At 42.4% G+C, this 495,191-nt stretch overlaps 4 protein-coding genes across 17 annotated transcripts; 2 read left to right on the top strand and 2 right to left on the bottom strand.

The window, feature by feature from the left end:
• Positions 1–40,825: 40,825 nt before the first annotated feature.
• PRSS35 (serine protease 35) lies at positions 40,826–50,059 on the bottom strand. 9 transcript variants are annotated; one of them, XM_045008552.1, is made up of 6 exons: positions 49,529–50,059; positions 49,309–49,360; positions 48,746–48,810; positions 47,496–47,663; positions 45,204–45,285; positions 40,826–42,343 (listed from the first exon to the last, which is right to left on the bottom strand). In XM_045008552.1, the coding sequence occupies exons 5-6, from the start codon at positions 45,209–45,211 to the stop codon at positions 41,080–41,082; spliced, it is 1,272 nt and encodes a 423-aa protein (XP_044864487.1). In that variant the 5' UTR covers positions 45,212–45,285; positions 47,496–47,663; positions 48,746–48,810; positions 49,309–49,360; positions 49,529–50,059; the 3' UTR covers positions 40,826–41,079. The 9 variants fall into 9 exon arrangements, with proteins under 9 accessions (XP_044864487.1, XP_044864493.1, XP_044864485.1 ...); XM_045008558.1 differs by lacking the exon at positions 45,204–45,285; XM_045008550.1 differs by lacking the exon at positions 47,496–47,663.
• Positions 50,060–102,245: 52,186 nt separating this feature from the next.
• On the top strand, positions 102,246–461,906 carry ME1 (malic enzyme 1). The gene is made up of 14 exons (XM_045009647.1): positions 102,246–102,626; positions 172,280–172,413; positions 190,117–190,266; positions 247,104–247,179; positions 260,831–260,992; positions 295,547–295,650; positions 369,458–369,567; positions 383,153–383,250; positions 397,692–397,805; positions 428,224–428,329; positions 437,516–437,658; positions 441,084–441,257; positions 454,829–454,927; positions 461,436–461,906. Exons 1-14 carry the CDS (start codon positions 102,582–102,584, stop codon positions 461,601–461,603), a joined length of 1,683 nt encoding a protein of 560 aa, XP_044865582.1. The 5' UTR covers positions 102,246–102,581; the 3' UTR covers positions 461,604–461,906.
• A 2,335-nt stretch (positions 461,907–464,241) lies between these two features.
• On the bottom strand, positions 464,242–478,126 carry RWDD2A (RWD domain containing 2A). 6 transcript variants are annotated; one of them, XM_045009654.1, is made up of 5 exons: positions 477,946–478,126; positions 477,635–477,695; positions 469,281–469,504; positions 467,411–467,533; positions 464,242–467,261 (listed from the first exon to the last, which is right to left on the bottom strand). In XM_045009654.1, exons 3-5 carry the CDS (start codon positions 469,479–469,481, stop codon positions 466,572–466,574), a joined length of 1,014 nt encoding a protein of 337 aa, XP_044865589.1. In that variant the 5' UTR covers positions 469,482–469,504; positions 477,635–477,695; positions 477,946–478,126; the 3' UTR covers positions 464,242–466,571. The 6 variants fall into 6 exon arrangements, with proteins under 6 accessions (XP_044865589.1, XP_044865592.1, XP_044865591.1 ...); XM_045009657.1 differs by lacking the exons at positions 477,635–477,695; positions 477,946–478,126 and adding an exon at positions 474,299–474,513; XM_045009656.1 differs by lacking the exons at positions 477,635–477,695; positions 477,946–478,126 and adding an exon at positions 473,851–474,284.
• A 648-nt stretch (positions 478,127–478,774) lies between these two features.
• PGM3 (phosphoglucomutase 3) lies at positions 478,775–494,329 on the top strand. Its single transcript, XM_045009649.1, has 13 exons — positions 478,775–478,866; positions 481,184–481,402; positions 482,391–482,575; positions 483,056–483,123; positions 484,160–484,293; positions 484,495–484,690; positions 487,992–488,149; positions 489,741–489,824; positions 490,835–490,933; positions 491,267–491,383; positions 492,374–492,496; positions 492,796–492,969; positions 493,788–494,329. The coding sequence occupies exons 2-13, from the start codon at positions 481,199–481,201 to the stop codon at positions 493,875–493,877; spliced, it is 1,632 nt and encodes a 543-aa protein (XP_044865584.1). The 5' UTR covers positions 478,775–478,866; positions 481,184–481,198; the 3' UTR covers positions 493,878–494,329.
• Positions 494,330–495,191: the final 862 nt, after the last annotated feature.

The following is a 495,191-nucleotide window of genomic DNA, read 5'->3' as shown; positions in this document are numbered from 1 at the left end:
AAGACTGGATTTCACACAAAAAATACTGAAACATTTAAAAAACACAATATAAACTTTAAATTTAAAGTCAATCAGTACTGTTTTCCAGATGAATTTCTAATTCTGAAACTGGTAGTAAAATTGGTTTGAAATTGTTTTAGACTAATACAATGCTGCAGCTGTTTAAGGTAACGCAACTTATAGAACAATTACTAATATTTAAAATTAGATGCCAAGTCTTTGAACTAAATCCAGTCTTTGGCTAAATGGGTGCAATTCAGTTATTTTCAGTGGAATTGTACATTAAACCAGAACTGAATTTGGCACTTGAGATTATTTGAGTCATTCCAAAATGCTTTGCAGCAAAGATTCCATTTGAATTTTAAATTTGAAAAGTTTACCTGACAGATACCTTGCTGCTGGTTTCTTTCGCCCTTATGAAACAGATAGATAAACATAGGCCCAGGCTCTGCAAATAAACATATATATATATATATATATATATTTATTACATCATATGAATTGAAGGAAAGTTGTACAATCGTTTTTTTCTTTTGAGGCTACTATCTGTGCAAGCTTGGCAGAATAGCCCATGGTTTCTAAACACTTATGCATGTGAATAACTTTTTATATATATAAATATATAAAATATATATTTTATATAAAATATATTTATATAAAAATATATGTATATAAAAAGTTATTCACATGCATAAGTGTTTAGAAACCATGGGCTATTCTGCCAAGCTTGCACAGATAGTAGCCTCAAAAGAAAAAAACTATTGTACAACTTTCCTTCAATTCATATGATGTAATGCCCAAAGGAACACACAGATGAACTCTACAGCCACACTGTTTCCTGGGGCAAAAATGGATACAATGAATGGGAGCACTTTTAGAGGCATGCATAACTAAACACCAGGTAGAGATTATGTACTCAAATATGTAGCTAATGACCCAGTCATAACCATCAAAGCAAAACTTCAACTATTGAGTATCCAATTAATGCTTGCCAGGACAGATTGAATTTCAGAGTATGGCATACATTTGACTTAGAATGTAAAAAAAGCATACAGCAGTAAACTTTCTCCCTAAAATAAGTACTCGTGTCTATTGTGTTGCTTTTTTAAATAAGCAAATTAACTGGATCTCATTGTACGGAAGAGCTCTCATTTTTCTGTTAATTTAATTGTTTGCTTCATAAGCCAAATGGTAGCACTTGCAAGTTATATGACATGCAATATTGTAACATCATAAACGGGACACTAAAGTCTCTTTCTTGACTAGTGTGGAGAGAAAAAGGCACTAGATGCCTGACATTGGGAAGAAGAGCAAGACTCAACTGGCATTTCTGAAATATAGTGGATAGAAAGTGGTCACTGATTCCTGATAACCTGTACTTGCTGCATAGTTTATTTCATAGAGGCATGGGAGAGTAGTAATTTATATATAATACACACACACACACCCCCACGCACATCTATAAAACTGTTTTGAAAGGCATGTTAGAGGTAGGAAGAACCTCTTTATGAACCAGGATTTGCATTGTAAAGAAAATAGGTATAATAGGCGTGTGTTAAAGTCTTTTGAATTAGACATGGATGGTAACAATTGCTCAAAATACCCAAATATTAATTGTTATGTTCTGATGTGATATTCAAACACTTTTTCAATACCACTTATAAAACTGCTTGTTTTATGCTCCAGAAAGAGTCAATCCAAGAGGGATTCCCTTGTAATATAGTCCTCCATAATACATGGCCATAGATGTAGGAAGAAAGTGTGCCACTAAGGCTATGTCTATACTACCCGCCGGATTGGCGGGTAGTGTTCGATGTATCAGGGATCGATTTATCGTGTCTCATCTAGATGTGATAAATCGATCCTCGAATCGATGCCTATACTCCACCTCGGCAAGAGGAGTAAGCAGTGTCAATGGGGGAGCTGCAGCAGTTGACTTGCCGCCATGAGGACGGCCAGGTAAGTCAAACTATTTGCGTAGCTGAAGTCGAAGTATCTTGAATTTCCCTCCCCCCCTCCCCAGTGTAGCCCAGGCCTAAGTAACAGTGACTTTAAGCTTGACCACTTCCTTGGGGAGTCTTATCAAGAGTTAGTACTCTCACACTATGCCTCAAGAAAGAGGACTTCCCCTCCACCAAAAACCCCAACTATACTAGATAGAAGTCATCTCGGTTTGGAAGTGAAATCCTGAGAACTGTTATACAGACTGCTTTGAACGTATGTGACATGGGCACACACTCTGAATCCAATAAGCAAGAAACAAGTGTGGGTGTTTTAATAGCCATAAGGAACAAGCAGGAATTCAAGTGTGTGTGGGGAATGGAAATAATTGGTGCTACTCTCCAAAACCTTTCCCACATGCCTTCTTTGCTCCTATTATGAAAAGAAAAAAAATCTTCTTTCCTGCATTGCTTTAATCTGTGTAGAACTAGCTAGTATTTGTACGATCCACAGACCCGTGAATGCTAATGTTCCCCAATAGACTCCAGGGTCTCACCCCCTTTTTGCAGTCTGTAGGAGAAAGCTCCTTAGCCTACAGGAAATGAAGATCTGATGGGATGCTTTCTTCCACCCCCTGTGGAAAAGGGCAGCCAATCAGAATTCCTTTGTGGCAGGTACTGCAGATTTACAAAGTCTCACAACATCAGAACAATTAATTGTCAGTTTAAAAAAAAAAAAAAAGATGATAACGGCGATTACAGTGCCACTACATAGGATGATAAAATATAAGGGTTATTAAGCCTCCTCCTGAACAGAATCTAATGCACCAGCCACCATAAAGGGAAAAAAAACCCTCCAGCTCCTGCTCTAGCCTCCACTTGTGCTCTATTTTATTATAGATACAAAAATACATTGAAGATTGCAAGGCACTCAGTACAGTAATGGGGGCCAAATAAAAACCTAAGATAGATGAGCAGATTTTTTCCCCCACATATTCTAAAGTGTCCAGCACCGCTACTTAGGAGACTAGATGGATTGTTCTGTCACCACTCTTCTCTGGATTTCATGCTCCCAAACGCTGAACTCATCTTCTTTCCCTTCACCACCCCCATCCTGGGGCAAACCATTTTAAAAGCAAAGCCTGCTAATTGTTCTTGCATATACAGTATCAAATATACATCTGTAAACATAGGTAACTTCCAATTAGGATAACTTAAGGGAAAGGAGGCAGGAGAGAAGAACCAGGAAGTGGAAGAAAATGAAATTGCAGGAACTAATCTGTACAAGTTGGTAAGATTTCTACTTTACAAAAGTCGCTCTCTGTCGGTCTCATGGTCTGCACTGTTCCCGACACCACCACTTGTCCCAATCCCAGGATAGTGGCAGATCATATGCCAGTCCGGCCTCCCTTCGCAGTCGTCAGTTGATGGGACAGGCTAGTCAGGCTGAACAGCCTGCTCCACTGGTGCCACAGCAGGTGCAGTGACACCAGGCTTCTTGGCCAGCACCATGGTACCAATGGGGCCCATGGCCCCCGGTGGTGGCTTGCTCGGTGGCCGGAGCCTTGAAGACCATTGGCCTCCCTTTCTCGGCCTCCCAGGAAGGAGTCAGTGGAGCATTCATCCCAGTTCCACTCCAGGAGGGAGACCATGTGGTGGGACCTGCGGCACCGGTGGTTATGCAGAGTACCGCACCGCCATCCTCCCTGGATGAGGCGATCATGGCCCCTCCTCCGACTGTCCCACAGGAGGACTCTAAAGCCCACCAGGAACTGTTTGAAAAGGGTGGCACCAAGCCTCAACCTTCAAGCTGAGGAGGTGGAGGAACCCTCGGACTCCCTCTTCAACATCCTCTTGGCTTTGGCACTGGGCAGGGTGGCTTTCCCACTCCATGAAGGGGTGGCAAAGATTTTGAACGCCTTGTGGCAAACTCCAGCTTCCGGGCCCCCCATATCTAAGAGGGCAGAACAGAAGTAATTTGTGCCTGCCAAGGGTTATGAATACCTGTACATCCACCCTGACCCCAACTCCCTGGTAGTCGAGTCTGTCAACCACAGGGAGAGGCAAGCCCCTACTTCAAAAAATAAGGACTTGAGGAGGCTGGATCTATTTGGGAGAAACGTTAATTTATCCTTGAGTTTTCAACTGAGAGTGGCAAACCATTAAGCCCTGCTGGGGAGATACGAGTTCAATTTGTGGGGCTCTCTGCCCAAATTCGAGGACTCCCTCCAAGAGCGTGACAAAAAAGAGTTCAAGTCTCCGGTGGAGGAGGATACGGCTGCCGCCAGGGCATCCCTTCAGACAGCTTCAGATACCGCAAATATGGCTACAAGGTCTATGGCCTCCACAGTGTCCATGAGGAGGGTGTCATGGCTCCTACTATCTGGGCTGTCTAGTGAGGTGCAGAATTCCTTACAGGACCTTCCATTCGATGGCAAGGCCCTGTTTGCGGAACAGATGGATGTGAAATTGCATGGCCTGAAAGATTCTCGCACAACACTAAAAACCCTTGGCCTCTATGTCCCGGCCCCAGCCAGGACCAAGTTTAAGCTGCAGCAGGCTCCCACCTAGGCCCCCCATTCTAAATATGAGCCCCCTTATAAAAAGTCAAGGGACTATAAAACGCCCACAGAGGCAATCCCAGTCTGCATCCCAACCTGGGCCCTCCAAGGGTAAACAGGCAGGAAAGTGTAAGTTTTGACAAGATACCCGGGCGTGACTTACCAGTTCATACTTGGGATCCACCCACAAAAAAAGCTTCCCTTCTCCAAGTGGTTGTGTGCTTTTCTCCCGGAGTGGTTTCAGCTGACCTTGGACCAATGGGTCCTCAACATCATCTCCTGGGGCGACACCCGTCCGTTTACCTCTACTCTGCCCCCCACCCTCCATCCCCATCCTTCCTCAGGGACCCCTCTCATGAGACCCTGCTCAAGCAGGAGGTGGAGCGGCTCCTTGGCCTACATCAACAGGCAAGGCGGGGCCCGCTCCTCTGCCAGGAAGATAATGAAGAGACTGATATGGGACTTGATTAATAGAGAATTAAAGAGAGGAGGGTAATATAATTAATGGTTTATGAAAAATAGATCCTGTCAAACTAACTTGATATCCTTTTTTGGTGAGATTACAAGTTTGGCTGATAAACACAATAGTGTTGATGTAATATATTTAAATTTCCTGTAAGGTGTTTGACTTGGTATCATGGGCTCAGCCAATTGCTAGTTCATCATTTAGCAGTAAGGGAAATATCCCACCCTCTGACTCCTCCACCTCAACCAAGCTTCACAATCATCACTGTGTACCAGTATTAAATTTTGTTTAAAACTAACTGTGTGTGTGTGTGTGTGTGTGTGTGTAAATATAGTCTTTTGTCTGGTGAAAAAAATTTCCCTGGACCCTAACCCCCTCATTTACATTAATTCTTATGGGGAAATTGGATTCGCTTAACATCGTTTCACTTAGTCGCATTTTTCAGGAACATAACTACAACATTAAGTGAGGAGTTACTGTACCTCAAGAAGTGGGAAATCTGTCCCTGGATGTCCTGGAACTCCATACACCAAACAGAGGTTAGACAAGTATTTCTGACTTTTTATATAATATTAGGCTGATTTCCTTATACTTGTTTTTATGGAAAACTGAAGCATATTTGTTAAACCTGAAGTCTCTGGCATAGAGTGGAGTTAAAGAATTTTGGAAAGAAAGGAAATGGTTAAGTTCTTGGGAGCAGAGATTCTCTTTGTGCTAAGCACTGTACAAACACAACAATGGCGCCATGGCGTCTAGGTGCTACCATAATATAATACATTAATTTACTATTTAATACAGTTAGGGTGGGATTTTTAAGAGCATAAACGGTCAGCGCTACACAGCTCCCTTTGACATTTATGGGATGTTTACCATGAATTTCAGTGGGAGCTCATTTAGGCCAACACCGAACTTCTGAAAATCCTATCATTGGAGGGACATCATGTCAGTGTCATCCATAGGACATAACAGTACTAAACTTTACTGTAGACTGGTATATTTTGATATGATAATAGGGAACAGGGCCATGAAGGCTGGACCACTGATGGAAATGACTGTATAGAAATGGAAATCACCACATTTGACGTGGAAGAACTCAAAAAGGCCAATGCACTCAAATTGGGGAGACAAGAGAATTTCCATCACAGAATGCTGAAAGAATGGGCATGAGAGATAGCTAGTCTGGAAGCAAGGATTTTTAATCAATTTGGAGAATAGCTAACATATTTATATTTAAGAAAGGGGGAAAGATGATCTGGACAATTACAGACCTGTTAGTCTGACCTTTGTAGTATACAAGGCTTTTGAACAAATTGTGATGGAAAGAATAATTAAATTCATGGAAGTAAAGGAGATGTAATGCAATGTGGGTTTACCAAAGGTAGCGGGTGACTGACTAACCAGATTTCCTTCTTTGGAAAAAATAACTGGTTTTTTTTAGATAAGGGCAATACAATAAATATTATATGTTTAGATTTCAGTAAAGCATTTGATATGGTACCACATAAGAAATTATTAGTTACATTAGAGAAGATGGGGATTAGTACCAGAGTTGTAAAGAAAATAAAGAATTAGCTAAAGGGGAGAAGGCAACAGGTTGTGCTGAAAGACGAAGTATTGGACTGGAGGGAAGCTACTAGTGGAGCTCCTCAAGGATCTGTCTTGGGACCAATCTTAGTTAATTTTTAATTAATGATCTTGGCACAAAAAGTAGAAGTCTACTAATGACATTTTGTTTATGATACAAAGTTGGGAGGTGTCGTCATTTCAGAGGAGGATCGGAATATTATACAGGAAGATCTAGATGACCTTGAACACTGGAGAGTGGGAAATAAGATGAAATTCAATAGTACATAATGCAAGATCATGCACTTAGAGTTTAATAATAGGATTCATAGATTCCAAGTCCAGAAGGGATCATTGTGACCATTTACTGACCTCCTGTACAATGCAGGCCATAGAACTACCCCAAAATAATTCCTAGAGTAGATCTTTTAGAAAAACATGCAATCTTGATTTTAAAATGGTCAGTGATGGAAAACAGACTAAGACCTTGTGTAAATTCCAATGGTTAATTACCATCCCTATTAAAAATTTACACCTTATTTTCAGTCTGAATTCATCTAACTTCAACTTCCAGTCATTGGATACTTTTCCCTGCTAGACTGAAGAGTGCATTATAGAATATTTGTTCCCCAAGTAGATACTTATGGACTATAATCGTCACCCCTTAACCTGCTCTTTGAACTTCTTAAGTCTATTTAGTTTAACAATCTATCACTATACAGTATGTTTTCTAATCCTTTAATCATCCTCGTGGCTCTTCTCTAAGCTCTTTGTGAATTGTGAGCAGGAAACAGTATTTCAGTCTTGGCCTCTATTCTTACTCAAATTTTCCCAGTTTATGCACCCCATTTAGAGTTTTTGGCCACAGCATCACACTGGGAGCTCATGTTGAGCTGATTGGGGGTCCTGGTAAATAAATATTTTTCAGAATCACTGGTTCCGAGGATAGTCCCTCATTGTGTAAGTATGACCTACATTCTTTGTTCCTAAAGGTATACAGTTACATTAAAACACATAGGTTTTTTTGTGCCAAATTTACCAAGAGATCTGAATAGCTCTGAATCTGTGACCTGTCCTCCCATTCCCTCAATTTTTGTCATCTTCAGACATTCTCAGTGATTTTATGTTTTCTTCCAGGTTATTGATAAAAATGCTAAATAGCGTAGAGCCACAAACAGATCTCTGGGGGACCCCACTGGAAATACACCTGCTTGATGACGATTCCCCATTTACAATTATATTTTGAGGCCTATTAATTAATCAGATTTTAATCTACTTAATGTGTTCATTTTATGTAGTTTTTAATCAAAATGTTGTGCAGTACCAAGTCAAACACCTTACAGGAAATTTAAGTATATTACATCAACACTATTGTGTTTATCAGCCAAACTTGTAATCTCACCAAAAAAGGATATCAAGTTAGTTTGACAGGATCTATTTTTCATAAACCATTAATTATATTACCCTCCTCTCTTTAATTCTCTATTAATCAAGTCCCATATCAGTCTCTTCATTATCTTAGCTAGGATTGATGTCAAACTGGCAGGCCTATAATATTGTGGGTTATCCCACTTACCCTTTTTAAAAATTTGCACAACATTAGCTTTCTTCCAGTCTTCTGGAACTTCCCCAGAGCTCCAGGATTTATGGAAGATCAACATTAATGGTCCAGTGAGCTCCTGAGCCAGCTCTTTGAAAACTGTTAGTCGCACATTATCTTGATCTGTTGATTTAAAAGTGTCTAACATTAGTAACTTCTGTTTAACATTCTCAGCAGATACTAATGGAATGAAAAGAGTGTTATCACCATATCCTGAGACTGTATCATTTGGGTTTTTCCCAAATACAGAAAGAAATATTTATAGAACATGTTTTTTTCTGCATTGTGATTGATGGCAGTGGTAAATTATCTAGTAATGGACTTTCTGCTACAAGCTGGGGGCTCATTGGTTGGAAGTGGCATAAGAAGAGACTGGGTCCTGGGTTGATCACAAGATGACTGAGTCACCAATGCAATGTGGTTGTGAAAAAGGCCAATGCAATCCTAGGATGTATCAGGTGAATCATTTCCAGGAGAGACAGGGCTGTATTAATGCCATTGTACAAGGCACTGGTAAGACCTCAGTTGGAATACTGTGTACAGTTATGGTCATTCATGTTCAAGACAGATTTTTGTCTGCACTTGTTCCAGTTTGAATTAGATTACTAGGATGATCTGGGGAATGTAGGGGCCTATCTTATGAGAGAAGATTGGAAAGGCTGGTTAGTTTAGCAAAAAGAAAGCTTAGAAAGGATATGACTGTTCTGTAGAAAAACTTCAGGAGGGATGAACGCCAGGGATGGTGAAGAGCTATTTAAGCTAAAGGACAGTGATGGTACAAGAACAAATGGATATAAACTGTCTGCGAACAAATTCAGGCTGGAAATTAGAAGACTTCTAACCATCAGAGGAGTGAGGTTCTGGAACAGCCTCCCAATAGTAGTTGTGGGAGCAAACAACATAATTAGTTTTTAGAAGCTGAACAAATTTGAGAGATTGTATGACATAGTTGCTTGTGATGGTACGGGTTAGTGTTCAGCAGCCCTGGGACTCACTTGCAGGTTTCCTTATGTTCCTAAAAGTTCATGCTTCAGGGCTTCAGCTGACTACCTGCAGGGGTCAGGAGGGATTTCCTCCCTGCCTCAAGGTATTCTGGGGGATGGGAGGGAAGATTGTCTCCTTCTGAAGCATCAGAGATGGCTATGGCTGGACATGGGACATTGTGTGAGGTAGGCCAGTGCTTTGAGGTGGCACTGAGCAGTCTCTCTCTGCTTGGCTATCTGGTTCTTGCTCACATGCTCTGGGTCTAACTGATCGCCATATGTGGGGATGAGAAGAAATTTTTCCCCAGGTCAGATGGGCAGTGACCTTAGGTGTGGTTTTTTGCCTTCCTCTGAAGTGTGTGGTTTCAGGTCACTTATCAGGATTATTTGGGTATATCTGTCATTTCCCTGCCATTGCTGTGGCCTCAAGCATTGGTGCACCTTGGTCCCCCCTGTTCTCTCCTTGTGGCACATAATAGTCTATTATCCTCTGGGCTGAAATACTTTGGTCTAATTTCCATTGTTGGGTTTGGTGTGTGGGTGCTGGGTGGTGGTGTGTCCTGTGATAAACAGCAGGTCAGACTAGATGATCTCATGGTCCCTTCTGGCCTTAAACTCGATCACTCTATATTTGCCCAGTAAATCAAGTTCATAGTTCCATAGACTTATGCAGCTTAAAAGTATGATTGTGAAGGGTGCGGGGCTTGTTTTGAGGCCATAAAGTTGTAATCTCAAATTGTTTCTGAAATATTTGATTATGGTTTTTCTAATAGTTTTGAGATACAGAGTGTGAGCCTTGTTACCTAAAGTCACAGAATGGGAAAAGGTAGCAATATGCATACGCCATGAGTAAAACAGAGGGTTAAGCATTTAAATTCTAGTTGTTCCAACTTTCACAGTATTTATTTTTTCCTAAAGCCCTAGCTTCTGGAATCAAGAGATTGCATGAGAATCAGCTTTTTTTTTTTTTTAAGTGTTTCTAGCCCTCATGGGGTTGATAAATGTTGGAAAATATGAGACAAGTGCACCCTAAAGGAGCAGAAACCAGAAGGTTTAATAGAAAAAAATCCAAAACTTATTTAAGAAAATCTGTTGTTAAGCCAACTGTTATTTTGGGGTCCCAAATTGTTAGTTTTGAATGTTTGAGGTTAGGATTATTTTGATTTGCTGTATGGAATATGCATTCCAACAAGTGTCTATTTAGAGTAGGCAAAATACTTATGGGTACTGTACTCTACAATTTGGAGGAGAAAAAAACCCTCATGTTGTTAAATATGAGCAAAACCAGTTCAGAAAACACCAGCTGTAATTCAGGTACAATCTAAGACTAGCTTTTAACATTTTAAAGATGTTTAATTGTCTTAGTACTAATGTAGGGCTTAGTCCAAAATATTGACCAAAAATGGCCATGGAATGAAATGAGTTAAAATGATGGAGAAGATACTATATAGACTGACTAGAAGAACTGTATATCTAGACCTGGAAAAACTTGCACTCCTGCGAGTGGAAAATTCAAGGCCTTTTTATATCCAGCCTGACCAGCTCTTAACAGTAACTTCACTTAACTTCAAAAAATTACATTATCTGATCTCAAAAGGGGCTGGGAGAGCTGAGTAATTTTCACAAAACTAAAGCTACTGTCATTAGATCAGTTGTCAATGGGCTGTGAAATGACTTTACAGTGGCTTGTACAAAGTATGAAGATGTAACGCCATAACAGGCTGACAAAACTTTTCATGGACTGAAGAAACTTGCTCAGCTACTTTCATGCATTTGGGCCTCCAAAGACTCAAATTGAAAAGGGCCCCATCCCTCAGGGCTGCCATTGTAAATTTTCTTGGAAATTGAGGCCAACATTTTTAGAACTGCTTCCTTAAAGACAGGCTTGTAGATCCAGGCTAAACTTATGTAGCAGTAGAGCTCAGCAAATAATGGATTTTTGCATTTATTGGCAATATCAAAATGTTGGGGGGAAATCATTTCAGATCAGACCAAAAATTAAAATTTCAGCCAATTGAAATGTAAAAAAAAATTCATTTAGGGGCAAACAAAACATTTCATTTTGACAAAATTAAAATGTTTGTTTCTACTCTGAACATTTTTGAATGTTTTTGAGTTTATAATAAAATTGAATGTTTGTTTGAAATGAGAATTTTTTTGAAAATGTCAAAATGAAACATTTTGATTTTGAGTTTGTATTTTGAAATAATTTGGTGAAAACAACACATTCACAAAACATCTTGGGGGTAGCTGAATCTGCATTTTTCATTGTCCAAAAAAAAAAGTGCCAGCCAAAAAATGTTGCCCATCTTCAGGCATCCTTTTATAATTTTGACCTTTTGTATCCTGCTCATAAACACAGTCATTCTTTTGAAACGCTGTCTTGTAATTTCATTTGTATCAAAATGCATTGTTAAAAATGTAGTGGCCTCTCATCTCAGGATTTCAAATGTAATGAGCCACAAAGTGAGTCTTGTTCTTTTTCTCTGATATGAGTACTGGCCCTAACTTCACCACTGACACATTAAAGACTAATTAGTAGAACAAACTGTCAGAGGAATGTATTTTCAATGGCTCTTGATGCATTGCAGTGTTTGTTCAAGTAACAAAAATGCTGTGGACAGATCTGCCAACTGTACAGGTCTTCCCCACAGACTACTGGTTTTCCAGCCCTTCTAGGCTATGTCTACACTGCAAATAAAAACCTGCGGCTGGTCTGTTCCAACTGACTTGGGCTCCCAGCACTTGGACTTTGGGGCTGTTTCACTGCAGTGTAGACTTCTGGGCTGAGGCTGCAGCCCCAGCTCTTGGACCCTCTGACTTCACAGTGTCCTAAATCCTGGGCTCCAGCATGATCCCAAACATCTACACTGCAATGAAGAATCTCCTTAGCCCCAGTCAGCTGGCATGGGTTAGCCACAGGTGTCTAATTGCAGTGTAGACTTATCCCTGAGGAAGGTAGCTACTTGGAACTGTCTAATGTGGCAGACAGAGCTTTATCCCTCCTCTCGGGAGCCAACAACAGTTGGTTGGGTGGTGGTTGGTTTTGTTTTTTTGTGGGGAAAGTTAATATCATTTTCAAAAGCAAGGAGGAGGGAGAACAGAGCCCAGCAGCCCGGAGTGACTCTATTCACAAGCAGGGAAGAGGGAGCAAAGTCAGCTGCTATCTGTTCCTCCTACCTGTGTGAAGAATCTCCAGACCTGCAGTTAGACCACAGGTGGGCTGAGGGGCAAGTGGGGTCAGGATGGGTGTAAAATTAATTTGTGTGGGATTAGGGGTACGTAATTGTAGGGGTTGGAGAATGTACATAATTTTCTGATGTAGAGGCTGGACAAATGTGAGTCTGGGTGGAGAATTAACTAACTTGTACTATTGTGTTTGGGGAGGAGTTGGAAGCACCTACATCTTTAAGCAGCACATGATTTATATTTGAGTAACTGCAGGCAAAATTCAAATCTGCTGTTTATTTGGTCACAAGATATGAGCAGGTATGTATACAAGCAGAGATCATGATTCAGAAAAGGCAGCCATTTACAGTATATATGTAGAATAATTTCAAATTACAGAATATGCCATTAATATATTTAAGATTAGAGATCGAAATAGCTTTTTCTTAAATTATTCCATATAGTGTTAATCCTGTTCCATCTGTCTTCATAGTATAGTTATTTTTCAGGTTTCCAATATATAAAATTCCACTGGGATAATCTAATTCTTTCTCCAAATTATCTAATGAGTAGTTAAAACAAACCTAAACCACCTACCTTTATTTTTGAAAAATCAGCAAGGAATGGAATAAGTGTACCTCTTTTAATAGGGGGAAAGCACTTACCCTAATAGACTAACAAGATGGTAATTAACATCGGTTCCTGCTTGAAAAGAAAATATTATATGAAGAAAATTAAGGGGAAAATTAGTTACATTGACAGCATCAGGATCAAATCAACACAAGTTTATGAAAAAATAGATTGCACCACACAAATGTAAACTCTATACAAATGCTAAATTAGTAGACACAAATGTGCACCATTTTACAAGGAATTTGGTGAAGTGCCACAAAAGATCTTGAGGGATTATCTTCAATTAATGTGGAATAAATTAAAATGATTTGGTTTCTCTATTTGAGAAGTGGTTAGAGATAGTAAAGGACAGGGAACTGTCTAGGAGGGTATAACAGGGAAGTATCAAGTCCTGTCTTATTTAATATTGTTATAAGTGATCCAGAAGAGGAAGTTGAGTTGCACTGAACTAAATTAGTAGATAATACCAAACTGGGAAATACTGAAGAACTAAGAAAGGATTGTAAGAGACTGAGAAAGGAGGTAGAATTTAATGTGTGTTTTGGCACTGAGAATAATATGTTAAGGATTGAAAGAACAGGTCTCTAATGGGAGGGAAATTGTAAGAAAGAAGTAATATTGATAGACTAAGGCTGTTTTGTAGAAGAAAACTACTATCACAGTAACCAGAGGACACTGCGTATACTGACCTCTGTCATATGACTGTCTCATATGTAACTGTGACCCAAGTCTGGTGATTAGGACCAGGCAATAAGGGCTAGTTTCTTATCAGCACCTTATAAAACACTTCAACAGAAGGAGAACAACAAGGCTTTGGATAGTCTCTGTAGATGTTCAGCATTATTGTTCAGCTGAGCATCAATCAAAAACAGAGAAGAAAATGAGGCATATGAGACAGGAACAGTCTCTGCAAAGTCTCTTGTTTTCAATTTACAGCAATCTATGATGGAAACAGTAACCTCTACTGTGATTTTGAGTCATGACCAAGCACGTCACAGCACACACATGCTCACAGCACTACCCTGAAATGATTGCATAGTCACAACAGGAATTTCTTAGCACATAGCAAGATTTTATTGAAAGCCTTGTAAGCTTTGGAAAGACAGTTGGAGTCTTGGTTCATTGTGGCTGCTGCTGCCCTCCTGCCTGAAAATTCTAATAGGATCCTTGTACATTTTGTTCTATCAGAGCCAGAGATACCATGCTTTTCTTATTGTCAACTCTGGGGGCAAAAGACATATCTGGCTTCAAGACTAAGTTTGGTAAGTTTATGGAGGGGATGGTATAATGGGATAGCCTAATTTTGGCAATTAATTTGTCTTTGATTACTAGCGGTAAAATGCCCAGTGGCCTGTGATGGGACACTAAATAGGGTGGGATCTGAGTTACTACAGGGAATTCTTTCCTGGGTATCTGGCTGGTGAGTCTTTTCCACATGCTCAGGGTTTAGCTGATCGCCATATTTGGGGTCAGAAAGGAATTTTCCTCCAAGGCAGATTGGCAGAAGCCCTGGGGGTTTTTCACTTTCCTCTGTAGTGTGGGGCACGGATCACTTGCTGAAAGATTCTCTGCACCTTGAAGTCTTTAAACCATGATTTGAGGACTTCAATGGCTCAGACACAGGTTTGATACAGGAATGGGTGGGTGAGATTCTGTGGCCTGCATTGTGCAGGAGGTCAGACTAGATGATCATAATGGTCCCTTCTGACCTTAAAGTCTATGATTCTATGATTGTATGAACTGTAATTGCAATAGATCCTCCTGCCTTCTCAGGTTTTTTAAAAGAAATATTCTTTGCATTACAAAGCCAACACATCCTGTTTGGAATGTCTGTGGTACAATGAAAGGACTAAGCATTTTAAGTATATTTAAACACAGTCGTCTTCCCTGTTTGTTCCCAAGGTTCCTGGCACTCCGGGGGTTTAGTATTTTCACTTTGGTGCACCTGAGCCTAACCTTATCTGCTTACTATCATTCAATGAGACCTTGCCTTTGAATTCTAGGTAGGACACATTTTTCTCTTTCTGTGTTAGGAAATGCCTGAGTTCTCTTTTTGTATTAACATGGTGCTGGAGTTCTTAAGACACTCACACATACCCCTCTTGTTGGGTAAAATCTGTTTCTGACCTGTTTTTGTGTAATGTCCATCTTGAATTTGTAAAAGCACAGCTAAGCCTCTATTTTGGACACCCTTCTCCTCGAATGATTTGGCGCCTTTCCAGCCTTTTTCAAACTAAGGTGGGAAAGGTCAGGGCAGTTAGTCATGTGGCAACCAGTATCAAGCGGAGCACCCCAGGGTCAGTCCTGGGACCGGTTTTGTTCAACAACTTTATTAATGATCTGGATGATGGGACGGATTGCAGGTTCTCAAATGACACTAAACTGGGGGGAAAGGTAGATATGCTGGAGAGTAGGGATAGGGTGACCTAGATAAATGAGAGGATTGGGCCAAAAGAAATCTGATGAGGTACAACAAGGACAAGTGCAGAGTCCTGCACTTAGGAAGGAAGAATCCCATGCACCACTACATGCTGGTGACTTACTGGCTAAGCAGCAGTTCTGTAGAAAAGGACCTGGGGATTACAGTGGACAAGAAGCTGGATATGAGTCAGCAGTGTGCCCTTGTTGCCAAGAAGGCCAATGGCATATTGGGCTGTATTGGTAGGAGCATTGCCAGCAGATCGAGGGATGTGATTATTCCCCTCTATTCGGCAATGGTGAGGCCACACCTGGAGTATTGCATCCAGTTTTGGTCTTCCCCTCCACAGCACCCCCCGCAGTTCAGAAGGTATGGGGACAAATTCGAAGAGTCCAGTGGAGGGCAATGAAAATGATTAGGGGGCTGGAGCACATGACTTATGAGGAGAGGCTGAGGGAACTGGGCTTGTTTAGTCTGCAGAAGTGAAGAGTGAGGGGGGATTTGATAGCAGCCTTCAACTACCTGAAGGGGGCGGGGTTCCAAAGAGGGTGCACCTAGGCTGTTCTCAGTGGTGGCAGATGACAGAACAAGAAGCAATGGTCTCAAGTTGCAGTGGTGGGAGGTCTAGGTCGGATATTAGGAAACACTATTTCACTAGGAGAGTGGTGAAGCACTGGAATGAGTTACCTAGGGAGGTGGTGGAATCTCCATCCTTAGAGGTTTTTAAGGCCTGGCTTGACAAAGCCCTGGCTGGGATGATTTAGTTGGTGTTGGTCCTGCTTTGAGCAGGGGGTTGGACTAGATGACCTCCTGAGGTCTCTTCCAACCCTAACCTTCTATGAGTCTATGACAAGAGATTGGGCTCCCTGAGACCTATAGAATGGGAAGTCAGGGATAGGGTGTTGTATAGATATTTCTCAGAACAAGGACACACTCTTAGCCCTAGATGGGTTGGACTCATACACATTGTTAATAAGGCCAGTCCAACTGTGTACAAAGTAGAGCTTAAGGGACCCAAGAGAAGAAAGTCCAAGTGGTTCCAGTCGTGTCAGCTGAAAGAGTGGAAGGGCAGTGGGAGGTAACTTGCATTGCCTTTGCATTATGTAGTTGCACCCTCTATTTGTGCCCCAGGAGCGAAGATTCTGCTATCGCCTTCTGAGAGTGATCGTTATTGTCACCAGGTCAGGGCACTAAATCATGTGACAGCCATAATCTGCCTCGTAACTGCAGGTTATTTAAGAGTGGTATGCCTGTCACTCAGGGCTGTCCATCTGAGTGGCAGCAAGTGTTCCACATGGTTCAGCTAGCTGCGAAGAGCCCCAGAGGGACCAGGGCTCATAGGACTTTGGATTCTTGGTCTGTATTAACACACTTGCACTCAACTGTTACACCCCATTAATGAGTGCATACACACTCTGGACTGTGAGGTCAAGCAGAGACTGTGAAAACCTACCTGAGAGGGAGAAGACCTGCCTAGAGGACCTGACCAGAGCGGGAAGAATACCTAGTTCCTGTTTGGTGTCCAGCGCCCTGATTATCATCATTGTCTTTGTCATTGTGTCCCTGTCATGGGATATGGTACTGTAATACTCACTGTGGTTTTTCTCTGTTTTACACCCATAGTATAAGAGGTTTAAGGGCTCTGAGCTTCACGCTCTGGTACCTGTTAACAACCAAGTGTGGTTTGCTTTTGTTATTACCTGAAGGGGTCCTTGCCTAGTTGTTTGCTAGTTGCTTAATAAATGTTTTGCATGTTGCACCTTATTCTGCCTCTATCTTAATAGTCACCCGGCGATAGATGCGGGACGGGGTAGGATCTGTAGACAGCTCATCTTCTGGTCTGTGTAGGCCATAGTTGCATCTGTTTCGGGCTAACACAATGTAGGTGATTGGACACTAGTATATATTTAAAGTCTGCTCATTTCTCAGCTGTAATACACAAAGCTAACTTATGTAATTCTCAACCATATGAGTTTTTCTGGGATATGTTTCTCTGGAAGAGAAGCTCACTGGAGCCAGCAGGTGGCAGTTTGGAACTTGCTGTGAAGTTTTGTTCCTGAGCAGTAGCAGGATCATACTTTGGTTTTGCTTGTCTCCACATGAGCCATCCTCAGTGATACTGATACACTGTCTATATCTAATTACAGATGAGATAAGGGAAAATTACTTACTTTTTCATTCTGATTCTTTGATTATGGACATCTTGCCTCTAGAACGGCCACCACCCACAGTTTGAGAATGGCTCTGTTTTAATGGGGATGCCAGGGCTGGTGCTGGCTGTGGCCTGAGGCCAAAGCTGAAGCCCGAGTCCCACTGCCTGGGACCCAGGTCCCGAGCCTGAGGACTTCAGCCCTTGGTGGCGGGGCTCAGGGTTACAGGCCCTCTGCCTGGGGATGAAGCCCTTGGGCTTTGGCTTTGCCCTCCCTCATCCCACCCCACCCAGGGCGGCAGGGCCCAGGCAGGCTCAAGCTTTGGTCCCCATCCTGGGGTCAGTTAGTAATTTTTGTTGTCAGCAGGGGGATACGGTTCAATGAAGTTTGAGAACCCCTGCTCTAGAGCAAGTCATGCTGGAAAATTCCCCTAGCTCCTAAAATATTTGACCTTGGAGGCACTTGTTGTAGGGTTGCTAACTTTCTACTCACACAAAACTGAACACCCTTCCCTCTCCTCTGAGTCCCCGCACCTCCTCTGAGGCCCCGCCCCCTCTTACTCCATTCTCCCCTCCCTCTGTTGCTCACTCTCCCCAGCCTCACTCTCATTTTCACCAGGCTGGCTCAGGGGGTTGTGGTCCCGGAGGAGGAAAGGGCTCCAGCTGTGGGGGTGGGCTCTGGAGTGGGGGCCAGAAATGAGGCATTCAGGGTGTGGGAGGGGGCTCTGGGCTGAGGCAGTAGATTCGGATGTGGGAGGGGGTGAGAGCTCCGCTGGGGGTATGGGCTCAGGGGTGGGGCCAGGGATGAGGGAGCTCGGGGCTGAGAGGTGGAGCCGAGGGGTTCAGAGAATGGGAGGGGGTTAGGGTATGGGAGGCGGCATGGGCGCTGGGTTGAGGGTCTTGGTTCCAGGATGGGGCCAGAAATGAAAGGTTCAGGGTACAGGAGGGGGCTATGGGCTGGGGCAAGAGGTTGGGGTGTGGGGGGTGAGGGCTCCAACTGGGGGTGCAGGCTCTGGGATGGAGCTGGGGATGAGGGGTTTGGGGTGTAGGAGGGTGCTCTGGGCTGCAACCGAGGGGTTTGGAGGGTGGGAGGGGGATGGAGGATGAGGGCTGGGGCAGGGGGTTGGGGTGAGGGCTCTGGCTGGGGGTGCAGGCTCTGGGGGTGGGGCTGGGGATGAGAGGTTTGGGGTGCAGAAGGGTGCTCTGGACTGGGATAGAGGGGTTCAGAGGCCAGGAGGTCTTGGCCAATGGCAGCTGCGGAGCTGGTGTTTGGGGCATGGGCAGCGCCCAGAGCTCCATGGCTGCCCCATGCCTAGGAGCCAGGGGGGACATGCCAGAGCCACGGCAGGCAGGGAGCCTCCCTTAGCCCCGCCGACCGGACTTTTAATGGCCTGGTCAGCGGTACTGATCAGAGCTGCCAGGGTCCCTTTTAGACCGGGTGTTCCGGTCGAAAACCAGATACCTGGCCACCCTAACCTGTAGGCTGGCTCAAGGGCTCTGCTCTATTGAGCATGTTCCAATCTCAGGCCTCTGTAGGATATTTCATCTAGTTTGTTTCCTTTCTGAGCAACAGGAGCTGCATTAAACTCCCAGTTACATATAAACCAACCACTTGTGTCCAGCTGCTCTTTTAAGCACCTTCATGTACTTTTGTGAAACTCATCTAAACGTTAGGGTTGGAAAAAAAAGAAAAGAAACGTTGCATAGTACCACCTCAGACAAATGTAGCTGATAATTCACTTCAGTTTGTATTATTGCTCTAAAATTCCACTTTTATGTTATAAAATCCAAATATATGCACGTGAAATCTCACATTCTTTTATTGCTACAACACTAAATAGTGGCTGGCATTTTATATGCAGCGTTAAATCTCATCTGTGAACAAAGTGGTTGACTTTAAAAAAAAAATAAAAATAAAAAAATACTGTTCATCTAAAATGTACTATGAAGATGAACCATCTTGTGACAGTTAGATTTTTCACTAAACACTGCTATGATTAGTGCTTGTAATGCTGAACAGATTAAAGTAACTAGCTGCATATGTAACTGTAAATGCTCAGCTCACTAGTTTGATGCATTACACTTTAACCATATTACTGAAAAATGAGTGATTCCATTTTTTTCATTATTCAGGAGTGAAAACCTTCAGTTGTATACAGAAAGATGTTTATTAGGATCATATCTGAATAATTATCTTCAAAAGGGTTTAAACCATGTTCTTATAGTTTTTCATTAAATTATGACGGGGGGGAGTGGGGAGGTTTTAGCATGAGTAATCAGGCCAGTCTGTTTTGTACTTATTGCCTATCTAGTAATCAGAAGATGTAGCCTAAATGTATTCTGTTAATTATTGCTTGATTATTTTGAACTGTAACATAGAGTATCTTGCATTTAAGGCTTTCAGTGTTTTGAGATCATGGCAAGTATTCATATATAATTTAGCAATTTGTGTACATCTCAGAATATTCTGCATCTTTTGCTTCATGATGGAACATCAAGATTTACTTTTACCCTACCATGTAATTTAGACTGGTTTGCAGACTTTTCATACATTTAGTTTTTTGCCAACAACTGTTAAGGGCTGGATTAGGTTTGTTTGAGGTATTTTTAAAACCTGTTTAAGAGCATATGGAATTTGCCAACATATCAATTACAAGTTTATAATAAGTCTTTTTCTTTTTGGATGAGGAGTATTTTCTGAAAAATAGGCGAGTTAGACATAGTGTTTCTCTTGAATCCATGGAGAGCAGGATATAGCAATGATTTTCCAGGCTGAAGCCTAGTATTGCTTAGTGCCTCCAGCAATGATATGACCCCATCTCAAAGCTGAAATATTATATTTGATGCACATTTGCTCCATTTGGGCCAAACATTCTAATAAACACTGGTTCAGTTTTAAGCAAGGCACATATCTATTGCCTGCATCTAATTCCCAAATGCAATGTTTTAAATGATCTATGTGGAAATCTTGAAGTAAGTTACTAATTTATAGTAGCATTTTCAAGTACAGTACAGTGAAACTTGCACCAAAGGCCTACAATCAGGGGTGGCTCTAACTTTTTTTGCCGCCCCAAGCATGGCAGGCAGGCTGCCTTCAGCAGCTTGCCTGCGGGAAGTCCGCTGGTCCCGTGGCTTCAGCGTACCCACCACCGAATTGCCGCCAAATCCACGGGACCGGCGGACCTCCCGCAGGCAAGCCACCAAAGTTTTGCCAGACTGCCATTATCGCAGGGACCGGTAGGGCACCCCCCTCGGCTTGCTGCCCCAGGCACACGCTTGGAGTGCTGGTGCCTGGAGCCGCCGCTGCCTACAATAGAAAGCCTTCTATCTTAAGTTAACAATTTAAAATATCTTAGGATTTCGAAAACAGTTGGTATTCAGCTAGCGATAAAATATAACTTGTATTAGCCAACCAAGCTTTGCTGGGCTCTTGGCACTCATTTAAGACAGGTCTCACCGTAGCTATACATTTTCACTGACAAATCAGATAATTTGATAAATACTAGAGAAAGGATATGATCAAAAGAAGTCTCCCCCCGTCCTCTTCTCCCCCCCCCCACCCCCGGAACTTTAAGAGAGCCTGCAGAATGTCATGAATTATTCCTTGCAGGTTATTTTACTTTAGTAGTTGGTCCTCCACTATTTATATAAACTAGTTACCTACAATTTGGTGCAATTCCACTGTAAATGTCATCAAATTCAGAAAAGTAAGTGAGTTTCTGTTGAGTCGGGAGTGCTGAACAGGGCTATAATATTAAGAAGTAGAAAACAAAGAAAGGAATTTGGTAGCCTTTAATGGATTCTCCAGGTGTATGCAGAACTTTGAGAACTGGCCAAAATGCCATAAAATCTATAATAAGGTTACTATGAAGTGTCCTTTATTTTCTTTACTCATTCCAAAGAAATAGGACCAACTTCTGCAGTCCTTCCTGAAGCAATTAAGTCAATGAAAGCTTTGACTGAGTTAAGGACTGGCAGTGAAGTGTTGCAGAATTCTGACTCACTCACTTTGTTGATAATTTTAAAGATCTTCTGCTTGATGCCCAATTTCAGTGCTGCCTCTTAACTGCTCTGTGACTAATTGACAATCATTTTAAATTAAATACTTGTTCCTTGAAATAACTGGTAAATAGTACGGTGATTAAAATCACCATAAAGAGTCCCGTGGCACCTAATAGACTAAGGGTATGTCTACACTACAAAATTAGGTTGATTTAATATGTCGATTTTTTTTAGAAATCTATTTGATAGTCTATTGTGTGTGTCCCCACTTAAGACCATTAAGTTGGTGGAGTGCGTCCACAGTACTGAGGCTAGCATCGACTTTTAGAGCATTGCACTGTGGGTAGCTATCCCACAGTCTCCGCCGCCCATTGGAATTCTGGGTTGAGCTCCCAATGCCTGATGAGGCAAAAACATTGTCACGGGTGGTTCTGGGTACATGTCATCAGCCTCTCTGCCCCCCCTCCCCGTGAAAGCAACGGCAAAAAATCATTTCTCGCCTTTTTCCCTGGGTTACCCGTACAGACGACATACCATGGCAAGCATGGAGCCCTCTCAACTCACTGTCGCTGTACGTCTCCTGGGTGCTGCTGGCAGACGCGGTACTGCAGTGTTACACAGCAGCCGCTCCTTACCTTTGCAAGTTAGCAAAGACCGTTAGCAGCTGTATTGTACCATCTGCTGCTGTCTCCTGGTTCCTCCTGGCTGGCCTCGGTGAGATTGGTCAGGGGTGCCTGGGCAGACGTGAGTGCTTCTGGCCGGCCTCGGTGAGGTCAGTCGGGGGTGCCTGGACATAAATGGGAGTGACTCCAGGTCATTCCCTTTAAGTTTCGTCTAATGAAGATTCAGTCCTGCCTGGAATATCAGGCAAGCCTATCAAAGAACTCCAGGTCAGAGCCCCAGATATCCCGCTTCTATGATGTGCTGCATGCCATTCTAGGGAGTGCCCCTACAACTACCCCACCCCTGTGCTTCCCTCCTCCCCCACCCCTCCCAGGCTACCTTGGCAGTTTCCCCCCATTTGTGTGATGAATTAATAAAGAATGCATGAATTTGAAATGACAATGACTTTATTGCCTCTGCAAGCGGAGATCAAAGTGGGGAGGGGAGGGCAGTTGGCTTACAGGGAAGTAGAGTGAACCCAGGGGGTGGGTTTTCATCAAGGAAAAACAAGCAGAACTTTCACACCGTAGCCTGGCCAGTCATGAAACTGGCTTTCAAAGCTTCTCTGATGCGCAGCGCACACTGCTGCACTTTTCTATCTGCCCTGGTGTCTGGCTGCGCTTAATCATTTAGTCTTTTAGAAGGGAGTTCTGATACATGGATTCATCTCCCCATACAGCGATCAGATCCAGTACCTCCCATTCGGTCCATGCTGGTGCTCTTTTGTGATTTTGGGACTCCATGGTCACCTGTGCTGATCAGCTCATCACCATGGCCAAACAGGAAATGAAATTCAAAAGTTCACAGGGCTTTTCCTGTCTACTTGGCCAGTGCATCTGAGTTGAGAGTGCTGTCCAGAGCGGTCACAATGGAGCACTCTGGGATAGCTCCCAGAGGCCAATACCATCAAATTGCATCCACACTACCCCAAATTCGACCCAGCAGGGTCGATTTAGCGCTAATCCCCTCGTCGGGGAGGAGTACAGAAATCGATTTTAAGAGCTCTTTAAGTCGACAAAAATGGCTTTATCGTGTGGACGGGTGCAGGGTTAAATCGATCTAACGCTGCTAAATTGGACCTAAACTCATAGTGTAGACCAGGGCTAACAGACGTATTGGAGCATAAGCTTTTGTGGGTGAAACCCACTTCGTCAGACGCATGTAGTGGAAATTTCCAGAGGCAGGTATAAATATGCAGGCAAGAATCAGTCTAGAGATAACGAGGTTAGTTCAATCAGGGAGGATGAGGCCCTCTTCTAGCAGTTTCTCCTCTCTTGCTGTTCACACCTCAACTGCTAGAAGTGGGCCTCATCCTCCCTGATTGAACTAACCTCGTTATCTCTAGACTGATTCTTGCCTGCATATTTATACCTGCCTCTGGAAATTTCCACTACATGCGTCTGACGAAGTGGGTTTCACCCACAAAAGCTTATGCTCCAATACGTCTGTTAGTCTGTAAGGTGCCACAGGACTCTGTCACTTTTTACAGATCCAAACTAACACGGCTACCCCTCTGATACTTAAAATCACCATGTGAAGGAGGGGTCAGAATATCTTTGTGTGAGCTTTATTAAAATGCAAGGTTGGCTTTATACCTGGATTTACCCTAAATCTGATGACACTAAGATGCTCTTAAATCCAGTTGCTGCACAAAGGCATTTTGTTCATGTATTCAGCAAGAGTAGAGCTGGAACACTGGAGATTTCTTTGTGTGGCTTAAGATAAGCCTGGTGTTGCCTCTGTATATAAAGGTGTATAGCATCGTGAAAGGAGGAGCTGGGGAATTGTCAGCACTGGTGGGATCATCGGGGAACTGTCATTTGCTGGGTAATGAATGAATTTGTCCCTGAGACAGGCTTGGGTTGAACATTCATTGTTCAAGTGGGTTAAGGCAAGACATGGCCACAGACAGCAGATGGGGGAGATTGTAGATACATGGCTGTGATGGAGTGCAGTGAGGAATATAGAATAGTTCATCATATCCAGCTGAAACTGCAGGGGGAATTTAGACAGGTAGAATGCATTTATCGAGGTGTAATTTGGTCAGAGCACAGGTGTGAACAGCTCTACTCTCATGAAGAGTTCTGTGATCTTTAACAACCATAATAGTCTGGATCTTGATTATGTCTCAGCCAACAGAATACATCTCCAGTAGTAGATGGATCATCATCACTAATAATGAGGTGTTGGCTTAGTATTGCCTCAAGAGGCACAATACATCCTGCTGAATGACTGATAACATGATTGATATGGCAGACGTTTGGCTAAAAAAACTTCTTGGTTGGGAGAAGAATGGCATTTGTAATGAAAAAAGCTAATTGCCTGAGCATGTTCCTTGCAAGTACATATTTAAATAAAGTTTTAATTAATCACTTGAATTCTGATCATAAGAGAAGAACCCAAAGTCTGTAACTCTCACAATTAGTCTAGCAGTAATCTGTTTTATAGAAGACATATTCTTTTCACTGTCTTGTCTGAACATTTTATTTTAAAAATTCACAAATACTTGACTTCAAAATGCTGTTGCCAGGCAAAACTACAAATATATCAAAAGTTTACTTCAAAATTAAGCTTAAGGAGTTGACCTCTAGTTAGAGTATGTCACTCTTTTATATATTTGCCATGGAGCTTAGCATCTGCCAAATAAGAAAACTTCATTGTGGTCTGTACAAGCAAAGTATATTCCTGCACCCAGCTATTTGCGAGCTGCGTAATTTCAGTTCAAAACAGCGCTTTGTGACTGATGTGGTTAGGTGCAAATACAAAAAGGGCAGTGTAGACTCAGCAAACTACTATCTGCACTTATAGTATTGCCTCCACCTTGCACATTAAAATTAAAGGTTGATTTTTTTTGGCCTTGGGCTCACCCACTGAATAATGTGGCACACTGCCATGTGGGCAGCCTTTGCTGGGGAACCAGCTTTAATCTTGTAGTCTCTGGGCAAGATGGGAGAGTCTCAGTTTTTGAGACTGCAGATGGAGCTTGTGCTCCTCTTGTAATTCTTGGTGTGTTGTGAACTATCTCCCTACGAGTTTTCCATCCTTCCAGCTATAAGAGAGGTTGCATTGTTTGTTACTGCTATGAAGGAGAAAGGTGGACTAGGGTTGTATGGAAGAACTGAATGAGAGAGGAGAGGTGAGAGCCTTTGCACCCATATTGGGGTACTTCAGGCTGATTTTTGTAATATTTAATAAACAATTTACATTTCCTGTGGCAGAAGGATGGATGCCCTGCCCCTTCTTTGTTCCAGAACATTGTCTCAGTCAAAGATTTCACTCCCTTCACGATGTTGTGACTTTGTACCTAATGGGGTATAAAGCAGTAATAAGGGTGTGGTGCCCTAGAGTACTGGTAAGAGGCTGAGTTTATTTCCTGCCCTACATCACCTGATATGGGTCAAGGTTACAAAAAATTACACCTCTCACATGGCAGGGGTTAGTTTAGAGTAGCTCCAGTGACAACTGTTGTTAAAAAGGTATCTCATTATAGCATACACAGGCCTGTGTTTTGCTGCCTAGCAAATTGTCTGTCTCATCAGTAATTCTGTGTGGCCTATTAAACAGATCATTGACTAACTTCAGAAGTTACTGCCTGATCATGTACCGTACTGATGTAAGCAGGGGATTTATCTCACCATAGTAGAGGAATTTCTGTATGTACACAGTACCCCAGCTGAACCAAGTGACAAAAGGATTTGAGTCCCCGCCCTGATTCATTTCACCCTAGTACCTGCTCACCTCAAATTTCCCTCCTAGACCACATGTGCAGGCCTCACACTACACATGGATGACTGAGACCAGGGATTCCTGGTTGTTTCCCACAGTCTCTCCATGGGCAACTCTGGGGAGGGACAAGAGTGCCCCTACTCCAGATTACTCCTAACTCACTTGTTACCCTTTTAACCCATAATCACTGCAATTCACTTAAACATGTAAACCATTTATTTACACCAAAACGGTTTCCTTGGGGATTAAAGAACACGTCACAACATATGCACTGTGAGGAAATGGCTTGTTCAATGCAGACATCTCTAAAGTGCAATAAACTTTACAATAACAAAAAAAATTGAGTCTCGTGCCATTTACAAATCCTTATGTGCTGCTGTGATGCTGCTAGTGTGGCACTCACCCAGGAGGGGTGTGGGCATGTGTGACAGAACCCGTTCTCCACTGTCGGTCCTGGCCTCCTGTCAGGCCATCTCCTTCTCTGGGTCTGGTGCTTAATGCCTTCTCAACAGACGTTGGTAAAGGGGCCCAGCTTTTCCTCACTCCCTCGACCAGCTCACACAACCCTGCTGAGAGAGGGAGACTTAATTGTGCTGATGCTTCTCTGGCTCTGCGCTGCACCCTCCTTGACTCTGTTCTGGGCTGCTGCTTTTGCTCCCTGGCTCAGACGGAAGATGGGCCCTGAGCTTTTAACTCCCTCGTTGGCCTTGCCTGTCCTTTCAATCTGACCAGCTTGTGGTGCTAGCCTCTCCCCATTGGTTCTGGGGACCTGTTTGTCTCAGGATCCTGACTCCCCTTTGGCCTTTCTCCTGGTAGTGGAAGAGGGCCAACCAACCCTCTCTTCCTCGCCCCGCTAAATTTCAGTAAGGGGCCAACCAACCCCCTCTTCCTCACCCCGCTAAATTTCAGTAAGAGGCCAAGATATCTAAGCATATTTGAGACCAGCTAACCAAACTCAGCCAGACATATTATCCAAAGACAAAGCAGTACAATACAGACAAGAAAGAGTTAATGTTACCAGTCCTTCTGGGGAGTAATTCTCACAGCATTCAATTCACCTTACATGCCCCCATAACTACCAGTATTTATATCCTCACTATTTACTAACTAAAAGCATTCTGTGTGTCACCCAAGACAAATTTGACCTATTAGCTTTTACCTTGTTTTTCTGGTAGCAGAGTGTGCCTTTCCTCATCTCTGCTTTGGATATTACATTCCAAATCAGTTGCCTGTGAAGGTACCTCCCTCAGCTTGTACCAGGATACAGAGCGAATGAAAGCTGTCAGAGATAAGATATATATTTTTCCAGTGCCAAAGCTGATTTCACCTTTGCAGGGTATCATGGGATATATAACTTGACGTGAGTGAACAGCTGTCATAAACATACAGCTTAAAGGTAGCATAAAATCCCTCTTTACCCTTTAAAGGGTTAATGCCTCTTTTACCTGTAAAGAGTAAAGAAGCTCAGATAACCTGGGTGACACCTGACCAAAAGGACCAATGGGAGAAGATATTTTCAAATCTGAGGGGAAGGTTTTGGTCTGTGTGTCTCGGAGCCAGCCAAGAAACCAGGCAGGGAAAGTCCATCTTCTTAAGTATATCTGAACTAAGCATCTAGTCTTGCAGAAATAGTAAGTAATAGCAGAAAAGAAATGCATTAGATTACCTTTTGTTTTAGCTTGTGAATTTCCCTGTGCTAAGAGGGAGGTTTATCCCTTTTTTTGTAACTTTAAGGTTTTTCCTAGAGGGGAAATCCTCTGTGTTCTTGAGTCTTTTGTTATTCTGTAAAGTACTTACCATCCTGATTTTACAAAGGTGATTCTTTTACCTTTTCTTTAATTAAAATTCTTCTTTTAAGAACCTGATTGATTTTCATTGTTCTTAAGATCCAAGGGTTTGGATCTATGTTCACCTGTACCAATTGGTGAGGATATTATTCTCAAGGCTCCCCAGGAAAGGGAGTAGTGTAGAGGCTTGGGGGGATATTTGGGGAACGTAGGGCTCCAAGTGGCCCTCCCTAAATGTTTGTTTAAATCACTTGGTGGTGGCAGCAATATTAAGGCTAGAAAGGAATTTGTGCTTTGGGGAAGTTTTTAACCTAAGCTGGTAAAAATAAGTTTAGGGGGTCTTTCATGTGGGTCCGTACATCTGTACTCCAGAGTTCAGAGTGAGGAAGGAACCCTGACAACAGCATTGTGGAAAAGACAATATAATTTGGTTAACATAACTGCCCATGTGCTATGTATAATGTGGTGTGCACTACACCTAATACATACGTGTTGGCTAACAAGTGCTAGGATTAGGAAAAGTCCACCATTCTAAACAGCCGACTGGCTGCCCTGGTGCAGATAGTTTTATGGGTAGGACAGGGGAAACAGTGAATCCTGAGCCTCTAATACTGTACAGCTTGCATTGTGTACTGAGCACCCTTAGAGATTTCCTGGGACAGCTACTTCAAAAAAGGAATCATCCCAGGAAAACCGGAACAGGTGGCAACCCTAAGTGGGTGGAGGAGAAGTGCAGGAGGATTCATTTTCTCCTAAGATCCTGCAGAACTTATCAGTGTACAGCCCAGTTACATAGAGGCTGGCCAAAGAGCCCTGCACTGGAGTAACTTCTCACAACCAGATTTGTGCTTTGGTCGCGGTTTGAAGAAAGAGCAACTTCTAATGAATTGTTAAGGTGGACTGTAGCTAGAGGAGCTCTGCTAAACAGCTGCTGCCTTAAATTTTGTAGCAGATATCACATGATTGATCTTCTGCCTAGTATCATGCTTACATTCACTCAGCCTGTGAAATCATTCCCCATCTTATTAAAAGGCATTCCCCAACTTATTAAAAGTACATAATTGTTTTAGAAATACAAATATTATTTTACTGGGTGTTCTTTTCCCTTTGGCTCTTTGTTTTTAGTAATTAATGGTGTTTAAAGTGTCTCTTCCAGAAGTGAAACCAAATTCCTCTGTCTAGCAGAATTGTTTATGCATTATTAATTTAATTTTAGATGCTAGATAATATAAAATAGAACATGAAAGTAAAACATACTTTCACATGAGCCATAATGTTATGGAAGTAGTAATTATAGAAAATTGATACTTGTATACTTTATTTTATAATATTTTCTACAGCATCTTTTGTACTGTACTAACTATTCCAAAATACTTGGCGTAGGTTTTTTTTTTAAATTACAATTTAAAAGTGAAATTAGCAGAAGAAAGAAACCAAGAGATACAGGCAAGTGAGAGAACATGTTTTCAAATAGGAAATTAAAAATAGATGAGTTGGTGGAGAGAGAGAGTAAAATTATTCCATCTGGTAAAATCTTCAGTGGAAGAGGTACTTGAACCATCATTGGTGAGATTGCACAGTGAGACATGAGACCTTGGCTAAATGAGCTGTTAAAAGTGGGGATGGGTATACAGAGAGACTCATCTGCAAGAGAAGCTATAGCACTCTTTATAGAAGGTTTTAAAAACAGGAAAGTCAGTTTTGAACTCAATCTTGGACTGAATAAGATATTAGTTGAATTGTTTGCTTCTGTGACTGATGTACATGTTTGGCAATTATTATGGGGGATGTGAGAACCCAGGCAATGACATTCTGTATTTAGGCTACTGGAGCCTGGAGAGTGAAGACTTTTGGGGGCTATAAAAATAGTTGCAATAGTCAAGGTGATCAGAAATTAAGTAATAGAAAAAGAATTCCAAAAAAGTGGAGTCAAGGCACTTAGGTATATAGGCAATATTGCAGAGTTAGTGATACCTTTGCAGACTTACGAAAAGAAATATGGGAGATGCTCAGATACTATGTTAATGGTGGCCATAGAGGTATATAGACGGGGTTTAGCAAATGGTCAAATGTGATGCCATTATTACAAATAATGGAAGAAAAGGAGAAGTGTGAGTTGCGAAGAAAAACAGAAGTGGTTCTTTAATATTTATAGTGCAGTAGTGCCAGAGGTGGATATGGTGCAATCCCCAAAGAGCTTTCTATCTAAGCAGGAGTTGTTTAAGGATCTTTCTCTTGCTTGTGTATGTATGGTAGATTGTCTGGCTATGCCGAAAGAAGGACAGGAGACATTTGACATGGGTTTAATCAGGTTATAACTTTATTATTAGATGTCTGGGACTACCCAGCAGATAACAGTGTACAGTGCAGGTTACCCCATGTTTATTCAATAATTACCTGGGAGGGCTTTTACCAGCTCCCCTCACTTCTTCCTTCCTGGTCCCTCCAGCAAATCCATGGCTGGGACCCAGGGCTGGTGCTACCATTAAGGCGAACTAGGCGGTTGCCTAGGGCACCAAGATTTGGGGGCGCCAAAAAGCGGTGCCCCCAATTTTTTTTATTTTGTTTTTTTATAGCGGTTCCTCCCCGAGCGCGCGGTCGCTGCTCCACTTCTCCTGCCTCCCAGGCTTGCAGCACCAATCAGCTGTTTGGCACCACAAGCCTGGGAGGAGAATTAGACGGGGCAGTGTGCTGGGGGAGGACGCGGAGCAGAGGTGAGCTGGGGTGGGGAGGTGCTGCATGGCTGGGGGGGGGAGCCTCAGGGCAGGGGTGGGGAGCTGGCAGGGGGCGCAAGGTGGAAGTTTCACCTAGGGTGCGAAACTTCCTTGCACTAGCCCTGCCAGGACCTTACCATTCACCACCCCCTCGTAGGAGAGTTAAGGTGGGCTATAAGAATGGGGGGTTGGCTCCCTGCTGTACCAAATCATAGGAGTTCCCAACCACCTCCTGTTTGTTCCTTTAATGAACACCTCTTTTTAAGTTATTTTCCAAGCCATATATCTGGTCACTGTATACCTTTTCTGTGGAGTACCTGCACTGGACATCCACTACAAGGAGGCGTCAGCAATTAGCTTGGCTTCCTCCTCCCCACACTCAGTCTGGTTCCCAGACATCGCCTAATGTTGTCTTTTATATCAGTTAAAAAATGACAGCACCTAAGTCGGACAGGTGAACTCCACCCTCCCGAAACAACTCTGCTGCCCCATATACTATGCCAGGATGTGACATTACTGCCCCTCCCTGTAGTCCCAAGGAATTTGGCCACCTCTCTGTTCACATACCTCCTTGCCTTGTCCACCCTGGGGGGAGGGGGGACTCGCAGCTCCCTGCCAGACCCTTCGCTGAAGCAAGTCTGATCAAGCATTGGTCTGTGTAAAAAGGAAGGCTCGAGGCATTGCGCTGCCCCTTTTCAAACCCTACATTCCCAGGAGATGAGTCAGTGACCACACTGCCCCTTTTGCAGCAGTTTTCATCTCTTCCCTCCCCTGCCATAAAGCACTGTTCCCTTCACTCGGCCAGGCCAGGCCAGCCAAACACCTCCTGCTTAAAGGTTCAGGGTAGTCATTCATAAATTTTTCAAGATAAACACTAGTAGCTCAAGGATCAATGTGAAAGTTACCTCTGCTGCCTCAGGGCTACATCTCCTGCAATTTAAAGTAATAAAAGTCAGTTAATGCCAGCTATCATTCATTTTTGTCTGTGCAAACTGCCTACTATGAACTGACTGAAATCAAACTAATTTTACATAGATTACTGCATAGCTGTCAAAGTAGTTGTGGTTATTACTAATTGGTCTGGAAATGAACCAGTGACCGAGCAGTGAAAAACCCAGTCACTTGAGTTATCCAACCATCTTTTTTTCAGTGAATCTGGCAATAACGCTCAGTAATAACATCACCACCAATGTAAGGGGTCAAATATTATAGCTTTATTACTGTAATTTTACAACCAATAAGGTATAATAAATACCTATAATTTAAACAAATCACAATAAAAAGCTGTCCATAATGACCACCGGTAGCAACCTATTCAACTGAAAGGAGGAGAGGGCAAATCGCTCCCTTGCTGTCAGTGTGAATGAGGATACCTGCCGTAAACCTCCATGGCTTTAATCCAAATGCTCTTTACAGAAGTCTACTGTAATGGTTTCTACACATTGATGAAGCTAGTCTACTTGTTCCTCACACACCCTCTTCACACCTAAACCATCCTCCAGGTGTGGATTAGACTCCATTATATATCCTGGCAAGGGCTTTCCACAGAACTATGGCAAAGATTTAAAGACTCCAGAAAAACAAATTGGCTTGGCTTGTTTGTAGTCCATCCCCTTCTAGCATTTTAAGGTCTTTGGAGACTTCTTTAATTGATATTCCTTACTTATGTAAAAGTGGCTTATTAGTGCTATTTGGCAACCTTTGAACCTCTATTTCCTAGTGCCAAAATTAAAACACTGGCAGAGAGCAGGAAGGAGGAGGGAACTACCCATTTTCATCAGTTAAATTTTAATTGTTACTCACTGCCTGGGAAGCAAACATGGGGCAGCATAACTAGTAGCTGAATAAGAAATAAGGAGATCACAGCTCTTAGTCTAGGATCTCTCCAGACAGGGCCAGCTCCAGGCACCAGCTTAGCAAGCAGGTGCTTGGGGAGGCCACTCGGGAGAGGGGCGGCATGTCCAGGTATTCGGTGGCAATTCGGGGGAGGGTCCCTTGCTCCCGCTCAGAGTAAAGGACCTCCCGCTGAATTGCCGCAGATCGCGATCGCAGCTTTTTTTTTTTTTGTTGGCTGCTTGGGGCAGCAAAACCTCTGGAGCCGGCCCTGTCTCCAGAGTAATACTTCTAGCTATGCTTTATGTAACAGCATCAACTATTTCTGGGCCTCATCTTCTGAATTAAATTACTAAACTAATAAGATTTCATAATGTAATAGTTAAAATTTTTAAAACATATAATAGGACTGTTCTCCTGTCTATACTTGGATACACAGTATTTTGTTTACTCCTTGCCAGTTTTTGATGCAGTTAATTAGTTTAGTATGAAAAATTAAGAACTGCACACTTGACTACAGCATTAATATAGTTTATGTAAAAAGCAAATTAACTCAGAAAAAAAATATTGGCATAGTGAAAACATACATCATCACAGTGAACTCAAAACATCATTGTGCAGAATAGTCATAAATACTACGGCATCCAAACATACATTTCAAATATTTATAAACAGAGGAGAGAACAGTATACAGTAAAACTTAATTTCTTTAATTTCATCCAAAAGCATATTGATTTTTTTAAGTTAATGTTCTGGTATAAATTCTTCACCATAATGAAACAATATTGCTGTGTATAAATGTTATAATACGTTACTACAATGAAAGGATTTGCAGACCCAAGCGCTGTGGTCTGTTTTGGCAGAATAACTGAATGCATTTTCAAGGCCTAATATTACAAATGTTTACCAGTCATTAGATAAAGGCTGTATTTGAGCTATGTTTTTTTTATTTATGTGGTTGCTTCCGATAATAAAGTAACAAACACTGCAAATCAGTGTGCTACATTTACTGTGAGAGTTTGTAGAACACTGTCCAATGGTATCTTAAAAGGTATATTATGCAGCTCAAACATTTTAGACATTATTATTTTTGAAGAATATTTGGGTTGCCAGCTATTTAGCTCTAGAGGTCATCTGGCATAAGGGCTTGGAAATGCATTTTTCTCTAATAAACAACTGGTGGAGGAAAGATTTAAATAAAATAAACCCATTAGCTACAGACAGTGGCATTTGACATAAAATGTAGTTAAACTGTCACCCACAGAGTCTAATATGTAGGGATACAAATTACAAGAACAACAACTTGAGGTGTTTAGCTAGCAAAACTAAAACTGGAGTTTTTCTTAAAAGCTGCTAAAAAGAAGTTATGATAATTACAATACAAAGGCACATGTAGGTATATTATAGCACCATTGGCTGCATAATTACAAAAAGTTAACATTTTTACTTTTACACATTTTTATTTTATTGGTACAAAGCAAGTAACTATATTTTTAAAATGTCTAGTAATACTGTTATTCCACCCAAAGCATTTTTTAAAAAGTCGTCATTCTATAGTAAACATCTGAGGCTGTTAAGATAAATTTATAAAATTAAATGGTAAGAAACTGAAAACTTTTTTATATTTTATAGCTTGTGAACTGATTACCCTCAACTTCTGCCAGATTCCCAAGGAGTTCAGGGTGCCCAGAACTTTACAAGATAGGGTCTTTCATCTCATTTATATTGGGTGTCTCCTTTTAGTTCACTTAGGGAATACATTCATTTAATCATTGAGGGTTAAATTTGCCCATGGACAGAGCACCATCATAAGGCCTAAGCAGCACATATGGCTTTGTGGTGGCCCTTTAGATAGGCCTTCGGAGTTTTACCTAAGCAAAGATTGCAAAACAGGTCCCTTAATGTTGAATGTTTTTTAAACTGCCTCTTTTTCTATTGACTACTGATGTTCTAAAGATTTTTTCCTTTTAATTTTTATTTTTTTAAAAACCTATTTACAGGTCCCTTATAACATAAATATGTGAATATGTATGTAGTGGGACAAATTCTTCTCAGTTTCACCCTTGTAAATGAGATGAGAATTTGACTCCGTATTTATAACATTTGCCCATAGTCCTAGTAGAACGCCAATATTTTTAAAAACAGCCTAAATTTCAGGCCACTGTATCTCAAATGACTTAATATAAGCTCCACCCTTGCCTATGACAACTTTGTTTTCATAGAAACTAATATACTATGGAGAGAAAATATATGAAAACTAAAAAAAAAAAATAGGCTAAACGGAGGGCGTAAACAAAATGTGTGTTAAGTGGCATGCTATGTTTCTGGGAGTATCTACATATTGTCCACCATTCATAAATATTAGAGTTGTCCCAAACTTGTTGCAATAAAAACTTGATAGCACCACACATCAACTCTCTGTGGGAGAAGAGGAGAGAAAGAACAAACTGCATGTGACAGATGTTAGCCATGTAGTTTACTGCACTACGGAAGGTGCTCAGATACTCAATGTATTTTCCACTACATGCATCTGATGAAGTGGGTTCTAGCCCACGAAAGCTTATGCTCAAATAAATGTTAGTCTCTAAGGTGCCACAAGTACTCCTGTTCTTTTTTCAATAATAAGGGTGGTACAAGAATCCATATAGAATAAAATAGAATCAAACACGGACAAAAAAACTATATAGACTGTGTAGAGATGTTTTTCAAAAGATCTTTCATAATTTAATCAACTAAAAAGACCAAATTTTTTTGGTCTTACCATATACATCTCTGCTGAAATAACAAACAATTTTGATGAGTGAGATACTACTTTCTCCTCATACTACATAGTAAATCCCACACTGAATGATAAATAAATGCTCCCATCTGATTTTTTTGTCACCATCTATTTAAGAGATGGAAGAGACTTATTAGATCATCTGTTGTATTTCCATAACAAAGTAACACATTGTCCAGTCAAAAAAGTTACTTGATAAGTTAATTGTTTTAAGGAAAGGCTAAAGAATGTAAGGTAACAGTCAAAGAAAGGGAGAAATCGTATCATCTTCAGTTAAATTATATACTGTGTATTTTTGTTTATCAACCTTTACCTTACCAAATGTCCTAGCAGAGCAGAAGTTTCTTGTTAGGCATACTAAGAAAAGTGCTGGGCTTGGAGGAATCTGGGTACGTGCAAGCATGCGGCTGTGACATTCTGAGTACATTTCTCAGACCTGAAGAAGAGCTCTCTATAAGCTCAAAAGTGTCTCTCTCACCAACAGATATCTATCTATATGTATGCACTACAGTTTGTCTAGGGATACTTGCTCCCATTCTTTAGAAAATCTAAATGACTTGTCAATCAAGTTTGCATTTTGCAGAAGACAAAAAGATGAAAAGCTACAGCCCAAGGTTAGTGATTCTTTTTATTTTTAATTGAACATAATTTAGCATTGGGAGAACACAGTTGTGGAAAATAAAAATAACTCGGAGTGCGCATAGATTTTCTTCCACATCCTTAGAGCTTATTGAGCAATATCAAGCTTTTACTTGAGCAACAGCCTTTACATTTAATTGTTTCAGACAGCTTTCAATCCTGGCATTTCTGGATAAAAATGCTTTTAATAGACATTAAATCAGTAATATGCTGTATTTTTAAATTAAAGTACCCAATTACACTTCAGCCAATATGCCTTAGAAAAATCAAAAGTATTTGAAAAATGTTATTGGCTGTGATTGAGGCAATAAATGGCAAAGACATTTTAAAACTTAAGGTTCTTTCTTTGATAAGGACCAGGTCTTGCTGGGAACCCCAACATCATCATGTTGAGCTACTACCAAACCAGACACATTTATTGCACTCTGTAGGATCCAACATTGACTGAAGGGTTCTTATTCCCCAAATTTTCAACTAGAGCTTGGACCTGTTGCTTACTCTGGCACCTGACCACATAATACTTACTTACACATGAGTAGTCTTCCGTGAATAGTCCTGTTGACTTCAGTGAGACTGCTCATGAGTGAAGTCTGGACATTGGTGTCTAGAGTCTCTCTAAGGCTTGGTCTACACTGGGGAGGAGGAAATTGATCTAAGATACACAACTTCATCTACGAGAATAGCGTAGCTGAAGTCGACGTATCTGAGATAGACTTAGATTGACTTACTTCACGTCCTCGCGGGGCGGGATCGATGACCGCCACTCCCCCGTTGACTCCGCTTCCTCCTCTCACCCTGGTGGAGTTCCAGAGTTGACAAGGAGTGCATTCGGGGATCAATTTATCATGTCTAGATAAGACATGATACATCGATCCCCGATAGATCGATCACTACCCACCAATCTGCCGGGTAGTGTAAACATACCCTTAGTGTTCCCTTGCTTCCAGAATTTGGAAACACCTGCTCCTGCTTGGTAGGAACAGACTAAATTATTTAATAGTAAAACTAAGGTTGTTTGTGGTTATACAGAATTTTATGTAATAGATCATCATCTTTCTCTTTCACCTGCTTTCTACAGGCCTCTTGCTCTTATGCTTCTCTTCATACTCTCTCCTAGCCATTTCATTTATTGCCTTTCATGCCACACTCTTTTTCTTGGAAAAAATATCTAATCCCCATGCATCAAGTGTCTTCCAACTCCTCCCTCAAATCCTTCTGTAAAACCAAACTCTCTCTCTTCCTGTTATAATGTTGTATATATGTGCCTCCATAAAATGTTGAATATTGATTTCTTAACATCAAAAACAGAGTAAGAAAAAAAGCCTACTTATCTTCTCCCCAACAATGTCTTCATTCTTTCCTGCACATGAATTTTTTTTCTGTATAATAAATTTGTCTGACCTAGGGCCATATTCTGTTTTGATTTATACCCCATTCATGGGATGTAAATCAGTGCAAAATGTAAACCTTAGTTTATAAACTCCTTGGGTCAATGCTTGTGTGTGTCTGTGTGTGTGTTTTAAAGCACCATATACTTTTACAGTGCTATATATCTAATAATTTTGCTAACTTTATTTTTCTTTTACTAAGCTAGTATAGACTTGGGCCCCAATCCTAAAAAGACTGCATGTGCTGTGCTTTACATACTTAGTTATCCCTGGGACTTCTCATGGAGCATAATGTTAAGCAAATGCATGAATCTTTGCAGAATTGAGGTATTAGTTTGTTAGATGGTTTGCTGACAAGGCGTATCTTTTTTATGTCAAGAAGTTATTGGTTCATCTTTGCTAGTAGTCCCTTGCCAAAAAAAAGTCTGAGAATAGCTCTTTTTGTAAAGCTAGGTACAATATTAAGAAATGGGTCCAATATGGCAGATCAGAAAACCCCTTAAGGAAGAGTGTTAGTATTGGGTAAATATAAGCTGCGAGTATTCAAATTCTTCAGAGGGAGAAAAACTATTTGGAGAATTATGGCAAGAGCTCTTCCCCAGTTTGAGTCTTGAGAACTATGGTCAAAGACAAATTCAGATCTGTTGCACCCACTTAGAGCAGATCTGAATTTGGGACTATATATTACCAGGCATCAATTTTGATTTAAGAATTTTTAAATTATTACAAGGACTACTTATTTCATTTGCCATCAGAGAGTGGCAGTTGCTGTGGACACTGCATTGACCTTTTGGGATTGTGCACATCAGTGTGTGAAAATAAATTGACTTGTGAAATATTTAAGAAATGCCAGAAGTGAGCAACAACACTGCTTAGGTAAAGCACTTCATTCTCTTACACGCAGTGATCATTTTGAATGTTTTATGGTATTGGGTTACATCATCTATCTTGTCTTTTACTTTTTGACTTGAGTGCCATGGAATATCATGGACTACATTCAACTCTACATTTAATTTAACTCTGACTTCAGTGAAATTATACCTGCTTACACCAAGCCAAAAAGTGAACATATTAAGATGGTTTTGATGAATTTCCATATTTTCCTGTGAGCATCTACTTTTACCTATTAATGATATGCAATGGTACTGTACATGGAATCATAGAAATGTAGGACTGGAAGAGACCTCAACAGGTCATCTAATCCAGTCCCCTGCACTCAAGGCAGGACTAAGTAATAATCAGACCATTCCTGACAAGCATCTAACTTGTTCTTAAAAATCTCCAGTGATAGAAATTTAATAACCTTCCTAGGCTATTTGTTCTAGTGCTTAACTATCCTGACAGTTAGGAAGCTTTTCCTAATGTCCAACCTAACCTTCCTTGCTATAATTTAAGCCCTTTGCTTCCTCAAAAGTTAATGAAAACAATTTTTCATCCTTCTCTTTGTAACAATCTTTTATGTACTTGAAAACTGTTATGTCTTGCCTCACTTTTCTCTTCTCCAGACTAAACAAACCCAATTTTTTTCAATCTTCCCTCATAGGTCATGTTTTCTAGATATTTAATCATTTGTTGTTCTCCTCTGGACTTTCTCCAGTTTGTCCATATCTTTCCTGAAACATGGCACCCAGAACTGGACACAATACTCCAGTTGAGGCCACATCAGTGCGAAGTAGAGTGGAAGGATTACTTCTCATGTCTTGCTTACAACACTCCTGCTGAGATATCCCAGAATGCTGTTTGCTTTTTTTTGCACAGTGTTATACCTTTAGCTTGTGATCCACTGTAACCCAGAGATCCCTTTCCACTGTACTCCTTCTTAGACAGTCATTTCCCATTTTGTACGCATGCAACTGATTGTTCCTTCCTAAACAGAGTACTTTGTGTTTGTCCTTATTGAATTTCATCTTATTTACTTCAGACCATTTCTCCAGTTTGTCCAGATCATTTTGGATTTTAATCCTATTATTCAAAGCACTTGCAACCCCTCCGAGCTTTGTATCACCCACAAACTTTATAAGTGTACTATCTATGCTATAATCTAATCTAATAAACCTCAAATGTTCATGCTTTGGAAATACAATGGCAAAGTCACCTGCAAATGAAAAGTACCAGATTTTGTGTTTTCACTTATATACAAAATGATTTAAAAAAACCTACTTCATCAAAACATATCAAGTATAAATGTGCAGCATTACATGTAATTTTAAAGATAGAGCAAGCAAAAATATCTTGTTTGTTTTCTTCTAGACTGGTAAAGAAAATGAATTTTGGTTAATGCAAGCTAATCATCGCAGCAAATTAAATACTGAATAACTTTAACAGTAATAAACAAATGCATATAGCCTGAAATATGCATTTAAATTTTACATTATTAGATTAAATTAGCATCCTGACAGTTTTGCTTGTTAAACTAAGACTCTGAAATGCACAAGATTAGATTATATGTGAAGCAATCGAGCACAACTGATAAAAAAAAATTAGTGATACTTGTATACAAATGTTAAACAATCAGGCTCACTTTATAGAAATACTGTACCCTCTGTATTAATTGTGTGGTTCAGTAGCAATAATGCTAATCAGGCTCATTTCTGCTACCTAAGATATATATTGCATTTACAGGATAGCTCACCTACCATTTCATTAGGAGGCATAACATGATTTAGCATGGGAGGATTATTTTCTCTCCCAGTAACTCATGTTGATGAGGTCTGAATATGATGGGATTAGAACTATCCAGCTTCTAGAATTGTATGAAAAAGAACCTTGCTTTCCAATTCCCAGTCTGATAGGCTACAGTCTATCTATAACAGCTGAGCTCTTATAAAAGGAATTACAAAAGCTGTTAAAATGTTTAGCACACAAAAATCTTTTTTGAAGCTTTAAACTGTTGTCAAATAGCCAGTTCCTGACAAAGACAACTACAGAATACTTCACCTGGCAGAAAGGTTGAATATTTTATTATACATTAAACCTACTTATCTCCAAATATTAAAATGCACATGTTTAAGATTCCCCAGCTTTGCATACCTTCTCAAACTAGACTTAAGGGCATTAAATTAAACCCATATGGTTCTTCCTTATTCCAAACAGAACTGCTACATTCATTAGATTCTTTGCTATTTTAGCATACAATGAAATGAAATTCATTGTTTTTAGGACTTATCAGCTACAGCAATTCAGAATTTCCATGGAAGAGTTTGTAAGGTATGCAAAATTTTTTTCCAAGCTAGCAAGTATGAACTAGATAGTCACCTCTCAGGGCAGGTCTACACTACGGGGTTAAGTCAACCTAAGTTATAACGTAGCTGGAGTCGACATAGCTTAGGTCGACTTACTGTGGTGTCTTCACCATGCTGGGTCCAAGGAAGAGTTTCTCCCATCCACTTATCTTATGCTTCTTGTTCCGGTGGAGTACCGTCATCAATGGGAGAGCAATCTGTGGCTGATTTAGCGGGCCTTCACTAGACCCACTAAATCGACTCCCAGTGGATCAATCACTGCAGTATCGATCCACAGTAAGGGTAGACATGCCCTCAGAGTGCACATACTCTCTTTAGAGTAAACTAACCTTAATTAGTTTGGTCTTACCCCAATGTTTCACAATTTGTATCACTCTGAACGTGCTATTATATAAGATATGTGCAACTTGTACTAGAAGATGCTTGTTGGAGCAGAACCCTGAGAAAATCAAGACAGATGTATTTTTTTTTTAAAAAACCACATTGTTTAATAGTATCAGTTTGAAAAGTTTCAATACTTCCCTTTAAAAAATTAAACAAGTGAAGTCACAATTTTTCTAATGAGAACAATTCAAATTTATCAGAATTTTAAACATAAATACAGTTTTGGATTATAAGTGCATGTCGTGTTGATTATTATATATTTAACAAACTAATTTGAAAATTCTAACCCTCTAAGAATAGCAATACTCAATACATCAAAATATTTGCTGGCTTCAAGTTCAAATAATTCCTGATATGGGGCAATTCTCTTCCAATAACTATTAGGGCAAGTTTTTACTTTATTATATTTTAGGTGCTAGATGATCTAGTTTCAGCTTTTATCAGCCTTGTGTACAATTCTCATCATTCCCATGTATCCAGAAACAAATCTGGGCATACTTGAGAGGAGTAATTCGTACTGCTACATTATAATCTTGCTGCACACCATTGACATCCATCCACTGATGACCTGAATAAATAGCAATGATCTTGCGTTTCCATTTCTTCTTGTTTGGCTCTTTAAGGCGGAGATAGACTCCAGAGCCAATAGACCCAAGCTCAGCATCACAGTACTGGTAGAAGAGATCACTGGATTCATCAGACACACTACAAAATCGATAGACCAACTGCCCAGATCGATCATCATCAAAACCTGAGAAGTGGATCATGCTACCAGGCATCTTTCTGATTGTTGGGCTGATTCCCAGCTCCATATATTTCTTTTTGTGAGGGCGCTTGAGCTCAAGAACAGCATAATCATAATCCAGGGAAACATCCCCAGTTACGCCTTCAAACCAGCCTTTTGGGATCTGGGTACTCTTTACTCTGGTCCACTGGAAGGAAGGTTTACTATCAGAGGCTTTCTGACTCCTCCCAGTTGCCTTTTGTTTTCTGCCACGACCTTTGGATCTCTGCTTCAATTCTGAGGTACGCTCACTGTGATCTCTTGCCACAGAAACCTCTCTCTTACCCCTTTGATGACCTCTGCGTTTCTTGCCCTCACCTTTAGATCTCATCTTCAGCAATCCCACCCTCAGCTTTTTGCTGCCCTTGATGTAATCCTTGCCATTATGAATACAGTGAGCGGCTGTTAGAACGTGCTTGGGGGAAATAAGAATGCCACTGCAGCCTGTGGAAATCTTCACAGCTGTGCTAAAAGGGAAGTTGGTCATGAACCGCTTGTCAGAGATGCTGAATCTGCTGTCTGTGCCATATATCTGCCTCTTTCTTCTTGAGGACGTTCTTTTGGTGGTGGTGTTCTTGGCTGCATCAACTGCTAGTCCTAGAACATTCACATGAGTCAGGGTCCGTGTGCCATTCTCAAAAACAGTCTCATAGGACAGAAACTCCTTCAGGTCAGACAAGCTTGGCACTGGGAGTCTCCTTTGGCATTCAATTCCACACACATTACTCAGTTCTAATTTGGCTTTTGCCTCAAATTTAGGGCTGTCAAGGGAGAAAGTCCGTTCACTCACAATCTGGGGTACCTTCTTCAAGTGCCAGGTGAAATCTTGTTCTGTTTCGGCTCCATCAGTCAGACATAATATGGGAATGGAAAGCATCAATAACAGCAAGATATGCCCCATTGTGTTAATGTGTGTTGCTCTGAAAAAGGGAGAATAGAGACTCAAATTGATATTTAAAAATAAAATTGATCTGATTCTATTGTATGACTACAGCACTGTACAATATTTCCATCAAAATCAGTGGGGTAGAATATTAGCATCCAGGTTACAAAAGAAACAGGAACTCATTGACTCTTCATTCATTTCCCCACATTTTGATCTTTATAATTCTACTTCTGTTATTCATTAAATAAATTACACCTAGATATAAATCATAACCCTCAAGAAGTATTTTAAGAAGCTAGCCCCATTTCCTTGATGTTCTACTTTAATTACATGGCATCGTACCAATCATAAATGCATTTGATACATTTCAAATCCATCAACATCAGGCTTTGTAATGTAGTCCCTAGTCTAATTTTGTTCTTGTGTTTGTGGCTGAAAACAATCATGACTGCAAAAATGTTGACAATAATATGCAATAAATGCAGACCAACGTGTGCAAAATGTTATTTTAAAAGGCTGCATAAAAGTAAAATAGCTTGATTCAAATTAGTACTTTCTCCAAATGAAAATGTTTATTGTATCTCATCCAACAGTAGCAGTGTTTGGCCTAAGCAACCTAAGCAATACCACGCATCCAACCAAAAAGACAGATGTCCATCCCAATTCTGTCTGTTTCTGGTACCTGTGGACAGTGAGACACATTCATTCCTCAAATTGCCTGCTTGTGCTCTTGCTTGGAAGGATTTGCTTCTGCTCCATCCCTTGAATTTCTAGTCTATGTCTGAGGGACCCAAGAGCTACAGAGCTTCATACACAAAGGGTGACTCACAAGAAAGTAGAAGATGGCTAATTTGGGGGAGGGGTTTCAGGAATTCATAGAATAGGGAGGACACAGTCATAGGTGGCGGAGGAGCTAGATGGGCCCCCAAAGCTATTTCCCTCTGAGATCTCTCACAAAACTATTAATACATATTACAGTGGTGCCTGGAGGCCCCAGCTAAGATGCGAGACCCATTGTATCAGGTGCTGTTCATACACAAGAGCTTGCATTTAAATAGACAAACACAAATTAAGCATTATTCTTGTTTTACAGATAGGGCACTAAGGCACAGAAAGAATAAGTGACTTGCCCAAGGTCACACAGCAAGTCTGTAGCATAGCCAGGAATGGAACTAAGCTCCTCTGAATCCCAGCTCAGTACCTTAATTGCAAGTCTATTCTAACTTTGTAGATGGACTTGATGCTTAAAATATTAACCAGATATTGGCTGTTGATGGCTGGAGATTTGAGCTTATTCATGTACCCTTTGTACAGTTGGGTAATAGTGAAATCTCAAGCACCTGTAGAAAGGGCACTGTCTATAATTAAACCTTAACTTAAGCAATTTACGCATGTGTATGGTTATGCTCTTTGGTTTACTGTAATTACAGTTTAAATCTGGATAAAATGTCTGTTTTATATTACATATAATATAGTTTAGCAAAATCTGAATTCTTTGTTATAGTGAAAATTAAAGGTAATAAAACAATGAATAAGGCTAGATAAAGTGATAAGGTACAAAACAGTACCTTGTGAATAAAATTCAAAAAGTGATAGCTTTGCTTTAAAATGCACACCATGAACCAATGAGTCCTATATTTTTTGAACAACTTGTTGTACCAGTTATCAGACTAAGATCTTAGCTAGAACAATTAGCACCCACCATCCTTTATTCAACTGTGAGTACCATGTCCAGCAGTGGAGTTTATTACTTCTACCATATTCAGGGGTGAGTCTCTCGTCATCTGTGTAATTTACAACATTTTCTAAGATCCTAAACTTGTGTGATACACTAACTTACTTACTTAGGGTAGAATTACACTACTGCAAGTTACAGCGACCTAAGCGCTGTCCTGTCAGCGGGAGATGCTCTCCTGCTGACATAGCTTCCGCCTCTTGTGAAGGTAGAGTAATTCTGCCGATGGGGAAATGCTCTTCCATTGGCATAGAGTGTCTTCACAAGATGTGCTACAGTGGTGCAGCTGCATCGGTGCAGACCTGCCCTTCAATTCATGCCCACTTAGGATGACCAGAGTCCTGATTTTATAGGGACAGTCCCAATTTTGGGGTCTTATATAGGCTCCTATACACCCCCACCCCACCCCGATTTTTCACATTTGCTGTCTGGTCACCCTATGGCCACTTACCAATTTATTCTTCATACAGATCTTCTAGATTTGGACCACTAAGTCTGAGGTAAAGGGAGTTAAAGTGGGCATGAAGGCAGGATTGTGGCAATAAAAGCAACTAACATGAGAGTATAAGAATATGAACTTTAAATTAGGACAGATTCTGCTTTAAAGTACAGAAAAAACTTTAAAACAGTTTTTTCACCTTAATATCAGTAATATTTATCCTTTCAGACATTTAATGTCCTAAAATACCTGTTTAACAAGTAGTGAGGTGCTAAGAGAGCCTGCTGTTTTGTTGAACTTGTGAAACTTATCAATATGCAAGACACATTCTACCTAGAATTCCTCTTCTCTTTGAGCCTAATGACTGGCTCACAGTTCAGAGTCCACATACATGATGTTTTCCTACAGCTAAGTGTCATAAATGTTTAGGAATGTTCACTAATGCTAGTTCCATGCAGAGAGACTTGGGCATACCACTGCTGAAGTCTTTCCAGGAATATGGTTGATGTTGTCCCAGCTGGAGCTATAACTAACTTTTCTCTATATAGAGGCTTCCTACAATAAAATGGGTGGGGTGATGTAGCTCTCTGTAATCATCTCTAACACAACCACAAAGACCACATAAGCTCCTCCTGTTTGAAAGACTAGAATAGTCATCTACACCAGCAACACCATCACAGGACCTAACCAGATCAGCCACATCATCACCGGTTCATTCACCTGCACATCCACCAATGTAATATATGCCATCATATGCCAGCAATGCCCTTCTGCTATGTACATCGGCCAAACTGGACAGTCTCTAAGGAAAAGGATAAATGGACACAAATCAGATATTAGGAATGGCAATATACAAAAACCTGTAGGAGAACACTTCAACCTCCCTGGCCACACAATAGCAGATCTTAAGGTGGCCATCCTCCAGCAAAAAAACTTTAGGACCAGACTTCTAAGAGAAACTGCTGAGCTTCAGTTCATTTGCAAATTTGACACCATCAGTTTAGGATTAAACAAAGACTGTGAATGGCTTGCCAACTACAGAACCAGTTTCTCCTCCCTTGGTTTTCACACCTCAACTGCTAGAACAGGGCCTCATCCTCCCTGATTGATCTAACCTTGTTATCTCTAGCTTGCTTCTTGCTTGCTTATATTTACCTGCCCCTGGAAATTTCCACTCTTGCATCCGACGAAGTGGGTATTCACCCACGAAAGCACATGCTGCAAAACGTCTGTTAGTCTATAAGGTGCCACAGGATTCTTTGCTGCTTTTACAGATCCAGACTAACACGGCTACCTCTCTGATACTAGAATAGAATGCTTATTCCCTCTAAGGGCAGACATTAGAAGTAAAGGATTTTGTCATTTATAATTAACCATTTTTTGTTTGCTATGAGTTGGAAATGATGTACTTTGAGAGTTGGAAGAAGCCTATACCTAGAAAGCACTACAAACATAGAATTGCCATATCAGAGCAAACTAGGTGTTCTAGACAATGTTTTATTGCTACACGTGTTTAAAATTAGTAAACAGAGAGATCTTAAACACTACGCTGCTTTAAGGTAAGAAACAAAATGAAAGGGAGAGGGGAGATTTGGTCCCCTGTGAAAAATTCCAGCTTCTCCTCCCATTTGTCAAACCCCCCCGCACAGTGATGAGGGCTCTCAGCTTGATCACCTTCAGCTGCACTTACAAGCCCCTCCAACCTTCCCCACTTCAAACTCCCAACATCCCAAATACTTCTCCATCCCGCATAGCAAACTCTCCCAAACTCTACACTCTGGTCCCCCTTCAACGACAAGCTCCAACATAAACATATCTCCCACTTCATACACTTCAAACACCCACAAGCAGATTTGTGGATCTGTCCCAAATTTCCCACTAATTCATGCTCGGTTGTAATTCACTTGCTAATATAGGATGGATGAGAAGAAAAATGAAGCTCAGGTTCCTGGCAGGGTTTTCTCCTCCAATGTCTGTTTAGTACAATCTGTGTCCTGAGGCTGTTGAAAAGGTACTTATAATTGGCGGGGTTTGCACAAGGACTAGGTCTCTAGTATCTCAAAAACAGAGTTAAGCAATTTTCAGACCTCAAAGTGAGGAGTTGCTACTTCAGCCTGTACAGAGGTGCGTCTTTTTCCACCCAATTTTGCAAGGGGAAAAAAACTGAAATGAACAGTTCAGGAAGAAAACTCACTGGTTTTTGGCAACTATCTATCAACATATAACCATAGCTAGCATGTGAAAATCTCAAGATGAATCATGAAAATGTTTAGGGCTAACAGCTGCTGCTCCTCCAGACTCCATAGAAGAAACCGTTACTCCAGCAATGAGCTAAGACGTAACAGTAAATCTCCATCCTGAATTCTGTCTGCCTCTTCCTCCTAAACTTGTGCTGATATGCTTGATGAGTGCATTAGTTTACATATCTGACCTTCCATTATGATTTAAGAAAAAACAGATCTAGACTGAGATTGTAAATTTAGGTATGGGTATAGTGCACAAGCACAGAAGCTAATTTTACAAAAATATGTATAAAAGCACAAGGCAGGGTTCTGAAATCTCAAATTAAACTTACTTCAGCTGCAAAAATGAATTAATGGTAGTTTCAGCCTTAATTTTGACTTTCCTTATTGCTTAAATTTGTATGTCTATATCTTAAGTATCGGGGGTAACTGTGTAGGTCTGTATCCACAAAAACAACAAGGAGTCTGGTGCCACCTTAAAGACTAACATTTATTTGGGCATAAGCTTTATGGTTAAAAGCCACTTTTTTTACCCATAAGAGCTCATGCCCAAATAAATCTGTTAGTCTTTAAGGTGCCACCGGACTCCTTGTTATGTCTCTGTGTGTGTGTGTGTGTATATGTGTGTATATATATATATGTATATAGCCACTAGATGGCAGAATTAGATCAAGTCTCTTACCTGCGCTTTAAACGCACTCACTAAATATTTTATCTTTCAATGGAGTGTAATATGCATTATAAAACAGCTTTTATTAAGGATACTTACCCGCAATTTATTCCTAGACTGAACTATAAATTAAACTTTAGTTTAGGACGGCTGTAAACTCTGATGTAGGCATCTGTCGTTTTTCAGTTTTCTGGAAAAAGCCGTGCCCACTGTACGAATAGTTTCTCGTATGCCTCTTTCAGGTGGAAAAGATACCTTATGAACTGTCTTGAGAAAAATGACAGTTTATAAGATTGCCTGAAGACACTGCTCTGGCAAGTGCTTTCACAACACACCTCACTTCTGACCCATACTATCGCTAGTTCATCCAGAGTTAGTTTTTCCAGTACACTAAGCATGGTTGTTTTATGATAACATTTATTCCACTAGAGAATGAAATGCTCTTACATATCTTCCGCCAACCCCAAGTATCCCTCTCACCGTCCCGAATGTTTCTCTCCAGAGACACACAAATCCATACAATTAGTGGTGAACTGTGAGTGCTAAACTAAGCTAGAGAAACGGCTCAATTTTCCACTTTAACAAACGTTATTTTTACTTCGTATAGCCCCCAAAGCTTGCCACCCACTTTATAGACAGATACCATTTCTTTCCAGACAGTACTACGCCCACTATTTTCTTCCCTTACTTTTCAAGGATGAGAGAAAAAAAGCATCTTTGTCAAGCAACTTTTGTTCGTTTTGGAGGATGGTTTGAACAGCTCCTAAAATTAACGCTCTGTCATTAATAAGCATCTTTCCCTTCCCAGTGAAATGAGAGTTGTAGAGGCCAAGAAACTCCCTTTTAAAGTTGCGGTTAGCAGTTGCTTTCACTTCCAATTAGTTTATTTTATCCACCCCCATTCCTAGGAATGAGCTGTTCTATTCTCAGCAGTCTGTTAAATTCTTTGATTGCACTGCAACTAGCCTGCCTATTTATCGATACTGATCAGCTTTGCCTGTTTACAAGATTGAAGTCTAGTAACTATACAATTCTCTACAATAATACCCTCTTGAGTACAATTACTACATGCTCTCTGTAATGCACTGAGCCTACATATCAGGGTCTTGGGCACAGACAGAAGAATTAGACATATATAGATGAATTTACCCCAGCATTATCAGGAACAGAAGCAGTGTTACCTTTTCTAATCACTTTTATGGACATATATATCTCAACAGATAGTTCTTTAAAAGTGATCCTAGAGTTGTCTAAAAGAAAGAAAATCGGTTTTAGCCTAATGTTTAGGGGGAGAGAGAGAGAGATCCCAGCTTTCTAAAACAAAATAATCAGTTTTCAAATTTAAATACCTGCTGCCTTTACTTTTTCCATTTCTCTTGCAGATGAACTCGTTTTATAAAAAGGACTCCAGAGGCTGAAAATTAAATAAGAAGCTTAGCACAGATTTTTGTACCGCCTCACTGCCACAAGCAATCTGGATAAAATTAGTGTCAATTTCAAAACATGGGAGGAATGGTAGCAAAGAAACTAAGCAGATGAAGCGGGATGGGGTGGAGGGGAATCGCAAAAAAAGGCTTTCTCAATAAGCACTGCTGGGACTGTACAAGGACAAAAGTATGAAAACTTCCAAAATAAGCCTTTTCTTTCTATCTATTTTTAAGCCACCCATGTGGAACAAGACTCTTGACAAGTACCAGGGGAAAAAGTGTCTCTGTTCACTTTAGCCAAAAATATTTTCATCCGACTGGTCAGGCTATTCAGAAAAAGCTACTTTTAGTGTAAAATCCTGTAACTGGCCAAAATGTATTTATTGACGTCTCATCAATTGTATCTATTTGTAAACGCTACTGTAACAGAGAGGGCCACATTTGTGGTCCAGTGTAAACACGGTCACCTTAATAGATTTATCTACCTTTTCCAGCTGAGGCTCCAAGCAGCTATTCCGTAAACTCCAGCTCTCAGATCTTAAACAAAAAAGTCCGTTCAGCATTTTTGTGGTACAAGTAAGAGGTCTCAGGTGCAGCCCGCATTTTAGCGTGCCTGTTTGCTTTTAAAGCAACCAGTCCCCTGAGAGTTTTTTCCTAGCTCAGACGGCACTAGACAGGAACACCATTGGAAAGATCTTTTCATACCTGTTAGCATTCGAGAGAAAGGTGGAAACCTGGCCAAATCCCCGGCTCCTAAAACTTTCTACGCGGACACGCAATAGGTGCTCTACTCTTATCTAGTTAGTAATCCGTATTTGCCAGCTGGTTCCCAATTTAGTGAGCGAGAGATCGCCACCTCCAGCCAGCCAGCACCAGAGAGAGCAGCAGCCACTGAGCACAGTCTGAGCCCTGGCGGCTACTGAAGAAGGGAATGGGGGGAGCTGCCAGGTTTTTCCCAGGCGGGGGAGGGGATGGAAAGGCGGAGGGAGGGATGGAGGGAGAGGGAGGTCGGCCCGAGGGTGAGCTGCTGGGACCGCGTGCGGGTGTCCCTGTGGATGGGAGGGGAAGGAAAAGGGCTGGCGGGATGAGCTGGAACAGCTGGCTGGAGGGGAAGGCGGGAGAGGGCGGCAGAGGTGCACGCTGTGGGATGACCGCTCTGTAGGGAAGCTAGAGAGCGGGCTGTGGGGGTGTCAGGGACAGCGGGGGGTGCAGGGGAGAAGGGGAACAGACTGGGGATGACAGGGACGGCGGGGGATGAAGAGGAGAAGGGGAACAGACCGGGGATGACAGGGACAGCGGGGGTGCAGGGGAGAAGGGGAACAGAGAGGGGTGTTTCTCTGGGGGCGGGCTGTGGCTGGGAAGCGGGAGGGGGTGCAGATTTCTCCGCTCCTGCAGGCTGGGGAACTGCGAGAGGGCGCCGACCCCCTGCCCAGGGTCGGAGCTGCGGCCGGAGAGCGCCGCCCCGCGCCGGCTGCCACGGCTCCTGCGCTGCCGCTGGCGGAGGGATCGGCCCGTTCTCGCGCTGCCCCTGCCAGGGGCGCTCCCGCGGCTCCTCGCGCCTCAGGGCCAGCGGGGCTCTGAGCTGGGGGGCGGGGGGGGGGAGCGCGGGACGTTTCCCGCCTTGGAAACCCAGGAGGCGCCGCTTGCTGCTTCACCCAACGGCCTGCCCAGCACAGGTCAGCGCCCCCCTCGCATCACCGTCCTCCAACCGCCATCGCCTCCCCGCGCTCTCCTCGCCATCACCCCCACGAGCCCCCCTGCGCCCTCCTCTCCCTCCCCCCCGAGCCCCACCGCGCCCCCCCTTCGCCATCACCTCCCCCCTGAGCCCCACCGCACCTTCCTCACGACCTCCCCCCACCCTGAACCCCACCGCGCCCCTTCATCACCACCTCCCCCCCGAGCCCCACCGCGCCCCCCTTCGCCATCACCTCCTCCCCGAACCCCACCGCGCCCCTCCTCCCTGAGCCCCACCACACATTCCTCACCACCTCCCCCCTGAACCCCACCACGCCCTCCTCACCATCATCTCCCCCCTGAGCCCCACCGCACCTTCCTCACGACCTCCCCCCACCCTGAGCCCCACCACACCCTCCTCACCATGTCCTCCTCCCCATCACCTCTCCCCTACTGACCCCAAGCCTCTCCTGCACCCTCTGCCCCATCATCTCTCCCACCTGTACCCCTCCCCCACCTCATGCCACCCTGAACCACATCTACCCCTCCTCCACCAGCTCCCTCCAACCTGAACCACATGTCCCTCTCTCCATGGTTTAACCAGGTACTTGAGCAATATCTTGGTGTTTCATGAACTACCACCAAGATGACTGGGTTTCCCTCTATCTCCATATGGAATTTGCATATAATAAGGCCACCCTCCACCTCTCAAGGCCCTTTTTTCTCCAACTATGGATTGCACCCTTGGTTTCACCCAGACATCCTCATGGGATCTCTGGTACCTGCTGTTGCAGATTTCACTGCTCACCTCTACCAAGTACATCTAAAACTGAAGGAGCAGCTAGAATCTGCCAAGGAGGTTTATAAGCATCACACTGATCAGGGCTGCCAAGCCATCCCTGATCTTGTCATCGGGGACAAGGTTTGGCTGTCTATTCAGAATCTAAGGTCAGATTGCCCATTGGCTAAATTAGACCACCAATATCTTAGCCCAGCTACGATCCTGGAATGGATCAACCTGGTGGCATTCAAGTTGCAATTACCAAAATCCCTCGGTATCCACCCTGTTTCATATCTCTGTCCTAAAGCCCTGCACATAGAACCTGTTCCTGTCCTGCTCAACTCTGCTGCCGTGGCTATCAACGTCCAGGGACAAGAAGAGTACTTGGTTTGACAGATCCTGCACTCGCAACTCTTTAGAAAGAAGCTCCTGTACTTAGTAGACTGGGAAGTTTATGGCCCTGATGAATGATCCTGTGAACCATTGGAAACTATCCACACCACAGATCTGCTGCAAGATTTTCACCAAACTTATCCTGTGAAACCAGGCCCTGAGGCACCTAGGAGGCTCAAAGTGGTGGTACGGTCTGGAACCAGGGCTTGCACAACCACCTGATTGGCTAAGGCAGTCAGGTGGCTTGCTCTTAAGCCCAGCAGCTGTTCAATGCATATGCCTGTGGATTCTCTGCCCTGCTAGGCTTGCTTTGCTCCAAGCACTACTCGTGATTACTCCTGTACTGTTTCTGCCTAGATGCTGCTCTGCACCCACCCTTGTTCTAGTCATGTCCTAGACTTGATCCTGCCTTCAGGTAAGCCCTGGTCCATGGCTCCAGCTGTGTCAACTCTTGGCTCTGGCATTTGGACTCTGACATTGCGCAGAGTACAATCTGGACTGATGGACAGCTATGTCTCCTCAATTCTCTAACCTGGGGTGCTTTTTAAACTGCTTTGCTGTGAGAGCAACCACTTCTGGTCTGTTCACACATGGCCTCCGACATGTAAATCACTCCCAGCTATGCTGTAGGAGTGCTGTAGCCAGCCACTCATGAATTACATTACAGGGCAACACTAGCAAACTCCTCGTCACAGACTCTTCTCCAGAAAAGTTCATCTTGTACTGCCCAGCACCCTCCTGGATAATACAAGCTCATAAAAAGTGTGTCATTTATTAACAGAAAATGATATGAACAAATACCGTTATTTCAAATGGAGTTTCCCAAACACACTGGTTTAGATAAAACAACCAAACCAATGTATCAACTACAGAAAGAGTGACTGCAAGTGATGAGGCATATACATCAGAATTGATTACAAAGAAATAAAAGGTAAAATGCAACTGACACCTAACTTAACAAGCTAAGTGAATGCAAAGCAAAGATCTCTCTCACCACATGTTCCAGCTGTCTTACTGGCTGAACCTCTTTCAGTCAGGATCTTCCCTCCCTCCTCCCCCTTTGTTCTTCAGGTGTTGATGATGCTGTGAGTAGAGAGCAAGGGAGAGATGATTTGGGACAACTGCCTACTCCTCTTATATCCCATTCTCTTGCACAAGTATCATCAGCTGATGTTCAGAAGACAGAAAGTTGGCGTGGACAGGAATGATGATGCTTTGTCAAAATGTAGAACTTTTGCCCACATCCTGTCTCCTGCCCAAGAGTGGCAACTTAATCACCTGCTGGTCCCTTTGGTCCCATTGACACCTGGCTGAGACCTCAGCCAGCCTTTTTTGTCTGGAAACTTGTTTGTGACTGCCCTCTGGAACATGTCCACAGATGTGGAGCAGGGCTTTGATAAACTGTTACCTGGGATGTGCTGGTAGGAGAAAGAGAACACTAGGGCAAATTTGTAGAAATATCTATTGGAAGGGCTCACTGAAGAATTTGTCCTATTACTTCCATACACTGCAAGGAAATTCATGTTGACTTATCTGAACGAGACTCTGCTCTAAATCCTCTGGCTTGTTTTGGTCCTTTCACAATTTTGCGTGATTCCATCTAATTAGTTCTGTTGGTAAAGTGACTGTCAACTTATACACATTTCCCAGACCTGAAGAAACGTTCTGAGTAAGCTTGAAAGCTTCTCTCTCTCTCCGATAGATGTTGGTCCAATAAAAGATAGTATCTTGTCTTTCTAATATCCTGGGACCAACACACCTACAACAACACTGCATATAACAGAAACCATGACTTAACTTCAGTGTATTCTTTCAGTAACTGCTTAATTGATCTGGATTTATTTTACATGAATGAGTAACCCAGTGTGGGTTTGACTAAAAGCATCATAAGGTTATTGAAGTGTTAACTATATTATGTACCCTGTATGAAGGATATAAAAATGTTGACCCATTGTGATTAGTACACACACATCCACACTGCTTTTAAACATTTAGAACTATCATTCTTCAAAAGCTTGGACTTGTGAAAAGTATACATTACTTAATAAATAGCCATTTTTGAGCCAAAAGGCAGAGGTATGACTCGACTATCTGTATGCGTGGTTGGTTTTGTTTTGTTTTAAGGCTTTTGTAGCGAGCTCAAAAATACTGGTAACATTTTTCAATAAACTTTTATGATTACAAAAGTGTGAACGTAAATGTATTCATGTGCTGAAAGTCAAGTATGAGGTAGACTGGGGCTAACTGAATTGCCAAAGTCACATGGAAGTCTGTGGCAGAGGTGCAGATAGAACCCTGATTCCTATTCTGTTGTCTTAACCAGAAGCTTTGTGACTTTGTCCTCACCCACAAATATTTCAGATTTGGGGACGATGTATACCTTCAAGTCAGTGACACTGCTATCAGTACCCGCATGGCCCCACAGTATGCCAACATTTTTATGGTTGACTTCGAACAACGCTTCCTCAGCTTTCATCCCCTAGTGCCCCTACTCTACTTCCACTACATTGATGACATCTTCATCTGGACCCATGGGAAGGAGGCCCTTGATGAATTCCACCTTGATTTCAACAATTTCCAACCCATCATCAACCTCAGCCTGGACCAGTCCACACAAGAGATCCACTTCCTGGACACTACAATACAAATAAATGACGGTCATATAAACACCACCCTATATCGGAAACCTACTGACCGCTATACTTACCTACATGCCTCTAGCTTTCATCCAGACCACATCACATGATCCATTGTCTACAGCCAAGCCCTCAGATACAACCGCATTTGCTCCAATCCCTCAGACAAACACCTACAGGATCTCTATGAGGTATTCTTAAAACTGCAATACCCACCTGGGGAAGTGAAGAAACAGACTGACAGAGCCAGAAGGGTACCCAGAACAGGAACCTGCTACAGGACAGACCCAACAAAGAAAGTAACAGAACCCCACTAGCCATCACCTACAGCCCTCAACTAAAACCTCTCCAGTGCATCATCAAGGATCTACAACCTATCCTGAAGGACGATCCCTCACTCTCATAGACATTGGGAGACAGGACAGTCCTCACTTACAGACAGCCCCCCAACCTGAAGCAAATACTCACCAGCAACTACATACCACACAACAGAAACACTAACCCAGGAACCAAACCCTACAATAAAACCTGTTGCCAACTCTGTATATCTATTCAAGGGACCCCATCATAGGACCCAATCACATCCCCCACACCATCAAGGCCTCATTCACCTGCACATCTACCAATGTGCAAAAGAATAAATGGACACAAATCAGACATCAATAATTGTAATGTTCAAAAACCAGTAGGAGAGCACTTCAATCTCCCTGGACACTCAATAACAGACTTAAAAGTGGTCATTCTTCAACAAAAAAAATTCAGAAACAGACTTCAACGAGAAACTGAAGAACTGGAATTAATTTGCAAACTGGACACCATCAAATTAGGCCTGAATAAAGACTGGGAATGGCTGGGTTACTACAAAAAGTAATTTTCCCTCTGTTCATATTCATCCCTTCTTGTCAACTGTTGGGAATGGGCCACTTCCACCCTAATTGAATTGGCCTCGTTAGCACTGACCCTCTCCCACTTGGTAAGGCATGTCCCATCTTTTCATGTGCTGTATATTTATACCTGCTTACTGTATTTTCCACTCCATGCATCTGATGAAGTGGGTTATATCCCACAAAAGCTTATGCCCAAATAAATTTGTTAGTCTCTAAGGTTCTAAAAGGACCCCTCATTGTTTTTACTGATACAGACTAACAGGGCTACCCCTCTGAATCCTTCCCTCTGTAATACTTAATACATGGAATTCTGTGGAACCCAAATACATAGACCTACTTGAAACAGGATGTTTGTCAGCAATTCAGTCCTACAATTACATTTCAAATATACAGGTTAAATTTTCTCATATGTCTTCTCCCCTTCCCCCCCCCGAGTCTTGTTTTCCTTTGTTATGTGTGGCATTCTGTGACGATGCGGTTCTGGTAGGACCCAACTGAGAGTGCCAATTCAGGACAAATCACTTAAAACAGGGCAGTTACAGCCCAAGGCTGGGGTTTTTCCACCTCTAAGGCAAACCAAACCAGACAAACAAAGAGGACTTTGGTCTCACCCCACTGGCTAACCACAAGTCACACAAGCAATTCTCTTAGACACTCCAGTTTCCGAGTATCACCACCAGTGCCACTCATCCTGGGGATGAATGGTTATGAAAACCAACACCCCAATAAAGGAAAAAGGTTCTCTCGATCCCAAAGAATCAAGCCCCAGACCCAGGTCAATATACAAATCAGATTTTACCCACAAATCACGCTGTTTCCAATCCTTTAGAATCTAAAATCTAAAGGTTTATTTATAAAAGGAAAAAGATATAGATGAGAGCTAGAATTGGTTAAATGGAATCAATTACCGGTACATACAGTAATGGCAACGTTATTAGTTCAGGCTTGTAGAAATGATGGAGTGAACTGCAGGTTCAAATCAAGTCTCTGGAGTACATCCCCCGCTGGGATGGGTCATTCAATACTTTGTTCAGAGATTCAGTTTGTAGCAAAGTCCCTCCAGAGGTAAGAAGCAGGATTGAAGACAAGATGGAGATGAGGCATCAGCCTTTTATAGTCTTTTCCAGGCATAAGAACACCTCTTTGTTCTTACTGTGGAAAACTACAGCAAAATGGAGTCTGGAGTCACATGGGCAAGTCCCTGCATACTTTGCTGAGTTACAAGGCGTATCTGCCTTCTCTCAATGGGTCAATTGTATAGCTGATGGTCCTCAATGGGCCATCAAGCAGGCTAGGCAGAGCTAACACCAACTTGTCTGAGGTGTCACCCAGAAGCACAGCATAAGTTTGAAATACAGACAGTATAGAGCCAATATTCATAACTTCCACTAAAAATGACACATGTATACAGACAGCATAATCATAACCAGCAACCCATAACCTGGTCTTAAATACCTTATATGACCCCCTTTACATAAGATTTGGTGCCACTACAGGACCTTGGTTGCAACCATGTTCTATATGGTCCCAGATTATATCAATAATGTCACACATTCTATACATCTAAAATTCAGTATAATTATTTATATAGCACCAGAAGTCTGAGACAACTAGATCTGTGCTGTGAGTTCACAATCTAAACAGACAAAGAGAAAACAATGTAATTGAACTGTTAAGTTTTACAAGCATCTTCTTATTTTCACAGTTTTGAGTTATGTTTTGTGTTTGAATTTAAAAAAAAATTATTGGAAGGACTGGTTTATGCTCTGGTTTTACACCTCTTTCCTCTTCTGCTCCCCTCTTACAGGCTACTACTAGAATTTGAGAACTGAAACTGTCATACCAATATGTTATAAAATTGCAAGATAAAATGAAAAAATATACAAAGAGTGCCATTTCATAAAAATGTGGATGTATCTTTGAATGTCATGAAGTATATTTATTTACTCCTGAGGGCATTCTGCACCAAAAAATATAAAATTCAGTTAGTTTTATTTGTTAATAAATAAATGCAGAGGCTCCAGCATGGCAGTGGGAAGCACAGGCCACTGGCTTGCTGAAGATGGGAGATCATCCTGCAGTCTCCCCTCCTCCAGGATCCGGACTCAGCTGTGAGGCTGCACCTGACCCTGACATAGCACAGGGCCTGGGCTTGCCCCAGAAACACCCTGGGGCCCTGCCCCTCTGTGCCAGGTGCACCAGGTCTGGGGCAAGCAGGCTCAACCAGGCAGGATTCAAGTGTGGAGGGGCTCAATGTGAGGGGGATCTGGATGTGGGGTGAGAGGAGTCTGTGTGGGACAATCTGGGTGCAGGCAGCTCAGTGGTGGAGGTCTAGGTGTGGGGGGACCTGGATGCACAGAGGCTTGTTGGGGAGGTGCCAGGTGCAGAGGCAATGGGACTGCAGGGGCTTTCAGGTGAAGGTGGTTGGGGCTCAGCAGAGGGGTCTGGGTGTTGGGGGGCTCAGCAGGGGGGGTCTGGGTGCTAGAGGAGTGGGGCTTGGTGGGGTGGGGGTCTGGGTCCAGCCAGTTGGGGGTCAGTGGTGTGGGGGTCTGGATGTAGCGGTTCAGGATGGTGAAGGGGGTGGAGAAGCAGGGTGGAGCTTTGAGTGTAGGGAGCTCAGTGGGGGTTGGTCTGGGTGCAGGGGAGCTCCAGATACAGGGGTTGAGGTTTGGTCGGGTTCAGGTATGGAGGGCTACGGGGGTTCTGGATGTACCCTGTGAGGCTTGGCTGGGATGTCTGAGTATGGGAGATCTGGATGCACGGGGGTTGGGTGGATGGGGGAGCAGGTCCATGTACAGTGATCCCTCCCCATACAGTTGAGGAGCTATGGGGGCAGGAAGTGGGATGATGCTGAGCTTCCTGCAGCTGGTGGAGGTTTCTGGGGGTGGGTCTGACATGGCCCCAGACACTCCTTGCAGGGGAAGAGGAAGTCTTGTCCTCTCCTGCCTCCAGCTCATCCGGGACTAGTAGCTGATTCTGGCTCAGGATAGGAGCCACTGGCTGGGGTGTCTCCAGCCCTACAATGATTTACCTCTCTGCCGGCTGCTCCGGGTGCCTGAAACGATGTATCTGCTCTGCTAGGGAGTGGTGAGTGACTGCTTTTGCAGCTTCCCTTTGCTTCCCTATCAGTCATTTTTCTGAGGGAAAGCAAAGAACTCTGCTGGAGACATGAATTCTGTGCACATGCAGTAGCACAGAATTCCCCCAGGAGTAAAAATTTATACTTTCCTGGCTCATATATAACTGCAGATCTTTAACTTTGTTTTACTACCTTTACTCACACTAAATTAAAAAAAACCTAATAAGAATTTATTTTGTGCTGTAATGAAAAGTAATTAGATTCCTTTAAGAAAAAGTCTTAGTTCACAAAAATGTTTATTGTACAAATGAGATTATTCCAGGCCTTTAGGAATATACGATATAAGACATACAGCAGTGCTATGAATAAACAATTGCTGTTAAATTAGGATACTGGAAAGATTTCATCCTTCAGAAGTAATTTTATCTCATTAGAAAACTAGTGAACTGTTTTGGTATTTTAACATGTTCCTGAAACATAACATCATGTACTAACAAATAGACTTTCATTTAGTAATGCCCTTTGGAAAGACTGATACTTTTTGAAACTTTTCATGTTTCAATAAAAAAAAAATCAGAACTAGTTTTAAAATCCATAGACTTTCCACCAGAATTCTTCAGAATATTCATCAATGGTTTCAGTATTTATTTATTTTTTTTAGTTTCTTAGGGCCAGTTTCTACCATCAGAGCTGCAGTCTGGATTTTGTAGAAGTGATTTAACAGAAATATCTCATTCTTTAGGCTAAAGTAGGTAGCTAGAGATCCACAACATTTTCCAAGTAACTTTTATAGTATATCTCTAGCTTTTCCACATGCATGCAAAATGGGTAGCTGCACATCTTCAAGTTTCCATTTGAACAACATATAGTTTAGAAGTGCAATTTTAGGCAGCAATCTTTGGAAATTGGTCTGTCCTTTACATGGCTAGTGGACTAATCCTGCTCCCATTATGGTTTTGGTGTACTGTGAAATGTTTTTGTTAATACTAGGAAGTACCCCACCTACATGACTCAGAAATACTTCCTCACAAAAAGTTCCTTCATAGATAAATAATGGGGACAGAATATAGAGAGATGCAATCAAGGAAAAGAACCAAAAGGAAAAATTCACCTACAGCAAAAAGAAGACTAATAGCTATTAACCAATTAAAACATTTGTTTAAAAACTTTAATGCTTAGTCCTATACCAGTACCCATGAATGGGGAATAAACCATAGTTTCAGCCTCTATCTTTCATCTTTTGATCTTCCACAAATGTATTTTATTCCAATACTAATGATTATTTCTAGGTCCTCTTTGGATGGGCTTCCTTTTCTTTTCCCCAAACTAATTTTAAAAAGGAGTCTAATCCTGGGCAACTTTTCAGCTCAGCTGGCATCAAGTTTCACTTCCTTCACACCCTTCTTGCTCCCAGAAGATGATGTTTTAGCCATCATTCATGCTCATTTAAAAGTTCTTTCATAATACATTTGTAACCCCAAAACATCAGAACTTGCTATAGCCAATCTATCCATAACCTAGGGTCAGATAATTCCCTCCACTTCCACAACAGAGGGGAATGAGATACAGTGGGGTTTTCCTCTTGTAGGGTGAAAAAATGGGCTTGTGGGCATTATCTATTCTCCTTAACAAAATATATCATCTTTTCTTTCCTAGCCACATTAACACACTCATCCTCTCCACCTTCATTTTTATGAATGGCCTCATTGTAAACCATGTTGTATTCATTTTTCTCACTGCTGCTACTTCTAATAAGCTCAACATTTTCTTCTTACTCAAGATCACCAGCTGTTCATTTGGTTTTGGTTTTTTTATTGTCCATTGAATTGTTGCTGTAGCCTTCTGTTACTTTCACCCAACAGATAGGATAAAAATGCTGAATAAACAAATAAAATGTAATGAGGATGGTCACCTTATTGGGAAATGTTATTATAAGGTTAGAATGTGAGAGGATGGTCTACACTCTAAAGTTAGATTGATGTAAGTCATCCTGCATTGACCTATTTGTATGTATTTATGGTCAAATTTGTCTCTGGCTGATTGTAAGTGCCCTGTTACAAGGATGCAATAAGTCCACCTTCCCAAACAGTATGGAGCCATGGTCGACCTACTGAGGTCAATGAAGCGAGCCATGTCAATCCTTATAGACCTCTTGCAGCTGTCACACAATGTCCCATTCCTTGCGACAGTGATCACTTTGGTCACAATTGTAAACTCCACTGCCCACAGGTCACAGAGACTAGAAGTCACACCCCTGCATGTCTTTGAAAAATGCCTTTTCCTGACCAGCCTGTTGGGCAAGCATACATAGCAGTTCTCCATTGTTGTGTACAACTGTCCAACCAACTATGCCACTTCACACACTAGATGGGCTACTGCATGTAGTAGACAGGTGGTATTGGATCTTTTGAGCCTGTGGGGAGAAGAGGCTGTGCAAACCCAGCTATGGAACAGATGTAGAAATTGGACATCTATGAACAGCTTGCATGGACGACAAAGGGGTACAACCAGGATCAGCAGCAGTGCTTCATGAAAGCGAAGCAATTTCTCCAGGCATATCACAAGGCCAGGGAGACCGATAGATCTGGTGCTGAGCTGCACACCTCTCACTTTTCCAATGAACTATATGCCACAGTTGGCAGAGACCCTACCAGTACCCTGCATAAACCACAGATACCTCAGAGGAGCCTGAGACAGAGACGCCCCCTCCCATGAACAGAGAAGAGGCGCTGTGGGGAGGAGACTCCATCCATGACAGAAGCGAAGGCCTGGTGAAGATGATAGCTCAGTGGTTTGCGTATTGGCTTGCTAAAGCCAGGATTGTGAGTTCAATCCTTAAGGGGGCCATTTAGGGATCTGGGGCAAAAATCTGTCTGTGGATTAGTCCTGCTTTGAGTAGGGGGTTGGACTAGATGACCTCCTAAGGTCCCTTCCAACCCTGATATTCTATTAAAAGACTTCTCCACAATTTAGCCAATCCAACCAGGCAAGCATGGATGAGCCTCATAAAGGGGGAAGGGACTGTGAGTAAGTGTCTACATGGATTTTTTTTCTCACAATACTTAAATTTAAAGATAGGGTCTGGCCATCATAACAAGACACAGGTATCAATTTCTCATTGTTTTACTTAGCTGAGAAGACATAGAGGTACAACAAACAGAGGTAGAGTTGGCATCTTTTCATTCCATGGGTGGGTTAGCGGGGATGGGAGGGACATGTGGAGCAGTTATGTACATAAAGATGCCCCTTGTATCCTCCTGAGATATCTCAAAAAAACTTTTATGGAGATACTCTGCAATCCTCTCCCTAAGGTTTCTAGGGATTGCTGCTTTATTTCTTCCTCCATGGTAGGATGCTTTCTCACATCACTCCAAAATTAGTTTGGCTGGCACCATTGCAATAAATAGGCTTGCAGCATACAGGCCCAGGGGGCTGTGCTTTCTATGACATAGTTACCCTCAGGAATGAGATAGCAGCTAAAACCACTACCACCTGTGGACATAGTGCCAATATTCAGTGACACTGCCTTTATATTCATACTCTGGAAAAGGGACTGAAAGTTTGCTTCATGCAATTGAAAAACCCTTTCCCACCCCCCCACCCCACCAATCTCTGGCGGGTCATGCTCATCATAGCTGGGGCTAGAAAGCAGTGCTGGGCAGAGGCACTCCAAAGTTGAAATGTCAATGAACATGTCTTATTAAAAGTTTATGAGAATAAGAAAAAGGCATTTTGAAACGTAGCTTTCCCTTTCCATTGTGATTCTAAATCTAATTATATGTCTGTCTGTCTTAATTGGCAGCTTCTGCCATTGTGGCATTTGAGGGCTACCCCTTACACACTTGCAGAATGCCTGACCTTGCTAAGGAGAAGAAAGAGGAGGACATGATCAGTGACATCCTGCAAGCCAATACTATATCAGACCATGAACAAAGGGCCTGGATGGCCAATATGGCAGACAGAAAGACCCAGCAGCACAAGGAGAGGAAGATGCATCAGGACATAATGGGTCTTCGTAGATGCTGCAGACCTTGGTTGAGCTACAGATCCAAAAATCCCAGACTCCTCTCCACTCCTTGGAGAATTCCATTGTAGCAGCTCCTTACACCCCCATCTCGAACTTTCCCTGGGCCATTGTGGGCCACATCCATACCCCTACCACTACATGCTGCGAAACAGCATGCAAAACCACAGTTTCACATACATTGACCTCTAACAACCACAGCTGGTATAGTGTGTAGTCATAATGGACTATGCTTATGCACTGAAATAGAAAATTTTTGGTGCCTTTCCAATTTCAAAGTTACATTCTACTAATTCATTAAATTTGCGTTGTGGTGCTTGTTTTTGGCTCACAGTTTTGTTCTCCCAAAACAATCTTTATTAGCGCACAATACATTGCAGAATGCATAACAGTACTCAAAGCACACAGTACTTGTAAATGTACAGGAAACAGTGCATGATGCATAGCTTCAGGAAAATAGTCATATTTATAAATGTGTACAGCAAGCACTACACAATTCCCAGCATTGCCTAAAGCTCCAGGCCCAGAACACTACTGTGGCTCACTGCTAAAGGGCTCTTTCAAAGCTTCCCTCGATCATCTAGCTTCACACTGAACAGCCAGACACAAGGGCCATCGCAAGCGCTCAAAATGAGCAAACAGCCTCTCCATTTCCACCGCGGTGGCAGCTTTTCTTCCCTTGCCCCACAGATGTTATGCAAGACCCAATAGGCACCAGTGCTCATTTCTCAGGCCCAGAAGCATTGCTCCATTGTCTGCAGCTGCTCCCATGAATGCCAGCACCAACCTTGAATTGTTTTTTTGCTATTTCCCTCCATAAACTGTCCTCCAAGAAATCATCATGTCCCCGTTGCAGTACTTTCTGTTGGCCTGCAAATACATGAGCATTGTGCATCCTGTATTTGAAATGTTCATGAGAATAGTGCAGTGGTCCATGGGTTCCATTCTTCTTTCAGAAAGGGTAGACTCCAAAAAGTGCCACGTGGGTTTGTGGGATTTTTTTTTAAAGTGAAAATTATGGGATACAGCTGGCATTGTAGGATGGAGAAAGTTGCATGCTGGGAACTTGACCTCTAGTTCCTAGAGATTGCTCAGTGAGTCATTTTTATCCCATAATAGATTGCAAATAGTTCCCAAAAGGCATTGTACGGGGCAGTAGGTTGTGGCACACTGGGATGCCTACCTGTGGTGCACCACACTTTGCATTAGCACAAGCACTTCTGGTGAGTATGTACAGTGCAGATGCAAGCAGCCAGATAGATATGAATGTGCACAAGTGAGCTAGAAACTGCTGCAGCTGTACGCTGCCATATCTTGCAGCAACCAAAGTTTATAGTATAGACGTGACCCAAGAAAAGAGCGGTCCTCAAGGCTCCAGCCAGAATGTTGACAGCCCTTGGGGAAGCAGCGAGAGTTAAACTATGGCAGCTGATCCTCCTATACACACTGGATTGAAGAGTGTGAAGTATGCTTTTACTTTGAAAAGTGATCCCTTAAAAATGGCATTGTGAAACTCTGTTTATTGATGCTCAGTGATCAGATCATGTTTGCTCAGTTTACAATTTTAAAAAGTTTCTAATTGGCAGCCTTGTAATCTGAGAGTAAAGCTGCAAACATTTACTTCCCCCCCCTAAATTCAGCAACTGTGAGTAAATATTCAGAGCTTAGCAGATCTGTTGAGTAAGAAGGTGCTATTGCGACAGTCATTTTCCAGAATAGCATCACAGCTTAAGGAAAATCTTCCTGCTTAGTCCCCTAGTGAGCTACGTGTGGGAGGTGAGTTTTGTGGAATAAGTCTGCTAAAATTATGAGCAGTTTTTATGGCTGTATTGTTAGATTTCAAAGTTAACACCCCACTGAGCTGAAGTTTACACATCTTTAAAACTATTTTTGCTTGCAGATATCCAAAGACAGTATTGTATTCAGCTGCCGGAAAACATGGCTAATGCAAAGTTAAAGTTGCCAAGTACTGCTTGGTACCCTTCCAGAACATGGATGTTGGGTGTGTGTTTGTTTTTTACACAATCTGAAATCCAGAGTTAAGGTAATGTCTCCCACACCACACATTATCTTTGGACCAAATCACACTTGATGTCTGCCTTTTTTCTGTGTTGTGTTATGACCCACACATTCTGTACCACCTCTTCTATTCATGCATTCACTGACTTTCACTGTATTCAGTGTAACTGATAGATCCAGGGAGTAGTTGCAGCAGGTTGCTAGAGCTCATCCTGTCACCTGAGGAAAGGTTCAGGTGTATCATAGAATCATAGACTATCAGTGTTGGAAGAGACCTCAGGAGGTCATCTAGTCCAACCCCCTGCTCAAAGCAGGACCAATCCCCAACTAAATCATCCCAGCCAGAGTTTAATCAAGCCTGACCTTAAAAACCTCTAAGGAAGGAGATTCCACCACCTCCTTAGGTAACCCATTCCAGTGCTTCACCACTCTCCTTGTGAAAAAGGTTTTCCTAATATCCAACTTAAAGCTCTCCCACTGCAACGGAAGACCGTTACTCCTTGTTCTGTCATCTGAGGTACCACTGAGAACAGTCTAGATCCAATGTAGCTCAAGGAATTCCTTTTATAGGAAGGTATGATAGGCAGGTGGTCCAAGTAGCTGGTCATAATAGCCCCACTTGATTCCAAAATCTAAGAATGTATTGTTACCCCTTTTGGCCCAAGTGGTTATACAATGTGCAGGGTCTTGTGGCTTGTTTCTAGAAGAGGAGAAACTGATGACAGGTATTTCTTTGCAATCCTGTTTATTCCCAGAGAATGTACACAAAGTCCTGTTTCCCTGGTCTCAGAAGGAACAGACAACTAGAGGCAGTTTCTTTGCTCACAATTCCAAGCCTGCCTTTCCAGCCAGCACTCTGCCCTAAAAGCTACCTATCTTGGCTTTCTCTCAGGGCCTACTGCTTCCTGTCTGCTTCTGACCCACACACAGCTCCCTCAATTAATCTCCAGCCCTGGTGTTTGCATTCAGTCTAGTCTTTGGGTGGTGGCTTCTGGTGCTTCAGCTGTCACTGAACAATGTACATTTAATTGTTCCCTCACTTAGCCTGGAAGGTGGTTAGCATGCCCATCAGCTTCACCACAGTTTGTGATTGCCCACAGATTAAATATATGATTGCTGGAGGTCACTCATCCGCCAGCATAATAGCCAGCATAATAGCATGAAAGAGTTTTAGAAATGTTTGTCGAGTAGCAAGGCTGTTTAGTATGGCTGTCACAGTCACTGCCACATGCTGACATTCCTCTCTGTGTATTAAAAAGAAGGGACTATAAAGAGTGATTCTAACATTTGGTTGTGTATGCTCAGAGTTCACTGGTATTCACACAGTACCACGTATCCTTTCTGTCCTCTGTGCTACACTAGTGCTCTGAGGGGGTTCTAGCAGGCTCATGACACATCTCACTGCACCACAAGGCTTAGTCAGGGCTAATTGAAGGTGATTATTTCATTAGCAAAGAGTAAAGTTGAACAAATTGAATTTTATTAAACCCTGTGCATTGCTGTGATCCTGTGGCTGAATTGCCTCCAGCCAAACTCCCAAGTTCCCTATTTTCCTGGTGTCCCTTCATAACAGCCCCTCCAGGAAATGGACCCTCTTCTTCTAGTTCCACTGATTGGGATATATCTTCACTGTTTATGAAGATGTAATATAAACATTTAAAAACAAATAATTGCCCCCAGACCTCCCACCTCCTTTTTCTGCAGCCCGAGGTTGCTAGCACATATCCGAATTGGATTCTCATCTTTACCATGGACACAGCTGATTACATAGGTTACATAGGTATCCACAAGTGGTGACCACATCAGGAGTAACTTGTCTGTTTCCCTGTCCCCAAGTCTAGCAAGCTATCTCACTGTAGAATCTCCTCCCACTTTAATTGCATTAGGCTGTTTCTGGGCGTTGTGGCTGCTGGTCTGTGTCTCCTGTTCCTTTGGATTAGTTGTGCCTCTTGCATAGTCACCTTCTCTGACCTGGCTGCCACTGCACTCCTTACAACTCTGTTAGTCCACACCTTCTTGTGTCCTTCTAATGGCTGGATCCTGACAAGAGTGCCTTTGTCCACGGCTAGTAGATCCTCACCTGACCTGTTGTACTCTAGTGCCTGCTTTCTTTGATTATTGGTCATCTCCTCTTTCTGATGTCCCCAGTCTTCTGCCTGCAACAGCTCTCCCCTCCCTGGGAATAGAATTTTGGTCCTTCATCCCATCAGTGCCTGCACTGATGTATTTTGGCACCCCTGTTGTAGTGGAGTATTCCTGCATGTTAAAAATGGTAACCAGGACACTGAACCAGAAGAAACTGCTTTATGTAACAGTCACTTAGCTGTTTCCACCTTACCATTACTTTGTCAACTTGCACGACTTCTCTTCACAGGGAGGAGAGCAGAACAATAAGAGTCTTTAGTCCTTTTGCTAATGGTTTCTCAATCCAGGTGTATGGATTTTCCAGTTGTAAGATCAAACTGTAGTCCATCTAGTATAAATGGATCTCCTCTTACAGGAGGGGCATAACAATTTCTAGAGATGAGCAGCTCTTCAGACTAATGTCCTTCTCCTGTATGGCGATTCATACAATCACAGAGACTTACTATACAACTGCTCAAATATATTACAGTATGGAACACAGATATTACAAGTAAGATTAATGCATGCATCATCTCACATGCATTCAATAGAGTCTAAACACTTTCTTATATATCTAATGTCTATTTTATCAGTATTAACCCACAAGTGAGTCAGACTGATTCCAGCTCTATATTTATCAGTGACCAGTTGAGAAATAGGGACATTGGCATGAGCTGCCACCTGGCATGCCAGTTTCACACCCCTGTTTGGTCTCTGACAAAGCTCTGCCAGCATCAGCAACTGGCTGTTTCTGCAAACAAGTTACACCCAATCCTTTCTCCAATGGACCACACTGGCATGTCAGTGGCTGGCCTGGTTGGTAGTACTTCAGGACAGGGACATCCATTATAATTAGTTTGTGTGTCTAATACTTGCTGTTGGGGACCTGCCCAGTCCCACTCAACATCTGCCTCACTTGCTGACATATGGGTTCTGCTACTGCATTGAGGTATGGCCACAGCTTGGACAGAAAGTGTCATACCTATGAAGTGCTGTACCCCTTTCACATCCACTGGAGCTGCCATGTCTGAGTGCTTTGATCTTGTTGGGATCTGCTTTCAGTCCCTCTGCTGTGAGTAGCACTGCAATGTATGTCACCTCATGTTGTGTGAGCCACATTTTTTCTGGGTTGATTTTTATGTTCTTGTCCTTGCATCACTGTCGAAAAGCTGGTAGTTTTCTGCCATGGTCTTATTCAGCCTTGTAGCATTGCTCCCTCCACCTACAATCAGAATGTAATATGTATTTTCACCCCAGGCAGCCCTTCCAGCACTTAGTAGAGTCTTCTCTGGAACACCTCTCATGCTGGGCTTATGCCCATTGGCATGTGCAGCTATCTGTAGTAACCAAATTATGATGTTGCAAATATTTTTAGGATGCTGGACTCTATCTAAGCTTTTGTGCTAAAACCCAATCCTCATATCAGACTGTAAAGATTCTGGCTTTGGAAAGTTCTGGCAAGATGTCATCAGTTGGGGCCACTGGATAGTGGCATCTTTTCAATGTCTGGTTCAGTAGCTTTGGGTCTATGAAGATGTGTAATATTGCTTGATGGCTTCTTTACCACCATATGACTGCTTACCCAGGCTGTACTGGCCTCTACAGATGCTATGATATTCTGCTTGGCAGACTTTTTGAGTTTGCCTAATGGAATACATGGTGCCACTGGAATTTTCCTTCATAGTAAGCCCACAGGTTCCACTTTGTGGCCTACTGCCAGTCACAGCTTTCCTTCAAGGTACCAGATGCCTTTGCAAACATCCCTGTATGCTTTTGAAATTGTCTCCATTGTCCATAGAACTCCCCCTTTCGATTCTTGCGCGTCAGCTGTAAAATTCTGACGCTGCATCCTGATCAGATCCAGGGCTTGTCTGGCTGTACTCTCCAAGATGATCTCTGGTGCTTACCATCCACCACCACAAACTTCAGCTTAGTTACCGTCTAATACTTTTCAGGGTAATTACTATGAAGTTACTTTTTTTTTATGGGTTGCTTATTGCTCTGATTCTACATTATTAGAGTGTGCCTGCTCTTTGTAATGGGTGTGTTTGAGTCCCATTTACTCTGAGGAATCACACTGCTCCACTATCTAGCTGAAGCCACACAGAGCATTTCCCTATTAACATAGTTGCATGCAAAGAAGTTTTCCCTTGTTGCTTTCGTGTCCCGACAGCCCGAACCCAGTAGTGTAGCTAGCGGGGTGCAGGGGAAGCAGCTGCTTCCCCTCAGCACATTTTCCAAAAGCGGCACCTGCCGGGCCAGTGCTGGGGGCAGCACAGCCGGAGGAGCCATGGGGCAGGGGGGCGGCAGGCGCGGCTGGAGGAGCGAGGGGGCCGGCTCCTCGGCCATCACACCCCACGCTCAGCGCGGCCTCAGCATCGCCGCAGCCACCTCCTGCGGTGGCTCAGGGCTCGGCGGCAGCAGCAGGATCTCCTGGCAGCGGCTCGTGGCCCAGTGAAATATTCTGCCGCCCCGCATCCCATCGCAGCAGGCGTGGGGAGGCGAAAGGGCCCCTGCACCTTTAAGGCCACCTGGCGGGCAAGCCGCTCATGGAGCGCACCGAGCGCCAGGAGCAGGGCGAGCTTATGGATCCGGGCTGGTGTTTACCCTGGACAGCGATGGGCAGGTCAAGGCCCAGCCCAGCCCAGCCCAGCAGCACCATGGAGTGAGGCTCGGCCAGCGACTCATGAGCCGGAGCCAGAATCCACCTGTGGCGTGGGGCCAGGATCAGCCGGGGACAGGCGGTGGCGCAGGACAAAAGGTGAGCAGCGGGGGTCCGGTGCCTTGCACTGGGGGGGGGTCCAGGCAAGGGGCTCCCCGGGGCCGGGCCCACAGGGCAGGGGCGCAGGCCACGCTGTCTGGATGGGGGGCCCTGGCATGGAACTGGAGAACTGGAGCCTGGGGTGGGGGGGACAGGACCCCACGGGTGGGGCTGGGTGGTGCAGCCCGGCGGGGGACACCTGCAGAGCGCGCTGGGCAGGAGAGACTCTCCCGGGACCATGGGGGGATGGGGGTATCCGCACCGCCCGGGAAGCCCACAGGAGTCCTGAGCCGGGCACCGTGGTTAATCTGAGGGGGAATGGGAGGAGCCAGGGGGCGTGGCCAGAGAACAAGCCAAGGGGGGCATGGTCAGAGGAGGGGGCGCCTTTTTTATGTTTACTCCCCCTACACTTAGAACCTGGCTACGCCACTGCCTGAACCTGATATGCTCTCATACTGAAGGAGAGAGTAACAATGTCATCACCACTGTCTGATGTGCCATCCCCTCTTGTACAAGTGTGACAAACTTTTTGGGACCTTCCTCTGCTCTTGCACACACTGCTAAAACTTGCCAAATTCCTTGCAATACTGTCCTAGTGCAAAGCACTTCTCTACCTGCTTATGCTGTCTCCCACACTAAATGTGTCTCACTATGGGTATGGAACCCTGGCCACTTGCTCTCCTTTGCTGTTGTCTCACTTCATGTAGTTGGCTTGGTGCCTCCTACATCCTCTCTCTCTTGAGGCTTCTGCAGCGCACCCTATGTCTAAGTATCTGTCTAATGTGACATAGCCTTCCCAGAGTAGCTGCTCCCATAGGTGGTGATCCCAAATGCCATATACTATCCTGTTCTGAATCAAGGAGTCTGTCAAGTTCCCAAATTGTAGCAGCCAGTGTGCATAAAGCAGTAACATAGGGGTCTATGCCCTCCCGCTCATGTTGGTCTCTAGTGAAAAACTTGTCACTCCATAGTTTTTCTTTTGGGGAGCAATAGTTTCCCAGGGTTCCTAGGACTTGAGGCAGTGGTAAGCTTCAGGGTAATGCAGACCTTGTTGCTTTGTTCCCCAATAAGGTGAAATAGCAGTTTTACTTTCCTTCTGTTGTCATCCTCCAGCCAGGTCTGTGTACATCTTGAACTCTTCCTTCCACTGGTCCATCCTGGACTAGTTATGTGTCTGCAAAATCTAGGGGGTTTTCAGACCAAGTTCCATGGCTCATGCTGCCACCTGCTGCACTGCAGAGAACTCACAGCTCAGGTGCTGCCACCATGTTTCATTAGCTAAGAGTGAAGCTGAATGCAGGTTTAGTTGACCAAGTGGAACTTTATTAAACTCTGTGCACTGCTCTGGCCATGTAACTGAGTTGCTTCTAGCCTAACTCTACACATTCCTTTTCCCCTGGTTTCCCATCAATAACTGCCTCTCCAGTCCGGGAACATGGCCCTCTGAATATTGTTCCATTGATCATGACACAGTGATTTCTTAGAGGGAATCCCTAAGAGAGCAAATGTAGTGAGGCAGAATGTTGTCTGTCCTGGCAAAAAATACACTTTTTAAAATCTTATCCAGATGTTTGGAACGACTGTAAGAGTCTGGAGGAAAGACAGAAAAATAACAATTGAGTTTAATAAGACATGAACTATATGTGTGGGAGAATTCTGTTTTTACTAACTCCACCCCCACCACTCTCCAGCAAGATGTCAAGTAACATTGCAAGCAATGAAATATACAGTGCAAGCATTGTCTCATTGTGTCTTGTACTCCCCTGATAACATGTCTGCATCTGTCTCTTGTCTTATACTTAGGTCAGGTCTACACTAAGAGTGCTTTATCTGAAGGTATACTGGCAGAGGATTTCTAGTATGGATTCAGCTCATACCTGCAAAACTGCTTTTGCTGGCATAGCTTATTCCAACACTCCAAGCAAATTCAACTATGGTGACAAAAGTGCAGTTTTCAATGTATACCTGCATCTATACCATTATGTTGATTGCAGATCATCTCATCATGTCCCTGACAGACAGCTATTCTGGCAAAAATCTGTAGCATAGACCTGGCCTTAGATTATATGCTCTTTGGGGTAGGTACTTTTTTTTTAATGGTTTGGACAGTGCCTAACATGATGGGGTCCTGGTCTATGACTGGGACTGCTAGGTGCTATGATAATACAAATTAATAAGCTTTATAGGGCAGGACCCTAAGTACAGTATCTTGATCATCACAGCACATTATTGCTTTCCATTTTGAGTTAAGGATCACAAGTCAAAGTCCGTCTCAGCTTGCATCCTTTGAGTCCTATTTGACTTTATACCAATGTGAAATTTGGCCCCATGAGTTTATTTGATCAACTTGCTGGTGTAATTGTTAAGTAATAAGGGACAAATCCAAACCCCATTGAAGTTAGTGGAAGCCTTTCCTTTTACTTCAGTAGATTTTAGATTGGGCCTCAAGAGAGATAATGGTGTTGAGTTATTATGCACGTAAAACCATTGCATCTTTGTCTCCTGACAAACTCATCTCGCCCATGCTTTCCATTAGTCCAATGGACCTGTACAAAAGATCATACCCTACTTTTAACCATATTAAAATATTAACTAAGAAATCAAATTAAAACAAGATGCATGCATTTCTACTTTAGTATGACTTTCATTCAAGTTGAAGTAGATGGTAAATAAAAACAAACCAATGGAAATTTAATACTCATAAGAATTATCACCCATGCACATGCATCTCCTCAACCAACACTTTTGGACGAATTTACACACGATTCATTTACCAAATCATTGAAACAGTATGTTAAGTCTGTCATATTGTAAGCTCCAGGAGTCAGGATTTCTCACTTTTGTATTTTGTACTGGGATGAGCATGTTGTCAGCAGTAAGTCTCTGATACTACAAAGATTTAACTTTACTACCTTGAATAAGTCCCACTACTCACAGTAACAAATTTAAACATGTGTGTAAGTGTTTTGGGGGATTGGGGACTTAATAAATAAGTTTCAGTTGCTATAATAGCTCTTGCTGGAAAAAATATTGAACTAAGGCTGTTAGTCTGTTTGAAGCCAATAGCTCCTCTGCTTTTTACAGCCAAGGCTAATAACACACTGCTGCAGCTAAGAATTTATCTGTATTGCCACTTCAAACTCCTTATTTAACTGTTAACAAACTGGCTATAAAAATTACTCTCAGCTGAAAGCTGGCATCAATGTTTCATGTAGGATCAATTTTTTAACATTTTTAAGACTATTTGGTTTTGGTTTGGATGTTGTTTTAAATATGAAGAGCAAAAAATAATGTAGAAAGACATTTTGAGTAAAAAAGGTTGTTAGCTGATCAAACCCAGCTCCTTGCCTAGCATGCTAGCTGTTATGGAGCCCATTCTTAAGCACTTGTCTCTCCCCTTGCATTGTATAGGAAGCCTAGATGCCCAACTCAGGCCTTTTGGAACATATCTTTTCTCAAGTGATCTTCTAAGTGCCTAAAGTCTCAACACCTAAGACTATTGGTGGATGTAAGCCTTAATGATTACACATTCAAAGAAATCTACACAGTGCATATATAATGTAGATATGAGAAAGTTAAATAAACCCATGCAATTCACTTATTTAAATAATTGCCCACTCACATAAGCGTACTACACATTTACTGAAATGTCTGATTGTGAAATTAAGAACCAACCAAATTTAATGAGCCAAAATTTTCAGGCAAGAATCAAACAGATCTCTAACAATTGTGGGAAAAATCCACTTTAGATATATAATTACCTTGATGATTTATACAAATTATTTGTCCACAGGCCATTTCATCCTCTGCAAAGGCAAATCCACATAAGGGACTAGGATACTCTCAGTTCTAGCTTGTAGAGTTTCCATAGGAGTATTACATTGGGTTTGAGAGTGACCACATTTGAGTGGGTGTGGGGTTTAAACTACTAACTGTTAAAACCCACATTAATCCTTATGGTTAAAACCTGAAACATGTAAAGTAAATAAATTCAAAGGAAATGAGTTAAGATTGCTAGAGAAACACAATGTTGAATTATGTCTAGGGCTGTCAAACTATTAAAAATTAATCTAGATTAATTTTAAGATTAATAAAAATCACAATTAGTCGCAGTTTTAATTGCGCTGTTAAACAATAATAGAATACCATTTTTTATTTCTACATTTTCAAATATATTCAGTTACAATACAGAATACAAAGTGTACAGTGCTTACTTTATAATATTTGATTACAGTGCAAATACTTGTAAAAAATAAGACATAGTATTTTTCATTTCACCTCATACAAGTACTGTAGTGCAATCTCTTAATCAGGAAAGTGAAATTTACAAACGTAGAATTTTTTTAATATTTTTTTTAATCTCCATACTGATTCTGGCCTGCATATTTATACCTGCCTCTGGAAATTTCCATTACATGGTTCTGACGAAGTGGGTATTCATCCACAAAAGCTTATGCTCCAATACATCTGTTAGTCTATAAGGTGCCACAGGACTCTTTGTTGCTTTTTATATAACTGACCATCGTTCCAGAGAACATTCTTCCATGCTGATGATGGGTTCTGCTGGATAACTATCCAAAGCAGTGCAAACTGACATGTTCATTTTCACCAACCTTCTGTTGGTGGTCTTACTCAGACAATTTTCTATTTTGGTGCTTCAGGTTCTGTAGTTTCTGCATTGGAGTGTTGGTCTTTTAAGTTCCACAACTCGTCCCTCTTAAATTTTGGAAAGCACTTCAGATTATAAAACCTTGGGTTGAGTGCTGTAGCTATCTTTAGAAATCTCACACTGGTACCTTCTTTGCATTTTGTCAAATCTATAGTGAAAGTGTTCTTAAATCAAACAACATGTGCTGGGTTTTCGTCTGAGACTGCAATAACACTAAATATACAGCAGAATGCAGGTGAAACCACGGAGCAGAAGATACAATTCTCCCCCAAGTTCAGTCACAAATTTAATTAACACATTATTTTTTTAAACGAGTGTCATCAGCATGGAAGCATGTCCATTGGAATGTGGCCAAAGCATGAAGGTCCTACAAATGTTTAACATACCTAGCACGTAAATATCTTGCAACACCAGCTAAAGAAGTTCCATTCAAATGCCTGTTCTCACTTTCAGGTGACATTGTTAATAAGAAGTGGGCAGCATTATCTTCCATAAATGTAAACAAACTTGTTTGTTTTAGCGATTGGCTGAACAAGAACTAGGACTGAATGGACTTGTAGGCTCTAAAGTTTTATATTGTTTTGGTTTTGAGTGCAGTTATGTTAAAAAAAAATTCTACATTTGTAATTTGCACTTTCATGATTAAGAGATTGCATTACAATACTTGTATGAAGTGAAATGAAAAATACTATTTCTTATCTTTTTTTACAGATATTTGCACTGTAATCAAAAATATAAAGTAAGCACTGTACACTTTGTAGTCTGTATCGTAATAATAGTGGTATGAGGTGAATTGAAATTATTTTTTACAGTGCAAATCTTTGTAATCAAATATAAAGTGAATATTGTACACTTTGTATTCATGTTGTAATTGAAATCAATATATTTGAAAATGGAGAAAAACATCCAAAATGTTGTTAAACATAAATTGGCATTCTATTATTATTTAATAGTGTGCTTAAAACTGCAATTTTTTTTAATCAAGTTAATTTGTTTTTGAGTTAATTGCTTGAGTTAACTGTGATTGACAGTCCTAATTATGTCCTTTGGCCTGTGTTATACAGGATCTTCCTCTTGCCCAGATATAAACAAGTCCAAACAGCCAGTTAAGTGCTAAAAAGCACCTCCTTGTGGAAGATTTCATTTATTAACGGAAAAGCCAACTCAGAAAATAAACAAAACTCTCGTCCCAACATCCCAGCAGGGTGACTAGATCATTCTTAATTCATGTACCCCACTTGGGTCCACTGTTCACCTCTACCCAGGCTCTTCCTCCAGGGTTCTCTTAGTTCCAGTTTCTCTCCCTGGTGTTAGGCCTCTTACCCCTACTGAAGTAACGTTCTTCTCTGGCATCCAGGGAGATCTGTCTACTGCGATTCTACTCCAGGGACAGTGAGTGATCCTTGCCAGGCAGGCTTCTGGCTAATGTCTTGGGGGATGTGTGTCTAGGAGGCTCCCCTCTCTAGGAGCTCCTCTTACAAGCTCTCCACCCTGATAGGTTTCCCAGAGAGTTTGCCTTCAAGGCTCCCTATTTAGCCTGCTGGCTCAGGTTTATCTTGAGAGCTCCCTTTCACAGGAGCCTCCTGTCTCCCTTTTAGAGTTGCTCTAACTGAGCTTGGACAACCTTTATTAGGTCCTTTATTAAGTACTAATCAGTCCGTTACCTTCCAGGTGGGGCCTTCCTAGAGTAGTCACAGGCAGATGCACCCTACCTCTTCATAAAGAGCTGCTGCCCTATGGCACAGCTATTTATTCTCTGTTTATTGACTCTGGTCAACTTATTCTCTTTTGAGATAGCTTCAGAAAGGCTCTTCTCAAATTATGCTGTTTCTATTTCCCATTTATGAACTAACAGCTTCATCTCCCAACATACAATTATGGATCTGATAGGAATTTGAAGAACACCTGAGGAAAAACAACAACAAAATAATTTGATTCCTTTTTCTTTTTACAGCACATACGTATAATAGAGTGCGACGTATATTACGGGTCAAAATATTTAATGTTCCATGCCCTATGGAGGATTCAAAAGGTATGGTAAATGGTTCTGATTATTACATTCCAGCAGTCAAAACTTCCATTTATGTGCTATAACATTGCTCACATTGTCTTTTTTTATTATGTATAACATGAAGAAATCTGACATACATTATTTACACATAAATCTTCCCCCCCCACACCATATAAGACATTGAGTATGCTCTCAATTCAGCAAAGTATATAAGGACGTGTTTAATTTAAGCATGTGAGTAATGCCATTGACTGAAATAAAGCACATACCTAAGTATTTTACTAGATTGCAGCCCATGTGAATAAATTAATAATAACTAAACTCCTTTAGTTTTCGGGGTTATACCATATGTTCAGAATTAAGACATTCACTAAAGAGCAAAAATGTCTGTTAGACTGAATGGAAAAAAACAACCAAAAAATTGATAGTAATCACTAGTTTAGTCCTGGTATTTGCCCTTTTGCTATAGCTGTGTTTTTATGGAAATAGAGTTGTGCTTTTATGTGGCTCCATAATGAAGGTTGCAATCCTTTGCTTATAGCCAGAGGAGTCAGTTCTGCACTCCATGGGCCTCAGGATATGTCTATACTACAAGTGCTACAGTGGCACAGCTGCAGCCCTGCAACTACACCGCAGTAGCATAGATATTACAGTGATAGAAGGGGGTCTTTCCATTGTTGTAATAAATCCACCCCCTTGGTGGGGGTTAGGTTGACCTACCTACATTCAGGGTTTGGGCCCCGGTGAAAAAAAAAATTTTGGGCCCTCCAACAAGGGCAAACCGGTTAAACAGGACCCATGAAGCCAGGGAAGCTGAGCCCAGGGCCCCCTTCCAGACTGCCGTTTCCCGGTAATTTGTACCGGCTTCCCCCTCCTCTCATCAGCCCTGCATACGTTGCATAGGGCATGAAATTTTTCACAGCCCTGTGTGATGTAGCTAGGTCGACCTAAGTTTTAGCTGTGGACCTGGCCTTATTCTCACTTGTACTAAAGCTGCTTTACATCATTCTGGTAGTGTAAGTGTAATTTATGCCCACTTTAAGGCTCCTTTTATACTACTAGAGAAGGGTAAAGGAGTCTTAGTATAAATGGGAATCAGGCCTCTTGATTTCAAAGGGTATTTTGTCTCCATAGGAGCATAGGATCAGGCCTTAACTGACTTGTTCAAAGAATAGGGCAGAGGTCTGAGATAATATCTATAGACCACCCCCCAAGCAATCATTTTCCCTATGAGGTTTATTTATTTTTCTGATTTCCCTTGTCATTGCTTTACAGTTCTCTTTCTAAATCAAGAGGGACTGATAGAGATTAAATAAATTCTAGTACCTAAGAGATGGTTGTTTACACAAATTCCTTTCTCTCCCACATGAATAATGAAGAGCGAGTGGATATCCCAACCTTATGTGCTGACTAGTGTTATGTTGTACTCCTTTTCAAAACCATGTATCCAAATTCATTTGATGATTGAACACTGCCCTTTGGCAGCGATAGTATCTGCTTCTTTAACAAAGATAGTAAAAATGGCAGTTTAGTAAAATATTCTCCTCTTTTTGTTTCCTGTAATTCTGAGATTACACTGTATTAGTCCCACTTGGAAGTTAAAAAATCCTAAAGCTGCCTAAAGGTATTGTAACTCCTGCAGATGTTACGTTGTGTAACTGTGAACTGTCTATATACATTTCACAAAATCCAGCTGCTAGACAAAGAGAAAAATAAATAGCAATCTTTAATTTATAGACAGACATATGTACTATTCTCATCTGATACTTGAGAATGCAGAAAAATTCACATAAATGTCACACATTTGACCTGGGATTCTGGGAGGGCTGAATTAAGAAAATTGTAAACTGAAGGATTGATATCCTGCTACTAGATGGCGATTAAGATTACAAGCACCATTGTGACAATCAGAGAAACAGCTGAATGTGAGTATTGGGCAGCACTCTTTCTTTGTTGTTTTGCCAGAACAGCTGAATGTTAACTGTTGTACAAATAAAGAATCTTAAGAAAAGGAGCAAATCAAAAGTCTCCATGATAAAATATATCTATTTTTGTTTTATATTTGAGCAGAAGACAATATAAGTACTTACAAGTTGGTTTATAAAAAGATGTTTTAAGCAAAAGTATAATAGGCACTATTAGTTTATTTAATTATCTTGGTGGGTCAATATTTACAGTTTTAAATCTCTCATAAATTCATATACTAAAATTAAATCAATATATTAGCCCGGTCTGCTTTAATAATAACCTGAGTTTTGAATATATATGTACTGTTGTATTGTGAAGTCAATCCCACTATCATATAGTATAATTTTTTGACATAATTTATGATGGTATTTCTATAGCTATTGCATTTTAAGAAATAAATACAGTAAAATTTAATCTTGCTAACTAAATCATTGTCATTCTGTTAACACTTGTAAGGGTGCTGACAGATGTGCCAATGATAGTATAAAACAAAAGTATGTTAATTCCATGGGAAAATTGTGTCAATAAATTAGGTTCCTCCCTTGAAGGATTGCCAGTGGGGAAATTATATAGTAAAATGAGATATTGGTGCAGTCTTGCTCCCACTGAAATCAATAAAAGCACGATTGAATTTACTGTCTTTGTAAATAGCTTTTGACTAGTTTACCCTGAATACTGTCTTCTGCATCAATTACTGTCACCTTGGAGAATAAATAACATAATTCTGCTTGCACTGACTTTTCTGAAGCTGAGTTGTAAGCATGCATGACAATTTGGCTCAAGGAAAAGACATTGGGGGATTAATTAGTAAGTCTCCATATCATGAGAGTGGGATCAGTTAGCTAGGGAAGAAATGCAAACAGGTCATGACCAGAAGCCGGGTGTCTCTGCCTGAGCTCTAAATGGGCCATCCATCTATAAAAATAGTCATAGCCCAGCTTGAAACTTATTTATTAGTTGGTCCCCTCTCTTCTAGCAGGACATTGCGGGGAGGGATATCTCAGTGGTTTGAGCATTGGCCTGCTAAAACCAGGGTTGTGAGTTCAATCTTTCAGGAGACCACTTAGGGATCTGGAGCAAAATCAGTACTTGGTCCTGCTAGTGAAGGCGGGGGGCTAGACTTAATGATCTTTCAGGGTCCCTTCCAGTTCTAGGAGATTGGTATTGTTGAAGATTTCCTCTTCTCAATAAATCTGTATGTTTCTTTTGTCATCCTTTACTTGTTCTCTGTGAGTTCCTCCTAATTAAGAAGAACTGTAAAGCAATGACAAGAAAATCAGAAAAATAAACCTCAAAGGGAAATTGATTGTGGATGGAGTGCTCTATATATCTGATCTCAAACCTTTGCCCTGCTGTTTGCATGAGACAGGACCCAATCCTGTGCTTCCATGGAGCTACAACTCCCATTAAAATTAAGGGGTGCAGAAGTCAGACCTTTGGCTTTAAACAGAGAATCACAATTAAATATGGTGAGGGAAATTGTTTTCCTATCTCATTAATATTTTTGAGAGTTCAGTAATTTGTCCTATTCTACACTGGAATGAAACTGAGATTTTTTGGAAAATTTTTGTTCCCCTCTTTCTCCCCTCCCCCAAAAAACAGGAAAGAGTGAGAGAGAGAGAGTGAGTGACCGATCAACTGATCTTAAAGAAGCCAGTGGCCCAGTGGTAGGAGTACTTATCTGTGACGTGGGAGACCAGGATTAAAGTCCTTTTTCTGCCTGATCTGGAGGAAGAATATGAACCCAGATCTCCCATGTGAGTGCCCTAAGCACAAGGTACTGGATATTTTTCTGCAGGGTGGAAGGTGTCTCTTAATCTTTCCCATTGAAGCTGTTCCACTTTGTATACATAAATAATTAAATATTAATTGGATCAGGAACTTGAAACTAACTCTCCCACATCCCAGATGAATGTCCTGATCACTGGTGCTCTCTCTCTGGGCCTAATGAAGAGTTATTTATAGAAACTAGAAGTGCTCTAATAGTTGGTTGAGAAAGAGACAAACTATATCCTATTGGGAGAGCTGTGTTCAAGTCTCTGTTCTGTGTGACTCAGATCAAGGAATGGAAACTTGGTTCTCCTACATTCCACAGGAGTTCCATAACTACTTGGCTTATAGAGCTTGTCTCTCTTGCTGACCCAATGAACAGTTAAATTATGTATATACAGTGGAACAGCTCCAAATAGGGAAATTGAGACAGTCCTCTAAATCCAATAGCATGCAGTTAGGACACTGAGATGTGGGAGACCTGGATTCAAGTCCCTGCCCCAAATGAGAGAAGAGACTTGAACCCGGTTCTCCCAAAGCTTTGGTTACATAGGGGTGAGCTTTTTTTGTGAATCAAAGAAACCCTTCCTGACAAATCTGTATTTTCCCACAAAAACGTTTGTTGAAAAATTCACAACCAGCTCTACCTGCCACTTTTATTATGGAGTCACAATGAAGACCCTTTGGAGGCCCCAGTGCCTGCAAGGAGAATGATGCCACAGACCATATGTCTGTATAGAGCCCCATTGAAACCATTGGGGCTCCTTACTGGTGCAGAGGTCTACTTGCATGGCTCTCCTTGCAGGATCAGCACTTTGGTCTGTGTATTTGTCAAGTGAAGAATATACCTAGTGTCTTTCATGATAGCAAAACCTGTATGTTCCTCCCATCCATTAAAAAATACTTAATTTTTAAAAAGTATATCATGGATACTATGGGCCCAATCCTGCTCCCATTGAACTCAAGAATAAAACTTACTTTTTTTTCCAGTGGATTCAGGAAGAAATCCAATATTGCTGGCTTAGTGGTGGTGATTTTCATCTTCTCCTCTCTGTACTGTCTTTGGCAGTCAAGCAGTACCTTTTCCTCACAATATCTAGAAATTTGTCTAAATTGCTTAAGTCTGCCAATAAAAGCAGAGGAACTGGAACATTTTTTTTCTAAGTGAAAACGTGTGAAATGCTTAATGGGCTTGGCACACATGAACACCTCAAAATATTCAAACTCAAGTATCAAAGCTAACTAGTTTCTACAAAGCTAAAATATTTAGATATAGCTCTGTAGAATTAGACTATAGACTGCTGTCAAGTGCTAGAATAGTATTGAACTTTTCAGTTGCAATGTTGCACCTTATTGCTTTGACCCCTGTGGACAAAGCTATATCATTAGCCAATTAAACAATTCTGCAGATGTTTCCTGGAGAACTGCAATATTATAAATATTGCCAATATAAACAAACGAAGACCTGTAGTATTCTAAATGAGCTCTATGTCTGAATTAAGTCTTGTTGACATTAAATTACAGAATACTCAAAGCCTGGCATTTGCAACTGTTAATTTTAAACCCTTGGTTACTATCTTAAATCAAACAATTATATTTGTTATGGTCATGCCTAAGGGCCAACCAAGAATGGGACCCTATTGTGCTAGGCACTGTACAAACATAGGCCTGGTCTACATTAGGGAGCGGTGAGATCAATCTAAGATACCTAACTTCAGCTACGAGAATAGCGTAGCTGAAGTCGACATATCTTAGATCGACTTAGATTGACTTACTTCACGTCCTCGCGGTGCGGGATCAACGGCCACCACTCTCCTGTCAACTCTGCTTCCGCCTCTCGCCCTGGTGGAGTTCCGGAGTTGATAGGGAGCGCGTTCGGGGATCGATGTATCGCGTCTAGATGAGACGCGATACATCGATCCCTGATATATCAATTACTACCTGCCGATCCGATGGGTAGTGTAGACATATCCCAAAGAGTAGTAGATGGTCATAGCCCTGAAGACATTACAATCTAAATAGGCAAGACAGACCCAGGTTAGGGGAAGGGATAGAACGCACCAGCAGTGTGATGGCAGCAAACATCATGTTAGTTCCACAGGTGTTTTGGGGACAGGGTTACTTAGGAAGGGATAGGTTAAGTGAAAAGAAAAGGGAAGCTGAGGACAGGTCAGGGAGAAGAGGGTAATGGGTAGATGTTGAGATGAAGAGATAGTGAGAGGGTTGGAGCAAACAGCCAGTAAGCGCAGGGCAGACAAAGTCAAGTCAAAGTTGCAGAAAGTTCTCTGAATGTTCAAAGGTCTGTGTTTTGGCTGTTTTGTTCTTATCAGCTGGGAAGAGCCTTTCTGGCAGACTCCTCTCTGCAGTTTTCCCCCAAGATTATGAAGGGGAGGAGGAGACACCACCTGAGATATTAGTGCTTCCAGAGTGGGAGGGATCTTCCCATCACAGTTCTGGGTCCAAGAGAGTGTTTTTAACTTTCTAAAAAAAATTGTCTTTGGGAATGAAAATTACCTTTTCTGTTGCCATTCCAGAGCTGACTTTTGTTGTTGTTGTAAAGTTTAAAGAATCTGATGAGTTAAGTTTGATTTATTAAAACATGGAGGAAAAGTGTTTTCATGCTTCAAAATTTTTTCATATCTGAGCAAATTATATATATATTAAAATGTTTCATTGATGTCAATGGGATTTAAGCACATGCATAAAGTTAAGCATGTTTAAGTTCTTTGGTGAATGAAGGCCTCTTAGACTGTAACCTTTTCAAAGCAGCAACTATCTCTTACTATGTGTTTGTACAGTACATAGTACAATGGGGCCTCAGTCTCGGTTAAAGATTTGCTGTTACACAAATAAATAATAATAAATACTCCTCTGTCAGAAAGCCTCCCAACCTACAACGTGAGTGACAAGAAACCACTCCATCACTTCTAACTATACCATGCTTCTCTCCACCTTGAAAAATACACATGCTCAACCTCTTCCTAGTTTAAGCACTAAAACCCTCCTGTAGGGAGCCAGGGTGGCTTCCCTCTGAACCTGAGGGTAAAGAGCTGCTCTCTCAGCCTGAGTGGGTGGGGCCAGGCCAAGCTTACTCCACCCCCCAGAAGGGGAGGAGTGGAACAGGAAGTACAAAGGGCGGGGCCCTTAGCCAAGTCAGGGCAGCACCAGGGAGGGAGGCAGATGCAGATCACTGGCTGTTCCCTTCAGACCTGGCTGCTGTACCAGGGGAGGCCCTGGACCAGGAGAAACCTCACCTGGAGGAAGGACTGGGGCTACCAGGACTGCCTGCCACTAAGTACCTGGAGGAACTGGAGGAGCCTGATATGGAGGGGGAGCTGGAGCTGCAAGCAGCTAAGTATCCAGATGAGCTGGAGGGACTTGCTCGAGCAATCGAGTAGGAAGTAGCCCAGGGACAGAGCTGCACAGTGTGGTAAGTCTATTTGGTCAGTGTGTTATGGAAGGACCCCTGCTGACCCAGTGGCGTGACCCTTGCCCCGCCACTGTCAGGGACCTGGGCTAGAACACAGTGGAGTTGGGTAGGCCTGCGTTCCCCTACCCTGGCTAACCTGCTGTGGGTAGCAGAATCCCAACGCTAGAGACCCTTGCCGGCGCTCCCCTGTCTGAGGGGTGTGCTAGAGACCCTTGCTGGTGCTCCCCTGCCTGAGGGGTGCGCTAGAAACTCTTGCCGGCGCCCCTCCCTCCACTAATTCCCTAGTGGCAGATGGCGTGACTCAGGCCAGCCAGTGAGGCAGTAGCTCCCCACCATCCCCTAGTGGCTCGGTGGGCCAGTCGACACAGGTCACACTTCCAAACGCAAAGGTGCCAAACCTGAGCGACCTTCTCAATTGCCAAACCCTCCATCCAACTGCAAGTACTTAACACAGTCTTTCTCCTATCAATGGCCGCCAAGTCTGCCTAATCTTTCTCTGATGACAAGTCTGATCTCACCATCTCTCTCCCTGCTGCCATATTCTCTCAGAGAAGAACACTCAAGCTGCCCTGCCCCTCACAGCTGCAGCAATCTTCTCAAAATAGTGCCTTGAATCTTTGAATTGCATATTCTAATACAGTATAACCTCGTCCATCTGAAGATTTCAAGGAGTACTTGAGACCTTCATAGGGAGCTGGATAAATGGAGAATCAGTACATGATTGTGCTTTGTTTAACCACAAGTTTTGGTTAATCAAGGTTTGACTATACACACTGCTGTGGTTATTTGAATGGGCAAACTAAAATGCACACGGGTGTATATACTTAAAGATATCAAACCTAGGGACCTATATTACCCCTCGTCTCTGCTACCGTTGGACCTCCTTTTAACCTCTTTAAGCCTAATGACTCTATATCAGGGTGGCCAAACTTACTGACCCCCCAAGATGCATATGATAATATTCAGAAGTTCAAGAGCTGGGAGCGCTGGCTGGATCTTGGTTCTTCTGCCCTGTGGCAAGGTAGTGGAGCTTGGGGCTTCTGCCCTGAGGGGAGGGTGTGTCTGGGCTTCAGCCCCACTCCTGCTGAAGTCCTGAGCCCCAGCACGTGTGTCCCAAGTCCCGGCAGGTACCACCACTCTGCTGCAGGGCAGAAGCCCTGAGCTCCCTTCTCCCCTCCCCCAAGTCTGGTAGGTGGAGACTGGGGGGAGGGGCATGCAGGACTCCACGAACTGCACTTTAACTGTAAAAGAGTTATATGTGGCTCAGGAGTCGCTGTTTGGCCACCCCTGCTCTATATCATGCCACATAATTAATGATTCATTCCTCTTCTGAAAGATACAAACTAATCATAGTAGTTAACAGCAATATTTGACATGACAGTGCTTCTCATTGTTATAAATCACAGAAGCCCATGCTAATTCAACAATATATTTTGCTGACATACCACAGCCAAGCCTCCAAGTTAATTCTGTCATGATTAATCAGAGATACCTGAATATTTGACTCTCCCATATTTGACTTGGGATTCATAATCCAGTCGACAGGGCACACACAAACAATGAGCTCTCCCCATTTCTCAGCAAAGAGATCTCATAAGTAATATTGGGACATCTATAACACCACCTTCCAATCATGGATCACATAGTAGTACTTCACAAACATTAAGTAAATCGAGACTTCACTGCTTTTGCAATACATTACATTATATAGGTATACACACAATATATTGCAACACAGTTACTGCTACATTATAAAGTATTTTCATAACTAGTTTGAACTACACTTGTCAAATTACCAAAGCATATTATGGTGCATTGTATTTTTATTTATTATTTTATTATAATCTGCTTAACTAATTACAAATTCAGTAATTCACAAATGGGTCTCCCAGTCAATGAGAATTACCAAGATTCTATTGACTTTTAATCAGTAAATTATAACTGTACTTGTCGAAAGTACCATGAGATTTCAAATGACCACAAGCAGTCAGGACATCTGTTCCAATGTTAAAAATGTTTGTGTCATCCTGGAGATTGCATTTGCAACAGGCAGTCCCTAATTATTCCATTCTTGGGAATTGGCTCATTGGATCAGGATCTGATCCTGAAATTGGATTCCCACGGGTGAACCCTTATGCTGTTGTGAAGGCCCATTTAAATCAACAGATCTCAATATGGATACAGGGATCTATTTGCACAGAACTGATTGAAGGCTGGGGAGCCTCAGATAGGAAAATGATACCTATTAGGTTCCCATCATCACTTTCTGCAGCTCCTGGGATTTCCTTACAGTGCACCCATCCACTATTGATCTGGCTCAACTCAACTTACAGTAAATATGAAATTGGTACAGTATGCTCTGTGGCTGAAATACATTTATTTTGGGATTCAAATAAATTAGGATTTAAGAAAATGGAACATATTCACCATAACCTATTGTACTAAAAATGTGACTTAGTCACAAGAAGACAGAAATTAAGAGCATTGAAATTAGTAAATCAGCATTTATTATCCCTTCTTCAGAGAACAGCTAGTAAATAACTGCATTTGTAACAGTCAATGTGGTTGCAAAACACCTTTTTTGAAACAAACGTACAACATTGTACTACACACTAAGTAACATGAGTGCTTTTGAGCTGTTCTGCTCTACTTCAACTCTTTCTTATCTATCTACATGCCCGCCCACCCCCCATCACTGTAGTACTTGAACACCTCACAAACATTAATTTATCCTCAACACTTCTGAGCAATAGGACAATATTGTTACCTAACTATTAGAGTGATGTACTGTACAGAACTAGGGTTGGAATAAGGGTTGGGCTCTCTAGGGAGAAGACTGGAGCTGAGAACAGAACTAAGGGTTCCTCTTTCCCTCTGAAAGTTGGTTGAGGTCAGACAGATTTTAAACCTTTGCTTCAAGATGTGGCTGATGTGTACATATTAAGTAAGGGAAACTCTCTTATATTGTAGTTGTCCCTTAAAATGACAGGCCATTATTTGTTTAAACTCCAGCTAGACATACAAAATCCTTTCCCTCTCTGAAAAACTTGTTCCATTGAGCAAACAAAGAAGTGCCTGGTAAAGTCTTTTTTATCTTAATTTAAACAAAACAACATAACAGCATATAATTTAGAAAAACACAGTAATGTAGGGCCAAATTCTGATCAGGTAATGCAAGTAGGTGTGGTATTGTATTAATTTCAATGGACTATATGGGCCCAAAAAGTTAAAGGTGTTAACATGATCCTGAAACTGTCCAACAGTAAACAGTTAAACAAGTTTTGGAGTTTGGTATACAGAGACCGCACCCAGGTTAATATCATGGCAAACATACAATTAAACAACCTTTTAACCTTTTATTAAAAATACATTAGAGGGAAAGCAGTTAAAACACTTGAAATGTAAAATATTAATTAAGGCTTTCATTTTAACAACATTCCATTTCCTTTTAGCTGGAGAGAATTTTTAGAAGGAAACCTCCCCCTATTTGGCAGGTTTTTGGAAAGTAATAACTGTCCTTTAGAGGGGAAAAGAAGAAAAAAATCAGCTGAGTGAGACTGGAGTTGTTGTTAAGTCCAGTCCAGTTTCCTAAAAGACAAAACAAGACAAACATACAAGAGTGGGGAGAAAATAACAAAGATAGAAAACACAGCTTCTGTTTCTGTTGTTGACTCTCATTTGCAACCTCTCTGCTAGAGAAGCACAATCATGGCACTCAGGCTTATCAGCCATTCTGAGATCCAACACACTTGTATTAGCATCAGGATGTTCAAGGCATTGCTTTTAGTCATCTCTGTAGTCATAGGCTTACAGCAATGTTGCAAAATATACAGTCTAGGATGACTAAAACAGACTTATTAGACAGAAGGGAAAAGGAGAAGGATAGGAAAAAGAAATAAGGTGGGGAAGGACAAGGATACATGGGTGTGGTGTGACAAAGTCTCCCATCTCAGATGACAGTTGGGATTTAGCCAGAGCCAATTGAGGTGGAGGTGGCGACATTATCAGAGTCCCTCTCTCTGGCCTGGTCTGGTCAGGACATCTCTCAGGATCAGGACAATGAAGGTCCACCAGTGTTACAGTAGATCCTGCAGTCATAGGAGATGGTGAGGATGGTATACATGATGCTGAAGCTCACTGCACCAGTTGTTGGCAGACAACTTCTGCTGATTTCCCTCCAAAAGTCTTTTCTTTTAAAGAACCCTAGGCAGGAGTGATGGGCAGAATAGCCCATCTTCTCATTTTTTGGTGGCCTAAGTTCCAGCACATCAATTTTGGTCTATTCATGTCAGGTCCCATACTTTTCTTGTTTACGGGGCATGATCTCAACACAGTCCTTGAGTTATATCAGCAGACTTTTTTTGTTTGGACTAATTCAGTTTTTGTCTCCTTTTTGCACCTTTTCTCATCAACGTTCATTTTACATTACTGTGATATTTTATGAACTTTCACTCATTTCTTACAGTTGAGCTAACAATTAGGGTAATTTTCTAACCCAGTTACAACAACAGCGGCTCCCATCCATTTCAGTGGGAGTCACATGTGAGCATCTGAAAGCAGAGCATGGCCATAAAACTTTTATAGGAAACCTTTGTGTAAAAGCCTATGTTACTAAGCTTTGAAATGTATTGCAGCCAAAGGCTACAAGTTTGATATTGCTTGACTTTTTGTTCTTTTCATAGTTCACTGTTTAAGTTGTCGTACATGCGGTAACTCTGAATAGTACTGTATTTCATATAAACTCTGCCTATAGAAGTACTTTCAAGGAAAGCTTTGCTTTTTGTGGTAACACTAGTACCCATGTAAGTGAATCAAATTTTTAAATTGTTTCTGTGTGTACTACAAGCAGCTATTTTCTTAATTCATATATCCTTTCAGACTATATGCTTTCAGGGCAGTAGGCCAAATTCACGGGTGGTGTAAGCAAATGAAGTTCAGAAGCTACTGACACCTACAATGGGAGTGAATTTGGCTAGTATTGATTGCTATAATAAGGATGAAACTGAAATGTTTTATGTGGGCTATATAATATTGAATTATCTTAATTATTTATTATAGTATAGTCATAGAGACAGCAAATAAGGATATCGTAGAGTGGACTTACCTCAGAACTTGCTGCCCAGATCCTTCAGCCTCATGATGGGAGAGAAACAAAGTGGGATGAAGAATAGCTCCCTTATTAGGGACCCATCTTCTGATAGAAGCAGAACAGACTGATCATTCCTGACACAGCGCTCGATCCTGCAAAATGCTGAGCACAGGCCCGCAATCTGTTTTGTAAGAACATGTTTAACTTTAAGCACTTTGCTGATCAGGGCCAGAGTGTTCAGCATCTTGCAGGATTGAGGCCACATTGAGATCTCTCCAGGAGATAGAATTACTGTGGTTAGACATAACACAGGCTGTACTGATAGGGAACTGAGTCAATAGAAATACTTGTGGCTGAATATGGTGCCTGATCCAAAGGATTCAAAGTCAATGAGAGCCTTTTAATTTACTTCACTGGGATTTCGATCAAGACCATGGTGACCATGAAAACCATTCAGTTAATTGCTATGAAGTTATCATGAGATATCTAAACAAATGTCTAGTCAGTGATGTGGAAGAGCTCATGATCACGATATCTATTAGTACTAATATTATAGGCAGGTGTAGAAGAGAAGACTTGAAATCTAAATTTAGCAGAAAGGATATTGATCAAAATAGAACCTGTAGAGCTGATTGTCATGGAGTCACAGGTCCAGTGCTCTGGAACTGCTCTGTATGAAGCCAGCCAGGACTCTGGAGTAGCGTAACTCCCCTCAGGGCACGCTATTCAGGGCAAGGAACCTCCTTGGCTATGGTCTGACCTCAGAGCATTCAGCACCCCTATTCTCACTGTGCACTTCCCGCAGCAGGTCCACCTGGATGGGAACCCTGGGGAAGCCAGAGGGGCCCTGCACCCCAACTTCGCAATCAGCAATGACTCTCAGCCAGTGTTGCAAAACAGAAAGTTTATTAGTCTAGAGGACCACAGCATAGAACAGAGCTTGCTAGCACAGAAATCAGGATCATTCAGTAAAGTCCATCTAGGGGTGACCCAGTGCCTCATGTCCCCTGGGTACCCCCTTCAACCCCTCAACAGGAGACTGACCCCTTCTAGCAGCCAGACCTCTGACACCCCTGTTGCCCCTCCTCCGGTCTTTGTCTTGCTTCCCAGGAAAGTGTCACCTAGTTGCATCTCCCTCCTGGCTCTTAGGTTACAAAGGACATCATCCATTACTTATGTGCAGGTCGCTGGAGCAGCCTCACCTGCCCCAGAGGGTCTCAGCAAAAGTCACATACCCTTATTCCCACCACTTACACTAATGTCTAATACACAGGGAAACTGAAGTACACACAGTATTCATGCAAAACAGTAAGACTCACATAGGCTCACGTACAACATAACAAGGGGAAAAACCCCACTTCATCACACTGACACAGAAAAACAACAAGAATTTGATGGATTACTTAAACTAAGAGAAAGCTGGCAGGTACTGTAGAGCATTCAGGTCTGGTTAAGACATCTGCTAAGGATGTCAATAATACAAAATTAATATAAAAAGATTAATATGAAGAAGAAAAATAGTGGAAAAGGAAAAATATGAGATTTACAGTTGCTGAGTGGAATCCATGATGCAAGGTCTGTTAGTTCATCTGTAGTGTTACGCATGTATAACCCATGCTTTATGTTATGGGTTACACAGGGTTCTTCAAAAATACATTATAGAAGGTCCCATGAAAAATAAACTGGTCAAGATAATCTCTTTAGGAACCTCGGTTGTGGCTGAGATGGTACTTACATTCTACATGTTTTATAACTTTCTTCAAAATTATCTTCTGGGATTAAATCTCTCACAATTGTTATCAGACCAGGAAATCCTTTCTATTAAATAAAAGCCATAAGTCAGCATGAAAATGCTTTCCAGATATTTTAAAAAGCGTTGTAGATGCTTTTTGACCTTGGATAACTCAAACCATTTGACATTTTAAAAACTTAAAATTTGGCTCACATTATATGTATTCCTCAGTGAGGAATGTGCACTTTGCTGAATGTGAAAAATATTGGTTGAGACACAAAGAAGTTTTGAATGAAGAAAAGCACTACAAGATCACTAGTAGTTATTTTTCCACATCAACTTGCATGTGATTTGCATGTGGCTAAGCAGATATGTACCCAGCTAAGCTGCCATCTTTTCCCATTAATCCCCTCTACTTGTACTTGCCAGAATTAGGAAGAAACTCAGCAAGCGTGGTCTTTCTGCAAATTTTACCTATTAAATTTTAAATGGGACTATTCAAACATGTAAGTTCACTCACATTCATAAATGCAGGATTGGGGCCGTAGAGTAAAAATACTCCATTTTTCAGGGACTGTCTTTTTACAATGCCTAGTACAATGAGGCCTTGATTCTTTTTTGGGGTCTTCACATGGAACCACAAACAAAGAAAAAAGGAGTTGTTGATTATTTAATTGTAGATCAGGCACTGACTCCCTACTGTGGGCTTGGTAAATCACTTAGGCAAGAGTCCTGTAAAGACCTGGAGATCTTCACTCCCAAGTCAATGGGAACTGAGACTGTGCAGCACTTTGCAGGACTGGGCCTATACTTCTTTGCTTCAGTTTCCCTAATTGTAAAATGAGGGTAATAGAACATAGCGACATGCCTCAGAATGGGTGTTGTAAAGATTAATTAGTTGAAGTTTGTGAAATGCTTTGAAGACGAAAAGTGTTGTGCAAGAGCTAAGAATTATTACATAAGCACTCATTAAATCTCTGCCTTATGATTTATGGTATTTTATTACAATGGTGCTATTTGTGCCACTCTGATAAAGCTTGTGTCAGCATATCAATTGTAAACACCTATCTTTAGAAGTTTATAATCTAACCATAAAAATGTGCTTAAGGTTAATATTTGGCATACAAGTAAGTCACCAGGACCAGATGGTATTCACTCAAGAGTTCTCAAGGAACTCAGATATGAAAATGCAGAACTACTAACTGTGCTATGTAATCTATTGCTTGAATCATCTTCTGTGCCTGATAACTGGAAGCTAGCTAAGGTAATGCCATTTACATTAAAAAAAAGAAAAGATTGCAAAGGTGATCCTGGCAATTACAGGCCGGCAAGCCTAACTTCAGTATCAGGCAAATTGGTTGAAATTATAGTAAAGAGCAGAATTATTGGACACATACATGAACACAATATGTTGGGGGAAGAGTCAACATGGCTTTTGTAAAGGGAAATCATGCCTTACCAATCTATTAGAATTATTTGAGGGCGTCAACAAACGTGGACAAGGGTGATCCAGTGGATATAGTGTACTTGGACTTTCAAAAGCCTTTCATATGATATTTACTGTCTTATTATCTATCCCTGATAGATCCCTCACCACAGGCTCTTAAACAAAGTAAGCAGTCCTGGGATAAGAGGAAAAGTCCTCTCAGATCAGTAAATAGTTAAGACAGGAAACAAAGGCAAGGAATAAATGATCAGTTTTCACAGTGGAGAAAGGTAAATAGCGGGGTCTTCCAAATATCTGTTTTGGGACCTGTGCTGTTCACTATATTCAGAACTGATCTGGAAAAAAGAGTCAACAGGTGGAAAAGCTTGCAGATGATACAAAATTATTCAAGCTAGTTAAGTCCAAAGATGACTGAAGAGTTACAAAGGGATCTCAGAAAACTGGGTGAGCTGGCAACAAAATGGCAGATGAAATTCAAAACTGATAAGGACAAAGTAATGTACATTGGAAAACATAATCCCACCTATGCATACAAAATGATAGACTAAATTAGCTGTTACCACTTAAGAAAGAGATCTTGGCATCATCATGGATAGTTCTCTAAAAACATCTGCTCAGTATGCAGCAGCACTTTAGAAAGCTAACAGAATGTTAGTAATCATTAGGACAGGGATAGATAATAAGACAGTAAATATCATAATGCCACTATATAAATCCATGATACACCCACATCTTCAATACTGCATTCAATTCTGGTTTCCCCATCTGAAAAAAAGATATTAGAGTTGGAAAAGGTACAGTGAAGGGCACCAAAAATGATTACGGGTATGGACCAGTTTCCATAGGAGGAGAGATTAAAAAGATTGGGACTGTTAATTTTAGAAAAGAGATGACTAAGAGGTGATATGCTAGAGGTCTATAAAATCATGAGTGGTATGAAGAAAGCAAATAAAGAAGTAGTATTTACTACTTGACATAACACAAGAACCAGGGATCACCCAATGAAATTAATAGGTAGCAGGTTTAAAACAAACAAAAGTAAGTACTTATTCACACAACACACAGTAACCCAGTGGAACTTGTTGCCAGGGGATCTTGTGAAGGCCAAAAGTATAAGCTGGTTCAAAAAAGAATTAGATGAGTTCATGGAGGATAGGTCCATCGATGGTTATTACCCAAGATGGTCAGGGATGCAACTCCAGGCTCTGAATGTCCCTAAACCTCTGACTGGCAGAAGCTGGGACTTGATGACAAGGGATGATCACTCAATAATTGCCCTTTTCAGTTCACTCCCTCTGAAGCATCAAGCAGTGTCAACTGTCAGAAGACAGGATACTGGGCTAGATGGACCATTGGTCTGACCTCAGTATGGCCATTCTTATGTTCAGCCTCAGAGCAAACACTTTTTAACATTTGACTGTTTCAAGGAAACTGAAAAATAAACATTTTGTAGCCTGAACGTTGTTGCCCTCCTACTATATCACTCAAAATTCTCTTTTAAAATAATATTGGAATTTTTATTACCATTGCTTAGGTATCTAGAACAAAATTCTTTTCTGATCTAATCCCTGAATGCATTTTGCACCCAAAATTCTCTTTGGCTCATTTGGAGTTCTGGATGCTATATCTGTAAGCAAAAACCACAAACCAACAACAACAAAAGACACCAAAAATACAGACAAATGATCTCAGTCTTCTGGTGCATTCTAAATATTATTCAAAAATGTTCCAGAAAACAGCAGCACATATGTAATATAACTATATTACAAAGGAAACACCTGTAATCAAATAGAAGAATAACAATGATGGAAAAAGAATATGACTACTCAGAGACACCCATTGCTTATGGGCATAGTGCATGGAAATTGATCTCTCTTCTATATAACTCCTTGCCAATCCACTCTAAATTTCATTGGCTAATCTCCATTTTGCATCAAACATTGCAACAGAAGGGACTTAGAAACTTTTGTATGGGAAATAATGAAATTCATTTTACATCATTAATGTCAGAAAGAAAACTGGACCTGAGATTCTGTATTTGCCTGTTCTGTCTATAAACTGGAAGTGGAGTGCATGCTCTATGTTCAGACAACACAAGGCCATTCTATCATATTTCATATATATAGTTAGGATTACTTAATTTTCCTTGAAGTGGTTACTACTGGGGTTCTCCTAGAAGTAAGAGAAAGATAAAGCAAGGAAAGGTAAAGCGTTAAGGTTGGTGCTAGGCTTACAACACCTTAACTTAGTATTTCCTGACTTTCAGATTTTTTTTTAAATTGTGGCGACAAATGTTCTAGAATTGTTCAGTTAGTAGACATATTTACAACCCTCCCTTAGCAATGTTTTTTTTATTAGGGAATCTATCTATACTTCTCACGTGCATGAATCCATAAAACTGGCAGCTTCAGATGAAAAAGACCAATGATTAACTACCAAGAGAGAGACTTGGAACTTAATGTTAGTGCTAGTTATCCAGCTAATCATTTATAGATTACCAAATATCCATAAAGAACCTCAATTTCATATTGAGAGCATGGGGTGATAATGGTGGGCACAGTAAAAATGTTATTTATTAGATAGAAATCTATTTATGATGATGTTCAGTCTCTTTAGAACTGGGTATTCACCCACGAAAGCTCATGCTCCAATACGTCTGTTAGTCTATAAGGTGCCACAGGACTCTTTGCTGCTTTTACAGATCCAGACTAACAAGGCTACCCCTCTGATACCAGTCTCTCTTTAAGAGCTTCAAAATTTTGTTGCTATCACTTTTAAGATAAAAGGAAATCAAAACTGCATCTAAGGACTGCTAACCAACAGATTTCTTAGCATGATGCAACAGGCAGTGCTTGTTGGGTAATTTCATGCAACAAATCTCTGGTATTGGGATAAATAAATTGCAAGTAGTGGACCCCATATACTTTCACTGAAACCTAGAAAAAGTTTCAGATGAGTTAGTTGCTGGCTGTAGCCAGCATTCTCAAGATATTAATGTTTTTTAAATGTGGGTAAATTTGGAAAACAAAATGGATTCTGTGACAGTCTCCAAAACGTGTACGGTGATTTTATTTATTTTTATGTGCATTAAAGAGCTTCCCAAAACTATTTTATCTACAGTTTTCTAGGAAATCAGGTTAACAAGAAAAATGGGGAGCTTCACAGATATCAATGGAGTGTCATCCACTAACACCTAGTCTGAATTTGGCCCCAGAGGTGTTAAACCTAATTACATTTAAAAGGTATTAAACCTGAAATTATTAGGGATTAAAAATAGTGCCACAGTTTTTTTAATCTGATGGACTCACAGAATTACTGAAATTATCACTGAAAACTAAATTTGATGCAACCATTCGACGTAGAAATGCTCTTCTGGGTCTTTTACTAGATCCTACTCTTACTGTTGAGACATTATTAGCTCCCAGTATTATACTTTATTGTCAAAGTGATTTTTATTTTAGCATTGACTAAACAACAGGTCCAAATTACTTCCTAGTGTAACTAAACCGAAGCTAATGATGTTACAAAAGATAAATTTGATCCAAGGCATTGAACAAAATGAGGCCCTACACCTCCATGCAGATGTTCCTATCTCTTGGGAGTATCCTGAGAGCTTTATGGATCTCAGTAGATTTAGGGAGTTTTTGCTTTAGAATTGTGTCTAATTACCATTCTTTATGTTTTAGTATTCTGTGTGGCATTTTAAGGTAACGATAATGTGTTTAAAAAATCATTTTGTTTTAGGAAAAAAGTTTTGAACACTTTAGATTACTCAACATTATTTTAATAATTCACTATTATGTTTAATTTTTGCTCGTCTCTCAGCTTGGAAAATTAAAAATAGACCAGTTGTCTATACTTCTGTTTAAAATCAATTCACTTTAACTTTATCAAGCATTAGCCCAATGCTGAAGTGTTTGGCATACAAACATTACAGTGAAATATTTATTTGTAAGAATATTTTTTTTAAATGTTTCCATTCTACTTTAAAAAAATCATTAAACCATTTCTCCTGATTAATTTTTTAAAGTTAATTTATAACAAAACAAATTTCAGCCAAATTTGATCTGACAACATCCTTTTAACATTTTAGACAGTTTTCTGCATTTCTGTAAGAAGTTTATTGTAGAAACTGACATGCAAAAGGTATTACTAATAGAGAAAGTTCTGAATTAATTAATTTAATTGAGGAATGCAGACTTTATTACAGAAGAGTATAAGCAATCTTTGGTATAAATATCAGAAATTTTCCACATGAAAACTTTCAGAATAGGTTTACATACATGCCACAGCAAATTGGAAAAGCAAAACCATCCATCGTATCTCCCGTCAGCAATATTTTGAAACTGTAAAGGGCCCACTATGCATTAACTTGAGTATGTTTTTGGAAATATGCCAGTAGTTCACAAATGTGGAGCCATAGCCCTGCAAACTAATTTGGACTGTAACTATCATGTTTTATTCTATTCAACCAATGTATTTTTCTTTTCAAATATTGGTCTCACATAGATACAATTGTTGAGGTTTACTACTTTGTGCCATTTATAGGAATTGCTAAAAGCAATTCAAAAGAGAATCGAATTAATTCTAATTTAACAAACCAATATGTTGACAGAGCTTGTCTCTTCAGAGGAACTAAACAACTATTTCATTCAAATTTAAATTTATTTAATATTAGCCATATTATAGAATCATAGAAGTGTAGGACTGGAAAGGACCTCAATAGGTCATCTAGTTCAGTCCCTTGCACACAAAACAGGGTTAAATAATAACTAGACCATTCCTGATGCGTTTGTCTAATCCAGGGGTAGGCAACCTATGGCACGCGTGCTGCCTAGCTGATTTTCAGTGGCACTCACACTGCCCGAGTCCTGGCCACCGGTCCGGGGGTGGGAGGGGGTCCTGCATTTTAATTTAATTTTAAATGAAGCTTCTTAAACATTTTAAAAATCTTATTTACTTTACATACAATAGTTTAGTTATATATTATTGACTTATAGAAAGAGACCTTCTAAAACCGTTAAAATAAATTACTGGCATGCGAAACCTTAAATTAGAGTGAATAAATTAAGACTGAGCACACCACTTCTGAAAGGCTGCTGACCCCTGGTCTAACCTGTCCTTAAAAACCTCCAATGACAGAGATTCCAAAACATCCCTATGCAGTTAGTTCCAGTGCTTAACTACCCTGACAGTTAGGAAGCTTTTCCTAATATCCAACCTAAACGTGCTTTGCTGTAATTTAAGCTCATTGTTTCTTGTCCTATCCTCAGAGTTTAACAAGAACATTTTTCACCCTCCTCCTTATAACAATCTTTTAGGTACTTGAAAACTATCATGTCCCACCCACCTCCCAGTCTTCTCTTCTCCAAACTAAAGAAACTCAATTTTTTCAATCTTTCCTCATAGGTCATGTTTTCTAGACCTTTAATCATTTTTGTTGCTCTTCCCTGGACTTTCTCTAATTTGTCCACATCTTTCCTGAAACATGGCATCCAAAACTGGACACAATACTCCAGCTGAGGCCTAATCAGCACAGAGTGGAACAGAAGAATTACTTCTTGTGTCTTGCTTACAACATTGCTGCTAATACATCCTGGAATTATGTTTTCTTTTTTTGCAAGTGTTACAATGTTGACTCATGTTTAGGTTGTGATCCACTGTAACCCCCAGATCTCTTTCCACATTACTCCTTCCTAGGCAGTCATTTCCCATTTTGTATGTGTGCGACTGATTGTTCCTTCCTAAGTGGAATACTTAGCATTTGTCCTTATTAAATTTCATACTATTTACTTCAGACCATTTCTCCAGTTTGTCCAGATCATTTTGAATTTTAATCCTATCCTTCAAAGAACTTGCATCCCTTCCCAGCTTGGTATCATCCACAAACCTTATAAGTGCACTCTCTATTCCATTATCTAAAAAATTTGAGGCTATTGAACAGAACCAGACACAGAACTGATTCTCTGCAGGACCCCATTCGATATGCTCTCGCAGCATGACTGTGAACCACTGATAACGCTCTCTGGGAATGGTTTCCCAATCAGTTATGAATCCACCTAGGCCTGGTCTACACTGGGGGGGGAGGGGGGAATCGATCTAAGTTATGCAACTTCAGCTATGTGAATAACGTAGCTGAAGTCAACGTACTTAGATCGACTTACTGTGGTGTCTTCACTATGGTGGGTCGACTGTTGCCACTCCACCATCGACTCTGCCTGTGCATCTTACCGAGCTGAAGTACAGGAGTCGATGGGAGAGCGCTCAGGGATCCATTTATTATGTCTAGATCCAGCCGGTAATGAAGACATACCCTTATTGTAGCTCCATCTAAGCCATATTTCCCTAGTTTGTTTATGAGAAGGTCATGCGAGATAGTATCAAAAGTCTTATTAAAGTCAAGATATAACCGCATCTGAGAAAGCTATTAGGTTGGTTTGACACAATTTGTTCTTGACACATCCATGTTGACTGTTACTCATCACCTTATCATCTTCTAGGTGTTTGCAAATTGATTGCTTGAGGTGATGGGGTATACCTACCCCACTCTGGATCTGCAGGGGTTAACTGTGCATTGCAGGCTGCAGAAGCCAGGCTCCTTCACCTCTGCTGGGCATGCTAAGCCTGGAGGCAAGATATAAAATGAAGCAGCCCAGCTCAGCCTGGGCAGGCTGCTGAAGGGAAAGGATGCAGGCTGTCTCTAGGGAGCTGCTTCAGGCCCTGACTGCAGAGCCAAGGCATGCAGAGCCCCAGATGGATTCCAGGAGCTTGACAAACCCAGAGAGTCCCATTTTTAGGCACATGTCTCTTTTTAGGCACCACTGTGTTCCATAAAACTCCCATTCTGCTGCCATCTAATCCTGTAGGTGCCTAAATTCATTCAGCACCGAAGACTTTGTCTCTGGGTGTGCACTGCAGCATCACTCTGGACACCAAGGCACCTATCTCCCACCTAAGCATGAGCACTGCTGCCTCACTCTTGGCATCCAGACATGGATCTCCTGCCTAAGCCCCAGAGTAATTAAAACACTGGGGAAGATAGGTGTTTGGCCACCTAACTCGTGTGCAGGACCCAATCTGGTAGGTGTGCTCAGAAACTGTGTACTAGATTGGGCTTCTCAGGTAAATTCATACAGAACAGCTGGGGAGGGGTTATATTTCTGTGTTGAAGCAGGTTTTTCAGGGTATATGTGTGATCTGTTCCATCATGTGATCTACTTCTTGCGTGGTGTCTTTCTTTTGTGAAGGTGATTTTGAGTGTGTCAAGAACACCCTACCAGAGAAGCAGATTGCAATAACACTTCATACAACTAAATAGAGCATTTCCAATCCAATCACACCTTAATCTCTTCCTCTGAGTATTTTACCTGCAGAGAGTATGTCTGTCCCTTCTGTGTTCAGAATGTTGGACTTTACATGGATCTGACTTTGTCTTGACTAAGAAAAGTGGTGAGGTTTAGGCCAAGCTTAGGTAGCACATATTTGCGAAGTTTGACCTAAACTCAACCACTGTTCCTAGTGAAGACAAAACTTAGGCATGCTGGGAGGGCTACCTAGATTGAAATGCTCCAGGAGAGGTCATGGTTATACTATTATTGTATAACACCTCAGGAGAGTGTCCCTGAGGTACGTATGTGGTCATCCAGCATGCTTCCAGTTTCAGTAGCTCAGCTGGCTTCTTCACTCTTTAATGATTAAAAAAAAAAAAGGTAGCCACCAGGGACTGTCCCTGAAAGCAGAGCCATTCCCAGGATTCAGGCACATGTTTACCTTAACATACTTGATATTTTATTGTTCATTTATGTTAATTAAGAGAAAAGTGTGGGCATGAAGGACAAGAATCAGTTACAATTTTCTGGAGAGGTGAGACAGCAGTAATATCTTTTGTGCTGAAGGGATTGTAGCTAACTTTTTTTCTTAAGCCTGGTAAAATATGCAGAAAAGAAAATAGGTTCCCAAGCCTGATTTCAAATGAACAGATGTTTCACAATGAGGTGAGCAAGATGAGTCACCATAGGTTTTTGGAAGATGAGGCTCAAGAATCCTGCTTGGGCAGTCTCAGGATTGCACAAGTGTTGGTTGCAGTGACTTTTGGCATACACTCAGTGAAATTTTATAGAAACCACGTGCAACACTTTAATGAAATCATGTCAATACAAGTTTTTCTATCTTTGACAAAAAAATGGAAATTAAATTGTAATTCCATTAAAAATACTTTAAAGGTGACCTGAAAAAGGGCTTGTGCCCCCTTTTTTTTTTTTGCCTTTTTATTAGGTACAAGAGAGGCCTAATACATTTTTTTTTAAAATCTGCCTTTTTAATGTAAAAAACCAAACAGATTTTGTCCATCTTGGAAAGCTTACAAAAGTCTAAAGACACCTACAGAATTAGCAGATTTATGACATCAACAAGCAAAATGTGATTCATTTTCAGCAAAGCTTTTTAAACAGTCTCTTAACTATGTAACTAATAAATTTTGGGGAGAAAGCTCTCTTTGTTAACAATTCAACATCTCCACCTCTTCAATTAAGAACTGAGAAAGTTCTCAATATACATTTCCAAGCACTGCCACAAATGAGTCCTCAAGAAATCCAGGGAAGATTGGACTTGACTTTTTGTATTGGTATAGTTTAAAAATTTAACCAAAACCACATCAAATCCCAAAAACGAAACAGATTTTTTCCTGACCTTGTGTATAAATCATAATGAATCAAAAAAGGACACAACCCTACAGATTACCTATAAAGATTTGACATTTTTTAGAAAAAACTAAAAAATTCTGATTTAAGTGTGATGTGTGACATAATCAATTTGTTTGCAATACACAGAGGTAATGGACAGTAAATTCCCAGTCCTTAAGGGCTTTTCTACACACAAAACCCTACTAGTATATTTAAAAGCAGTATAACCCTTCCAGTGTGGGCACAGTTATAGCCTTATACCTGTAAACTGAGAGGAGATAGCTATATTGATAAGGCACCTTTTATATTGGTATAGCTCCAGCCAGACTAGACATTGTACTGATTTAATTATTTTGGTAAAAAACCACACCTCTACTCAAACTAGTTGAATTGGTACAACAACCCTGTGTAGACCAGAAACTTGCACCATATTAAGTATACAACACTATTCAGCCACCTGTTACAGTGGCCCTTTAGCAGGAAGTTTAGGTTTCATAATCATTACATAGCAGGATGAGGGTGAGATTTCAATTTTAATAATAATATTGGCCCTACTCCTGCAACTGAATCTGTGCAAGCAGATGCCTACACCCATGAAGAGCTCCACTGACAGCCTACCTAGATTTGACTTCAAGATGTGCCCATATTGTCTCAGGACACTATCATTAAGAACACTGAAAATTTGGTAGTTTTTTATTATACTCTGCTTCACAAAAAATTAGTAGCACAACATAAGACACTTCATGAAACGTTAAACGAGTCAGGAAAAAGATCTTGGCGTTATCGTGGATAGTTCTCTGAAGATGTCCACGCAGTGTGCAGAGGCGGTCAAAAAGCAAACAGGATGTTAGGAATCTTTAAAAGGGGGATAGAGTATAAGACTGAGAATATATTATTGCCCTTATATAAATCCATGGTACGCCCACATCTCGAATACTGTGTACAGCTGTGGTCTCCTCACCTCAAAAAAGATATTCTAGCATTAGAAAAGGTTCAGAAAAGGGCAACTAAAATGATTAGGGGTTTGGAGAGGGTCCCATACGAGTAAAGATTAAAGAGGCTAGGACTCTTCAGCTTGGAAAAGAGAAGACTAAGGGGGGATATGATAGAGGTATATAAAATCATGAGTGATGTCGAGAACGTGGATAAGGAAAAGTTATTTACTTATTCCCATAATACAAGAACTAGGGGTCACCAAATGAAATTAATAGGCAGCAGGTTTAAAACAAATAAAAGGAAGTTCTTCTTCACGCAGCGCACAACTTGTGGAACTCCTTACCTGAGGAGGTTGTGAAGGCTAGGACTATAACAATGTTTAAAGGGAACTGGATAAATTCATGGTGGCTAAGTCCATAAATGGCTATTAGCCAGGATGGGTAAGAATGGTGTCCCTAGCCTCTGTTCATCAGAGGATGGAGATGGATGGCAGGAGAGAGATCACTTGATCATTGCCTGTTAGGTTCACTCCCTCTGGGGCACCTGGCACTGGCCACTGTTGGTAGACAGATACTGGGCTAGATGGACCTTTGGTCTGACCTGGTACGGCCGTTCTTATGTTCTTATGTAAACCTTAATTTTCAATTAGCATGTAATAGAGATGAATTTGGATGGGCTGTCAGAAAAACAAGGGAGTTGATACAATGGAATTATGTAATGAAATGTGAATGCCGAATAATTATGTTAAAATAATTGATTGACTCTTCTGTTTTAAAAACAAGCTCATACTTTAGATGAAAAATAAAAGATTAAAGCATTTGATTTACCTAAAAATGACACACTTTCATAATGTGACATAATGACATTAATATGATATGAAGCATATCACTGAACAAAACATGATTAGACTGGCAACTGCAAGTCTCCCAAGTAATATTTCATGAGCAGCCCACAGAACATCCAAAAAGGAGGGATGGACACTAAAGCTCTTGTAGGAGGGTGCAAGAGTATACTTCTCTGCCTATATTTTGCCTATTCCCTTGTCCCGCAAGTCTTCACATCTTCCCGAACCCCTACTACACCTCCAAATGCCTCGCTGCACAGAATATACACCTCTCATCCCCCCTCTAATTCTCTCACCCATCCATCACATGGCCAAGCCCTCCTCCCAAGCAGACACCCCTCATCCCCTCACCCCTAATCCCTCATCCCCTCCATCACATGGCCAGTCCCTCCCACTCAGGCCTCCATCCAAGTTCCCTCAGGACACCCCCCCAGCCTCACTTCCCAACTCCCTCAGCACCAGCCAGATCTCCCCAGATCCATGGCCTGCCCCGTCTCCCCCTCCCCCGCGCCGCTTCCCCGGCAGCTCCCGCTCCCACCCGGCCTCGGCTCCCTCCGGTCGGCGCAGCCGCGCGGCGAGAGGCTGCGGGCGCTGACCCGCCCCGCGCCGCTCCCGTCTCTGAGCGGTTCCTCCGCTGACTCAGCGGCGCTCGTGCCCCGGTGACCCCGGCTCGGAGGCGGCGGCGGCGGCGTGTCAGGGCGCTTCCTCCTCCCCGCCCCCGCGGCACCTTCCCGGCGGACACTGGCCTCGGCAGCGGCTGCAGGAGGGACCGGCCCGGCCCGGCGCGGCGCGCAGAGCTCACCATGAAGCGGGGCTACGAGGTGACCCGCAACCCGCATCTCAACAAGGTACCGGGGCGGGGCGGGGCGGGGCGGTGCTGAGGAAGGGCCCGGGGGCGGGGGGGCGGCTAGTTAGTCCCCGCCGCCCCCAGCTCTGGGCGCGTAACGGGGGGACGTTTCTCCATGGGCGCCTCCCCAGCTCCGCGGGGGCGCCGGCACCTGTCACACCACCGCGGCTGGGAAAGCGGCGGGAGCTGAACCGGATCCCACCTCCAGCCCGGCTCCTCGCTGCCCTGGGGGGCACCGGCCTGGCTGGATGCCGGCAGGGTGGGGGCGGAGGCGGTTGTCTTGTAGACTCAGCACTTGGCAACAAACTCTGATACTTCCAAGTTCCTGCGGATCAGCTGATGCTTCCTCTGCCTTAGATAACGCCACTGACGCCCGGGAGACTCTTAATATAGACTCAGCTCCCTGCCCCTTTATGAACCACTTCGCCTTTCAAATGCCTCAGTTTACCCATTGAGCAAATTAGGCTACTGCTACATAATAGCATTGCCATCAAGCAGAGCAGACATATTTTTGGCAGACAAAGTAGGAAGCACCCTTCCCAGGCAGGTGCTGAAAAAAGTAGATGCTGGTAGAAAGTTCAGGTACTGATATGATACTGATATGCTCCCCTACAAATTCTTTGTTCCAACGTACACCTCTGCCCTGATATAATGCTGTCCTTGGGAGCCTAGACCCTTATATACTTGCTGTGGAAGCAAGCATCCTTGGAAGATGATAAATCTTCCCTTTTCTGCCCCCCAACTTCAGTCAACCCTGAATGAAGAAGACCTCTTTGACTTTTCAGGGCTAGGCAGGATTTCTGTTGGGTTTTCTGGCTGAAACTCTTTACTGTGAATGAAGATTTGTGTTATACACGTGCAATAACACTTTCAGATGAGTAGTAAAATTTTCTAAAAAAAGACTCTCCCATGGGAGGGGATTCTACAACCTATGTGGCTATATAGATGATTATTAGTGGAGGGGAGAAGAGCAAATGGAGAATTTGTGGGACACTGTCATAAGTGTTGCCAGTTGTGGTGATGGTTTATTATGTAATTGTGGCTGCATAAGACATAATGGCCTGAGACTACCGACTGCTACTGGGAAGACTATTTAACAGACAGCCAATAATATAGAGTTGATCTTTAAATAATAATAATAAAAAGTTAATGGTTCTAAAGTACAAAGGAACATAGGCAGGAACTTTTCCTGCAAACCAAGAGGCCCTCCCTGAGGTCTGAAATTAACTAGTAGTCTTTACACTAAATTTGATACTTTGTGCGAATCAGAAGTATACAATATAGCTATATTCATTTATATAAACAGTTACATAGTTTACCCTACCTTCAGATTCTTAATTTTTATATTTTGTTAGAAAGTTATGAATGACTCTTATTTACAAGATCAGTTTTTTACTTATGATTTGTGTCAAGCTGCATTTGGATGGAAATTGGACTTAAAACACACAAACAAAGCATTTTAAAATTGTTCTTTATTAGTTAGTTTTTCCCCCCACATTTAAGTTAAATAAAACTAAGTTTCTCAAAACACACTTTGCATTTAAAACTGATTTATTAAACAAAGGAAATATTTTCTGTAATTAGTGATTTGAATGGACTGTTTCTGGTCACCATGGCCCAGATCAACAAAAAGAGACTTAAGTGCCTAAACCCCAGTTTTAGGTGCCTATGTCCGAGATTTAGGCACTACTCTGATCCACATATGCCCTGTTTGGCTGCCACCTAATCCTGTAGGCTTTTAAACTCCCTCAGCGCCTAAATTTCCTCAGTAAAAGTTCCCTAGGTTTCTGTATTTCCACCTCTGGGCATGTGCACTGCAATGCTGCTCTAGGCATTCGGATGCCTGTCTGATGCCTAAGCCCCAGGGTAGTCCACAAACTGGGGGTAGATAGACGGAACAGCACCTCTCTTGACATTTTTGCTGCCTCAAGCCCAAAAAAAAAAAAAAAAAAAAAAAGCCGCGCGGACTGCTGCCAGAACTGCTGAAGCAAAACAAAAGAAAAAAAGCTGCCCAGATTGTGCCACCCCAAGAATGGACAGAATGCTGCCCCAGGCACGTGCTTCCTCCACTGGTTCCTGGAGCCGGCCCCTGACCACCCCCAGGACCCCCGTCCCTATCCAATCTCCCCTGCTCCCCATCCCCTGACAGCCCCCTGGGGCCCTCTATCCAAACCTCCCTGCTCTTTCCGCCCCATGTTACCTGTGGGGTGGGGGAAAGGGCGGCTCAGTCCTTTCTCTGTGTGTTTCCCCTGCTCATTTGGCTGCTCTCCCTGGCAGTCGGGCAGGGCTTGCTCCCTGTCTGGGCTTGTCTGCTGGGGACAGGGGCCAAGCATGCTGGGAGTGGAGGGGGGCCATGGCTTGCTCTGCCTCTGGCCCTGGCAGCAGGGCCCTGGCCCCTTGATCGCCCCCCTGCAACACCCCCTCCTCCGCCTAAAACTCCCCCTGCTCCCTGCCCCCTGACCGCGCTGCCCTGGAGCACCAGGTCTGGCAGCGCTATAGCCGTGCTGCCTGGCCGGAGCTGCAACCACGCTGCCCAGGTGCTGGGGGAACTGTGACTGTGAGGGAGACAGGGAGGGAGGGGAGCAGAAGGGGAGGGGCCAGGGGCCAGCCTTCGCCCTGCTCACTACGCTGCCTGGGAGTTGGGCTAGCTCCTCCGCAAGCATGTCCTGACCCTGCTCCCTGGCAGGAGCTCGGGGACCAGAGGGAAGGGTCCTGTGGGCCGGATGTGGTCTGTGGGCCGTAGTTTGCCCCCCTCTGATATAAGTGATCAAGAAAATAAAAAGACACATGAGGAAAAAATATTCAAAATCTTCACACTAACCACAAAACCTCAAATAGTCCTGATTTTGGGAGCTAGTGGTTAAGCACAGTTTTAGGATTCCAATTTACAAGAAAATGCAGCATAACAATTCTGTTAATAAGATCTAAACAGATAGAATTTAACTGCTGGGAGATTAAAAGATGAATCTCCACACTTGTGGACATCCCGTGAGTTAATCAACAATAAGTTAAGAGATTTCTTGGGTCTCTAGGGTATATAAATGTATTTGAAAAAATGTTTTGTTAATGGTCTAAAACACAAGATAATTCTTTGATCAGTACAAAGATTTTTCCACTCACAGATTAATAATAGGGTTGTAGATAGAATTCCCTAAGAATTCACCTCTTGCATTTTTATTCAAGACGACTTCATTTCAGCCAAACCCAAGTATTGTACTTCCCTTTTCCCCCTTCTACACCTCAGGCAGTGGGAAAGAGAATTTGTTTGCACAATCTAGACCTGGAGAAAATACACTGAAAAAAAAATGCAATGTGGGGAAAAAAATCTTAAAACTTCAAAGTTTGAAGTCTATATTCTAACAACCCTAAAACCAATAGCACAGCAAAGAAGCTTTCCCAAGAGATCCTTGTTCATGTCTTGGGTGGAAAAGAATAGGGTTTCTTATGAAAAATGTACAGTTAGAGCAGCCATAGTACATAACCATAAATCCATTTGTTTATGAAACATAGACTCATAGACTTTAAGGTCAGAAGGGACCATTCTGATCATCTAGTCTAATCTCCTGCACAATGCAGGCCACAGAATCTCACCCACCCACTCCTGTAACAAACCCCTAACCTATGTCTGAGTTATTGAAGTCCCCAAATTGTGGTTTAAAGACCTCAAGCTGTAGAGAATTCTCCAGCAAGTGATCCGTGCCCCATGCTTCAGAGGAAGGCGAAAAACCTCCAGGGCCTCTGCCAATCTGCCCTGGGCAAAATTCCTTCCCGACCCCAAATATGGCGATCAGTTAAACCCTGAGCATGTGGGCAAGACTCACCAGCCAGCACCCAGGAAAGAATTCTCTGTAGTAACTCAGATCCCACCCCACCTAACATCCCATCACAGACCACTGGGCAGGGGTGGCTCTAGGATTTGCGCCGCCCCAAGCAGGGCGGCACGCCGCGGGGGGCGCTCTGGCAGTCGCCGGTCCCGCGGCTCCGGTGGACCTCCCGCAGGCACACCTGCGGATGTTCCACCGAAGCCGCGGGACCAGCGGACCCTCCGCAGGCATGTCTCTGCGGGAGGTCCACCAGAGCCTCCTGCTGCCCTCCCGCGGGACGCCGCCCCAAGCATGCGCGCGCGCTGGGGTCTAGAGCCGGCCCTGCCGCTGGGCATACTTACCTGCTGATAATCAAAGATCAATTGCCAAATTAATTGCCAGAATTAGGCTATCCCATCATACCATCCCCTCGATAAACTTATCAAGCTTAGTCTTGAAGCCAGATATGTCTTTTGCCCCTCACTACTCCCCTTGGAAGGCTGTTCCGGAACGGCTCTCCTCTAATTATGCAGTGGATATATTTTATTAACTCTTGTCTTTCATTATTTTGATTTAAAAATTCATAGGTGCTTGTGTGTCACAGCAGTATCATATATGTTGGTGTATGTTCCCATATGCGATAGACTACATTTTGCCTTAACTGTACATAGGTTTTCTGATAAGAGTAGGACATGCATGAATCCAGAAAAAATAACCTTCCTTAAAACAAAGTACATTATATGTATACAAATATAATAATCTCTATACTCTATATTATTGGGCTTTGGAATATGTCGTCTGTAGAATGCTTCACAATGTATTGAGGTATGCCAAGAGAAAACAGAATCTTGTATTCAGGGGCGGCTCTAGGATTTCCGCTGCCTCAAGCAGGGCGGCACGCCGCGGGGGGCGCTCTGGCGGTTGCGGTCCCGCGACTCCAGTGGACCTTCTGCAGACGTGCCTGCGGAGGGTCCGCTGGTCCCGCGGCTCCGGTGGACCTCCTGCAGGCACGTCTGTGGATGCTCCACCGGAGCCGCGGGACCAGCGGATCTTCCGCAGGCATGCCTGCGGGAGGTCCACCAGAGCCGCCTGCCTTCCTTCCGTGGGACGCCGCCCCAAGCGCGCGCTTGGCGCGCTGGGGTCTGGAGCCGGCCCTGCTTGCATTACATAGAAGTCTACACAACAACATTCTTTAGATTAGATGCTTTCTTCATGAAAAAGCAGATGTACAGTCTGTTACCACTTTTGCTTAGCAGCATCCTTTAGCACTGTCCTACTACTCTTAAAGGTGAATGTGATGTTTAAAGATGACCTTGCTCTGTCTGTGGAACCCTAGTATTGAACATTGACTTGTTATAAGCCCTGAAGCCGTCAGCATTTTAAATTCTGAAGTTCTCCAAACTGCAATGTAATATGATACACCTCAGACTCCATTGCATCTTACATGCTGGTACAACTGCATCTAAATCACAAATTCCACTCAGGAAAGGTGTGGACATTAGTGTGGTTCAGTGAAGAGCAAATGGAAATCCATAAGGTTGACTGGAAAGTCTGGAAGGCCACTAAGTTGTTGAAGGAAGAGTGTGTGTGTGCATGTGTAAATACATGGAATGAGTAGCCTCCAATAACAAAAAAACCCTGACCTAACTCCTCTTGGTTTCAAAACACTCTAGTGAAAAGTGCTCTGTTTCTTCTGCTGCTAAATTCTTCTTCATCCTTTGTTTTACTTGGGTAACAAAAACATTGTCAACTCTTGGCAATGTTAAGATTGGTATCCCAATTTCCTTTTTTAAAAATCTTGCAATGCAAGCTTATTTCCATATGTTTCATTGAAATTTGGTTTAGAATATATCATTAATGCTATACAGAAGGGGATTTAAATAAGAAATGAAAAGACTGAAAACGTACCTAGAATTCAGATTTTAATAAGTTACTTTTGAAAGATAGATATGTGTCTTGCATGTGCAATCTTTGGTGGATGTAAAATATATAAGATGACTGATTTTTTTTTGTAATTGCTGTGACTTTCTAAAATTTGTTGTTTTCATTTTAAATTGTATTGCACTATAATCATGAACAGGTACAGTATTATAGTTTCATTTATCTATGTTCTACAGTTAGTATTTTTGTACACTTTAATATATAGATCCTCTTGGTATTAAATACTTAAATAGTATCAGAGGGGTAGCCGTGTTAGTCTGGTTCTGTAGAAGCAGCAAAGAATCCTGTGGCACCTTATAGACTAACAGACGTTTTGCAGCATGAGCTTTCGTGGGTGAATACCCACTTCTTCGGATGCATTCTTTGCATCCGAAGAAGTGGGTATTCACCCACGAAAGCTCATGCTGCAAAACGTCTGTTAGTCTATAAGGTGCCACAGGATTCTTTGCTGCTAATACTTAAATAGAATCAACTTTGCACAGTGCCTCCTGATAGATTAGCAAAAAGATATAGTTCCTGTTTCAGGGAATTTCTATGGTCTAAATGTTGCTTTGGGATCCACCAGCTTGTGTCCCTGAACTGTGTAGAAACCTGTTGACTTCAGTGGGATTGCCACAGCAAATTATAACACCTTCTTTGCTGGCTTATCAGTGCTCAGTGTGCAGGGTTGGCTCCGACCAACCCTTTCTCTCCTTACTCACTTCCTGACCATCTGCTTCAAAGAAGCTGAGGAGTTGGTGCATAGCATCAGTTGGCTCCCAGGCATCCCACCGGAAGGTCTGGGTAATCCATGTGGGTAGTGGGGGTTAGGGTCAGGGTCAGTGGGTCCACTGGATGATTGAATTGCTAAAGGATCACTCAAGGAAGACAAGGCCATTGCAGAAAAGCTAAATGAATTCTTTGCATTGGTCTTCATTGCAGAGGATGTGAGGAATCCCCACACCCGACCCATTCTTTTTAGGTGACAAATCTAAGGAACTTTCCCAGATTGAGGTGTTAATAGAGGAGGTTTTGTAACAAATTGATGATTTAAATAGTAGTAAGTAATCAGGATCAGATGGCGTTTTCCCAAGAGTTCTGAAGAAACTCAGATATGAAACTGCAGAACTACTAACTGTGGTACGTAGCCTATCACTTAAATCAGCCTCTGCATGAGATGACTGGAAGATAGCTAATGTAATGCCTATTTTTAAAAAGACTTCAAAGGTGAACCTGGGAATTACAGACCGATAAGCCTAACTTCATGTGGTGTTTAGATGTTGCTTGTAATTATTAGACTGGGAGCACTGGCTGTTGGGAGTCTGAAAGGACAGGAAACAGGAAGGAGAGGGGAGGAGTTGAGGAGGCAGAGTGAGAGTTAGAGAAGGTGCAGCAGCAGCTTGGTAAAGAGGTTTCCACTTTAAAAATAGAGTCCTGTTGAAGTTTGTTAGTACCTTGCCTGGTTGATACAACACTTCACTACCAGGTAAGTTGGTTGAAACTATAGTAAAGAACAAAATTAACAGACACATAGATAAAAATGATAAGTTGGGGACTGTTGTCAGTAGCTACCGGTGTGGTGCTCTGCTCTTGTTTGATGATAACAGTCAGCTGCGTGCATGTTCCCTCTGTGTGCTGCCCCTGTTCTGTGCAGATGGCTGACACAGCAGACCCTGAGTGACCACAGACTCTAGTAAGGTATGAAGGAACCTGAGCCAGGTTTATTGTAAAACGAAGCACAGTAATAGTTTCCCGTAGACTCTACAAGACATACTACGAATTTCTGCCCCCTGTCAATGGACCAGCTCAGTCAGTGGCGGGACTTTCCACTGCCCTCTAGACCAGACAAAGATGTGCACTCCGGGGCCTACTTTTATACAGTTACAGGACAGATTACTTATCCCTAGTGACGTATTGAGGTACAGCCCCTTAGCTCATTAGTGTGCTGTCTCCCTTTTTGATCATGTTGTTTCAAACACATCTATCCATCATGTTGTCCTTTTGACCCTGTCTTTAAGATGCACCTGCCTGTTCCTCGTTATCTCTGTGGAGTGTTCTAATGTTATCTTGGCACAAGTTCCTCTTATTAGCACTTATGTGTGGATGCACCTGCTTCTAGCAGCCTTCTTCTTGCCAACTTCTGTGAGTGGGGCCTGCCTCTGGCTCACAGCCCAGCTTTTGCTTAGCAATGCTGGAAGTACTTTGGTTCAGGCTTCAGGCCTCAGACTGGGCCTCTGACACGAGTTTGTTTCAGGGCCTTATCTTACTACAGGGATCAGTCAAAATGGCTTTTGTAAAGTGAAATCACGCTTTACCAATCTATTAGAATTCTTTGAGTGGGGTCAACAAATGTGGACAAAGGTATCCAGTGTGCCTTGGTACAGTATGAGCCTATGGTCTTCTAACTCAGAGGTAGGCAGCATATGCAACACATGTGTATACTTATATACTTGGCACTCCTAAATACTTGTCAATCTTATACTCCTATTCTACTTATATCTATTAATCACACCTTGATTTTATATGAAATAGCCTATGAGTTCATCATAGCAATAACACCTTTAAATGATAAAATGAACTAATTGGTTGCAGAGGGTTTCTGAAAATGCACCTGCAGAAATTCTGTCTCAGGGCATTGAACCATGCACTCCGTTCAGTGCAAAATTAGGCGACAGTCTCATCACATCTGAATGACCCTTTGTGGGCAGGTAGATACAAACATGCTGAAAGCCAATCCAGTTTTCACTCTAGACCCTTATATACTTGCTGTGGAAGCAAGCATCCTTGGAAGATGATAAATTACAAAAAACTCATATTATGCATCCTTTTAGTTCATTTTGACATCTCTGTCAGGGTGTGATGTAAACCAAAAAATCCCTTACAAATATGGCCATAGGGGATCAGATCAGTGGTTTGAGTCCAGTATCCTGTCTGGCAAGTGACCAGTACCAGCTGCATTGGAAAGAAGGTTTAAAAAAAACAAGTAGCGAGCAATTATGGTTCTTGGAAATTTCCTCTACTACCTCCTGTTAGAGATTGGCTTTATGACTGAGGCATGAGAGTTTATATGCCTTCCAAACCAGGGAGTAACAAGAGGACAAAGTTTCTCTGTGTCAATAGGAATAATGTCCTCGGCCGAGAAAAACTGCTGACAAAAACAGTTCACATAAAGGACAAAGAAAAGAGAAAATAGGAGAGCTGAGGTCCTTTTAGTCCTCCACTGTCTTAGGAGGTATTTTGGACTTTCTAGACAGCCAGAGATCCCACTTTGTTCCTGCAGAAAACATTAGACCTCTTGAAGTAGGGACTCTTTTTCATTCAGATCAGGAACACCTACAGTTTAACAGCCTAAGCATTGGAAGAGATGTAGTTCACCGTGGATTCTTCATTAACTCGTGGTACAGTGTGCTATCTACATGGAACTCAACCACAATGTTTCATTTGTTGATCTGGTTTAATTTACATTTCTAGTGTGAGGGGAAACAGAAAGTTCTTGGGGCAGGGACTGCCTCTTTGTGCAGTGCTTAGCACAATGACGTCTATATGCTATTGTGATACAAATATTATAATAATCTAAAAGTTCTGTTGATTTTAGCTATGCTAGAGTTTCTTCAGGAGGTTTGGTTGGAGTCCTGTAACCAAACATAGAAGCGTGGATACCAGCCATAGCAGCATTTTGTAGACAAGCATTTTGGATCCTCCATTGGAGTATCAGGTGCCACAGTGACAAACTAGACAAGCCTGTTGCTGGCCTTTCTAGTTGCCATTACTTCTGAAAAGCAAGTTTTGGAATTAGTTCCCGTATCCATACAAGAACCACACTGTCTTTGTCAAGAGGAAAAGGTTTGTTATATGGTTCCAGAAGCCTTTTTATTCAAGGAAAGATCCTCTTTCCACAGTTGCTGGGAAATAGCTATCCCATCATTTTGTTCTCATCCTTTGAAGGTTGTGACATAAATGGGCATTCCTGGAGCTCTAAAGATGTATCTCAAGCATATGGAGTTTGTACGCCAATTTTACCCTGTTCGTCTCATTCTGTCCAAAATACCTTATGGCCTTAAGGTTGCTGCTGGCAAGGCGTAAAAAATCCTGCACCAATTGGCATGCTAGGCATGAATGAAACTATTAACAGAAGTTCCTAGAGGCACTGGACGAAAAGTATATGGGCGTCATGAGGAAGATTTGCAAAGTAGGTTTCCATTCCTCTACAAAGTCATCCTTTGGTAGAAGGTACTACTGCATTGATTCCCACATCAGTCCTTAATTTGTAAAGTTCTTGCTTTCTATGGAGGGAACTCCCAGTCCTGCCTATTATTCTACCATAATAATTAAACTCTTCTTATCCTTTCCTCCCGTAGTTCTGGGATTCACTGCTTGCTACTTCCCATTAGTAATGAATGAGGAGAGAAACTATGCAATGGATTGAGAAATTTCTAACATAATTTTCTTTCTGTTAGCAACTTCTCTTCTAATTCAAACCCTTCTGCTGATCTAGTAAATGACCAGAATATAAATGGAACATTTTCTCTAAAGAAAGACTTAGACATACATTGTCTTAAGGTTAATACATTATATCTAATGGCTTAGTGCTAAAAATCTATTGCTGGAGTGTTTCTTCTCTTGTGGAAGAACTCTTCTGGAGGCCTGAGCTGAAGGGTGGAGCATAGCCTTGGTTCCTCCTGCAACAACTTTGTACCACCTCTTAATTCCATAGGTGGAGGCATGGATCCATTAGTAAAGGTATGACTTAGTTATGTATATTTTTAGTAAAAGTCATGGACCGGTCACAGGCAATAAACAAAAATTCATGCCAGTGACCTATCCATAACTCTTCTACCATAAATACCCCTGACTAAATCTTAGCGGCAGTATGCCTGCTGCTTGGGAGCGAGTGCACTGGGAGTCCTGATGCTGGAGGGGTGCCCTGGGGCCAGCAGCATTAGCTGCTGGGGGCTGCCGAGCAGCAACTGCTCCTGCTGCTCCTGCGACTGCTGCTCAGGCAGTCTCCAGGGCTAGCCGCATCGGCTGCTGCTTGGATGGCTCTGGGGTCAGCCACGTTGGCTGCTGCAGAAGTCACGGAGGTTGTGGAAAGTCACTGAATCCATGACTTCATCGACCTCCGTGACATAAGGAGCCCTCGCCATTAGTAATGAATTTGTTGAGAAGCTGCTAACAGAGAAAATGATTAGATAAGAAATTTCTCATTTGGCTTCACATGCAACATAAACATGAGTGCTTAGCACTCAATCTTTACTTCCAGAATATGTCTCTGTTTAGTTAGGTCTTCCACCTGAGAGGATATAGATTAAAAATTGAAGGCCTAGCACTTGAACAAATAAATGTTGCTTTTGTGGTGAATGTGTAAACTGTTGTGACCAATTCTGTTTCTTATGCTGATTCTTTCAACTGTTTTTTGAATAATTTCTGATGTATAAACCAACCCCAACCCAGAGGGAAACAGACCTTTATAGCTGAAGAGCCTCAGACATAAATTGGTCTCTGGGGCCTGAATATGGAGCTCAGCTTTGCAGACATGTCTATTCCTTCATTGTTTTTACAGCATTTAACTTTGCTGATAGTCCTAGGTTTTGTAGTGGCTCTTATGCCAGGCCTAAGAAAAATGTACTTGCTTTTGAGAGAACGACATTGTTGCTGGTGGGTTCTCTGGTTTTTTGGTTGGTTTGTTCTTTGTTTTTGAAATGCCCAAAGTATTCTTTTCCTGGGGAATAATTGCATGACCATGAATGTGGAAAAACTAAAAATGAGAAATAAGAATTGAACTCCACCTTTTCAAATGTAAAGAAAATAAATAAAAATTATTTATCTTTAATTCGGAGGAGTAAACACCCTTAATTAATTAGCTTTTTTGTTTTGCAGTTCACTAGTAATTTTAATGCCAAAAAAAAATCGCTATGGCTACACTTATGTGGGCACTGCATATGTAGCTACACGCCTGGCGGACTGTGTCCACAGTTGTGGCCACAGTGTGCCACAGTATGCAGCAGTGTGCCACAGTGAAAGGCTCTGGCAGAGCTTTTCCCTGCTGCCTTTCCCTACTGCTGGAGCCTTTCACTGTGGCAGGGAAAGGTAGTGGGATGCTATACTGCTAAAAATAGCAGTGTAGATCTGGGAGGCACTGCTTGGGCGTGTAGGGTGCTCTGGGGGGTACCACAGGTGCACAGGGCACTTATTTGCCTAAGCAGTGTTTCTCTGTCTACACTGCTATTTATACCTGCACTAGCTGTAGGGTGACCAGACAGCAAATGTGAAAAATCGGGATGGGGTGGGGGTGGGGGGGGTAATAGGAGCCTATATAAGAAAAAGACCCCAAAATCGGGACTGCCCCTATAAAATCGGGACATCTGGTCACCCTAGCTAGCCGAGCGTGCAGTGTCTATATTCTACATGCCACCATAAGAGTAGACGTAGGCTATATCTTTTCTGATGCCATGTCCTCTGTTAATAAAAATCTCTTCATTCTTAATTTTATTGTTATGAAATATAAATCAAGTATCCAGAATATAGGTTACACCAGCTTTCTATTATTTCTAGCGAGAAACTGATGATATTTATTATCTAGCAAAGTACAGCTTAATAATCACAGAGTTATATCTGTCTGGAATGCTAAATAGAGCATACCCAACTAAAGTTGCTCCCCTACTTTTGGCTTTCCTTGTGACATACACCTCAAACCTCTAAACAGACATTCAGCTCATATAAAGCTATAAATATAGTTCTGAATGGACTTTACATCTAGTTTACATAAAACATGTAATGGGGGAAGATCTCATGCATAGGTTTTCCTCTGTATCCAGTGAGGATGTGGAGAAGTACTGCTGCAAACAGATCCTGAAAAAGTGTCACACTCTGTTCTGTTCTTAATGTATCATGTTTGTTGGATTAATGTTTTATAAGAGATGGCACATACACCCACATGAATCTTTTTTAATATTATGCAAAATATATTTAACTTAAATTGTATGTAACTAATGCAATGAATCCTGACTCAATTTCATAGCATAATACCTATAAAGTTATTAAGCATAAGTGGAATTAAGTCCTTTTTTGTAATAAAGGGTATTTTGTCCAAAAATGGGACTAAGTTAGTGCTCTCTTAATATGTCTTTTTGTAGATAACATCAATTTTCAGTATCACCAAGTAACAAAATAACTTGGAAACCAGATCAGAACATTAAATACTATTTTAGCATATCAGCTACAAAAAAATTCAATAAAATATCTGAAATGAGGTTTATAACTTTAATGCAGGGGTTCCCAACGCGGTGCCTGTGGGTGCCATGGCGCCTGCCAGGGCGTCTAAGTGCGCCTGTGTACTGGCCGGCAGATGAGCATCTGCCGAAATGACGCCGACAAGCTGCGTCATCCAGAGGTGCCACCGCCGATTTTCGGCGGTATTTCGGCGGCGACGACTCTGGATGACGCTGCTTGTCGGCGGCATTTCAGCAGCGATGCCTATTGACGTTGCCGCTTGCTGGCGGAATTTCGGCGGATGCTCATCCACCGCCATGGTCCTCCGTGGCTCGTCTGGCACTCGCCAGACGAAAAAGGTTGGGGACCACTGCTTTAATGTAATTGTACCAGGAAGAATAATAAGCCTTTTCCAGAATTTGACAAGGTAAACACGCTATTCTTTATATTTTATATAGATTCTTATAACTTCCTCATTTCTGTAGTTTCTGAGCTCTTCTATTAGTGCATTGTGACATGACCAACATCTAACAGATGTGGTTCATACTTTCAATTCCCTTCTTCCCAGAAGGAAAATTGTGTAATGTACTGTTTTGGTAGGTGTACACCTTGCTATGTGTTAGAAGGCAAGATCAAAGAAATGTGCCTTGCACTTAGGATTGCCAACTTTCTAATTGCACAAAACTGAACTCCCTAGTCCCACCCCTTCCCCAGGCTCCACCCCCGCCCCGAGGCCCTTCCCCCCGCTCACTACATTTCCCCCTCCCTCGGTGGCTTGCTTTATCCAACCCTCATTTGCTTTCACTGGGCTGGGGCAGGTGGTTGGCAACCAGACACCTGGTCACCCTACTTGCACTTGGAGTGGAAGCTGGTGAGGTTTGTGGTGATCTTAAGTTTCTGTGGGAGTTCATTGCACAGTCTTGGGCTGGCTCCCGAGCAAACTGTTGTCTCCTGCACAGATGAGCTTTAACCTTATGCTAGAAAATTCTATCATGGCTGAGGGGTAGAGTTGTTGACTATGGTCTTCATCTTGGATCTTTTGGCAATCTTTTAGATATCGTGGGTCTAGGTCATTGCGTGCCCTAAAGAGTAGAACAGAGATCTTGAGCTTGAATTAATATTTTATAGAAATCCAGTGTAGAGAATAGAAGACGGGTTCAATGTGCTTGCAGTAGCCTGTAATATTGAGAAGACATGCTGCAGCATTCTCTACTAGGAAGAGTTTGCCAAGGGCTGATGGCTTCATGCCCAGATACACTGCATAGTGTTGCCCAGATGGGAGGTAACAAAGATGTATATAATTGAGGCTGGGTCATTGTCTGCCACAATGGTTTGGTAGGGTCTCCTACCCAACCCCAGATAGTGGAAAGCTGCTCTCTGCTTCTGGATGCTACTACATGAGAATTTATCATGAAGAATCTAGGAGCACTCCCAAACTACAGACTGAGTTGATCAATTGTTGGTATGTGTCTTCAACCAAAGGAGACTGTACTGTGGCTGAAAACTCCTCAAAGTGCTTTCCTTTGCTGCACCCCATTCCCAAGCATTACCTCTGTCTTGCTTGGGATCAGCTTCAATGAGTTGTTTTTCAATCATAAACTGATTTTGTCTAAGCACTGGAACATTTTGCTAGTAGTGGTGTAATTGTATATGATGGAGAAGTGGAGCTGTACATTATCTGCAAATTGCTGACACGTGAGTCCCTGTCATCGTACCAGTTTGCCTGATAGCTGGGGAGACAACTGATCTTTGTGGAGTTCTACAAGTGATGTGTAGAACTCCACATGTGGAGAGAACTTAAACCATTTTAGTGCAGTTCCTTGAACCCATGCCACCTCTCCAAAGGTAGTATCTTATGGTCCACAGTGTCAAATACTGCAGAGAGGCCTATCAGGATGAGAATGGATGCCTGCCCACCATCCATTAACTGCAGGATATCATCTATCAGTGCCGCAAAATTGGTTTCTATCCCATGTCCTAGCCTGGTTCGAGGTTGTGCCAAGTCAAGGATATTAGGTTAATTTAGGTGAGTTTATAGTTGGCCTTTGGCTATTGTTAGGGCCCTACCAAATTCATGGACTGTTTTGGTCAATTTCACAGTCATAGGATTTTAAAAATCATAAATATCATGGTTTCAGCTATTTAAATCCTAAATTTCACTGAGTTGTAATTGCACGGGTCCTGATCCAAAAAGGAGTTGTGGGGGTGTGTGTGGCATCTGGAGAGTGGTGGCTGCTGGCCGGGAGCCCAGCTTTGAAGGCAGAGCCATTGCCAGCACCAGTGCAGAAATAAGGATGGGATGGTAAGGTATTGCCACTCTTACTTCTCTGCTGCTTCCTGCAGAGCTTGGCCCTCAGTCAGCAGCCACCATGCTCCGTCCACCCAACTCTGAAGGCAGCAGTGCAGAAGAAAAGGGTGGCATAGTATGGTATTGCCACCCTTAGTTCTGCACTGCTGCTTGTGGGGTGCTGCCTTCAGAGCTGGGCATCTGGCCAACAGCTGCAGCTCTCCAGCCACCTAGGTCTGAAAGCAGTGCGGAACTAAGGGTGGCAATACCGCAACCCCCCTGCAACTCCCTTTTGGGTCAGGACCCCCAATTTGAGAAACCCTGGTTTCCCCCATGAAATCTGTATGATATAGGGCAAAAGCACATAAAAGTCCAAATTTCACAGGGGCAGACCAGATTTCACGGTCCATGATGCGTTTTTCACGTCCATGAATTTGGTAGTGCCCTAGCTATTGTCTCTGCTTTAACCTTCTCTGAGGTTTGATACTGATTGGTGGTTAACTAGAACTGATGTGTCTAGTGTGGGTTTCTTCAGTGTTGATCTGACTGTTGCAAGTTTGAAGACGGAAGGGAAGATTCTTTGGTTATTTTAGTAATGACTGGCACTGAGTGAGGGATGCTCACTCTCACCATAATTTTACATATCTATTATTCCACTTTTTTTTTCTTTAACTTAATGTAAATGAATTTCTTGAAGAATCTGGACTCTATCTATATCTATATCTTCAGTTCAGTCGGACGCTGGTTAGTAGTGCCTGAAAATCAAATCATGTTTATTTAGATGCTTAAATATGGATTTAGGGACTTGGGTTTGGAAATTTTCATCATTGTAGAAATTTAATAGGCACAGTTAAATAAAGGAAGCACTGTAATTGGAAACAATACCCATGAAGGTCACCATATGGGCTTGTCTTAAATATGTAGCTAACTTTTTAAAATTCCATGGAATTGTAATACTGTATATGCTCCAAGTACAATATGTACTTTGTTTCATTGAGATTTGAAAAAGAGCTCTGTGTATCTCTAAAGCTTGTCTCTTTCACCAACAGAAGTTGGTCCAGTAAAAGATATTACCTCACCCCTTGTCTCTCTACATTGTTTGGTATTCCAAAATGCTGTCTAAAACATTTTGCTGTAGTGTCTCCTTTAATCAGGCTTCTAATTTTACTCACTGTGGGACTGTTTTCACAGTAAAGCTAGCAAGATATGTTACAACAATCGGCATGCTATATCTTGTATCTTCAAATGCAGGAAGCTGCATCCTAGCAGCTTTTTCCTTTTTGTGAATAACTAATAAATATGACATTCTTGGAAATGGCAACAGGCTTAAGCAGCATAATTTTCAAGGCTAGTACACAGCAGTATCTTGTGTAGATGACATTTATTTCAGATGACTCTTTTTCCCTCGTAGCTGTAAATTGTATTTTCTCATAATGAGTTAAGTATATGATGGGACTCTACATAATTGTTTTTGCCAAGTATTAATATGTATATTGTCCAGGGTAGATAAAAATCAATGATTTAAAAAAAATTTTAAAATGGATTTTTTTTTGCTTTAAATCTTTTTTGTTTGATGTTTTTTGAGGAAAAAACCTATCTAAAGATCATTTAAATTAAGATACATTATAGCTCAAAGATCTCTCATCATGGAATAGGGATTATATATTCATGTAATGTTTAAGAAAAGTTTTGTAAATGAGTTCCAACAGTTCATGGATTAGGGATCCAATCTTGTGGGGTTCTAGGGGCTTTCTGTCTACCCAATGGGACTCAGTGCTCAGTCTCTAGAAGATACCATCAGAGATGCTTAGTTTTGCAGATCTCAAACTGTGGATTTGTGTCTCCAGAGATAACATGCTTGTTAACAGCAAAAATGTTTTAAAATAATTAATATATTTAAATCAGTTTGTTAGGTGTGCAAGATCAGATTGACATTTATGAAACAATGTAGAAATGCTTTTTGCTTAGAATTACTTGTACAATCTACCATAAATATATGACTCTGACAAAAAATTATCTTTATCATAACCATACATCTTATTCATTGAAACCTGAAGTGGTCATTAGCTGTTTTGGGAAGAGCTGGAATTTGGTTATGCTTATGAAAGCCTGCCTTCATGTACAATGTGCAGTGCCACTGAAGCAAGTTAGTGAAGATGCTACTAGGGTGATGATAGAGCTTTTCCCATTGTCATAGTTAATCCAACTTCCTGAGCAGCGGTAGCATTGACATGGTGCTGTCTACACGGAGAGTTAGGTCATATAACTATGTTGCACAGAGGTATGGATTTTTCACACCCTTGAGCAAAGTAGTTATGCTGATATAAGTCTGTAGTGTAGACCTGCCCTAAGCTAAATTCTGATCAGTGAAGGATTTGGTTCATGTTCTGCTCTTCGCCTTAAGTATAAAAGAGGGATCCAAATATCACTAGCTCAGTTTTTAAATGAAATATTATGTTTGTATGTATGCTCTGCAATCTCCAAGAATGAGAATTCAGCTACAGAATACATTTGGCAATATGTTCTTGGAAAAGAGCTCTGATTCTTTGATTTATAGTGTTTAAAGTACCTTGCCAAATCGTGTATATGAATAAAAGTACTGAAAATAAAAAAGTCTGTCTCCAATTATCTGTGCTATACTGTAACAAAAAATGTCAGTGGAATTGATAGTACATTCATACTTCTGTGATCTAATTTAGAATCAATATTAAAATACTGATCTATATCCATCCCTTACTCAGTGCAGTTATACCAGTAATGAAACTGGAGCATTAAATCTAACATTTTCTTTTAAAATGATTTTCTCCTGCTTTATAATTGTTTCAACTGAGAGATTCACAGTAGGCACTTACAGACCATAGAAGAATAAGTTTAACATTTAAAATTTTACCTCAATCCAAGTAAATATGGGAAAGGTGCCAAATATGTCAATGTTAATATTTTATAAATGTCTCCGCTAATGGCCTTTGTAAGTAAATATAACGTTGTCCCCTTGAGTGAAGAGGCAAAGGAACTGTTAAATGCTGTGCAAAGGAGGACCCTTTGGAAAAGGAAATACTGTATTTGTTAATGAGCAAGAGGCCTTGATCAAGTTGCAAATGTGAACATGAATATTTTTCCTGGAGAGGGGTAGGGACATGTTAGTATGCACTTACATGTATTTGTGTCCTTTTAAAAATCAGATATTTATGCATGCATGTCACTCACCTGCATTTGGAGGGTTATGCCTGCAAATTGACTCTCATTTCACTTTCCAAAATTCTCAACACCTGTTTAGAAAAATAACAGGACCAAGCCTCATCCCTGAAAGGCCAAGTGTATAGAGATGGAGGAGAGGGAGGACCAAGAATGGGGAAGGGAAATATAGGGAAAGAAGAGAATAAAAAGAGGCCACAAAACCCAAACATTGTTATGAAGGAAGTGTGTTTTAGAAGGAAAAAAATAAGTGGATGAAAAATTATAGGAAGAAAACCAGTCTCAGGAAAAAAAATATATTGGAAGAGAATCCATCAAGATACAGAAGAAAAAGTCAAGCAAAAAATTAAAGGATTGCATTCTGAGTCTGATATAATGGTGCTTTGGCTGTTCCTAGTGGCAATAAAAATTAATCTGAAAATTATCTCACCTTTGGACAAAATAGAATTGACAATCTATCATCTAGACCTGTTGGAATATGCAAATACAAAAAGTTAATGGGAATGTAAGCTAAAGCAGTTCATGTTGCCACTCCCAACTTAAAAATAAGTTTGTCCAAGAGTAGAATCAGATTCAGTTTTATAGCAATTTAACTTCACTGATTTCATTGGGGATACTACTGATTTAGCCAGTCTCCAGTCACATGGGTTCATTGTTTTTTAAGAAGATAGAGACAAAGTGGGTATGGTAATATCTTTTATTGGACCAACTTCTGTTGGTGAAAGAGACCAGCTGCCCAGACCTAAAGAAGAGCTCCACATAGCTCGAAAGCTTCTCTGTTTTTTATTGGACCAGTGTCTGTTGATGACAGATATTACCTCACCTACCTTGTCTCTCTCATATCCTGGGACCAATACAGCTTCGACAACACTTTTATGAAGAGAGATCTTTTTGCAACATCAGGAATGTCAAGTCAGGATTTCCCTGGCATTCTCCTTTCTCAGTCCTTAATCAATGGGATTGGATGGTGAATCTTTACAAAAGAACTTTTCAGACTGTTTGTATGACATTTAAGTTTTAAAAGGTTAAATAAAAGCTTGACTATCAGTAAGAAGCTGGAGGAAACTATTTTTGTATTTTTTTTTAAAAAACTTTGTAGCAATAAATTAAGTCAAATATTCAGAACAACGTGCATCTGTTTTTTGTTACTGTAAGGTCAGATTGCGAACTGTTGTGCTTAATACATGACTGATTACATTTTTGTTTGTTAGAGACTGCCAAATGTGTATATTAAGTTGATAATGTGACTTGAATTTAATGGTTAGCTCAACAAAACAAAAACAATTTGTACATGAAATAAAAATAAAATTTTATAGACTTCTAAGAGACAGTTTGGTTCATATTAGTTTTGTTGTGTAGTTCTAAATTAGGTCAATATTTTACACTTTTTGCATAACAAAAGTTTGGAACTAGCTGCAAGGAACTGAAGATCTTTTAGAATATTGGATTTTAATGAAAAGTACTGAATTACATAGATAATTGATTTTTAAAGTCAGCAGGAAACATTATAATAATCTAGTCTGATCTCTTGAATAACACAGGCTATTGAACCTCACCCAGTAATTTTTTCATCAGAACCATAACTTCTGTTTGAGTTGGATCATAGCTTTTTAGAAAGACATCAAGTCTAGATTTAAGGGCTTCATGTAATGGAGAATCCACAACATCCCTATGTAAATTGTTCTAAGGGTAATTCCCCTTAGCGTTAAAAATTGTACGTTATTTCTTGCCTGAATTTGCGTAGCTTCAGGTTCCAAACATTAGATCTTGTTATACCTTTTCTCTTAAATTAAGGAGACATTTACTATCAGAAATCTCTCCCCAATGACCTCTTAACTTTCTCTTGGATAAATGAAATAGATTGAGCTTTTTTTAAGTCTCTCACTATAAAGCATTTAGAGAGACAAGGTGGGTGAGGTAATATTTTTATTGGACCAACCTTGTGTCTCTAATATTCTGGGACTGACATGGCTACAAAAACAATGCATATAAGGCATTTGTCATTTATAGTTTTGATAATGGTTTAAGTGTAGTACATACATAATGACTAATATCAAAATCAAATATTTCACGATTTCAGAATTAAATGTTAATTAAAACTTGCAAAATAGTGGATGTAAATATTTTATTATGGATCTGTAGTTTGTTTTAAGTTCATGGTAACTGAGATCATATAGGTTGGTAATGGAGGAGGACATGCATATTTTTTTCCCCCACCAATAAGGGAAAACAAGAGGCAGAGAGATTTTCAACTAATATATAATTTATATTTAAAACAAACAAAAATACTAGTCTGTTTAGGCTGGCAGATAGCCTTCTTGGAATTCAAGTGTCATAAAAGCTTAGGGATTTATTTGGGAGGGCCTTCTGCTTTCTTTTTTTTCTGCTAATAGAGCCTGATCACTAACAGAAAAGGGTGTCTCTCTCTCTCTCAACAAGTGGGCTCATATTGTAATGCCAACAGACCATCATCATTAGCAGGCGGGATTCAACCTGGCACCTCTGAAACTTAGTGTATGAGCCTTTACTGCAGGGTTGGGCAAACTACGGCACAAGGGCCGCATCTGGCCCTTCAGATGTTTTCATCTGGCCCTCAAGGTCCTGCTGGGGAGCGGGGTTGGGGGCTTGCTCTTCATGGCTCCCAGAAGCAGCGGTACGTCCCTTCTCAGGCTCCTATGTGTAGGGGCTGACAGGGGCTCCGCACGCCACCCTCGCCCCAAGCGCCTCCTCTGCAGCTCCCATTGGCCAGCCAACGGGGCCAATGGGAGCTGCAGGGGCAGCACCTGTGGACGGGCAGCGCGCAGAGCTGCCCGGCTGTGCCTCCTTGTAGGAGCCAGAGGGGGGACATGCTGCTGCTGCTTCCGGAAGCTGCTTGAGGTAAGTGCTGCCTGAAGCCTGCTCCCCAACCTGATCCCCCTCCCACCCTCTGAACCCCTCAGTCCCACCCTTCTGCACCCCAGAGCCTGCATCCCTCACTGGAGCCCTCACCCCCTCCCTCAATTTCATGAGTGTTCATGGCCCACCATACAATTTTTATACTCAGATGTGGCCCTTGGGCCACAAAGTTTGCCCACCCCAGCTCTTCTGCATGAACTAAAAGCCACATGCTTCTTAGCCAAGGCTGTGGCAGACTCATCAATTTTTAGCTGGCCTAGGTGCCACTAGTGGGGACTAAGTGCCACATTACGCAGGCGGGGGTTATGGTATGATACATCTGACCTCTACCTTCTGAGAGCATGATAGAAACAGGATCTTATCCAAACCCAAGATTCTCTAAGTGCACTATTGCCATGCCATTGGCTGGTCTGCTTTTAAATTAAAGAATTTTGAAACTTAAAATCAACATAGATTTTGTAAACTTGTAGAAGGCAAAGATGAGGGAGAACTGGCACTGCTTCCCAACTAAGCCAGCCAGTTGCGTCTACTATGGTAACATAACAAACATTAACTTTTTCTGCCCAAAGAGCTGTATAAAACAGTTCCCAATTTTTGGGGGGGCTTGGTGAGCATTTTATGGGTTTGAACATTCACCAAGTGGGTTTTTTTGCATTGGAGTTTTGCCAAAACTGTGGTTTGCCCAAATCTTAGTTCTAGTTTTCATGAAAGATTGTGAACCTCTTGCAGTACGAAGTGCAAGCCAGAATTTGAATGACCTTAGAAGAGAATGGTAAGCTGATTTTCATTTGAAATACTTAAAAAAATAGTAAGTATGAGCCAACAATATTGCCTACCTCAAATAAGATATTCAAACATTATCTTGTTGCAGATATCCTGAATTATTTGTGTTAGAAAGTAAGATGAAAACATTTTATAAGAAAAGAATTAAACCAACATAGCAAAAAGGGTGCTGTGAGATGGTCTAGTTATAACCTACTTATCTAGTTCTAACACACATTCTTGTTACATCTAGGTACCCTAATCTGAAGAAGCCCTACAAAGGCTTGGTTGGGAATATTGCAGTAAAATTTAATCTAAGTAAATGCTGAGGGCATACACTGAAATTTAATTGGAAAACAATCCTGGATTATAATTAGGGTGACCAGATGTCCCATTTTTAAAAGGACAGTCCTGTATTTAAGCCCTCCTGCAGGTGTCCCAACTTTTTCTTAAAAACAGGCAAATTGTCCCATATTTTCTGTCTTCCTCCCCCCCATCAGTACAGGCGGGTACTGCTGCTGGCCGGATCCCTGCTCAGCAGCTGCCCACCCACCCACCAGCCGTGAGTGTATGGGGGGGTCCAGTGGTATGGGGGTAGGTATGCACGGCTGGTGGCAGGGCAAAGCTGTAGTGTGTGGGGGTGGCCACTCCCTCTGCTGTTTCCTCAGCACAGTCTCTGCAGCACACTAGCTCTCGGCCAGCAGGGCCCTGTCCCCCACCCCATTTCTGGCACTGCCTGCACTCTGTGAGCTGCAGTGACTGGTGAGTGCGGGCAGGCGCCAGGCAGCATCCAGCTACATGTCGCCTCTGTTGCCCACCCATCGACCCTTTACATGCTCTCTCTCTCAATGTCCTCTCCCTGCTTTGCCCCTTCACCCCCCAAACCCCGCTGTTCCTCCATACCCCCCTAGGCGGGGCATGTCCCGCTCCCAGTGCTGTGCAGCGAACCAGCTCCTGGTTGAAGTCTCAGCTACCAACAGCCTGGCTTCCAGGCTCCTTTCTTCCCCCACTGCCTCTGGCTGGGCTGGTACCCTGGGAAAGCCCAAGACCCTCCAGCCCAGGGCGCTGGCCAGGAGGAGCCAAGCCCTGCATGTGCCAAAGCCCCACACAGTGCTGGCATGGGGAAACCTCTCTGCCCCTCAGCTAAGCTTTGGAATGGAGTGAGGGGGAAGTGATTTCCAGCCTGTTTGTGCCCCGACCCTGCAGGCTCCACAGCAGCCCCCTGGACAAGGGCTTAGCACCCTCTTCACCTGCCCCCTCCTACCCTGGGTCCTGCCCCCAGGGAGCACGGAACTGCTCCATCTCCTAGGCACCTTTTCCTGCTGAGTCATTTCTCTGGCTGGGTTCACTGAAGCCCCTGCAGCCAGGTCCCCTGGGCCCTGGTGCACAATGCATCCGTAGGGCTTAATCCCTTCCTGCTGTAGCCGGGGGACAGGAGGCAGCTGAGTTATGTTGGTGGCCAGTAGCAGTCTGGAGGTGCTAGCTACCTTTCAACACTGTGCGGAAAAACACGAGTCAGGTCATCCCTTCCCTTCTGCACAGTGCCAAAAGCCTGCTGCTGGCCACATTCTGGTGTGAACCCTAGCAGAAATCCGGGGAGGGGGCATGTGACCCCCGCATCCCTCCCCCCACGTGTTGCCTCGGGATAGGGTGACCAGATCACCACACTAAAATATTGGGACACATTGGGGTGCCATCAGCCCTGCCCACAGTCCACCCCCGCTCCTTCCAGGCTCCTCCCCCACTCTGCCCCGGGTCCCGCCCCCTCCCCGCTCGCACCCTCCCCACACACCCTTCCTCATCCCCTGGCTTGCCGCTGGCTTGCTGCATCCCTCCTCAGTCCCCTGCCCACTTGCTCGCCCACTCACCTCTTCACCCCCTTGCCGGCCACTCACCCCTGCGGCACCAACTTCCCCTCTGCTGGGTGGGTGCTCGTCCACCCACCGTCTCGTCCCACCCCTGCACCGCCCTCACCCTGCCCCTTCCCTGCCTCTTCTCCGCCTCCGCCCCTGAGCGTGCTGCATCCCCGCTCCTCCCCCCTCCCTCCTGGAAAGCGCTAAGTGCTGCCAAACAGAGGTTAGGTGGCAGGAAGTGCTGAGGGGGGGAAGAGTGGGGACAGGACACGCTGGGGGGGAGGAGGCAGCAAAGGAGTGGAGCTTGGCTGCAATTTTTCCCCATGGGTGCTCTAGCCCCGGAGCACCCACGGGGTCAGCACCTCCCTCCCACTCACCTCCTTACCTGAATATCGGGGGGGAAAAAAGGCATCACGATCGTACATTGATTGGGATGCGGGACAAAGGGTTAAATATCAGGACAGTCCTGATTTTATCAGGACATCTGGTCACCCTACCTTGGGAAGATGTGGCGCCAGGTACCAGGAGAGGCGAGTCTGTCCTGGGGGCCCAGCCAGGCATGGAGTGTGAAAAGCACTGGACAGGGAGGGCCAAGTTGGTCAGTCTCTTCCCCCCGCCCCATATGTGAGAGAGGTATACGGGAGTGTGTGTGTCACCTCTCCCTGTGTGAACCCTAAAGGCTTAAAGATAAGAAGATAAAATAATCTAACTACACTGTATTTCTTTTTGACAGGGGCTCAGTCAACTTGGTGTTAATTTGAACATTTGTACTGCGTAGTTCTGATTGATTGCTGTTGAACTCGCTTGAATACAAGTGATTTTACCAGGTGTCCCGTATACAGCATAGGAAAATATGGTCACCCTAATTATAATAGGTTATATATGTCTGTGGGAGAAGCTACCTATAACAGTTATATATAACAGTATCAGACTGTGATTCAACCAAGAACTGATATACATGCTTAATTTTAGGCACCTCAGTAAACTCATTTAAGTTTAATGGAACTACTGTGGTACTTAAAGTCAACCATGTACTTCAGTCCTTTCTTAAATCTGGGCCTTAATGAACTTAAATTTAGAAAGGCTATATTTTCTAGTAATCAGCAATATTTCTGTATATATAATATCTTCTAAAAAGATGATGGGCTGAGTGGATCCATGGTTCTCTTATCTATATTTTTCAGTTTCCTGCTGGCATTTTGGCCTGAAGGAATTGGAAGGACAAGCAAAAATATATACTTTATTTGTAGGTTTGGCTGAAGTTAATTCTAGAAGTAGAATGCCTTATCTGCAGACAGAAATGCCAAAAAGAGTGTTTCATATTTTTCTTTTGTAGTTTCCAATGTGGTGTGAACTGTTTATGTATTCATATTAGCATTTTGTTACAGCAAAAAGGGCTAACAAAGTACAGTATATTTATTTAAAGCAAAAAGACTTGGAAAAGATTTAAAAACATTCAGAGAAAATATGATACTGTAATATTTTTATTAACTTGCCTTTGTTCTTTTTTTATGACATCTACTCAAATGTCATGTATCAAAATATAAATTAAATTCTTGGCAATCTATTTTTCAGAGAGTACTGAGAAATGTACTTCTGTTTAGAGGTTGAACATGATAATTACAGTATACAATGCAGACTCATCCCAATCCTTTTAGTGGAATGTTTATTGTTATGGTGTCTTTTTAGTATGAGCCACCATTATTCCATGTGCTTGGATTTTAATAATGCTCACTAAATTTAATTAATGAGAACATTGTTTCATGAAATCAGATACCTTTTGCACTAGCTAATGGTTCTTGTATTTTTTTCACATTAGCACATATATTCTAGTGATATATATATATATATATATATATAGCTAATTCAACACTACAACAAGGCATAAGAAATTTTGAATTTAGGGCATATGTACATGTGAGAGAGAAGGCTCTCCCATCTGCATAATAAAATCACCTCTGTGAACTCCAGAAGACCTTCTTCCACTGACATAGCACTGTGCACACAAGTGCTTATGTTGGCGTAACTTGTGTCGCTCAAGGGGGTGGGTTTTTTCATACCCCTGAGTGACATAAGTTATGCCAACATAGGCTGTAGTGTAGACATAGTCTGAATATGCAGAGAACACAGTTTGCAGACACTGAATAGTGGTAGTATATTGTATTGCAAATTCAAGCCATGACAATGGACAGTTTGGAGCTGAAACAATACTTAAAAATTAAAGTTTATATTATTATTATGGTGGTGGTTTTCCATTTTCATGAGGTACATAGTTAAAGAGGCCTATTTTATATTTACTTCAACAGTACAAACTCTGACCTAATCCTAAAAACAATTTCCTACCATGAGAGTACTTGCAGTAGTAAATTTAAGCATGTATGTTTTTTCAGGATTGAGGCCTAAGTGGATATCTAGAAACATATATTTGGATTCTCTGTACCTATGGAAAATAATTTTAAATACATTAAATCTGTATTAAAATTAAAGTTTTTAGTTAAAAGTGAAATATTTTGTTAGCTGAAATATGGATTAAATTAAAACTATTGCTTGTATAGATACAAGATTTCTGGTGTCATTTTTAATTTGTTGGATTTCTTGTGTAGATTGTGAGATTTTTGAGTTATACCAGTGTACAAGTTGTAAAAGATATAAAGCTGACAAGACAGGTTATGTGGACTATCAAAGTACAAACATTTGTGATTAGTTAGCCTCATAACCATATTCTCTAAAGCAGTGGTTCTCAAAGCCAGTCCGCCGCTTGTTCAGGAAAAGCCCCTGGCGGGCCGGGTCGGTTTGTTTACCTGCTGCGTCCGCAGGTTCGGCCAATCGCGGCTCCCACTGGCCGCGGTTCGCCACTCCAGGCCAATGGGGGCTGTGAGCAGCGGCAGCCAGCACATCCCTCGGCCCGCGCCGCTTCCCGCAGCCCCCATTGACCTGGAGCGGCGAACCGTGGCCAATGAAAGCCACGATTGGCCGAACCTGTGGAAGCGACAGGTAAACAAAACGGTCCGGCCCGCTAGGGGCTTTCCCTGAACAAGCGGCGGACCGGCTTTGAGAATCACTGCTCTAAAGAACTTTAATCAGCAAATCTTAACCTAAGTCAGTACTGCTTGCCGAAAATGAAACTGCTGTTGTGATGAAATCCAAGCAGATTTTACTTCCTGCCTAAAGGCTAAAGTATTACACAAGTTTTATTGGACAGTGCTTTACTGCATGAACCTTTAAATGTTCCTGGAGGTGTGTTTTTTTTTGTTTTTTTTTTAGAGAGAATGGGACTTGGAGAAGTCTCCAAAAGAAAACAAATTAAAAGGTGCATTACAACCAGTATGGTTTAAACATTCATATAGAAAATGAGACCAGTAAAAGTGCTATAAAGAATAAGTAGGTTTTTTTGGGAGGGAGTGCGAGGGGTGGGGGCGGGGGGTTGGCTAGATAGACTAATGTAATTTACCTAGGCTGAGTTCTTCTATATATAGTAAAATTTTCGGTGTGCATTTTACGGGGTGCAGCTTTTCATTCTGGGAACAGGTAGTTGCTCTTAAACACCAACAATTCATAACTTTCAAAGAAAATAAAACTCTGTTCGCTCTGTTCAATCAGTACAAAGAATTACTTCTACCAGAAATACAGTTGTCTTCAAGTTCTGTTAGAATGTTTTAGAAACTAGCAATGTCTTAGAAACTACCAGCCTTTTGTAAGCCTATTCTGTTGTTTTCCAGCCTGACTGAAAAATTGACTACTTTGGAAAAGAAATCTTCCATGGTTTTCCCCACAAGTGTCTGTCATTTTCAAAACTATTCTATTCTTCTTTGACTGACGATCCTTTTTGTATTCCACTGAGGGTTATGCATAGGGCCCTACCAAATTCTCGGCCATGAAAAACACGTCACATACCGTGAAATCTGGTCTCCCCCCATGAAATCTGGTCTTTTGTGTTTTTATCCTGTATTATATAGATTTCCTGCATTTCTCAAATTGGGGGTCCTGAGCCAAAAGGGAGCTGCAGGAGGATTGCAAGTTTATTTTAGGCGGGGTCATGGTATTGCCACACTTACTTCTATGCTGCCTTCAGAGCAGGCTGGCCGGAGAACGGCTGCTGTTGGCTGGGCAACCACCTCTGAGATCAGTGCCCCGCCAGCAGCAGCGCAGAAGTAAGGGTGGCAATACCATACTATGCCACTCTTACTTCTGTGCTGCTGCCTTCAGAGCTAGGTGACCGGAGAGTGGCAGCTGCTGACTGAGGGCCCAGTTCTGCAGGCAGCAGCGTAGAAGTAAGGGTGGCAATACCATACCATGCCATCCTTCTGCGTTGGTGCTGGCGGTGGCTCAGTTTTCAGAGCTGGGCTCCTGGCCAGCAGCCGCCGCTCTCCAGCTGCCCAGCTCTGAAGGTAGTGCTGCCACAACCCCTCCCACAATAACCTTGCAACTCCCTCCTCTGCAATCCCTTTTTGGGTCAGGACCCGTACAATTGTAACACAGTGAAATTTCAGATTTAAATAGCTAAAATCGTGACATTTACTATTTTTAAAATCCTATGACCCTGAAATTGACCAAAATGGACTGTGAATTTGGTAGGGCCGTAGTTATGTGTACGCAACATGTGCCCGGAGCCAGAGCTTTCGAAAGTAGTACTGTTTGGCGGTCCATGCATGTGCCCTGCACCATCTCATGGTTTCACCTGAGGCAATAAAGGGCGCGGTGGCCACTGGCATCTCCAGTTCCTTCTCACGGTTGCAAGGTCCAAGTCGGAGCCTCTACTGTCCTCTTGCCCTTGTGATGCACTTTCCAAAATGTTTAGAAGAAAAAAACTGTATGTTACTGTTCTTAGTTAAGATTTATTGTTTTTGTTCTACATTTTCTAGTTTAAATTGTTCCTTTAAAAAAAAAAAAAAGATTAGGACTTGGGCTGCTGCTTGCTGGTGTTTCCCACCAAACATTTTTCCTCTCTCCCCCCCCCCCCGACCTAGTACCCTGACCTGGGTACTGGATTATGCCAAAGACACCAAGGTTCAAAATCTGTGCTTCCTGTCTCTGTTTGTTTTCCATCAGCGATGAGCACCAGTTCTGTTTCTACTGCTTGAGGGAATCCCACATCGTGTCCAAGTGCAGTAGCTGCCTCTCCTTCCTTCCTGTAGTCGAGAAAACCAGACTCTCTTCCTCAAGAAGCACCCAAGTTTCAGATTCTGACTAGGGAACACCTGCCCCCTCCTGCCCTGTACATCAGCCTGAGCAAGCAAAGAGCGCTCCCCCTACTGTGGAGCCTTCATTGGGTTCTGCCAGTACCAGTGCTAAGGACCCCACACCGGGGCCTAGCCACAGGCTAAGGAAGCATGCTCAAAAGTGTGGCAGTAAGTCTTCCTCCAAGTCTAAGACTTGGCACCATCCTTGAGTTCTGGACATGGAGGAATCACCCATTCCAAGACTCATGAGAGTGACAAAAGACTACACCGATCACCTGATCCATCGCTACTGATCACAGATCCTGTTACTCTGCCTACTTCAGCTCTGCTGGCGTCTTTTTAACCATCAGTCACCAGACAGATGCCATTACTGATACTGGTCCCTCCAGTGGAATGGATACCATTGACCCCTAGAAGACTCAGATGCATTCCGGGTCCCCCCGAGCTGTTTGCGTTAGCATGGCATGAGCCCTGATCCAGTCATCCGCTTGCAGGGCTCCTTCCCTGCTATGTTCCTGCCACTTCCTGTTCTGTCAGTCTACACTGCCATTTGTGGAGGTCTTTGACTCTCTGATTTGGAGGTTGTGGATGTCTGACATGGTCCACTGCTCCCTTTCCAGAAGCACGATTACTGCAAGGTTCCAACAGCAGTTCCCCATATTGTCTTACTTGCAGAGCTAGTAACTGGCACCATGGTCACAGGCTACACAACAGCAGGGTCAACTGGCTTGGCCATATTTGAACTCATGGCTCCAGTATTCACCCTTTGAATGGTTTGGGGGACTCCTCTGCGTTGCCACCACAATCCTCGTTAGGTAGACACTCCAAAATAGCATTGGATGATGCACCAATCAGCCTAGCTCCAACGGTACCAATGGATCCGGAAAGGTATCCCTCATCTCTAGATGTGGCCGTCTCATCAACCTCCTTGTCTCTGGACAACTATCGCCATTTCCAGGAACTGCTGCAGAGAATAGCCAATGCTCTCAAGATCCCATAAGTAGTAGTACAGGACAGTCAACACCAACTACTTGACATCTTGCACACATCAGTACTAGTGAGTGTGGTCCTACCAATCAACAATACCATCTACAACTGGCACACACTGTATGGCACACCCCAGCCACATGAACATGCACTCCAAAAGGTGCTGAAATGAGGTGCTATGTCCCCCCCACAATGGGTCATAGTTTCTATTCTCTCACATTCCACCCAACTCACTGGTCATCCAAGCAACACCACCTCTGCCTCACTCCCTCTGACACAGAGGACAAGAGACTAGGCAGAAAGGTCTTCTCCTTGGCAGGACTCCAATTCCATATCTCCAGCTACGTAGCCTTGGTGGCCAAGTATGACTTTATCAGCTTTGAGCGGATGGTCAGTTTGCCGACAAACTACTCTGCAAGATCAGAACCAATTCCAGGCATTTTTCCAGGAAGGCAAGTTACTCACCAGATCCGTGCTACAGGCCGCAGTGGACTCACCAGACATAGCATCGTGTGTGCTGGCAACAGGGATCATCATGTGGAGGGAATCCTGGCTATACACCTCAGGCTTCCCTAGGGAGGTTCAGAACACTAGAGAAGATTTTCCAGTCGATGAATCATGCCTCTTCAACAGAAGATGGATGATTCCTTGTACTCACTGAAGGACTTTAGAGCCACATTAAGAATTTTGGGCATCTACACACCAGCACCTAAGAGAAAGTTGTACCACCCGCTCCAATCACAATGCTACAGGGCCCCACAACTATACCACCAATGTACTTATGAACCTCCTCAAAAACGCCATAAGGCCCACAGAACCCATCCTCTTACACTGATAGCCTAGCCATCTACGCAACACACTCAGTCATCATGTAAACATTATTTCTGGGTGTCATTAGAGACCCATCAACCATGCCATACACCAATGTCCCTATTTGCCTACTCCCTTTGCGGGCCACCTCAAACTTTCCCTTCCTAGAAAAATGCATGTGGTTTATGGTTCTTGATATGCAAGATGCCTGCTTTTAAACTGATGTATATCCTGAGGTTGAAGGTGGGACCTTGACATTTTCAATATAGGTTTCTCCCATTCAGACTTATCACTGCCCTGTGAGTATTCACAAGTTTTCTCCGTGGTGGCAGTTCATCTCTGATGTCAGAGATGACTGGCTGATAGCAGCATGGTCCAAAGGAGAGGTCTGGGAATCAACGTTTCAGCTGCTTCTACTCCTTTCCTCCTGGGGAGTCAATGTCAAAAAATTAACTTTACGCCATACACAGTCCCTGGAGTTCACAGGAGCTCACCTAGATGCTACATCCGCTCAGGCTTATCTGCCTAAAATCTGTCCCATGGCAATGTGAGAACTAATCACTTCAGTGAATTCCTTCAATTTCAGCCAAGACCTGCCTTTCCCTATTGGGGCACATGGCGGCCTACACATACATCACGTCCTTCGCTCAAATGAATCTGCGTTGTCTATAACTATAGCTACAAAGAGTCAACTCCCACTTGTACCAACCTATACGCACCCTGCTCAGCATCCCACCAAAAGTCATCTCTTCACTACAATGGTGGATAGACCCATTACAAGTCTGCTCTGGGATGACCTTCCTACCATCCTCATCCATCGTGATGTTTATAGTGGATGCATCTCTCACAGGCACAAAGCACTTGTACCCCACGGAAGACCAGGATGCACATAAACATATTGGAACTCTGGGCAGTCTGCAGAGCTTGCCACACATTCCTTCCAACCATTCATGGCCAGCATGTCGTCTTCATGTCAGACAACACCACCACGATCTCCTACATAAACAAACAAGGGGGCACAAGATCCCGAGCCCTGTGTGCAGAAGCAATATACCTAATGGAATGGTGCATTGCATATCATATCCTTTTGACAGCAGCTTACCTACCAGGCATCTAGAACATGCTGATGCTCATAGCAGAAACTTTGCAACGGACGATGAATGTGGATTGTACAACATGGCAATCAGACATCTTTAGTTGATGAGGGACCCCAGGAATGGATCTTTTCGCATCCCACACTAACACTAAATACACCCAGTATTGCTCAAGAGGAGGAATTAGGGCTCACTTGCAAGACGATGCCCGATAGATTGTTTGGTCCAGATGAACTGCATTCCCCACCCCCGCAATCTCTCCTACCACCAGGGGTTTATAAAATCAGGCGAGAGAAAGCAACAAGCATCCTGATCGCTCCCTTCTGGCCTTGCCAATTCTGGCTTCCACTTCTCTGAATGCCAAAGCACCCTCCACTCATGCTTCGGATGTTTCCAAAGCTGCTGACTCAACATAACGGCAGACTCAGACACCCCAACCGATACATGCTTCAGCTGATGGCTTGGTTTTTGGATGGACACTGTAGCATAGCGAGAACTCACCAGCACGGTGCCTCCTGCTTGTTGTCCTGGGAATTTGCTCGATTCCAGCTTCTAGCGCCCTCTGCTGGCTGGTGGCACATCTGCCTCAGGCCCCCATGTCCCTCTAAGACCCCAGTGCCCCTTTCCCTGGGGTTCTGCCCCAGCGGCACCCCCTCTCTCTGAGTCTCCCCTCCCAGGGGAACCCCCAACCGTCTAAGCCCACCTCACCTCAGTGGCTACTGCCACTCGTCTAGCCTGTGTTCGCTGGGGAAGACTGCAGTATAATGGCCACTCATCATTGGCAAGGGGGGTTTGGATCTACTTCCTTTCCCTGCAGCCCAGTACGTCTCTAGGCCTTCCTATTAGGCTGCGGCCTGGGAGGTCACCAGGCCTGATCTCCCCAGCTCAGCCTGCCCCTTCCCCAACACTGCTCTGTCCATGGTACTCTTTGCTTCTTCGGGCAACTAGGTCCATCTCTCTCAAAAGCTAGAGAGAGACTGACCCAGCTCCTCCCTGAGCCCTTATAACAGGGCCAGATGTGGCCGGATTGGGGCGTGGCCCCAGCGGTGGCTACTTCCTCAATCAGCCTAGCCTTTTCTCTAGGAGCGGGGTAACTGCCCTGCTACAAAACCTCCATTAGTGTAAGAGTGCTCCTAGCAGTGTGAGGTATCCTTTCAAACACGCTCATATCGAGCCAAATAAACACGATTCACTTCTTGGGCAGTGCAGCAGGGCCTTCCTTGAAGCTGTGGGCATTCTGCTGCTCTTGGAATATTTCCGCTATTTAAAGAATTCCGGACGTGCCCTCAGTTCCTTTTAAGGGGCATGCAGCTGCCATTAGTACCTTCCACCCTCCAGTGGATGGGCATTCTTTTTTTACCCCCCTTAACTATACCGCTCTGGAAGGGCCTTCTATTGAAATACCCACCCATTCAACCTGTTGCTCCTCAGTGGGTCTTCAACCTAGTCCTCGCCTCATTAAGAACCACCTCCTTTGAACCTATGGCCTCCTGCTCTCTGTCATTACTCTCCATGAAAGTCTCTTTCCTCATCTCCATTACACCAGCTAGGAGGGTTGGCAAACTGGGAGCCATGATGGCTAACCTCCCTTTCACCAGTTTTCATAAGGACAAGGTCTCTTCACCCCAAGTTCCTACCCAAAGTGGTTTCCCAATTCCACCTCTATCAACCCATACACTTATCTACCTTGAACAGACAGTCTTTCCAGAAATCTCCCAAACTATTTGTAGCCCTAGCGGAAAAATTAAAGACCAAGCCATTTCCACCCAGAGAATCTCTAAGTCTCAGGGTGCATTATGCACTCCCACCAATCACTGCTCTACAGCCAAAATGCTTCTGAAATAAATGTAGTCAAACTTTACTAATTCTGGGTCACTGAGAACGAAAATGATGCTTAAAATTGTTGATTGGCTCTAGTTTTCAAGATATGCTATTGGGTCAGTATATACGACCCTTGACTTGGGAATAGTGGAGGATAAGTGAGTTATAAAGGGAAGGGATCTCAATTTAAACCAGAAATTACTAAAATACATCTTTGACTGGATCTATGAATAAATCTATGACTGGGTTTGGACAGTACTTGCTTTTTAGGCAAAACAATGAATGATGCAATCTGAAGCTGGTATTGCGCCATACATGATATGAATTGCATCATGTTATTCCTAGAAGTCATTGATGATGCAATCATAACGAAGCTTACATCACTCTGCTGAACAAATTGCCCTATATCAGCTCTAGAAATCATACAGTGTCGTGCTCTCTTATTTGTCAGTGTTTGATTTTGCAAAGGGACACATTTCTGTTTAGCCAAAGTGAGCAGAGATGCCTCGTACTTGTGTGAACAGTGCAGATAACTTCTGCTATGTTTGTGGTGAAGTGACTTTTGCATCACAAAAGCGCAGTATAACCACTATGGTTAAGAAAGCCTATCACCTTTATTTTGGCTGCAAAATTGGAGATCAGGACAAGAGGTGGGCCCCACACATATGCTGCAACACTTGTGCAACAAATCTTCGCCAGTGGTTGAACAGGAAAAGGAAATCTATGCCTTTTGGAGTGCCAATGATTTGGAGAGAGCCAACAGATCATACCAGCAATTGTTACTTCTGCATGATGCCTCCAGTTGGGAAAGGTGTGTCAAAGAAGAAAAAGTGGACTGTGCATTATCCAAACATTCCATCAGCTATACGCCCAGTACCCCACAGAGAAGGACTGCCGGTTCCTGATGCACCAGAATCATTCTCACTTGAGTCAGATGAGGAAGAGGAAGAGGATGAAACTTCTGGTCCTGAACCATCAATGTCACAGGACCCACATTTTCTCCCATCCTCCTCCTCTGAACCACACCTCATAACACAAGGTGAACTGAATGACCTTGTCAGGGATTTGGAACTACCCAAGAGTAAGGCAGAGCTGTTGGGCTCCAGACTACAGCAGTGGAATCTCCTGGCAGGTGATGTTAGGGTTTCCATGTTCCGTGACCGTCAAAAGGATCTTGTCCCATTCTTCTTCATGAAAGGTGATCTTGTAGCCTGCAACAACATCGATGGTGTGATGGCAGCCCTCAACATCGTTCACGATCTTGATGAGTGGAGACTGTTCATTGATTCATCGAAGACGAGTCTTAAAGCTGTTTTACTGCATAATGGCAATGTTTTGCCATCAATTCCAGTTGGTCATGCAGTCCATATGAAGGAAACCTATGACAACATGAAACAACTTTTGAGGTGCATAAACTATGACCAACATCAGTGGCAGCTTTGTGGCGATTTGAAGGTTGTTGCTCTCTTGCTTGGTCTGCAGACTGGATACACAAAGTACTGCTGTTTTCTCTGCAAATGGGATAGTCGTGCAAGAGATTCCCACTACATCAAGAAAGATTGGCCACTCCGACAGTCATTGGAGCCTGGGAGGAAAAGTGTTCAGCATCCACCACTGGTTGAATCAAGGAAGATTTTGTTACCACCCTTACACATCAAGCTGGATCTGATGAAGAACTTTGTCGAGGCCATTGACAAAACACAAGCAGCTTTCAAGTACCTCTGTGGAAAATTTCCAAGGTTAAGTGAAGCTAAGATAAAGGAAGGTGTCTTTGTTGGTCCTCAGATTCGTGAACTTCTTCGAGATGATGCATTTGACCATGCACTGCGTGGCAAGGAAAAGACGGCATGGAAAGCCTTCCAGTTAGTGGCAATAAATTTTCTTGGAAACAACAAGGCAGACAACTACAGGTTGTTGGTGGAAAACCTCCTCAAGGCATACAAAAGCCTTGGTTGCAACATGTCACTAAAGATACATTTTTTGCACTCTCATCTAGATTTTTTTCCACCGAACTGCGGAGCAGTGAACGACGAGCACGGCGAGCGATTTCACCAGGACATTGCAACAATGGAGAAACGCTATCAGGGCAAATGGAGCCCATCAATGCTTGCAGACTATTGCTGGACAGTGACAAGAGATGCTCCATTTAATGAATACAAGAGACAAGCCAAGAAGCGCTGAGTAGACACTGAATAGGACTAAACTATGTACATAATAGTTTTTTGCCTTTTGTTTCATAATAAATTTTAGTTATATAACCCTTTTGCTGATTTTTAAAGTGTTACATAAACAGGACAGGTGAAATATCATGTAAAGCAACCATAAACACATGAAAAGACCTAGGTTTACAATTTATGATTAAAACTCTACTATCTACACAATATACATAGACATAAAATGTAAAAACTTAAATATCTTAGAAACAGTAGCCAATCAGTTGTTTTAATTGTCATATTTGAATTCAGCACATCAAAATACATAATAAATAGCACATTTTATCTCTGAAGCAGACGACTTCTCAGAAATTGTAGACCAGTGTAATTGAGATGATCCCCACCAGACAGGATTCGGGCCCCTTCCATGAAAGTGCAAACATCAACCACAGCTGCACTCCAAAATGTGTCCCTTGCAGACGTATGGAAGGCGGCAACGTGGAGTTTGGTACAGACCTTTTCTGCATTCTGTGCTCTGGTGCATGATTCTGCGATGGATGCATCATTTGTTCTACAGTCACATCACTCTCCTCACACCCTCCTGCTACACAGGTACTGCTTGTTAATCAACCACAGTGGCATACAATAAGGACCATCACTCAAAGAAGAAAATGAGAGAGTTGCTTACCTGTAACTGGAGGTTCTTTGAGATGTGTGGTCCCCATCTGTATTCCAACCCCCCCACCCTCCTTCCCCTCTGCTGCAGATCTGATAGGTCTGTGGTGGAGAAGGAACTGGAGACATCGGTGGCCCACTGGTGAAACAACAAGGTGATGCAGGGCACGTGCGTGGGCTGCTGAACGGTACTGCTTTCAAAAGCTCTGGCTCTGGGTGCATGGTGCATGTGCATAACCTTCAGTGGAATACAGATAGGGACCACACATCTCGGAGAACCTTACTGGCCCTCAAAGGAAATGCTGCCATTAACAGATTTATTAGGAAACTGTTATTTTTGTTGATTTAAAAACACACCTAGTTGATATTAGCTAATAGAAAATACACCTCTACCTCGATATAACGCTGTCCTTGGGAGCCAAAAAATCTTACCGCGTTATAAGTGAAACTGTGTTATATTGAACTTGCTTTGATAAACCGGAGCACTGCTTTACCACGTTATATCCAAATTCGTGTTATATCGGGTGGCGTTATATCGAGGTAGCGGTGTACTACTCAGGGACACTTTTTTTGTATTTTGATGAAAACTTGTCTCAATAGTGTCAGGAGCATGGCACAAGTTTGCCCAAATACTGTAGTAAATGACTTTACATCAGTTTTGTTATTAGGCCTGGATAGACTTTTGGAGCTATGTAAAAGATTCCACTTGAAACACACACACTTGAATTCTTCCTTAGAGTTTGAATTGTAATCATGAATGAGCATTGGTTCATCTGAAATTTTTTTGTCTGTAAATTGTTCGCTGAAGCTTTTGTATTAAAGTTTGTTCTATCTGGATATTTGTGAAGACTTGAGGATGCTGTCACGAGTGAATTTAGAGCTACGGTTGTGTTTACTGAGAAAAATCATTGATATTTTCCAGCACAGCCACTACTTCCAGTTTCAGTGAAAGTGTGGGTGAATCTCTGTAAATATGCATAAATCAATGTATACCAGACCTTGTCTATTGATATGCACCAGACACAACAAGAATCAACCACCAGGAAACCAGGTTTATTCAAATCTGAACGTTATTAAATTTCAGGGACTGTTTACCTATATAAACCAGTTTTGAGTGAAAAAATTAACCCTTGTTGAATTGCATTTGGAAAGCTTCACACAGTTTTTCATAGTCTGTAGCTTACTTAGGGTGACCACCCATCCTGAATGAGCGGGACAGTCTTGAAATGCAGAGTTCAAATCCTGGTACTGGGCTGAATGACTCCAGGACACCATTTGTCCCAAATTCCCTGCGGCACCGCTCCACACCTCCCGAGGCCAGGGCCGGCTCCAGGATTTTTGCCGCCCCAAGCAGCAAAAAGGGAGGGGGGGGGAAAGCCACACTCGCGATCTGCTGCTCTACCACTGCCGCTTCAGTCTTTGGCGGCAATTCGGCGGCTGGTCCTTCGCTCGGAGAGGGAGTGAGGGACTTGCTGCTGAAGACCAAGACATGCCGCCTCTCACCGTTGGCCGCCCAAAGCAGCTGCTTGCTGGGCTGGTGCCTGGAGCCAGCCCTGCCTGAGGCTCAAGAGAGGGGGATGGGGGCTAAGGTGGGCCTTAGGCCCCCCCTATACACAAGGCCCTGCCTGCTGCTCGTCCTTTCCCCAGCAAGGCCCTGGCCAGGCTAGAAGCCAGAGCTGGCCAGTAGTAAGAGCTGCTCAGGGAGCCTGATCTGCTGTGAGGAGCCCCAGACCTTCTACCTGCCCTGGGTGGCACACCCCATGGGCAAGGACACAGGCCAGTGGCTGCTCTTGGGCACCGTGGCCCCCCGCCCAAGTCTAAGACTCCCCACAGTGGCTGGTGTTCCCTGGACAGCTCTTACCACAGCCCAGCTCTGGCTTCCGGCCTAACTAGGGAGTGGGGACTCGGGGGAAGAGGACGAGCAGAGGCAGGGAACAGGACTCCAATCTACCGTATAAGATTGGATCACTTGTGTTGGAATTCATGTCTGAAGGGGGGGTGCTGTCTTATCCAAAACAGGATGGAGAATTTCATTTGTACTCACCAGCAATAATAATAAAGCAATGTCCCATGTCATGCAGATCAGTGAAAAAGGCATGAAAAATAGTAGTATCGCAATTAGGGGATAATTAATCAAGTTTGATGACTTCAGAAAGAAATGCTCAGAAAAGGTAGGAGAGATGAATGGATATGGTTGAAGGTGCTTTGTTTTATTCACAGTGAATGTATGGTATGGAAATTAAACTTTTATCTACAGTCTATTCAGCTTCAGAAGTAATTTTTTTCAGTTATAAAGAATAGTAGAATATTCTTTGCTACTGGCATGTTGCAAATGACAGGTGCTAACAAGAAGTGGATGAAAGAGCCACAGTTAACAGAATATTTACTGGTAACTTTCCTGACCACTTTGCTTGTATGCTGTATCCTGCTTCCCTTAGTCAGCTTTTGGTCTTACAGACTTTGAACTCTTTGGTTTGGGAGCTGTATCTTAAAATGTATTTGTACAGCACCTAGTACAATGGTGCTCCAGTTAGTATTGGGGGCCTAAGTTTTAAAAATATTGTCCAGGGAGATAATCTTTGTCATGCCAAGTTAAAACATTATCCCCAAAGTTTGTAGACACTTGACAGTTGTGGCTAGGGCCTCACCTGTAACAGTGGACACTGTTATGTCATGATTTCAGCAGTGATTTTGGGGCTTTATGTCATGATCTTAATATTACTTTAACAATTCTTATAGTTGGACTTTGTTTTTGAATGTTTTTTTTTCATGTCATGGATGAGTAATGAGAACATAATTTTTTTTTAAATCTCTGAACTGTATTCCAAATCTTGGGATCTTTTATGATGTGGTCACCTTAACATGTGGATTATTAACCAAGTAGAACATAATTGCTTCTTTGAAACTGTTCCACTACAGTATCTTATGTCAAATTTGATTTGAAGCTGATGTAATTCATGGGTTATTGACATGATTTATGAGACCACTGTGGTCTGTAATGTCAATAAGCTGTCAGGTATGTGCAATATTTCCTTGTAGTTAAAATCCTTATGAAATTTTTGGTGAAAACTAATCTCTCAGCTCTGCTATTCTAATTGGACAGTGCACTTTTAGGCGGAAAAATGTTTCAGCTAACTAGCTAGACGTTTCAGCTAGATATTTTCAATCTATTTTAGAGGCCATAAGTAAGAGATGTAAGTCCCCACTCATTTCCTTAAAATTCTCACATTCTCCTATCTACTATACCCACTTTTTTAATGATAGTAAATGATGTGTTGCATAATCAGTATAATGTTAGCATAGCAGTTCATCAACTGCTAATCCTGTCTCGGTGAGAGTTATTCCACCTTTTACACTAAGGATTGCACTGCATGTCTTGATATCTGCTTAAAAAAAGAACTAGATAAAATTCATGGTGGATAGGTTCATTAGCCAGGATGGACAGTGATGATGGCCCTAGCCTCTGTTTGCCAGAAGCTGGGAATGGGCAACAGGGAATGGATCACTAGATGATTACATCTTCTGTTTATTCTCTCTGGGGCACCTGGTATTGGCCACTGTCGGAACGGAAGACAGCATACTGGGCTAGACAGACCTTTGGTCTGACCCAGTATGGCTGTTCTTATGCTTAACCTTTTTGACTTTCAAATTCATGAAAGGGTTGGGGTCATGTTAAATGCCTGCTCCTTTTTAGTCACAATGAACTAACTTAAGTGCCCAACTGAGGCCAGTGGTGAATTTGGCACAGTTCAGCACACCACTGCATTCTTGTAACAAAATAACATGTTTTTATGCATGTTATATAATTAATGAAATATCATAACATTAAAAAAAATAAACAGACTGAAGTGTAAACTAGTATGCCTGTGTTCATTTTCTTCCTCTGCTTCCCTCCATTCTTATTTGATAAACTTGTGTTAGTGAAATAATGTTTAATGACTGGATGTATTTTTTTCAATATATAATTAGAATATAGTGTTTCTCAGTCATTCTTTGTAAGTTGATCTTTTTTTTTTCCTTCACATTTCTTCCACTGGCAGAAAGAGAGAGGCCCAGCTTAATCACTGGTACCACTTTGAAATCAATAGTGACATGGGAGGTGAATAAGGTCAGCTGGGAGGAGATTCCTGGCATTGCATAAGAGTCGCAAATTACCTTAATTTTCTTTCATTAGGAATTCTGTGCCTCTTTTGCCCAATTCAGTATGTTTTGTTTTAGCTGAAATTTTAAACTTCCCTCTGATTTTTAAATCCACAGAAATGGCAAATTTTTAAAATCAATTTTTTTATTTTCATGAGCCCAGCTATCTTGGAGAGTAGTTAAAGAAAAGCTATTTACTAAACAGTGCATTTTTTCAATGGATTTTTTTTCTTGAGTTGGGTCTCTAGTACATATCTAAATTAGACTAAAAGGATGTGATCAGTATAAGGGTAGTTATTTTCATAAAAGCAAATATAACTATTAAACATGGATATTATAAGTATGTAGATAAATGGGTTTACCAAAAAGTCAACATCTGTAAATTTTCATATAATTAAATATAAATAGTCACAATTTTGCCACATTCCAGAAATTTGCTCCAGGATTTTGCTTCATTCCTGCAACAGTATTAAAATAATAGTTTAGGCAAGAGAACAAGAGAGAGGGTTCAGACAAGGGGCTGACTGTATCCTACAAAATGCTAAGATCATTCAGTTCCCACCCCTGTTTTAGGAGGTGATTGGCATCTCATGAACTCTGGTCCCTAATTCTCTTTTTCTTGTCTAATCTATTGTTTGATGACTGCTGCAGATATGTAGCAAACTCTTGGAACAAACCTTGTATAGCAAAATTGAGACTGTTAGTATTTCATTATATGAAGATGTACAGATGGGGATGTTAAATCCATGTATGTGCATTGTTACAATATTTAACTGCTGTACTCCGATGCCTAGGGTCTTTTTTCTCTCCAGATCCCAGTAGTACAGATGATAGTTGCCACATTTAACATACTCTGATTCCGCCTTGACTGTAAAACTACTGTCTTCCCTGAAATATAATCTTATATAGTTGTATGTACAAAAACCAGTTTTATTTTAACACCCCCCCGCCCGAAATATATTGAAAAATGATGAGGGTCTTGTATATGTCCACAAAATTTGATGATATACTTCAACTTCAGTAATGATTTTATGAGAGTGTATTTAATTGCCACATGTGTATATTTCAAGTAAACTATTGTGAAACAAATATTTTTTTCTTGTGGTAAACACGCCTCATTCTTTAAGTGCCTTTCTACCACAAATGGAACCTGGAAATGTGATTATTGCAGTAAATATTCTAAATATGCAGTTTTTTGTAGTACTTTTTCTTATTTACATATGTAAATACGAGAACAAAGAGACAAAACATATTTGTACTGAATAGTAGAGTAAATGGTTTAAATCCTTTATGATTTCTGCATATTAATAATCATAGAATATCAGAGTTGGAAGGGACCTCAGGAGGTCATCTAGTCCAACCCCCTGCTCAAAGCAGGACCAATCCCCAGACAGATTTTTGCCCCGATCCCTAAATGGCCCCGTCAAGGATTGAATTCACAACCCTGGGTTTAGCAGGCCAATGCTCAAACCACTGAGCTATCCCTCCCCCCAAAAGTGCAGCCGAGCCAGCCAGGAACTTTGCATTACACTCTTTGAGTACAGCTGAAGAGTGGTCACTTGTACCTAACAGGAGAAAATTTTCCTTTTACTAGAGTGAGTTTCTGAGCTCTCCAAAGTACAGTATAACTAGAGAAACAGCTGATACTTCTAAGGGCATGTCTACACTTAAACTGCTGCAGTGGCGCAGCTGCAGCACTTCAGTGTAGACACTACCTACGCTGATGGAAGAGGTTCTCTCTTTAGCGTAGGTGTTAGCTAGGTTGGTGGAAGAATTTTTCTGACAACTTAGCGCTGTCCACACTGGTGTTTATGTCAGCATAGTACATCTCTCAGGGATTTGGATTTTGTATACCCCAAATGACGTAGCTATGCCAATGTAAATTCCCAGTGTAGGCCAGCCCTATATTTCACTTTCTAACCAAAAAGGAAGTGGTGGGTTGGCTCCAATAATTTCAAAGAGTTGGACAGGTTGATTATTTTTGTAAGGTTTTTATTACCAAGTGTTCCTTTTAGTTTGCCGTGGTGGTGTAGCCATGTTGGTCCCAGGACATTAGACAGATGAAGTGGGTGAGGTAATATCTGTTATTGGACCAACTTCTGTTGAGCTTTTGAGTTACACAGAGCATTTCTGCAGGTCTGGGAAAGGTACTTAGACTCAGTCTACACTAGGAACTTAGGTCAGTATAGCTATGTCTCTCAGGGTATGAATTTTTCACATCTTTGTGAGATATAGCTATACTGATGCAAGTCCCTGTGTAGTCAGCGCTAGGTCAATGGAAGGATTCTTCTATCAACGTAACTACCATGGCTCAGAGAGGTGGATTACCTATGCTGGTGGGAGAATCCTTGTAATGTTTTAAGTGTAGTAAAGCCATCACAGTTAAATACAAGATGGAACAGATTATTTAGCATAAGTAGTCATTGCATTTTCTGAGACCATTCAAGGTAAAGTGGCCTTTTGACACCCATGCAGTCATAGCACAAAAAGGGGCTGTTAGTAGGTTACAGGTGGTTGTAATAAGCTATAAATCCAGTGTCTTTATTAAGACTACGATTGTTAGTGTCTAGCAAAGTTATGAATTTAAGTGCCCAGGCTCATCTTCTGAAGGTATTATGCAGCTTTCCGATGAGGACTGAGAGGTCAGATATGGAGTGATCGTTTTATGAAAAGGGTTTGCCCACATGCAATAGGGTGTTTTTGTCTTTTATCATTTTTCTATGTGAATTCATTTCAATGCATAATGATTGTCTGGTTTCACCCACATAGCTGTTGTTATTGGGGCATTTAGTGCACTGGATGAGGTACACCACATTTTGGGATAGTCATGTGTAGACCCATGGATGTTGAAAGGTGTGTTGAAGGGGTATTGAGCATTGCAGCAGTGGAGATGTCAGCAAGCTTTGCATCTGTTGTTATAGCAGGGTCTGGTGCTGCTTTGAGTTAGTGTGTCCTGGTCTGTGGGGAGTTTTCTTCTTCTGATGAGCTTGGAGAGGTTGCGGGGGTTGTTTGAAGGCCAGAAGGAGGGTTTAGGAAAGATTTCTTTCAGGATGTGGTCCCCATCGAGTATGGGTTGTAACTGTTTAATGATATTCTGTGTGGGTTCTAGGATAGGGTGGTAAGGTGACAGCTTAAGGGGTGTGCGATTGGAAGGTTTTTTTTTTCTGTACTGAAGCAGGTTTGCTCGTTTTCCTTTTAGTATAAGACTTGACAAAAACTTTCACAAGATCTATAGATTTCTCTTCTCAGTTCTCGCCATGGCTATCTGAAGTTTATAGCTTTCCACACTTTGATTCAATCAAGTGGCAATGGAAATTCAAGCAAGAATTCATGTAAACCATGCCAGACAGATGGTCGTTCTTGGAATTAAGGTATAGTGAGTTAGCCATGTAGTTTCACAAAGATTAAGCCTTTCCTCATGCTTCCTAGTCAGTCATCGTTTCCTCATAAATCAATTAAGAATTTAAGTGCTTAACACAGCCATCCATTTCCTTAAGTTGCCTTGCCTCTTATGTTTGCATCTAGTGGTAGTGTCCTATAACTAAGGCCCTGTGTAAATCACAGTTTCATAGAAATTGTGAAATTAGCCTAATATCATGACTTTTCCAACAGTGGGGAGGTGGAAGCAGACATTCCCACCTCTTCCTCCCCACTGTTGTAAAAAATCACAGTATTGGGCTAATTTGTGGTTAGTTGTCTGGTCCCATCCCAGAGGAGTATGGGGAGGTGGTGGGCTGGTCCCGGGGGCGGGGGGGGGGGGAAGGGGCGCAGGCAGCAGGCCAGAAGGGGTGTTTCACCACATGGTACAACTGGCCGGCTGGCCCAGCCTGGCCTGGTGCTTGGAACAGGGCCAGGTTCGCTCTATGCTCAGATTTGGCTCAGGGTGCCACTGCTGCTTTCTGGCTGGCTGGCCAGCCAGTGGGGAGAGGGGGAAAGCATTGACAATGTGCAGCAATGAGGTGCCCTGCCCCAGAGTAATGTCCAGGGGAGACAATGCAGCACCAGCTGTTGAAGAGCTGAGACTGGAATCCACCATTTTGAGCATGAGCAAGTATGTGAGGAGGCCCTGCCCTGGTGGGGAGATCAGGGTAGGGGAATGTGATAAATTCTCAGCCCCATGCACACACTTGCATGTGCTCCAAGTGGTGGATCCCGGTGTCAGTTCCTTGCCAGCCGTCACTATAGTTTCTCTCCCATGCCTGCTGGGGCGTGCCATGGTTTGGGCTGGGCTGTGATGCCTAATTGTCACATGTTGTCAGAGCCACCTTCCTCTTCCTGATGGCTGTCTGTACAGGAAGCAGCAGCCTGGGCCAAAACTGAGCATAGAGTAAGCTGGACTCTGATCACTGTTCTGGTCTGGATTCTCCATGGTGCCATGTGGTCTGATGCCTTGCTTCACCCCCATTGCTTCCTGATAGGACCAGCCCATCCCCTTCCTGTCCCTCTCCAGGATGGGACCTATCCACTAACCACCCACAAGCAGCCTCAGTAAGGAGGCTGAAGTGTTGGAAATATCTCAGTTGTTTGGGATGGGAGGAAGACTCAGCAGCCACACATGTCCCAGGAAATTCAAACACTTACCTGTGACACTGCCAAATTTTTTGCATTTAACAGAAGGAAAATTAGCAGTTTTGGGAGCTGTGCCTTCTGCTGATCCACAGATAACTAGATTGATATTGTTAAAATCAGAGTAGTAACTTTCTTCACAAAAGCAGTTTAAAATTAGTGACACTTGAACTCTACTACTCAGAATTTAAGAAATAAGTTTTTATCTAGCCCACCCTGTGTCAGCCCACACAGTATATGCTATATCAGGGGTCAGCAGCCTTTCAGAAGTGGTGTGCCGAGTCTTCATTTATTCACTCTAATTTAAGGTTTCGCGTGCCGGTAATACATTTTAACATTTTTAGAAGGTCTCTCTCTCTCTCTCTCTCTCTATAAGTCTACAAACTATTGTTGTATGTAAAGTAAACAAGTTTTAAAAAATGTTTAAGAAGCTTCATTTAAAATTAAATTAAAATGCAGATCTTATCAGTTTAGTGCAGTGGTTCTTAACCTGGGGTGCACTCACGCCCTGGGGCAAGGCCGGTGCAAGGATATTTTGCGCCCTATACGAAACCTCCACCTTACGCGACCCCCCTTGCACATCAGTTCATTGAGGGGCAAATCCCAATGAGCCTTCATAGACCCCAGGGGCCATCCTGCCCAGGGTCCGCTTCCCAGACCAGGTTCCCCCCTCCCCGCCCCCTGAACTCCCCTGGAGGGTGCACAGCCCCCCCGTTAGCCCTCCCCACCCCACCCAGGTGGCCCCCGCCCTGAGTCCACTCACTGGCTTTGCCAGGCTTGGTCCGCTGCAGCAGCTCGGCAGAGAGGAGCCGTCTCCTCAGCAGAGAGGAGACACCGGAGAGCCCAGAGCATTCCGCTTGTGGCAGCAGCGAGCCCCAGCCATGGAGGAGCTGGCGCGGTGCAGGGGGGCAGCAGTCCTGCAAAGGCAGCGGCGCCGCTAGCGGGAGCAGCTGCGCCCCCCTGCCCCTCCTGGCCAGGCTGCGGCCCGGCGCCTCCCCCGGGGGCTCCTGCAGACTGCAGTGGCTATATGTGGGCGTCAGCCCCTATGCGCCCCCCGGCTCCCCGCTTGTCTAGGGTTATCATATTTCAACAATCAAAAAAGAGGGGAGAGCCCTGCCCTAGCCCCCATCCACTCCCTCCCACTTCCCATCCCGACTACCCCATCAGAACCCCCAACCCCCCGCGCTCCTTGTCCCCTGACTGCTCCCTCCTGGGACCCCTGCCCCAACTGCCCCCCCCCAGAACCCCACCCCCTACCTAAGCCTCCCTGCTCCTTGTCCCCTGACTGCCCCAACCCTTATCCACACCCCTGCCCCCAGACAGACCCCTGGGGATTCCCACGCCCCATCCAACCACTCCCACCCCCTGACAGGACCCCCAGAACTCCCGACCCATTCAACCTTCCCCTGCTCCCTGACTGCCCCCCGGAATTCCCCTTACCACACCCATGCCGGTCAGACGCTGGCTCCACGTGGAGGCAAAACTCCACGTGGAGTGCTGAGGCAGCAGGAGGTGGGAGCTGCGGGAGGGGCAGCGGTGGCAGCTCACACTTCCGGGAGCCACAGAACCCAAGTGCGGTGAGGGGAGAGCCGGGGGGCGTGCCTGCTGCCGGTCTGGGGTCCCGGCCGCCAGCCCCGCTCAGCCTCTGATGGCCTGGAGTTCCGTTAACTCAGCCAGCTGCGCGCTGAGCAGGGCCGGCGACTGGGACCCCGGCTGGCAGCCGCGTCCCAGGCAAAATCGGCTCGCGTGCCAAAGGTGGCACGCGTGCCGTAGGTTGCTGACCCCTGTACTATATCCTCCTATCAGCAGAGGGAGACAGAAAAAAATCAGGTTTATGACACGGTCTTCTGCACGTGGAGAGAGCTTGCTGGCTGTCTGAACGGTAGGATTTTTACTATTAATTACCTTCACAGAATTGTTCTACGTTTCTTTCTTCTGGCTAATATACAGTGCTTTTTAAAATCCATTTTTTAAACTGTAACTTCATTTTCTTCCGTTTCATCTTCCCTCTGAGAGCATTCAATGCATCCAGCGTATCCTGCTCCTTCAGTAACAAGGGACAGAGAATAGGAGATACATGACTGACTGACTGGTAGTTTCTGGCAACTTGTTCAGTTGTCACATCCTCCATAATTGTAAAAGAAGGCTTCTTTGGTTTAAAAAAAATGCATCCTGGTTAAGAAAGGAATGGAACAGCAGCAATAAAAAAGAAGAAATACACCAGATGAAAAAAAGGGCAAAACTGACTATAAATTAGCAGTGCTGAAATACAGAGAATTTATAAGGGAAGTTAAAAGTTATCCATAAAATATCTGTGGCTAGTAGGATTAAGGGCAAAAACAAATTTTAAAAATATATCAGGAAAATAAGAAATCTTAATGGTATAAATCCTGTGCCAGATAGGGATGGTAAAACTGTCAGTAATGATGCTGAAAAGGTAGAAGTTTCCGATAAATATTTATTTTCTATATTTGGGCAGAAATGGATGATGTGTTCATATCACACAGTGATGATAAAATATTTTCTATTCCAACAATAGGGAAGATGTGAAACAGCAACTGCTAAAGTTAAAAATTTCAAAATGTATAGGACTGGATAACTTCAACACAACTGTTTTAAAAGTATTTTCTGAGAAACTCTGATCCATTGATGTTGATATTTAATAAATTTTGGATACAAAGAAAGTTCTAGTGGACTAGAAAAAGTAGATATTATGCTAGTTGTGATAGATCCAGACCAGTTGGGAACAGCAGAGTAGTAGAAGGGAGATATACTGGCCACTGGATAAGCAGTTTTCTGTTCCCTGAGTGACCAGTCAGGGGCTGCTCCAGGCTAATGAGAACACCTGACGCCAGTTAACCTGCTAAGAGTCAGGTGAGGCTGTTAAGCAACTGACTCTAATTAAGGCCCCTCTGATGCTATAAAAGGGCTCACTCCAGTCAGGCCAAAGGGAGCCAGGGAAGGGGAAGTGTGTATGAGGAACTGAGAGCAAGAGACGTGCAAGAAGCTGAGAGTGAGTAGACATACTGCTGTAGGACTGAGAAGTACAAGCGTTATCAGACATCAGGAGGAAGGTCCAGTGGTGAGGACAAAGGTGTTGGGAGGAGGCCATGGGAAAGTAGCCCAGGGAGTTGTAGCTGTCACGCAACTAACCTCGTTATCTCCAGACTGATTCTTGCCTGCATATTTATACCTGCTTGTGGAAATTTCCATTACATGCGTCTGACGAAGTGGGTATTCACCCACAAAAGCTTATGCTCCAATACATCTGTTAGTCTGTAAGGTGCCACAGGACTCTTTGTTGCTTTGAACAGAATGGGTAATCATCACATGATCCATCCCATCAACCCATTCCCAGCTTCTGGCAAACAGAGGCTAGAGACACCATCCCTGCCCATCCTTGCTACTAGCCATTGATGGACCTATCCTCCATGAACTTATCTAGTTCTTTTTTGAACTCTGTTATAGTCTTAGCCTTCACAACATTCTCTGGCAGAGAGTTCCACAGGTTGACTGTGTGTTTTGTGAAGAAATACTTCCTTTTGCTTGTTTTAAACCTGCAGCCTATTAATTTCATTTTTGGTGACCCCTAGTTCTTGTGTTATGAGAAAGAGAGTAAATAATGCTTCCTTATTTACTTGCTCCACACCACTCATGATTTTATAGACCTCTATGATATTCCCCCCCTTAGTCATCTCTTTTCCAAGCTGAAAAGTCCCATTCTTACTAATGCCTTCTCATATGGAAGTTGTTCTATACCCCTAATCATTTTTGTTATCCTTTTCTGTACCTTTTCCAATTTTAATATCTTTTTTGAGATGGGGTGACCACATCTGCATGCAGTATTCAAGATGTGGGCGTACCATGGATTTATATGGAGGCAATGTGATATTTTCTGTCTTATTATCTATCCCTTAATGATTTGCAACATTCTGTTAGCTATTTTGACTGCTGCTGAACATTGACTGGATGTTTTCAGAGAACTATCCACAATGATACCAAAATCTTTCTTGACTGGTAACAGCTAATTTAGACCCCATCATTTTATAGGGGAGATAACTTCAGATACAAAATGATACGTGCATATAAACAGGATAATCATACTTAGCAAATCATAACTTTATCATTGACACCTTACATGATATAATTTGTAAAAGATTTGTTGCAATTGTATAACAGTGGTGGCAACAATGATATACATGGTCATATTTCAATCATATAGCGTTACAACCTATAACCAGAGTTTGTTGAAGTGTTTAACCAGCTCTTTGACAGCAATTGCTAATTCTACAGGTGCAGAGAATATGTTGTTCAGCTAGTTCAGGTTCAGGTTGACTAGTTTATTCAAATTTAAGAAACCAATTAGGAGCTGAAAATTCAGGGAAGTTTGTTTTCCTCTTCCAAGCTATGAATAAACACTAGGTGTGGGAGGATGAGACATCTATTTCTAAAATCCTGAAGGACAGTGGTGACCAGAAACAAGTTCAATTCATTACCTACAGATAATACTTTAATACATCGAATAGTTTTAAATGCAAAACAAATTTTGAAAAACCTTTTTGGTAAACATTTTTTCTTATGTATCCAGCACATTTAATGTAGTTTTATTTAACTAATCAAAATTGTAAAATGTTTTTGTGGTTTTTAATTTAATTTGAATTTAGCGCTTGATACAAATCACAAGTAAAAATTAATCATTATTAAGTAAATAGGCTTACTTAAAAGGCTTTACTCCTGGGGGAATTTTGTGTCACTGCACGTGCACAGAATTAATGTTCCCCCCAGATTTATTTGCGTCCCTGCAGAAAAATTACTTCTGATGGCGAAAGCAAAGGGAAGCCACAAGAGTGGTCATGTGTCCGTCCCCGGCAGTGCAGGGAGGCTGGTTCGGGTGCCTCGAGCAACCCATAGTGATGTAAATCACTGCCAAGAAGGGGGCTGGGGCTGGGGCTGGGCTGGGGAGAGAGGTGTGTGTGTGTGTCTGTGAGAGAGAGAGAGACACTCTGTCCCTCTCACTCGCTACTGAAGCACACTCAGCGTGGAGGGTTAGGGATTGGGGGTGTTTCTGAGGAGGTAGGCATGGGGCAGACTCTGTCCCCTCAGGCAAGCAGAATGTAATAACCCTCTGTTTAATGAATTGTTCCCATTGACTTTGTGAATTCTCCTGGGAGTATAAAACAGGTATAAAAGTTTCAAGGCTCCTTTACATTGCCAGAGTGGTGTAAAAGACAGTATGGTCTTATAAATGCATATGGTGCTTTAGTGATTAGGACTGACAACATTTCCTATCAAAATATGCTCCATGAAGTGTTTGCTTTCTGATCTTTCTGGAGATGGTCAGTAGCCAATATAAATTGTGTGTTTGATTCCCCAGCCCTCCCTTGCTCTTCATTTGTCTTTGTTGTAACACTAAGCATGTGGCTGCATATATTTGTTAACTAATAACTAGAAATAAAGGGTCAAACCTATCTACATTACTATTAGGCCTGGGGGGTTGGGGATTTCCTCCAATGCTCCCCACTCCCATTCTCCATCCATTGTTTTGTAATTCAAATAAATTACTGAAATAATTGAAACCAGAGTGATTATATTGCATTTTTTTGCAGAATTTAAAAATACTGTGTGCAGAATTTTTCATTTTTGGCGCAGAATTCCCCCAGGAGTAAACTTAAAAGGCTTTAAATTGCAGCAAGGGTGGTTTAGGTTCAACATTAGGAAAAACTTCCTAACTCTCAGGGCGATTAAGCACTGGAATTAACTGCCTAGGGAGGTTGTGGAACCTCAATCATTCGAGATTTTTAAGAGCAGGTTAGACAAACACCTGTCAGGGATGGTTTAGATCATTGGTTCTCAAAACTGATATGCCACTTGTTCAGGGAAAGCCTCTGGTGGGCCAGGCTGGTTTGTGGCCGTGGCTTGCCGCTCCAGGCCAATGGGGGCTGTGGGAAGTGGTGGCCAGCACATCCCTCGGCCGGGGCTGCTTCCTGCAGTCCCCATTGGCCTGGAGTGGTGAACCGCGGCCAGTGGGAGCCGCGATCGGCCGAACCTGCGGACGCGGCAGGTAAACAGACCGCCCGGCCCGCCAGGGGCTTTCCCTGAACAAGCGGCGGACTGGCTTTGAGAACCACTGGTCTAGATAGTACTTAGTCCTGCCAGGAGTGCAGGGGACTGGACTAGATGACCTCTCAAGGTCCCTTCCAGTCCTACAATTCAATGGTTCTATAAGTAAAAAATACATTTTTATTGTGTTAGAAAATGGTGAATGATGCAATAAATTAAGAATCTGAATAAATGTAAATGAAGCTATATAATTAGTTCAATAAATCTGTATAGCTACAGTGTATCATCCTGGCTAGCAAAAAAGCACCAAATTTAGAGTGAAGGCTATATTAAGCTGTAAATCAACATATTTTAGTGGGTAGTAATCAATGAAAATCAGACTTTCTTTAGGAAAAATAATTAAAGTACAAATGCAAAACAAGAATAAAATCAATTAAATCATTTTCTTTCTGATTTTAAAATCATGATTAAAACCAGTGTTTTCAGTTGTTTTAATTTAAATCAATCCATTCTGAGAGAGGATGGGTGGTTTTTTTGTTTTTTTTTTAAATTTAAATGCCTGCTCAATCCTTCGCAACTCTGCTGAGGCTACCAAACAGGCTGTAATTCATTGTAAACTGTGCTGGTGGTTTTTAGGTTAAGAAATGACAGTGAGGCGTGGTAGTAGAAAACCCTAAAACACACAACCAAATTCTTTTCACACTGTGGATCCAACAAGACACATACTCCTTTGTTCTTGGAAATGAGCAGGTTAATAATGTGAATTCAGCATTATTTTTCTAGTTATTCACTGTGCAGTGTCAAGTCTTATTTCCTTTTGTGATGTCTTGTGGCAAAGCAAACACTTTGTCACACTATCACCGTAGCTTTATTTTGCTAGGGCCGTCGCAATCCTAATGAGATATGGCATTGTTTTGACAGCTGGAAATAGAGGACAGGCTTCTGGAAGGGTCCCTACTGTATTTGGGTTATGAAGGAGGGGAAAGGAGGACAGACTTACTTGAGTGGAGCAAATAGGGAAGAGGAAGTGGCCAGAACAGGTGGGGGCACTGCCCCCACCATATGCGCCAGAGGAAGGGGGAGGTATTTATTTCCCATGCATTCTGGAAGGAACAGTCTCTCATAAATTGTGGCTCAGAAGTTCCCACCAATGGGCTCAGAGTAGGACTGGATTGTATAATCTGCTGTAGGCTTGCACTAATGATCTTTTTTTTCTTTTGTGGCTGGGAAGGAATTTTTCCCTCTCCGTCAGATTGTCTGAAGTGAAGTGTGACAGGGAAAAGGGGATTGCCTTTCACACAACAGGTCAGGGACATAGTGAGGAAGGAAAGGAGGTTAGGTCAAGATGTCACAACTTAGTAAGTTGCAGGTATGGCGGGTGTCTATCATAGGCGCTCACTCCGTGGGTGCTCTGGGGCTGGAGCACCCACAGAGAAAACTTAGTGGGGTTTTTTTTGCACCCACTGGCAGCCAAGCTCCCCTCACCCGCTACCCCACCTCCTCCGCCTCCCCCTCTTCCTCTCCCGCCCCCGAGCATGCCGTGTCCCCGCTCCTCTGCCTACCTCCCAGCGTTTCCCGCCCAGCCGCTGCCAAACAGTTGTTTGGCAGCATGCTGGGAGGGAGAGGGAGGAGAGGGAATGTGGTGCACTCAGGGGGGAAGGTGGGAAAGAGGCCGGGGCGGGGATTTGGGGAAGGGGTGGGCATGGGGTCATGGCAGGGGTGGGAAGAGGATGGTGGGGGGGCGCATGGAAAGGGTTGAGTGGGAGTGGGGCCGGGGACAGGGGCGAGGGGTCGAGAACCCTGGGGAATGTAGGGAAGTCGGCGCCTATGTGTCCAGTGCAGGGGTATATGCAGTGGGAATATACCGGTAGTTGGAAGTGGATTTAGATGAAGGTATCACCCATGGAAGCCATAAAAAGGGAATCGGGGCACCTAATGTCTAGTACAGCTGTTAGACTTTGCTTTAAAAAGTCCTGCTGGCTAATGTAATGAACTGAGTTGCTGTTTAATCTCATACTTCAGTCACGGGTCAAGGGCATGTGTTCGGTTGCTGATACCACATGTACGTGGTTGATTTACAACTATGATTCCAGTTTATATATGTGGCGATAGTTCAAGGCACTTGGGTTACCCTTCTTTTTCATGCTGCCTATAGCCAACAAAATAAGACACACAATTAAAAATCAATTAGGAAAAACGAATGTTGTGCAATATTGCTTCAGTAAAAACACATTTTACTACTTCACACATAACAGCTGTGTCTCAGCATTCTTCTATTTTAGTCTGCAAATTTAGGTTCAGGTTTGAGGGGACAAAAAAATGTAGCAAATGGGGATGTTGTATATTACCATATCGCACAGTGTTCTGGCAAATTTTATGGGACTCAGAATACTTTAATATTCTTTTGAAGTGGTGAGATGCTGAAGAAAATCGAGATATTAACTTTAGTCTAAGCTTGGATCACTGACAAAACAGTTCTGTTTTTTCTTCCATAAGGATTTTTATTTCACATTACATTCTATGGAAAAGAAGATATGCTTTGAAAATGTCTTAAGTATTTCTCCTAACTTACTCTGATACTTGCATAGAAATATTAGCCGTAAGCATTTTAAAACTCTGATATAAAATAATAATAATGCATTAATTAGGGCTGTTGATTAATTGCAGTTAACTCATGTGATTAACTCAAAAAAATTAATCACGATTACTTGCACTGTTAAAAATAGAATACCAATTGAAATTTATTAAATGTTTTTGAATGTTTTTCTACATTTTCAAATATATTGATTTCTATTACAACACAGAATACAAAGTATACAGTGCTCACTTTATATTATTTTTTATTACAAATATTTGCATTGTAAAAATAAGAGAGAGTATTTTTCAATTCACCTCATACAAGTACTGTAGCACAATCCCTTTATCGTGAAAGTGTAGTTTACAAATATAGATTTTTTTTATTACATAACTGCACTCAAAAACAAAACAGTGTAAAACATTAGAGCCTACATGTCCACTCAGTCCTACTTCTTGTTCAGCCAATCACTAAGACACACAAGTTTGTTTACATTGACAGGAGATACTGCTGCCTGCTTCTTATTTACAGTGTCACCTGAAAGTGAGAACAGGTATTCTCATGGCACTTTTGTAGCCGGCATTGCAAGGTATTTATGTGCTAGATATGCTAAATGTTCGTGTGCCCCTTCATGCTTTGGCCGCCATTCCAGAGGACATGCTTCCATGCTGGTGTTGCTCATTTAAAAAAAAAATGCGTTACTTAACTTTGTGACTGAACCCCTTGGGGGAGAATTGTATGTTTCCTGTTCTGTTTTACCTGCATTCTGCCATATATTTCATGTTATAGCAGTCTCAGATGATGACTCAGCACATGTTCACTTTAAGAACATTTTCACAGCAGATTTAACAAAATGCAAACAAGGTACCAACGTGAGATTTCTACGGGTAGCTACAGCACTTGACCCAAGGTTTAAGAATCTGAAATGCCATCCAAAATCTGAGAGGGACAAGGTGTGGAACATGCTTTCAGAAATCTTAAAAGAGCAACACTCCGATGCATAAACTACAGAACCCGAACCACCAAAAAGAAAATCAACTTTCTGCTGGTGGCATGTGACTCGGATTATGAAAACGAACATGTGTCGGTCTGCTCTGCTTTGGATCATTATTGAGCAGAACCTGTCATCAGCATGGACACGTCCTCTGGAATGGTGGTTGAAGCATGACGAGACATATGAATCTTTAGCCCATCTGGCACATCAGTATCTTGTGACACTGGCTACAACAGTGCTATGCAAATGCCTGTTTTCACTTTCAGGTAATATTGTAAACAAGAAGTGGGCAGCATTATCTCCTGCAAATTGTAACCAAACTTGTTTGTCTGAGCGATCGGCTGAAGCAGGACTGAATGGACTTGTAGGCTCTAAAGATTTACTTTGTTTTATTTTTGAATGCAGTTTTTTTTTGTACAAAATTCTACATCTGTAAGTTCAACTTTCATGATAAATAGATTGAACTACACTACTTCTATTTCTTTTGTTTTTTATAGTGTAAATATTTTTAATAAAAATACCTATAAAACAATGTACCACTTTTTTGTTTTTGTTTTTTCGTTCCCCAATTAGACATGGGGAAACAACATAGTACATGGTACTAACATAATCATTAACTTTCCTCTGTTTACCTCAATTGTTAACACTTATTTCAGTATCCTGAATTCTAAGTGCATGTTTTTTAAATATCTTTTCTTAAATATGGCACCAGTACTGCTATCTGTGCAGCACCATGAGTGGTAAGAGGGGGAGTTCCAGCCAGCCACTGGTGTTTTTAATCCACTGTGTTGTCTGGATGACAGAGTGATTATAACACACTGAGCTTTCTACCCTAGTGCAGCATTGGTGGTAATCACTTTGGGAATTTTTTAAAAGAAAAAAGTCTAATGTAGAAGAGAGAAGGGACAGCTTGCAAACTGGGTACTCTATATTTGTTGAGTGCATGGCTCAGCAGAGAAATAAGATTTTCACAATGGTATAGGCATAATTTTGGAGCTGATTTTTCAGAATAAGGAGGACTCTGTAAAAACGATAGTAATTTTAATATATACTATATTTTGGACCTGTCGACCTTGATTTAGAATTTAGAACCTTGATTTAACTGTTTTTAGAATATATTACTCTTAGTCTTTTCTTCTTATGTTTAAATGAAGCAACTAGATGAAGAGAATCATTTATTTCTTAATTCAGTCAATAGCATAAAATACTGTAGTTCTAATGTACTTCATTGTTAGATTTATGTATTCAGTTTAGTCTCGGTTTAATGTCTAAAAGCTAGCAATAGAGTCTGCTAAGCACATCAACTTTATCAAAGGCCCTCAGGGCTTCAGTGTTTATTTAAATTGCACTTGGAGAAGTTATAAGAAGTGGAAACTTGGTCAGATGACCAGGGAGGGGTAAAAAAATATTGTTCGAGCATGCAGGGGTGTAGTCAGGAAGGCCACAACACAACTGGAGTTGCAGCTAGCAAGGGATGTAAAGGGTAACAAGAAGGGTTTCTACAGATATGTTAGCAACAAGAAAAAGGTCAGGGAAAGTGTGGGACCCTTCATGAATGGGGGAGGCAACCTAGTGACAGATGATGTGGAAAAAGCTGAAGTACTCAATGCTTTTTTTGCCCCGGTCTTCACAGACAAGGTCAGCTCCCATACTGCTGCACTGGGCAGCACAGTATGAGGAGGAGGTGAGCAGCCCTCAGTGGTGAAAGAACAGATTAAGGACTATTTAGAAAAGTTGGACATGCACAAGTCCATGGGTCCAGATCTAATGCATCCGAGGGTGCTGAGGGAGTTGGCTGATGTGATTGCAGAGCCATTGGCCATTATCTTTGAAAACTCGTGGCAATCGGGGAGGTCTCAGACGACTGGAAACAGGCAAATATAGTGCCCATATTTAAAAAAGGGAAGAAGGGGAACCTGGGGAACTACAGACGAGTCAGCCTCACCTCAGTCCCTGGAAAAATCATGGAACAGGTCCTCAAGGAAACCATTTTAAAACACTTGGAGGAGAGGAAGATGATCAGAAACAGCCAACATGGATTCACCTAAGGCAAGTTATGCCTGACCAACCTGATTGCCTTCTATGATGAGACAACTGGCTCTGTGCGTATGGTGAAAGCGGAGGACATGATATATTTTAACTTTAGCAAAGCTTTTGATATGGTCTCCCACAGTATTCTTGCCAGAAAATTAAAAAAATATGGATTGGATGACTAGACTATAAGGTGGATAGAAAGCTGGCTAGATTGTTGGACTCAATGGATAGTGATCAATGGCTCGATGTCTAGTTGGCAGCCGGTATCAAGCAGCGTACCCCAGGGGTCAGTCCTGGGACTGGTTTTGATCTATGTCTTTATTAATGATCTGGACAATGGGATAGATTGCACCCTCGGCAAGTTTGCAGATGACACTAAGCTGAGGGGGAGAGGTAGATATGCTGGAGGGTAGGGATAGGGTCCAGAATGACCTAGACAAATTAGAGGATTAGGCCAAAAGAAATCTGATGAGGTTCAACAAGGACAAGTGCAGATTCCTGCACTTAAGACAGAAGAATCCCATGCACCGCTACAGGCTGGGGACTGACTGGCTAAGCAGTAGTTCTGCAGAAAAGGACCTGGGGTTTACAGTGGATGAGAAGTTGGATATGAGTCAGCAGTGTGCCCTTGTTGCCAAGAAGGCTAACAGCATATTGGGCTGCATTAGTAGGAGCATTGTCAGCAGATTGAGGGAAGTGATTATTCCCCTCTATTCAGCACTGGTGAGGCCACATCTGGAGTATTGTCCAGTTTTGGGCCCCCACTACAGAAAGAATGTGGACAAATTGGAGAGAGTTCAGCAGAGGGCAACAGAAATGATCGGGAGCTGGAGCACATGACTTATGAGGAGAGGCTGAGGGAACTGGGCTTGTTTAGTCTGCAGAAGTGAAGAGTGAGGGGGGATTTGATAGCAGCCTTCAACTATCTGAAGGGGGGTTCCAGAGAGGATGGAGTTTGGCTGTTCTCAGTGGTGGCAGATAACAGAACAAGGAGCAATGGTCTCAAGTTGCAGTAGGGGAGGTCTAGGTTGCATATTAGGAAACACTATTTCACTAGGAGGGTGGTGAAGCACTAGAATGGGTTACCTAGGGAGGTGGTGGAATCTCCATCCTTAGAGGTTTTTAAGGCCCGGTTTGACAAAGCCTTGGCTGGGATGATTTAGCTGGTGTTGGTCCTGCTTTGAGCAGGGGGTTGGACTAGATGACCTCCTGAGATCTCTTCCAACCCTAATCTTCTATGATTCTAAGACATTAACAGATTGTGTGTGCCAAGAGTTCTGCCTGCTTTTAGAAATTCCTCTTCCTCCTTGTAACGGGCGGCCTGGAGGGCTGGACAGCCTAGTACAACGTGTAGCTTCTGACCACATGCTTGGTTGCATAGCCTCAGTCTTTAAGGCTGGGGGAAGGGGAGAGAGAGAGAGAGAGAGAGAGGGACCCAGGGCCTCCCTCTCCACCGGGTCCTAGCCCAGGGCCCTATGTTTGTCAACTCCTGAACAGGGGCAGTCATCTCAATGTGGAGTTTAAACCCACTGCTCTGGGCTATTTCCTAGCACTGTCTGTTTAGTTTGGGGCTTAGCCCCTCTAGTCCAAGAAGTTGGGCAGCCTGCTTCCCATAGGGTCCTCTTGTGGATCTTGAGTGGCACCTGGTCTTGGACCCAGGCTCCTTTGGGTGGAGCACTTGCAGGTTGGTGAGGCAGAGACCCACAATGTCCCTGGGCTTTATGTTTTCCTCCAGGTCACTGGTAAAAATGTTAAATAGCGTAGGGTCAAGAACTCTAGAATCCCACTAGAAACACTTGTTCAATGATGATATCCTGTTTACAATTACACTTTGAGACCTATCAGTTAGCCAGCTTTTAATCCTTTTAATATGTGTTATATTAATTTTATATCGTTCTAGTTTTTTAATCAAAATGTCATGCAGTACCGAGTCAAAGGCCTTAGGGAAGTCTAAGTATATTGCATCATGTCTATTACCTTTGTCAACCAAATCTCATAAATAAAAAGAAAAGATTTCAAGTTAGTTTGACAGGATCTGTTTTTCATTAACCCTCACTGATTGGCATTAATTAAATGACTTTCCTTTAATTTTTATTATTCTAATCCTGTATCAGACACTTCATTATCTTGCCTGGGATTAATGACAGACTGACAGGTCTATAATTACCTGGGTCATCTCATTTACCCATTTTACATATTGGCACAACATTAGCTTTATTTGTCTTCTGAAACTTCCCCAGTGTTGTAAGACGTAATGAAAATCAACATTTATGGTCCAGCAAGCTCTTCAGCTAGTTCTTTTAAAACTCATGAATGCAAATTATTCAGACCTGCTAATTTAAAAATGTCTAATTTTAGTAGCTATTGTTTTACATTCGCCTGAGATCCTGATGGAATGGAGAATGTTTCATCATCATATGTTATACTTGCATTATCTGATTTTTCACCAAATACAGAACAGGAATATCCATTGAATGCTCTGTCTCTTCTGTCTTGTTATTGATAATTCTACCATTTCCATCTAGTAATGGACCAATACCAGTGTTAGGATTCTTTTTGTTCTTAATATACTTAAAAACTCCTTACTGCCCTTAACGCTGCAGGTCATAATTTCTTCTTGTGTCTCTGTTTCCCTTACCAATTTGTTTACAGTTCTTAGCTTCTGATTTTATATCCATTACTATCAACTTTTTTTCTTCTATTTGTTGTATATATATATATTTTTTAAATTTATAACTGCCTTCATTTCCCCTCTTAACCAGATTGTTTTTAAGCAGGATGGCCTTCTTCCTCAGTTATGGCATTTGGAACATCTAGTAAAGGGTTCTTAAACAATTCCCAATTATCATTCATATTTTTCTGATTTAATTCTTCCTTCTAGCTGATTTGCCTCATAATTGTTATCAGCATTGTGAAATTGGTCCTTTTAAAGTGCCAATACTGGTCTGGACTTTATTCTGTTAGTACATTATAAATGTGATCAAGTCACGATCACTTGTACCTAAGCTACCATTAATTTTTAATTCAGACAAATACAAATTGTAATACCTAGCATTTGCATAATATTTTTTCCAAGATGTTTTATGTACGGTAGTTCAGAATTATTGATCACTCTTCAGTATAACAGTGCTTCAGTTTGTGATTCTGTTTGTGGTAGCATGAACATTACATCAATCTCATACAAGTTTTCAGCATCTGAGTGAGGTGTTATGGGTGCATCTGGATGAAAGTTTCCCTCATAAAGCCAACAAATCTTTACTTCAGCCCTTTTTGCTAAAAATTAAAAAGAAATTAGCTTTATCAATGCAGTTTTGCATGTTTTTATCAGAAGCAAAAAGTGCCTTTTGACAGCACTTTAAACTACAGCATAAGAAGAAGAATGCCAAAAGATAAACTCCAGTTATTGCAATACAAATAAATGGGTTATTACTTTTTTTTTTTGAGCATTAGCTCAAAGGTGAACAGTGCCTTTTATGTTGCTGTAAGGGTGTAAATCACCACTGCTCTACCTTTTCTAAAGTCATTAAAATGTTACATCAGAAGTGTGTGTGTGGGGGAGAAGTGAGAATCCTGCTTCTGGCTTTTTCAGTCGTTCTGAATTTATAATCTTTTAATCAAAGCTGGATTCTTCCCTCCATTACTAGCCTTTTGTCAGTCTATGCTGGAAGGGCAGGAGACCTTTAATTAGGCACAGCTTTATTTTAAAAAATATCTGGGAGTACCTGGCATATAAAATTGTACAGTGCACGTAATTCCATGATTATTTCCATATACGTGGGGTCTCCCGTTATCCTTCCCATTCATATTACCATGCCACCCTCCCTCATCTGAGGGTTGAGAGGGAATTGACTGTCCCCTGGACTGGTCGTAGGAGCCCCAACCCCCTCCTTTTTTCTCCTTTAAAGTATGTCTCCTTTAAATCCTTTACCAACCATTTTTTATCTGATCCGAATCTATTCCCAATGAAGTACCTGAACTGGACATCCACTCAAGTTTACATAATGAGTTGCAACATTATAGTATAGCCCCCCTTTCCTACCCTAATAGGTCCACAACCTGCTGTGAGGAGGGCAAAAAACCCAGACAATTCCTTCTCAACCCTCCAAGAAAAGAAGCGTCTAGTGTAATGACCACTGCAGATCATGATGAAACATGATATTTTAACTCCTTCCATGAGTGGGAGGCAGGAGAGTGTTTGCCTGGTGCAGGTTAAAGAGGGCTTTCCTGGAACTTTCCTGAGTATAAATTCTCCCCCTCTCTTAAACCTCCCTCTCTTCTGGTCAACTAGAGAGGAAGGAGGCAGCCACCAATCTGGTCCAGCTGTGTTGTTTTCCTGCTTCCTACCGGGAAAAGGTAATCTACTTGGAAGGGAGGGGCCTTAAGGGACAACAGCTCCCTTGTCACCAGGTTGCCATATAAGCCCCATCTCTGTTAAGCTGGACAAAGGGCCCTCACTGCAGTGAGGACATTGGCCGAATATACTTATGATACAAGTATCTTCTTTCTAAAAAGTAAATCTAGAAAATGTGAGCCATAGAGCTAATTTCACCTGAATGACTGTTTTGGCTTTTGCCCACATAGAAGCTGGTGGAGTCCCCTGATGGTGAAAAGTTGAGTAGGAGAGGCTGCATCCGTAAAAAGAGGCTGCAAGCTTTCCTCCACTAGAGGGGCCATTACATGCCAATGAAGTCCAAAATGCTGGCGAGGAAGGGGCATTCACAGAGATGTTGATTCTATGTATCCCTATAGCAGCCTGTGCTGCTGGCATTTTTATTTTATCTCAGAATTGAATTTTCTTCTATACTAAAGAAAAATCTTAGTCTTCTTTAGTTCTAAAAGAACCACCTTGAAATTGAACTTCAAAACTGTGAAAAGGAGACTGATAACTGGCTATAACTATGGGAGCAGTTGCTGTATAAGACATGTAATTCAGACTGGTAGTTTAAACACACACTCATTGATTTCAGTGGTGCAGAATTTCACCTTCCAATTCAGTGTGCACATTCAGTTCAGTATCTTAAATGCTATTTCTGAGCTCAGATTTCGTCACAAGGAAATTATGCAATCTTCCAGTCACTTTCACTTTGATACTTTCATTATTCTACCTTTGCAATCTAAACCAACAACCATTAACACGTGAACAAAATATATAAAATTAATTCACCTTTGAGATTTTTGGTAGCAGTGCCTGTTTGGGGGGAGGGATAGCTCAGTGGTTTGAGCATTGGCCTGCTAAACCCAGGATTGTGAGTTCAATCCTTGAGGGGGCCATTTAGGGATCTCAGGCAAAAATCTGTTTGGGGATTGGTCCTGCTTTGAGCAGGGGGTTGGACTAGATGACCTCCTGAGGTCCCTTCCAACCCTGATATTTTATGATTCGGTCCCTGCTTGCACTCTGGACATCCTCATGACCTGTACTGAAACTATACAGAGCTGCGTGAGTGAACCGCCCTCAGTTCCTTCTCAACTGCTTAACAGCCTGAGACACAGAATTTAGCATGTACACTCCAGCCTTGCTCTAGCTTAGTCCTGAGTTCTTATTCCTAGTTCTAATTTGTTTAGTTTATTTAGTTCTCTTATTTATTTTATAGTAGTACCTCTTTAGTTAACTTTTGGTTTTCCATTTAATATACCCTCCTACTCATTCAAGGGCTGCCTTACCTGCCAGGAATCTATCTGGTCAGCGACGGATATTCCCAGTGTCAGGGAGACATCCACATTGCAGCAATGTGCAAGGTCCTACTAACTTTTTAAAAGCAGATCTTGAAAAAAAGAGACTCTAAACACTCGGTCTCTAGAAAGTCTGTAGCATAGACGGACTTTTCAATATCACCTCTGGTATCTAAACAGGTGATCCAGACTGCAGCATCAGAACTTCTGAGGTAAATATCTTTTGGTATTGGTACCATTATCTAAACAACTACTCCTGAAATAATCGACTTCCTAGGTTTCAGCACAGATTTACCTGGTAACATAGGAGTTTAGATTGTCCAAAGAATTGGTGTCGGATGAGTCAGAGTCTCCTGTATTGATGGGTACTGAATGGCTGTTGGTACCGAGATCTGCAGGGTCTCTGAAACTTTACCTTTCTCTGGTAGCCTGGTTCTCCAGAACCATCAGCACAAGGCAAATAACCATCCTTGCCTCCAATGTCTGCTCCTCCTCTGGACTGTGTTGAGGACTCCTCTTCAGATTCTCAGATCTTTGTGCAGGGATCCCCTACATGGCACATCTCTCCTCACACTTGAACTGAGAAGGAAGCCCCAAGGGAAAGACCATGTCATGCCTCACTGGTACAAGCAGCACTGGATGCCTCCCTCTCTACCTCATGATCCCCGCAGTGACTGTGTTGGAACCCGTGGGCAGCCAGGGCCGGCTTTAGGCCAATTCAACCAATTCCCCTGAATCGGGCCCCGCGCCCAAGCCCCAGTACGGCATACTGGCAAGAGCCGGTGCGCTGTACTGGGGTGGCCCGGCTTCCCCAGGAGGCAATATAAATGGCCTGGGGCTCCCAGAAGGGGCTGGAGCCCCAGCCCTTTAAATATCCGCTGGAGCCCCACCGTTTCCCCAGGGCTTCCTTGGCTATTTAAAGGGCCAGGGCGGTAGAAACAGGGAAGCCCCGGGCCCTTTAAATAACCCCCAGAGCCCTCGGGTAGCGGGGGGATCCGGGGACTATTTAAAGGGCCGGGGATCCAGCTGCCTCTGCCTCCCTGTCCTTTAAATAGCCAGTTGAGCCCCGCCACTTCCCCAAGGGCTCCCTTGGCTATTTACGGGGCAGTGGAAGCAGGGGAGCCCCGGGCCCTTTAAATAGCCCCCGAGCCCCGGGCTGCTGCTGCTACCCCGGTGGGGGAGGGAAGAGGGGGCACTCACCGTACAGGGTGTGCTGTACCCCCTGTACCCACACCCCTGCCCACAGCCAGCCCTTGCTGCACCCCCTGCCCGCACCCCTGCCCGCAGCCAGCCTATCTCCAGCCAGCCCCGCACTCCCTGCCTTGCAGCCAGCCCCGCATCCACTGCTCTGCCTGCAGCCAGCCCCGCATCCACTGCTCTGCCTGCAGCCCCGCAGCCCCTGCCGTGCCCGCACCAGCCTCTGTCTCCAGCCAGCCCCGTGCCCTGCCTCCAGCCCCGCACCCCCTGTCCGCAGCCAGCCCCGCACCCCCTGTCCGCAGCCAGCCCCGCACCCCCTGTCCGCAGCCAGCCCCGCACCCCCTGCCCTGCCTCCAGCCCTGCAGCCCCTGCCCTGCCCACACCAGCCCTTGTCTGCAGCCAGCCCTGCACCCACTGCCCGCAGCCAACCCCTGTCTCCAGCCAGCCCCGCACCCCTGCCCTGCCCGCACTAGCCCCTGCCTGCAGCCAGCCCCGCACCGCTGCCCTGCCCGCAGCCAGCCCATCTCCAGCCAGCCCCGCACTCCCTGCCCGCAGCCAGCCTGTTTCCAGCCACCCCCTGCCGCACCCCCTGCTTGCCCACACCAGCCCCACACCCCCTGCTCTGTCTCCAGCCAACCCTGCCGGACACCCCTGCCTGAAGCCAGCCAGTCCCACACTCCTCTGTCTCCAGCCCTGCCAACTCATGCCACACACCCCTGCGGCCCTACCTGAAGCCAGCCAGCCCGCCCCACACACCCCTGTCTCTAGCCAGCCTCGCACCCCTTGTCCTGCCCGGAGCCAGACCCTACCTCCAGTGAGCCCCTGCCCTGCCTCCAGCCAGCCCCATGTCCACTGGTGCCTTGCAGTTCCCAGAGCAGTAACCCTGCACACCTGCTTCAATGAGGGGGGCAGGGAGAAGCTGGGACCCACACATGTGCACACCGGCCCTCAGGGAGTGGCAGGGACCCACACATGTGAAACGGAGCTCATTTCTAGTTCAGGCCCATCTTTTTTAAAAAGAACTTTAGGTAGGCTTAACATACATCCGTATTTTCCTGGACATGTCAGTCTTTTTGGTTCTTAAATCGCCATCCGGGAGGAAAATACGGACGTATGGTAACCCTATTGGTACAAAAAATACATACTATGGCACATCCCTTAAATCAGAACTTTTTATAGGGAACCGGTGCCTGGTCCTCAGAACACACGTCGCACTATGCAATCGTCTCCCACACCAGGGATGATGCTGTTTTCGGTAGGGCTGTGCTCCAGCCAGGGAATCTGTGAACTTCTACCCACCTCCATCAGACACAGTTTATAATCACCTACTGTGGAATATTACATGAGCAAGCACTCGAAGAAAGGACAGTTATCTGTTCCGTAACTGGCGTTCTTCGAGATGTGTTGCTCATGTCTATTCTAGCAGGGGTTCATCCACAACCACACAGCCCTAACCGTACTATATGCATCATAAATAGAGGAAATGGCACACATTTCTTACCTAGAAAAAAGTGAATTTTTGTGTTTCTTAATGTTTTAAATGAAAGTATGCTTTCCAGTAAGAAGGCAAATCTTTCCTGTATTAATAGCAATTACAGTAATACTTTTGAATATGCACATATTTTCTCTCCTTTAAAAAAAAACAAAAAACAAACTTTGGTTAGTTTAATTTGGGCAAGAGGAGAAGGGATGAATGCAAGGGATAACTGGTCTGTAACTGTGTTGTGCCAACACAGATATTCCATCAATAGAACCATTTTCGATACTGTGAAGTTCCACAGATTCCCACCTTTGGACTCTTCTGTTGAAAATGTATCATTTTTGAACCAATAAAGACAAATGGAGACTAAGGGCCAGAGGAGCTTAGGAACCTCAACTCCTGTTGATTTCAATAAGTCTGCTACAATGTTTACAGATTTCTGTGGGTGTTGAGGGCACTTAGCACCTCCAGCATCAAGCCATAAGAGGGGCGGTGTACTTCCATGCATGTAGAGAAACCCTTGATGAAATCCTGGCTCCACTGATGTCAATGCAAAATTCCCATTAACTATACAGGGGCCTAGATTTCTGCTATTATTATATAAAGGAGGTACACAGATTGCATCCCCACTTATTGAACAGATCTAGAACTACTGATGTTCTCGCAAGAGGTTAGCATGGTGTATTTTTTTCTTGTTGTTCTTAGGTATAGTTTGAGTTGAGTATAATGAGGTGTATAATCATCAATGATCACTTTTTCTTTTATACAAATGACTTTAATGGACTTAAATTTGTTTGGCATAAACAGAAATGCACAGCAGTAAAAGATGCCATATTCATATAGCCAAGATAGAAATACATTATATCATATTTTGTTATTTGAGAGAACAACATCAGCACATGTATCTGTTAGGCAGCCTGTGATGGGGTATACAAATTCCACAAGGGAGAAGAAGGGGTTAAGGAGCAGCTCTGGGCACAGATGGCCCTGCTCTGCTGCATCTGCAAAGTCTGCAGAAGCTGGAGGCGGAGCTTAAAAAGGCAAGTGGAGCAGCTCAGAGTGAGGCAGACAGTGGAAGGGAGAAAACCGGTGCTCTGAGCTCTTGGGAAGGAGTACCTCAGGAGCTCTTGCTGTCTGAGGCTTGGAGATACTGACCTGACTTGCAAAGGTAGGACTGGTGACTTTTGAAGGTCAGAGACTGTCATTTTATGTTCAGTTTTTCTTTTTCCCTGAGGAAAGAGGAGATACAGGTAGGAAGTGATCCAGGGAGGTAGCTATGCAGGTGCAGGTCTTAGCTTCCTACCGTTGGACCCTGGATCAGAGCCTGGTGGAGAGGGTGGACCCTACCAACCCCTAAGGAGTGACAATGACAGAATTCCGTCCCTTGGTTCGTAAGCTAATTGAGTAAGATCCTGAAGGTGCAAGAGTCCAGACTCTTAAGACCTCAATGCAAGGGGGAAAGCCCTGAAGCCATTGCTGATTTGTGAAGATTTTTCACATCATTGGACATCATGTACCCCAAAAGGGGTGGCCTTGAATATGTGACCCAGCTGAAGGGCTGAGTTGCTGAAAAGGACAGACCTTCACACGGTGGATCATAGTGAGAAAGTGGACATCTCGGGAAGAAGACAACCTGCCACACCCCGGCCTGACCTCTGGGTAACACTGCCAGTGAGTGTTCCCTTTCACACATCCATAAAACAGTACATAAGAACAGCCATACCAGGTCAGAACAGTGGTCCATCTAAACCAATATCCTGTCTCTGATAGTGACCAATGCCAGATGCTTCAGTGGGAATGAACAGCGCAGGGAAATTTTGAGTGATCCATCCCCTGTCATCTTGTATGATCTTCTGGCAGGAGGTTTTGGGACACCTGAAGCATGGGGTTGTCTCCCTGAGCATCTTGGCTAATAGCCGTTCATGGATCTACCCTCCATGAACTTATCTAATTCTTTTTTAAACCCATTTGTACTTTTGGCCTTCATAACATCCTGTGACAATGAGTTTCACAGGCTGTCTGCATTGTGTGAAGAAGTGTTTCCTTTTGTTTGTTTTAAATGCCGTCTATTAATTTCATTGTGAGCCCCCTAGTTCTTGTGTTTATATGAAGGTGTAAATAACATTTCCCTATTCTCTTTCTCTACATGATTCATGATTTTATAGACATCTATTATATCCCCCCCTTGGTCATCTCTTTTCTAAGATGAATAGTGCCAGTCATTTTAATTTTTCCTCGTATGTAAACTGTTAGAATCATATCTGGGTTGCAAGGGACCTCAGGATGTTGTCTAGTCTAACCTCCTGCTCAAAGCAGGACCAATCCCCAGACAGATTTTTGCCCAGATCCCTAAATGGCCCCCTCAAGGATTGAACTCACAATCCTGGATTTAGCAGGCCAATGCTCAAACCACTGAGCTATCCCCCGTACCCCATGGTCTATACCCCAGTCATGTTTATTGCCCTTCTCTGCACTTTTTCCAATTTCCAATTCCAGTTGAGATGAGATGATCAGAACTGCATGCAGTATTCAAGGTGTGGGCATACCATGGTTTTATGTAATGGCATTAGGATGTTTTCTATCTCATTATCTATCCCTTTCATAACGTTTGCTAACATTCAGTTAGCTTTTTTGGCTGTTGCTGCATCTTGAATGGATATTTTTAGAGAACTATACAGAATGACTCTATCTTTCTTGAGTAGTAACAGCAAATTTAGACTCCAGCATTTTGTATGTATTGGTGGGAATATTTTTTCTAAAGTGCATTACTTTGCATTTATCAACATTGAATTTCATCGGCCATTTTGTCACCTATTCACCCAGTGAATACTGTGTGTTAAATTTGTCTAATGGAAACAAAGCCTCGGTGTTTTCAGAAATTACTCCTGGTGGTCACATCATTGTCACCTGGAGTCATCTCCTGTTGCACAAAAAGGCAACTCAAACCTTTTTATGTTCTGACCATCAATTTGTCTGTGCAGACATAAATAAAATAATTATTGTAATCCAGAAGAGTGGATGCCTTGTGTATCTGTCCTACATGTGAAACAGTGGATCTATTGCCCCATATGAATCCAGTCACAATATAGGGAAAAAGAAAACGGGTTTTGCAACCATGTATACTTGTTAGAAAGACTTGCATAGGTGGTCATGAAGTACATTAGCAGTATTTTACATAGTTTTCAGGTTCTTCAGACAAATCATACAAACAAAAGATAGGGAAAGAAGGCATACTTTATATAGTAGAAGTGATAATACATTAATTTCCATTGTGTACTGTTTGGGCAGAAATTCTTCACAGATTAGAAAAGCACCTGTCTTCTCTTACGAAGTAAGATATTTAATGATCTTCCCTGTTACTTAACAATCTGCTGCTATTGCAAAACTTTAACTTACAGTCAAAATAATAGAAATGCTTCAGTGCAAACTGTACTAAAAGCATGCTACATAAAGAACATTATGGTCAAACTAACAGGAATCTTTATTTAATAGTCCACATGCCTATCCAGTCTACATAGACTATATTAAATAATTTCATTTAATTTAAACTACTTTTCTGGATACCCGTAAGAAATCCAGTGAACCTTTAAAATACCTTTTCACTTTATTTTTAGTATAGTTAAGAATTCAGTAGGATAAAAACTATGGATTTGATCCAAAGTCCATTGGCGTCATTATGGATATTTTTCCGTTGACTTCAGTGAGCTTTGGGTCAGGTCCTATGTAAATAAATTGATAGAGAAGCAGGTGGGTTGTAATGCAGCCACTGCATTTCTTATGTGAATTTTCAGCTATTATTTTCATTAGAGATCTTAAAAGATTTCTAAATATTAGAAAGCATAATTGTTTACACTAGTAGACAAAATGAAAATATTCTCAAATCTTCATGTTAAAGAAGAGTGTGTGGAGGCATTTGGGTTGTTCATTGCTCTACCTTTTGAGATAATTGAGTGCTGCTCAGTTATTTCTTAGAGGAGTTACTAGGAATAATATTTCAGTATTGGAAGACTGTGACCTACTGATGCTGAGGTGAAGATGTTGTAATATTGTCATGCCATGATCTGTGTGCCAATTTTTTAAAAGTTCAAAAATTTGCACTGAGTTGAGTTAAAGCCTGGATAATAGAATGATGGTACTTTCAAAATACCTATTATAGATAGATAGCATTGTGTTTTTTGTTGTTTTTTGGGGGAGGTTTCCCTTCAGTTAATAGGATATTTTGATAGTGAAAAATACATGTTCTTTTTCCATTGTTGAATTATCCTGATGGTAATGTCATGCACTTCTTACGCAGGGCATGGCTTTTACTTTGGAAGAGAGACAGCAGTTGAATATTCATGGATTATTGCCTCCTTGCTTTCTCAGTCAAGATGTCCAGGTTTTAAGGATTCTCGTGAATTTTGAAAGACAAACATCTGACCTAGACAGGTAAAGTACTGCTAAATAACCTTATCATTTTTCCCAAGTCATTGTTCAGTTCCTTCACTTCTCTGTGACTGTATTCAGGGGAAATGTTGCAGATGTTGATGAATAACCATTTTCTAATATTATATTTATTCTGTTTTTTAACTGAGGACTTAAAAAGCTTCTGATGCTTAAAGATGGATGAAAAACATTACATTAATAAGCAGCATACATTTTGTTGCTAGAGCAGTTTTTATAAAAACTGGTTACTAATATTCAACTCCTGCCTTTTTTCTCAACTGAAATAGTAATATTTGATTTTTCTTATATGAAAATTATTTCCCCAATAACAAGCCAGGGAAGAAGTAGCAGGAGCAAATGAACCCATCTGAATCAAAGTTCAGTTTTGAGGACAGTGTTCCTAATAATAAAATATAACTGAAGAGAAATAATAGAAAATGTTTAATAAAATTGAATTTTTTTAAATGATTATCAGTGACTCTTTAATTTTCACCCTATTACCCATTTATATTTTATATGCATAAAATCTGAGCTCACTATTAGTAGTAGTTTTGGTAAATTATTTTGAGATCTTTAGATAGGAGTTGTTATGGATGTGCAAAGTATTAATATTTTAATCATTTAAATCTTGTTTGATCACATTTTAACTTAGTCACAATCTGTTTTCATGTTAAAATACAATTTATTTTCTAAGAGCCCAGTCCTGCAATATATTGCATGGAGGGAACCCTCTGCACACACACAATAACCTGTCCACAAGAAAGATGTTGCAAGGTTGGGGTCTAATTTGTATTACTGTCTGTACTTTCAGGTTTCTAATTAAAATGTAAAAAAGACATTGGCTCATCACAGTGTTTGGAAAGTCACCATATACTATATGTGACATTTTTAGAGGGAGAAAAAACACACAACCAAGATGGACAGTTATCTATTGCACTGTCCCTAGCACCTGATGCATTTTTATTCTCCTGACTAAATGGTCTTAGGAAGGATTGTTATCCAGAACTATGGTTAAGGTTAAGATTCTGTCACGCGTATTTTTACTAAAAGTCAGGTACAGGTCACGGGCAATAAAGAAAAATTAATGGAAGCCCACAACCTGTTCCTGACTTTTAATAAAAATACTCTGTGGGAGGGTCACTAACAGTCAGAGCATTGCGGAGGGCTGACTTCTGGTAGCTGCCTCAGCACTGCTGCTGCTCTAGTCCCAGCGGGGATGACCCAACCCTGGATGCTGCTCTGTGGGCCCACCTGCCGACCACCAGCCAACTGCTCCAGTGGGCCTGGAGGCTGGCTGCTGCTCCAGCCCTGCACCATCCCCAGTGGGGCTGACCTAACCCTGGCTGCTACTCTGGCAGCCCTGGGGCTGACAGCTGCTCCAGCCTTGCCCCAGAAGAAGTCGCGGAGTCTTGGAAAGTCACAGAATCCAGGACCTATGTGACAGAATCATAACTTTAACTATGGTAAATGGAATCCAAATTGGATTTTCACCTTAAAAAAACCTAAACAGTATCAAATATCATAAAATCATGACACAAATTTAAAATAAAATGTGCCCTTTAGGGGCAAATCCATCTAGCCCAGTATCTGTCTACCGACAGTGGCCAATGTCAGGTGCCCCTGAGGGAGTGAACCTAAAAGGCAACGATCAAGTGATCTCTCTCCTGCCATCCATCTCCATCCTCTGACGAACAGAGGCTAGGGACACCATTCTTACCCATCCTGGCTAATAGCCATTTATGGACTTAGATTGTTATAGTCCTAACAAGTTGACTGTGCGCTGCGTGAAGAAGAACTTCCTGCTCTACAACCTTTTTAATGTAGAGGTCCTGGATTTCAGTCTCTTCCCTAGCAGCCTAAATTTGGCTTCCAGGACATCTCTCCTACCCTTCCCTATGTCATTGGTACCTACATGTACCACGACCACCGGCTCCTCCCCAGCACTACACATAAGTCTACCTAGATGCCTCGAGAGATCCGCAACCTTCGCACCAGGCAGGCAAGTCACCATACGGTTCTCCCGGTCATCACAGACCCAGCTATCTACATTTCTAATAATCGAATCTCCCATTACTAACACCTGCCTTTTCCTAGAAACTCGAGTTCCCTCCCCCGGAGAGGCAACCTCAGTGCGAGAGGTAACCCCAGCACCATCTGGAAGGAGGGTCCCAACTATGGGAAGGTTTCCCTCTGCTCCCATTGACTGCTCTACTTCCCTGAGCCCTTCTTCCTCCTCAACAGCACAGGAGCTGTCTAAGCGGAGGTGGGACAATTCTACAGTGTCCCGGAAAGCCTCATCAACATACCTCTCTGCCTCTCTCAGCTCCTCCAGTTCCAAATCCATCCCCCTTCTGTATTGTTGGCTCTTATGGGTATGTCTGCACTGCAAATTAAACACTGGTGGCTGGCCCATGTCAGATGATATAGGCGTGTGGGGCTTGGGCCTGCTACCCTGCAGACTGAGCCCCACCAGCCTGAGTCAGCTGACATGGATTAGCTGCAGAATTTAATTGCGGTGTTTAGACATACCCTATGAGGCTAAATAGATGTGGTTCTCTTGCAGAAGGACTGGGCAGGGCCAGCCTTAGGAGATGGATGATCAGGGCAGTTTCCCTAATCACCAATCTCTGAAGATGCCAACTCAACCTGCTTCCGTCCCAGATGCTCTTTAGCTAAGCCATTTGGGCAGATGCCGAAAATGTTTTCCACTCTGGGCAACAAAACACCTTTGGCCAGCCCAGGGATGGGGCTGGATGTTGGGGAGATTCACAGGAGATATGCAACTATTGCATGTTGCCCTGTTGTTTGTGAGTGCTTGTTGTGGCTGGGTATAGGAAAGAATGTGATATTGAATGGTCATGGGGCAATGGCCAATCCATGGATTTCTTTTCTCATACCTCTTCACCCATACAGGGGCAGGGTTGGTAAAGAAAGGGGTAAGAGGGCTCTGTATGTTTCCTGCATAGCTACTTCTGTTATTCCTGTCAACTTGTACATATCCCCAGTGTTTGGGCCAGCTACACTAGTTGAGCTCTGGGATCTGGATTTTAGGCTAAATGATGTTTGAGTGCCTTTTAATCATACATATATCTTAAAAGGACATATGGAGCACAACCCTGCAGGTCTAAATCAGAAATTCCCACTGAAATCACTGGAGGATTTGGCTGTGTAAGGACTGTTACATTAGCCCCTACACACACATTCAGTGCACTTTAAAAGAAGATTCTGAGATAAAATGTGACCGCTATAGAGAAGAACTGAAATATTCATAATCTATCCCTGCAACAACCAGTTCCTTCAATTTTAATAAAAAAAATTAGGAGCTAACAGAGCATCATTTAGTTTTACGTCTCTCCTCTCCCTCTTCACCACAAATACATATTAATAATTTCTTTGGAAGAAAGTGCTTCTTTTCCTGCCATGATCATAATTTTGAAGCATGGAACATTTTTATTGGTGTTGACTTCCAAGCATTTAAGGCACTGCTGAATTTAAACGATAGAATTTTGGCCCATGATACAATAATTAAAGTATCTTTTAGTCACTCCTGAAGATATAGACCAGAAGCTCTGTCTGATATGGGATGTTACCCATTTGAGGTTCCAGAATGTGCAAGAGAGAAACCAGCTGAGAAAACTTAAGAGTTTCAGGACAGAGTTCTATGGCAACGATTAATCAGCAAGACTGTTAAACAGTTGAAGCAAATTAGTCTCCCAGAAAGCTAATTTGGAGTACGTAAGTGGAAGTGCAAAGTATTAGCAGGAACTAGGAGTCGATCTATGTCTGAAGAGTAGCTTCTCATAGAGACAACAGTGATAATAAAAGCTTCTCTCTTTCAACAAGAGAAGTTGGTCCAATAAAAGATATTACCTCATCCATCTTGTCTCTTGAGTTGATGATGTGAGCCTGGAACAGCAAAGTTCAGGATGGGAATTGGGAAACAATCCAGGGACACTGTAATTTGAAGGAAAAAAAAGTCCCGTTTTATAAATGTTAATGTTTAACTTCACTGTAGTGCAGGGTTTCTGGGTTTTTCCTTGCAAAATTTCACTTCTTATACTTTTTCCTTACCAATAACTTTTCTGCCTCCATCTTTCCATTCAGTGGATTTGTGTCCATTCATATCACTGGTGAATATGGCTGCGTGTGATTTCCTACATGGATAATCAAGTGGGGAAAAATAATGTACTATTTTACTTGTGTTCTTGCCTTTTCTTTTTCTTGTGATTCATTTCTTAGCTATTGCCTCACCAATATGTCCCTACCTTTGTTCCATATTATACATCTGTGTTTATTTCATTTTAAGTGTTTTAAAGTAATGAAGAAGATAAAGAAACACTTCTTCTGTATTCTTTTATAGATTTTCATACTTTCCCTTGTATTATTTTTATTCTTACACATTAAACTACTTTTCAATTACCGAACCATAACTAATATGTACATGCCTAGTATAGGAGTCAAGTTGCATGGGAACGGCTACTCCAGAATGAACTGAACTGATTTTTTTTTTATAGTAATACAAACCTGCAAAGGAAACAGTTTCTTTTTATCTTTAACATAGAATATATTTAAAATAATTTTCCTAAGATAACATAAAGATGTCTACTGCTGCCATTTTGGCAGACATTTCTGCATTTACTAATTATGAACATGAAGATCGCAACTGTAGTTGTATATAATTTCAACAGAGCTGACTTTAATCAGTTCAGAATATACTTTATCTCCATGCCAATTAGGATTGGCTACAGTGAAGCCCAAACTTTTATCTTTTCTCGACGTGGTTCATAACATTTGATCTCTGCTTTAGTTGGGCAGTTTCAGAGCAATAAATAAAAAGAAAATTTTGACAGCAACTTTATTTTTAGACTTTGAAATATTTGATTTTTTCAGATTTGTTAACTTGTCCAAAAATTCTGTCAACACTTTAAAAGCTAATGAAGGGTAAATAGTGCATGGTATTGGTAATATTCTATATAGGTGTGGCTTTGTGTTCATTTTAGAAAATGTTAAACCTGCTATAATAGCTATTATGAAAAATTATCATTATTCATTTTTTGCATATTTGAAATCAAATCTGAAGCTGATACAGGTAATAGAGTTAATTGGGGTAGTCTTAGACTCCATGAAGGCCCAGGCCTTTTATTCCTGGGGGGAATTCTGCACCAAAAAAATTAAAAATTCTGTGCATATTTTAAATTTCTGCATATTTTATTTGTCAAAATAATACTATATAATCACACCAGTTTCAATTATTTTGGTAATTTATTTCAAAATACCTGTCAGCAACTGTCTGTAAAAATAGAGATAAAAAAAGTCTCCCCAGAATAGAGAATTAAAGAACCCCCCATTTCTCTGCGCCCCCCCCCCTCAGAGCCCAGCAGTGGGGGTCAGACACCCACTCTCCCTGCCCCCCGGGAGCCCAGTTGTGGGGTGTCCCCCAGCCAGATGCCTGCAGCCCACCCAGAGCCCAGCTGCGGGATTCCCCCCAGCCCAGACACCTGCACCCCTACTCCCATTGCCCAGCTGCAGAGCCCCCCACCCAGACACTCATATGCACCCCATAGCCCCAGGGCCTTCCCCAGACCAGACACCTGCACCCCCTAACCCCCAGAGATCCAGAGGGAGAAACAGTCTGATGCTGGGTCCAGGGCTTGTGGGGTTTCCAGCACACTGCCTCCTTCCTTCAGGGCATGTAAGGAACTGCAGCTGCCAGGAACCCTCCAGCACCTCCTATCCCTCCACCTCCCCCGGAGTGTCTTGTGTTTATGAGCTGGGCTCTGCCCGGTCCAGTGACCCCTAGTGGCGACCAGCAACTCTGCAGCCCATTTCTGTGAGAGAAAAAAGAAATTCTGCATGCACAACATTAATTTCTGTACAAATGCTGCATGTGCAGTGGCGTAGAATTCTCCAAGGAGTAGCCTTTGTATTACAAGTCTAGGTTCGAAACTTTATGGGACCTAGTACTGTGACTTAAAGCATACCCATTCACAGCAGCATGAAACTACAGCAGTCTCCTGGGTCCCCTGGTAGTATGTAACTCTGTAGTTCAGCATGTCAGGTTGCAGCTCAGAAAGTTGCAGGCATGGCTAGCATCAGTGTATGTCCAAATGGTGATGATTGGGAGCAAAGTGGTTTGAGTGTCAACTTTTAATTTTGTCATCTCTGAATTGGTGGATGGACCCTCTGAAAGTTTATGTGGGGATTCCCTTTGCCCCTCTCCCCCACTACAACCCTCATTCTAGTCACAGATTCATCATCCCTGGGTTGGGCAACTTATCTGGGTCTCTCTAGATTCAGGATGTCTGGTCATCTTAATATATAAAAACTCACATAAATGTCAGGGAGTTAATAGAGTCTAGCTTGCTCAGCCTTCCTCCCTTACATAGTAGAAAAGAATTTCTTAATTGTGATGGACAATTTGATGACCGTGTTTTATATAAATAGGCAGGAAGAGGAACTGTCGACTCAATTGTGCCAGGAGGCAGTTCACCTCTGGGATTTTTGTATAACCAACTCAGTTAATCTCAGAGCTGCTTACCTTTCAGGAAAACAGAACACATTAGCAGATCAGCAATCACCACAGGTAGTAACTACATCCATATGTGGCCAGGTCCATCTTCCAGCTCTGGGGCACTCCCCACGTGGACCTGTTTGCAACAAGAAGCAACAGAAAATCCCATCAGTTCTGTTCCTGGGCAAGGCTCAGACCAGGCTAACTGACTGATGCTTTTCTCCTATCTTGGAAGAATTCCATCCTGTATGCCTTCTCTCCAATTCCTTCCCAGGGTCATGTTCAAAGTCAAACAAGACCATGCTCACTTCATCCTTGGAGCACTGGTGTGGCCTTGTCAGCACTGGTACTTGGCCCTACTAACCTTGTCAATCAAACCTCCGCTGTCTCTTATGTTGGTTCCAGAAATAATTTCACTGGACCCCAGACAGCTGCTCCATCCCAACCGTTGAGCTCTCCATCTGACAGCATGGATGCTTCATGGTTGACAATCTTTGCAAGATCCTGCTTGAAGGACATTCAGAAAGTGCTTCTGAATAGCAGAAAACCGTCAGCTAGGAACACTTACCTGGCTGAGCGAAGCACTTATCCATTTGGAAAAGGTGTATCTCCAGAGCACAGACTCCTGGATCTTGTACTTGATTATCTTCTAGATCTAAAACAGACTTTGGCTATTAGCTCTACAAGAGTGCTTCTGTCAACTATTTTGGCCTTCCACGTCTTTATGGATACTACATCCCTTTTCGTCAACCCCATCCTCATCTGATTCCTAAGGGGTTTAGTAAGATTGTACCTCCACATACAAGATCCCATCCCTCCTTGGGATCTGAAATTAGTCCTGGCAAAGTCGATGAGACCACCATTTGAGCTCTTGCAACTTACTCTATCCTTCACTTCTCTATGAAGATAGCATATCTAGTGGCAATTACTGCAGCCAGAAGGGTGGGTGAGTTGAGAGTCCTAGTGTCAGAGGCTCTCTATATGAGGATAAAGTTTATCTCCACTGTCATGCAAAATTTCTCACAAAAGCAGTCTCTATTTTTCATTTGCCAATATTACTCCCAAAACCTCATGAGCACAGGGATGAGAAAAAACTTGGTTTGCTGAACATAAGAAGGGCTTTAACTTTCTACCAGGAGCATGTCAAGTCCTTTAGATTCTCCTCGCATTTGTTTGTTGTAGTTGAAGACAGAGCTATGGGCCTACAAGTTTTCACTGAGAGAATCTCATAGTGGATCTCTTTGTGCATTCATTTTGTTACCAATTGGCAAATATAACCCCGCCAGCGAAAGTATTGGCACATTGTACTAGTGCACAGGCAACTTTGACAGCTTTCTTGGCACAAATGCTGATAGTAGACATTTGTAAAGCAGCGATTTGGTCATCGGTCCACACTTTCACTTCTCATTATGCTATTTCCCATCAGTCCAGAGAAGATGCCAGGTGTAGTCTTACAATCACTGTCAGGTAGTCTCTGGGCCTACCTCCATTCGTGTTTGTTTGAGTCACGGAATGGACACGTGGAATCACTTGAAGAACAAAACGGTTACCTGTCTATCTGTGACTGTTGTTCTTCGGGATATGTTGCACATATCCATTCCACAACCCACCCATCTTGCCCTCTCTTTTGGAGGAAGGAACTGAGGGGCGTTGGGGTGGCCCCACCCTCTTATACCAGCATGCAGGGTACATGGCAACAGCGGGCATTTGAGCCTACCTGATGGGTACCTTGTAACCCTCATTCCAGGGGGTGGGGTGATGAGTTGAGGATGAGGATTGGGGGAAGGGAGAGGCTGCCAGCAGTCTCCTAAGTATATGTAAATGATTATGGAGTTACCTGCACTGGACAGTTTTTTATCTGCTGGCTACTCCAAGACTTTTAGGAATAAAGTTGAGGCCTAATTAAACCACATCCAGTGTCTCCTGCCCTCTTTCTGGCATAGCTGGACAATGTTTAAAATAAAAGTTATCAATTAATCTCTAAAAGTGACCTATGTGATAACTTTAGTTAGTGCAAGGGGAGGGAGAAGAAATTGAAGAGAAAACCATCTTGCTCAAAGTAAATATCAGGTCTGGCCAGGGCTGGCTCTACTGTTTTCGCCGGCCCAAGCAGCGCGCCGAATTGCTGCCGCAGATAGTGGGGGCAGTCCGTGTGCCGTTAGGGCGGCATGCGCATTTCCACGGTGGCAGCAATTCACGGACAGCTAAACATAGAAGCTGCTTGGGGGCAAAAACACAGGGACTGCCACCCCTTGCAGATTGCCGCACCAACCACCTGCTTGGAATGTTGGTGCCTGGAGCCCGCCCTGGGTCTGGCACACCACAAATGCCCCACAAAGAAATAATTGGCTTAGGTACACCAATGGCCCATGTTCCTGGAAGGAGGTGCCCACGTGAAGCCACCATAACATTTTACCAGAGTTAGCCCTCTGAATCTGAAATCAGCATTATGTGTAGGACAAAATATTTGTTCTCAGTACTCATGTAATCGGATGATAGAATTAAGAATTAGCAAAGAATCCTGTGGCACCTTATAGACTAACAGAAGAGAATGATTCCCATTGTTAACTGACTAAGCACGCTGATGAAAAGTGGCGTAAATAATAAATAATTGAACTCTAAAGACTAATTTTCATCAAGCACATAGAAAAATATAAACTGTTAGTTTTATTTTCACTTGGAAATAGGACCACTTATGCTTAAAAATGGTGCAATTTAGAGAAATTTTCTTAAAATAAAAGAACATTTTTACTTCACTGTAAAGAGGACAGTGATCACTTGTTCTTCCTGTCCACTGTGAGTATGACAAGAAGTAGTTGATTTAGTTTGCAGGAAGACAAGATCAAGACGTTCTGTAATGGATAGTAGATAGGCTTGGCAGAATTTAGTTTTTTTAATATAATTTTGAGAGATAATATCAATATTTATTTTAAGCTTTTTTCTGTTTATCTGTTTGCGTTTTCACAGTTGCACAAAATTATGGGTTTTATTTTTATCAAGTTAAATTTTCACAGTTGAGGGAAATTATGGTGTCAGACAATAATTATTTAATGACAGATATTGATTTCATAACGTTAAAACTTCATAACTGTTAAAGCACAAATTGTCAACATCACGTATCAAAATATGCAAAGTAAATATCCTTAAATCACACTCTGTGTTCTCAAGTATCATTTTTCTTACTTTGCCTATCTGTACATTTTGATTGTTATTGATGCAAATACAGTTAAACCCTGTTATCTCGACGGCCTAGGGGTTTGCCAAAAGCCATCGAGATAACCAATGATCGAGATAAACCCCTATCCACCCCCCCACCCCCTCCCTGCCCCCTTACCGCGCTGCCTGCACGTGGCTGGATCCGGCAAAGCGGAGCCGGGCGGACGGGCGGACGGGCAAGCGGAGCCGGCGGGCGGGCGGCAGGCGAAGCCGGGACCAGGTATGTGGGGCGGGGACGGGCAGGGACCAGGTATGCGGGCCGGGCGGGTGGGCGGGGACAGGCAGGGACCGGGTATGCGGGGGCGGGGAAGCGGGGACCGGCGGGCGGGGAAGCGGAGCCGGCGGGCGGGCGGCAGGAGAAGCCGGGACCAGGTATGTGGGGCGGGGACGGGCGGGGACGGGCAGGGACCAGGTATGCGGGCCGGGCGGGCGGGGACAGGCAGGGACCGGGTATGCGGGGCGGGGAAGCGGGGACCGGCGGGCGGGGAAGCGGAGCCGGCGGGCGGGTGGCAGGAGAAGCCGGGACCAGGTATGTGGGGCGGGGATGGGCGGGGACGGGCAGGGACCAGGTATGCGGGCCGGGCGGGCGGGCGGGGACAGGCAGGGACCGGGTATGCGGGGGCGGGGAAGCGGGGACCGGCGGGCGGGGAAGCGGAGCCGGCGGGCGGGCGGCAGGAGAAGCCGGGACCAGGTATGTGGGGCGGGGACGGGCGGGGACGGGCAGGGACCAGGTATGCGGGCCGGGTGGGCGGGCGGGGACAGGCAGGGACCGGGTATGCGGGGCGGGGAAGCGGGGACCGGCGGGCGGGGAAGCGGAGCCGGCGGGACGGTCGCAGGAGAATCCGGACACAGGTATGTGGGGCGGGGACGGGCGGGGACGGGCAGGGACCAGGTATGCGGGCCGGGCGGGCGGGCGGGGACAGGCAGGGACCGGGTATGCGGGGGCGGGGAAGCGGGGACCGGCGGGCGGGGAAGCGGAGCTGGCGGGCGGGCGGCAGGAGAAGCCGGGACCAGGTATGTGGGGCGGGGACGGGCAGGGACCGGGTATACGGGGGCGGGCGGGGAAGCGGAGCCGGGCGGACGGGCGGGCGGCGAAGCGGGGAACCGCGGGGCTGGGGAGCCGGGGAGCGGGCGGCTGGGGACACGGTGGGTCGGGGACGCGGGGAGCCGGGCGGCTGGGGACGCGGGAAGCGGGCGGCTGGGGAACCGCGCGGCTGGAGAGCCGGGGAGCTGCCGGCTGGGGACACGGTGGGTCGGGGACGGGCTCGAGATATTAGGGTTCGGCAAATCGACATAACGGATGAGAAACTCATAAGCCAAAGAGGGAGTCTGGCGGTTCCACTTGTAAACCGTCGACTTAACAGGATTGGCAAGTTAACCGAGGTCGACATAAATGGGTTCGACTGTACTTTTAAGTTGGTTTGTGTGTGTACTGTGAAATGGACAGTAACCGACAGAATACTAATCCTTCCAACCCTAATCATATATCATCACCAGCCATTATTTAAAATGAAAATTTTGAGTTAGATCTTGTCATGTGTCCCTAACCTGTTTGCCAAAAGCTGGAAATGGGCGACAGGGGATGGATCACTTGATTACCTGTTCTGTTAGTTTCCTCTGAAGCACCTGGCATTGGCCACTGTTGGAAGCAGGATGCTGGGCTAGATGGACTTTTGGTCTGAACCAGTATGGCTGTTCTTATGTAATTTTGTTGCTCAACAAAACAGAATAAAATATTGTTGCTTTTTTTCCAGCTCTATTGACTCTTCAGTGGGGTGCGGCGAGTTTGTTGTGTGGAGCTTAGAACCCACTCAGGCATTGTGGGTTCTGTAGTCTGAAATGAACTTAAAAACTTTTTTAAATTTAAATTCTGTTCAGTGCTGGCAAAATGCCAATTCTTGGCTGCTTCTGTGTTCTCATTGTAGTCTCCTTGGCTTCTTATACCACACCCATCACTGGTAGCAGAATACCTTTTAGGTAGGCCCTTCTCCTCCCCAACCTTTCTTTCCTACGTAACAGTCAGAAGAGAAGACATCCATCTCTAAAGTGAAATGGAATGTTTGTGTCATTAAGATTAGCTATAGTTGCACAGCTATATGCTCTCTCACTATACAGCATATGGATTGCTTAATGATAATTTTGCTTACATAGCCCTCATCACAGAGGGCTTTACAGACTACACGCAGGCATTGCATTTCAGATGAAGTGCAACCATCTCTAGGTGAAACATAACTGTTCAGTAGTATACAATAACTCTACACAACAGGCTAGGATTGGACATAAAGAATGCCTTTTCCAGCTGAAACTATAGGAAATTTTGTGTTTGCTGTGCATAAGCACTGAAGTTAGAATTTGGCCATGATACCATGATTAATGCCCATACCTATACAATGTCATCATATCTTTAATGAGCTCGCATAGTCTGGAGGTCTTGATTTTATATTTAAGAAAGAAGGTGGCTTCCAAAGCAAATGAATGGCAGGCTGAGGAGTTTGCTTACAGTTACCACATAGTAAAATCTTAAGTAAAGTGAAATATTCTGGGATCTCAGATACCATAGTGTGGTGATTTTGGTTTTGTAGTTGTCTTTTTTTTTCTAATGGTGATCCTGGCATCGACTTCCTGGAGTCCTTTGCTTGTGTCCTAGTGACTGGAAGCTTTTTGGGTCAATGCACTGGGTTTTGGCTGTGGGGGAGATGACTCTATGCTTTGTTGTCATCTCTGCACTCTTCACTCATACGCTAAACACAGGGCTGGCTCCAGGCACCAGCATCCCAAGCAGGTGGTTGGGGCGGCAATCTGCAAGGTGCGGCAGTCCCTGTGTTTTTGCTCCCAAGCAGCACGCCAAATTGCTGCCGCGGACGGCGGGGGGAGTCCGTGTGCCGTTAGGGCAGCATGCGCATTTCCACGGCAGCAGCAATTCGGTGGCAGCTTCTATGTTCAGCTGTCCGCGCTGGTGCAGCTTCTGTCTTCCAGCTGAAGACAGAAGCTGCCACCAAATTGCCACCGCCACAGAAACGCGCATGCCGCCCTAACGGCACACAGATTGCCCCCACAGTCCACGGTGGCAGTTGGGTGCGCGGCTTGGAGCGGCGAAAACGGTAGAGCCAGCCCTGTCTAAACACTCATATGATACTGATTAAACTCTGAAGGGGTGAGAAGAATGGTCCAGGGGTTAGGGCACTAGCCTGCGGCTCCCGAGATCCAGGTGCAATTGCTCTGCCAGAGGCTTCCTTTGTGACTTTGGGCCAAGTCACTTAGACTCTCAGTGCCTCATCTATAAAAAGGAGATAATAAATACTTCCCAGCTTATAAGGGTGCTGTGAAGATGAAAACGTGAAAGATTTTGAGACACTCAGATACTATAAGTGTGGGGTCATGTAAATACCTTAAATAGTGTAATGTCTACTGAATTATCAGTTGTCTGCTAACTCATCAACACCATATCTGGCAGCACCTGATAAAGACATTCCTTGGAGGATTCCAATCTAATTACTGGCCTGGCCTGACCTGCTTATGATATAAGATGTAATGAATTCACAGCGCAAAGTGGTATGGCTGCAATATTATGTAAATACTGTTTTTTGTGGTTTAAGCCATTTGCAGCTGACTTTGAATGTTGAAGTGCTGTGCTTTGAAAGGCCAACATTTAATATGCTGAATATGTGATACAGCACAGAGTATGTCTGTATGTTTTATCTGGGACATTGAAATCAGACAAGGAGTTGATGATGAAATATAATTCTTCTCCTGTAATTTAATTTAGAAACCTATTTCTATGTCTTTTGATAGTAATTTGATCTTTTATTCTTTTTCTTATCACATTTCTAATTTCTGTATTCACAAGTGAAGTGAGTGCCAGGCTGTTAATGTGTGTGTCCCTCTGTATGCCTGATTCCCTTATGTTTCTTATCTGGTTTTCTTTTTCTGAAGACTCATGTTACCTTGGTTACGTGTTTTAGTTATAGGAGTACATTAACAGTCTTGAGAAAAAGTGCAATCAGGCCATTTTGTATGAAGAGGTTTTGTTGAATGTCTTACCTTGAATAATATTTTGTAACTTATATTTATTAATATACTTCTGTGAAAATGTAAACCATATATTCAGTCTCAAAACTGTATAAAATAAATAGGTTCTTGTACTCTGCTCATTACGGTTGTAGCTAAATTCCCTTCATAACAACAAAGTAGTATTTGAGTTCTTAGGTGTCTTATGGCCAGCGGAAAAAAGTGACAATCGTAGGTTCTGAAAATGAAGTAAGTACTTTATTGGAACTGTAACTGTGGTTCAGTTAGAGCAGAACACAATGATTTTCTCTGAAAAGGCAGTTCACAATCCCTGCAGCCTCACCCTTCCCAATGTTTGGTTCTCACTTTCTACCTCCTTTTCTTGTGATCTTTATTCAGGACTCCTTAACTTGGCCCCTAATAAGTTTAGTTAAATACATACAGGCTAATTAAATGTCAATTTCAGATACATACTGGGCATTACCATGTGTCTTGAAAAATACACTCTGCATTTGTATGTGTGTGTTTATATAAGCTTTATACCACCCATTGCATGCTATTAGACTGCCTTGTTTTCTTGGGCCCTTATTGGGAAATGGAGTGTATTTTGCTCTGTCTGAAACTTTGATATTCTCTCTCTAATTCTACAACAACACCTGCAGCATCAAGTCATGCACTGTAACATTTTTCAAGAGATTTAGTGATGCATTCCACAGACAAAGTCTTGGCTCTAATGTCAATGAGAGTTTTACCATAGACTTCAGTAGGACCAAGATTTCACTCTACAAATCTGATAACGTAATCTAGCTATAAGACTTACAGCACTGTACAAGCCATTTCTTCTTATGTTTTCTATCTGGGCCATGTAGTAAATACTTGGGTCCTCTTTTAGTTGTTAGCAAAAAAAACCTCCCCATAAACCCTTGTGTGAAAAGGGGGGTGGTGGTGGTGGTGGTGGTATGTTTTGTACCATCAAATGCACTCAGTGCAGAGTATCTGCTTTTTACCATGTTGTTTAAATTATAATTTTAGTGAAACATTCAGTCAATCTAATGCTATATTTCAAATCCTGTTGTATTAGATACAGGCATCATCCTGATCAAAATTGCATTTCTCAATATATCAACATGTTATAACATCTAAAGCTCATTTGAGCGATTGCTAAGCACATACTATCTGCAATGTTTGACTATAGGTATTGTGCTACTATTACCTTTGTAAGCACTTTGACACCTTGCTTATAAAAACTGCTAAGTAAAACAGCATTTTTTCCCAATTAAATGTCAGAAATTGTAATTTAAATTGAGGTGTAAACCAAAATGGAACAATTATATATTTATAAAATATTGCAAGTAGTACACAATTGCTTTGTTTAAAGCGCCCCAATTCAAAAGTCTTCTAGCAGTTTTAAATTCCTTCTCCAAAAGATCACTTTACAGAACCTGGAAAATAAGATTGCTCTGAATAATAAGATTGGAGAAAAGATCATTTGGGGTTTTAAATAACAGCAACTGATTTCAAAGAAAGTACCGTAGTAATAAAAAGAAAAATGGGGAAGTGTTCAGAATCAGAGATTGTTTTAGTCCTCTGGCTTCCATGCATGCCTGAGCATTCTGGCATTGACCAAGCCAGGTTGTCACTTTTCAAGATCCTGTGGAAATGAAATACATATCTCCAAAAATTCACCTCAGTAAGCCTGATATATCAGTCAGAGTTGATGATTATGAATGGATCAGTATTTTGGAGTAGATGGTAGGAGAATCGTATAAGTTAAAAATATGGTGATTTACTTCATAAAGAAAACTCTTTAAGAATTCAAGAGTATAATATATATGCTAAATACAGACAGAGCAGTGGCTGTTAAAAGATGGTAGGTATAGACACTTAATGATACACATATAAGTATTTTTGAAAATATTTGTAGGAGAAAGGAATAAATGTGTAAATTTTTTAAAATATTTGATATAGAATTGTTTGTATTTTAAAAAGTGATTTATGGCACTTTATTTTCTGCTATTCATATTGATCTCATGTATTTATTTAATTATTTCAATTTCAAAATAAAGAAATGCTCATCTGAGGGCCTGGGTGCCCTTGACATTACAAAAATAAAATTTAAAAAAATTCAAAAAAGATTCAGCGTTGCTTTTCTTCCACAGTCCTGTCATCACATGAATTTATTATGTTGGAACTCCCAGCCCACTCTTCCCATTGGACATGTTAAGGGTGAATACTTTAAAATAGCAACAACAACAACAAAAGTCAGGATATACAAAATTAAGATTTGTTTACCATCATTAATGCAGCTATGTTACACATGTGGACTATTTTATATTCTTGTTCAATAGGAATCTTAATATATTTTGGTTTATTCTGTTAAATATATGAAATAAAAGATACAGGATGTACAAAAGGTTGATGTCCGAAAGCTTAAGTTTTTGTGTTTCCTGACTCTTAGTTTTAACTGTGCAACTTTAATATTTCATTAAAATGGCTTCCCTTCCTTGATTAATTAAGTGCTAAGAATGTCTTGAATTTCATTTAAAAAAATTAAAGTTAGCATTTAAGTAGTCCCAAGTGGATTTTGACATTCACCTTATTGAAGTGAATTGGGAAGGATGAGGGATTGTGTTTCATTAAGGTGAATGAGATAGATAAGAGCAAGTTCAAATCTTTGCTGCTGTTTTGTTGAAGACAAGTTTTATGCAAAGCATTACTAAGATATTAAAAAACTAAAAGCCACCACTGTAAACAAAATATCCATAAATATATATTTACATGAGCCACAACAACTTTGAAGGGAAATCTTTAAATGTATACATACACACTTTCTCTCCCCCTTTCTCTTTTAGTTAAATGTGTGCTGTAGCTAATCTCTAAAAACATCTGCACAACATGTGCATTTTAAAGACTACAAATAATGTCTTATTCATTGTGAAATAGGTAAATATATGTTCTTACATTTTGAAGTAAGTTGGGTTTTTAATTTAAACTAAGGTTTTTTTATTATTATTTTCTAAGAAAAAGTTAATAAAAAGTTCACTCTACATAAACTCAATGAATCTAGTGAGGTCAATGTTAAACCCACAAAAATTCAGTGTTAAGGTTGAAAACTCTAGGTCATATCCTAAGCTGCTATAAACTTGTGTAGCTTTCATCTATGGCGTTACACCAGTTTATACCAGCTGAGGATCTGATCCTCAATCTTTAAATCATCCTTTTATGCTTCACATCAGACAAGGTTCTCTGTTGGAATCCTAGAACTGTGGTAATTTCATGTATTGTGTGTGTTACAATAGGTGAGGAAAAAAAGATGAGTTAAATATGGAGTCTCATTCTTTCCTTTTGCTATTCTAATTTAAACTGATTCTGCAAAGCTCTCAAATGCAGAGCTACCATTGATTTCATAAGGAGATAAAAGTTCTTTTGTGGGATTGAGTAGGAGCCACGGAGGACTGCAGAATTAGGTGTTTTGCATGTGTGACAGTATTGAAATCTATTAGTAGAGAGGTATGGAAAAACTAACATTCTCCTTGGATTGGGAGAAATTTCTTAGCGGTCCAGAGTAGGAAAATGAAATTTTAATTACCCCTTCCAGCAAATTTATGATTATCCCATTCAAAATGCAACATTTGGCATGTATGGATTAAGGCTTAAATTGGACCTATGTTGCTATTTTAATGCAAATGTAGCATTTTATGTCTGAGAGGAATTAGCTCCCTTCCTGAGCATGCAGACTGTCACCTTTTCAACAGTTTCAGCTTCTGTCTACTGTCTGGCTCAGATTTGTTATCCTTTAGAACTGAAGCACTTGTGCTACTAAGATATGGTTAAATGTAAGTACCCTGGACCAGAGAGAGACTTTGTCTGGAACAAACAGAGCTTTAATTAATTCTCTACATATCTATTTTATTTTAACTATTTTAAATGTTCACTCGGATACCTGTCTAATTATATTTAATTCTCCACAGATACATTCTGTTAATGGGTCTTCAGGATCGAAATGAAAAGCTTTTCTATAAAGTGCTGACGTCTAACATTGAAAGGTTCATGCCTATTGTTTATACTCCCACTGTGGGTCTGGCTTGCCAACAATATGGTTTAGCATTTCGGAGGCCAAGGTATGTAAGTTTATACTTCAAATAAACGTAATTGTATCTTTTTTTTCCCCCCTCCTGGCAGCGTTCTGTAGGATTTTTTTTAAACATAGTTGAGTGTAACCCAAAACTGGAATAACGTAGATAATTCAAACTATACTAGACTAAAAATATAGTTAAGTTTAAACTGTAGTTTGTAATGTATTGCAAAGATAAACTGTTGTTTCAGTGTGTTAAAACATGGATGAATTTTATAATCTTACAAAGCCTAATTGGGCTTTTCTACAGGCACAATTGCATTTGTTACATGTCAGCAAAAGGATGAATTGACCCTAATCCAAATTTAGTTTAGCAGTCTGAGGAGCATTGGCCTTAGAATATACGTGTGCACCCCCCACCCCCTATGTACATACAGACAGAGAGAGAAAAAAAATTCAGGAATTTGTTCTAAATTTTTATTGCATTTTCTCATTTTCTTTCTGGAATGAATTTTTATTTTGAACAATGCGAGAAGATGCAGCATATATAAAACTTTTTGGATAGGAAAGACACTGTCATATCAGCAGCCCCTTAAATTCACTTCAATTTTTCTGCCAACTGTTTTTTTTTTCTTTTTTTTCAGTTTTCTTTTTAGGTTATCAAAGTACTATCACTTGATATATCGGTATTTATGAGGCCTGCCTTTCTCTTTCTGACATAAACCAGCATTCGAGGAGGGCTTGAGCCACATCATTAAAATGTTACTATTCAATAAGATTTACTTTTTAACATTTCAACTTAGAGGGCCAAATTATCTGCTGGTGTAAATCAGTGTAACTTTACTGATGTCAGCGGAGCTATGCAAATTTATAAGAGTTGAAGATCTGGTCCCAGAACTTAAATTCTTTATAGAATAAAGTTCAGGCTCCTTTATTTTTACCTGCACTGACACCTTGGCAGGAGGTGGAGGGAAGGGGAAAAAGGGAGAAGTAGGATGCAACTTTTTTGCTCCTGTCTTCCCACCAAATCCATAGAGTTAGTTCTCTACAGGTTAAGCTGTTCCACAAGTGGTCCACACACATTCATCCTTCCTTGCTGTGATCACACACATAGGCACTGCTGCACCCCCTGGCTTGAAGTGGTTTCCTCCATATGTAGGGTTTACAATTTGGTTCAACGGGTTTCAGTACTCCCACTATACAGATTGTTCCAGCATCCCTGATCACAAGTGCTCCTGGCAGGAGTAATTTGAGTTGTTGTTCTGGGGCTGTGCCTAGAGTGAACAGAATGTAAAACTGTGCTTCAGAAAATTTGATGGTGTTTTGTGGCAAAATGAGAGATGAGCTATTAACAGATCCAGCCTTTCTGATCAAAGCCTTGAAGACAACATTGTAAGCCAATTACTAGGGGTGAAAGAAGAAATCAGTTGGGCTCCATTTTTTTGCAGCAGGAGTCTTTTTGTGGCAAAGAGAGGGCTTTATTAGGTATGTGTGGCAGTAATCAAGCCTAGAGGTCATGAATGAAAAGATAACTGGGGGCAACCTGTCCCTGTCTCTGACCAGCATAAACTTGCCCACCCAGCTCCAGAGGTGAGTTGGAGCCGGTTCCTACCAGTTCGCAAGAACTGGTTCTTAAATTTAGAAGCCGGTGTAAAACCGGCTGTTAAAGGGGCAGGCGGGTGGGCAATCAACTCCGGTCTGCGGGCCACATCCGGCCCATGGGACTGTCCTGTCCCGCCTGCCTGAGATCCCAGCTGGGGAGGCTCCCCTGGCCCCTTTCCCGCTTCCCCGCCCCTTGCAGAGCTGCAGTGTGCTGAGCTGCTCCAGTGGGCCATGCAGCATCCTTACACGCTGCCCTGAGCAGCATGGTAAGGGGGCTGGGCCGGGGCTGGGAGGAGGGGTTGGATAAGGGACAGGGAGTGTTTGGAGGGGGAAGAGGTTCTGGGGGGGGGGGCAGTCAGGGGATGGGGAATGGGGGGGATTGGTAGGGGGTGGGGTCCTGGGGGGCAGTTCTGGGGGGGGGATGGTCAGGGGACAAGGAGCAGGGTGGGGTTGATGGATTGCGGGTTCTGAGGGGGACAGTCGGGAGCAGGATGTGGGTGGGGGTTGGATGGGGGGCAGGCTGTTTTGGGAGGCACAGCCTTCCATGCCCAGCCCCTGATACAATTTTGCAACCCCGATGTGCAGGGCCAGCTTTAGGAAGTGCAGGGCCCTATTTCGATAGGGCCCCGGCAGAGATGACAAAAAAAAAAACACGTAAAAAACCACGTGGGGCTTGTACTCACCGGGTGGCGCTCCAAGTCTTCAGCGGCACTTTGGTGGCGGGTCCTTCACTCGCTCCGGGTCTTTGGCGGTACTGAAGGACCCACAGCTGAAGTGCCGCCAAAGACCCAGAGCGAATGAAGGACCTGCCCCCGAAGTGCCGCTGAAGACCCGGTAGGGAACCAGTTGTTAAGATCTTGGCAGCTCATCACTGCCCAGCTCCATCCCAGAGTTTGAAGGGCCTGAAGCCCCATTCCTCAATCTGACATCACTCCAATTTAGATCAAGATACCAAGATCAAGATACCAATTTAGGGTTGATGGGGAGAGGTGGAGAGAAAATATCGTATGTTGTGAACTTTTGAAGTGCTGCCTGGATAAAACTTTGGCAGCACATCACTGGCAAATATGGCCTGAGTTTTTCCATACTCCTAATCTTAAAATTAAATAGTATTTTTATATTAATCCAATACTAGTAAATGCATGTCTGTATATGGAGTTATTCTTTAGAATCATTTGTTTCAGGTATATATGGTCAGAAATGCTGAAATGCCATTGTCATGCTGCCAAATGGAAACTTTTCCAAGTCTCCACTATGCAGCTGTCTCTGGCATGTCTGGTAATGGTAATTCAATAGGATCATAAAGCATTGTGGATCTTCGCACTGTATCTTGTATCCAGTTTAATTCCTGTTTTCCCTATGTTTAATTTTAGAAAGGCACAACACATTAGCCAGTCATGAGTGATAAATAAAGGCCTTTTATCAAAGGAAGGACATAATGACAGCAATTAATATATCATGCAGTATTTATTGTGTTGGGTGGTTAAGCATTAAAGAGGTAGCTGTTGGTGGCATTGAGCTGAACACCATTTTGCTTTGAGACTTTGACTAGGCCAGTGACATTGCCTTGTTGGCACAGTTTGGTGAAGTGCTGCAGCTGATGGCTCATCCGGCTGGGTAAGATGCAGCACACATTGCTTTGGTTATCAATCAGGACAAAGCTAAGTACTAGACGATGTTTGAAAGATGTGGATGCTTCAGTGGCCTCTGTGGAGATGTTGTGATATCAAGCTTTCTGTGAAGCTTCATATCTGCAGGACCGTGGTTATACCAACTTTAACATATGTCCATGAAACATGGGTGCTAGGGAAGGCTGAAGAGCGGTGGACTGACATTTTCAATTCTCATTTCACCTACTCTATATTAAGTGCCAAGACAAGATCAGCAACGAGGACACTTGTAGCAGAACACAGCACCCACCACCGTCAGTCTGTTTTGGTTTAGGCAGCAGATATAAATTATTAAGATGGAAGATGAATTAATTATCGAGTGTGTTTCCCAATAAATTTCACTACTCAGGGAGCATGAGGTCACCAAATGCCTTGGTGGTGCAGTAAGATTGCCAGTGATGCACCTAGACTGAACATCCAGCCATGCTGTCTTAAGGACTAGCGAGAGATCGATCCATGTAGCACTTGATCTGCAAGGAACCCCCCATTGGGATTTGCCATGATGATGATTTATTGATTTGAAGTAATTAACTGTCCTATAATTGTAGAGGTATTAATGGGCCACTCTACCTTGAATGATCTCTTAGAATATGTGCTGATTACTTATTGCTAAACAATTTGTTCCACCTTGCATTTAGATGTGATGTTTGAAGTACCTTTCTCTGACCTGAAGAAGAACTCTGAGTGGCTCAAAAGCTTGTGTCTCTCACCAACAGAAGTTTGTCCCGTAAAAGAAATTACCTCACCCACCTTGTCTTGCTAACATATTTGAAGACTGTTGTCAGGTCCCCACTCAGTTTTCTTTTCTCAAAACTAAACATGCCAAGTTTTTAAATCTTTCCTCGTAGGTGAGGTTTTCTAAACCTTTTATCATTTTTGTTGGTCTCATCTGGACTGTCTCTCATTTGCCCACATCTTTCCTAAAGTGCGGTGCCCAGTACTCTAGCTGAGACCTCACCAGAGTCGAGTAGATGGGATAATTACCTCCCATGGTCTTACTTAAAATTAATATAACCCAGAATTTGCATCATCTGCAAATTTTATAAGCATATCCTCCACTCTGTTATCCAAATCATTCATGAAAATATTGAATAGTGCCAGAGCCAAGAGTGAACCCTGTGGGACCCAACTAGATTACCCCCCCCAGTTTGATAGCGAACCATTAATAACTACTGTTTGAGTACAGTCTTTAAACTGCATTTTTCTAGTTTGCTTTTGGGAGAACAAAGGAAACCTGTTCTTTTCTTTGATACCCTTCCTGGCAGATGAATATTTCCTTGGTCATAAGACATACATATTCTTCTGGCACACTGAAAGATAAACACGCTGTTAGGAGATGGCAGAGACAAATAACGTTCCAGCTTGCTTAACCATATTGTTTACCATACTATGGTATCTGCAATACCATAATGTCCAGGTACATTTAGAATAGTCAGTAGTTGTGGTATTTCAGTTATGTTAGTGTGGCACCTGTAAATGTTTTTTTCAGTTGACCAAGCATGTCTGTATGTGTGTACACAGCAGTATTCTGCATAGAAATGTATATTTATAGTGCAATTACAGATATATGCACTTTTAAAAGTTTCAGCTTGTTTCACCTCCCTTTGAAGGACATCTTGATATGAATACGTCCATTGATAATACTGTGGACAGGGCATCTATTATGTGATACTGTAATAAGTCAGTGGCTCACGATTGGCTTGTAACTCAGAAGTTCAGCACTGTAAACTGTATACTCAATTTACAAGGCACTCTCTCTCTTGACTCTGTGTGTGGCCTGTCATATAGAGTTCCTTCAGCCACTGACATTCAGTTTCTTGATTGTCAATAAAGTAATGATTTAAAAAAAAAACCTTCTCTGGTTACAACCTACCCCAGTTCTCCATAAAAATCATGTGAACTCCCTCTGCCTCCCCCCATGAAACTAATCTTGTTTCATGAAACAACAGGGTCATCTCACAAAAGAAAATAACTATCTCCCTACGGACTAAAGTCCTGCCAGATTTGAGTAGAGATTAGAGTGTTAAACTAGAAAAGCATTCATAGGTATCTGTCAACCAAGGTATCCTTTTTACTTTACAGGACAAGTAGAAGTTTTTCAAATGGTCTTACCATTATTTTCTATCCCATGATAATAACTAAAGAAAATCACATTAAAACAAACAATGCTGAGGCACGAATTAACTGCATTGCAGTATATATCATATAAGTATTGTGTTACCTACATTGTTTCTGATATCCCCAGCAGAGGACCATACATGGTTTGATGATTTGTCACAATGTAACTAAGACTAGGATATTTCAGCCTTAATAGTAGTCTCAATTCATAATTCTTATGCATTGCTCCCTGTAATGGTCTCTCTGTCCTGGACCATCCCCTTGTAGTATGACCTGGTGTTTCCATGACTCTTTCTTGTGACTTCAGCGGTCTGGAATAGTAATAACTTGGCCCTCCAGCCAGGGCATATTATAGTTCCACCCTAAATAATGGCTGACAAAATAGAGTAAACATCACAACATCCTCTGCCCTTCATGGGCTCCTCTTCAACCTCACTTTTCTTCCAAAGCAGTAGCTTTTGGGGCTGCTCCATGGGGTCCCTCAGCAAAACTCAAAAAGCCCAGATGAAAATACAAATTTAACACATTCCGCTTGCACCAGGCTTAACCTTTTAGTCTATCTTAGATTTTCCCTAGTGGTTCACTCTCTGCAGAGCTCTGAACCACAAAGGCTGCCTCCCTGGATTCTTGCCCCTGTTTTAAGGCCCATCACAGGAGCTAACTCCACTCCTATTGCTTTCCCATGGTTGTCTCTCTGTTTGGCTTCTGCCATGATGCACTTCCCACAGAGAGGGTACTCCATGCTATCTCTCACCTAGATCTTGTCTCCTCAACTGCACTAAACTCCTTCCTTTTAATTCCTCTCTGAGTTTGATAAATCCTCCAGGTGTAATCTGGTGGGGCTGTTAGAGTTCTCAGGCTCTAGTGAACCCTTTCTTTGTCATCACAGTCTCATATTGTCTTCTGGTCCACCCAAGTTAGAAGTAGTCATTTGCAATTGTTTTGCTGGCAGAAAAAAACCAGTTAGTAGTTGAGTGCTACATGAATGAAACAAACGTAGCACAATGATGAGGAAAATAATTTGAAGATTATTATAGAAAAAGCATTACAAATTATACAGTAGTAAAAATAAAGTTTAATTTGCAGAAAGTATAGAATGCAAAATAAGAGGTAATGTTTCTATTCCATCCAGTACAGTGTGTAGTACTGGTCACCTTATTACAGTAAAGTTGTTGTTGGTTAGTATGTAGGAGAACAAAGGTTACTACTTGTACAACTTCTGCATTGTAATTTTAATATTAAATCAAGTCACTGTCCCAAGGAACTGATATGGTACCAAGTTTCAAGATTCTAATTTTCCACGAAACTTAGAGAGTTGGTGTTTTTTTTCATAAAGACGTTTCTAGGAAACAATTTGATAATGTTTCTTTTTAATTTGTGAAAGGATTGACAAATTTCATAAAGGTTTTTTTACACTGGTGTGTACAAACCCATAAAATATATACAGAGAGAATAAGCAATATTATGGAGGCATCATATTAACTCTATTCTTATGTATGCTTGGATTGAGATTTACATTTACATAAGATTAACTCGTTAAATATAAGCAACAGTGTATCCTCCCCAAATGTACAGCTCATTAAGGGTAGGATTATTTTTTCATTTTTTTTTAAATTAGTCTGTTAAACATTTTAATTTTTTTTTTTTGGTAAATCCTATTTTCTTTAGAGCTCTCTATAAAAAATAAGTTCCTGATTTTTTAAATTTGACAATTGACTTCTAATCTAGTAAGATCTAAGGCATGGGCTACTGTTAAAATGTATTAATGTATGTGGGATTTTTTTTTTTACTTTTAGTTATAGCTATTCCTATCCATGTCATGTAAATATCTTGAATGTTTTTTTAAACAAGGAAATTTGCACACAAAAAGCATCATTAATTTATAATTAAAGGTTATGTCTCCGTATGAATTTCAGTCCTTTGATGTGTACATTAAGGATGAAAACTGAAAGTGTGAGTATGTTAGAGAGGTGTTACTTTGGTAGTATCATTGAATAGCGTGATGGTAAAGGGCTAATGCTTGGAGTTCAGGATTGTGTTGGTGTGAATGTTCATTTAATGTACCATTCTTGGAGTGATAGTCCACATGTATTCCACTTTGGTACATATTTAGCTGAGACTTAGACTTTTTGAACAGGAGTGCCCATTGGGGCTGCACATGTACTCTACATGCTCTCCTCATATGGAAGCCATTCCATTTTCTTGCTCATCTTTGTTGCACTTCTCTCATTCTTTTCCAGTTCTACTATATCCAGTTTGAGATGGAGCGACTAGAACTGTACGCAGTATTCAAGGTGTGGGTGCACCAGGGATGTATATAGTGGCATTAGATGTTTTTTGTTTTATTTTCTATCCCTTTCCTAATACTTCCTAACATTCTGTTAGCCTTTTTGACCACTGCTGTGCATGGAGTGGAAGTTTTCAGAGAATTATGGTGGGGGAGGGATAGCTCAGTGGTTTGAGCATTGGCCTGCTAAACCAAGGGTTGGTGAGTTCAATCCTTGAGGGGGCCATTTAGGGATCTGGGGTAAAAATCTGTCTGGGGATTGGTCCTGCTTTGAGCAGGGGGGTGGACTAGATGACTTTCTGAGATCCCTTCCAACCCTAATCTTCTATGATTATCCTTGGTAGCTCCAAGATCTTTCTTGAGTGGGAACAGCTAATTTAGGACGCATCATTATGTGTGTGGTTGAGATTTTTTCCCCCCAATGTGCATTACTTTGTACTTACCCATATTGAATTTCATGTGCCATTTTGTTTCCCAATCACCCAGTTTTGTTAACTGTTTGCAAACAGCTTTGGACTTAACTATCTTGTATAATTCTGTATCATCTGTGAACTTTGCCACTTGATTGCTCACTCCCTTTTCCAGATCATTCATGAATATGTTGTCCCAGTACATATTGTTGGGATACTCTGTTGTTTATCTCTCTCCATTGTGAAAACTGACCATTTATTCCTACCGTTTGTTTCCTATCTTTTAACCAGTTACTGATCTATTACTGAAAATATCTAAGTAAGTCTAGGTTCTAGAATGCATTTTATGATTTTATTTTATATGTAATCATTTGTTTCCAAATCTTCTACTTGCTATCACTTGAGTCTCTCTACTTTGTTAAACTTTTACTTGTTTTCAGTATAAACATGGAGTGGTTATCTGAGGTTAAACTGCTAAGCTCGGGTATACTGCTTCTTTGGAAGCAGAAAATCTGTGCATATTGGGAGTTTCCAGTGGAACAGGGGCTAGACACTCCAAGGAGATGCTCTGAGGTCTCAGGGGTGGGAGTTTAGACATAGTGGGTAGTGCTTGTATTGCCTGTGGCTGGTGAAGTTGGGGAGCTTGCACAGACAAGGCTTCCTTACATTAAGGGCAGGTGGTAGTGAGGTGTCTCAAAGTGCTGGGTACCCCAGGAAGCATCACAATAGCGTAGCTGGCAGAATCTATACCCCGTTTGCTGGTTAACCAAAGCTCATGCTCCAGGCACAGATATACCAGATCATATAATACTAAGAGATTCAAAAGTAAGAAGGTTGGAAACAAGAAAAGAAAAAGGTTATGCTTTGTTATTTTTCATTTGTTTATTTTGGATAAGGGGAGAAGAACAAAGAATGGATAAAATGAGTAACCTGGAGACATATGCTAAACATACCAAACTGCAGCTGAAAAAACTGTGTGCTTACCATGGCTTGGAAACAACAGTAAAAAATGCAGTGAGAATAAGAGCTTTACTTATGGAATATGATAAGCATCAGGGAGAACTGACCGATCCATCAAAAGTACCTGAGGTCAAGGGGAGGGGTGTTGCAAGCTTAGGAAACCAGCCTGGCACAGTTCCAGAGAGATATCCATGCAGTTAGAACTGGCCAGAGTAGAGATCCAAAAGCTGGAAATAGAGATGAGAACCTGAGAAAAGGAGCTGGAAGCAAAGAGACACCAGGAAAAGGAGATGTTAGCAGACATGCAAAAGCTTAGAAGCAGAGGAATGAAAGCAGGTAGCAGAAGCCCAAGAAAGGGAAACAGCAAGAGACTGGTGATCTGAGGTGAAACTGATAAGCTGGGGAGGTACTGCTTCTTTGGAAACAGTGAATCCTTGAATACTGGGAGTGGAACCAGGGACTGGACACTCCAGGGAGATGCTTAGAAGTCTTGGGGCTGGAATATGCCTGTCACTAACTGGTGGAGAGAGAGCAGGGTCTGTGTAGACAAGAGGGGAGTTGCTTGTGTTGCCCATGGCTGGTGAAGTCAGAGAGCGGACTCACAGCAGGCACAGACAAGGCTTCTTCTCACTAAGGGCAGGTGGTAATGAGGTGTCTCACAACCTTGGATACCCCTGGGAAGTGTCAGACCTTGATCTCAGTTGAGCCTTAAGCATTACGTAATACATATAATAGTAAACTCTAATGAATTTGGCATGCAGGAGGAATCTGGGTTAAACAGAAAATTTATTCAGAACCTGTATTTTTGCAAACTATAAGAAGGTATAAGTAAATGTATGGTATAAATTTACTGAGGAAGGCTAACCGAATATAAATGACCACTTACACTTTATTCTGAAGAGGAATATAATAAGTAGTCAAGATTATAGTAAATAATCAGGTTGGATTGTAGTAAGCCAAGAAAAGATAAGCATAAGGGTCTGGTTGTGCTGTATATCATATTTCACATTCATTTGTATTGAAATGGTTACAAGGTTGTGTTTTATTATGGCAAATTCAGCTTTAATAACATGAAAAAATACATATATTTTGAGCTTGAGTCTGTGCAGCAACACACACAAGTAGTTTCCCTGCTCTCAAGTGAGGCCTTTATATACACACATGGCCTTTAGTGGGACTCTGGTGAGCTGGGGTCTGCTTGTCCAGAAGAGTTTTCAGAATTGGGGTCATATTTAATACGGAGTTTAAGTGCACTGTCAAACCCTGGGATTGGTGGATAGATAGCCTTAGAGGATAGGTCAAATCTCTTTCTTAATTAATTCTATCTATGCTATTGATGTTTTTCGCTAATTAGGTTTTTAAGTGGCATCTAATTGACAACAAATGGTAACTCATAAAGCAGTCTTTGTGCAATATAGAATGGAGATGATCACCTGACCATAAGAAATATTTAATCTTAACGAAACCATCTGGAAAGTAACTGTGGAGCAATGGTTTGAAAGATGATATTTGTTTGTAAAATTTTGAGTTAAGGGTTCTAACTTTATTATTATGGTTACTCTGAAGATTTAACATGAAAACAAACATAGGGTATGTGTTCATTCAGCTTTATGTCCCAGTAGTGGTTACTAGTTGATGCTGCTGGTACCCATAACAGATTCTGAAACATACTATTTTGCTATGAGGATAATCCAGAATCTGTTGTGGATACTGGTGGCATGAACTAGTAACCAAAACTGGGACATAAAGCTGAATGAATGTGAACAAATGTCAGCATCTGGAAAGTAACTGAGGACCATGGGTTTGAAAGCTATGTCCAGGTACTTTAAAATAAGATATGAATACAGTTAAGAAGTCTGTACTAGGAATGTAATGGAGTTATGATTTTAGTTGCAATGATCAGCATATCCTCTTTCAGAAGCATTATCTCAGAATTTGAATTGGGAAAATATTTTTGGTGAATTTTTTTTTACTGTCTTAAAAGAAAGCCCTAACATCAAAAATAGCTTATTTGAACAAAAGCATGCCTATTGCACATGACTACTTCTTAGCAGCCAGTAGAAGTTATCTTCTGTTATAAATGAATTTTAAAAACCCTAATAAAATAACAGTTCATTCTGCTGCTTTATTCATCCAGCAAGTATAAAAGTGGTAAGGTTCAATGGAAATTCCCATTAAGAATCCAAAAATAACTTTACTGCACTGTGTGTGGAACACCCAGGTGTTTCGGATTTATGTGTAAGCTCAACATGCAGAGAATGGAGAAAAACTGTCAAATATTGTTATAGTTAAGACTTTAGAAACTGTTTAAATGTTAGGTAACTGTTTGTGTGTTTCCATCTTTAAAAGGAAAAGCAATTTTAAAAAGAATCACAAAATCAAATCCTGGTAGGTATTAAACAGTGTCACATTCCTGTTCATCAAATTGCTTCTGAAATTCCTCACTGTTGGAGTCATGTGCCATCACATTGACTGGGAACCATTTTAAAAAAAAAAGGCAGTTAGTTGAGGTCACATGTCTTGAAGCATGTCCTGAATCTCATTTAAAAAGGAAGGTATGTCAGCCTTACATTTCTGTTCCTTTTTCTTCTGCATGTTGTTTTATATAGAACCAAATCTTCCATAATTTCAAGAGATTACTTGTTATCAGAAGATTTTACCTAAAAAGTTATCTTTTCATGTGAACTAATAGGCCTTGGTACTGGCCTTTTCCTCATGTTTTCCTTGCAGGGAAAACATTCCTTCCCAACTTGGATGTCGAGCATTCTCTCAGCTTCTGTATTAACAAAGACCCACAGGTCTGATGGAGAGTCTATTTCAAAATTGATAGTTTAATGTATTGTGAACTTGTCTATTTCAGATCTTAATGTTTATTTTCCTAGTGCTATGGCAGCATACCAAACTTGTTTTGTTAAAGTTTCTGGGCTTGATTTTTGAAAATATCCATTTTGGGGACATACATACATACTTTGTTTTATTTCAGATTCAAAATACCTTAGTATGGATAAAGGTGCCTAGGTACAGAAGTTTGGAATTTGGTCCTTTAATTCTAATATTTGCAAGGAAGCAATCTACATTTAGCTTCTGAGGAGAAGTCATTTTTTTACGTTGTAAGATAGTGCTGCAAGTCTGCTTTCATTAACATATTCATTGCTCACTAAAAAGAGGAGAGTTGAATTCAAGATGGTTTCCCAAGAAAACTATATCAGGCAGAAAGCAGTGATTATATTGCGTTAACAGAATTAATAGAATCTTGAAGTTGAAGGCAGACATTGCAGTTCATCTGCCTGCCAATACAAGATTGTTCCCTGCAGAGAGAGAGAGAGAGAGTGTGTGTGTGTGTGTGTGTGTGTGTGTGTGTGTACGCGTGCGTTCGTGCAAGGGTGCAGATACATTTCTTGGGTGGGTGTAGCCAGCTGTAATAGGGCTTTCACCACATTACTTTGGAGACTATTCAACACCCTAATAAGATTTGCATGATTTTTTTTAGCATAAATTTTCCATTTCTTAATTTGTTGGATGTCTTCCTGATACACATCCCTTCAGAGACTGAAGTCTTGTCTACATGAACTCTTAGTTCATGGCAAGCTGGGGTGTGAATTGACCCCACACTAGCCTTCTGCAAACTAACTTGTCTGCGTGGACCCTGCTGAGAGGCATTAACTCTTAAACTAAGTGTTTGTGTAGACAAGCTCTGAGGATAGTTAGTCTGATTATCAAAGGACCAGACATTTTTTAAGTTGTCTCAGTTGGATCATCAAGGCCAAGAAAGTCTTTTTTTGATCCCTGTGGTCCTCCATGAACTCTTATTTTAACATACAAATAAGCATTATTTTTCTCATTAAAGATCAGACTCTTGAAGTTTTGGGTCCATTTGACTCTTCCCACTTTGAATAGCCTCTTCCTCTCTTCGGAAAAGATTGAATCATATAGTATTTTCAGTTATGAGTGACTGTCTCTATTTTCAGGAATAACAGAGGTTTTTTTTCTTATAGCAAAATATGATATTTTATTATTTGTATCTGCTTCTTCAGTGAGGCACCCAGGCATCTATTTCATGCCTAAGCCCAGTGCAATCCTCAAACCGGGCAAAGGTAGGTGTTCCCTTGCTTACCTTTCCTGTGGGGCCAAATCCTGTCAGTGCACACCTGGCTCCATACAAAATAGCTGGAGAAGAGGATGCCTCTCTTATAACATTTAGCCCAGTGGTAAGGGAACTTACCCATGATGTGGGAGACTCCAGTTCAATTCCCACTTCTGTGTGACGAAAATGGATTTGAACAGGGGTCCCCTGTCTTTTAGGTGAGTGACTTAACCATTGGACTATGGAATGTTCTGATGTAGGTTTCTCTGAATCTCCCTTGTTGAAGCCATTCCACTTTGTATTAAATAGTTATTAATTGGGCCAGAGAGAGAGTGAGAATGACTCTATACTGGCTCAAACTCAAGGTTCGTCCTGTCTCTGACAGTGATTAGTACCAGATGGTTTAGAGGAAGGTGTAAGAAATCTGCAGTAGGAAGATGTGGGGTAATCTGCTCCATGCAGGTTTTATCCTGATCTCTAATAGTTAGAAATTGGCATAAGCCCATCAGCACAAGGTTTAACATCAATTCCAAAATTTGTTAATATTTGTTAATAATTTTTGTTAAAAATGACGACTCTGGATATTTTTAATGTTCATTTAAATATTCAGGCCCTCTCTGAATTTTGTTAAATTCCTGGTTTCAGCGACTTCCTGCAGCAACAAGCTCCTCAGTTTGTTCACATATGTGAAAAAATATTTCCTTTTATTGGTTTTGAATTTTACACTTTTAAATGTTATTGAATCTCTCCTTGTCCTTGTGTTATAGGAAAGGTAGAGTGGAAGTTCCCAATCTACCTCCTTTATGCCATTCGTTATTTTTTAATATAAGAGGTTTTCCAGGCCTTTGATCATTTTCATGGCTCTTTTCTGAACCCCTTTAGTTCTGAAATATCCTTTTTGCGATGCAGTGATCAGTGCTATGTACAGTATTCCAAATGAAGCCATACCATTGATTTATGTTAAATCAGTATAATCTTATCCATTCCTTCTGCATCCTAACATCTGGTTAGCTGTTTTGACCAACATATCTAAAGTATTTTCTTATTTCTTTGGGAGCATGCTTGCCTTAATGCTACACCAGCTTTTCTCTGATGCATATTTGCTCTATTCAGCAACACCCAGACCTCTTGGTTACATACTCAATAACCTTTCCTCCCAGCTAGTAAAATTCCTTTGTCAGTTTTTTAGCACTCTCTAGTAAGGTTTTATTTCTGCATTTCTTAAAGGTATAATGATCTCTCTCTCTTACCTATAAAACGTAATTCTTCTCTTTTTTAAATATCCAATCAATCCCATTAGAAATATACCCAAAAGAGGTTGTATTTGAATCAGTTAACCACTGTGCTGCTGCAATCACTTAAGTATTCTGCCATCTTCATGTACTACTATGTTTGGAGAATGCATAAGCAAACTACATGGGGTAAGAAATAAAGTACTATCGTGGCTTAAAAATGAAGGGAACCGCAAAGCTCTATAGTAGGAGTTGTATTCTTTAATGATAGGGGGAGCTGGTAGGGGGAGCTGGGAGCTGGATAGGGGGAGCCGGTAGGGGGAACTATAGATTTAGGTCCTATACTCTCCATTATAAATGATTCTAGTAAACTTTTTTAGAAGCAGGCTGTTGAAATTTGTCAGAGACAAAGCTCTGGGGCTAAAGATGTGTCTTTCATTTGTCCTAGGAAATTGCATTCAGGCTTGGCTGAGTTACCTTTTTTAAATTACTTTTTCCCTTCTCTCACTTTCATTACTCAAGAAAATTTTGGCAGCATGCAGAAATAATTGAAAATGAACATCCTAAAGAGCCCAGCCTTCAGCCTTCCAAAGCAGCAACAGTGTCACATGCTGTACTGGGAACACCTGGGAGCTGCTGGAGCTGCTGTAATAGCAGAGGGAGAAAGCTGGGCTGGGTTATCCCACCTGGACCACTATCCCCCTGACATATGGCTCTACGGTACCATCATCTCTCCTTACAGTCTTTGCCTGCTGACAGTTAATATCCTGTAGCTCCAGTGATAGAAGTGTGTGCCTCTCCACTGAAAATACACGGTTTGAATCCTGATGATGGTACATGATTGGGGGCTTAAGGGTTGTTACAGTTGTACTTAATTTTGTTTTTACCTCTTTCTTTTAAAACAAAATATAGGAAATTACATAAAGAATCCTATATTAAAAGATATTCTTTAAATTGCAAAGACAAGAACTAAAAAATTAGGAAATGCTGGATTTAACATTGCCTGTGTAACCTTAATTCCGTACTTAATGTACATGCGTCATGATAAAGTTTTATTCCGTGCACTGGATGGACACACAAGTTTGCATGAGCAACCTTTAATCTGGCATTTCGTAATTTTTGAGGGCTTGACTTTGGCAACCTAAATAACTTTCATTTAACCTACCCTAATTGTGTGCCATATATTAATAGTTGATCTGAAAAAGGTAAATAGAGAGGTGGCAAAATTTGCAGATGACATAAAGCTGTTTAGTTTAATTGCAACTAAAAATACTGAGGAACTAAAGAGGGACTTAAGAAAGCTGGGAGCATTATGGTAAATGAAAGTCATTGTTGAAAAATACAAGGCACTACACACAGTCTGAACTACTGAGCATATTAATGGCTTCTAAAATCACTATAGCCACTGGAAGAAAAAACTTGTGAACAGCTTAGTGAAAAACTCTGCTGAATGTGAAGCAATGGTCAAAAAAGCAAACCTGATGATAGGATGTATAAATAAGGCTGTGAGTCTGTCATGTACGTCACGGAAATCACGGATTCTGACTTTCCATGACCTCCGTGATTTCTGCAGCGGCTGGGCCAGCAGCAATTTGGGTGTGTGGGAGGGGGCTAGGGGCAGGGGGTGTGGGGGTCTCTTACCTGAGGGTGGGGGGCTCCTGTTGGCATGGCCTGCAGCTCTTAGGCAGTGGAGGGTGTCAGGGGCTGCCTGTGCCCACAGGACCTGCCCCTGCAACTCCCACTGGCTGTGGTTCTTGGCCAGTGGGAGCTGCGGCAGCCGGCGCTTGTGCCCCTCCACCGTCTAGGAGCTGCAGGGATGCTGAGCCGGGTAGGAAGCCCCTGCCAACTCTCCCACCCCCGCAGCACAGGCAGGGGTCCTGGGCCACCTCCCCCAGCATCCACAGTGACCCTGGACCCCTCCCCCCACCCCGAGCACCCACAGGCCCCCCCATCCAAGTTTTAGTCACAGGTATTTTTAGTAAAAGTCATGGACAGGTCACGGGCTTAAATACTTAAATTTTTGTTTACTGCCTGTGACCTGTCCATGACTTTTACTAAAAATACCTGTGACTAAAATGTAGACTTATGTATAAATAACAGTATAGAAAATAAGACTGAAAATATTATCATGTCATTATATAACTTTGTCATGCTCTCACATGAAACAATGTGTTCAGTTCTAGTCACCTTATCTCAAAAAGGTTTAAAGCAGAAATGGAAGGACTCCAGAGGTGGGTGCAAGAAATATTGGGAGATATGGAACTTCTAAATGAAAAGAAGTTTAGAGTAGTGGTTCTCAAACTTATTTAATCTTGCTCCACTTCTTTGTGTCTGTAGTAGTTTAGCTCCCCACTACCACCTTTGGGCACTTGGCCAGCAGCCACCACTCTCTGCTCATCTCTGAAGGCAGAGTGGAGAGCAGCAGCTGCTGGTCAGGCATCCAGCTTCGAAGGCAGCCGTTACTTCTCCGCTGCTGCTGGTGGTGGTGCCTCCTTCAGAGCTAGGCACCCAGCCAGCAGCCGCCGCTCTCCAGCCACCCAGCTCTGAATGTGCACAGTAAGGGTTTTTTTTGTTTTTTTTCCCCCAAAGCTTTTCATGCCCCCCTCCATACATTCTGCACCCCCTAGGAGGGGCACACCCTGAGCTTGAGAGCATCTGATTTAGAGGTTTCAGAGTAGCAGCCGTGTTAGTCTGTATCTGCAAAAAGAACAGGAGTACTTGTGGCACCTTAAAGACTAACAAATTTATTTTAGCATGAGCTTTCGTGAGCTGCAGCTCACTTCTTCGGATGCATAGAATGGAACACACAGACAGGGGATATTTATACATACAGAGAACATGAAAAGGTGGAAGTATGCATACCAACAGGCAGAGTCTAATCAATTGAGATGAGCTATCGTCAGCAGGAGGAAAAAAAACTTTTTGAAGTGATAATTAAGATGGCCCATAGAAGGTGTGAGGAGAACTTAACATAGGGAAATAGATTCAATTGGTGTAAGACCCAACCATTCCCAGTCTTTGTTTAGGCCACAGTTAATAGTATCTAGTTTGCATATTAATTCAAGTTCAGCAGTTTCTCTTTGGAGTCTGTTTTTGAAGTTTTTTTGTTGCAAAATTGCCACCTTCAAGTCTGTCACTGAGTGGTTAGAGAGATTGAAGTGTTCTCCCACTGGTTTTTGAATGTTATGATTCCTGATGTCAGATTTGTGTCCATTTATTCTTTTGCGTAGAGACTGTCCGGTTTGGCCAATGTACATGGCAGAGAGGCATTGCTGGCACATGATGGCATATATCACGTTGGTAGACGTGCAGGTGTACGAGCCCCTGATGGCGTGTCTGATGTGATTAGGTCCTATGATGGTGTCACTTGAATGGATATGTGGACAGAGCTGGCATCGGGCTTTGTTGCAAGGATAGGTTCCTGGGTTAGTGTTTATGTTGTATGGTGTGCGGTTGCTGGTGAGTATTTGCTTCAGGTTGGGAGGCTGTCTATAAGCGAGGACTGGCCTGTCTCCCAAGATCTGTGAGAGTGAGGGATCATCTTTAAGGATAGGTTGTAAATCTTTGATGATGCGCTGGAGAGTTTTTAGTTGGGGGCTGTAGGTGATGGCTAGTGGTGTTCTGTTATTTTCTTTTTTAGGCCTGTCCTGTAGTAGGTGGCTACAGATTGACAGAGCCAGAAGAGTACCCAGAAGTACCCAGCCATCCCTTCTGTTTTCCGACCATGGCAGGAGCACTGTCTGTTGTCACACAAAATATTTTTCTGATGCCAACTCCTTGTTCTTCAAAATGGTTTACAGAACTTTCCACAATATTTTCCCCCCTTTTGTTGTGCCATGCAGGGGTTTTAGGCAACAAAGTTCTTCTTGGATTTCATTGGAAGCACAATATCTTGCAACAACTGCCAAACATGGAATGTTGTTTATATCCACGCTCTCATCAACTGCAACACTAAACACTGCTGTGTCTTTTAATGCAGTTGTTTGCTTTTCATTAATGTTTTCTGCCATTTTGCTTATGCGTCTCTCAACAGTTCTGGCAGAGACAGGCTGTTCTTTTATTCTAGATATAATCGTATCTTTATTTGGAAAATCATTGAACAAAACTTCTGAACTGCTGAAAAAAACTTTTTATACATTCCCCATCAGTAAACGGTTTTCAATTTTTTTTGCAATGCACTGTGCAATCTTGTAACTTCCTTCTGTAGCTTGATTTTTACTTACCCTTAAGCATTTAAAAACACTGCTTTGCTTCTCATATCCTGCTACTGCCTTTTTGATTCAGTCTTGTCTCCTTCGTCAAGAAAGGTTTTCTCATGCTTCATTTCAAAATGTCGTCGAACACCTGATATGCGACAAACAACACTTTCACAACAGAAAGCACAAACAGCACAGTCCTTCTTTTGAATAAATCCAAATGTGTCTGTCCAAGAAGCAGGGCCGGCTCCAGGTTTTCTGCCGTCCCAAGTGGCAAAAACCAAAAAAGCCACGGCAGCGTGATTGCGCCACTCCACTCTTCGGCAGCAATTCGGTGGCAGGTTCTTCGTTCCGACAGGGACTGAGGGACCCGCCATTGAATTGCCACAGAAGACCCGGACGCCCCTTGATATTGGCCGCCCCGAGCACCTGATTCCTTAGTTGGTGCCTGGAGCCGGCCCTGCCAAGAAGGCTGAAATGAATGGACATGTAACTTTGCTTTCTTAGGAGCTGACATTTTGTCAAATATACCCCTCAACTCACAGTGGGGGGAAAAATGGTGATAGGGGCATGCACAACATCAAACAGTGTGCTGTTCCACGTGGCCTGATGTAAGCAGCAAATCAGGACTTAAAAATATCCCAGTCGTGCTGGAACAATTTCTAAGGTAGGGGTGCTGAGCTGCACCCGCACTTGCTGCTGTCCGCACCCCTCACTGCCCCAGGCTGGGGGACGCTGCAGAGTGCTGCAGCAGCCGAGGTCAGGAGCAGAGCCCCGAGTGGGGCTGGCGGCTGGAACCCCAGACTGGCAGCAGAGTGCCACTGAAAATCAGTGCATGTGCTGCCTTTGGCACGCATGCCATAGGTTGCTGACCCCTGCCTTAGAGTTAAGGAAATCTCACTACTTATTTCATAGAATCATTGTCATAGGTCTCACCCCCACTTATAGCTGTTGGATTCCAAAATGGGGACCTGCATGGACTCCTCTAAACTAAAATCCTAGTTTAGATCTGGTAAAAGCTGCCACCACCCAATAATGTACGTGTATTGGGACACAGTCCTTCCCCAAAATCCTTGGGGATCCCAAGAGCCCCAAATCCATGGAGTTCTTACACCTAGGAGAAGTAAACCATTCTCCCCTGCTTCCTCCCCCATCCCTTCTCCTAGGAGAGATACCGGGATTCAACTACAGAGGGATGCCTTCCTCCTCCCTCCTCCCCTTTCCCTGAGAATTCACCCAAGGAAAGATCAACCAAGTCCTTAACAGAAAAGATTTATTAAAGAATAAAAAGAAAGTAAACTGTCTCTGTAATACCAAGATGGAACAATACACAGGGTCTAAACTTATCAATCTCTGGAGAGAATCCCCCCTCCTTTCTTTTTCAGTAAAAGCAATAACAGCAACAGAAATAAAGAATTTCCTTCAGCAAACACACAATTGCAAATGTAGAAATCAAATTATAAGACTAATCCGCCTTTCTAATTAATACTCACTATTGGATAGTAGGAACTACTCCAGGAGAACTTGGAGACATGTCTGGCCTCTCTTAGATCCAAAGAGAGAACACAGAGCAAACAAAGAACACAGACAAAGGCTTCCCTCCACAGAGATTTGAAATTATCCTGTCCCTTGATTGGTCCTCTGGTCAGGTGTTTTTTAGGTTACTGAGCTTGTTAACCCTTTCCAGGTAAAAGAGACCTTAACCCTGATCTGTTTATTTATGACAATCATAGACTATCAGGGCTGGAAGGGACCTCAAGAGCTAGTCCAATCCCCTGCTCAAAGCAGGACCAATCCCCAGACAGATCTTTTCCCCAGTTACCTAAATGGCCCCCTCAAGGATTGAACTCACAACCCTGGTTTAGTAGGCCAGTGCTCAAACCACTGAGCTATCCTTCCCCCCGTGTTCCATTTAGGGCTCCATCCAAGCATATAGTTTCCGTTTGGCTGATATAAAGCATTAGTATAGCTTACAGAGCCAGAAGAAGATCATCTCCATTTAGAATTGAAGCTTACTCCACTAAGGCAGTATTTCATTCCAAAAGACAGATGTGTTGCCTCATACCTTTGTTCAGCTTTACAGATTGAATATATCCATATCTACACAGATTCAGGTAAAAAGGATTGTTTTTTTTTCTGCCAGTCCTAGGCAATAGTATCTGCCTTTGGGGACTTTTTATCTCAAGCTATATACACATTGAGTCACACATATGCAGCCCAGGTGTGTTTGCTTCTGAAAATACAGACATTTGTTTACTTTGAACCATTCTGCTCATAAGAGAAATCATGATTCTTAGCTGAGTCAAAAAAGTATTTATAACACACAGGTTTCAGTATTTGTTGGGGTAGGAATTTAAAGTTGTCTTTTTATTATATAGTAGTAAGCTTGGAAGGAAAGTAAGATCTAGTTTATCACTGGTATATGACTGAGTTCTCAGTGTGATGTGGCTGTGATTACAGCAAATGCAATCCTAGTATGTATCAGGTGAGTAGAAATAGGGAAGTATTGATGCCATTGTACCAAGGGCGGCTCTAGACATTTTGCCGCCCCAAGCACGGCGGCATGCCGGGGGGGGGGGCGCTCTGCTGGTCGCCGGTCCCACGGCTCCGGTGGACCTCCCGCAGGCATGCCTTCCACCGAAGCCGCGGGACCAGCGGACCCTCCGCAGGCACGCCTGCTGGAGGTCCACTGGAGCCGTGGGACCATCGGACCCTCCGTAGGCATGCCGCCGAAGGCAGAGCGTCCCCCGTGACTTGCCGCCCCAAGCATGCACTTGGGGCCTGGAGCCGCCCCTGCATTGTACAAGGCACTGGTAAGTAGAACTGGTTGGAAATTTTCAGATGACTTAGTTTAATCAGAAATTGCCGTTTTGCTCAAGTGAAATGTATTGCCAAATCTACTGCAGATTCAACTTAACTTTTGCCAAAATACAGGAGCCCTGCATGGAGCTTGCCAGGACCAAAATGGCAGCTGAAACTGCATCTCTTGGGGCTGTTAGTCTCCCTGCTCTGCTGCAAGGCGCCTACCGATCCATAGAGCACCCACTGGTTCTGGGAGTCTCAGGGAAACTGAGCTCCCTGCTCAAGGGGGCTTTTCAGGGCTTCTAAGGTTCTTACCTACTTTCAAGTGGACAGCCCGGGGAGCTAGCTGGCCTGTGAGTGTGGAAGCCCTGAGGGCCTCAGCCTGGGACACATTACAAGGCAGGGCTGCCCCATAAGTTTTTCAGCACTTCCAGACTCCCAGTTCCATGAAAGAGCCCTGGAGCAAGCTCCAAGAGTCTCAGCTCAGAGGGGAGCCTAGCAACCTGAGAGCCCTGGCAGGAGCCTGGGCTCCTCTTGCTGGCAGGCTTCCTGCTGGTAGAGCAGCTATGTGAAATTGATAGTCTCCTGGCCTGAATTGCAGCTGTGAAACAGACAAGAATGTCAATTTTGCATATTTCAGGATCACCATATTTCAGTTTTTGAGAAAACATTTTTGAGGATCACTAGGAAATTTCTGTAAATTTGCTTTTGTTCCGAATTGGAATAACAGCAAATTCAGAAATACTTCATCTTCTGGCTAACCGAAACCACTGAGTTTTGGCCAGCTGTACTGGTAAAACCTCTTCTGGAATACTGGGTGCTATTCTGATTCATCTGTATTCAAGGAAGGTGGGTTCAAACTGGAACATGTGCCAAACAGGGCTACTAGGATGATGGAGGAATGGACACCTTACCTTACAAGCAGAGACTAAAGGAGCTTGGCTTGTTTTACCTAGCAAAATGAAGGCTGAGAGGGGATATAATTGCTCTTTATAAATACATCGGAGGGATAAACACCAGGGAGGTAGAAAAGCTATTTAACTTAAAGGGCAATGTTGGTGTTGTGCTGTCTGGAGTGGCTCACTACTGAGTGCCAGCTTCAAGGCAGACTGTCAAAAAGCAGGGTGGAAATCCCAAACTAGCTCTATGTTCTATAATTAGATTTTACCAACCCAGTAACAAGTGTGAACTCCTAAAGCACTATAACAGTTTTACCATGGAGTTACAGACAGTCCCCTTGGGCATTGAAGTCTATCCGACCAGGCAAGCTGGACTATGTGGTAGATAGTCACTTTACACCAAAAATCACAATAATATTCAGATTACTCCCAATCTCAAAGAACAAGTCACTTACCCCAGGTCAAATGTATTCGGATCTCTAACCCAGGACAATGCCTGTAATCAATCCTATAAAAAACTAACTAAAAATGTATTAACTAAGAAAAGAAATAAGTTATTTATAAAGTTAAAATAGGAAATATAGACACAAATGAGTTACAGTCTTAGATATAAAAAGGTAATATAAGCTTCTGTAATAAGCAGTTCTGTATGTCCTTTAGGGCTAACCCATGCAAAACAGCACTGAGATCTCTTGCTTATGTTTAGGAAGCTTTGCCCCTCAGTGTCCAGGCAGCATAAAGACCCTTTTTTTCCTTGTCAAGGATTTTTATCCTCCCTCAACCCAGAATCTAAGTTGATGGGATGAATAGGTTTCCCCTTCGTGGAGGTAGTTAGGAATGCAATCAACAAGGTCTCTGTCCTTTGATGCTACACGGTGCCTTGTTTACCTTCAGTAGGCCATCTTGTGTGCAGGTTGACCACTTTACCGTAATGCTTTTCTCGTTTGGTGACTTACACAGTTAGAGGTTTTGAATCCAAACACTCAATATAACTTTATACCATGGGATGCAGATATTATAAGTAGGATTAATACATGCAGCATCCAACAAGCATTCCATAAAGTCTTAACATTAAACACATTCTTATAACACTAATATCAATTTTAAATATACTAACTCACCAGTAAACCAGACTGATTTCCAGCTATGCATTTATCAGTGTTCAGTGAGGCCCTGGGTCTTGGCATTAGCTGGTACTTGGTCTGCCAGGTGGGTTGGCACAAGAGCAACTGGGTATAAGCAGCCCATGAAATTAGAAGAGGGTTCTAACCAGCAGAGGAGCAAGGTTCTGGAACAGCCTCCCAATAGGAATAGTGAGGGCAAAGAGCCTAACTTAAAATGGAGCTTGATAATCATATGAACAGGATTATATGATGGGGTTGCCTGGAATAGCAGGGGATTGGACTTGAAGACCCAGGAGGTCTTTTCTAGTACTATATTCCTATGTCTAATTTGACAATATTGGAGTGCATTTGTATAGGTTATTACATATTTTATAGCCAGTTTGCCTCTTGAAGTAGAAATGTAAATGTATATTAAATTGCATGTATAGTGCCTAGCACAAAATGGGGTCCTGGTCCATGAGTGAGACTTTTAGGTGCCACTGCAATATAAATTGTAAATAAATAAATAAATAAAGATGATGTATAGTCACATCTCCTAGAACACCTGCGGTGAATTTTGCAAATACCGTATAAGACCCCTTGTCTCAGAAGTGACTTAAGTCCTGTTGACTTTCAGTAGGACTTAATTTACTAATGCTTATATCTCTTTTGAAAATGAGGCCTGAGTTCCTAAGTCACTTGGATATTTTTGAAAAAATTATTTCTGTCTTTTCAAGATGCTAAGCACCTCCTAGAGGTAGTCCTCTTGAAGGCAATAGAAATTGAGGGTATTCAGTACCACCTTAAGTTAGCAAAAACTACTAAAACTGTTTTTCTCATTTAACATTGACACCTTATCTTGTTTTGTTGCATCTAGATATAAATGTGTGTTTAATGTGTGATAATATTATTTTTTGTGATATAGCTGATATAATTTGTGCTAAAATGTTGATTCTCACTTTATGAAATTAAAATTTTATATAAATCCATGAGGTAATTTATTTGAAAAGGAAGAAAAGTATAAGAATGTTGTTTTTCCTAATGGATTATATTAATTTTTGACAGTGGGCCAGATAAATTCCACATATATTGTGTTTGCAAATGTTACCTTAGGATTCCATCCAATATTTTTTTCTGAAATTTCCATGGAAGATTTTTGACAGTTCTCTATTAAGTCAGCAAATGACTGATTTATTCTAATTTGTTTCAGCCCCCTATTATAAAAACATACCATGTACTGTAGCTAACATAAAAATTAACAATGATATACATTTAAAATATGTCCCTGTTCTAGTTTTTGCCCTCTGTTTTATCCTCAGAAGTGAAAAACTGATATGTTGGGACTTCAGTATCATAATGAATTTTAATATATGCATATTTCTACTACATACCTACCAACTTCTCTGCATTACAAGACACTTGAAGTAAGGTTCCTTTCCCATGCTAAAAGTTGTAGTTGGACATTCTCCTAAGAATTGTGTCTAGGTAATACATACATATGTACATGCATACTGTAGATTAATTGGAAATTATACTGAGGATCAAGTCAGTCAGGTCTCATGTACTACTTTTGGTAGGATTACATGTTACTGAAAAATGTTGGAATAAAAAAAATAGATATTACTATAGAAGTGTACCCCTCAAAATCAAAACTCCCAATTAAAACAGTGGGCGTTTGGGTATGTAGGATTGAACCCTAATGTGGTGCCTTTTTATATTAAAGGGGTTTATTAAAAGGACACTGTCGCATTAACGATCATATTTTTCTTATTGTATTGAACTAAAAAGGGCTGCAACAGGCCCTACTAGTGCCCTTTCAAAGTTCCATTGACTTTTGTGGCATTTTGTGCAGGCATAAGGATCTGTGTTAAGGACCCCCCCTGGAAAGTAGGAATCTAGAATAGCATGTAAAGCCCTGGTTATGCTTAGACTTATGCATGTGTTGAACTTGAAGCTTGTGAATACATTTAAATGAAGTCAGTGGAACTACTCACATGCTTAAAGTTAAGAACACGTGCAAATCTTTTTAAAATTTTGAATTTTACTTTTCATTATTTCTGGCATTAGAATCTTTTGCATGCTTGCACTTGTAAAGTAAAAACATACAATGAGTTTCTTACTCTAACTTTCAGGTTCTCATTCCTTAACGCAATGCTAAGTGGGTTATAAACACTGCAAGAGACTCTTTATTAATTTAAAAAACCTGTTCCTTTTGGAGGATAAAAATAGTTTATGGAAACATTTTTATTGGTTTTAGCTGGTTTTTTTCAGTATCTAAATTTTGGGTCTCTGTGTCTTTCTAAAGTTTTATTTTTCAAAAGAAAATATTCAAATATGGTTTCTAATTGCAATATATGTACAAACAAAGTTCCAAATTGTTCTGAATTTCATTGTTTCTCCAGACCACTGAATAGAATCAGTACATGGAAATAATTGAATACAGTGTTTGGGGTTTATCTATCATAGCCAAGTTTGATATTAATGTAGTTATGTAATAACTTCGTCCATGCTGGACCAAAAGCTACCACATTTGTTTTAATCTTGGAACTCAAGTGTTAATTTTAGCAGTAACACACTATTCTTAGTCTGGGAAATGTAAAGGAATGTTCTTTTGTATGAAATTGGCAGTGGTAACTTTATGTAAATTAAACCCTAATTAAACTGGCTAAATAAGCAATACAAGAACAAAATAAAAAATTAGTTTTCTCACCATGCTTTAGGATAGCTCAGTGGTTTGAGCATTGGCCTTCTAAACCCAGGGTTATGAGCTCAATCTTTCAGGGGGCCATTTAGGGATCTGGGGCAAAAATCTGTCTGGGGATTAGTCCTGCTTTGGGCAAAGGTTGGACTAGATCACCTCCTGAGGTCCCTTCCAACACTGACATTCTATGAATTCACTACTGAGCACTTTCTGTGAGGTGCAGAACACTTTCAGCTCCTCCTGACTTTCATGGAAGTTAAGGGTATTCAGCCCCTTGCAGAAATGAGCTATACGTTTTCCTTTCTATCCTTCCTTCTGTTTTTAGTGTCAAACTGTTTTGGTGTTTTGTTTTGTTTTTAAACCAGGCAGTACCACTTTACACCAAACTATCAAAAAATTTCTAGGTCCTTTCTTCATATGCAGCATCAACACCTGAAGCTGTTTTAATTTCAAAGAGCTATTTAGATATAATATCATTAGAATCTTTGTTCTCTTTTTTTATCCTTTTATTTCATTGTCAGCTTGTTCCTTTATTTAGTAAAAAGGGCTATTTCATATTTACATCAGCAAAGAGATGGAAGAACAGGAAACAAGGAGTTCTTAGTAGTGACATATGCTTAACAGAGTGTCTTTAGAGAATCCAGACAAAATATTTTCCAAGCACTTGGAGTGACAGTGAGCAATTTTTATGGATTATATTTATGGATTTTTTATGCAGCTGTGAAAAAGACAAATGGAATCCTAGGATGTAGGATTTCCTTTAGAGACAGTGAAGTATTTATGCCTTTGTACAAGGCACTGGTAAGACATCATTTGGAATACTGTGTAGAATTCTGGCCACCCATGTTCAAAGAAGATTAATGCCAACTGGAACAGGTACAGAAAAGGGCTACTAGGATGATCAGAAAAATGGAGGGTCTATTTTATGCGGCGACAAAAACAGCTCGGCTTGCCTAGCATAGCAAAAAGAAGGCTGAGAGGGGATATGACTATTCTTTGAGTGATTGTCTACACAGAGTCCACTGTTGGTGTGCACGCACATTATGTGCATGAGGTAGGATTCTTTTGAACAGCAGTATCTGTTCTGTCTGGGCCTGCGCCCCCTATATCTTTGCAGCTACCGTAGCTGAGGGAATACGGCGTGGGGTAGCTACAACCACCACTCAGTTCCTTTTTATTCCCTGGGGTGTGAGACATAACACCAACAGCATCTATGTCTTAGTGAAACATATCCTTTCTTCACTTGTGTATTCTTTTATTTCTTCATTTCTTTTCTTCATATTATTTGTTTTTCCTTGTTCTCATTGGCACCAAAAAAAAAAGATGAAAAGGTTCAAGAAGGAGCCACCCCCCTATTCAGGCGGGGTTTCCTTCCTAATGGCAGACACCAAATCTCCTGGCTTCAAGATTTGTCTGTCATGCGATTCCATCATGCCCATTAACGAAAGACAGCCCGAATGTCTCATCTGTCTGGGAGAGGGGCATATTCCAAATTGTTACTCTGTATGCTGTTCCTTTTCCAAAAGGACCCTTAAGAACAGAGAGGCAGGATGAAAATTGTTTTTTATGGTGAAATCCATGCAGTCACAGCCCATGATCTCTGAGTAGCATGGAAAAGACTAATCACACCCAGTGTTGGCACTAGCTACCTGTGGTACCATCTCCACCTCCATCATGGTTTCCACTTATCGTTCTAATTTAGCAACCGGATCAGTTCCATCTGAGAGAAGGCTGTAGAGGAGCATCACTCTGGTCATGACTCCAGGAGTAGATTCTCTTCTCCAGTCCCAATTAAGAGACTGAAATCTTCTCCTCTGGCAGAGGAGACGAAGTCCTCTTCTAGGGCACATAGCCTGGTGACTCTCCCTGTTGCCTCAGAGCCTAAGGGCAACTTGGGATCTGTTGAGTTAAGTGATTCCATTCTGAATTGGCTATTCACCTTGGCCTCAGACCAGCCTGCACTATGCAGGCACCATACTCCTGACAGGATTGGTCCTCATCTGTAGAAAACCTATTCCTACTCCTCTTTCTCTCCTGAATACACTAGGAAATTTCCCTCCTTCCAGACCTCAGTCTATCCCAGGTGACCCCATGGGATACTGATGGAGAGCCAAAAGAGGAGTTTCCCAGTGAATGTAGAAAGAAAGGGAAGGATTCACTTTCACTGTTTTTCATCTGAGAAAACTTTATCTGAGAAAACTTTATCTGAGAAAACTACTAAAGCATACTCCAGCTCCACCACTCCCCCAGTCTTCTCTGGTATGGGAGAAGGAGTACGTCAATGAGGATGATCTACCTCCTCTAACCCAGGAGTCACCAGTGCCTCAAGGAGCCTTTTCATCTTTCCATGATGAAACAGTAAATCTACCTTCTACATGCTGCAACACAGGACAGAATAGTAATTCTCAGAAATGAGGGCCTTTTGGAGCCTGTTACGGTTCTGGCATATTCTAGCCTCTATTCCACCCATCTCTAGGAGGGCAGGTAGGAAATAAGCTACTGCAAAGGGATTTCGGTATTTTTTTCAACACCCAACTGATGGTTCCCTGGTGGTCCAAGCAGTCCAGAAGACTAAATAGCATGGAGCTGCTAAGAATATGCTGTGGGAGAAAGATCAAAAAAGACTAGTCCTCTTCAGCCACAAGAGGGAAACTGAGTTATAAGCAAAAGAACCAACAAAATGCAGTAATGGTAATTCCAAGACTTGCAGTATTTTGCCACTGTATTATGTATATCAATCAGAAGAAGCGTAAATGTCAAAATAATTTAACATGCTCCAATTTAACACTTACTGGATGTGCACAATGCATGTGTCAATCTGGTAGTCTCTGGGGACAACGTTCTGTCTTAGCATAAGTGGACACAGCTCCTATTGATGTATTGTTGAAGGGGTGAATTTAGCCATGGGTATATTGGGGTCTGGTGCAGATAGAATTTTGACAGGGATGTTCTAGTGTTATCTTGCACCCTCTTTAATTGATTTTCCTGCTAAAACAGTCTAAAATGGCATTTTTAAGCCTCAGTTTTCCGAACATTTAAACACATGAGTAATTTTATTCACATGAGAAGTCCCATTGAACTCCAGTACTAACGTGGGAAGTTACTCGTGAATAATTGTTGGCAGAATTGAAGTCTTGGCAAGTAAATTAACTTCTTTGATCTTGTATTAGCAATAGTAGAAAATTTTAGGGGAGAAAATACTATAGAATTAGAGATTCCCTTTGGTTGTTCTTCCTCCTCATCTTCATCTCCACTACCCACATTCTGTCTCCCTAACAAGTATTTAATGCTGACATTTCAACCTTCTTATTGCTCTCTTTTCTTAACATTGGCATAATTGTCCTGATTTTTGTTACAATAATTTTTAGATAGTTGATTACATTTTTGTCTTATATGAGTTTAGGTCAAGTTCTGCCTTCCAAAAGATATACCAATAGGAAGTTTAGCTGAAACAAACTTAGTTTAGTTTCTGCTGAGCCAAGGAAAAGCTCTGTTTCAGCTTGCTTGGCAAAGCAAAGCTGTTTCCTGTCTGTTCAGGAGGGCCATAATTCAAGGCTTGGCTAAGGTAAAGTAATGCACAGGATGCACAAACAATAATATATAGGACTACTATTTTAACGTTAACTTTTAAATAGATAGAACAGATGAACAAGCAGGTTATAACAAATAACCATATATATGACAAATATATAACAAATATCAGGAAGTGGAACTAAGAATGGCTATTTAAACATCATGAAATATTTCACTAGACAAACAGATGGCCTTAAAGAATTTTAATGCCTTGACCTGCATTCTCCTTTTAGGGGATATGTAAAACAGTTGCCACACTGCTGATGTGGACTGAGTTGGCCTGGTTTCCTCAAGCAAACATAATTTTCGTTTGAAATATCTACTTATCCACAATTACAAAAGAGATTTGGTAGATAAGTGGTCATTTTCCCTATTTAACGCCAAAGATTCCTTTTTTCTAAAACATTAAAATTTGAAGAAAGAAAGTTATAGAAACTATATCCTCATATTTTTTCATACAAATGGTGAGACATACAGAGAGGGTTCCAAACCCAAAGTCCCATTGCACAGTAGTACTATTTACAACTTCAGTTTTAAAATTGGATTGCACAGCCTGTGTATTGTACTTTTTCCCATCCTCTAAGAGCAGCTGGTGGTGAGGGTGTTAAATAAAACAACAAATTAGCTTCTATAATGTTAAATGGAACAGGAAAAAAAGAGAAAGGTAGGTAACCAAAAATGAGCAAATTCTGGTGCTGGTGACTTTCACATATCTAGAATCCCTGGAACAGGGGAAGCCACAGAAATCTCATTGAATTGCATTGTACAAATCCTAGAACTAAAAACTCATCCACAGCTGTAGGCAAAATGAAAAACCACTGTTTTGGGGATTTTATTCCTTTTTCAGAATTCATATTATACTGTATTTACTGAAAGCACACAGACAGCAGTGCCCCTCTGTTAACAAAATGAAAGACCTATATAGAACCTGAACATCTAAATAAAACATTTCTTTAGCAGCGAGGTAGCATCTAAAATACTCTGAATGGACCAAATTTCCTGCTCTGGTCATGTGATTTGTTTTGTATTTAAAATAGAACCAATAAAATAGAACCACTTGTATGATGGAAAATAAAATCAGAAGAAATGTAAACTACTCATGGTATTCATAGACATTGGATTTTTTCCCAATAAATTGGCTTGTATTCTGCACTCATAATTTTCTACAATATGGGTAAAATTCTGGCCCCTCTGAAATCAATGGCAAAACTCTTGTTTACTTCAGTGGGGCCAGGATTTCACATTCAGTTAAGCTTCATGCCTTTAATGGCATTATGGTATTCCTATGTACTTATAATAATTAATGTTAACCTCCTTAAATCATGGTTTTCTTTGTCTTACTATACTACTGAATTAGGCTTTTGAATTGGCTGCGTCAGTGCTAAAAATTGAAACCAAAAGATTTTCCCCTAAAGATAAGCAAACAGGAATTTTCCAGACGGTTGACCTATACTCTCCAGATGCATCACAATTTAATTTCCATAATTTGTATTAATATTATGGATAATGAGAAGAAAAGATAGGATCTCCTTATTTTATTGTGAGACTAGATGATAACAAAAACTGGCTTCTTGTCTAATTCCAGTGAATTTGTGATGGATTAGTAAAAGAATTTATGTAAAGTAAATAATTAATGTTTTTGTTGTACGTAGTTATATATGTGTGCCTCAAAATAAGTCATGGTTATACAGTTGGTTATGTCCCCCAGCTACTTTTTACTTAATTATGGAGGTTGAAACCCATTTATTACTAGGAGTTTTCATTTTTCATTTGAAAAACAAGTGTCCCCCCCACTTTTTTTTTTGTATATTGCTATCTATAATTCTGAGATCTGATAGGATTGACATAGAGGGCAAGAGAATGTTTATATTGCAGGAAATGAAATGTAACCAGCAGTTAAATTCCACAGGAAAAATCCTGGCCCCAGTGAAGTCAAAGGGACTTTTGCTGTTGACTTTAATAGAGGCAGAATTTAACCGCTATAGTTTATTGTAGCCCCTCTTCTTTTCTTTTCCTGAAATCCACAGCAAAATACTATAGATTTTTCTAATGAAGGGGGAGCGGACAGTTTCAACAATTGTCAATTTCTATATATTGATATAGTTCATGTAGTTTTTTGGACCAAATTCAACCCTGGTGCAAGTAATTCAACTCCCTTTGAACTCTTTCCTCTTTCAATGTGTTGAATTTGGTCTTTCATCTTTAAAGTATTCTAAATCATTATACATGTATTACATTACAGCTACGATCCTCTCTTAATACCACTAATCATAAATTCTTTTGATCTGAGAATATTAGCTATATGCATAAGTTTAGCCAAAATAGTGGGTGGATGGAACTTTGGAAACGTCTTGATTCTAGCAGCAGTTCTTCCTTGTGATTTGGAAGGTCTATGCTATTGGCTTGTAGTCAAAGCATGTCATCATTTTACTCTCATAAAATGAATGTCTTTTGCTTTAGTGCTTTTCCATCATGTGTGACTATAAAATAATGCTGATCATTTAAGTAGCACAAGAATCTCAATGCAGGTTACAAAAGTAGATATCTCCATTTCACAGAAAATTTGAGACGTCTTGTCCAACATCAGTAGCATATGGCAAATTACTACAAATTAGTAGTAGAGTTGGGACTAGGATCCTGCCTCTTCACTCCCAGTCCTCTGTTTAGAACACATGGGTTTATGTAAATGAAGTCCCATTTGTGTCTCCTTCTCTGATACTGTTGTTTGTTTAAAGTAGAGCTGACCTGAAATGGGATTTCCATTCTGTGAAAAATTCCAAGATTTTGCGCATACAAAAAATCACCCCCAATAGAACAACATCAAAATAAGTCAGAATTTTTCACAGAACAGCTGTGTCCCCCACAGCCAGGGAACTGGGCAGCTCATGTGTCCTATAGGAGGCAGGGTGCCGGTTAGGCTGGGAACTGATCAGTTAGAAGGCAAGCCAGTGACTGCTGCTCCCTTTCCCTTCCTCATCCACATTTCCCAGCTCTTTCTGCTGTCTAATGAAGAGTGGCCCAGGAGTATACAGGGGAAGTGAGTAGTCAGCGGATCCGGTGCAGTGACATCAGCCCTCGTTCACTTCTGCAATGAGAGAATGATAATAGAATGGACCATCTTTCTCTTTTTCCATTTCTCTGCCAATTTAGGAAACAGAGACATCATCGACTTTCTTTGGGGATAGAAATGGGTGGAGCTTAGTATAGGTGAGGGAAGAAATAAAAATACCAGTGATCCTAGAGGTAGAAAGTCAAAGTGAGACACCATTATCTTTTCTGAGTAGGAAGAGAAGCAGAGACATCAATAATTTCTGGGGAAGAGATAAATGGCTTCCGGGCAATTCGACAGCTGTCTCTGCTATCACAGCCATCCATGACAGTCCATGTGTTTCTGAGCTGGTTAGTTCCTTTCACTCAGCCCTCTCTGACCAAGTCAGCTGTTACCAACATGCCCCTTCTAGGTTTTGGGGGGTGCATCTGGACTCATTGAGGGTGCAGGGTCTGTGGTCAGAATAGGAGACCTTGCTTCACATCAACATGCTGGAGCTTTGGGGCATCCACAACTCATGTTGTCCCTTCTGTGACTATATCAAGCTTTCAGTGGTTCCCATACCCACTGACAATACCACCACAATGTACTATGTGAACAAACAAAGAGGAGTCCACTCTGGTTCACTGGAGGCAGTTCAACCCGTGGCAGTTCTGCATCAAAAGACATCGCCCTAATAGCTGTCCACTTACCAGGGGTCCGTAATCACCTTGCGAATCACCTCAGCAGATTTTTCTCCCTGAGCCATGAATGGATCCTAAAGACCCAGATGGTTTTTGCAATGTGGGGTATCTCTACAGTTGACCTCTTTGCAACTAGGGAAAACAGGAAATGTCACCTATTCTGCTCTCGGGAGGGGCTCAGTCCAGGCTCAGTTTCCGACACTTTCCACTGCAGCTGGCAGTCAGCTCTGCTCTATGCCTTCCCTCCTATCCCAGTCATTACTCAGGTCATCTCCAAGCTCCAGGTGGACTGAGCCAGGCTCATCCTGATTGCCCAGTGTGGCGCTGGGACCAGTGATGGTTCTCGGGTATCCTCACCCTGTCAGTTCAGCCTCCTATGCTGCTTCCTCGCCTTCCCAACCTGCTCACACATGATGGTGACTGCTCCCTGCATCCAGCGATCAGCTCCCTGCACCTTACGGCCTGGCTACTATGTGGCTGAACGAGGAGGAAGTGTTTTGCTTGGAGGCTGTCCAACAGGTCCTACTTAACAGTAGGAAGCTTTCCATTAGAATGGCTTACTTGGCAAAGTGAAACAGGTTTTCCGTGTGGTCCTTAGCTCGCGGGGCCCTTCCAGTGGAGACTTCCATCCAGGACATCTTAGAGTACCTGCTACACTTTCAGGAATCTGGCTTAGCACTCAGTTCTCTAACAGTACACTTGACAGTAATATCAGCATTTCATCCACCTACCCAAGGGAGGTCTTAAGGTGGCCATCCTACAGCAAAAACACTTCAGGACCAGACTTCAAAGAGAAACTGCTGAGCTTCAGTTCATCTGCAAATTTGACACCATCAGCTCAGGATTAAACAAAGACTGTGAATGGCTTGCCAACTACAGAACCAGTTTCTCCTCCCTTGGTTTTCACACCTCTACTGCTAGAACAGGGCCTCATCCTCCCTGATTGAACTAACCTCGTTATCTCTAGCTTGCTTCTTGCTTGCATATATATACCTGCCCCTGGAAATTTCCACTACTTGCATCTGAAGAAGTGGGTATTCACCCATGAAAGCTCATGCTGCAAAACGTCTGTTAGTCTATAAGGTGCCACAGGATTCTTTGCTGCTTTTACAGATCCAGACTAACACGGCTACCCCTCTGATACTCAATATTGGATGTTTGTGAGGCTGCAACATGGTCGCTTATATGTACATTTACGAACTATTATGTCATTACCACGTTTTCCAGGGTGGGTGCACACTTTAGTAGGATGTCCTGCAATCTTTGTTTAATAGGCCTCTGGCATGGGTACTACTTGTAAGTCACCTAATTGGAATACACAGCTGCATCTGTTCAAAGAAGAAGAAATGGTTACTTACTGTAACTGGTTCTTCAAGATGTGATGCAGACATGTATGCCATGACCCACTCTCTGTTCCCTCGGCACTGGAGTCTAATCTCTGGGTGTTTGGTGAGAAAGAACTGAAATGGATCAGGGCATTGCTGCCTCATATAGCCAGGGGGAGGGGCTATGACCACAGGGCATGAGTGCTGCCCCTCTTCGGGTTCTGCTAGGCACAATTCTCCAGGCTTTGGTGCGCTGAGCATGCACACACTAAGTGGAATACAAGACTACATCACATCTCGAAGAACCACAGTTACTGTAAGCAACCATTTATTATGTAAAGGGGTAAATAAAACCTCCCTATTCACGTTCTCTGCACCGTTCATGATTTTATAGACCTCTATCATATCCCATCTTAGTTTTGTCTTTTCTAAGATGAACAGTGCCAGTCTTTTAATCTCTCCTCATATGGAAGCTGTTCCATACCCATCATCATTTTTGTTGCCCTTCTGTTCCAATTCTAATGTCTTTTTGACATGTCTTTTTGTTTTAATTAGAACTGCATGCAGTATGGCTGCTTGATTTTCCAAATACATTTGTTAAAGGCGCAATGTACCAGCTTTGACCATAGTCATTTTTGGAGCTTGTAGAATAACTGGAAAACTGTCACCCTCTTTATTAGGTGAACCTTTAAAAACAGTGATGTTGGCAACAACGTCTAATGTGTCTGACCATCCCTTAGCCCACCAACAGATTTCCTGGAAAAAACGTACAGAGTAGCTGGAAATTGACAGTCTTTGACTTCGGCCCTTTGAATGGAATGATTGAAGATGGCTTGTTGGTAACTTCTAAAACAGAGCATTTATTTTAATGTATACATAATCCAGAAAATGGTTCAAGCAAATGAATTTCCTGAATGATACCTATGAACAGAACAGGCTGTGAAATAGCTAAGGGAGAATCATCAGAGTGATTTTTTTAAATGTATGGGAGCTTATGATGCATCATTTTCTTTATCATGCAGTATTGTTGTAATGGAAGATGTTCTTTTCTTCTTATAATAGTATCCCACTTAAATGAGGCAAATACATAAAAAATCTTTAGATTTAAAGATTATACCTAAGGAAGACAGTTTTGACATTACTAGGGACAGATAAAGAAATACTCTAATTAATTGACATTTATTTTTATATTAAAAACTATTACTTAACATGGGTAATGTGCTTGTCCTTCATCTTGTAGCTGGAAGGAGGAAACAATTTTTCCATATGGATTCTTGGGTTTGTGATGACTTTTGTCACTCTACTAAAGGGATGCTTGTGATATGAAAGCTTACTTGTCTTTGTCTTATCTCAAGACAAATTTGTCTTGGTTTTTCCTACCAAAATAGCCTTGTGTAAGTGCCAATTTTTACTCTGACACAAAGCCAGAGCAAAAATAATTTTGCTTAGTGTGGCTCAGTATGTGTTGGGGGATGGATATTGTTGCCGGCACAAAGGCCCGAGGCGACAGCAACAGTGGTTCGTTGCCCGGAGTGCCTCGCTCCAATAGACACACCAGGGTGGAGAAGCAAAAAAAAGGTTTATTTGAGATCTCAAAGCGGTGCTTGGAGACACAGACACGTCTCAGATCAAGCACACTCCATACAAGCAGCTCTCTCTCTTTATACATGATTTCAACTAAGCATCTTTTTTACCCCCCACTGCCCAGCTCCCCCTTCCCCCCCCTCTTCTCCCTCCCTTTTAGTTCCCATACAGCAAATACATTATAAAGTAGCAATTACTCTAAACAGGTTAAATCATACTTGGCAGAAAATACATCATCTCGTTAGTAACTTTTCTTGACCGGTCATTCTGTTTCACTCCCTTCAGCCAGGTGCAAGCAGGCTGTATAATTGCCTCCTGGTACTGATAACTAGTTGCCACACATTCCATTCTTTCCATCTGGCCTGTGGGGTTAATTAAAGTCTAAACATGGAAGCGGTTCGGACAAGCAAGCTGGCCAAAGGCCTGATACAGGGAGGCCTTATTGGCACTGTCATTTTCCACCCTTCTGTTAACACTGGGCCATGCCTGGTGCCACCAACAATATGGATAGCAATGAAACTACTCCACAGCTGTTATTGCAACCCATATACTTCAGTAACTTCTGTGATTGTTGAGTAACCCACTGGTTATTGTGTGTTGTGTCCTCCTTGCCATTCCACAACAGATATGGGTCTGTAACAGTCCATGGCTTGAGAACTAAGGTTTTTAGCTCAAGCTGTAGAGATTAATGCATTTAGCTCTGGAAGTCCTCCATTTAACCCCCAGCGAGTTGGCCAAAATAATTGTCATCACAGCTCCATTTCTCCTTCCCCCACTTTGTGGGGGGGGTGCGGTTTGAAGGGTTATTCATAGAATCATAGAATATCAGGTCGGAAGGGACCTCAGGGGTCATCTAGTCCAACCCCCTGCTCAAAGCAGGACTAATCCCCAACTAAATTGTATATGGTGAATTAGCTGACAGTTGCAGTTGCTTTTGTGGGGAAACTTTTTTAAACATCTGAGGTCTTTGAAGAAATCTTTGATCCAGTGTTAAATTCCTAAATAGGTTTGAATCCTAAAAGTTAACAAATTCAGTTTCTCTCTCTCCTATGAATTCTTCATGTACCAGATAGGGAAGATTCCAGAATTGAAGTGTTGATTCAGAAATCTAGGCTTAAAACTTAATGAAAATTCCCAGCTGAACAAGCTGTTGTTTGTACATCTTTTCTGTCAGTTAATTTACTTATTGGAACATCTTCTCTTATTCATAATTCATTCTGTAGGACTTCTGCAATCTTCTCAGACATCCAAGCAAACAAGATTGATTAATTTGATTATATCCATGTGAAATATTTCATTCTAAATAAGCAGAATAAAAAGACCAAGCACTGTCATAAGACATGAGCAAATATTCCATTAAAGGTTGATACTTGCTGAAATATTTTAAATATTTTACATTTGAAACCAGTAGTAGTATCTCTTGAATATACATTTTTAAGATGTTTTATTTTATCCATTTATTTACAAGTGATGACATTTTTAATTGTTTGTGTGTATTGTGTTAAAGTGAAAATAGATGTGTTTTAGTTCCTTTTGTATTATGTAAAATGGTCTGGTTTCCACCAGAATTAATAATCATTTTATATCATTTGGTTTATTTTCTTTTTGGAAAGTGTTTAGGAAGATAGATAGTTTGAAATTGGCTAGTTTTAAATAGTGTATTGCTGAGGAAAAAATGACACATAATAAAAGAAAAGCCTTAATTATAAAGTAATACTATACTATTTTTGTCAGAAGTATTGTAGATCAAGAGTTCTTTTCAATGAAGCACAGCAAAGAATGGAATAGACCTATTTGATTTTCAGTTTAGGCCAGGTCTACACTGTAAACTTACATTGGTATAAATATGTCACTCAGGGGTGTGAAAAATCCATGCTGCTGAGCAACGCAGTTATACCAACCTAACCCATGGTATAGAGCCGTGGTTCTCAACCTTTCCAGACTACTGTACCCTTTTCAGGAGTCATATTTTTCTCACTCCACCAGGTTTCTCTGATGCCAATAATATCAATATCCTTCTTTAACACTAGGCACTCTAGTTCACCCATCTTATTATTTATTTAGACTTCTAGCATTTGTGTACAAGCACTTTAAAAACTCGTCACTGTTTATTTGTCTGTCCTTTTCTGATGTGTCAGATTCTTTATTATGTGAATGTTTCTTGTCTGATCTGGCCTCTTCTTTATCCTCTTCCATCCTCTCCTTCTGACTAAAACCTAGAGAATCTCTATCAATAGACTCTGCTCTAAGATAAGTCTCTGTACGATCCACGTGGTTCTCTGCAGTAGTCGGCTTTCCCCCATCTTAGTTTAAAAACTGCTCTGCAACCTTTTTAATGTTAAGTGCCAGCAGTCTGGATCCACTTTGGTTTAGGTGGAGCTCATCCCTCCTGTGTAGGCTCCCCCATCCCCAAAAGTTTCCCCAGTTCCTAATAAATCTTAACCCCTCCTTTCTATACCATCATCTCATCCATGCATTGAGACTCTGAAGCTCTGCCTGCCTACCTGTCCTGCGTGTGGAACTGGAAGCATTTCTGAGAATGCCACCATAGATGTCCTGGATTTCAGTCTCTTCCTTAGCAGCCTAAATTTGGCCTCCAGGATGTCTCTCCTATCTTTCCCTATGTCATTGGTACCTACATGTACCATGACCACTGGCTCCTCCCCAGCACTACACATAAGTCTATCTAGATGCTTTGAGAGCTCCGCAACCTTTGCACCAGGCAGACAAGTCACCATTCAGTTCTCCTGGTCATCACAAACCCAGCTATCTATGTTTCTAATGATCGAATCTCCCATTACTAACACCTGCCTTTTCCTACTGACTGGAGTTCCCTCCCCTGGTGAGGTAAGCTCAGTGTGAGAGGATACCCCAACACCATCTGGAAGGAGGGTCCCAACTATGGGAAGGTTTCCCTCTGCTCCCGTTGACTGCTCTACTTCCCTGGGCCTTTCATCCTCTTCAACAGCGCAGGGGCTGTCTGACCAGAGGTGGGACAAATCTACAGTGTCCCGGAAAGCCTCATCAACATACCTGTCTGCCTCCCTTAGCTCCTCCAGTTCTGCCACCCTGGCCTCCAAAGCCTGAATACGGTCTCTGAGGGCCAGGAGCTCCTTGCACGGAATGCACACATACGCCACCCGCCCACAGGGTAGGTAATCATACATGCTGCATTTAGCGCAATAAACTGGATAGCTCCCACTCTGCTGCTGGGCTTCTGCCTGTATTCTCTCCTACAGGTACCTAGGTTAATGAAAGGGTTTTGTTTAAATCAAAAAGATTTGAATATAGTTTAGTTTACAGGTTTAAAAGGACGGCAAGTGAACCTTGCCCCCTTCTCACTCCCGTTCCAAACTCCCTTGCGAAACTTCGTTAGCAGCCCTGGGCGCAAAGCTCCCTGGGCGCTTACTCACTGCTTTCTAAAGCCCTGACCGCCTTGATAGCCCTGCCCACTAAGGCTCAGCCAATTAACAGAGGCTTCTAGCTTTCAAGCCTTACTTTGAAGCTCACAGCTTCTAACTGCCAGCCACAGCACAGGGTCCTTCAAACAGACAGACAGCACACAGCAAGTAACACAAACACAAACACACACTACAGACAGCAACTTACCCCAAGGGTCCGGTATTTGCTCCTCCTTCACCTGCAGAACTCCCTTCAAAAACTCCCTGTTAGCAGCCCTGTTCGCAAAAGATAATTGATAATATTAGCATCCATATACTGGAAAGTTTGCTATTTTAATGAGACAGAAAAGCATAAAACATAAAAAAAAAAAAATCCAGTGATCTGAATTTTCATACATTTAACATTTTACATGGTTTGTATTAGTTTTAGCATAGCAAGATTTCTACTAGATGAGTGCTATTTTTTATTGGTAGTTCTGCTATACCTTAGACATAGTAGAAAAATAAAACAAATGTGTGTTTTGGTGATAACCCACTGTTTTGCTTCAAAAGCTAATTTGCCTCTCTCTTGGTAATGAATATGCTCCTCTCTGCTGAACTGTTTTGTCATTCACAATCTTTAAGTAGCTCTATTTATGCCTATTAGTGTGTAAGTAATGAAGTTATTTATTGAGCAGCTGTCAAAATAATTTAGTGGCCACTGGGGCAGAACTGTTCAAAGACCCCTTAAAGCAGAATGTTTCCCAAGGTCTGTCTTTTCAAACAGGATTCCATCTAATTAAGAGATCTGTTACTTATGGTTCAGTAGAATAATTTGGGAATATAATTAGATCAGCTATCCATTGTTCAAGCAATCATCTTCCTTTCTGTGTCTGCCCTGTATTATAACAATTTTAGGAATGTATTTTAGCAGTCTGAAATATTCAGGACTGCAACTTGTGGTTTGTTTCTCTAAACAAAGAAGATTATTTTCTGACAGTCAGTTTTATCTATGTTCATATTATGGGTAGGTTTCTGAAATACATTGAATGCCAAAAACTTAACATAAAACAGATATAAAAACACTTTTTTTAATGTAAAAATATATATATTTTAAATAACTGTTTGTATTGAATTAGACAGTTTAATCACTGAAGCCCTTAATATATTACAGTGACCTTCAGATTATGCAGCAACGAATAAATGACTAAAATAAACAGAGTTGTGCTTTGTGTACTGAATATATGTTTCTTGGTTTTAAAGTCTTCCACACCAAGAGTTTTGTAATATTTTACTAAGATTATTCTCAAAATAACCATGTTTGTTCAGTGTCTTCTATTTTATTTGTTGAGAGTAACATTAAATGGAATGAGTTCTATTATTACCTATTTTCTTTAGTCCAATTGTGTATATTTTGATCACTCTAGTCAGTATTGTTGATTTTTTTGGTGCAGTCATGTGACCATAATTCACCTAGCTGACATGCTGAAATAGTGTGGAAAAAACAGAATAATTTATACTTTTCAAACAAAAGTGGTTTGTTTTTTTTTCAAAAAGCTTAAATTGTTAGTAGTTTAGCCAGACCTAACTAGCAAGTCAAAAAATGCTTGCTTCTCTAGCCAAGGTACATGCTTTGATGGTGGCTGGGAGGCAGATGAGATCTGAACTAGGAGCAGTTAGGGTACTGCTCTGTTCCTCCCTCTTCTCCTCCCCCTCTCATTTGTGGGAAGGGGAGCTGCTTCTTTCCTTTCCCCTTCCATCCCCTCTTTTTCTTGTGCTGCAGGGATGGGGGGAAGAGGTATTGTATGCAGCATCTGAGCATTAGAGCCTGTTCTGCCCACTGCTGTTGCCACTGGAGGTGTTAATGGGGCTGGATGATTGGCTCCTGCCTGGAGGGGGAGGGAGGTTGCTATAGTTTACTGCATATAGGCCTGTTTCAGCCTTACACTTCACACCCTTAAACTAGTATGCTTGAACTTCTTTGATATTGGGGGCTCAGCTGATCACCAGTTCTGGGGTCTGGAAAGGATTGTTACTATATGGCAAAACTGGCAAACTGCTATATGGGTTTTCTCTTACACCCAGCATCCTGAAGGTCCAGTTTTGAGGGTTTGAATGACAACTGTAGCAACTTTGGCGTGTCTCAGTGCAATTGATGGGTTAGAAAGTGTTTAATTGAGGTCCCTGTAACCTAGTAGGGACTGCCTGGGCATTGGTCCAGGGCACAGCAAAACATGATAAGAGGGTATGCCTCTATGTCTTGCCCAGCTTTGGTTCCCTTCATCTTATCTCTTTCCTCTAGCTGTAGGAGGTCAATGGATTAGGACTCTGGCAAGCCTGAGAAAGTAGAGGGGGCCTTCACATTCACCTTAAGATATATAGTCCACTGAAGTAATTGGTGCCAGTTGAAATCTCTCTAGAACAAATCTTGAGGGAGGTACCAGTGTGGTTGGAGGGTTTAAAAGGGTCCAATTTGATGCTTCTGCTTGGGTACCGGTCCTTAGCATGGTAATGCATGGTGAGAGAGTATGCCTGCATCTCATTCAGTATATGGCTTCCATCATCTCCTCTCTCCAGATGGGGCAGGATTCTGGCTTCTCTCTAACTGTACCCTTTCAGGTGACACCATCACCTATCTTACTGGAATCCCCTGATTCTCCCACTCTTAGATCAGGTCTCCAGGCTACAAGACCCTTTTGTACCAACCATGATTGCTCAGCAGGTTTGAATGGGTTTGTCTACCTACAAAAGTTCCTTTCAGGAGTTGTGACCAGTGGTGAATAAAGTGACCCACAACAACCTTTTCAAAACAAAGTATTGTTTAATCTCAACACTACAAACAAAGCATAACAAGGGGAAAGGATTTTCAACACAATGAATAGTCTACATGTATATATGTCTTACCTGTAGGCTTAGGTAGGCCCAGTTTATCCCAGATCCCTCCTGGACTAGGGCTTCAGTCTGCTTCTCAACAGTCTCTGCCTCGTCCTTCAGGGACCGTCTTTTTATCCAACCAAATATTTTTGTTTCAGTTTTTCCCTGTTGAGCCAAACTGTTATCATAAGAACAGCCATACTGGATCAGACCAAAGGTCCATCTAGCCCAGTATCCTGTCTTCTGACAGTGGCCAATGCCAGGTGCCCCAGAGAGAATGAACAGAACAGGTAATCATCAAGTGATCCATTCCCTGTCCCTCATTCCCAGCTTCTGGCAAACAGAGGCTAGGGACACCCTGAGCATTTCACAGTCACTATCGCCATCCCGGTCAGGTGGTCGGTAATATAGCCCTACTCCTATATTCTTATTATTGGAGCATGGGATTACTATCTATAGAGATCCCATGGTACAGTTTGGTTCATTTAAGTTTTTTACCTCTTTTGATTCTACACTTTCTTTCACGTATAGTGCCATTCCCCCACCAGCACGACCTGCTTCTGTCCTTCCGATATATTTTTGTACCCTGGTATTAGTGTCCCATTAATTATCCTCATTCCACCGAGTTTCTGTGATGCCTATTATCTCAATAACCTCATTTAATATGAGGCACTCTAGTTCACCCATCTTATTATTTAGACAGTATATATGCACTTTAAAAACTTGTCACTTTTTAGCTGTCTGCCATTACATGTTGTAACTGAATGGGACTTTTTTTCATTTGACTGTTTCTCACAGGGTGGATTTGATTTAAATCATGATTTAATCACTAGTCAGGAAGATTCAATTTAATTATGGATTTCTACATAAAAGTGCATTCTTGTTAGTTGTTATACCCTTAATATGTATTCTTCTCAACTCAGAGATAGATGTAGGTTTCATTTTTAGAAGGTACACACTATACATTTTAAAGTGATTTATTTTGAAAACTTTTCAGATTAGTTTTACCACTATATCAGAAAATGAATGATTGGTTATTTCATTTACCAAAGGTAATTGAAGCAGGTATTTATGAAGTCACTGGGAGGTGATCTATCTCCAATTCAACAGGTTAATCATTTAATATTTGGAGGATTTTCTTGCCATGCTGTATTAGGAGGAGAACATCACCAGATAGACATTTAAGTTGTTTTATTTAACTAAAACAACAACATTAAATATTCTGGATTTTTTTCTTCGACAGCAAACATAATATTTTAACGAAACAAGCATCTGTCCCTCACGTCTCACATTTATCTCCAGACTTCTGCTCCTTGTCCAGATCTATTCCACCCCCAACAATCTTCGATTCATTGAACTTTTTGAAACTTTGCACTTTTAGAGAGAGGTAAGGGATTGACTCTGTGTACACAAATTTGCAGAGGGACAATAGAGTTGAGGTCTGTTATTTCTCAAGAGATCTGCAACCTTTGCACCAGGCAGGCAAGTCACCATGCGGTTCTCCTGGTCATCACAAATCCAGTTATCTATGTTTCTAATGATTGAATTTCCCATTACTAATACCTGTCTCTTCCTAATAATTGGAGTTCCCTCCGCCCCCGGAGAGGTATCCTCAGTGTGAGAGGATACCACAACCTCATCTGGAAGGAGGGTCCCAACTATGGGATAGTTTCCCTCTGCTCCAGTTGGATGTTCTCCTTCCATGATACTTTCATCCTCTTCAACAGCACAAAGGCAATCAGACTGGGGGTGGGACTGTTCCTCTGTGTCCTGGAAAGTTTCATCTATGTATCTTTCTGTCTCCCTTAGCTCCTCCAGTTCAGCCTCTCTCATCTCCAAAGCCTGTACACAGTCTCTGAGGATCAGGAGCTCCTTGCACTGAATGCACACATATGTCACCTGCCCATAGGGCAAGTAATCATATATGCTGCATTGGGTGCAATAAACTGGATAATCCCCACTTTGTTGCTAGACTTCTGCCTGCATTCGTTTTTTACTTCGGAAGCTCATTCCTTTGTTATAGTTTTGTTTTTATCAGAAGGTGTGTTTGGCTTTAAGTTTAAAGAATGTTAAGTTTATCTAGCCCTCCCCACACTCCCCCTCTAAACTCTCTCTCAAAACTCCTGTTAGCTGCTCCTGTTCCCAGCTGTTGAACTCAGTATGGTATGAGGTAAAACTTCAAAGCAATTGACATGTGCATTGTCCATTAAATAGCTATCCTTGGAGCTATCTGAAACTATTGTCCACTTTCCTGTAAACATGCAATCCACTCTGACTTGAATTAACCCACTGTAATCATATTGCAAACAACACAATAATAATCAAACAGTATAATGTTCATAAATTAGACAACATATCAGATCAAAAGAATTTTATATTTATAAATTGTTACAGGCAGCTTTGATATCCTTCTCTCTTGCTTGCCTGTTGTTGTCCCTTATTATTATCATTATTACTTATCATTCGTTAGTATGTAACTCCATAAAACAGTGAGGTATGTTCCCAACAGGGGCGGCTCCAGGCATCAGCACGCCAAGCGCGTGCTTGGGGCAGCAAGCCACTGGGGGTGCTCTGCCGGTCGCCGCGAGGGCGGCAGCCTGCCTGCCGTGCTTGGGGCGGCAAAATGCCTAGAGCCGCCCCTGGTTCCCAGACCTCAAGAGTCTACAAACTATTATCTATAACTTTTTTATTCTCATGATTGGTGTTCTCTGCCTTTGTCCTTCATTTTGTTTCTTACCAGCTCTCTGGTTTTGGTGATATTTTTCTGAATATAGATTGGAAATGATAGAGGCCAGTTTGGTACACCTCTACCCCGATATAACGTGACCCGATATAACACAAATTCGGATATAACGCGATAAAGCAGTGCTCCGGAGGGGCGGGGCTGCGCACTCCGGTGGATCAAAGCAAGTTCGATATAACGCAGTTTCACGTATAATGTGGTAAGATTTTTTGGCTCCCGAGGACAGCGTTATATCTGGGTAGAGGTGTACTTTAAAGTCCTTGTTTCTCTAGCTGGGGTCTTCCACATTTCTGGATTCAGGGTAAAGGGCTGGGATAAGGCATATGAACCACTTAATTCTTCAAAATAGGACCGTAGTGGAATATAGTTGGCTCATAGGCCTGGTGCCAATTTTCTGCATGGGGATGAATTTCAGTAGAAAGGATTGAAAAAAGTGAGACACATTTAAAATTTGGGGTTGTTATGAAGAACAGAAAATAATGCTCAACTGAAGGAAACAGAAATATTGTTTATTTTGGTGTGTTGTATCACAAAACACACTTTTCGTTAATGGGCATGGTAATTCATAACATTTTTAGTACAGTATTTACACTTACAGAGATTTGATCCACTTCCTCTTTATACTTTTTAAACACTAATATATAATGGATTGCATTACAGGAACTAAGGGACTAGCTTGTCTCTTCCTTGTAGGTGCAACATACAGGAAACTGGCCAAGTGAGAAACATTGCTGAATTGAACTGAAGCTGTTCTATGAACTAGTGTTTTTTAAGGTTGTTGTTTTAGGCAGCATGGGGAAGTTAATAAGTTACCTCTGTTACTCTATATCCTCTTTATGAGTGTATTTGTTAAAATATTTAGGGTTATGAGAAAAGTTTGAACTTTGTTCCATTGGAAAATGTTTGAAATTTTTAAAGAAGTCATAGTGAGTACCTCCCATTATCATAAGAAGATGAAAAAGGATTATTTTTATTGCTGTGATTCACATGTATTTTTATAAACTACATTTGAATGGAAAATAGACTAATGAGTGGTCACTGGAATAATCGCCACTCTAAAATGTCATAAACAATATATTGAAACCTTTTTACTTTATTGTGACTAAATTAGGGCTAGATTCTCTCATGTAGTATGGCCTTTTTGTACCACCCTACCAGCACAATTGGCCCTGGTACTGACGTAACTGGCTCAAGGAGATTCACTTCCCGTGATGCTTAGCTGGGGAAAGGGCTCTTGTGTCACTCCCCTTCCTTTCTGCTGGTATGACTGAAGGAAAGGGGGCATGTCTAGGGTGCTCCTGTGCCATGCTGGTCCTTGGCTATAGTTTCAGCCTCTCTTGGCTGTTTGCAATTGACATAAATTAGAATACTTCTCTGGCTGCTTTAACTCAGCGTAGGGGACCTGTCCTTGACAGAAGCTGTACAAGGATCAAATAGGTGCAAAGGTAAGTTTTAAGCCAACGTTGCACATACACACGCTAAACTACTCTGTGCAGATCAGCAATACCCCACGATCTGGTCCAAAAATAACTTCTTTATCTGGAAAGTAATTCCCACAACAAACTTAGAGCCAGCAATTATTAGTCACTACCAAGATGAGTCACCTTTGGAAACCCCAGTGGTCCCATTCTATATTTTCCCTTCTGTATACGTAACTCCCTTTAATGAGTCTGTTCAGTTTGGTGGGAGTCTCAGTTCAGTTTGTGAAGAGTGCATTAAATTCTAAATGTCAGAATGTGTGTTTACAATAAAGATTTCCAAACATGGGTACAGGAAAATTCTAGGAGCTTGATTCTGCCCTTTCTTTGTTGTTGCTGCTGCTGCTGTTATTTTTAAGTGTCTAATTAGAAAGCAGCTGTATAGATGCATGATAAAAGACCAGCAGAATTTATACTGTGTATTTTCCTCCAACCTTTTTTAAAAGCAGATGTGTCCATGATTAGGGTTTCCCTTCCATATCCTAGCAAAATATGGTCAATATTTAGCTACTGCTTCTACCCCTCAGTTAATACTTCTTAATTTGAGTGGCCACCATGCACCTTGTTGTGGCCTGTCCCCTCCAGAGTCTCATTCCTAGTCACTTTTCTGCCAGAGATGACATACTGTAGAGAAGTACAGAAAATGTCTTATGCTGCTTATCAGTTTGACACAAAATCTTTATCTGTCATTCTAAATTAGCCAGTAAATATGCCGGCATGATTAATAAAACATTTAAACCAGATTCTTTCCCAGCCCTTTTGTACTGCTCTGGCAGCTCAAAGGGCCAAGAAAACAAAGACATTTCCTATCCTGCATTGTGGGGAATCCCCAGCTGTAGAGGCAGTCGTGGGGGTGTCATTGCAAGAGAACTACTACTCTGTGACAATTCCTGTCTTGGCTGATGGATGACCCTTTGAGTCTAGAGCTTGATGGACATTTTCTGACAAATGTTTCATGAAAAGTGCCGGTTTGTTAAACCTGAAATGTCTCAGAAAGCAGGTTGGGATTCAGCAAACTTTTGTTGAATCACAGGCAGGGTTCCCTGCCAGGTTGCCTGGTGGACTGCTGAAGACCTCAGGGCTTCCAGCTACAAGCATGTCAGTTTGAGACTGCAGCTGTCAGTTCCAGGGAGCATATTTTGTTTCAAATACGCCATGTGTCAGAGGATTTCAAGTTCATAATAATTTTGAAAAAATTGATTTTGGTCAGATTTACAATAAAATTAAATTTTGAAACCTTGAAATTTTTCAGAAACCGAAAATCCTGATTTTTGGTCAGCTCTTCTTGGGAGCCGTAGGCAGTGGATATACTTCATTGCATCCCCCAGATTGCTTAAAAATGTTCTGTGACTGGACTAACGTAAACTGATTTTAGGATCATGGATCTGCAACCTGTTTGTGCCCCCTCCAGCTGCACCCACTGATTATTGGGCACAGCAGAATATCTAGCCCTATATAAGAATTCTGCCATGTCTATTATCACTTCTTCATTTACGAAGGTGACAAGCAGGGTGTACATGCTCCTTGTTCTCTTCAGCCTCATTTCATGTTCCCCTTCTTTCCCCCTCTTCCCCATTCTCTATTGCCCTTACCCACTCCCTTCAGTGTTCTCTCTCCCTTTCTTTGTCTCTTAATTTAGTTAATCCCTTCCCACAGAACCCCACCTGAGAAATTAAACAAACAAACAAAAATAACAAAAATGGTGGTACTAAAATTACATTTGCAGACCATTATTCACTTTGGTTGTAGGTTATAACCTTCCCTCTTGATGCTTTGACTTGTCTATAGCTGGTCTATAAGCTCTTCAGGGTAGAGACTGCTTTGTATTCTGTGTTTGTACAGTGTCTAGGTCTTGATCGGGGTCCTTCGGTACTATTGGAATACAAAAATTTGCCAGTTTATTATTTTTATCTTATTTATTTCTGTTAAAGATATAGAAATAACCTGTCAATATGATATTTAGCCAGTAGGTATTCCATAGTTGTACTTGGAGTTGCAGCATTTTGTGGCATATCTTTTATAGAAGTGTAAGGTATGCTATATTATGGCTTTTTCTCCTGCCGCTTCACATCTGGGCAGACATCCTAGAGCCAAAATTAAAACTGCAGTGTCTTTCACCAAGAGGCATATTAAAAGGCACAAAAAGCTGCAAACAGATATCACACTTTCATATAAGTAATTTCCATTCTGTTTTTATAGGCAGCCTTGATAGCACCGCTGTTCTTAAGGTTGCCTGTCACGTCCCGTTATAAGACACAGTTGCTTATAACTTTGCCAAACTTTAACTGTTCAGGCTGAAGTTTTTCAGACTGTCTGCCTCAGATTGTTTTAGAAAGTTTCAGCCAAAATGGTTCAGACATTTTTGAGAATTAGGGTGGGGGAAAATAATTTATTTTCAAAATTGAAAAATTCTGGGGACCTTTTCTTTGGAAATCTCGGGCTCCCCCATGCTCTGGAAGCAGGACTTCAAATTTGGCATGGGCGTGGTTTGTGTCAGGGGTTGTACTTTTTGCTATTCCTGTGAAAATATGCCCAAATTTAGCCAAGTTATAAATCTTTAAAAAATCACAGTTCGCGCGCACACTCAGTAGAGACTTGCTACAACAGGTAAAATCTCTGAAAACTCCATCCTCACTGAGCATGCTTGTGCCTCTCACAGCTTCTTGTGCTGAGCAGACTCTGCATGCACCATCCCCACAGAGCAACTGAGTGTACTCATTCCCTCACAACGCCTACACGTGACTTGGTTGCACATAGAGTATCCCCACAGAATTACCAAGTGTGCTCCATCCTCTCACAGCTCCTGCACGTAACAGGACTACACATATACCAACTCCACATTGTAATACTGTTACAAAGAGTAGCTGTGAGGGGATGAATTGTACTTAGTTGCTGATATGTGCACAGTCCAGTCCCATGGTGATGCTGATGGACCATTCCCACAAAGCTCCTATATATGCTCCAGACCAGGGCTTCTGGAGTGAATCTGGATTTTTCCTGTAATAGCTGCTCTAGGCAGGGGTGGGGTCAGGCACTGGAACTGAGAGGGGGGAGCCTGTTTCTCCTGTGCCCTCAGTGACCCCGCCCCCCATGTAGGACCCCAAGCAGTATGCAGGAGGAAGCCATCTGATTCAATGCAGAGAGGACAAGAGGCAAACCTAGGGTGTTGTGGGGGATGTCTGGGGGAGTAGATTGGGAAAAGGAGTCTAGGGGTGGAGACTGGGACTGGACCCTGACAGGAGGTCAGAGACTGGGAACTAGGAAGTGAGACTGGTACTGTGTGGGCAAGAAGACTTGGTCTAGGAGTCAGGCAGAGAAATAGGTGTGGGTGGAGAGGTAGGGAGCCAGTGGGCGAGGGGACTGAGATTGGATGAGGAGATTGGGGGAGATTGGGACTGACGGTGCAAGGAGACTGGGACTGGAAACCAGTGCTTCAGGGAAAAGTATGTGTGGGGGAAGAGAGAAGAATATCATAAAGAGCCAACATGCAGGGGGAGAACTGGGAATGGCTGCACAAAGAGACTGGGATAAGGAACTGGGGGAGATAAGGATGCTAAAATTGGATGTGAAGCTCAGGGAAGGAGAGTGGAACTAGTAGCCACTGCAGATGGGGCCAGAGGGGGTGAGTGGAACCCAGTGCGAAAGAGAAAAATTGAGGATTTGGGAACATAATAGGGATTTGCTGGGCAAGGAGACAGACTAGGAGTGGAGATTTTAGGATAGGAAGTCTGGAGGGATGAGACTAGGAATTATTGGGCAAGAAGGCTGGGAATTAGATTAGAAGCCTGAGGAATGAAGACTGGGACTGGCTAAATTAGGAGACTTGGACTCGGACAAGGAGCCAGTAGAGAGAGAGAGATTACTGGGACATGGACAGGTTTGAAGGATGGAGCAAAAGGGGTTGTGCTTCAGGGGAATGAGCAGAAGAGTATATGCCCACTTGACACATTCCCTTCCAGAGTCTGGAACGGAACCCAACATCCCCAAGTCTCACCACTCCTCTGCTGTCACAAATATCTGTGAAACCCACTGGCAGCATGCATGTTTCATCCCTCTCTAGTGCTGGTTCACGTAGAGGACAACAACCTATTACTGCTATCTGTTAATCCATTAGCTCAAGTGATGGAGGTATGTAGTGGATCTAAAGGTTCCAACCCTGCTGATGAACCCTGTGGGTGACAGTATGCCGTCACATAATGGAATTTGTTTTTTTTCAGTTTGCATTTTTTAAAACCTAGGAAATAACATGCAAAAAAAAAGTTAAAATAACATTATTGTGGTTAAAAAGTCTAGCACTCAAAAGTTAGGAAATGCCAAGGTGACCTGTGCAACTATTTTTCTGCTCTGGGCATGAATCAGGGTTATGTACTTGAAGGAGGCTGTCTGCTGTAGTACTTCATCTCATTTCTTGCAGACATTGGGAGGTGTGCAGTGAATGAGGCAGGGAAAGGCAACGGTCTCATGATTAAGGTATTTGAATGCCATCTTGGAGAACTGTATCTTTTCCTGTCTTCTGCTATAGAGTTCCTATGTCATGCTAGGCAAGTCGTTTTTAAAATAAATTTTTCAGAGGTGGTCACTAATTGTATGTTCTTCATTTTCTGGGTGCCCAACTTGAGATTTTAGGGCCTGATTTGCAGAAGTGCAAATTTTATAACTACAACTGAAGTTAATGGGAGCTGTGCTTGAATATATAAAGTGGTATATAATGCTAAGTACTCTGAAATATCAGCTGCTAGGTCTCTCAAATTGGGCACCCAAAGTTAGCAGTAACTTTTGACCTTAATCCCTCTGTGTATGTTTGCCATCTGTAAAATGGGAACAATAATATCCACTCATCTCACAGGGGTATTGTGAAAATAAATTCTTTACAGATATTATAGTGGCGAGTGCTATAGAAAAGCCCAGGAGGAGATTAAATTTCTGTTTTCTGAGCAGGGTTTGAATAGTGTGCATCAGATAAGGATTCGGAGAAAACAAGTGGGGGAAACAGATGGCTCAGTGGTTTGTGCATTGGCCTGCTAGACCCAGCATTGCAAGTTCAATCCTTGAGGAGGCTACCTAGGGATCTGGGGCAAAATCAGTACTTGGTCCTGCTAGTGAAGGCAGGGAGCTGGACTCAATGACCTTTCAGGGTCCCTTCCAGTTCTATGAGATAGGTATATTTCCATATATTTATTTATTTATATTTTATATTTAATGAGGAAAAAATAAAATATCAAATAGTTGTTTATTAAATGAGCATTGTCCAATTGTCCAATGAGGGTCCTGTGGGAAAAAAATTATTTGATCTTATAATTAAAGATTGTATCATAATCCATAAGAACAAGGAGGGTGAATTAAGGTTTCACAGGCAACCTTAATTCTGGTATGTCCTAACTTTTCAGTTCTTGACTTTGAAACCTTAATAATTTTCTTTTAACGTATTTTTTGTGTGCACTCACTTACTGAGGGTCAAATCTTGAACCCCTGTTACTTTTGTTAAGGGGGTACAATAGAATAACATATGTGCTGTGACTCTTCACTATGCTGCTTGATTCTCAAGACAATCATACCCAGTGAGCAAAGAGTTGTTATGGAGATTTTGCATTTGCTCCACAGGTGAGTAATGCAGAACTAATTAGGGAGAAGAGCTTATTGTACAAATGAGCTTCCAGCCCCCAATCAATACTCCATTGATTCTGACCCACTCTACGGGGCTCATTGAGCTCTTGCGGGGAAGGAGAAAGTGGAATGGGAATGTGTGCACTGTTGGCCCACAGGGCAGTAAGGTCAGCAAAGAACTGGCTAACCATATGGTGCTGACCTTCCTCTTTGTTTCTAGCTGTGGCATTTAATTAAGAAGGCTAAAATACATAGTTTCCTAATATTATATTTCCATTTAAACAATTGCTGTAGTAGTCACAGGCGGGTTATGCAGTTGTGAACAGTACAAATCTGAATGGGAGCAAAGCACATATGGAGCTGCCCAAGCACCAACCCTGTGTCCTTCCTAAGTAACTAAAATGACCAAAGCAGCCCTAATGTGGCCAAGGATCTTGCCATGGTATTTTGTTTAAATGTAACTGTATTATGGTATGGGTGGTTAATGTGGGGATGCAAGTGCTGACTGAATACCTTGTCTGATGAGTCAACATCTACGTTCAAACGATAGAAGAAAGTGGTTAAATAGCCCAAAGGTGTCCAAGATTTTTGTTTCTGTTTTTAAACAGTATTTTCAGAGATTCTGATCTCTGTCCAAAAAGGTACCTTATATAATGAATGGGTTTCATGCTGGCAGCATATGAAGCGAACTCTCAGACCTTAATGTTGCCGGGTCCCATTTATCTGGTGTTACAGCTACATAGTGGAAAAATTTCTAATATTCCTTTCTCAGATAGTATTAGGGTGACCAGACAGCAAATGTGAAAAATCGGGATGGGGTGGGGGGTAATAGGAGCCTATATAAGAAAAAGCCCCAAATATCGGGACTGTCCCTATAAAATTGGGACATCTGGTCACCCTAGATGGTATCAACTGGCTGCAGGATGAAAACCTCTCACTTTTTTCAAACTAGCCCACGTTTCTGGGAACTTTGAGCAGGGTTACAATATATATGTTTTTCTGACTGAATGTGTCTCATTGAGGATGGTAAGGTCTCTGCTGAACTGCATAGTTAAGAGACTGTTGTCCCTTGACAGACACAAGGGAATTTTCAAAACAGTTTCAACCCTAGCGGTATGCTCTGAATATCCCCTATAGCTTATATAGTGTTATAGTTAGGGTGACCAGACAGCAAATGTGAAAAATCGGGACTGGGGATGGGGGGTAATAGGAACCTATATAAGAAAAAGACCCCAAAATTGGGACATCTGATCACCCTAGTTATAGTTAAATTAATGTAAAACTGGTTTGAAATCAGCATTAAACTTTAAAACTAGCTACTTGTGGAAGAAGGTGTTAGAGAAGAGTGATTTGGGAAGAGGATTCTGGAAAGTCAGAGAAAAAAGGGAGATGAGAAAATCACTGACACCAGGAGAAGAAAATGAGAGAGCCGACTGAATATAGAGCTACAGAGACAAGAAATGAAAAAGACAAGAGAAAATTGTTATCATGGGTATCTGGATAGTCAGATAAATGCTGCATTCAGAAACAAGTAGAAAGAAGCAAGAAGGAAAAAAGGGGAGAAAAAATGTTGGGGCATGACTCTTATGTTTACATTTTGATCCCTATTTGTCATTGTTGTTTGGATGTTGTCCCACTTGAACAGATTTCTAAAATGAACATGGCATACTTCTGCAAAGTTCCTTACAAATGTTTTAACAAAGTCATCTCTTAAGCAGCCATACTGCTTTTATTTCCCCCTGTCAAGGAATCCATTCCAATGAGACCTTGCCCCACAGATTTAGAAAGGTCACTTCACCTGGGCTGGACTCATGCTCTTTAGAAAATCCATACAGCTTTTTGCTTCATTTAACACAAACATATTTGGTTAGTTTAAGCCTAAAAGAAGGATCTCTATACAGATCTTTTCTTACACTTTTAATTGTTTTCTTTGGTGTGCTTGTACTCGAGTAATTTTAAACTCCACGATGCTTATAACACTTAAGCAATACTATTTGGCCTTAGGGGATTTATAGAATGGACACAGTAATTTACAAGTTTTACAAAATAACAATGCCTATGCTGTGCATCACAAAACAAACAGACAAACAAACCCAAACCTTATGGGTTAACACACTGCAATGCTAACTTACAAGCTGCAGATTTCTTCTCTATCCCATATTTTATTGTAATGTCTTACATTATGTGTCCTTGGTTGATTTTTGTATTTGTTATTTATTTTTTGTATTTATAAATGCACCCAATTTTGCCTGTTTTTCCTATAATAAGAAATCAGAATGTGTTGTATCTTTCCTTTGGATAGGAATTTTTTGGACGTACGCAATATTGTTAGGTCAATCAGATATATACAGTATGTTCAACATACTGTGATAATGTGTGATGTAAGAATATGTAAACTTCTGTTAGATGCTCTTAGCTAACGGTGGAGATCTGTGGTAAAAGTAGTGTTTGCAGAAATTTTGAAGAAAAAGATTAATTGTAACTTGAGTAGCATGTATTGTGTATGTCAGATATTGACAGATCTTCTAAAACTTTGTAAAAATTAAAGTAAAGCAGGAATATAAGACACCAATATTTTGTATTTTTTACTGGGGTGATGGGATTTTTCTGTTGACTCATCAAGTATTAAGTTGCATGGAACCATTGATAGATATTACTGAGGCAGTGGGGCTTGTTAACTTGACTCTGGATAAAGGATTCTCTCTTAGACCAGAGAAGGTCTAAGCTAGACAGTCATCTAGGAGGAACTCTCTGAGCAACAAAGACAGGGGATGGAATTTGTTATATTGTTAGTTTTTTTGTAAACAAATCCAAAGAAGGGACTGAGTTGTGATCTTATAATGTGTTGACTATATTTTTCAACAGAGTGGGAAAAGTCACTTATTAGTCACCCAAAGCACAGTGAAACGTATTGACTCTCTGAAATACTTATTCCCCATTTCTTAGTCAATATAATGCACCCTAGGTGCTTTTCATATGGGTGGATCAATGGAACAAGTTTCACAGTATATTTTGGACTATTATTGTGTGGGAGGAACTTGATCTAAAAGGTTTAAATGTTTACCTGATAGTATTTAATAGGTAATTGTCTGAAATATCTTAAAGGGGCAAAGGTGGGTAATATCTTTTATTGGACCAGTTTCTGTTGGTGAGAGAGACAAGCTTTTGAGCTTATACAGAGCTCTTCCTCAGACCACATCCATGAAGGTGGATCCCTTTGCACCCATGAGAACTCCAATGAAATCTGTGAGGCTCCATTGATTCCTTATGGCCATGGGTCCACTTGCCTGGAGGTGGCAGTGGGACTGTGAGACAATGTGCAGTAAATGTTTATATAGTTTTTCTTGTCTCTGTAATAAAGACAAATTTTATAATAAGATCCAAAATCTTACTCCTTACTCCTGGGTAACTTGTATTGAAATATGTGTAATGCTGTGTAACTTGTATTGAAATCTTCATTTTTGTCATTTTCTCCATGGTTTTTAAAAGTGAGTCAATGAGACTTCTGTGGTTGTCTTCATTAAAGCTAATATTTCACCCACTGTCTCACATGGTGTATAATATAATACTGCATTTCTTATGTGCATATAACTCCCATTGCAGCTGAGGTGATTTTGCAAAAGGGCTGTAGGATGATTAAAAAAAATCAGTGAATACGAGAATTAAAATAACACTTGTAGCTCATTGGTTTAAATTCCACTCTATTAGCAGTGCTAAATAACAATTTCCAAGCATTCTGCTAAAGTAAAATTATGAGTACATTCAAAACTACAGGATATTTCCTCTTTTGGGGGGCCTAAAGCAAGTTCTGTGTATGCAAATCTTATAGTATCAGGCCCTTGTTGCACACAAGTCAAAGGGGATGTCTAACCCTACAGGCTGGTGGACTATTTTTTTAAATAATGTATGCAATTGCTCCTGCATTCTTATAATTTGTATTTAACCTACAGTATTTCATGGACACATTATACTCTAGTTCATAGGAATTGGCTTATTCTTTTTCAGTCTGCCAAATATATTTTTTAGATCTGCATGAAAAGTGTCTTATCATATACTACATGAATTAATCTTATTTTGTAGTTTGAGTCAAATATCCTATGAAATTCATAAACAATTTAAAATATGTTTTAAATTTAGTCTTATTCTTAATATTGGTTTATCTGTTTTAAACATGTGGCCAAATCCTGTATTTTTAATTAAATCAATCAGAGTTTACACCTGAGTGACCAAATCTGGCAATTCTTTACCTTTTCGAGTGCTGAATCAATTTTAAAAAAACTGTATTTCATAATAAATTAAACACTTTTTTTTATTTAGCTTATAGAAGTGTTTCTCACAGACTTACATCTCTGAACAGGTGGTTATTGAGAGTTCTATTTTGTCCTGTGATAGTTTTTACGATTTACAGATATTTTAACACATATTTTGATACAGAGTAAATTAAAGAGATTTAAATAAATACTAAAATTTGTAAACACTTGTTCATATAATGTAGCAATGCAAAGTATTTATTTATTTGCTTGCAGAGGTCTTTTTATCACCATCCATGACCGGGGACACATTGCTACAATGCTTAAATCATGGCCTGAAGATGCCATCAGGGTAAGTTCAATTTTATTTGCATGGGAGAATTGCTTTTGATCTGTATCTGGGTAACTGTGGCTAAAATGTTTTGACTAGCTACTGCTTTTAATTCAAATTAAATTAGGTGGTATGGTGATATTAATTAGTTGCTAGTGGTTTCTTAAATAATTGTTGTATCAAAAGCACTTTCCAGTTGCAGCTTCATAATCTTGAGGCTTTTAAACTGTGTTGTGTTAGAGCTTCATTTGCTGTTTAGAATTTGAACTTCTTGATAATGTGCCAATTTTATTCAGTCTTGTGTGATTTAAAGGTTTCATTTGTTTTTGAATATGATAAGGATTCATTTAATTATTTGCATCCGAATGATCTCTACATGTGGATCAGTTAACTCCCAAATATGCAGGTGCTTGGGGCGGCCACTCCAGAGAGGGGCGGCACATCCAGGTATTCGGTGGCAATTCGGCGGAGGGTCCCTCGCTCCCGCTCGGAGCGAAGGACCTCTGGCTGAATTGCCACAGATCACGATCGTGGGTGTTTGGTTTGTTTGTTTTTTTGGCTGCTTGGGGCAGCAAAACCCCTGGAGCTGGCCCTGTAAATATGACATCTTTTAAGTACTGAAATCTCTCTATTTCAGGATAAAGAAAGTTCTGCTAAGCATTTTACAGTCAAAGCAATTTCATTTATAATTGATTCTAAAGAGTTCTCCCACAAGCTGTTTCTGTTCTCCACCTACAGCTGCTTGTCATAGAATAAGGTGTGAAAATTATTCATTCCTTTAAAAAATCAAATAAATCATTATTTATTCTTATCCTAAAAGCTGAATGTACTTTAGTATAAGTGAGTGACAAATGCATCAATAGCAATGGTAGATGGCTTTTGGAAAATACAATTTGATCCAAATTTTTATTATAAACTGGGATTCTCTCCTTTTCTATTGTGCTTTCTCTCTCCCTCTTTTCCCTCTTATCCCATCTGTGAATTAGGGATAATGGTGCTTGCCCATCTTTGTAAGGCACGTTGAGATCTGCAGCTCAACGTACCTCTGTAAGCAATAGATGGTGGGAGATGATGGTATTCATTTTATTATATTACTTTGTATCCTGAGGTTGCTTTCAGGCTTAGTCTCATTTTTAAAATAATAATTATTGTTGGTTAAACAGGAATGCCCAGGTTTTTGTGCAGAGAATTTTTTTTTCACTTAGTATTTTATTTTGGAGTGTATCTCCTTTTTTCCCATTTTTTTTGTTTGTGTGAGCCCTTAAAAATGTGCAGCTGAGGTTAATGAGTGTTCATATCCTGTGAACAAATACTTATAGGTGCTTTTATACCATTTAAAGCCTCCTAGAACAACTTTAACAGCTGTTTTTTCAAAAACACAGAAATAGCTTAATGAGGAAACATTTGAGTGGTCCAAATATCCATGTAAACAGTGTGTTTGTGCGATACACAGTGATCATTAATCTATGTCCTTTATTTAAATTTACAAGATCAGATTTGGTTACAGTGTAATAAACAAAAATTGAGATTCACAGATGTTCAAGTTGTCCTTTTGAGGGTAATACATTCATTTCTACTGGCTTAGTCTACCTTTCCTTGTGAATGAGAGTTTTACAGGAAACAATCTAAATGTACTGACTTGGAATGCACTGGAATTACTTTGCACAGATTGCAGCTTTAATCTTGCACTGATTTTGTGAAATGCAGACAAATGTTTTAGGTTTTTTCCAATTTTCAGCATCTGTGCGTTGACACAATTTTTAATTATTTGCTTGTTCTAAATATCTGTCATCTGCACGTGTATTATATGTAGAAACACACATACAGTATGTGAATGTGGAGAGGTTGAATGGATTTAGCAAGGACAGATACATTATAGTGTTGCTTGCCATTAAAATGTTACAATAGAAACCATTAAAAGTCAACATTTGCTAAGCATTTCCTGAGTTATCACAAACATCTTTTTTAAATTAGTGCACAAGAACACTGTTGTTTATGAGATAAGGTTGATATATGCATAACCTACCTATCACAAAAACACAGAAGTGAGAAAATTGAAAATAAAGGCATTTAATAGTACATATAATCTAATTGTCTCTCTCTGGGTGCAGAAGTAACCACTAGATCAGACAACATACCACAACTTTAACTGCCTCAGCAGGAATACCAGCCTCTCAACACCCCCTGCTCCCCTAGTTGCCCTAACAACACTGCAAACAGACCAGACTCCCCCATCCACCCTCAGTCTTTTCTGAACTCTAGCCCTCTCTGGAGTTTGTTGTTCCTGACATATTACTCTAAGCCTCAGGGGATTCTCAGAAATGGCTACAGAGGCTCAGGACTCGGTTTCCCAGATTGTGAAAAGTCCAGGGCAGAAATAGAACAGTCTGGAAAGTACTACCAGAACCAACCATAAGCCGGATCTCAGAGACAAAGGGTTTGAGTTGTACTTTTGGGTTTGGCTGTTGTTGGAGTAGAGTGGCGAGAGAAGCATGACTGCCTGAGAGGTCCCCATTAAACTTCCCATTCCTACCAAAAGGGAAAATTTTAACTCTGGTGGTGTGTGAGTCACTGAAAAGTGCCAGCCCAACAGAGATCAGCAACCGAAGAGGCTGTGGAGTGCTTTCAGCTTATACTTCACCTCGCCCCCAACCCCAGCTCTGACACTGGGCTCCGATTCCTGGCTACCGATTTCTGCTCTAATCACTGGGCCTGACTCCTGCTGCAACTGCTAGGCATAACAGCCCACATCCCAGTCATTGACAGTTTGAACAGCTCCCCCCAAAAGACAACACCAATTAGAGAACTAGAGCTGATGTGGTGAGCATGGATCCTACAAAGACCAATATCTCTCTGATGGAGACAGTGGAAGTCTTACAGGCCTTGCGGGTCCAGGTTGCCATCCTGTAGGCACAGAATGCAATCCTGCATGTTCAAGCCGCACCACTTTCAGGTCTGGCCCCTGCTATCCTTGAGCCCAAGCTCCCCCTACTTGACAAGTTCAATGGGAGTGGCAACAAATTTTGTGGGTTCCTAAATCTGTCATCATCATCTCTTATTTCTGCTATGCCTACAGTCGTACTCCTTCGACCAAGTGTGAGTAGGAATGGTTATCAGCCTGCTTACTGGGGAGGCTGTGGTTTGGATGTCTCCTGTCCTGGAGAAATCAAGCCCACTTCTGGGACTATTTGAGGACTTAGTTTAGGCAATGGCAGTAAACTTCAATGACCCAAGTCGTAAGCATATGGCCGAAGCCATGCTTTAGGTGTTGTGGCAGGGATGCTGTCCAGTTGCTAAATATGCAGCAGAGTTCTGACATTTGATAGTAGATACCAAGTGGAACAAGGCTGCTCAGCTTTATAATTTCTGACTTGGGTTAAACAAAGATATTAAAGATAAACTGGCATGGGTGGGATCCCTCTCTGGCCTGGATGCCTTAGTCAATTTATGTGTCAAAATTGACCACCTCCTGGCTGAATGATGCCATGTAAAAAGAGCTTCCTACTGGCTTCCATCAGCTCTGCTGACTCTGCCCCCTGCATCACCAGTCCCTTCTTCATCATCTGAACCTCTGCAAGTTGACCAGGTTCAGCCCCACCTTTCTGATGTGGAGAAGAATCGATGCTGGGCATCGGACCTATGCCTATATTGAGGGGAACCAGAGCACATTGTATCAAGCTGCCCTGTCAAGGTTTGATCTGTATGCCATGGCCCAGCCCTGATAGGGGAATCTGGGCTGGGTTTGTGCCTTTCCCCAGCAGTCCACGCCAACCATTGTCCATCAGTACCTTGGTGACGGCCAATCAGAATCCAACGTATCTCTCCCTCTCCAGCTACAGCACCCTGTCATGCCTGACACCAATCTAGAAGTGCTTGTGGACTCATGTGCCTTAGATAGTTTCATGGATTGGAGTTTTTCTGAGCACACAATCTCTCTCTCAGTCCTAGGAGTACCCTGAGCTAGTGGAGTTCATAGCTGGATCACTCTTTTCACTGGGACCGGTCACCCCCCCAGACAGCCTCCTTAGAGGTAACTACACTTTGAGGTCACTGAGAAATCCTTCAGTTGGGGCTACTTCATGCACTGTATTCACCATTTGTCCTTGGCATCCCCTGGCTTGTCGCTATGACCGTGAATCTGCTGGTAGTCAGGTATAGTAAACTTTGACTCCCTGTGTTGCCAACAGTCCTGTTTCTCAACAGCCCACCCAGTTCCAGCAACCCTTTGTGGCTTACTTGGTTCCCTAAAGATCCAGAGACATGAAGAGGAGGTCCAAAGGTGACCCTAGCAACCCCCACAACTTCCCTAATAGCCCTACGGATTCCTATTAAATATCAACATTATGCCAACGTGTTTGACAAAAAGAGAGCCAACAATCTACTGCCCCATTATAGCAACAACTGCTCCATCAGCCTCCAACTAGGGGCAAAGGTTCCCTTCAGGTGCCTTTACTTCTTCTCTGAATCTGAACTACAGGCACTCCAGAGCTATCTCAAGAAATACCTGCAGAATGGGTTCACTCAACCCTCTATGTCCACAGCGGGGCCCCTGATCTCCTTTATGGCTAAGAAAGGCAGTTCCCTCTGGTCTTGTGTGGACTACTGAGATCTACCAGTACCTGGGTGCAGTGGGTTAACCTATGACTCTCCTGCTGTCTCTTGTGAGGTGCCTTTCTGTGTCGTTCATAAATAGGTGTCAGGAGTGTACTGTCCAGTAGTGGAAACACCTTTATATTGTCCTCAAGTTTTAGTAGGACAGTGTGTTTGTGTACATTATTGTAACTTATGTATTATTTTAAATATTTATTGAAGTTCTTGATGAGGACATCAAGTTTGCCCAGGCAGGGGAGGGTGGACTTGATTGTTCCTGACATATTACTCTAAGCTTCTAGAAGACTCACCGTTATACTACAGCAGCAATCAATAGAGAGGCTCAAGACTCCTTTTCCCAGATTGCCTAAAGTCCAGGGCAGAAATAGAACAAGCTGGAATATACTACTAAAACCAATTATAAGCCAGAACTCAGAGACAAAGGGTTTGATTTTACTTTTGGGTTTGTCTGCTGTTGGAGTATAGTGGCAAGAGAAGCATCATAGTGTAGGAGATCCCTATTAAACTTCCTATTCCAACCCAAAGGGAAACTTTGAACTCTGTCAGTGGTTAGTGGGTCACTGAAAAGTATCAGCCCTACAGAGACCAGCCACCTCGGAAACTGAGAAGCAACTCCAGGTCTGGCTACTGAAAGCCATTGGACTGCAGACTAGGGAGCCTCAGGATGATACTGTTCTTTTACGAGTGAAGACCTTGTAATAAATCCAGTGTCTGTCTATTTTGCCTGTGAGGTTTAGTCCAGCCAATGATTACTGTGCCACATTCCCTAGTAAAAAAAATGATTATCAATACACTGTCTGCCTAGGCAGGTGGTGGGAGGGAGCTGGGTGGTTTGGTTCTGTTGTAAGTGTTCCGAGGTGGAGGGTTTGAGGTAGTGTTGCTATTTTATTGTTCTAGCTACTCCTATTCTTTCCTTATCCTTGTTTCCTATACCTAGTAAAGTTCACCCTATTGTTGTATTGTTACTTTAGGGATTGTGATAATTTTATTCCTCGTGTATTGGACTGTACTCCCAATATATTATTTGATAACCAGTAATAGTCAGATAATCAGTTTTCCAAAGTATAGTACCTCTTATGTTCAGAGGCAGTAGGAGGGGCCCCCTGGGGTGGAGGCACCAGCTGCAAAGATACAAAAATCAGGACCCACACCCCTGATGTGAGACAGGAAAAGTCACTCCAAGCATCCAGCAACAGAGAGAAGGCTTAAGCTTTTGGAAGCTCCTGAACTGGCTCAGTATTTTCCGAGAAGCTGGTCTCTCATTAAGTATCTCTTATTTTGTCAATAAACATCTCTGACGCAACACAAAGCACCCCTAGAAAACAAAATCTATTCCCCATGTACCATGTTATTTTCCAATTTTGGATGCAAGAAACATTACTGTAGGCATATACAAGAATGCAATTTTATTTTCCCCCTCCTAAACTGTTTAGAAAGGCTTCTGTATACTCTATCAGCAAACACTAGTAGCTGATGTAGAGCATCTCCATCAGTAAATCACAGTGCATTGATTAATTTCCGATGAATAATACTAATACTTTATTTTCCTTTTAGTTAATTAAAAACCCCAGAGAGCCAGAATTTCTCTAATTTTTGCAATTTTTTCACTTTCTACAGTATGTAGTTTTTAAGTTTGTGTGGCCCAAAAAATTGTGAGGCTTAGCCTGGAGTGTAACTTTATTTTTGGCCAATTGTAGATGATTAGATTGCCATATTGTTCCTGTCAAGCTGTTACTATCAGTAGTATCAGTAATAAGACTTAAATCATTTTCTTTCTTTTTTTAAAATGCTGATATGAGCTGGGAGAATTTATGTATTCATGTATTCCTACATGAAATTATCTCAACTGGAATTTAGTCAAGACATTTGGACTAACAAACTGGCAAATATTGTTCTTGGTCAAATTGATCTTTAATAAACCTAAGTGAACAGAAACTCACTCTTCAGAAAGATTCTGGCCCTATTTTTCTTTAACACAGAGTTGCTAACTCTCATATTATCACAGATCTCATGATATTTACTATTTTTCTTAAAACCAAAGCACCCAGAGCTGAGAATTTCTTTCTGTCTTTCTCAGACTGGCAACCAAATATTGAACAGGCCAGAATCTACTAAACTTATGAGATCTGACAAGCTCATAGCTTTAGATGTTAAGGCTATAGGTAGTTATGAACAAAATTAGACCACCGTTCATTGTCTGTTAAGTCAGAAGTTAAACAAGCTTTTCTCTTTGCTATTGTCATCTTGGAATTTTCCCAAGATTCCATCTGTGAGCTTTCTTTCAGCCCACCACTCTGATGGATGATCTAAGAAGAGGGATACATACCTCAGCATAAAATATACTTAAGATATTTATTTTTATATATTTAAATTCTAGTTCTCCTTCGAGTGATACACATGTGCTTTCCACTCTTGGTGTGCAAGCAACCCATGATGCTTTCCTCTCTGCAGGCCTCTCCATCTTGGCACTGGTTGCCGTCACCATCTGGAACTGCGCTCAGTAGAAGGAGAGTTGTCTTCTGAATCAAAGGGTCCTACATTTCCTATCCTTGGAGTTGCTCTTGCTACTCCTCCTCCAGTTATTTCCATCTTTCCATGGATCCTGTCATAAGAGTACTATTGAGTTGTTAGCCAGGAGGTCACTGGGGGCCTACACTTGTCCAGTGGCTTTTTTGGAATCCGTGGGGCTTTCTCTCCCCTCCCCCCCTCCCCGCCCATTTACAGATCATATTCCAGGATGACTGGTTAGTCAAGGGCTAGTCCAAAGCTCACGTTATATCCAGCATATGACTCATTCAGTCAACTTTCAAGGCCGTAGGCCTACTGATCAATGCAGACAAGTCTACCCTTTACCCTGTACAGAGGATATTTGTAGGGGTTGTGTTGCACACTTCCCAGGCCAGAGTGTTCCTCCCAGAGTCAAGATTCCAGTCTATTTAGTCTCTTATGACAGAACTCAAGTTTCAATCACAACAGCCTGAAACTGTATGAGGCTCCTACGGCACATGGACTTGTGCACATATGTAGTAGGACCCACGAAGCTGCACCTCAGGCCCCTCCAGACATGGCTCGAGTCAGTGTACTTGCCAAGCTATCTTCTTCTGGACACTGTGCTCACAGTACCTTTGCAGATTCTAATTTTGCTGAATTGGTAGTTGGATCCTCTCAATGTTTGTGTGGGTGTTCCCTTTCTCTGCCTTGAACTGTCTGTGACATTGGTCTTAGATGTGTCGGCTCTAGGGTGGGATGCTTACTTGGGGCCCCTCCAAACTCAGGGTCTTTGTCCTCAAGGGAGCTCGCTCTTCATATCAATATCATAGAGTTTAGGACAATTTGTCTTGCCTGTCAGTCTTTCCTACCTCATATCGGGGGAGAAACCTATTTGTTCTTATAGACAACATCACTGCAGTGTTTTACCTCAACAGGTAGGGATGAGCTTGGTCATCCCTCCTTTTTCAGAAAGCAGTTCACCTGTGGGAATTTTGCATAGCTCAGTCAATCAACCTTGAGGCCTCTTACCTTCCAAGGGTGTAGAACAAGCTAGCAAACTGCCTGAGCAGGCCATTTTTGAGTCACCATGAGTGGTCTCTTTGCCCAGATGTAACCAGATGCATTTTCCAGCACTGGGGGCCTCCCCAAATAGACCTATTTGCAATCAAGTCCAACAGAAAATGTAAATTGTTCTTCCTGCAAGGCCACAGTCCAAGCTCCATAACAGGCACCTTCTTGCTACCCTGGACAGAAAAGCTTTACTACAATTTTCCCCCAATTTCCACTCCTATACAGAGTGCTACTAAAGATCAAGTGTGACCATGCCAGATTATGTTAATAGCCCCAATGTAGCCCTGCCAACACTGGTTCTCCATGCTACTGGACTTCTCAGTAGGAACTCAAATCTCACTCGGATTTGATTTCTCAAGACCACAGTCAGCTGCTCCTCCTGAGCCTGCAATCCCTTAATTTAACACCCTGAAGCTCCAAGGCTAAATCTCAGAGAGCAGGCTTGCTCAGAGCAAGTTTTCCAGATCTTACCAAGTAGCAAAAAGCGCTCACCAGGGCCACCAACCTGTCAAAATGGAAGCAGTTTCGTATCTGCACTTGTCAGACCAGGGTTTCACTGATACACTCATCCATCTAACATGTACTCAACTGTTGTCTACACCTGAAACAACAAGGCCTTAGCTATTTCCTCTATCAAGATTCACCTGGCAGCAATATCAGCTTTCCACCCTCGCTGGTCTATGAACTAAAAGAACAATCAACATTCAGTTCAAGCCACTGGGAATGTGGGTACGATCCAGACCTAACATTTGTGTCTAAAGACTAAAGTGGTAACACTCTCGTCATAACACTTGAAGTACTATCGGCATTTCCAAAGAGCCAACACAGGTCTATAATGATCTACAAAGGCATTGAAATTCCTGTGTTCTTTCTGAAACAGGTACCAAGATGGAATTTTGCTAAAGCTGATTGGGATGTCTAAAAACAGACTGTTGAGAAAACTGTTGCAAGAATTCCAGCAAGACTGGAATGCTATCAGCGGTTCACAAGACTTCTGAAAGTAGCAGGAAAGAAGAACATTCCTCGACGATTCTGGAAAAAGCACACTCCCTGCTTGGATGAAAGAGATGCAGTAGTTGCTCTGGAAATACAGTCAGACCAGGAGTTCTCATATTGCAAAAACCCTGCAACACTCCCTTGACATAGCAAGGTGCCAGTGATGGCTTGATTGCATGCAAAACCTTGATTTTATATGTTCAAGTCGTCGATCCTGGACACTACTACGATGTCTTGGGGATGCTAATCGCACAGAGTACGGGCCACCAAATATCTGGCCAAACTCAATAGCCTCCAAACTGGTGGAGAACACAAAAGGACCACATGATAAACACACAATAAGAGAAGTGTATCAACAACTTTACCAAACACTGACCTCAATCCCCTGAGGAGAACTTTCCACCATTGGGGAAGTAAAAGGACTTGCCACGATGAAAAAAGGGAAGGCTGCAAGCCCTGACGGTATTCCACCAGAATTCCTCAATCATCTAAGCCCCAAAGGACTCCAATGGCTAGCAACATTGTACTCCACTACCTTAAGGACAGTGTGGAGGCAATGGTAATTGCCATTCCAAAGCCTGGAAAGCCCCCAATGCAGCGGGAAGCTCTAGGCCAATTTCTCTATTATGTACAACCTATAAACTTCTTGAACGTATCATCCTCAAAAGAATACACCCTTTTTCTGAGCCAATTATCCCTGTCGAACAGGCAGGCTTCCGGCCAAAATGTAGTTGTTGTGACCAAGTTATGGCACTCACAACTCACGTTGAGGCTGGCTACCAAAAAAAACGGCACAGTATTTGTTGATCGGTCATCTGCATATGATACTGTATGGATTACGGGCATGATGCTGAAACTTGCTAAAATTATACACTGCTACCAAACACTTTGCCTGCTGTGGACCATGCTGAGTAACAGATGCCTGCGGGTGTACCTGGGTAATAAGACCAGCTCACGCTGTATCATAAATAGTGGGCTAGCACAAGGCTCTGTATTTGCACCAACACTTTTTAATATTTGCATGAGTGACCTGTCTCCAACTAAATCACGAAAATTTGGATATGCAGATCATCTTGCCATGACAATCCAAGCATCAAACCTCTATGACATTGAGAAAGCATTAAGAGAGGACCTCCAAAATATGGGACAATACATCTGGAAATGGAGGCTCAAACCAAACCCTGGAAAAACAATAGTAAGCACATTTCATCTTGATAATAAGAGTGCCAAAAACACACTGAAAGTAGCTTTCTGTGGTAAAAATGTGCAACACGATTACGCTCCAACTCGGAGTGAAACTCAACTGGACCCTCTCTTTCCATGATCATCTTGAGAAGGTAGCTGCAAAAATAAAAACAGCCAACATAATCCAGAAACTAGCAGGTCTAACCTGGTGTGATTCAGCAACAGTGTTGCGAACATCTGCAATAGCATTTATATATTCAGTAGCTGAATATTGTGCACTCGTATGGAGCAGATGCAACCACACATAACTTGTGGATACCCAGCTAAATATAGTGATGCAGTGCATCATGGGAATCCTTAAGTTGACTCCAACACCATGGCTTCCTGTCCTGTCTCACATCGCTCCCCCGCCGATATGCCGAACTGCTGCAACATTCCACAAAGCTCAGTGAATCCAGGAAAACAGACATCTTCCTATTCATCAAGAACTTGACAATGCTCCCCGCCCCCCAACGTCTTAAGTCCTGCAAGCCTTTCTGGGAACATTTGTTTAGCTTCATGCAATCAGGCTATGATCAGAAGGAGGCTTGGAAAGCAGATTGGGCTAAACAAGACTTAAAAAATAAGCACCTTGTGCCAGATCCCACACAGAAAGTTCCTGAGTTTGACCTTCCATGGTCAGCTTGGTCAACTCTGAACCAAATTCGAACCGACCATGGTAGATGCAGATATCTAATGCACAAATGGAAAATCAAGGACTCCCCAGTGTGTGAGCGTGGTTCCCCACAACAGACCATCGAACATATCACTACCTACTGCCCAATTTATAAATATGAAGGCAGCATTACTGCAATAAATTCTGCTACTCTTGATGTAGCCATTTGGCTTGATCAACTTCAGGTGAAATTGTAGTTGCTGCTCTACGCTAGCCATACGAAAGAAGAAGACAATGAACCTCACTGGGATAACTTCTGTTTTTTCTAACGACATGACAATGAGATTCCTTAAAGGCCTAGAAAAGGTTGTATCCTCAATTAAGATAACCTGTTTCCCCCTTAGGACTTGAACTTGGTCCTGTCTAAACTTATGGGCCATTGAGGCTTTGGAAATGTTCTCCATACTACATTTTCCGTGGAATGTAGTTTTCCTAATTGGTATCACTTCTGCTAGAAGAGTCTCTGAACTGCATGTACTATATACAGTCTTCTTTAAATATAAGGTATATTTATGCTCTCATCTGAGTTTTGACTCTAAAGTAGTTTCAATTTTTCATATCAGTCAACCAATTTATTTATCTGTATTTTACCCAAAACCACACACAAATAAGGATGAGCAAAGGCTACACATATTGGATGTTAGATGAGCATTGGTGTTCTACGTAGACAGGACCAAATTGTTTCAGTGGTCCACCCAACGCTTCGTGGCTATAGCAGACAGAATTAAAGGTCTTCCAACCTCCTCACAGAGAATTTGATATTAGATAACTTTCTGTATCTGCTGTTGATATGATCTGGCAGGCATTTCTCCACCAGACAAGCTGACAGCTCACTCCAGAAGAGTGCAAGCATCCTCAACAGCGTTCCTAGTGCAGATCCCTATCCACGACATTTGTAAAGTAGTAACCTGGTCATTGGTGCACACTTTCTGCTCTCATTATGCCATTACCCAGGACTCTAGAGATGATGCTATATTTGGTCGTGCTGTACTACAGTCTGTGTATACATGAAAAGTGATCCCTCCACCTATATTACTGCTTGGGGGAGTCACCAAGAGTGGAATGCACATGTGCAATTACTCAAAGGAAAAAAAAGTATTAACCTTTCATAACTGTTGTTCTTCAAGATGTGTTGCATATGTTCATTTCATAACTCTTCCCCCCCCCCATTGGAGTTTCCAGAAAGAAGGAACTGAGGGAACTTGGGGTCAGCTGGGTTCTTTATACTGGCACCAGTGGTACACTGCAGCAGAGGGTGCTCAAGCCACCCCGCTGGACACCACTGAGGGAAAAATTTCCAGTGACTGTGCATGGGGCATGCGCACATCAAGGGTGGAAAGGACATGTGCAACACATCTAGAAGAACAACAGTTACAAAAGGTTAGTAACCATTTTTCAGTCAAAGTTGCATTGCCCTTTACCCACCTCTTAATTCTAAATTATTATCTTTTACTCTGTCGTACGTGACTCTTCACTCATATGGTTCTGTCCAGTGTTACAGAAATCTTTCTTTTGAGTGCAGACAGGTGTTCTTGGTTTTAAATGTGTCTGAATTTTGTTTTATTATGGTGATAGTGATATTTATACATACTTTGAGATCTACTGATGAAAAGCACTAAATAAGTGCTGTGTTGTTGTTGGTGAAACAACATATTTAAATGTATATAGTGGAACCCTCTTATACTAAAATATTTTCTTTTATATTCTCAGAAAAGCTGCGCTGCAATTGCAGGAAGCTCTAGATGCTGTGTTTATGTGGGTGGGTCTGAGTATGATGTTGAAGGGCATGAGCCTCTGGGGTATGTCTATATAGCCTCTGGGAGTGAGCTGCCTAGCCTGGGTCCACAAATGCATGCTAGCAGGGCTAGCGCAATTGTTAGCTGTGTAGATGGTGCTTTGTTATTGCTACCTGGGCTGGAGCCTGGGCTCTGAAGTCGCTAAAAATAGCATGCTAGCACAAGCTCAACTACCACAAGACTGTGGTCCCGGGCTGGGATGCTTGCTCCCAGATGCTGTGTACACATATTTAGTTGGGGATTGGCCCTGCTTTGAGCAGGGGGTTGGACTAGATGACCTCCTGAGGTCCCTTCCAACCCTGATATTCTGTGATTCTATATCCCGGAAGACTATAGTTTCACTCCTGTCAGGGAGCTGCAGTAGCAGTATCACCCAGTATCACTGGGAACAGTTGCAGCAAGACCTAGAAGCAAAGGATCCTTCCTTACCCTTTCTCCACAACATAGCCACAAATCCTCCTCTTCCTTGTTGATTCAGAGCAATGTAGGAGGGGAAATGATTGTTCCTTTGGAATGCAGCACTGAGCACCTGTCTGGTAAGTGACAATTACTGCATTCTTAGAGGATTAGCACAGGGAAAACCTTTTACAATGAAGTGAAGTTGCAATATAATTGAAGTGAAAATCCAATAAAATGTGATGATGGAATTCAGGACTTCCGCTCTACAATAATTTAATGTATGTCTGTAATAATAATTTTAAAATGGAAACAGAAAGGTGTGTTGAGGAGTATAGATGTGCTGCTTGTGAGTACTCAGCATTTCAGAAAAGAAATGATTTCATAGTACTTTTTTTTTTCCTCCAACAAGGCTATTGTGGTGACTGATGGAGAACGTATTCTTGGCCTTGGAGACCTGGGCTGTTATGGAATGGGCATCCCAGTTGGTAAATTGGCCCTTTACACAGCATGTGGAGGAATGAAACCACAGGAATGTCTGCCTGTAATCCTGGATGTGGGAACTGATAATGAGGTAAATACTTTTACTAGGTTCCATGAACATTTCACATATTTTAGGAGCAACAGGCTGAACTGTATAACTGTATTTATCTGTTCTAAAGGGTAAACGCAAAATTTTGGGTGAGGATATTATTCCTTTTTTGTCTTATTTTTCCCTCCTGTGAGTACTTATTCTCCTTCTTACTTGTTGTATGTAATTATTCTTTCATACAGTTTTATTCAATTTACCAATATATTTAATAGAGTCTGTATACTGATATCTTTCTACTGACAATTTAGTACATTGAAAAGGCCCACTGGCAAAAAGTCTGGCACAAGATCATTAATTGTGGAGATTTCACAATGCACCTGAAACCTTCCCTTCACCGGAGGCCCTACAGATGGTCAGCACAGCCCCAAAAGTGGATTGCACTGGCTTGGATGGTGTTTGGTACATGCCCAGTGCAGCCTTCCCTGCATGGCAATTATATAGCCCACAGAAACTACGCCCTGTAAATGGCCACTTCTCTTCTTGGGAAGTGAATTCATAGAATCTATGACTGAGTTCAATACCAGTTGACACAGAAAGTTTCTGTGTGAGGGCTGCTGCACCCCAAGGGAATTCAGGGCGTAGTTTCTGTGGGCTATATAATTGTCCACTATGACTAGTTTGTAAGGATGCCCAAAATTTATTGCTACCTCTTTATGAGCAAAGATCCTATTTAATAACATACTTCCAAATAATTCATTAATGCTTCTAGTCCCAGTTTCTTTTTTCCAAACACATGAAGAGAAACTTGATGGTTTGTGAGATGTTCACTGTTGTTTTCATAGGATAAAATCCGAGTATAACTGAAGTCAGTGGAAAAACACCCATTAACTTCTATGGCATCTGGATTTGACCTGTAATTACTTTATCCTGTATTTTTTTCAGTTTAGTATAAGAGCTGATGTGAAAACTCGACTTTCAACCAAAGTGAATTTTGATTTTTGGCCATTTTAATGTGGTTCTTTGAGTGGTTGCACATATGTTCCACTAGGTGTGTGGATGCCCAACACACTGGGGTCAGAGAGTTTCCTGCAGTGACTTCAAAACATTGTCTATGCAGTTATTTTTTAGACCACTAGTGCAAACTCTGCTACCCAAGTCTGCGGTCCCGGGCTGAGAGGCTCGCTTCCACTCATTCCAAAATGCTGTGTAGAGAGACCCTACCTGTGTCATCTTGGCAATGTATCTTTTTAGCTGCACCTCGGAACACTGAAATTAGTCTATTTTTGAAATATATTTATGTCTAGTCCATAGGATAGCAGTGAAAAATAGTGTCTTTTCTTGCAAGAATAGAAAATAATAAAGAATTGATTGTGTACATTGTCCTGATGTCTTTGATATCTGGTATCTGACATATATTAAGTATGTAAGTATAGTAGAGGATAGACAGTTCAATATCTTTTTGTATACACAGGCATACAATTATAAAATATATATTCTTTATGAGATCAATGACTTTAGGACACTCCAAGTGCACTCTGTGGGTCTCTTTTCCAACGTGCTTAAAATTGTTAAAAGACTGACAGGAGAAGAAATAAGATGTCCTACAGCAACATTTTCAGATACAGATGTGGCAGATTGTAGATGAGGGAGGAAGAGTATGGGCTTATTATTGGAACCCCTAAAATGCAGTAGAGGTCATGAGGTGTGACACTGTTCAGAACTCGTTCATTGAACAACAACTAACATTTGAAAACCCATTACCCCTATTAAGTATTTTTGCTCCATAAGTGATATGGAAACCATGAAAGGAACAAAATATAGTTCAGTGACATAAGGAATGCACTGGTTGCTTCAATGCAGAATAATTGCTGTACCAGTATGTTCCATAAGATCTCCATATAAAAGGCCATGATGGCACCTTACTTCTGCATGCTTAATTTACACACCAGACTTTTTCTAGATTTCTTTTGTAAAATCATATTAATGTAGGGCTGGAAGGGACCTTGAGAAGTCATCCAGTCCCGCCAGAGGCAGAATCAAGTAAACCTAGACCATCCACGATAGCTGTTTGTCTAACCTGTTCTTAAAAACCTTCAGTGATGGGCATTCTCTAGCCTCCCTTGGAAGCCTATTCCAGAGCTTAACTACCCTTATAGAGACAAAGCTTTTCATAATGACTAACCTAAATCTCCCTTGCTGCAGATTAAGCCCATTACTTCTTGTCCTATCTTCAGTGGACAGGGAGAACAATTGATCACAGTCCACTTTATAACAGCTCTTAACATATTTGAGGACTGTTTTCAGGCCCCGCTCAGTCTTCTTTTCTCATGACTAAACATACCTATTTTTTTAACCTTTCCTCATAGGTCAGGTTTTCTAATCTTTTTAATATTTTTGTTGCTCTCCTCTGGACTTTCTCCAGTTTGTTCGCAACTTTCCTGAAGTGTGACACCCAGAATGTTTATGTGAATATGAACATAAGAGTTCGCAACATTTCAAGGGGAACTAGTGAGAGGATGTTACATAAAGCAGACACAGTTTCCCTTCGTGTAGGGGACCTTTGAGTAACTTGCTTGGGTCGATATAACAATTTGGCAGCATTTCATTTTCAGTAAATTTGATGGAGACCTTTAAGTTCTTTCTTGATGCTTATTAATCTCTTACTTAATGCAAATTTACAGTATGTCTGGTAATTCTCTCAGAAAGTGTCTCAACTGTAATGTAATAAAAGGTTATTTCTGCTTCATTTCTAACTCATGGGTATCAGGAATTTAGGTAAATCTAAATAAAACATGAGCATATATCAGTTCAATCTCGGTCTTACCATAACAGATAATCTTTTATTAACACAAACATAGCACTGAAAACAATCTTTGACCAAGTTATGGTTTGCTCTTTTTTTGGTTAAAAAAAATTACTTGATATCAAAGTCTGTTCTATGAATTCATAGCTTTCAACTTCTCATCTGTAGTAACTTGTGTAACCCTTCTGCTAGGCCGAGTTGATAGCAGCAAGGGCTGGGTTCAGTACACAGGGGTCCCCTCCCAACAACGTAACACAAAACCAGCTCGAGACCCCACCCAGTGACCTGGGAAAATCTTACACACACACCCCTGGGCGCCTCAAAGAGGCAATACTTCCCCTCTCACAAGCACAGAGTCTCGGTGTAGCAGAAAATGTTTAATAACATGAGGTAAATGACATCAGCATTAAATTGGGAAAATACCACAACTAGAGTTCATAGACCAAACCATGAGCAAAGACCCACCCCAGCAAATTGGGCCGTGTCCTTTCCCTTTGGTTTTTGAGTCCAGTAACCCAAAAATCACAAAAGTCCAACAACCCAAAAGTCTCTGTCCCTGGTCAGTGCAGCCCCAGAGTTCAAAAGTTTATCTGCAGAGTTTTGCCCCCCCCCAGCCTGGGTGGGAAGGGGGGGCATGTGGGGTGTTATGGGGCACCTTACGTGGTCCGAGGCCGACTGCCCGGCCTCTCCGTAGGGTTCTGCTGCAGCCTTCGCCATGAACTGCTCCACTCTACCAGCTGCTCTGCACCTCCAGCTGTCCCGTGAGCCGCTCCAACCGTCCCACAAACTGCTCCACTCTGCCAGCCACTCCGCTCCACCAGCCGTTCCGCAAACTTCTCCACTCTGCTCTGCCAGCCGCTTAGCAATATAGCTTCAGGCTCCCCCACTAGTTAACACAGCGATTTCAGCTCTTAGTGATTTCAGCTTGTAGTAGGGGAAGCCCCAGTGCTGGTGCACCATTGGCCCAAAGTGAATTCAGCACAGCAGCCTGTAACTAGACTCCTATTTTAGAATATCAGTTTAAAAATCGTGATAACCCTAGGCCCTGGGTTAAAGTAGGTATTTTATGGTTTTTCATGGAGCTTCCATCTGGTGCCTATTGGCTTGGTTGTTTAAGCAACAGAATATTTCTTAAATGGCCCTGCTGATGATTTTTATAAAACCTATGTTGTATAGGAATATTTACAAGAAAGAACACCAGTAAATACGAACATAAAATATAAAGGTAGCCCTACACAGATGTAGTGTTATATTCAGTGATGGACACAGGTACTTGTGCAGTATTGCGGTATACTGAGAGATCCACAAATAGTTGGTTTTTGGATAAAGGGGGGTATTTTGGGAAGAATTGCAATAAGGAGGTAAATACATAGGTGTTATATATTAAGTATTCAAAGAAGAAAGTGGCATTTTTTAGATAAAATACAGTGTAGTTTGAGCTTGGAGTTGTTACTGTGTGTCTGTTTCTTGCACATTACACGTTGTTCATTGGTTAAATGCCAGTACTCTTCAAACCTGGTGGTTAATCATCTAATTTGAGTACTGTTACACATTTCATTTTTCTTATATTTTGTTCACCTGCATTATGATTGTAGAGTTTTCTCATGTGAACCATGGAATGAGAGTGCATTTCCTGGCTCATATTAATATTCTGACATCCTAAATAATTGTTGTATTGTACATTTTAGAGGAGTGCTCCATAGGGCATAATAGGCTTGTTGTTGTTGTTGTTGTTGTCCAAAACATGAAAATTTTGATTGAGAAATGCTGCCCTGTATCTAATGGAGTTGTAGACTGCCCTGATGCACCACATCTCCCTTCTTGCTGAATTGCTGAGATGCATCATGGGAGATGTAGTTTGGCCAGGGATTCCGGTCCAGAGAGGAGAATGGGGCATGAGGCAGCCTGGTATACTTTCCAGATCAAAATTTTTCAGTTTGGGGATTTTTTGTAGTGATGTGTTTTGGGTTTTTTTTGTTTTGTTTAGTTTTGACAAAAAGTCATTTTATTTTCCTGTGGAAAGCTGGCAAAAACATTGTCTAATTGAAAACTCAATTTCAATCCAAAAATAGTTTCAATGGAAAATTTTCATCCAACATTAATAATCTACTGTACCTGCCCACATCCTCTTCAGCAAAGGTTGAAACTGCTTGAATATATTTAATTTTTGATTATGAAAGTGTAGAATAATTAGTTTCTATTGGAATTCTGCCAGTGTTTGTGAGTAGTAAGTTATGGAAAATATCTGTTCAGAAGTCTTCTTGTGTGGCATCCTGAAATTCTATTTTCTGTTTTTCATGTATGTGTTGTCACTTATCTTTCTTAACATTATTCAGAACTGCGTAGAGAATGGCAATTTTTCCTATAGATCTGCTCTTCAGAGTCATTAGTTTGTTTTCAAACTGGATTACTATTCTGGTGTGGAGGCAGCTATTACTGATGGTCTCATTCCACAATATTTGTATTACAGTAATGCCAGAGTCCTCAGTCTGGATGATGACTGTTATCATGTTTGGGGCCCCATTGTATGCTTAACATGACATCATGGTCCTATTCCTTGAATAACTTACATTTTAGAGAGACAGATGATATACCAAGAGTTGGGGAAAGGAATACAATCATATGTAGTTCTTATATATACACACACATATTCATACTATATATGAGTTCATATAGAGTTACAGATATTAAATGCAAAAAAATTAATATTAAGACTAGAAAGCGTGCTTGTTTAGGCGTATATTTTACAATATAGTTCAATCTTCAAAAATGGCTTCCTTCTCCTCATGCAGAGGTTGGGAATGATGCTGAGGTAGAACCCACAGCTCTGAGAAGAAGTGAGTAATGTGGAGTTAGTGTGGTATCAGACAGCATTGATCTGTTTTGTTTTAATGAGAAAACTTAGCAAGGTCCAAAGGGATCTTGTGCCATTAAGTTTTTCTCACAATACTCACAAAACTGAATTTGTTTGCCAAAATAATATATAATTATTCTTAATGTCTTTGAAAGTGAACATCTAGTAGATTTTAGAAATCATTTCCTTAATTAAGAATGTAACATCAAAAAGGTATCAATATCTTAATTGAACAAATTATAAATTTCTTAAATACATTTCACATAATTTTGAGAATGTAACTTTAATATGGCATAATCTTACGCTTACTATGGGCTACATTGTCATTCTTCATCTAGCCCTTAGCCAGGGTGGCATGTCATCAGGGTCATAAACTCGGGTGTCATCTTCAACACAGACTTCTCTCTAGGTCCTCACTTCCAGGCTGTGTCTTAAGTCTTTCAGATTCTTTCTAAATAACATTAAGATATTACCTTTCCTATCCATTCATGCAGCTAAAACTCCTGTCCAAGCTCTCATCATCTCATGTCTTGATTATTGCAACATCCTTTTCTCTGGTCTTGAAAAATTCAATCTTGTCCTGTTCATATCCATCCAAAATACTCCCATAAAGATAATTTTCCTTCTCTTTGCATCCCTCCAGTGGCTTCCCATTTTTCATCACATCAAACATAAATATCATAGGATGGCTAGCCCCTTTAAGGGACATGGTTCCACTCCCACCTGTGATATGCTTAACTCACCTCCCCAGAGGGAGAGAATTAATGTCACATGACAGATGAGTTATGTGGCTAAATGAATCCCTTAGGAGTAGATAACAGAGGCTGTGAAAGTGAGGGGAGAGGAGATGTTGAGTCCTGTCCAAAGAGAAGGGAGACTCCAAGTAGGAAGGCCTGGGAGTTGATGCTCTCAAACGAGTGCAGAGAACTAGTAACAGCTAGCAAGGCTGGAATGTAAGGAAAGACTTGGCTGAAGAGTGAGCCTCAATAGGAAGTTTTGTTTTCCTTTTGAACTCTGTTAATAAACCAGACCAAAAGAAGAGAGGATTGTTATTGTATACATAAAAGACTTTGAGAGTTACTGAGAAGCCCAAGAGGGGAAACTGTGGCAATGGCTAGCCTGAAGTCAGACCAGGTGGGTGGTGAGGCTACGGTAAGCTACTTATCTTCAGTTTTAAAGCCTTTCACAACCTATTCCCAACCAAGCTATCATCTTTCATTCAGTATTGAGAGGTTGACTCCCATCTCCAATCATTTATGATGCCAGCCTCCACCGCCCTTTTTAAATTTTAAAATGAGCACCTTCATGCTTGGGAGGATCTTGCCATAAACATATGCAAAGCCACTTCATTGTTCTTCAAATCCCTCCTTAAATTTCTCCTTTCCTGTGATCCCTACAAGAAAATTGACAGCGGTTATGCTGCTGGCATGCTCAGGCCACTGCCTATCATGCTGAACAATCTTGTATTATTGTTTTCTTGTACAGAAGATTCCACCTAATAGCTACCTATTTAATAACAACTTTCCTTTAATGGAAACATTTTGCCTGGAACCAATACTGTCCAATTGACTACAATGTTAATTGGTCCAGATATTGGCATCAGGCTTGCCATTTACTGGCAATTTTTTTTTTTTGGTTATGCATCCACACAGGCCTCCAGTGCTCCCACTCCATGTTGAAAGCCCAGCTACAGGCAGGCTTGCAGGACTGTAGCCAGGTATGGAAGTGCTGGGACATGTGGAGACTGGGCTCCAGTGTAGGCTGTGGGGAGACGGCTGCTGCCTCATGGTGGAGTATTCCATGGGAATTGGGGATACTGGGGACCCACAGAACAGCCCACTACTTCTCTCTGCACTCTCCATGCCGTGCAATGTCCAGACTGTGTCCTGCCCTGGTTCTGGGACTCTGCATGTCCCAGTGCCCCCACGTCCCATGGAAAGCAGGTTTGTGGAACTGCAGCCAGGGAAAGAAGTACTGAGATGTACTGAGCCTGGGCCCTTGGTGCCAGGGCAGGATGCAGGGAGACATACCAGGCAGTCACAGAACTTCCTTCTCTGGCTGCAGCCCTGGAAGGAAGTGCTGGGATGTGCTGAGCACTGGGCAAAGTCAGATTTGTGGTGGTGCAGCCATGGAAGGAATGTCCCAATGCTTCATTCTCTGGCTTCAGCCTACAAATGTGCCTTTCGCTTATGAGCAGCCTCCAGTTAAGGGCAACTTTTAGCCATCTACCGAGGGGTTGCGAATAACTGGAATCTAGTGTAATTCCAAGTCTATTGTCTCTTGCCTTATTGTAAGCTCTCTGGAGTTGGGTTTTGGGACCATCTTTTTCTTTTGTGTTTGTAGAGTGTCTAACACAGTGGGGTCCTGGTCCATGCATAGGGCTCCTAGGCGCTAGAATAATTCTAAAGAGTAGTTATTGTGTATTTGGTTGTCATGGGTTTTGTTACTATGGCAACTGAGTTAGACTATTAAGGGATAGCTCAGCCGGTTTCAACCGGCTGAGTGAGCTCTCTGGGTCTGTAAATAAAATGGAGGTTTTGGTTAGCTGTCTGCTCTCTGGCCTCAAGTGATTGCTTCCTACACCGGCTGCCCCTAGGACATAACACTGGCGACGAGGGTGGGATCCTGGTGCTGCTCCAGTAACAGAAGGAAGTAGAAGTCAAGGTAAAGACCAAACAAAGAAAAAAAGCTGCTTGTTTGCACTGACTGTGAAAGTGAAACTAAAAATCATGGCTACTCTGACCAGGCCCCTGGAGCCTTTTGATGAGAATACAGAGCAGTGGCATGTGTATACTGAGCGTTTTGAGCTTTTTGGTATTGCAAATGACATTACAGAAGCGAAGAAGGTGCCAATATTCTTAACTGTTGTAGGGGCTAAAACCTACTCTCTGCTACGCAGCTTACTACACCCTGTTAAGCCTGAGACTAAATCTTACAGTGACATTGTGGAAATCCTGGGGTCTCATTTCTCCCCAAAACCACTGGTAATTGTTGAAAGATATAGGTTCCACAAAAGAGACCAAAAGGAAGATGAAACAGTTGTACAATTTGTAGCCATTTTAAAAAAGCTAGCAGAACACTGTGAATTTAAAGAGATGTTAAATGATGCCCTGCGTGACAGGTTAGTGTGTGGCCTCTGCAGTGAAGCTATACGGAAGCGCCTACTGACAGAGGCTCAGCTTACATTACAGAAGGCTGTTGATATTGCTGTCTCCATGGAACTGGCTACAAGGGAGGCACAATACATCGGTGCATCCCCTAGGGTGCAAAAAGTGTCACAAGAACTGACCCACAAAACGGTGCAGAGTCAAGAATGTTACCGCTGTGGTAAGCTGGGTCACCAGGCATCAGAATGCTGGTGTAAGGACCTGGTGTGTCGGCACTGTGGCAAAAAGGGACACATTGAGTATGCCTGTAAACAAAAGAAAAAGAGGCCTGTGGTCTGGCCGACAAAAAGAGGAACCTTGCATACCCTAGAGCAGACCCAGGATGATCAAGGTGACACCTCCTCACAAGAGGAAGTGCCACTGCATGTTTTGTCTTTGGCAGCGGGCTCACATGAATACTGGGTAACCCCCTTATTGGAGGGCAAACCTATACGCATGGAACTAGACACCGGTGCAGCTGTCTCGCTGGTTCCTGAGACTGTGTATAAGGAAAAGCTACAGCATCTTCCGCTTAAGGCAACAAAAACTGTTCTGAAGACGTATACAGGTGAAGCTGTGCCCATGATGGGCACTATTGATGTTAAGGTGGAGCTCAATGGACAGGCGGCTAAATTGCCACTGTTTGTGGTGAGAGGTGACTACCCAGCCTTAATGGGTAGGTCTTGGCTTGGGAAGATTCAGCTGAACTGGGCAGAAGTGCACCGGATGACTAAAGAAGAAACCAGTCTAACCCCTATACTGAGGAAACATGCTGCTGTTTTTGGAGATGATTTGGGAAGTATGAAGGGAATCACTGTGACATTGAACATTAAACCTGGCAGTCCACCAAAATATCTGAAAGCCTGAACTGTGCCATATGCCATCAGGCCAAAAGTTGAAGCAGACCTGGAGCGCCTGGTCACCAATGGAGTCCTAATACCAGTTACCCATAGCTCATGGGCCACTCCTATCGTTCCAATAGTGAAGAAAGATGGCTCTCTCCAGATTTGCGGTGATTTTAAAGTCACTGTCAACCCAGTGTTGTGTGCAGAGCAATACCCGCTTCCCCGCATCGATGACCTCTTCGCAGGCCTGGCTGGGGGACAAAAGTTCAGTAAGATTGATCTGAGTCAAGCATATTTACAGATGCACGTCGATGAAAAGTCCCAAGAGCTGTTGACTATTGTGACTCATAAGGGGCTTTATCGATACTGTCGCCTACCCTTCGGAATCACATCGGCTCCCGCCCTGTTCCAGAGGGCTATGGACCAGATCTTGTGTGGCTTGTCAGGAGTTCAGTGCTATCTGGATGATATCCTGGTCACTGGAAGAAATGAAGAGGATCACTTAAAGAATTTAGAGGCTACCCTACAAAGACTGGAAGAGTATGGCCTACGAGTTCGCAAAGACAAGTGTGAATTCTTCAAGCCCTCTGTTGAATATTTGGGACACATCATCGATTCTGCAGGTCTTCATAAGGCCCCTGCAAAAGTTAAAGCTATTGTGGAGGCTCCCCCACCTCGAAATGTAAGCCAGCTACGCTCATTTCTAGGACTACTGAACTATTATGGAAAGTTCATCTCACAGTTAGCCACACTGCTAAAACCACTTCATGAGCTCCTTGGGCAGAACAAGGCCTGGAAGTGGACTGAAGCCTGTGATGTTGCATTTAACAAAGCTAAGGATGCATTGTTAAATTCTGAAGTTCTAACGCACTTTGATCCATCCTTACCCCTGCAATTGGCCTGCGATGCTTCCCCTTATGGAGTGGGAGCGGTCGTGTCACACATTATGCCTTCGGGAGAAGAAAGACCTATTGCTTTTGCTTCACGCACTCTAAGCAAAGCAGAAACTAACTACGCCCAAATCGAACGTGAGGCATTAGGAATTGTTTTTGGAATTAGGAAGTTTCATCAGTACCTGTTTGGGCGAAAGTTTACTCTTCTTACAGACCATCGACCTCTGACATCAATTTTTGGACCCTACACAGGCATTCCCCCATTAGCTGCTAGTCGTATGCAACGTTGGGCATTGATACTTTCTGCACACACATATGAAATCAAATATCGGAAATCCACTCTGCACGGCAATGCAGATGGCCTCTCAAGGTTGCCTTTACCGGTCAAACATCAAGATAGTGCCCAAAAGGAAATCTTCTACTTTGAACAGGTAGAGAATACACCCATCACTGCTACTCAGATAAAGAAGGCAACCCGCGTTGACACAGTATTATCCCAAGTTATGGACCTGGTGATGCATGGAAAATCTCGACAAACCTCTCCGGTCTCACCCGACCTTGTTCCCTACATGTCCAGGCGGACGGAGTTATCGGTCCAATCTGGTTGTTTGTTGTGGAGGAGGCGTGTCATTATTCCACCACCCCTGAGATTACAGATGTTAGAACAGCTACATTCCGGTCACTGTGGAATAGTGCGCATGAAGGAAATTGCACGAAGCTATTTTTGGTGGCCTAGATTGGACAGTGCTATTGAAGAGAAGGCAAAAGCTCGTATGTCATGTCAGAGTGTAAGAAATGCACCCCAGTGGGCACCCCTACACCCATGGGACTGGCCTGAAAACCCGTGGCAACGTATTCACGTTGACTTTGCTGGCCCCCTTGAAGGAAGCATGTTCTTGGTGGCAGTAGATGCCCATTCTAAATGGCCAGAAGTCTCTATAATGCAGTCCACTACTGCAGAGAGTACTATCCAAAAACTACGAGGACTCTTTAGTCGTTTTGGTCTGCCAGAACAACTTGTGAGCGACAACGGACCGCAGTTCGTCTCTCAGGAGTTTCAAAATTTTATGAAGGCAAATGGGATACACCACATCACGTCAGCACCATATCATCCGTCCACCAACGGATTAGCTGAAAGATTTGTGCAGACAGTGAAAAATGCTTTGAAATCAGCAAAGGGACAACACTCCATTCAAAAGCGTCTGGATACCTTCTTACTTTCCTATAGAAACACACCTCATGCTACGACCCAGGCTTCCCCAGCCTTTCTAATGATGGGACGACAGCTGCGCACTTGCTTTGATCTGCTGAAACCTTCTGAACTCAGACAAACTGTGCAACATCAGCAGCAATATCAAGTCATCAGACGGGCACCCAGAGCAAAAGACCGAACCTTTATCCCAGGACAGCCAGTTTTGGCTCGGAATTATACTTCCAGAGCTAAATGGGTCCCAGCCACAGTCATCACTCAAACAGGACCTGTTTCCTATACAGTCCGGACTGCAGAGAATCTTACCTGGTGGCGACATGTAGATCAGTTGTTGCCAGGTCATGCCAGTCTTCAGGACGCATCTGCAGTTGAGGGGTCTGACTTCACCCCTCCTGGTGAGACACCAAATCATGAGTCACCTGTTCCTGACTGTTCTCCTCCATTACCGCCGGCAGCTGAGATACCCCTTTGCCCAGCACGAGCTGATACCACCTCCTCACCTATTCGTGCTGCGGACCCTGAGCCCCTAGTACTTTCGGGTGCAACAACACCAGAAGTTCGCCGTAATCCACCTAGAGATAGAAGGCCTCCTCATCGGCTGGATCTTTAGTTAGGGCGAACCCACGGTTATGGGGCAAAATAATCCCCAGGGTTTAGCCGGGAATGGAGGCAGTCTACCCTCCTTCTCTAGTTTAGTGTGTGTTTTATTTTGGGGATGTTCTTATTAGGGGGGGAGGAATATGTTGTGTATTTGGTTGTCATGGGTTTTGTTACTATGGCAACTGAGTTAGACTATTAAGGGATAGCTCAGCCAGTTTCAACCGGCTGAGTGAGCTCTCTGGGTCTGTAAATAAAATGGAGGTTTTGGTTAGCTGTCTGCTCTCTGGCCTCAAGTGATTGCTTCCTACACCGGCTGCCCCTAGGACATAACAGTAGTAGTAGTAATAACATAGTTACACTAGCCCAGGAACCGTCCAGGGAAATAATTGTGATTCTGAGAGTCACAACCTGTCCTAAGCTAACAATCCATCTTGAGAATAGTTACTGAAGTGTCCAATGTCTTAATACATATTTTAGAATACTGAAGACTTCTGCCTCCTGAGATTCTGGATTCACTTTTGTTTTGCCTAACATATACGAAAACACTCCAATATGCTACTTTTTTTAAGGCATGTACACTTCTCGTGTTTTATTATGTTCTCTTTAAGCCCCTTTCAAGCTTGTACTTTCTGCTTAAATGTGCTTTGTTCTTGGTTGTCTTCAGTCTTTCTTTCACTCAGAAGAAAGGCTAGACATAATCTGTCATTTAAATAGTTACCATTTGTTAAGGCAGCCACCCTGTTAATTTAATACTATATTTTAGCTTTCTTAAAGTGAAACAAAGTCACCATCACCTTTATATGAATACAGTGCAAAAAGAGGAGCTGGGTTTCTTCGCCATATTTAGTGGTGTGAACTGCATCATCTCTCACTTATAAATGTGGAAGTTTATTTGCTGTTCTTTATGATGGTATTCTGGGAGGAATGCATTACATCACCTCTCTTGTTTTCATTTGGATGCCCTTTCCCATACGTAATTCATTGTTCAGCGCTCAATAACTACATGCACGTCAGCAATTTTATTAACTAAACAATTGGAACATCAGCAAAAGATTTCATGTCTTAAAACAAGTCTGCATTTAAAGAATATTTTCTGATTTACTGGATTTTCAGCAAGTCATGTTTATAAACTAACTTATTTTTTTAATTATATGCATTTTTATTAACATACAATGGACTATTTTTCTTTTATAAAGCAAAGGAACAGATATTTTATGTTTACATTATTATTTAACAATTTGAATAGCTGTCCCTCTTTTGATCTGAAATAAGAATGAAAGATGTCTTGATCTGTATTTCCTTGAATTAATAAGAAAATATATAGACTATGTTTTTAGATGGCTTCTTTTCTACTCTTTAATGAGCAGACAAAAAGCTTAATGAACTTTACGTTAAGGTTGCTGCTATTATTGTATAACCAAGAAATGTTGCAGTTTAAAAAATTGAGTTTATTTTTGAAAGGAGCAATTAAAGGAAGATAGGTAAAAATTCAAATAGACTTACAGTTCATACTCTTTTTACATGTGTACGTTGGTTTAAAAATCACATTGCATGTTCCAAAACCAAGATAAACTCTACTCTTATATCCCTGAGTAGCTTCAGCCTGAGGCCAGAAACCCTTTTACATTCACCCTCGTATCCAACATCATATGCCTTTCCCATATGGGCTATTAATCCCTCATAAACCAGTAATTCATATATGGGTAACAGATCCCACCACAGACTCTTTCAGTTCATCCACCCATTATTAATCATAAACACCAACATCTTGCCAATTACTCACCCTTTTTTTTTAAACTGGTGCACTTTGTTTTGTTTTGTTTGCTTGTTTGAAGTATAAAGAAAATTGCTCAAGCTATTTTTGAGATACAAGTCTGTAAAAACTACCTTGAATGTGGAAACACTTGGTGGTAGCTCCATATTTAAGATTGTTACTAAGAGTCCATTATAAGGGTGAGGATGGTCTTGTCACTGGACTTGGACTCAAGAGATCTTGGTTCAATTCCTGGATCCATCATAAACTTCCTGTATGATCTTGAGTGTGTCACTTAATATTTGCCTCAGTTTTTATCTGTAAAATTGAGATATTAATATTTCCCACACTGACTAGGGTGTTATGAGAATAAAAAACATGTTTAATTTGTTTTAATATTAGTATTTTACAAACATGGTAGTAAATCACATTGTCCCTGTAGATTATAAGTAAATCTCTATTGCATAATGTTCTTCATGAATTTTAAGGTAATCTCATTCCTACCTCACGTGTGCTGAACAGACACCAGTAATTTGCTATTACCTCATCTTACTATCTATTTAAAAACTTTTTATATTGTCATTTTATCTGGGATAAGTATTGCTGCCATCTGCATTTTTATTTATTTTGGTTCCTAAGACTTTAGGAAATTTGAGGGCAATAAGAAGGTAAGTGGCACTTCAAATTGTAAGACTTGCCCAACAGTATTTTCCTTCTCCAGATACTTTTTATGGTATAATTTATTTCTATATATTAGCTACTCTGAAGGGAAAGAAACTGTATTATATTAAATTTTATTAGCCTCCGGACTCTCTGCAGGCAAGCCGCCGAAGGCCGCCTGCCTGCCGCCCTCGCGCGACCTGCAGAGCGCCCCCAGTGGCTTGCCGCCCCAAGCACGCGCTTGGAGTGCTGGGGCCTGGAGCTGCCCCTGGATGAACTTGTGAGCACAAAGGAGATCCCTTGAGTGAGGCTTGAAGGACTACTCCACCAGAGCCTATGTTAGGACTTGGACGATGTCTTATTAGCGTGCATGTAGGTTCTTTTATTGTTTTTAATGTGTTTTCTCTGTAGTACTTTTACCTTAATAAAATAGGCTTGCATACAAAAGAGCGGTGTAGTACCTTCTAAGTGTAGCAATTACACCTGTTAACTGACTGTGAAGAGGAAGCAAACATTCTCTTCTGGGAATAACACAGTGAAGACAGGAAATGGTGCAGCCAGGATATACCTTAGTCAGAAGGGAGACACAGGTCTCCATCTAAGAAAGGCGATGGCTGGGAAGCCGAAAGCCTGAGAGTGGGAGCCCGTGGTGGACCACTGAGAGGAAATACTGGTGCATTGGCCTAAACTGTGACACACACTGTACTTGCGTATTGATAACAGAAATGCAAAGATTAAATAAGCAAGATGAGCTAAATGATGGTTATAATTTTTTGACCATATGAGATACACACATTTTTATGTATTCATAAATAAAAGCATTTTAAGATGAAGTTAAGGTTAAGATCATATTCCAGTAACTTAAGGGTAAAATAATTCCAGGGATGATGTAATTATCTGAAAACCAAGCATTTTAAGATAAAGTTGCATAATTAAACATCACTCTACTCTGCAGTGATACCATTCAACAGCCATGCAATTGATTAATTCATTTTAGTATTTGTGGATCCAGATGAGAGGAAACTAATTTATAAAGACATATTAGGTATTTTCATTTTTTTTTCTCATGGGGCCATCAGAAGCCTCCCCAAGAGGCCCTGAGAGCCCAGCAGAGTATCTAAGCTCAACCAAGAATAAATCTTTGTGTGTGTACAGTGCCTACGTCAGTGCAGTCCTGGGTTCTAGGCTATACTGCAATAAAATAAATATAATAATTGGGAGATCAAGCTTCGCTGAGGGCAAGGCACATGAGTGAGAATCTAAGCCCCCACTGAGGAGCATCTAACCTTTATAGAGGTGAGGTCAGGCATAGCCAACTAAAGCTCAGGGACATCTGTCTACAATGAGTGGAGTTGAGTTTGTGGGTGGAGATTTAAGAGTATTAATTTTTATTTTCCCCAAATTTAAGCCCCTATCACAGGTGCAAGGCTTTTGTATTTTTTTAACAGTATAAGGTTGGTAGCATTTTCCTTTAGGGCAAATTCACACATGTTCCAAAATTTCATTTAAAAATATGCACAGATTTGCAAAGTGAAAATTGGCAATTTTGCACGGCTGTGTTTTAAAATATTTTAGTCCTATGTGTGCCTTTTTTTGATGTGCCAGTGGAAAGGACTCTCTTATAATCTTTTCCTTATGTGTTTCTTCTAAAATTAATTTTACGTGAATACAAATATGCTATGGTTTGAAAAACATTTTAGAATCTAAGTGCTGGCAGAAGTTTGAAGCATATTGCTGTTCAGCTATTATCCCAAGCTAACAATGGATTAAAAGTTGCTATTGCTCAGGAAGCAGCTGTTCTTCAATGGAGCAGAAGCATTTTAGAATAAAAAGCATTTTTATTTCCAAATCTGAATTTATTATTGAAGACTTTAAAATTTTGCTTTGAGCTGGCTTTGAGGATTTGTTGCAATCAACCGCCCTGCACCTTTAAGCATGGGAGGGAGGGGGCAAATTATGGGAATAGTGCTTTATGGCTGGGAAGGGGAGGGAGATAACTGCTGCAAAAGGGTCAGCATGGTTGCTGATTCATCCCCTAGGAATGCAGGATTTTAAAGGGGTAGCCCTGGGCCTGAAGTAGGGTTTCCAACCCTCCAGGATTGTCCTGGAGTCTCCCAGAACTGGCACCCATCTCCTGGTGACCGTTGAAAGCAATCTGGGAGATTTATTTTAAGAAAATGACATTAGATCATGTTGGGGGGAAAAAAATCTCCCAGAATAGCTTCACTCAGAATTGGCAACCCTAGCCTGAAGCCTCCCTTTTACATGGAACAGTCTGAAGCAGATTGCTGGCACCTCCTTGTGGTGGATGTCCAGTGCAGGTTCTCCATAGGAAAGGTATACAGTGACCGGATAAATGGCTTGGAAGGACTTAAAAAGAGGTTTTTGTTAAAGGAATGAATGGGGAGCAGTTGAGGACTCCTATGATTGGTATGGCAGGGAGCCAACCCCCCATTCTTATAGCCCACCTTAACCCTCTTATGAGGGGGGTGGATGGTAAGGTCCCAGCAATAAATTTGCTGGAGGGATCTGGATGGAAAAAGAGGGGGAGCTGGTAAAAACCCCTGGGTAATTACAGAAAAAACATGGGGTTACCTGCACTGTACACTTTTTTTTTTTTATCTGCTAGGTTGTCCCAGACATCTAATAATAAAGTTGCGGCCTGATTAAACCCATATCAAATGTCTCCTGTACTACTTTAGGTATAGCCAAACAAGCTGTATGATGTGTCATGGGAGACAAGGATTTAGATCTCTCACTCAGTAGGTTGCAGGAGTTCAGGCTGGAGGAATGTGACTACATATACTCCTTCTGATGACCCATTGATGTAGAAGGTTTAATGATTAGTGTCATCCTCATGTGGGCTTTATTTAACAGCTGTGATAGAAGGAAGAGGACAATTTCTGTATGGGACTTATTGTTATATTGGGTGGTGTGATGAGTGTTTGATTAACTAACAATTAAAATGATCAGATTTCTGTCCTTTTTGACTATTCATTGTATACTTAAATACTGTTTTATATTATTTATACAGAAACAATTTGTTATAGTCACAGACTCTGTTAAAGTCTTTGTCTATTGTTTGTTCAATGATTATATGATTAAATTTCATAAGAAATGCCATTGGCATGTAGACAACCATTTATTTTCGGTTTGAATGTATAAAGGAGTCATACTTCCTAAAATTGTGCCTGATGAAATGTTGCTCTGAGACCACCATTTTTATATGTTCCACGTTCCAACTCAAATTATAGGTGTTTGTAGAAATGGCATTATCCCTATTGTTATAGAAAGATATAATTAGGAGATTTCTCTGAGCTTCCCAAATCAGAATGTAACATATTTGTCTTTTTACTATTTGTTCAAAATCAAAGATGAAAATGTGCCTCTTTCATCTCACTACTTACTCCACTAGATATGACTTTGGATCCATACGCTACAACACACACTATATCTAATGAATGCAGCAAATTCCTCCTTGCATCCTGATTTATGCATCAGAGATGCCCTAAATTCTATGGCAAAATGGGAATTATGTGGCAATGTTGTTCTATTACAAAATTATTTAATAACTTGTGTGGCTCCTAAAATAGAGGAGCAAAATGCAGTGGTAAAGTGGGTTGAAGTGCTGTCTTTAAGGCAGAGAAGGAAACCTTTATAGGGCTGTTATCAAAGCCTTACCAGTGGAAAGCTGGGCTTTGTGGGGCTTATCAGATCTGCAAAAGGAGAGTCTTTATAGACTGAAAAAAGACTTGTGGCACCTTATGCTCAAATAAATTTGTTAGTCTCTAAGGTGCCACAAGTACTCTTGTTCTTTTTGCGGATACAGACTAACACGGCTGCTACTCTGAAACTTGTCTTTGTAGACTGAGACTAGCTGGAAGCTATGCAGTGACATGAGACAGCAGTATGGAGGAAGCTGGGAGAGGCTTCCAAAAGGAGGTAGCTGTCAAGTGGGGCTGCTAAGTGGTACAGGAATGAAGCTCCAACTTGCAAAGCCAAGGAGCTACCCATGTTGGCTACGTTTTTCTGCTACACTACTCCGGAGGCACACAAGAATTAGGTAGTTCTGCACCTGCATGGCTTATGAGACTTCCATACCAGTGACCTCTTCTTGCAAGGTTCCTGCTATTACTTCTAAGGCCATGTGTCAGACTTTTCTGGCCTCATACTGCTACATGCTGTTTCTGCTCCCTGGTCTCGCAAATGGCCACATGCTCAGGATGCATCTGATTGCCATATTTGAGGTTGGAAAGGAATTCCCCCGAGGTCAGGTTCGGCAGAGACCCCAGGAGGCTTTTGCTCTTAAAATCATAGGTGGTCAAGCTGAGGAATTGGAAGATGCAAAATGTTGGTTGTATGTAGCACAGAGAGACGTGTGATGTCTTTGCAAATGTAACATATATGGCCATTTGTGCAGTCACACAATTGTGTTGTAATGTAATAATTGGAGATATACCAATCTCCTAGAACTGGAAGGGACCTTGAAAGGTTATCAAGTCCAGCCCCCTGCCTTCACTAGCAGGACCAAGTACTGATTTTTGCCCCAGATTCCTAAGTGGCTAAGGATTGAACTCACAACCCTGGGTTTAGCAGGCCAATGCTCAAACCACTGAGCTATCCGTCCCTCTATAAATAAGAGTCCTGGATATACCAGCTTGATTTTGGGGAAGAGACACTTTAGCAAATATGACCTATATGGTGCCTTAAGGTTAAAATACTTTATCCACACTATTGTTTGGAATAGTTCAGGATTTTTTCAGAGTACTTCAGAGGTCTTGTTTGATTCCTACAAATTTTTGCAGGCTCCTGTAGAAAGATGGAAATGCATAGGCACTCTGCATGAGCTTTCTCATACACCACAGATGGCAACTGTCATATAATTATGGCAGATGCCTTGATTCAGTGTCCACTTAATACACACTCATATGACACAGCCTGTAGCTCTCTAGGTTATCCAACTAGGCACCATAGTGGTACAGTCTTCCCTATTGCATGTAGGGTGCAGTTACTTTTCAGATTGACACAAGTCATGTAGAACACTGACCTTCTGGCTACATTTTCTCTCTTTATGTGTACTGTTTTGAAAAAAAATATTTTGGCAATACTGTATGAGAAAATAGACCTTTCCTTCTCTTTTCCAAGCTGCCAAATAATTTTGTAATATTAAAGAACTGTGATCTGAATGGTAACTTTTTAATGTCGATGTTAAGCATAGACTAAAAAGAGCTCTCTATTCAGAAGAAGCACATTAATATACATAGCATGCCAGTGTGGAACTGGGAAAAGAACAATTTTATTTTAGTTAGTAAAATCTCCTCCTGATCTTAACAAAACATTTACTCTAGTGCAACATATTGCAGTCACTATTTAATACATTTGTCTTTTAATGTTTATATTCTTTGCACAAGGCACTTAAGAGTCCTGTACCTAATCTTTTCTGCACACACATCCCAGTGTTTGCACAATCTTCTGTGCGTTTCCTTGGGACTGCTCTTAGTTCAGTATTCCACTCTGCCAACATTGAAAACCCATGAATTTCTAAGAGTGCTTTGTAGAACTACAGTGCATTTAAAATATAGCGTCTGCATACAGTAATGAGGAAAGCACTTACTTTTCTCTATATGAGCAGGGCTGCCTGGGGGGTGGGGGGGAAGTGGGGCAATTTGCCCCAAGCCCCGGACCCAGGAGGGGCCCCCACAAGAATATAGTATTCTATAGTATTGCAACTTTTTTTTAAGGGAAGGGCCCCCCTAAAATTGCTTTGCCCCAGATCCCCTGAATCCTCTGGGCAGCCCTGCATATGAGCAATGCACAACTGGCACTACGAATTCAGACAAAACCGAACACCCTTGCCCCGCCCACTTCCTCGCATCTCTGCCCCTGTCCTCTCCCTTCCCTGAGGCCCCATCCCCCGCTCACTCCATTCCCCCCTCCCTCTGTCGCTTATGCTCCCCCACCTTCACTCACTTGCTCTGGGACGGAGTTTAGGTGTGGGAGGGGGCTCAGGGCTGTGGCAGAAGGTTGGGGCCTGGGAGCAGATGAGGGGTGCGGGCTCTGGGCAGTGCTTACCTTGGGCAGCTCCCTGAAAGTGGTGACATGTCCCTTGGCTCCTAGGTGCGGGGGCAGCAAGGTGACTCTGCGCACTGCCCCTGTCTGTAGACGCTGCCCTCACAGCTCCCATTGGCTGTGGTTCATGGCCAATGGGAGCTGCGGAACCAGTGCTCAAGGTGGGAGCAGCATGCGGAGGCCCCCTGGTTGTCCCTCTACCTAAGAGCCAAGTGACATTTTGCTGCTTCCAGGGAGTCATGCAGAGCCAGGTAGGGAGCCTGCCTTAGCCCCGCTGTACTGCCAACCAGACTTTTAACGGCCCGGTCAGCAATGCTGACCGGAGCCTCCAGGGTCCCTTTCTGACCGGGTGTTATGGTCGAAAACTGGACACCTGGTAACCCTATTTATGGTACTTACCCCAAGTCAATTCTACAAGGTATTGACAAAGCCTAGTGAATAATGTAACTTATTACCAGCATTTCTCCATGTCTGAATACCTATTGGCAGTTATGTTTCAGTTAAGGGCTCTTGTGTCTGGTCCCTTTCCCATTTAGTCTGATAAATCTCAGAATCTGTTGAATTTTAGAACATGGTTCAAAGCTCAGCTGCTTTCCCAGCTCTTTCCTTGAGGGTAGCAGTGGGAACAAGTGGCACAGGTCAATATATTTGTTTGACTCTAGGGTGAAGTTTATTGCGGGGGAAAAAAGTTAAAACTGATATTTGAAGTTTGTTAGAAATTTTACATGTATCTGGAGATGTTTACAATAACTTATTGTTATAAATTTGTAGCTATGTCTTCAGTTAGAGTAAATAATTGTCAGTTCATTGACTCAGAGCTATGCCAATTTAGATCAGCTGAAAATTTGGCTTCTTGTTCAGCAGAGTAAGAACTCCTAGAACGGGCAGGGTTCAGAAGATTGCACATGTGAATTAATATGTATGGATGGGGAAAGGATACAGAAGGATTAGATGCAGTAGTATTAACCAAAGAGAGGGGTAGAGAATGAAAGTAAAAAGTATAGGGAAAAAAAGTGAATGAATGGAAATGAGGAGGATGGGGGAGAGTTTGTCTAGTGAGAGCTATAACCTTTAGTTCCTCTTTAGATTAAGAAATTAGTGAGCAGAAGGCAAACAAGAGGTTTAAAGGTCAAACTGATTAAAAGATAAGCTGCATTATAAAAGGAAAGAACAAGCATAGTTGGACAAATCAAGTCTGGCTTTGAAAAGAGTCCATCTGAGATCTGGAAAAAATAAAATAGATAGTCTGATACTAGCTATAGAAAGAAAATTATTTTTGATTTACATAATTATTTCCCTCCGTCAGTCACACTCCACTTTTCATTGTATCAGTGTTTTAAAATGTCAAACTATTTACTGTAGATTTGTTTTGAAACACTATTTTAACCATGCAAAATAAAAATATATTACATTATACAGTGTTTTGTCTCTTTCTGTGGAAATCATTTTCACTTCAAGCACAATTTTATTTTAATAAATATTATATATTCATAGATTTTATGGCTAGAAGGGTTTGTTATGATCATTTAGTCTGAGCTCCTGCATAACACAGGCCTAGAATTTTGCCCATGTTGACAATGGTGCTTTCAAAGTCACAGATGGAAAAATGATGGTTCTTTGAGTGATTGTTCATGTCCATTCCAAGCAGGTGTGTGAGCACTGTGTGCACGCCAGCCAGAAGATTTTCCCCTAGCAGCGCCATAGGGTCAGCCTGTGTGCCCCCTGGAGTGGCACCTCCATGGCACCCTATATAGGGGCCCGCCGACCCTCCATCCCCTCAGTTCTTTCTTATCGCTGGTGACGGCTAGCTGGAACTTTGCTCACTCTCGCAGCAAGCCTAGCAGTGTCTCTATTAAGTGTATATAGTTCATATTTTCTCATAGTTTAGAGTTAGTGTTAGTTGTAAGATAGTTAATAGCTGTTGGGGGGGGCTTCCCCCCCACCGTAATCATTGCTCCGTCCCGGATCCCCAGGGTTTAAACTCTGCGTGGACTGCAGGAAGTTTATGCCGAAGAGTGACCCGCACTCTTCCTGCTTGTGGTGCCTCGGGGAGAGCCACCAAAGAGACCGGTGTAGTATCTGCAAGGGGTTTTGTCCCTGGACTCTTAAGGGTGGAGAGTAGAGACTTAGAGTGCTCCTGATGTAGGTGGCCTTATGGCCACACTTGGACCCCGAGCCTGCCGACCTGGCGCCCAGCACCTCATCCTCGGTGCGCAGCACTCCGGCACCATTAGGAGGAGAGGAGGCCCGGTCTAAGAACTCTTAAGTCCCAGCACCGGAGAGATTCGGGACATAGAAAATTGGCCTCCATGTGGCACCGATCACCTTCGCCGGTGCCTGCAAAAAAGAAGAGGCCGGTGAGGGGCCAATCACCCCACCAGGACCTTAAAAGGCTGGCGGCGTCCACAAGTGTTGTGGGACAAGCCGTGCCACAGCCGCATCCTCCCAAGGTCCCGTTGACTCCTGCCCCAATGGGGGTGCAGTTGAGTCTGGACCTGTCTAGGTCCCTGGACCTCAGCGAGGATGTGCGCCTCCCATCGAATTGAGCTGATTTTATACATTTTGACTGATCTAAATGAAAATATTTTACCATTGTTAACAGTTAATAAAGGGCAGAAAATTGATATACAACAGATTAATGGCTGTGAAATAGAAAGTAAAATGAATGTAGGTAGAAAATTAACCTTACCAATAGAACTTAAGTGCCCAGTAAAGTATATAATGAATCAAACAGCATATATGGAAAAATATAAGTTACATTTGTAAACGTTATTTCATTGTATAAGACTCTTACATTACTAGTAACAAGGGATGGTTATGAGCTAAGAAGTAAATCTGGATTCAAGTTTATATTTCCTCCAAGTTTGGGGGGTTTGGATCCATCCTTCTCTTTCTACTAGAGCTACTCAGAAAAGAAATTAAACTTTTTATTAAGACAAAGTTACAATAAAATATTAATACAACTATATTGCATGTTACTTATTACTTATTCAGGATCAGGTTAGTATTCAAAGAACCTAACTAAAGATTCTGGCTTACTGGCTGGGGATTTCTCCTCCTCTAACTATATTAAAAAGGGTGACCAAAGTTCTAAATACGTGTAATCTTTTTGGCACTTCTCTTGTGCATGCACTTGGTGTGAAAGCTTTTCCAATAGAAGGAGAGTCCATATTTTAGCATGCCACAATTCCATAGAAATGACATTTTTCCAATAATGTGCAGTGCAGAGTCTTGCTGCTAACATTAAAAAAGAAATTAACTGCATTTAAAATGCAGTTGAATATTTTTTGATAGAACTGTTTTCCATCACAATGTGCAGTTTCATTAAAACTAAAATGCTCTGCAGGAGCATGGCTGTTTCAACAAAATTCTGAAAGAAAAAAATCAAAATAAATCATTTATATTTTCTTGTTTTGTTTTAAGGTGAAAATGTTTCATTTAGACTACGATTTTGATTCATTTAGACTTTTATATTATATTAAAATGTTTGTTATATTTAATCTGTATTTAATATTTTATGACATTATTATGTTTCAACATTATTGAAATGAAATGTTTTAACATCAAAACATTTAAATCTACATCAAAATTTTTCAGAATTTTCAATCTACAGTGTATTTTGGAATTTCAGCATTTTGTTGCAATTCAGAAGAAAAACAAACTTCAAAATAGTGGACTTTCCTGTTTTCTGACCAGCTCTAATTTCTACCCTATCTCTACTAATGGTGAGAATATGATTTTTATTTTGACAGAGTCTCTTTAAATCTGTAAAATACTCTGTGGTAGTTTGTTTGGGATGCGCTGTACAAAATAAACTTGTATTGCATAATCACTAAAAATTTAAAGATTTGAAATACTGGAAAGCATGACTCCTCATATTTCAGGATGATCAGGTGCCCTGTGTATTCCCAGCACCTGTTGTTGTTCTTGAAAACAATTTATTTCAGAAATAAAGAATCAAGAAACTGAGATTATAGAAAGACGATTTTTTTCCAGTTAAAGTGCTATACTCCTTTGATCTGCAGCACACCCATCATTTTTTTAACGCCTTCTCTAAGATCTGGTCCACACTTAAAAATTAGATTGCTCTAGCTACATTGTTCAGATCTGACACAGATCTGAGTGCCATAATTAGGTTGACCTAACCTCTGGTGTAGATGTGGCTAGGTTAATGGAAGAACTCCTCTTGGATGTAGCTAATGCCTCTCAGAGAGATGAATTAAATACATTGATAGAAAATTGCTTTCATCAATGTAGGTAGCATCTACACTGCAGCACTACGATGCCATAGCTGAAGTGTCTTAGCTATGCCACTATAGTGGTTGTACAGTAGATATGGCCTAAGGATGCAATTCTGCAATACTGAATAACTCCTGAGGGATTCTGACTAGAGCTGGTTTAAAAAAAAATTTGGAGAATAATAAATTCACCAAAAAATGCAGTTTCAAGGAGACCAAAACTATTTACAAATTCAGGTCAAATTTAGTGAATAGTTTTGGTTGCTTAAAAAATTAGGGGGGAAAATTAGAAAAAGTTAAAATGGTTTGATCTGACATTATCAAAATGAGCCATTTTGACATTTAATTTCAAAATGAACCATTTTGCTTTGAAAATGTTGATTCAACCTGAACAATTTTGTTTTGTTTTTATTTTGGTGAGAAAAACTGAAAAATGTCAGTTTTGGTTTTTGGTTTGGCCATTGAATGAAAAAATCAGTTATTCACTCAGCACTAATTCTGACAACTCTCCTCTGAGTTCAATATGAGTGGAGATGCTCAATATGTTGTAGGAGTGGGTCCTATGCTGCTGATTTTCCGGGAAGGCTGTTTGCTGAAAATGAAGTATCTGTTCCAAAGATATATTTCAGTACCAATTTTGAGTACTGATGGCCCTGGTTGAGCTCTCCCAGCTGGACACTCACCAGGCTACTGTGTTTGGGTCCCCATATCTTGGATCTATGTTCTCTTCACTGCCTGAGACTGAGCAGAGTCCAGGCACTGCCTCTGGCTTTAGGTCTCCAGGCACATTCTTGAGGTGCAGATCTTTTGTCTCTCATTCCCTTCTGAGTATTGAGACTCCATGGTCCAACTCCTTAGGCCCCGTGACTAGTGCCAGCTCCCCCAGACTCCTGAGCACACCTGTCCCAGAACGCCAACCTTATGGTTACTCTGGTGTACAGTTTACTTTTTCAGGGACATGTGATAGTTGAAGGACTTAACACAAAGGCTTTACAAAGCTTTCAAAATTAGTCACTCTTTACTTTAGGTACTGCAAGAAATATATAAATCCAGACAAAAACAATAAGAGGTCCATATGCCATTCCCTGCCTCGCTTTCCTCACCATTCTGGAGTGTTCTTCAGAACTGGAACTGTATCTTTCTGGGCTCCAGCTCCCCATTCTGGGACTCCACTTCTCCAGGTCAGGCTTTTCTTTCCAGTCATGGAATCTGTCCTCTCTCTTCTCTAGCCAGCTTCCTTGGACTTTGGCTGTTCTCGCCATCAGAAATGTACCCTCTCCTTCCAAAAGCTTGTGTCTTTGTTCCTCCCGAGAGTCCTTCCTCTGACTTCTCTTCACCCCAGTTCCCCCCAAGTCTCTCAAGCGCCAGTTTTTAAAACCCAGTGCTAATACCAGATCTTTTTGTTGCTTTTGGAAAAATTCTACTCCTTCAAACCTCAGCCCTTTGCGCAAAAGCTGGAGAAAACTGGTTCTCCTAACTTCAGCCAGCCTAATGTCCTAAGATGCTCCCATTTGAGTGGATGACTATCAAGATTTAATAACTGTCTATTGTTCCTGGTCTGGGAGATACATGGCACAGAAATGGTCAATTACACATACACTGAGGCATTCAATGACACAGCAATTTAATCAAATCAACCAGAATTCATATATTGTTCATAGATAGAGATGGTATTTCAGCACGTTCATTCCCTGATGATGAATTACACCAATTGTGTAATCTACTGTGTCATTGGCTTGGCTCCTGAAGCTAAATTGGAGCCAGGTGTACAGCTCAGGACTTTCTTGAACTTTGATGACTTGCTGATCTCTTAGTGCTAAGTGTGTACAAGTAATATAAATGAGTTGCCTTTTTTTTTTTAAACAACCTCAGAGATCATTACAGTTTTAATATGTTCAGGTGGTGCTTCAAAGAACTCTTTGTTATTTTGCACAGCTAATTCTAGGTAGATCTATGTGATCTTTCAAATGAAAAAATCTCAATTAAGCCCTTTTGGGGGGAAAAGTTTACAAGGATAAAGTTTGAACTTGCTGTATTTCTAAATATGAATGTGTTTTATATCTTCTGTGTAGTTTTTTTTCATTAAAGCACTAGTGTGTAAAATAGACATGTACAAGTTGTCATTAAATATTATTTAACATACACAACAAATCTGTTAACCAGATAAAGGTGAATTATAGTTTGAAGAAGATTAAATCTCCAAAAGAACATTAAACAGGTTTAAATTCTACAAGAAGTTTTTTATTCAAGTTTCTTTTGTTCACTTGAGGAAAAGGATCCAGTAATCATGGCTTGACATATTTGATTGTAGTATAGAATTTTCTTTTCAGTAATCGGCTTTGAAAGCCATGAAATAGTCAGTGGTAAATATGTTAATCTCTCAAAATGTGTGAACAGTTTAAAAAAAAAACCCCTCTGATCTAGTTTGCACTGTTGTGACCTGAATAACAGGATAATGTGCTTAAGCAGCTTATTTATTCTTCAGTGCCTTTTTGAAAAAGAGAAGTTGCACAATAGTTTGCCATTCACAGCTTAGAAATGACAACTGTTCTTTTCAGTTGTTGAATGCTTAATTATTTTCTCTCCTATCTGTATTTCACCATACATTACTCCAACCAGGACTTTAAAGGAATTTTTTGGTTGTTCCTTGCTGAACTGTAACACTTTTGTGAAGAAGTATGCACTGAGCTGTAAAAGAATTTCAAGCTCTCAGAAAAGTTGTACAGGCTTTCAACCAAGATGTATTGCTGAATTAACTGCCTGTGCTTATAAGACTCTACCCAAACTGAAAACCCTAAAGAGCCCTGTGGACATAAAGTTAATTACATTTTTAAGGGTGCCTCATTAACATTCTGCAAAGGTGTGTGTGTTTGTGTGTTGTGATCATACAAGCATGATTAGGCTGACACTATTTGTTGATTCCCTTATATTAGTTATTGGTCTGTGGACACCAGCAAGTGTACCAGATACAGTGGTGGTGAGGGAGCAAAGGGAGCTTGAAAACAGTGTCTGAAGGCTGCGCTAAAGCTTAACTACACAATTAAGGATTTGTCAGCATTTATGCTGTATATCTTGATTTTCATGGATTTATAGTTCAGCAAAAGTTGGCTTCAATCTGAAAACCTGGCAAATTGTCTCAATCTGGCTATGAAATATTTTGAAACACTTCATTTAACTTGGTTTGACAATTTCAATATTAGAGACATGAAAAAATAAACTTTTTTACAGAGCTCTGGATAGAACAAACATAACTGCTTTTGGAAAAAAGTATTTTCCTTCAGTAGATATTTTAAAAATTGCCAATCATAATGCATGCTGGTGGTGGAGGAGGATGAGGCATATGAGTTACTGAAATTTTGAAAGGGGATAAACAACACATGCTGGATAACTATATAGGGCCACGTTGTGGCCTGGCAGAGGTGGTGGTGCAGGGCTGTAAGGAGGCACACAGCTATTAATCTGGGAGAGGAAACACAATCTGGAGAGCCACTATGACCCCCTTATCATGCAGGATAATTGGAGGGTTGAGAACGGGTGGAACCAAAGCTTCGCCACCTACCGCATGTCAGTCTAGCTGTATCTACATGCTAAGGAACTAGTGCTGTGCTGGCTATAGGCCTGGCACAGTTTTTCCCTCTTGGGAGCAGCAGAGGGACTGATAGGAAGACACTCTTCCAGACTGCTACAAGCACATTGCAAAAACACTCTGTCCCTTGCGTTAAGCTCGTTGCAAAGCCATGGTTGAGTCCATAGTGTGAATTCTATATATTGTGTCTTATGCATATCATGGTTATGCAAATATCGTAGTCTTCAGTGAGTATTTCTGCTCTTTAATAAAAAAAAAAAAAAGCAGCAGTGGTCTTAATGGAATGCGCGGCAGAGGCAGAGCACTTCCTACACAACTTTAAAAATACTGTGCAGCGTTCTGCAGCAAATTTACGTAGGCTTCAGTTGAGCAAAGCAGTTAAACAAGCTCCTAGAATACTGCAAATATTGAGATAAAGTTATCTAAGGCAAATGACAAGTTTTTCAAATAAAGTGTATTGACTGTATAGTAAGTTGGAAAAATCTCCTCTGTAAATAATGGTGCGCAGTAGTTAGAAGTTCATTTAATCAATGCTTAATAACTGATTAAATCTGAGAACTCATGAATTGAAGATACACATTCTCAATGTAGTTGAATGCCTATAGGTAAAATACTGGAAACACTGATTTATAATGGAAATAGCAGCATATACTTAAAACTGACTCTGAGCACCATTAGAATTACAAACTAACCACTTGGGGTTATCTAAGCTAGTCTGACTAATAGGTATGGTTTATTACTATTTGATTTAATATGGAGAAATTATTTTCCTGTTTCGTTTTTATAAACCTAGATATTAAGTGTTATGTTGTCTTTATTCTGCATATGCAGTGTTCATTTTTGTCACTGTGGTAATGTTTATAAATTGAGCTTGTTACATAGGCTTGTCAGAGTTCAGTTTTTTATAATTTTGACATGTACAATTGTTTATTTTTAAGCATTTTTTTCAATATTTATCCATTTATATTTATACAGTTTTAGGAAATTATTGGGGGATAGATTCATAGACTTTAAGGTCAGAAGGGACCATTATGATCTTCTAGTCTGACCTCCTGCACAACGCAGGCCACAGAGTCTCACCCACCCACTCCTATACCAAATCCCTGACCTATGTCTGAGCTATTGAAGTCTTCAACTTGTGGTTTAAAGACTTCAGGGTGCAGAGAATCCTCCAGCAAGTGACCTGTGCCGCACACTGCAGAGGAAGGCGAAAAAACCCCAGGGCCTCTGCTAATCTGCCCTGGAGGAAAATTCCTTCCCGACCCCAAATATAGCGATCAGCTAAACCCTGAGCATGTGGGCAAGAATCGTCAGCCAGACACCCAGGAAAGAATAGGCAATAGGGGGATCAGAAAATTATTTAATGACAGTAAACCTTGTGTTTCAAAAAGTTAAAGCTTTATAAACATTAAAACACAAATTGTGAACATCACATTTCAAAATATATAAAGCAAATACCCTTAAAACCAAACTCTGAAGAAGTTCTCAAGCAGCATTTTTTTTACTTTACCTATCTGTACATTTCAGTTATTATTGATGGAATTTTTTTGTCAGTTTGTGTGTGTTTAGTGAAATCTCTGTTTACTGACATTTACCAATAAAAAATTAATCCTTCCAAACCTAATCATACGGTTCCTTGTTTTTGAATCTGTGGTGGTGTTTTTCCTCGAGATTTCTCTTAAATGAGAAGTCACATCAATTATATTAAATTAAGCCATCACTTAATATGCTGGCAATGCGATCTGATTTTTCTGGTAAACTGTCATTATCTAGCTATCAAAATTGTTTTGAGATTGTAGATCTCAATTCATACTTAAAAGCTTTTATTCACAATATGTTGTTTTTATTGATAGTAAAAAAAATGTTTCTATTATGGTCATGCCCAAAGACTTCTATCAAGATTAGGGCTCTGTTGGGCTGTACAAACATAAATATGAAAAAATCCTTTTCCTGGGGAGAGAGGTGTCTTTTACAGTCTTGAGAGACAAAACAGATAAAAGTCAAGGAATGGGGTTATAATACAAGCAAATGAGTATGGTGAAGAATTAGTGCAACCTTGTTAGTTGCATGACTTATTGTTTGGGTTTTATTTCTGTGTGTTTTGTTTTTTAATTAGGCTAGAGGTATGGCGAAGTATGGGAACATTAGTAAGATTGAGGGAGAAGGGAAAGAGGAACAGTCACAGCTCATCACCTGCCTGGCTGTGATCAGCAGGGTGTGTTCTTTAGGTAACACAACAGAGAGTCTTCAGGAATGATTTTAGGGAGAAGATGACTTGCGAGTAATGGTAAGAGTTCCATGTAAAGTGGTTCCATGTAAAGAGCTCACACAAGAAGCCATGTACAATAAAAGCAACAAGTTGTATCGGTCCTACAGAACCAAGGAACTATACTGAATATTCTTGAGCACCATCTGTGGGCACTTTATCTATTAACTATTTATAGAGAGAAACAGGGAGAGAGAAGAATCTTGTAACAGGTGGTAAGGACTGGGAATGTTGGCAGAGTCAAGGTGGAGGCTGGTATCATAAGTTACTAAATTTGATAGGATGGGAATAGATAAGCTGTGATGGGCCTTAAAAGATAAAAACAATAAACTTGTGTTTGATGCAAAGGCAAAGAGGGAGCCAGTGAATGGATTGAAATAAGGGGATTGATGTGGTTAGAGTGATGAACTAGGAAGATGATCTTGGCAGCAGATTTTAAATGGACTTGAAGGGAGGAAGGTTGCAGTAGTTAAGGCCAGAAAGAAGGTCTTGCCACAGTCAAAACACAAAATGTTGCAGACTTGGATGAGAGTTTTAGCTGTGTAAGCAAAGGAAAGTCCTTATCTTAGAACTGTGTAAGAAGCAGCAACAAGATTTAGACGTTGTCTGAATGTGTGGGTCTAGAGAAGGCTGAGTCAAAAATGGCACCCAAATTATAGGCTTGGATCACTGGGAAGGGTGGTAGAGTAGTCGAAAGTGATAGAGAAAAGTGGGAGAAGGAAGGGCTTTGACAGAAAAGATCAAGAACTCAGTTTTGGCCATATTGAATTTGAGATGTTGACTTGACATCCACAAAAACAGGTATCAGAAAGACAGACTGAAATGCTGGATTGGACTGAGGAAGACAGCTTGTCAGTGGAGAGAGAGATTTGAGTCACCAGCATAAAGACAGGAGTCTCAGCTATTTCTGAAGTTGAGTACCTAGAGAGAGAGAGTGTAGAAAGAGAAGCAGGGGACCAAAGATGGAGCCTAGGGCAATACCCACTGAAAAGTGGAGAGGGGGCCAGCAACAACCCTCCAAACAACATACTGAAGGAGCAACAAGACAGGTAGAAGGAGAGTCATAAGACAGAGGTATGAATGCCAGTGGAGAAACAGAGATTCAAGATGTAGGTTGTGTTTGATAGTGTCAAAAGCTGCTGTGAAGTCAAGGAGAATGAGAATGGAATGCAGGTGGTAAGATTAGTTCAATGACTAATCTGTTCCCTTCTGCACTGAGCAAAGTAGCTTAAATTCTGTGTAATTTGTATAATTTCCTCATCCTCTTGATCCTTGAGGCTGCCATTTAACTACTGAACTTTTATCAGACAATAAAAGAGCTTCCTTTGAATGTAATGATAATTTTTTTTAACTGGTACCCAACTGACCTTTACACAACTTCAGTGCAAAATAGCATCAGCTAGCCCCAAATAATTCAGTTTCCATGAACATTTCAGAAAGGCATTTGAAATTAGTCTCTCAAAGACCCACAAAAACAGATGCTGTGATCAGGTAATCCCACAGTGCCCAGCATGAAAGCATTCTCAACAGAAGGCCCACAGCAGATCAGGATGAGCCGAAGCCCCAATTGTGTTCAGATTGGTGTGTTAAAATATCCTATAGTACCAGAATGGACGAACATCCTGGCACTTCTCATAGATCGGTTGGAGGCAAAAGAAGGTGTGACAAAGTCAATCCTGACAAATATAAGAGAGTGGTGGAAGGCAAATATATCAGCCCTAGAATGGTGAAGACCTTGTTCCCTATGAGCTGAAAAAAGTTTACCATGGGTTAACTAGAGACACCTGAGGCCAGTTAAGGGCTACCAGTGACCTTTAAAAACCCTTCTTCTGATGGGAAAGAGGAGGACAAAAATGGGAGACAAGCTGCAGCAGGGGTAATGGCGGCAGCAGCAGCAGGAAGGAATGGTTGTCTCCCTTCCCTATAGGGAAAGAAACTAAGGTAACAGCTGTTTGGAGGGAGGACTGGTGACTAGGAGCCAACATAGTAGGGTAATACCCTGTAGAGGGGGCAGGGAAAAGTATTTTTGTTCGCATTATGAGTTTGGGGAGGAGGGAGTGTTTTTGCTTAAGAGAATTTCTAGGGTCCATCCTGAGGCCCACCATGTAAATAAGGAAAAATAAAACCAGAGTGAAGAAAAAAATATTCTGGAACCAGACTGGTTTACTCCAGGCCCCCGACCACCCAAGGCAGAAACGCTGAGGCTGATGAAATGAAGGAGGTTACCTGTCACAAAGGAAAGAACAGAGTAAGGTGATCAGGAGAGAACAAACTGAGGGGTACTGATAGTGAGATAGGGGGAATGAGAAAGGGAGTCAGATACACCAGGGTAGGGTGCAAGTGTCTGAGATGAAACTGATATCAGAAGAAGAGGAAAGAATTTGCCAAGTTAGCTATGTTGCAGGTACTGTGTTCCTGAAACACCTCATCCTCATTAGTTAGCTGTGAATAGATGTATGACAAAATATTTTGCTGCAGCAGAATGTATTAATTTTGGTCAAAAATTGGCTGAATAATTTATCCAAACCCAAATCTTGATACACATCTAAAAAGTATGTACATTTCCTATAACCAAGTTTATTAAAGAAATAAATGCTTCTTGTAACTGAATATTTCTCTTGCATATTAAAGCAGTTTTTCATATAGCAAGAGAAATGATTTAACATAGTTCTTTTTATAAAGCTGAATAAGGACTCATGTTTTTTCTTTCTAGAAAGTTTTGACCATGACATTTTGCTACTTTTTGCCTAAAATAAGAATTCCTGAGCAGTGAACTTGTGAACATAAAAAGTTAGTGTTAGCTCATCTAAAAACCAAAGCAGGAGAGGCATAAAAAAGAAGCAATTACTGGCAGATGGCACAGCCGCAGACTGGCTAACAGTTTTTGAACTCAATTTATACCAGGAATCCAAATGACGGGACTGAGCATCTTGAAACCATGTTTATATGGACTGGTGCCATAGCAAGACAAATCATACCTCTTACAGAAACTAAAGAGCCAAGAGTCTGTGACAGATCTGTAATAATACGGAAATATAAGTCTGTATTACTGGTAGTTTGGTCTTTTTTTTTTAATGACAACATAGCTACCAGAACATAAAATGTGATATGCTGCCTCTGAAATACACTGTTCATTGAACAAGAATAATCCAAAACCACACTTTTAGCTTAGTTTAGTAGTGGGCAAGGCTGCACATGGTTACTCTCTGTGGAATGGATCCTGTGCATGCTGGTACTCCTACGTTATAATCTAAAACACTGTATGAAACCTTGATATATGAAAAGCAAATGTTATGAGGAAAACCAATATTTGCCTTTTTATGCACCGCCTTGGTATTCTGTAAACTAAGAAGTATTAAAAAAAAAAAGAATGTGGTTTATAATAGGGTCCTGACTTATTTCCATCAGTACTAGACATTGTGAAACCTGACTTAAACCTTTACTTCTTCACTTGGGAATGACACAGATTCATTCCATTGCCCACATGATACAGTCGAGTATTTCTTTAATCTCTTTGTTGGAGTCCTTCAGTCTTTACATGCTGATGGATAAATGGTTATTTATTCCATTAATACTCAAACACTGTATTGTGTTCTCTCTCTCTCTCCTTGTTTTAATTTGACTGTAAACAACTGTAACTTGTTTTATTAATAATTCATACTTTCTTTAACAGGAGTTACTAAAAGATCCCTTATATATTGGACTGAGGCACAAAAGAGTCAGGGGTCAAGCTTATAATGACCTTCTTGATGAATTCATGCAAGCTGTGACTTTCAGGTAAGCAGTATATTTGTTTTATTCACACACCTGAATTCCACTGAACTTCAGTCTAGGGGAGAAAGTATCCCAGTCGTTTTTTGTTTTTTTTTAAAGTGGGGTGGAAAGGAAATGGGGAAATTGTTGGAGTTTTGTTTTTCACTTCCTATGTATATTATTTTTAAGATTTGATCCATTATGTCAACTTTTTCTTAAATACTGAGTTGTGAATTCATTAAATTTTTGTTGTAAAATTACTAACCTTATTTCAAGTAAGCTTTAGAGGTGTGCTAACCAGTTCTGGTCTTTCAAGGTTTTGATTGAGGCATTAGATTGCAGCCTAACAACTCCCCCACCTCTTAATTTCAATCTTTGACACTATAATGAGATCTGAACTGATCTGCTGTACTCTGAGGCTTGTCTATTTCTTGTGCCTAGAGTGCACCATGTGTATTTGAAATCTCAGAACTATTCAGATTTTGCAAGGTGTAGAAGAATCTGTCGAGTACTCACGTGGAAAGAAAGGGGTGTCTCCAGGAGCTTCTGCAGTGAGGCCTGGCAGAAAGATTGTCAGACCTCTGGCATGTGGTGTCATAGTTTCAAAGAGATAAATTAAGGTGTGAGAAATACTGGGGTACAAATTTACTGATTCAGTCCAGTCTTGGGAAATGATTATTTGTCCCAAACTTGTTCAGCTTGAACCCAGGAGACATGTTTTGGGGTTTCCTTAGATTACTTTCTCTCTCCATCCAGGAGAGAGAGGATATATTCATTTCTGTTGTTGAACAGTACCTGCAATCGACACTCAGAAAGTGTACTAAATTAATTCAAACAAACAAAAGCTACCAGAGATCAGACAATATAGCGAAAAAATGGAACTTTAGCTAATCGCCTATAGACTTTTTATAGGCTCCAACAAGGTAATGTTTTAGCTGTGATTTTACTGCATGGTACAAACAGAGGCAGTGCACCACAGCAGGTGTTGGCTAGTGTGTCTTCATGGGCTCTACAAAGGGAAAAAAAAGTAAGTTTTTAGTTATGTTTGTGCTAAATGCCCCTTGGTTGGTTAGTGGAGTCATTCCGCACATTTTGCTGAATTGCAGTACATAAGGTTTTTGTAGTTTACCATTAGCATGTGAAATATTATGTAAAGCTGATGTACTATTATCAAGTAAATCCTCATATACTACGCTTAGTAATGTAAGCATGGTGGAGCCTATCAAGCAAGTGTGGGTGTTTTTGACTGTTATATAATGTAAATAGTAAAGAAAATGTGGCAAAACTCCCCTTACTCTATACAATTTTCACAGGAATGTTTTAAAAAATATAAATTTTGATCTTGAAGTACTATATATGGGCAGCAATGGATGTAAGTCTATAATGGATCCAGATCCACCAAAACGTTGCCCCCCACTTCCCTTTAACTAACCAGAAAGCTAGTTAAATGAGCAATGTATACCAGCATGGGGCTTGTGCAGCTCTTGCCTTTCTTCCTTTCCCTCTGGTGCTGTAATTGTGACCTAATGGCTTCAGAAGAGGTATCTTGGGCCTAAGGTGCATCTTCTTCCTATGTAGTGCATCTGTTATGGACTGACTTGATGCTTTATTTGAGGCCCTTCCAAAGCAGGATGAACTTCCAAGGATCCTGTCTTAATCACTGTATACAGGCCTATCCTATCCTAACTTAGCTCTTCTTTTTCTTTTTTCCTACAGAAAGTCATTGATTTTTATAACTAGGATTTGGAATATAATTTTGTAATTCTCAATTATCAAATAATGATTTCTGAAATTTACCCAGAATAATTTCTGGTTATTAAACAGTTGGAAGTCTAGTGTTCGTTTGGGTTTACGTACCAAAAACTTGTTAACAGTACTGTTAATGCTCAAAATCTCGGTCTTCACTGAGTGAGTCTTCCTGTACCAGTTCAAGACATTGTAAATATAAGCACTCACTGGCTCTGTCAGAGACAGTACCATTGACTCCAGCTCCTCTGGAGCCATCAAGTCCAGTGCCTTTGTCTTTACTGGACCCTGGATGTACAGATGATCCCAACCATCTCAGTACCGTCGGCTCCAGCAGCAGTGCAAGCACTGACAATAGGTGGCTTGGCAGAATCTGACTTTTTTAATATAATTTTGACAGATAATGTATATGTTTATTAAGCATTTTTTATTTTTATCTATTTAAATTTTCACAGTTACGAGCAATTATGGGGTGGGGGAAGGTCAGACATTAATTATTGAAAGACAGTAGGCACTGAAATTAAAAAAGTTAAAGCTATCAAAATGCTACCCCTACTCCAGCTCCACTAATGCTGGGATCACAACATGTTTTATAAATGTTAAGGTGGGACTCTAATAAGTTCCCAAGCAGCATTTTTATTACTTTGCTTATCTGTAAATTTTTATTTGTATTGGTAGAAATATTTTCTCATTGGTTTGTGTATCTACAGTTGTTTATCAACATTTATAAATAAAGATCTTATCCTTCCAAGCCTAATGGAGGACTAACCTGTCTCAGTGCCTTGACTCATCAAACCTTCATGGCTGCAAGGGCTCCCTTTACCAGACTCTCCACTACTACTAATGGTGTATTATTTACCACTATGGGTCTTTGGCACTGTTGGTCCTGTTAGTACAGTCAATGAACCTGGCACTGTCAATGCAGACGCTTCTGGCATGGTTGGCACCAACAGTGTTTTCAGCATACCTAATGCAGCCAGCACCATAAGCAACTCTGCTGAGGTCAGCTTTGCCAGCATGATCAGCACCACTGGAGTCTTCAGCGTCATTGATGCCGTTGGCTTCAACCCTGCTGGCACTGCATCAGCATTTAGACCTCTTCATCCCATACTGCTGTATACAGACCCCAGGGTGTCTCCCACATCAAGAGCTCCACCAACCCAACAGGAATGACCCCGCCACTTCCTGAGAAATAATACATTTCCTCTTCAAGCTGAATCTGAGAAGCACATGTCACCACCCCAGTCTTTCAGATCACCTTGTACACGTCATAACAGAGATTCAGGTTTTAAGGACTGTGGATGGTTTTCCTACAAGGAAGCCCCAAAATAGTGCCCTCCACATGGGCACTCAAATTGTGCAGTACTCTGCATGGCCATACTGGTGGTTGCCCATACCAAGGGATTTGAGACTTCCATCAGAATCTAATACCAGAAGGAGGTCCCCTTTTCCAGTCCACGAAACCTCTCACCAGGCTACCCTGACAGTTTCTTTTCTCATGGTTTGAACCATATTGAGCACCCCTGGATGTCCCTCAATACACTTCTTCCTCATCTCCAGATGAAACTGAGTCCTCAATCTCCAGAGGACTTTAAGGTCTTCCTGGACTTAATGAGAAACAGGACCACTTCTTTAGGAGAATAGGTGGAACTTGTTCAAGAAAATCTGCACAGTATCATCAATATTTTACAAATCCCTGCTCCAGGAAGGGTTGCCCTTCCCATCAACAAATCTTTGTTGAAGCTATCGAAAATGGTTTGGCAGACTCCAACCTCTATACCACCTGCAGCAAGAGATTGGACAGATGCTACCAATTTAATCCAAAGGACTTTGATTATTTTTTCACACATCTACTCCCTGACTTGGAGTCCTCCTGGCGGTCCTCCAGTTTCATCCCAAAGCCACTCCTAAAGAAAAGGAGCTCAAGAGACTGGATATGTATGACAGAAAAGCTTGATCCACAGTACAGCTACTCTGCAAATGAGGGTGGCTAACTATCCAGATTTCCTTGTCAAATATAATTTTATTAACTTAGCTAATGCTGTAAAATTTTTAGACAAACTACTAGAGGAGTATAGGGAACAGTCTATGGCTCTTGTCTCACAGCAAAAACATCCCTCCAGGCAGCTATTGATGCAATTGTTATGCTTCACAATTGATGGCCACTGCCATTGGTGTGACATGTTCTTTTGGCTGCAGGCATCCGGAATTCTGAAGCAGCTGCAAAATAGAATAAAGAACTTGCCTTTTGAGGGATTTATGCTTTCTCTGAAAAGACTGATGCCGCCATTCATACCCTGAAAGTCTCCCAAGCAACTCCTGAGATCTTGACGAATCTTCTACAAATCACATTTCCAGCAGAGATTCCAGGGCTCTGCTTAAGAGCAATGTCGGCCTTCTTGACATTGCCAAATGGCTTTATCTCAATCAGGCCCTTCTCACCAGACGTTGACAGCCTCCTGAGCAGTCGTCATCACTGCCTCCTCAAGGGCAGCATACCAATCTCAACACCTCCCACCCTTTGGACAACAACTGTCACTCTTTCCAGTGTTTGGAATAAAATAACATTGAACACATCCTTGCTCAGGACTACGAAGGAGAGAGATATTATCCAGTTCATCTCTTCCCTTTCCCCAACCCACTATCCCTGTCCCTTTTTTTCATATTTGCCATTAGATCCAGAAGCAGATCAGTCTTTCAGCTGTCAATGTGAGAAAAGAAAAGCAGAATTGGATAACTGAAAAAGCAGATAGTCATGATTTGTCAATGATCAAACATTTTGTATAAATTCCTTTTGATAACCAAAGATTCCTCACACATCTCAAAGAACCTCAGTTACTGCACAGGGTGAGTAACTTTCTCTTCACTACCAACCTGAACAACAAATGTAAGAGGTTTAGTTCCATGGTGGGCTACCGTCCTGGTTCCTTAAGAGATGCATTTCTCCTCCCGTGGACCAATCCTCTGCTATATGAGTTTCCTCTAGTTCCTCTCATCCCAAGGGTACCTAGGAAGATGAAAAGAGACAAAACTAATTTAATCTTCATGGAACCAGCCTTGCTAATGCAGTACTAGTTCACGGACTTACACCAGCTTTCAATCAGACCGCCTTTAACTTTACCCCTAGTTGAGGACCTCCTGTCTCAGAATCAGGAAAGGTGTCTGCATCCTAATCTTGCTGCCTCACTGTGTGGATGAATTCTGGTTAAATGCTTGTGAAAAAAATTGTTCTGAACACCAGGAAAGATTCCACTAGAGCCACATATGCAGCTAAGTGGGAGAGATTTTTCTATCTGGGCATGATGGTGGTATTTATCACCCTATAGAGCAGACATTAACCATATACTGGATTACTTACTGAATTTTAATTCATCTGGCCTTTCAGTTAGCTCTGTGAAAGTTCACCTGGCTTCCATACCTGCAGTTCATCCACCAACAGAGGGATTTTCTGTTTTCTCTCACCTTGTGGTATCTGGATTTCTGAAAGGCCTAATTAATGTCTACCATCCAGTATCTGACTAAGTGCCATCTTGGGACTTGAATCTAGCTCTGTCATGTTTAATACCCCTCCCCTTTGACTGTAGCAACAATGTCACATGTTCCTTCTCACAACCACGTTTCTTGACAATTAACAATATTCATGTTTACATAACATTTGTCCAGAAAAATCCAAATGATTTACAATCTTGGTAAATATGTGCATGCATAAGTACACACACACACACACACACCCCTACCTCTAACTAGCAATTGCTTCAGCCTTCACTGAAATGCAGCCATTTCCATGACAGAAGAGCAGCTTGAACAATGTACGGCAGCACCCCAAAACAGTTGTGCAGTATGGGTGAGGTAAAATAACAATGGGGCGGAATGTTCAAGAAATCCGATTACAGTTTATTATAATGTAACTGGTCTATGTAATTCCTGTTTTCTTTCTGGGTTATCCTGCCTAAGTTTAAAAATTCAGTGTTAATATGAGAATAAATAAAGACAGTCTGGTTTTGGTAAGTATAAGAGGAAATGCTATTTTCTGGTTCTCACATTGCTACTGTTAATAAGTTATGCCACAGAAGAGGGGAATGGTAAAGGCAAATAAAAAAAAATTATTTTTCTTTGGGAAGTACTGTTCTTCTGGACTTATTTATATTGATTTAAAGGTTATTCTTTCATTTAACACATATATTAGGTAATGATTGGCAGGGTAATTGAGGCCAGGGGAGAAAAGAAATTTGGGTGCCTAGACATCATCTTGATTTCATTGCACTGATAACCAACAGATGTGATGGGGGTAATATAATATTCTAAATATGGGGACTTCTTTAGTCATTTGACTACTTTACTTAACTAAAATTTGTACAGAGTGGACCTGGTCCAGAAATGTGATGAGAACTCCCAATGAGGATTATTCAGACCCTTTTAATCTAGTACCTTTTATGTTTATTGCTTGGTTATGGCCGCATTTTGTATTGTGTGTCAGTAGTTCTCAAACTTTAGCAACACGAGGACCCCCATTTTGGTTTAAAATTTTTTGTGGACCCCCCGCTCAGCCTCAGGACCCCCCGCTCAGCTCTCCCCGCTCAGCCTCAGGCCCAGCCCCCACTCCACCCCTTCCTCCACTACCCTACATCCCCTGAATTTTAAGGACCTAAATGCTTTATTATTTCTGCATGTGAGGAATCTTTGGTTATCAAAAGGAATTTATACAAAATGTTTGATCATTGACAAATCATGACTATCTGCTTTTTCAGTTATCCAATTCTGCTTTTCTTTTCTCACATTGACAGCTGAAAGACTGATCTGCTTCTGGATCTAATGGCAAATATGAAAAAAGCAGAACTATTGGAGCGTAGAAAAGTAGGGAAGTGCCATAAATTAAAGGCTTTTCCCAGGACTTTGATGGTAACAGTATGTCATGAAAATCACATGACCCGATAAAAGTATGAGAATTGGCAGGCCATTATATTTATTTATTTGACTGAAACTACTGAAGTTCCTATTGGTACCAACGAACTCTATTTAGCACCAGGCAGTTTATCATTTACTACTTGTACATATGAAAAGTGGTATATTTGAAATATTCCTTTAGCATACTTAATTATGTTATAGGGTATGCTGCTTTTTCAGAAATAAAGGAAGGCTTTGTTCTTTTCTTGCATGAAAAGTTTGCTGGAAATGTTGGCATGTCTACTGAAAGGAAAAGCAGCAAATTATGAGTCAGTAAAACAGAGCTGAGAAAGAAACAGAACATGCTCTTCCAACTATGCCTGTTGTGCATCATCCATCAAAGTTCTTTCTGTTTAGCATGAGTCCAAGTCCACTTTCTAAAGTTAGTCTTTGTTTGTTTTCTTTTTCTGTACTTCTGTTGCAGCATATCTGTTGATATTATTATGCTGTGTATACTTTAGATATATACACATAGAATATGCATGTGGAATGCAAGTATTTATAAGACTCCTTTTCAACTGTGGCTAGTTCTACAGACTAATTGCAGACAACTACATAATCAATAGAGTAATGTCAAATAAGGTTCCTTCAAATCTGTCTGCCGAAAGGGCATATCTGTACCTGCCCCCACCTTCTTTTGTTTGTCTTTTTTAAATTTAAAAATAAAAGAAGAAAAAATATAAAACACGTAAAGGAAGGAAATTAAAGGTCTTTTTAGCTAAATTTTTCAGCGAAACAAGACTTTCTTTTACAGATTGACAGAGCATCACATTTAATTATATCACTGCCTGTGTATTCAAAAAGACAATGCCTTCTGGAAACCAAGTCAGATTAAGATATAGTCTCCTAAAGTATAATACTGCAAACCAAAAAAATAAAGCTCCTCTATAGTTTTCTATTAATGTTATTTATTTAAAAGTTCATATTTTAAAAATTTTACATGTCTACTCCCTACAAAAAGATTCTGGTAGGATATTTAGTGCAGTATCCTTATGAGCTGAAACTAATGCAACATAGATATTTTCCAGATGTGTTTAGGCAGAAACATATATCTGGATTTTTGTTGGCACATATGCAGTGAACAGCTTTAGTCTTTTTTTCTCATTGCCAGAAGCTGCCCTCTCTGTGGGCATGTGCTGTAATTTCCCTGGACATCACCAGCTGTTTCTTCCTCTGGTGCCAACATGGTAAAAGTGAATCATTTTGGAAAAAATATTTTGGATGGAAGGAATGCCTTATAATCTGAGAAAAATGGACAAATATCTTCACCATTGAAGAACATGACTCAAACTGGAAAACTGACTCAGAGCTGTTTTTCATATTCAGCCTCAAGGGGTTACTGATCATAAAACATTATATAGAAAGAAGAAAATTTTCCCCAATGACAATTGTTTCTCTTAAATACTGATGTTTATAGAGTAAATTTAAAGAGGAAGCATAGTTAGACGATTGGCTTTATTTTCTTGATCCACCGGAGACATCCTGCAAATCCTTGGGGATGTTACTTTTAATCCTTTTGTGAATCAGTTCCCCAATGGTAAAATGTACTTCCCTACCTCACAGGGGTTTTGTGAGGATAAATACATTGAAGATTGTGAGGCTTTCGGATATTCTGGTAATGGGGCCATATGAATACATAAAATAAATATATGTGCAGGGATTTAATATATAACTGGAATGGGGGTGGAGACTGATAAAGATTTGGATAAAATCTCTTCTTTATCATCAGTAGGACTCAACTCTGATTGTATGATGCAAGGTAAATTTAAAATGGCTGGAGCTTTGCTTTGGAGAATTCCCCCTATGAATAGGCCATTTCCACCATTGTAAAGCTTGCAGAGGTAAGTCTGCCACCTCCAGGCTGGAACACCCTACTGGTGTAAGGGAGGGAGGAGGCATGGCAGGCACACCATCTTACTCCTCTGTGCAGGCTACGGACATTGCAAGTTACTGCACAATGAGGAGAGAAACCTCTGCATGCAGTTGGGCAGGGAATGACCTTAGTTCTGAAACTCCCACCCATCAATGTGATGGAAAGCCAGCCCAAAGGGGCAAGTAATCTACTACTGGTCTAGTAGCATATTACTTCCCTCTCTAGCAGCGAGAGAATTATGGCTATTATAATCTAGACCTATGTATTATCCCTTAGAACAATAGGAACACAAAATTAACACATATTGTAGAAATAATTATTTTCTCCTTGTGTGACAGTAATAGCTTTCAACTTCATTCCTTCAAGGCTGCAGATATTGGTTATGGATTCCAAGGCCAGAAATTGTGATAATCTAGTCCGACCTCCTTCACAACACAGGCCATAGAATGGACAAATATCTTCTATTGTCCAAAATAATTTGTAGAGTTGAAAAACATCCAGTCTTGATTTAAAAAATTGTCAATGCTGAAAAATCTACCATGACCCTTGGTTAATTGTTCCAATGGTTAATTACTCTCACTGTTAAAAATGTGTGCCTTATTTCCATTTTGAATTTGTCTAGCTTTATAGAGACCTTAAAAACATCAGTTGAGTTACTGTTGTAATCATAGTTTGATTAATTCAGTTCTCCATTTCTTTAAAAAAATGTAACAAATGTAATACAACATGCTTTGCATTCGATTAACCACAATGTAGTGCTTAATTCCCATTAGCTTGATTATTTTGCAATATTATTTGCAGATGTAAACCGAGTTTGGTTTCACATTGTGCATTACACAAAAAAATCTCTTAGGTTATCCTAACCGTAGGAACAACTAACATCAGTCTACTTTATATATCAGAAAAATAAAATATACAGTTTTAAAAGAGATTTTCATTTGATATTAGATTAGAATATAGTGTGACTTGTAAATAATTTCATAATTAAATTGGGAAAACCCTTGAATTTGGCAAGGAAATGTACTGGCAACAGATCAAATGAAAAGGTGACTGTGGCTGCACATCATTAAGGAGTGCTTGGACCACTCAGTAATTCTGATAATATACACAATAACTAATTGTGAATACTGGTGTATTTTGGTACATTTGCCCTTATTTGAATTGTCAGCATAAGCCCAAAATGTGAACAATAGGGGAACTAATGGACCTGATAATCTTAAAGCACTATGTAGAGTTAATAGAGATGGTACAGTCATGATTGTTTCTGCACAAGGTGTTAACTGTGGCAGAGAGTTTGCAGTTGACAAACTGGAGGTGGAGCCATTGGCAAGATTACCATGGGTATAATACATCCTAAATCTGAGGGAGGGTGAGTTAAAAGACAGAGAAGCTATTGTGGAGAGAAACGAAGAGGTTAGGGAGTGCCAAATGGGGGGCCATACATGGCAAACACTCAGAATATAGAGGGAGCCATCAGCATATCCTATTGTGTGTGTTGTTGTGAACAAATGAAGAAATTTTGACCCTGTAAATATATTGTTAGTCTGGGGAAATATGTGGCCTGGCTGAGGTCATAGAATACATGGGATGCTACAGTTAGCAAGCAGATTGAGTCTCCTGTCGGTGAGGAGAATGGATCTGGCAACTTGAGACTTAGGTCCTGAGTGGTTTGCACAGAGGAAAACAAAAGTGAGCACACCCTGGGTTGAAGAGAAAGGGTGTGGTGGGTGCAGTTTGTTAACTTTACCAGAGATATAAGGAAAGTAGGAATGAATGCAGAGAGGGAAGGAACTAAGGTGTTAGCACAGAAGAGGTCAGATTCAAGGACAGTTTGTGCATTATTGTCTTGGAGTTACTGCCTTTTGAGGTTGGTATTATTGTTAGGTTTGGGCTTTAACACAGTCTATTTGCTTTGTTATGGATGGGGTTGGGACTCCTAAGCACCTGAGCCACTTTGCAGAGGAGGGGAAGTGCTGAAGCAGCAATGCTTAGAGGCATCACATAAGACATACTGCTTCCTAAATGCTGTGCTGAGCATGGTGAGTAGTGAGACTTGCTGCATTTTAGAAAACTGTAACTAGTTATTTCTTCAGTGCAAAAGGATGGGGCCATGGTCTCCCTTACACACACTTCTCTAGCTAGCACTGGTATCAGACCCCACACTTCCCAGAAAAGTCTACTTGAAGTGTAGTCCTGGTGTAGGTGCAGGTGGGGTAGAAAAAGGCTCCCTGGTGCTTTTCTATTTTAGTAAATTCACACAAAAACAGTTATAATTTGCCTTTGACCTTTGTTGTTGATGCTAATAAACATTTATATACAAAGAACCCACCACAATCAGGGACCCATTGTGCTGGGTGCTGTACAAACTCATAGTATAAAAAGTCCAGTGGGCTTACAATCTGTAAGACTGATACTGTGCTTTACAGTGCATAGCAGGTGTGTTGCTGTTAGATGATACAATCAAATGATGTTGTCTTCTTGGTGAAATAATTTATTTAAAGTAAATTTAATATAAAGCAATTTGACTAGTGATATTCTGTCTTGGTCCCCTCCTTTTCTCCTTCTACATCCTATCTCCGGTTTGTCTTTTCTGCAAACACATCTTTAAATATACTCTTTATGTGGATGACTCTCAAGTCTACATTTTACTTGGAAACTGTTTCCCTCTATCAAAATCAAAATCTTGGATTGTCTTTCTGATGTCTCCTTGTGGATGTCTAGTTACCAACTGAACTCTTGATCTTTCTACACAAACCCACCCCACCTCCTCCCATTCCCTATCTGGGTGGACAAGACCACTCTCCTCTCTGTCACTCAGACCCGTACTCTCATCTTTACCTGTAACCCAGTCCTCTCTTTTAAGGAACAAATCCCAACTGTATCTAAAACTTGCTGCCTCTTCCTGCACAATATCTCCAAGATCTGTTCACACTGCCCATCTCTGCCCACACTGGAAAAACTGCTTTCTAAACCCTGATCATCTTATGCCTCGACTGCTATAACCTCCTCTTTTCTAATCTTGTTGCTTGCAGTATTGCACCCTTCTCTTCCTTCACAAATTCATTCAAAATACTGCTATGAAGATAATTTTCCTGGGTTGTTGCTCGCGCGCTCTCTCTCCATGCACACGCACACATGTGCGTGTGCACACACACATACCCTTTAAGCCCCTGCATGGAGCTCCCCGTCTTCTACTGCATCAACCACAAATGTGTGGTTCTTAACTTAAAAGCACAATTTAGCCTTGCCCTACCTATCCTTCCTAATATTTTATGACAAGATTGGGTTCCACTTTCACTCTGCCAGTCATCTGATTCTCTGCCTCTTTGATGAGCACTTTCTTCCAAGTTGACCCTTACAAATGGGAAAAGCTTCCAGTCAAAATCCTTCAAGCTTCTCTTCAAAACTCACCTCTTCTGTAATGTGTGCAGTAAACTATAACCTCATATCATTCAGGCATGTGTTGAGTTGTGATTATAGCTCCTGATTAATTGAGAACTGTGAATATCCTTTTATTCCATACTCATGCCAACCCCCTAGTTTTGTCTCAAACATTTTATTATATCTTACATGTCTTTAAGCCTGTAAGCTCTTTGCAGCAGTGAATGTCACCTTCTATATGCTTACACTGTGTCTAACGTGACAATTGGGGTATTACTGAAATATAAGCATTGAATAATAATAATAAATCTTTGACCAAAACTAAGAGAGACCACTATCTTAACCATGATAGCAACTCTTATATTTAAGCTTGCCTAATACTTTTCATTAAAAGTGTGTGGCTTTTTCTTTGAGATGCTTTTACACCACCAGTGTTTGCAGCAGGCTTTGATATTTTGTAGGGGAAATGTCCTTAAGCTAGAGGAGTGCCTTGTCTTTGTTGCATGAAACCCCATTTTTGCAGAGATATAAACAGTTCAAATTGTTCATTTGCCGCCTCCTCACATTTCTCAGAAAAATTGTCAGCCTGCCAGAGTAATAGCTAAACATGAGTATTCTAAGGCTAAGTTCATGCCACTCCCAAAACAGTAGAGCAGATGACAGCACTGTGTTGGGAATGCTTTTGGGGGAGGTAAGAGCAGAGAGCCAGGCTGGGCTGCCCTCTTCTGACCTGGCACATTGCCCCTGTACCCAATTCCTTGCCCCATCTGGGAGTCACCACATAGGAAAGGAGCTCACCCAACTCCCAGAATGGGAATGAGAGTTGGGCCACTCTCTTTTCATCTGTCTATAGATGCCATGCCTAGGACACAGCACATGGACCCACCCTCTGGGAAAACAATCTTTTCCTAATGCTAGCTAATGTAGTTAGTCCTGTAATTCAAGTGGTAGCAGTTTGTACTGCACTGCTGAAAGGTCAGGGTTCCAATCCCAGTGATGATGCAGAATGGGGAGTTGTTAAAATTGCACATAACATAATTTTTTTTATCTTAGTTTTTATTTTTATTTTAAAAAAAAACACATTAGAAACTATGTTAAAAGAATGGTTTTAGGTTGCAAAATCAAGTACTTGAAAGTTAGGAAATGCCAAATTTATGAATGCACACACAACCTTAATTCACCCCCCTTGTGTATATATATTATGATACAATCCTTAATAACATAGTCACATACTATTTTTCCACTGGACCCCAGCCTCATTCAGTGCACAGGATGGACACACAAGTGGCAGAATTAAAGTTACATGGCCACTATCTATCTTGGATTTCCTAACTCTTGAGTACTTGATTTTGCAATGGAAATAACACACTTTTAACATATCTTGTAATTATTATTTATATTATGATAGCATATGGAGACCAGATCAGGTGTTGGTCCCACTGTGGTTGGCACTGTATGAGTATGAAAAATGTCCTTGTTATGAAGAGATTACATAAATGTGTAAAATTATCAAAAAGAACCAAATAAGTACTGTAAAGAATAGGTTAACTTTTAAAGTTGGTTATTTAATTGTAGCTAGGAAAGGGGCATCATCAAGCAAGGAATGTTGAAAGAAAATAGAAGTATTTTACTGCTGCAGGGCCAAATTTATAATGTCTGATTATTATGGAAGCAGTAAAAATATCTGCCTTACTGACTTTTCAGACACGGTAAATGACATAGTAAAAACTGAATCTGACAGTAGAGCTAAATCATAACAGGATAGGCTGAGACTCTAATCAACTGAAGTTTATTTGTGTAGAAAGAGCTGTAATATTATTACAGGACCGTGAGAGCATGGAAACATTCTTAACTAAGTTCAGTGGAGAAGTTTTGAAGAATCAATCTCCCATTTACTCCAAAGACAATTAAAAACAATGAAACACAAGTGCAAACTTATTGGGGGTGGGGAGAGAGAAAGGAAAGATTGTTTTTGGTTTTATGAGACTCAGAATGTTTAATCTGAACTGTTTTTGGCTTCTATTTATATTGTGGTGCCAGAGTGCCACTGTACTTAAGACTGCATCATGACATTGGTTTAAAGGTGGACCTTGCTAAGTCCTTAAAATCAGCATGTTTAGTTGGATTTCTTTGAAATTTGGTATGTTTGAGGAAGGTGTAGAGTAAGGTTAGTTTCCCAGATTTGGAGTCCTTTAAACCACAGATTCCAGAGATATAAGTCCTGAAAAAATTGCCATTTTAAAAAAAGTTTTTAAGTGTTTTTTTGTCCAGAGCAAGATATATAACAATTGATGTGATGTGGATCAGATTGATCTTAATCTGTTGAATTTTAGCCAAGATAGTACATGGCACCCATTAAATCTTTGGGGGACCCAAACTGAAACCTGTATTTAAGGAAATGTACATTTTTACATTTCATGCACTGATACAGAAAAACAGCTAGAGGATTTCCATGCCTGCCATTTTATATGTTTTAAACTTGACTTTTGCAAGTGGTCTAGAATCTGAGTGGTTATTAAGCTTTCTTTGAAATTTTGTGTGACTAATGGTGGTATGTGGTGGAGTTAGTGATCCAAATTTGGGAACTTTTGACCCAAGGAGTTCCTGAGTTACATCACCACCCCCCTTGCAAAAAACCCCAGTTTCCTCCTTCTGCTTTACTATTAAACTGAGGGGTTCTACGGATGATTGGATGAATTACAGATGTCTTGATGGCTGTGAACTCACCCTTCAATTAGTATATGAAGAGATAAATTAATCCTAAATCTCACACCCAAACCACAAGACAAAAGGAGTTTTGGATTGAGTGGCTGGAGGTTGCTACAATTTATGAGTCCTGGGTGGCAAATTCATTTTGGAGGGAATGTAATCCAAGTTCTTTGGGAGGAAAACTAGACATGTGAGTGTTTCCTGGGAGGGGAGGGGTTATGAGGGAGCAGAGTAGTGGGAGAGGGGTTTGGGACTGCAGTGAGGGGAGGAGGATATATGAGGATGGATGGCAAGGGAGGTGAGAGAGGTTAGGAGCTCCCCTGAACTTCTAACCTTCCAGCACCCCACAGCTTTGCCAGTACTCCCCAACCACCTGGCACCTCCCACAACTCTGCCAGTGCACCCAACATTTCATGGAAGCTATTAATAAGTGTTGGAAGAAAATTAATTGGGAAACTGGACGGTGCCAAGGGCTAGTGAGAGTTTGTATATATTGAGTATCAGAGGGGTAGCCGTATTAGTCTGGATCTGTAAAAAGCGACAGAGTCTTATGGCACCTTATAGACTAACAGACGTATTGGAGCATGAGCTTTCGTGGGTGAATACCCATTTTGTCAGACGTCTGACTAAGTGGGTATTCACCCACAAAAGCTTATGCTCCAATAAGTCTGTTAGTCTATAAGGTGCCATAGGACTCTTTTTGTATATATTGAAGCATTGCTCGAACTGGATAGAAGGAAGGTGGCAATGGGCGGCCTTTTCCCCCTCTCCCTTTAATAGTGTTAGGTGGAATCCTATAGGTGAGAGTGAATGGATTGTAAAAGGAGGTGAAAAGCTTGTACATTTCAACAGCTGTGACGCTGGCAGAGTAAAGGTATGTGTGTTAATGGGGCATATTGGAGCATTCTGAAAGAGGGCAGAGTTGTGGTTGCATGGGCAACTTTAACTGTGCATTTCCTGGTTTTCAGACATTTGAGTTGCTCAGCTCAAATTCTGCAAGGGAATGACATACAAGCTAGAAACTGTAACTCCGAGTTAACATAACTTTTTGTCATTGAATATTTAATAATAATAATAATTAATAATAATGCTTGTCTGTCTACTATAGCATGCAGCCATCTCTCAGACTTGCTTTTCATTCATTCAAAATCTAATAGGATTGCACAGTGTTCAATGGGAGTAATTTTTAACAGTTAATTATAAAACATACTGAATTGAAATATTAAAATATGAAATATCTACTGATAGTTCTGATCCCTAATCTACAGAAATCTGAATAAAGGAAACTAAATCACCACCATCATATGTGGGTGAAACTCAATTGTGTTGAATTTGGAATGGAGTCTACATTTTAAAGGTCCAGTAAATGATGAGCCAGATCCTCATCTGGGGTTACCTGAGGAAATTCTATTGTAGCCAAAGGAGCTATGCTGATTTACCCCATTATCTTTAGTATAGGCATAATATTTGTCTTAAGTTTATATTAAATATAGAATTATAGTAGTTGTCCAGGTTGCAAGAAGGAGCAAATATTTTATTTAGTTATTTTCTTTGAAATTAGTAATAAGCTCTGAGGATAACAAATTCGCTGGCTGAAACACAGAACAGCTTTTAATGTTTCCATGGAAAATTATCAGGAAATATTTCCATCTAAATATCACCTTCCTGGCAAAAATCTCTGGTTAATTTTCAATAAGACAAATAAGGGTAGTGGCTTATAGCTCTTCTCTCCTCTGGTTCCCCCTTTTCTCCCTCCTTCCCCTCATACAGTGTTGTTTGTGGCTAAAATCATCCCAGCTGCTGCACAGTAACCATTTCCAGTTGAGACTCACTAGGTGGTATTTATCATGAGGCATCAGTATTCACCATTTCCTGATGTAGTTTTTGATTTACGCAGTTTGGGTCAAGTTTGCTTGCCCTGCTTACAGAACTGGTACCATGAACTCAGTATGACTTCACTCATGAGCAGGGTCTAGTCCTATTTGAATCACTTGCCTGATTAAAAGTATTAATGTCTGATTCTCATCTAGCTCATACTTCTGTGCATCGTGAGTAACTTGGAGAAAATGAGGAGCTGAGAATCAAGCCAAATGACCCAGATAAGTCAGTTTCTGTGAGGAAACAAGTTATGCCAACTGGCATCAATTAGTATTTAGGTTGATGCTTCATTAATGGAAAGAGCATTCATCTAATAAAAACCATCAAAAGTCAGAAAAATGACAAAACACTTAAGAAATAATGTTGTGTATAGTAATATGAAGGCACAGTGGGGTCACTGTTAGTGCTACTGTCCCCAGAGGTTTATGGGGGCCACAGCCTATTTGTCAAGCAGAGCAGTCTCGACTCATGGGTGCATGAAGAAATCAGGTGGTATGGTAATCTTGTTCCCCTTTTACATCCATTTGCATAGACACAGTGTCCCAGGAGTTCTCACTGGTGTGGTAAGGTTCCATGATGGCTCAGTGTCCGTGCTTATTGTAGGGAGTTATGTAATCACTTAAAGTTTCATAAAAATAATTTGTTCATTTTATATCAATAGACAATAAACAGTGATCATTCATGCCTGATTAGCTACAGATTATATGCAGTTAATAAACATCACTGACATAAGTAGATATGTCATTTGGAAATTATTAACTCTCGTCAACAGTTGCCAACTTTGAGTATAAGATCCTGTTTTATTGCAATTTTAACAGATCACTCCATCTTTGTTGAACTCATTTGTCTGGACCAGGCCAAACACGTGTTAATTTTTAGACCTGACAGCTCTTATCTGGTTACATGGAATAATATGGTAGAGGGGGAAAAAAGGGAAGGTATATCCAGGAATTAGAGTAGTGGCTGGCAAATAAAATACCGGTACTTCAGACACGGTAAATGACATAGTGAACACATCATAGTTCACATCAGGTGAACACATCTTTTTCAACTTTATATCTGTCCCATTTGGATGTAGGCAAGGAAAAGGAGATATCACTTGATTTACAAGATTATTAAATTAAAAGACCATTCTGTAAATATTTAAATGTGTTCAGTTTTATCAAGCATATAGTAGATGCAATATAAATTATTATTTGTCATATCCTTTGTTTTTTATTTTGTTTGTTGAATACTCCTTGTAGAATAGAAATATGCATATTTTTATTCTTTATCATTTTAAAAATTGTGTGAAATTAAACTGAATATATTTCAGTAATTACACATTGACTTATGTTATTTAAACTGTGTGTGTGTGTGTGTGTGTGTGTGTGTGTGTGTGTGTGTGTGTGCGCGAGAGAGAGAGAATTCTTTCTTAATTTTTCCTGTGAGATGAAAAACATCCTTTGGTCCCAAACTTATTTGGGTTCTAAAGCTCTGATCTTGCAAATGCTTGTGCAGATGCACAAAGTTACAAGCATTCAATGTTTGTAGTAGGATCAATCCTAAATGTGTCCAAACTTTGCATTTTTACGAAGATGAAATTCACACCAGTGCAGGGTCTGCATTATGCCCTCCACACAATTTAAGGCCTAAATTAAGGACTTAAATGTGATTTAAGTGCTCAGGAAAACCATAGGAGGTCCTCTGCACTGAATTTGATTGTTCATGTACTGCAGCAAATATATTGATCTAATTTTTATGTTCATACAATAAAAAATATTAACCAGGAATGCAATCTGATTCATGCTGAGTACCTTTATCTGAAATTATGGGGAAGTTAATATAGTCCTAAACAAGTCCTAAACTGACTGCTGTTAAAGCCTGACTCAGTACATACTGAATCTACTCAATACATAAACAGTCAGTATAGTTAGTAAGGGTGGGAAAGATGTGTTGTCATATGTATAGTGTGCTTGAAGCATTTTTTCCCCCATTAGATCTCAGATGTTCCATTCAATTTATATAGTTTATACAGTCTAAAGAAATCCTGGTTTATGCATTTTTGAAACAGGAGATAAAAAAATATCTGGTTAAAAGTGAGTTGGTGTTCTTTCATTTAACCTTAGCCTGTTTCATGGCAGATTCAGTTAAGTAAAAACCATGCTGTTCATGAGCTGGTAATAAAGTTTATGCTCAGCAACTGTAACACATCCACGTAATTATTTCTGACTCACAGAGCTAGACATTCTTATTCATCTCTACATCTGTCAGAAAAGACCTAAAGCATTTTTATCGCCTTTATGCATCCCTTGACAATCAAAACCCAGAGAATTTATTTTATGAAAACGACATGCGGCATACGTGGCAATTTGCAAAATGACTAGCACAGCTTGAGAGAGAATTCACAGAATCCTTAACCCAACATTTATAATATCCCCAAGATGTGCACCTTGGGATGAGCATGCCAAACACTGATGTAGACCAAAACAAATACATATTCCCTGCTTCATAATGCACTTTATGCCTACTGATTAATAACAATGTAGAAATGTTAACAGCGTAAGTCACTTAAGTGACACCTCACTTCACTTTTCAGTCTGTGAAAGCTGTTGGATTATTTTTTTTAAACATAAAATACAGAGATGGGAATGACAACTGCTAGGAAATGCAACATTAGACCTGCCTGTTTTAATAAAACAAGACTATGAACATGTTATGGAAGAGAGAATAGAGCTTGCCATTGCTGGGTTTAAAACAGTAAGTGCCAACAGCTTGTGGTTGTTAGAACACTCTGACAATGCTAAATAACTATGCTGAATAAGTATCAGAGGGGTAGCCGTGTTAGTCTGGATCTGTAAAAAGCAACAGAGTCCTGTGACACCTTAACAGACGTATTGGAGCATAAGCTTTCGTGGGTGAATACCCACTTCGTCGGATGCATGTAGTGGAAATTTCCAGAGGCAGGTATAAATATTCAGGCAAGAATCAGTCTAGAGATAACGAGGTTAGTTCAGTCAGGGAGGATGAGGCCCTCTTCTAGAAGTTGAGGTGTGAACACCAAGGGAGGAGAAACTGCTTTTGTAGTTGGCTAGCCATTCACAGTCTTTGTTTAATCCTGAGCTGATGGTGTCAAATTTGCAAATGAACTGAAGCTCAGCAGTTTCTCTTTGGAGTCTGGTCCTGAAGTTTTTTTGTCGCAGGATGGCTACCTTTAAATCTGCTATTGTGTGTCCAGGGAGAGTAAAGTGTTCTCTTACAGGTTTTTGTATATTGCCATTCCTAATATCTGACTTTTGTCCATTTATCCTTTTACATAGTGACTGTCCAGTTTGGCCGATGTACATAGCAGAGGGGCATTGCTGGCACATGATGACGTATATTACATTGGTGAATGTGCAGGTGAATGAACCGGTGATGTTGTGGCTGATCTGGTTAGGACCTGTGATGGTGTAACTGGTGTAGATATGTGGGCAGAGTTGGCATCGAGGTTTGTTGCATGGATTGGTTCCTGAGTTAGAGTTACTATGGTGTGGTGTGTGATTGCTGGTGAGAATATGCTTCAGGTTGGCAGGTTGTCTGTGGGCGAGGACTGGCCGGCCTCCCGAAGCCTGTGAAAGCAAGGGATCGTTGTCCAGAATGGGTTGTAGATCACTGATGATGCGTTGGAGAGGTTTTAGCTGAGGACGGTAGGCGATGGCCAGTGGAGTTCTGTTGCTTTCTTTCTTGGGCTTGGCTTGCAGCAGGAGGATTCTGGGTACACGTCTGGCTCTATTGATTTGGTTCCTTATTTCCTCATGTGGGTATCGTAGTTTTGAGAATGCTTGGTGAAGATCTTGTAGGTGTTGGTCTCTGAGGGGTTGGAGCAAATGCGGTTGTACCTCAGCGCTTGGCTGGAGACACTGGATCGTGCGGTGTGTCCGGGATGGAAGCTGGTGTTATATCGGGGTAGGGAGAGGAACTGCTCCCTGCCTGGCTCACCTCCACTCTGTCTCCGCCTCCTCCCTGAGCGCACTGTCACTGCTCCGCTTCTCCCTCCCTTCCAGGCTTGCTGCACCAGTCAGCTGTTTGTCCTGGCAGGCCTGGAAGATGAGGAGAAGCGGAGTGGTGGCAGTGTGCTCAGGGGAGGAGGCGGAGATGAGCTGGAGCAGGGAGCGGCTCCTCTGCTCCCCTTGTTACTTGCTGCGGCCCTCCCCGGGGCATCCCCGCCCCAGCTCACCTCCGTTCCGCCGCCTCCCACGAGTGTGCCGCAGCGCCACTTCTCCCCGCTCCCTCCTAGGCTTGCTGTGCCAACCAGCTGTTTGGCGCGGCAAGCCTGAGAGGGAGGAGAAGCGGAGCTGAGCGGCATGCTCGTGGGAGGAGGAGGAGGAGGCGGAGTGGAGTGGAGGTGAGCTGGGGCGGGGAGCGGTTCCTCTGCGCCCACCCATTACTTGCTGCGGCCCTCCCTGACGCCCCCCCACCCCAGCTCTCCTCCGCTCCTCCAACGAGCCCGCCGCAGCTCCGCTTCTCCCCCTCTCTCCCTCCCAGGCTTGCCGCGCCAAACAGCAGATTGGCACAGCAAGCCTTGGAGGGAGGAGAAGCGGAACTGCGGCGCGCTCATGGGAGGAGGCAGAGCGGAAGTGAGCTGGGGCGGGGGGCGTGGGGAGGGCCGCAGCAAATAACTCTGAAGATCTGGGCCCTAGAAAGGACAAAAGACATCCACAATCTGGACAAGCTGGCAAAAGGATCTCTGAGGCTGTAAACAAAGAAACTGTCTCCTGGTTTTTAATTCTTCCCTCTATTCAGGAAAACAGGATTTTGTGCATTCCTTGTAAATAAAATTTTGTTGAAGGTACACCTCTACCCCGATATAACGCTGTCCTCTGGAGCCAATCTTACTGCGTTATAGGTGAAAACGTGTTATATTGAACTTTCTTTGATCCACCGGAGTGTGCAGCCCCCCCCCCATGTCTAGTTGGCAGCCGGTATCAAGCAGAGTGCCCCAGGGGTCGGTCCTGGGGCTGGTTTTGTTCAACATCTTCATTAATGATCAGGATGATGGGATGGATTGCACCTTCAGCAAGTTCGCGGATGACGCTAAGCTGGGTGGAGAGATAGATACGCTGGACGGCAGGGATCGGGTCCAGAGCAACCTAGACAAATTGGAGGATTGGGCCAAAAGAAATTTGATGAGGTTCAACAAGGACAAGAATCCTGCACTTAGGACAGAAGAATCCCATATACTGCTACAGGCTGGGGACTGCCTGGCTAAGCGGCAGTTCTGCAGAAAAGGACCTGGGGATTACAGTGGACGAGAAGCTGGATATGAGTCAACAGCGTGCCCTTGTTGCCAAGAAGACTAACGACATATTGGGCTGCATTAGCGGGAGCATTGCCAGCAGATTGAGAGAATTGATTATTCCCCTCTATTCGGCACTGGTGAGGCCACATCTGGAATATTGTGTCCAGTTTTGGGCCCTCCACTACAGAAAGGATGTGGACAAATTGGAGAGACTCCAGTGGAGGACAACGAAAATGATTAGGGAGCTGGGGCACATGACTTATGAGGACAGGCTGAGGGAAGTAGGCGTATTTAGTCTGCAGAAGAGAAGAATGAGGGGGGATTTGATAGCAGCCTTTACCTGCCTGTAGGGGGGTTCCAAAGAGGATGGAGCTTGGCTGTTCTCAGTGGTGGCAGATGACAGAACAAGGAGCAATGGTCTCAAGTTGCAGTGGGGGAGGTCTAGGTTGGATTTTAGGAAAAACTATTTCACTAGGAGGGTGGTGAAGCACTAGAATGGGTTACCTAGGGAGGTGGTGGAATCTCCATACTTAAACATTTTTAAGGCCCGGCTTGACAAAGCCCTGGCTGGGATGGTTTAGTTGAGGTTGGTCCTGCTTTGAGCAGGGGGTTGGACTAGATGACCTCCTGAGGTCTCTTCCAACGCTAGTCTTCTGTGATTCTATGAAAAATCTGTCCCTAAGTGATCTTCCCAGTGTTACAAAAAGTTCTGTTGTGGAGGAGAAATTGAAGGTAGGTCTTCTTCAGGCTAGCACCCTATCCACTCTGAGGTATAATTGCCCAAGTCCTGGTTTAGATATAGATTTAGTATAATTTATGGGATTGGGTGTGTTTCCTGTTCCCCTGCCCTCCCATTCCACTTAAATGACATAAAAAATTTTTTGAATATGAGGAAACATATCTTTTCATCTGATTTTTCTACCTTGTTATGTATCTCATACAGCCTCTGTGGGGTACACTGAAGAATTTCTTGGTTGAGAAAATCTAAAGAGTGCTTTTCTGAATTGCAAGACAGTAGAATGTACTTATTTTACTGATTTATTCCCTTTTCACAGCAGATGTGAGGGGCAGATTTCACATCTGTAATATATTTTCACACTTCATGGAAAATCCAGACATGCATCCCTCTTCTGCATTAGCAATCACTGCTGTTTATGCACAACTGCAAAGAATATTAGCCTGCAAATGGCTGAAAAATGAAGTATGACACAGATCAGGACACACTATAATAAGCATGTACATTTAACTGACACTTCATGTGATGCCTACAATGCCAGTGGTGCCAGTGCTAATACAATCTGTGAAAACCTCATATTATGTATTTAGCTAATGTGTTTGTTAAATCAAGCCCTTTGCATTTTTAATACCAGTTTATTTCAATGGATGGATTAGCTGAATTCCAAAGTCACTGACTGAGTCACCTTGTTAGTGATTGTCAATCGAAGTGAGTAACAGCTAACTGATAAATTCACCTTTGGCATAACTATGAGTGAACATAAGACTGGAAGGCAAAGTGATCTATGTAGTACATATCAAAAATAGAACTAGGTTTCAGTGATGCAGATATATTTATTTTCCCTCAATCCCTTACTTTTTTAATTTTGTAAGGGTTAGAGTAATTAGAGAGGAATTTCTACTGCTATTCTTATATTGGCTCCTTGAGGGGAAAATTCCTTTATGGCTTTGTCTCCCACACAGTGCTAGTTTGCCATTTGTCCACTCAGAAGTGGGATCCAGCTCAGTACAAAACCAGACAGTTATCTGTTTCAGATTTTATGCTTTGGAAATAATAATAAAAGTGTCACTTAATCACTTAACTTTATTTCAAAAAAGGTGGGTTATAACTTCAGAGTTAATCATTTGTCTCTTTTGCCAGTTTGTCACTAGTCTGAGTGGCTACTGGAAAGAGACTCCCGCCTGGCAGTCCTGAAAATGAACTATGTAGAGTTCAATAAGAACATAAGTTAATTGTAATTATACCAGCAGACACATGGTAGTACTTGAAGGAACAGAGTCATATACAAAACCAAGTTATTCTTTCTAGAAAAGTAATCAAAGCACATTACAAAATTAAACTGCTTCTTTTTCATTATAATTATTGAATGAGGAATTAAATAATTCTTTAATAATTTGCACTGCTATAGAGAGAAATACAGCTATGGATATTTGGGATCCTTATCCCTCCATGATTTAAGTACTTCAGAACCTGTTTACAAACTAGAGAGCTGATCTAGAAAACATGTATGGAACTTTATTCACATGAATTAATTTATTCATATGCATATGTTTTTGTAGGATTGGGTATAATATCAGTCAGTGCTGTAGAAATTGAAATATTGTATAAACAGTTTAGAGTTCAATATTTTTATACAAGACAGAGCAGCTAAGGGTATAGATAGATTTTTCTGTAGATATAGTAAGTTTAGAGAGAAACATGTTGATTTAGCTCTTGTTTTATTAAAAATTCATTAATGTTATCTATAATTAAACGCAGGCACTAGATAAATTTAAGCCTTATGAAGTTTTGTCTCCTCAAAGAAAATATTTTAGTAGATGATCAGTCTAGAATAGATTTATGTGACCACCATATCTGATTGCCTCATCTAGATTACTTAGGAATGGAAATCTTTGATATCTTGTAATATTTCAGAGACTATTTCTAACAAGTTTTTCACATATCTTTACTTGACTTTGCACAAGTTTTAATTTCTTAAACCTATTTATTTGTTCAGTTATGGCTGGATCCTGCACAAATGAAATTAGTAAGAGTTTTCAATTGAATTCAGTGGAAGTAGGATCTGACCCCTTGAGTCCCAATCCTGCAATGAGCTCTGCGTGGGTGGACCCCTGCGCCCTTGCGAAGCCCTGTCGATTTCACTGGGTGGGCACGAGGATCCACCCATTGCAGGAACAGGATTTAGAAACACTGAAGCATCAGCTTCATTACAGATGCAGGATTAGGATTTTCTGCAGAAAATATTATATAAGGTGTAAGCATATAGGGCTTGTTTTACTGCTGTCCTACTCCAGCTTTTCTCCAGAGTAACTCCATTGAGTTCAGTCGAGTTATATTGGATAAAAGCTGGAGTCAGTGATCCCTCATACCCATAATATCAAATTTAGATAATATTGTAACTTGTTAATATGTAAAAATAAAATGCTTTATTAATTTGCTGATGATGCTAGATTTGTAAAGACTTAGTATTTTATGGCTCTAAGCCAGACTACTTAGTTGGGTGTGGGTTTTTTTTTCTTTTCTTGTTTTTGTTTTTTTCTACTTTGCAGGAAGACCACAGAAGCTGTAAATTATACATGGAAAATATTTTTAAACAACAGTATTTTCAGGCTAAGAGTGCTGAGTGCAGCTGGTTTGGTATATTTTCCAAATCAGATTTCAACATGGAAACCAGCTGCTTACATGTTGCTTTTAGTCGAAATACCAATATATGCCAAATGTCCTAAACTGGGCACTTCTAACATAATATACATTGGGGATAGTAGACATGAGCCTGATGTCAGATCTAGCTATAAATTATACTGATTTACTTTTTGTACTGAATCTCAAATATTGAAGTTCTTCATCACAAAGAGATTCATTTGAGCGATTTAGTATATAATCCCAGGGTAAAGCTAATGAAAGAATAGCCTAGCATAGAGTCCACCTCACATTTCCACAGGTATCCTACCTGAGCTAATAAAGTTATTTCCAGGCCTGGCACTTCATTGTATTAGGGGATTTCATCATCCCAGCAATAATTCCTGTTCATAGGTTTGAGATCACAAGGCTCTTTCTCGCTTGACCCTTATAGGCAGATACATTTTTGATGTGATAGGCATAAGGATTAATATTGGGGGTACAAGAAATGCTCTTTGGTCATTGCTTCATTCATCTCCTCCTACTGACTGGTCACAGACTTAACTCTTTCCCAAATAGGACATTGCACTACAGAAAACCAATCTGTACTATGGCTTCCAGAATTTGTCAGGAGCAGGGGTTTGCAAGTTGTGTAAAATTGCCCTGCCTTCAGACTAGGGTGTGGCTAATCTAATACAAAATTAGTGTGGGGTTATTATAGAAAACGCAAGCATTCAAATGTCTAAAAAAATACATGTTTAAGTGTTTTATTGAATTCAGTCCTAGTTTGATAGGACTGAGCATCTGCTTTCTGGGGTTAGCAAAGATCCTCTCAGGGTTGAACAAAAGTACTTTAAATATTTTCCAATATATTAGTCACAAATGATTAAATCAGAATAATGTAAAATCCAAATGCAACATAAAAGATCCAGTTCTGCACTGGTTCTGTTTACTTATTTCTTGGACACTATTTGACCAAACCTGTTTTATTTTAATAAGTATATCAGTGCATTACTGTGAACACATTTAATCTTGCAGATGAATAACAACAACAACATAACCCAAGAGTATGAGAAATTGATTTCCCTAAAATCATGTTGGGATTTCCAAATTCAACAGTGAACCTTATTTTGGCTTCAATGTAGATTTTTTTTCTACAAGCATTTACCCCAGTCTAGTATAAAAGAGAAATATAAATAAGCCCATAATGTGTCCTGAACCAAATTTATTCTCAACAATATTCCTATTACAATGACTTTTGTAAATAACCTCATGGCATAACCCTTCCCTTCAGATAAAGGGCTAAACTTTATGATCACTTTATTATTACAATATATTCTTATTTGGAGGGTTTTTGGCGACATACAAAATTCCATTATCCCAAAGGTTTTATATTTGTAGTGTATAATGTGCACCGATGTTGGGCAATGCAACCAACCCTCAGTTAACTTTACTGAATTTTTCAGTTAATCCAAAAATGCTTGAATGGGATTATTTTGTATTTGACAGGCAGGAGGCAGTTTGTACATTGATGTAGCTAGGCAGGTACTCATGAGGCACTGGAAGTGTGACTAGAGCTCTTAACTTTAGTTAAAGTTTTATAAATATGTTGCAGAGAATCCAACCAGTTTAGCAAGAATTTAGTATATGTTTATAGCTGGAATAAACTGGTTTCCATAGTACTGATGTTTTATAACTTATTAGTGTCAAGAATGACATACACGCATGAGAGAGAAAGTGTCAGGAGTCAGAATTTTTCCATTCCAAGTGCGCTTGATGCTAGGAGATCTAATTGTTGGTACAGTAAGGAGCACTTAAATAGTGGAAAGGTTACTGAAATGTTTGTTCATTTGAAGCTTGTTGGCAGAAAATTTAAAGGAACAGAGGCTGCCTCAAGTAAACACCATATTTCATATAACACATGACGTTAAATAGATTCTTGATCATGAATATAGTCGTTGCACCAAAGAAAACTGTAAGACTTGTTTCAGCCTGAGTACTAGTATTGTGATATTGTACTGTGAAAAAAACTGCCAAAAAGTTTTTGAATGTTATGTTGAACGTTATCTTGAATTTTAAAGTCAAGTTTTGTCATTGAACCTTTGTCTAGTCGGGGAAATCTTTTGTGATAGCAAAAATAAAAACTAAATTGCTTTTCAGTTGTTAAATAGTATTACAATACTACTCTTGGGGAATATATTAAATATTCTGGCCGTAGTGTTCTTAGTGGTGAAAACATTGTGTTTACATTTAGATGCTCAATCACATTTTTATAAAGATGCTAGAATATAATTTAGCTTGGCTGTTGTAAATTGATGATGGTGAGGAATATATGGTAAAAATTTGGAAAGACATTTTTAAACATGAATAGAATAAAACCTATGTAGAAGAAAACTTGAATCAACACCACCTAGGGCCGACTTATTAAATCTTTTAGGTTTAGAACTTTTTTTTGTTTCTTCCATTAGGATTCAAAAGTTTAACTATCAATGAATCCTTCCATTTCATTTCTGCTACTGGTTTACAGGAGTAACTTTGAAATTATTGGATTATTTTAACACCTAGAGAAATTGCCAAGTCACACATCTGGTCTTCCAGCAAGACAACAATGTTTGCTATGTGTAGATTAGCCCTAACAATATTATTTATAGTTTAGGATACAATTTTAGTAGTGACTATGCGCAAAATCTCAGTAAATATTTTCTTTAGATAAGGAAGGTGTTTGGGGCAAAAAGAATTCAGTGGAAATAGGAATGCTTATATAAAGAAATTATGACCATCATGGGCTCATTCACCTGCATGTCTACTAATGTTATATATGCCATTGTGTGCCAGCAATGCCCCTCTGCCATGTACATTGGCCAAACTGGACAGTCCTTATGTAAAAGAATAAATGGACACAAATCGGACATCAGGAATGGTAACATACAAAAGCTATTAGGTGAACACTTCAATCTCCCTGGGCATTGTATAACAGATTTAAAAGTAACAATTCTTGAACAAAAAAACTTCAGAAACAGACTTCAAAGAGAAACCATGGAACTAAAATTCATTTGCAAATTTAACACCATTAATTTGGGCTCGAATAGGGACTGGGAGTGGCTGGCTCATTACAAAAGCAGCTTTGCCTCTCCTGGAATTGACACCTCCTCATCTATTATTGGGAGTGGACTACATCCACCATGAGCGAATTGGCCCTGTCAACATTGGTTCTCCACTTGTGAGGTACTCCATTCTCTTCATGTGTCATTATATAATGCCTGCATCTGTAACTTTTACTCCATGCATCTGAAGAAGTGAGGTTTTTTTTATCCACGAAAGCTTATGCCCAAATATATATGTTAATCTTTAAGGTGCCATCAGACTCCTTGTTGTTTTTATGACTAAATAAGGAATAGTTAATTGCAGACAATATTCAGTGATACATAAGTCGACCTGACCTAGTCCAGTAATTCATTTATTAGTTGCTGTTTCCACTTTGGATTATGACTCTTTACATTTTGCAAAGACTTAATCAGCTTGAACATATTAACTGTTGTGCTATTTACTTGAGCTATGTAAATAGTCTGAGATATGGATTTAGATTATATTTGCAATGGGCATCTGAATGTTTGAATAATATTTAGACATCTTAATACAAATATCTCATATGAATATAAGGTTCTGCCCTCCCATTCTTAGCATATACTTGCCATTTTATTAACTCAGATATTCGCTACTTCAGAGTATCAGCTTCCATTTAGTTCAGAAATGTTACCTTGATATGTTATTCTAGGTTTAAATATCAAATTCAAAATTGAGGAGGAATTGTTTGACTATACTTTAATAAGTCTGTGTCTGGCTAGTAAGTCTTTATGTTCTGCATATACTGTTTTTACATGTGCTGTGGGACAGATTCGCTAGTGGGTTCTAGTGGCTTACACTGCTGTAAACACTGTCTGAGATCCCTGCTGGAAGAAACCTCTACTTACTGAATGAGTTATGGCAGCCTCAAGCACATTTCTGCACTGCAATTATAAACTTGTGGCCTGCCTGTGACTGCTGACTCGGGCTCCCGGTTCTCAGGCTAAGGGGGCATTTAATTGCAGTGTAGACTTTAGGGCATGGGCTGGAACCTGGTTTCTAGGCTCACGCAAGGTGAGAGGGTCCCAGAGCTCGGGCTGCAATCAGAACCCGAAAGTCTATACAGCAATTAAACAGTCCCGTAGCCTGAGCCCTACGAGCCCAAATCAGCTGGCACAGGCCAGCCATGGATTTTTAATTGCAGTGAAGATGTACCCCAGGTGCTTCATCTTCATTTACAGTAGTAGGAGGATTGAGGCAGGAAAGGGAGAGGATCACTGCACCCTAAAAATTTTGAATAGCCAGGATCTTCTGATTAAGCAGTTTTGGTTGAGCAGCTAATGGTAGAAATTGGATGATAGACTGACACATTACAGCAAATTCTTTCACTAGTATGGTGTACGCCTGATCCTTAGCTAAAAGCTTTAAATGTCACTGAAAAATTTTATATGTGGTGTCTGTCTGAAGTTTTTCCTTTCTTAGAGGATGGAAGCTCTTAAGAACAATAACCTTGTCTGGTATGTTGTGGTATTGACATTTTCAGCTTACAACAACCATCCCCCATCACCTGACCATTAGATCAGAAACAGAAACATCATGTTTCAACAGTCTGTGTATGGTAGTTTCTTAAGGCAGCACAGAATTTTGCCTTGCACCCTGAACAGTGCCTTTAAAACTGATGGGAATGTGTGGGGTATAAATAAAGTAGAATTTGGACTAGTATTTTAAAACACTGTAGCCCTTTAATTGTTCTCACCTAGATGTGCTCTCAGATAACTCAGGAGGAGGAAAAAGGGGAGCTATCTTCTGCATTGTCTCTTTTCTCCTCTCTCCTTCCATCATCATCATCATCATCTCCACATTCATCCTATCCTCCCTACGACCAGCTTTACCTTATCCTGTTGCCCTCTCCTTCTCTCTCCACAACCACCACTCAATGCTACAAATCCAAATCCCATCTCCATTTCCTCCTCTGCTTTCTCCTCCTCCAGGGACATCTAGCCTACCCCTGGTCCTGCCTTGGTCCCCACCCTTTCCTCTTACCACACCCATCTCTACAATTCATAGATTCATAGATTTTAAGATCAGAAAGGACCATCATAATCATCTAGTCTGACCTCCTGCACAATGCAGGCCACAGAATCTCCCACTCCCACTTCTGTAATACACCCATAACCTCTGGCTGAGTTACTGAAGTCCTCAAATCATGATTTAAAGACTTCAAGTTACAGAGAATCCACCATTTACACTAGTTTAAATCTGCAAGTGCACACTGCAGAAGACGGCAAAAACCCACCAAGGTATTTGCCAATCTGGCCGGGGGCGGGGGGGTTCAGGGAATTCCTTCCTGACCTCAAATATGGCAATCAGTTAAACCCTGAGCAAGTTGGGAAGACCCACCAGCCTGACACTAGGGAAAGAATTCTCTGCCATAACGCTGAGCCCACCTCATCTAGTGTCCCATCACCGACTGTTGGAGATGTTTGTTGCTAGCAGTTGCAGATCAGCTACATGCCATTGTAGGCAATCTTATCAGCCCATCCCCTCCACAAACTTATCAAGCTCAGCCTTAAAGCCAGTTAAGTTTTTTGCCTTCACTGTTCCCCTTGGGGTACTATTTCTATTCATTTGGTTCCTACCCCTCTCATTTCAGAGCTGTTCCCAGGGCCTCTCAGAGGTTTTTAGAGTCCTGGGGTGAAACTGAGATTTAGGGTCCCCCACCCTTCCAAAAAATCACCCCAGTGGGGAGGCCCTTGGGGAAGGTGGGGTTGGAGAGCAAGCTCACCCTGCACTCTCCCCACAGTGGCAGCTACTGTCCCGCAGGGTTGGGCCTGGCTCCCCGCTTGGGGCATTGCAACCCAGCACACGGGGTCGCAATGTCAATTAGTTTGAGGTTCCTCTCAAATGGAGGGGGTCTGGGTCAAACTGCACCGTTTTTCATCCCATCCTCTGAGTGGCCTTGCCTGTTCCCTTTCTTTCTCATCCTCTTCTCCTGCTGCCTTGGAATGCTCATTCTGTGTGTTTAAAACAAAATACTGCAATCCCATGACCTCTTTATCTCCCACTCTCTCTGCCTTTTCCTCACTGAAACCTGGTTCACTTATTCTGATGCTGCTTCTCCTATACAGTGGTCTCTTTTTCTCCCACTCCTCTTCCCCCAAGTTGTTTCCCAAAGATTGTGGTGGTTTGGGCTTCTCCTTTCCTGATCCTCCTCCTTCCAGCTCCTCCGCTTCCTGAGTCATTCTCTTCTTCTGAACAGCACTCCCTCCAAAACTTTTCCATTCTCCGATCCCTTGTTGGTGTTATCTGTTAATGCCCTGACCCCTAGACATATACACCATTAACCTTCATTTCTGACTTTGTCTTTTGACTCTCCTTGCTCACATCACAATCCTTCACCCTCATCCTTGGTGATTTTAATTTACATACTGATGTCCCATCTGATTCCCTAGCCTCCCACCTCCTTGCCTTCAGATCTCCATTTGACTTGCAGTTATATATCAACTCTCCTACTCATCAATATGGTCATTCACTTGATCTTGTCTGTGCCATGCCCTTCTACCCCCGCTCTCTCCATCACTGATCTCCCTCTCTGACCACTTCTCTTTCAACATTGCTGATTTGTCCCTTTCTGTTTGACCTGCTACTAGTTCCTTTATTACTTCAATCCATCAACATCCAAGAATTCTCATTTTCTCTCAGCCTTCTCTTTGTCATCTCTGCCCTCTCCTTCCTCGATTCAGTCATTGATTATCTCCACTCCACTCATTACACCAGTCTTGACTATTTTACACTTACATTTTGAATCTTGGCCGCGGCTGGGATTTAAAGGGCTCAGAGCTCCCCGCGGCTGCGGGCAGCCCAGAGCCCTTTGAATCCCGGCCACAGCTCTGGCGGCTGGGCTGGGGCCAGGATTTAAAGGGCTCGGGGCTCCCCTCAGCGGCAGGAGCTCTGGGCCCTTTAAATCCCTGCCCCAGCCCCACAGAGCTCGGGGTTCTTCCCGCAGCCAGAGCCCCAGGCCCTTTAATTTGCCTGAGCGCGGGGGGCTCCCAGCCACCTCTTCAGCTGGGAGCCTCTGGTTGATTTAAAGGCCCTGGGTCTACCAGTCACAGCTGGTGCCCCAGGGCCTTTAAATCTTGAGAGGCCACGCCTCTTCTGGGTGAGGCCACGCCCCCCCTCAGGACTCCGCCAGTACCGGTAAGTCCTGTAAGTTACTTTCACCACTGTCTTTGAGTCAGCACTTTCACATGACCCAAATACTCAGCCTAGTTCTAAATCTTGTTGCTTTATCTTACACAGCAGCTTCAGAATCTGCTTTTTTCCTCTGTCTACACAGGCAAAACTTTCATCCAAGACCTCTGCATTTCATGCCTTCACAACTTTCTAATCACACAAAACCAAACAACCTAGCCCCGCCCCTTCCCTGAGACCCAACCCCCCTTCACTATATTTCCCCTCCCTCAGTGGCTTGCTCTCCCCCACCCTCGCTCACTTTCACTGGGCTCAGGCAGGGGCTTGGGGTGTGGAAGGGGTGCTGGCTCTGGGGTGGGGCTAGGGATGAGGGGTTTGGGGTGTAGGAGGGGGTTCCAGGCTTGGGGGGTGGGGCCAAGGGATTTGGAGGGGACTGCGGGTTGAGGCAGGAAGTTGGTGTGGGAGGGGTGAGGGCTCTGGGCTGAGGGTGCTGGCTCTGGGGTGGGGCTGGGGATGAGGGGCTTGGGGTGCAGGAGGGGGCTCCAGGTTTGGGGGGGTCAGAGTTGGAGCAGGGAGTTGGGGTGTGGGGTTTTTGTGAAGGCTCTGGGGTGGGGCCAAGGGTGAAGGCTTTGGAGTGGAGGTTTCATGGGGGAGCACAGGGCAGGGGCAGGGGGTTGGAATGCAGTATGGGCTCTAGGCTGGGGGTGCGGGCTCTGGGGTGGGGCCAGGAATGAGGGCTTTTGGGTGCAGGAGCAGGGTTTGGGTAGGGCTCAAGTCTGAGGCAGGGGGTTGGGGCACAGGCTTACCTCAGGTGGTTCCCAGTCAGTGGCGCAACGGGGCTAAGGCAGGCTGCCTGCCTGTCCTGACACCGGGTTGTACACACCCTGGAAGCGGCCAGCAGGGCCAGTGCTAGTAGGTGGAGGGTGGCAGGAGGCTCCGTGCACTTCTCTTGTCCGCTGGCACCGCTCCCCCAGGTTCCCGGCCAATGGGACTGCAGCTTGCGGCGGGGGCAGCACGCAGAGCCCTGTGGCCCCTTCCCCCCCACCTAGGAGCTGGACCTGCTGGCCACTTCCAGGGCGCAGCGTGGTGCCAGGACAGGTATGGACTAGCCTGCCGCAGCACCGTCCGGTCGGCGATGATGACCTGAGCCGCCAGGGTCCCTTTTCGACCAGGTGTTCCAGTTGAAAACTGGACACCTGGTCACCGTATACTGCAACCTTCTCTTTTCTGGTTTTAATTACTGCAGTATTACTCTTCTCAAGTACATTTAAAATGCTGCTGCTAAAATTGTCATCCCGAGTCATCACATGCTAACCCTTTTTTTCAGTCCATATACTAAGTCCCCTTCACTTCTGTATCAAGTACATGCTTCTTGTGTTTATCTGTAAGGCCCTTCATAATTTAGCCTTACTCTACCTAGGTGACCTAGTAATCTGCTATGATGCTGATACCTGCCTTCATATTGTCAGTGTTCCCAGTCTTTACCACCATCAGTCAGGTTTTCTTTTAAACACTTCCTCCATGTTTTCTACCACATTGTCCCTTATGCAGAGGAAATGCTTCCAAATAAAATCATTCAGATTCCTCCTTAAGACTCTCTTCCACCACGATGCCTACAAAACTCAGCCTGCTAATCGTGGCTAAAAGTGGTGGCCAGCTAGCATTACTCCTCTCCCTCCTCTTTCCTTTTTCTACTCCCTTCCTTGCTACAGCAACACCTACTTAAAAACATACAATACAATACAATAAATGTAACTAACAAAGCTGTGCCAGTGCTCCACCAGATTCCTTTGATTGTATGTTATAATCCCATCCACTTCCCTTCCTCTGTTCATGTCTTTCAATTATAAGCTGTTAAGGGCAGGGAGATGTTCTCCTCTCCATATTGGTACAGCATCCAGCACAACAGTGCCTCAACCCCAGGTGGCATCATAGGCAGATTCCACAATATAAATATTTAACAATAATAATAATGATAATAATGGATCATTGAGTCTTCTCAAGTTTTATTTCTCAGGTGTTTGTCCTAAAAGGTATGCAAAAAATGAAAAAGGAACTCAGCAAGATGTTATCTTTGTAATCTTATGTTAGAGTACAGTGATTAATGCATCATATGTTAGAAAGAGGAGACAGGGCTTCTTTCCGCAAACATCTGTTTATGATTTAAACACTGCAGAATGTCCAAAAAAGATTGTGTGGTGAGTACTGACTCAGAACTGTAGCCACGTATCCTGGGGTCCCATGGATTACTCCTACGCTGTTATTAATTTTGTTGGTACAATCCCAAATCTCTCATGCTCAGTTTACAAGTGATTGTATTCACATAAACTACCAATTAAAAAGTCCAGTGATAATCTTGGGAGAACTTGTATATTTGATTTACAATAACACTTTGTTGTGGCTGTGCTAATGTATTGTTCAGACAACAGGATTTTTTCATCAGGGTATCCTGTAAATGGCTGTTAATATATTCATCAATCAGGATTGTTCCATATGGTGTATTTTCCTATTTTTTACTGCCCCTTTCCTGTGCCAGGTCTCCACAGCTCTGCATAATTATTATCTGGTCTTACCTCCTGTCATACAGCCCTTCTTTCCCTGATGGATGGGGCCCTCCCACACAGGTTTGCTGTGGTCAAATCATGAAATTTAGAGTCTAGACAATTAGAGAGATCTAGACTAAACTCAGTTTTATGAAGGCCTTATTTTTTCTGCCATTGTATGTATCTTTTTCCTTCCCCATCCAGGTTCTGGCACAAAAAAATTACATTATTCCAATTTTGCCTCTATCAGGCAAAACAAATATTTTTCTGTTCATACAATAAACTATTGTGATGAGCTGACCAAAGTGCTCAAAATGAGAGTTAACTTTTTAGACTTCTTACAGTGCTGTAGTTTGAAAAGTTGACCAACCTTGTAGGTTCTCAGGAAATTATAAAATTCTAGCAGAGACAAATACATTTTGAAATAAAGCTTCAAAGCTACGAAAGAGGCAGTAGGGACTTTCCTGGATCCAAGATGGAAGCTGGGAGATATTGTGGTGGCATTTTGCAGGTTTCATGAGACCACTATATTTTTAAAAGTGAAAGCAGTTAGTGTCACTGTCCTCCTTTGGGGATTTATGAATTGAGTTGTCTTTGGAGCTTAATTAATCACATTCCTATTCTATCATCAGGTAAGACTTTTGAACAATATCATCTAAGCTTTCTACCTTAAAATTTTTGCCTGAATTTCTAAATTTAGGCAGCTAAATTGATATTTAGAAACTTTGGGAGCTGACCTTTAGGCACATTTGCTTGAAAATATTAGCCATAGTAAGCCACTTTCATAGCATTCCTAGCACCTGCTTGTTGAAAGATAAGAAACTAAATCTAGGATTTGGTGATAGGTCTCCTGTGCTACCAGTAAGCCTTTTTATCCCTTGGTATGTTGTGTATGCTGTGTCTGAAGTTACCAGGGCAATGCCTGAGTCAAGACAGTGAGACTTGATAGTTATTATAGTTACATAGACTATATAAGTTTTATTCATTATACATTCACTATACAAATATTCACACAGCACTGTCTGAACTCCCAAAATCCTTTACCAGGATCCTTATAAAGGATTCTCTATGGGCAGTCTCTTTTTGTTTGTTCTAATGTCCAGTTCCAGCACATTAAATAATATTTATGAATTATAAAAATCATAGAGTTTGGCTTATAAATGGACAAATTAAAGTGAGAGGAGCTGAAAATACATTTTGGATACATCTGTACTTGACATTTTTGGAGGTGATTTTGGTTGTGGACAAGTTGTTTAGCTCAGTTTATTCAGGATTTGAAGCATTAGCTGTCTGCAGTGAATGCCGGAAAAGGTGGGCATTTTTTTAAATGAAAACAATAATTCCAGAAGTATATGGTTGGCTGTATTCCTAGTTTTTGAGTTAAAAATAATAAAACTGAAGACACTGAGTGGAATCTCATTGCAGTAAAACTGTTATACCAGATCACGATTAGATGCTTTTCTTACTTAGGAGTACTTTCCAGACCTCATTCATTCAATCTCTAGGGACAAGACTTTGCAGGCAGACAGCTGCAGTTTTTGTACAGCTTACTTTACCTCCTTTAGGAGGGGGCATCTTAATGGATATGTGTATCCTGACCAAAGCCTTTCTTAGTGTGACACCTTTTGAATATTTGGATGAGAAACTGAAACAATCTAAACAAAAATTAATGATGGTAGCTAAAAACATGGTCCATTTACTCTGACTCTCTAAATAATGTAGGAAAAAAATAATTCTGAAAGAGAACTTTTTTGTGCTAGTACACTCAAATGTAAGAAAAGTTCATGGTGCTAATCTGAGTCTACGATCTGATCTTTAAAGCTCATCTAAAGTTACGTTAAATTGTTGCACGCCATAGTATTAAGAGTCTGGAAGCAAGTTGGCTGTGTTTAGTAAGTGCTTAACTGAACGGTACAGAAGGAAACTTCTGAATTTCCATCAGAATTCTTCAACAGGATAGTAAATGACAAGATATTTCACCTGTGAAAGTAATACATATTGAGAAAAAACTCTCATTGGCTGATCATACCCAGGACACTATTTCCAGTAGCTGCTGAAAAGTGCATTTTCAAAGGTGTACTACTCATAAGTGTAACACAATATAAACTAATAGACCATCCTCAGTGACTAAACAATTTTTGAAGCATGGTTAAAATATTTTACACTTTTTTAACAGGTAATAAAATTGCACCAAGTCTGAGATTTCCAACCGTGTACTGCTTCTGTGAACTTCCATTGTTAATCTATTCAGTATATGACTGATCCAGACCAGTGGGGTACAGGAGTCTGGTAGAAGGCAAATATACTGGCCACTGGATGAAGAGTTTTCTGTTCCCTGAGTGACCAGAGCAGGGGCTGCCCTAGAGCAATCAGGAACCCGCTAGAACCAATTAAGACAGCCAAGCTAATCAAGACACCTGGAGCCAATTAAGAACTTTCTCGACTCAGTTATGGCAGGCAGGCTACTCAGGACACCTGGTTTAAAAAGGACCTCCCATGAGTTAGTAAGAGGGGCATGCAAGGAGCAGGGAGTGAGAAGGTGCTGCTGGAGGAGTAAAGAGTTCAAGCATGATCAGGCTCCAGGAGGAAGATCCTGCACTGAGGATAAAGAAGGTGCTGGGGGAAGGCCTTGGGGAAGTAGCCCAGGGAGTTGTAGCTGTCACGCAGCTGATACAGGGAACATTGTAGACAGCTGCTATCCACATGGCCCTGGGCTGGAACCCCATGTAGAGGGTGGGCCCGGGTTCCCCCCATCCCCCCAACTCCTGATTGGACACAGGAAGAGTTGACCTGGTCTGTGAGAAACATCAGAAGGGAAGGTCTAAATTGGAAAGGGATCTGGCCTGTTCCCAACCCACTAGGTGGGACACAGAGACTGCGGGCATGTACTCAGTTTCCCCCATGCTGGCCAGTGATGAGGTTAGCTGAGTGGATGGCAGGTTTGAGCCACTGGCAAAAGTGGCCAAACTGTGGGCTGCCATGAATCTCTGAGGCAAGCAAATCCGCCAATAAGCGCAGGACCCACCAAGACAGAGGAGGAACTTTGTCACAAGTAGAATGATGCAACAGACACACTCAAATACTTATTTAACTGCAAAGTAGAATTGTGAGTTATTAAATTATTTTTATTGTTTATTAATATGGTGCTAACTGTACTAGTCTCTTACATTCCGTATGCCATCTCTATTTATATTGTAACTTCTTGAGGTAGAAAAAGTGTTTTCCTCTGTGTTTTGGGCAGTGCTGAGCACATTTTTTATAATCAAACGTAATATATAATGAGGTTCCACAGATTTCTGGATCAACTGCCACTAGTAATACATTGCAAAGTACTGCTCATAATGGATAGAAAACAATCAGAGAGGAACATACATGGGGCGAACATCAACACATGTCCCAGTTATCTTTTCTAGTTGTGTATTCTGAAGGTGGAAATTGGACATAGACGGGGGAAAGAGGCTGGTGATACTAGCAAGTAAAATGCTGTCCAAGGCATTGATGATTTTTCCTCCCATTTAGAAAGACTGTTATGGTAGAGACCAACAGCCAAAATTTCAGAGGAGCCTCAATCCAGACTTATTTTGCCTTGGTATGTAACCAATCACTTAAATCGTCCTCTATACCAGATGACAGGAGGATAACTGATGTAACACTGATTTTTAAAAAAGGGTCCAGAGGTGATCCTGGAAATTACAGGCCAGTAAGCGTAACTTCAGTACCAGGCAAACTGGTCAAAACTATAGTAAAGAACAGACTTATCAGATACATAGATGAGCACAGTATATTGGGGAAGAGTCACCATGGCTTTTGTAAAGGGAAATCATGCCTCACCAATCTATTAGAATTATCTGAGGGTATCAACAAACGTGGACAAGGGTAATCCAGTGGCTATCGTGTACTTGGGCTTTCAGAGAGCCTTTGACAAGATCCCCTCACCAAAGGCTCTTAAGAAAAATAGGCAGTCATGAGAGGGAAGGTCCTCTCTTGGAACAATAACTATTAAAGGACAGGAAACAAGTGGTAGGATTCCCTAAGGATATGTACTGAGACCAGTGCTGTTCAACATATTCATAAATATGTGGGAAAAGGGGTGAATAGTAAGGAGACAAAGTTTGCAGACAAGACAAAATTACTCAAAACAGTTAAGTCCAAAGCTGACTGTGAAGAGTTTATAAAGGGATCTCACTAAACTGGGTGAGTGGGCAACAAAATGGCAAATGAAATTCAGAGTTGATAAATGCAAAGCAATGAACATTGGAACATTCAATCTCAACTATACATATAAAATGCTGGGATCTAAATTAGCTCTTACAACTCAGGAAAGAGATCTAGGAGTCATTGTGAATAGTTTTTTTTTTTAAAACATCTGCTCAACGTGAAGCAGCATTAAAAAAAACTAACAATGTTAGAAACCATTAGGAAAGGAATAGATAATAAGACAGAACATATCATAATGTCACTATAGAAATCCCAGGTATGCCCACACCTTGAATATTGCATGCAATTATGGTCACCCCATCTCAAAAGATATAATAGAATTGGGAAAAGTACAGAGAAGAGCAACAAAAATGATTAGGGGTATAGAACAGCTTCTATATGAGGAGTGATTAAAAAGAGTGGGACTGTATATTTCAGAAAAGACACTACTAAGTTAGGGTGATATGATGGAGATATATAAAATCATGAATGATGTGGAGAAAGTGAATAATGAAATATTATTTACTCCTTCACAATACACAAAGACCAGAGGTCACCCAATGAAATTAAGAGGTAGCAGGTTTAAAACAAGCTTAAGGAAGTACTTCGTACAATGCACAGTCAATCTGTGGAACTCATTGCCAGGGGATGTTTTGAAGGCCAAAAAAAATGTGAGGTCAAAAAAGAATTAGATAAGTTCCTGGAGGATAGGTCCATCAATGGCTAGTAGCCAAGATGGTCATGGATGCAACCCCATGATCTGGGTCTCTCTAAACCTCTGACTGCTAGAAGCTGGGAATGGATGACAGAGGGGTGGCTCACTCGATAAATTGCCCTGTTCTGTTCATTCCCTCTGAAGCATCTGGCATTGGTAGGGTGACCAGATGTCCTGTTTTTAAAGGGACAGTCCCGTTTTTTGGGACTTTTTTCTTATATAGGTGCCTATTACTCCCCCACCCCCTGTCCTGTTTTTTCACAGTTGCTATCTGGTAACCCTACGCACTGGTCACTGTTGGATCATTGGTCTGACCCAGTATGGGTGTTTTAGTTTCAAATCCTGCTAGGGCAGATTTTTAAATGTGGACTGTTTTTATATGTGTTCTAGTGTTTTGGGGAGAGGTGTGTGGGTGGGGAGGGGTGTGTGTGTGTGTGTGTGCGCGCGCAGGCGTGCATGCACGTAATTCTCTTTCCACATGCACTGAATTTGAGGGAGGGAAGGGATCAGCCATCTTTCCCCCAAATACACACACCTTGCAGCAGTAGAGAATTAGAGAGTGGTTCACTCTTGTGTCTGAAGAGGGTGTTGGTTGTGCAGACATGTATGTGCAGAGCAGGGCTAGGAGTGTGCAAGCTGGCTCCGTTACTGGTACTGTGAGGCTCTCACAGCTTTGGTGCATAGGCAGGGGGTTCTGTTCAAGCAGCACTGAAAATTCCCAGTTTGTAACTACTACACAGCCTTTCAAAATGGTGGTATGTTTCAGATGTGTTAGAGGGGAAAAAAAACTTGAGGGATGTCAATTGCAGGATAATATACTAACTATTTGCTATGGGACAAATGTAATTATGATCCATTGGCTACTTTTTTAAGGCTAAATAGCTAAAGTTGTGAGACCTATTATCTTCGAAGAAGGCATAATACTTAGGGTATATAAAGGAAATACTGCAGACAAACTGTTTGTAAGGCTCTCTGTGCTGAGGCAGGATTAATTATATCTAGACCATCCCTGACAGAAGTTGGCCTAACCTGTTCTTAAAAATCTCCAGTGATATGGATTCCACAGCTTCCCTGGTCCAGCACTTAACTATATCAGTGAGAGGCTTTGGCAATGGGGTAGCAGTGGGGAAAGACTCCACAGTAGAGAGCTTTCTATCTGCAGTGGGTAGTCTTTTACTGCATCATGGAAAGGCTTCTGCATCATGGAGCTGTCTGTTAAGTCCTAGGGGCAGCCGGTGTAGGAAGCAATCACTTGAGGCCAGAGAGCAGACAGCTAACCAAAACCTCCATTTTATTTACAGAAACAGAGAGCTCACTCAGCCGGTTGAAACCGGCTGAGCTATCCCTTAATAGTCTAACTCAGTTGCCATAGTAACAAAACCCATGACAACCAAATACACAACATATTCCTCCCCCCCCTAATAAGAACATCCCCTAAATAAAACACACACTAAACTAGAGAAGGAGGGTAGACTACCTCCATTCCCGGCTAAACCCTGGGGATTATTTTGCCCCATAACCGTGGGTTCGCCCTAACTAAAGATCCAGCCGATGAGGAGGCCTTCTGTCTCTAGGTGGATTACGGCGAACTTCTGGTGTTGTTGCACCCGAAAGTACTAGGGGCTCAGGGTCCGCAGCACAAATAGGTGAGGAGGTGGTATCAGCTCGTGCTGGGCAAAGGGGTATCTCAGCTGCCGGCAGTAATGGAGGAGAACAGTCAGGAACAGGTGACTCATGATTCGGTGTCTCACCAGGAGGGGTGAAGTCAGACCCCTCAACTGCAGATGGGTCCTGAAGACTGGCATGACCTGGCAACAGCTGATCTACATGTTGCCGCCAGGTAAGATTCTCTGCAGTCCGGACTGTATAGGAAACAGGTCCTGTTTGAGTGATGACTGTGGCCGGGACCCATTTAGCTCTGGAAGTGTAATTCCGAGCCAAAACTGGCTGCCCTGGGCTAAAGGTTCGGTCTTTTGCTCTGGGTGCCCGTCTGATGACTTGATATTGCTGCTGATGTTGCACAGTTTGTCTGGGTTCAGAAGGTTTCAGCAGATCAAAGCAAGTGCGCAGCTGTCGTCCCATCATTAGAAAGGCTGGGGAAGCCTGGGTCGTAGCATGAGGTGTGTTTCTATAGGAAAGTAAGAAGGTATCCAGACGCTTTTGAATGGAGTGTTGTCCCTTTGCTGATTTCAAAGCGTTTTTCATTGTCTGCACAAATCTTTCAGCTAATCCGTTGGTGGACGGATGATATGGTGCTGACGTGATGTGGTGTATCCCATTTGCCTTCATAAAATTTTGAAACTCCTGAGAGACGAACTGCGGTCCGTTGTCGCTCACAAGTTGTTCTGGCAGACCAAAACGACTAAAGAGTCCTCGTAGTTTTTGGATAGTACTCTCTGCAGTAGTGGACTGCATTATAGAGACTTCTGGCCATTTAGAATGGGCATCTACTGCCACCAAGAACATGCTTCCTTCAAGGGGGCCAGCAAAGTCAACGTGAATACGTTGCCACGGGTTTTCAGGCCAGTCCCATGGGTGTAGGGGTGCCCACTGGGGTGCATTTCTTACACTCTGACATGACATACAAGCTTTTGCCTTCTCTTCAATAGCACTGTCCAATCTAGGCCACCAAAAATAGCTTCGTGCAATTTCCTTCATGCACACTATTCCACAGTGACTGGAATGTAGCTGTTCTAACATCTGTGATCTCAGGGGTGGTGGAATAATGACACGCCTCCCCCACAACAAACAACCAGATTGGACCGATAACTCCGTCCGCCTGGACATGTAGGGAACAAGGTCGGGTGAGACCGGAGAGGTTTGTCGAGATTTTCCATGCATCACCAGGTCCATAACTTGGGATAATACTGGGTCAACGCGGGTTGCCTTCTTTATCTGAGTAGCAGTGATGGGTGTATTCTCTACCTGTTCAAAGTAGATGATTTCCTTTTGGGCACTATCTTGATGTTTGACCGGTAAAGGCAACCTTGAGAGGCCATCTGCATTGCCGTGCAGAGTGGATTTCCGATATTTGATTTCATATGTGTGTGCAGAAAGTATCAATGCCCAACGTTGCATACGACTAGCAGCTAATGGGGGAATGCCTGTGTAGGGTCCAAAAATTGATGTCAGAGGTCGATGGTCTGTAAGAAGAGTAAACTTTCGCCCAAACAGGTACTGATGAAACTTCCTAATTCCAAAAACAATTCCTAATGCCTCACGTTCGATTTGGGCGTAGTTAGTTTCTGCTTTGCTTAGAGTGCGTGAAGCAAAAGCAATAGGTCTTTCTTCTCCCGAAGGCATAATGTGTGACACGACCGCTCCCACTCCATAAGGGGAAGCATCGCAGGCCAATTGCAGGGGTAAGGATGGATCAAAGTGCGTTAGAACTTCAGAATTTAACAATGCATCCTTAGCTTTGTTAAATGCAACATCACAGGCTTCAGTCCACTTCCAGGCCTTGTTCTGCCCAAGGAGCTCATGAAGTGGTTTTAGCAGTGTGGCTAACTGTGAGATGAACTTTCCATAATAGTTCAGTAGTCCTAGAAATGAGCGTAGCTGGCTTACATTTCGAGGTGGGGGAGCCTCCACAATAGCTTTAACTTTTGCAGGGGCCTTATGAAGACCTGCAGAATCGATGATGTGTCCCAAATATTCAACAGAGGGCTTGAAGAATTCACACTTGTCTTTGCGAACTCGTAGGCCATACTCTTCCAGTCTTTGTAGGGTAGCCTCTAAATTCTTTAAGTGATCCTCTTCATTTCTTCCAGTGACCAGGATATCATCCAGATAGCACTGAACTCCTGACAAGCCACACAAGATCTGGTCCATAGCCCTCTGGAACAGGGCGGGAGCCGATGTGATTCCGAAGGGTAGGCGACAGTATCGATAAAGCCCCTTATGAGTCTCAATAGTCAACAGCTCTTGGGACTTTTCATCGACGTGCATCTGTAAATATGCTTGACTCAGATCAATCTTACTGAACTTTTGTCCCCCAGCCAGGCCTGCGAAGAGGTCATCGATGCGGGGAAGCGGGTATTGATCTGCACACAACACTGGGTTGACAGTGACTTTAAAATCACCGCAAATCCAGAGAGAGCCATCTTTCTTCACTATTGGAACGATAGGAGTGGCCCATGAGCTATGGGTAACTGGTATTAGGACTCCATTGGTGACCAGGCGCTCCAGGTCTGCTTCAACTTTTGGCCTGATGGCATATGGCACAGTTCGGGCTTTCAGATATTTTGGTGGACTGCCAGGTTTAATGTTCAATGTCACAGTGATTCCCTTCATACTTCCCAAATCATCTCCAAAAACAGCAGCATGTTTCCTTAGTATAGGGGTTAGACTGGTTTCTTCTTTAGTCATCCGGTGCACTTCTGCCCAGTTCAGCTGAATCTTCCCAAGCCAAGACCTACCCATTAAGGCTGGGTAGTCACCTCTCACCACAAACAGTGGCAATTTAGCCGCCTGTCCATTGATGTTAACATCAATAGTGCCCAACATGGGCACAGCTTCACCTGTATACGTCTTCAGAACAGTTTTTGTTGCCTTAAGCGGAAGATGCTGTAGCTTTTCCTTATACACAGTCTCAGGAACCAGCGAGACAGCTGCACCGGTGTCTAGTTCCATGCGTATAGGTTTGCCCTCCAATAAGGGGGTTACCCAGTATTCATGTGAGCCCGCTGCCAAAGACAAAACATGCAGTGGCACTTCCTCTTGTGAGGAGGTGTCACCTTGATCATCCTGGGTCTGCTCTAGGGTATGCAAGGTTCCTCTTTTTGTCGGCCAGACCACAGGCCTCTTTTTCTTTTGTTTACAGGCACACTCAATGTGTCCCTTTTTGCCACAGTGTCGACACACCAGGTCCTTACACCAGCATTCTGATGCCTGGTGACCCAGCTTACCACAGCGGTAACATTCTTGACTCTGCACCGTTTTGTGGGTCAGTTCTTGTGACACTTTTTGCACCCTAGGGGATGCACCGATGTATTGTGCCTCCCTTGTAGCCAGTTCCATGGAGACAGCAATATCAACAGCCTTCTGTAATGTAAGCTGAGCCTCTGTCAGTAGGCGCTTCCGTATAGCTTCACTGCAGAGGCCACACACTAACCTGTCACGCAGGGCATCATTTAACATCTCTTTAAATTCACAGTGTTCTGCTAGCTTTTTTAAAATGGCTACAAATTGTACAACTGTTTCATCTTCCTTTTGGTCTCTTTTGTGGAACCTATATCTTTCAACAATTACCAGTGGTTTTGGGGAGAAATGAGACCCCAGGATTTCTACAATGTCACTGTAAGATTTAGTCTCAGGCTTAACAGGGTGTAGTAAGCTGCGTAGTAGAGAGTAGGTTTTAGCCCCTACAATAGTTAAGAATATTGGCACCTTCTTCGCTTCTGTAATGTCATTTGCAATACCAAAAAGCTCAAAACGCTCAGTATACACATGCCACTGCTCTGTATTCTCATCAAAAGGCTCCAGGGGCCTGGTCAGAGTAGCCATGATTTTTAGTTTCACTTTCACAGTCAGTGCAAACAAGCAGCTTTTTTTCTTTGTTTGGTCTTTACCTTGACTTCTACTTCCTTCTGTTACTGGAGCAGCACCGGAATCCCACCCTCGTCGCCAGTGTTAAGTCCTAGGGGCAGCCGGTGTAGGAAGCAATCACTTGAGGCCAGAGAGCAGACAGCTAACCAAAACCTCCATTTTATTTACAGAAACAGAGAGCTCACTCAGCCGGTTGAAACCGGCTGAGCTATCCCTTAATAGTCTAACTCAGTTGCCATAGTAACAAAACCCATAACAACCAAATACACAACACTGTCAGCCAGCCATAAGGAACTGCCAGAGCCTTTCCCTGCTGCAAGGAAAGACTGCAAAAGGGCGCAGGCCAAAACTGGCCACAGTACTCCAACCGAGGCTTCTCCAGTGCCAAGTAAAGCCGGACAATTGCTTTTCATGTTTTACGTTCAGCACGTCTGTTATACATCCTAGAATGACATTTGCCATTTTTGCAGCAGCATTGCACTGTTGAGATTCATTCAATTTGTGGTCCACTGTAACCTCCAGATCCTTTTCTGCAATACTGCTGCCTACCCAGTTTTCCACATTTTTTACTTGTTCATTTGATATTTCCTTCCTAAATGTAGTACTTTTCATGTGTCTTTACTGAATTCTTCATCTTACTGATTTCAAACCAATTCTCTAATTTATCATAAAGTTCAAAAGCCTGAATATTGACTAGTGAAGGAGAGTTTTTAATGTGCTTACCTCTAGAAGACTCTCACATGTGTATAAGCCAAGATCAAGTAATGTGGAAAATTTGCCAAACAATTAATGAAGACTATTTAAAGAGTACATTCTTATCATGCTTGCTAAAAACAAATTTAATCCACCAAAGACAGTGGACGATAACAGTTCTGATTTACTAGTCCAGATTCATTTTTTTTAAAAAGCAACTTTCAAAGTCTGAGTAAAACTAATGCAGATATTTTTTGGACCAAATCCAAAATAGGGATGCAGGAGACAGGATGCACATTTTTTTTTCAAGTATGTGGTCTTTGGGTTTGATTTTCAGAAGTGCTAAGCACTATCAACTTCAGTTGAATTCAGTGGGAGCTCCAGGAAGTCAGCACTTCTGAAAATGAGACCCATTAAATTCTATTAAACTAATCCAAAAAAATCCTATCCTTATTCTTCAAAAATTGTCAGAATAAGAGGATGCATAAGCAAAAGTGAATGATATAAAAGGAAGTCCATTTTAAATTACCTTTTTATCTCTACTTGGCACATATCAATTTCAATATGTCTTCCTGTTTCAGTGCTGCCTGCTTGAATCTTATTTTGCAAATGGCCTGAAATTATAACTCTGAGAGACATGTATGCTGTGACATTTATGTTATTGGGAAGTTGACTCCGATACCTTACAAGGACAAAATAAATGTCAGCACTGTTAACTATTTCACTGCTGCAATAAAAGAAACAAACATATAGTGAAGACCTCCATTATTTGCTATAAGAAGCATAGTAATTAGGTGAGCCAGAGCCTTAATTGAGGGCAGAGTTTGGGAATATGCCACCACTTTTTCCCCGCCCCGATCTTACCCCTAAGTAGAACTGTAGTTCTGTAGCCTGTAACACCCAAGGCACTGAGGAAGATGTCAAGAGAAAATAGTGGGGAGCCTTCTTAAACTGTAACCACCTGTTTAAAAATGTTCAGAATAGAGACAGAAGGCTTAGGGTACTACAGTTTTGGTCTGTTCAGGTTTTAATTGTTCATTCTAATATTTAATAATAAAAAATTATATTCTCCACAAAGCAATTTTTATCAATGCTACAGATTGGAGCAAAAATGTTGAGCCCATTTCAAACTCATTGTTTGAAAAGAATAAACCCAAGATACCAAAGTATAACTGAAACCATTAAAAAGATGTACATGATAGCTCAACTGAAAGCTTTGCTCCTTGTCAATGTAAAATACATTGTTCATTCTTTTATTCTCTCCCTAGAGATTACAGAAAGCTCCTGTTTCTGTAATGAAAGCTAGAGCAGCTATTTTACTTCTTTATTGTGACTTCTGGTAAAGACATTACTATTATAAATGTACCATTTTATTGACCGTGAGTATCTTATTTTATAGCAAAGTTTATAAGAATTCCTTCAACTATCTCAAGCTTAAACTTAATTAAGGAAAATATACAGCTTTTATTTTAATTTAAAACTTAATTTTAAAATGTGTAATTTCATTTTTATTTTAAAATTATCAACAATAATTGCAGCCTTATACAATATGATATAAGGTTGTGCATTTTTAAAGGTATGGTTGATTTCCTGTCATCAGAGAAGCTTTTAGTATTCTATAATATTCACAAACAATCATGCAGTAAAGTTGCAGTGCTAAAATAGATTTGTAGGAACTTTAATTTACTTTCTTGTCAGGTGATGTAACATGAGTTTCCTTAAAATTCTGGCTAAATTTTTCAGAAAGGCCTAGCCCGTTAAAAGCCAATGGGATTTAGGCTCCTAAGTCACTGAGGCACTTTTAAAATTTTTATGCTCAATTAAAAAAGGAACACAAAATCCCCACCTCACTGTCTTGAAAGGAATTAGGTTGGTTGAAAAGAGTTAGTATAGAAATTTTTTTTTTGACCCCAGAAGAAATACATAAGTTCAGTGCAACTGAACTCAGATTTTGTTGAGTATCCTTATTGGTCTGTAGAATTTATTTCCTGGACTACTATTTTTCTTGGGTTGTAACAACTGGGAGAAAGACTTCCATTATCTGTAGACACAGAATACCCCCAAATAATTATGCAGTGTTCTTACATTTTATTATAATACTTGTGTTCATCGTGATGCATCTGTATACAGTGTACATTAATGCAACAGCAAGAGAAAATATTTTTTTAGAACAAATATAAACCCTAAAGTTTCAGGCCAACTAACAACAGACTGAGGCTAGGAAACCTGTAGGTTGCTGCTCTAGAATTTTTATTTAGTTATCATAGCTAACTCCGAAAAGATTTTGATACATTTTAACACATGGTAGTCCACCAGTAACCTTGGTTAAATATATATATTGCTACTCTGACAATTAGTTTGCTTGCAGGAGCTGATTCCAGGAGCATAGAATCATAAAAGATCAGTGTTGGAAGAGACCTCAGGAGGTCATCTAGTCCAACCCCCTGTTCAAAACAGGACCAACACCAACTAAATCATCCCAGCCAGGGCTTTGTCAAGCTGGGCCTTAAAAACCTCTAAGGATAGAAATTCCACCACCTCTCTAGGTAACCCATTCCAATGTTTCACCACCCTCCTGATGAAATAGTGTTTCCTAATATCCAACCTAAACCTCCCCCACTGCAACTTGAGACCATTGCTCCTTGTTCTGTCATCTGCCACCACTGAGAACAACCGAGCTCCATCCTCTTTGGAACCCCTCTATAGGTATCAAGTATCAGAGGGGTAGCCGTGTTAGGCCTGGTCTACACTAGGACTTTAATTCGAATTTAGCAGCATTAATTCGAATTAACCGCGCACCCGTCCACACCAGGAAGCCATTTAATTCGACATAGAGGGCTCTTTAGTTCGAATTCTGTACTCCTCCCCAACGAAGGGAGTAGCTCTAAATTCGACATGGCTATGTCGAATTAGGCTAGGTGTGGATGCAAATCGAACTTAGTAGCTCCGGGAGCTATCCCACACTGCACCACTCTGTTGACGCTCTGGACAGCAGTCCGAGCTTGGATGCTCTGACCAGCCACACAGGAAAAGTCCCGGGAAAATTTGAATTCCTTTTCCTGTCTGGACAGTTAGAATCTCATTTTGTGGTTGGACATCGTGGCGAGCTCAGCAGCACCGGCAGCAATGCAGAGCTCTCCAGCAGAGGAGTCCAGGCAATCTCTGAATAGAAAGAGGGACCCAGCATAGACTGACCGGGAAGTCTTGGATCTGATTGGTGTGTGGGGCGAGGAGTCTGTGCTTTCGGAGCTGCGCTCCAACAAACGGAATGCAAAGACCTACGGGAATGTCTCCAAAGCCATGAGAGACAGAGGATACAGGCGGGATGCAACGCAGCGCCGCGTGAAAATCAAGGACCCCAGACAAGGCTACCAAAAAATCAAAGCGGCAAACGGATGCTACGGAGCCTGCCACCACTGCCCCACCAGTGACCGTGGACTCTGACGATGGGACAGTGTCGACGGCCAGTTCCTCGGCGATGTTCGCGGACGGGGAAGATGAGGAAGGGTTTGTGGAGGACGAGGCAGGCGACAGCGCTTACAACGCTGGTTTCCCTGACAGCCAGGATCTCTTCAGCACCCTCACGGAGATCCCCCACCAACCCTCCCCGGCCGTTAACCCGGACCCTGAATCAGGGGAAGGAGCAGTCGGTAAGTGGTTTAAACATGTAAACTTTTATTATTAATGGAACAGGAATCTGAACTATGTGTAAAGGAGGTCTCTATATATATGGGGATAGAACAGAAATCCTCCTGGGAGATCTCCACGAAGCTCTCCTGGAGGTAATCGAAAAGCCTCCGCAGGAGGTTCCTGGGGAGAGCTGCCTTATTGGGTGCTCCGTGGTAGCACACCTTTCCACGCCAGGCTTTCATGAGGTACTCAGGGAGCATTGCCTCCCCGAGCACGGCTGCATAGGCCCCTGGTTTGTGCTGGCTTTCACGCAGCATGCGCTCTCTATCTCCTTCAGTGACCCTCCTCAGGGCGATCTCGCTCGGCGACTCCTGCATCTAATTAGGAAAATTACCGTAACGTTACACCTGGTCCAAAGTATTTTTAAAAAATCTCCGGACAGACGGCGTAGCAGAGAGTTGGCACGCTGCTGCGTGACAAGCGTAACGGAAAGCCAAAGAATCAAATGGACGCTCATGGAGGGAGGGGAGGGGGGGAATGAGGACGCAAGCTATCCCACAGTTCCCGCTGTGTCCGAAAATCATTTGCATTCTTGGCTGAGCTCCAAATGCTTCTAGGGTCAAACACAGTGTCCGCGGTGGTTCAGGGCATAGCTCGTCAATGTACAGCCACCCCCCACCCCCAGAAGGAAAAGGGAAAGAAATCGTCTCTTGACTCTTGTAAATTTCACCCTATGTGTACTGAATGCTGCTGGTAGACGCGATGCTGCGGCACGCTACGGTAGCATCCTCGCCCCCCCTCTCCCGCCTCATGGGTGACTGACGGTGCAAAATGACTGGTACCCGTCCTCATCATCAGCCTTGCGGTAGATGGTGTAGTGCAATAGGACTGCTACCTGTCCTCGTCATCAGCCCATAAGTAGACGGCCTGCTAACCGTCTTCATCATAGCAACAGGGGGCTGAGCTCCATCAGCCCCCGCCCTTCATGTGTAAAGAAAAGATTCTGTACTGCCTGGACTATCATAGCAGCTGGAGGCTGCCTTACCCTCATTTCATTTCCTTAACAAGTCACTGTTTCTTATTCCTGCATTCCTTATTACTTCAGCATACAAATGGGGGGACACTACAACGGTAGCCCAGGAAGGCTGGAGGAGGAGGGAAGCAACAGGTAGGGTTGTTGCAGGGGCACCCCCTGTGAATGGCATGCAGCTCGTCATTCCTGCGGGATCTGACACAGAGCGGCTGTGCTCTGTAGTTCTCTGATACACTGCAACCCTAGTACAGTTGCCCCATATTCTAGGCGGGACTGTTTCTGTTTTTAGATACCATAAAGGAGGGATTGACTCGGGGAGTCATTCCCAGTTTTGTCTTTTGCGCCCCCGGCTGATCTCGGCTAGGAGCACCTATGACAGCAGCAGAAGGTGTAGTGCAATAGGACAGCTACCCGTCATCACCTTGCCAATTTACATTGGCGTGGTTGATGGTGCAATATGGCTGATAACCATCTCTGCTGTCATGCAAAAGCAAATGAATGCTGCTGTGTAGCGCTGCTGAATCGCCTCTGTCCGCGGCATCTAGTACACATACGGTGACAGTGACAAGAGGCAAAACAGGCTCCATGGTTGCCACGCTATGGCGTATGCCAGGGCAATCCAGGGAAAACGGGCTCGAAATGATTGTCTGGCGTTGCTTTCCCGGAGGAAGGAATGACTGACTACATTTACCCAGAACCACCCGCGACAATGAAATTTGCACCATCAGGCACTGGGATCTCAACCCAGAAGTGCAAGGGTTGGGGGACACTGCGATTGGGTGGAACAGGGGCAGAGTTTATGCTTTCAGGATTGCCTGCTGCAGGAGTGCGGACGAGATAGGTGCTGTGCATGGTGTTGTTCACAGACACAGACTAGACTGTGTTCATTGTTCGGAAAAATGTATCTTTGCAAGGAATTCACTCCCTTTTTCCCATCACACAGCTTTGACTGTCTCCAGACCTGCCACAGCATCCCCCTCACAGAGGCTGGCAAAGATTAGGCGGCGAAAGAGAAAGACACGGGACGAGATGATCGCTGAAGTTATGGGGTGCTCCCGAGCCGAGGCAGACCAGCAGAGCCAGTGGAGGGAGACCCTCTCTCTGTACCAGCGCTCACACAGCGAACGGGAGGAGAGGTGGCGTGAGGAAGACAAGCAGGCGACTCAAACGCTGCTTGGACTAATGAGGGAGCAAACGGACACGCTCCGGCGCCTTGTGCATGTTCTGCAGGACTGCAGCCAGGAGGACAGAGCCCCCCCGCAGTGTATCTGCAACCGCCCTCCCCCGCCACAAAGTCCCATACCTCCCGTCACCCAAAGTAACCAGAAGGAGTGGCGCCAGGGGCCGTGAAAACTGTCACTGCACCCCAGCAGAGTGCTCAAGTACCCAAAAGCTCTCATACCCTAATTTTTGAGAATTCCTTCCCTTCCTGACTCACCCTAGCCCCAATCCCAGTTTCATCCCCAGACTGTCTGGTTAATTATTAAAAATACTTTGCTGTTAATTACTGTTTCCGTCATGGTTTTTTACACAACGCTGCGTTTGAAGGGGGGGGAAGGGTGTAGGGTATTGCATAGGACAGTCACCTTTACCAGGGTACAGAGACGGGGGCAGGATCAGCAACAGGTCACACACACAGTGCAGTCAGTAGGCACCCTGGTCGGTATGGGAGGTGGTTTGCAGGTTCTGTGTGGGTGTGGGGGTACGTGACTTTGTAGCGGGGGAGGGTGGTTACAGATCTCATGCAACGGTCCCTGTCCTGGACCACAGAGCCACGCAGCAGAGGAATCTGTATCTGTCCTCCCCCGCCACAAGGCCACATAGCCCCCGCACACAGAGTCCCAAAAAGGAAGGATGGCAGGCTCCGTTGAAACAACCAGTCCGGCACTGCAGACCGCTCTGGGAGCAGGAGCCTGTCATTCCTCGAGTTTAGAGGTGGTCTTTACATCACCGCACACCCTATCCAGCACAGTCTGCGTCCCAGTTTCAACCCTTTAATGCAAAGTCATCAATAAAGAAACCTTTGTAAAGTTACAGTGGAACATGTATTTTATTTTTAAACGTGTGTTGGAAGTGGGGGAAGCGGGGTGGACGGGGTATGTAACTGCAGATGCTAGTCAACAGTAACTTGGTAAAGAAACAGGGGCAGGTTCAGCTTCTCTGTAAAGAAACTGAACAGTCACAGGTCACGCTGCTCGCTGGTACTTGAAGAGTTCCTTGTCGCTGTGCAAGGCGCCTGCATAGGGCTTCACGAGCCAGGGCATTAGCGGGTAGGCTGGGTCCCCGAGGATCACTGTAGGCATCTGCACATCCCCAAGAGTTATTTTGTGGTCCGGGAAGAAACTACCTTCCTGCAGGCGTCAAAACAGAGCAGAGTTCCTGAAAACACGCGCGTCATGAACTTTGCCTGGCCACCCGACGTTGATGTTGGTAAAACGTCCCCCATGGTCCACCAGTGCTCGCAGCACCATTGAAAAGTAGCCCTATTTCTCAGCAGCTGACTGTGGAAGAGGTGGACGATAAGTGCGAGGAGTTGACAACGGCCATAACTGCAGCGGGCTCCGTGCCCTCGCAGTGCTGTGGTGCCCGCGCTGTCACTGAGCAGAAAAGTGCACGAACAGATTGCCCGCAGGCGCTTTCGGGGAGGGAGGGAGGGCGTGATTGACGGTTCAATGATGACAGTTACCCAAAACCACCCTCGACACATTTTTCCCCCAGCATGCATTGGGGGGAAATCCCAGAATTCCAATGGGCAGCGGGGAGTGCGGGAACTGTGGGATAGCTTCCCACAGTGCACCGCTTCCAAAGTCGACGCTGGCCCCATTACTGTGGACTCACACAGTCGAATTAGTGTATTTAGTGTGGATACACAACTTCGACTTCATAAGGTCGATTCCACAAATTCGAATTAAGTTGATTCGAAATAGTCTTGTAGTGTAGACATACCCTTAGTCTGGATCTGTAAAAGCAGCAAAGAGTCTTGTGGCATCTTATAGACTAAGAGATGTTTTGGAGCATGAGCTTTCGTGGGTGAATACCCTGCATCCGACGAAGTGGGTATTCACCCACGAAACCTCATGCTCCAAAATGTCTGTTAGTCTATAAGGTGCCGCAAGACTCTTTGCTGCCTCTATAGGTAGTTGAAGGCTGCTATCAAATCCCCCATCACTCTTCTTTTCCACAGATTAAACAAGCCCAGTTCCCTCAGCCTCTCCTCATAAACCATGTGCCCCAGCCTCCTGATCATTTCTGTTGCCCTCTGCTGGACTCTCTTCAATTTGTCCACATCCTTTCTGTAGTGGGGGGCCCAAAACTGGATGCAATACTCCAGATGCTGAATAGAGGGGAATAATCACTTCCCTCAATCTGCTGGCAGTGCTCCTACTAATGCAGCCCAATATGCCATTAGCCTTCTTGGTAACAAGGGCACATTGCTGACTCATATCCAGCTTGTCATCCACTGTAATCCCCAGGTCCTTTTCTGCAGAACTGCTGTTTAGCCAGTCAGTCCCCAGTCTGTAGCAGTGCATGGGATTTTTCCATCCTAAGTGCAGGACTCTGCACTTGTCCTTGTTGAATCTCATCAAATTTCTTTTGGCCCAATCCTCCGATTTGTCTAGGTCACTCTGGACCCTATCCCTACTCTCCAGTCAGGGCCGGCTTTAGGAAGTGCAGGGACCCGGCAGGGATGACTTAAAAAAAAAACACACCAAAAAGAAGCCTTTAATTTCTTAGCAACTGGTGCCCTATAAAAAGTTCTGATTTAAGGGATGTGCCACAGTATGTATTTTTTGTACCAATAGGGTTACCATACATCCGTATTTTCCTCTCGGATGGCGATTTAAGAAACAAAAAGACTGACATGTCCGGGAAAATACGGCTGTATATTAACCCTACCTAAAGTTCTTTTTTAAAAAGATGGGCCTGAACTAGAAATGAGCTCCGTTTCACATGTGTGGGTCCCCGCCACTCCCTGCGGGTGTGCTAAGGTGACCAGATGTTCCAGTTTTATAGGGATAGTCCCAATTTTGGGGTCTTTTTCTTATATAGGATTCTGTTACCCCCCACCCCCATCCCGATTTTTCACACTTGCTGTCTGGTCACCCTTATTTCCTGCAGTATATGTGTGCACATGTGTGGGTCCCAGCTGCTCCCTGCCCCCCTCATTGAAGCAGGTGTGCAGGGTTACTGACCTGGGAACTGCAGGGCACCAGTGGACATGGGGCTGGCTGGAGGCAGGGCAGGGGCTGACTGGAGGTAGGGTCTGGCTCCAGGCAGGGCAAGGGGTGCGGGGCTGGCTGGAGACAGGGGCATATGGGGTGGGGTGGGCTGGCTGGCTTCAGGCAGGGCCTCAGAGGGGTGCAGCATGGGTTGGCAGGGCTGGAGACAGAGGAGTGCGGGACTAGCTGGCTTCAGGCAGAGGATATGGCAGGGGTTGGCTGGAGACAGGGCAGGGGGTGTGGGGCTGGTGCGGGCAAGGCAGGGGGTGCAGAGCTGCTGCGGGAAGGGCAGGGGGTGCGGCAGGGGCTGGCTGGAGACGAGCTGGCTGTGAGCAGGGGGTGCGGGGCTAGCTGGAGACAGGGCAGGGGGTGTGGGGCTGGCTAGAGACGGGCTGGCTGCGGGCAGAGGGGTGCAGGGCAGGCTGCAGACGGGCTGGTGCAGGCAGGGCAGGGGATGTGGTGCTGGTGTGGGCAGGGGGTGCGGCAGGGGCTGGTTGCAGGCAGGTACAGCCCACCGGCTCTTGCTGGTACACCGTACTGGGGCTTGGGCACGGGGCCCTCTAAAGGGCGGGGCTCGATTCAGGGGAATTGGTTGAATTGGCCTAAAGCCGGCCCTGTTTCTAGTGTATCTACCTTTTGCCCCCATCTTAGTGTCATCTGCGAATTTGCTGAGGGTGCAATCCATCCCATCATCCAGATCACTAATAAAGATGTTGAACAAAATCGGCCCCAGGACCAACCCCTGAGGTACTCCGCTTGATACCAGCTGCCAACTAGACATCGAGCTGTTGATCACTACCCATTAAGCCTGACAATCTATACAGCTTTCTATCCATCTTATAGTCCATTCATCCAGTCCATACTTTTTTTAACTTCCTGGCAAGAATACCGTGTCAAAAGCTTTGCTAAAGTCAAGATATATCACATCCATTGCTTTCCACAAAGCCAGTTATCTCATCATAAAGGGCAATCAGGTTGGTCAGTCATGACTTGCCCTTGATGAATCCATGTTGACTGTTCCTGATCACCTTCCTCTCCTCCAAGTGCTTCAAAATGGTTTTCTTGAGGACCTGCTCCATGATTTTTCCAGGGACTGAGGTGAGTCTGACCAGTATGTAGTTCCCGAAGTTCTCTTTCTTCTCTTTTTTAAAGTTGGGCACTATATTTTTACAATCATCCAGGACCTCCCCCATGTCCCCATCCCCAGGCTTCAAACCCTGCAATCGCTGTAAAAAAAAAACGATGCCCATCAGCAGTTCTTATAGCAGAGGTGAAAGTAAGCTGGTACAGTACAGTGTACTGGTCAGAAAAGCCGACCGTACTGGCAGGGGGGCAAAAGGAGCAGCTGCCTCCAGACTTGGTGATTTAAAAGGACCCAGGGCTCACGGCAGCGGCCAGAGTCCTGTGGCCCTTTTAATTGCCACCACCACCCCAGCGCTCCAGCGGCAATTTAAAGGGCCCAGGGCAATCGGCCTCTGCTGCTGCTGCTACCATGCCAGCAGCCAGAGCCCCAGGCCTTTTAAATTGCAGCCGGAGCCCCAGGTGGCGCAAGCTGGGCAGCACTGAAGGGTTGGCTGGAGGACTCTGGCCCCAGTCCCTTCTGCCAGAGGCTCCACCCCTTCTGGGGGCCCAGAGACGCTCCCCCACCTTGCCCAGGACCCCGGTCACCCTGCATACTGGTAAGACCATTAAGTTACTTTCACCCCTGCCTCATAGTAGCTGTCTAAGGTGCCTGGGCGAGACCCATATCAGTGACAAGTGTTGTATCTGTGAAGGGTTCAAACCTTGGACAAAAAAAGAGCGAGACATACGTCTCCGGGTGCTCCTAAGGGAATCAGCGCTGACACCAGCACCAGAGCCATCCAAGTCCAGACTCTGCTCCCAGTACTGCTGCATCATTTTGAAATTTAAGCTAATTATATATATTTAAATAAATTAAAGAACAAAAATGGTCAAAATCAAAATGAAATGCTCAAAAATTATTGGCACACAAAGTTTCAACTGACCTGAATTAAAAATGTGTTTAGTTTGGAAGTTCACAAACATTTTTGAGGTTTTGATTTTTCATGCCAATTTGGGATGGGAATTTTTTTTTAAATCATGGATATTTTCCCCCAATGGGAAAACAGTTTCCTGCCTAGCTCTAGTAAAAAAATAAACACATTAAAAATATGGCATAAACTAGATGTGTACCAGGCACAAAGCTAACCACATAATTTTCTGCTGCTCTTTTTTGTGTATTATGTCCAATTTGTGACATTGGGTGAAGTCCTGGCCCAACTGAAATCATTGAGAGTTTTGTCATTGACTTCAGAGGGGCCAGGATTTTACCCCATGTCTCCTTTTGTCTGAAGAATCCCTTGCACAGCTCACTGTAAAAATTGCAGTAATAATAATAATAGGCAGTTCTGTTTCTGTCCAAAATACAAAAGATCATGTGATTGATGTTGCCAGGTTGTTTTATGTGTTGCTATTTTTTCCTGTAACTGTGTTATTTATATGGTGCCTAAAAATGTGCTAGGCACTTTACAGACATATAAGACAAGTCTTTGCCCCAAAGGACTTAAAATCGAAATGGGTCCCAGACAAAGTATGTGACACGATTGTTTTAAACTCTTGTCCAGTTGCCCCTATTATATTTCCACCTAGATCTCAACCCAAGTCTAATTCCTATTCAATACAATTAAAAATGTTTTGATATGTTTATAATTCTTTCATTGGGCCAGATCCTTGGCTGTGACTGAGGAGGTTGGAAAAGTAAGTTTGAAAAATAACTTTGTCTACTGTGTGTTCCCCCAGTTCCGTGATGGCCATGTGCTATGCTGTTCCTCTGGCATACATTAGAATTCCTCTAATATATGCTGGCTGACAATGGCCCCAGTGTGATATTAGCCAGGGATTTCTTGGGCAAAGGGAAGCCCTGGCCATGTGCCCTTTGCTGGCAGGTGGTGGGAGTACAAACGTGTAGGGTAGCTATGAGATGGTCATTCTATAGTCATCTATACCAGCTCTAAGGGTGGCTTGCACCAGAGGTAGTGATCCTTGAAAGGTGTTGATAGGGCCCTAGTCTCTAGCACCAAAGAAAGATTCAACTGTAGGCTCAGCAGGTGCAGAATGAGTTGAATATGCTTTTGGTAGACTGAAAGGGCTCTGGTGTTGTTTGCTCACCAGATTGGATCTCGGTGTGAAAAATATGCCAGTGATTATAGATGCCTGTTATGTCCTGCATAATTTTTGGGAAGCAAAGGGAAGAGAACTTGCAGGAGGGATTGCATGGCAGAGATGGAGGGGCAGTCTGCTGAGTTTGAACAGCCAGATACAGACAAGCTCAGTGATGAACTGAACATCTTAGGGAGGCTTTAAAAGAACACTTTAACCATGAGCCACAGTAATGTGCTGTGGTGTACTCTGCTCAACCTGGTGCTGCCATTTGTGGGGCCTGTTAGGAATTGTGTGGTGCTTGCTGCACATCTTTCATTGATTGTGATTGTTGGGGGCTTTGCTGTATATTTATGATCAGTATACTGTCTGCCACTGATCCTATGGGTGGGAGTGTACAAGAAGACTATTACTTTCACTGCTAGCAGCATTATACATCATGTGTTGTAAACTAATAAAGATGAATCACTTTCAAAATAAGAGATTTATTCAGTTATGAAAACACCACCTAAAAAACAATCTGAAGAACATAATGGAAAATACATTATAACTTCAAAAAAATTCAGAACATTAATAAACAAACAAGGGAAAGGAACATCAATGTCCATTGTAGCTACACATACATCAACCATGCCTCTCACAGGTCCGTGTATATGAAGCTGTGGTTGTCCATGTTTTCCCCCAGTGTGGAGTGGTAAAAGTAGGCGTGCAGGCCCTGGGGAATGCTGGGGGAGAGGGCGGGGAGTGTAGGGAGGCACTATGCTACAGTTCTCCACCAGCTGCAGTGGCAGTCAAGCCCGGTATTGTTGAACTTGAAAGTCCATAAGAGTCTGCAGCATCTGCATTTGCTGGCGGAGAAGCTGCATTATATCCTGGTGCGTCTCCCTCTCCTTTTCTTGATGGGACTCCTGGGCCTTTCTCCTCTCTGGTCTTTCCTTCTCCATACAGTCTCAATATTCACCCTGCAGGCCCTCTGTTCAAGGTCTGATGTAGCACTGGCTTGCAGTATTTTGCAGAACATGTCTTCCTGCGTCCTCTTTTTTTTCTCCTTGTCCTCCTCCTCCTCCTTGCTGTTCAAGGCAGGGGCCAATGACTCAGGCTTTTCAGACATACCCATAGTGGCATGTGGGGTTATGGTCAGATCTCCACCAAGAAGAGCATGCAGCTCTTTGTAAATGGAGCAGGTCTGCAATTACGATTGATTGTTGACCTTCTGGTGTGTCTGCCACAGTTCCTTGACATTCAAGTGGCACTGCTGCTGGTCCCGGTTGTACCTGTTCTGCATTCCCTGAACAATCTGCTTCTAGGTGTCAACGTTTCTATAACTGGTCCGGAGCTGTGCCTGCATAGCCTCTTCTTTCCACAGGCCCAGGAAATTATATCTCCTGTCTACTCCAAGCAGGATCGTGTCTGGAGCACATAGCCAGCTTGTTCAGCTGGGCAGTTGCACACAACAGTGGAGAGGGGCTAGGTGTGCTCACTCAGCTGTATAATCAGGAAAAGGCATTTCAAAAATTTGCGAGGTTTTAAAAGGGGGTCTTCCAGTCTGTGACCCCTGGGCAGTGGAGTTAATAATTGTGACTGAAGCCGTCAGTGTCCGTCATTGTGGGATAGCAGCTGGAGGACTGTTAGGGTCAACATAGGTAAAGCAGTGTCTACAGTCGCATTGTGTAGACCTACGTGCCTGAACCATGGGTCAGCTCCACTTGGGGAGGTAGTTTTACTATGTCCTCATAATGAGGCATTTACATCAGTGGGAGAAAACTTTAAGTGTAGGCCCATGTACAACTAAGTTGATGCAAGGCAGTTTACGTAGACCTAACTTTGTAATGTAGACCAGTCTTAATAGTGCCTTTGTGTGCATTTGCTTAATGTACTTTGGAAGTTTTCTAAGCTAAATTGTTTGAGGGCACTCTTAGGCCTGGTCTACACTGGGGCGGGGGGGATCGATCTAAGGTACGCAACTTCAGCTAAGTGAATAATGTAGCTGAAATCAACGTACTTAGATCTACTTATCGCGGTGTCTTCACTGTGGTAAATCGACAGCTGATGCTTTCCTGTTGACTCCCCAGCGCCTCTCGCTCCGGTGGAGTACCGGAGTCGACGGGAGAGCTCTCGGCGGTCGATTTATCGCATCTAGACTAGATGCGATAAATCGACCCCTGCTGGATAGATTGCTGCCCATCGATCCAGCGAGTAATGTAGACAAGCCCTTAGTGTGTAGTAAGTGTGCCCACACAAGGAGTTAGTGGGGAGAAGCTAGTGAGCTTTAAATTCACGCCTTAGCTTACTGTGTGGACAAGCCCTCTTGCTTCTGGAGGAGGTGGTTTAGATGATTCAGTAGATGGCACTCTCATGACTCAAGGCTGAACACCAATGTAATGGTAGGAGATACAATGGTGTTGGAGATGTTGGGTCTGATTCTCCACTGCTTTACACATTGCAAAGGTGTAAATGACTATCCAAAGTGTGAAGTGGGTGCAAAATGCTACCACTAATGCTAATGAGTGGTGAAATCTCATATGATAGTGTTTTACACAGCTGTAAATGATTATGTAAGGTGGAAGGCAGTCATGTTTGTCTTTTGAATGAGACATAAAATTTAAATCCGTATAATCACATGTTAATGACATCATAGAATATTAGGGTTAGATAGTCATCATGACACTCGTCTCAAGAATAAGAGTTCACAGAGTTAGCCCAGACATCCTGATGAAATTTCAGTTTACTTAATTGCATTCTGTCTACCTAAAATTCTACCTGCAAATGCATTTGGATAAGGTGGTCATTATTCCCTGTCCTAAACTTGTCTTATTAAACAGCTGCTATGTTTCATCCCAGGAGGTGGGTGGATTGATTCCTTTATGCAAAGCACTTGGGAATCATCCTGAATGAAGGACTAAATAATATGTTGGATACTATTATAATTATTTTAATAACAAAGTCTGTTCTGGAGGTATGGGGGAATTTTGCAAGAAGCTAGTAAGCTATCATGTGACCATTGGAATTTTCTTTCTTGAAAAGGATAGTCTTAAATACAGCATTCTTCCCCCCTTCTTCCTGCAGCCTCAAGATTTTGTCTGATTTAACAATTCTCCATTAAAGTAAATATTTCTTGAAGGGAATGTATTGTTAAGTATTTCTACAGCAATGAGTAGTCACTTTATTCTGCAGGGCTGAATTTTCATACTCAACTGAAGTGATCATTAACATTTAGCAAAGGTCACTGGGGAACTGCTATGGAAATACTTACCAGTTCAACAGTCTACTCTTAGGGCCCAATCCTGCAAAGTGCTGGGCACTTTCCATTTAATTTGACTTTGACTTGGTGGGTATGTCTGCAGTGCAGCTGGGAGCATGCGTCCTAGCTAGGAGAGACAGACTGCTAGCTCTTCTCAATAGGGTTGCCGGAATACCTGGTTGAAAAGGGACCGTGGCGGAAAAGTCCAGTTGATGGCACAGTGGAGCTAAGACAGGCTCCCTGCCCAGGCCTGTGTGGCTCCTGGGAAGCAGCTGGCATGTCCCTCCGGCTTGGGGGTGGCCACAGGGGCTCCATGTGCTGCCCAAGCACCAGGTCAGCGGCTCCCATTGGCTGGGAACTGAGGCCAATGGGAGCTGTGGGGGTGATGCCTGCAGGCGGGGGCAGCGCGCGGAGGCCCCTGGCCTCTCTGCCTAGGAACAAGAGGGACATGCCGCCGTTTCCTAGGAGCCGCCTCAGGTAAGCTCTGCCTGCATCCCTCACCCCCTCCCGTGCCCCAATCCTCTGCCCCAGCTTGGAGCCCCCGCCGCCCGCCCTCCAAATCCCTTTCCCCCAGCCTGGAGCCCCCTCCTACACACCAAACCCCTCATCGATGGCCCCACCCCAGAGCCTGCACCCCCAGCCAGAGCCCCCTCCCACACTCCAAATCCCTCAGCCCCGCACACCCCCAGCCCAGAAACCCCTCCTGCACCCCAAACCCCTCATCCCCAGCCCCACCCCAGAGCCCTCACCCCAACCCCTGCCCCAGCCCGGTGAATATAAAGTAGTGAGCCAGGGTGGGGGAGAGCGAACAATGGAGGGAGGGGATGGGGCCTCAGAGAAAGGGTGGGCAGGAGCAGAGCATTGGGGGAGGGGCGGGGCAAGGATGTTTGGTTTTCTGCAATTAGAAAGTTGGCATACCTACTAGCTCACAATAGCAGTGTAGCCAGGAGTAACACAGGCAGCAGCTCAGATGGGGAAGCATGTGTTGGGTAGAGTGTTAAACTCGGTGTGAGCTGAAAGCACCCAGCACCGCATAGGGTCAGGGCCTAAGTGAGGCCCATCATAGAACTGATGAAATCACAGAATTCCAAGGTAAGAGAGAGACAAATGAACTTGCCAAACAAATTGTCCTTGTCTTTTCTAAGGAGAGAAAAGACCCTAGTAAAATATATATAATGGGTAGCCAAACTACCTCTGGTTATTTTTTTCTAAGTAGTCTTGGTTGTTTATCTCTATATTTTGTGCTTGTCTAATGTGATTATTTTGTCCAATATAGCTCTTTTGTCAGAACTATGGTATGGATGGTCTAAATTAGTTCAAAAATAGATTAAGTTAATGCAAGTACTTCTGGCACTGAAATTCTGAAAAGCAAACCTGCTCCACTTAAAACTTAATTTTCAGCAAATCCAATTATTGATACAGACCATTTGGTTCTTATTCAAATGTTTAACTTAAAGTAAAACTAGAACTGTGAATGGTATGTCGTATCAAATAAGTACTATACTTCATGTTTATATCAGGGGATTTCAGCACATACTACAAAAGTGATTACATTTTATCATTCCTATTTTACACATGGGGAAATTGAATACGTAGAGGTTGCAGTGAATTTTTTGTCAGATAGCATTACAGAAATAGAGGCTAAGACAGTGATGGAAATAGAACTGAGGTTTGCTTCTTCCATTTATCTGGCCTAACCATTAGACAACACTCTTTTTATTTCAAAATGTAATTTGTGTTGCAAATAAATAGGATGTGTTGACATTTTGATGCAGTAAAAAAATCCAACACAAAGTTCTGTTATTTAAGATGAAGTGTTTCCTAAAAGCATCAAATATTAAATATACTCCATAATTTGTGTAATACCTAAAGAATTTTCTTCACAAAACTTTTGTTTGATGCTTCCAACAAATAATTATGTGTTGGATTTTAACAGTCAGGTTGAGAGCTATCAGCCGTGGGAGTTCAGATGTTTCCATCTGTTCATTATACCATAAGTAGCTGCTCGAAAGAGCAGATGTGCTGCCCCAGGCTTCAGACTAATTGCACTATCCAATTGCATCATTTATATTTAAAGAGAAGAGATTGAAACCAACACAAGTATAACCAAATTAAATTAGTATTTCTTGTTCTGAACTGCTAAACACGTGACATTTTTAAGATCTGGCAAAATGTATTATAAAAATCCTTTTCAGAAAGGAATATCAATTGCTATAAATCACTTGGGCGTTAATTCAACAAGGAACGTAGGCACTTTATGTGCATGATCAGTGCTATTGCTTTCAGTGGGAATTCTCACATACTTAAGTACCTCATTCAATTGAGGCCTTATTGTAGAAGAATTAAGAAACATTCTGTTAGACCCAAAAATGTAAATAAAATTGAAACATTAGTACAACGTATTTCATTTAAAATTATCACTAAAAAGCCCCTTATTCCCCCCCTGCCCTCCCCCACCCCACAGCTAATGGACTGTAGTGTTTCCATTACCCGTCCTTATTTGGGGATGGAGGAGTTATATCTTGGCAGTGAACATTGCACTGTGCTTATTCTAGTCATATAGTAAACTTATTTAAACAAAAACTCTAACTATTATGGACCAAATTGCAAAATGCTGCCTTGATATTTGTATAGTAAGTGCAGAGAGTGATTTGTGAAAGTAAATGGAAATCTCTAAGTACCTGCTTCTCACATGCAGTTTCCATTTGTAGGCATAAATCTGAACGTTAGCCCACAAAAATATTTCATGCACAAATTTAGAAATTCAGTTCAAGCTTTTTGGGAAATGAGATCCTATTAATAATAGTAATTATTAAGAATCATGTTTATAATATAGCACCTTCCATTCTGACATTTCATTTTAACCCACACACTACTGAAGTGCAGCCAAATATTTATATTTTCTTTAAACAACTCTTATATAACTCTTACAAAACTTTGACTTTTTTTGAATCAGTGTTATATCATGTATTCATGGAGTGAAAACCTCAAAGCTGAGCTTTTCTAACACTTTTCAAGCATTCAAAGTAAAATTATTGACTAGCAAAGAAAAAGAAGAAATGCTATTATTCTATTATCGATCATTTTTAATAGTTCAAAGAGTGTGCTTTTCAGGAAACAACACAACATGCACATAGCAAGCACAGATCTTAATTGTTTAAGCTAGATAGAAAGATTTACTATATAATGTATTTTATAAATATCTTTTCATAACAGGACTCCTGCCCATGTTTAAGATAGAAATCATTTAATTAAGTACCCATGATGTTATACTTCAACAGCTAATAAGAATATAAGCTTATAAGAATATGGGCTCACTTATTTGGGATCTCTCAGTATTTTAAGAGGCCAATGTACAATACAAACCTTTAGAAGCTGAAAAAATGTTATGAAGAATACTGTCATTTACCATTTCTAGAGGGAAGATAGGATTTCTGTTGATTCAGTGTTTTTATTTCTGGTATAGTCTATGCAGCCACTTGACCAATCGGTATGTTCAGTATTCAAAAAAGAAGTGTCACAGTGCCAAGTCTCTAAACAAGACCTGAAGATTTTGAAAGAAAAAGAATCTCAATTAGATCATCTGTCTCAAATCTAGGTTCATTTTTTTTAAATGAGTATAAAATGAAAAGTAACTTGAGATTGCTCTTTGATAGACCATAGAACAGTCACAATGAGAGCACTGAATTGTAACACTGGAAAAAACAGTTGAATAACTAAAACAGCTAAAAGCAGCAAAGAATCCTGTGGCACCTTATAGACTAACAGACGTTTTGGAGCATGAGCTTTCGTGCTTCTAAAACAGCTAAGATTACATTTTCAGCTTCCCTGGGTTTTATTTTTGACTTCGAAAGGGGCAGGATCAGGTAGCTAGTGAGCCAATACAGCATCATAAAAAGAGAATCTCTGAGCAATTCATTAGTTTATTTTTTATTCCAGACTTTCATGAAATTTCAAACAATGAAGAAATCGCTAAAGGCTTGCCAAAGGACTTGTCAAAATTTACAATATATTTGATTTTTTTTCAAATTTTTAATTCAAACCTAAATCCTGACTCTGAGCACCTCCACCTTTGGGGAAGTTTGCATGTATATCTAAGGCCTGGTCTACAGTATGAGTTTATGTCGAATTTAGCAGTGTTAAATCGAATTAACCCTGCACCCATCCACACAACAAAGCCATTTACTTCGACATAAAGGGCTCTTTAAAAATTGATTTCTGTACTCCTCCCTGACGAGGGGAGTAGTGCTGAAATCGATATCGCTGGTTTGAATTAGGATTAGTGTGGATGCAATTTGACGGTTTTGGCCTCTGCGAGCTATCCGACAGTGCACACATTGTGACCGCCCTGGACAGCAATCTGAACTCAGATGCACTGGCCAAGTAGACAGGAAAAGCCCCGCAAACTTTTGAATCTCATTTCCTGTTTGGCCAGTCAAGCTCATCAGCACAGGTGACCATGCAGAGCTCATCAGCAGAGGTAACCATGCAGTCCGAGAATCAAAAAAGAGCTCCAGCATGGACCATATGGGAGGTACTGGATCTGATTGCTATATGGGGAGACGATTCTGTACTATCAGAACTACGTTCCAAAAGACGAAATGCCAAAACATTTGAAAAAATCTCCAAGGGCATGATGGAGAGAGGCCACAACAGGGACTCAGTACAGCGCCGCATGAAAGTTAAGGAGCTCAGACAAGCGTACCAGAAAACCAAAGAATCAAATGGATGCTCTGGGGCAGAGCCTCAGACATGCCGCTTCTATGCTGAGCTGCATGTAATTCTAGGGGGGGCTGCCACCACTACCCCACTCCTGACCATGGATTCCGAGGAGGGGGTACTCTCAGCCATGCCTGAGGATTTTGCGGACAGGGAAGATGAGGAGGAGGAGGACGACGACCTTGAGGAGAGCACACAGCACACCGTTCTCCCCAACAGCCAGGATCTTTTTCTCACCCTGACTGAAATACCCTCCCAAGGCAGTATCCCGGACCATGAAGTCGTAGAAGGGACATCTGGTGAGTGTACCTTTGTATATATAATACATGGTTTAAAAGCAAGCATTTTTTAATGCTTAATTTGCCCTGAGGACTTGTGATGCATTCGCGGCCAGTACAGCTACTGGAAAAGTCTGTTAATGCATTTGGGAATGGAGCAGAAATCCTCCAGGGACATCTCCATGAAACTCTCCTGGAGGTACTCTAAAAGCCTTTGCAGAAGGTTTCTGGGGAGAACCAGCCACATGGTGTGGGGAGGGGTAAAGGGACCATCCCAGAGAATTGGCAGGGGGGGCGTTACTTTGGTTTCTGCTGCTGCATGTTAACACGAAAACCACAGCACTCAACAGGCTTTGCTTGTTTGTATGAGAAAGGAGGGTGCTGCTTTTATGAAGGTTGCAGAAGCCGAAAGACTATGGCTTGCCATGGCCGCCTGCAAGCTGAATTCTGTTGCCCAGCCTTGCTTCTGTGATCTCTAACACCAAAGCCTCAGGCACTCAATATAAAAAATGCAAAATGTGACCTTGTACTGAAATCACATGTGCTATGTAATGTGAATAGTGTTGTTCACCGTGAAAGAGTATACTCATTGTTCTGTAAAATGTATCATTTTAAATACTTCTCTCCCATTTTTCCCTCCCGCAGCTGCAGATTTTTCAAGCCTCCCTCCTCCGTCCCAAAGGCTATCTCAGATAAGGTGGCGAAAAAAACGCACACGCGATGAAATGTTCTCTGAGATCATGCAGTCGACCCGCAATGAAAGAGCTCATGTGAATGAGTGGAAGGACACAGTATCACAGTACAGGAAAGCGGCCAATGAACGTGAGGACAGGAGGGACGCTCGAGATGAGAGATGGCGGCAGGAAGATCAGAGGAGGCAGGATGCAACGCTGGGGCTACTGCGTGATCAAACGGACATGCTCCAGCATCTGATGGAGCTTCAAGAATGGCAGCAGGATCGGAGTGCTGCTGCAGCCCCTGTTAAACCGCCATCCCCCCTCCACAAGTTCCATAGCGTCCTCACCCAGACGCCCAAGAATGTTGGGGGGAGACTCTGGGGACCCAATCACTCCACCCCAGTGGACAGCCCAAGCAACAGAAGGCTGGTATTCAAGTTTTGAAGTGACCTTTTCCTCCCCTCCTCCCACACCCCACCTGGGCTAGCTTGTCAGTTCTCTCCCTATTTTTATAATCGATTAATAAAGAATACATGGTTTTTAAACAATAGTGGCATTATTTCCTTTGCAAGCAAGCTGTGATCGAAAGGGGGAAGGTGGGTGGCTTACAGGGAATGAGTCAACCAGGGGGGCGGGTTTTCATCAAGGAGAAACAACAGAACTGTCACACCGTAGCCTGGCCAATCATGAAACTGGTGTGCTCTTCTAATCGCCCTGGTGTCTGGCTGCGCATAATTGGCGGCCAGGCAATTTGCCTCAACCTCCTACCCTGCCATAAACGTCTCCCTCTTACTCTCTCAGAGATTGTGGAGCACACAGCAAACAGGAAAAACAGTGGGAATATTGGTTTCGCTGAGGTCTGAGCGAGTCACTAAAGTGCGCCAGCGACCCTTTAAACATCCAAAACCATATTCTACCACCATTCTGCACTTGCTCAGCCTATAGTTGAACAGCTCCTGACTACTGTCCAGACTGCCTGTGTATGGCTTCATGAACCATGGCATTAAGGGGTAGGCTGGGTCCCCAAGGATAACTATAGGCATGTCAACATCCCCAACAGTTATTTTCTGGTCTGGGAACTAAATCCCTTGCTGCAGCTGTTTAAACAGACTAGTGTTCCTGAAGACATGCGCATCATGAACCCTTCCTGGCGATCCCATGTTGATGTTGGTGAAACGTCCCTTGTGATCCACCAGTGCTTGCAGCACCATTGAAAAGTACCCCTTGCAGTTTATATACTGGCTGCCCTGGTGGTCCGGTGCCAAGATAGGGATATGGGTTCCATCTATCGCCCCCCCACAGTTAATTTTGCAGCAAAGCCATCTACTATGACCTGCACATTTCCCAGAGTCACTACCTTTGGTAGCAGCAGCTCAGTGATTGCTTTGGCTACTTGCATCACAGCAGCCCCCACAGTAGATTTACCCACTCCAAATTGATTCCCGACTGACCAGTAGCTATCTGGCGCTGCAAGCTTCCAGAGGGCTATTGCCACTCACTTCTCAACTGTTAGAGCTGCTCTCCTCTTGATATTCTGGAGCTTTAGGGCAAGGGAAAGCAAGTCACAAAGTTCCATGAAAGTGCCCTTATGCACGTGAAAGTTTCGCAGCCACTGGGAATCATCCCACACCTGCAACGCTGTGCAGTCCCACCAGTCTGTGCTTGTTTCCCGGGCCCAGAATCGGCATTCCACGGCATGAACCTGCCCCATTAACACCATGATCTCCTAAGCACCGGGGCCAGCACTTTGAGAGAATTCTGTATCCATGTCCTCATCACTCTTGTCACCGCGCTGCCGTCACCTCCTCGCCTGGTTTTTCAGGTTCTGGTTCTGCATAAACTTCATGATAATGTGCGAGGTGCTTAAAATGTTCATGACTGCTGTGTTGAGTTGAGCGGGCTCCATGCTTGCCGTGGTATGGCGTCTGCTCTGAAAAAAGGCGCAAAATGATTGCCGTTGCTGTGGAGAGGGGTGACTGAAGACATGGCTTACAGGGAATTAAAATCAACAAAGGGGGTGACTTTGCATCAAGTAGAAACACAAACAACAGTCGCACAGAATGGCCCCCTCAAGGATTGAACTCAAACCCCTGGGTTTAGCAGGCTGTTGATTTCACGGAGGGAGGGGGGAGCAAATGAATACAAAACAAATCTGGTCTATTTCTTGTTTTGATCCACTCCATCTATCTTTTACATCTTAGGCTGGCAGCAGATGGTGAAGTACGACTGCTAGCCATCGTCATCTCCTGGGTGCTCAGCAGAAGATGCTGCATTATGACTACTAGCCATCGTCATCTCCTGGGTGCTCGCCAGGAGATGGTGCAGTATGCCTGCTAGCCATCGTCATCTCCTGGGTGCTCGGCAGAAGATGGGAATGACCTGGCTGAGTCACTCCCATGTCTGCCCAGGCACCCCTGACCGACCTCACTCAAGTCGGCTAAAAAAGCACCCAGGAATACGATGATAATGGCTACCAATCATAATGCACCATCTGCTGCCAAAAGGCAATGAGCTGCTGCTGTGTAGCAATGCAGTCCCACGTCTGCCAGCATCCAGGAGACATATGGTGACGGTCAGCTGAGCGGGCTCCATGCTTGCCATGGTATGGTCTCTGCACAGGTAACCCAGGAAAAAAGCCGTGAAACGATTGTCTGCCGTTGCTTTCACGTAGGGAGGAAGGGAGAGGGGGGCTGACGACATGTACCTGCTACAATGTTTTTTGCCCCATCGGGCATTGGGATCTCAACCCAGAATTCCAATGGGTGGGGATGACTGCGCGAACTATGGGATAGCTACCACAGTGCAACGCTCCGGAAGTCGATGCTAGCTTCGGCACTATGGACGCACACCGCCGAATTAATGTGCTTAGTGTGGACGCATGCACTCTACTTTGTACAATCTGTTGCCAAAAATCGAATTCTGTAAGATTGGCGTAATTTCATAGTGTAGACATACCCTAAGTTTCATGGCTATCAGACAACTTTATAAGGGCCTGAGCCAAAAGCCTGGGTCTGAGTAACACTGACATTTGGCGAAGTTTTGGATCTGGATTTGAGTCATGCAGCTTTGGCCCATCTCTTATTTTTAATAAAATACTTAGTTATCATTTGATTGTAGGATATTCAATAGCCTACATCACCATATTGTTCCAGCACCTCATAAACATTAATGGATTTAATCTGTTTTACGAGTGAGGATGCAGTAGCTTACAAAGGTTACATGTGTTAGTGGCAGAGCAAGGTTTAGGACCAAGCCAATCCCGTGCCTTAACTACAGAACCATTGTTGCATTACTATTTTAAAACAAACATATGAGTAGAGAAAAATATTAACATGGATGTTTAACATATAAAAAATATTTTGATGTCAGTGGTAATGGTAAATTATTCTAACTAAAGTCTTAGTCTGATCTTTCTGGTATAAAGTATATTGCATCTAAAGTCTCTTCACTGATTATATCACTTGTTAGAATAAATGGCGTCTGTACCAGTCAGATTCCTGGGTGACCATAATTCACTGACAATCCAGTAGTGGATTAATCAACGTGACTACACATCTATCACATGTTTGTGTTCTCATCGTATCCCTAGACAAAGAACCATGTACAGTGTAGAGTATCTTGTTTTGATAGAGTGTGGTTTTAAAAAAATATATAAATATACCTGTTGCTGCGTGTTTATGTAAGAAAAGGCAAGGTTAAATAAATACATCTTGCATTTGGAGCAGAAGATGGTGAGGTTTGTGATGGTCCTTCATTTCTGGCGAATTCTTCATACAGTTTGACCACCCCCAAAAAAAATTCTGTCTCCTCTACAGAAAGCTTTACTCTTATTCTTGAGAGTTTCATTTTGCCAGAAGAACACAGTTGTCAACCATGGTCTTCATCCAAAAGCTTTAGACAATCTTTAGATATCCTGGGCCCAGGCCATGCAGTGCACTGAAGATAAGGACTGAGACTTTGAACTTGATTCTATGGGAAGCCATTGTAGAGAGCAGAGGACAGTTTTGGTATGTTTGCAGTAGCCTTTGTTGCTGAGGACAGTTCTGAACTAGTTGGAGTTTCCTAAGTGCTAAAGCCTTCATGCCGAGGTATATTGCATTGCTGTAATCCAGCAGAGAGATGATGAAGGCATGAATAACTGAAGCCAGATCTTCATCTGCCAGGATGGTATAGCATTTCCTAGCCAAGCAGAGATGGTAAAAAGTGTTGTTTGCAGATTCGTTATGTGAGAGTTCAGCATCAGCAAGAAATCCAAGAGTACTACTGGACAACTTACTGAATTGACCAGTTGTGGTTGTGTATCTTCAACAAATGGACACTGCACTATGGCTACAAGTCTTCAAAGTACTTTCCTCTGTTCACCAGCATTACCTCTGACTTTCTGGTTCAGTATCAACCAGCTGTTCTTCATCCAACAGCTGATCTCATCCAACCACTAGGCCATCTTGGTGATAGTGAAGTGGTTGTTTGGATTCAGTCATGATTTACTATACCAAATTACTGACCAACAGATTTGCCTTTTAAGCATTGGCCTCTAATTAATGTTCCAAATAGCTCCAGCATTTCCCATAAAATCTGAAGATGTATGTTCAGCAGGGATTATCATCAGTGGAGTCCTTTCTGCTCTGGCTAATTATAATATGGCTGTAAATGTATGTTTTCCATAGAGATAAATATGGTCACAACAATTCTTTGCTTTTGTTTTTTTATCTTACAGTTTTGCTCAATTTAGTTTGCCTAATACACCTGAGTTTTGAAAGAAAATTGCACTAACATACACCTAGGACTAGAGTTAAATATTGTAATGAACAGGCTAGTGTGTATGTGTACCACTTCCCTCTTCTGTATGGATTCTCCTTTAGCTCAGGCAGTTGGTGCTTTTGAACAGGGGATCTGAGATTTTGCCTTGCTGCTGTTCAGTGTAGATAGTGGTACTGATACCATTCAATAATCATATGATTATGATTAAGGCATTAGAATGTGTGTAATCGCAAATTAGATTAAACTGATTTTAAAGACAGATTTTCTACATACGTTTCCCCTCCTTATTATTACAGGTAGAGTTAAGGTTGTTGAAGTGTCTTAGCTGTGTATTTCTATACCTTTAAAATGGTGTGGGGGGGGTTAGTGTTAGCCTTAAGTCTGACATTCCTACCTTTGTAGCTCTTGGTGTTTCCCTATCCCATGGTGTTTTTGTTTACACTTAAATTATTGATTGTACTCTCAGCCTTAATTGCATCTCAATGGGGGTGGGGGTGGGAACGGGTGTTTGTTTTATTTTGTTCTTGGTTTGGTTTGGTTTTGTCTGGGAATTTCCTTGGTTTTAAAAAATTATTAAAAATATCACACATGATCACTAAACAAGAAATGCAAAGAGAATGCTACCATGCAGTAATTCTAATAATTTGAAGATACATTGAATCAATGTTAAAATCGCTTTAAAAAAAACAACAAACTTTTAAGGACAAATTCATCAGTATACCAGACAAGAACAAAACAGCTGACATACACTGGTGAATCTGGCCCTTAATATGCAATTGATTTATTAGATTAGAGGGAAATTATAGAGATTGATGTTATGCAAAAAGACAGATTAGCACTTTTAAAAGGCTCCCGCTCTGCTCCCTGGCAGTGGTGCTTTGGTGCGCAATGGAGTCAAGGCATCAGTGCTATTAAGAGCCTTGCAAACACTACTGCTCAAGCTGGCATGCAAGCACAGAACCTTTAGAGAACAGTGAGAAGTGAGCCAAGTAATCTACCATCTTGGTACCCATCCAGATTCCCTTATATTGATTTATCACAGCTATAGAATTGGCATCGTAATTGGTCAAATTACCTCTGATGTTACACTTGCCCTATTTTAGAATTACCTGAGCTGTTGAACTGCCCTATATAATCATGTCAAGTAAATACAGCAATCATTAATAATTTAGTTTAATTACATCCTAATTTCTCCAAATGTAACCTATGCAGAAGATTTCAATTAATTTTAACTATATGGTACTCTTGAAGATTCTGTGTCATTCCATTCCTAAAATCAATCACGAGAAAGAAAAGACTGAAACAAATGTTAAATTCCTGAAATGATGCATTTTAATTAATTTTAACATGGACTAATTAACTGTTTACTTGTTAATTTACTGTAAATTCATTGTACACTCAAACAATAGATACTGCAACTTTGGATAAGATATGATGCTTTTTCATACATACCAAAGAGGTTAAATCCCTGCTTTAAGTATAAAATTTAACTCAACTTTTAACTATTGAACCATGGCCAATGCCTCTGTAGTTATTTTTTTATGTTTCTAATCATTTTTTCACCTGTGTCTGAATTCCCTCAGTATCTGCTCATTTCTCTGAGACAGGATGACCAAAACTGAGAATATTCTGCGGGCATCCTACTGATTTGCATAATGGCATTAGAATATATCCAGTGTTATTTTCCATCCCATTCCTTCTGAGCCCTATTTTTTCCCCTGTACTTGACTACTGGTACACATTCCATAAAGGTTTCTGTAGAGATCGCTGCAGCCTAGGCCTTTTTTCCTGTACCGTTAGTTAATTTAGAACCCAGTAAGGTGTGTGAATAGTCCAAAATCTTCCTTCCAAGTAAAGTGTATGAGTACAATAATACAATATAGGACAGAAGCTCATTACTTTATGTATAGTTTTTATTATACTCTTATCCAAAATCTGATTTCAAGGGCTAACAATTTTATATGTGCAATATTGGATTGTTTCCTATTTTTAAATTTACATTTCCTTTGTATTTCTAGGTATGGCATGAATTGCCTTATTCAGTTTGAGGATTTTGCTAATGCCAATGCATTCCGCCTCCTGAATAAGTATCGTAACAAATACTGCACTTTCAATGATGACATTCAAGGTAACAAAATATTCTCTTCCTACTCTATTTGGGTGGTTTGAAGATAGGAAGTGCTTGAAGTGCAATGGGCTGCAAACCCAGGAAATTAAATTTCTAAAAAGTTCATTGGGTCGCTGTGGAATGCAGAGTTTTACCATTGCCTCGGGCAAAATCCCCTCTGATTGGCTTCTTTCCTCCTGGAAAAGCACAGTTGATCATGGCTGCTGCAGGAAGCTGTCAGAACTCTGTGTCCTCCCCTCAGCAGCTGACACCATTCTCACTGGAAGGTAGGGAGGAGGAGGGAACAGAAAGAACCCAGCAGCTCAAGGTGGCTCTGCTCCCTCCTTCCTGCTCTCCTATGAGCAATATGGGATAGTTCTTGTCTGTTCCCTCCCCTGCTCCCTGCAACACAGAGCCTGGGAAGGGGGAGGTGGACCCCAAACTGCAGCTACTCCCCTAGGCCTGGGAAAGATGGTGAAGAGCCCCAGGAGCTGCTGGGGGGTAGAGCTGATGTGGGGAACAGATTGGGAACAGAATTGAGGGGGGGCTGGTGGGGACAAGATCAGTTTGGGGATTGAGGGACAGAATTAATTGTTGAGCAGATGGACGAGCACGTGTGATGGTGATGATGATAGACCCCCACATGCACCTTTTTCAGATCACTTCAAGCACTGTGGGGGATATGTACACCAGGCTTCCAGTGACATATTTTTATTTCTCTCCTTTTCCCTTTTAATTTACATCCTACACTCCATCTAATTCTAGACATTAATTTCATTAACTTTTTTAAAGTTAAGGCTGTGTGATACAACTGCTCTTGCAATTTAACTTCAGTTCTTCTTCGTGCTAATGTCTAGAGATCCATTACTCTGGGTACTTCAGCCTGCTTGCAGCTTAGGGGCAAAACCAAACCCTAGTCACGTGTAGCATGGGAATGCCCCACCTCCTGAAGGTTCCCTCCATTTTTTTCTGCCTCCACAACAGCTGACAGCTCAGCCAGGCCTTCCTGCTGCAGCACTTTTCTGAGGAGAAATCTAAGCTTTATTTTAGATTTTTAGACTAACAATATGGCACAATAATGTGTCTTATTTGCAGCAATATCCCAGGGCTGCATTTGATTTTTTTTTCTTTCTTTGCAGAGATTGTCCCTTCAGCTTTCCTTCCCCTTCTGAGGCATTTGTAGCTTCTGGTGCCCCTGGAGGCTTCAGGCAGAAAGCTTGGCCACAAAAAGCCAGAGGCAAAAGGAAGAGTCTGTGTCTTCTGCTTCCTCAAGAGTCTCATTGGGGAGCTCTATAAACAGAAAGCAGTTTCCCTGACAGCCTAGTCAAGATGGTGTCACCCCACCCCACCCCTGGCAGGAAAAGAGCAAAGAAGGTTTGGAGTGGTTGCCTGAACTGGGCAAGAAGCAGAACAGAACACTGGCTTTCAGGGGTTACTTCCTGGAGTCTTACTCCTTAGTCTGGATTCTCAACTGCAGTGTACCAGCCGAACCCTTCTGCTTGTTAGTTGGTGTTCTCTCAGGCCCACTTAAAGAGACTCCTTCACCCCTGCTTCCCTCTCCATTGAGGTCAGGGGGTAAACTCCAGCTTGTGCTCTGCCACCACTACTGTACTCTATTATAGTTCTTCCCTTCTCTCCCTGCACCCCACTTCTACTCTGGGCTTCTTCCCTTTATAGAAACCACCCGCCTCCTCTCCCAGTTAGGACTCATCTTTAATTGTGCCTGGCCCACCCTCCAGGTGCATGTAGGTGGTTAATTGGCCTCTTGGGCCCACATTAACCATTTCTCCACCTTTGTGGGGTGAACACCCCATTACACATGGTTCTCTCAACCTAAAAATTGCATGGCCTAAGGGCTTCTTCTTGGAAATAAAAATAAAAAGTGGGACTCAAATCTGTTTTCATGCAGGTATGTAGAGCTTTAATTCTTGGGATCAGATGCTCAGACAAATCAATTTCCAGCTATCTTCGTGATAGTGGGAAACTTTATGGAAAGTTGAGGCTATTAATAGTTATCAGAATAATTGACTTGTGGTCCTGACACTATAGAAAGGAATACAGATGATATGGCAAGTTAAAGCAGTCCATGAAGTAAAACAGGAGAGAATACTTCTTTGCAAGCGATAGGTAGAACAAGTGCTGGGTTAGTAGTTTCCCTTTATTGCCTCTGAGCTATTTGTTCATCTCCCAACCAGCCCTGTTTGGAGTGAGACCTGCCAGTTGGTACCAGGATCTCTTAATTTGGGATCAAAAGGACTACCTATAGTTTTGATAAAATGAGGTCACTGGACATTCGGAAGAGGTACCCTATGGAGCTGTGAAAGAATTTCAGGAACAGCTTTGTCACATTCCCAGTGTCAGTAAATTATGGAAAGTCCACAACCAGAATTGGATTATCCATCATCTACTTCAGAATGGACCACTGCAACCCGCTCTCCATCCTATTTCTAGCCTTACAGAATTGGGGGATAAACAGAGCTGTCTGAAACATCTAAATAAATTCCTAATGGAGGCTTGTCTGCAAAGCATTCCCATTTTACCATCCTCAGAGAATTCTTATGTTTTGCAGATGGATGGCAGCTTTTTTCTTTTCCAGGCTCTGACTATTTGATCTTACATATTCTCCTAGGGTCCCTCTCCAGGATCATGGTAACAATAATATTAGCTTCAAGAAAGAAGAAAATTCATTTATCTCTTCCTGGCAAATTTTTCTGATCAGGGATTTGTTCAGAGAGTATTCATCCTTCTATGAGGCACAAGAGCTCATCTCAGAAGAATGCTAACAGAAGATCAAGATGGTCATAATGAAAAACAACTGGTGTCACAGAAACACAAATCCAATTCTTATTGGAACCTACTAGGAATTCTAATCTTATACATAGACATGCTGCAATGATCTTGTACCTATGATACTGATCCAGAATTTCCAAGTATCTCTTCTGTTTCTCACCCAATCTCATCTATTGGCCGAGATCTAGCTCCAAATGTATATTCTCCACTCCAAAACTGTGAATGCAGAGAATCTGGGTTTTTTTAGGTATTACCCCCATTCAATTTAGGGAATGGGTACCAGAGAGAACACAGTATCTACCACAATGATTCATTGAGGTCTCAGAGTACCTCTGCTCCTTCCATGGATAATAGACCAGTTCTGGTCATGACAGTTAATGTCTGATAGAGTTTCTTTGTAACTGTCAAGAATACAATCAACCGTACACTGGAGAAAAATTCTACTGTCCTCGGTGGAGCAAAGTTTCTTATCTCTATGTGTGCTGCCCACCAATAGCGAGATGAACACCAAGACTTATGAGAAGGAGGTCTGATTGTCAGAGTGGTTGCTGCATCTAGATATATTTTACTTATCATTGTCAGTTTGTTGGGCTGGTGATTGACTTCCTCATATCTATACACAGTAAATAAAGTTCCCCTCAGCCTCTGTAGATGTCAGAATCTGGAATGTGAGGTGGTGAATGATATCTTAAAAAGCTGGTAAAGTCCTTACTATATGTTTTTCCACCTTTTCCATTGCGCCCCAGAAAAATGTTATCCGATAAAAGATAGGAATGAGAGAGTGGCAGTGATACTCTTGTGTGTTTCTGGTATAGTAGAAGCTATGGCTCTCATGTCTGATTAATCTAGTAGTGGTTCGTTGGATGTCTCTATCTCACAGAAGAAGTCTGCTTGGAACCAGAAAAGTTTAAAATGAATAGTCAGTAAATAGAATTTATTCTACTGATGAATACAAAGTCCATGGTTTAACTACCATGTTAAATCAGTGAAACATACATAGCCTTGAGTTCCGTCAGGAAGGCTATATTGTGGGTGCATAAGCGCATCCAAGCCAAAAGGTCAAGTCTCTGTAGTATAATGCTCTCAACTTGTTCAAGAGAAGGAAGTTTTGTACAATTCTCAATATTAAATGCTTACTTAGGGTAACTACCTTTAAACCTTTAAGGTTGTAGAGCAGGACCTTAGGATCTCATTTTGCTCCTTACACCACTACCTAGAGTGAACCCCCTGCAGGAGGTGGTGTTATATTTCCTGTCCTCTCAAGAAGAAAAAAGCAGCAATATAGCCTTTTATAGACATAGTCCTAAAAACCCTCTCCTAATAGGCAGGCTTCTCTACATCTGTACTTCAGGTTGATAAATAGATTTTTAATTGGACTAAGCCTATAAAAGGTCATCAGCCTCACTCAGCATGAACTAGGCATATGCAGCTGAAGGATAAAGGAGGAACAGGGAGCATCTTTCTTTAAAATTCCCTTTTCCTTTGGATTGGAGTCAAGGACTACCATCCCCACTCCAGAATGAAGTTGGGGGTGTGGACCAGTTCTTGAAGATGTTGGTAGGGAAGGAGGAGATAAAAGCCACTAAGTTGCCCCTAGAATATTCATAAATGTGTGTAGCCAAAGACTTGGTGGGAGGGGTCTTATTGAGAGGGCCTCTTAAGGAGCCAGGGGTGGATTTCTCATGTGAGGCTCCCTTCTATGCCACCGTTAGGCACTGGACTTCCCTCCTTCATCCCTTTCACTAAGGGACTGAACTCTTTTCCTCAGCGCCAAGATCATGCTCTTCCTTTTTTCTTCACTGGGGACTAAGAGAGGAGAGGGGGCTCTTTTCTGTCTCCTATGCCTTCTCCACCCTGTAGCTGGAAAGAATGGGGAGTGTTAGATGTGCCTAACACTCATTGTAATAAACTGTGCTTGCTGTACTTTTACCTCATACAAAATTCCCCAGTCCAGATTAGCCCAGATTTGTTGACTTTGAGGGCATACTGCAGAGTTCATTTGTTTCACCTGGCCTTTGAGGAGAAGTAGAGGGAATGAGGTACAGACTACATATAGGACTGCTAGTATTTATTTATGTGTTGCTGCTTGGCAGAAGTGTGAGATGCTTGTAATGTATTATGTTTTTGTAATTGTAAATAGTTGGGAGATCACTCAGAGCCATGGGCACCTTTTAATTTCTTCTAAATCAAAATGAAATAAAATCCATAAAAATAAACCTATCATCCTCCACTTTGTTTCACTCTCCTATTGTATTTTCTTGTAACCTAGATTGTAAACTCTTTGGGGTAGGGACTGTCTTTTTAGTAAGCATTTCTACAGTGCCTAAAGCAACAGGGTCTCAATCTGTGATTGCGAACCTTAGGCTCTGCCCTTAAACACATACTAATAATAAGAAGTAATAATATGTTAACATGCTTCTGTCTCAGGGCTGCTGCTGATAGCAGTAACAGGAGCTGCAACAGAAACTTGGGAAAATTACAAACAACTCAGTAAAGTAGGGCTTGCTTCCAAATTTCGCACCCGTGATGTTCAAATGGGTTAGAATTTAGCTGTAATGGGGGATTTATCCTCTCTGCTAGAAAACTCAGTTTCAGCATGTTAACTTTCACAACTGCTTACAACCCCCCCCCGCCCCCCCAAAAAATGCCATGTTCTGTTGTCAAAACTTTGAGTTTATTTTTCCATAGTCTTTGTGATGGTCTTTAGAATAGCAGTAGAGTTCTGCTCATATTCTGGAATATTCACAAGATCATTTTATGTTTTGGCACTTGCCTGGTGCAGATTGTGTTTTGATTGTCTTTCCAGAAACTGCAGCTGATGTGCACAGTGAAATTTAAGGTCATACCATTAGTCACAGCAGTTCCGGTTAAACAAATCTGCTATTCACACTGACATTTTTTCCCTTTTCAAATAAGGCAAACTGCTGAAGAGGAGTGATGACAGTTACTGCCAACAACAAAGAATGATAGTGAGCTGGCTACTCTAATAGAACTAGATCATTATCATTTTACAGAAAAATGGCTGAAGAAAACAGAAGTGGAGTTTTTACAATAGTTTATTTAAAACTGTTGTCCTTATGTAAAATTAATAAGAAATGTAATGCCTCAGATCTTAGTACATTACTACAGTGACACCTATTTGTGCCACTTTAATTAGAAATCTATAGATAATCATACTGTACAACACATGCAAAAATGCCCAGAGCAAAAATGTAAAATATTACTATAATAGTATAATTTTGAAAACTCCTTTTTCATTTAAAATAAAGGATTGCAGGGAAAACAGAATTCACTAGAGGTTACCAGCTGTAATTGGTACACCAGCAATGCATAATTATAGTTTGAAACTCAATAGATTTGCCTGCCTAGTGTCTTAGCAGCAGAGTGTCAGGCACTCTGATAAGTAGAATCCCAGCATTCTGGTATGTTCACGTCATACACCCAGAGAAACTGGAAAAAGAAGATATTCTAAATACTCTTGTTATGTTGCTAGAAGGTTGCACTGTAATACTACTTTATTTCCTAGAATTCAAAACAAGAACCCCAAAACAGGCTGCCCCCTAACGCAGCAAGGCACAACTCACCTTACCTTGCTTACAACTGTTTTTTATTTTCCAGACTGATTCTTCTCTTGTGTTTCCAACCTCAAAACTTGTGTTTTCGCTGATCACATGTGAACAGTAGCCCAAAAATTACCAAATGACTGTGTGCTTCAAAAAGCCCAATTTTTTGACATTTCAAAAGAAATCACTGAGATTGGCAACACTGTCCAGCAGCTGCTGTTCACTCACATGTGGGCCTTTACTCAGTTTATACAGTGCCCCTGCATCCCCACTGACTGCTTTCCCACCCCATTTGATACATCCTATGGTCAACAAGAAGCACCACTTTGGTGTGGCCTGCTCTCTTCCCAATAGCACATATGCCACGTGTCTTCTGCTGGCCAGTGGAGGCGGATTTGCTCCAATTGCCTGTGGCTCAGTTACTGATCATTCAAAAGGCAGTCAGATAACTGGAAACATAAGAATGGCCATACTGGGTCAGACCAAGGGTCCATCCCGCCCAGCATCCTGTCTGCCAACAGTGGCCAATACCAGGTGCCCCAGAGAGAGTGAACCTAACAGGTAATGATCAAGTGATCTCTCTCCTGCCATCCATCTCCACCCTCTGACAAACAGAGGCTAGGGACATCATTCCTTACCCATCCTAGCTAATAGCTATTAATGGACTTAACCTCCATGAATTTATCTAATTCTCTTTAAACCCTGTTATAGTCCTAGCCTTCACAACCTCCTCAGGCAAGGAGTTCCACAGGTTGACTGTGCGCTGTGTGAAGAAGAACTTCCTTTTATTTGTTTTAAACCTGCTGCCCATTAATTTCATTTGATGGCCGCTAGTTCTTATATTATGGGAACAAGTAAATAACTTTTCCTTATTCACTTTCTCCACACCACTCATGATTTTATATATCTCTGTCATATCCCCCCTTAGTCTCCTCTTTTCCAAGCTGAAAAGTCCTAGCCTCTTTAACCTCTCCTCATATGGGACCCGTTCCAAACCCCTAATCATTTTAGTTGCCTTCCTCTGAACCTTTTCTAATGCCAGTATATCTTTTTTGAGATGAGACCACATCTGTATGCAGTATTCAAGATGTGGGCGTATCATGGATTTATAGAAGGGCAATAAGATATTCTCCGTCTATTCTCTATCCCTTTTTTAATGATTCCTAACATCCTGTTTGCTTTTTTGACTGCCGCTGCACACTGCGTGAATGCATTCAGAGAACTATCCACGATGACTCCAAGATCTCTTTCCTGATTAGTTGTAGCTAAATTAGCCCCCATCATATTGTACGTATAGTCGGGCTTATTTTTCCCAGTGTGCATTACTTTACATTTATCCACATTAAATTTCACTTGCCATTTTGTTGCCCAATCACTTAGTTTTGTGAGATCTTCTTGAAGTTCTTCACAGTCTGCTTTGGTCTTAACTATCTTGAGCAGTTTAATATCATCTGCAAACTTTGCCACTTCACTGTTTACCCCTTTCTCCAGATCATTTATGAATAAGTTGAATAGGATTGGTCCTAGGACTGACCCTTGCGGAACACCACTAGTTACCCCTTTCCATTCTGAAAATTTACCATTTAGTCATACCCTTTGTTCCCTGTCTTTTAACCAGTTCTCAATCCATGGAAGGCTCTTCCCTCTTATCCCATGACAACTTAATTTACGTAAGAGCCTTCGGTGAGGACCCTTTGTCACAGGCTTTCTCGAAATCTAAGTACACTATGTCTGCTGGATCCCCCTTGTCCACATGTTTGTTGACTCCTTCAAAGAACTCTAATAGATTAGTAAGACATGATTTCCCTTTACAGAAACCATGTTGACTTTTGCCCAACAATTTATGTTCTATGTGTCTGACAATTTTATTCTTTACTATTGTTTCACCTAATTTGCCCGGTACTAACATTAGACTTACTGGTCTTTAATTGCCAGGATCACTTCTAGAGCCCTTTTTAAATATTAGCGTTACATTAGCTATCTTCCAGTCATTGGGTACAGAAGCTGATTTAAAGGACAGGTTACAAACCATAGTTAATAGTTCCCAATTTCACATTTGAGTTCTTTCAGAACTCTTGGGTGAATGCCATCTGGTCCCAGTGACTTGTTACTCTTAAATTTTTCAATTAATTCCAAACCTCCTCTAATGACACTTCAATCTATGACAATTCCTCAAATTTGTCACCTATAAAGGACGGCTCAGGTTTGGGAATCTCCCTAACATCCACAGCCATGAAGACTGAAGCAAAGAATTAATTTAGTTTCTCCACAATGACTATATCATCTTTAAGTGCTCCTTTTGTATCTCGATCGTCCAGGGGCCCCACTGGTTGTTTAACAGGCTTCCTGCTTCTGATTTACTTAAAAACATTTTGTTGTTACCTTTTGAGTTTTTGACTAGCTGTTCTTCAAATTCCTTTTTGGCTTTTCTTATTACATTTTTACATTTAATTTGGCAGTGTTTATGCTCTTTTCTATTTACCTCACTAGGATTTGACTTCCACTTTTTAAAAGATGCCTTTTTATCTCTTGCTGCTTTTTTTACATGGTTGTTAAGCCACAGTGGCTCTTTTTTAGTTCTTTTACTGTGTTTTTTAATTTGGGGTATACATTTAAGTTGGGCCTCTATTATGGTGTCTTTGAAAAGTGTCTATGCAGCTTTCAGGGATTTCACTCTAGAAACTGTACCTTTTAATTTCTGTTTAACTTTCCTCCTCATTTTTGCATAGTTACCCTTTCTGAAATAAAACAGTGTTGGGCTGTTGAGATGTTCTTCCCACCACAGGGATGTTAAATGTTGTTATATTATGGTCACTATTTCCAAGCGGTCCTGTTATAGTTACCTCTTGGACCAGATCCTGTGCTCCACTCAGGACTAAATTGTGAATTGCCTCTCCCCTTGTGGGTTCCTGTACCAGCTGTTCCAAGAAGCAGTTATTTAAAGTATCGAGAAATTTTGTCTCTGCATTTCGTCCTGAGGTGACATGTACCCAGTCAATATGGGGATAATTGAAATCCCCCACTCTTATTGAGTTCTTTATTTTGATAGCCCCTCTAATCTCCCTTAGCATTTCATAGTCACTATCACTGTCCTGATCAGGCGGTTGATAATAGATCTCTACTGTTATATTCTTATTAGCGCATGGAATTACTATCCATAGAGATTCTATGGAACATGTGGATTCATTTAAGATTTTTCACTTCATTTGATTCTACATTTTCTTTCACATATAGTGCCCCCACCCCCGGCATGACCTGTTCTGTACTTCTGATATATTTTGTACCCCAGAATGATTGTATCCCATTGATTGTCCTCACTCCACCAGGTTTCTGTGATGCCAATTATATCAATATCCTCCTTTAACCCGAGGCACTGTAGTTCACCCATCTTATTATGCAGACTTCTAGCATTTGTGTACAAGCACTTTAAAAACTTGTCACTGTTTATTTGTCTGCCCTTTTCTGATGTGTCAGATTCTTTTTTATGTGAATGTTTCTCATCTGATCTGGCCCATACTTTGTCCTTTTTCATCCTCTCCTCCTGACTAAAACCTAGAGAATGTCTATCAATAGACTGTCCTCTAAGAGAAGTCTCTGTCTGATCCATGTGCTTCTCTGCAGCAACCGGCTTTCCTCCATCTCTTAGTTTAAAAAGTGCTCTGCAGCCTTTTTAATGTTAAGTGCCAGCAGTCTGGATCCACTTTGGTTTAGGTGGAGCCCATCCTTCCTGTATAGGCTCCCCCATCCCAAAAATTTCCCCAGTTCCTAATAAATCTAAACCCCTCCTCCCTACACCATCGTCTCATCCATGCATTGAGACTTTGAAGCTCTGCCTGCCTACCTGGCCCTGCGCATGGAACTGGAAGCATTTCTGAGAATGCCACCATAGAGGTCCTGGATTTCAGTCTCTTTCCTAGCAGCCTAAATTTGGCCTCCAGGATGTCTCTCCTACCCTTCCCTATGTCATTGGTCCATACATGTACCACAGCCACTGGCTCCTCCCCAGCACTACACATAAGTCTATCTAGATGCCTCAAGAGATCCGCAACCTTCGCATCAGGCAGGCAAGTTACCATACAGTTTTCCCAGTCATCACAAACCCAGCTATCTGTGTATCTAATGATCGAATCTCCCATTACTAACACCTGCCTTTTCCTAATGACTGGAGTTCCCTCCCCTGGTGAGGTAAGCTCAGTGTGAGAGGATATCCCAACATCATCTGGAAGGAGGGTCCCAACTATGGGAAGGTTTCCCTCTGCTCCCGTTGACTGCTCTCCTTCCCTGAGCCTTTCATCCTCCTTAACAAAGCAGGGGCTGTCTGACTGGAGGTGGGACAATTCCACAGTGTCCCAGAAAGCCTCATCAACATACCTCTCTTCCTCCCTTAGCTCCTCCAGTTCTGCCATCCTGGCCTCCAAAGCCTGAATGCGGTCTCTGAGGGCCAGGAGCTCCTTGCACGGAATGCACACATATGCCATACATGCTACACTGAGTGCAATAAACAGGATAACCCCCACTCTGCTGCTGGGCTTCTGCCTGTATTCTCTCCTACAGGTATCTAGATTAATGATAGGGTTTTTGTTTAAATCAAGAAGTTTTGATTATAGTTTAGTTTAAAGGTTTTAAAGGGTGGCACATGTCCCTCACCCCTTCCAAACTCCCTCTTGAAACTCCCTGTTTGCAGCCCCTGGTCGCAAAGCTCCCTGGTCGCTGACTCACTGCTTTATAAAGCCCTGGTCTCCCTGATAGTCCCACCCGCTGACTAAGGCTCAGCCAATGAACAGAGGCTTCTAGATTTCAAACCTTGTTTAGAAGCTCACAGCTTCCAATTGCTGGCCACAGCACACACTCCTTCAAACAAACAAACAGACAGACAGACAAATGCAAGCTCAGCACACAGCAAGTAACCCCCAAACACAAACACACACTACAGACAGCCACTTACCTCAAGGGTCCCGTATTTGCGCCTCCTTCACCTGGAGAACTCCCTCTCGAAACTCCCTGTTAGCGGCTCCTGTTCGCAAAGAGACATGGACTGGGGAGCAGTGGGGATCTAAGACCTGGTACCACTTCATTTACCAGGAACTCACAAAAAGTGGGAAGGGCTCGGTCACTCCTCAGAGGGAACTGAAAGATTTGATTCTGGATCAAATATTCATGAGCTGGGGGATTCCCTCAATAGACTTATTTGCTACCACTGTAAATGGTCCTCCCAAAAAGGACTGAGTCCAGGTTCACTGGCAGATGCTTTTCTGATTTGGTGGGGAAAGGTTTTGCTGTGTCTCTCCCCCACTGTAATTAATTCAGAGGAAAATACATCAAGATAAGGCTGATATAATAATGTTTGGGCAAATCTGTTTTGGTTTTCTGACCTGTCAATAGATCCACTCTTTCCACTTCCAATTCTTCCATACATTTTTTCAGAATCATGATCTGGTGGTGCGCAATATCTGACAGCATGGAAGCTACCTGGTTGAATTCCATTGATAGACGATGTTCCAAGGCAGTTCAAAAGGTTTTGATTCAGAGCAGAAAGGCTAACATATAAAACTAAATGGAATTGTTTTTACTTGTGGACTATTGAAAGACATTCAACTTTGGGAGTCTTCTGATTCTTTTATCTTGGACTACCTGTTGTTGCTAAAGCATTCAGGATTTTCAATTACATATATCAGTCACAATCTCCACATGTTGGAGTCATTCTGTTTTTTTCCCATCCTACTGTATCAAGATTTTTGAAAGGGCTGACTCATATATTTCCACCAGTAAAGGAAATGTTTCCTACATGGGAGTTGAATGTGGTGTTTCTAGCATTAATAGACTCTCCCTTTGAACCTATATCATTTGTTTTTTTGTTGTTCCATCTTTCCATGAAAACTGCATTTTTTAGCTATCATTTCAGCTTGCAAGATGAGTGAAATATAGGCCTTGACAACAGGACTTCATTAAAACTTCACCCACCATACTTACTGAAAATTGTTTTGGATTTTCATATAAATCAAATTATATATTTGCCAGTATTTTTCCTCTAGCCACATAAACATCCTGCTTAGACCAGATTTCATACATTTGATGTTCTCTGAGCTTTGTCCTTGTACCTCTTTAGAACAATGCCATTTCATATATCATCCAGACTTTTGGGGGCTTTTGGTAACAGGTCTCAGGGTCAGACTGTGTCCTTTCAGGGCCTCTCGAAGTGGGTTTCAGATTGCATTAAGATCTTCTGTGCTGGAAATAAACTCCCCTTTCCCTCTAGAGTTATGGTGCACTCTAGTAAGGCTAATGTGACATCTGCAGCTTGTTTTAGGGAAGTTCCTGTTTCTGAGATTTGTAGGGCACCTACTTGGGGTTCTGTTCATACCTTTACTAATTACTACTCCATTGCAGCAGCTTCTAGATCAGATGTCCAATTCAGCAAGGCTGTCCTACAGATGTTATTTAAATAGGAGTCCTAAAACCCAGCTCTTTGATAGGTAACTGCTAGTCAATCATCTACAGTGGGATCCATGTAGACAACTGTTGGAAGAAGAAAGAGAGGTTACCTACCTTACAGTAACTGGGATATTCTGTGTTGCTGAAGGAACTGAGTGGTGGTTGGAGCTGCTCTGCCCTTTCTGCCCTCGGGAGGGGTGTGAGAGTATGTGTTATGTGCATGTGCAGCCCCAGGGGACGCTGCAACTGAGATTCTGGACTCACTTGCATGGGGCACACACAACTACAGTGGGATCCATGTAGATAAAGACACCTTGAAGAACTGCAGTTACTGTAAGAGGTAAATAACCTCTCTTATTTCATGTTACACACTCATTGAAGCAAAGGTCTCTATAGAGCTCTTGCCTCATTTAGTGTGCATCCTGCCAATGGGAGTTGGCATTTCCCATTACTGGCCATGTCTCATCTTGCTCAGCTCCTGATCTGATCAAATGACTCTCAGCACTAGGTGGTGTGGTTGGCAAGATAGAGTACATGCTAACACAGCTGAGGTTAGAATCAAGATCATAATCTTTTTATTTTACTTTATTCTGAACTTATTCTTAGTTTTGTTTATCTCTTTGATTTAATAAAAACAAAATAAAGCAAAACAAACAAGACTCCCAATCTATATTGTAATTGTATATTGTATTGTAATTGCTAACTCGCAAGTATTTGCATCTTTTAGCTATATGAGTGCTTTGAAATCATTGATAATTTTTACTTAAAGCTTTGCAATTACGATTTCAAGAGTAGTCAAAAGAATTCATTTTGTATTTCAGGAACAGCGGCTGTGGCTGTTGCAGGTCTTCTAGCAGCTCTGCGCATCACTGAGAACAAGCTGTCAGATCATACTATACTGTTCCAGGGAGCTGGAGAGGTATCTTTATTACACAGCAAGGAAGCTTCTCATGTGAAAACCTTGCTTTTATTTCAGAACAAGTTACATGTATATGATCCATAACAGGATACTTATTCGGTTAAATAATACCAATTACCTGCAAAAAAATTATTTTCTTTCTTCAAATGTACACTTTGTTGAAACTCCTTTAGTTCATCTGATCAAGATGGGTATTTTCATAGGATGCTTTGGGCAAATTATAGTCCACTATTAAAACGTCAAGTTCTTTGAATGATAGCCCCTATGTGTATTTCACGTGTGGGTACCCATGAGCACCATGCACCTGAGTCTGGAATTTTTTACAATCAGTATTCATTGGCCCACATATGCTCAGTAGTTCTTGTTGTGCACTGAACTGAGGGCATAAAGGTTGCTGCATGCCGGTATATGAGTACAGTCTCCGGTTCAGTCTTAACTGCTGCGTGGTCTGAATCTTTGGTATCCTGAGATTTGTTTGTATTATGCCATTGCCGTAAATATATTGTATTTTTGTATATAATTGTTTTAGTAATTTTTTTATTGCAACATAGTAGATAGTTATTCCCCCCCTTTTCTTCCCCAGGGAATATTCTCTTCCCGCCCGCTCCCCCGAAGAATGCTGGGATAATGCTTGGGTTCTGGGGATCAAAAACTGCTTCTTGCCCTCAATTCTTTTCTGTGCCCAATGAACATCAACACTACTTCTGTTGCCTGGGGGAGGCTCACATTTCAGCCAAGTGCAGCATCTGCCACTCTTTTCCCCCCAGAAGTTGTGAGGGTCAGGAACTGAGGCTAATGAAACATCTGATGGAGAAGGCAATGAGACCCCAGTCAGGTCCAGGCTGGGGACTGACCCCGTACATCAATCTAAGCAAGTGGGCAATGCCTCTTTGAGCACAAGCTCAGAAGTAGAGGCTAAGAGTTCTAAGAAAAGCTTCCCATGGAACTAAGGGGTACTATGTTAGGTTGTCTACCTCAAGGTCTGAAGGGGTATATTAGGCAAATTAACCTGTAGGTTGTACCTGGAGGAAAGGCAAGGTGTGCTAAAGCCTAATTAAGCCTAAAGCCTAAAGCCTAATTAAATCCAGCTGGGGAAGGACTTGGGTGGTGTTTATAAAGAGAGAAATTTCACAATAGATAGGGACTGCAATGAGGTAAGCCTGCAGTCATGCTTCCTGATACAAGGGGGAGAACAGAAGATTGAGAAAGAACAAGGTAGGGAGCCATCCGGGGAAGGAACAGTACATTCTGAAAGGGATAGACCTGAACTGCTGGTTTGAGGGTCTCTGGATCGTAACCTGGAATAGACAGGGAGAGCTCGTGTTCCCCTGCCAGTCGCTGCAGGAATGGTGCAAGCAGCTCAGTGTATATGGAGAGGGCCTGAGTCTTTGAGGAAGGAGATTCTGATAATACTCAGGAAGGGGAGGATGGTGGTGGTGACTTGGCCAGAAGGCTAAGACACAAAGGAGAGGCTCTGAGGCTCCTGACCAGAACAATGGGTTGAGTGACCACCTCACAGGGTGCGGACAGTGGTGAGCTAATTCCCCAGATGAGCCATGAAGAGGTGCCACTGAGCAGTAAGTAGCCAAGCCTGACTCCGTTACAGGCACTCTCATAGACATAGGGACAAACCATCTTGGTCCAAGATTGCCCTGAAGAAAAAGGAAGCCTCCCTGATCCCATCAAAGTCAGGAGAACCTGTGTGTATTGGCGTTAAGGACTTAAGCCTGAGTAAATCTTCTTGGCAGAAGAAAGTGGCATGCAAGGATATGGATCTGCTGGTCTGGCATCGATTTCAGTGATAAAGGCTCAAGATAAACAGCTTCTGGTGTTCCCATCCACATCTAGAGCTGTTGTTGTACCTACAGCAACACATCTCCAGATGGATCCAACTTCCCCGTGACCAGGGTAACTCTGGTTTCGACTACTCCACAAGGGCGAACTGAGGTTATCTCCCAAGAGGACATATTTGCTGTCACTTACCCACATTCACTCCTCTTATCGGGACCATCTCTATTTAGGTATGTTGTTACACCAGAGGAAGAGACTTTCCCAAGGATTCAGAGTAATTTTCCTGTCTCATCCACCAGCGTCCGTACACAGCTATCAGTACCATCAGTTATACTGGTAGTCCAGGATCTGGCCTTTTCTTCCAGTGAGTCGGAAGCTCCACAGGAGGCCCTGCAACTCTGGGTAAAGGTGGCCCTGGACAGAAGCCCTAGAAGATCAGGATTCTGGCCTGCAGCCAGACATGATTAGACAAGAGTGGTACTTTATGCCATGGAGTCCTCTCCTGTCAGTTGATCCATCCTACTGGAGGCTGTGGAAGCCCTACTCTGGACACTCAGGATTGGTGCATAAGCCTTATTTATCATTGATTATCTATCCCCAACCATACCTGTCGAGTATTTTGAGGAAGGTGGTGAGCTGGTTCTGACAGTTCTGGGAGCGATTTCATCGTCTTTACCAGATGAGGCAATTACTCCATCTTCTCTGTCTCTGCCAGATCACCAAGATCAGGAGCTCATGCATGAGATGGTATCAGTGCTGGAGATTGAGCATAAGGAAGTCCAGGAGCCTCAGCACAGGATACTAGACATTTTTCAGCCTTCCGGTCCAGGTTGAGTGGCCCTCCCCATCAATGAGGCCATCACGGACCCAGCAAAAGACAGTTCGGCACACTCCTGCTTCTTGTGCTCCTATCCCTAAGAGGCCAAGAAGTGTTACTTTGTTTCATCTAGGGAGGGAGAGTTTTTATTCTTACCCCATGGCCAACTCCTTGATGGTGCAGGTGGCTACAGAGAGATCCAAGCAGCAACACCTCAAGGCTACTCCTTCTGATAAGGGACAGAAGCAGCTTGACTTCCTGGGAGAAAAGTCTTCTTTTTCACCTTCCTCCAACTCGAGATCTCAAATTATCAGGCCCTCTTTGCCAAATATGATTTTACCAGTTTCTAAATTTTAAGGACAAGCTCCATGAGAAGGATAGAGCCCACCTCCGGGCATTAATGGAAAAAGGCAAATTGGTGGCCAAGACTTCCACCCAGGCAGTGCTGGACATGGCAGATATTGTGTCTAGGGGAATGTTACAGCCATTGCTATGAGAAGAGACTTGTGGTTAATTCTCAAGTTTCCCTTGAGAGGTTCATAGTGCCATCCAAGATCTGCCCTTTGATGCTATCATTCTATTCCATAAGAAAACAGGTGAATCTCTCCACTCCCTCAAGGACAACTCTTTGCTCACTTGACATCTATACCCATCCCCAAGAGAAAACATCACACACAGGGGTAGAGGGTGAGGCTGCCTCCTAAGCCTTTTTATCATCAACGTCCTCATGAGCCATTTAGTAAAGACAGAAGATTTATAAACCCAGGAACCCAGCCTCTGCAATGTCCACCACCACATCTTACTCTAACCTTCAGTCAAAGTTTATTTTGGCAGGACTGTCTAGGCCTGCATCCCTTTATTGAATCTTCTTCATTCTCTGCCTCAACTTTTTGGAAGCTGCCTTATCTAATTTGCTGACAACTGGAGGGCCTTAACTACTGATAAATGGATACTAGAAGTTATTCACGTTGGCTATCTGATCAACTTTCAACCAAATGCTACCCAGAAACACCCTTCCCACTTCCCTTTCAGGGATCATTCTCACAAGGAGATTCTTTGACAGGAATTGGACTCAATTCTCCTCTAGGGAGCCATAGAAAGGGTTCCACCTCAATATCAAACATCATTTATTCCCCTTACTTCCTGATCCCCAAGAAAAATGTGAGGTGGAGGCCGATGCTCAACCTACAAATGCTGAACGTTTTCATCTGAAAACTAAAATTCCACATGTTCTCTTTGGCATCAGTAATTGCCTCTTCAGAGTAAGTTATGTGGTTCATGGCTCTTGACATGGAAGACACATACTTTCAAATAGACATTCATCCATTCCACAGATTCCTCTTTGGTCAAGACCATTACCAATGCAGAGTCCTCCCCTTTGGACTGGCCAGAGCAGCAGGGTCTTTACCCTGTTTTTTCAGTAGTGGCAGCTTTGGTGAGAAGAGAAGAATTTACTGTGTTCCCATACCTTGACAATTGGCTTCTGATGGGCAGCTTCTATGAAGAAATCCAGCAGGCAACCCAATTTCTGTCAGTCTGCTGCCTTGCCTAAGTGTCTACCTCAACCACAAAAATTCTGCATTTACCTCCATGAGATCCATAAACTTCATAGGTTGATGTTGGACTCAACCACAGCAAAAGCTTATCTACCTCTTGAGAGGTTTCAGGCCATGAGTGCTCTCACACACTAAGTTACCATCAGACTCTGCACTTCAATCAGAACTTTTCTTTCCCTCTTTGATAGGCCTCATGCACACACATGATGCCATTTACTAGGCTTTATCTTCATTGCCTGCAAGACTGGCTTCTCTCCATGTACTCACCAGAGTGGGGCAACATCAACAACAAGGTGACAATTGTGTCCAGGGTTTTGGACTCTCTTGTAAGGTGGACAAAGGTAGAGAAAGTTTGGTGGGGATCCCTTTCCTCACTCTGACTCCCAAGGCAACCATCATTACTGATGCCTCCCTCTTAGGTATGGGTGCTCATAGAGTTGATCTTATGGTACAGGACATCTGGACCCCTCAGCAGTCCAGAATGCATATCAATATACTAGAACTCAGGGCAGTCCATCGAGCCTGCAATGCCTTCTTTCTACTAATCCGATCCAAGCACATCCAAATAATGTCAGACAACATGGTTAGTAGTGATCAGACGACTAACATAATGAACAACAGTGTAAATGGGGTAGGATGTGAGGATAAAATAGGGAACAAACAAGTTAAGAATTACTTTTGATAAATTAGATGTCTTCAAGTTGGCAGGTCCTGAAGATATACATTCTAGAATACTCAAGGAACTGGCCGAAGGGATTTCTGACACACTAGTGATTATCTCTGAACACTTGTGGAGGACAGGAACGATCCCAGAGGACTGGAAAAGGGCAAATATACTACCTATTTATAAAAAGGGAAATAAGGACAACCCAGAGAATTATAGACCAGTCAATACCTGGAAAGATAATGGAGCAAATAATCAATCAATCAATCTGTAAGCACCTAAGCAATAATAAGGTGATAAGTAACAGTCAACATGGATTTGTCAAGAACAAATTGAATCAAACCAACCTAATATCCTCATTTGATAGGGTAATAAGCCTTGTTGATGGGGGGAAGCAGTAGATGTGATATCTCTCTACTTTAGTAAGGCTTTTGATACTGTCTCACCTGAGCTTCTCATAAACAAACTAGGGAAATATAGCCTAGAAGAATCTAACATAAGGTGAGTGCACAACTGGTTGGAAAACTATATTCAGAGAGTAGTTATCAATGGTTCACAGTGAAGCAGGATTGCATATCAAGTGGGTCCCTGCAGTGATCTGTCCTGGGTCCTGTTCTATTCAATATCTTTATAAATTATTTGGATAATGACATAGAGAGAACTCAAAGTTTGAGGATGATACTCAGCTGAGAGGGGTTGCAAGTGCTGTGGAGGATAGGATTAGTAGTATGCAGAATGATCTTGACAAAATGGTCTGAAATAAACAAGATGAAACTTAATAAGGACAAATGCAAAGTACACCACTTAGGAAGGAACAATCACTTGCACATATACAAAATGGGAAATCACTGCCTAGGAAGGAGTACTGTGAAAAGGATCTGGGTATTATAGTGGATCACAAACTACAGATGAGTCAACAGTGTCCTACTGTTGCAAAAGAAGCAAACATTCTGGAATGTATTTGCAGGAGTGTTAGGAGTGGGCAGCTCCTATGAAGAAACCCAATTTCTGATCAGTCTGTGCCTGCCTAAGTGTCTGCCTCATTCTTTCACTCTGCTCAGCACTGATGAGACCTCAGCTAGAATACTGTATCCAGTTCTGGGCACCACACTTTGCTAAAGATGTGGACAAATTGGAGAAAGTCCAGAGGAACAGTAACTAAAATGATTAAAGACCTAGAAAACAGGACCTACAAGGAAAGATTGAAAAAACTGGGTTTGTTTAGTTTGTAGAAGAGAAGACTGAGGGGGTACATAACAATCTTCAAGTATATAAGAAGTTGTTATAAAGAGGAAGGTGATCATGTGGAATAAGAACAGGAGTACTTGTGACACGTTGGAGACTAAGGGTATGGCTACACTTGCAAATTTGCAGCGCTGCAGCAGGGTGTGAAAAAACACCCTCTGCAGCGCTGCAAATTGCGGTGCTACAAAGCGCCAGTGTAGTCAAAGCCCTAGCGCTGGGAGCGCGGCTCCCAGCGCTGTCCGTTATTCCCCACAGGGAGCTGGAGTACGGACAGCGCTGGGAGAGCTTTCTCCCAGCGCTGGGGCTTTGACTACACTTAGCGCTTCAAAGCGCTGCCGCGGGAGCGCTGCCGCGGCAGCGCTTTGAAGCGCTAATGTAGCCATAGCCTTACAAATTTATTTGAGCATAAGCTTTCGTGGGCTACAGTCCACTTCATCGGACACAATAGTTCTCCTTATACACTGAGAACAGGATAAGAACCAATGGTCTTAAATTGCAGCAAGGGAGATTTAGGTTAGAAATTAGGAAAAACTTCTTTACTGTCAGGGTAGTCAAGCACTGGAACAAATTACCCAGGGAGGTTGTAGAATCTTGGAATTGGAAGTTTTTGAGAACAGGTTAGACCAACACCTGTGAGAAATGGTCTAGTCTAGATAATGCTTAGTCCTCCCTCAGTACAGGGGACTGGACTAGATGACCTACTGAGATCCCTTCCAGTCCTACATTTCTATGATTCTATGATTATTCTGACTTTAATGGAAAATAAAGCCACTAGCACCTACCAGATCAGATCAGGCCCACATAGAGCATCAAGATCTGCATCTGTGATCTGAATGTATTGGAGACTTTAGAGATGCTTTCAACCTTTATGCACAAAGATCATTCCCCAGCTTTTGCTCCATATTGAGCAAATGGAAGAATCTCTGGTTAAATATTTTTCTGTTTAGCACTGTCATTGTGCTTGGTGCTGTACAAATCAATGGAAGACACAATCTCTGTCCCTATGAGTTTATTCAGAATAAAACTATATATTTCTAAAGCAAAACCCCAAACAATAAACTGTTGTTGGGCAGGAAAAGGGGGCGCCATTTGATTCTCAATGAAATTGCATAGTGAAGAACAAGAAGCAAAGTGGTTAGTGTTTGTATTGAGTTGATATTCAAAATTATTCAGTATCCTATTGGGGATTTTTTGTGATACACCTCTACCCCGATATAACGCAGTCCTCGGGAGCCAAAAAATCTTACTGCCTTATAGGTGAAACCGCGTTACATCAAACTTGCTTTGATCCTCTGGAGTGCGCAGCCCTGCCCCACCCGGAGCACTATTTTACCGTGTTATATCCGAATTCATGTTATATGGGGTCGCATTATATAAGGGTAGAGGTATATAATTCAAAAGAAATATAACTAGAATCCAGTAATAATACATGCATCTGGACAAAGAATTGAAAAATGGAACTTTTTTCTGGGAGAACAGCCAACAGTCTACAATTACAGAATACATGAGTAGTAGATAAGAGAAGATATGCCTTTTTGATGGGAACTTTTAAGGATGACTTGAAATCCAAATACTAATGAGATTGTATATTACTTAAAGTGCAGTATGTGTTGTGTAGGTTCTTGAAATTTAAAACAAAAATAAAGGTTTTCTATAGGAAAATAAAAATCCTACTGCATTCTCAAAGATATTGGAATAAATGTTAAAACTCATCTTAAAAAAATCAACGTTAGTATTTATTTCCAATAGTGCCCACAATGTGCAAAGAGCTGTATAAACACAAAAGAAAGCATGGTCATATCAGTCAAAATTTAACCAGTGTACTTTGGATTCTAAAAAATACTATTTAAATTGTTATTCTTTAAAAGGAATCTTGAGTATCGTTTGGGTATGTTTGTTTGTTTTATATTAGCCTTGGGTTTATTTATTTATTTATATTTATTTTTGCTGTTTAAACTGTGTTGTGAAAACCGTTGTGGCAAAGTTCCTCCTCTCCTCTAGTAGGTCCTGCGCTTATTGGCGGATTTCTTCCCCTTAGTGGTTTTCCCCTTGGATGAAACCCATAGTCTGGATCAACTACTCCTATGTCTGATTAGGAGTAGCGGGGCTAGGGGGGAACCCGGGCCCGCCCTCTACTCCGGGTTCCAGCCCAGGGCCCTGTGAATTGCAGCACTCTCTATAGTGCTATGTGTAACCGCTGCTTGACCGCTACAGCTCCCTGGGCTACTTCCCCATAGCCTCCTTCAAACACCTTCTTTATCCTCACCACCGGATCCTCCTGGTGTCTGCGGCTGCTTGATTGTATTGTGTTTTCCTCAATCCTCCAGTAGTACCCCCTCTCAGTTCTTAGTTCCTTGTGTCTCTTGCTCCCAGCTCCTCATGCGCACTTCTTCTCCTCTGGCTCCTCCTCCCTAGACTGGAGTGAGCTCCCCTTTTTATACCAGGTGTCTTGATTAGCCTGTCCTGATTGGCTGCAGGTGCTCCAATCAATGTAGCTCTCTCCGGTGCCTTCTAGAAAGTTCTTAATTGGCCCCAGGTGCCTTGATTAGCCTGTTCTGATTGATTGGAGCACCTGCAGCCAATGTAGCTCTCTCCGGTGCCTTCTAGAAAGTTCTTAATTGGCCCCAGGTGCCTTGATTAGCCTGGAGCAACTGCCATTTTGGTTCCCATGGTACTAGGGATTTGCTTAGCCTGGAGCTAACATACCTGCTCCTCAGTACTTTCCTGTAGCCATCCGGGCTTGCTCCATCACATATCCCCCCCCTCTGCTCAACACCATAGGGTTGGGCAACTTGGGACGCCAGGCTGTATGCTCGTGAAAGACCATCAGCGTTGCCAAGGTGGCATCCAGCCCTATGCCGTATGCAGAACTGGAATGGTTGGAGGGATAAGAACCACCTGGTGACCCTTGCATTCTTTTCCTTATTTCTCTGCATCCACTGGAGGGGTGCGTGGTCCGTCACAAGAGTAAATTGCCGGCCCAAGAGGTAATAACGCAGCGTCTCCATGGCCCATTTGACAGCGAGGCATTCTCTCTCGACTACTGCATACTTCTGTTCTCGTGGGAGCAGCTTTCTGCTTAGGTAGAGAATCGGGTGTTCTTCATCTCCAATCATTTGTGACAGAACTGCCCCCAACCCCACCTCAGAAGCATCTGTCTGTAAAATAAATTCCTTGGTAAAGTCTGGGGCTATGAGTATGGGGTCATTACAGAGGGCCATCCGAAGGTCTACAAACGCCCCCTCTGCAGCGTCGGTCCACTTTACCATGTCTGGACCTCGAGCCTTCACCAGGTCCGTTAGAGGACTTGCCCTGCTGGCGAAGTGGGGAATAAACCGACGGTAGTAGCCTACTACGCCTAGGAATGCACAGACCTGCTTCTTTCGGGTTGGCCGGGGCCAGTTTTGAATCGCTTCTAGTTTATTAGTTTGGGGCTTCACTATACCCCTTCCTACAATATATCCCAGGTACCTAGCCTCTGCTAGTCCTATGGCGCACTTAGCAGGATTAGCGGTGAGGCCAGCCCGCCTTAAGGTGCGTAGCACTGCCTCAACCTTCTCCAAGTGGGTTCCCCAGTCTGGCGTATGGATGATGACATCATCTAGGTATGCAGCTGCATAACTAGTATGGGGGCGCAGCAGCTTATCCATGAGGCACTGGAATGTGGCTGGGGCCCCATGTAACCCAAAAGGGAGAACAGTGTACTGGAATAGCCCGTCTGGGGTGGAGAATGCTGTCTTTTCTTTAGCTTCTTTGGTCAGGGGAATCTGCCAATACCCTTTTGTCAGATCCAGTGTAGTCAAGAAACGGGCACTACCCAGTCGGTCAACCAGTTCATCGATGCGTGGTATGGGGTATGCATGAAACTGAGATACTTCATTCAGTCGGCGAAAGTCATTACAGAATCTTGTGGTACCATCAGGTTTGGGCACTAGAACAATTGGACTGCACCACTGACTGTAGGATTCTTCAATAACGCCTAATTCTAACATTTTCTTTACTTCAGCCTTGATTTCTTCTCTTTTGGCTGCTGGGATTCTGTAGGGTCTCAGTGTTATTTTGGCTCCAGGGATCGTGCGGATATGGTGATAGGTCTCAGTTGTCCGCCCCGGTTTTGTAGAGAAAACATCTCGGTTACGATTAATCATATCGGTTGCCTCGATCTTTTGGATTGGCGTCAAGTCGGGTGATATCTTTACTTGCTCATGTACGTTATCCTCCTGGGGAAGAGTCTCCCAGGTGACTAAGCATGCCTCTCGATCATGCCAAGGTTTTAGAAGATTGATGTGGTAAATTTGCTCCGGTTTTCTGCGGCCTGGCTGCCGTACCTTATAGTTTACCTCTCCCACGGCTTCAATTACTTCATAGGGTCCCTGCCACTGGGCCAACAGCTTGCTTTCTGCTGTGGGCACAAGGACCATTACTCGATCCCCCGGTTGGAACTGTCGAAGCTTTGCTTGGCGGTTATAATGGGTCCGTTGGGTCTCCTGTGCTTTTTCCAAGTGTTCTCGTACAATGGGTGTAACCTGGGCTATCCGATCCCTCATCTGTAGTACATGCTCAACTATGTTCCTTCCAGGATTTGGCTCCTCTTCCCAGGCTTCTCTGGCTATATCCAATATGCCTCGGGGGTGGCGCCCATATAGTAGTTCGAATGGAGAGAAGCCTGTGGAGGCTTGTGGAACTTCCCGGATGACAAACATGAGGTAAGGCAATAGGGTATCCCAGTCTTTCCCATCCCGGCTCACCACTTTCCTGATCATGGCCTTGAGGGTCCTATTGAACCTTTCCACAAGGCCGTCTGTTTGTGGGTGGTATACAGAGGTCCATAGGGCTTGTACATGGAGCAATGAACAGAGATCTTTCATCAATTTAGACATGAAAGGTGTCCCTTGATCAGTCAGCATCTCCTTGGGAATCCCAACCCGGGAAAAGATCTGTACTAACTCCTTAGCTATTGTCTTGGAAGCTGTGTTGCGTAGGGGGACAGCTTCCGGGTATCGGGTTGCATAGTCTAGTACAACCAGCACATGTTGGTGGCCCCGAGCTGTCTTCTCTAGGGGCCCAATCAGATCCATGGCTATGCGTTCAAATGGTACCTCTATTATTGGAAGAGGTATCAAAGGGGCCCGTAAGTGTGGGCGAGGGCTATGTAGCTGACACTCTGGACAAGAGGTGCAGTATCGCCTGACATCTTCATGTATTCCTGGCCAGAAGAACCTCCGCAGGATCCTGGCCTGGGTTTTCTCTACCCCTAACTGTCCTCCAAACAAGTGACTGTGAGCGAGGCTCAATATGGCTTTTTGATGTTTTCGGGGCACCAGAAGTTGATGTATCTCCTGCTCCTGCATTTGCACCACACGGTACAGGAGCTCTTTCTTCACTATAAAGTAGGGTCCTGGACCTCGGACCTTCCCCTCCACTGGTATCCCATCTATCTCAGCCACCTCTTTCCTGACGTTATCATATCTGGGGTCCTCTGCCTGGTCCCGTCCGAACATCTCTCTCCCAGGACTAACCTGCCTGAGCTCCCAGGGGCCGGCTTCTGCTTCTTCTAATGGCCTGTCACCCTCATGGCGGGGGCCAGCCTCCGGCTCACCTTCCGTGTTGGTAGTTTCACTGTTGGCTGCTCGTGCCCGTCTGCCTACTAGCGCAGTCTTCTGGCCTTGGGTCAGGATCTGGGTTCCCAAAGCCTTCGCGGCCTTCCTTTCTTTTTTTGTCTTCCGGGCCTTTTGGGGGGCTGAGAATAGATCCTGAGAAAACTCAGAAAACATTGGGGGTTGACATTCCCCCAGTGATGAGTCGCTGTCAACAGGGTCTCCACTTCCCTGCAGCCTCTCAGGGGGAAGTAAATTATCAAACCCTGGATAGTCTCTCGCAATAACTACAGGATATGGGAGTTTAGGTACAACGCCCACTGTCACCTCAATGGGGTTCCCCTGAACCTCTATCTCCACTGGGATGGTGGGGTATTGGCTCATGGCCCCATGCACACATGTCACTGCTACACGTTTGGCTTGCAGCAGCTGGCTACTTTTTACCAGCTTACCCGATATAAGGGTGATAGCACTTCCTGAGTCCACCAGTGCTGTAGTCTCTGTTCCATTTATCCTCACTGGCCTGGTATAGTTATGTGGGGCTAACGCAACGCCCGCCAGGTGGATAAGGGAGCATGGGACCTCCCAATCCCCCAAATTGCATTGCATAGGCTCTTCGGTGCTGGGACATTGTGCTGCTATGTGTCCCCACTCCCCACATGCATAACATCTATAACTATTTCTAGTCAGTCTCCCATCCTGTGGGCTAGGGGTTTTAGTCACAGGGTTCCCTCCACTCAGGCCAATCCCTTCCTTCTGGAGTCTCTGTTGGTTTTCAGCCCCCCTCTTCCTCCACCTAGGACTCCCCAGGGGTTTGGCTGTCCCTCCTTCCAGGGTTGGGGTTGGGTGTTTGCTATGGAAGGGGCTTTCCTTGCGTAGTTGGGTCAATTCCCTGGCTGTCATGCGTCTTTCTACCAGCGTAATCATCTCATCATAGGTGCACGGATCGTTCTGGCCTACCCATTTGCGGAGATCTAGTGGCAGTGCCCTCGTGTACCGGTCAATGACCAGAACCTCTAGTATCTCTTCCGGACTCCGGGATTCTGTTTGCAACCACTTTTGTGCGAGATGGACGAGGTCATATAATTGGGATCGTGGGGTTTTGTCTTCCCGGTACCGCCACTCATGATACTGCTGGGCCCGTACTGCGGATGTTACCCCAGATCTGGCCAAGATCTCTGCCTTCAGCTGGGAGTAGTCTGCTGCAGCTTCTTCAGGCAGATCATGGTAGGCCTTCTGGGCCTCCCCACACAGGAATGGGGCAAGGATGTTAGCCCACTGATCTCGAGGCCAGGCCTCCCGTAGAGCTGTCCTCTCAAAGGCCAGAAGGTATGCCTCTACATCATCTTCCCTTGTCATTTTCTGCAGCCAATGGTTAGCCCGTATGAGCCGTGTCCCATCATGCCCACGGTTCAGCTCTGTAAGGGTCTTTACCTGGCTTACCAGTTCTTGCAACATAGCTCGGTCTTGAACAGCTTGGTCCATCAACAGGCGATTAGTTTCTTGCTGCAGCCACACTGCTTCTTGCTGGGCAGCTGCCTGGACACGGGTAGCCTCCTGCTGGGCCGCCGTGGCTTGTATCAGTGCCCGTACTACATCATCCATTTGGTAACAAATTGTAAACCCCCTTCCCTTTTTTTTTTTTTTTTAAAATCACCCTCCTTCTTCCTTGTGTCTCTTGCTCCCAGCTCCTCATGCGCACTTCTTCTCCTCTGGCTCCTCCTCCCTAGACTAGAGTGAGCTCCCCTTTTTATACCAGGTGCCTTGATTAGCCTGTCCTGATTGGCTGCAGGTGCTCCAATCAATGTAGCTCTCTCCGGTGCCTTCTAGAAAGTTCTTAATTGGCCCCAGGTGCCTTGATTAGCCTGTTCTGATTGGCTGCAGGTGCTCCAATCAATGTAGCTCTCTCCGGTGCCTTCTAGAAAGTTCTTAATTGGCCCCAGGTGCCTTGATTAGCCTGGAGCAACTGCCATTTTGGTTCCCATGGTACTAGGGATTTGCTTAGCCTGGAGCTAACATACCTGCTCCTCAGTACTTTCCTGTAGCCATCCGGCCTTGCTCCATCACACCAGATAATCATGTAAGGTTAGTGAATTCTTCTTCAATAATTAATGTGTTTGTGCCTGAATACTACCTAAGCAGAACTGAAACATCTTCTAATCTGAGCTGAATACCTAATGAAGTCTGAATATCTCAAACCCTACTTGAGTTACAGTCTGTACCACATTGTACGTACCACATAAGTAATCTGCTTTTCCCTGGCTTTCTCCATTGTCTAGATAATACATGTGTGGGGTTGCCGTGCTCAGAGACCATATTCACTTCAGTACCACCCCTGAACACCACTCTATACAAATATATTGGGCTGGTTTTAAAAAATTCAATAAACTTATTTTTATTCAAACCAAACTTTATTGGTGGTAGTAGAGTAGTCACATGGGGCTCTGATTCTCTATCATATTTTATTGTCTAATGTAAAACAGCAGATTCCATTAATTATGTGAGGAGGAGAGGAAGCGTAAACATAATAAAATTCATCCATGAATCTGACTATCTTTGTTTTTTATATGATGTCTATCACCACCATATCTAGCATTGTAAAAGATACATTTTCTGGTGTTTTTAATTTATGAAAATATCATTGTACAGCTTTAATTGTTACTGAAATTAACAGTTTTAAAGTAATAGAAAAAATAGTATCATATGTTATTGCATTCTCTTTCTTTTCCAGTTTCATATATTAATTTTCTTTTCCCCTTTCTCCTTTTAAGGCTGCCCTTGGGATAGCAAATTTGATTATTATGGCTATGCAAAAAGAAGGAACATCTGAACATGAGGCCATCAAAAAGATATGGATGGTTGACTCAAAAGGATTAATAGTTAAGGTAATACAACATTTTTCATTGCTATAAGTGCAGTGCTAAAATTATGCTCATCATTCGGCATCAGCCAGATGCAGAAACAGCTTTTTGGATATGCTGAAGCTATTAACTATCTTTTCTAATACCTACATACTTAACATTTCTAGGTATAGGTCTGTCACATTCTGATCAGTTCGGAGGTGCAATCCAGACCAGTAAGGGATGTGTTACTGTCTGCCCTGTAACCCAAGGTGTTTCATAGTGCTTTTCTTCTGTAGCTCCCAACCTGGGCCACGCACAAGCAGCCTACCAGCATGCAGGTCACACCCTAAGTGCGTGTGTGCTAGACAGCCCAGGTTCAGCGGCTCTGACACTAGCAGCGTTTCTACAGCTCCATAGCTCTATGCTGGCTTCCACCAGCCTTGGCTACTACTAGCAGAGTGACCCCCAACACATTCCCAGTCCTGAATTTTCCCCAAACTGTGCCTTCTGCAATATCCAACCCACTCCTGGACAGTTCAGAGAAATAATATGGTTAATTTGTTCCTCCAAAGACACAAATACAGATCACAGCTTATTAACTTACCTGGGGTGAATACACCCTTCCCTTTAAACACTGCTCTGAGTTGGTTCATAATAAAATAAAACAAACATGTGATCACTTAACCTATGTCCTATTGTTGCTAAGTAAAAGAAATAAAGGGCTACAAGGAAATAAAAGTGAAAACATGCATCTAAAAGTCTAAAACTTAATTTAGCTAGTTACAGGCCTTGTTCTAGATGTGTTACCAGTCATTCTCCTTCCCAGGCATGGCTGACTTTCTCTCTGTCAGGACCTTCCACAAAGGTAGAGGGTGCTGGTTTCCCTTTTCTTCCCTCCTGCATGGGTAGACTGTACAGCCTAATATCCAGGAGTATCTATAATTCCTGATGTAGTGTTAGTACATACAGTTCACAGTGATATTAATTACCAGTGTCATTAGTTTTCAGAAAAGACCTCGTTCTATATACTTTTATAATGCAGTAATATTGTATACAATCAGTTGAATCAGTTGCTTAACACTTGAGGTTCAGCTCCCTGTCTTGATAGACCAGTAAACATTTGATATGGATTCTTCTGAGGTTACCCCTCAAAGTAAAGTTTATTCAAGCTGTGAGGAAGGTGAAATGGAGTTTGGTGGTAAAGGAAGCTTCATGCTCTTTCTTCTCCCACTTGTTAGCTAATAGGTTTATTTACCTAATATGTAAAAATAGATTTTCATTGTCTTTGCCTGATGATTGGGCTGGTCAGAGAATCTAATGTACATTCCTTTGTGTAAGCAGGCCTGTTTACCAACTCCCTCTGACATGCCTGGCTTGAACAGATTTTAATAATCATTCCAGCATATGTCCATTATTCTTAATACCCACCACTTACTTACATCACTGAAGGCTATTAATGATCAGTGAGTTATTAGTTTTCAAATGATACCTCCCAAGGCATATTTTGTACAAAGATTATTACAAGAGTGTGTAGGTTATGAATACAGGGCCGCTTAGTGTCACATTCTGCTCACATTGAGGTCAACGGCAAAATTCCCATGTCATTTCAGTGGGAACAAGATCAGGTGCATAGTTCCTATGTTATCCCTACTGGAGACAATAATTTCTAGCGCTTTTTGTATTAAGTAGATTTTATAACAAGCCATTTAAAATAAAAATAGAAGAGAAATGTTCAACTTGTGGTTTTTTATGTTTCCCATGTAAACATGATTGTGTGTATGTTTTTAAATAACATTAGTTAATATATGTGTGTGTGTGTGTGTATAAATATAAATATATATATATATATATATATATTTGTATGCTTGATGTTAGCATAATAGTCAGGGAGAATTTTTTTAAAGAGGAACAAAAAAGATTAACATTATGAAGAATAATATTTTCCTGATGTGTTGTTGCAGCTATATCAGACTTTTGCATGGACTTAGCTATGTTGCATCAAATAGATTTTATGCACAGGCATAAAGCTTATGTCACAGATGCTGTGGTCTGTAATGCTATCAACAGTGGTCAGAAACTTGAAGTTGCTGAGAGACTTCATGAGTCATTCTTACCTCATTTCGTCCACATGCCAAACTAAAGAAACATAAACATTCCATATGCCAAACTAAAAAAACCTATGTGTTTTAAATGGTGGTTATGTATTTAATAGCTTGTGAGTTACTTAAAATAAAGGAAAGGTGAGAGCTCAATTAACCTCACTTTTTCACCTTTTTCATATTGTTGGCATTCCAAACTTTCATGATGATTTTTCTTGGAGGAAAAAAAGTTCAATTCACAAATATAACAGCTTTGTTCCCCTTTGAATTCCTATACTTGTTTTATAACTTGTTACCCCCACATCAACTGCATCTGTTCTGTCATTAGTTCGTAAAATCAGAGAGACAACGGTGCTGAGTTTTATTAAACTGCACTATAGCAGCACTGTTCACAGCAATGTAGTAAAAATAGTAGAATCATTAAAATTAGAGAGGTAAAAGATGTCACCTAGGCCAATGCCCTACCAATAAGCTGAGAGGTGGGGTGAATGAGTACAGGAAAATTCTTATACCTCATAGACTCAGACTTTAAGGTCAGAAGGGACCATTATGATCATCTAGTCTGACCTCCTGCCCAATGCAGGCCACACAATCTCACCCATCCACTTCCATAACAAACCCCTAACCTATGTCTGAGTTATTGAAGTCCTCAAATTGTGGTTTGAAGACCTCAAGCTGCAGAGAATTCTCCAGCAAGTGACCCATGCCCCACGCTGCAGAGGAAGGCGAAAAACCTCCAGGGCCTCTGCCAATCTGCCCTGGAGGAAAATTCCTTCCCAACCCCAAATATGGCGATCAGTTAAACCCTGAGCGTGTGGGCAAGACTCACCAGCCAGCACGCAGGAAAGAATTCTCTGTAGTAACTCAGATCCCATTCCATCTAACATCCCATCACAGACCACTGGGCACACTGATAATCAAAGATCAATTGCCAAATTAATTGCCAAAATTAGGCTATCCCATCATACCATCCCCTCCATAAATGTATCAAGCTTAGTCTTAAAGCCAGATATGTCTTTTGCACCCACTACTCCCCTTGGAAGGCTGTTCCAGAACTTCACTCCTCTAATGGTTAGAAACCTTCATTTAATTTCAAGTCTAAACTTCCTAGTGTCTAGTTTATATTCATTTGTTCTTGTGTCCACATTGGTACTAAGCTTAAATAATTCCTCTCCCTCCCTAATATTAATCCCTCTGATATATTTATAAAGAGCAATCATATCCACCCTCAACCTTCTTTTGGTTAGGCTAAACATGCCAAGCTCTTTGAGTCTCCTTTCATAAGACAGGTTTTCCATTCCTCAGATCATCCTAGTAGCCCATCTCTGAACCTGTTCCAGTTTGAATTCATCCTTCTTAAACATGAGAGACCAGAACTGCACACAGTATTCCAGATGAGGTCTCACCAGTGCCTTGTATAACGGTACTAACACCTCCTTATCTTTGCTGGAAATACCTCACCTGGTGCATCCTAAAACTGCATTAGCTTTTTTAACGGCCATATCACATTGGCGGCTCATAGTCATCTTGTGATCAACCAATACTCCGAGGTCCTTCTCCTCCTCCGTTACTTCCAACTGATGTGTCCCCAATTTATAAATAAAATTCTTGTTATTAATCCCTAAATGCATGGCCTTGCACTTTTCACTATTAAATTTCATCCTATTACTATTACTCCAGTTTACAAGGTCATCCAGATCTTCCTGTATGATATCCCAGTCCTTCTCTGTATTGGCAATACCTCCCAGCTTTGTGTCATCTGCAAACTTTATTAGCACATTCCCACTTTTTGTGCCAAAGTCAGTAATAAAAAGGTTAAATAAGATTGGCCCCAAAACTGATCCCTGAGGAACTCCACTAGTAACCTCCTTCCAGCCTGACAGTTCACCTTTCAGTATGACCCGTTGTAGTCTCCCCTTTAACCAGTTCCTTATCCACCTTTCAATTTTCATATTGATCCCCATCTTTTCCAATTTAACTAATAATTCCCCATGTGGAACCGTGTCAAACGCCTTACTGAAATTGAGGTAAATTAGATCCACTGCATTTCCTTTGTCTAAAAAATCTGTTACCTTCTCAAAGAAGGAGATCAGGTTGGTTTGGCACGATCTACCTTTTGTAAAACCATGTTTCATTTTGTCCCAATTACTATTGACCTCAATGTCCTTAACTACTTTCTCCTTCAAAATTTTTTCCAAGACCTTACATACTACAGATGTCAAACTAACAGGCCTATAGTTACTCGGATCACCTTTTTTCCCTTTCTTAAAAATAGGAACTATGTTAGCAATTCTCCAGTCGTACGGTACAACCCCTGAGTTTACTGATGGGCTTGCAATTTCATGTGCCAGTTCCTTTAATATTCTTGGATGAAGATTATCTAGGCCCTCCGATTTTGTACCATTAAGCTGTTCGAGTTTGGCTTCTACCTCGGATGTGGTAATATCTACCTCCATATCCTCATTCCCATTTGTCATCCTACCATTATCCCTAAGCTCCTCATTAGCCTTATTAAAGACTGAGGCAAAGTATTTATTTAGATATTGCGCCATGCCTAGATTATCCTTAACCTCCATTCCATCCTCAGTGTTTAGCGGTCCTATTTCTTCTTTCTTTGTTTTCTCCTTATTTATATGGCTATAGAACCTTCTACTATTGGTTTTAATTCCCTTTGCAAGGTCCAACTCTACATGGCTTTTAGCCTTTCTCACTTCATCCCTACATGTTCTGACCTCAATAACGTAGCTTTCCTTGCTAATCCTGCCCATCTTCCACTCCTTGTAGGCTTTCTGCTTTTTCTTAATCACCTCTCTGAGATCTTTGCTCATCCAGCTTGGTCTACAACTCCTGCCTATGATTTTTTTCCCTTTCTTGGGATGCAGGCTTCTGATAATTTCTGCAGCTTTGACTTGAAGTAATTCCAGGCCTCCTCCGCCTTTAGATCCCCAAGTTCTTCAGTCCAATCCACTTCCCTAACTAATTTCCTTAATTCTTTAAAGTTAGCCCTTTTGAAATAAAAAACCCTAGTCCCAGATCTATATTTGTTTATCTTTCCATCTAGTTTGAACTGAATTAGCTCATGGTCACTCCAACCAAGGTTGTTCCCCTACAACCATTTCTTCTATGAGGTCCTCACTACTCACCAAAACCAAACCTAAAATGGCATCCCCTCTTGTTGGTTCTTCAACTACTTGATGAAGAAATCCATCAGCTATCACATCCAGAAAAATCTGAGCCCTATTATTGTTACTAGCACTTGTCCTCCAGTCTATATCTGGGAAGTTAGTCTCCCGTGATCACACAATTCCCATTAGTGTTTACTTCATTAAAAACATTAAAGAGGTCTCTATCCATATCCAAATCAGATCCCGGTGGTCTGTAGCACACCCCAAGCACTATCTCAGGGGAGGTTCTAGTAGCTTTCTTCTCCAGTGTGATTTTTGCCCAGACAGATTCTATCTTATCCATTCCATCACTTCTTATTTTTTACAGTTAACCTCATCATTGACATACAATGCTACTCCACCACCTTTGCCTTTATTTCTGTCTTTCCTAAACAGCACATAGCCTTCAATACCTGTACTCCAGTCATGACTACTATTTCACCATGTTTCTGTTATCCCTATAATATCCGGTTTCACTTCCTGCACCAGTAGCTCTAGTTCCTCCATTTTGTTACCTAGGCTCCTCTCATTAGTGTACAGACATCTTAATTCTTGCCGTTTGACTTCACTGACATTCTTTACCCAGTTAGGCACAGACATTCTACCACCAGTATCACCTATTAGACTGGTATCTACACTCCCCTTCCTCCTTATGGCCATTCTTCTGCCCCCAGCTGTATCATCTCTTACTTTGTTTTCTTCCCTCTCAATGTTAAATTCCGGCGTGGAGATTACCTGGACATCTCCCAACCATCTCCCCCAAATTCCTAGTTTAAAGCTCTCTTAATCAGTTGTGCCAGCCTCCATCCTAGAAGTCTATTTCCCTCCTTACTCAGGTGAAGTCCATCCCGAAAGAACAGTCCTCTGTCCATGAATGCTTCCCAGTGGCCGTACATCCCAAAATCCTCCTTATAGCACCACTGCCTGAGCCATCTGTTGATTGCCATAATCTTGTCACACCTTTGTTGCCCTTCTCTAGGAACAGGCAACATCCCACTGAAGATCACCTGAGCCTCGATTTCCTTAAGCATCTTCCCCAGTCTGGCATAGTCTCCCTTGATACCTGACCCTACCTGTCTACCTTCTCTGATGCAGATTTTTGTCCCAATCCCAGAAATAATGTCATGAAGCGGTAGAGTAATAGTTCCTACTTCCTTTGGATTTCATTCAAGAATTTCAAAGTGTACAAATATTAATGGATGAAGCCTTATCTGTTTCAAGTGGATTACAAAAAATAGAGGGTAGTTTTGTACAGTAGTAAAAATAAGAGTAGTATCTTGTACAGTTTTACTTTATTATCATCTCCATTTTAGAGATTGTGAAACTGATATAGAGAAAGGTTATGTTCTTCAAGCGATGATCGGATCCCTATGTCAATTCCATACATGGGTATGCATATGAACCATGCATCTTAGTCTAGAGAGTTTTAGTAAGCAGTGTACATGGGTCCGCACATGCATAATTGTTCTCCTCAAGCTCCAAACCAGAGTATAAAGGGCAGTGCAGACCGACGCCTCTCCAGTTCTTTCATACACCGAATGGCTTGAGTTGGAGTAATCTGTCTGCTTTAGTCTTTCTCTACTTTGATACCTCTAAATACAAATTATAGTTTTTATTAGTTTAGTGTTTTCATAGCTATCATAGTTAGCTTACTTCTCCCTGCCTCAGTGGTCACAGAGGTGAAGGAAGTCACATACCTGGATCTTTGAACCCCGTGTCCTTTGCACGGGGGTTCATAAGGGCGCTGCTGATAAAATACCTGAGGGTGAGTGGGCCTGAGGGTTTGCTTATGATGTTTCCTCTTCAGAGCTGCAGTGTAAATGCAGAGAGTGAGGGATTGTCCTAGAGCCTTTAAGAGAGTAGATATTAACAGGTCTTTTCATTAAAGAAGTTAGACTCCTCAAAGGGAAGGTCCTTACTGTTATTCTGGATCTCCCTGGGGAACCCTGAACATTGGATCCACAATTCATGCCTCATGACTGCAGCTGTGTCGATGTGCACAAGCCTGCCTTCATCAATGAGGGCTTAGAACTGGGCCCAGTCTTTCTGAGAAAATTTCTCATTAAAGTCTAGAAATTTTGAATAATTCAGGAAATCGTATTTTGCTATAAGCATGTGGTAGTTAGCAACTTTCAATGGGAGACTAGCTTAAAAACTCCTTTAAATAATTTTATACTGGCATCAGAATTAGCTGTGACCCTCAATCATGATTACAGGGCAAACTGCACTTTATATGCCTTTAGTCCCTCTTAAATGCACTTCTTAGGTTTCTAGGTCTCTTGGCATTGACCCCCCTGTTCCCTTACCATATTAATGTGATAGAACCAGCTGGGTTTTACACCTTTGTGAGTCTTTCATTCTGGGAACGAGTGAGATGATTGAAGTGACTCAAAAACAGCAACTTAGGAAAAAAATTGGAGCTAGGGTTAGGGTTCCTATGGGTAGGGCTTCCCGCCCTAGGGTTAGGGTTCTTAAGGGTCGGGCAGTTGGAGCTAGGGTTAGGGTTCCTAAGGGTAGGGCACTTGAAGCTAGGGTTAGGGTTCCTATGGGTAGGACACTTGGAGCTAGGGTTAGCGTTCCTATTGCTAGGGCTTCCCGCCCCACGGTTAGGGTTCCTATGGGTAGGACACTTGGAGCTAGGGTTAGGGTTCCTATGGGTAGGACACTTGGAACTAGGGTTAGCGTTCCTATTGCTAGGGCTTCCCGCCCCACGGTTAGGGTTCCTATGGGTAGGGCACTTGGAGCTACGGTTAGAGTTCCTATGGGTAGGGCTTCCCGACCTAGGGTAAGGGATCCTAAGGGTAGGGCTTCCAGCCCTAGGGTTAGGGTTCCTATGGGTAGGGCACTTGGAGCTAGGGTTAGGGTTCCTATGGTTAGGGCAGTAGAAGCTAGGGTTAAGTCTCCTATGGGTAGGGTACTTGGAGCTAGGGTTAGGGTTCCTATGGGTAGGGCTTCCCGCCCCAGGGTTAGGGTTCCTATGGGTAGGGCTTCCCTACCTAGGGTTAGGGTTCTTATGGGTAGGGCACTTGGAGCTAGGGTTAGGGTTCCTATGGGTAGGGCACTAGGAGCTAGGGTTAGGGTTCCTACGGGTAGGGATTCCCACCCTATGGTTAGGGTTCCTATGGGTAGGACACTTGGAGCTGGGGTTAGCATTCCTATTGCTAGGGCTTCCCGCCCTAGGGTTAGGGTTCCTATGGGTAGGGCTTCCCTACCTAGGGTTAGGGTTCCTATGGGTAGGGCACTTGGAGCTAGGGTTAGCGTTCCTATTGGTAGGGCTTCCCGCTCTAGGGTTAGGGTTCCGGTGGATAGGGCACCTGGAGCTAGGGTTAGGGTTCCCATGGGTAGGGAACTTGAAGCTAGGGTTAGGGTTCCTATGGGTAGGGTACTTGGAGCTAGGGTTAGGGTTCCTATGGGTAGGGCTTCCCGCCCTAGGGTTAGGGTTCCTATGGGTAGGGCTTCCCTACCTAGGGTTAGGGTTCCTTGGGTAGGGCATTTGGAGCTAGGGTTAGGGTTTCTATGGGTAGGGCTTCCCGACCTAGGGTTAGGGTTCCAGTGGGTATGGCTCTTCGATCTAGGGTTTGGGTTCCTATGGGAAGGGCACTTGGTGCTAGGGTTAGGGTTACTATGGGTAGGGCTTCCCGCCCTCGGGTTAGAGTTCCTATGGGTAGAGCACTTGGTGCTAGGGTTACGGTTCTTATTGGTATGTCACTTGGAGTTAGGGTTAGAGTTCCTAGGGGTAGGGCTTCCTGCCCTAGGGTAAGGTTCATATGGGTAGGGCTTCCCGCCCTAGGGTTAGGGTTCCTATGGATATGGCATTTGGAACTAGCGTTAGGGTTCCTATGGGTAGGGCTTCCCGCCCTAGGGTTAGGGTTCCTATGGGTAGGACACTTGGAGCTAGGGTTACGGTTCCTATGGGTAGGGCACTAGGAGCTAGGGTTAGCATTCCTATTGGTAGGGCTTCCCGCCCCACGGTTAGGGTTCCTATGGGTAGGGCACTTGGAGCTCGGGTTAGGGTTCCTATGGGTAGGGCACTTGGACCTAGGGTTAGGGTTCCTATTAGTAGGGCTACCCGACCTAGATTTAGGTTTCCTATGGATCTAGGGTTAGGGTTCATATGGGTAGGGCACTTGGAGCTAGGGTTAGGGTTCGTATGGGTAGGGCACTCGGAACTAGGGTATGGGTACAGCTTGCTGCCCTAGGGTTAGGGTTCCAATGGGTACGGCTTGCTGCCCTATGGGTTAGGGTTCCTATGCATAGGGCTTCCCTCCCTAGGGTTGGGCTCCTATGGGTAGGGCTTCTTGCCCTAGAGTAGGGTTCCTATGTGTAGGGCTTCCCACCCTAGGGTTAGGGTGCCTATGGGTAGGGTACTTGGCGCTAGGGTTAGGGTTCCTATGGGTAGGGCTTCCCGACCTAGGGTTAGGGTTCCTATGGGTATGGCACTTGGAGCTAGGGTTAGGGTTCCTATGGGTAGGGCTTCCCGCCCTCGGGTTAGGGTTCCTATGGGTACGGCTTCCCACCCTAGGGTTAGGGTTTCTATGGGTAGGACACTTGGAGCTAGGATTGGGGTTCCTATGAGTAGGGCTTCCCGCCCTAGGGTTAGGGTTCCTATGCATAGCGCACTTGGAGCTAGGTTTAGGGTTCCTATGGGTAGGGCTTCCCACCCTAGGGTTAGGTTTCCTATGGGTAGGGCACTTAATGCTACGGTTAGGGTTCCTATGGGTAGGGCACTTGGAGCTAGGGTTAGGGTTCCTATGGGTAGGGCTTCCCGCCCTAGGGTTAGGGTACCTATGGCTAGGGCACTAGGAGCTATGGTTAGGGTTCCTATCGGTAGGGCTTCCCACCCTAGGATTAGGGTTCCTATGGGTAGGGCTTCCCGCCCTAGGGTTAGAGTTCCTATGGGTAGGGCTCTTGGCGCTAGGGTTAGGGTTCCTATGGGTAGGGCTTCCTGCCCTAGGGTTATGGTTCCTATGGGTAGGTCTTCCCAACCTAGGGTTAGTGTTCCTATGGGTATGGCACTTGGAACTAGGGTTAGGGTTCCTATGAGTAGGGCTTCCCGCCCTAGGGTTATGGTTCCTATGGGTAGGGCACTAGGAGCTAGGGTTAGGGTTCCTATGGGTAGGGATTCCCACCCTAGGGTTAGGGTTCCTATGGGTAGGGCACTTGGAGCTAGGGTTAGCGTTCCTATTGGTAGGGCTTCCTGCCCCATGGTTAGGGTTCCTGTGGATAGGGCAATTGAAGCTCAGGTTATGGTTCCTATGTGTAGGGCACTTGGAGCTAGGGTTAGGGTTCCTATGGATAGTGCACTTGGAGCTAGGGTTAGGGTTCCTATTGGTAAGGCACTTGGAGCTAGGGTTAGGGTTCCTCTTGGTAGGGCTTTCCGCCCTGTGGTTAGTGTTCCTATGGGTATGGCACTTTGAGCTAGGGTTAGGGTTCCTATGGGTAGGGCACTTGGAGCTAGGGTTAGGTTTCTATTGGTAGGGCACCTGGAGCTAGGGTTAGGGTTCCTATGGGTAGAGCTTCCCGCCCTAGGGTTAGGGTTCCTATGGGTAGGGCACTCTGAACTAGGGTTAGGGTTCCTATGGGTATGGCTTCCTGCCCTAGGGTAGGGTTCCTATGGGTAGTGTTTCCCGCCCTATGGTTAGGGTTCCTATGGGTAGGGCTTCCCGCCCTAGGGATAGTGTTCCTATTGATAGGGCACCTGGAGCTAGGATTAGGGTTCCTATGGGTAGAGCTTCCTGCCCTAGGGTGAGGGTTCCTATGGGTAGGGCACTTGGCGCTAGGGTTAGGGTTCTTATCTGTATGGCTTCCTGCCCTAGGGTTATGGTTCCTTTGGGTAGGTCACCTGGAGCTAGGGTTAGGGTTCCTACGGGTAGGACTTCCCGTCCTAGGGTTATGGTTCCTATGGATAGGGCTTCCCACCCTGGGGTTAGGGGTCCTATGGGTAGGGCACTTGGAGCCAGGGTTAGGGTTCCTATGGGTAGGGCTTCCCACCCTGGGGTTACGGTTCCTATGGGTAGGGCACTTGGAGCTTTGGTAAGGGTTGCTATGGGTGGGGGTTCCTGCCCTAGGGTTATGGTTCCTATGGGTATGTCACCTGGAGCTAGGGTTAGGGTTCCTACGAGTAGGACTTCCCGTCCTAGGGTTATGGTTCCTATGGGTAGGGCTTCCCACCTTTGGGTTAGGGTTCGTATGGGTAGGGCACTTGGAGCTAGGGTTAGGGTTCCTATGGGTTGGGCACTTGGAGCCAGGGTTTGGGTTCCTATTGGTAGGGCTTCCCACCTGAGGGTTAGGGTTCCTATGGTTATGGCTTCCTGCCCTTGGGTAGGGATCCTATGGGTAGGGCATCCCGCCTTAGGGTTAGGGTTCCTATGGGTAGGGCATTGAGATCTAGAGTCATTGTTTCTGTGGGTAGAGCACCCTGCCCTAATGTTAGGGTTCCAACGGGTAGGGCACTTGGAACTAGGGTTAGGGTTCCTGTGGGTAGGGCTTCCTGACCTACGGTTAGGGTTCCAACAGGTAGGGCATTTGGAACTAGGGTTAGGGTTCCTAAGTGTAGGTGTCACCCCCCTAGGTTTAGGGTTCCTAATGGTAGGGCAGTTGAAGCCAGGTTTAGAGGTCCTAAGGGTAGGGCACTTAGAGCTAGGCTTAGGGTTCCTATGTGTAGGGCTTCCTGCCCTAGGGTTAGGGTTCCTAAGGGCACTTGGAGCTTATGTTAGGGTTCTTTTGGGTGGGGCACTTGCAGGTAGTGTTAGGGTTCCTATGGTTATGGCTTCCCGACCTAGGGTTAAGGTTGCTAAAAGTATGGCACTTGAAACTAAGGTTAGGGTTCCTATGGGTAGCGGTTCCCGCCCTAGGGTTAGGGTTCCTATGGGTAGGGCACTTGGAGCTAGGGTTAGGGTTCCCATGGCTAGGGCACTTGAAACTAAGGTTAGGGTTCCTATGGATAGGGCTTCCTACACTAGTGTTAGCGTTCCTATGGGTTGGGCTTCCCGCCGTAATGTTAGGGTTCCTCTGGGTAGGACACTTATGGCTAGGGTTAGGGTTCGTATGGGTAGGGCACCCAGCCCTAGAGTTAGGGTTCCTATGGATAGGGCTTCCCGCTGTAGGGTTTGGGTTCCTATGGGTGGTGTACTTGGAGCTAGGGTTAGGTTTCCTATGGGTAGGGTTTCTAAAAGTAGGAGACTTGGATCTAGGCTCAGGGTTTCAATGGGTAGGGCTCCCTGCCCTCGGGTTAGGGTTCCTAATGGTAGGGTACTTGGAGCTAGGCTTAGGGTTCCTATGGATAGGGCTTCCCGCCCTAGGGTAAGCGTTCATATGGGTAGGGCACTTGGAGCTAGGGTTAGGGTTCCTATGGATAGGGCACTTAGACCTAGGCTTAGGGTTCCTAATGGGAAGGGTTCCCACGGTTGGGTTAGGGTTCCTATGGGTAGGGCACTTGAATCTAGGGTTAGGGTTCCTATGGGTAGGGCACTTGGAGCTAGGGTTAGGTTTCCTATGGATAGGGCGCCGCGTCCTTGGGTTAGGGTTTCTATGGGTAGGGCATTTGTAGCTAGGGTTAGGGTTCCTATGGGTAGGGCTTCCCGTCCTAGGGTTAAGGTTCCAAAGGGGAGGGCACTTAGAGCTAGGTTTAGAGTTCCTATCTTTAGGGCTTCCCGCTCTCAGATTAGGTTTCGTTAAGCTAGGGCACTTGGAGCTAGGGTTAGGGTTCCGAAAGTTAGGGTACTTGGAGGTGGGGTTAAGGTTCATATTGGCAGAGCTTCCCTCCATAGGGATAGGGTTCCTAAGAACAGGGCAGTTGGAGCTAGGCTTAGGGTTCCTATGGGTAGGGCTTTCCGCCCTATGGTTAGGCTTCCTAAGGGTAGGGCACCTGGAGCTAGGGTTAGGGTTCCAAAGGGTAGGGCACTTGGAGCTAGGATTAGGGTTCCTATGGGTAGGGCACCCCGCTCTCGTGTTAGGGTTCATATGGGTAGGGCCTTTTGTCCTAGGTTTAGGGTTCCTTAGGATAGGGTACTTGGAGCTTGGGTTCCTATGGGTAGGGCATTTAGAGCTAAGGTTAGTGTTCTTATGGGTAGGGCTTCCCATCCTAGGGTTAGGGTTCGTATGGGTAGGGCACTTGGAGCCAGGGTTAGGGTTCCTGTGGGTAGGTCTTCCCGCCCTAGGGTTAGGGTTCCTAAGGGTATGGTACTTGGAGCTAGGGTTAGGGTTCCTATGGGTAAGGCACTTGAAGCTAGGGTTAGGTTTCCTATGGGTAGGGCGCCCTCCCTAGGGTTAGGGTTCCTGTGGGTAGGGCACTTAGAGCTAAGGTTAGGGTTCCTATGGGTAGGGCTTCCCTCCCTAGGATTAGGGTTTCTGTGGATAGGGCACTTAGAGCTAAGGTTAGGGTCCCTATGGGTAGGGCTTCCCTCCCTAGGATTAGGGTTTCTAAGGGTAGGGCACTTGAAGCTATGGTTACGGTTGCTATAGGTACGACTTCCCACCCTAGGGTTGGGGTTCCTATGGGTAGGGCACTTGGAGCCAGGGTTAGGGTTCCTGTGGGTAGGGCGCCCTCCCTAGGGTTAGGGTTCCTGTGGGTAGGGCACTTAGAGCTAAGGTTAGGGTTCCTATGGGTAGGGCTTCCCTCCCTAGGATTAGGGTTTCTGTGGATAGGGCACTTAGAGCTAAGGTTAGGGTCCCTATGGGTAGGGCTTCCCTCCCTAGGATTAGGGTTTCTAAGGGTAGGGCACTTGAAGCTATGGTTACGGTTGCTATAGGTACGACTTCCCACCCTAGGATTGGGGTTCCTATGGGTAGAGCACTTGGAGCTAGGGTTAGCGTTCCTATTGGTAGGGCTTCCCGTCCCACGGTTAGCGTTCCTATGGGTAGGACACTTGGAGCTAGGGTTAGGGTTCCTATGGGTTAGTGCACTTGAAGCTAGGGTTAGGGTTCCTATGGGTAGGCTTCCCGCCCTAGGGTTAGGGTTCCTATGGGTAGGGCACTTGGATCTAGGGTTAGGGTTCCGAAGTGTATGGTATTATGTAGTAATTGTCCCCAGATGTTCAAAGTGCATAGAGCAAAGGACAAAAGAAAGGCCTACGCCCCTGGGTCGTAGTGTATCTTCATCTTTTCTTGTCAACTTTTGTAAGTTTCCTTCAGATCAGCTGATCTCCATGTCTGGGAGAAGCAGACTGTCATGTTCATATCATGTTCTGTCTCTGTGTGTCTCCTTGTTAGCCTGTCAGCTCTTGCTGACACTCACTGGGCAGTCTCTGGCCACGTGTTCCGCACACTCCCTTTTCTAGGATCGGGATCCTCTAATGTTTGATCTCTTCCTTTTGATCCTAGGCTTAACTTTTCTTGTGTAGACACAGCCTTTGTTGGCATAACTATACAAGTATAGCTATCCTGGCAAACCCTCAGGGGCGGGTCTAGGCACCAGCGAAGCAAACACCTGCTTGGGGCAGCCCATTTGCAGGGGCGGCAGGGAAGCTGAGAACCAACAGGGGGCTCTGGGAGCTGTAGTTCCTTGGTTAGCTCCCTGCCTATAGAGCCAGCCCTGGAGCAGGGAAAGAACTACATTTCCCAGCATTCTCTTGGCCACTGCCACCTGGAAAGGAAGGAGGGGGACCTCATGCAGCAGTGTGCTGTGAGTGCTATAAATGGTAGGGATACCATATTTTAACATTCAAAAAACAGGACACTCCACAGGGAGGGAAGGTAATCCCACCCTGCCACCATCCACTCTCTCCAACTGCCCCCTACAGAACCCCCAACCCATCCAACCCCGCCCCACTCCCTGTCCCCTGATCACCCCCTCCCGGGACCCCTGCCCCTAACTGCCCCCCAGGACCCCACCCCCTATCTAAACACCGCTGGTCCTTGTCCCCTGATTGCCCCCTCCTGGGACCCCTGCCCCTAACTGCCCCTTGGGACCCCATCCCCTATCTAAGCCTCCCTTCTCCTTGTCCCCAACTGCCCCCTCCTGAGACCCCCCCCTCAACTTCCCCCCTAGGACCCCACCCCCTACTTCTCCCCTGACAAACCCCTGGGACTCCCATGCCTATCCCCCGCTACCTGTCCCCTGACTGCCCCCCTGAACCCCTGACCCATCCAACCCCCCAGCTCCCTGTCCCTTGACTGCCCCCCCGGAACCCCCTACACCTTCTCCAACCCCCTAGCCCCCTTACCGTGCCACTCAGACCAGCTTGTCTGGCTCCGCCCAGCGCCAGACACGCTGCTGCATACATGTTGCCGTGCTCCCCCGTGGAGCCCACAGCCCCCCCCCACTCACACACACCCAGCACCTGCCTTCCAGATTTGAACACTTCAAAATTCAGGAGTGCTCAAGCTCAATTTGGGCAGCTGTTACTTCATTTCTCCCAAATCAAATATACTGATCCACTGTAACTTGCTGTAGAAAAAGTAGGATAAAATTGAGCAAGAAATGCTTCCCAGTGGTTATTAGGACTGGAATTGCTATTTTCAACAGCCATTGCCTTTTGTTTGTTTGTTTGTTTAAAAGGAAGACAGTGATATTGCATTGGCAAATTCCCCATAGAAAGAAAGAGTGGAACAAAAGAATAATAAAGGCACCTCAACTTTTCCTCATTTATGGAGGACAGTCTTATAATATACATCCAGATATCCTCCAATCACACAAACTGAAAATTGTTCCACTTTACTGCAGCTCTGTAACCATATGGGACCCAATCCTGTCTGTGTTCTGTGCACATCCAAAATTCCTGCTGAATGACCTGCCCTGGGAGTGAGTTACCAGTGACCCAGGGCTGCGGCGGAAGGAGGGTGCAGGTGTGAGGGGGAGAGCCCAGGGCTGGGGCAGCAGGAGGTGTGTGTGGAAGGCACTGGTGGGGGGAAAGGGGGTGCCCAGGGCTGGGGCAGCAGGGGGGTTGGGGGAGGGCACTGGTGGGGGGGAAAGGGGGAAGCCCAGCGCTGGGGTGGCAGGGGGTGTGTCGGGGAGAGAGCCCAGGGCTGGGGCAGCAGGGGTTGTGGGGGGGAGCCCAGGGCTGGGATGGGTAGCAGCCAAAAATTTTTTTGCTTGGGGCGGCAAAAAACCTAGAGCCGGCCCTGCAAACCCTCCAGCTATGTCTACACCAGTGGTGGGCAACCTGCAGTCCATCAGGGTAATCCGCTGGTAGGCTGCAAGACAGTGGTCCTTAGGCATGGCCTCCCGCAGTTCCCAGTGGCCACGGTTCACCGTTCCCGGCCAAAGGGAGCTGCGGGAAGCAGCACAGGCTGGTATCTACAGTAGAGCATCTACACTGACAGTGCACCTATACTAGAGCTGTATAGCTGTGTGATTAAAAAACCCCACACCTCTACCCACATAGCTATGCTGGTACACATTTTAAATATAAGGCTTTAGCCTTGGGAAGAGGAAACCGTTCTCACCCTGCCTGGAGCCAGTAGGGAGTATTCCCAAATAAAAAGCTTTTCCATGTTTCCTCCAGGACTCTTCTCTGTGTCACTGTTTGGCTGCTTGGTTTCTTTAAAACCCCTTTCAATCCAGATTCACAGATTCTAAGGCCAGAGAGACCACTGTGATCATCTAGTCTGACCTTCTGTATAGCACAGGCCATAAACTTCCCCAAAATAATTCTTATATCAAAACTTTTAGAAAAACATTTTAATTTAAAAATGGTCAGTGACGAAGAATTCGCCATGATCCTTGGTAAATTGTTCAATGATTAGTTACCTTCACTGTTAAAAAAAGTATGCCTTATTTCCAGTCTTCAACTTAGCTTGAACTTCATAGAATCGTAGAATATATGGGTTGGAAGGGACCTCAGGAGGTCATAGTCCAACCCCCTGCTCAAAGCAGGACCAATCCCCAGCTAAATCATCCCAGCCAAGGCTTTGTCAAGCCTGACCTCAAAAACCTCTAAGGAAGGAGATTCTACCACCTCCCTAGATAACCCATTCCAGTTCTTCACCACCTTCCTAGTGAAAAAGTTGTTCCTAATATCCAACCTAAACCTCCTCCACTGCAACTTGAGACCATTACTCCTTGTTCTGTCATCTGATACCACTGAGAACAGTATAGATCCATCCTCTTTGGAACCCCCTTTCAGGTAGTTCAAAGCAGCTATCAAATCCCCCCTCATTCTTCTCTTCTGCAGACTAAATAATCCCAGTTCCCTCAGCTTCTCCTCATAAATTATGTGCTCCAGCCCCTTAATCATTTTTGTTGCCCTCTACTGGACTCTTTCCAATTTTTCCACATCCTCCTTGTAGTGTGGGGCCCAAAACTGGACACAGTCCTCCAGATGAGGCCTCTCCAATGCCGAATAGAGGGGAATGATCACATCCCTCAATCTGCTGGCAATGCTCCTACTTATACAGCCCAAAATGCTGTTAGCCTTCTTGCCAACAAGGGCACACTGTTGACTCATATCCAGCTTCTCGTCCACTGTAACCCCTAGGTCCTTTTCTGCAGAACTGCTGCCTAGCCACTCGGTCCCTAGTCTGTAGCAGTTCATGGGATTCTTCCGTCCTAAGTGCAGGACTCTGTACTTGTCCTTGTTGAACCTCATCAGGTTTCTTTTGGCCCAATCCTCCAATTTGTCTAGGTCCCTCTGTATTCTATCCCTACCCTCCAGCATATCTATCACTCCTCCCAATTTAGTGTCATCTGCAAACTTGCTGAGGGTGCAATGCACGCCATCCTCCAGATCATTAATGAAGATATTGAACAAAACCGACCCTAGGACCAACTCCTGGGGCACTCCGCTTGATACCAGCTGCCAACTAGACATGGAGCCACTTATCACTACCTGTTGAGCCCGATAATCTAGCCAGATATCTATCCACCTTATAGTCCATTCATCCAGCCCATACTTCTTTAACTTGTTGGCAAGAATACCATGGGAGACCATATCAAAAGCTTCACTAAAGTCAAGGAATAACATGTCCACTGCTTTCCCCTCATCCACAGAGCCAGTTATCTCATCATAGAAGGCAATTAGGTTAGTCAGGCATGACTTGCCCTTGGTGAATCCATGCTGACTGTTACTGATCACTTTCCTCTCCTCGAAGTGCTTCAAAAATGGATTCCTTGAGGACCTGCTCCATGATTTTTCCAGGGACTGAGGTGATGCTGACTGGCCTGTAGTTCCCTGGATCTTCCTTCCTCCCTTTTTTAAACTTCCAGCCATTGGATCATGTTATACCTTTCTCTGATGGACTGAGGAGCCCATTATTAAATATGCCATTCCTCTTGTAGGTACTTATAGACTATAATCAAGTCACTCCTTAGTCTTCTCTTTCTTACAATGAATAGATTGAGCTCTTTTAGTTTGTCGTGATAAGCCATGTTTTCTAATCCTTTAATCGTTCTCTTGGCTCTTCTCTGAACCCTCTCCAATTTATCAACATCCTTCTTCAGTTGTGGACACCAGATCTGGAAACAGTGTTCTAGCAGCAGTTGCATTAGAGACAAATACAGAAGTAAAATAATCTCTCTACTCCTACTCAAGATTCCCTGGTTTACGCATCCCAGGATCATATTAGCTCTTTTGGGCACAGCGTCACACTGGAAGCTCATGTTCAGCTGATTATATACCACCACCACCCCAAAATCTTTTTCAGAGTCACTGCTTCCCAGGATAAAGTCCCCCAACATGTAAGTGTGGCCAAAGTCTTTGTTTCCAGATATATACTTTACATATAGCTATATTAAAATGCATACTGTTTGCTTGCGCCCAAGCAATCTAGATCGCTCTAAATCAGTGACCCGTCCTCTTCATTATTTACCATGCCCCTAATTTGTGTGTCATCTGCAAACTTTATCAGTGATGATTTCATGTTTTCTTCCAGGTTATTGATAAAGATGTTAAATAATGTAGGGCAAAGAACCAATCTGCCTTACAGAAATCTAAGTATATTATGTCAACACTATTGCCTTTATCATCCAAACATGTAATCATATTAAGATAAAGATATCAAGATATCTAACCCCACAGCAAGTTAACCCATCAAAAACAAACATACAGAGGCATTCACCATATTCATAAAAAATACTGATATTTCCTAGTTTGTCAAACTCGCCTTAATAATCATTGTACATATCTATTTATCACATATTTATTTTTGTGGTGCTTTATGTATATAGTATATAAGCATCTTATATAAATTAAGCCTCACGCCACTGGATTCTCTGGTCTAGATAAGCTGGGCTTGGAACAGGACTAGATAGGACATGGAGGCAAGTGGTTTTATATTAGCTTTGTGGCTTCTTGATTCTGGGACCAGATGAGTGCCAGTTCTGTCCTAATATAAGGTAGAGCATTCTGAGGGCTACTCTAATTTATTCCTAGCTGCCAGTGGCCTCAAGGAGCTATTCTAGCAATGATTATTAAGAAGAAGCTACAGCTTGGAAATGCTCTGACCATTGTCCCTTTTCCCTGGTTACATAAAGCTACTATGCTATTCAGGGATACTACAAAGTGGGAACTCCCAGGTGGCTAGATCCACCATAATAGGTCCAACTATCAGGCCCCAAATTGGGACCATTTGTATGGTTTACCTCCTATTTTTAATATCACTCTCAATATGTCAGTTTTACAGTCTGGAGTCCTGTTTTTACAGCTGTTGTCTATGGGGTCTCTAAGGTTTCTCTTCAGAAGCCAATTTTGTTTTGTTTATCTGAGCTTCTGCTTGGTTCTGTAATCTGGCGACTTGGGGTAAGTTTCCATTTCTGTGCCAATGATGATGTAAATTTATTTTAAATTTTGATACCAAAAGCTCTTTAAATATATTTTCCTTGTCATGCTGTTTGTCAGAATTTGCATGTCTAAAAACTGGTTTTCTACTAATATTGGGAATACAGAACTGTTTTGGACAGGCTCTCCACATTAGCTACTGAATTCTCCTATTTCATTTTTCTTACAGTATTTTGTTTGCCATCTAAGATAGTAAAGTGCCTTGGTGTTGTACTATGTCTGTAACTTACTATTAATAACCATATATAATAATGGTAATATATATTTTTAATTTAAATATCAGTATTTGCTCAGGCTAGTCTTCTGGCATTGTCAAGACCCTCATATATGCATATCTTCTTCGGAGAACCTTGCTGTTTTTCATCTGTCTTCCTCATCTGCTGATTAACACAGTCCACGTTGTAATTCACATGTTGGTCTTATAAGTAATAAAGCATTTAGCTCATATTACCTTGTCACTAAGATACTGAATTGGCTTCTAACCAAGCAGCATATTGATTTTCAGGTTGCATTGTTTGCTTTTTTATGATTTGGAGTCAAACTGTCCAACTAGACAGTAACTCGAAAGAGGAGTTAAGTAAGGTTAAAACTGTGACAAAAAATCAATAAAAGCAACAAAATTCTAAGCTGAGGTGGGCATCTTCCGTCAGACCTCACTGTTTTTAGGTATTAGTGTGTTGATTCTCAAAATATCAGAATTCTTGACAAGGTATGTCATATGCTCCATTCTTTAACCACAGCGAGTCTAACTTATGGATACTGTCAGAGCTGGCCTTACCATGAGGCGAACTGAGGCAGTCGCCTCAGGTGCCAGACTGTGGGGGGGTGCCACTAGGACCAAGAGTGTAAAAAAATTGTGTTTGCTGCTGGTGCATATCTAGTCTTATAGGTGCTGGTGCAGATCTAGTCTTTCTGCTCTAGATGCACAAAGATGGTGGAATGCTGTGCTGGAGGAAGGAGGACACAAGGCAGGCAGGAGAAAAGCTGAGAGGGAATAATAGAAAGCAGCAGGTGCTTCAGGGAGAGAGAGGAGGAGGAACCTCTTCTGTACCTCTCTGGCACCCCCAGGAGCTTGGACTGATTAACACCATCTTCTCAGGGAGCTTCCTGTTTCCTGCTGCTTCCCTGAACCCACTTGAGGAGAACAGGCAGTCAACTGAAGTGGTAGAAGCCAGTTAGGCCCTTAAGACGCTGATATCTTCCCTCACTCAGGCTCTGCTACCAGCCTGCTTATTTGTCCCCTTCAACTGAGAGCCACTATAGCTGGCACAGAACAGCAGTCAGGAGTTAAAGAAGAAAACGCCCCTCTGGGGCAGTATTCAGAAAAAGAAAGAAATCAGAGGAAGCTTTTCTATCTAAGCAGTAAGGAACTCTCCTGAGATACATGGAAAAATGTTCACGGTGAGCCTTCTGGCCCCGGTGAAGATGTGAGTGGTGAGGAGATGCCTGATCTTCCAGTTAGTCAGAGTGCAGGTGACCTGGCAGCTACTGCAGTATCCATATCTCCATCTCAAATGGATGTAACTATGCACATTCCTGAAGAAAAGTGTAGATCAGAGAAGAGTGTGGTGGAGGCGCAAGAAACAACTGCTGCTGCTGAGTTTAGTTCCTTAAGTCTAGATGATCCAGGACTGTGGACCCACTTGAGCAGTAGCCTGAGAGACTTCCTTGTACTGCATGGGCCACAGCAAGTGAAAAACTTCATGTTCCCCAAAGACAATGAAAATAGAAGTTTCCATCCAACACATTACTGGCGTGAAATCCCCAATGGTGACAAAGTGGAGAGGCCATGGCTTATGCTGCATACTGTTTTTGTTGCAAATTCTTCCAGTCTAATGTTCCAGCCACATTGGGTTCTACAGGAACAAAGGACTGGAAAAATCTGGCTAGAAATCTGGCATGCCACGAGAAGGCAGCAAATCATCAGAAAGCATTCCATAGGTGGAAAGAGCTTGAGATGAGACTAAGGTTAAAGGCTACCACAGATGATCAGCATCAAGAGAATATTGCATCAAAGTCTCTTTACTGGCAAAATGTTCTGAAAAGGCCCATTGATTGCCATTGTGAGAATGCTTGCTACCCAAAACCTAGCACTGTGTGGCACTTCAGATCAGCCGTATGTGCCAAACAATGGAAACTTCCTTAAAATTGTGGAGCTGATGGCTGAGTTTGATGCTGTACTCCAGGAGCATCTAAGAAGAGTCACCACCCAAGAAATGTACACACACCACTACCTTGGAAAAACAATTCAAACTGAGATCATACAGTTACTGGCAACAAAAGTCAAACAGAAGATTGTGGCAGATCTGAAGTCAGCAAGATATTACTGTGTTATTCTGGACTGCACACTTGACATCAGCCATACGGAACAAATTAATTTAATGGTGTGTTTTGTAACAACAACAGAACTTAGTGAAATTGTCCCTGCAATAGTGACGGTCAGAGAGTATTCTCTAGAATTTATTGACATTGATGATACTCCAGGAGCTGGTATGACAAATGTGCTTCTTAAAAAGCTGGAAGATATGGGAATTGCGATAGCTGACATGAGAGGTCAGGGCTACGATAACGGTGCCAACATGAGAGGAAAGAACAGAGGAGTGCAGACACGGATCCAAGAGTTAAACCCTCGAGCATTTTTGTCCCATGCAGTTCTCATTCATTGAAATTAGTAGTTAGTGATGCAGCATCAGCTTCTAGTGAGGCTGCTGAATTTTTTAATGTAATTCAAAGCATCTATGTATTTTTCTCTGCATCAACTCATCGATGGCAAATTTTGAAGCAACATCTGGGAACATCCTCTTTGACACTGAAACCACTGAGTGCCACACGATGGGAAAGTCGAGTGGAGGCAATAAAGCCTATCAAACACCAAATTGGGAAGACAGATGATGCCATAGTTGCCATTATGGAGGATAATGCTATGACAGGAACTGTTACTGGGAGAACAGTGGCAGAGGGAAATGGAATCACCAGAAACATACATAACTTCAAATTTCTGCGTGGCTTAGTGTTGTGGCATGACATACTGTTTGAAATAAATGTTGTAAGCAAGAGACTCCAAGATGTTGACCTTGATACATCTGGAGCAATGGAACAACCGGACAAAGCAAAGTCATACCTACAGTCTTACCAGTCAGAGGAGGGATTTCACAATGTTCTGAAGAGTGCACAGAAGTTGGGAGAGGAACTTGACACTGAAGCTATTTTGCCACCCATTCAAGACATTTTGATTACAAGGCACAGGATGATCCCATAAGAGACCCCAAACAACAATTCAAAGTTGAATTATTTAACCAGGTGCTAGACTGTGCAATATAGTCAGTTGAAGAACATTTCATGCAGCTCAAGGAACACAGCAGTATATTTGGGATGTTGTCTGATATTCCAAAACCCCTCACTATACCTGAAGAAGACCTACACCAGCAATGCAGGCACTAGAGACAGTGTTGACACATAATGACATGCGCGATATTGATGCGAGTGATTTAGGGGATGAACTGAAAGCCCTTTCAAGATACAGGGAAGTCGCATCTTAGGCGCATTTAACATGCACGAATTCAGCTTTGTGTGGTCGGCAAAAATGGGGGGGAAAAGAAAAACAACAATATAAAAACTGCATCTGTAGTGCGGGCGATTCCGCCCACCATTCAACTCAATGCGTGTTTCACTATACGCGGTTTTCGCTTTACGCGCTAACCGCGGAACGGAACCCCCGCATAAGATGAGACTTGCCTGTACATTTCAGCAGGATTAACTCCAAAGGCTGGTCTGGAATATATGTGCACAAATAGATGACCACCCTCTTTCCAAATGCTTTTGTTGCTCTGCGCATACTTCTAACACTTACTGTAACAGTTGCCAGTGGAGAACGCAGCTTCTCCAAGCTGAAGTTAATAAAAACACATCTACACTCCACAATGACACAGGAGAGGCTGGTTGGCCTTGCTGCCATCTCAATAGAGCATGAGTTGGCCCAGACTGTGGACCTTCAGGAAGCAGTTCAAATCTTTGGAACCAAGAAGGCACGGAAAGCACCACTTTGATTATTCAACCTGATAAAAAATGCCAGTGTTTACTATGCAGACAAGAAAAGTTACATTTGCTGTTCAGGTGTTTTAAAGTTAAGTGTTACTTAAAAATTTTTAATAAGGCATTTTAAGTTGTTAGTTCTCCTTTATTGGGATAGGTAGCAGAGCAGTACCATGAGAGGAGTAGAACAGAAAGAAGGCAGAATTGAGACCTTTCAAAGTTTTGGCCCAAGCGAGGGGGCATGGGGGCGTCATTTGAGCTCCTTGCCTCAGGTGCCAAAATGTTGTAAGCCCGCCCTGGATACTGTGATAGTCTTAACTAAGAATTTCTTTGTTTTTATTCTCAGCCTTCACATAACTTAATATTTTTGTAATTAAGCCATTAATTTACTTATTCTTTAATTGCTAAGGAAAATGGTGTGAGATATCAAATGTTGTCTGCCCGGATTTATTCTTTTTGTGAAGTATTAGTGGCTCTGAAAAATCACCCTTTTCTGACAGAGCAGTTCTATCAAGCTCAAAGAAATTGATATCTGGCCCAGAAGAGCAAAGTTTATTTAGGAAATCTGGCAGTGGCTATACTCCACCTGAACTCTCCAGCTAGAGGCTGCTTTTTTCCTCCTATTGGATGGTCCTGTCTTTGGCCAGCTGATTTTTTTACTTCCTCCTCCCTCTCCATCTTAACAGCAGTAGAGGTGCCAAGTTGGGAGCCCGCTCTTTGGTCCATTGGCTTTGGTGTCCAGCCATGTCTTTTTTAGATTATGATCTTTCAGACAAGACTGTCATTTACTATACATTTGTACAGTGCCCAGCACAATGGACCCTAATCCGGTTGAGGCCAGTATGTTCTACCCCTATATGAATGTTACATAGAACATAGTAGCACATCCTCTGATATGTGTGCCTGAAAAGTGTCCTCTCTAAGTTTCAAGTGTGAAAGTCCTCTCTATTGTTAATGGGATGCAGCACTGAGTCACAGGTTCAAAACTTGGAATATTCCATGTATATCTTAATATAATGAATGTTTAATAATAGTGAAGGATAAAGGCAGAAGATTAGCAACTAGACTAAAGTCTATAAAGGTCATTGTTCAGTGTTCTCCAGGGAAACAGCAGCTTCATTACTAAGGAACTATCCGATTGAGGGGTTAATAGAGGAGGGTTTGGAACAAATTGATAAATTAAATAGTGATATGTCACCAGAACCAGATGGTATTCACCCAGGAGTTCTGAAGGAACTCAAATGTAAAATTTCAGAACCACTAAGTGTGGTATGTAACATATCACTTAAATCAGCTTCTGTACCAGATGACTGGAGGATAGCTAATGTGACACCAATTTTTAAAAAAGATTCCAGAGATGATTCTGGCAATTACAGGTCGGTAAGCCTATCTTCAGTACCAGGCAAATTGGTTGAAACTATAGTAAAGAGCAGAATTATCGGACACATAGATGAACACAATTTGTTGGGGAAGAGTCAACACAGCTTTTGTAAAGGGAAATCATGCCTCACCAATCTATTAGAATACTTTGAGGGGGTCAACAAACTTGTGGACAAGAATGATCCGTGGACATAATGTACTTGGACTTTCAGAAAGCCTTTGACAAGAGGAAGAAAGGAGAGCAGCAGAATACAGACCCTAGACTTCAGAAAAGCAGACTTTGACTCCCTCAGAGAATTGATGGGAAGGATCTCCTAGGAGGCTAATATGAGGGGGAAAGGAGTCCAGGAGAGCTGACTATATTTTAAAGAAATGTTATTGAGGGTGCAGGAACAAACCATCCTGATGTGCAGAAAGAATAGCAAATATGGCAGGCGACCAGCTTGGCTTAACAGTGAAATCTTCAGTGATCTTAAACACAAAAAGGAAGCTTACAAGAAGTGGAAGCTTGAACAGATGACTAGGGAAGAGTATAAAAATATTGCTTGAGCATGCAGGATGTAATCAGGAAGGCCAAAGTACAACTGGAGTTGCAGCTAGCAAGGGATGTGAAGGTTAACAAGAAGGGTTTCTACAGGTATATCAGCCACAAGAAGAACATCAGGGAAAGTGTGGGACCCTTACTGAATGGGGGAGGCAACCTAGTGACAGATTATGTGGAAAAAGGTGAAGTACTCAATGCTTTTTTTTGCCTTGGTCTTCACAGACAAGGTCAGCTCTCAGACTGCCGCACTGGGCAGCACAGTATGGGGAGGAGGTGAGCAGCCCTCAGTGGTGAAAAAACAGGTTGAGAACTATTTAGAAAATCTGGGCATGCACAAGTCCATGGGGTCGGATGCAATGCATCCGAGGGTTCTGTGGGAATTGGCTGATGTGATTGCAGAGCCATTGCCCATTATCTTTGAAAACTCGTGGCGATCAGGGAAGGTCCTGGGCGATTAGAAAAAGGCAAATATAATACCCATCTTTAAAAAAGGGAAGAAGGAGAATCCGGGGAACTGCAGACTGGTCAGCCTCACCTCAGTCCCTGGAAAAATCATGGAGCCAGGTCCACAAGGAATCCATTTTGAAGCACTTGGAGGAGAGAAAGGTGATCAGGAACCGTCAACATGGATTCACCAAGGGCAAGTCATGCCTGACTGACCTGATTGCCTTCTATCATGAGATAACTGACTCTGTGCATATGGGGAAAGCAGTGGACGTGATATACGTTGACTTTAGCAAAGCTTTTGATATGGTCTCCCACAGTATTCTTGCCCTCAAGTTAAAGAAGTATGTATTGGATGAATGGACTATAAGGTGGATAGAAAGCTGGCTAGCTCATCGGGCTCAACGGGTTGTGATCAACAACTCGATGTCTAGTTGGCAGCCAGTATCAAGTGGAGTGCCTCAGGGGCCAGTTTTGTTCAACATCTTAATGAATTATCTGGATGATGGGATGGATTGCACCCTCAGCAAGTTCGCAGATGACACTAAACTGGGGGGGAAAGTAGGGTCCAGAGTGACCTAGACAAATTGGAGGATTGGGACAAAATAAATCTGATGAGGTTCAACGAGGACAAGTGCAGAGTCTTGCACTTAGGACGGAAGAATCCCATGCACCGCTACAGGCTGCGGACCGACTGGCTAAGCGGCAGTTCTGCAGAAAAGGACTTGGGAATTACAGTGAACAGTAAGCTGGATATGAGTCAACAGTGTGCCCTTGTTGCCAAGAAGGCTAACGGCATATTGGGCTGCATTAGTAGGAGCATTGCCAGCAGATCGAGGGAAGTGATTATTCCCCTCTATTCAGCACTGGCGAGGCCAGATCTAGAGTATTGGGTCCAGTTTTGGCCTCCCCACTACAGAAAGGATGTGGACAAATTCGAGAGAGTCCGGCGGAGGGCAACGAAAATTATTAGGGCCTGTGGCAAATGACTTATGAGGAGAGGCTCAGGGAACTGGGTTTACTTAGTCTGCAGAAGAGAAGAGTGACAGGGTGTTACTGGAAGATTTGAACCTCACTATCTTGTTAATTTGCCTATTCTGGTATTAAAGGTGTTGTCCACCCTACGGATTTTCCAGAGAAAAGCCGTTAACCATGGCCAGCTAACTTCCTCCCTGAAGGATACGGATACAGCCCTCCAATCAAGAATAGGCAGCAGGCAGTAAATTCTTCAAGAACAAAAATAGAATTTATTTAGAAGTGAAGGATTACAATAAAAAAGGAGAGATAGACATAAAAAAAACAGTAAAGGTTACTGATACAGTGTAAAGGAAGTGGTGCGATAAATAAAAACACAGCACAGAAATAACAATTCCACTTAGATTATTATATGTTATAGAGTTAACAATATAATCATTTACTTAATACTCTATAACAATCAAGCATATAACATAAACATGTAACAATACATCGATTAACTCTAACATCCAGTAATCGCTGATCTTACAGTTATTGAATGCGTAGGGGGAATCTCACTCAAACCATAGGCATCCAGCTTTATTTGCATTTGAAACCCATACGCCCTAGGATGTCAAATAGAAAAATTTAAGACTTACAGAAGCTTTTATAAAATCCTTCTGACTCGTCACCGGAACGGTCCTTCTGCTATGTCAGTTTTAGTGAGTGACGTTTGGGAGCGTTGTCTGATGATGAGTTATGGGCTGCTGGGTTGTCCGCTGCTGCTTCCTCCTCCAGGTAAGAGAGAGAGAAGCCCGTTGGTTGTTGCTGCTGGCTGGGTGCCAGAAACAGTCATTGCCAAGGCAACCCTGGAACCCTAGGTGGGCTGCTGCTGTTGCTGTAACAGCCACTGGTTTTCAAGCGGCTCTTCCTTTGCTGGGTTTCAATGTAGCTTCTCAGGTGGCTTCTCTTGCGCAGGTGTCTTCTGGTAGGTGTCCGGCAGCGTTCCGCTCTCTTGCTGGTCCCTATCCCTACAAAGTTTTAGCCTGCTGGCTGTCACCTTTATGTGCAATTTCAGCTCATTAGCTATTAATTTATTATCATATTTCAGCCAATCATCTTTCAGGGAATTGCATATGTTAATGTCCCGTGTACCGACATGTGATACTCAAGCTCAGCCAATCAGCTTCCAGAGATTAGCACATGCTAATTACCAATTAATCCTCAAAAACGCATTTGTAGACTGCAATGACATCTGCTGGAGAATTTAAAAACAGCAATCTTCAAAGTCTCATTGACTGTGCACTAGCTTCATCATGGACATGCCAAAAGTGGCTAATTTTACTGCACCTGTGAGAGGTGGTGGGTTTTATATTTCACCCAAGAAGGAAATCAGGTGCATTTATCTCACTATTTCTGTGATAGTAGTTCTAAGAACATACTTAAAACCCATATAAGCACATGAGGACATAACCCTCTCCACTTAAAACACTCTGTTTCAGTCATTTAAGAAATCTGTAGAAGTGGATAAATCTGTGAAAATTCCCTATAATCAAGGGTGAGAGAAGAGAAACTGGTTTCCTGTAAACCAAAGCAGCTCAGTCAGTTCTAACCACATGACAGACCTGCACAACTTCTTGTGGTCTCCCCTGGAACCATTTCCTCCTGCTGCAGATGAAAAATGGCCTTTTATTATGTTTGCCAAGTCTTGTGGTTACTGTCCAAAGAGAAGGAGGAGCAGAGTAAGTGCAGTGATGTAATTTGCACCAAACCACAGCCTTTTTGTGTAAAACATTAAAGCAATTTTTTCTTAAAAATAAAAAACCCCAAAATATAGTTTCTGAAAAGTAGAACGAATCCACTGTTAGATCCAGTTTTAAAATACATGAGCCAAATTTGTCCTTGGTGAAACTCCTTAAGCTTCAATGGAGTTACACCAAGGATGATTTTATCTCAATAATTGTTGCTAACTTGGAAAGATGAAGGAAATTTTCTTCTATTGAGACCAGCAATGCATGGTTGGAAAACACATCAGTAAAATAGTATCCAATCGAGCATGTAGTCAAGGTTCTCTCAAGCATTTCCATTTTAAACTGCTCAGGTAAAATTTTTAGAAACGAGTGCTTAAGGATAGTGCTTTCTCCATATTTAGACATCTCAACAAGTCTGAGAAGTCCGGATACCCCAGCAGCTCCCATTGATTTCAAACTATAGCTATAGCCCAGGTAAACTGTACCAGTCAAATCACAGCCTGTAGCGCTTTTGCCTGTCTACACTAGGGCTTTCACTTGGTGCAGTTTGACTGGTGGCTGGCCAGAGATAGCTGAAATCTCTAATGTACACAAGGCCTCAGATGAAAACTTAATTGACTTACAACTAACATAAGTCATTTTCGTTACTGGAAAAATGTTTTCATTAGTGCCTGGTTAGAGATGTTTATCCCAAGTTATTACAAAAACTAAAATTTTGCAGCCAGAGAGTCCATATTTTAGATGACTCCTGATCTTTTACACAAGAAAAGACTTGAAGCTTCTAAGAGAGAGTGTTTTTGTTTGAATAATACTTATGGAAAATGCATAGTCCACAGTAGCATTAATTAGTCCTATATCATGGGTTTTATAAACAAATACATTCTGAGCCAATAGAATGTCACTAAAGACAATTAAACTCTGTTATCATTAGGTCAGGTTTTTTATTATTAAACCAATTTTCAAAGTATCAAAATTCAGCTACTTAAAATTGTACAAGGTTGCAATATTACATGAATTATTTGTTTCTTTTAAAGTTTGTACAATTGTTCAGCTTTTAGCAAAATTATAAAGCAAATGTAGTGCATGATTTTTGACAATTTGTGGTGCAATGAAATTGTCAGTTTTTAAAATGTTCACATTCCAGGTATTTACATTTGGACAAATGGATTAGTTGTCCTTGTAAGAGCATGATGCAATGTACAATTTAAGAATTTTTCTAACATTTTGTTATTTGCTAATACAAGTGCCATACGCTAAACATAACAGCGATAATTAATTACCAGAATATCTCTTTTTGAGGTGTGTATCAGTTTGCACAGGGAATATCATGGTCCCAGCACATTTTTAATAAATGCATTTTTTGCTTTTGTTCACTTAGGAGCGTTCCTCATTAACAACTGAGAAAGAAAGGTTTGCCCATAAACATGATGAAATGAAAAATCTGGAAGATATTGTTAGAGCTATAAAACCAACTGTACTTATAGGTAATTATTTATTCAAATGATATATTTTTAAGGCATGAGACTTTGTTTTATTGTTTGTATACACTATGAATATTGTATAAAGGGAAGATTATGAGCTCTTCTGAACAGGTAATTCTTAAGTATATGGAATGTACCTAGCACATTGTGGATGCTACTGCAAATAAACATTAAATAATAAGAAGAATGTGGCAAACATATAACAGTGCTTTCATTCTAAAGCCTACATATTAGTGGTAGAATTATCCATGTTTTCTTGAACTTCTGGTGAGGAAGCACATCTTCTTCCCAATATTACTTCTGAATTTATGTACTGTACTGTACTATACTATAGCATAAATAACCTCAGAAGTTAGAATGAGGAAAGTGGAGCATACATACGTGTATGACTGTACAGTCACCTGCATTCTCCATCTGATTACATAGATTTCTGGTCTCACATTTGGGTTCTGATCCTGCAGCTTTTGTTTAGGCAAGACTGTCATTGACTTTAAAAGAACTACAGGATATTGATCTCAATGAAGTAACTAGCTGAAAGGATGTTTCAATTCTCTATACAGCAGAGTTAAAACAGTTTTCTACTACCTGTTTCAGGAATAAAAAGGCAAAATGTTCTTGAATTTTTGCAGTATAAGTAACCTTTTAAAAATCTATCTAGTCACTAAAACTGTTAATCGGTGTTAGAAAGTGTGAAGATATCTTACTCTGTGCCACTACCACAACATTAAAAAAAAAATTAAATTTAGAATACCAATTGGATTACTGCCCCAACCTATATCTTGTAAGCCTTCAACAAAGAGGACGGAATTTTTGAAAACATTTTCACTGTTTCACTTAGTGATTAATCTAATAAGCGGGACTTGACTTGGTTTTTCTGAAACATTTCCTTTTTTTCACTGATATAGTCAAATGCTGCATAACCATTTCAAAATACTATTCCAATTAAAGCTGTGCAAATAACTGATTTGTTTGTTTGTTTGCTGACAATTATGAAAATTTGAAAAAAATTGGGGTTGAACCAAAACAGAAAGTTTTCAAAAATTTTGGCAAATTAAAAAAAAAAGACCAAATGAAACATTTAGTTTCAACAAAATCAAAAAGTCTCATTTCAATATTGACTACTTTAAACGTTTCCAATTGTTTTTTAATAAAATCAAAGGAGATTTTGAAATAAAGTCATTCCAAACCAAAAAATTAAATTTTTCATTTTGGAAATGTTTTGATTTTTTTAAGGGGTATTTTTTTTACCATAATAATTTGGTGAAACTGACATGAATTCAGAGCACTTTTCAGTGTTGTCAGATCTCCATTTTTCTCCAAAAAAGTTCTATCTGAAAAATTTTACCCAATCTGTAAAATAAGATTTGTGAATTCACCCTTATTTTTCTTCAGGCCAACAAAGCAATTGACTTGCAAAAGAGATACACTATATCAACATCCAAGATTGAAACCCAAAATCACATAGTAGACAAAAAGTGTTTAGAGAAAATAAGGCTAAAAAAAACAGTTAAATTGAAGATTAGAGTAAAAGATCCATGATATGCATCCAGCTAAAAGTATCTGTATGTATTAAATACTAACACAATACGCAGTAAGTATCAGTATATCATTACAATATATATCCCATTTACCATCTATTCTCTTCTTTACACACACCCAATCTCTCTGGTTGTCCAAGCAGTGACTGAAAGAGCCAGACAACAGCACCCTCATTCTATACCATCTAACAAGAAGGGGAAGCATTTGGACCTTTTGGGGCATAAGGTCTTTTCATCATCTAGTCTCCAATTCAGGATTTCATACTCTCACGACTTCCTAAATTACAGAAAATATGAGGAATTTATTGATAGCCTCTCACAACGGGACTGGACTCGTTTTCAGGTGCTCATTGAGGAAGGGAAGCTGGTAGCCAGAACAGAACTCTAATTGGCAGTGGACACAGCAGATACCTCCTCGAGGGCCATGGCTATGGCTATAGTTATGCATAGGGAATCTTGGCTCCATGCCTCCAGTTTCCCTAGGGAAACACAAAACACTACTGAAGATCTCCCCTTCAATGAATCCCATCTTCTTAATCAAAAGACCGATGATACACTATATACCCTCAAGGACTCCAGAGCCACCTTTCACTCACTGGATAGCTACACTCATGCCCTGAAGTGTAAATTCAACTGCCCACCATCCACCCAATGCTACAGGTCCCCCCAATTCTACCCTCAGCGACCTTATAAGCCACCGAGGAAGTGAAAGAAATCCCAGAGATACTGCCTCGCCGGACCTCCTTCACAGGCTTTCACCTCACAGCTACAACTGCCAAGAGATATTTTTGAGACTGCCTCAAGAGACACCAACCATCTTGCATACCACCTCACAACCCCCTACCTCTTTGTGGGGGTCATTTAACACTCTTCCCCCAAACTTGGAGTGCAAAAACAATGGCTAAATGGGTGCTGAACATCATCCATCATGGCTATACAATTTAATTCATCACACTACCTCCTCCAAAAAAAACCCCTCCCTATTCCATCTCGGGGACCACTCTCATGATAGCATTTTCACCCAAGAGGTGAATTCCTTACTATAACAGGGCACAGTAGAATATGTTCCCTGGAATACCAAGGAACGTGGTTCTATTTGACTTTCTTCCTGATACCAAGAAGAAAGGTGGGTGGAGACCAGTTCTCAATCGCTGTCATCTCAATCGCTTCATCCACAAACTCAAGTTTCATATGGTCACATTGGCAGCTATTATCCCATCTCTAGAAAAAGGCATGTGGTTCACAGCTCTTGATACGCAGGATGCTTATTTTTACATTGATATCCATTCGGCCCACAGACACTTCCTAAGATTCATAATTGGCACCCACCATTTCCAGTATAGGGTTCCCCTTTCAGAACAGCCACCACTCCCATAGTCTTCACCAAAGTTTTCTCTGTCGTAGCAGCCTATATCAGCCGTTAGGGGCCCTTGTGTTTCTATATCTCAACAACTGGATTCTAGCTGCACGGTCCAGGCACAAAGCCCAAGTGTTAACCTCCATGTTACTCAGCCTTCTTTTGTCCCTGGGAGTCAGCATCAATGCCGAGAAATCAGTCCTAGACTCCACACAATACCGGGACTTTATAGGGGTCACAATCAATTCGATCACAGCATGGGCCTACCTGCTGATAGACAGATTCTAAGGAATGAGAGAGAGCATCACACGCATCATCAACAATCCTTATGTTCCAACCAGTACTTGTCCGTCCCTCGGCCACGTAGCTTCATGTACATACGTGACTGCCTTTGCTGCCTCCAAACTTGGGCCCAGTCAGTTTACTCACCAAAACATCACACTATGGACAGTGCCCACCAGGGTGCTGTCCTCCCTTCAATGGTGCACAGACCCAACCCATGTATGCGTAGGAGTTCCCTTCCTGCCATCCTCACCGGACAAGATTATCATTACCAACACATCTCTCATAGACTGGAGAGTAAACATGGACAATCACATGACACAAGGAACATGGTCTCCCTGAGAATCCAGGATGCACATCAATATCCTGGAACTATGAGCTGTAAGAAAGGCATACCAGTCCTTTCTCCCATTCATCTGTTCCCATCACGTGAGACAACACTACTGCTGCTTTCTACATCAACGAACAGGGAAGAATGAAATTGACCGCTTTATGTGCAGAAGCGGTCAATCTCTGGAATCAATGCATCAATCACCAGATCCTCTTGTCCACAGCCTATCATCCAGGAACACAGAATGTGCTTGTGGGCTCACTCAGCTGACATTTTGAGGTCAACCACAAATGGAACTTCATGATGCAGTAGTACATGACATCTTTACACAATGGCGGATTCTGACCAGAGAACTATTCGCTTCACATATAAGAACATAAGAATGGCCCTACTGGGTCAGACCAAAGGTCCATCTAGCCCAGTATCCTGTCTTCCAACAGTGCCAGGTGCCCCAGAGGGAATGAACAGAACAGGTAATCATCAAGTGATCCATCCCCTGTCACTCATTCCCAGCTTCTGGCAAACAGGCTAGGGACACTATCTCTGCCCATCCTGGCTAATAGCCATTGATCGACCTATCCATGAATTTATCTAGTTCCTTTTTTAACCCAATTATGGTCTTGGCCTTCACTTCCACTTCCCACATTCCTTCCCCTCTGCTATGGATCTATCTGATTCATGGTGGAGAAGGAACTGGAAATGCGATCTGTCTGCCCTGCCTTTTATCACCTCAGACGGAAGCACGAGGTGAGCCAGGGCATATGCATGCACCAACAGACGCTACTTTCAAATTCTCCAACTCCAGGCGTATGGTGTGCCTGCGTAAGCCCTCCCGTAGAGTACAGATAGGGACCACACATCTCGAAGAGTCTCCACTTACAGGTAAGTAAGCTCCTATTCAGAAACCTCCCAGTTTATTGCACATGGCAGTAGGACATAGAGTGCATCCTGTTCTCTCTTTCTTGAGATAATATGCATGTCAAACAATATATGCCAGCTCTGTTCTGTTCTATGTAAAAGTGAAGAGAGAAATTCACAAAATTGGATTGTGGCTTGTAGCTGGATTCTGCCTTGCATTGAAGATGATGATACATGAGTCTCACTGCTGCAGATGGAGCTGCAGGAGCCAAAGTGCCTCAGGGCCAGTTAGACAGGCAGTACTGCCAAGGTCTCAATGTGTGGATGAGGTGATGGTGTTAGGAGGAGGGATTTAGGTTTATTAGAAACTGGGGAATCTTTTTGGAAAGGAGGAGCTTGCACAGGAAGGATGGACCCCACCTAGACAATAATGGAACCAGATTGCTGGTATGTAAAATTAAAAAGGTTGTAGAGGAGTTTTTAAACTAATGGCTGGGGGAAAGCTGACAGGTGTGGAGGAACACATGGTTTGAACAGAGACATCCTTTACAGAAAAAATTATTAAAGGGGATACTCTATATCCTAGTAAAGGGGAGAGGATAGAAGTTGATAAAGTACAGATAGGAACTGAAGAGAAACAGACAAAAGAGTCCCATTCAGTTAAATCACATGAAGGCAGACAACTAAACATTGACAAATTTTATAAGTGCTTGTATACAAATGCTAAAAGTCTATATACCGGTACTAAGATGGGTGAACTTGATTGCCTGGCATTAAATGATATTGATATAATAGCTATCAAGAAACTTGGTGGAATGATGATAATAAATGGGACATGGCAATACCAGGGTACAAAATACGTACAAATGACAGAGTAGGTCATGCTGCTAGGGTAGTGGCACTATATTTGAAAGACAGCATAGACTCAAATACTGTAAAAGTCTTAAATGAATCAAATTGTATTACAGAATCTCTGTGAATAGAAATTCCATGCATGTATAATAAGAATAGCAGTAGAAATATAGTACCATCCACCTGGTCAGGATAGTAACAGAGATTGTAAAATGCTCAGGGAGATTAGAGCAGCTATAAAAACAGAAAACCAATCATCATGGGAGATTTCAACTGTTCCCATGTTGACTGGTTACATATCACCTCTGGACCAATGCGGAGAGAAACTTTCTAGACACCATTAATAACTGCTTCTTGGAGAAGCTAGTCCTCTAACCCACAACAGGAGAGGCAATTCTTGATTTAGTCCTAAGCACAGAATATAGTCCAAGAGGTGAATATAGCTGAACCGTTCAATAATAGCAGCCATAATGTAATTAAATTTAACATCCTTCTAAGGGGGAAAATACCAAAGAAGCCCACCATGGTAGCATTTAATTTAAAAAAAGGGGAATTACATAAAAATAAAGAAGCTAGTCAAATGGAAATTAAAAGGAATAGTCAAAGGAGTGAATGAGTGAAATGCCTGCAATCTGCATGGAAACTATTTAAAAACACCGTAATAGAAGCTCAAATTAAATGTATACACCAAATAAAAAAAACAGCAAGAGGGCCAAAAAAATGCCACCATGGCTAAACAATAGAGTAAAAGAGGCAGTTAGAGACAAGAAATCATCTTTTAAAAATTTGTAAGTCAAATACTACTGAGGAAAATAGAAAGAAGCATAAATTCTGGCAAGTCAAGTGTAATAGTACAATTAGGCAGACCAAAAAAGAATTTGAAGAGCAACCAGCAAAAGACACAAAAACTAACAGGAAAAAAATTAAGTACATTTGAAGCAGGAAACCTACCAGTCAATGGGGCCACAGGACACTCAAATTGCTAAAGGAGCACTCAAGGAATACAAGGCCATCACAGAGAAACTAAATGAATTCTCTGAATAAGTTCACTGCAGAAGCTGTGAGGGACATTCTCACAAGTAACCCATTCTTTTTTGGTGATAAGTCTGAGGAACTGTCCCAGACTGAGGTGTCAATAGAGAAGGTTTTGGAATAAATGGATAAATTAAACAGTAATAAGTCACAAGGACCAGATGGTATTCACCCAAAAGTACTGAAGGAGCTAGACTACTCACTATGCTATGTAATCTATTGCTGAAATCCGCCTCTGTACTAGATGACAGGAGGATAGCTAATGTAACACAGATTTAAAAAAAAAAGACTCCAGAGGCAATCGTGGCTATTAAACGCTGGTATGCCTAACTTCAGTACCAGGCAAATTGGTTGAAACTACAGTAAAGAACAGAATTATCAGACATATAGATGAACAGAATATGTTGTGGAAGAGTCACCCTGGCTTTTGTAAAGGGAAATCATGCCTTACCAATCTGTTAGAATTCTTTGAGGATGTCAACAAACATGGACAAGGGTGATCCAATGGATATAGTGTACTTGGACTTTCAGGAAGCCCTTGACAAAGTAAAGTCCCTCACCAAAGGGTCTTAAGCAAAAGAAGCAAGCATCAGATTAAGAGGCAAGGTCCTCTCATGGATAAGTAACTGGTTAAAAGACAGGAAACAAAGGGTATATCTACACTACCCACCGGATCGGCGGGCAGCGATCAATCCAGCCGTAATAAATCGACTCCCAAGCACTCTTCTGTCAACTCCTGTACTCCACCGCCGCGAGAGGCGCAGGTGGAGTCGACGGGGGAGAGGCAGCAGTCGACTCACCGCAGTGAAGACACCACGGTAAGTCGATCTAAGTACGTCAGCTTCAGTGACGTTCTTCACGTAGCTGAAGTTGCATAGCTTAGATCGACACCCTTCCCCCCACCCCCAGTGTAGACCAGGCCAAAGGGTTGGAGAAAACAATCATTTTTCACAGTGGAGAGAGGTAAATAGCGGGGTTCCTCCAAGGATCTGTACTCTGACCTGTGCTGTTCAACATGTTCATAAATGATCTGGAAAAAGGGGTAAAACAAAGGGGCAAAGTTACAAAATTACTCAAGATAGTTAAGTCCAAAGCAGATTGTGAACAGTTACAAAAATTAAATGTTGATAAATGCAACTGTACACACAAAATGATGATGTCTAAATTAGCTGTTACCACTCAAGAAAAAGATCTTGGAGTCATTGTGGATAATTATCTGATAATTTCTGCTCCATGTGCAGCAGTGAAAAAAGCTAACAATGTTAGGAATCATTAGGAAAGGGATAGATAAAAGGACAGAAAATATCATAATGTCACCATATAAATTCATGGTATGCCTATGCCTTGAATACTGCATGCAGTTCTGGTCACCCTATCTCAAAAAAGATATATTAGAATTGGAAAAGGTTCAGAGAAGGGCAAAAAATGATTAAGAGTATGGAACAGCTTCCATATGAGGAGAGATTAAAAAGATGGGGACTTTTCATCTTAGAAAAGAGATGACTAAGGGGGGATATGATAGAGGTCTATAAAATCATGAATGCTGTAGAGGAAAAAGAATAGGAGTGTTATTTACCATTCACATAACACAAGAATCAGGGGTCACCCAACAAAATTGATAGGTAGCATGTTTAAAACAAACATAAGGAAATACTTCTGCACACAATACACAGTCTACCTGTGAAACTCATTACCAGGAGATGTTGTGAAAGCCGAAAGTATAACTGGGTTCAAAAAAGAATTAGGTAAGTTCATGGAGGAGAGTCTATTAATGACTATTAGCCAAGATGGTCAAGGATGCAACCCCATGCTCTGTGTCCCTAAACCTCTGATTGCCAGAGCGGGAGTGGACAACAGGGATGGATCATTTGATAATTACCTTGTTCTGTTCATTCCCTCTGAAGTGTCTGGCACCAGCCACCGTCAGAAGACAGAATACTGGGTTAGGTGTACCATTGGTCTGACCCACTATGGCCTGTTCCTATGTTGTTGAGCTCCTGGAGCTCCCTGGCATGCAAAGGAAATGTAGCCCTTGAATTTTCCCAAAAGGTTGTCTGAAGTAGTCTTGCTACTGTGGAGGGCCAATGCATGGCCTTTCCCAAACCCCAGCTGTCCAATTGGGCTGGTTAGTGCCACACAGCCCTTGCACTAAATTGTGTAGAAAGTGTGTGTGATTGTGCTTGATTTTTGCTCAAGGTTGCAATGAGGGGGGAGGGGGAGAAACACCCTATCAAAAATATACATGGTACTTCATTGGTTTACTTCATCAAAGCATTAGACAAACATTAGCTAACTAGTATTCTTCGAGTGCTTCTCTAAATGAGTTCTGCTTCTGGTGTGCAGGCGCCCCATAACCTGGAAATCGGAACATGTTAGCCAGCAGCGTCTATTGGTCCTACTTGCACCGTTGATGCCCTTGAGCCCTCCCCCTTGAATGTATAAGGGAGAAAGAACAACCAACCTACTCGCAGTTCCTTTGAATCATTCCTGGGTGTGAGACGGACCCAGCTGGCAACATCCATCTTTTTTTTTTCTAGTTGCATATTTAATTACGTTTTTAAAAATACTTGTAGTTATTTATATTTAATAATTAGGTTTTAGCTTTATTTAGTTTATTTTCTGCCCTGTACGGGGGATGAGGGGTGGGGTCTAGCATTATTTTGTGACTAAAAGCCCAGCTACTGAACTGGTAAGTAACAGGTAAGTAACTTTCCCATTGTTAGCAATTGCAGAAGTCCAGAGCTTATGCACATGTAAAAGTTACTCCTTTGTTTTTATCATGGAAGTAGGAGGAAAAATCAACTAAATGTTAATAGAGAAGCTGTAGTAAAAGAAAATGTTATTGTATTGTTACTCCTTTTCAAAATGACATTCATGAATATCTTGAACAAACTGCATTCCCTACATTTTCTGTCATGTGTTTCTCTTCTTTTATTTAGGAGTTGCAGCCATTGGTGGTGCATTTACAAAACAGATTCTCAAGGATATGGCTTCCTTTAACAAGCAGCCTATCATTTTTGCCTTAAGTAACCCAACCAGCAAAGCAGAGTGCTCTGCAGAGCAGTGCTACCAGATGACTGAGGTAATGGAAGGTTAATGTATATATTCACTAAATCTAGTGTTAGATAAAGAAAAACAAACAGCTATCAACAATTGCTTTGTTACGTTTTAAAATCTTATTTGTTTTAGGTGAATTTAGAAGCTCTAGATTAGAAATACCTACTAGTTAATTCTCTATATGGAGACCAGTTAAATGTGTAACATCACAAATCTGATAATTCCATTGAAGCAAAACAAAACAAACACCAAACAAACAAAATGATCTCTGAATAGCTTGATTTTAATTTGCATTTCAGAAATACTAGGCAGAAAAATATTTCACTAATTTTTATTATTAATACATTTCATGGGGCTATGAAACAGCCATATTTTTATTCTAAATTAAACGGCAAAGAAATGAGAGGAGCCTTATTGAAGTGTTTTAGTGCTTTTAGCTAACTGTTCCTGTGTACTGCAGTTAGTGACAGAGAACGTCCACTCTATATTCCATCTGCAAGAATCTCCCCACCAAGTTAGGATGGAGCAGCATTTAGTAGGCTGGCAATGCATTATGGCCAGCCTTTAGATGCTTGACTAATACTCTCAGTCCTTCATTACTATACTTAACATATCAGTAATTGTCAATTATGAGACTGTTAGTAATATATGTTATGTTTGATTTAGTTCCACCTTCTATGTGTCATTTAAATGCACAGTGACCTGTTTTTCCTTAAAGATATTTTTTGTATTTATAAATATTCAGTAAGATAGATATGCCTTATTGCTGGAAGCAAAATATTAGAAATAATTCTATATTGAGAATAGGGCCCCAAGATCATTGACCTCTGTTACTCAGATTTCCGGTAACTAAAGACACAGGTGAAAAGTACAGAGAACTGGTTATTTGTGAATAAAATTTAGATCAAAGAACTAGTTTGTTTTTTGTTCATTTTTTTTAAAGTCCTATGGTTCTGGAGTGAGCGTTAATAACCACAGCAGCAGTGTGAGCAACTGATGCATCTGCCTTTTGTATTGGATCATGGGTTCTGTATTGGATTTCTCCACTTGTATAAGGAAGCCTTTTAAATACTGTCATACAAACAAAAATGTAGCATGTCCCATTCCTCTACTGAAAAGTACATATGACCGTGCAATAGAAGAGTCAAACAGGAATGCATACAGTATGAACGGTTGATTATAATGGGCAGCTGTCATAGGTCTCACCCCCACTTAGAGCTGTTGGGTTCCAATATGGGGACCTGCACTGGTTTCCCTCTAAACTAAAAATCCTAGTTTAGATCTAGTAAAAGCTGCCACCACCCAATCAGGTACGTGGATTGGGACACAGTCCTTCCCCAAAATCCTTGGGGATCCCAAGAGCTCCAAATCCATGGAGTTCTTACACCCAGGAGAAATAAACCATTCCCCCCTGCTTCCTCCCCCATCCCTTTTCCTAGGAGAGACACCGGGATCTAACTACAGAGGGATACCTCCCTCCTCCTCTTTCCCTGAGAATCCACCCAAGGAAAGACCAACCAAGTCATTAATAGAAAAGAATTTATTAACGAATAAAAAAGAAAGTCACTGTCTCTGTAACCAAGATGGAACAATATACAGGTCTAAACTTCTCAATCTCTGGAGAGAATCCCCCCTCCTTTCTTTTTCAGTAAAAGCAATAACAGTACAGAATTAAAGAAATTCCTTCAGCAACACACAATTGCAAATGTAGAAATCAAATTATAAGACTAATCCGCCTTTCTAATTAATACTCACTATTGAATAGTAGAAACTACTCCAGGAGAACTTGGAAACATGACTGGCCTCTCTTAGATCCAAAAAGAGAACTCTCTAACAAAGAACACAGACAAAGGCTTCCCTCCACAGAGATTTGAAATTATCTTGTCTCTGATTGGTCCTCTGATCAGGTGGTCATCAGGTACTGCATGTTAACCCTTTACAGGTAAAAGAGACCTTAACCCTTAACTATCTGTTTATGACAGCAGCTATATCTGGTAATCAGAGCTAAAGATATACTGGCATATCTCTCACCAAAACATATAATAAATAATCCATGATAATACTTCATGGCACCAAGCAAAACAAAATATCCTGAATAGGAACATTGGTGTGTTTTAAAATACATGTTTCAGCTTCCTAAAATAAACTTTAACATTTTGTGCTACAAGGAGTCTCTCAAAACTATTGAATAGTAAAATTAATAATTTTAGCAATTTTAAAGGGGGCTGGACAAAGGACCTCTTGTAGGGCTGAGTATAAGCATCCTACCCCTAATTGACCTTACTATTTAAAGCCTAAAGTACTCTCATCTCGGCAAGGCAAGGCTCAGAACCATAGGTAGTTTAAGTAGAGCCTCTGGAATTTCACTTCTCATTATTGTGAATTTAGATTTTTGTTTCTTAACTATAGATCAGGGGTCGGCGACCTTTCAGAAGTGATGTGCCGAGTCTTCATTTATTCACTCTAATTTAAGGTTTCGCGTGCCAGTAATACATTTTAATCTTTTTAGAAAGTCTCTTTCTACAAGTCTATAATATATAACTAAACTATTGTTGTATGTAAAGTAAATAAGGTTTTTAAAAAATGTTTAAGAAGCTTCATTTAAAATTAAATTAAAATGCAGAGCCCCCCGGACTGGTGGCCAGGACCCAGGCAGTGTGTCAGTGCAAATCAGCTCGCCTTTTGCCCTGCTATAGATCATCAGCTACATGGGGAAAGCACTAATAAGATAGGGCTCACAATTGCCTCCAAGACAACTCCTCAGACATCCACAAAAGGCAATGGAGATTGGGTATGTCACCAGTGCTCTTAGCCTTTGCTAAGAGTGAATTTAATTCCTTTGCAAACAGTCAGCACAAGGACTATACACTACTTAAATCCTCCTTAAGCCCTATTTTGAGGATTTAATTGGTTCATATGTGTTGTGCTGGCCCTCAGCACAGTGTGAACTTCAATTTAACAGAAAAGCGAGACACCTAAAGTCACCTCATCTAAAGCTTACATTTGGCAGCATGACACTAATTGAATTTTACAAATATAGACGTTTCCTCCCATACTTCCTGATATTTACACATCTGTATTTCCCATGATGATAAAGGAATTGATCATTAACACTGGCTTACACTTTCCCTTATCTTTTCTCTTAATCACATTCATGGCTTCTGAATTAATGTATATAATCTGTTGCTTCCTAATAAGCCAGTATCTTCTCCATAGCATAAATCAGCCACACAGGATACTCTGTAGATACAATGATCAGCATTCTGTCATCCAGGACATCTGTCGGGTCAAATAAATCTAATATCCAATGAAGAGTGCCAAGAAAATTAGTTAAGATATAAGTGAAAATCTGTAATACGTTAAATATTTAAATGGTTATGTAAAACCTTCATGAGAACAAGTTTCCTCTCAAACAAACTAGTAACACTTTCAAAACATATTTTCTTTTAGGGGCGTGGCATTTTTGCAAGTGGAAGCCCCTTTGACCCTGTGACTCTTCCAAGTGGGCGCACTTTCTATCCTGGACAGGGTAACAATGCATATGTGTTTCCTGGAGTTGCCCTTGGTGTTGTTTCATGTGGATTGAGATATATAAGTGAAGACATTTTTCTCACTACTGCTGAGGTGGGTACACTATTCATAATAATTTTTAAAAGCCTTTAAAATCAGTGATTATGTAATAAACACTCAAATATCTAAATGCCATCTTTCAAATCAGAAAACAATATTTCCTTTTAACATTTTAGCTCTTTATTTGTAAGGTAGTATAAGTTTTCTACTCCTATAAGTACATTTATATATTTTAAGCAGTTATTTTGATAAAGAAGTTAGTATTAGTTGGTTCAGATGTCCAGTATGAAATTCACTTCATCGTTTAATATTTCACACTCTGAAATCTGGATACAAGATGGCATTATCTAGACCAGGGGTTCTCAAACTGGGGGTTGGGACCCCTCAGGGGGTCACAAGGTTATTACATGGGGGGTCGTGAGCTGTCGGCCTCCACCCCAAACCCCGCTTTGTCTCCAGCATTTATAATGGTGTTTAAATATATAAAAGCGTGTTTTTAATTTATAAGGGGGGGTCGCACTCAGAGGCTTGCTATGTGAAAGGGGTCACCAGTAAAAAAGTTTGAGAACCACTAATCTAGACCTTTAATCACATTTGAGGAGTTGATCCAAGAGCAAGCTGGAACAAAAGGTTTAATTTCTAAGATGTATACAATTTTGACTGAAAAAGATATTGATAAGTAAACAACTCTGATGAAAAGATGTGAGAGGGACCCAGACAAAGAATTTGATCTGAATGAGTGGGTCTCTGTATGGGAAAGGGGATATACATCTTCAGTTTGTGTCTGTCACAAAGCAAATTGTTATAAATTACTGTTTAGATGGCATTTGTCTCAAGTTAAAAACAGTCATATTTTTGCTACTAGGGAGACACTCTGTTGGAGTGGTTGTGTGGAAAGGGGAACATACTTGCAGATGTGGTGATTGTGGAATTAGACAGTTTTGGGAAGAAATTTTTAGCAATTCATCTTTATGGCCAAATAGTACCTTCCTAGAGATCCCCTGACCTGCTTACTTAATGGTCCAATAAAGGATCTACATTTTTAACAGAACAACCAATTAATTTTTTATTGTTAGCAGTAAGACTTTGTATTTCACATTATTGGAAAAATGTGACTTCTCCTCCTATGGAATTGAGGTATAAATTGTTCTTGCAATAGAAAAGCTTTCAAGCCAAGTACATACTATGATGTTTTGGATTCCGCCCAGACCAGTAAGGGGCTCTGGCACCACCAGCCCTGTAGGTTTGGGGGAATTTAGGCACCTTTTTGCTACGCAGCTGTGGTTAATTCTCTGTCACCAGTAGCCTGCCAACATAAGGTCTCACCAGCCAAGTTACGCTTTTTAGGGTGACACCAGCCTGCCAGTTACCACCTCACTTTGGCATATATACTCCATGCAGTTTGCACACCAGAGATCTGCTTGGGATAAAAATAAACAAAAAGTTTATATATAAATGTATTTAAAAACGTATTTATAAAAAATAACCCACAGATTCAAAAATGAAATAGTAAAGGAAAACAAACATATACATGTTATACAGAAAATAAACATAAAGACGCCACCTCCGGCTTTACACTTTCATATTGGCTAAAACCCCTTTGCTAATAAGAGTTATCTATTGCTTTAAAGCAATTCTACAGCATGTCAGAGGTATCCAGCATTCACAGACAGCCTCCTGTCCCCCAAGTTCTGATTAGCCTTCAGTTCAAACCCTTTCCATTTTAAAAGGGTTTGCGTTTTTTTCAGTCACTATAGATATTCAAAGTGGGGGAAAATCTCTCCTTTCTTGGGTTCCAAAGATTACATTTTCTTTTCAGTTTCAGCTGTTCCTGTTTGCTTGGATGGTTCCATATTGGTTTTTTTCTGGGCTGGACAATAGCTAGGTGCTCAAAGCCAGACTTGTCTGGTTGGAGAGGTAGCCTCTTCCTGCCTGATTCCTTTACCACCCTGTTGTGAGGTGATGCTGAAGCTGCAACACAGTAACCATTAATTTTTCTATATATACACACCCACATACCTTCATAACCATAATCTGTGTACATATCTCATAATGATTATTAAGTTCAGTGCATTATAAAATTTCATAAAAGATCTTGATATCCTCTTACAGGAAAACAACATAGTATTCAGTCAGTTGGTTTAATAGCTTTTATTTTTGAGTTTAACCCTTCTGTTCTCCCCCTGGGGTGTCTGGACCCTGATTGTCACATGTACACAAGAGAAGCAACAAAAAGAGGATACATATTTATAAATTTGGTCACCCTTTTTAGCATACTCATGGGAGGAGGGCTCCCCAGCCATCAAGCCAGATTCTTTGAATTAACCTGATCCTGAATAACTAATATATGATGTAGTATGTTAAAATTTCATTGTAAATTTGCCTTAATAAAAAGTTTTTTAAAAGGAACAAAAAGTTCTCTTAGTACTATATCTACGTATGCTTTTTGTGCATGTATACAGTATACTCTGCTTTGTGTGTTACTCCTGGGGAAATTATGCACCACTGCACATGCTCAGAATTTATGTACCCTGCAGATTTATTTGCTTCCCCGCAGAAAAATGACTTTCTGACAGGGAAGCAAAGGGAAGCCACAAGAGCGGTCATGCAACCCTTCCCAGCAGTATGTTTTGGGGGCCCAGGGCAGCCAGCAGAGAGCTAAATCACTGTGGGGCAGGAGGTGGGACCCAGCTGGTGGCTCCTACCCTGCGCTGGGCTCAACTGCTAGTCCCAGCTGAGCTGGGGAGAATGGGACTTACTTTTCCCCTGCACGGCATCCAGGGTCAAGTCAGATCCACTCCCAGATTTCTCCCCCAGCTGCAGGAAGCTCTGCAACGTCCTCTCCCCTCTCCCGCTTCCTGCACCCATCGCTTCTCAGCTGCAGGGGGAGGGATCCCCATACAGGGAGCTGCTCCCCCATTCACCCTACCCCCATGCATCCAGACCCCCTCATACCTAGACCCTCTCACCGAGCTTCATCCCCCACACTCAAAACCCCCCTGCTGAGCACCTCTCCCCCTGCACCTGGACCACTCCGACAAGCCATCCATACTGGATCCCTACCCCACCGAGCCCCAACCAGCTGCACCTAGATCCCCACCCCTCTGAGCCCCACTTCCCCAGCATCTATATCCCATAGCTAGACCTCCCTGCCGAGCTCTATCTCCCCCACGCCCAGAGCCCCACCACCTTCACCTGGACCCCTCTGCAGAGTTCCAACACTGTTGCAGCCAGAGTGCCCCAACAAGCCCCAATGCATCCAGATCCATGCCACACCTGGATCCCCCACTGAGATACCCACACCCAGATTGTCCCACACAGAACACTCTCAACCTACACCTGGATCTCCTCACACTAAGCCCCTCCACACTTGGATCCTGCCTTGCTGAGCCTGCCTGGCCATACCTGGTGCACCTGGCACAGATGGGTAAGGACCTGGCGTGTTTCTGGGCAGACCTGGTCCTTGTGCTGTGTCAGGGTTGGGTGTAGCCTCACGGTTGAGTCCGTGTCCCAGTGGGAGCTTCATGTTGATCTCCCATATCTGTGCAGCCAGTGGCCTATGCTCCCCAGGGCCATGCTGGAGCCACCACATTTATTTGACCAACAAAATTGGCAGAATTTTAAAACGTGTGCAGAATTTTATTTTTTTGGTGCAGAATTTTAATTTTTTTGGTGCTGAATGCCCTCAGGAGTATGTGCATCTATATAAATATTATGCTATACAGAGAGACAACCACTAAAGTACCTCACTGCTATGACCCCATCACTCCAGTCCCTGAATCTCTCCACTGTTGTCTCTTCACCTTCAAATACCTTCTTTTTTAGTCTTCCTATATTGCTGTCCAGCCACTAATGTCTCTATTCTTTCTTGCACGTGAATGCTTATCTCATATATTGTATTTTTCTTAATTAGCTTAAAAACTCCTTAGGGTATGGACCCAGTATTTCTACATGTTTGTAAAGTCTGCTGCACATTTATGGCACATGTTACATAAATAGTCAAACCTTTTGCACCAGAAATCAATTTTCCCAAACAACTAATCATTTATAGAGGCACCAAACAAGACACACCAGACAAAATGTGAAGAGACAAAAGAGACAAAATATTAAAAGATTCAAAAACTAGAGCTCAAAACTCCATAAACCTGTTAGCATCACAGAAGTAGGTAACACCCAAGGAATGAACCATATACTACAAGTGCATACCAAAGCATTCAGTGAAAAATAGACTCATTCTGTTCACTGCTCCCTGAGGAATGAAATACTGGTATTTATTTATTATAAGGCTAAAGCACAGCTGATGAAGAGCCAATGAAAGAGACCAAATATTCTAGACGAAATGGCAAATAGAGAAAATAATTTTCCAAATTCATAGATTCTAAGGCCAGAAGGGACCAGTATGATCATCTAGTCTGACCTCCACTATAACACAAGACACAGAACTTCCCCAGAACAATTCCTAGAGCATATCTTTTAGAATAATATCCAATCTTGATTTAAAAATTGTCAGTGATGGGGGAATCCACCACAATCCTTGATCAATTGTTCCAGTGCCTAATGTGTGCACTTATGACTCCTTATTTTTTGCTTTCCATAGAGATAAAAAATGTAAGCTCTGCAGTTTTCTATTAAACTTAATTTAGGGTTTCAGTCCTCTTAAGATTTCCTTCTCCATCATCTTCTCCTGCTTAGCTTCAGTGATTGTTTGGAATTTGTGACTTCACAATATTTTCCATGACAGACCGTGTATGTTACACATACACGCTTTGCTTCATGATCCGTCAGAAAAGAGCATGATTCGTGATTGAGAAAGTCTTATTCAAACCAAATATGTTTAATTATTGGCAATAGCTAAAATCAGACATTTAACAAGAAAATATTAATTTAAATTATTTTCTTTTTCTCAGATTGTGGACTCATAAATTAAAATCATATTGAACCTGATCAATACTTGGAAGGGAGACCTGAAGGAAATGAGATTAGTGATTTATTAGGTGGAATTCTTTCTTTTGAGACAGTATTCAGCCAATGCCCCAGAATGCAATTAGGGTTAGAAGGCCATTTTGCTGTAATCTAGTCTTTCAGATTAGATTTCACATTACAACCCTGATCACTGTAAGTTATTAAAGATCCCGTGAACTTTAAAAAAAAATAAGCAGGTGTTATCCCTTATGTACTGGGTAAACTCCAATGTATTATTATTATTATTATTGCTACAACTATTTACAAGGTTTTACTGTGCTTTCTACTACACCTTACACCAAGTAGAATCTAACAGCTTCACAAAAATGTGGAGCACGTTCAAATATCCACAGCAGCTGACTGAGTTTCTTTGAGGACACCTAAGACAGTGGGTAGCATCCAGAAGATTTAAAAACAAGTGAATCCAGCAAATATTATGGAAAACCTAGATGAAAAGAAGCTACATTTCATCCTGATTGTGAGGCTCAGACACATTCCCAACAGCTCCAGAGATTAGAATACCCAGCTCTCAACTCCTTCAAGCTTTTCTTCTTCCTCCTGCTGAAGTTGTCTTGATGGAACAAAGGCAGGAAAGTGGGCGCAGACAACTGGTACCCAGGCTATTCAGGCATAAGATCAGCACCATGAATTTCATCTGCAAGATAACTAGAAGCAAATGTAATATGTTGCTCCTTTGGTCTACAATACTTATTGGTGGGCAGCTGCATGCTCTACCATCTGGCGTTTCCAATGCTATTTTTGCTAAGCAAGGTATATTCTGGCATCTTTAAAAAGTGTCATCAGCTTGCCCTCTCTCTGAGGGACATTCACAATTTCCATCAGGAAAATTAGTAGAAGGCCAGACTGTTTCCATTGGCTTTAACCATCCAAGAAGGGCAATGATACATCTCATAGGACTTTGGATAATTACATCTTGCCTGCTCAAATCCTCCCCTGTAATTTCAATCGGATATGGTATTCTTCACTTACTGTCCTAAACTGCTGCGTGTTGTTAAACAGTTGCCTCATTTCTTTCTAGAAGTAGCTTCATTTTGGTTTGGGTTAAGTGATTCCCATATATAGTTTGGAAAGTGCTTTGGAATACTGCTGGATGAAAGGTTCTATATACATGAATTGAAACATGTCTTAAGTGGCAGTCCAAAAGACCAGCAAAAACTGGTTGCTGACAGAGGCAGTTTTAACTAGCAGTCAAACAATGGTGTTCTGGAAACTGGGCTGATACAGTACTTTTAAATCTCTTAAAACAGGGTCTGTCTCCTCAAAGTGGTTTTTAGTGCAGATTTTGCCGTATAAGTTATTGTGCAGTATGAAAGTCCCTCGTGAAATTTTACATGAGCAAATATCTTTGCCCTATATAGTCAGTCTTGGTAGCTCAGAAGTTAATGCACATGATACTTATGGGGATAGAATACTCACAGTTGGTCTCATACTGCAGGCACTAATTGTGCTAGAAACAGCAGCATGTTTGGATCTCAAGGGGGGAAGCTCACCACTCTGTATTGAACTGTGTTAACAAGCAAGAGCTAGGAGTAGCATTGATGGGCTACTAAGGGAACCCTCACCAAAAAAGGTCACAAATCATTGAGGGTAAGAGGTGTTAAAAGTTTCCATTGAAGTCCTGAGCGAAGGGGAGAAAAGGGGTATAAATCTTCCATAAAGGACTAAAATCACAGTATACCTTGCTTTTCATGTAGGTTTTGAAATAATTATGATATTAAAAGCTGAAAAACAATTGTGAATGGAAGTACCAAGCAAGCTCCAGATTTTAAGACTCCCAAAACATAACTGTTAAATGAAAAGACCTTCTTAGCATGTAATGTAGGCTTATCTGTAAAAGAGAGCTATTGAAAATATGAAGCCAGGCTGCATGCCTGCAACTACTGACCTCTTGCTTTGCCACCTCTTCAATTAATTCTGATAGAAGGAACAGTTCACTTATTGTAAGTACCTCAGATTCTGGTTTCAGATGTTCTGTCCTTCATATCAAGTAAACTAGAATGTAACTGATTTTGGATGATAAAGCTAAGGTACTGTGAGCTATAATGCCTCCTAATTGCAGGCAATTTCTCTGCAATGACAAGGAACATTACCTGTTCCTCTAAACTTTACCAAGCACAACAAAAATGTCAGAATTATAAACTAATGAAATACCGTTGGCGCTATAAAGCCTACAGTTAATTCACTTCAGAGATAATCCTGTTAAACCTCTTCATTAAAGAAAATATGTTCCCAAATAGCCAAGATGTCTGCACCTGGTTGATACCATGTGCTCAGTCTTGGATGACATCCATTTAAATGCTGGACTATTTCCCTTTCTATTAAAAACATACATTAATTGAAAATGCTTTTACTTAGTCATAGTACACTTGAATTGTGAAATTTCCTTTGAAAATATTAGTTTGTGGTTGTGTTTATACACTGTTTCAAATGCCTTGTTATAGAAGTAGTACAGCACAGAAACTCTCTTGGATTCCATGTGAGCTAAGGTTGTCACTGGTCTCATCCAGAATAGTGTCCAGTTTTTATTCTCCAACTTGCTTCCTGTAGTCTCCTGCCACAAAACAAAACATTTCACTTCTGAATTTTCTCTGTGATGCTTTAAGCTAAGAGCAGCTAATTTCTTCAAGCATTGTGTCCCCAGCAAAATCCTAACCTGTTAAATCCAAGAACAAATCAAATTAGAAACAACAGATCTCACTTATTCTTCTGACAAATATAAATATATGTCCTGTTTTATCAAAGAGCTTGTTTACTCTTGGGGAAAAAAGCAAACAACCACTAGTTGTTAAGGGAGAAACCAAAATAAAACAGGATTATATTTTCTATTCCTAATTATTGTGGCTCCCTCTAGTGGATTTTTAGTGGCCAATACACTTTTCAAAATTAAATTTAAAATGCTGATAGTTTGATAGCAATAGTTTGCATGCATGTGAATGTACTGGGTATATAACCTGCCATTGTCTTGGCCAGCATTCCCTCTTCCAACAGAATTTAAAATAAGGCTGTGTGTAAATGACAGTTAAGGACAATTCCTCGATTTACTTAAAGTTACTATAATAACATCACCCCTTTTTAGCCTAAGTGGTTAGCCAATATTTAGGGCCTTGGAGGTTGTTTCCACTAGGGTTATGTCTATACTACCACAGTAAGTCTACCTACACTACGCAACTCCAACTACGTGAATAACGTAGCTGGAGTCGATGTACCTAAGGTCAAGTTACCACAGGGTCTACACCACGGGGCGTCGACGGGAGAAACTCTCCCGTCGACTTACCTTACTCTTCTCGTCGGGGGTAGAGTACAAGGTCGACTGGAGAACGATCTGCTGTCAATTTGGTGGGTCTTCACTAGGCCCACTAAATCGACTGCTGGTGGATCAATCTCAGAGCTTCGATCCCGGCTGTAGTATAGACATAGCCTAAATGAAGAAACAGATGTTAGGTATTTCTTTGATGCAATCTTGTTTATTTACAAAGAGTGTACACAAAGTCCTGTTTCCCAGGACACAGTAGGAATCAAACAACAGGCGAAAGCTTCTTTGCTCACTGTTCGCCCAAGTCACTTTCCAGCCAGCACTCAACCTAAAGAGCACTCACTCTGAGCTTTCTGCTTCTCTTGTCTCCTTGGAAAGCTGCCTTCTCTGTCTTCTTCTGACTCACTGAAACACACAACTCCACCAAACAACTCCTCTACTACACCCTCAGCATTTGCACTCATACCCCATGGTTCAGCTCCTACTGTCAGCCATGCCATGCCGGTCTGTAATATGGATAGTGGATTCTGTTGTATCAGCTATCTTTAAACAAAGGGGCATTTAACTATTCCCTCATTTAGCTTGAATGGAAGGCAGAGATCATGCTCAGTGGCTGCAGTGAAATTTGCAACTGCCCACAAATCAAAGACACACTACCTGTGGGCTACCCAATCTACAGCATAACAACATCTGAAAGCCTAATGTTACTAAAATCAAATTCAATTCAATGCTATGACTCAAGACAGACAAGAAAGCTCTAGAAAGGCAAGGTGAATGAAGTAATATATTTTATTGCACCAACTTCTGTTGGGGAAAAAGATAAGCTTTTGAGCTACCCTGAGCTCTTCTTCAGGTCTGGGAAAGGTACGCAGAGTATCACAGCTAAATACAAGGTGGAACAGATTGTTTAGCATAACTAGTTAACACAGAGATATTCTAACAGACCATTCAAGATGAAGTGGCCTGTTAACATCCCTGCAGTCATAGGTCAAAAGAGGGGGATTAGTGGGTTACAGATTGTTGTAATAAGCCCTAAATCCAGTGTCTTTATTCAGACCATGATTTTTAGTGCCTGGTTAGTGTTGCCAGTTTTGGTTGGACATATTCTTGGAGGTTTCATCACATGACTTAAATCTTTAATTAAAAATTAATCTTTAATTCCTGAGGACTCTCAGGAAAATCCTGGAGGGTTGGGAACCCTATAACCTAGCAAAGTTATGAATTTAAGCAACCAGGTTCATCTTTTGAAGGGGTTGTGCCGGTTTCCTTTGAGGATAAGGATAGAGCAGTCAGATATGGAGTGATTATTTTGTGAAAAGTGTTCACCCATGAGTGATATGGTATTTATCGCCTATTATTTTTCTGTGTGACTTCATTCAAGAGCATAGTGATTGTCTCATTTCACCCACATAGTTGTTACTGGGGCAGGTACACCGCATGTGTAGGACCCATGGTTGTGGGGGGTATTGATCATTGTAGCAGTGAAGATATGTCTGCATGTTTTGCATCTATTGTTATGCCAGGTTCAGGTGCTACTTTGAGTTGCTGGGTCTTGGGCTGTGGAGAGCTCGCCTCTGTTAATGAGGTTGAGGGGTTGTTTGAAGGCCAGAGGAGGGTGTTCAGGAAAGATTTATTTCAAGGTGTGGTCTCCATACAGCAGGCCTGCACAACTCGTAAAGCGGCGAGGGCCACATTACTCCAAAGAAAACAGCTGAGGGCCGAAACCCTCCAGCCCCGCGGAAACACACACCCCCAGCACCTCTGGGCCCCGCAGAAACACCCTGCCCCAGCGCCGCCCAGCCCTGCAGAAACAAACCCTCCTTCCCCAGTGCCGCCCCACCAAAACAGCTGTGGGCCAAAAAGGAAGGTTGGGGGTGGGGAAGTGATACTTTATTTTAAATCAACCAGGGGCTCCCAGCTGAAGAGGTGGCTGGGAGCCCTCAGGGGCAAATTAAAGGGCCCGGGGCTCCGGCAGCCGGGGGAACCGGAGCTTTGCAGGGCTGGGGCAGGGATTTAAAGGGCCCAGAGCTCCTGCCGCTGAGGGGAGCCCGAGCCCTTTAAATCCCAGCCCCAGTCCGGCCGCCTGAGCCGGTGTGAGATTCAAAGGGATCTGGGCTGCCTGCAGCTGCAGGGAGCTCTGAGCCCTTTAAATCCCGGCCATGGACGGAATTCAAAGGCCTCTGGGCTGCCTGCAGCGGCAGGGAGCCCTGAGCCCTTTAAATCTCAGCCGCTGTCGGGATTCAAAGGGCTCTGGGCTGCCTGCAGCGGCGGGGAGCCATGAGCCCTTTAATTCCCAGCCCCAGCCCGGCCGCCTGAGCCGGGGTGAGATTCAAAGGGCTCGGGGCTGCCTGCAGCGGTGGGGAGCCCTGAGCTCTTTAAATCTCAGCCGCGGCCGGGATTCAAAGGGCTCTGGGCTGCCCGCAGAGCACCATGTGCGTGGGATTTAGAATCCCTCCGCTGGCCACATGTTGTGCAGGCCTGCCATACAGTATAGGTTACAGCTGTTTAATGATACCCATATGGGGATTCCAGTGTGAGGTGGTAGGTGACAACTAGCAGTGTGCAGCTGGAGGGTTTTTTCCCCTTGTATTGAAGCAGGTTCTTCTGGGGTATTTATATGGCCTGTTCCATGATGTGATTTACTTCTCTGGTGGAGTGTCCTTGTTTGGTGAAGGCAGTTTTAAATGTGTTAAGGTCTGTATCCCAGATTTTCTCCTCAGAGCATATTCAGTGGTTTCTGAGGGCCTGGCTGTAGAGAACAGATTTCTTGGTGTGTTTGGGGTAGTTACTGGATCTGTGCAGGTAGTGTGATGATCCATGAGATTCTTGTATATAATTGTTTGTAGGGTTCCATTGCTGAAGCTGATTATAGTGTTCAGGAAGTTGATGCTAGTGTGGAGGCTTCTAGTGTTAAATAAAGCTCTAGGTTGCTTTCTTGTTCGGGTATGTGTCCATGTGGATTCCACTGTAGGTGTGCATGTGCCCCAAGCATGTGAATTTGGAATCTTTGCATTGCAATGTCCAGCAGGGCAGGGCATGCACCCTGAGTCTCCTCATGCTTCAGTGTGAGGATATAAAGGGTGAAGCAGCCCTGATCCTCCCTCAGTTCCCTCTTACCACCCATGCCAGCAAGACAGAACCTGGACTGTTTCTAACCTGCTTCTGATTTTCAGAATTCTTCTCCAGTGAAAACCATTTTTCTTCATTTCTTCCTTATATTAATTTGTTTGATTTTTGTTGCATGCTCCCCCACCCTACCCTTCAAAAAAGCAGCAATCAGGACAGACATGGGGAGACCCTGTGTGTACAGTAGGTCAAGGCACTTTGCACTAACTGCTAGCTATGGCAGTTTCAAAACCTACCAGGTCCAAGCCCGTCCTTCCTGCAATGGACTAATACCTATCATAGATGAACACAGCAATGCCTGTTCCGTCTAACAGAAGCACATCTTCCAGACAAGCATGCTATCTGCTGCTCCTTTTCAGCATTCACCTGGAAATCCCGAGAGACAAGGCTCAAAGTACACTGTAGGAGCAATCCATGAGGGTAGCCACAGATCCAGGAATGGAGACATCCCCTGTATATGAACAGAGGATTCTGTCTCTGGGGAGTGTCCCACTGACTGTGAACCACACCCCCAGTACCAGCAGGGAAAGGAAGATGAAGAGGGTGCACACCACCTGAGGACTGAAGCCTCAGTGCCGACTATGGCACCAACTCCAGGGAAGAGAAACTCAGCACTGTCTTTTGGAGCAAAAAGGTTTGCCTGCACTGAGTGCAAATGCAGTTGAGAATGGGCAACATATCCATCCCCCAGAGAGGACTCTGGACCGAGAAAGAAGCTCTCAAAATCTTCAACACCAATGAAGGATAGCACCAAGATTCCAGTAGCAACACCTAGGTTAAGGAAGACAGACTCACCTATGCCAACATTGACACCAAGACCAGTGCTGGCCCTGGACCCAGAGCCAGAAATCCCAATTTCCTGATACTGAGATAACTCTTAGACGAGCCTCCTTCACTGCTCTCCTGGGCACTGGACCCAGAGACAGAATCCTTTCCAGTAGCGAGGAATGCCTTTGACAGCCCCCCCGCTTTTCTCAGCACCGGATATGGCACTAGCACAGGCTTTGATACAGGGCCCACTACCAATGGAGCCAAAGCCACATTCACTGCCACTGCCACAGAGAGATTTCTCCTCCCATCACCAGGCAATTCTTTTCCCCCTGACTTGAGCAGGGAATCATCATCTGAAAGGTGTGTATAATACCTGCAAGGATATCTGGTACCTGCAAGGATATCTGGAAGGCATGTGATACTGACTCCCAGTTCAGGACTGGCACTAGATAGGCCACCCATGATTGGGCTGGTATCAACACAACCTGCCAACATGGCTGTACTGGCCCTACCAAGGCCTGCCTTCTGATAGACTTTGGCGTGGAACTCCTTCACATGTCTGGATTAAAAGGAGGTCTCGGTCACCACTAGCATTGCTGGCTAGAGCTTCCTAACCAGAACAGGAGGGATCTTTTGAGAACATGGCAAAAGCAGCAAGGGAGACACTCAAGCTTACCTCTGCTCTGAAGGAACTGGCAGTAAGCAGTAACCTTTTCAGAACAATGGGTATGAAGAGTATCAGCTGCATCAGTGCAACAGAGATTGGAGTACAGCTCTCCAAAAGTTTGCATCTGATCTGGCAGCCAAGTCCAGTGTGTAATGCTTGAAGACACATGAGCAGCTTACTCCATGAAGCAGCTTTGCAGATCTCAGATATTGGTATCTTGTGGAAGCCTGCTTAGGATGCCACTTGATCTCTGGTGGAGTGAACTCTAATAGTAAGAGAGGTACATACATTGTGTTATCCATTGTAAGAGTCTCTGGGATGAAAGGACCAGTCAGCTATAACCACAAATAGACATGGGGCCATTCTGAAAGATTTGGTCCTTCAGAATAACACTGAAGAGCCCTGAACATATCCAAGCTCTGGAGCTTCTTCTCCCCTTGTGTGGCATGTGGTTTTGGAAAGAACACAGGTAGGTTGATGGATTGATTCAAATGAAATTCTGAAACCACCTGGCTTAAAGTCTCAGTACCACATAGTCTCAGTGAAACGCTGTATACGGAGGAAGATAACAAATAAAGAAGAAAACGAAAGCACAGGAATAACTAAAAGTCAATACACATTTAAAGAAAATTACATTCATATACTTAATGGCAACTTTTTCTACAAAATATTAGATTTAAGAACTGTGAACAGCGGTGCTGTGCAGAGAACTTTGTATCTGGCAAAATCAGAAAATGTACTTACTACAAAAGTTACTTTTGAACTGATTTACTGCAAAGTAGGCTTGTGGGTTTAAAATAAATCTACCTTCTGCTTTATTTCTAGGTGATAGCTCAACAGGTTTCAAAGAAACATTTAGAAGAAGGTCGTCTATACCCTCCATTAGTCACTATTCGAGATGTGTCACTGAAAATTGCTGTGAAGGTAAGTGATTTCAGTTCATTCTGCAGCCACTCTCCACTACCCATGCACTTTGCATATGTTAAAATTAGATAAGCGGAAGTAAAATATTTTCAGAATTCATTAGTCATTTTAAATCAATCTTGATATGAAGCAAGCAGAGTGTTTTTTTAACATTTTAAATTTTTACTGTTCAGGCATAGGAGTGGAGGAGCTGAAAATATGGCATACTCAGTGTTTAATTACAGGTGACTACAATAGAATGATGTTTCTACTGCTTACTCTGTACTACCTGGTTAGTTGCATGTACTGTTCATAGCACCTGCTCCATGAAGTTTGGAACCATGAAATCCTATACTGTCAACAGTTTTCTATCCTTTAGTTCCCTTTCAGGAGAATAACTGCCTTCTCACATGCCAGCCTCCTCCTTCCTTTGGCCTGCTGCTGCTTGATTTTGTTCCAATCCTCCTTATCTTGACCCATCAGAACAAATAGTTTTTTTGTGAAGTCAAATATATGTTTTTCATGCATGGATTTTGCCAAATTGACTGCACTATGTCGGTAGCTTATAAAGTGCCCAAAGTAATTTGATAACCCTTAGATTTGGCAGCACTGAAAAACAACAGAGTTAGCCCCATTTCTACCTTCCCTGTGGCTTTTTGTCTCCCATGAGTTCTCAGTTTTATTTCTGAGTGGGTTATCATGTTATAGATAATCCCATTTATTGCACAGCCTTTTGGAAGAGCAGTGTTAATAGCTCCCTACTTGTGGAATGATTCCCTTTGATTCATTTGGTAACAGGATCCCAGGTACATATAAAAAGTCTTGTTGTAGTTCACTTCTTCCAGGTTGATAATAGCTGTGTTCCATAGATGTCAAAACATCTCTAAACAGACTTCTCAGACTAAAATCAGACTGCCTCTGTGGTTGGCAAATCCTTTCAGAAAGTGCTGGAAACTCTCCTCCTCTATTCACTGTGACAGAATTAATCTTTTTAACTTAGATGCTAAATTTAATGGAAAAAAATGGAAATTTGTAATTTGATTAATTCATTTCTGGTTTGATCTCTCTCGTAGTTGGAGATATGATCTAGGAATTATTTTGGGGAAGTTCTATGGCTTGTGTTATACAGGAAACCAGATTAGGTGATGGCAGTGGTCCCTTCTGGCCTTCGAATCTATGAACACTTGGGCTGTGCCTGTTTTCCAGCAAATACTGGAAGCAGTTCAGGCTTGTCTACAGGGCTCCAGGGCTTGGCTACACAAACTTTAACAGTAATGACTTATTCAGTGGTGATAATTATATGCATGGACCCAAAGAGGAGCTCTTGTGGAAATACCCAAAGAACTTCAGAGGGGGCAGGATGGGGTCAAGATCAATCCCTGAAAGCAAATCACAAGGTAACAGCTTTTCCATTTGGGATCATAGCCTCTCCCCAAGCAAAGACATTTGTGATATAGAGAGGCAGTGATAATTAGGAGAAAGATGGTTCACCAGGGGTGAAAGTAACCTACAGGACTTACCGGTACTGCCGGAGTCCTAAGGGGGATGTGGCCTCATCCGGAAGAGGCGTGGCCTCTTAAGATTTAAAGGCCCTGGGGCACCAGCTGTGGCTGGGAGACCCAGGAACTTTAAATCAACCAGGGGCTTCCAGCTGAAGAGGTGGCTGGGGGCCTCCCGAGGGGGGGTAACCCCGAGTTTTGCCGTGCTGGGGCCGGGATTTAAAGGGCCCGGAGCTCCTGCCGCTGAGGGGAGCCCCGAGCCCTTTAAATTCTGGCTCCAGCCCGGCCGCCAGAGCTGTGGCCGCAATTCAAAGGTCTCTGGGCTGCCCGCAGCAGTGGGGAGCTCTGAGCCCTTTAAATCTCCGCCGCGGCAGAGATTCAAAGGTCTCTGGGCTGCCCGCAGTCGCGGGGAGCTCTGAGCGGTTTAAATCCCAGCCCCAGCCCCGCCGCTGGAGCCACGGCCGGGATTCAAAGGGCTCTGGGCTGCCCACCACCGTGGGGAGCTCTGAGCCCTTTAAATCCCAGCCGCCAGAGCCACGGACGGGATTCAAAGGTCTCTGGGCTGCCCACAGCTGAGGGCAGCCCAGAGCCCTTTCAATCCCCGCCGTGGAAGCCGGTGCGGTCCGGCACGGCGTACTGGCTCTTGCCGGCATGCCGGACCGGACCAGCTTACTTTCACCTCTGTGGTTCACCCTTCCCTAGAAATAGGAGGTTTAATCTGTTTGGGGAGTAAAGAATGCTGCATCTTGGGGGTCCGAGGAAGGGAGAGAGAGAGAGAGCACATGTGCGCACACAGATTTTCTCAGCCAGTTGATGCCCTTTCTGTTCAAGAGACCACTGTGGAAAATGAGTGGGTTCAGATTTCTTCTGAATTCAGTTTTTCTGTAGCCACATATGCTTTGGTAATGCACAAGGCACTTCCTGTTTTCTTTTTATTTTAAATTTCCCAGGAATTTAATGAGGCTTATAACAAAAATTGAAGAATGGGTGAAAATTGGTGGGGGAAAAAACTTCAGTTTTCTGGGTTAATATTGGGGGATGGAAGGACAGAAAAGAAGCAATAAATAGGGAAAGGTAAAACTATTCTGACCCAGCTCCCTCCTCCGGAAGGAGAGATGGCAGCTTGGTAATCTGGGTGGCCTGGTTTACTAAACCAGAGTGGGCCTGGAACTGGAGAACATAAGGGTGCCATCTTCTAAGGTTCCCTCCTCTAGCTCTTCTGCCTCCAGGCCCACTCCAGAAGGAGAGATGGTGGCTCTGGTACCTGGGGAATCCAGGTTACTGAGCCACCATCTCTCCTCCTGGGAGCAGAGAATTGGGTCTGGGGATTTCAGCAAGTTTTGGTGCGGGGTGGGTGGGTGTTAGGACTCAAGCACTGATACACACACACATCCATGGGTATCTTCCATTATAAATTGTCAGTCAGGAAATTTAGGCTTGAAATTAGACGAAGGTTTCTAACCATCAGGGGAGTGCAATACTGGAACAGCCTACCGAGGGAAACAGTAGGGGCGAAGGACCTCCATGACTTTAAGATTAAGCTAGATAAGTTTATGGAGGAGATGGTATGATAGGATAACGGGCTTAGTCAATAGGTCAATTAAATGCCACACTGGTAAATAGTACAATGGATCAATGATATGATATTCTTAACCTTTTTCCAGAGGGTATGGCTGGAGAGTCTTGCCCGCATGCTCGGGGTTCAGCTGACCGCCATATTTGGGGTCGGGAAGGAATTTTCCTCCAGGGCAGATTGGCAGTGGCCCTGGAGGTTTTTCGCCTTCCTCCGAAGCATGGGGCAGGGGTCGCTTGCTAAAGGAGTGGGTAGATCGGCTTATGTGGCCTGCATCTTGCAGGAGGTCAGACTAGATGATCATAATGGTCCCTTCTGATCTTGAATTCTATGATTCTATGTAGTCTTACTTTAACTGGCTCACATTTACACTTTGACTAATTGATTAATAACAAAAACACTTCTATTCAATGTAGTGTATTAGATTTTCTTAACATAATCAGTATTTTCATGTATGCGAATGGTCCAAAATTTGGGTTACAATTGGAAAAAAAATACAAATAACTTTTGTATAACCTGGGAATTTTTGGTAAAAACCATCAGAAACCAAAAATGAAAGGCCTTAGTAATACTGCACTTGATTCAGAACTAGCTATGGAGAATTTAGAAGCTTTTAATCAGCATTTAATCAGGTGCTTTTCCCAATCATCACTAAAACAAAGCCCACACACTGGTGTAGGATCAAAACTCACCATTTCTTTACTAAGAAAGATATTGTCAATTATAGCAAACCTTAACAGCTCTGGTCACATCTAGTGGCTGTTGAGCCTTTAAGCAAAATGAAGCAAGAAATATTTCATGTGAGACTTGGAAAGTAAAGTTAGTCTTGGCAAAAGATGATCAAAGTACAAAGAATTACCTTCTTCATGTAGAAAAGGCTTGTATCTTCTTAAAAGCAGAGATTTCACTTCTTTCTTGCTTGTGTGAAGGGGGAACTGTTTTGCCCACTGCCACCATAAAAGCTAGGATGTTACTGGATAAAAGTGAGCAAACCATTTGCACCACCAGAGAGAAATTTGCAAGAGATACTCCTGGGGGAATTCTGTGCCAAATAATCCAAAATTCTGCATTTTTTATCAAAATAATGCAATATAATCACACCAGTTTCACTTATTTTGGTAATTTATTTAAACTACCCTACAGAAAAAAAATCACAGTAACTGTTCAGCATTTCCTAAACACATGAAAGTTACAAATACTTGGTAACCAATACCCTGCATTCCAGTTATAATCCTGGATTTTCATTTAAATTACCTTACTTTTATTTTGGTGTTTAAAGTGACATTCTACTTTACAGAACACCAAATTGCTCAGACTTTCACACATGAGTCATACATTTTTGCTAATCATTGTCCTGCATTTTTTTTTAAATGGATATGTAAAATCGATCCCGAGCTGTAATCTAACCCCATTGTGCCTCTCTGGCACAGGAAAAAAAAGTGAGAAAGCACATAGACCTTCCTAGCTGAGGATTCCGTTACTGTCATTTACAATAAGAGTGATTAAAAGGAGCCTAAAACAACGAGGAGTCTGGTGGCACCTTAAAGACTAACAGATTTATTTGGGCATAAGCTTTCGTGGCCTTAGTCAGCGGCAGGAGCTCTGGGCCCTTTAAATCTCACAAAACTAAGTGATTGGGCAACAAAATGGCAAATGAAATTTAATGTGGATAAATGTAAAGTAATGCACATTGGAAAAAATAACCCCAACTATACATACAACATGATGGGGGCTAACTTAGCTACAACGAGTCAGGAAAAAGATCTTGGTGTCATCGTGGATAGTTCTCTGAAGATGTCCACGCAGTGTGCAGAGGCAGTCAAAAAAGCAAATAGGATGTTAGGAATCATTAAAAAGGGGATAGAGAATAAGACTGAGAATATATTATTGCCCTTATATAAATCCATGGTACGCCCACATCTCGAATACTGTGTACAGATGTGGTCTCCTCACCTCAAAAAAGATATTCTAGCACTAGAAAAGGTTCAGAAAAGGGCAACTAAAATGATTAGGGGTTTAGAGAGGGTCCCATACGAGGAAAGATTAAAGAGGCTAGGACTCTTCAGCTTGGAAAAGAGAAGACTAAGGGGGGACATGATAGAGGTATATAAAATCATGAGTGATGTTGAGAAAGTGGATAAGGAAAAGTTATTTACTTATTCCCATAATACAAGAACTAGGGGTCACCAAATGAAATTAATGGGCAGCAGGTTTAAAACAAATAAAAGGAAGTTCTTCTTCACGCAGCGCACAGTCAACTTGTGGAACTCCTTACCTGAGGAGGTTGTGAAGGCTAGGACTATAACAATGTTTAAAAGGGGACTGGATAAATTCATGGTGGCTAAGTCCATAAATGGCTATTAGCCAGGATGGGTAAGAATGGTGTCCCTAGCCTCTGTTCGTCAGAGGATGGAGATGGATGGCAGGAGAGAGATCACTTGATCATTGCCTGTTAGATTCACTCCCTCTGGGGCACCTGGCATTGGCCACTGTCGGTAGACAGATACTGGGCTAGATGGACCTTTGGTCTGACCCGGTACGGCCTCTCTTATGTTCTTATGTTGGTAAAAAAAACCACTTCTTAGTGCATCTGAAGAAGTGGGTTTTTTACCCACAAAAGTTTATGCCCAAATAAATCTGTTAGTCTTTAAAGTGCCACCAGACTCCTCATTGTTTTTGTGGATACAGATTAACAAGACTACCCCTCTGATACTTTCCTTTACCTTGCCACAGTGGTGTAGCCTTAATTGACTAAGAAGGGGAACAATTAACTAACTGTGAACATTAGCTGTCTGCCTGCTTAGTTGTTACATTTCTGCTGCGCCTTCACACAGCCCTACACCTCCAAGTCCGGAATGCAGCAACAGGGAGCAAGAGAGACAGAGAGAGTCTCTCTCACTCTTTCACAGGCAGGCGCCCAGCCCTACCCTTAACATCTCTGCATGGACACACGCACGCCCAGCCTCCCTCCTCCCTCCCACAGTGATCTGCCAGCTGCTCCCAGCAGATGCACCCAGGCTGCACCCAGGCTGGGTGATGCACCCAGGCTGCTGGGATGCACCCAGGCTGCTGGGAAAGGGGCGTGTGTTCCCCCAATTTCTTTGCTCCCCCATTTTTCTGCAGGGAAGCCAAGAAATCTGCAGAAGGTATCAATTCAGGGCGCAGAATTCCCCCAGGAGTAGAGAGTGAGAAGGCCAGGGGTAAGATTCATTTCAATGGATGCACCAACATAGCTTTTCAGAAAATTTTGCACAACCTTTGTTAATCCCCTCCTCAAGATATATTGGGCCAGATCCACGACTGATGTAAATTCACATAAATCTGTTGTTTTACACCAGCAGAGGATCTGGTATCTTTTGTTAAATTTTGAGCTATCATCATTTCTACTCTTACTTTTGGAACAGCATTGCAATAAACTTAATAGATTGTAATTGTCAACTTGGTTGCGTGTTTCCAGATTGCAGAACAAGCCTACAGCAATAAAACAGCATCTTTCTATCCTGAGCCTGAAGACAAGGAAGCATTCATCCGCTCACAGGTTTATAGCACTGATTATGACAACTTTGTGGTGGACTCTTATGTCTGGCCTGAGGAAGCCATGAAAATACAGACCGGAAATCCTTAATAGAAAATGAACAAAGGTAGCAGTAGTTGAAAGAATTCAAATACTTATTACTTTTCTATCAAATCTAAAAATTAATAGTTTTTTTTAAATCTTTAATAGAAGATGAACAAGGTAGCAATAGTTGAGAATTCAAATATTTAGTAGTTCTCTGTCAAATCTAAAAATTATATTTTTAATATGCTGAAAACTTTTACAGTCAGACTAATTTTTTCTTTAAAACTTTGTACTTTTATTTCAAATTAGTTGATTAACCTGCTAAAATAACTGTACACGTAAGAATAAAAATCAATTTGTGGCAATGGATTTGTGGCAAGTGTTTCCCTTTTTTGCTTATGACTTTCAGCTGGAATATTACAGAAGGGATCTATTATGGAGAATCACATCTCTATACATTTCTGACATATTACAATGTATTGCAATAGAGGACTAAATCCTGCTCTCACTGACACCACTAATTTCAATGAAATCAGGATTATGTCCAAACTGACAAAACAGAAGAGCAGAGACTAAATAGCACAATCTGTTTAATTAAGGAAAGGCACAGTACAATTTGCATATAAAATAGCAATATTATCTTTAAATAAAAATAATGAAAACATTTGTTTTAAAATATGGTAAATGTAAAATATTTTTCCCTAGGAAAAACTGTACGTACATTTGCAATCATGCAGGTGCAATGACAGCAGTCAAGAGAGTTTTCTAATGAGAGAAGCTAATGAATGTCCCTTCAAAGCCTACATGTATCTCCCTCTAGTGATTGAGTGATTTTTTACCAATATATACTAGCTATGTTAATCTTCAGCATTCATTTAACTAAAAAGGAAGTGTCCATAGCACATCTTAAATATATAACCATATCTTCCAAAATGTTACATAGTTCTCTGATTTACCTGTTCATTTATGTAAAATTATATATTTGTGTTAGTTTTACATTTTTTATATCTTTTAAACTTGTAAGACTTCATCTCCCTGTGTGAAATAACAGGTACTCTGATATTTGGTACACTTCAGTAGTGTGGTTCTCTGACTTGAGGCTCATGAAAATCCTGTGTACTGTATATTCTGGGCATAAAGAGCATATTAAGGGGCTGTGAATAGGACTCTTTATAACTAAATATTTTGTAGACAGCCATACAGACATTAGCCATCTGCTTAGCAGGCCAGCTATGCATCTCTGTATTAAACCCTTGTGTGTGCACTCTCTTTATATACAATTTACAAATCTCTGAATATTTCAGGTAGGGTATGTTAAAACACGGACTACTAAAGCAATAGTTTTCAGTCTTTATAACCAATTTCCAGACTGTCCAATTAGTTTACCCAAAGAAAAGAAAGCTCTCTAAAAAAGGTTGGAGAGCAAGCACATATTAATATTTATTCTTTGACATTAATTGAATACATATTACCCTTTAGCACCTGGCTGTGATGTTCAGTAAATTGTTCATTTTGATTTCTTTGGCATTGTTCCTACAGTAATCCTTAAAAACTCAATGCTGAATTACAGTAATTCTCCCAACATATGAAAACAGCAGTTTCATCTGAAACTATATCTCATTCTGTACTCGCTCTCAAACAGTTATGGAAATTCTTACCTGGCAATGACATTTATCCTTGCGTAGAAGGGGTTATCGTTGTACACCTGCACTTAATCATGTTGGGACATCAGTCATCACCTGCATTGTTCTGGATACATTATTGGCGTAGAAATGGCATTTATTAATCAACAATTTCCCCTATGCTGGATTTATATGTCCATCTATACCATAAATGGTATCTTTTCTGTAAAAAATTTTAAAAAAAGCTACTTGAAAATAATTTTTCAAAACTATCTTGAACACTAAAGTGGGTCTCTATCTGTCTCCCATTTAGATTTTTTGAGCATCCCCATCAATTTTCCTACTTTCACTTCCCCTATTATGAACCTTTTTCTTGATTTCCAATGGTTGGAACTTATTTTAGAGCCTTTCTATACTGTTCCTTTAAAAAAGTATACCACTCACAATATCCTAGCAGGAGTAATTACCAATGGTTTTATCAGTAATTTAGACTTTGTATATAATGTGCATAAACATGTACTTTGACATTTCACTAGATGCCCCAAAGTAAGCTGTTGTAGAATTATCCCCCCAACAAAAATGTAAGAGACTTCTAGGGTAGTTTGGATAAAATAGAGCGTGTCTCTCCACAGTACCAGCAAAAGGAATTATATTGGTTCAGATGCTCAGGTATGGCCCAGGTTCCCTTGGTGTAACTATGGAAAGATTGCAAAACTCACTGTAAATCACTATTGTGTCCCCTTGATGCTGAGGGCAGTTAGCAGCCAAAGGGGCCAGTCCAGCAGAAAGGATCACCAGGATACAGATATCTCAGCCCTACTTTCATGTCTACACCCTGACTATGCTGACATGGATGAATCATGACAGTATCTCTACCTGCCTGAAGCTCTCCCTGCACTGAGAAGAATCGCTGAACGCTGGATTTGCTGGCTTTATGTTTAGGCTGTTTTGTGCCACTAGAATAGCCCCAATATATCAGCTTACAACATTTTTTTCCATTCATTATACACTGAGATCCTGTCAGTATTTTTTTCATTTTATCATGCCTTTCACGGTATTGGCTGCAACTATACCAAAAAAAAGTAACATTTCTATTTAAATGTCTCAATCACCATTACTGAAAGACCTGAAATATTGCTATACATTATTTCAAGTTAGTTGCTATTTTGAAAAATAGTAAAATACTCATTTCAAACATGGTCATGTGTATTTTACTTCAGCTACGTCAGACCCAGTTAAAGTAGATATTGGTTAATAATTCTCTGGTGTGCTACATGTTCCTAAAAGACAGTGTTAAACATATACGCAATTCATCTAGAACTGATACCATCACCAAGTGGTCTAATTCAATTTGACTAATTTAATTTTTACAGCTCAATGCCACAACTGTTTGCTATGCTGTTACTTGGAAAAAATGAAGCAGCAAAGACAGTGCCTCAGTCACACAGCCACTTGTATTGTTCAGCAGCATTCTTCTGGTTCAATACACAGTAGGCCAATGGCATGACATTTACTGTGATACTCCATCCATGGGAATGCACAAAGAAATCAAATTTCTAAGATTTATCTTATTTAAATGTATTACATTAAACACATTCTGCTTCAGGTGAAAGAGTACCATCTAGTGAATCACTAACACATCCTGCAACACTGTGTCCTCTGACAACTCTCCTACTGGTCTGTGAGACAGAAAGAATGAAGGAGAAGGGTATGGCTATAGAATGCAGAGACGAACTGCTAAAGTATACAGTAGCCAAGTATGTATTAAATAAAGAAAAAAGGGAAAGCCAAACCCCATGCATTTATTATTTTTTACAGTACCCAAAAAAATACAAGGCATCACACAGTTCAGATACAAATCTCACAATCTTTGGCTGGAACAGCTAAAATAACTGGGGGGGGATGGAAGGGAAAGGGCAAATTGATAACACCAATAAAATTACATGGTTTTTGAGCAAAGGCTAGGCCATAAAGGAATAAATGGGTGGTATTTTTTTCAAAATTTTGTTTTAGTAAGAAATAAAATGTTAGTTGGCTCATTTCTTATGCATGTTAAAAAATGATTTGAATGGCGTTTGAACAGAGGCTTTACATAGCAGGTCAGGGTGCTGCACAGACTAAAGCATGGAACAGAGTAGTCTATTGTTGTTGTTAATGCAAAATAATAGGAGTGTGCAGTCCCTTCATCCCTCCTCTTCCCCACCCAATCCCATATAAAAAAGTTACTACAGGCCTAGACCTGAAGAAACTACCAAGTGACATGTGGGTGAGGTGCCAGACAGACTACATAATTCTGAGTACTATAGTATGGGATTGTGCAATTCACAACCACTGCTCTGCAGGCTGCCTCATGCACCAAGAGGTGATAAATGCTGATTATACAGATTTAGCACTCATTTACACAAGTAAATATGTAAACCTCAAAAGCTTATGATTAAGGCCCTTCATTTTTGCGTTTTATTTCATTTCTTTTTTTCCCAGGAATTTGTGTTTATTACTACAACTACCAAAGGCAGATGAAAATCATTGCAAAAAACTACTACGGGGGGGGAATAGTAGGGTTTATTTCAGTGGCTGGAAGGACAGGGGGAAAAGTATTCAGTAAATTAATGCTTTGATGAACAGAATTCAATGTGGTTTGCTGCAGAACTAAAACAGCACTCAAAACAAAATGCCACTTCTGAGTTTAACAATATATCTCTAAGTGCCAAAAAAAATATTTCATTTGAATAAACAGTTTACTGTTGTAGACTTAGAACTAATAGCCTATAAATATTTACATTTAATAATTGGGTCACACCCTTTGCAGCACATACTTCATCCTTTTCTCCTCTTTTGATTCTTTTGAATACTTCCTTATGTTCTGAAACATATTCTGATACAAATCATAGTTTTCTTCCAATTTTAGTGTCAAATTTTTCAACTGTTATCTAATAGCTTGAAATGTGTACATTGTGGGCATGAGATTCATCAGTACTTTTACACTTCAGAGCTTGCATGCATGCCTGTTTATTGTGTGTATATCTTCTACACTAATACATCGCCTTACTTTAACAGGCACCTTTGCATATACACACAGACTAATGTATTACTGTAATACATATATCTCATGCAATGTAGTGTATTTTCCTAATAAAACAAATTTTTATATAGTTGAATGATACAAAAGGAGGTCAAAAATCAGAAAAAAAACCAAGTACTTTTGAAAACCCAGGATTTTTTTGGTAAAAATTGGTTTAAACTGAAGACGAATGGTCTTACTTATGATGTATTTAAAACAAAAGCAAAGGGTCTATCCTTGCACCATGATTTTCTTACTTTACATAGTTTCCCTTATTATAATAGCTATAAGCATAGTATATCCATGGATGAACTTTAAAAAAATAATTTGTAACGTTGTGCAAAATTAAAACTAGTTATGCACTTGATTGTCTGAATGTTTGCCTTCAACACCAAATAATATTTGAAAAATATGTTCACTTTGATGCTGTTTAAGGAATTCTAAGAATTGGCCAAGATCCATGTGATAGTCATTCCTCAGTCCATAATCACCATGTGCCTGGAACTGTAAATCTTCAAAAGTACGAAAGAGATGAAGCTTATCCCCATTTCCTTCAGTTTCCGTACTCTCAACATGTTTGCAGGAAATGTGTTTCCAGTTAGGATATCTAATAACATGCCAGAACTCCTCACAGTTTTCTTTGAGCCCTTCCACACAAATGATACCAGGTTTCCCTGTTAGGCAGAAACCAGTCAAATTTAATTGCTTTGCGCAATCAAAGATTTTCTTTTTCAGTTCCTGTCTATATATATGATGGCTATAGATCCACATTCGATGAAAAATTATTTTTACTGCCTTTTCTTTTGGAGCAGTTTCAAAAGAGACGTTACTGTTTTGGAAATAAGATGCACTGTTGTCTCGTACCCACTGCACAGCTGCACATACACACAGTTCACCTAAATCCAAAGAACTGATGTGAGAAGTGAGATGTTTATTAAGCTGCAGTTGATTCTGTCTGTCTAGTGCATTTGATCTTGCAAATAGTTGCGGTGCTGAATGAGGGTAGCTGTGAGGCAAGGATACATGCAAGTCTACTTTTACCTTAAAATTAAGCGGGGAAGAAAAAGAGAAACATGAAATTAGATCTACAAGTACTGAAATGCATGTTACAGTAACAGGAATTTCAGGAACCATGTCCTGCACTCCACACAGGAATGCCTCAGCTAATGACAGTTTAGAAAGATACTTACAGCAGTCATCCTTGGGGGTGGGGAGACTGTTGGTATGTTTCCATACTCAGCCCATAAGTCTCCTCCTCCCCTCCTCCCAAAAGGGTTTAAAGTAGACTCACCCTCCTTTCGATATGCCCTTCTCTGCCAAGGAAATAAGTTTTGATCAAATAAAATTGCCACAATCTAAAAAAATAGCGTATTTTCTTCTTGGTCATGGATCCCTTCATCTTTGTCTGTTCCCTTTACTTTGTCCCATCTCACTGTGTCCATACCTGCAACATCCCCATCACATGGTTGATGTTTCCTGCAATGTTGCAAGTCTGCAGTAGGCAAGTGGTTATTCCTGAAGAGAAGCTGTTCCTACTACTGCACCTGTTCTTAGATGGCTGTGCTGAGCATTGCTAGGCAGAGCAGGCAGCTGCTTCAATGTAAACTGCAGTTCCAGAAAGAGCCATAGGGGCAAGTGATTTTCAAGAATCCTACTATTACTCTGTTTCTGTAATAGAGGAATGGCAAGCTCCAGGTGTCTGACAACTTTCCACACCATGAGATGCTCTCTCTCTCTCTATCATTCACTCACACTCTACTTGTGAGAATGAGAAAGAACTTTCTCAGTTTGACAACTTGCATATGGAGACAAAACACCTGAGGGAAGAGTGGTTATGTAACATGATACTATTGTCACTCAATTTGACCTGGCAAAAAGAAAATGAAAGGTGACTGAAACCTCTCATTTCTCCATAAACAAAAAAGAGCCATGTATGGTGAAGGAGTGGTGACTGCTATTCAGAGTAATATAGATGAGGCAATTGTAGGCCAACCAATTACTGGAGTACTTAGTTCAAGGGATATTTCCACTGTGCAGAATACTACACAAGTAAACAAATGTAAATCATTCTATCTTAAAAACTTGACAGAGCAAGAATGGACAATTTTCTGAAACAAGAATATTCAAACATTGGAATATTTAATATATGGATGTCCTATTATAAAAATTAGCTATTATTCCCATTTGTTATCAGAATATTTCTACCTTAATACCACAATAGAAGAGTTCTCCTGAAGGTATGGGCTAAATGACCCAAACATTCACAACTTAAATCTGTGGGTGATTCCTGCTATCCTGCAGTTAATCACCTGCTTCCAACATAATTCATAAACTTTCTTCCAATCACAGAGTGATGTGGCATTAACTTTGCAAACACTACATAATCTGGATCTCCAATGTATATATGATAAGATGTTTATGACTCACAAACTGGATTTTCTTGTTGTTTTTCTTTTATCATTTGAAACAACAATGACATTTTTTGGACCTTATGCTGAAAAATGATATGCGCTTCTATTTCCCATTATTTTAAAAACTTCACAAAGATCTCCTTGCCCAGTTTCCCTCACCACTGATGATGCAGCGGTCTTAAGTGGACATGTAAATGTAAACTATTAAAAAAAATAAAGGAAAAGCAGCATTTTTCTTCTGCATAGTGAAGTTTCAAGATGTATTAAGTCAATGTTCAGTTGTAAACTTTTGAAAGAACCACCATAATGTTTTGTTCAGTTATGAACATTTCAGAGTTACAAATAACCTCCATTTCCTGAGGTATTTGTAAGTCTGAGGTTCTCCTGTACATACATGTTTGCTGCACTCCATGCCAACCAGCAGAGTGCAGCAGAGGTCCCAAAGGATAATTGCTCCTTCAAACAAAACTTCTTATTCACTACAAACACTGGATTTCTGTTAAATTCAAGCTTAAACAAGAACTCTGTGCACTTTTTATGGAGACTATAAATATCTGGAAAAAACACTGCATGGAACATTTTTTTTTTTTTGACGACTGCAGTGCAAAAACTGCATAGTTAAAAACAAAATGTAAATGGAAGTTCTCACCTTTGGCTCATCAATATCAACAGAAATTGAATATTCAATCCGAGGTGGTAGTCCTTCTTTTATATTTTTCAAGTACATCTGCACATAAGAAAGAGCATTTTTGTCCTGAAGGCTTATTTCTCCTTTATTAGGAAACATTGAAAAGAGCATTTCCATTTCCAACAGCTGAAGCTGAAGACATTCTTTTATTGTGACAGCCATGTTACAGCTGTAAACCCAGACACCTGAAAACAGAAGAGATCTTATTAGCAATAAGGTTTCTTAAACTGTAGCAATAATTTTCCATCAGTCAAGACAATATACCGGTAATAAAAAAGGAACAATTATGAAAAAAAATGAAGTCACCCATAGAGCTCTTTAATTTCCAAGAGAAAAAAAACAACTACATTACAATGGAGTTAAGGCTGAAAGTACATATAATTAGTTAAAGGATAAAACATTACAGGAATGTTGCTGTGATAGCTGCTTTGGAATCACAGCATATTCAAAGCCTATTACATTGAGAGAGACAAGTGCTATAGAATACAGGTATAGACTATTATACTGACTTTATACCGTATTGTCCCGAGTATAGGCCACACTTTTTCCCCCTAATTTAAGTCTTTAAATTAGGGGTGCGGCCTATAATCGGGATCTTGAAAAAAAAACAATAAAAATACTTTAAATCCCAACCGCGGCCGGGAATCAGAGCGCTCTGGGCTGCCCGCCACGGCGGGGAGCCCAGAGCCCTTTAAATCCCAGCCGCGGCCAGGAATCAGTGGGCTCTGGGCTGCCCGCCGCGGCAGGGAGCCCAGAGCCCTTTAAATCCCAGCCGCGGCCGGGACTCAGAGGACTCTGGGCTGCCCGCTGTGGCGGGGAGCCCAGAGCCTTTTAAATCCCAGCCGCGGCCGGGACTCAGAGGGCTCTGGGCTGCCCCAGCCGTGTCCCCGCCTCCCCCGCCGCCCGGCCCCCCGTACCCGCCTCCGCCGGCCCTGGCCTCGCGCCGCCCAGCTCCAGCCCCGGCCACGTCCCTGCCGCCCAGCTCCGGCCGCGTCCCCGCCCCGCCCCAGCCCCAGGCCCGCGTACCTGCCTCTGCCGGCCACGTCCCCGCCTCCCCTGCCGCCCGGCTCCACCCCGGCCGCGCCTCCGCCGGCCCCGGCCTCAGGACCGCCCAGAGGGGGGGGGCAAAGGGGGCAATTTGCCCCCGGGCCCAGCAGGGGCCCCCACGAGTTTTTTGGGGCCCCCGGAGCTGTGTCCTTCACTCGCTCCAGGGGGCCCGGAAAACTCTTGCGGGGCCGGGCGCAGGAGCTTCTTCTGCTCCTGGTCTTCGCCTGCAGGGGGGGGGTCCTTCCGCTCTGGGGCGGAAGGACCCCCCACTGGCGAGTTACCGCCCAAGCGGGACCCGCTGCCGAAGTGCAGCCCGGTCTTCGGCGGTAATTCGGCGGCGAGGGGCCCTTCCGTTCCAGGACCCGCCGCCAAAGTGCCCCGAAGACCCACGGCGGGGCCTCCCGCCGCCGAATTACCGCCGAAGACCGGGCTGCACTTCAGCAGCAGGTCCCGCTTCGGCGGTAATTCGGTGGCGGGGGCAGCCCGCAGCGGGTCTTCAGGACACTTCGGCGGCAGGTCCCAGAATGGAAGGGGCCCCCCCGCCGAAGACCCCGGGCCCCCGGAATTCTCTGGGCGGCCCTGCCTGGCCTTGCGTTGCCGGGCACCGGCCCCGGCCGCGCGTCCCCCGCCGCCGCATCGCCCGTCCCCGCGTCCCCTGGCTCCGGCCCCGCATCCCTTCCCGGCCGCCCTACTCTGGCCGGCCAGCTACCTGGCTCTGGCCGTCCAGCTCCCGCCACATCCTCCAGCTCCGGCCGCGTGACTCCTGCCCCGGCCCAGCATCCCGGGGCTCCTGGCTCCAGCCGGACTGTAGTGCCGCCAGCCACATCCAGGAAGCGCAGTAAGGGGGCAGGGAGGGGGTGTTGGAGAGAGGGCAGGGGAGTTCGGGGTGGGGGGTGGATAGGGGTTGGGGGGGTCAGAGGGCAGGGAACAGGGGGATTGAATAGGGGCAAGGGTCCTGGTGGGGCAGTTAGAAAGGATCAGGGGATGGATGGGGCGGTGGGAGGCAGTCAGGGGCAAGGGTTCCAGGAGCTGTCAGGGGACAGAGAGAAGGGGTGGTTGGATGGGGCAGGGGTCCCTGGGGTGGGGGGAGGTGTCAAGGAACGCGGGGGGGTGGATGGGGCAGGAGTTCGGGGGGGGGCATGATTCCTAACCCTAAGAACATTTGCTAATGTTGTTGATTGTTGTGCAGGGGAGCGGGTGAGAACTGTTCCCCTCAGTCTCCTTGTTGTCCATTCCTTTTCCCTTCTTTATTTACAGTATAACTACAAAATAGTTTTCAATATTTCTGAGCATATAACATATGCCGTCAAAAGCAGGACTACCAAAAGTGTTAAAAGTGTTAAAAATACTGGTACATGTCTTCCTATTCATTAAATAAAATACTGTTTTACTGTTCTACTAATGTGTATATTTTCTTTAAGTTAAAAAAAGTTAAAAATTTAATTTTTTTAAATAGCACCAAACTTTAAGGGTGCGGCTTATAATCAGGAGCGGCCTATACTCGGAACAATACGGTAATTGTTATATGTATATTTATGGGCTTGTTAGCAATTGTATTCATGGCAAATGGGTATGATAAAGAATGCTTCCTGCAGGAACTAAAGATAATGGGCAGTAATTAATGCAAATATCCAATACTGAAACAATGGGGGTAACTAGTCTTTTGCAGTTTCACCCCTGGGAAAAAACACACACATACTGGTCTGGCCTAGTACACAGGCTTAGCAGACACAGAATTTGAAAACGTACAAAAATAACAGCCTGACCTAGGGTCAGACTCAAGGTACATCTACACTGCAATAAAATAAAAATAAAAAAAAAAAAGTCAGTGGCACTGAATCTTAGAGCCCAGGTCAATTGACTTGGATTCCCAGGGCTGCAGGGCTAAAACTTGCAATGTAGGAGACAAGTATCAGAGGGGTAGCCGTGTTAGTCTGGATCTGTAAAAGCAGCAGAGAGTTCTGTGGCACCTTATAGACTAACAGACGTATCAGAGCATGAGCTTTCATGGGTGAATACCCACTTCATCGGATGCATGTAGTGGAAATTTCCAGAGGCAGGTATAACTGTGCAAGCAAGAATCAGGCTAGAGATAACGAGGTTAGTTCAATCAGGGAGGATGTGGCCCTCTTCCAGCAGTTGAGGTGTGAACACCAAGGGAGGAAAAACTGCTTTTGTAAGTGTAGGAGACCAGGCTCTGAGACCCACCCCCTTTCCAGGATTTTGGAGCCTTGGCTCCAGCACAAGCCCAAACATTTACACAGCAATTTTATAGCCCAGCAGCCTGAGCCTTGTGAACTGGAATCATCTGACCCAGGGCTGCCGCAGTTGTGCCCGAGGGTCTTTTATTGCAATGTATACATATCCCCAGACACCTTCCAAAAACTAACAGGATTGAGGAAGGAGCTGAAGTATTTTAGACCCACCAGGGTCTCCATGGAGAAGATGGGGAATCACCTGATAAACCAGGAATGCATATAAGCTGTTTATTATTCTTTGATTTGCTTTTGTTCTGAATAAACAGTACTTTGCTTTATGAAGGTTGCCCTGTTTAACCCTGTCATTCCCACTCAGAGAACAGAACTGAAGGTGCTGAACTGAATTCACACCCACTGCGGTGATCAGAGTGAAATACGGGTTTGCAACTGACGGCCTCAGTCTGGAGAATCATGGGATTCTGCCTTGAAAAAGTTGACAGCTGGAAGCTTGAGTCCTAAGTGAGTGCCTTCAAGGAGACCACATTGGGGTAGAGGTGCATTAACTTAGGGACTGGGACAGTAGTAAATAGCTCAAAAACAAGCATTACAAACCCAAGAAATTCAGCATTAAGATTACACTTAAATTCAAATGTTATAATACAGAAATGCAGTTAATACACCTAAAGGAGCTGTAATTGTGTCCCCTAGTGACACAATGTAATAACCATTTTATTATGATTAAAGCATTTTAATGGTTTTGGTCTCCAATTAAACTGATTTTTAAAGAGCTTTTAAAGAGGGTCTTCCCTCTCATATGTTCCCTCAATGATGCCACTAGAGTACAATACCATTTTAAAAATAATTTAACTCAAATTAGTTATTGAATTTACTTGTAAATACTCAAAACATTCATTCTGTATCCAAAATTAATTCTGTTGTAAAATTGGGAAGGAGATTCTGTAACTTTTCCACACACAAACTGAATCCCTGCTTTTGTGCAAAATGCAACTGTTCCTTCGCTCTGGAGCTTAACTGGTGTTCCATAACTTAACATACTGAAACAAAAAAAACAGTTAAAAAAATTAAGGGTATAATCATGCAAAAAATTGCGTTCAACTGTATGCATATGCTTAACTTTGTGCATTGGAGCAGTCCCGTAGAGTTCAATGGTACTAATTACATGTGTCAAGTTAAGCACGTGCGAAAGTTTTCCCCATGTGTAAAGCTAAGAAAGGTTCTAAACCCAGGTGCAGCAGGAGTGTGAGCTCTTTGCCACCATCCATTACCCCACAATGGACTTGTAAAATCGCCTCCGACCAGACATGCCTCAATGTTCAGGTGCACACACAACAGCACGGAGCTGGCGAATGTTATCAAAACACGTAACGAGCCTTGGAGCTGTAGGTAGCCGGGGACTCGACGGCGCCGTCTGTCTTCGTGAAAGACCCCGGCGAGCCAATGCAGATAAAACAAGCGTTTAAGGGGCTACCAGCCGCATGGCCGGGGCCGGGCCGCAACCCTGCCCGGGGCCGCGCGTCACGGACGGAGAAGGCTGGCGCGGGGCGTGTGCTGCGGCCCTGTGCTCCCGCAGCTCTGCCCTCCGGAGCCGCACCCAGCGCAGGGCGGCCCGAGAGCCGAGCCGAGCCGCGGGCGGGCAAATGAACGTGAGCGGGGCCGGCCCGGGTCAGTCAGTCGAGCTCTGCGGGGTGCGCGCGCGGCCGGTCCGTTACCAACCAACGGCCGGCGCCCGCGAGCCGCTCTTCTCCCAGCCGCGCCCGCGGGTCTGGCTGAGGCCGGCTCAGCGCGGTCCTTCCTGCTCCGCTGAAGCCGGGGGAGGCGCCCCGCGTGGACGTGACGCGGCAGGGGGTGGGGGCCTGTCCCGTTCCCCACCGGGCGCAGCAAGAACTGCTCGCGCCGCCAAAGCCCTCAGCCCAGGCGGGGCCGGGGCCGCTGGGGGCTCGCGCCAGACCGCGGTGGGGGCGGGGCTGTGGGTTACGCGAGCGCTGCGCGCCCCCAGCCGGCGGGCCGGGGCACAGCTTGGCTCGGGGGCAGGGGAGCCACGGAGCTCGCTGGCGCGACCCTAGGCCGGCTTCAGACCCTCGAGCACGGAGCGTGCAGCCCCGCTGAAGGGCTCCTGGCCGCTGGTCCAGTGTGCGGAGCGGGGAAAGAGTTTGTCCGTTAATAAATGTAACCTTGCGGGCGCTCCAGGCAAAGCAACGGTTACAACAGGGGCGTTGCAAAGGAAAACTTGGCATGGAAATAGTCCTGGTTTTGCCCCCAAAGTTTTGCATTATGATGCGTTTAACTCTAAAAAAAACCACAAACTGGCCATGCCTCATAGTCGTTGGTTTGCTGAACTTAAGGGGCAACTACATAATTGTAATCAGTGCTGCAAAGCACTGCAAATGTGTAACCCATTTTGCGGATGGGGAAGCAGCAGCATAGAGAGTGATTTTTGCACAAGTTTCCACAAAGTCAGCTTCAAAGCTAGGAAGAGCACTGACCCAGACTGCCACCCCGTCCACTGCCCTGGACCCACAACCTCTTCTAACTGAACACCCAAGGAAGGATTCACTGGGTCTGGTTACATTTGGAAACATTTTGGCTACTTTAAGAGCTCAGACTAGATCAGTGGTTCTCAACCAGGAGTACACCTATCCCTGGGGTACACAGCAGTCTTCCAAAGGTACATCAGCTCATCTAGCTATTTGCCTAGTTTTACAACAGGCTACATAAAAAGCACCAGAGAGGTCAGTACAAACTAAAATTTCATACGAGAAAGTAAGCAATTTTTCAGTTATAGTGTGCTGTGACACTTCTTTTAATGTCTGATTTTGTAAGCAAGTAGTTTTTAAGTGAGGTGAAGTAAGACAGATCAGACTCCTGAAAGGGGCACAGCAGTTTGGAAAGGGGTTGAGAACCACTGGACTAGATAATCAAGGAGGACGTGTATTGTTGCATCGCACTCGAGCAGGAACAGAGCCCAAGCAGAGAGAGACAGCGTGTGTGTGTATACATCCATCTTTATTCATTTCCCAGCATGCTCTTATATACAATATGGTAGACAATCAATTACTAATTGATTAATCAAATCAACACAGCTGCAGCTGTAACCCATAGGGTAATTATCCTACACACCTGTATCCTATTTACAATTAGCTGGCCAATGAGAACAAGCCCAAGGCCAGTCCTTCACACACAACTCCCAGCATAATCAGCTCAGTATCTCACATTCTAATCCCACAGTGTATGGCTTTACAATCTATTCATTGATAATTTAAGACTTTGTTGGGTGTGTATTCAACATTCTGGTGCACTCTTTTCTATGGCATTCTGTATATGCAATGCTTAATAAGGGATAAAACTTTATAGAAACCTACTAGAGGACAATCTCAGGTAGCACATTGTGTATTGCAACATCTATATCTCTTCTAGGTAGTATTTTATTCTTTGGAAATAGTTTATTATATTCAAATAAAGAATGTCACACAAAACAGATACACCTCTACAGATAGTGGGAACAGCATACAAGAGGGTGAAAATTTAGAAGTCTGTGTGAGATATCAGCCCAAACCTATTTATTGTAATTAAATGAGTTATGCAGGACACAGATTCACCAGTAGATTCAGATCTCTGCTGGGAGAAGTCTCACCATTTATCTCTCCCTCTTTGAGCACATCCTTTTCCAGTTTATAACATCAAGAAATTAAATTTTCTTCCTCTTTTCTATATCTTGACAAAGCATTATGAAAAGCTAAGATGCCTGATGACCCTCAAAGCTTTTGTTTCAGATTCGCTGCAAACTCATGCAAACCACTACATCAACGTCACATTTTCCAGGTTTCTCCACAACCACAATTGCTAGAAATGTCCTTAAAATAATAATAAAATGAAAGTTTAAATTATTACTTGACTCCCAGAGCTGGGGCTTTACACCAAACATTCCAAAAATGACTATAACTTCAGGTGAAATCATTCTGAAATGATTTGCTTTTTGTATGGATTATAATCTTCTCTCAAAGTCTGAAATGTGATGAAGAGAATTATCCACCTCCCCCGCAATGCGGTGTATGTGCAGCAATGGGGAACAGAGGGCTTGGATCAGGGGTGGGCAAACTTTTTGGCCTGAGGGTCACACTGGGGTATGGAAATTGTATGGCGAGCCATGAATGCTCATGAAATTGGGGGTGGGGGTGCGGGACAGGATGAGGGCTCTGACTGGGGGGGTGCAGGCTCTGGGGTGGGGCCAGAAATGAGTTTGGGGGGCAGGGGTGAGGGTGAGGGCTCTCGGGCGGGGCAGGGATGAGGGGTTTGGGGTGCAGGAGGGTGCTCCGGGCTGGGACCAATAGGTTCAGAGGGCAGGAAGGGGATCAGGGATGGGGCAGGCTGTTGGGGTGGGGAGGAGGTGAGGGCTCTGGCTGGGGTGCGGGCTCTGGGGTGGGGCTGTGGGGTACAAGAGGGGGCTCTGGCCAGGGATCAAGGAGTTTGGAGGGCAAGAGGGGGATCAGGATGCGGCAGGGGATTGGGGCACAGGGGGAGCTCTGGGGTGCAGGGTCTGGGCACTTACCACAAGCAGCTCCCGGAAGCATGTCCCCCTCCGGCTCTGAGGCATGACCAGGCAGCTCTGCACGCCGCTCCATTTGCAGTCATCTCCCATGCAGCTCCCACCTGGCCACGCCTGTGCATACTACGTAGGAGTCAGAGGCGGGTCATGCCGGCTGATTCCTGGGAGGCATGCGGAGGGGGGTAAGCTCCTGACCCTGCTCTCCAGCTGAGGGCCAGATTAAATGATCTGATGGGCCGGATGTGGCCCATGGGCCATAGTTTGCCCACTCCTGGCTTGGATCATCCCCATCTTGTCAGCTAAGTCCGTTTCAACACTGGTCAGCTACTGCCTACCCTGGAGGACAGAAATGCTGCAGGAGACACTTAATAGAAGGAACTGTCAACAGTATTACCAACCCAAAAGTGTCCAAAACTCATGAGTAGAACACTGTGTTTTTCAAAAATGCTAAATGACACACCATAAAATGAAAACCATCTGTTAAAATGATATAAAATGAAACTCACCCAGCAGCAGTGGATTCTATCCAAGGGGCTGGGTCCAGCTTCTCGGTCTGGGTGTTGTGACCTGCCGCACAGAGACACAGCACCATTTAGGTTTTGGTCCAGCTTCCCCGGTGACAGGGGTGGCTAGGCCAAACTTGAGTGAGAGGCACTGTGATCCCATCTGCCAGATTGCAATGCCAGGAGTGAAGAAGTGGGCCCAACACCACAGGACAGGAGTCCCCATTGCAGGTTGAGGTACTCTGCAACCACCTGCCCATGGCCTACACCACTCCCCTCCGATCCTCCCACCCAAAGGACAGAATCTGACTCACCCATTCCCAGGGCCCCCTCAACAACAGGGGGACCCAGGGCCGGGCACTCGGGCAGCTCAGCACCAGCACACCCCCTGCGGGGGGAGGGGATGCACTGCAGGGGCGGGGAGGAGGCGGGCGGTGCTGGTGGCGGGAGCGCGGCCAGAGGGCTCAGGAGGAGCACCGCACAGCTGGCCGGAGAGAAGCAGCGCTTTGAAGGGAAAACCGCCTCTTCTCTTCGGCTGCCCCTGCTCCTCCTGAGTCCTCCGCCCATGTTCCCAGGGCCACATTCCGAAAGGGGCTGCGGGGGTAGATGGGGGTAGGGTCCCAGGGGGGCAGTTAGGGGCAGGGGGTCCTGGGAGGAGATAGGGAGAGGATTGGGAGTGGGTGGATGGGGGGCCCTGGGGGGCGGTTAGGGGCAGGGGGTCCTGGGAGGGGGCAGTCAGAGGACAAGGAGCAGGGGGGTTGGATGGGTTGGGGGTTCAGAGGGGGTCAGTCAGAGGTGGGAAGTGTTAGGGGGATAGGGGATGGGACACAGACTGCTTGGGGGGGCACAGGCTTCCCTACCCAGCCCTCCATACTGTTTCGCAACCTAGATGTGGCCCTCGGGCCAAAAAGTTTGCCCACCCCGATCCCTGCCCCTACTGCCGTTAGGGGCCTCCCAACCCCGCCCCCCGCGTGGCCCCAGAACCCCGTCCCAGGAGTAGCTTCCCGCTTAGCCCTGCCCTGCCCTGCCCTGCCCTGGCTAACCTCCCGCAGATAGAGAAGGTCTCCAGGCGGATGGAACGCTCAGGTAAGCCACGCTCGGGGGCCTGCAAGCTGCCGCGCTCTGATTGGCTACGCGCGGCGTCAGGGGGTGTGGCTACGCGTGAAGCGAGGAAGGGGCGTGTTGGAGCGTCTGGCCGCTGAGAGCCACGTCGGCAGCTGCTGGGGGTGCCGCAGGTTAGGCGGGTCTGCGCTGTTGCCGGTGCTCGGCGCTCTTGGGGCCCGGGGATGTGGTTTGCTGGGCGGGGCGGCGGGGTCTCCGTCCTGGGCGAGCTTTGGTGAGGGCGGCGGGGTCTGGGCAGGGTCACGTGGCAGGGATGGGCACCTCGCCCTGGGAGTAGGGCTGGTGTGTGCTGTGGCGGGGGGCGACTAGCTGCTACCAGCTCTGCGGAGCGCCAGACAGGCCTCTCTGTGCTCCCCTCACTCTGGTAACTGTTCCGGAAAGTTTTACCTTCTACCGTAGAAACTCTCCTGCTTGGTGTCAGCCCACCGGGGGGGCGGGAGGAAGTAGGGAGGGAACAAGGTCTCTCCTGCACTAATGAGGTAGGGTTACTATATTTCAAGTTCCCACACAGAGGACAGTGCCAATCACACAGGTGCCAACTTTCTTCTGTCCAGGGAGTGCTCTGCCCCTTTCCCCAAGGACTCCGCCCCTTCCTGCCCCCTGTGTACCCTGCCTCCACTCTGTCTCTTCCCACCCCCAGCACCTCCATGCCTGCTGCAGAAGGTGCTGAGCACAGTGGAATTAGTGCCTGTGCTGCCAGGGGGAGGAGAGAAAGGGGGTCCAGTTTATATGGCAATACCATATCATACCACCCTTACTTGTGTGCTGCTGCTGGCCACAGCACTGCCTTCAGAGCTGGGCACCTGGCCAGCAACTGCCATTCTCCGGCGGTCCCACTCTAAAGGCAAGGAAAAAGGATGAGTGAGGAAAAATGAAGGCTGTTTGTTTGCATTTCAAAAAGCCACTTGAACGGAGAACCAAAAAAGAAGTTATGTCCAGGAAAACCTGGACATATGGTAACCCTATATTGAGCAGTGGCCTCCTGTCTCCCATGTGCCAGTTATGGTAGCCTGCATCACCCAGTAGTTAAATTTTCCAAGGAGCACCCTCTTGCTGTCTCCCATAAACATGTGCAAGGCCACCTCCCTGATTTCCGATCCCTTCTTAAAGTTCTCCTCTGCTGTGATGTGTACAGAAAAGTCAACAATGGAGGCAACTTCTGTGCTGTTATCCCTGTCATGCTTAACGTTACTGTTTCATTGTTACTTTGTATTCTGTTTGTCTGTCAGTTGAACCCCCCTGTTGTTTCTTGCCTTATTCTCAGGCCATATCTACACTACACTTTCGTCGTCAAAACTTTTGTCACTCGGATGTGAAAAAAACACACCTCTGAATGATGGAAAGTGCCAGTGTGCACAACCCTTAAGTCGCTGGGAGATGCTTTCCTGGCAACGAAATCTACTGCCTCTCGGGGTGGTTTTATTTTGTTGCTGGGAGTACACTGCACACCTTACAATGGCATGGTTGCAGTGGCATGGTCACGCTGTTGTAAGGTGCACAATGTAGACATAGCCTTACTTGGTAACAGGGCTTCGGAGCTAGGCTCCGGCTCCGCTCCAGCTCTGGGCAAAAACCTACTGCTCCAGAGCTTATCCGCGTTCCAGCTCTGGGCCCCGCTCCAAAGCCCTGCTTGGTAAGGATGCTTTTGGTTCTGTGTTTGTACAACACCTAATGTAGTGGAGCCCTGATTTATGGTTGGAGCCCCTAAGAATCGCCACAATACAAACAGTTATTTTGCTTGGATATTAAAAAAAGAAAAGCAAGTAATAGACTTTACATGGTTGGAGTATGTTGGGGAAGGAAATCTGGGAGTTTGGCCTGATGTTGCAGCCAAATACCCTCTGCCTGCTGTTGTCTGGAATAGGAGACACTCTCTCTCCCTGCCACTGGCACTAGGGCCACTGGACCAGTGCAACTGAGGATCGCCCCCTTGTCCCAGTCTCTTCCTCTCTGTGCACTGGCCTGTGGGGCTGGCACAGACTCTCTTTAAGGTATGTAGGTTATGTGGGGGCTCCTTCCCAGGCTATAATGCTGGTGTTTCCTCTGCAAACCCATCATTAGCTTGTGGGATGTGAATGTCTTTGTGTGGACCCTCTACATGGGATTAATTTCAATTCACATATCTAATAACCCTGACTCTAACAATAGCGAAACATTAAAAAAAAAAACCCTATATTGCATGAACATATGTAAACTTAACTTAAACTCTGGTTTTCCTCAAGATTAAGTTGCTGTTTAAAATATATATTTTACTACACAAATAAACATCCTTAAAAGCTAAAAGCTTTTTCATATAAATGCTACTTGTTTCTGTTTCTCTTCTGAGACTTATTCTTGTCTGGTTAATTCAATATATCTGTGGATTTACAAAGTGTAATATGAGAAGTTTTATTATGGTGATTTTAGCCTTTACTAATAACATCTCTACAGTTTCCTTCTATAGAAATGGATTTTGAGGCAGTTGCAAAGTACTCAGCATTACACCTGAAACCAGCTGGACTTAGCCTTCAGTATGGAACTGCTGGATTTCGTACCAAGGCAGGACATCTTGATCATGTTATGTATCGCATGGGTTTGCTGGCAGTACTAAGGTCCAGGCAGACCAAATCTACTATTGGAGTCATGGTTACAGCATCTCACAATCCTGAAGTAAGAATGTTTCTGATTGTATTCTTAAAAAAAGGAAAATAGATGATATCAGCCAAAGGAGAGTCAATCTCTAAGCTGGCAGAGACTGAAAGCATTTAGAAGCCAGATCATGTGAACACTTGTGCTTAATTTAAGTATGTGAATAGTCCCATTGACCACAAATAACACTGATTGCATGCTGGAAGCTACTTTGCCACACAAACTCATACCCCCGCTATTGCTTGGAGGGAAGAAAAAACTACACTTTGGAAGGAAAACTGTTACAATACAGGACCTTATGAGCATGAGAAGCTGGTAGTACATCTGAGGGAGAGCAAACCCTTTCAGCAAATTCTGAATCTTTTTTTTTTTTTTTTAAGTTGACTTTCAGGAAGCAACGGTTATAAGTGGAGTCTTTGCTTCATTTATCTGCTGCTCTTAGGATATTTCAGGCTACGGAATCGCTAAGCCTGTCACTTTGATACCAGAAGTTTTACAGAACTGCCTGAAAAATAGTGACTTAATATTTTGATGATATTACTGATTTCAGCTGTGTTGGGTATTTGTTTGGTAGCTTTTATTAGGAACACTTTAGGCCTAAATGAAGCCATAATGATGTATCTATATCAGGGGTAGGCAACCAATGGCACGTGTGCCGAAGGCGGCACGTGAGCTGATTTTGAGTGGCACTCACACTGCCTGGGTCCTGGCCACCACTCCGGGCAGCTCTGCATTTTAATTTAATTTTAAATGAAGTTTCTTAAACATTTTAAAAACCTTATTTACTTTACATACAACAATAGTTTAGTTATATATTATAAACTTATAAAGATACCTTCTACAAATGTTAAAATGTATTACAGAAACCTTAAATTAGAGTGAATAAATGAAGACTCGGCACAGCACTTCTGAAGAGTTGCCGACCTCTGATCTATATTTATCTTCTGTCTTTAAAGAGACTCTGCTGGGTTTCTGACTTTTAGACTTAATACATTTATTTTCTTCTAAGGAAGACAATGGTGTAAAATTGGTTGATCCTCTGGGTGAAATGTTGACCTCTGCCTGGGAAGAATATGCTACATGCCTAGCTAATGCAGAAGAGCAAGAAATACAGAGCATACTGACTGAGATCTGTCAGAAAGAAGCAGTGAAACTGCACCAATATGCCTCAGTTTTTATTGGTAGAGACACCAGGTAATTGTAAAATGATATAGATATATTTATATATTGACTGTATTGAACTACCAAAGTTGCATTCACAGGCAGTTATCTCTGATGGAATTTCTGTGCATAGAATGCAAGACTCTGTAAGGGCAGCACAGCACACTTCACATGTTTCATTTTAAATCTACCTGTTACGGTAACTTGTTTAACTCTCCACACACAATATGCTTCTTGGGCCTAATCTAGTGTCCACTGAAGAGGATGGAAGGACTTCTTTTGATTTCAGTGGGCATTAGATTGGGCCTTTTAGTGTTAGTGATACCATTACTACATCAGCTTCCTAATCTTTATGTAATTATCTTAATTTCGCATGGGAATCTGATTCTGCATTGGGATCCATGTTGGCGGACTTCTCCACCTGTGCAGATCTCCCCAAAGGAGTGAGGCCTAGGTTTGTATTTCTGCATAGTGTTTGCTTAAAAAGTAGTGATTGTATTTATTCTTTTTCAGACCTAGCAGTGAGAAACTTTCACAATCAGTAATAGATGGTGTATCTGCACTAGGTGGGCAATATCATGGTATGTTGACATTTAACCTTATGCTTTTTATATTTGAAGTTTTTATGTAAGTGTGAAATATAACATAGACCCAAAGTTGTAGCTCAGATGCCATTTCCATTTAGTGAATGTGTGTTTTGGGATGATCTTAACATAAGAGGCTACTTCTTTATACAAGTTTACTAGAAAGTGGCTTTTTTTGTTTTTTGTTTTTTTTCCCCCAGATGGGTTTCTTGCAAAATATTTCCTATAATACATATGGTAGTAAATATTGTATGTCTCTAAATAGGAGTCAAGGTGGGTGAGGTAGTATCTTTTATTGGGCCAACTTCTTATGGCGAAAGATAAGCTTTCGAGCTACACAGAGCTCCTCTTTTGAAGGTGCTCCCAGGCTCATCATTTAAATGTGGTGTGACACCTTGAAAAGACTAACCTGGGAATTCATAACTTTGCCAGACACTAAAAATTATGGTCTTTCATTAGTGTCTTTATTACAGTTTTATCACAACAATCTGTAACCCGCTAACAGCCCCCTACACACACTACTTTTGTCCAATGACTGCAGGGATGCTAACAGTTCACTTCACCTTGTTCCATCTCTTAGAATATTTAACTACTTATACTAAGCAATCTGTTCCACCTTGTATTTAGCTGTTACAATCTGAGGGCTTGTCTGCACTTAAAACACTACAGCAGAAATCAGTAGCAATTCAGTGTGGACGCTACCTATGCCAAGGGGAAAGATTCTCCATCTAGCACTGTTTACACGGAGACTTAGGTCCACTTAACTGTGCTGCTCAGGAACATGGATTTTTCATACCTTTTGACAGACATAGTTAAACCGTCCTAATTTTTTGATGTAGAGCGGGCCTGAGGACCTTTCCCCAGACCTGAAAGAGATGAGCTTTTGAGCTCTTCATCAACAGAAGTTAGTCCAATAAAAGATATTACCTCACCCACCTTGTCTCTTCAATATTTTGGGACTAACATTGTGAACAACAATCTAAATAGGAATTACTCTTCTGTTCTTTTAATATTGTGACTTGTTTTATATTAGATTATGGTCTGGTAACAACACCACAGCTGCATTACATGGTCTGCTGTCAAAATACTCAAGAGCACTATGGGAAGGCAACAGTGGAAGGTTACTACCAGAAACTATCCAAAGCTTTTGGGGAGCTGACAAAACAAGTGAGGGCTGTTACATTCTCACTAAATAATTCATTGCTTATATTCATGTAAATGTACACAGAAGATATCCAGTTTTCACAAGTTAAAAAATGGCTCAGAATACTTCAGACCTGCTTGTCCCCTGGTGTGAGAGCTATTGGGTTTTTATCCAAAATATTATAGTTCACTTTAACACATCTCCTTCCCTTCTCTTGTGTGAAGGCTTCCAGCTCTGGAGATGACCAGATGTGTCTGAAGATAGATTGTGCAAATGGTATAGGAGCCCTGAAACTAAAAGAACTGGAACGTTACCTTCCAAAGAAACTGTTAATTCACTTATATAATGATGGAACCAAAGAGAAACTCAATCATTTATGTGGTGCAGACTTTGTGAAAGTTCATCAGAAACCTCCTCTGGGTATGTAATCTGCAATCTAAATCTTTTAACCCTTTTAGAATGCAAATTCTGTTAAGAAGCCTTCTCAGCAATAGCTTTCAAAGCACAGGCCTTAGCTTGGAAATATAGTGATACATGACTTAACCAGAAAGAGGTGACTGATCTTTGTGGAACTCCTTGATGATTTACAGCATTTAAAGTGATAACAGATTATTCTAAGCTTAAAGGCCACCAGAGTAAATTTACACACGTCCCGACAATCCAAAGTGAATGAATGTAACTAAGAGAGCACCAGAACTATGGCAAACAGAGTATTTCTGAAGGATTTTAAGGAACGGTTGGGATAAATGTTATCCTGTCACTATCTGACTCAGGCCTGTGAAGAGATGACTTAGCCCAAATTCATGCAAGGTGCATAAAATAAAATTATGGGTTACAACTTCTAAAAATTGAGAGAGTGACCAGACTTGAGGAATATGTTCCTAAGGCTATGCTGTTTTTCAGCTTGAGAACCATCCTCCTTCTCTGGAGTTGCTAGCTCATGGTGAACTCCAGGCTGCTGCTTCAGTCCTCTTTTGTAAAATTTCTCTTGCTGACTCAGTTTCTGTTGGTTTGGTTTGTTTGGAACTATCAACTGGGGAAACAGCAGGAGGCTACCTCTGTAGGTCTGACTTCCTGGGCTGCAGGTATAATAGTCCAGGGGAGGCTCTGTCGCCACCGGACACCCGGTTGCAGGGTTTTGGGGGGAAGTTTTTTTTGTTATGCCCCGTGCAGGTTCTGGGGTCGTTGGAGGCGGTACATGTAATTCACCATCCTGGGTTCATCAGTAATCTCCCTGGACTCCAGAGAGATTACTGATGAGCCCAGGCAGCTGTGTAGTACATTCTGCCTCCTCAGCAGCTCCAGAACCTGCATGGGGCATATCAAAAGCTGCTTCAATCGAGAGTGAAAGGCTTTTTCCCTGCAGTGGCTTGGGGTCTGGGGAGGCGCCTCAGGGCTCTTTCGGGCAGGTGGGGTGGGGGGCTCGGGGTTCCAGCCAGCCTGGGATTCTGAGGGGGAGGCACTCAGGCCTCCGGCTGAGGGGGAACTCGTGGCTCTGGCCATGGGGGGAGAGGAAGGTGATCTCAGGGCTCCAGCTGTGGGGTGCGGGGGAGGAGGCATGGGCAGAAGGGGTGAATCCAGGGGGCTAGCCTTTCCTAAGGGTGGCTCCAACCATTGCCCATGTGTGACTTTTATATTAGCCACTGCTGGGATTGCCATAGCAGCCACTGTCTGGGAGCGGGTGGCTATTTCAGATGCAGAGTGTAGCACAAGCTGGGGAAGCAAAGCTATTGCCACTTCGTAGGGTAAGGTGCCTCTTCATCCGTAGGCTGAAATTAAGGCCATGGTTTTCAAACCCGAGTGTCTTAAGTTAGGAGTGTAAATCCAGAATTAGTCACCTGATTTCACTGAAGTGCTGAGTGTTTACAACTCCCTGTTGAAATCATTAGGAACACAGAAGGCACAGCACCTCTGAAACTCAGGCCACTTTTGTTTAGGTGGCTAACTGGATGTACGTTCCTATGTCTTTAGTTGTTCACATTCAAGCTTTGGTCTAAGGTTTTTCCAGGCCACTGGGACATGCTAATTTATCTGCCAGCTGCAATTGCACTGCCTCATTCAGGTGTCAACTTACTTGAGAGAAGGGTGACAAAGGGGGGAGGAGTTGGATGGAACTCCTGGGCAACTGAGAGGATAATAGTTGAGTGCTGCTCTTTTCTCATGCAGGACCCAGAATGTTTCCAGAGCAAGAGATTCTGGGATGGGGTGAGGGGGCTTGGCACTCCCATCCTCCCTCTTTAGAAGATCTGCTCTTGAGATCGCTAAAATCAAGCAATACGATGTCAAGAAACCTTATTCTTTGGCATGAAAGTCCCCAGAGAATCCTTGTGTTCCTTCCCACTCCCCTCTGAGGTCATTAAAAGGGGTTCGGAGAGCTAACAGGGGAAGGATTATAAAGTTTAGGAGAAAAATAACTAGTTTCCCTTGTAAATCTTTGTTTTAGCTCTATATTGCTAGGCGGTAGCTGTTGGCAGTCATCACATGGCTAGTTCTTTCAGTGAGTATTAAACAGTTTTGGCCCTGTAAAAACACAGAGCAAAACAAATACTCTGCTCAATGTTTTGTATGACCAGCAGATCCACTTATCTCAAAGTGATGCAAAACATTTATATATAATCTTAGTAATGGATGCTATAGAAGCCCTATAATAGCCAAGAGTCTTACACCAAAAAGCATTGCTGTATAATACCAGTTTAGTAGATAAAATGGGCAAAAGGTTTCCTAGAAGTGTGGGCTCACTTGATATGCTTTGAACTTCCTCTCATTAATCCTAGCATTAACAAGGGGACACGTGAGGGAGAAATGAGAACATACCTAAAGCAGGTGGTGAAAAATGTCTTGAAGAGGAAAAGAACCTTGGATGCAGAAGGGCTGATGTCCATCCGGCCTATAGAAAATGAGATATAAAGTGGGAAAACCATGGCAAGAGGCCAAGAAAGCATAATGGATTCATAATCACTTTGTGGGAAATGCTGATGAATAGTGCTCTACTCAAGTAGAAGAGGGTTGAATTTGAAGCAAGACACATGGAGGTTTATGGATCTAGACCAACTAGATGCCATGTCTTCATTCCAGTCAGTTTGTAAAGGAGATGTTATGAGGGAAGGGTTTGTTATGGTGCAACATGCACCAAGCTGACACATTTCTGCTTCCACCCTGGGGTGAGGTCCATCTGTCTCATTTTGCAGGTATTACCTCACATCTGTGGATTACGGTGGGAGTACTAGATGTTTCTGGTTTCTGACTTGGATAACTAGATGATGCAGCTGCTTGTACTCTGTGGTGGCTAGGCATGTGTTTGAGGGATGCGGGCATTTGGGAGGGCTGGATTCTATTTTTGGTGCCATAATTGCTGTTTGTTACTCTTTTAACAGAATATACTTGGGGTGGCTCTGAGACCATTTTCATATAGACTTTGTAACCTGACCTTTTTAAGGTGGTATAACAACAAATGGCTATAGAGACTGAATTTTCATTTTTCATTTCAAACTGAAGATGCATTTTTCTTTGCAACTTCCATTCCATGCAGCTGCCCTGATTAGAAGAGTTCAAGATGGGATTTACTTAATAAAGTCAACTTCTTGCTCTCGTACTACTAAAAGTTTTTCACATTTAGAGTGTACATGTATACAACTAATCTTTCTTGGGGAAAATATATAATATGAACTAAAGCTCTGCTTCTCATTCCATAATCTAATAGTTTGTACTTCCATGTGTATAGGACTAGAAATCAGACCTAACGAAAGATGCTGCTCATTTGATGGAGATGCAGACAGAATTGTTTATTACTATAACGATACTGCTGGCCATTTTCATCTTGTGGATGGAGATAAAATAGCAACTTTAATTAGCACTTTCATTAAAGAACTTCTTATCAAGGTAACTCCACTTATACAGTAAAGGGTTTTGCTTTGCCCCAAACTGTAAAACATACATCTCACCCAGTGAAGGTGGGGGTTGCCCTGGGCATATGTATGTACACAGGTGCTCTTTCTAAAGCCGCATACTGATGCAAAATTACATCTTTAAAAAAAAAAACCCTCCTTTTTATACACCTGTTGCTGTGGCAAAAGGCGTGACATAACTTTGGGAGGACAACAGAGGTGGCTTTAAATTCATGCTGAAACTAGAAAACTTAGCACTGACTGACCATGATTAAGACTGCAGGTCTGTCACGGAGGTCAGATTTCATGACTTTTCCCATGACTTCTGCTGGGGCAGTCTCGGGCCACCTTCCCCTGCGCCACTCCGGCCCGGAGGTTGTGGCATAGGAGGGGGTGCTGGCTCTGGGCGATGCTTACCTTGGGGTAGGGGGTGCTCCCCAGAAGCAGTGGCATCCCTCAGCTCCTTGGGGGAGGCACAGCCAGGGGACGCTGCACGTTGCCACCACCTGCAGGCACTGCCCTGGCAGCTCCCATTGGCTGGGAACTGTGGCCAATGGGAGCTGCGGAGGCAGCGCACAGAACTGCGCAGCCATGCCTCTGCCTAGGAGCTGAGGGATGTCGCTGTTTCCAGGGAGGCGCAGAGCTGGGTAGGGAGCCAGCCAGCCCCCTTCTCTTCTCCTCCCCCCCCCCCACCACAAGCACCCATGGTGTCTCCCGCCCACCCCCTGAGCACCTGCAGCACCCCCAGGCCGCCCTCTCCCCCGTTTTTAGTTAGAGGTATATAGTAAAAGTCATGGACAGGTCACAAGCTGTGAATTTTTGTTTACTGCCTGTGACCTGTCCATGACTTTTACTAAAAATACCCGTGACTAAAACGTAGCCTTAACCATGATGCCTTGACTAGAAAAAAGTTACCCTACTTTAGCTTGTCAGCAGTAAAGTGAAATTTAAAAGTGTCTTTCTCCCTCTTTCTCCTCGTTACCCTTTTAACTGCATGTTGACCTGAGTTAAGCTTGAGGGCTCAATCGTACCCTTCCCTTGGAAAATTCCTGTGAACCCAATCTGCATTTGAGTTACCTTGGAATGCATTTATGAAGTATTCTCGTGTTCTTACTGATTGTGAAAGGTGCTGCATGGACAAAGTTGGAGCATAAAATCCCACTGTCCACTCCACTGGGAGTAAAAAGAGCAGTTCCAATCTCCATGCCCACTTGGTCCTTGGTGCCTCTGAGACTGCCCTGCCCTGCCACGGCACATTCCAGTTGGTGTCAGTTTCTGTGATGGACATCAGCTCATTTCTCCTGGGGCCACAGACACAGTATCCAATAACCACTTTTGACTGGAACTGGCCTTTGCCAGGTTCACAGTAATGACTTAATGTCAGAAAGTTCTGTGTCCTGTGAGCTGAGCCACTACCTCCTCATTCCCAAATGTGTCAGAGTTCTGGAAATCTGGCGGGAGGGCAGTTACTATGTATTGAAAGTCGTTCACCCACTAAATATTCTGTTCTCATCTTGAACTAAAAATCTTGGTTTAACTTTTCCTTTGTGTGTGCCATTAAGCCATTTACTTTTCCCTCTGCTTAGACAGGACAAACTTTAACGATGGCAGTGGTACAAACAGCATATGCTAATGGAAGCTCTACACATTATCTTGAGGAAATCATGAAGGTATCAAGTAATCTTTCTCTCTCCATCTCCTCCACAGTTGCTTCCTACCGTTAAAAAAGCATCAATAAAGTACTACAGCTATGGACACCAGGCAGACCTAATTTGGAATAAACCTATTTTGCTTTAAACTTCATTAACTATTTAAATTCTTGGTGATAAATGATATTTTAAAGGTGGGGGAGGAACTCAAAAGTTGGATTGAAAATGCTAAACAAAATCATCTAAATTTTCTGACCCTTAGAGAGCTTCAGAGCCAGAGCCCATTATTCACTGAGATGGCTGAGGGGAAACAGATTAGGCCTGATCGCCTTAAAACAGTAAATTTTGTTGAAGTGATATTTATGGTCCTGATATTAGATCAGCTTCTTCTTAGGAAGGTTTTCTAGGCACCTGCTCTTCAGTTGCCTTCCTAGATAAAGTACCCCCCTCTCCTGGAAAAAGGCCTGGGTTTTGGCCACTTGAGCATTGACTACCTAAGCAGCTGATGTGGCTTAGGCAGCTAACTCCAGGAGAGGGCTCGTGGCTGAGAATTCTGGGTGGGTTGAGGCACTTGAGCTCCATCCCTTTAATATTTAGTTCAATCCTGGCTTGCACAGGCAGCTCCCTAGCTTCTGCGGCATCCTTCCTTAGGCTGCTAACTCTCTCCATGTGTAGAGTGGGAGCCTTGGGACCTGAGAATTCCACTAGGTGGGGAGGCGGCGTTGCAACACCATGTATCTTTGGGTACCTACCCTTAATCTTTTATCCTCTTTACTGATGGGTAAGTAGCTCTCTCATTCATCCAACAGGTCTGTAGTGAGAATTACCGGTAGATAACGTCTGTTACTGCTTTTTGTAGTCAAAGTGATAGTGTACTAAACGCTCATAGTCCATCAAGGCTTATAGCTAGTCTCTTGATGCTTAATCTTGCAACTAAGTGGTAACAGTTTAGAGAGTAAGAACACAGGATCACTCAGGATGTTGACTTCGTGCCACTTTGTCTATGCTTTTCTTGTGTCTCTGGGTTGTAGGTGCCTGTTCATTGTACCAAAACAGGAGTAAAGCATTTGCATCACAAGGCCCAGGAATTTGACATTGGAGTTTATTTTGAGGCAAATGGGCATGGCACAGTAAGTACTTGCACAAGAGGCATTATAGGGTTATTTGAGTTTTAAAGCCAGTATGTATAAAACTTAGCAACCAAATTAGCTTGAAAATAGGTAGCATCTTTCCAAATCCAAATACGACTTCTTCTCCTTACGCCCGTGTTTCCTAATCACCTCTTCTTCTCTCTTGTCTTCCCCCTGCCACTAACTGTTCAGTATTCTAAACATGGGGGTTCATGGAAGTGAAACCCAGAGACAACGAACTGGGTTTAGTTGGCATAAGAGATCAAATTTGTTCTATGTACTGTTTAGAGATGTCTGATGGCGTACATCCTATTATCTCATCTTTTTCTCTAGGTATTATTTAGTAAAGCTGCTGAAGAGAAAATAAGACACATGGCAAAAGAAGAAAAGGAGAATCAAAAAAGAGAAGCTGCAAAGATGCTTGAAAATACCATTGATCTGATTAATCAAGTAAGAGCTGAAATGTAAAAATTAGATACTTTGTTTCTGATGTGGGGGACTAACACTGTTGGCATGTTGAGTGACCGGATGGGAGGAGTGTGTAGAAAATCTTGTGGAGGAAGGCAGCACACCATGACAAAATAGGCAAAGGGAAGGAATGGCCTATTTTAACATCCTACCAGGCTAGGCAGACAGCTATGGGCACCCACTATTCTCTTTTAAAACTCCTCTCTCCACACTTGGTCTACTAAAGGAAGACCTGTTTGAAAAGTAATTGTTTCACTTTGAAAGATGTCAAGAATTCCACATATACAAAGGCAAAACACTTCTGTCTGGTCTTTTGCGCTTGTAGCTAGAGAAGAGGAAAGGGATTGGATGGCTTGGGAGACTGGAGAATGACACCTCAGACCCACATCCCATTACTAGTTTCTTACTTTTGGTTGAATCACACCAGAAGGGTAACTTTCATCTGAAGGTTGTTGATCTGAAGTGAGATGATGGCATGTATAGGCCCTTGTATCCATCTGGACACTGGTATTATTTTTGGTGGTCTTAGCCTGGAGGCAAATAGGCATACAGTGAGAGCATCCCACTTTGAGGTGGTTCCTTTAAGGCACAAGTCCAAGCTATCCTTTGCAGGTCAACTTTAAGTGGAGTTATGATGCCAGAGCAAATGTAGGGCGGGAACAAGCCACCTGCCCTCACTGAATCTGACCTTCCAGTTATTGGAGTTCATCTTCCTACTAGAATTCATCTTTTTAGTAAAACAACATTGCAGTGAAGTACACTGTATGTTCTCTAGTTCTTTGCTTCCTGCCACTGCTCCTGGTAAGGAAAATCAAGCTTATGACAGTCACTCAGTAATCTTTCTGCATTTTCAGTTACTCTTTTTTGATGGTGTGGTTTGGTGTGTTGTTTTAATTCGCTAGAACAAATCTAACAATACCCTGGATTTTCTAATCGTCATTGAAGACGCCTTTATTTTCTTCATATTCATAGACTGTGGGTGATGCCATCTCAGATATGCTGGTGATTGAAGCAATCTTGGCTCTGAAGGGTTTGACAGTGCAACAGTGGGATGCCATCTATACAGATCTTCCCAACCGACAGCTGAAAGTTAAGGTTAGTGATACTGTAACATTGGCCAGAGTTTAGTGGTCTCTCTCTCTCTTTCTGGAGACCCTCCCTGCATTCATCTAGTCACTGGCCTTCCCCTCTGCATGCTGAAGATACGAAGCTGTCTATGCCATATTGATATTCTTACTGTAATTCAAATCCAGCTAGGAGAAATGACAAAGACGACCAGGGAGAACTTCACTTACTGAAGCAACAAATCAGATTAAATGACAAATCGGAGGCCCAACAGGAAACTAATTTTAGAAGAGTAGCTCTTTATATGTTGTTTGGTCCTACCACTGTAGGTTGCAGACAGACGAGTCATTGACACGACAGATGCTGAGAGACGTGCAGTTACACCCCCAGGACTACAAGAAAAAATTGATCAACTTGTAAAGAAGTACAGAGTATCACGAGCTTTTGTCCGCCCATCAGGAACAGAAGATGTAGTGCGAGTATATTCTGAAGCAGACACACAGGTCAGAGCTGAAACAATTTGCACATTACAGCAGTTGTATTGTTTAAGCAATTAAATCCTCTGAGACAGCACCACTAGAATTAGGGTGATGGGAGCTGGGGAGAGAGCCTATATATTGACACTTTTTTTATTTGCGTCACATTCTGAAATTTAAGTGAAGAGCTCTAACCTGATAGGAAGATGAAGCAATTTTAGAGGGGGGGGGGGGGTGTTGGGTTTTTTTTTCTTTCAAATATTTCCAAGCCTCTCGTTGAGTCTACAGGGATAAGCCTAGGCTTTAAAAGTCACGTTAGCTGGTCAGGGTAAAGACTTTCTGCATTAGGTGTTCAAACATCACTGAGAGTGCATTTAAGAATCTCCTCCTTGTGCCCAATCTTGACAAGTGCATAGTGGCTCTCATCCAGCCCAGGCTGGCAATGACTCACTGCTTCCTATCTCTTGCTGGCATATGTGAAATCATATTAGTGATTGTGATCTGGTCCTCCATAGTAACAGGGACATCATCACAAACAGCCCTATTATAACTGACTTTTATAAGAAACCAAGGACTAAGTGGCTGTAGAAACTGAACTTGCTCTAGAAGTAGCTTTTTCAGATGAGAAGTGGCATCATCTTTGGAAAGCTTGTATTGCTATAATTATACTGCTGCTTGATAACATTAACTGATGTATGAGCATCAAATGAACAGCATTCTATGAGCACTACATACATGTCCAAAAAAAAAAAACCTGCCCCATACTCAGTGTTAAGGTTCAGATAAAATGAACAATGCTTACAGTATAGTAAACTATTTTTTTTTCTTTTTTAAACAATCCATAGGAGAATGCAGATTCCCTGGCACATGAAGTAAGCCTGGCTGTTTACCATCTAGCTGGTGGAATAGGAGAACCACCTCAGCCTATATGTTGAAGGACACAACTGTGGTCGTGCTACCTAAACCTTATTTTTTTTTCCTTAGCATGAACCAAACACATCAGCAATAACAAATCAAACCTGTTTTATTAAAAAAAAAAAAGTGGAGTATTCTTATACTTTATCCTTAATGGGACATTCCTGCTGCTCTGAGAATTGGGGTTTTTTAAGCCTTGTTGTACTTCAACAGAAGTAAAAAGGTCCAATAACATAGCTGGAGTTAAGTGCCATGCTCCATCTAATCAACCAGGGAATAAAAACCAGCTCTCGTAATGCTCAGTTTATGGGTACCCTACCCACTGGCTGCACGGCTAACCTAAACTGACTGTTTAGTAAGATGGTGTGAAAAACCTCTCACCGATTGCTGCCACGGAGACAGAACTATTACCTTGCCTACCACAGTTATCGGTGCTGGTTAGTAGCATCACAATAAATGGTTGGTTATAGTATATTGTCCCTTTGCTTGGTGTGCTTCAATTTTGTGACTAGGCAGAACACGGACTTGTATAAGAATCTCACTTTCTGCAAGGACTTATTCATCTGGGGTCTGGCTGCTTAGTGGCCAGAATAGTACACAGATGTGTCATTGTACACCTCTGAGATTCCACACTTGCTGAGCTACTCCTGTAGTCACTTCTATTTTAACTGCTGTTTTCATCTGTTAACCAGGCCAGTGATAGCCTCAAACTTTAGAGGCCACTGTTTCCTAGATGTGGTACCTGTCCTCTAGTGCTCTTTCAGGTACCTCAGCTGTATTCTGTAAAGGACTATAACCACATAGCAGAAATCTCAACTGTAATAAACCGGGACCTAAATGTTACAGCTATATTACCTATCTCCTCCCAGCCTGATATTATTTTACTCTTTAATACTGGAAACTGAAAACTTCCCTCACATGGAATTCAATTTGCTGTCTCTCATTTTGAGACTTTGCTCACATATATACCTCAGTAGGATGAGAACTACTCTATCCTCTGATAGGGACAGAATAGTCTTTCCAAGCCACAGCACAGAAGCTGCTGTTCAACATTCTCTGGTGTCAATTTTATTTCCCCCTTACTCCCTGAAGAAAATCTGTTCTAGCTGAGACTTTCTAGAATGTGTATAAAATGAAGCTTAGGGATATGTTTGTGAGAAGTCACAGCTAGGTGAATTAGTTTAATAACAAATTCCTCATGTGATTTAAGGAAATATTGAGTGGCATATATTATTGCACAGTGGAATATAGTAATAGTATGTAACTTAATCTTTTAAATGTCTGGGCTTAATGGATAGAACTGAAGTATTGTAGTAATGTGTTTGATTAGATAA

Source organism: Mauremys mutica, chromosome 3 (assembly GCF_020497125.1).
Source record: "Mauremys mutica isolate MM-2020 ecotype Southern chromosome 3, ASM2049712v1, whole genome shotgun sequence".
In the NCBI taxonomy this organism is placed as follows: domain Eukaryota; kingdom Metazoa; phylum Chordata; order Testudines; family Geoemydidae; genus Mauremys; species Mauremys mutica.
This window is presented reverse-complemented; position numbering and strand designations above follow the sequence as displayed.

Coding starts and splice junctions, on each gene's coding strand:
- PRSS35 (XM_045008549.1), bottom strand. Junction 42,344..49,308: donor TGGAGCCTCAGCTGGAAAAG/GTAGATAAATCT, acceptor TCCCTTTTTCAG/AGCAACACACATTAACACAA.
- ME1 (XM_045009647.1), top strand. CDS start 102,582: ATGAAGCGGGGCTACGAGGTGACCCGCAACCCGCATCTCAACAAG. Junction 102,627..172,279: donor GCAACCCGCATCTCAACAAG/GTACCGGGGCGG, acceptor CTTCTTACGCAG/GGCATGGCTTTTACTTTGGA. Junction 260,993..295,546: donor ATGTGGGAACTGATAATGAG/GTAAATACTTTT, acceptor TTTCTTTAACAG/GAGTTACTAAAAGATCCCTT.
- RWDD2A (XM_045009654.1), bottom strand. CDS start 469,481: ATGGCTGTCACAATAAAAGAATGTCTTCAGCTTCAGCTGTTGGAAATG. Junction 467,534..469,280: donor TTGATATTGATGAGCCAAAG/GTGAGAACTTCC, acceptor TTTCCTTGGCAG/AGAAGGGCATATCGAAAGGA. Junction 467,262..467,410: donor CACCCCCAAGGATGACTGCT/GTAAGTATCTTT, acceptor CTTAATTTTAAG/GTAAAAGTAGACTTGCATGT.
- PGM3 (XM_045009649.1), top strand. CDS start 481,199: ATGGATTTTGAGGCAGTTGCAAAGTACTCAGCATTACACCTGAAACCA. Junction 488,150..489,740: donor TTAAAGAACTTCTTATCAAG/GTAACTCCACTT, acceptor CCCTCTGCTTAG/ACAGGACAAACTTTAACGAT. Junction 492,497..492,795: donor ACCGACAGCTGAAAGTTAAG/GTTAGTGATACT, acceptor CTACCACTGTAG/GTTGCAGACAGACGAGTCAT.